A 572,189-nucleotide genomic window follows, 5' to 3' on the forward strand; every position below is an offset into this window, starting at 1 on the left:
GAATTTTCCTCTCACACTTATTTCACCATATAGTGCCAGAGTCCAGATTGATAGTCCTGCACCCTAATCCAAGACGGCAAACTAAGGATCCTATAAGGGATATAATGATTAGTTTGCACTATTTACACACCACAGACAGGCTAATTCAGGAGGTAAGAAACAGTCACATATTAAAATTTGAAGGATCTTGGACCCAGTTCTTCCAGGACATGGCACTAGCAACTTTGGCCTACCATGGAGACTTGGCTCATGTCACTCTTGTTCTCGGAGAGTAAGGCATTAAATAATGATTAAGATTTTTCTTTCTGACTATTATTGTGATCTCATGAGGAAGCATTGAACTTATTGGGCCCAATTTATTAAGAAAAGTAAGGCAAAAAAAAATAGTAGGTTTTCTCCTGGACAAAAAACCATGTTACAATGCAAGGGGTGCAAATAAGTTTATTTTGCACATAAAGAAAATACTGGCTGTTTTTTCATGTAGCACACAAATACTTGATAGCTTTATTTTTACACTGACATTTGAAGTTTATCTAGGACATGTCCTACCCCAATTATAAATCTGTCCCATCATTTTACATTTTTCTCCCCCTTCAATGCAACATGGTTTTGCCAAGGTGAAAAGTTACTAATTTTTTTTTTTTTGCTTTACTTTCCTTAATGAATCAGGCCCATTGTGTAAACACTTACCTCTTCAATGATTACCACTGGAGACACTCCACATTCACCACTGTCTTCTCAATCATCCATGGTTCCAAAACATGATTAGTTATCCACCCTAAAGTCAGGAACTCCATCCTCAACATGATCACCCAACTCAACATTTTTAAGGTTTGACTTTACTGCTCCAATCTCAGGACTATCTTTTATAGATCATGGTTGTCCCAGTTCTTGTGTAACTAATAGTCTTAATATTCCCCACTATAGGCCCAATATAAGAAGCGTGGCGTCCACAAGGTCCCTTTGAATGTAATTACTAACAGGGCGAATATTGTGTTCTCAGATGCCAGTTTAATTTTTTCAACTTAACAATGTACGTTATAACTCATAGTCATACTTTTTACTTTAGTGGGGTTTTTGTAATTTAAATATTTGTTTCTTAACATTTTGACTTGTAGTTTTACAAATGTTATGTTAAAAGGTTCCTGTGTCTTTGACCTGTTGTATGAATATTAGCGGCTGATTCCGAGTAGAATGCAAACATATTTGCGGTTGAAAAAGTTGCATACAAGTGTATGCATATGTATACAATATATGGTTCAGTCTGCGCAATAACTTGTCTGCTACCTTCTATTTTCCTATATACAATCCACCTACGTATGAAGCAATGACATATATACACAAAAATGGAACATGGGCACGGCGCTGACAATATACAGAATGGAATAATATCCAAAATCACATAGGGTTAAAAACACATCTATTGGTACATACAATTTTTTACTTGAGGATCCCCAATAGATGTGTTTTTATTGATGACACTTATACCCGTTTTTTCTTTCCATGTATGTACTCTGCAACTAATCGAGCTGTAATATTTTTCTGAGAGTGAACTGTTGGAACGATTTAAGATCACTCCCTCTATCTTGGAAATCTTCATATTCAGGATTGTGCGAGTGTTACTTCTAAGGAGGACAATTCAAACTTTTGGGGACTTGACTTTTGTTCATCAGAACTATGTAAGGGTGTTATTTAACCCTATGTGATTTTGGATATTATTCCACTCTGTATATTGTCAGCGCCGTGCCTATGTTCCATTTTTGTGTATAAGTGTATGCATATGTACGCTGTATTCAGAGTTGTAGATGTGTCCAGGTCTAAATGAGTAGCAGTTTCCTTAGCCTGACAAAGATACACCCCTCAGACACTGTCTATGTCAGGCTAACGAATGTCACTTATGTCCAACTTGTTACCATATAGAAAATCAACATGTTACAAACATAATAGCTATGAAGCATCAGTTAAATGTGAATAACCTAGCTAATATAGCAGGAACAGCTTCCCAACATGCATACAAAAAAATTTAGATTTTTATCTTTTGCTACAAAACGTTCAGCAGTAGTCATCATCATTATCTATTTATATAGCGCCACTAATTCCGCAGCGCTGTACAGAGAACTCACTCATATCAGTCCCTGCCCCGTTGGAGCATACAGTCTAAATTCTCTAACATACACACACAGAGACAAAGAGAGAGAGACTAGAGTCCTTTGATAGCAGCCAATTAAGCTATTAGTATGTTTTTGTAGTATGGGAGGAAACCAGAGCACCTGGAGGAAACCCACGAACATACAAATTCCACACAGATAAGGCCAGGGTTGGGAATTGAACTCATGACCTCAGTGCTGTGAGGCAGAAGTGCTAACCACAAAACAACCGTGCTGCCCAAAATCGCTTAAGACTACTAACTGGCTCGCCTACCCGTCCCAGATTCCCCGCGCTCTCCTCCGGCTATCATGTCAGCGGCGGTTCTGCGCATGCACAAGAGACCGCCTCACCTTTCTTACCTACCCCGCTGTTCCATTGGCTACCTCTCATTGGCACTCCTTTATAAGGCTCCTCCTCTCACCTCTCAGTGCTGGTTCTTCTCATCAGTCTCCTGGCCTGTAAGCAGCTCCTGTGTCTCCGGTTATCTCTCCAAGTGTTCTGCCGCAGATCATCGCCTACCTGCTCCACTCGTTAGTGGTAACTCCCGCAGATCATCGCTCTCTATCTCTCCTAGTATACTATCGCAGATCATCGCTCACCGGATCCATTCATTAGTGGTAACTGCCACAGATCATCAAGTGTACTGTCACAGATCATCGCTTACCTGATCCACTCATTAGTGGCAACTGCCGCAGATCATTACTCCTTGTCTCTCTAAAGAACTATCGCAAAGTATCGCTCACTATATCCACTCCTTAGTGGTAACTGTTGGTGATCTCCGCTTGATATCTAGTGTAATTGCCTCTGATCATTGCTCACCATATCCACTTCTTAGTGGCTATCAGGTGGCTACCTTCTCCTCTAGTCGCCAGTTCTCTATCACCTCTCACTGGGAACTTCCCTAGAGGACCGCGACCTGCAGGGTGGAAGTTGCAAAGCCCAAATTCCCTTGCGGGAATCCCTGGTGAAAACCTTCCGCCTTGTTAGACTCCGCGCCTCTGGGTGGAGTACTGCCAATCCCAGCTGATACCAGAAGGATCCCACTCATCCTAGTGGATTCATGACAGCTTACCAGTCAAGTTAACTAAGGACTGAAGTGTTGCTTCACAGATTTATATGACCTGTAATTTGCCTTGTTCGGTCCCCCAATTGGCACTGTTAATCTTTCCGTCTCTTAATGCAATGCAGGATTACTGTACATTCTGCAGCTCATGCTGTGGACTGCTGGCTATCAACCCTGATTATTTTACCGCTAGTTGTTTAGACTACAGTTGGCTCTAATGTGTCCACCGACGTGAGTGTAGACTGTACCCTACATAAATATTTCATTTCTGTGGTGCATCTCTTACAATTTGTTTACCCTTTTTACCCTGTTTATCCTTTTTATATTGGCACCAATAATACCCACTTTCCCCACTTATATTTGCTGTTAATATTGAACTGCCCTGATTATAACCTCTCCAGATATCAAAGGAGTACTGGTGGGACCAAGAGAATCTATGCTTTGGCTCTTCATAGGTGATGTGTTCCTTACATGTTGCTCACTAACTTATTTAAGATTTTGGAAGCCTGTAGCCAAATATCAGAAGTACTTAAATACTTATATTGACAAAAGAGAATAGGTGTAAGGGACCCTTGGCTTCAGTGTTATGTCCTTAAGTGGCTCATTCCTGTGGTCACTACCTCTCTCCCATTTTCCTTCTTCTTAATCTCTCCTTTCAGCCACTATTGTTTTTATATATATATATATATATATATATATATATATATATATATATGTATAAAGTGCAGGACATGGCGCAATCAGGTGCGTTAACAGGGGTATATAGCCCAAGTTCAGTGGAATAATAATGTAGTTCAAGACAGTTCAATGGTTCAATTGTCCTGGACGATCCTTAAGGACCACAGGTATAAGTCCAGTTGGTAAGCATTAAAAGACAGAAAAAAACAGGTATGAGATCAGTGTGTTAGTGATAGCCCATCACCTAGATAAATACACACCATAAGGAATAAAGGTTGCTTATCTGCATATATCTTTTCCAGAGACTGGAACACAGCTAATGCACGGCTGTTCTCTCAATGATATATAATCAGCATTCTCTCCAAGGAGGTAGTAGAGTCAGCAAAACTGCATGCCTGCTCACCAGCCATACAACAGCAGCATACTGTAAACACCATAACTCTCCTCCACAAAGTGGATAGGGAAAAAAGAATAATGCACTATATGGTGTAGTATTTCAAAGAAAACAGCATTTAATAGAACGTAACATATAAAATGCACACTCACATTGAGTAGTTATAACATAAGCTTGTCTGTAATTAAGGTAACAGATATACCATGTCCTCGGGTACAACAGGAACCTCACTAATAACAAAGAATTGATTATCAAACAAGCAGACAAAGGGGGCGGAGTTGTGCTACTAGACATATCAGCTTATATTGAGGAAGCTGAAAGACTCCTAAATGACGAAACATCATATATGAGATTACAAAAAGACCCAACGGCCGATTTTATATCCACTTTGAGGGAAACCCTCTTAAAAGAATTACGTAAACAGATTCTAACCAAAGACGAATATCAGTATCTCCTGGTTCAGAACCCTATTATCCCTATATTCTATTACCTCCCGAAAATACACAAAAATCTCAATAAACCCCCAGGAAGACCATAGTCGCTGGTATAGACTCCTTAACATCCCACTCCTCTGAATATGTAAATATATTTCTCAGCAAATACGTAACCAAATTAGAGTCCTACCTGAAAGATACTACCAGCGTACTCAACATTTTCGAAAATTTTGAATGGTGCTCTGGATACACATGGCTTACCATAGATGTACAATCTCTTTACACAGCGATAGAACATAACAAGGGCATAAGCGCATGCAGGGAGTTCTTAGACCCTGACCCCGATCTATCGGAGGAACATAAAGATTTTATATGTGAGTTAATTCATTTTATTTTAACCCATAACTATTTTAAATTTTTAGAGACCTTTTATCTTCAGGTGTGCGGAACTGCAATGGGGACAATTTTTGCCCCGAGTTTCGCTAATCTTTTAATGGGGAGCTGGGAACAAAGGTATATCTACAATCCAAATCCTTTTTCTAAGAATATTAAAACCTATAAAAGATATATAGATGACATAATATTGGTCTGGGAAGGAGATGATGAATCCATTGATTTTTTTCTGACATATATTGAAAACAATGACTATAACCTCAGATTCACTGCAAATCGTAATAAACATAACATTGAATTTTTAGATCTGGTCCTGACGGGTTCGGACAATAAAGTCGAATCCCGAAATTTTATAAAAACAGTCGACACGAATAGTTATCTACATTTTAAAAGTGGCCATGTTAGCAGATGGAAAACAAATATTCCCCTCTCTCAGTTTTCTAGAATTAAGCGTAACTGTAGTCATGATTCTGAATGCAAAACTCAACTTTCCATTTATGCACAAAGTTTCCAAGATAGAGGATACCCAGATAAACTAGTATCAGAAGCTTTGATGAAAACAGAAGAGACAACCAGGTCTGATCTAATGCAGTATAAAAACAAAGAAACAAGAACAGGCTATATCCCGTTCATCACAAACTACAACATGTGTGAACGTAGAATTAGATCAACATTAAACAAACATTGGGAGGTTCTGAGAATGGACCCCATCTTAGCTAACATTCTACCTCCTAGACCTGATATCGTCTTCAGAAAGAGCAGAAACCTAAAAGATTCCCTAGCCCCCAGTATGATACCTGAAAATAACCCCAGTATCAGGAAAACATTCCTTGAAATATATTGATTCAATAAATGTAACCACTGCAACGTGTGCAAGTATATAAACCCCAATAAGAAAGTGTTCTACAACTATGACAATAGTATGAAATATGATATCAAACAACTCATGAACTGCCAGACACCATCTGTCATTTACCTGTTGGAGTGCTTATGTGGTCTGAAATACGTGGGCAAGACTAAAAGACCATTGAAACTACGAATACAGGAACACATCTGAAATATAAAAAACAGAGTAGAGTCACACTCAGTGTCCAAACATTTTATCAGCACCCATAATTCAGATCTGAGTTTCCTTACTTTTAAAGGTATTGAAAATGTCCGTCTAGGGAGTAAAGGGGGAGACATCCAGACCAAGCTATCTAGACGCGAAATGTTCTGGATCTTTCAACTTGGTACTCTGGCTCCCGCTGGCTTTAATGAGGGTTATGAAATTGCACCGTTTTTATGAACTCATTTATTGTATTTTATTGTAGTTTTATTACTATTATATATGTCTGTCTTTAATAATACCATACTGTATTTTTATATTGCTGATACTTGGTCCTTTTTAATATGCTTTGTTACTTGCTATGTATATGTTTTTATATGCCCTATGTGGGTAATTATCATATGTGTTTTTACACACACTTATTGTATTTATATCAGGAACATTGTTCATATATAATGTTTAATCATATAGGGTCACTATTACCCTACTGATCACTTTGATACATATACCAATGCTTATTTGTTTATACAGACCTTTCTGTATAAGTATCCCCTCATTGTAATCACTCTTGCTGCTATACACACACATCCTGTACCAAGATGGCCGATATTGAAGCCACACTATTGACTATTCCTTCACCAAGATGGCCACCCTAAGACCACGTGACCCAGTGAAAGTTTTGGGTCCGTTAATGGCCACCTCTATCTATTTGAGCACTATCTATTTGATTACTTCTATCCACAGTCACTTTTCTTACTTCACTCTCCACTGTCTGCCCTTTTTTACAAAAATCGCGGCAGCGCTGGAGCTGCGCATGCGCAGTAGGACCTATGCTATGTGCATGCGCAAAATGGCGCTGCGCATCGCTATAAATACCCCTTCAGCTAAGATCACTTATACCACCTCCTGAGGAAGTCCTGCTAGGGACGAAACGCGTAGAGGATATTTTATTCACCCCTGGGTCACATCTGGATCACCATACCATTAGTGTTTCTTGTGCGGAGACTGTGGGAGGTTCCTGTTGTACCTGAGGACATGGTATATCTGTTACCTTAATTACAGACAAGCTTATGTTATAACTACTCAATGTGAGTGTGCATTTTATATGTTACGTTCTATTAAATGCTGTTTTCTTTGAAATACTACACCATATAGTGCATTATTCTTTTTTCCCTATCCACTTTGTGGAGGAGAGTTATGGTGTTTACAGTATGCTGCTGTTGTATGGCTGGTGAGCAGGCATGCAGTTTTGCTGACTCTACTACCTCCTTGGAGAGAATGCTGATTATATATCATTGAGAGAACAGCCGTGCATTAGCTGTGTTCCAGTCTCTGGAAAAGATATATGCAGATAAGCAACCTTTATTCCTTATGGCGGCGGTCCCCAAACTGTGCGCCGTGGCTCCCTGGGGTGCCGCGGCACTGTCACAGGGGTGCCGCGATCGCCTAGAAAAAAAAAAAGAAAATAGAAAAAACAAAACAAAAAAAAAACAACTTACCCATCATCCAGCGCCGGATCCTCCTCCTCATTGACTGCCGGGGGCGTGACCTCATCATGTCCGGCAGTCTCAGTGAGCAGCAGCAGAGAAGACGTCAGGGAAGAAGGTAAGTGAAGGGGGGCACTGAGAGACACGCTGAAGGGGACAGATAGACGCTGAAGGGGACAGATAGACGCTGAAGGGGGCAGAGAGACGCCGAAGGGGCAGATAGATGCCGAAGGGGCAGAGAGACGCCGAAGGGGGCAGAGAGACGCCGAAGGGGACAGAGAGACGCCGAAGGGGGCAGAGAGACGCCGAAGGGGGCAGAGAGACGCCGAAGGGGGAACAGAGAGAGGCTGAAGGGGGACAGAGAGAGACTGAAGGGGGACAGAGAGACGCTGAAGGGGGACAGAGAGACGCTGAAGGGGGACACAGAGAGGCTGAAGGGGACAGAGAGACACTGAAGGGGGACAGAGAGACACTGAAGGGGGCACAGAGCGACAGGCTGAAGGAGGGGGACAGAGAGACATGCTGAAGGAGGGGGACAGAGACGCTGAAGGAGGGGGATAGAGAGACACTGAAGGAGGGGGACAGAGAGAGACACTGAAGGAGGGGGACAGAGAGAGACACTGAAGGAGGAGGGCAGAGAGACACTGAAGGAGGAGGGCAGAGAGACACTGAAGAAGGAGGGCAGAGAGACACTGAAGGAGGAGGGCAGAGAGACACTGAAGGAGGAAGGCAGAGAGACGCTGAAGGAGGGGGACAGAGAGACACTGAAGGAGGAGGGCAGAGAGAGACGGTGAAGGAGGGGGACAGAGACGCTGAAGGAGGGGGACAGAGAGAGACACTGAAGGAGGAGGGCAGAGAGACACTGAAGGAGGAGGGCAGAGAGACGCTGAAGGAGGGGGACAGAGAAACACTGAAGGAGGAGGGCAGAGAGAGACGCTGAAGGAGGAGGACAGAGACGCTGAAGGAGGGGGATAGAGACGCTGAAGGAGGGGGACAAAGAGACGCTGAAGGAGGAGGGCAGAGAGACACTAAGGATAGAGAGAGACGCTGAAGGAGGGGGACCGAGAGAGACTCTGAAGGGGGGTCAGAGTGAGATGGCGAAGAGGGGGACACAGAGTGATATGATAAAGGGGCACAATGTGATGGTGAAGGGGTCTAAATACATCTTACGTCATTTTGACCCAACTACTTAAAAAACGGGACTACCCGGTAATTATTTTTGCTTAGGGGTGCCTTGGAAAAATTATGGTGACCCTAAGGGTGCCTCGAGCTGAGAAAGTTTGGGAACCACTGCCTTATGGTGTGTATTTATCTAGGTGATGGGCTATCACTAACACACTGATCTCATGCCTGTTTTTTTTCTGTCTTTTAATGCTTACCAACTGGACTTATACCTGTGGTCCTTAAGGATCGTCCAGGACAATTGAACCATTGAACTGTCTTGAACTACATTATTATTCCACTGAACTTGGGCTATATACCCCTGTCAACGCACCTGATTGCGCCATATCCTGCACTTTATACACTTTAATATCTTGGACTTACCTACCATTTCTAAGGAAGGCTGCCTCCATACGTGGAAGAGGTGTTTTATGTGGACTTGTATTTATATACCTATACAATACTGTTGTGAGCGCCATTGTTTATTACTCGTATTGCACAATATATATATATATATATATATATATATATATATATATATATATATATATATACATATATATATATATATATATATATATATATATATATATATATAATTTAAACTACTGACAGTTGTTACCCTGCAATTTCTACCTATTGTATCTCTGAAAATAAAACTTTAAAAAAATAGTATGGCACTACCTAAAGTCTGTTTTTCATATGGCCTATTCAGTCCCTCACTGCACTGACCACAACATGCTATATACTATCACAATGTATAGATTACCATTGCCTGAAGTTTTTTTACAACATACTAAAGGCCATTTATGAAGGACACTGGAGGCCTGATGCAAAGTGCTTTGTTTTTGTACGGGTGCACCTATATGGTATGTCCAGACCACACTATTCTTCTCTCTCAGGAAATGAGAAAACTAGAAGGTCAGAAAGGTGGAAAATTCTTGTTCACTGTACAAAAGTGTAAATGTCACATCACAGTCCAACCTTTAGAACCACTCTTTTCATCTAATCAATCTTTTATGTTTTTCTCCTAAAATAGTACTAGTAATAGTTTAGCCTTATGTATAGCTTAAAGTAATCGTGTGTGAGCAGACTCTAGAACTGTTTTAATTATGTGCCAAATCGTATTATTACTAGGGATGTGCACCGGCGACTTTTGAGGTCTCGTGTTTTGTGTTTTGGATCCGGATTTTCGTTATTTTTGGGGTTCGGATTTGTCTCGCAAAACACTTGACGAAAGGTCTCGGTTCGGATTTAAGGTTTTGGATTCGGATTTTTTTTGAAAAAAACATAAAAAGTTTAAAAATCAAGTTTTTGGGCTTATTTTCACTCCTACGCTATTATTAACCTCAATAACATTCAATAACAAGCATTTCACTAATTTACAGTGTATTCTGAACACCTCACAATATAGTTATTAGTCCAAAACGTTGCAACAAGGTATCTTTCTGGACTGCGTAGAGGAGTGGGTCACCACAATATATATTAAAAACCCTGAACTTTTATGATTCGCACCAATAAATGTACCTGGACTGCCTAGAGGAGTGGGTCACCACAATATATATTAAAAACCCTGAACTTTTATGAATCGCACCAATAAATGTACCTGGACTGCGTAGAGGAGTGGGTCACCACAATATATTAAAAACCCTGAACTTTTATGAATCGCACCAATAAATGTACCTGGACTGCCTAGAGGAGTGGGTCACCACAATATATATTAAAAACCCTGAACTTTTATGAATCGCACCAATAAATGTACCTGGACTGCGTAGAGGAGTGGGTGACCACAATATATATTAAAAACCCTGAACTTTTATGAATCGCACCAATAAATGTACCTGGACTGCGTAGAGGAGTGGGTCACCACAATATATTAAAAACCCTGAACTTTTATGAATCGCACCAATAAATGTACCTGGACTGCGTAGAGGAGTGGGTCACCACAATATATATTAAAAACCCTGAACTTTTATGATTCGCACCAATAAATGTACCTGGACTGCCTAGAGGAGTGGGTCACCACAATATATATTAAAAACCCTGAACTTTTATGAATCGCACCAATAAATGTACCTGGACTGCGTAGAGGAGTGGGTCACCACAATATATATTAAAAACCCTGAACTTTTATGATTCGCACCAATAAATGTACCTGGACTGCCTAGAGGAGTGGGTCACCACAATATATATTAAAAACCCTGAACTTTTATGAATCGCACCAATAAATGTACCTGGACTGCGTAGAGGAGTGGGTCACCACAATATATTAAAAACCCTGAACTTTTATGAATCGCACCAATAAATGTACCTGGACTGCGTAGAGGAGTGGGTCACCACAATATATATTAAAAACCCTGAACTTTTATGAATCGCACCAATAAATGTACCTGGACTGCGTAGAGGAGTGGGTCACCACAATATATATAATAAGAAAACCATCAACTTGTTTGATTCGCACCAATAAATGTACCTGGACTGCGTAGAGGAGTGGGTCACCACAATATATTAAAAACCCTGAACTTTTATGAATCGCACCAATAAATGTACCTGGACTGCGTAGAGGAGTGGGTCACCACAATATATATTAAAAACCCTGAACTTTTATGATTCGCACCAATAAATGTACCTGGACTGCCTAGAGGAGTGGGTCACCACAATATATATTAAAAACCCTGAACTTTTATGAATCGCACCAATAAATGTACCTGGACTGCGTAGAGGAGTGGGTCACCACAATATATATTAAAAACCCTGAACTTTTATGATTCGCACCAATAAATGTACCTGGACTGCCTAGAGGAGTGGGTCACCACAATATATATTAAAAACCCTGAACTTTTATGAATCGCACCAATAAATGTACCTGGACTGCGTAGAGGAGTGGGTCACCACAATATATTAAAAACCCTGAACTTTTATGAATCGCACCAATAAATGTACCTGGACTGCGTAGAGGAGTGGGTCACCACAATATATATTAAAAACCCTGAACTTTTATGAATCGCACCAATAAATGTACCTGGACTGCGTAGAGGAGTGGGTCACCACAATATATATAATAAGAAAACCATTAACTTGTTTGATTCGCACCAATAAATGTACCTGGACTGCGTAGAGGAGTGGGTGACCACAATATATATTAAAAACCCTGAACTTTTATGAATCGCACCAATAAATGTACCTGGACTGCGTAGAGGAGTGGGTCACCACAATATATATAATAAGAAAACCATCAACTTGTTTGATTCGCACCAATAAATGTACCTGGACTGCGTAGAGGAGTGGGTGACCACAATATATATTAAAAACCCTGAACTTTTATGAATCGCACCAATAAATGTACCTGGACTGCGTAGAGGAGTGGGTCACCACAATATATATAATAAGAAAACCATCAACTTGTTTGATTCGCACCAATAAATGTACCTGGACTGCGTAGAGGAGTGGGTGACCACAATATATATTAAAAACCCTGAACTTTTATGAATCGCACCAATAAATGTACCTGGACTGCGTAGAGGAGTGGGTCACCACAATATATATAATAAGAAAACCATCAACTTGTTTGATTCGCACCAATAAATGTACCTGGACTGCGTAGAGGAGTGGGTGACCACAATATATATTAAAAACCCTGAACTTTTATGAATCGCACCAATAAATGTACCTGGACTGCGTAGAGGAGTGGGTCACCACAATATATATAATAAGAAAACCATCAACTTGTTTGATTCGCACCAATAAATGTACCTGGACTGCGTAGAGGAGTGGGTCACCACAATATATTAAAAACCCTGAACTTTTATGAATCGCACCAATAAATGTACCTGGACTGCGTAGAGGAGTGGGTCACCACAATATATATTAAAAACCCTGAACTTTTATGATTCGCACCAATAAATGTACCTGGACTGCCTAGAGGAGTGGGTCACCACAATATATATTAAAAACCCTGAACTTTTATGAATCGCACCAATAAATGTACCTGGACTGCGTAGAGGAGTGGGTCACCACAATATATATTAAAAACCCTGAACTTTTATGATTCGCACCAATAAATGTACCTGGACTGCCTAGAGGAGTGGGTCACCACAAAATATATTAAAAACCCTGAACTTTTATGAATCGCACCAATAAATGTACCTGGACTGCGTAGAGGAGTGGGTCACCACAATATATTAAAAACCCTGAACTTTTATGAATCGCACCAATAAATGTACCTGGACTGCGTAGAGGAGTGGGTCACCACAATATATATTAAAAACCCTGAACTTTTATGAATCGCACCAATAAATGTACCTGGACTGCGTAGAGGAGTGGGTCACCACAATATATATAATAAGAAAACCATCAACTTGTTTGATTCGCACCAATAAATGTACCTGGACTGCGTAGAGGAGTGGGTGACCACAATATATATTAAAAACCCTGAACTTTTATGAATCGCACCAATAAATGTACCTGGACTGCGTAGAGGAGTGGGTCACCACAATATATATAATAAGAAAACCATCAACTTGTTTGATTCGCACCAATAAATGTACCTGGACTGCGTAGAGGAGTGGGTGACCACAATATATATTAAAAACCCTGAACTTTTATGAATCGCACCAATAAATGTACCTGGACTGCGTAGAGGAGTGGGTCACCACAATATATATAATAAGAAAACCATCAACTTGTTTGATTCGCACCAATAAATGTACCTGGACTGCGTAGAGGAGTGGGTGACCACAATATATATTAAAAACCCTGAACTTTTATGAATCGCACCAATAAATGTACCTGGACTGCGTAGAGGAGTGGGTCACCACAATATATATAATAAGAAAACCATCAACTTGTTTGATTCGCACCAATAAATGTACCTGGACTGCGTAGAGGAGTGGGTGACCACAATATATATTAAAAACCCTGAACTTTTATGAATCGCACCAATAAATGTACCTGGACTGCGTAGAGGAGTGGGTCACCACAATATATATAATAAGAAAACCATCAACTTGTTTGATTCGCACCAATAAATGTACCTGGACTGCGTAGAGGAGTGGGTGACCACAATATATATTAAAAACCCTGAACTTTTATGAATCGCACCAATAAATGTACCTGGACTGCGTAGAGGAGTGGGTCACCACAATATATATAATAAGAAAACCATCAACTTGTTTGATTCGCACCAATAAATGTACCTGGACTGCGTAGAGGAGTGGGTGACCACAATATATATTAAAAACCCTGAACTTTTATGAATCGCACCAATAAATGTACCTGGACTGCGTAGAGGAGTGGGTCACCACAATATATATAATAAGAAAACCATCAACTTGTTTGATTCGCACCAATAAATGTACCTGGACTGCGTAGAGGAGTGGGTGACCACAATATATATTAAAAACCCTGAACTTTTATGAATCGCACCAATAAATGTACCTGGACTGCGTAGAGGAGTGGGCACCACAATATATATAATAAGAAAACCATCAACTTGTTTGATTCGCACCAATAAATGTACCTGGACTGCGTAGAGGAGTGGGTCACCACAATATATTAAAAACCCTGAACTTTTATGAATCGCACCAATAAATGTACCTGGACTGCGTAGAGGAGTGGGTGGCCACAATATATATTAAAAACCCTGAACTTTTATGAATCGCACCAATAAATGTACCTGGACTGCGTAGAGGAGTGGGTCACCACAATATATATAATAAGAAAACCATCAACTTGTTTGATTCGCACCAATAAATGTACCTGGACTGCGTAGAGGAGTGGGTCACCACAATATATTAAAAACCCTGAACTTTTATGAATCGCACCAATAAATGTACCTGGACTGCCTAGAGGAGTGGGCACTGGGCACCACAATAAAATATATAAAAAACCTTCAACAGGTCTGCATTACACTACACATACGGCTGCTCCTCCATCCTCTCCATCATATACATGTTGGAGTTTTAGCGTGTGACAACCTCTTGTTTTTGATAATGTCAGTGCATTTTGAATATTTTTCAATTTTCCCCACACCACTGAATGTACTTTATCTATGATACGCATCTATCTATCTTGACTGCGTAGTGTGATGGCCCCGGGACACAATTTGGTACCGAGGCCACAATATAATTAAAAAACCCTCCACGTGTCAGAATTCCACCAAACAAGTATCTGGACTGCGTAGTGGGGTGGCCCCGGTACCCAATTTGATACCGGGGCCACAATAAAATAAATACACCCTCCACGTGTCAGAATTCCACCAAACAAGTATCTGGACTGCGTAGTGGGGTGGCCCCGGTACCCAATTTGATACCGGGGCCACAATAAAATAAATACACCCTCCACGTGTCAGAATTCCACCAAACAAGTATCTGGACTGCGTAGTGTGGTGGCCCCGGTACACAATTTGGTACCGAGGCCACAATATAATTAAAAAATTGGGCATCAACTGTCACCGTTGTTTAATATCTGATACACCTAAATATGGACTGCACAGTGGAGTGGCCCCGGTAGTAAATTTGGTGCCGGGGCCACAATACCTCCTCCAACTTCCAAGTGTAGTGTTTATAAAGACAGACAGCGTTGAAGTGTTATTAGTTGGCTTTCTTAACCCTAAAATTGTCCCTGTTGCAAATATTCGTGCAATGGACAGTTACTTTTTTATTGAAAGACTCAAGCTTTCAAGTGTAGTGTTTATAAAATATAAACAACAATACAGTAGTTTTAGAGCACGTCAATACCTCTTGTTTTAAATTATGACACGGCATTTTACTTTTGGTTTAATTTCTTGAATTTTTTAAAATTTGGTTTTACTTTTTGAACATGGCAAACGACTGTTGATTGGTCATATAATGCCAAAAAAAAAAATCTAAGATGGAATTGTCCTTGGGCCCTCACACCCACCCTTATGTTGTTGAAATAGGACATGCACACTTTAACAAACCAATCATTTCAGCGACAGGGCCTACCAAACAACTTTGGCTGAAATGATTGGTTTGTTTGGGCCCCCACACCAAAAAAGCTATTCATCTCTCCCTGTACAGACTAAACAGGCTCTACTGAGGCAAGATGTCGTCCTCTTTCTCAACCTCTGATTCCTCTCCCCCTACAGTGTGTACTTCCTCCTCATCACACATTATCAATTCGTCCCCGCTGGACTCCACAACCACAGGTCCCTCTGTAGTATCTGGAGGGCAGTGCTGTACTTCATTGAGGAATTGATTATTCATTTTTATAAACATCATTTTTTCAACGTTGTGAGGAAGCAACCTCCTTCGCCGCTCACTGACCAGGTTCCCCGCTGCACTAAAAACTCTTTCCGAGTACACACTGGAGGGGGGACAACTCAGGTAAAATAGAGCCAGTTTGTACAGGGGCTTCCAAACTGCCTTTTTTTCCTGCCAGTAACAATATGGACTGTCTGACATGTCTACTTGGATGGTGTCAGCAAAGTAATCATCCACAATTTTTTCTATTGTGACAGCATCCAATGCAGCGAGAGTAGACATGTCTGCAATGGTTGGCAGGTCCTTCAGTCCGGACCAGATGTTATCAGCATCCCCGCCAGTGCCTCTTTTGGGAAAACTGAGCTTTTTCCTCGCAGCCATAGATGTGGAAGAAAATGAGGGTGGAGCTGTTGGCATGTCACGGTCCTCTTCAGAGGACAATCTCCTGACCAGCAGGTCTTTGCACCGCTGTAGACTTGTGTCCGCCGGAAACAGAGACACAACATACGCTTTAAACCGAGGATCGAGCACGGTGGCCAGAATGTATTCCTCTGACTTTAAAAGAGTGACCACCCTCGGATCCTGGCAAAGCGTACGAAGGGCTACATCCACAAGAGCTACATGCTTGGTGTAATCGCAATGGCTTACCAGCTCCTCCCTCACTTTCTCCAGCTGCTTCTGCAACAGCCTGATCAGGGGAATGACCTGACTCAAGCTGGCAGTGTCGGAACTGACTTCTCGTGTGGCAAGTTCAAATGGCTGCAGAACCTTGCACAACACGGAAATCAGTCTCCACTGCGCTTGACTGAGGCGCATCCCCACTCCTTTGCCTATGTCGTAGGTGGCTGTGTAGGCCTGAATGGCCTTTTGCTGCTCCTCCATCCTCTGCAGCATATAGAGGGTGGAGTTCCAGCGCGTCACAACCTCTTGTTTGAGGTGATGGCAGGGCAGGTTCATGCTTTTTTGATGTGCCTCTAGTCTGCGGTAGGCACTGGCTGAATGCCGAAAGTGTCCAGCAATTTTGCGCGCCACCGCAAGCATCTCCTGCACACCCCTGTCACTCTTGAGGTAATGCTGCACCACCAAATTAATGGTGTGGGCAAAACATGGGACGTGCTGGAAATTGCCCATATTTAATGCCCGCACAATGTTACTGGCATTGTCTGACACCACAAATCCCCATGAGAGTCTAAGTGGGGTAAGCGACTGGGAGATAATTTCCCTCATTTTCTCTAATATGTTGTCAGCGTTGTGCCTCTTATTAAAGCCTGTAATACACAATGTTGCCTGCCTTTGCATGAGCAGCCATTTTGTAGATGCTGCTACTGATGCAGCTGTTGCTGTTGCTGCGGAAGGGGATGCATCTACCCAGTGGGCTGTCACAGTCATATAGTCCTTCGTTTGCCCAGAACCACTTGTCCACATGTCCGTGGTTAAGTGGACAGTGGGTACAACCGCATTTTTAAGAGCACTGAGGACACTTGATCGTACTTCTCTGTACATTTTTGGTATCGCCTGCCTAGTGAAGTGGAATCTCGAGGGGATTTGGTACCGGGGACACAATACCTCCATCAACCCTCTAAATCCCACTCCACTGATGGCGGACACCGGGCGCACGTCTAACACCAACATTGCAGTTACAGCCGCAGTTATACGCTTTGCAATAGGGTGACTACTATCGTATTTTGTGGTCATGGCAAACGACTGTTGGACGGTCAATTGTTTTGTGAAAGACTTAGCGGTCATACGACTTCCCCTCTGGGAAGATGACCGACTAACAGCAGCAACAGCAGCAGTGGCAGTAGTAGGCGTACCGCTGCAGGATTCCTCGGATGAATCCCGTATTGAGGAGGACTCAGTCTGGCTGCTGACTTGGGCTGCAGGACTGAATCTGATGGAGATTGTGGAGGAAGTTGACGAGGAGGGTGTTGCTGGTGTGTATCCAACTGGACCACGGGATTTAGGTGTCCCTGTACCGATGAGGGTCCTAGCCCCAGTTCCTGAACTAACCACTGAACTATGAAGGTTATTCAGGTGACGTATAAGGGAGGATGTTCGTAGGTGGGCAAGATCCTTACCCCTGCTTATTTGAGCTTTACATAAGCTACATATGGCCATACATTGGTTGTCTGGATTTGGATAAAAATAACTCCAGACCGAAGAGGTGCATTTTTTGGTCTTCTGACCAGGCATGACGATGGGCTTTTTCATCCCATGGACATCAGCTGTTTCCCCCCCTGGTGCCTCATTTACAATAACCACATCACCATCCTCATCATCAAGTTCCTCCACAGCGCCAGCTACATCATCAATAGCCTCCTCCCGAGCCACCTCTTCCCGTACAGTGATGGGAAGGTCAGGCTTGACAACCACCAACATCCTTGGACTCGCCTTGTGGATTTGTGATAATTTCTCTTTAGAAGGCAGAGTTGTTTGCTGTTTTGTTGCTGACAGCATAACTCTCTTCAATTTTTTGTAGGGGGGGGGGAGGAGGAGGAGGGCTAAGATCCGTGGGTGAAGCTGAACCACTAGTCATGAACACGGGCCAGGGCCTAAGCCGTTCCTTGCCACTCCGTGTCGTAAATGGCATATTGGCAACTTTATGTTTCTCCTCAGATGATTTTAAGTTTCTCTTTTTGCTACTTTTTCTTAACTTGGGCTTTTTGGATTTTACATGCCCGGTACTACGAGATTGGGCATCGGGCTTGGAAGACGACGTTGATGGCATTTCATCGTCTATGTCATGACTAGTGGCAGCAGCTTCAGCATTAGGAGGAAGTGGGTCTTGATCTTCCACTACTTTATCCTCCAAATTTTTGGTCTCCATTATATGTAGCACAAGATACTGCAGAATGTGTGAACTTGGTAATATTGCAGTACCAATGGACTTATACTGCTGGATTGGTTTTGCAAATTTGGTTATAATTATTATATATTTTTTTTTTTTTAATTTTTTTTTTTTTTTTACTTTTTTTTTATTTTTTAAAAACTTGGGAATAATGGGGAAATAACTATGCCCTTAGAAGCACAGAGCACAGGACACAGCACCACTGGACTGAACAGGACACGGCACAGGACCCAGCAGCACTACGGAACTCAGCAGGACAGAGCACAGGACACAGCACCACTGGACTGATACTGCAAAATGTGTAAACTTTGTAATATTGCAGTACCACTGGACTTTTACTGCTGAATGTGTGAACTTGGTAATATTGCAGTACCAATGGGCTTATACTGCAGGATTGGTTGTGCAAATTTTGTGGTAATTAAAAAAAATGAAAGTAGTTTTTGGTATTTTTTAAAAAAACTTTTTTTTATTTTTTTAAACACAGGGGAATATTGGGGAAATAACTATGCCCTTAGAAGCACAGAGCACAGGACACAGCACCACTGGACTGAACAGGACACAGCACAGGACCCAGCAGCACCACTGACCTCAGAAGGACAGAGCACAGCACACAGCACCACTGGACTGATACTGCAGAACACAGCACAGCACAGCACAGCACAGCACAGCACAGAACTAAACAGCACAGCACAGAACTAAACAGCACAGCACGAGATCTACCAGGACAGAGGACCACCTAACACACCCTCCCTCTACCCTGATCAATGCCCGAGTGAATATGGCGGCGACTAGCGGGGAATTTATAGGATCCGAGTATCGCGAGATCCGACAACGGGATTATGAGTCAGAGCCTCAGTTTCACATTTGAATTTGGCGCCAATACCCGGATCTGTCTCGGATCCGACTCGGATCCGCAACGTTCGGGTGGGCTCGGATTTCATAAATCCGAGTGCGCTCATCCCTAATTATTACATTGCTCAGAATGTGCCTATAAATATGTTTCTCTGTCAAAGTGCAACATGAATACACTAGGATTGTGTTCCATTAAAAGTATAGGACAAGACCTAAAGACCACTAGCTCTGAGCTGGAGAAAAATTCAAGTTCTTTTGCAGAGTTAAAATGGCGATGTGCCCCTCCTGCAAAGAAAACACCTAAAAAATCTCCCATTTATCCAATTTCATTAATCTCTGTCACGGTTGTCTGAATTTCTTGATCCGATTCGGGACCCTTGGGACTAGCTGGAGCAGGAGTGAAACAGAACTTAGCAGCCTGGATGAACTTCTTGCTCATGTTCGTGCTGATTGTAGAATATAGCAGGGGAATTAGCAGTCTGGAAATGTAGACAGGAACACTGCACTTGTAATGCAGTCAGGAACACTGCACTTGTAATGCAGTCAGGAACACTGCACTTGTAATGCAGTCAGGAACACTGGAGCCAAGAACTATCCTCTGGAGAGAAGTGTGTTGTTCTGGCAATGAACAGATCACAGCAGCAGGTTTAAATAGGATGTCCCAAACAACTATTGGCTGATCAGTTCATGTGATCACAGCTTCTGAATCTGGTTGGTTTGGACTGATCACCTGACTGCATCCAAGATGGCCGCGCCCATGCAGCAGGACAGACAGTATGTGTTTGTTTACAAATGAAGGTGTGGAGAACGGGAATGCTGCAGATGACCAGAAGGGACCCAGGTAGCCGTGATATGACAGCGGCGGATGAGGTAAGTGCGGCTAAGATCCCGATTTGTGACAGTACCCCCTCCCTTACGAGTGGCCACTGGACACTTAGATTGGGGCTTAGTTGGAAACTTGCGGTGAAATTTTTTGATGAGAGATGGAGCGTGAACATCAGAAGCTTTGATCCAGGCCCTCTCTTCTGGACCATAGCCTTTCCAGTCGACTAGATATTGTAAGGTTTTATGTTGAAACCGAGAGTCCAAGATCTCTTTAATTTCATATTCGTCACCATGTTCAGTCTGCACTTCAGGAGAAACCAGTTTGGGTGTATAAAACCGATTTAGCACCAGTGGTTTCAAGAGAGAGATATGGGAGGTGTTGGGTACCCTGAGGTAAGATGGTAGATGTAATTTGTAGGACACTGGATTGATGACTCGGGAGATGTTAAACGGTCCAATAAAGCGAGGAGCGAATTTCATAGATGGAACTCTGAGGCGTAGATTGCGAGTAGACAGCCAGACTCTGTCTCCGGGTTTCAAGCTTGGAATGGCTCGTCGCTTTTTGTCGGCCTGAATTTTGTAGCGTTGGGACGCTTTAAAGTATAGATTCCCGTACCTGGCGCCAGTGGCCTGAAAAATTCTTTAGGAAAACTTCAGAGGCAGGTACTGAGGCTGTAGGAAGTGGAGTAAACAAGGGTACCCTGGGGTGTAGGCCATAGACCGTATGAAATGGAGTGGAAGCAGAGGATTCGTGATAATGATTATTATGAGCAAATTCTGCCCAAGGAAGCAGATCTACCCAGTCGTCTTGAGAAGAGGATATGTACAAACGGAGAAATGTTTCTAGGTCTTGATTAACTCTTTCCGTTTGCCCGTTGGATTGGGGATGATAGGCCGAAGAGAAGTTTAGTTTGATCTGTAGTGCTTGGCACAAGGATCTCCAGAATTTCGCCACAAACTGAACTCCTCTATCTGAGACGATTTCTTCAGGACACCCATGCAAACGGAAGATCTCCTTTATAAATTGCTGAGCCAGGATAGGTGCTGATGGGAGTCCACGGAGAGGAAACAAAATGCGCCATTTTAGAGAATCGGTCAACGATGACCCAGATGGTATTGAAATTATTAGAATTGGGCAAATCGGAAACAAAGTCCATAGAAATATGGGTCCAGGGTTTGGTGGGAATAGGCAGAGGCAAAAGTTGACCAGCTGAAGATTGTCTTGAACTTTTATGTTGGGCACAGCTGCCACATGCGGAAACAAATTGCTGAACATCCTGATGAAGCGTAGGCCACCAGTAGCTTCTCAATATGAAAGATTGAGTTTTTGCGGATGCCAGCATGACCGGCAAATCTGGAACAATGTGCCCATTGGAGCAATTTTTTACGCAGATTCTCAGGAACAAAAGTTTTCCCCTGGGGAGGTGTATTGTCGGGTCTACTGACTGCGATGCTGAGTGGGCTGATAATAGGCCGTGGATCCACAATGATGGAATCTTCTTCTTTTACCATAGAACGTGACAGAGCATCGGCCTTGCGATTTTTGGAACCGGGACGGAAGGTGACATGGATATCAAATCGAGAAAAGAATAGTGCCCATCGGGCCTGACGTGGATTCATGCACTGTGCAGTTTTAAGGTAGAGCAGATTCTTGTGATCCGTGTATATTGTGACAGGATAACGACTACCCTCAAGTAAATGTCTCCACTCTTCAAGCGCCAATTTGATGGCAAGCAGCTCTTTGTCCCCTATGGCATAATTTCGTTCAGCTGGTAAAAATTTTCGGGAGAAGAACCCGCAGGGATGCCATTGCTCATCAGCTGGTTTTTGGGAGAGAACTGCCCCTACTCCGACAGATGAGGCATCAACTTCCAAGTAGAATGGACAGGTTAAATCTGGTTGCCTCAGTATGGGAGCAGAAATAAATGCTTGTTTCAGAAGTTGAAAAGCAGATTGGGCTTCTTCAGACCACTTGGCAGGATTAGCTCCTTTTTTGGTGAGGGCGGTGAGTGGTGCTACTACAGTAGAGTAGCCACGAATAAATTTTCGATAGTAGTTAGCAAATCCCAGAAATCGCTGTACTGCCTTTAGTGTAGATGGTTGAGTCCAGTTAAGAATAGCTTGCACCTTCTCTGGGTCCATACGGAGACCGGTGCCCGAGATGATATACCCCAAGAATGGAATGGATTCAACTTCGAAGGTGCATTTTTCAAGCTTGCAATACAGTTTATTCCTTCTGAGACGGCTGAGGACCTCTTTAACATGTCTGCGATGGGACTGGATATCAGAGGAGAAAACGAGGATATCGTCCAAATATACCACAATAGTATGGTACAGTAAGTCCCGAAAGATTTCGTTTATGAAATTCTGAAAAACCGCTGGGGCATTGCTCAGACCGAATGGCATGACAAGATATTCGTAGTGCCCATCCCTGGTGTTAAAGGCGGTTTTCCATTCATCGCCACGCCTGATACGGATCAAATTGTAGGCCCCGCGGAGATCCAACTTCGTAAATATTTGCGCACCTTTGACTCTGTCAAATAACTCTGTGATGAGGGGCAGAGTATACCGGTTCTTGATGGTAATGTCGTTGAGACCTCGGTAATCGATGCAGGGACGTAATCCACCATCTTTTTTTTTTACAAAAAAGAACCCGGCTCCTGCCGGTGAAGAGGATGGGCGAATAAAGCCCCTTTCCAAGTTCTCTTTTACATATTCAGACATAGATTTTGTCTCAGGGATAGAAAGAGGGTAGACTCTGCCACGCGGTGGGGTTTTACCCGGAACAAGATCAATGGGACAGTCCCAATCCCGATGAGGTGGTAGAGTTTCAGCGGCCTGCTTACTGAAAACGTCTGTGAACTCTTGGTAGGCAGAAGGAACTGGCAAAACTTCCTTATCAGAGGTGGAGCAATGTGGAAGAACACGTTGTAAACAGGACCCGAAACAAGTTGGAGCCCACGCCAGGATTTGTGGAGTCGACCAGTTAATATGGGGGTTATACGTTTGAAGCCATGGAAACCCGAGAACCACAGGGCTAGTGGCTTCTGGGATGACCAAAAAGGTAAGAGACTCGGAATGCAGAACTCCTATTTGGAGTGTCACTGGAGAAGTCTGATGCGTAATGGTACCCCCTGGAATACGGCTACCGTCAACCGCAGAGAGAAAGATGGTCACTGGAATTTTCTCGAGTGGAATGGCTAGTTCAGCAGCTAATCTGGCAGACATGAAATTTCCAGCTGCTCCAGAATCCAGCAGGGCTGAAATGTATTGGGAGCCTTGAGCGTGTTTCAGAGTGACTGGGATAATACAGTCCTTGCCTTGTGGGGAGCGAAGAGCCACTCCTAGGCTCACTTCCTCATCGTCAGCTAGGAGGTTGTGTTTACCCGGCTTACGAGGACAATGATGTAACAGATGTCCGGAACTGGCACAGTATAAGCAAAGTTTCTCTCTAACTCGCCGTCCTCGCTCGGTGGGTAAAAGACGTGCTTTGCCTAATTGCATGGGTCCTTCAGGGAAAGGAGACGGTACACGGACCCGTTGAATAGGGTGGAACTTGGGGTGTTTCAGCTTCCTCTTTTCTAGAGCTCTTTCTCTGAACCGAAGATCAACCCGATTGCAGGTGGTAATCAATTGGTCTAGCGTTGTAGGTAAGTCCCGAGACGCTAATACATCCTTAATGTGGTCAGACAGGCCCTGCCAGAAAACCGCAACAAGAGCATCGTTATTCCAAGATAGTTCAGAGGAAAGTGTTTGAAATTGAACGGCATATTGGCCCACAGACTGCTGCCCTTGCCGAAGGCACAGAATATCTAAAGCGGCTGACGTTGTTCTTCCAGGCTCGTCGAATATTCTGCGGAAGGTAGACAGGAAGCTATCAATGTCAAATAAAATTGGGTCAGATTTTTCCCAGAGCGGTGATGCCCATGCCAGAGCTTGCCCTGATAGTAGCGAAACAATATAAGCAGTTTTGGTACGTGCAGTGGGGAAATTTCCGGGTTGTAATTCAAAGTGTATACTACACTGGTTGAGAAACCCGCGGAAATTCTTCGGATCGCCATTGTATTTAGCTGGCGTGGGAAGATGGAGTCTGGATGAAGTAAGTAGTGAAGCAGGTATTACTGGCTCAGGCGGAGTATGGGATGGTTGACTGCGGAATAACTGCAAGGTATCCATACGTGTAGAAACATCCTGCAGCAATCTCAAAATTTGCCCCTGGTTAGTTTCTTGTCTCTCAATCCGTTCAGCTAATATTTGGACAGAGTCCTCCCTCGGGGTATGTTCCCCTAGCGGATCCATTAGGCCAGAACAAACTGTCACGGTCGTCTGAATTTCTTGATCCGATTCGGACCCTTGGGACTAGCTGGAGCAGGAGTGAAACAGAACTTAGCAGCCTGGATGAACTTCTTGCTCATGTTCGTGCTGATTGTAGAATATAGCAGGGGAATTAGCAGTCTGGAAATGTAGACAGGAAACACTGCACTTGTAATGCAGTCAGGAACACTGCACTTGTAATGCAGTCAGGAACACTGCACTTGTAAATGCAGTCAGGAACACTGCACTTGTATGTGTATGCAGACAGGATTACTGCACTTGTAATGCAGTCAGGAACACTGCACTTGTAATGCAGTCAGGAACACTGCACTTGTAATGCAGTCAGGAACACTGGAGCCAAGAACTATCCTCTGGAGAGAAAGTGTGTTGTTCTGGCAATGAACAGATCACAGCAGCAGGTTTAAATAGGATGTCCCAAACAACTATTGGCTGATCAGTTCATGTGATCACAGCTTCTGAATCTGGTTGGTTTGGACTGATTCACCTGACTGCATCCAAGATGGCCGCGCCCATGCAGCAGGACAGACAGTATGTGTTTGTTTACAAATGAAGGTGTGGAGAACGGGAATGCTGCAGATGACCAGAAGGGACCCAGGTAGCCGTGATATGACAGCGGCGGATGAGGTAAAGTGCGGCTAAGATCCCGATTTGTGACAATCTCACTCAGCAAAATTAAACCTGATCTTTGCTTTAATCTGCAAATGTAGGTGTACCGGTACTTAGCAAACCTTTGTTCCTCTGCAAACACTACCATCTTCATCAACCTATGTGCTCTGGTGGAAATCTAGGCACATTTCCATAAACTGAGGCAGATTTTACACTGTGCCTGTACTATATTTTGAAGACAGCTGCATTAGAGATAAAGACACTAAGGATGCTGTATTGTTTGAGCATCCATGTTTATAGGACAATGCCTTTCTACAAATATGCCTTTTTAAGGATCAACATGAGAAAGTGGACTTTCTGTGATGTTGGCAACTGACACTGGCATCTTTGTGGCATGCAGTCTAATAGCTGTAAGTCAGTGGTTCCAAAACTGTGCACCTAGGCTTCCTGGGGTGCCTCGGCAATCTCACAGGGGTGCCTCAGCCAGAGCCTGTGGTAAACAAGGCGGGGGACTAGGTGCCTTGAAAAAAATTATGGAGACCTAAGGGTGCTTGAGCTGAAAATGTTTGGGATCCACTGTTATAAGTGATTTTCACCAGAGAACCCATCAGTAGGGCTTGGACTCTGTTGCAGGAGGACCACCATCACAACTCCAATTGAGGTTGCTGACTAACAAACAAGAGAGGTTCCAAATCACAAGACAAGCTGAAATGCAAGATAAGACAAAGGTCATGGGGAGGCAGGAGTAATGTGTAGGTGAGAATAGGCCAAAGACAGGGCAGGTGAATAGCAAGTAAAGTCAGCAGCATAGCCAAGATCAAGATTCAGGAAACAGCAAGGAATGTTAATGCTGTTTGGCACAGAAAAGTAACTTGTTGCACATATGAGGAATAAATGAAACAGAGGTGTTTATAGAGTGTATAAAGACTATTACCCAGATTGGTTCCAAATGGAGCACATGTGAAAGCAGAGAGATAATCAGATTCCACATTAGATTAAGAGCAAATACACAACAGTAAGATTGGGGGACCAGTGGTTGATCTGTCTATGGTCAAAATGGTGAATATACCAGAAGTCACCAGTGTCACAAACAATGTAGTTGTATATGACCTTTTCCACTAGGCACCAGATTGAAAGTCTGATTTTTCTACTAGGCACTAGACTGGAGGCTTGCTTTGTACTATATTAACTATAATGGAGATCTGCTTTATGCACTACCCTACCAAAAAGACTGAGTGACTGTTTTGCATACTAGCCACCAGCATGGGCTATGCAAAGTACAATTGCCACCAAAATGGATTCTACTTTACATACTAGCCACAAGATCTGCATTGTATGCTAGACATTGGATTGAAGGAAGGTTCTTTTGTATGTCAATATGGAGAGGTAACAAGATTTATGATGACAGTCCTGGTAGTGGATATGTATTCCAAGTAGCTTATTGTATCACAATATGAAATAGATTGAGATCTGGTGACTGGGAATATGGTGGAGTGGGCCTCCCTCTTTGAAGGTGACATGTGCCTTTGTTTCTGCCAATGCACATAGCTTAATGGTGGATAATGGAGGTGCTTGAGGAGGAGCATAAGTTTGCACTAACCAATAGGAGACATAGTAAGAGAATTCCTGCTTAGTTTGCAGATCTGCAGAGATGATTGAACTGAGATATAAAGATGTGGAGGATTATTTTTCTGGGGCATTTCTTGCTGTGTGATTGGTACACAGTTATTTATACTACACAGAAGGACTTTATTTTTGTACTAGCTTTGAGCTGGCTGAGACCGGCTTTGTCCTATGATTTTAATGGGATGCATCTTACACATCCTAGTTGCATTTTGGCAAATAAGCTCATTTCTAGGTGTCCTTTGCCCAATATACAACAAAGATTCAAGCACACAAAATTTACATTTAATAAAGGCAGTCCCAATGTCCAATCACTTTCATGATTCATTTAAGCCATAAATAACACTAAACTGAATTTAACTTAACTAAACGGGTAGTTATAGGAGTCGAGGAGTCTTCCCCTCCTCGACTCCGTCTCCGTTTCTCCCGTCTCTTCCATGTCTCTGTCTGTCTTCCCCTCCCCTTAGATTGTTCGCTCCTTTGAGCAGGGCTCTCCTACCTCCTGTTTCCATCACTTTTAACTGCGCTCTCCAGCTACTCAGCTCACCTCCTCTCAGTCCCTCTGCCCTCTGTCTCCTCTCGCTTCTCTCCGCTCCCATCAGTGGCTCTTAACCTCCATGCCCACTCTCTTGGGTCATAGTTACCTGCCTGTACTGACTTTTCCCCTCCCTCTCTTTCTAGCTGTGCCTGAGCCCCAGAGTTATAGTGCTTACTGTTACTTGTACTGTGCTGTTTCACCTTGTACTGTGCCGTTGTTTGTCCTTGTACGGCGCTACGGATACTTTATGGCACCCTATAAATAAAAATTAATAATAATAATAGGAGGTTGGATTTTGATGTGATGTTTATATATTTTTGCACTGTGCATCTCTTCAGATTTAGCTTCATCAGATGTCACGGTGACATTTTTTTCAGTGATTCAGATACCACATCTGGGGGTAAATGTATCAAAGTGCGATTTTGCCAGCGTGTTTAAATTGCGGCAAATCGCAGGTGTTTACCCGCGACTTTTGGAAAAAAAACTGGAAATATATCAAGCTGCGATTTTGACACTCATGTTCAAAATCGCTGGTCATCTCTGGCGATTTTGTGTGATGTAAACACTCCCGAGTTTAGCTAACTCTCCTGTGTTTGGCAAACTCTCCTGTGTTGTAACAGTGAGTTGTCAACACATCACTGTTACACTGCCCCTGTCATACAGCTGCCGGAGCTCCGGCAGCTGTCAAAATGTAAAAGAATAGATAAAAGTTTAAAAAAAAAAAAAGCGTGAGGTCCCCCCGCTATTCATGCTTAACCCTAGTGTTGCCTGACTAGTGCTGGTCCCGTGAAAATCGTGGAAAAAATTTGCGTGGGGTTCCCCCGATTTTCACTTTACCAGCACTAGGCAAACCAGCCAGGGTACGGCACTATAGTAGGGGGACGCGCGTCAGGGGTCCCCCTGCCATAATGACTAACCAACCCTAGACTGTTCAGCGCTGAGCTGGATTCCCTAGGGAGTGTAATACAGTAAATACAGCTTACGCAAGTACTGTTGCGCATGCGCAATGAGCTACGTTACTTGCGTAAGCTCTAGGTACAGTATAAGGCGATTTCCCCACTAGCGTGGGTAAATCACATTATACTGTAGTTATGAGCAGGGTCCTATATCCTCGTATTCTCCTTCTACTGCATCACCAGTTAGACCTGCTTCCCTAACCCTGTTTTCCTAAGCCCAGTCCAACTTCACATTGGAGAGTAGTCGCTCTCACTCACTGTCCTGTAAACAACCAGGACAGTGAGTATCAGTATATTATTTGTTAAGCAGTAGATGTTTGGTCTTTGTATTATTTTGTTTTCCACATATTATGTAATGTGTTATTGATTGTAGCTGTTTATTTATTCTATACTACTGTAAATGTCATGTGCGACCCTGTAGATCTTTTGTGCTACCTTATAAATAAAATAGTAATAACATTAAGGGGGGCAGTCCACCCCCAAGTATTTCATCTGCGAGAGTGAAAATATTGTTTTAGCTTCTGTTTAGAGTACCTCTTTACACACATGTAGCTCAGTGAGTTAATGTATATTGTTCTGGATCATTACAGGAAAGAATAAAAATCTGCAAATATTATGACAGTGAATCTGGTGCCTGGCTTATTTTACCACTGCTGTGGGAAATGAATATAGACTTCATACTGCATTGTGTGCAGCAAGTGAAGGTACATCACTATGACCTTATTTTGAAACTAGAAAATAATAAGAAACATAATTCATCTTGTTCCTCTTCTTCTCTCGTTATCTCAGGAAGCCCTTCCTGCCATCACTGACTACAAGGAAATCCTGGCTGCTCTTCGACTGTGTAATTATAATCCAGATGAAGTCATTTCTATGTTCTTTGCTATGTTTGGTGACAGCCTTGAAGATACTATAAATGGCCAACACAACCTTGAACCAACATTTCTTCAACGGTAGGTCCTGTTGAGTCAACTTCACACAGATTCTATGTACTTCTTAGAGCTGGTTTACTAACAATGCATTCAGGAGAAAAACCTTGCACTGAACCACAGAAACGAATTGGCAATTAGCTTTTATCCGTCTAATGCAAGTTAAACCAGGATTTATCAACTCCAATAGTTAAGTAACCCCAAACAGATCATATTTTGAGAATTTTGTTAATCATGCACAGTTGAAGTCATGTATTTGGCGGTGTCCGTAATTATCCCACTTGTTCCCACACACATCCTCAAAACATGATCTGTTGGACTGAGAAATAATGAGGGAAATAATGAAAGCAAATGTCTGTGATCTATGGCTCAGTGCTAATACTGCATCCAAAAATGTTAGTAAATGCACCATCTTTATTGCATCAAGTCATCATTACCTACTACAAATAATATGTATTATTCTTGAATTGTACTTGGTGCCCAGGAAAGGTCTCCTCATCTATTCTATGTGAATTAATTTTCAATAATAGTCATTTTGATGTAGAAGAAAATGTTATTTGAAATTTACAGTGTTGCTCTCTGTGCTTATGGTATAATGCCTAATTGTAAGAAAATAAGTATTCACTAATGGGTATATAATTGCTGGGATAAGTTCTTCCGGTAATGTGCTGTTCTCTCTACAGGGTTAATTATAATAATATTGCCAATTTAAAAATGTTAATTAAGGTAACATCTGAAAAGATGTCTTGCATTATGTGATATCACTGTTGCTAATTATATGGACTCTCATCCTTATGGTGTATCAAACTATGATTCATTTCCATCAGAATGCACAGGGAAATTTTTACCACCTACATTCACATTTCACTGGTGATAAATGAGACAAAAATTATATTATGTTATTATAAGTATATGAATTACTGTTTTATAATAAACAACCATATATAAAGGAATTATCTATCTGCTTCCTAAGAGAATGAAAGAGATCTATACCCTGAACCCTCATAGGGTATAGATCCTAACAGATTGGGAACAGTTTCCTTTAAGGTGAGTCACCTAGAAATTAAATAATAAAGTTATTATACAATTGCTAAGTGAACAAAAGATAGCATTACCGCTGTGGGGTACACATATAAACGCAATGCAGCATTACTTCTACGGGGTACACATATACACACACTATAGCATTACCTCTACGGGGTACACATATATACACACACTATAGCATTACCTCTACGGGGTACACATATATACACACACTATAGCATTACCTCTACGGGGTACACATATATACACACACTATAGCATTACCTCTACGGGGTACACATATATACACACACTATAGCATTACCTCTACGGGGTACACATATATACACACACTATAGCATTACCTCTACGGGGTACACATATATACACACACTATAGCATTACCTCTACGGGGTACACATATACACACACACTATAGCATTACCTCTACGGGGTACACATATACACACACACTATAGCATTACCTCTACGGGGTACACATATACACACACACTATAGCATTACCTCTACGGGGTACACATATACACACACACTATAGCATTACCTCTACGGGGTACACATATACACACACACTATAGCATTACCTCTACGGGGTACACATATACACACACACTATAGCATTACCTCTACGGGGTACACATATACACACACACTATAGCATTACCTCTACGGGGTACACATATACACACACACTATAGCATTACCTCTACGGGGTACACATATACACACACACTATAGCATTACCTCTACGGGGTACACATATACACACACACTATAGCATTACCTCTACGGGGTACACATATACACACACACTATAGCATTACCTCTACGGGGTACACATATACACACACACTATAGCATTACCTCTACGGGGTACACATATACACACACACTATAGCATTACCTCTACGGGGTACACATATACACACACACTATAGCATTACCTCTACGGGGTACACATATACACACACACTATAGCATTACCTCTACGGGGTACACATATACACACACACTATAGCATTACCTCTACGGGGTACACATATACACACACACTATAGCATTACCTCTACGGGGTACACATATACACACACTATAGCATTACCTCTACAGGGTACACATATACACACACTATAGCATTACCTCTACGGGGTACACATATACACACACTATAGCATTACCTCTACGGGGTACACATATACACACACTATAGCATTACCTCTACGGGGTACACATATACACACACTATAGCATTACCTCTACGGGGTACACATATACACACACACTATAGCATTACCTCTATGGGGTACACATATACACACACACTATAGCATTACCTCTATGGGGTACACATATACACACACACTATAGCATTACCTCTACGGGGTACACATATACACACACTATAGCATTACCTCTACGGGGTACACATATACACACACTATAGCATTACCTCTACGGGGTACACATATAAATACAACCTATTCTGTCACATAATAATTATTCTTTCAGGTTTTCTAGATTTCAGATAAGAAAACTGAGTACTGCCCATGCAAATATTACGCACTCTATCAGTCATGTTGGCAAAAATATCAGCTTCCACAACATCCTTGTGGCCATATAAACGTATATTCTTTGCATACCGTTGCTGTAAAATTGCATTTTCCACAAAAGAAAGATATTTGATCCTCTTTAAGGAATTGTGGATAAATCTGTGCAAATCGCTCCTTATATGTGCCGTTTGGTTATCTGCCATCACAGAACTGTTGGTAATAGTACAGATACAGCTGGCTGTGCAGAACCACATCCCATAAAGCCATCTTACCTTATAAGACTGTATCAGTGCAAGCTATGCACTGATAGTATCCCAAAATCGACTTTGTTCACAAGCTGTGGAATGTATAACTTGGTACAGCTCATTTGGGATATACTCAGTAGTTGAAGCAGGCTGGTATATGGTAGTACGCCATACCCCCACTTCTTCTACTGCTCTGATTATAAAACTATCAAATTCCATCCAATTACATTTTCAATACCACCGCTTCTAAATTTGAACTTTGCTGTATATACTGTATCTATTTTCAACATAATTTACCTAAATTTAATTATTATTTTTTTGTGCACAGGGATATTTATAAAAAGGATAAAAAGATAGAAATTTTAACGAAGAACTTGCAGGAACGGGAGAGTGAATTGGAAAGGTTGAGCCTAAAATGCAAATATTTAGAAGATGAAAAGCATCATTTTATTCATCGAACTAAGTGCTTAAATGAGAAAGTGACAGAGTTACAAAGTGATCATGTGAAATATCTAAAGGAAATAACTGAAATCAAGAGCAAAAATGTTCAGATCACTAATCCGTTACAAACCTATTCACCTCTGAATAAAGACGTACTGCTAAAATTGTTGAGGGAAGCCCGCGAACTTAATGTCACCAATGACCAGTTAAGAGTCCTTGCAACAAGTGGTCTATCAGAGATTGAGCAGTGTATGGATCATCTGCAGAGCACAGTAATAAACATGCGCAGCTCCACCAAGGAACTAGGAGAAATTCGCACTCTCTACCAGCGTGAGTCCTTGGAGAGGAAACTACTTTATAATCAGCTTCAAGAACTGCGAGGAAACATCAGAGTATTTTGTCGATCCAGACTGGATAACGGAAAGGGTGAACATTTAGAATTTCCGTCAGACGAAGAAATCCTCGTGAATCACAATGGAAACAAGAAGCGGTTCAGGTTTGATCAGGTGTTTCTTCCACAGTGTACTCAGGTATAACACAGTCTCTGCCAAGAAGTAAATTAATGATCAATACATTCTCTGCAGGTCTTATTATAATAGTAAACAATGAAAGAGTAAATTTATACAATTTATCCGATTTACAAGGCATAATACATACAAGTTCACTCCAATTTTCTTTTTTTTTGTAGAGAGAAGGGGAAATCTGACTTTGGCCTGCCATAAAATTACACAAATTTGTAGTATTACTTATTCTTGCAAATAAAGCAAAGCAATTGTTTATTAATATATGAAAATATAATTTTTTTTGTTTCAAATATAATCTATTAACCTTATATTTAGCCCATTTTATAAAACATTTTATAAAATAATTGATAAGAAACAGTACATTCTTTCAATTTGTTACTTTATTTTGTTCCATTTACAATACAATTGAATAAAACTGGCTAAACATGTTTTAGCCATAGGGGTAAATTTATCAAACTAATTTTCTAGCGGGTTTGAAAAGTGGAGATGTTGCCTATAGCAACCAGATTCTAGCTTTCATTTATTTAGTACATTCTGCAAAATGACAGCCAGAATCTGATTGGTTGCTATAGGAAACATCTCCACTTTTCAAACCCACCTGAACCTTGCAGCTTGATAAATTTTCCCTATAATGTTGTATTAGATATGGAAAACAGATTATAATACAGAATACCATACCTAATTACATACATAATTTCCATGGAATGATGTGTACATATTTATTAAATGGTGAATATTTATATAAATATATTATGATGATGGCCAGTGGTCACCTTGACAATCTGAAGACTTGTTTGAAGACTCTGTGGGTGAATTTATCTCTTTGATGTGTAGCAGAGTATCTCTGTAACGGTCGCGAGGACGCTCCGTGGCGATATATCACTGATGCAATGTTGGGGTACCGTAGTACATGGAAATGCAGGGAATTCAAACCTGCGTGATGTGCCACTGAACATTTCCACGTACCAAAGTACCACAACACCACTATGGGGTGCCAGTAAGTCCACAGCGTTACAAAGCTGCAGAGTGCTTTCACAACCGTTCGAGGAACTTCGCGGCACATTCATGCAGAATTGAGTTCCCCATATGTTACAATTGACAAAAATACCATTAGTTGTGTATTTCATGTATAATGGCAGCTTGTTGACTTTGATTTGTATACTAGAGCGGAATGTTGCGCAGAGTACCCAATGATGTATATGTGACGCATTTTCACAATCCCTTTTCTGTTGTTTTTTACCTGATCTTTACCGGATATTTTCTTCTAATATATTGTCTATGTGTTTTGTAGGAATATGTTTTTGAACAAACTCTACCTATTATCAAGTCATGTGTTGATGGTTACAATGTTTGCATCCTGGCCTACGGTCAGACAGGTTCAGGAAAGACCTATACTATGATGGGAAATGAACAAAAACCAGGAGTCAACATCAGGTGACAACTTCAATTATTTACTTTAAAGAGATCTGCATGTAAAAAAAACAACAAAACAAAAAAAAACAACAACAACATTTACCAATATAAACAAATAGTGTTGGTTTTATAGTTTTATGTCAAAACAAAGGCTTCATTTATATGTTTACCATAAATCTAGTAAACACCATGTTCATAATCCACCTTTTTTGCTTTAATATGTAAATATGTATATTTAATGTTTAATCTTAGGTAAAACATCAGAATAGCTCTGTATGATCACACTTTTCATTGCTGGACAGGAGCAGCTCGGCTGCTTCTGCTGTATACCTGGTGATTTATCTTACCAGTTTTATTAAATGTAGCACAAGTTCTGATAGTTTCATATCTGCCAGGCCAGACACTGAACTTTAAGGTCCTCTTAAGAGTCTCGAGGCATCCATCATCTTTGCCAGCCTGCATCAGTAGTTGCAATCACATCTTCAAGAATCCATAGATGTATAAAAATTAATTATTTCCATAAAGAATGCATATGTTACAGTTCACAAACTGTTGAAGACTGGAATGGAAGAAGCTTTTTTTTTAAAAAAAAATGGACTCAATTCCCTTTACAATGTGCCATATCACCACAATATTGTTAGATAGAAAACAGATAATGGTTGCTTAAACTAAGAAGTGTTTTATATATTAAGATGTTGCTATGTAAAAGTTTAGTTGTTTCTATTACATTGGCAATAAGACGCAGACTGGAGACCCTAAGCTCGGATTTCAGTCCTCTTAAATGTAGTCAAATATAATCTCAGAGCTATACGTAACAACTAGAGACATTTTTTATGATTAGATATTGACCCCTCTCCCTCTTATTGACAGACTGTGGGAACCATATTGCAGGGCCCCACTCTGTGCAGTTCTTTATATATTTACTCCTGACTCCTCTGCCAACAGTTATTTCTCCAGGGCTTGCAACCGTGAAAAACTCTGAATGAATAAAACAAACGGTGCAATTGTTTTTATAGCTCTAATTGAACCGCATGGCCGCTAAGTAAAACATAAAACGTTTTCCCCACTCAAAAACTATACAAGTTTTGCGTTCACTATTTTTCACCACTGATAAACAGTAAATCCGAGTTTTAACTTTCCTAGTACCACACAATCCTTTCTGACTGCAAGTTCTCCCTTATTGTATCACTGTTTCCCAAATACCCTCTAAAGTGTGTGCATGTATACTTCTTTATGAACCGACAGCATATATCTATATATTAAAAAAAATACACCATGTTTTAAATTGTATTCATTGCTAATACATTACTGTTCATTTAAGTATAATTCAACAGGTTTAATTACTATAAGAATCTGTCAAAACTACCCCAAGGGGTACAGGTATTACAGGTTGGGAAACCCTAGACCATGGTTGGCAGAACAAAAAAACATTTTGAAAATAAATCTGTAAACATTGTATTAATTATGACTTTTTCCACACTGGGTTGACAATTTATATCCATAAGTGAGTCTTTTAAGGCTTAGGACTAGCTTTTCCAGTTGATACAGCAATATAAGGTTCTTGTTCTATTCAGATTTCTCAATTATTTCTCATTTGAGTGTTGGAAATACTGAATTCATGACTTTAAACATGCACGCAGCCCAGACGTAGTTACATGCATAATTTTACACACTCCATAACAATCTCAGCTCTTTACAACAGTGAACCACTATACTAAAAGGTGCCATAGGATTCATTAGCTTTGCTGTTGCCATCTGCTAATTTATTCCCAATAGTGTGTTTTAGGAGGGAGCACAGGCTACTGGTGCTGATATTGTTATTCAGGGAGAAAAAAAACATACAAAATAGAATAAAAATACAAAAAGATTTAACTTGCAAATGCTAAATGATTTAGTTTTCAGACATATTTGAGAAGTGTCTTTTTATTAAAGGTCAGTGCCATTTTTAACAATATTTATTAGATCTTGATAAAGTGTAACAAACATTTATCTGCATGTTATTGTAACTTGTTTAGCCATTCAGTGTTAGAGTTAGCAGCTATATTTACTGTAGTGCTCGATAATGATAGCTAATGAAAACATATAACCATGTTATAATTGGAGATGTTCACTGTTCTGGTTTAGGATCTGGATTAACTTTGCGTGTTGGGTTTGGTTTTGGAAAAACCTCCCTTGCGTGTTTTGGTTTTGAATCCCTATTTTTTTTTCTAAAATCACACAATTTTGCTTTTTTTCCCCTTACATTATTATTATTAACCTCAATAACACTAATTTCAAGTCATTTGCAGACAATTTTGACCATCTCACAAGTCACAATATTATTTTCATCCACTTTCAAACAAAGACTGCAGTGACCTGGCTGGATGCTAAGTGACAGAGCAATGACTGAAACACACGGCAGTTCCTAGCACATATAGGAAACATTGGCACACAGCAGTGGCAGAAAAGAAAAGTGGTGCAAGATGGAATTGTCCTTGGATCATGGAACCAGATATGGTTCATTTGATCGCTCCACCCATTTTGTGGATAACTGTGGTAATTCTACAGCTAATACATGGTACTGACCCACCTGGGATGTGTGCTTTTATCAGACCCAGACCAATCCAGGGTGCCAGACAATGCACTAAAAAGCCATTGTAATTCACAGCAAAAAGCAAGTTCCTCACTGAGCTTCAAATCAGTCCCAATTCCTACAAAATTATAAAATAGTTAGGTACTGTGACTGGATCACTTATAAATAAATTAAGGTATAAATTTATTTAAAGGAAATAGAGCAGGGCGCTGATTTATATAATTGCCAATGCACTTATTTTTGATATTGTGTATATTTTGATATAGGAAATCTTTATTTCTGAGACCAGGGGAGAAAATTAGTTTTTTCTATCTCAAGTTTGCTAGAGGAAATGTCATATTTCTGATGTATATATCTGATACAATAAGCCTTTGTTTAGAAAGCCTTTTGTATGTAAGGAAATGCTTTGTTTGGGGTTGTACCTTTTTTTGGGAATGTGTATTCTGCGACTGTCTGAAGAAAGGATTCATGTCAATTGGATCTTTTGATGTGTGAGGGTTCACTTGAAGACAGGAAGGTTTAATTAAAGACGTGCTGCTAGATTTCCTGTGCATCTAAAAACAAGATGCAGGACATGTGTTTCTAGAATTTCACAAATAAGTGTAAATATTGTTAGCTTTGCAATGCATGTAAATCCATGTTTAGGTAAACACATTGCATCCTAATTCTAAAAATAGCCTGTGTCCAAATTAGTATAAAAAGTCTTGTACACCGATACCTTTAATCAGTGGAACTGTCCTGGTCAGGGCACCTGAACAAAATAAAATATCACTCTTTGCTCCAAACCCTGCTTGACAACTTCTTCACTATTGCTGTAATCCTGTGACCTGCAGATTAGACCCTAAATCTAATCCATTTCCCGGCTGTTTCTGAGGTTGGACCCAGCTCTCCAGTACCACCACTCTGCCGCTACCCAGCAGCTTTGGCCAGTGTGATAAGCCAGTGGGATCCATCCACAGCACCCTGATCCATAGTAAGCAGTCAGGGGTACCAGCCCAAGTGTACCAGCATGGGAGTACACTAACAGCGACAGTTACCCAGAAGGAAACGTGGTTCTAGGCGCCAAAAAAGAGCCCAGTGGTGGCAGCAGGCTCCTACTGCGGCAGGAGGGGCGTATTCGGAAAAACAAAAGGGGACGGTGGCAAAGTAAGCCCAGCAACAACAGACAGTGTGGTATAGGCGGTCCATCCTGTCACAGGTACCTTTGCCGTAAATTGGTGAAACAGCAGCAAAGTGGAAGGTAATACATATACACGTCTATTTAGACATCCATGCTTACATTACTTCTGCAAGCAACATTGTTCTTTGTTAATAAAACTGGATGTTGATAGTAGGTTCAGGTGGAGTTACAGCAGAGGTGTCACTAATTCTGGTCAGTTCTTTTACAGTAGACAAGACCAGATGTCAAAATGTTGTGCAGAGTCATCTGCATCATCAATGGGTGTCTTTGAGGTTTGCTAAGCACACAACAGTATATAGCACATGTAGGTAACATTGGCACACAGCGGTAGCTGAAAAGAAAAATGGTGTAATATGGAAATGGTGTAAGATGGAATTGTCCTTATGTTGGATCTTAAAAAGTACATGCACGCTTTAACAAACCAAGCACTTCAGCCACAAAAGTGGCACTCCTTGTGGCTGAAGTGCTAGGTTTGTTTGGGCCCCCACAAAACAAGTTAACAATGGGCTTAAGGCACCTAAGATAACAGTGGTGTTAAGGAATTCTCCTGTGGCAAGATATTATTGTCATCATCCTCAGCCTCATCCTCATCAGTTTGTACATCATCCTCATACATTACTAATTCATCACCGCTGGAATCCACCATTACAGAAGTCTCAGTATTTTGATGCAATTGGCGTGAAAGGCCTTCCTCGTGGAAATTGAAGTTCATTTTTATGAACATCTTTTTCACATTTTAAAGGAAGTATCCTCCTACGCCGATCGCTGACAAGGTTACCAACTGTGCTGAAAACTCTTTCCGTGTACACAATGGAGGGTGGACAGCTTAGGCAGTGCAAAGCGAGTTGGTACATGGGTCTCCAAATTCCCCTTTTTTCCTCCCAGTATGTAAAGGGACTGTCTGATGTGTCTATTTCTATGCTGTTGTGAAAATAATCCTCCACCATCCTTTGGAAGTTGATAGTAGGATCAGGTGGAATTGCAGCAGAGGTGTTACGTTTTTTGGTCAATTTTTTTAGACCAGATCAGATGTCAAAATGTTGTGCCGAGTCATCTGCATCATCACAGGGTCTCTTGGGAAATCTAAGTTTTTTCCTAGCAGCAGTTGAGTGAGAAACTGAAGTAGGAGAAGCCGTCCTGTCATGTACCACTTGAGCTGTCAGCTTGCTGACCAGCAGCTCATTGCATCTCTTCAGATCTGGGTCAGTTGGAAACAAAGAGAAGACATAGTTCTTAAACCTAGGATCAAGCACAGTCTCCAAAATGTAGTCATCCGATTTCAAGATTTTGATAACTCTTGGATCCTGGCGAAGCAAATAAAGTACTTGATCAGACATACTTAGCGGAATTGGTTTATTTAATCTCCTCCTTCAGTTTTTCAAGCTGCTTTTCCAAAATCCTAATTAAAGGGAATCACTTGACTCAAGCTAGCAGTGTCTGAACTCACTTCACAGGTGACTACTTCGAATGGTTTGAGCGCCTTACACAACACGGAAATTATTCTCCACTGCACTTGAGTAAAATACATCCCCCATTCTTTCCCAATGTCATGGCTTGTGGAGTGAGCGTGGATGGCTTTTTGCTGTTCCTCCATCTGCAGAAGCATATACAGGGTGGAATTCCACCTTGTCACCACCTCTTGCTACAGTTGGTGTCAGGGCAAATTAGTTTTTTATAGCTGCCACAGACAGCATCTCCTGCACGTCCTTGTCATTTTTAAAAAAAACTCTGCACCACCAAGTTTATTGTGTGAGCAAAACAGGGAATGTGATGGAATTCTCCCAGCTGTAATGCTCTCACAATATTGGTGGTGTTATTAAAAATGACATTTACAGAGGAGAGTCCAAGCAGGATAAGCCATGTTGCAATGACATCCCTTAGTTTTTCCAACAGATTGTCAGCTGTATGCCTCTCAGTGAAGCCAGTGATACAGAGAGTAGCCTGCCGCTGACAAATGTGACGTACTTGGGTACATGCTGCTGCTGTTCCTGCTGGTGAAGGCGAATCACCAACCCAGTGGGCTGTCACAGTCATATAATCTTTAGTTTGCTCAGTTCCGCTTGTCCACCTATCTGTGGTTTAGTGTACAGTGGGTAGAATGGCATGTTATAGCCCAATAATTATTTATTACTAACCTTCTGGTAGAGATGAGGAATAGCTTTTCTAGTAAAATGGTGTTATGATGGAATTTGGTACCGGGAACACAAGACCTCAAGTAACTAAAACCAGCTGCATTAATAGTGGATATTGAATGCATTTCTAATATTAGCATAGTCGCCATGGCGTCTGTGATCCGCTTTGCGACTGGGTGATAGCTTTCATACTTGCTTTCTCTTGCAAATGATTGTTTATCAGTCAATTGTTGTAAACTACTAGTAGTCTTCTTCTTGGTCTGCTTCTGGGATGAAGATCCACCCACAGCAGCAGCAGGACTAACACACAAGAATTCTTCTGAGGAATCCAGGATAGTGGTGGAGTCATCTAGCCTTAGCAACTTGGATGCAGTACTAACTCCGATTGCTACTGAGGATATTGATGAGGATGGTGATGTGGGTGTAGATTGCAGGTGTCGGATCTAGCTGACAGAAGGGAGCTAGCTGATTATGGTCTGCTTGTTGTTATTTTTTTAGCATAAGTTTCCAATTTTCCCAACAGCTTGCCATGAACTCGCTTCAAATGGCGTAACATGGATGAGGTTCCTAGATGGTTAAGGTCCCTAACTCGACAGACTGTGGCTTTATATACACTACAAATGGCTAGACAACTGTTGTCAGGATTTGGGTAAAAATAATTCCACACATAAGAGGTGGATTTTTTGGTCTTATGTCCAGGCATGACAATGGCGCTCTTCTTATCATGTGCAAGAACTGCTTCCATCGGTGCAGGACTTATACAAACAACATCATCCTCATCAACATCCTCATTAGCGCCCTCGTTGGCTACACAAATATTGCCCTCATCCTGTTGCAATTCCAAAGTGGCATCCTCAATTTGTGTATCACCGGTTACACTTGGGCTGTTAATGCACACATCTGCAGAAATGCTGAAAGGGGCCTTCTCTATAGGTAACACTATCAGACTGGTCAGGATTACACATAGCACTCGTGGATAGACTCTCCTCAGGGATTTGTGTTTTTTCTAAATCTGAACATTTTCCTCTAATGCCTTACTATTTTCTTCCAGCTCGACATGTAAAAGTATTTGGACACCACTTTTGGCATCTGAATGACAAGGTCTTGCTTGGTCATGGTTGACCTTACAAAAAGATGCCTTAGTGACAGTTGCAGAACTAGCACTCATAGAGAAAGGCAAAGGCCTCACTCTTTCCTTGTCACTGCTTGTGTAGAATGGCATGTTGGCAGTTTTATTTTTTTCTGCAGATAACTTTGCCTGGATTACAGGTCTTTTTTTCTTGACCAAGGTGAAAGGTTTTTTTTACATTTTTGTTTCCCTGACTTAAAAACACTATGCACTTTAACATAGGCTTTACCAAATGACGTAGAGGGATTACTATCATTATGACTGGTGCCAGCAGCTGCTTGGTGCTCCTGCTCTTCTGTGTACGGCTGTGAATCCATTTTGATAACACTGTACAATTTGACTGCAAATTCAAAAGACCAGGCCTGCCAGCCTTGGTATTTCAATTTCAGCTATAACAATTAGCAATGGAGCTCTCCTGAATGTCACTGGAGACTTTAAAGAACACTGCTACCCCTCCTCTTTCTTTTCTACCTATGACGCTGCCCAACTGTGCTATAGATTGCCAAAAACTGTGCTACCTCATCTGTGTCCCTCTGGGAAATGGCGCTGGATCACCATGGAGGGCGGTGCTTATAGAATCCAAAACTCGCAAGATCTGATGATGTAATGATGACTGTTTTCCTCGTTTTAAATTCAGAGGGCGCGCAAAATACCGAGCCGGCTCGGCTTGGTACTCAGATCTGCAAAGTTCAGGTGTGTTCGGTTCTTGGGGAACCGAGCCTGATCATCTCTAGTTATAATGGCTCTGTACAAGAACCTAAATAATTGCTATAAAGAAGTATATTTAAAATAATTGGTCTACTGTATCTTTACATGAGTGATGGAGGCCACACATTGTGTTGACTAAAGAAGTGTTTACCAAAGGGCCAGTGTGTGATTGTTCTGGGAGACCCACTCTCACCCTCATGTTACACACCTTCCTGAAGAGGTTTCCAATTCCTAAAATAACAGGGCCAGTGATAGAGCAGAGCATAGAAGTATTGCAGGTATACTATATTAGAGAAATGTATTACAGACCATCAAATAATTGACAGAGTACACAACATTTAGATATGCATTTCACACAGTTGTGAGTGCCTTTGTTTTAGTCAGTCCTGCAACATTTCTTTTCTAAAATATGGTATTTATATTTAAAAACTTTCCACTGCAGTTTTGAGCAAACTCGTCTTACACAACCCAACTCGATTTTCTGGGTATATTGCCAACAATTTTCCCAGCTTAGTAAATCTGAGTTTGTGTTTGAGTCATGTTAAAAAATCGGGATGGTGATTTGTAATATGATGTTTGTTAAACTGTGTTTTTTAGGTGGTTTTCTAGCAGTTTGACCTTTAGTAAATCCAATAGATTTGAAATGCCTGAAAAACAGTGGTTTCATCAAACCGCCCTTATAGTAATTCTAGCCCTGAGTGTCCATAACTGTGGTATTACACAGGAGCTTTAACCACTAATGCATTTTCAGGTAGAAATACACAACATTCACTTCAACCACCCAAAGTGACAGTTGAAGTGAAGGGGAAACATCCTAGCCTGTCACACAAAAGTGACCAAGCTCTTGTATGACCACAGGAGTGACTGAGATCGTATGAACACTGCACATTTCTAGCAGAAAACAACATTGATACCATCCTAAGGCTGCAAAACATGCAACATGTAGATTCCAGGTCTCTCATTGTGACTCAGGCTAGTGCACTATCCCAGTGTGACACAGGAGAAAAAGGTTTTGCCCTCTTGAATAGATTTTTTTTTTTTTTTTCAAAAGATAGAAAATGTCATCCATGAAACTGTATAGATAACATGCCAAGCAGCGTTTGAAGAAACACCTCAATTATTGTAAGTATTTAGGGCAACTCATAATATTTAATTGTATTACTGTCCAGGATTTCATTTTGTTTTTCTCAAATGGATACCTGGGGGTATATTTACTAAACTGCGGGTTTGGAAAAGTGGAGATGTTGCCTATAGCAACCAATCAGATTCTAGCTATCATTTTGTAGAATGTATTAAATAACTAGAATCTGATTAGTTGCTATAGGCAACCTCTCCACATTTTAAAACCTGCAGTTTAGTAAATATACCCCCTGTTGTTTAGACATGCAGTACTGTATAGTGTTTTTGGTATGCAAGGAACGACAAACTTCTCTGTCTATCATACATGATACATAAGAATATATCACATTGTGTTTGTAACCAGTACAGCAGTTAATTCTTTCTGTCAATATATACAGGTCAATTAGAGAACTCCTGCGCATATGTCATGAGAGAGAAAGGATTCAATATACTACCAAGGCATGTATTAACAATCAGCATTGTTTTTTTCACTTCTTACAATGATAGAAAATGAAAACATTATTTTACATTTATTCCATGTGCTAAATATAAATGCTTCAGAAGTATCACAGAAAAATATTCCTCGACTCACAGCATTGTTCTCATTTTTTATTAGATTTCAATGCTTGAGATATATAACGAGAGCGTGTGGGATCTTCTTTCACAAAATGGAAACAAACAACTGGAGATAAGATCACAAGGAAAAACAGTCACTATTCCCGGGTTGACAGAAGCTGAAGTCCTGACAGAAGAGGACATCAAAAACACTATTTCATTTGGCGAGAAGAATAGAACAGTGGCATCTACAAAGATGAATACAGAAAGGTAACATTTCCAGCTGAATAAACAAAAATACTTTTGATTAAAGATACCTGGTTAAAAAGTTATTATAGACACTCTTCAGGTTTCAGAAAGGGAATTATCTGTATCTTACTTTGTATGAAAACGTTGCTAAAGTGCACTTCCAATTTACAATACATAAAGTCAAAGCTTAAAATTGCACTATTCTTGTCTTCCACATCCCAAACCAAAAGGATAGTCTGGCTCTAATGAATGTCCTAAATATAGGTATTTTAAGTGAACTAGACTCCTATGTAAAAAACCGCTTATAGGAAAAAGTAGAAATCAATTCTTTACCTCATACCCCACTATCCCGACTATTTGAGGTTTGTGTGGTATCAAACACCATCTCAATAAAAATAAATAAATATTTACTCAATATATTATCTTAGGGTTTGCTTTAACTCCACTCTAGAGTTAAAGCAAATTTAAAGATGAACTGGAAGCTCCTATTGGCTGATCTTGATACTTATGCTGGCTACCTGCACTGCAGTATTGCAGGCAGCATCATGAAATAGGCACAATAGTGCAGTGGTGGTGTCTCTTGACAATGAGCTTTATAAAAAGCATATTGTATTGATACATGCCCTTCTCACATAACTCAAACATGTTAAAATGTCACATCTACATGTGCATGTCATGTTTTCCCCTCTAAGGGTCTGCTACTGTAGACACTGTGCTTTTGACATCAAGCAAAGCTGGTTAGCGTAGCCAGGACAAATAACATGTACATGATGCATGAACCTGAACTAGAAGGTAACTGGCAATCCCAGTACTAATACACTACAATGGACAGAAGTGGTTTATACATTATCTGATAGCTCATGCAGTACATATATGTATTCTTGACAAGTTTCCTAGTATGAACTCCAGGGAGAGTCAATAGTGTTTAGAAAAAAAAAAAGTCTATTTTCGCTTCCATAGATGGGAAATCAATAGGTGCAGCCAATTTGTAAACAGTAACACAGTTCATAGGAACAGCAGGTTTCAAACAGCAGAAATAGCAGGTATATACGGATGACATAATAAGCTACAGATGCAGTGAAGTATTAATGGAAAAATTGAGTCCATAGAAGCAGCAGGGTCCGGGATACAAAGGGTGAACTGCAGCACAGGATAACAGGTTTACCAGGTATGACTCGGAGGCTGGAGATGCAGAGATGAGGAGATGGAGTTAACCAGTTAGCCAGAAGTCACGAGGCACTAGATGATCCACATGTGTCAAGATTCCAGGTTAGCCAGGAGGCACGAAGCACCAGATGAGTCATGGGAGATGCAGGCAGAAGGAGGGTCAGGCAAGTCAGGGATCATAAGCTAGAAGATCCACAAAGGTACCAGGGAACAGGCAATAGGAAGGTCAAAACTAAGCCGGGGTCTGCATCACAAGACGTTGTGCAAAAAACTTAGGGACAAGCAGGAGTCAATACCAAGGAGCAGGTCACGATCAACCACAGGGTTTCACAGATAACCAGCAGCAAGGACAATTGATGAACTGGCACAGGTAGTCTCTTAAAGGCCAGCCACAGGTGATTAGCATCCAGAGTAAAGAGATTAACTCTTGCAAGTTAGTAGAATAGTCCATGCACAACAGCAGCACCTCTGGTACTACAGAGGTACTGCAGGCCAGATTCAATATAATGGTAGAGTCCTAAAATGTTTTACTGGGACTTATACATTTTCAGGCATGTGTTATATATTAGAGCTTAATGCTTGCTCTCATATATGTACTGGGAATATGGATAAAAATGCATTAAAACTAACACATGCTTTAGCCACATTTTTATTATGCAGTTTGAATGTTTTTTCCAAATGCGTTTCATACATTACACTCTTACCAATACTATCTATTGTGGTGGTTTTACTTATATAATAGGGAGTGCTGCCTTTTACCATTATGCAGCATTACAATTTTAACACCATATTATAAAAGGCACCAGTGACTCTTATTCAGAATACTTTTAATGAGCTTTTCATGCATTTGCCACATAAAAAGTGCACTAAAAACAGATAGTTTAGTTTAGTTATAAATGAGCCATTATAAATAAAGTATAATAATATTATTTATAATTATAGAACACATTCATCCATTAATACTATCTCCAGACCCCAGTTTATTTTTTTTTACCTTCACATGCCAACTTGGGCCTTCTCCTTCCTATGGCTATAGAGCACCAAATCCTCAACCTGCACATGTCTGCTCTGTATAAAAGAATAATAAAAGTGCAAGAAATGATTGTGTCCTATCAGTTATGTAGTTTTTATTTTGTGCCAGTTGGCAGACATAGGAAAAGCAATATAAGATAATGAAACAAGGTACAGGCTTGTGCTTGATTTTACATGGCTGATCTGGCATCTCTCTGTTCTTTACACTACAACATAGCTTCAATAGTAATTTCTATAGTACTGAAGTTGCACACTGCTTAATGCTACATAATACTATGTTATTCAGAACTAAAATATAACTTATATTAGACATGCACAGTGAGAAACAAAATGTATGTTTTCGTTAATGTACTTAAAACGTGGACATAACTTCATTATTGTGGCAATAAAGTATTTTGTTTAAATTTAAAGTGTGTGTTGAAGTCTGGCTTTAAATTAACTAATAGGAAGATATTTTCAAAGATAAAGCTGTTGTATTGCTACATACAGCAGTATTATGAAATTATTTTTGTTCCAGTATAATGCATGAATTACAGTGTATCTGTGTACTAGGCATATTACAAGTGTGTTATCCCCAGCTACAGATCAGCCTTCATCAGTATGAAGAAAACATTCAGTGCTCAAACCAGTTTCCTGAAATTGTCAATAAGATCAGTGAATTATTGTAGGTATAGTGTCTCAAGATATTCCATCATAAACAGCGTAATAAAATCATTGCAGTGCCATATGATTGAGCACCTATAGTGTAACATATATTCAATGTAATGCAGAAAGAGTACAGTATATGTTGTATTCTTGATGATAAACCCCTTGATTTAAACCATGTTGTATACCATATGACAATCTATCCCTAGATAATGTCCTATAACAGGGACAAAACACATTTGAGATACATTGCAAATTATATCAAAGACTCTGCATTTAGGAAACATTTTAGTAATTGCTGTTTTGGAGACAACCTGTACACAGAGATAGTGGACAAAGGAATCCATGGCAGATCCAACAAGTCCACAATAGTAGACAAAAGTTCTGTATCACTAAGCGCACGGAAGAATTTTGTATATAAATGTCTATATATAGCACTGCATGTAAGTGTGCATCTATTTTTTTATCAATTAAAGCCTAGGTGTACTTCAATATTTACACTTCTGTCTGTTTATTTATGGTATATCTCAGAGGAATCATGAAAGCCCCATATGGAGACAAACAGCGGTATACCAACATCCTGAACAGTTACAGGAGTGAGTGGTGAACTGAACCCGAGACCTGATTGACTTTTCCAAAGAGCCTACATCTAACACATGGTTGCATAAAGACATTAATTATCTATGGACATATATGTTCGGTTACACCACAAGAACTTTGGATGAGTATTTGCATGATATACCACATGGCTTAAATGAAGAATAGTGCCTTTCTGCATTGAATGTTGCACTACAGGTGCTCAATCATATGACTTTGCTTTGTTTACACAGTTTATAATAGGATATCTTGACACTGCACTTACAGAAACTCGCTGAACTTATTGAGAAATACAAACAGGAAACCGTGGTGATAGCTCTGGAATGGTTTCATATAGATGTTGATTTTGCAGGTCTGGGAAACCCACAAATTCAAGCTACATTTATTTGGTATTATGTGTTACCTGCGCTTTCCATAAGTCTCTTTAAATGAAAAGCATTACAATTTCTAGCACGATACAAGTACTTTAATTTATTTTTACATTATTTGTAAGCATACAGTTTGGTGTATATATACTGTATGCAGTATTGGTAGACTATCTACATTGGAATCCATGCCTGCCACAACTCTGCACGTGCCTGTGTATTTGATGACAAGTGTACATTTTATGAAATGTGTGTGTTCTCCCAGCTCACGCTCTCATCTGATGGTGATCTTATCAGTAAATGGAATAGACAGCATCTCAGGAGTGGTGTCTAACTCAACTCTCACACTGTGCGACTTAGCTGGATCAGAACGCATATCTAAGACAGAGGCCACAGGCCAGCGCTTGATGGAGGCTGCTGCAATTAACAAGTCTCTCACAGCATTGGGACAGGTATTTCTATGTTATAAAACAAACAGATCTTTTTTTGTGTTTTTTTTTAAAGCAAAATAAACATTACTGTATATATCACACATATATTGTAGCACCAGCACCAAATTACATATATAATATCTGTATAGCACTGGCTTGTACTTGAGCAATTTAAAAAAAAATATTTAAAAAATCTACTAGATTTGTTTAAAGCTAGGTACACAGTACAGAAGATTTCAACCGTTGCGTTATCGTTAACGAATTTACTAACAAATGAAAGTCCTGATCAGCGTGCCAATTCATGCATACACACTATACACGTTTTACCGTCAAATTTGTGATTTTCTTCTGTCATAACAATTGGCTCAAACAATCGTGACTCCGTACACGCTGTACAGATATGTCGTCACAGCAGCCTATATGCTAAATAAATTTAAATAAAGGGCTGAACTTAAGTGCATACAACACCCACGAACATACATCCATAAACAGGAAATATCATCGCAATTCAATACCATTATTCAGCTTTGTGTATAGTGTACGTTCTGCAACGCCGTTCACAACTGTACACTTAAAATGTATTGAAATCTAAGGATCACCCATTCAAATAAACGAAAACCTTGTGCTTTGTTCCTACTTGCCCCTGTGCGCATCCCGGCAGGAGAAACACAGCCGGGCGCTTGATTTAATTAAATTAGCGCTGCTACTCGGCAAGCTGTTACCCAGGCACAGGTGCAGAATTCTCCTTTAGCAGCTGGGTCCCATTATCTGGTTATGGAGCTTGCCTCCTGATTGGCTACTATCAGTATTTAAGGCAGGGAGGGCTTAGCCTCCCTGCCGGTTATATCGTTCCAGTCCTGCGCTGTTGCTGACCTGCTTTTGTATTCCTGTATACCTGATCTACCATTGTGACCCTCTGTCTGTACCTTGGACCTTGCCTGTTTGCCTGTGACCCTGACTTTTTGGCTTGTATTCTGGACTTCGCTGTTTTGCTATGGACCTCTGACCTCGGCGTGCCTCTGACCACCCGCTCTAGCCTGGGCTAGCGCCCCCGATTCCAGCTATGCTGCGGCCATCTTTGATGAGCTTTTACTACTCTGAGCCTAAGACCTGGGGGCATCTGAGTACCTGTGAGCACATAAAGCTCTACCGGCCAGTGAAAACTCTGAAACAACTCGCTTCCATGGATGAAACCGTGACAAACCCATCTCCAGCTCAAATGTTGGCTGGCCAAATCCAAACCTTATCACAAATGGTCCAAATGTTATGGCTGATGGCAAGTGTCATAAACTTGTAGAACAGGTCACAGAGGTCTTCGCCTATAGCAGCCGCCTTTCCCGTAGAACTGAACGGGCTCACAGGTACTTGGATGCCCCCAGGTCTTAAGCTCAAAGTAGTACAAGTTTATAACCCTACTGCAGTGCAGACGAGGGCCAGGTGGAAGAATAGCAAAGACCAAACAGGCCAAGGTCAAGGGGTACAGTGGGCAGCGGTGGTGTGGTCTAGGTAAAAGGTCAGGGCTGGCGGAAAACAACAAATCCAGGTAACAAGCAGAGATCGAGGTCACAGGCAATACAGCAGAGTCCAGTACACGGTCCAAGGTCATACACAGCAAGATCAATCCAAAGGCAGAGAAGGGGAACTGAGCAGGGAGCAGGTAAGTATGCACAGAGCAGGAACTATAACCGGCAGTGAGGCCCAGTCCTCACTGCCTTAAATACTATGATGGACAAATCAGAAAGGAGGACAGGGCTGACAATCAGACTCAGGAGGCTGCTAATTAATTACTAGCTGGGAACTAGCATAGGTCATATCACAAACCAGGAATATGTATAAATGACAAATAGAATCATGCGAGAGCTCCCCCTGGAGTTGGAGGATGTCCCTACATCCTCCACAGAGATAACAGTGCATTGAAACTAATGCACATGATCGGCTGCTACGTCACGCCAGGATGCGGCGTACCGCCGCGGCTCGTAACACCAAAGTCTTTCTAATAACTTATCTGCACATGAAGAAGCCGCCAGAAACTCGCAGGTGCCTCTGGCACCTACTGTTGAGCCCAAGTTGAATTTACCGGACCTGTTCTCTGGGGACAGAAGCTTGTTCCGTAATTTTAAAGAGAGCTGTAAACTTTATTTTCGTCTATGACCCCGCTCCTCCAGCTCTGAGCAGCAGAAAGTGGGTATATTGATATCACTCCTTCAAGGTGACCCTCAGTCCTGGGCCTTCAGCTTGCCTTCTCACAGTCCTTAATTAAGATAAATGGATTAATTTTTTAATGCCTTAGATCTCCTGTATGACGACCCGGATCGGGTGGCTTCTGCTGAGTCTCGCCTCAGATCATTAAAGCAAGGCCGACGCTCTGCTGAAGAATACTCTGACGAATTCCGGCGGTGGTCCACTGACAGTGAGTGGAATGACCCAGCATTACGCAGCCAGTTACGTCTAGGGTTGTTGGAGCAAATTAAGGATTCCCTGTTCTTGGTGGTTTGCTCAGTATCCTGCTTGGGTTGCTTTGTGGTGGTTGGCTTTGTGGTCTTCTGGCTGAGAGTCGGAGTTGTCATAGATTCCTTTGCCACACATCCTGCCACAGTAAGGACAAATGGCCGCATAATGAAAATACAAATGTAAAAATAGTTACCATGATAAAAGATGCATGTATTGATTTAACATTACAACAATCTTTGTTTTGCAGTTCCAATTGAGTGTCGAGAAATGGCAAATTATTGCTGAATATTTTGAAAGATTTGGAATTTCTCAAATTATGACAGGGTAATAGATGGCAAACATGTAAGAATTATGCCATCCTCTAAAAGTGGATCCTATTTCTATAACTACAAGGCATTCTACAGCATTATCCTGATGGTAATTGTGAATGCCAAATTTGAATTTATCTTCGTGTAAAAACGGAAGTGTGTCAGATGGTGGAGCATCGGAGCAAACTCTCTTCCATGACAAACTTAAAAACAATGCACTTACTTTGTCCTCATGCCCCCAATCAAAATTGGAACTCCATTTTCTATTTGTAGCTGATGAAGCCTTTGCACTGCAAAGTAATATTTGAAAACCTTACACCCCAAAAAATTCTCAACCCTGAAAGGAGGATCTGTAATTACCGATTAGCAAGAGCAAGGCGAGTAGATGAAAATGCTTTTGGTATATTGAATAATAAATTTAAGATTTTCCATACCGCCATAAATCTGTGCCTTGACAAAATAGACAAGGTGGTGCACAGCACAGCTTCTACTATGGAGCACACTGTAGAAGTTGAGGAAGTGGTGTTGGTTGACACCACTGGAGTCTTATCAGATATTATCAGATAAAAAAAATGCCATCAAAACTAAACAGGGAGGAGTATTTAAAATATTTTAATGGTGAGGGCGTTGTGACCTGGCAGAATGAGCATTTGTAATCTGCGTAAATTGAAATTCAGTGTTGGAAGTACTCATGTTTACCAAAATGTAAACAAATATTTTTATGCATTCATGATTTTGTGTGTTTACTTACTATGCCACTTGTCGGTATGTCTTCAGTTTCCGGAGCAACAGGTGAGGAACTACACTCCATCTAGGGCACGTTGTTTGTTGACGGTCTGGCTATTTCCTGCTCAGCCGTGAAGCGCAGGAAGTCAAAGTACCACAACCTAGCTACATACACATCTTCAGCCCTTGTCCCAGATTATTTGGAGGACTCCAACTTATTGTGTTCCTTCTTCAACACAGTCCTCGTGCTTTGAATCTTCCCCTTGACTCAATCTACAGTAGCCTCTGGATAATGGGAAAGGCTCACTCTCTTCAAGTCCTCATAAGCCAATATCCTCTTCTGCCTGTTGGAATATTCTGTTGATTTGGATTGCCACAAGCAGGGATTGTATATGTAGGCCTCAATGAAGTCCTTCATCATATTGACACTTTTGTCAGATGCCATCTTTCTATAAAAAAAAATTATACATGTATTATAATATTTTCATACAAATAAAAAAAAATGATGAAAAGAAAGTCTCATGTAATAAAGTACTTAACTTGCTACAATAGCGATGAAAGTTGGTATAAAAATTGTTGAGGTCGTTCAAAAAGTATGAAAACTTTAATAAAAAGTGTCAATGCAGAGCTGCAAATACCACCGCAGACAAACACTAAAGAGATGAATGAACATTCACCCACAATGCACCACTCTGCAACTAGAACTGCCGTGATTGGTCTATACCAACTGTTTATGCCCATGTATGCACTAGGAGCATCTATAGAAACTGAGAGGAGCCAGGCTGTCGCCAGCAGTACATGACAACATGGCAGATGAGCAAGAAAAAGATATATAGATATAAGATCTATAATAATAATTTTATAATTAATACACATACATAGGGGCTTATGAAACATCCTAAAATAAATGTGCACATAACACACCAGTAAATGTAGATATTATGTACATATGCGTACATTTCATGATGAATTAATACACTTTTTCCACTTTACATGTGCTGTGGTACAGACAAAGCAGGCAAAATTACAGGTAGATATTACATAAGGGAAGAAATGGACACCTCACATGAGCAAATAAATGAGACTTTATTGAGAATATGTATTTTCACATTTGTTAACATTTCATGTTGTATACACTGGCATGCAAGACACATAGAGGACCTACAGCAGAGCCGTAACTAGGGTGGTGCAGGCAGTGCCGTCGCCCCGGGTGCAAGCCCGCTACCTTCCCCTCTGTGTTACATAGTAAAAAAAATAAAATCTAAAAAAAAAAGAATAAAAAAAAAAAATTGTGGCCCCTCCCCTGACTCGTGGCTAGTGTGGTTGCTGGTCCATGAAAGGACTATGAAAAAAAAATGCCGGCTCCCTGTCACTGTAGCATCACTGATGATGTCACCATGCTGTCAGTGCAGAAGAGCCAACACTGCGGGGAGCTGAGAACAGACCTTAAGTAAGTGAGGGGGAGGGGGATCTGTCAGCTCCATTAGTTCTCTCCCTAAGCCATGGTCTGTTATATCACATGCTGTGTGTTAGCAGCTCTCTGCTTCCAGGACTGCCCCTCCCAGCATCCCCAGCTCCTCCTGACAGCCCTGCGTTCCACCAACACTCTCACCTCTGCTCCTGATAACTATGACTCCAGTGCCCCTCCCAACTCTAGGTACAGTACAGAGCCCCCATTATTAACCTTTCCTTGTCCTGCATATCAGTTCCCTCTGTTTCTATCCAAATATGTTTCCCTTCCTTCTGATCCCTGACACCTGTCAATTCTGACTCCTGGACCCCCGAAATACAGCTGTAACCTCTGCACCCTCTCCATCACAGGAATGCTCTCCGTATAGTATGGCGGTCACAGGAATGCTCTCTGTATAGTATGGCGGTCACAGGAATGCTCTCTGTATGGTATGGTGGTCACAGGAATGCTCTCTGTATGGTATGGCGGTCACAGGAATGCTCTCTGTATGGTATGGCGGTCACAGGAATGCTCTCTGTATGGTATGGCGGTCACAGGAATGCTCTCTGTATGGTATGGCGGTCACAGGAATGCTCTCTGCATGGTATGGCGGTCACAGGAATGCTCTCTGCATGGTATGGCGGTCACAGGAATGCTCTCTGCATGGTATGGCAGTCACAGGAATGCTCTCTGCATGGTATGGCGGTCACAGGAATGCTCTCTGTATAGTATGGAGGTCACAGGAATGCTCTCTGTATAGTATGGAGGTCACAGGAATGCTCTCTGTATAGTATGGAGGTCACAGGAATGCTCTCTGTATAGTATGGAGGTCACAGGAATGCTCTCTGTATAGTATGGAGGTCACAGGAATGCTCTCTGTATAGTATGGAGGTCACAGGAATGCTCTCTGTATAGTATGGCGGTCACAGGAATGCTCTCTGTATGGTATGGCGGTCACAGGAATGCTCTCTGTATGGTATGGAGGTCACAGGAATGCTCTCTGTATGGTATGGAGGTCACAGGAATGCTCTCTGTATAGTATGGAGGTCACAGGAATGCTCTCTGTATAGTATGGAGGTCACAGGAATGCTCTCTGTATAGTATGGAGGTCACAGGAATGCTCTCTGTATAGTATGGAGGTCACAGGAATGCTCTCTGTATAGTATGGAGGTCACAGGAATGCTCTCTGTATAGTATGGAGGTCACAGGAATGCTCTCTGTATAGTATGGAGGTCACAGGAATGCTCTCTGTATAGTATGGAGGTCACAGGAATGCTCTCCGTATAGTATGGCGGTCATAGGAATGCTCTCCATATAGTATGGAGGTCACAGGAATGCTCTCTGTATAGTATGGAGGTCACAGGAATGCTCTCTGTATAGTATGGAGGTCACAGGAATGCTCTCTGTATAGTATGGAGGTCACAGGAATGCTCTCTGTATAGTATGGAGGTCACAGGAATGCTCTCCGTATAGTATGGCGGTCATAGGAATGCTCTCCGTATAGTATGGTGGTCACAGGAATGCTCTCTGTATAGTATGGAGGTCACAGGAATGCTCTCTGTATTGTATGGCGGACACTAGGAGGCTCTTTATAGTGTGTGTGTGTGTGTGTGTGTGTGTGTGTGTGTGTGTGTATATATATATATATATATATATATATATATAATTTTGTGTGATGGTGATAAGGGGGCACAATGTGATAAAGATGGCTCCATTGCACGGTGTGATAAAGGAGAAACTGTGATGGCGGGCACAGTGGGATGAAGTAGCAGTGTGACACAGATGGGACCGTTACAATTATGTTTTAATTTGTTTCAGTGAGTTTTATTTAAAAAAACAATTCATTTTTTATACAGCTAGCATGTGACAGCTGCATTTAAAGTACTTTGATTCTATGGAGGCTTATTACATAAAGATCCTTACAAAGCCAGACCGTGAAGAATGGGGAGGGAGGGGTTTCAGTGCGGTTTAGAACTTGTAAAGCGCTAGCCACGCCCCCACAGTAGGTTGACCACGCTCACTCGACTATTGACACTCCCACTTAGATGGGGGGCGCCGGTGCCCTGTCTCGCCCAGGGCACTAAAATGTCTAGTTACGGCACTGACCTACAGACTATGTAAAAACATTTATTATTGATTCGCTATAAAAAAAAACACTATTTCCATGTGCTTAAAATTTAGACAACACAGCACGTGGGAGATGTAGAGACATCATCATAAATTTAAATATACACACCCAGAAAGGCGTCACTGTTGGAGGAACTATCGGCTGATTTGTCGGATCAGATGGTCGACTGTACGTACACTTTGCAGAATTGCTACAACATTATTCCATTATTTATTGATATTTTAGATATGAGCAGTCTGATGTTGGGGATCTGAGTGAAACAGAGTCATGTGAGCTTTAGCAGCAGTTGAACGTCCCCAAAAAAGGATGTACATCATTATATTCTAATATTTTCTATTTTTCAATACTTTTCCATTTTGGATGGGTCATTCAGTGAAATCTATATTTAAAAAGGGTGTTTTGTGTGTGAGGGTTTTTTCTGGGCATTTTTGACATTCAGTAGCTACATGTAGAACATTGCAGCAGCAGCAGAAGAAAAAAAAAAGTCATCTACCATGCCACTAACTGATGCAAGCTTATTGGAAAATTAAAAAAATAAAATAACGTAAGGTGCAAGAGAAAAATGTTGAAATGCTACACACACACTAAATTTGAAACTTTATGCAGCAGGCAATTGTCACAAGCCGCGGCGGTACTCACAGCCACCGCGGCTCGCTTCTGGCCCCCTCTGGCGTCCCGGCCGTCACCTTGACGACTCTGCAGGTTTAAAGAGCGGAAAAACCGAAAAGGAGACATCATCATCTCCATCCGCCTTCGTTGCTGTTTCCACAGAAGGTGAGGAACCGATGCAATTAGGGGCGTATCGTCTTTCCCCTGAGGAGTCAGGAGACAATCACAAGGCCTATGTCTCTATTGTGGCACAAAAGGCCACTTCTCCCGTTCCTGCCCAAATAAGCCGGGAAAAGAGCATGCCTAGGGGAGAGTTCACCTAGGTCTGCAGATTGTTTCCCCGAAAAATGCTGTTTTGATTCCTGCACAGCTCACCTTCAGTGCCCGTTCTGTGAAACTATCGGCTTTCATCGACAGTGGAGCTGCTGGCAACTTCCTTGACATCGAGTTTGCCCGATCTGCTGGGATTCCGCGGATTAAACTCCAATCTGCCATTACGTTATGTGGTTTAGACAGTAGTCCGTTGTCAGGCGGCAAGATTACTTGGGAGACCCCATCACTACAGTTGAACATTGGCGCTCTCCATTCGGAATCCATAGTCTTCCGTCTTATCGAATGTCCAGCAGTTCCTTTAATTCTGGGCCACCCCTGGCTATTCCGTCATAACCCCGTCATGGATTGGGTAAAAGGAGAAATTATCCAGTGGAGCCCTCATTGTACACAGTCTTGCTTGACACTACCCCTGCGTATGGTTCAGTCTACTCCAGAGCAACTCCCTTCACAGTATCATGACTACTGCGTTGTTTTCTCTAAAAATGCTGCTGACACTACTACCGCACTGGGACTTCGACTGTGCAATTGAGCTCATTCCGGGCTCTAAATTACCTAAGGGACGCTTGTACTCTCTCTCCGGTCCTGAGACCAAATCCATGCAAGAGTATATTGATGAAAACTTGGCGAAAGGCTTCATCAGGCCATCCAAGTCCCCAGTAGGAGCAGGGTGCTTCTTTGTGTCCAAGAAGGACGGCGGACTCAGACCCTGTATCGATTATCGAGGACTGAGCCTTATTACGGTTAAGAACACCTATCCCCTTCCCCTCATCTCCGTACTTTTTGATCAACTGAGAGGGGCAACAGTCATCACAAAAATTGATCTTCGTGGTGCCTATAATCTCATACGTATTAGAGCAGGTGATGAGTGGAAGACGGCATTCAACACACTCTCGGGCCACTACGAATATCTGGTCATGCCGTTTGGCCTTAGTAATGCTCCTGCTGTATTCCAGGATTTGATTAATGAGGTGTTACGCGAGTTCCTGGGACACTTTGTTGTTGTCTACTTAGATGACATTCTCATATATTCCAAATCATTGTCTGTGCACCAAGGTCATGTCAGACAAGTCTTACAGAAACTACGGGAACATCACCTCTACGCTAAACTCGAGAAATGCGAGTTCGAGGTTCAGAAGGTATCCTTCTTGGGCTATATAATCTCCTCAGAAGGTTTCTCCATGGACCCAACCAAGGTCCAGGCAAACCTGGATTGGGTACAACCCAATAACCTCAAGGCTGTCCAGAGATTCCTGGGATTCGCTAATTATTACAGATTTATTGGCGGTTTCGCTGACATCGTGGCTCCTATCGTCACCTTGACCCGCAAAGGAGGAGATCCAGCTGTTTGGTCACAACAGGCAATAACTGCATTCAAAACCCTGAAGAAAGCTTTTGTGTCCGCTCAAGTCCTCAGACACCCGGACCCTAAGGTACCGTTTATTCTTGAGGTAGATGCCTCTGATGTTGGTGCTGGAGCCATCTTGTCACAAAAAGATCCTCAGACCCACCGCTTGCATCCATGTACCTTTTTTTCCCGTCAGTTCTCCTCAGCGGAAACCAAATATGATGTGGGAAACCGAGAATTGTTGGCAATTAAATGGGCCTTTGAGAAATGGCGACACTGGTTGGAAGGCGCTGCACACCAGATCTCCGTCATAACGGATCATAAAAATCTGCAGTATATACAGTCAGCCAAACGTCTGAACCCCCGACAGGCTCATTGGTCGCTGTTCTTCACTCGGTTTAACTTTATTATCACCTATCGTCCTGGTTCTAAAAATATTCAAGCGGACGCCCTGTCCAGAAGTTTCCTGGCACATCATGCTCCGGTCACTAGCCCAGAACCTATTGTTCCTGTGTCTACGATTCACGCCGGATTAACTCAAGATTTGAGCTGTACCTTACAAAGGTTCCAGAGATTGGCTCCTGACAATACTCCGGTAGGATGCTTGTTTGTTCCTGTTCATTTAAGAAAGGCAGTCCTTACCGAAGCACACAATAGTCAGTCTGCTGGACATCCGGGAGTTTAAGACATTAGAAATCCTTTCCCAAACTGTATGGTGGCCATTATTGTCTGCTGACGTCAAGACTCACGTCCTGTCTTGTGAAGTCTGTGCCAGGAACAAAGTTCCCAGGACTCACCCGGTAGGTCAGTTGGTTCCGTTGGCAGCTCCTGCAAAACCTTGGACACATTTGTCCATGGACTTCATCGTTGATTTACCACCTTCTGCGGGACACAATACCATTTGGGTCGTGGTAGACCGCTTCAGCAAAATGGCACATTTCATTCCACTAACCCGTCTTCCCACTGCACGAGATCTAGCCATTCTCTTCATACAACATATTTTCCGTCTCCATGGACTTCCTTCTGATATCGTTTCTGATCGTGGCTCACAATTCATTGCACAATTCTGGAAATCCTTCTGTACCATGCTTGGAATTAAAATCAGTTTGTCATCCGCATACCACCCTCAGTCAAACGGGCAAACGGAAAGGGTTAACCAGGCCTTAGAGCAATTTTTAAGATGCTACACATCAGAATTCCATGATAACTGGTCCTCCTTGTTACCCTGGGCGGAATTTGCTTGTAATAACTCATGTCATTCATCCACCAGTCTCTCCGTTTTTTTGCAATTATGGCTTTCACCCCAGATCCAACTCCTTATACTCACTCAAATCTGCTGGTATCCAGGAGATCTGCTCCACTGCCACGGACCTCAGACTTATCTGGACGAAGGTACACTCATCTTTGAGACGAGCTTCATTTGCTGCAAAAAAAAAATTCTGACCGCCGCCGTACCATCTGCTCTTTCAAGGTGGGTCAGAAGGTATGGCTCTCTACAAAAAATATCAGGCTCAGACAGCCTTGCAAAAAGTTAGGCCCTAAGTTCATTGGACCATTCTCCATTATCAAGAAAGTTAATTCCATAGCGTTCAGATTAAAAATTCCGGTTTCGTTAAGGATCCCCAACACATTTCATTGTTCATTGTTGAAGCCTGTACGGTATCCGAGCCAATCTCCAAGTGTGCCTGGGAGAAATTTGAATGTACCACGGAGATATGTGGTCCAAAGGATCATGGATTCCAAAAGAGTGCAAGGGCAGGTGCACTTCCTGGTACAGTAGAGGAACTGCGGGTTAGAAGAGCGGTCTTGGGTTCCGCGGAGACAACTCCATGCCTCTAAGCAATTGAAGTTTTTCAAAAAATTTCCAAGGAAACCTGGATGTCTGGGTTCCTTAACCCCTCCTCAAGGGGGGGGGGTACTGTCACGAGCCGTGGCGGTACTCACAGCCGCCGCGGCTCGCTTCTGGCCCCCTCTGGCGTCCCGGCCGTCACCTTGACGACCGGGGCGTCACTTCCGGATCCTGGCCGACCGTTGCCAAGGCAACGGTCGGAAGCTCTGTGCCCTGCGCTGCGTCCCGGCAACAGAGGAAGCCGGGCGCGCATGCGCAGAAGGTAAAACTTCCTGTGGCTTGATGTAACAAGCCTGTGGGCTGATTAATGCCTCTTACATTAATCAGGCAGGGGGCTGTGTGTGTGATTCAGAGCTAGGCTCTGATTGGTGGCCACTAGTATTTAAGGCCGTGAGGTCTGCAGCCTCACTGCCGGTTATAGCTTCTGTGCTCCAGTCTGCTGACCTGCTTGTTCCTGTTCCTGTATTCTGATACCGCAGATTTCCCGTGTATGACCTTTGGCTTTGAATTGGACTTCGCTTATGTATCCTGTGACCCTGATCTCTGGCCTGTTTACCGTTTCTGCTATCTGCCTGACCTCAGCTTAATTACCGATACCATTGTCTGCTGCCGGCCCTTGACCTCTGCGTGGACCTCACTCCGCTTGCCTGGGTTCTCCCCAGCCGGTACACACTTCACGACCCTCTGTCAGTCTGCGGCCCAGTCTGTCCCCACCATCAGGGGCTCCAGTGAACACCTGATTGGCAGAGTAGATTCCGGGTTGTGTTGTGCCGGCTGGAGGGGTTCCTAACAGCAATATGATAAGTGAAGATACAGTAAAAATCCAATGTCGTTAGATAAACAGAGGCCTCAGTAGATATTTAGACAACTAGAAATCCAATTGCAAAGCTCTACCTAATTTGCTGTCACAATATAAATAAATGAGGATGCTGAGATGAATGTGGCCTGCACCCATGCTACAAAAATTCAAAGATTAGGCACACAATACATTGCCATGAGTATTCATCAGTTCCCAAGAGCTTAGCTTTCATTACCTTGTTTTATTTATATGCCCAGTGTCATAATGCTGCCCGTCTGAAACAAACCAGGGGACTCATATATCTTTATATTTTTCTTATATTTTGTTGGAAGCCTTAATCCACCATACTGGTCCATACCTTAATTTATGTATGTTTTTAAGGGCTTGATTATTGCGCTAATAAATATTGTTGTTTTACTCCACATATTCTATTTTCACTGAGTATCCATAACACATTGCACCTTGGAAAATTTAACACCTTATATTTATGGGGAGGGAGGGCTGAAAAATCATTCCCCCAAGGAAACTTTATCCAACCCAGAGGTAAAGGTGCCTGCCCGAGACTTGCAGTATAAATAATATTTATATTCTATTAGACATGTAAGAAATATGTAAAAGACAGTTCAGATAGGTCCATAGTTGCCCTTCCTACACATGCAAGTATGTATAAACCTTACATTGATGCAGTACGTCCGTATGTATGGTATGAAATAAAGATTGTCCGATGTGATGGCTGTGGTTCCAAAGCACAAAAGTTTTAGTCACAAAACAGATTACAGCTAAAGTATTGCATGCATAAGCTTGTGCAGTCAGCCCAGACACAAGCTTATATCAGACCGCTCTGGTTTCCAATGCCAGAGATGAACTGTACAGTCATAAAAAGATAATAAGCAGCGACATCACAAAGATACACAGTTACAGTATTAAGGTCGCCATTCATAGGTCGATGGGTCAGGACCTCCCAAGATCTCGACACCCCATTGGTTGCTTCCTCTGGTCATTGTTCCTTGAGGTGGGGACCATCTTTCTGGCTCATTTATTACCTCTCTGGAGTTGCTATTTGGATTATGAAAAGTAATATTAGTTATAACTAGCATTCGCAATGTGCAAACGCTTCATAAATAGTACCTGAAAAGTTTTCATGTGGTTGCTGCTCTCTCTATATGCTTCCAAATCTGCCAGGTTGTTTTCTGTCCATTACAGTTTAACTCCTTGTGTCCCCTTGATGGTTTATATAGGACACCGCCGTCTGGTCATGTGAGTGTATCAAGACATAGCAGTCTAAAATGTGTTTCTGGAAGTGAATACAAGCTCTGTGTGTGTGTTGCCTTAATTTCCCTTATCTTTGAGGACAAGGTAATCATCTATTCTAGCCACTCACCTTGTGCTAATAGATACTCGCAAGTGGATTCGCACCTGTGACTACTGGCATCCGTCATGATCACAGTGTATCTGTGCTATGCAAAAGACTTGCACTCTTCCAGAGAACTGTCTGCTGACCGCCATGGGAGATCTCGTCTTGCTTTCTTTGTGGGAAAAATAAGCTGAACTTGATCTTGTGAATTATTGTTCTACTTTGATAGAAAACATAGCTGAAAACTGCAAGCTAACCCATGGCACCACCTCTGAAGCGGAGACCTAATACCAGGAGGCAAATCTCTGCTGTTACCTAAGGGGAGAGATGGCACTTTCTATCTTCCTGCCTTCTTCCTGATGTTAAAAACACTTTCCCATTTTGGGTGACCAAGTGGGTGATACGAATCACAAATTGGCACTTTTTGCTGGCAACTTGTTGACGGTAGTTACCAATCCAGTAATTGTCATTTCAAAATCTTAGAGAACTTTCTAATTTTAAAATAAGCTATTTGCAATTGGTTGTGCCTAACCTCACTACACCCCCTAAAGTTTTTATGGACTTAAGCATGCCTTCGCTTTCACTTGGCACCCAACACACATTAGGTACTTAGGGGTGATCATTACTAAACATATGTTCCATCTTTTTAATTACATTTTCCACCCTATCCTACATAAAATTTGAGAGGCGAGAGTGGCAAAACAAAAACATTTCCTGTTTCGGGAAGACCAAAATTATTAAAATCAATGTACTCCTATGTATCTTATACTTATGGAACATGATGTCTGCAAATTGTACTTTTACATTAACAAATAGTGCCATCTAGTCACAAGTCCAGCTGCTTGCACCTACACAAAAGGTAATTCTCATAGCATAAAACAAATCAGCAGTGAAGAGAAACTTCACTAGAACAGTTGTACGCAGGCCTTTATTCCATGCTTTCGTCTCCCCTTGAGTATATAATCAGTACATATTTTATCACTAATGAAGGATATTTTATATTGCACAATGGACAACTAATGTTATTTTTTATACTTGCCAAAAAATCTCAGATGAATTATAAAAAGCTAAATTGTATATTTTAATCGGGTTCATAGCAGACATGACAGCAGATCAAATATGCTGTACATTGCTCACTCCCAATGCTTTATTTTACAGTATGTCTTAAGAATCAATTCACTTGCATTAATCACATACATGTTTTATCTCTGGAATATCCCAGTTGCAGCTCTTCTTGTCACAAAGCATTTAACAGCTTTGATTGTTTCAACACTTCAGTGAAGATAGACAATCTATGGCAGAAACACTGCTGCCAGGCTGTTGTATGAGATAGAAAACAAGAAGTGAAGACACTTAATGAATCTATCAACTGATTACAATAAAAGATTTATATTGAGTCGTGTATGGGAATAAAGGTCTCTGCTCAGTGCAAGTCCTGTATCAGACACTGAATAGTTGTGCAGATTTAGAAACTTTGAATTCATCTACAATATAAGATTCCACACTGGTTCTCCGATGCAAAAAATTCCTTACATTTTTACACTATTGAAGAAAAACACATTTTCAGTTTAGCTCCATTTCAAATATTTTGTACTAGTCTGAATAGGCTTATACTGGCGTATACAGGTCTGTACACTCATTTACCAAAAGTTGCTACATCGTTGTGAATACTTTAAGCACCAAGAATATATATTTTTTTCTAAAACAAGGCAAAAATGGTACTTGTAGAAAAATAATATTAGAAGCTTTTGACAGGATGGACCTCCTATGCCACCCTGTCTGCTGTTGCTGCAAACCGTCTGGGCTTTGCCACCGCTCCTTTTCGGTATTCCAAATGCGCCCTCTAAGCGCAGTAGGAGGGGCCTACAAATGCTGCCACCACTGGACTTCTTACCGGCATCCAGTACCGGGTTTCTTCTAGGTAACTCTGCTAGTGTACCCCGTTACTGGTGTACCTGGGCTGGTACCCCTGACCTAACCTATGGATCAGGGTTGCTGTGGATGGATCCCCCCAGCTTATCACACTGGCTAGAGCTGCTGGGTAGTGGGCAGAACAGTTGTACCGGAAAGCTGGGTCCAAATCTCAGAACAGCCGGGAACGGATAAGAGTTGGGTCTAATCTGTAGGCCACAAGTTTTCAAGCGGGTCCTTGAAGCAAGTGATATTTATTTGCTCACACTGGTTGAAGGTACCAGTGAGCAGGTCAGATGAAACAAGAAAAATTTTCAATACAAAACAGTGCTTTTTTTTTATACTGTTTTGGACACAGTCTCACAGGGTAAGCCAGTCTCCTGAGGTCACAGTTATTTTTAGTATCAGGATGCATGTTTACATGCAATGCAAAGTCAACAATATATACAGTTTTCTGTGATATCCTAAAACTTGCTGTGATTTCCTGCATCTAGTTTTAGACACAGAGGAAATCTAACAGCAAGTCTAATTAAACCATCCTGTGCCTCCAGGTGTGTTTGGACATCACCTGTCAAAAGGTCTAATTAACATAAGATTAACATGGGTCCCTTCTTCAGACAATTACAGAATACACATTTCCTCCACTTGAGAATTCCACTTCAGAAATAATGCATTTCCTCTGGCAAAGTTAAAACAAAACAAATTTTCTCCCCTGGTCTCAGAAATAAAGACATTTTCTTTACCAAAACACATACAATATAAAAAATAAGTACATTTGCAATTATATAAATAAGCGCCCTGCGGTATTTCCTTTAAATTAATTTATACCATAAGTTATTTATAAGTGATCCAGTTACAAAGCTAAACAACAATAATATAATATAAGTGAACAACATAAAGAAAGCCAATATGAACTTAAAACATGTTATTAACAATTGGATGTAAAAAGATGGATTTTAGTAACAAGCTTGCTCAGGGGATGTGTAAGGGGAAAGGAGAGCCAAAGGGGCATGTTACACTAATTGGCCAGGAAATATCAACAAACCTCTAAATGGAAGATAGAGAGATTCAACCTTGCACCAGTGTAAAATAGAAGGTGGTTTCCTTTTTTGCTCAAACCCTAAACCATGAAATATGTACTAAAGTTATAGCCATTTAAAGACAGTGGTAGCCCTTAGTGAATGGACCATTGCATAAAAAAATATATATGAGAGAGTACTTTCTATAGTTTATTGCTAGTAGCAAAAATGTTGAGAATTTTAATAAAATCTTGGTGATGCTGAGGACACTGATTAAAGGTTGCATCGTCATCAAGCACACATCCTCTGCACCAACAAAAATAAAATAAGGTGGCATTGTCATATAGAGGAAAAACAACAGGGAAAGAGGGCAGTCTTGATAAACTGCCATTTAAATAAAAAATGGTGCTGTAATAGATCCCCAAGTTCAAGCATCAGGTGATGGGACATAATTTACACATAAAAGATAAAAATTGTCAAGGATCCGAAAAATAAAAATGCCCATTGTATTATATCAAATTCTTATTCACTGTTGTCGTAAGTATAGGATGAAAATGTAATGCTCAAAAAAACAACAGAGACTAGTTTCCTTACATCATCAGCACTGCTTCTTATAAAGCCAAACGTCTACCTCTCACTGAGAGGTGACAAAGAAAGCCCAATCTGGCAGTATACACACTAAGATATTGTGGTTATATCAAACTTACATGTAATGAAATTATCTTCGTTAATAAAGGTGGTACAGAGATATATATATATATATATACACACATACACCAGTTTTTACTATCTAGCTAAATCAAAATAAGAGGCATTAAACAAACAATGAACATAATTAAGCCACCTTTGCTACAGTGCCAGTAGTTTTGGCCTGTGTATTAAACAGGCAGCACTTTATGTATAATTTTACACACTAGATTTAAATATGTAATTATCATAATTTGGACATATAATTGTTTCTTTATAAAACATCAGGATTGACAGTTTTATTTTCAAATAAATAGCATCCGAAGATCCAATATCAGCTATTTGAGCTGACTAGCATGAAAATCTATTTGTGCTAGTCATTTCAAACACAATGTTAGGTATGTGAAACAGTTGTGATAGAGCATCTTCACAAAAAGGTACTAGATAGATACCGCCTACTAGAGAATGTATCTAAGCAAGGATTAGAGGTAGAATAGGAGTTTCATCTTCAAAATTTACAAAAGTAGACTAAGATGACTTAACTGCAGTGGTTCCCAACTCCTGTCCTCAAGCCCTAACAGTGCAGATTTTATTGGTAGCCCTGCTCAAGCACAGGTATTTAAAGCAAAATGACCAAGACACTAATTAAGTCACCTGTACATGAGTGGATATCCTTAAAACCTAGATTGTTGGGTGGTGCTTGAGGACAAGCATTGGGAAACACAGCGTTAGTGAGACCACTGGACATACCTTTTTTATGCATAAGGCAATTTAAAACATGTAGGCATGTGTATTTTCCCTTTATGTTGATTATAAGACAAAACAAATTCATGCAATTGACTTGAGTTATTCACTTGTTGACAGGTTTTCACAGCATTAAAGAAAAACTCCCTGCATGTGCCCTATAGGAACTCTAAACTTACCCATCTCCTGCAACCCTCACTCAGTGGCCAAGCCAAGGTAAAGTATTAAAAATATATCACCCTTTGTATTTACACACAGTAAGTTGCCATATAGTTCTACAAATTCTAATAGAAATCCTTCTATAATTTATTCTTGGTAGATTTCCAAAATATTAAAGTTACAATGACTTATTTCAGATGAGTTGAAGTTTTGAGTAATAAAAGCTCATACATGAGTGGAGTACATTGTGTGACCAATACTACACTGTTGCAATAAGACAGTCTTTGACCCTGTGTTCAGAGTTAACTGACATACTGTTTTATTTAAATGTGATATGAGCTAGGACTAAGTTTCCAGCAGCAGAACTTGTCTTCCTTTAATTCAAGGTCTTCCAAAGTATACCAGGTGGTTGATTTTGGGCAATTTAACTCAGTGATCACACTCACATCAAGTTGGGTAGCCAGTCTCATTGCTCCAATTATCTGTCAAACATTGCAGCACTGGGATACAGTAAACTAAGCCCTGTTGATTTACAAGTGTCCATTTTCAATTTATAGTATTTCCTATTCCCTTAAATTTTATTGTTAGCTAGAGCCTTTACAGTATGAAAATTATAGATCTAAATGAAATGTTTTACACTTTTGTGTATTTTACCACTTCTCAAGCGTTTCAAAACACATGACAACCATTTTCCCCTCATTGCTGTTGTGTAGTTTTCGTGCAGTTTTGGTGTTTAACAAAAAGGAATCACAACTGCAACTGGGAGTTGCTTAATTTGTTTTTAAATGCATTGCATATTAATGGCACTTTAGCTGTAAATCACATGACCCTTGAACCTATTTACTGTCATTAAATATCGTCCTTGTGCAATAATGACAAGTGACAAGGATATGGTTGCCAACACTAGAATTTTAAAAAAATGCACATTGATACTAGAATAACTTGCAATGTGTCAAATAATTGTAATTGGAAAATACATTTCTCAGCAGTACACATTGAAAGGCATCATTACCATAGCTTCCCTTTTTTTTATTCAATACATGGGGTGCCTCATGTTTAATTGATAAACATGGTGTCTTGGATATTTTTTTGGTCATAGGAGCTGAAGCTCTGTTCAGCCAGTGATTGAAAAACACTTGGTTGTGAGCAGGGGCAGATTGGTAACTCAAAGTGGTCCTAGAAATGATTTTTGGGCTTCATATTGTAGGCAGGGCCAAATTATAGGTAGGTGGTGTAAATTGGCATAAAACAAGGACATACATATGTTACCGCATAACCCCACTGCTGGCAGCATGATACAATGTGGCTCTCTCTTTTGACCAGGATTGGCCAACCAGTCAGAAACCATCTATAGATTCCACAAAGAGCCATGACCTTCAGACATCTCTACATGCCCCTTACATGCCCATCAGACCTCTCTATATGCACATCAATCCTCCCCATACATTCCCTACATATCCATCAGACCTCCCCACATCCAAATTACATGCCCATCAGACCACCCCAAACACCCCGTACATGGTCATAAAACCTCCCCACATACATTTAAAACTGGAGCCTGCAGACTCTGCAGCGCGGATATAGGGGAAGCACACACTGCACTTCCTCCTCCTCTGGCGTGCCATGTGCAGAGAACACAGCAGAGAATAAGATTGGGAGCAGCTTGTTGGGGGTTGTAGGTGAAGGCACCACTGTTCCGTATGGTCATTAGACATCACCTCCCCCCTTGCCGGTGCACCGGAGCCACTGCAGCTGAGACACACATTTAGGTAAAAAACAGCGACTTGGTCACCACTGTTTTCGTGCCAGGCCACCAACCCAACCTGTTCGATTCTCTTTCAAACACATCTGCAATTCTGTGTGCACCACTGATGGGTGCACTCAACTTATGAACTGTGTGAAGCAAGACATACTGCTCAAATGTCTTAGTTAGGGCGTGGAGTTTGTATGTTCTCCCTGTGTTTGTGTGGGTTTCATCCGAGTGCTCTGGTTTCCTCCCACAATCCAAAACATATAGGTAGGTTAATACCGGTTGGCTGCTATGAAAAATTGACCCTAGTCTGTCTGTGTGTGGTGTGTGTTAGGGAATTTAGACTGTAAGCTCTATTGGGGCAGGGACTAAGTTCTCTGTACAGCGCTGCGGAATTAGTGCCACTATATAAATAAATGATGATGATAGGGCAGAAGATCAAGATTCAAGCATGATTTTTATAGGTACAAATATCAGTGTGGTTTACAGCTGCCCTTTTAAGCCCTGCCCTGATAAGTTATTATCAGGTGACAATACTCAGAAATCTTAGACTGGACCAGAAGGGATACTGACAAACAATGGGTAGACATGGAAAAATAAACTCACTGCCATGGCTTCCGAAATTAACAAAGTGGTTCATCCTATGATTGGACCAAATTTGCTGGAGAAGACTCCAGCAAATTTAGAATGTAAGAATATTTCTTTCTTATTGCACTGGCGTCCCTCCTGGATTACAACCAAGCTTCAGGAGCAGTTTCTCTTCCACCCACAGAGGTTTTGTGATACATTCATTTTAGATATTTCCTTACGAAGCTAGGTAAGGTGGCAGCCAGTAAGAGACAGTTATCTCCTCTTGCGATGCTTTGCACACTTACTTTGTGTCTGAAACTTTTCAATTATTTATAAATTCATTTTAGAGTATATATTGAAACATAAATCCTGATTCATAGAAGTTTGGGAGAGAGGTCTGGCTGAGCTTCTTAACCCGATCTTGTGGACAAAACTTTATAGGCTTACACATGCCGGCTCAAAAAGTGTCTTGGTGATTGAAACACAGTTTAAGGTATTATCTAGATGCCCTGATATCCTAAACAACATTTCTCGTACCCTGTGACCACTATGTTGGAGATGTAATTCCACCATCAACACTCCATTTAATATTTGGTGGAAATGCACCAAGATAACTATTTATTGACATAAAACTATTAGTTGGCAAGGTAGTGGTTGACCCTGGCTTCTGTCTATTCAAGCTGTCAAATATTCCCATCTCCACATACAATAATTCAATCATGAAAACATTTGGCGGTATTCCTCAGCCCCCCCTCCCCATTTGCTGTTCAAGTCGGTTTAGGCAGATCGATTTGTATCCATCAGTAGATGACATTACTCTTGTGGAAACAGAGAGGTACCTGGAATTTGCTTCCACATGGCTGCGTAGGATAGAATTCAAAGACTCAAACACATACTATACCCACACTTTGTCACCTGCCCCACAAAAATAGACCCTTCAACGGAATTTATTACTTACTACCTTCTCTATTACTACTGCTATTTGGAGACCTTCATGAGTTATAGGACTCTGCTTGTAGCCTGAAGTGCACTCCATGAGCTGGAGACCCTCTCCCTATCCCATTCTCTTCCTTCACCCTCTTTCCTCATAGGATATCTATTAATCAATTATGTACTATTCTATTTGTTATGTTTTTGTAAATTTGTTCTTAATCTACCCGTTTATTTTAGATATTTTTCCCTTTGCTATGCATTTTGTACAAAATATGGGCTGAATACACTAGAGCTTAGATTCTATATTTTATGGTATATTTTGCCTATTTTGATATAAAGAATAAATTTAAAAAATAAATAGAGCTTCCTCTCCCCAACCAGCCCCATCGTTAAATTAATACTACCCACATTTGATACATTGGCCTATTTCCCTTCAAAAGCCCAAATATCATGTTCATAGCATTGATGTTCCCCTGGTAATCCCCAACATTACATTTATAGCCCCCACATTAAATTACCGTATTTCCCCATGTATAAGACGCACCTTTTTCCCCAAAGTTTTGGGTCTAATAACTGGGTGCGTCTTATACAGGGGTAGTAGCACTTACCCTGTCAGATGACTCCTCTGTTCGGTAAAGTCTTCTGCTTTCTCTCTGTCTGATCCTGATGCTGGAAACCCGATTAAGGTCCTCTCTGTGATGTCCGGATGTCCTTTCAGAACCTTGACAAGGTCCTGAAAGGCATTCTTTCAGGACCTTGAGGTCCTGAAAGGATTGTCAAGGTCCTGAAAGGACATCCGGACATCGCAGAGAGGACCTTAATCGGGTTTCCAGCATCAGAATCAGACAGAGAGAAGACAGAAGACTTTACCGGACAGAGGAATCATCTGACCGGGCAAGTCAGAATTCACTATAGCGTTGTCTCTCCTCTGTATAAGCTGCACAAATACTCTGTGAAAAAATTGAGAATAATGTTTATCCTCAATTTTTTCACATGATTTATATAGGTGCGTCTTATACAGTGGAGCGTCCTATACATGGGGAAATACGGTAATACACTCCCCCCCCCCCCCCCCATAACATCAATGCTCCCACCAGCCTACACATATTCAACCCTCTTGCAACACACTTACATGCTCTTTTAAAATCTGGAAGACAGACTCCCCTCTTGGAGTCTGCACTAGCTTCATGTGTGCAGGGCAGAAGTGTGGCGATAGAATGAAGGCTAGCGAGAGTACGAGAGGTGAAGATCACTGGTCTGCAGCGCAAATACGTATCACAAGATGGCAGATCCTAGGGAAAACCTGCTATCAGGAAGCACAGCAATAGCCACCACTGGTTTTGAGGTATTAGAGCTATTCACAACTAACTTGATTTTTATAACCTTCATTGCGACTGCTGGGAGAATATAACTTCCTAGCATGGTACAATTATCACTACTGACATATCCATCAGCAACTCTAATAACACCACTTCATATAAAAACTTCAATGCCTCTGAAATAGCAAATAGTGTATTTTTAAAGAGAACACAAAGGCAGATGTCCCAGGTTACCGCACAGTCGACTATTTGTAGCTTTCACAAATACCTATAGAGTGGGTTTACTGTTTAAATCGAAAACCAAATAAACAAACAATATTTATTTTGTTAGATTATATTCCTCATACAATGTTACATGGGTCCCATTTAATTTTTAATGTGTTTAAATATTTTTCATTCTCACCTATTATTGATACAATTATTAATAATTTAAATATACTGTATTTTACCTACTTCAGATATTAACCAAACCTAAATAGCATAGGGGATTTTTACTAGGATTGTTTTTTTATTATAAAAAAAACAAACAAACAATCTTAACGGACTTGCTATACTACCATCAAAGTGAGTAACATTTTTTGTTCACCAATTTAAAATAACTGCAGAATGAGGATGTGAGTGGGAGGACCAATTAAAAAGCTGCAATGTCACACAGATCCTTTTCTTCTGTTGCGAGTCTAACTGATCCTGATCTTCCCCAAGGTGGTAGTGTGCTTTAACGCTCAAGCACAGATATCAAAGTTTATTTTAATCTTTTGTTTTACACTCATCTATATCTATACTAATTTCTTTTTTTTAATTGTTTTCAGTCATGTGTTTTTGTGAACATCAGTCCAGACATAAAAGATCTTGGTGAAACAGTGAGCTCACTTCAGTTTGGTTCATCCATTCAGCAAATAGCACTTGGCAATCCCACACCACATACTTCAAGTGTGAAGCTTGGTTACTAACAATATACTACAAAAGAAGTAAATTTAATTTAATGGATTTTATTAGTAGATCTTTATCTGTACACCGGACTAGGAATTTGTCTACCATTATGTGTACTCAGCTGAGGAAGCCCAAGCTCAATGGCAAACTGAAAAGGTCACCTACCATCATCAAATATAGTGGTGTCTTTTTTATGGTGGCTAATTCAATAATTCTATGTCTACATGTAGATTTCTCTACCATACTATATAGTGCCAGTGTTTTATTTGTTAAATCTACTGGAATAGCACAATCTTGAGTTCCCCCGAGTACCACACACTTCCTCCCATGACTTAACAAGAGCATCAAAACTGAATCAGACGTCGTGGAAGGCAGATCTTGCACATTCTCAATACCTTTCAACACAAATTTGAGTTCCTTAAAGCGGGTCCCTTTGAACACTTCCATGCGAGACATTTTGTTAACTCAGATATCACCTGACTGACACGGATTCAGTCAGTATTCAATCAAAAAGTCCTCTCAAAAGGTATAATATTAAACCTTTACAACCTACTTTTATCTACAAACAGACATATACTACAAAATAAAAGCTTAGCTGGGAGACAAGCATGGGCAGAACACCAGCGGAAGATTCCTGGTCCACCATGAAAGAAAGAATTTCAAAATAATCCATCTCCACCCACAATAAAGAGAACTCAAATAAAGTATACTGCAGGTGGTACCTGGTCCCCACCAGGTTACATATGATTTACAGTTCTGTTTCCTCTCAATGTTGGGGAGGGTGTGTGGAAACAGGCTCAATAGCTGCATCATGGGATACCATATCTAATCTCCTAAGTATGCAACCAAAGCCTCGATCACTAAAAACACTAGGTCATTTCTCCTGGGGTTAGACAAGCATGCCAACAAACTAGCTGTTCTAATTCTTAATATAACCAGATGTCAAAACCATTGTAAAAGCTTATATGTCCCCTCTGTACATAGCAAGATCTGGCAATTAGCAGCAATGGAAAAAAGATCACAGCATACTTAAACAACAAGTCTGGCAAGTTTAACAAAGGTGCCTAGGGTGCCTTTAAAATAGGCCTGCCACCCAGGATGACTCCTCACAAGGAGATTCGGACCTACTTATATAATGTCTTATTATTTACCCTAACCCATAGCTGGATGAAGGCTTTTGGGAGCTCAGGGCACATAACATATTACGGCCCCTTTGGTCACAAATTAAGAGCATAGTGCTATTATTTAGGAAGACAGAGTTAATAACTATCCAAATTTGGAGTCACACGGTCCAAATATAGTATATACAAAAAAAATGGTATGCCCATCAGCACTCTATATTCAAATATAGCTTAGTTTCACCTCAAATAACCATACACCAGTTGTGAATGTGAAACATATATAACAAAATAAAAGAAGTGACTTAAGCGCTTTTAGCATCTACCACCATTATTAAGTGATGGAGCATTTTAAATCATAAATAAATGCTTATTTTTTGCAAGTCTTGATTTGTCAATATCCTTTTTTCAATATGGTCATTTGGATAGAATAAAATCAATAGTGTAATACCATCTAAACAGAAAATGGCTTAGAAAGTCATCTGTGAAGCAGGAGAGTTACTAGATTAAGCAATTTGCTGATTAATTTTTTTTTCTTCACTTATACAGACATTTTTTATTTTTTTACTATAGCATATCAGTTAGAATAACTTTAATAACAACTGACAACTTAATTGCGCCAAGGGGTAATAATATATTTTATATTTGCGGTAGGTGTGGATAACTAGTAGAACACAACTATATACATTAAGGGGCAGTACCATTTCTTTTGCTTTATAATAATAGTACCCACTTGACGATCAAAATTAATAATAGTGCCGCCTTCATTGTCTAAATTACTAATAGTGCCCCCTTGACTAAGTAAACTAAACTTGATGATCTACATTAATAATTTCTTGATGAGCTAAATAATAGAGCCCCCATGATGATTGTAATTAATAATAGTTCCCACTTGTCGATCTAAAATTAATAATAGTTCCCCGTTGATTATCTAAACTAAACTAAAGTGCTCCCTTGACAATCTATATTAACAATAGTACACCCTTTGTTATCAAAATTAATAATAGTGCCCCTTTGATGACTGTAATAATAGTACCCCCTTAATGATCTTAATAATAGTGCCACCCATGACAATCTAGCTGCTGTTTTAACAGCCTTGGCGGCACCTGTTCCCGAACTGTTCATACTTTGAGCCATACTGCCTGGAGTACCTAGTCCCGGCAGTATGGCTGCATACAGTAGCGATACAAAACGTGCTGCCGCTTGAATTTACTATGCCAGGGCTCCTTGGCGAACTCCCTTCCCCATCTAAACTAAAACCTCCATCACCGGCAGCCTAACGCTGCTGGTGAATGGAGGACCTGACTTCAGCGCCTATTTTGCATGCACAGCTAAGGACGTGCATGCGCATTGCGATGGGACCTAGCACTGAACTAAGAAAGACTTTTCCAGCGCCGATGGAGTCCATAGCGCTCCACTAACAAGGTAAGCTAATGCCATCTCAAGACAACGTAAGTTTTTTGAAGACTAGCAGTGAAAAGCAAAGCTGTTATATTTGGGTTGCACTGCAGTCCCCATAGACATCTATGGGGACTGCAGCGATGAGCGCTAGACAGGTTAAGGCAGGAGAAATCTCTAATTTCTTCTGCTTTAACCACTTAATAAACTAAAAGAACAGCTGTGATGGCCAGATATGTGACTCATCGCAAATTAGTAAATAGACCCCACTGATTTAAAACGCCAGCAAATGCTTCTTATGTGTGTCTATCGTCACCCAAAAAAATGCATCAAACAGTATAGTTGTCTACTTTTTATATGGATTAACAGTGTGACAGGTTGTTTATCAGACATTTTTTTTTGCATAGACCACTTAACCTAAGAATTACTATCCAGTATGTGTGTACGTACGTATATACACACACACACACACACACACACACACACACACACACACACACACGTCTAATCACAGTAAGCTTTCCTGAAACATCACACATTTCTAGCCAAGCCTCAATACCTGTCTACAATGATACAAGTACAGCAATTATACTAGTGTTTCGAAACGACACGGAATTCATTTGCTTAATTAGGTGACAGGTATCTTGACAGCTAGGCAATCCGTATTCCCCTGTGGTGTGCCCGACTGGCTGACACCTACACAGCGTGCAGTCTTCATTTTACAGGAATAGGTGAAATATGGAATAAAGAAAAATCTATATAAAGATGAACACCTGCTGATGCGATGTGAAATTTCATTCTGTCCCATTTTGTAACACAGTGTTCTTTTTATTTTAAGTTAGTCTAGTGGCATTTCACAAAATCCTCATAATATGGGAAACACATATATGCCGTCTGCATATTATACATTTAGCTCCTAAAGCCCCGGTCATGTATAAGCTGGTTTAATATGCTAGCCTGCTTTAGTGCTTCAAGACTTGAAAGATCTTCTCCAATAATGGGAATCTCTTTGTCCTGGTCTTGTGCAGATAACTCCTCCTCACTGTCAGATAGGGTGCACAGGAGGGAATCGTTTTCATAGGTGGGAAAGTAGTACCTGTAAAACAGAGGGAAATGCAAACATTTTGCTTCACTAGTATCAGAATACATATGTTTCTATTTCCATATATATTTGTATAGTTATCTCTATGCTGTACTCTCATTCATTATTTGGACCAATGCAACGTATGCAGTAGCTTGTTATAAATGAAACAAATGTACTAAATTTTGCTTAATTTTTAATCAAATATTGAAAAACAATGTCAATATTTGTATTTATTTATTTTTAAAAAAGAAAAGTATTTTCTCTACATACAATGCAAAGTTGTTTTTTTTGGATTAACAGTTAGAAAATAAATTTGTTTTGTAACCACCAAATGTATTAATGATGTTCTCAAGAATTCTTGACATCTGCTGCAGAGTGCAGGTTTACATACAGCTTGAAGGTGCTATTTTGCAGCTTGGTATAACCATGTTGTGCTGCATTAGGGGGGGAGGGAGTTAAAATGTGTGGACATATTTCGAGTGGCTTAGTTCAACACTTAATTACAGTGTAAAAATAAAGCTAGCCAGTATGTGTATGCTACATGTACTGTAAAAGCAAGAGGTATTTTCTTGTATCACGACACGGTTTGTCCAGGTGTGAATTTGCTCCCATCTCTAAATGAGGCCCATTTCCAAAAATGTCTGTACATTACAGGAAAACTGGAGTGAGAAAAACATGTACTTTTGTACTTGCCATCTATAAATGATATCTGGGTTGTACAGTTAGTGGCTTAATTAGCAGAATCATCATCTGCACTCATCAGTTTTCCCATTAAACAGTAAATGTAAGCTTTCAGTTTGGTATTCTTACTGAGGCTGATCCCACAGAGATCTCTCGGGAAGAACCCCTAAGTGTTTCTCTTCTTCCATGTGAGTTATTAATTCTGTTTTCGACTGAAACTTCTCTTGACAGCCGTGACATCGGCACTGATAGATTTGTCTTCTAATAAAATTCACTAATTTGACTTGCTGATAGAAATTCAGTCCTGTCAAGTAAAAAACAATACAAGTCAGCACTTGCAGTGCTAGAAAGGAGTTTGGCATATCAAGAGCAGTCACAAGTTTTATCAATGTAAATTGAGTGCACTTATCACATTACATTTAGTAGAACTTGTCAGTTCTTTCAGTTCTCCTTGAATTCTCACATTTCTGTTACAGGAACTATAGAGCATTATTTTCTCTATTTTTGTTTGGTATCAATTATACATTGATTTCCTGTGGACATGTCTGTGCTGCACATATACTGTTATAGAACTTCATGTATTGATATGAAGGTATGAAAACTGCCTGTAGGGCTAAAATAGTTGCCTTTTGCTAGCAGCAAATCGCCCTATGGATTTCCCTAAATGAAGTAGACAAAAAAAAAAAAGTTTCTTATATTTATTTTAGAAAATTAGCTGAACATGTATAGTAACGGCAACATATTTCAATAACAATTGTTGCTGCTGGTGGGGAAAGTATCTGGCTACTTTAATATTTCTGGCTGGCAATTCTTGTGCTTTAAAGATGCCACTGGCTACTGGCATTTTTGTGCAGCTACCAGTGGTACTGGTACATGGAGACAGTTGTACTGTCTCCATGTACCACTTTGAAGACAGTCCTTTGTAATTATCATAGTTTATTTATTCTACATGAAATCCTTCAAGTTCCCTTCACACATGTACAATTGGCCAGCAGCTTATAAAATCTTCCTCTTAAAACTTTGTTTGGATGACTTCTAATTGTAATCGTTTTGCTCAGGTCTTTCTTTCCATATTTTGCAAATAAATTGCATACTTTGAAGGGAAGAAGTTTATATGAACACCAACATTTGGGCATCAATTTTGTAAACATCAGTTAATTTATTTTACAGTTTTTATTGGAAATGGCATTAAGGACTGGGATTAGGAATCAAGGAGTGAAGTTAGGGATTCAGGAATGGAGCAGGCTAGAAATGGGAAATTAAGATTAGAGACTAGATTGAAACACAGGATAATTAAGTATCATGCACTGCAATACAAAAGAACATTGTACAAATAACAATTATGACATTACCTTCAAACCAATAGATGCATACACTATTTTATGAAGACCTAATTATACTTCAGCTAACTATTTTTTGACACTTCATCCTTAGCTTTTCTATCTAAATAATTACTAGTCAAATTGCAAGCCCTCTATGCATGCTCATAGAAATTAAAACTGCAATCCCTTCATTTAACATCATTGATCATTTACTTTTCTTACCTAGGTCTGTTTTTATTTTGTGAAGATCAAACTGGTGATTTTCCTAAGCAGAGATAAAAAGACATGTGTTAAGCATGCAATTTATTCTATTGCTGTGTGTTTAAATCACACTGTACCCTGTTTGATATCAACCGTCATAAAAGATGCTATGACCTTTGTTTTTATTCATCACCGCTTTTTACTGCTACAGACTCCATAATGCCAGACAATCTATTGATTTTTGTGTGCCCATCCAGGAGCCCGTTTTAAGCAACACTATTTATTAATACTTAAATGTTCTAATAATAATTTCCCTGGTATATGTTTTACTTTTATTCAAACAACTTTGTCAGAGCTTAAAAAAAACAGTTTATGCTCATTAGTGGACTTTTAAAGTTTGGTACTGCAGTGTCAGGTAAGATTCCATACTGCTCCACCCACCTACATAAATGAAGATGCTAGCGGTGCAATGATCGGTCTCCACATGCAACAAGCATAGGATCACACTATTTGCAAACATGCTCCTTCCATTTGTTCACTCATGATTAACCATATAATCTCAATTTATAGCACCTGAAAATATAATTTTTTTTTTGCTACATAATGTACACGTCTTTCAATGTACCCTATTCCAAAGACGTACTGCACAGCTCCAAGTTTAATTTTAATCAAGAAAATGTAAAAAAAAAAAAAGTAATTACCTTCTTAAACACATACCTTCATATGACACAGTAATTTTTCAGTTGTATCCGCTTGCTTGTCACAAAATAGACAAACTGCAGACACAGGATGTTCTTCCCAGTCAGACCAATCCCTGAGAACAGATAACAATTGCTGAATCCAGATTGTCTGTTACTTCACAATCAACAAATACTAAGGTAATGGAAGATAGTTTACTTATTCTGGTGAACATTTAGAACTTAGAATACACTGAACATTGTGAGTTTCTTATTTCTTCCTAAATGAAGAAAAGTTAAAGTATAAATCTACACACAGTAAATCCTATTATATTATACAGACCAGGCAGAAAAACAATTATGAAAATAGTAAGCTATTGAACCTGAAATTGTTTCTATTAAAGATTGATTTAAAAGATTTCAGAGAATATATCAAAACGCCATAACACAATCATTCAAAAATAAGTAGTAAAAATAATCTCGTACTGTTCATTGTTGTCTCTTAACTCATGATCATCTTCAGATTGTACTTCCTCCCAACTCTTTCCCAATTCCTAAAAAAACATCATGTTTTATTTAAAATACAAAGTTTACCAAATATATTTCTGTTATTACATTAATCAAATATAGGATCAGTATATAGAATGTATATAAATAAGAAACCTATCTTACACTGCACTGTAGTAAGGAGCATTGCCCCAAAGAAAAACTGTACACAGAAAGCAAGATTAGGAAGGCTCTACTATATAACAAATAGCATTTACCTGAATATAAGGCATAACATTTATATAGAACAACATTAAAGTATATTCGTCTTACCCACTAATTCATTCATTCAAGTAAGCCATCTCAATTTTGGCGAGTCACATGTTTATTCTCAATTTACTTTTTATTTCACTGGACCTGTCAGTTTCACATAAAACCATAGCGGGGTATTATAAAAAGTCTAAATAGTTTGGCTGCCTTCTCAATATATACAGCTCAGTACTGCCCACTTAGCTAGACTTTCATAAGCTCACCGTTTCACTACCAGTTTGAAATAGCCTCCGACAAATCTCAATAAGTTCATGTCTCCACTAGTCAAAACAAACTGGATTTCAAGAAGTACTGGATAAAAAGGTTTGGTGTTTAGAAAAAAACAAGCAGTGTACTGAAACAGACACCTGATGAAGGGTGATGCCTGGCCAGTAGTGGATTATATTTATCACTGCTGAGAGCTGTCATTTAAAGAAGAAATTCACACTCAATGATCTCCCTCTAGGAGCCCATTCCCAACTGCTAGAGCCATGCAGTCAGCTGCAGCCGACAACCAGAAGGGACTGATATCTACAATATAATACTGCCTGTTACATCATGTTGCAGAAGTGCATCTACCAAATGTAGCCAACACATGGGTTCTAGACACGGAATAATTAAGGTTCTGCCACTTGGGGTAAGAGGGGATTTCTAGGGGGTGTTACCGTGTGTAAAGTTTTATTTAAAAATTATTTTTTTTTTTAAATTACCTGCATTTACGTTCTTATATTCACTTATTGCATTGTCTTCTGAGCACTTAAGCTGATTTGTTGTTTAAGGTGGCTGTTATTTTTTAGCTTTTTATTATTTTCTTTTAAATAAAGGAGATCGTAAAAGAAGGTGGCCAACACCTTTATTCACAGAGGTGCGGGACCAATGTCACAATTTCAGCTATGGTACAACTGTCACTGCGTGTCATATAGACAGACTTCCGTATATACTACTGAATCATAAAATGCTAATCTATAGTGATCACTTTTTGTTATCACAGATTTTAAACAGCATAATATTATGATGAAGGTAGTTAATGAACACACTCTCAATTGTAATAGTCGGGCACTAAACTACATACTATTACACATAAAACACAACCCAGACAAAACATATCTTTATCTGGGGATAGGTTTAACTAACAATACATTTGCTATTGTACTTTGTGGCAGAAGGTACTTTGGTCTTTAGTGTGCCTAACTAGCTCCTATCCCCATACCAAATAAATGGACAGAAATCAATGAGCTATGCTAGAATATTTTTCTTGTTTAGCACCCCTTAAGGAATAGATATTTTCAGACGCAGTCCTAACAGACTAACATTAGTACAGCTGACATAATTGGCTAGAGGGTGAACTCTGTCTATTCTGTGTGACCAGAAATGGGATATACGTAAACTCTCTAATGATAAGAAATCTCCAGAGAATTCTCACCACAATTCCTTTGAACAATATTTGCAGATCTTTCCCTGTTCAAAGGGAAAGGGGATTAGAAAGTATTTAATGAGGGAATAGACACAAAGCACTGTTTTGTGGTAGGAATAATATTTTTTGCGATCCAGCAGGCCATGTTGTAGCACATTTCAGTGCAATCCCTTTAAAGATCACAATATAATGGTACTTTATAAAAATAAACATTAACATACACTATAAATATAATATATATACTGTGGCAAGAGCCCGCTACTGCAGAAGCACACGCGAACATCTTCTTCCTTTTTAAGGTGCTTTATTGTCAGGATGGTAAATGTTTTGACACCGTATACTTGCACAGCAATCATGGAGACCCTAAACGCTAGCTATACATAGACCAGCTCTCTCTCAGGACCAGCCAGCTTTCCCAGCGTTGGTCTCAGTGAACAAATGGCACAAACAAGCTTATATACATGATACTCCTCCCCCAGCCTTAGCTTGATGGACAGGTGACACACCCACCTTCTCTTTAAAAGGAAACGCCCATCACTGGCTCTGTTTGCACTAACAGACAGACACACCCTGTTTGCTGAGAGGAAGCAGCTTTTAAATCATGTAAGTTAATCAACTTTTAACTACACATAAGTCTTTACTTGGTTTAACCTGAATCTAGGTGCATAACTGCGCCAATGTCTTACTCTGCTTGTATGTTTTCTTTGCATATTGTCAGATAAATGCCTCCCTTTGTTACAATACATACACACACAATATATATATATATATATATATATATATATATATATATATATATATATATATATATATATATATATATATATATATATATATATATAGCTTATTTTGCAGTATTACTATTGAGTCACACAAGTCTACAATTGTCTGATCACTTTATTACACGTTGGGAGTTTGCATCTAACACTCCCGGTATTCTTAAAATCCATTTTTTGGAAACTTGTTATACAGTTACTAAGAGTATTTAACTTTTGCTGGTGAAGCGTATGTTAAAAAAAAAATAATGCAAGATACATGGAAAGTTAAAGGTGGCCTCAGGTTCCTATCTTCACTGCATCACATGCCATGGCTGGAGAAAACACAACACATCAATAACATCAATATGAACAAGCAAATCTACACTAAAATAAACAAAAAAATAAGCACAATAACTACAGCAAACAGAATCTGTAGCTCTGATTATATTGGGTTATAGATTGCTTCTTACCAAGTAGTTTATTATGTAGAATTGGTCATATTCATGGTTCTGGGCATTGATTTTGCGATGTTGCTTTTTCCTCATATGATCCTTTAGAGTATTTTTGTCTCTAAAGCTTTTTTCACAGTATAAACACTGCAGACTTAGGAAAATACAATAGTATAAAACAAAACATGAACAATTAAATAAAAAAGCAGTAGCTTAATGGTGAAATATGAACTTGTATAAAATAAACGTAAAACATAGTCATTACTCCTAATAGACCAGGAGGTATATTTACTAAACTGTTGGTTTGAAAAAGTGGAGATGTTGCCTATAGCAACCAATCAGATTCTAGTTATAATTTATTTAGTACTTTCTTCAAAATGACAGCTAGAATCTGAGTGGTTGCTATAGGCAACGTCTTCACTTTTTCAAACCCGCAGTTTAGTAAATATACCACCAGAATTGGAGGATTTCAATCCATGAGCATGAGGATAGTGTTATTATAGACAAGGAGATCCAGGAAGCCTGAACTTCTGTGTGTGACTTGTGAGTTATCATATCCCATCCATAATTTAGGCAGTTTCTAAACACATGGAAATGCTACTCTTTTTGAGGGCTTGGTAGATTATAAGTTGAGTGCAGAACTGGCTTTTTGGGAGCTTTATTCTCAGACAAGAATGTTTGTAGTAATTGTAGGCTTGTCTCCTCTTACACCCCCTTTACTGAAACAGAGATTTCTGGCTTCAAAATATATTAGAAATTCTAAATAAAATATACAATTGAATAGTTACAAAAGAAATTAAATGGTTGTCAGTAAAAAAATACTCTAAACCTAAGTACATAGTTTTATGTGTATAATTATTCTGAATATATAAATGTAAGAGAATGCAGGCCAACTACTGTACTTCATGCAAGAAAAACAATATATGTACTTTTCCATTTTCTTCTGTAATGTATCCAGAAACTCGTTGCAATATACAAGGTTATCTGGTAGCCCAACGTTGAACGAGTGCTCCTCATTCATGTGATTGAACAGGATGGATCTGCAAGATAAAAACCCCAAAACAATTATATTACTTTGCTGCTAAGTGGAAACTGAAATTTACAGATTTATAGCGACAGTATTTTTTTTTATATACAAAGGATGTGAATTTTTAAATATATTCCCAGTTCCATTACATTAGCGACTACACTTGTGGTTCAGAATTTTAAAAATCATCAGTTAAAAAATTGCAAGTCAGTAAAAATCACATTAAAGTTACCTTTGCTTAAACAGTGGTGTCCAGGTAATTAGACGTGACATATTTGAATAGGGAAAACAATGGATTGCTTGAGCCATCTTTATAGGAACAAAAAAATATAGATGGCCTCACTAATACAAGTGTCTGCAAGAAAGGGATTGATTTTCTTTCTTCATGCCCCAAAAACAGCTTAATGTGTTTTTAACATTTTTACTTTAGCTGTGGCCGGCACAATGCTAGTATTACTAGGGGCATATTCAATTGTCCGTGTTAGTCGCAAAAGTAAAACGGTGTTAAAAGTCTTACCGTTATTAAAGTAATATCAAGCCAGATTTCAGCTCACAGCTCAGGGAGCTGCGAGCTGAAAGCCGGCGTAAAGGTACCGTAATAACGGTAATCACATACACTAACGGTAATAGCGTGCAAGCCGCGTTATTTTTGCGAGTAACGCGGACAACTGAATATGCCCCCTAGTGTTTTACTTCATGGTTGTCAAACTTAAGTACATTTTTAAGTACAATTTTCAATCAGTTAAAGTGAATAAGTAGCTATATAAAACCTTACTAGCATAGAAACTATGCACAGTGTGCACCATATCAGTGCTTTATGGATTAACTCCATTCCCCGTATCCTCCCAATGTTTCAGTATGTATTACTTACTTAGTCCTGGTGCTACAGGCAGTATTGACATTTTAAGTCTTAAGTAAAATTTAAGATTATTACAGTTCAGTGCTATACTTAGCTGGGGCAACCTTAAGCTAATATTAGGTATTCTGAAGGATGATGCAGAACTAGGTTCGCCCCTAGTTATGCTCACCCTTTCATGGCATCATGGGAATAATCCAGTGTTTGGACTTGGCATGACTTCGGGGCGAACCTGGTGTCATGGTGCCGATACATAGATGACATTTTGCTTGTTTGGGGAGGCACTGAAACTGAATTATTGAGTTTTTGTAACTATCTCAATTGTAACCAGTCATACATTGAACTGACTTTTGATTATAGTGTACAGTCTTAATTTCCTTGATATTACGGTATATCTAGAAGAAAATCTGCTACACACAAAAACTTTTAGAAAACCCACAGAAATGGTTAGCTATATTAATTATGACAGTCATCATCACTGTAATTGGTTGAATAATATTCCACTTAGACAGATGAAATGGTTAAAACAAAATTGTACTGCAATAAGATCGTATATAGCCAGGTAAAGAAGATGAATCATTTCTTAAAAAGGGATATAATCAAGTTGTTCTGCAGCTCTATCCAAAATTTCTTTAAGCTATTAATAGATTAGACCTTTTGACATTGAAAAAAAGTTCTTCTCATTCTTCTGATCACAAGTTGTCATTTATATCTCAATTAATAGAGAGTATAAGAGTTGAACATGTATTTTATAAAATATTGGGATATTAAAAAAAAAAAAAAAAAAGGAGGTTCCGTGATTGGATATTTATTACCCATTAAGCCAACCTTTATATATCGAAAGATCGAAAGGCCCCTAAACTGAAGAATAAATTAGTCAAGAGTGTCTCCTTTGATGCTTGAAGAAATTATATGCGATATCACTGGGATTCTATAGATGCGGCATGTGTATAGCATGTAGAACATGTGAATCAAATACCAGTAAAATATCTTTGTTTACAGTTAATGGACATACCTACCGAATTGATCAATTCATCACCTGCCATATGAGCAATATTATATATTTATTAGAATGTAGCTGTAAAAAATTCTGTGTAGGTAAAACTTCTCGTCCATTGAAGATAAGACTAAGGGAACACACATATAATGTGCAAAAAGGTCTTGAGATACATACTTTTCTAACCATTTCAAAGATAAACACCAGTGTAATCCCAGTCACATCATACGTTTTGAAGGTATGCAAAAAATAGAACAATGGAGGAATAAGAATTTACCTCGCAGATAAGCTAAGGCGAAGATTAAATGGATATTTCTCTTAAAAACACTTGTCCCTGATATAGGGCTCAATTCTGAATTTAAATTGTTTTTATAACGTCATATTTTTACTGTACTGTATTTTTTCATGATTATATATTTCTTTTATTTCTGAGGTTCCCTGTATGTACAATCATGAATTCTGCTGAATATTTGCTTCTTTAAATCAAGTCTCTTTAATATAAATATCCATATTTATTAGAAATTATTGTTATTATTGTTGTACTATAAGAAGAAATTTCAGAGTATATGGCAATTGTACCTGTATTTTATATGTACTATTGTGCGTTTTATTATGTATTGATGTTTTATAAAATCTGATGCCCATCGCTATACATTATGGTATATTTAATGCAACCAAGCCTCGTTATAAGTGCATGATATGTTCACGATGGAGGTCTTTTCCTGAAGTCTAAGCCTCATTTTGAATATGATGAGGAAATACCACTAAATCAGCATTTCGGGTTTCCAAGTCTCGTTTTCAGTGCCAGTTTTGGATCACAGATGTGGCAGTCTTTGTTTGATTGTTTTGTGTATAAAATATCTGATAAAAGGGGAACTACCTTTAGCCTTGATAAAGACTCTAGATGAAGAGTTGAAACGCGTTGGTGGTTTGGTCTCATTTCTTACTCTGTACTGTGAGGGCTGCATCTGGAACATTAGAAGAGAGTCCTAACCCGGGTTTCGGATCCTGCTCCTTTACATGCTTTTGTTAGCACATCCACTGGTAGGAGTTATTTTTATCTATAATGGTTTTATGATTATCTATCCATTTTACGCTGTGGTTTTAAGGTTTTTATAGGGTAAAAATAAAAAAAAAGTTAAAGCACCAGATACATGTTCTTTCGTTTTATATCGTGGGAGTCTGCTGGATGGTACCGGTCACCACTTCCTAGATGAGAGGAGATGTTTTATATGCCTACTACCAGAATATATGCAAGCACAAATCTTTTGGGGCATTAATACCCATTTCATCGCATGAAGTTTTCTACACACGGGTGATGGATTAAAGGAACGCAATCATCTCATTGGAAGGAATTACACTGAACTATAGTATTTGTTGTTCATTCTATACAAGCTACACTATGTTTGTGTTTCTTTCTGAGTCTGTTATAGATTTCCTGATTGTGGATTGAACTTCTCTACCCATTAAGAAATTAGATCTACTCCCTGTGGATTCATGTGAGCGCTTGATACATACATACATACATACATACATACATACATACTCTATTGTATACTAAGGAGAGAGATGTCACTTTCTATCTAACTTTTGCCTTCTTCTTGATGTTAAAAACACTTTCCCATTTTGGGTATCCAAGTGGGTGATACTAATCACAAATTAGGACTTTTTGCTGGCAATTTGTTAGCGGTGGTTACCAATCCAGTTATTTCCATACCAAATTTACTACATGAGTTCCAAAAACTTGGGAGGACTTTCTAATTTTAAAATAAAGTATTCGAAATTGGCCATGCTCAACCGCACTACATCCCCAAAAGTTTTTATGGATTTAAGCATTCACTTTTGCTTTCACTTGGTACCCTACACACATTAGGTATTTAGAGGTGATCATTACTAAAGATATGTTCCTTCATTTTAATTCCACTTTCCACCCTATCCTACATAAAATTTGAGAGGTGAAAGAGTGTAGAACTACAAACCACATAGGTGGTTTGTAGATCTACACCACTTCATCAGAGACTTTCTGTGGGTTGGGAGGAAACCATGCTTCAAACATGATACTCTTTTCATGATGTAGGCACCTAGACTACCTAACTCCCCCATTTTGACACATACCACAATGCCATCATGCGTGGTAGGATATTAGATTGGAAAAAAGCATGGGAGGGCGAATAGTGGGTTGTAATAGAGGAACAAGTCCACTAATGATACTAATTACCTTGGTTTTCCAGAGTACCAACAATATACCATCCAATAAATGAGCCCTACATTGATACACTTGATCAAACTGCAAGAGCAAAAAGGTATATTTCTTCAAAAATATTTTCTTTGACACCACTGTTTACAAACCAACCCTTTACCCTATGAAACCAGAAAGCTGCCTTTAGACTGTGGACATAAGCAGGGACTGCGTGTGCAGGCCAGCTGATAGGATTGTCTGGTATGCATGCCTTTGTGGACATCCAAGCCAAATGGATTTAATCCAGCTTGTAACTTTGGCCAGTATATTCTGTAGTGCTTTGCAATTGCAAACAAAGAGAGTAATAAAACAATACTGGGTAATACAAACAAACAGAGAAGTAAGGCAGCCCTGCTCCTAAGCTTACAATCTATAGAACAATGGGAGTTGGAAACACGAGGGTAAGTGTTACATATAGCATATTGGTCCAGCCAGATTGCAAAAGTAAAAAGGTGCTTAGTGTCAGAGCCGTAACTTAGAATTCTAGCGCCTGGGGCGCGAAAGAGAAATGCCGCCACCCTAGCCTTTAATTTTAACCAAATGAACCTAAAATATTCCTAAATTGCGCCCCCCTTCAGCGTTGCACCCTGGGCGGTCGCCCCTGTCACACAGCCCTAGTTACGGCCCTGCTTAGTGTGATCCAGGCACATAGCTATGTTGGTCAGGGGCTCAGACTTGTTGCCTTGTGTGAACTGTGTAAAGGGCGAGAGTAGGGCACCCTAGGGAAGGTAAGAGGGTAGTTGAGGAATTTTATAAGCTTGTCTAAAGAGGTGGGTTTTCAGAGAATGCTGGAAGTTATCACTTAAGTGTGGAAGAGCACAAAAAAGGGGGAAAGGGAATAAAGAATTCAAACCTGTTTCCTTCAAATTCCTCACTGCAAAACATGCACAGCCTCCGAAAACTTGTGTCTGACCTTTCATGCTGCTGCTGTTCCAAAATATTTTTCTGTTAAATTAAACAAAAGGAAAAAGGGTTAGGGTTAATTGCTAGAAATACATTTAAAGAAAAAAATAATCAACGGTGGTACACATTTCTTTTACGGTTATAGAAACAACATGACCTAAATATGGTTAAACCTGTCTGCCAGCTTCTTATACGCACACACCATTCTACAGTCATCTTCTTTGGGTGCCAAGTTTAATTAGCCGCGCATTAACCATGGAGCTTAGTAACATAATTATATACATACAGATAGGAACATGCTGCATATTAACAGTTGGCTGTTGTAGTTGCCCTGAATTTGGTAGTCTATATAAGATTATTATTCTGTGTTCTGACGGCTTTAAACCTTGACTTTGAGAGAACTCCATCAGCCCCGACATATGTTTTGTTTCAGACCTTGCTAGCGACTGCTGGTTTTGTGCTTCCACTGCTAATCTGGTTCCTGATCATGGTTTGTTTGACATTGGTACATTGCTCTTCATTGTTGGACCTCTTTATGTTCGAGTGACAAGCACCAACCACCAGTAATAGTACTGGTAGCACATCTAGCTCTAAAGAATGATGAGGGGATGCTATATGTGCATAGTAAGAAGGCAATTAAAGGGTTTATTATTTGCTAACAGCACCGCTAGCGAGTTCTAAAAATTTGATGGCCTGACATTACAACAGATCAAATTACTATAATTTATGGAGGACAAGCACTGCTCAAGAATTGACCATTCAGCTTAAAGACTTAATCCAGATGTCAAACTATCCACTATGGTTGTTGCTATCACAGCAAGTCCTCCATCACCAGCAGTTGTCATGTAATTGCTGAAAGACACATCTCCCTTCCCCCTCTCAGTGGTTAGGCCAGTTTACAATGTAGGAGAGGTTTTTGCATCCAAATTAGACACAATGGAGCTAAGACTATTTCCTGCACAAGGGCTCTGTCCCAATACACAAAGTGAGACAATGCAGGAGCACATGATCTTTTGGCTTTTTCACTTGATTTGACCACAGAATGGCACACAGGAAACACAGGAGCATCATTAGTACTAGGGCCTAGCAAAGAACCTTGAGTATGGGCACTCATTGGTACTGTATGATCTATGTTGCAACATTTTTGTTTACGTAAAATATACAACAATATGGCATGGAACAGTTTATATGGGACTAATGCAGTGGTTTTTAACAAAGGGGTAGTGACAACATTTCAGAGGTCGAAAGTCAACACGCTAGATTTTTAACAGTAATCATTTTCAACAACTAGATTTGCAGATCATACAAGTACTCTCAATAAAGATTGGGGATTACCCTCACTAAGCAATAATAATCATGTATATGAACATATTTTACAATACATTTATGTTTTCATGAACTAAAAATCAGAACATAGTTTTTAAGGGGGGTGTAAGCTCATATTTTGATATAATGGGACATAGTGTGGGAACTCAATGCTGCAGACCGGTCAGACATTTGGACCAGAATAGCAAAATCAGCATACGGATCAAGGAGAATGCTTATAAGCTTCTGTACCGGTGGTACCTAGTCGCTATTCTGAGACACAATGTGGCTAATGGTAGGATACTTTGTGATATGCATATAGAGGAGAATTGTGAGCTGTACATTTCGCAGTATGTGGATTGCTTACAAAATACACATCTGAGCATACGGTTTGCATTGCGACGCATATGGAGTTTGTGATATACATAGACATATGTGGCAATATAAATTTTGTGAGATGCATATGTGGTAATACAGAGTTTATGAGATACATATGTGATAATACAGTTTTTCTTCACAGTCACAATACTACTGAAGAATATATAAGTTCTGTTGTTAGTCCATAGAATGCAGATGTAATGATCAGGCCCTTTCTAGCTAATACTGTTTAGTTTTTTTGTAAACCTATTAGAGACTGTTTTGTGCATCATTACACTACTAGGTCTTTGGAAGCTGTCATGCAATTAGCTATCAAGACTGATAAAAGCTTAAGATAAAGGAGACCAGAAAGTGGTCTGGTACATTTCTCTGGCAGATGCAAATTGATGCTTAAAGACGATCACCTGTCGAGAAACAAAATTGTCAATATATAGGGCTTTGTTTACACTGTGGAGGAGTCACGGAATGCCTAAAAACAGGGAAACTTCAGCATATAAGTGAATTGGTCTATTTTCCAAAATGTTATATGATGATAATTTCAGTTTAGATTGTCTTCCAAGTCTTGTTTTGCCTTTCTGGATTGTGGTGCTCTTGGCTATTGTTTTATTTCTCTTTTCTTGAGAGCATAGGTATACAATTTGTTCCTGGAGTCAGCTGTTAGGATATGCGATTTACATGGTAGGCCTTTATCTTGATATACAAGTTATTTTTCAACTCCCAACGTGATTCTTTGTTGAGATTCATGTTGCAAAAATAATTTTATATCTGAGAAATCATCATATGAATGCTCATGGGAAAGGAATCTCTGTGAGGAACTCGATGCTATATAAAATCTTTCCCAATGTTTCTCTCCTGTGCTAGAGAGGTGTTGGCACTCCTGGCTCATTCCTCAACATATGGTGAATTTGCCCGGTCTTACAGAGATTCTGGTCTGATGTCCAGAGTGTCCTTCACATCCTCAAAGACACTGTTACCTATTTCCTCCCTAAATATGTGTTGCTTCCTCTCCCATTTCCAGATCTTACAAAATATCAGTATAGGCTTGTCAGACATGTCCTGTGTACTGCTACTTGCCTCATAGCCAGCTTCTGCAAAAGGGCTACCCCTCCTCCCTCCTGCAATGGTTGAGCTCTGGAAAAAGACCTGGCACACCTAGGAGATGGAACCAATGTCAAGCATTTTAAGGAACTCATCTATCTCATTCTACAAAATATGGAGTACTTGCACCCAGGTTAATAATGCCCCTCCCCTCATTTAAATTTCTCTAATCCCTGCTGCAGAAAAACCTATGACCCACTTTAGTATTTGTCCTGTCTGAGATGTCCCCTATCCTCTTCTCCTACTTCCCCTCTCCCTGTATTAAACCTTAAATCAAATACCAAGCATCATACCGCTCACTCCTTTGCTATTTTCCCCCCCCCCCTATTGTTTCAGATCCTCTGTGAAAGTTGCGTGTTCACATGTATACAAATGTTTTGTATTTGTTTTTCACCTTGATGCTCTTAATCAAAATTGAAGTGAAAAAAAAATGTATTTGATTAATTTGCCACCTTTTCCTGTGGTTCTAGGGAATCCTAGCTGACAACGTCACATCATTGTTTCTGATAGGGGCAAGTGGCATATTGTGGAGAAGAATTCGGTTTGTGATAAAAATGACATTGTTTATGCCCTCTTACAACCTAAAAAAAATAAAATAATGAAAGAGTATATTGAGGAAAATTTAAAAAGGGTTTATAAGACCAACTACATCTTGCAGGAGCAGGATTCTTTTTTTGTAGCCAAGAAAAATGGGGGCTTGTATACCTGCATCAACTACATTGTGCTTAATAAGCTCACTATTAAGAATATGTAACCTCTTCCCCTGATATTTGGATTATTTTACCAAAAATAAGGGGACAGTACCTTCACTAAATTTAGTGCCTACAATCTAATACATATCAGAAAGTGGGATGCTAGGAAGATGGCCTTTAATACCAGAGATGGGCACTACGAGTTATACAATTACATATATTATGTAATACTCCAGTTGACTTCTAGGATATCTACTGAGAATATCTAGGAACATGTTCCAGTAACTGGTCTCAACGGCATTCTGTCAACCTCATGCTCTTTATCTGAACACTATAAATATTTTGAGAAAAAAAAGTCTATTTGCAAAACCAGATAAATGTGTGTTCTAAGTTGGTGACATTCCATTTTTGGGTTATATTTCTTCTAACGTTAGCTTTAATATGAATAACAAGCAGCAATGTTAAACTTGGCCCTGTACTAGCTACCACATACAATGCATTAAAGCATTTTCCGCTGTAATGGCACTATTTGCTGTTTTGGATTATGGGAACAAAAAAAAAAGATACAGATGTGTAGATGCTATATGAAGGTTAATAAATACTAAGCCAAATCCTTTCTATGGTCTCCACATCCTCTCCGTTGAAAAATTAAAGGTCAGCCTTTATCGAGGTCTGATTTCTTCAATAACTCAATATACTATATCATTTCATTGTTGAAGCTGATGCTTCCAAAGTCGTAGCTGGGGCCACACTTTGTCAGTAGTTTGGTAATCTTACAAAATTACATAATTGTGCCTATTTTCCTATAAAATTGTGCGCCACAGAAACAAACTATGATAATCGATAATCATAAATTATTAGCTGTCAAATAAACCTTTGAGCAGTGGAGACTCTGTCGAAGGGAGTGTTCCACATATGCGCAGTGTGGATTGAGAATAGTAGATCTTGAGAGATATTTTGAAAGAATTGACAATATAGATTTTGGTGCAGTTTTGTTTATGGCCTTGTATGTTAATAGAAGTATTTTATACAGGATTTGGTAAAATACAGGCAACCAATGTAGGAGACAAAGTGGAGCACCAATAGAAAAAGTTTTACAAAGAAAGTTATTCTCAAATGATTGTAGGGGTAAAAAAGTCTGGTTTAGGGTAACACCAGTAAGAAAGGAATTGCATTCATCAGTGCAGGAGATAATGAGAGCATGAATTTAATGTTACAATTTAACAATATTTTTATGCACATAGAATATTAAATCAATTTCCACTGGGGGAAGGAACATATTGAAAAACAAGATTTTCATGTGGTGTTTCACAATATTTCCTCAACATTGATTGCATTTTGTAAACACATGTTGTAAGAAATGTAACATTTACTTCAAAGCTGCAGCTGAAATATGCTTAACTGTAGCACTAAATGTTATGTACTCAAAGTAAATGTGGGAAAAAAATATGTAAAAATATATTAAAATAGAAGATAACTCATTGCAGAAATGCAATACATTACATACTGAAATGAACGTAATTTCACAGGTGGACAGCAGATGGAGTTGTCCTAACTCCTACGATCTATAAAACCTGTGGCCAAAACATACAGTATACAAAAAGGAAAACAGAGAATTGCGCAGAAGTACCTAATAGGATTTAATAATAAAAAATGACAGACAACTGTACAAAATGCATATATCACATATTTTGAACCACAAGGTTGTGATAGAACATATACTATACAGTATATCAACTATTCATAAGCGAAAAACATGCATGAAAAATAAATAGGTTTTTTTCTTAGAATGAAAATTTATAGGAAATTCTGTTTTGGGGAACAATTAAGAACAACCAAAAAATACTAAATTTTTGGAAAATAAAAGTGTCCTTAAAGCTGCATTACCCCCAACTGAAAAATTGCACTATAGTGCTCTTTCTGCCAGCTATATGCAGCCGTCTGTTTGGCCATTTGAGTCACAGGCATTGCGAACAGATGCATTAAAATAAAGCATACAGCCATGCAAATCTCAATAGTAAAACATTAGCAGGACAATTGATCGTAATGTAGCTTAGGCCTTACCTGTGTGGAGTTTGTATGTTCTCCCCGTGTTTGCGTGGGTTTCCTCCGGGTGCTCTGCTTTCCTCCCACACGCCAAAAAACGTACTGTTAGGTTAATTGGCTGCTATTAAATTGCCCTTAGTCTCTCTTGGTCGGTGTAAGTGTATGTCAGGGGATTTAGATTGTAAGCTCCACTGGGGCAAGGACTGATGTGAATGAGTTCGCTGTACAGCGCTGCGGAATTAGTGGCACTATATAAATAAATGATGATGATGACGACCTTCATTGTGGCACTGTGAAGGCATGCTGCATTTTTATTATCAAATTTCTGTCCTGTTAGAACTACCCAAATCAACTGTAAGTGCTGTTATTGGGAAGTGGGAACGTCTAGGAGCAACAGCAGCTCAACTGTAAAGCGATAGGCCACACAAGCTTACAGAATGGGGCAGTCGAGTGCTGAAATGCGTAGTAATCTATTTTTGGTTGCAACAATAGATACCAAACTGCTTCTGGAAGAAACGTCAGCCCAAGAAATGGTCGTCAGGAGTTTCATGGAATGGGATCACCATGCACTGCAGTGGTGTAAAGCACACCACTATCGGACTCTGGAGTGAGGAAAACGCGTTCTATGGTGTGACAGATCAAGCTTTACCGTTTAGCAGTCTGACGGATAAATCAGAGTTTGGCAGATTTACGGAGTATGTTTCCTACCTGAATGCGTCCTGACAACTGTAAAGTTTGATGGAGGAGGAATATGGTCTGGGGCCGCTTTTTATGGTTAGTTCCAGTGAAGTGAAATCTTATTGCTACAACATACAATGACATTCTAGAGAATTGTGTGCTTCTAACACATGGATGCAATGTTCGGGTGTCCACATACTTTTGGCTATATAGTGTATGTGTGTGTTGTTCTTAAATGTTGCACTGTGGGCTCTATAGACACTGTTGCATTTGTACCATGCCCTCTAAAAAGCTATTGTCACCTGGAATTAGTAGTGGCCACAGGCCACTGCCACCACAAATCCTGCTGGTATTATTCTTATGGTGCTACCTCTGTTAGCATTTCACCCATATTTCACAGGAAGTACCAAACAGTTGAAAGCGTGATTTCACCCCAAAAAACTTGTAAAGGGTTTAAATCAGGAAGTTGCTATAGGTGCTCAGATACAGTGTTAACCATGGGTCATTGTGTGGACAAGTAACACCCAAGTGTTTGACATCTCAGCCCAGCAGACTTAAAGAGCCCATCACTGCAGGGGGCCTACTGACTATGTGAGGGATGTGGGGGAGCAGTTCCTCTACTGAGCGATCCCAATGTAGGAGAGATTATGTAATTTAAGTACCCTTCGTGTGTGAAACCCTACATCGTGGGAACCCAAACGGTAATAAATTGTAATCTCTCCCCAGTAACCGGTGTCATCTATTTGGACAGTACTGACAAGGGATTACGGCTCCCTTAGGTCTGGTCTAAGATCGTTGGAAGGAATTGTTAATTGTGACTGCAAGACTCCATGGAATTTGCTATACTGTGCAACTGTCTAAAGCGGTATCATTGTACTTTGCAGAGGAGTGAAGATCAGTATCCATCAGCAGGATCATGCTTAAAATGATGACTATATCTCCATTAGGATCGGGTTGTGTGTGGGTTGATGTGGTAAACCCCCTTGTACTTATTCATGCAAAAGTGTTTCATTTACAAAGCACAGCACACTGGAGTAATTATAAATATGTTACTTTAACCAGTCTCCACTCTACTAAACAACGTCAGCTGAATAGGACGGACACAAATGCAGTAACAAGACAGCAGGATCAATATGGTTATCTTGAGCTGACCGGGATTTTAAGTTGCTTATAACTGGGAAAACTCAACCTTTCAGCCCACATGTCTGGAATAGATATGGGACCAATTTGGCCCCATGCTGACCTGATCCAATGGATCCCAATTAGTAAACTCCCATTACAAAATACATGCTGGTTACAAATGCTGGGTAGTTATGGGATTATGCTTATTGCATGCTCTGTCCTAACAGCAATGAATATGGTGTCTGTCATTCGCTAGTCAGTGGGACAAATGAGATGGCTCAACCACAAACTGCCAAAGTAAGAGTCAACATGATTAAGGTGTTATGCTGATCAAGATCTAATGGGCATATTATGTTTTACTCCATACTTCATATATGAAAGCAAAGGGTTTAACGCACATTCTTATTGTCATCTTGAAATAACTGACAATTTATTTGCACTGTATTTTATATATACGCCAGCAGCACCAGTTGTTACAATTCTATAGAAATATATTTATACTTACTAAATTCAATATATGCACACTTAGTCCCATGCCAAGTAAAGCTAAGTTTTGCATGTTGTTTTTTTTTCTCCTTAGAACAGATAGATGTTCCTGCTGACTGCTCAAAAAATGAGCAGTCTGTTGCTATAGGTAACCAAATTTAGCTAGACAGCTTCTAGTATGGTAGCACTGGAAGCAGCTGGCTGCAATTTAATGAAGAAATAGAATATATTTGATTAAGACTCGGAAGCTAAACTCAGGATTCGAAGTAGAGGTATAATATGTAAATAGAACATGTACTTAAAGTTTTGCTGCTGCTGACACTATATAGACCCACGCATAGTTAAGTTTAGCAGCAGGATGTCTACTAAAAAGTTTACTATGCATTTCCTTGAGTCATGCAGAAACCCACGGATTGAAAAGACAGACGTACAAGTACATAGACTCAGTTTTAGGACTTGTAAGTACTGCATCCATAATAACATGGCTCTGAGATTATTCACACAAATATAATCTACATAAAAGTATAATACACTCAGTTGCAGTATTATTGAAACTAACTTTTACAGTTACTGTTAGTTGATCCTCATAGCCACTAGAGCAACATTAGCACAACATTGGAGGGACCTCCCTTTATGAAGATCTTAGCTAAAATACAGAAAAGCTGTAAAATGGAAACAATATGGCTCAGATATACCACCTAGACATACATCCTCCTCTCTCGCTAAATGGCATAAGTGCTGCAAAATAAGAAATCCAGGGCGGATTGGTTGATTCACAGGGGCAGAGGCAGTGTTGTCATAGCAACTTATTTTCACTTTTTTAAACTACTATCCCTTGTAGGCATGGTCTTAAAGATATGGAAGGAGTTGTAGCTGTCTAATGGAGTGGGAAGATAAACCTTTACTTTTTAACAGGGCTGCAGTGGAATGTCAGGTTAACACTGAACAATGTATATTAACCTTCATGGTTCATGTCTGAAATTTTACATTTTTGAGTGTAGTGCTCCTTTAAATGAGGCTGCACATCACTTTATTGGTACAGTCACTGGCATGCGGTTTGCAACAAACACTAGAATTAAGGAAATACAATGAAAGTAATAAAAACATAATTTAAAGCATAAAAAGTGCATCTATTTCCATCACAGTCTGGAAGCTCAACGAATACTCAGAATGCAGTTCATGAATTCACTAGGAAGTAGTGACAGAACAGATATACACATACATATTAAAACAGACATACAGTTAAATAAAAATAAGGTTTAGTAGCTTATAGCAACCAACCAGAATCAGAAAATTAAAGCAAATGTGAGTTACAGCACCATTTTCCACGGCTACTTGTGCAGTAATAAAGAGGTGCTGCCTTGGGTCATTACTTACCAATCTCTCCTGCTGCAGGTCTTCCCGTAGGGCTCTGTCTTCTGGTAGAACATCACATAGGAGAAAGTAGTTTTCTTGCTGATCTAAGGGTTGATGAAAAAAATACAATAATCATATAAAACACACAAAAATGTTTACTGCCACAATTACGCTTGTGTAATTGTGTAAGGTCAGAAAAATGGTGATTACAGCTTACACTTAAAGCCAAGTGTAAAGTATAGTAACTGTCAAGTTATGATTTTCTTTTTAAGCTCCCCTCATGTTAAATTTTTTCATACGTTATTTTTTTCACTATTACCTTCATAAAAATTTATTGCACAACCCCCCTCCAACCCTCAAACAAACATATACCTATTGTTATGACAAAACAATTGCTATTCTCTAAGATTCATTAAGACTGGAGTATTTTAAATAAGTTTTGATTTTTCATAAAACACAAACAGCAATTAAAAACTATAGAAACAAATGTAGGACTGCTGCTTGAAATCCAGTAGTTTAATTAGCCATCTTGGTATCAGATACCAGTCATAACAGAGTGCCTGACCTAATATTAAAGAAATATTGTGTATAACCGAGGTAAATAATGGTTACTAATGCTTAAAGAACCCTTTTGCAAATTTATCTGCATTAGTTTTCATAAAAGTCTCTAATTGTTCTTACTAACCTTCTGGAGCTTCAGAATTAGTCTTTATTACTGAACAGAAATCTGTTATTGCTTGATCAGCAAATCTCTTCTTCCAATAACCCACATATCTAGAAAAACAAATCAAAACTAACTTTTATTACAACTCTAAATGTTAAAGGACTTAACGCCAAAAAAACGTTCTTTGTTATTTTACGCTCTGCAAACTAAAAGGAGACCTAATCTTTTACTCCAGGCAGCTCATTTTAAAGACCCCAAACACCCATATCTGCCCACTAAAAAGTATCCCAATGTATTACACTCCTCCAGTATAACTAAAAGCAACAGAGTTGCAATGCTTCTGAATCTGCTGGCGCTATGTAAATAAATGTTGATGATGATCTTTCCACAAAGATAAAGAGGGATAATATGTGATACTAACAGGCAAACTTGTACCTAAAGAAGGAACACTAACAAATGTACATGCACTCGACATGGGGCACAAAAACTTGTTTAATTCATTCTTCTCTTTATTGCATAAAGTGCTTAGAGGCCTGGTTTTGACAGAGATTTAAAGCAGTTCCAGACCTCCATCTAGATACAGTACATCCACCATAACTAGCAATATATCCTTGCAAACCCTTTTCCAAGAACACTGTCAAACATATGTAATATTTATATATTTTCAATACCGGACGAGAACTTAATCCTACCTCACAGGAATACACTTTCTATCCCTGTCCCCACTAAAGTTATTTCAGAATAGATATGCTCATGTTCTGCAATGATGTCTCTAAACGATCAGATGCAGAGATCCAGACCAATACCAGGTGTGATCACTCCATAGTCACAACCACATTTAATCTCCCTGAGAGCCCAAATAGAGACTTAAAATAGAGACTTTAATGAAACCAGAATGAAAATCCTGGAGTTCCAATCAACAAATGTGGAAACCATAATTGATTATTTTCTTCTCTTTATAACTTTTTATTGCATATAATACAGAGAACAATAATACATGCATAAAACAACTAAAACATTCCATCAAGCTGATATAAAATGTCTTGTGAATATTTAAGTTGGGAGATCCTTCTAACTTCATGTACTGCAATATAATAGGATATACTTTTACCATTTTGGAAACGACCTTGGTATATTTAACAAGCTTGACTAAAAAAAAAAATATATATTTCAACGGATTACATCTAATAATCTACAAAGCTATACTAGCATTCCTACAGTGTGCAAGAGGCAGACCGTAGGGCAAAATAATCAGTTCTGTCTATCATAACAAGCAACAACACATAAAAATCACATTGAAGAACTCATGGCAATACAAGCACTTGAAGCATCCCACAAATAAAACCCTCAAAAAAGAATTACTACAAGCTTTTGGTAGCCAGAGAAGAACTTCACTTACGATCTGAAAAAAAAAAGAAAAAAATGTCTTTGCAGTCAAGTGTCCCAAACAATTTAATCCATAAAAGATAGGAAAGGGACATCTCAATACGATTCCAGCAGAACAAATTAGATCTTTAAACAATACCATAAATAGCTACACAATACAAAGTCTTCGCACAATCAACATGCCAGGTTGGACATTTGGAAAAGCATCTCATAACCTGGAGTGGCAGGGTCCCCCTTCGCGCCCCACGTGTTTAAAAATGCTCGGTGGTGCTGCAGTTAATAGTTAGAAATATATTTTAAAGTACATTACATAAATGTGCAAATATACTTATTAATGTGTGCCACTACTGTCTGGCACACAGCTCTGAAGGGGTTAAGTCCCAGGCACCATCTGCAGAAATGAGCAAAGTGTTTTAAATGTTTTATAGTTTAAATGCATTTAATTAAGAAAAACTTAAAGTGCTCAACTTCACTGGAGGTCCAGTCAATGTGTGACTACTGACAGTGTGTCCGATGTTCCCCTGATCCATGATGGCCCTGTTGGGTCATGTAGCTGCTGCACCATCACCCCCTCAGGCAGCGACAGTACAGTAGCTGCAAGAGGGTCTGTTAATGGTGCCTCCTGGATTCACATGAATTGAGAAGTTGCAAGGCAAGCTGGGAAACCCAAGCAAGTAAATAACTACACTGGAGGGATGTGGTTTGACTGGGCATGAAGTAAGACACATGGCGATTGCTCTCCCAACAAAATCCTGCTTTCTATCCGGCCTCACACACTGGGAACGATTGTTTCCACTTACTTATGCCTAATTACCTACTCCTACATCCCTGCTCTGGAGTCTTGTGGCTGCTTTGGAGCTCCCTTGGGAGCGAGTCTTGCCATCTGTTGCCATTGTGACCTTTCATTGCTGGGCCACCAACTACAGACTGCTCTTGCCCCGGGCTGTGTGGGGGTGCCTTGCTAATCCGGTCCTACGCTAGGTGCTCCCGTTTCCTGTTTCGCTCATTCCCGGCATCTGAGGACCTGCGGGGCGGGAATCGACCATCTTGCCTTAACTACTGGGAAGGGAGCGAGACTCTGCACAGATGTATGGTGTTGCCTAAACTAAGAGTTTCTGACTTTGGAGCCTACTATTTTGCAGCGCAGCCGACACATCTCTGAGGGTGGATTGAGGGCTCCCAAACAGCAGATCTTTTAGGCTTTCTTGAAAGGTGTACAGGTTTAGGAGAACAACTATGCAGGCTTTACTGGGCACCCGTGTCACAAGAACGACCCTGCCACTGCTCAGGCAGGCTATACCGATTTGGAATGTAGTGAAGGGAACGACTGAGCCTGCGGGGATGCACCCCGATACTTCACTTCGGGCAAAAAATACTCTCCCCAAGCTTTTTAAACTTACACTGCACCCCAGCTGGTGTTTTGTGGGAATCACTTCTCTCGGACAACTATATTCTAAAGGTACTCTTAAATCATTTACGCAGCTGCAATTGGACTTTCCCTTGCCAAACTACCTCTTTTATACTTACCAACAGCTTTGTCACACTTTGTTAGCACAATTTGGTAGTATTCATACTACCTTCAGTCCGGACCCTCTCTGCTAGCTCCTCCGACATGTGGGCTCAACTTAAGACCATCTCTATACTTAACGTCAATGTACTTTCTCTACTCACTTCAGGTGATTTGGGTGGGTTACAATGGCGGCGGGAGCTGGATTTGGGATCCTTGACTGACAAGGATTGGAACTCTATATTAGACAGTGCTATGGAGACCACCTCTTGTACCAGATATATACTACATAGAGTGTATTACTCTCCACACAGGCTGCTCCAGATGGGTGTTAGATCCGATTCATATTTCTTGAAATGTGGAGCTACTACTGCTACCCTTTGGCATCTGCTTTGGAGTTGTCCTGTGGCTGGAGACTTCTGGTCAAGGGTGGTGGTGTGCATATGAGACAAGGGTATTTGTGTTCCAGTACTGTTCCCCAGGATTTGTATATTTGGTTTGGGAGTTGACTTATTGCTGGGAAGGAGCACAACCAGATACGTTCTCAATCTCTTTGCACTGGCTAAGGTTGCTCTTGCTAGACTGTGGATGGCTCGAGATGGGCCTGACTTTGGCACCTGGGTGGCCCTGGATAATGAAGCTGTGGGGCATGAACATTTTAACTATCAGTCCCGTGATACTATGCCGAAATATTTTAAAGTTTGGTTACGATGAGCTAAGTCAAGATATGTAGTGCGATCCCTGGATGCCGACTTTGACCCTGTATGACTGTCCACCCACCTCTTCCCCTAGCTGGCTGAGGGCACTAACTCATCCCATTATCAAGTAAAATGCTCTTTTTCTAAGGCAGCTCACCAATCAGCCACAACATTAAAAACTACCTGAATTATATTGCGTAGGTTCCCCTCGTGCCACCCAAACAGCTTTGACCCTTCGAGGCATGGACACCACAAGACCTCTGAAGGTGTCCTGTGGTATCTGGCACCAAGACATTATCAGCAGATCCTTTAAGTCCTGTAAATTGCGAGGTAGTGCCTCCATGGCTCGGACTTGTTTTTCCACACAACGCACACAGATATGTGTGGGTTGTGTCATGTTTCTCAAACCATTCCTGAATATTTTTTTGAAGTGTGACAGGGAGCATTATACTGCTGAATGAGGCCACTGCCATCAGGAAATATCGTTCCCATGAAGTGGTGTACTTTGTTCTGCAACAATGTTTACGTAGGTGGGACATGTCAAAGTAACATACACATAAATGCCAAGACCCAAGGTCTCCTAGCAGAATATTGCCCAGAGCATTACACTGCTTTCACGGCTTGCCTTCTTTCCATAGTGTATTCCTGTACCATCTCTTCCCCTGGTAAACAACGCACATGCACCAGGCCATCCACATGATGTAAAAGAAAACATGATTCAACAGAACAGGCCATTTTCTTCCATTGCTCCATGATCTAGTTCCTTGGACCACTTTTGGCAGGTACTAACCACTGCATACGGGGAACACCCTGTAAGACCTGCCATTTTGGAGATGCTCTGACTCAGTCGTCTAGCCATCACTATCCGGGATTGTCAAAGTCGCTCAGATCCTTACGCTTGCTTGCCCATTTTTCAGATTTATTCTTGCCCTGCTGTGCTGCACCAATGACATTTTATAAAAGAGTTCAAATATAACAAGTGCAAAATAATTAAATGACAACTAAAAAAAAAGGGGGGAACATTCATATACAGCAGTAATGTGCACCTACGCTTATAAATCAAACAAATACTTCATCAGAAAGCCCACAACAGTTATTTATTCAATTATCAGCTTGCTGGAAAATCCGCACAAGAATTTTGCCAATATTCTTTAAATCGATAACTGAAGGAAGTGGGTGCAGTTAAGTGGCTGGTTACAGGAATGCAATAAGTGGAATGGCTAACTTCAGCAGCACAGGAAAAGGTAGTTGCCTACCAAAAGTGTCTAACATAGTAGTCAAAGCCAACAAGGAATTAGAAAGAAAGGGGAAGGGTGGCAACACAGAAGCAAATAAATAGATGGATTTTGCCATTTAGAAAAAGTAAACACCTATGTTAGAACACACAACATATATTAAAAAAATAAAAATACATTCAAGTGCAGAAATAGCAATAATGTAATTTGCTGCCTACAGCAATGCAAGAAGTGAGTGTGCTCAAATGATCATTACAAGAATGCAGTAACAGCATGCATTTAAAGGAAGTGTCAGGATCAACCCGTAATTCTCAAATCTGCCAAAGTAGCTGTTGGTAGCAAAAGACCTCAAAGGGCTCTGAACATAATTAAAGACAGTAAAAGGGTTGTTCTTCTAATGCACCACCCTGGACCAGGTCATTAAACTAATTAGACAAACTGTATGATTGAGCTTCCTACCTATGCTCTTGCACCCTAAAGAATGCCATACTTCTGGTATCCTGGAGCTTATTGTACTCCTGGCTTCCTGTACATTTGGCTTTCTGGACTCATTGTACTTCTGCTACTCCTGGTCTCCTTGTGTGACAAGATGGATCGCCTTTGCCACCCTCTCGTGAGGCTGGGGACTGGCTGGGCCTGCCTTCCCACGGTCCCCTTTCTTTATCCCAAATGCGCCTCCTCTAAACACTATAGGTGGGGCTCTTCTGCCACAATTAGGCTAGTTCACCGGCACTAAGAACCACTTCCTTCTGGGTAACTCTTGTTGCTAGTGTACCCCCTTGTTGGGCACCGTGGTTGGTACCCTTGACTTCTTCATCAGATCAGGGTTGCTGTGGATGGGTCTCCTTGGCCTCTCACACAGGCCAGAGCTGCATGGTAGCAGGCAGAGCATTGGTACTAGTTGCTGGCTCTCATCCTCAAAACAGCCAGATAACAGATTAGTGTTCTAATCTACAGCTCACAGGAATTACAGCAGCTATGTAGGCATCAAAGCAGGATATTGAAGCCGTGATGTTTATTTGCTCAGAAAATGTCCTTAGTTACACACTAGTTAGAAGTACTAGTGATCTTCCAGAAGTCCAGTGGGGGGTAACTAAGGCCCCTGATTCTAGCTGCCACCACAAGGTCTGAGATGTTACAGCTGATGTTTAGTATCAGGATGTAGTATATTCTCTACAATTGGATTAAATAAATTAAACTTAAACTTCACATCAATCTGTGATTTCCTAAATTAGGCTCCCTATCTCTTGAAGACACAGGATGAAAGGCCAACGTCCCCCTCCTATGCATTCAGGCAAAAAAATGTGTTGTTGGTCACCCACTGATGAAAGGCCTAATTAGCATGGGATTCCCTTTCTTCCAAAAAACAATTTCCTCCAACATGGCCTACTGCATCAGAAATCAACACATTTGCAAATGTATACATCGGCGTAATGTGCCACTAATTGAAATAAATTTATTAAATTATTAATAAGCGATCCAGCAACACTTTGTATTCCTGGCCTTTCTCACTTTTCGCACACTAGTACTCTTGGCATTTCTGGCTTCCCGGACTTCTGGCACTCCTTACATTATGAATTCCTAGTACTCGTGGCACCTTGGACTTGGACTTCTGTTACTTCTGGCATCCTGTGCTCCTTGTACTCCTGGGGGTAAATGTATTAAGCAGCGTTTTTTGCAAATCGCCGATATTCAATGACTTTGCAGAGCAAATTTAAAAACGCCAATGTCAAAGGCAAAAATAGCCTTTCAAAACATTGCAGTTTTAAATTTGTCAATTTGCGAAAAAGCTCTGCTTAATACATCTACCCCCCTGGTCTCCTAGTACTATTCGTATTTTATTACTGGAATCATGTCTTACTTGAGAGTACTATTTGCCTGCTCTGACACCACCGCCTCCTTGAACTCTGGATTTCCACCGTAAATGTTTCTGCGAGCACATTTTTAAATAAAAGCATCATCTTAAATCCCATAAGGTCTGCCAGCATATTGTTACTGGAGGACACCATATACAATTGGTTATTTCTCCTTAACACATACTACAGGACTATGTGGTATAAAATAAACCTATACAGGATGCGGTTGCACAAGACGAAAAACATACAAAATGGAGATGACTCAGCAAAGGTAAATACAAACCACAATGCTACAAAACTGAAGAAGGACATCAGAATATTCAGGCAGGTTTAGATCAACTATTTTTTATATAAAATGGAAATTATGTTAAGAGCGTAATGTATAAAAAGCTAACACAAGATGAATAATGGACATGCTGTCAACATGTTCATTTCAACATCGACTGAATCAAGCTATATAACCGTCAGGTTGACATTTTAAATTAACAATTGCTAAAACCTTCAAATGCGGCTAATAAACAATTCTGCAGATACAAATGCAAAATTGTAACTTAAAGATTATTCTGCCAGTATATAGTCAGCAAGTATATGTATTAGATTCTAAAGTACCTGTAAATTGCAGATTTGCCATGGTAACAATAAACGTTTCCTCCAATGTTTCAGACTGATGGTTTGTGATATATTTAGATACTAAAGAAAGATCTTTATATCAGTAAAATTCATATACTCTGTTACACTGTCTCTGAAAAAAAATCACTCTTAATATTTATATTACTGCAATGACCAGAGCATAAATATTTGTTTTTTTATTTTAAAATATTATTTATATTGAATGTGGAGATGATTATGAAAAACATACATTACGGTATTAGCCTTTACAAATTTACTCCAGAAAAACAAAACATTTGTTCAGTATTTAAAATATTTTTATAATAATGTAAATACTAAACTTTATGAACCAAATATGTCCATAAAATACACAACCATAGTAACAAACATGGCTTCAAAGAGGATGCCACATTGCCAACACTGCACATGAGCTCCCCACTCCTTACCCAAAACACTTATGCTTTCATTACATGCAGCAGCATCCAGTTGGTTGCTGGCATACATATACATGTCAGCCCCTGAATAAGGGGAGTCATCCAATGGAACATCGGCATCCAATCAGGTGTAGGAAAAGCATAGAAGTGTATTATATAAGGTGAAAGGCAGTATTGGAGACGTACTGGAGAGGTATGGATATTATCAGATGCCGCCTTACGTGTTACTAACACCATTGGGCTTTTTCATGAACACAGAAAGAGGTAACACGTTTATTTAATCTTTTGGTTTATAGCAGCCTATAGCAGTTCCTGTGCATCTTATGTCCCAAATATTTGGCTTATCTTGTCACTTTTTTCTTAATCCCATGTGTATCTGTTGTCGAAGTCAGCAAATTGGATAAAGTCATTTCAATTAAAGTCGAGCAAACTTGGTTGTCTTTGTCTGAAAAGATGCGTACGGTACGCTACGACGTACAAGGGCACGCTATGGCGTAAAAGGGCGTACGCATCCACTACACGTGGCAGCAACAGTAATTGGTCTTTTACCATACATTCGCACAAACACGCATACTAATAAAATAGTACACATTAATGGTAGTTGCAACACATAGTCAGTTATGTCGAAATATAGTAGTATTTATATGTTATATTAGAGTTACATGCATATTAGTGAAATACACGGAACAGGTTGAAGGAATCATATCATGAGTGGTATCATAATAAACCTCTTTACATATCCTACTGTTTGGTTCCCTCTGCGAGGGAATCGCAGAGTGCATACACAAGTTATGAATGATAGGGAATTATGAACTACTTAAGACTAAGGAATCTTGGCGGGAAGAGCCGAGCATACCCCCTGGAGAGGTGACCCCCTCCTTTGGATTCCTTAGGATGAACTAGCCAATGATTGACAACCCCTTGGACCTTCCTGAGACCTGGACCAATAGATGCAAGCTATACCATCTTCATTGTGTTACTGTATTTCTGTGTGTATATAAGCAGCAGCTTCACATCTAGTGTTCAGACATCTTGTCCCCAGACTTCAGGATTGAATGACTGCACACTGGATCCAGAGCGCCTGCGATAAGTAACGGCTGTATTTATTATCACTTCGCTTGAGCATATTATTCTACTATTTGCGAATAAATCTTTGTGCGTTGGAAACACAAATCGAGGTTCGACAATCGTTATTGGTTAGCGACAATACGCACATAACACTGTTATGTTGCCTTTGTCTTTTAACTATATTTTTTATTTCCATCTCATTGAAACTAAAACAAAGGCATACTTTAGGACTGTGGTAAACATAGTACTATATAGTGACACATAGACATTACACATCAATGTTTACTACATATGGATAAGGATTAAATGGAGAATTTATAAATCTTGTGACAGAACTCTAATTGGTTTAGCTGTAAATAGCTTGGAATAACAGAGTTAATTTCAACAAACAATCTGTGAGCAGAGAACATTGCAATACTGCTCTGCGTGTACAGTGTGAAAAATATCACATGGTACCATATTGAAAAACTGTGCAGCAAATAGTGACAAAGCAACATGAGGCAGATTATGGTAGGCACAGACCAGTGTACAGCAACACAGATATCACATTTCAGTACAATGTATGAAAAGAACAATATGTAGGTACCTAGATATCACCACATTATACTATATGGAGATCACTGAGTAGGTCATTGAGCAATTTATGATGACTGACAAGAGATATGTAGCCATACTAAAAATATGTATATTGGTTTATCATTATAAGTAAAAAGAACGTTTGTCTTTTTAAGACAGAAAAAAACAAAAACAAAAACAACCGATATACAACTTCTAAATTCAGAAGTAAGGAAGAGAAGACTGCTGAAGAACCCATTTTTCACTATCTTCCTCGGCATGGTAGTAACTTGAAACCTGTGTTAAATCCTAAGTTTTCTGTCAAGACATATTAGTCTCCTTAACTAAATTAGGAGGTACACTATTAAGGAACCTAATTTAGTAAACGAGACTAATATGTCCAATATTAGCTAAGCCAGTGATAGCTATACAGATTTCTTGAGGTAATCACCTATAACTATCACTGGCTTAGATAATATTGGACATATTAGTCTCGTTTACTACATTAGGAGGTACACTATTAAGGAACCTTTCTTGGACAATAAGCATATAAAATCAAATCCTACTACTGGGTCAATATATTTTAACCTCTTTTTTTCAACACTTTATTTTAAATATTTCGCTCTTACTCTATTTTGGTTGAATATATATGTATTCTTTTTAATCGATACCAATAAAATGTATGTATTAATATACATTAGCAAGTTAGAAATGTACAAGGGGTATGTGTTGGAAGGTGAGTAACTTGAATTGGATTATGGAGGATATGGGGAGCCAGTGTAAAGATTTGCAGCATAGTGCAGCGAATGTGGTGCGCCAAGTGATGAAGGTCACCCTTTAAAGGCATTAGGACAGATTGTACAAGAGATAGATATGTGAGGGGGAGGTCAGAATGCATAAAGGTGTGATAGTTGATGAGAGACAATGGTTATAATGGTAATAATTGATTATGGTTTTAATAGAGTACATGGGGGTCCAGGAGAAGAGGGTGGTCTACTTTATCGAAAGTGGCAGAGTGGTTCATAGAGCTGAAAACATGGATTACCAATAATGAGATTTAGTAGATAAATTAATCATTGTGAAACAGTAGAGAGCCGTAATTTTAGTTTTCTTGGGAGCACAGAATAAAAATAATAAAAACTGACAATATCATTATTTACTAGTTTACCAATATCTTACCGTCTGAAATTTGCTATTAATTTTACATCAGCAATGACAAGCTTATGCTCAATAATCATGTGTTTGAGAAGTCCGTCCTTCTCCATTTCCTTGTAAGATTGTTCACAAAACATACATGGCAGAAACAAACCATCTGATGGATCAGAAGCAGTAACTGGACTTTCTGGCAAAGACAGTGTCTCCAAGATACAGTCGTTGCTATCTGAAACAAGGTTTAAATGGCACACATTAAAGTCAAGAATAAAACAAACTGTTAAACATAAAAACATATTTCAGTCAGATGAATTACACAGCGGATCATAACTGCTTCACCAGCAGATTAGGAAGCATTTCAAGCACAAGGAGAATGTTTTTAAACTTATTATTTTATAATGATTTAAACATCTTATTTCCTGTAATAAGTATACACAATTAGACATCCCTCCTCCACACTTCAAAATACATACAAGCCTGGATCTGTGGAAGAAGTTTAAGCTGCACATACTCCATGGTTTTTAGTCACCACATTGGACACACAAAGGGACATGAATGGGTCCAAGATGTGGACTTCCCAACTGGATCTATCAATTGAACTCCGACTCCTAGTAGTCTAAAAGAAGGCAAATATATGGTTTCCTTCTTGAGAAAATAGTATTTCAATAACAATATTTGATATTATTCTTGTCCCTGTTCTCAACATCTTTGTAAACAAGTATTTAATAGCTATATATTCGATTTCTAGTCTGATTTAAGCCTTCACTATATATTTTATTGACACAGTTATTATCTGTGAGGCTTTAGATGACAGCTGCCAGAAAACAAGTCACAATGACGGATACAAATACCTTCTCTTAATTCCTGTAATCAGCACTCTACTAAGAACAGTAGTTTAGTTAACCTGGACTACCGAACAGTCTTTCATACTCTGACTTGACCTTTTCACTAAAGAGCTGATTGCAATCAGAACAATTTATCTTGCCTGTTTGTAGCCTTTATAAAGCTCCTCAGTTCTACCAAACCTTTACAGGATCAAAGTTTTGTTTTGAATGTCTCTTCTTGTGCTTATTCTGTTTGACTGTGCATCATGATTCTACCGTCCCCAATCTCTCGCCCTCTGCTTCGTCCCCCACTCTTTTACCTTCCTTTGACTTAGCTTGTACCACACAACCAATCCTCTCAGGACTAGGTTCTTGGCCAAACATGGTATTTCTCTGATAGCTACACCAGCCAAGTGGTTCTTTCCAAGAAGATCCCAACATTGACATGGTTTAGATTTGTTGCATATTGGAACTAGCCTACGTTTCAACTTTTAGATATTGTTACTTTTAAATATATAATTTGCCTGTAAATTATATAATTGAAAGAAAAGCTAATGTCATAGTTTTATCAAACATTCTTAACATATAGGGGTATTTAATAAAGGGAGATAAGCCCTACATCCTGGTTTCACTGTGTTCGTTTGCCATTCTAAATCATCTAAGCTATCAATTTGTTTTCTTCTTTGGTGCATATTTTTACCCTTTAATATAATATTATAATCATTACAGTGGGCGATGTATAACATACACCTCTATTGATTATATCGGGGATAGGATGCCCGAATCACACCCTAGATCTGCCTCTATGTGCCATCTATCAATATAAAATATGGGATTTTTATGGACAGCAGCTCACCCCTGCAAACCGTGGGTTTCGGTAGAAACGCATAACGTCTCCCCGTACCCTTTAGATAACCTACTGTGGCTGGATAAGTCCAGTTGGTGGCGTTGGTTCAGGACATCTCTCTCCCCTCTTCCCGACTTTTCCTAACAGCACATTCTGCATGGATATTTAATATGTGACTGGATCTCTGGCTCTCCCGACGGGCAGTTAGGATACATGATATTTTTTTAACACGTGACTCTGGTACATTCTCTAGACTTCAAGAGCAGATTCAGATCCCTACTCAGGAATTTTATAAGTACCTCCAAATACATCACTGGATCCACTCACAGAGCTGTATGCAGGCAAGTCTTTAGCACAGATAAGAAAGAAAAAAAAAGCATAGCATTTGATCATGTTAGGACTGTCCAGAAGGGGAAGACTTTGGCATGAGTTGGTCAGCTTAACATCTATTGTAATATGTGGAACTAACATTCCCTGTTTTTGATATAGAAAATTATATAGAATAGCATTAATTGTGTGCTTGGAGAGTACAGATTTTACATGGTTTTTTTTTCTTCTATCGATCATATGTATATACACTGATCAGCCACAACATTAAAACCACTAACAAGTGAGCGAATACCATTGATTATCTTGTTACAATGGCACCTGTCAAGGGGTAGGATATATTAGGCAGCAAGTGAACAGTCCGTTCTTGAAGTTGATGTATTGGAAGCAGGAAAAATGGGCAAGCATAAGGATCTGAGTGACTTTGACAAGCGCCATATGTGATAGCTAGATGAGTCCGAGCATCTCCAAAATGGCAGGTGTTTTGGGGTGTTCCAGATATGCAGTGGTTAGTACATACCAAAGTGGTTCAAGGAAGGACAACCAAATGAACCGGCAACAGGGTCATGGGTGCCAAAGGCTCAATGATGTGAGTGGAGAAGAGCAACTGTAGCAAAAATTGCTGAAAAGGTTAATACTGGCTATGATAGAAATGTGTCAGAACTAGGAACGTTAACTGACCCCTGTGTTTTGGTTTTAGTTTTGGCACAACCGTCCTAAAGTGTTTTGGATCTGTATTTTTTTGCAAAAATTAATAAATAAAAAAAAAAAAAAAATTGCTAAAATTATAATTTGCCCCTTTTTTTTTTTTTTTTATTCCTACACTATTATTAACTTAAATAACATAAAATTCCAGTCATTTCCAGTCAATTTTGACCACCTGACAGATCACAATATTATTTTCATCCAGTTTAGGCCAAAGACTGCAGTGAGCCGGCTGGTTACTAACCGACAGAGCGATGGCACAAACACACGGCAGTTTATATCACATCTAGGAAACATTGCCACACAGCAGTGACAGAAAAGAAAAGTGGTGCAAGATGGAATTTTCCTTGGGCCCTCCAACCCACCCTTATGTTGGATTGCTATAATATAATTGATTGGTAGCAGACTAAACAAGGTTATTATGTCAACAACATAATGACAATTCGACAGAATTATTAAGACAACAATTGAAATGTAATCAGTATTTATTAGGTTAACAATTCAAATGTAGACAGTATTATCCTAACTCTAACCCTGTCCCTATCTCTAGACCTGTCCCTAACCCGGTTACTGTACCCAGTTCCTAATCATGTCCCTAACCCTATAATAATACTGTCCACATGTGAATAGTCTACCTAATCATACTATCTACTATGTGAATTGGCAACCTAATAATACTGTTTCTGTTTGAGCAATGGCACTGGAGACTGGAGAGTGACAAGAACAATGCTACCCGTTTCTCTGTGAGCAGCAATGTCACTGAGTAATGGCACTGGAGACTGACAAGAACGCTGCTACCCCTCCTGTGTCTGTCTGAGCAACGGCTCCGGATCTCCGATGGAGGGAGGTACTTATGGAATCCAAAGCCCGCGAGATCAGACAATGACATTTTACCTCGATTTCAGTTGCAAGGACGCGGGAAAGTACCGTACCAGCGCGGCTCTGTATTCAGATTTGTGATGTTCTGGGGTGCTCGGTTTTCTAAAAATCGAGCCCCCTTAGTCAGAACACTCATCACAGCTTGCTGCGGTTGGGGTTGAGTAGCTACAGATCGGTCAGAGTGCCCATACTGACCACTGTTCACTGCGGAAACCACCTATAGTGGTAACTGAACCATAGAGCAATGGAAGATTGTGGCCTGGTATGATGAATCATGTGGATGGTCGGGTGCATATGCATTGTTTACCAGGGGAAGAGATAGCACAAGGATGCACTATGGAAAGAAGGCAAGCAGGCAGAGGCAGTGTGATGCTCTGGGCAATGTTCCGCAGGGAAATCTTTGGTCTTGGCTTTCATGTGGATGTTACTTTGACAGGTACCACCTACCTAAACATTGTTGAAGACCGAGTACACTTCTTCATAGCAATGGTGTTCCCAGATAGCAGTGGCCCCTTTCAGTAGGATAACACGCCCTGTCACACTTCAAAAATTGTTCAGGAACAGTTTGAGGAACGAGACAAAGAGTTTAAAGGTGTTGACTTGACCCCCAAATTCACCAGATCTCAGTCCGATCGAGCATCTGTGTGATGTGCTGTAAAAAACAAGACCGAGCCATGGAGACCCCACCTCGCAACCAAAAGTTTTGATAATGATACAAATATTTTTCACAAAATTTGCTGCTTCAGTGTTTTTAGACCTTTTTGTCCGTTGTTGCTATGGTATACTGAAGATTACAAGTATTTCATAAGTGTCAAAGGCTTTTATTGACAATTACATTAAGTTTATGCAAAGAGTCAATATTTGCAGGGTTGACCGCTCTTTTTGAAGACATCTGCAATTTGCCCTGGCATGCTGTCAATTAACTTCTGGTCCACACACTGACTGATGGCTGCCCATTCTTGCCTAATCAATGCTTGGCGTTTGTCCGAACTAGTGTTTGTTTTTTTTTGTCCACCCGCCTTTTGAGGATTGACCACAACTTCTCAATGATTATTTTCTGCGGGGCCATGGACCCAAAATTTCGATGTTTTGATCCCGAGCCACTTTGTTATCATTTTTGCCTTATGGCAAAATGCTCCATCATGCTAGAAAAGGAATTGTTCATCTCCAAAACTGTTCGTGGATGGTTGGGAGAAGTTGCTCTTGGAGGATGTTTTGGTACCATTCTTTATTCATGGCTGTGTTCTTAGGCAAAATTGTGAGTGAGCCCTTGGCTGAGAAGCAACCCCACGCATGAATGGTTTCAGGATACTTTACTGTTGGTAGCGCTCACCTTTCCTTCTCCGGACAAGCGTTTTTCAGATGCCCCAAACAATCTGAAAGGGAATTCATCAGAGAAAATGACTTTACCCCAGTCCAATCCCTGTACTTATTGCAGAATATCAGTCTGTACCTGATGTTTTTTCTGGAGAGAAGTGGGTTCTTTGCTGGCCTTATTGACACCAGGCCATCTTCCAAAAGTCTTCCTCTTCACTGTGCGTGCAGAGGCACTTACGCCTGCTGCCATTCCTGAGCAAGCTCTGCACTGGTGTTGCCCCAATCTCGCAACTTAATCAACTTTAGGAGACGGTCATGGCACTTGCTGGACGTTCCTGGGCGCTCTGAAGCCTTCTTCACAACTATTGAACCCGTCTCCTTGAAAGTCTTGTTGATCCGATAAAGGTTTCATTTAGGTGCAATCTTGCTAGCAGCAATATTCTTGCCTGTGAAGCTTTTTTTGTGCAAAGCAATGATCACTGCCCACGTTTCCTTGCAGGTAACCATGGGTAACAGAGGTAGAACAATGATTTCAAGCACCACCCTCTTTTTAAAGCTTTCAGTCTGTATGCTAACTCAATCAGCATGACAGTGATCTTCAGCCTTGTCTTCGTCAACACTCCAACCTGTATAAATGAGAGAATCACTGACCTGATGTCAGCTGGTCCTTTTGTGGCAGGGCTGAAATGCAGTGGAATTGTTGTTTTTGAGATAAAAGTTGATTGTCATGTCAAAGAGCGACTTTGAAATTAATTGCAATTCATCTGATCCCTCTTCATGACATTCTAGAGTATATGCAAATTGCAATCATAAAAACTGAGGCAGCAGGCTTTGTGAAAAATATTTGTGTCATTCTCAAAACTTTTGGCCATGACTGTACAGTACTTAAAAGGAACTGCTAACGTCTTGGTACCAGATACTACAGGATACCTGTGAGGATACCACCCTTAGCTGTGATGGCAGTTACCCTCTGTGGGATTCAACTCACTTGGGTAGACCAGAGTATATCCAAAATAAGGCTTTATTACAACAGCACAACATGTTCACAAGATATAGGGTAAATGGTAGCATGTATTCTTTAGCAGCCTCTTGCAGTCAGCACTCCAGAATAATAATATCAGTCTCTTTCTGAGTCTTACCCTCCTGTAATATTAGCACTACCATTTAGCTAGACAGATATCATGTCGCCCAGCCTGGGTTACTGGCTCACACAGACCCTGTCCTGGTTGGGTTTCCTCCAGCAGCACTACAATGCCTGCCCAGAGTCCTTTCATCTGATGTTTTGTACATCAGGATCCTCCAAGCTAGAATAGCTCTCTTGGCATTCTGCTCTCCTTATATTCCTTACTGTATACACAAGGTGTAGGGTCAAATGTCTCAATCCTCCCCCTTACCGCAGGCATCTATCAGTGGACACTTATTTGTTAGACATACAGTTTCTTTTACCTTGATTATACAATGAAATGGCTTGATTCAATTAGCTATTTGGCTGGATACACTAAACAAAGGGTTACAATAACATCAAGGAATGACACTTCAGGCTTGCGTGAAACAATAAGACATTTGACACATTGTATCTGCAACATTACACAATCGGAGTCTGTGATACATTTTGATACAATAACATTTATATTGATACGTTAATACATTTCCCAATGCTAATTCAGCCAGTATACTACTGTGGAGGCACATTGCATATCATCTAGAAGTTCTAACCCAATTACCTCGCAGATTACCTGTTGACCTAATTAACGACTGTGGGCTGCCAGCTAGCTATGTTAAGTCGCTCAGACATTGTTCTGATTACAAACCAAATCTGAGCCACACCTCATAACAATGGACATTTGAGACAAATGGTAATTACCTTAGCTAACACAAGCAAAATGACTTCTGCTGTCCTGTTATTTTCACACAATATGGCAATATTTCTATTTCTAATACATACAATATTGCAGGTAATAGAAAGGGCAAAATGTACCTAATAACATGAAATAATAATACACCGATGTTCTGGTGTATATACTTAGACTGGGCCAAGGAGTAAAGAGTACATTAAACCGTGAAAAACGGGTGATGAATAAATAGTTCTCAGTCCAGTAGCACCCAGTTTCATCACAATGCCTTCAAAGGTCTTGTGTGTTGGCAGCACGAGGGGGACCTAGACAATATTAGGCAGGTGGGTTTAAAAATGTGGCCGATTGGTGTATAATATATTTCGCGCACACACACACACATTTATATTTCTTACATAAGCATTAACATGTTCATGTAAGTATTATAATTTTTTTAATGACAGAAAGGGAAGATGCAATGCATAATAGGAACAGGTAATAATGAGTAATCTTCAATAGCTATATTTCAACACAATCTAGATAGTGGGAGCACTGATTAATGACATTTTGTAAGTATTAGGAAGTGTTGCCATGGAAAGTCAGCATTACAAAAACTTCAAACAAATGAAAGAAATTCATATGAATAGGATTGCTAATAATTATTTTTCTCCTAAATCTGACCCTAAGAGAGTAGTAAGTATTAAGGGAGTGGAGTCTTTACCCATACAAGTAGGACTCAAAAGTTCGGAGACATAGTAAAATGATAGGACCAAGAAATAAATTTGTCATTAAAAGTATGCATTTTCAGCACAATTGTTTACAATTATTGCTTGGTGTGTTTGGGTGTTTTTTAAAAAAAAAAATAAAAATAAAATCACTGTGGCAAATTATAAGACTATGCTTGATAATTAACGGTTTCTTCAGGCTGTGGTGTCCGATGCAATTTTGGGTGGAGTCCTAAAAAACGTAAATGTAATTGACCACGGCAGAAAAACCCCCCACAAAAAAAATAAAAAATAAAAAAAACACACCAAAAAAATACAAGCACAGCAGAGCAAGGTTGTTTGATCATTGAAAATAAGAGGGGGAAAAACTGTAGCTGCCAAGATTCTTTTGGCACTGCTGTATGTAGACCCAAACCACCAGGTTATGCTGGTGATCAACAGCTGACAAAAGGGAAAGATGCTCTGTCTGAAGTAGCAGTGAGGGTGAATGGGTTACAGGAATGTCAGCAGAAGGAAGAAGCTACTGCTTCCACGTTTTCACCTTTATCAACAGAGGATGAATTTTATTCTGACCAGATCACAAAGAGCACACAAAGAGTCACCACTTAGAAATGGTTACCTCGTCACAACCCACAAACTATATACATTTCAACAAAATTTCTCACTTGCCTTAAAAGAAAGATTTGATTGTTCATTAAAACTAACAGTGAAAGAAGCCATTCCCTTAAATCCAGAAATTGTCAGAGATGTTGCCCTGGTGGTTAGTGCTTTGCCACCGAACCAAGTTAGTGTTGAGAGGTTATTCTCTGCTCTTAGAATTATTTTTAGATGACACTTAAGAGCATCCATGAAGGAGGATCTGACTGAGGCTTTTATTTCTTTAGGACAAATTCTTCATGGATTTATGAAAAGTGTGCAGCGAGTAACAGTACTGTATATTTTCATCTCACAGCATTTTTTGTGGTCTAATAGTCCTATTTATAAAATGTTTATTATAGAGGTATCCTATTTTTCTATATGTATACATATTTCTATTAGGTGTACCATACACAAAATAAAAGGACATCTTATTATGAACCTGTTCTGTCTTACACTTTATATATTCTTTTGTTTTAAGGTATATCCTCCATTTCTGTTAAAATCTTTTTTGTTTTTAATTTATTAAATGCATAGTTTGTTGCATGTTTACTTTCACAGAAATTTAGCACTGTTCTCTCGTTCAGAAATTTGAAAATGTATTCTATATTTAATTAATCCAAGTAGTCTGAAGAAAATGCCTTGTCTTACCATTCTACTACAGTAAATTTGTTATGATGAATTAACATTTGCCATTTATGAAGGAGTCGAAGTGGGTCAGTAGTAAAATAGAGTAGTCTGAGTCGAAGGTTCGACATACCAAATCCACAGCCCTACTATTGATGATTTAAATATCACAGGTTGTACAGAGGGGTTTTGAAAAAGAAATAATGCTTTGTAGGAAGACAGTGAATAAAAATGATCAGATGCATACTTAAAAAAAAACATCTATGTGGAATTGTTGCTTTAAATTAGAAACTAGGAAGAAGATTAAAAAAAAAACCATTACATTTCCTTTAATACATGCAAATGTTCTTGGTCCTCAAAATCAGTAATTGGCCTTGATATTGTGGCTTATACGTTCTCCATACAGCTCCCTCTCAGTGCCCCTATCCAGTTAGCACACAGATATTTTTAAGCAGAGATCATCAACAAAATACTTATCTGCATACATTTTGTCTCAAATTTGAAATGTTGGTCACAATATGTTATAATTTAGCATTAAACACTTGGGTTTAATTGACCCAGGTGATCACCATTGATAAAAGATGAACAGAAGTAAGGCTGGCTATACAGTATACAATTTTTTTTCAGATGCGATATCCTTAATGATTTCACCAATGATTAAAAAACAAAGTCCTGATCAGCATAATTGGCTGAAAACAACGTAGTGTGTACCCAGCCTTACTCACATTACTCCAGAATAGCAGCAGAAACAATAGTCCTACCAATTTCTTCTTTACAATCAAAAATACAAAAAACATAAGACAGTCATGACTGGACTGAAATGCAAAATGACCTGGAGCTATTGCACAAATAAATTGTAAGGATTACACATATTTAAGATTTCATTTTAACACAGACCTTGAAGTGAAAAGTTCATGAAGCTACTGCTACATTAGGTGCTCACTATGGCAGTTGGATGACACTGTAAATGTTTATAGTAAAAACAGGTTCTATTGTTCTGGTATACTCAATTAACCACAATCAGTGCATAGGGATTTTAGTTGCCACAGATGTACTTAGCTATGACTATCAAAATAAATGTCTGTTACCAGAGGTAAGTTGTAGATCCTTGGTGGAATTTCCCACGCTAATGATAAAGCAAACTGTATTTGTCTTGCCGCACCATCATCCCTTGCTAATCCACGTTCCAATGCTGCTTCCAAACTCCCCTTTCTAACTTCCTCCCTCGACCTCTCCCAGTGGGTTGAATCCACTACTCATCAGCATGGCCATTGCCTTGATTTTGTTTTCTCTAGACTATACTCAGTTTCTGATTTCCTTAACATGTCTTTCCCCCTCTTGGACCATCACCTTATCAGCTATACGCTCACCCCACTACTTTAACCTCTCTGCTGTCAAACTTTACTAAGTTTCCTCATATCTGCAAAAATCTGAACTCTATTACTTTTCAACAATTTTCCACCTCTCTCCAATCTGTACATTCTCCCCAATGATATGAAGCTAAAAAAAACAAACAAACAAACCAGGGATCCTGCTTTACATGTACATGGGTCTCCAAAAAAAACAGACAAAGAACACATAAGAAAAAGAAAATTATTATATGGGGAAACGTTACTATGCAATACTACCTTATTTCATTGGGTTTTCAGTTTTAACTGACACTGGGGGGAGGGGGATTCAATTGCCCCCAGAATAACGCCGCACTGAGTGCATTACCATTAATACTGCAATTTTAACACAGATTTCTGCTCGCGGCTCAGGGTTGAAATTACTGTATTAACAGTAATTATACACACTATTACCGCAGGCTGCCATACTTTTTACAGTAACGCGGCCAATTGCATTCCCCCCTTAGTGTATCAATACAAGTTTAGCACTTTTAAACTAAAATATGTTATAATTAACCACACATTGTACTCCCACCAAGCATTATTCTTAGTGAATCTGAAAATCTTCAGAGCCCCAAACTGTTTCAGTACTGTGGTTACAGTCTTCACAAACAATAAGAAGGAAAGTGCCTTATTACCCAAAAAAATGTGTGACAAAATATAGGGTAACTAATATAGATGAACCTTAAATTGTATTATATTGCTCTATGAATTTTGTATAAACAGAAACCATACAGAGGATTTAGGTACTAGTTCATAGATTATTGCAATTTTTTTCTTTACTCAAAATTGTGGTTATTATCTCCGTTAAAGAGCAAGTTAAAACCACAGTTTAGAATTAATATAGGTCTAAGGCTGTGCATCACTAAGATAAATATAAACACTTTAGTTGTTTCATGTATATCATTTAAGTATTTCCATCATACTTCCTTCAACTCCTCTGCAACAGGTCGTCATGTAATGAGGGTTAGTTTCTATAAACAAAGCAGAAGCACAATGACTATCACTCGGCGATAGTCATTACACCAAAGACTTAAATGCCAACAACAGTTTCAACGAGATTTTAAAAGCGACAGATGTAATTGCCGACATGTGTAAAATTAGACGTTTTTAAATACTGACATACCAGAATTCAAACAAACAGACATCCCGACACTCAGATTGAAGTCGCTTGTGAGGGCTGAGGCTATTAAGGGGGCAATGCAAGGTCCCACCGGCTGTATAATGTAGAACCCTTCCTAAAAAACATTATACAGCCGTCGGGTCCTGATTAAGAGTTTTTCGAGAGCTGCTTATGGTTCTCTTCACCCTCTATTAATTCCAGAAAAACTGTTGACCTACTGTTCTAGGAATGCAATTTGAAATAAAATTTGTATATATATTAAGGGCGGATGTCTCCACACATGGAAGGGACTAGGCAGATTTGTTCTTTGGGAGGGATTGCCACCTAGCAACAATTAGTGGGTAGTGAGAGCCTCCCAAAGAATATGCGATTATGAAAAAAATTCTGTGAAACATCAATATTTTTTATGTGCCACAGAGTTCTAAGCACAGTCTAATCTGATCAGCAGAAACAACTGCCAAGATACCACTGCATAGCCTGGAAGACTGAACATAGAAATCTGCCTAGAACAGAAATGAAAAGTAGTCAAGAGGATGTGGAGTTTTTTTTAAATTCTGTGAACTTTAAATCACACAAATTGCTTCCACAGGGGAAGGTGGTAACATGCTAGCAACGTTAAGAGGACTTTCTTCAATGAGTGCTAATAATAAAAGGGTTAACTTATGGAACTAGTAAGCAAACTGGTGCGTACAAGCTCAAAAGAGCACCTGGTCATAAATGAGATTATGGCAACTGGATAGAGCCAAGGTATTGTGTCAGAAGCTTCAATCAGAGGGTGCAACTTCCAACCAAGTACAGAGGATGAAAATCACATTTGTTTCTTATTGTTCTGCATGATCCCAATTTCCCTTTACAGATTCTTTGGAAAATCTGATCTCAAGAGCAGAAAACAGGCTAACTCTATAGGGAGGGCAGACGTTGCTAGGTGCCAATCCCTTGTTTCCCAGAACAAATAGAGTTTGCAGATCACAGATTCCTGAAAACCCCCATTTTGTTCTTCGAGAGGGCATGCAACCTAGCAATAGCTAGTGGGTAGAATAGTCTGTACCTGGTCGTTGCTTGGTTTCCAGTAGTGTCTGAACGTAGGGAGAAGACCAACAGGCGGCTTGTACAGTTACTAACAAGAGGACACCTTTCGCCACGGCCTTAGTAGTTCCTAGAGTAGGAAACCTCGCATTGAGTAAACTTTCATTTGGGAAGCATCAATCCCAGATTTCGACATGGTGGATAAAATTGATCTTTTTATAGTATTGGGATGAGCAGCTATAAAGGACTTTCAACATGCATTGCGGAATTGGGAAAGCTCATGCCTGTGTGCATGTGTGAACTGTAAATATGCCACTATGCACAAGTCTGGTTAAACAGGATATCTTACAAGGTCAAATTCAAACACTGGCTGATCCAGCTTATATGTTTTTGTTCTACCTTTGAGAATAAAAAGGTATTCAATGGGTCTGGATGATCCATTGTATGCTACTGTAAATATCATGTACAGCTCTGTGGCGCCTTATAAATGGCTTGAAAAGGTAATAATAATCCATGGGTCTATATTATGTATAAGGGACCATTTAGCACCTCACATAATTTATTCATGTCGGCGTGCTTTTGGGAGGGTGTTACCATCCACTAGCTGTTGCTAGGTGGTAATTCCTAGTTCCCTAAATCAAATAGAGCCTACAGGTAATAGAATTCCCATTTTACTTCCCTGAGAGGAGTTAACGCACAATATTAATATTAATATTCACGAAGCTACAAATAAAATACCATTTTTCATGGTCAATGGTACCCATACATAAACTAATTATAGCATAATTGAAGGTACACATCAGCAAGTCAATTGCAAGCAGGGCCTTCTTACCTCCTAGTCTGTATTATTCAGTATTGTTTATTAAAGTGTTTGTCCCCAATTGTAAAGAGTTACGGAATTTGATGGTGCCATATAAATAAATGATGAAGTCAAAATAGTTAAGTATTCACAGCACACTAGCTCAGTACAAACTATCACCAGTCGAGGCGATAGGCAAGAATGGGCTTTTATTTTGGCGAGGGACCAATGAGAAAAGCCCAGCTAAATTACCTGCACTAGTACAGAGGGGTAGTGGAAGGAACAGTTACCATTAACTGGCAACAAGCTGTAAGCGAGGCAGTGTCTGATGAGGCCTTTTAGTAAGAGAACGCTGCCATTGCAAGCCAACCGGCTCGGCTGACATTGGCGCCCAACGCTATTCATCAGAATGAAAGTGTAATTTGCGTCCGCATGAGAAATTCATGCAATTGCATTCATTGATGCAAGGTCCATTTCTAAACATTAAAGACTCTGATATTTGTACTCAGCATGCCATAGCATTTTGCTCATGTGTTTAATAATAAAGAGTTAAAAAGAAACACAAGAAATCTCTGAAGCAGAACTAGTGTCTAGAATTTGCCCATATTCCCCTTTAGAAGCTGTTGCCTTGGAGCTTTCTGCCTTGTTACACATAAGAAAAGGAATTAAAGAGAAAAATGATAAAAAACAGACAACTATTTCATAGCTTGTGCAGTAGATCACCTCCCACTCGAAAAATAATTTATAATCCAGATTGTTAGTAAGTAAGTATGGGCACTTTGTTGTATTTGAGCTTTTTATCAAGTGAGGTTGAGGTAATTTAAAAATACACTTCAATATATGAACATCATGCTTCTTTAAAATTTTAGTGGAAAAATACAATTATCTCAAATGTATTTGCAAAGTTGCAGCAAACTTTAAAAGGTAACAAAAATAATTGCTATATATTTCTCATTCTGTAAGGACAGAAAGCAGAGGAAATAAAGTAATCCAGTAAGTAGTACAAATAGGTAATGTAAATTTTCGGTAATCTACCCAAGCTGACCAAATCTTTAGCTACTAAGTTGAATTTAGATATCACAGTTGAAAGAGGCGACAGAGGTGCTTACAGTTCAAAACCCTCTAAGGCTCCTGGCCCTGATGGCTTCTCTATATTATACTACAACACCTACTCACAAATATTGATCCCGCGTTTCACTTCTACTTTTAACGATATTTTGCAAGAGGGTAAATTTCACCCGGATACCGCACCATTATTGTCATCCCCAAGCATAACAAAGATAGCACTTTATGTGCCAATTATAGTCTCATATCTTTTACTAAACACGGACGTCAAGCTATTCACTAAAATTTTGGCAAACAGACTAATTGCTAATCTGACTCAAATTATTGAATCTGACCAGGTTCCTTTTGTGCCTACGAGACAAGGAGAGAACGGTGAATCTGATTTATTACACAAACAGCAAAAAGATTCCCTCAGTGATCCTTCCCCTGGATGCCAAGAAGGCTTTTGATAGGTTGTCCTGGTCATTTATGTTCCATACACTTCAAAACTTTTGATTTTATTAATTTTCTCTGTGCCATCCAAGCTTTACTATATTACTATTATATTTACTATATACTACACTATAACCCGTTGTCTTCGGCTGCAACAAACAGATTGACTTCCTCCAGGTTTGGTTTCACCAATGAGACTAGACAAGGCTGCTCCCTCTCCCCCTTCATTTATGCGCTATGTATCGAGCCATTGGCAGCTTGGGTCGGTCTGAATCTAGATGTAAAGGGTATCCAGATTAAGGATAATCACTATAAAATTTCACTTTTTGCCAACGATGCACTCTTATCTTTGTCTTCGCCTCAGATTTTCCTCCCCAATTTGTTTGTTGAACTTTAGAAATATGGCCAACTCCCTTGGCCATATTTATTGGATCAACCTCAATGGTTATGTGTAAACTGGAAGCTTTTAACAAGTGTCTCACTTATTGCATCTGTACAGGAGTCTGGTGCCCACAGAAAAGTTAGTTGGGGTCAACTTGGTGTTAACTTTTTTCCCTATCAAGTATTATTTTCCTCTTTAGTATATATCATTTAGAAGTCTGCATAAAAAAGAACTATATACTGCATAAAGTGACCAATTTATTACTTAATCACCTTCCTCAAGCAGTGCCAGCATCAAACATGTCAAAAATGGTACTTAAGGTAGCCAGAAACCAACAGATTGTGTGTGCACACATGCAGAATTCAAAGGGAGAATGGGAAAGACAAAAGATGTAACATGACACTGTAAGAAATGCCAAATGTATGGTCACAACAACATTGCTGTGGAGTTTATGTGTGACAGTGTTACGGGTGTATCAAGATTTGGCCACCACTTAATTAAAATTCCACCAATACTAATCCTTTACATGGAAAGAGATTCGATGGAAGTGACCGAGAGATGCTGATAAAACCTGTGTTTAGTAACAAACAGGCTCAGCCACTCAACTAAAAGCCAAAATACAATAGCAGAAACAAAATAATACACGACTACTCATAAAGTCACATACAGTGTATGGCAACAAAACAAACAATTTTCTAATTTCTCAGCAAAAACCAAGAAGGTGTGGTAGCAGTAAGCCAAGAAAACCCAAATACTAAAAGATTGGAAAAACATTGCTTAGTATTAATTCCAGTGCCTGCTGTTTCACAGTTATGGGAGGATCTGGCTGTAGCAAACAAAAACTGCACAAGTCTATGGATATATCTTGCCAGGAGTCAACAGTGCTGGTTGGCTGTTGCAGGGTAATGGTGTGGATTATGTTTTAGTGGACCACACTGGTTGCCTTGATACATGTACAGCAACATTACAATATTACAGGATATATTAATATTATGGTATTGCAATGGAATGAATTTAATCCCTATACAGAAAATGTCTATATTTACCATTATATTTTGTCTACTCTCCAGGAATTTGCATTCACTTCAAGCTAAATATTTGGATCCAAGTTTGGATATCTTATTTACATATAAGAAAATACAATATTGTGTTGTGCACATTATTATACTGGTAAAATGTGCCATATAATTTATTTTAATGAATGGTTTAAGACAAAACAATGGTGTTTACTGAGGTACCCTAGAGCAGTATTAACGAGATATAGCTTGATTGCTAACTAAAGAGATAAAATATAAATTGCTAGCTTTCAGACATTCCATAAATTATTGTGAAAATATATACACAGACAGTTTTTCTCTTTCTTCCCCCTTTATAGAATAGCAACAAAGTACCTACAATCTGTTTTCAGAAAAATTCAGGTTTCTGCTTTGATCTATAAACATTTGTTTAAATGTTGCTGGAAACTATGTACATAATGAAACAGTTTGTTATCTTGCGATATAATAGTGATACATTTTATTGTATAATATATTATTTTACAGTTTCATAAAGCTACCATGCAAACAAGGGGGTGGAAAGCAGAACTATGACAAGCAAGGGAAGAGGGAGTTATTTCCATGGCATCAGCGAGAGCTTCAATCTATGAAATGTCACTAGAGAACTAAACGTGTAAGATTTCTAAATATCTTTTTAGCATAGATGTCCAATTAGAGCTTAGATTTAGGGGGGATGAATGTGTGTCTACATGGAATTTACTAGAAATAAAATACACTAGTGTACATTGATAGGTAAACGAGGAAAACAATGAACAAATATAAAAATATAAACAAGACAAAACATGTACAATTAGCCTGTTAATTTGTAGATTAAGAACTTTTTTGCGAAATAATAACAATAAGACCATAGTTAAAATCATAAATTTCCAAGCCCTTATAATTGTAACAGACCTTGTGTAACATAAAATTATGATGACAATGGATAGTCACCTCTTGGTCCTCCCTATGGACATATGTTCCTCTCTTCCCCATCAATAAAAGGTCACCTCATTATAAGAATCAGTATTACAATAATTTCTTATTAAAGAGAGGGTAGTACTGTTATATATGACCAGGAATTATATATTAATATTGAACAATGCACAAGGCCCGATTGTACATTTGAATAGTCGTTCAAGTTTAATAGTAAGGATGGAAAAAAAAAAAGGAAGGAAGATTCAGGTCCACTGGTTCAACCTTTCAATATTGCAGAGTTGGAATAATTTCCAAACGCCTGGGAGGGTGAACTGCCAACATCTTTAGAAATGGCACTTAAGAGCAATACTGCCACCAAGGAAAATTAAAGTTATTTTTAAATTGTCTTACACCAATTTTTTCATAATATCCAGGATGAGGGGAATCAGATTACATAGTTTAGACAAAAAGGTCCAAGTTATAAGATGGTCATCCACTCGTACTTGTGGGAAGACATTCCTGGCAAAGAACAGCTTCACTATGCGATTACTGGGTCATATTGGTCATTAGTTTGACACAGCAGTAGGGTCATCTGGAAGTCTGAGAGAGAAATATCCGTTACAGTTGATAAAACTGACAAAATCAACTGTCTGGTTTGTAGAACTCGAAAATGTGTGGCTGTTGGGGAAACTAGGCTCTTCTCTGCCCAAACCAGATTTGGACAAACATAATTAAGCAGGTTCACACTTTACATGGACCTTGTTTTTCAATGTAAATTGATGAGGTCATTGTGACAGGATGGACCGCCTATGCCACCCTGTCTGTTGTTGCTGGGAACCGGCTGGGCTTACTTTGCCACCGTTCCCTTTCATTATCCCAAGATGAGCCCTCTTTACGCAGTAGGAGGGGCTTATAATACTGCCACCACTGAACTCCTTTATGGTGCTCAGAACCACGTTCCTTCTGGTAAACTGTCACTGCTAGTGTACTCCTGTGCTGGTACACTTGGGCTGGTAACTCCGGACCTCTTACTATGGATCCGGGTTGCTGTGGATGGATCCTCCCTGGCCTATCACACTGACCAGAGCTGCATGTAGCAGGCAGAGCGGTGGTACTGGAAAAGCTTGGGTCCAAACCTCAGACAGCCGTAGAACGGATTAGATATAGGGTCTAATCGGCAGGTCACAGGATTACAGCAATATTGAAGATGATTTCAAGCAGGTCATTGAAGCACAATGTTTATTTGCTCTCAGTGATTAGCGGTATCAGTGATTAGGTCAGATGTTGAAATCAGAAGAACACATTTCCACAGAACAACAAAAGAACCCAAAACAAGCCACTTCCCCACATTACAATACACCAAAGCCTTGGTAAACACAGGCTCATTGTATCAGAGATATACACATCAGAAATAGGCATATCCCATAGCAAGGTTAAACAGAAAAACTAACTTTTCTACCCTGGTCTCAGAGAAAACGATTTCCTATCTCACAATATACACAATTACATAAATAAGTGCCCTGCGCTATTTGCTTTAAATAAATTTTTACCAAAAGTTATTTAATAGTGATCCAGCCACACCCATATTTTCTGTTTTCATACGGACACTGATTCCTCAGATAAAAGGAGTAATGAAGATGCATTTGATGATTTGCTCTCATTTCCAGGACATTGAATGGAAGGTTTTGTGTAGCCTTACCATTCCAAGTCACTCCTAGCCTATCCCTGAAGCATCTGTAGTCAGATCTTCCGAGCTCAGTTCTTAAGAGACTAAAACCCCTCCCGAGATTTATTCTGTCCAACCACCATCTTACATCTGACTTCAGAGAGAGAAAAAGAGATTAGCTGCTCTCAATTGTCTGGGATGTAATCCCACTGCTTTTGAGATAACTGTGGTCATCTGAAAAATCACCTTACCCACCTTGTGACATGAATAGTAGAGAACAGCAAACTCAGAAAAGGTAAAAATTGGTGAATGCCATTTCCTGACTGTAAAATGAATTCGCCTTAATGGGTAATTGTGAGGATACTAGCAATGACAGTTTGTTACAAGCAGAAATTTGCTTTAGTATGACAAGGTCACAGTCAGTGATCTACTTTTAAGAAAAAAGGAACCAGAGGTTTCACCATAAAACAGACCTAATCAACATCCTATCCTAAGAGGGGCTATAATCACTTATACTCCTGTTGCCGAGCCACGCATTCACTCCTCTACCTTGCGTGGTAGGGACCAAGTCCAATGTCCTTCCACTTTTGGAAAATACACAAAACAGTATCTACTGTGAGTAAAGCCCAAATAGTGGGGGCTATTACTTGGTGTTGCGGTTACTTGGTACACACTTGGGACCACAAATAAATTATTAAAATATTAATGTTTGTTGTATACTCTTCAAAAAAATATAGCAACTCCTACAGCAAGGTGAAATATTAAAATATAAAGAAGTAAGCAACAGAAGAAAATGTATTGTGATTTAAAATGGTGAATTGATGGTTGCTGCCATACACTGAAGAGTAGGCTTACTAGGGTAATCAGGATGATTATATGAATGTCCTTTGCTGTTTTATACAGCAACACCCATTGTATTATCCATTTTAAAAGCGTTTAGAGTGTGTTAATTATTCTTATGCACTTACTTATATATTTAATTTGATAAGCACTATTATACCAATATCTTCTGTGAATAGCGCAATTTAGTGTTCCAGTGTACTCATTGTCTCTGTACAGCCAAAATAATATTCTAGGATTTCAATACATATTGTTCTGCCTGTTGAATCAAATAATGTTGTATATAGTCAGTGTGATACTCTGCATTTAGTATTATGCAATGCTTGTAGCCATATTGCAATATTATTGATAAGTATGGGTCACTTATTTATTCTTGATGCATTGAGAAATTAGAAGATGTATAGTTAGTACTCATTACCTACCAAATGTGTGTGTATGTGCTGCCCTCCAGTCTTCAAAATGGCAGCACAGAGTAAGGAGGGAAAGCACAGTGCACTGTCTCACCCTCTGGGTACACAACGAGGTTATGTGATGCAGAAGTCAGATTCCTCCGTTCTGATAAGATTGGGAGCAGCTGGCTGGGGGCCCACTGCTGACAGTCATGCTATGACGTTAAATTATTCTGTCCAATTCTTTATGAATGCAAAGGTTTCTTATATTATTAAGTATGTTGCTGTGTCATAATATGGTTAAGGTACTCTATGCTGGATTTAGATTCAACGGCTTATAATTCTGATTCTTGCTCTTTTATATTAGCAGGTAAATTACTTAGACATTCTATCCAGCCTATGTATATTATGTAGTGACCCACTGCCGGATTGTAAAATTAATAAAAGTGCATTGCTACCTCTTAAGCCTGTATAGGAACGGGTGAATTACTTAGGCCCCCAATCCAGCAGTAACATTATTTGGATTACATATTAGATATAATATGATGGCACGAGTTGATCACAGAGACAAGCCAACGCGCGTTTTGCCCGTGAGCTTTTTCACGGGTGACAGGGACAAAATATGAATTGGCTAATCTCTGGGCAAGGAACATTCATATAATCACCCCAATTACTCAAGTAAGCCTATTCTTTAGTGGATGGAAACCATTGAATAAACTTACTATTTTAATTCACAATACATTTTCTTTTATTCTTTTGCTCACTTCTTTATCTAAATTTTGCCTTGCTTTAGGAGTTGCTAATCTGGCTTTTAAGAGCATGATTATCATCATCATCAGCTATTTATATAGTGCCACTAAGTCCGCAGCGAACTGACATCAGTGCCTGCCCCATTCTGTCTAAATTCCCTAACACACACACACACACACACATTTCAAGAGAGAGACTAAGGTCAATTTTAATAGCAGCCAATTAACCTACCAGTATGTTTTTGGAGTGTGGGAGGAACCCCACATAAACATGGGGAGAACACACAAACACCACACAGATAGGCCATAGTCGGGAACCGAACTCGTAACCCTAGTCACCACTAAGCCACCGTACAATAAACACTAAGATAAATACTGGTTATTAATTATGGTAGCACGTCTCCTCAACACGTTATGAATTTCAGAGAGTATATAACAGGGGGCATTAGGATAATGCACCTGTATAACTCTTTGTTTGGGACTACAGAAATATAAAGGTCCACAGACTCTTGGATATTCCACTACAATCGATCAAATCCTGACCAGCCGTAACTCTTAGAACTGGACCTTTTAACACCGGCCTGGTTCCCACGGAGGCTTGGCCACAACAGGGCAGTCTCTAGCTAACACACTTGCTTGGGATTGTAACCTGTTAAATTGAGGGGCTGACAAGTACCCTACAGTGTGCTGCTCCAAGATATCTGAAGCTGAACAATAGGCACTCACTTAGCTAAACAAAAGCCACACCCCTCTTTAAGGCTGGGTACACACTACAGGTTTTTCAGCTGTCTATTTGGTCAATCGCAGGGGCGCACGGAGGATTGTCGAGGGGGGGGGGGGGTTTCTCCCCGCCGACCCCACAAAAAAAAACCCAAAAAAGAGAGAGCTGCTGCGCATGCGCAGCAACTCCGTTTCGCCAGCGCTGTCCTATACAGCAGCCTCGACGCTGTCTAAGAAGCGTCTGCGGCGGTATACAGCACCGCCGCGGACGCTTCTTTCCAATCCTGCAGTGTGTATGCACTGTCGATCAGGATATCCATAGAGTATACCGACTCATGGGGTGTATATTTACTAAACTGCGGGTTTGAAAAGTGGAGATGTTGCCTATAGCAACCAATCATATTCTAGCTGTCATTTTGTAGAATGTATTAAATAACTAGAATCTGATTGGATGCTATAGGCAAAATCTCCACTTTTTCAAACCCGCAATTTAGTAAACATATCACACGATATTTTCAGCCGACGGTTATTATAGCTTAAGAGCACAGATCTGAGGGTAAATCTTTTAAAGCATGTATAGTGTGTACGCATGAATCAGCATGCTAATTGTGACTTAGGCTGGGAAGTGTGTACTCAGCCTAACCAAGTATAGTCATATCCTGAAACGACCACTGGTGTAGGGAATTCTGGTGGGATGCCTCTAGGAGTTCCCATGAAGATAGCTCTTTGGGGGACATGTTAGGGGAATTATCAGTACCTGAGTAACGAACCTGGCTCCATTTGAGAATCGCACAACAATTTATTGCAACTACATAATTTACCTGTTTGTGGCAGCAAAGTACAACTCCTAGTGAGAGAGGAATGCTAAGCGGGCTTACACTTTATTTTTAATATACCCAGCACCCTGTTCTCGTCACATTCTATTTTCTATGGGTAAAACCATTAGATTTATAGGGGCATATTCAATTCTTTAGTTTCCCCGCGGCGTTAAAACTATTACCGTAAGCTGGATTTTAGCTCGCGGCTCAGGGAACTGCGAGCTGAAATCCAGCGAGATAGTACCATAATACCAGTATTTGCGTGCACTATTACCACAATGATTGCAATAGTGCGCGCGCCGCAAGATTTTTGGCGTTTTCGACAACAATTGAATATGCCCCATAGTGTTGAATTTTTCCTCCTTGCTCATAAAACATATGCCAATAGCCCCTGAGGAGTCATAATCAAATATTCTTGGTATATTTTAAGACCAAGAGACCAATATTTACGTTCATAGGAAAAGCCACAGGTAGTTTACCTATAGGCAACAATGCTGTAAAGTAATCAAAGGCCTGGAATCTATTGCACCTAAACAAAACATTTTTATTTTTTTTGTTTATGTTTGACATGCTAAAATATTATTTGCATGAAACCTATCTTACCTATCCAAAGAAAAGGAAATATTTATTTGGGTACACAAAGTTGTTTAACAGTTATGTTTAATTGAATTGGGTTAAGTGTTAATACCCACAGTAATTATTGATTACTACTATTTTTTATTTATAAGGCACCACAAGGATTCCAAAGCTCCACACATGGGGGATTAGAACATAAAACAAATGGACAGAAAAAACAAACAAACATAGATACAAAAGTAACAAAATGAAGTAAATACAAACAACAAATTTTCATAATTCATATTTAAAATATTCAAGGAAAACACTAGGAGAGAACTGTGATGTTATTGAGTTTACAACAGTGATATTTTTTTACAGAAAGGTAATGCGGTAATATCGTAAACGCACATGCAGGAAAATACACACCCGTATTTCATATGGAATTAAAGAACTGTACCTTCATGTTTGCTAATCCTAGCCTCTGCCATGCTGTTTTCACTTCCGTGAGTAGGAGGGAATAAACTGGGGGAGAGACTGACGTGGAATATAGGAGGCGAGGAATTTCCACACACACACATATGGCCTGGGCTGAATGAGCAACCTGTCAGTCACACGTCTGTAGGCGTGACGTCTGCGCCCATTGACATCAGCTTCTATACGTCTATTGGCTGCACTTGAACTGTGAGCGGGTTTATTCACCTAGCATTGTACATGCGAGTTATCTTTCATATTAATAATCATTTGCATAAGAGGCCGGCTCTGGCCGGGTGGGCTGTCATCTCTGTCTCCTCCCCCCGCCGCTGGTGTGTACTCTAGTGCAGACATTTCCTGGGCAGCGCTTCTCTCGTTTGTACTACATGTCCCGGCGTTCTTTGCAGCCTGAGCTCGCAGCGTTGGTTTCTCCTGGTTACCAGAACAATGAGCGGGCTGCCTGTGAGCAAGTCTGAGAGCTAGTGCTGTATATAGCGCATGCTCCTGATATGAGGTACACGGGGTAAGGGGCACGCTAAATGTCACACTGACATAGGGTCAGGAGCTAACATATACAATCACTTAACCCACTAACACGTCTCTGCCTGCAAGTTCACAAAGCAAACATACATAGCACACTGTCCGATAACATAGAAATACATCACTTACCATTTACACATACTCTGGCTTATATTTATATCACAGCAGTGACATTCTGGGCACAGGTATGCCAGGCATTTGAGAGTCAGCTGGCACACACTTGCCTATTAAGAAGCACAGAAGCAGAACCTCAGAGCTGCTGGCATTGGCACAACTCAGGGCTAACGTTAGTACAAAGACACATATACGTGCCAGAACAAGAGGAAGCAGAACAAGACCGGGCACCATCATTGGCAACATTACAGATGCCACAGTTAATTGGCACCAGTACCCACACAGTAGATCTGCGCCGAGGAACAGGCTGCATTGTCTGAGCTGCTGACACAGACATACAAGCTGTGCAGCCGGTCCGCATCCTCTACCTTCCTTCCACTGACAGGAGAGGGGGGACTCGTACACAAAGACAGGATAGAGGTGGGGGGAGAGGAAGCCGACCGCCTGGGCAGAGAGAAGCTCTGTCACTGACACTGGAGGAGGGATGTTTTGCTTGTCTTGATCCATAGACACGCAGAAAACTGGAAACATGTGGATACCCACGGAGCACGAGAAATACGGCGTCGGTGAGTGGGCTGCTTAAACTTCTTAGTCCATAGTGCTGCTTTATTTATCGCATTTACTGCTGTTTACTGTGGAGGTGCATAGGGAACCTGCTTGCTGCCTGCGGCGCATGCACTGTGAATATTATGCTCATAGCTGCGCTGATTGCTTTCTGGTGTGTGTATATAATTACTAGTAATGTCATATATATACGTTCACTCATGGTTAGTATACATATATAGGAGCTTATCAGTATCAGTGATGGGTATATTTCCCTAGTAAACATCTACAGCGCTTAGGGATTTGCTATAGGTTGAATTTATGCCTGCAGGGCATTATACTGCATATTTTACATATGTTTTCTGTTCAGACATACTCGTACATAGTTCTTTGTGATGTTGACATACAATTAATGTTATTTGAATATGGGCTGATTGATAAGACAAGTGCATGACATCTGCTACATACAAGTAATTATTTTCTGTTTTATAACTGGAAGTTTACTGAATATATAAACAAAGAGGCTGTCATTGAGTTAGCACAGTGCCAACAAAGATGCACAGTTGTAGAAGGGTAATGGCAAAACTAGGTTAATTCTTGCTATAATCTGTTCTCTTTAATGACCTGAGAGATGTAAAAACACTGGAAATCTTTCATTTGACCACATACTTTAGTTGTTACATTTTGGTTGTAACACAGTTGTAGAAAATAATTGTAAATAACCACATTACTTACTATACTATAATGTGATAAGTCACATTAATGACACATCACATTATTTTATCCAGGTGACTAAACATTACATAAAATCAGTTAATGATTGTTTGTTTCCTGGTAAAATTAATATTACCTATTGTATTTAATAATCTACAATAGCTTTCTGGGTTTTGCATGGTATCTATGTGCAAATTTTAGGTTCCATCTGATTTTAATCCAAATTTTATATTGTATGTTTTGTTAATGTTAATCGTTTATTTCTGTGTGTTTGTATTATGAATGGTCATCTATTATATATAGGATTTCCGTGTTTTGAGACATATATTGTTTCCTTTCAGATTCTGCATGGCCTCAAAGCAGTGTTTGTTTTCCTCTTGGAGAGGAGAAATTGTGTAGCTCTTATGTAGTAAAATCAAATTCTCCATCACTTATGAGCTTTGGAAATGCAGAATCACTAATCAGCAAATGCCCTCTGAATCTCTGAGTTTCTTTGTATTGTTTCTCTGTTTGCCTTTTGTTGTTGCTTTTGTTTGTTTGTGCTGAGGGAAGTGTTGTGATTGTTGACATGATGTGAGGTCTGTTCCATGGGATGTCATTACTAAGTCCCGCCTATCTCTCTCAGCAAATGGACCTCTCTGAAAAACCATCACAGGCATCCTTTGTACTTTGTGGCACATATTTTCAGAATATATTACTGCTTGCTTTAGCTGAGGAAACAATGGCTGTATATCAGTTTGCCAGTTCATGGCCCATTAACTTGTATGGCACCAAAGCGGTTAATCTTGTTGGGATATAATATACAGAAATGTTCAATATCCACTGCTCATTTCCTATGGACTTGCTGCCATCTGCCCTGGTTTCTCTTTCTCGTTCCATAGTCTTTTTCAAATCGGTGACAGACCGTTTTGTTTAAAGATGACTCATAAATAACACATTATATTTTGAGATCTTTGGTCTATCAGTTTTTTTTCTTACTATTGCATCTAGTTTGGGATTATTTTGCCTTGCATGCATTTTATTTTATTTATTTTTTTTTGGCATCAAGTGCAATGTTTTTGGTCATTACCACAAAAAGCAAAACACATCTGGTAACTGGGCAGTTTTTATCCTGTTTACTTATCTGCTGCAAGTAGTAAAACTTAGGAAGGAGCATGAACGAGGAAAAAGGCAGGTGAAAGGGCTAGATTTATTAAGTGTTAAATAGTGTAATTTAAAATTTATGTGATAAGTTGGTATAATTATTGGTTTGAAGTTTAAAAGTATTGTAACATTTTTGTACTCAAATTTCAGATTCATTTGTATGATATAAATTTCATAATAATAACTTCTTGTATATCGATGTTATTTCTTTGAATTTAGTAAATCTGGATGGTCTCTTGAGCATTATGTTTATCTAATACGAACACATATGACACTACAGACATATGCTGTGTGTTACAGCAGATAACCACTCGCTCCTCAATTTTTTCAAAGCCTACATAACTAGAATTTATTAGTGGTTTTGTCACAGAAATCTGCACATTGTTGGCCCCTCATAATGAAACCGATCTGACAAGATTGTAAGTACTGGCATGTATAAACCATTACTACTATTTCTGAAGTAATGCTAGCTGCACATTACTTTTCTGTGTGAAATTTGAACTTTTGTTTCTTATTCAGATTTCCTACTGCAATTTTGCTTATGGGGACATTTAAGGAATGGGATTTAAAACATTTTCTATTATTGATTGGATTGGTATGTGGAAACCAATCCGCATAAATTGAGGTGATCAGAGGGAGCTGTCTTTGGTGCTAGTTGGTATGTAGAACTATTCTATGGTGGATCAGCATTGTAATTATTATTTATAACCTGAGCTGACACTAAACAGGGGCTTCATGTTTTATGTCATTGACTTTCTTGTGTCTGCATACAGGTTTTGTATCTCAATCAATTCATCATTTGGGAATCCAGAATAGATAATGGTTGATGATTAATAAGATTGCATGTTTAACTCAAGCTTTGGGAACTTTTATAATATTATAGAACTGCATACTGTATGCAGATTCTGCCTCTGCTCTTACGTTGTGAAGTTGAAGTTTGCTTATGTCATAAAATCCATAATATGAAGTATTCCTTTAAGTTTCAATTCAGGTAAACCTGTTACAGGAACCAATTCCAGCTCATCCTGTTGCATAGTAACATAGTTGATGAGGTTGAAAAAAGACACCAGTCCATCAAGTTCAACATATTTTGGATCTCCTGCGATCCTGCACTTATATTTGAAATTGATCCAGAGTAAGCGACCGCCAATCTGTTTCAATTGTGAAAATCCCCCCAGACCCAATATGGCAGTCCTATTTTCACCCTATATCCACTACTATCCTTTATTTTAATTAACGGTCGTATCCCTGGATACACTTTAATGCTAAAAATTTGTCTAACCCTTTCTTAAACATAGTTATTGAATCTGCCATCACAACCTTCCCTGGCAATGAATTCCATATCTTGACTACCCTTAGTGTAAAGAACCCCTTCCTTTGCTGGTTGTGAAATTTCCTCTCCTCTAACCTTAGGGGGTGACCGCGTGTCTTGTGTATAGTCCTTGGGGTAAAAAGTTTCCATGAAAGTTCTCTGTATTGACCCTTAATGTATTTGTACATAGTAATCTCCCCTTAGATACCTCTTTTCTAAAGTAAACATGCCTAAACTGGCTAACCTTTCCTCATAACTTAATGACTCCATACCCTTTATCAATTTTGTCGCCCTTCTCTGAACCCTTTCTTGTTCCAAATTATCTTTTTTATAGAGTGATGCCCAGAACTGTACTGTATATTCAAGATGAGGTCTTACCAATGATTTATACAGTGCAAAATTACACTGTCTTCCCTTGCATCTATGCCCCTTTTTATGGATGCCAATACTTTATTTGCCCTTGCAGCTGCTGCTTGACATTGAGCACTATTGCTAAGTCTACTGTCTACGAGCACTCCCAAATTATTTTCCATTATAGATACTACTAAATTAATTCCATTTAGTTTATAGATTACGTTTTTGTTTTTGATCCCTAAATGGATAACCTTACATTTACCTATGTTAAACCTCAATATTCCATTTGGCCACCCAATCCTCCAGTTTATTTAAGTCCCTCCGTAGAGAAGATACATCTTGCTCTGATTTTATTACCTTACAGAGTTTAGTGTCATCTGCAAAAATAGAAACTTTACTCTCTAAACCATCACCAAGGTCATTAATAAATATATTAAAAAGGACTAGCCTGAGCACGGAACCTTAAGGTACTCCACTTAAAACTTTTGACCAATTACAAAATGTTCTATTTATCACAACTCTCTGTTCCCTATTTTCTAACCAGTTTTCGATCCAAGTACAAATGTTGATTCCTAGACCCAGTTCCCTTATTTTGTAAACCAACCTCATGTGTGGCACTATATCAAAGGCCTTTGCAAAATCTAAGTAGACCACATCTACTGTACTGCCCTGGTCTAAGTTCCCACTAGCTTCCTCGTAGAAACTAATTAGATTAGTTTGACATGACCTATCCATCACAAATTGATGTTGATTCCCACTAATAATTTTATTGCGTACCAAGTAATCCTGAATACTATCCTTTAATAAACCTTCCAGTAGTTTCCCCAATATTGATGTCAGGCTTACAGGTCTATAATTCCCTGGTTGTGATCTCGTCCCCTTTTTAAACAGCGGCACCACATCTGCTATTCGCCAATCCCTTGGTACTGAGCCTGATAAGATTAAATCTATGAAAATTAAGAATAGCGGTCTAGCTATTTCTGAGTTTAGGTCCATAAAAACCCTTGGGTATATGCCATCTGGACCTGGAGCTTTATTTATCTTAATATTTTTCAGTTGGCTTTGGACTTCTTCCTCTGACAACCAAGTATTAATTAATAGTATGGTTTCATTTCCATTTATATTACTCCTACCATTTGTTCCCTGTCTAGCAAATACTGAAGAAAAGAAAGTGTTTAATACCTCTGCTTTTTCCTTAGTATCATTTATCAATTCACCCATCTCACTTCTTAGGGGTCCTATATTATCTTTTTTTTAATCCTTTTGCCATTTATATACTTAAAAATCTTTTTGGGGTTTGTCTTACTTTCTTTTGCAACTTGCTTTTCATTTTCTAATTTTTCCTTTTTGCATGTTTTATAATATTCCTTATTCCTTGTACCTACGGAAGGACTCCTCTGACCCTTCAGACTTAAACAATTTAAATGCAGGCTTCTTTCTTTGCATTTCTTCCCTTACCTTTTTATATAGCCACATTGGTTTAGACTTAATTCTTTTACATTTATTTCCCATAGGAATGAACTTATACGTGTATGTTTCCAACAACATTTTAAAGACAGCCCACTTTTCTTCCGTATTTTTTCCTTCAAAAACTTTGTCCTAGTCTATGCACTTTATAGACTCCTTTAGCATATTAAAATTTGCCTGTTTAAGGTCCTAGTTGATCCCTTATACTGTTGCTTCTGTAAACTAATTTCAAGTGAGACCATATTATGATCACTGTTTGCCAAGTGCTCCCTTACTTGAATATTTGATATTACGTCTACATTATTTGTTATAACTAGGTCCAGAATAGTCTGGTTCCTAGTTGGTTCCTCTACTAATTGGGACATGTAATGGTCTTTTAGCGTGCTCAGAAACCTTTTTCACCTAGCTGTACCGCAGGTCTCAGTACTCCAATCGATGTCTAGATAATTAAAATCTGCCATAATTAAAATTTAACCTAGTTGTGTAGCCTAATTAATTTGCCGTAGAAGTTGGGCTTCCTTAGTCATACTAATATCTGACCGTTTATAGCATATCCCTATCAGCAACTTCTCTGAACTTTTTCTTCCTTTGGATATTTCCACCCACAATGCCTCTATATTATCACCAATATTCTCATAAATAACTTCCTGTATTCTTAGCTTTAACTCTGGTTTAATATAAATACATATTCCTCCTCCCCTTTTATTTACCCTATCCCTCCTGAAGAGAGAATAGCCTTCCAAGTTGACTGCCCAGGCATGTGTATCATCCCACCAGGTCTCAGTAATACCTATAATATCATACTGCTCATTCAGTACTACTAGTTCTAACTCCCCCATTTTACCTGTCAGGCTTCTTGCATTTGCAAGCATACACTTAAGTCTATTGCCTACCTTAGGTATTTTTTTTGCTTTAAAAAGGGCCTCTCCTTATCGGCTATGCTTCCCTTTCCCCCCTCTCCACACCCTTTACTCTTGTTAAATTCCTCCTTACTACTCTCAATGTCTATCCCATTAATACTTGCTTGCCCCTCCCCCCCCGGAGCCTAGTTTAAAATCTCCTCCAACCTTCTAGCCATCCTCTCCCCTAGCACTGCAGCTCCCTCCTCATTCAGGTGCAATCCATCTCGACAATAAAGATGGCAACTGACCAAGAAATCAGCCCAGTGATATAGGAATCCAAAGCCCTCCTTCCTACACCAATATTTTAGCCACGCATTAACCTCCCTAATCTCCCGCTGCCTCCCTGGACTAGCGCGTGGCACAGGTAGTATTTTAAAAAAAAACTACCTTGGATGTCCTTGCCTTAAGTTTGCGACCTATGTCCCTGAAATCATTCTTTAGGACACCCCTTCTTCCTCTAATTCGTTTATTGGTACCAACATGCACCAAAACCGCCGGGTCATTCCCAGCCCCTCCCAACAATCTGTCCACCCGATCCGCAATATGCCAAGCCCGAGAACCCGGGAGACAACACACTGTTCACTCCTGGTAACATATTGCCCTATCTACCTGCCTGGGTCCCTGAGTAACTTTGGTCCCCTCTATGCTGGAGAGACCATTCCTCTGGTTGCTAGAGGAAGCAGTCTCACACAACTCTACCAATTCAGAACTGCCTTCCAAAGTATCTTCATCCAATCTGGCAAATCTGCTGGGATTGCTTAGCTCAGAACTGGCCTGCCTCTTCCTACCCCTAGTAACTGCTACCCAGCTGCCTACCTGTGCATCCTTCTCTGTCTCTGCTCCAACCTGCTCATCTAACGCATCAACATTGAGCTGTAAACTCTGCTCCAGGTTGGCAATCTCTCTGTGTTGTAGTGGTCTGCTTTAGATCAGTTTCCTGGGCTTCCAATGAGATCAATTACTCACATTTCTCTCAGATGTATAAACCTTGGAACAATTGCTCCAATTGTGCACACATATGACAAGATATGCATTGAGTGAGATCATCAAGCCTGCTACCATTCATCTTATTATGACTAACCTAACTTCTTACAGCCTACAGTAAACTCAAGCGTACTAACCTTTGCTAGCCACTTGCCAGATTAAACCCCTTCTTGGATTCAACTCCTTACTGGATCTAACTTCACACTTGAAATCAAACAGCAGTGGAAATCACAAGCTCAATGAAATCGCATACCACCACCTGTTAAATCAGGGGTCAGGGAATTTGTTTTACCTTTTATCCCCAAATATATTTAGATACGCTGACGTTACCCCCTTGATTTGAAAGGAAGGAAATCCTATATTTTTATTAGAATTCAAAATTTTATTGAATCTATTCAAAATTTCTTTGAAAGCTTCAACTTCAGAGCTTCAGGTTTTGGAGAAATTATGTTGTTTCATTTTTGATACGAGAGCATCAATATTGGGGCATTTTGATGTCAGAACAATTTGGATACAGTCCTCAGCGTCCAATCGATTTCTCTGCTATGTTTTTATGTTCATTAGAGTGGAAAATCCTTGTTCGCAAAGGTAGGTTGTGGCAAAAAGCAGCAACTTTTTGACTGCTCCTCATGTGCAATTTTGATGCCTTTGCAGCTGTTGACATCCAAAAATATGACAGATCTGCTTTGTTTTCAAATGCAATGCATGCTTCATTATTGCATCGAAGCTCAAGAAGTGCCTCTGCCAACCCTCTTCTGGTACAACAGCAATTTCACATTTAAAGGGGTCTACAATCCAACTGACAGCATGTGACTCTGAAGCATTACCCCCAGGAATTAAATTTTTACCCCATTTGGGGTAATTTACCCCTGTTCCCTGACCACTGTGTTAAATAAAGCTTTCACTAACAACTTGTGGAAATAAACCACACCCACTAGCTCTGACAGAAAGTAGAAAAAAAAGGGACACTTAATAAACACACAGAAAAACAAAAACAAATCCCCTTCAATAAACACTCAGAATAATTCCCCAATCTATATCACTATATCACTCTATCAACACAGCACAGCAATTGTTACTGGATCTAAGTCCACACTTTAAACAAACAGCACTTGAAATCAAACAGCAGTGGAAATCACAAGCTGTTACATTTGTATTTACCAGGAGTGTAAGTGAAAAGTGAAATAAGTATTAAAGATTTTGGGTGGGACAAAACGAGCCCGTCTTGGCAAAAACCATGGTACTTGTGAGCCATACGGTGCATTATATTAGTCATGTAATTAGCTTATAAATGCACAGGCTGCACATAGTACCATTTTGTAGGCACATCCTCAGGTGGATGACGTGTGTACACTTATGTAATCACTTTTCTTTTCTTTTTTTTTCCCAGCCTTAAACAAATATTTCTTAATTCTAGGTTGACCTACAAATTGTTCTCCAAATAGTTACTTTTGTTTGTTACAACCAGTGGACACTTTATGATGTAGGTTCATGGTGTATTGCATCATTTCATGTTTAAATTGGTGTTTTATGTAATTGATGTGATGCCCTTCTTGAGGTTTTCATTTATATGGCAACAAACAATATGTAAAATACCCATATAAGATATTTACAAGTGCTAGCTACAGTCGGTGCTCTTCCAGTTGTTTACCATAATAACGCTAGCCAAGTAGGCACATATAATGCAATCAAATCACTTGACGCAAATTGCACATTCCCAGTCTCTCCACACTACACCAACCAACCATAGTCTTCTGTGCATCTGTCTACTCTGCACTTCCCTTTTCTTAATGGTCAGTCATAGACCTTGCACACACCAATGGAGGTCATTAGTCAGCATGATTTACTATTCTGATAAGTCAATTCTAATTCAATGGATCAGATTTTAATCATACTTGCCAACTCTCCTGGAATTACTGGGAGACTCCCAGATTCTAGGTGGGTCTCCCAGACTCCCGGGAGAGTATGGCAGCCTCTTGCATCTGCCCACTCCCTAGCGAAGTTGGCAGAATTAGATCCAAAATGTCACGATTTCCTGAGAAATGGTCATTAGGGTAGGAACATCATCGGTTCACAATGTTCAAGTTAGTTTACTAAAAATATTCCATATATACAGTGACACAAAAACATCTTGCATAATGTTTGAGGCACAATATAAACTTCAGAAACACCGTATTGGTTAGCAAAGTTGCCACCCCTGCCCCACACCCCCCCCCCCCCAAGTGCTTACCTCTGTTCTCCTTTCACACTGTAGTCCTTCCGCGGTGCGCACTCTCCTTAGTAAGAAGATTGCGGTGAAGGACTACAGTGACAGGCTCAGCAGCATTGATCGGGCCTGGGGCGCTCCCGCCCCTGCCCCGATCAATAATGCCGCTGAGCACTGTCAAGGGCCCCCTGGATGCTAGAGGCCCCTGGGCTGTAGCCCTGTTAGACCTCGGGTTAATCCGGCCCTGGAAACAACACTTCATCATATTGGAGAGGTTAAAATGTAAATTTTACTTGTGATCCATTATCCCTACATTATCTGTATTGTGGTCTTTTTAACATATAGTTATAATGAGAGGGAGTAATTGTAGCGCCACTGGGTTTCCAATATTCCAAAATCACAGAAATAAAATATGGATATAAAGGGAAAAAGTAATTTCAACCTTGCTGGATTTTTAAAACCACATACACAAACAACCACTGACTTTGTAAGATAACCGTATTTTTCATGGACTATATGAAGTTTCCAAAGTCACGGTCTATTAGAAATAAACTTAGTCATGTAGTGTTTGACGTTCCCGTAGCTGTTACTTGATTTTCCGCACTTCACAGACGCGTTTCGACTTTGAAAAGTCTTTCTAAAGATAATTGGATCCCGGTTCTATGAGTTTTTAATATATTTTAATAAATCTTTGTCTTAAACGTACTACACAAGCATGTCTTTTTTCTCCTATATACTACTTGCTCTGTTGAGAGGTGAAGATTAGAGAGATCTCTGACACCATCAGCTGCTGTTAATTCGGGCATATAAACCGGTCTGACTTATGAAAATCTACATTGAACATCTTGGAGAAAGCGGTAGCCTGTTTTTCCGCACAAGTAACAGCTACGGGAACGTCAAACACTACATGACTAAGTTTATTTCTAGTAGACCGTGATTTTGGAAACTTCATATAGTCCATGAAAAATACGGTTATCTTACAAAGTCAGTGGTTGTTGTTTTCAAAATCCAGCAAGGTTGAAATTACTTTTTCCCTTTATATCCATATTTTATTTCTGTGATTTTGGAATATTGGAAACCCAGTGGCGCTACAATTACTCCCTCTCTTTATAACTATATCTTTATCCAATTTACAACTTGTGTGCAGTTGTGTTGGGAGTTATTTGCTGCAACTGGAGATCTAGCGCTTAGTGTGGTTCTACACCTGTTTGTTGGGACTTTTTAACATATAGTATAAACTATTTATACTTCAACATGTATTTAGGTTGGAGTATTTTTGTTTAGATAAAATATGTACAAAAGTCGACATTTATTGTTTAATTCTGGAATATTTATAACTGCTGTAATTTGTCCTCCTTCAGTCTCAGCAGTTTGAGACTTCAGGTAAACAATAGCTAGCTGTGTAATGACTACCCAGTTAATGGTGCTCTCTATAGCTACATAGCAGATTCCAGGGTAATTTGGTAAATGGAGCCAACAATAGCCCCAAGTGTCAGCTAACTGCTACAAATGTTTTGTAAATTCACATACAGGAATTCCAAATCAATGAAAATGAGTGTAAAATATTGTTGTTTTAACAGTACACCTCCTTTGTTTTTAAAACCATAGAACAGAAATGTAAAGTTTTCTGTGGTGTCCTTTTTAAAGGAAAGGGGCCACAGTTTGGAAAATACTTGTTGAATTGTCTCATGGATAATTTCTCGTAACTATGAAAATAGGCCCCAAATGTATTCAAAAACTTCTGTTAATAATGGCGCAAACTGGCTGACAGTTATGTTTTCCAAAAACAAAGATTAAAATGTTTAGTATTTCCCCACTGTGTAACATGTCTGTTAGTTACTTACTATAGTGCCAGAATACCAGAAACACCTGTAAAATTTGCCACATTTTCTTTTACAGTATTATCTATACTATGTGCTCCAAAATGAATGTTATATCCCGGACAGCTGTAACATGAAGCATGGGTGGTTGTGAGCTCAGCCTACCCATTCACACACAGTTTAAAATGGTGAACAAAATCCCACCGTTTACCGGGTGTGAATCTTTAATTGTCATGTTATGATAAATATATATATATATATACACAAACATGGAGCAGCCTAACATATTTTTTGTGTGGTTCTTTTATATAACAAAACTCTTGTTGACATGATGGACCTAAATGTTTGCCATTTATGATGATGACTGTACTCATGCAGTATGTATTATAGGCAGTTATACAAAATCAAGAAATGTAGAATGTGCCAAAATTATTGTTTTTACCCACGCCTACTGTATGACTTCAATGACGTGTGAGTACATCCCACACTTGGATCAACATTTTCTTTTCCATCAATAATAATGTAGCTAATTACTGACTAGCCTACTGGATTGCACATTGCTAAAAAACATGTGCCTTGTGTTTATTTCCTGGTTCAGAAGGACAGTGCAGTAAGGCATTAATAATTATGGCTGAAGTTGTGAACTATAAATGACAATACATTTCGGTTTTATATTCATCTTTTTTGTTAATCATTGTCTTTCAGTGTATATATTGTGCTGTAGCTTCTAGATATCAGAAAAGTAGCAAATAAAGTTTTGTTTTTTAAGTTGGGTTACATTTATTTTTTGGTTTGTACATATTCTGCAAAGTTTTCTGATTGTTTTTTTTTTTCTGCAATGCGAATCACGAGCCGAGCACAGATACGTGGTATAAACTCCCACATGATTGTGTTTATTCCAGGAGGTTGGAGACGGTGTTCATGATTCATATTGCATTTTTCTGCAGCAATCCTTTCACTGGATGGCGCCAGCAGGGAGTTAACAGCCGTTTCAGGTGTGCGCTGTGTCTTGTTGTTGTTTTACATTTCTGGCTTCTGTCTGTTCTTCACTAAAGTCTTTTAAGTCATATAAACCAATACTTTCCCAATTATTTGGCATGGAGCGCCATATGTTTGATCATGTGTCCCATTTTGTCCCATAGAGTATAAACTTGCAGGCAGGGCCCTCTTACCTCTCTATCTGTATTACCCAATATTTATTATTACTGTTTGCTCGCAATTGTGAAGCGCTAAGGAATTTGCTGGTGCTATATAAATAAATGATGATGGTACGTGACAGAGGGCTACATAGAATACAAAGATTAATTTGAAGAATTAAATACTTACATGATACGGTGTAAAAATTATATAGTTAGTGTGCCATAGTGCAGCAAAATCTTAAGGGGTCTATTTATGACATAGGGGGACGGGGTTCCGAAAATCGCATCATTTTGACCCCGGGTCAAACGCCGCGATTCCTGGTGAATCGCAGCATTTTGGACCAAATTCTGCCCACTTCACTAGGAAGTGGGCTGATGTGGGAGATTGCCAGACTCTCCCGGGAGTCCGTGAGACTCGCCCGAAATGAGGGAGTCTCCTGGAAGTTGGCAAGTATGTTCTTATCACATTGATGAGAAATTTTTTAACGTGTTTACTTTAGTAACATTTTTCATCTTCAGATGGTGTTAGCTGTCATGGTTAAATAGGGCATAATTGCGGTTTTCATAGACACCTATGGGAAGTGGATTTGCAAACAATGATGTTGGGACCGCAGCAGATATCTGAGATATGAATATTCTATAAAGCCCTCTTCCCCCACATTAATAAAACCTTTTTCCTTTACATTTTTCCAGTGGTGGCTAGTGATTTTAGTAGCTGTAATGTGGAACATTTCTTAAGTAAGTAAGATCTTCTTGACTGCAGGGGTGTTCCATATTCCTGATATAAAAGGTTAAAAAATAAAAATACATATTTAAACCATTGTGTGAATGGATGGCTAATTTTCCTGCATATAGAGATGTACCATGGACCTGAGGCTAATGATGTTTTATTGGACTGGGTTAGATTAGACAGAAGAAAAATTACCATCCCACATTTTCCCATGTATTCATTTTCTGTTTCTTTTCTGCTTTGGAGGCACTTGAAGTTATCTGGATTTTATAGCGGCTAACATGTAAAGTTACACTTTATGGGGTCTATTTATGACCCTTCGTTTTTTTCACTTGATACTTTTCAATCCTTATCTCCTTGACAAGGATTGAAAAGTAACGGCAATGTATTAAAAAACGTCTCAGGGACAGCAGTGCCGATAACCTGCTGTCCCTGAGAAGCGACTCACCTGATCATCGCAGTCTTTTCGCAAAGTTGAAGGCTGCGGTGATCTTCTCCTTATTTTTTATTTATTTTTTCTTAGTGCACATGCACCAACCAAAAACTTGGTGCATGCGCACTAATAGCTTAGAAGGCAAAAGCTACGATAAGTGACAGGGAGGGATCACATGATCCCTCCACACATGTGCTGTCCAGCTCTGCTCTGCGAAAGTTTTCAGATATGTTAATGTATGCCAGCTTCAGATGGTGTACATTAACATGTAAAGAAGAGAAAAAATTCTCTAAGCAGACTGTAATACATAGCGGTTCTGAGCACTTCCTATGGACTGTTATGGGGAGTGCTCAGAAAAACGATAGGAAATGCAAAGCAGAAGATATCTGAGATATCTGCTGCGATGTTTCAATACATAGTAATTTCATTCCCCATGTGTTAAAACACATGGGGAATGTTTGATAAATAGGTCCCTATGTGTTTATATTAGGGGAAATCTGTCCTGGACCTTCCCTGTACTGTTAGAGATTTCACACATCTTAGTCCTGTTGATGTCTCCAAGTTTACTAGCAACCCGTCTACACTAAATCAGGAAGTGCAGTGTGGCATCCGCATCATATTAAGCGCTGTGTTCAAGCTAAAACAGAAGCAGGATTTAAATCATTCAGTTTCTGTGGACCATTCATGGGAGCATACAGCTGCCATTAGCACATGACATTTTTCTATGTATGAGAACCAAGCTGGCATAGATATGCTATGGATGGTCATGAAAGGGATAAAAATAAAATACATTGTGTGTGTATAGTATGTAAGTATGCATGCTTTTCTGTCATAATCATATCAGCTGCTTACAATAAACCATATGTAGAAAAGAAAGGAAAGTACTACTTGTAAGGAAGGCACACTCATGAGCGTTCCTTACGAGTAGTACTGTACTTTCTTTTCTTTTCTATGTAATACATTACTACTGGAAGTAGCACCTCATATCATCATTATGCCACCATATTAATCATATGTCCTGAAAATTATATATTAATTGGAATGGTCTTTCTTGTGCGAGAGATTGTATATACTACTTATGCAATAATGTATGCATATGTAGCTTTCTACAGCAGTGAGTGCACCCTTCTCCTTTCAAACAGACAGCCAATAGCAGTCAAAAGCATTATCGTCAGGGAGGACTCTACGACCTCTTTATAAAGTACGTTTATAGTAACGGATATAAGAGTTGTATCTAAAATATATTCATCATCACCATTTATTTATATAGCGCCACTAATTCTGCAGCGCTACTTGGTAAACCATGGTTAATCTGCTAATGTTAAGTAAAAATACACGTGGAATATTATCATCCAGAGATCCCATACATCTGTAAGCATTATCATAAATAAAAAGGAGCTTGTTAGTGTTGATGATCTTATTTATATGAACATTTTGTGTTAAAACCTCCATTTTCCCTCGTAAAATGGATCTTAATTAATTTTTTTTTTTTATTTAAGTAAACTGTGTTTGTATTGTTTGTGCCTTGCTAACACAATATTACTTAATATGTTCATTATTATTAATGAGTTGTTATTGACCATTATTTCTATAGCACCTATATCAGTGATGGGCAACAGGCGACCCTGCAGCCCCTAGCTCCGTTCTGCTTTATTGTCAGATCTGTTTGTTATACGTGGCAACACTTGTTTAAAATGACTGCTGATATATTATTGGAGGTTGGTGTCTTGCTTTGGTTAAATGTATTCACTTATTACTTGTTAGAGGGCCTCCCGTGCAACCCCTGAACCACTTTACAGAAAATATTTAATCATTCACATCAGAGAACCTATATAGCCACAAACACCTGAAAACATGAGGAGAACTTACAAATTTCACAGAAAGGGGCTAACCTTTGGCCACCATGCTGCCTGACTGTAAATTCTTATTTGAAAATGCCACACTAGTCACCATATATGTGTTTGTTTAATCCTTTTTTTTTATTGAATATTAAGTAAGGATTTAGAATTTGTGTGCTGTTTACAATTCTTCAGTAAATAAGGGTTAATGGTTTCCTACAAATATATTTTCCAACCATTCAAACTAAAATAATTAATCATCCACCACCACTAATAACAGAAAACATGTGCTTATCGCCTCAGTCCAACAACTGTCCCTAATTTTCAGGGACAGTCCCAGCTTTTAAAGCTTTGTCTTAGAAAATAATCAGTTTTTAGATAACCAACTGCATAGCACAAATCATGTTGTTCTTTATATTTATTCCTATGCAATGAGCTTTACACGTTGATATTTATATATTTAATATATGGCTGTAAAGTAGCCGCTAAACACTATGGCAGAAAGAAATTGACATGAGACAATAGCTGGTATTAAGTGATGATTTTTTTTTTATGAAGGTTGGCATCTATACCGCCGCTCTGTATAGTGTATGCCCTCGGTGGCTAGGTCAGGTTTCTCTAAGGCGAATGTCGTCTTTAAAAGAATTTAGACAGTGCTTATTTGTTTTATTGTTCTTTGTGAGGATGGAACACTTTTGTTGTTATGTTTGACTATGTGTATTTTATTTTAAAAGAATGTGTCACCAGGAGAACAATAATGTAGATGCAAGTAATCTCTCTAGATGTAGTCACACAAAAAAAGCTGTATTGCTTTCATGGTTCATTGCCACTGTAACAATGAAACAAGTTATCTAGATGGAGTGGCTTATTCATGATTCATTGTGGATTTTTATATGAAAAAAGGTAACTAGATGGTTATGCAGCATAACTTTTTTTTTTTTTTTTGTAAGTTTGGGGGTTTAGATCTTTTCCCATTGGAAGGCAGCCTACCCCACCCCCAAAAGTGTAAAATGTCTATTCATCAACACTTTTGCTCTGCTTACTTCATTCTCTCATCTTTGTTCCTATATCTCATTCTGTTATTGTATCTCTCTATCTTACGATCAACCTTGGCATATCAATGATCTTCGGAATGTCTTTTTGTTGAGCTATCTTGAAGAAGCTCTCTCAAACGTGTTTTCTCGCCTTTTCATTCAAAGCCAAATTTCCATTCTGTGGCACATTGAAAACACTTCAGCAGCTTGTTTATAATCGTTTCACAGCTCTCTGTTGTTCTTCACTCAGGATCCTCTTGGGAAATAGGTTACAATAGTGAAGCAGTTGCACTTCAATTAATCTTTCAAGCATTTAAAAAGAATGTTGACGAGTTCTGTATGTTAATTGTCAAAATCAACATATTTTTACCTTACCTGTAGAAACTCTGGTGCAGCGTCTTTCATCGGTGTATGAAATGTATGTTGCTCAGAACTACATTATGTATTTTTCCTTATTCCGGCTTCTCCTATCCATTTGTAAAAGAACATAGTCATCAAAACCTGTATTATTTTTGGTCAAATATAGTTTTAACTCAAATATCAAAAAATAATTTGCACCTTAATGAACAAACCAACAATCATGTGTTTGTGAGGTGTCGTCTGTTTTTTACCCGAAATATTTATTGTACTATATCCTAACTAAGTGATATTTGGAGGTTTGTGACAAGGAAGTTAGTTTGTACTATTGTATTTGAAATATTTTATATATGGGAAATACGATTGGTTCTTCCCAAGGTTTACATCCAGAGGAGACTTTGCTGGCGACTACAATAGGATTCCCCTATTGCCAACACTGAGAAATTCAGTGTAAGCTAGATCTAATATTAACTGGCAGGCAAGCTATGGTGACGCCCATCTCTCGAGTACCTGCTGGTGGTGTCTAGCTGTGCATCTTACCTATGTCTGGACTCTGTGATGTCTCAAGAATTAAGAATTTTAACACTTTGTTCTGTTGCCACTATCATTACCAGCTTAGATCCGTCATAGGTTTCATACATGAGCGTTCACTTGCCATCGCTTGCATGTCGTATTTTTCCTTGTCTGTTTATAGTGACCTTATTGGAGGTAACCTCTGAAAGTGTAAAAAATCTAGACAAATTTGCTAACACACAGTTGAAATTACATTTTATGATGTTATATATGATGTTAAACACCTATTTTTGTGTGAATGTGTCTCTTATCCGAAGCGCCTAGTTTTGGTTGCCTTATGGGTGTTTTGTGTTGTTTCTCTCATTTTAAGTTGTTTTGTTGAAACATTTACTTGTGTGAACTTGTTTGCTTATATGTATTCTGTATTTTATTGTGGTCAATCAGTGAATTGCAATGTGTGTGGTTTTTTTTTTTTTTTTTTTATGTTTTGTTTTTGTTACACACTTTTTTGTATGGGCTTACATATTTACTCCAATTGTTTGGTCCAGTACTACCTTGTTATTTTGAACACCAACCTTTTTGTCTTTCTCATTTGATCTCTGCATGTCAAACTACTGGGTTAAGGTGAATAAGGACAAAGCTTGTCTTATTTAGTCATTCAGCTGTCAGGAGGGAGTATTTTGGATATTTTATATGCAGCATATCATCATGGCTTTGTTCATTTTGCAGAGTTGTTGAATATATTTAGCATATTTATTGATTTCAATGTCTCTGGTTTAGTATTGTAGGTTAAAAGCAGGAAAAAAAACATGTTTTTGTTGTTTCCTTTTCTTTTAAATCGGGACTACCACATTCTGTTCAGCAAAACTCCTATAACCACATTTATGGAAATTTTGGGTCAGTTGTTGTTGACTTTTAGCCACCTGGTGCCATCAGTTAGGATTCTTTGACTATGCTGTCTGTTTTACTAATGTTTTTCTGCTGTAATTTATGGAGCTGTGGTGAGTTTATTTATTTTTGGCAGTGATGGCATCTGTTGCATGTCGTTGCAATGCATGTACATGGCAGTTCTGCAATCCTATGGATCACTGGTCTCTACACAGCTATACTTCCTCCCTGGGCCTCCGTGCTTATTATGAGCATAGGACTACATGGGATCTGCAAGTCACTGCAAATCTTGTTGGACATTACTGTCACTAAATTTTATTAAACTGACAGAGGATGCTGAAAGCTGTGAGTAGTGCCTTTCAATAAGGTGAATAGCATCAACTGCTCAGCTCTATGAATAGCAAGTATCTCTATAGTGATTGAATACAATGTTATTCAAGGGTAGGGGTTTGTAAAACAAAGATGAAGTAAATCTTGCCACCAAGTTCAAGCTTTATCGAAGTTTAAACCACATTGATAGAATATGCAGACAATTTATATTTTAGTAGCTGCTTTGTTATGTACTGAGGACATGATTTCTTCTTGTATTCTTGTTCAAATTAACAAATGTTTACGCACATGAAAAACCAGTTTAAAACAGGTGTGTAATACACTCTACATTAATCTACATGCCTTCTTTTCTCTTTTAGTATAATAAAAAAGTATCTATTTTACGTTGATGTAGTACAACTGCACACTGGCACTGGTTCGTTATGCTTTGATCAAGTAATGCACCCACTAATGATCTTTTTTTTTTTTTCTTTCAAGTTTTTAACACATGTATTTGACATATACTGTTTTCATAATACAGTAGACAGGATATGTGTAAAACAAACACATAAACAGGGAGATCTATATTCCATATATTTCTTCTTGTTTATCACTGTCAGCTTATGACTGTCTGATATACTAAAACCCCCCTTTTTTTTTTTTTCCCTCATTCTTCAACTTATTATTTATATCACTTTTTTTGGTTGCTTTGTTTGTTTTGAACTCATATTCAATTTTTTTATAAGGGACATAAATAGTTCTTGCACTAGTAAATATGGATGATTGAATAGAAAATAATTTGTATGTCATAGTCATTGTCTATAGTGACAGTTGTTGTTAGCTTTGCTGATTTACAGTGCTAGTGGCATAGACTCCGTTCCAACTAGGGCCCTATCTGAGTGGTGTTTGTATGCTTTTGTTGTGTTTACATGGTCTTCCCTCCAGATGCTTTGGTTTTCACTGACAATCCAAAAACATACTGATGGAGTAACATAAATGTGTGTTTTTAAGTGGTATAAAATTTAGTCTGTGAGGCCAACTGGAGTAGGAACTGATGTGAATCTTTAAACATTATCTGTAAGTCACTGTGAAATATATTGGTGCAATATAAAAAGAGATTGATAATAGTGTTACAAAATTAATAACATGTAATATTATTGGAATAAAAAGTTGGTTAATAAAATAAAACAAAAAACAAAGTCTTTGATTCCTGGTCAGAAAACCACGCCACTCTAAAATATCCATATGATATATTCTTCCTCTCATGTTATACCTGTTGAGGCAGAAATAGTAGTAAAAAAAAAAAAATCGCCACACAGTGTCCCAGAACGTCCGCGAGACAATATTCAGAGATTTTTTATTTTTTTTATTTTATTTTTTAGTGAAATATCCGCTCACTTTGCTCGTGCCCCAAAGAGATACGAGCAAAAGTGACTTTTTGCTGTATAAACTGAAGAAATGTGCAATCGCAGCGAATTGAATCTGCCCCGTAGAGCTGACCTTGATAAAAGGGAACATATCTCTGGAGCTCTCTCAAGTGAGCTAGTTACCCGCTGGTCCAAGCAGGCACACAAGGATTTAATGCCATAATGCATAACCGTAAATGTTCTGGAATTGGGGACATTATCCTGTGGCAGAGCTGAGACCAGAGAACTGAAAACAAAGTAGAGATCAGCAAATAAAACAGGATAAAGTTTTGGCAATTTAGTAGCAGAATTTCAACAGAAGTTCAGAAAGAAGCTGTAACAGATTATGGGGTAAATGTATCAAGCTGCAAGTTTCTGGTGGGTTTGAAAAGTGGAGATGTTTCCTATAGCAACCAATCAGATTCTAGTTATCATTTATCACACTTTTTCCACTTTGTTGGTCCTTCACTTTTGAGATCAAATTTTGGTTCTAACGTCCTTACTGTACCTGCACAACAAGAGTTGCTTCCTCTCTGGATTGGTACTTTATAATTAATTCACTAATAGTTTTATGGCAGTGTGTTTTTTTTCAGCTCTTATTAGACAAAATCAGGGGGTTTAAAAACCCTTCATTCCATCTCCTTAAAATAAAATTCTCAGCTGTAAAATAAAATATTTCTAATAAAAATCTGAAAAGTGTTGATTTACTTGGCCTGGGATATTTGCTATTAAGTCACAGTATGGATCCTTTCATTCTAGAACTACAGAAAGTATTTGTTTTACTAATGGTTGATTATGAAATAGAAGAAGGGGAAACTACAATATTTTCTGATCTCAAGTGGCATGTGATGAAACTTTGCTCAAAAGATGCTGAGTTCAGGGCATTGGAGCCGGACGTGATACATTTTATTGGTTACTTTGATGCTGTGTGAATGCAAAATAATCATTAACATACTAGATATGCTAGGTATATTTGGCTATAAGAACTGTCATTCATTATTATTATTTATACAGTAGCACCAAATTGTTATGTTACACAGTGCTGTACAGAGAATATATGTTATTCTCACCAGGTCATGCCTCATTGGTGCTTACAGTCTAAATTCCCTTACACACACGCGCGCACACACACACACACACACACACACACACACATACACGTCCGTTTTAGTCAGCAGTCAATTAACCTATCGTTATGTTTTTGAAGTATTGGCTGAAATTGGAGAACCTGGTGGAAACTCTCACAAGTATCGGGAGACCATACAGACTCCACACAGATAGGGCTCTGGTTTCTGTGAAACAGTAGTGCTAACCACTGTGCCACCCAGGCTCTCATTCATTTATGTTTTCTCTATATTTGTTAGTGTGAGAAAAAGTAACATATATAGTAATATACAGTGAGTGCAAGTGTTACTTAATTTATATTTCCATTACATTTGTACTATTAAAAAAATGTTCTGTTCAGTTTAATTTTCACATTGATGGGCAGTAGCAATTTTGGGTAAAGTATATTTTGTGCAAGAATTAAATGGCTGGCAATGCCTTGGTTTATCAACAGCATTTTTTTTTCTTTACAGGTTTTTTTTAATATTAATACTGTAAGTATTAGCAAATACATTTTTTTAGCTATGTATATCAGAAAACTGATCTCTGTGAAAAAACCATCAAGAGTGAAATAGTTTGAATATCATCATCACTTATTTATATAGTGCCACTAATTCCACAGCGCTGTACAGATAACTCGTTCACATCAGTCCCTGCCCCATTGGAGCTTGCAGTCTAAATTCTCTAACACACACAGACAGAGAGAGAGTGAGAGAGAGAGAGACTAGGCTCAATTTGGTAGCAGCCAATTAACCTACCAGTATGTTTTTGGAGTGTGGGAGGGAACCAGAGCACCCGGACGAAACCCACGCAAGTACGGGGAGAACATACAAACTCCACACAGATAAGGCCATGGTCCGGAATTGAACTCATGACATATGGAAGCCTTACACGTGTGGTTTTCTGTAAATATGTAATTGACACTACACCGTTACAAAAATGGCAAATTATATCTGAAATAAAACAAAAACAATAGCCAATTCAGAAAAACTTACTGGTAACCCTACAAGTATAGCTGTCTTTATTTTGAAATTGCTCTGAAAGGGGGTGAAGCTTTTGAAATTCTCACATTAGACCCGAGGACTTGGACATTTTTTCACATTGCAATCCTTGGGTAAAGCTACAATATGTTGAAAAGTGGTTTTGTTACTATAAACAATTAAACACTCAGCCTATGTGTTGTGTTGTCAATGCCCAACACCACTGGACTGGGACTAAAAATCAGCCCTGGCACCGAAAAGGGGGTGACCACATTGTGTTGTGGTCACGGGACAATGATACATCCATTAAAATAAAACATTACATTTATCATGCCATCCCCCAGGCACATTATGACACCCCCAGCCCACTGTATCTATGCTTCTGGTGCTGCTGACATCCATCAGGGTGGGAACTTACTGTAGAGTGAGCAGGGAAGCTCTTAGTCTCACGAGATTACCAAATCTTGTGATACTTAGAGCTCCTCGGCTTCCTCTGCAGTATGTGTCCTGTCCGGGAACTGGGAGCAGCTATCTGCTCCCTCCTGCTATCCAGTGCTGAATTAACGCTCGGGGGGCCTGGGGTATTTAAGATAGGGAGACCCTATTATGTAACATGGTTATCATTTTAGACAAATGTTAGACAAATACACAGGCAATACTGTGAGCACTACTGTTAGGTGCACACAGTTCTGCCTTCACAAGCAGTACAGTGTGAAGCGGGACATACCTCCCAACTGTCCTTGTAGTCTGATCAAATCTCACTAAAGAAGACAACCACCAAAATTCGGGACTTACCCACCAGATTCAGGACAGTTGGCAGACTGTCCTGCGCTCTACTACCTGTCTTGGTCACTTTCACCACCTGTGACTGCTGGTGTCTTTAGTTCAGTTGCTGCTTGTCTGTATACTGGAATGTTGGAGGCCCTATTTGGAAAAAAATTGGGTACATGTAATTTAGAAAACTACAACCAGCCCTAGTGTTTAATCAATACAACCCATGTTTTATAATTAGGCCTCCCTACAGCCCTAACATTAAAATACTAGTATTCACATTTAATATAAATAGCTGCTGTTGATGATAAATAAACCTATTTCCCTCCTTCCATATTCACGTATAATAAATAGACATTTATTCCCAAACAGCCCCACTTTCAGTTAATAGCCCCCAAACCACCCCAGCATTAAATTAAAAGTCCAATCACCCCATCTTAAATTGATAGGCCCCAATATTAAATTAAATTGACCCACATCACCCCACAAATAAAATAGCACCAATTAAATAATTAGCCCCCACCTAAACTCCAGCATTAAATTAATTGCCTACCTCCCACATTATATTAACATTCTTCTCCTTCCCTCATGCCTTAGTACATGCCCCCAATTGATATTAAGTCATACAGTAGTGCCCCAAAATCATGATTTTGGGGCACTACTGTGTGGCATAATATATTCTGCCACACTGTAGTGCCCCCAGTTGATATTATGCCACACATTAGTGGCCCAAGTCATATTATCCCCTAGTTTTCTGTGTGGCACCCTTTCTCTCCCATAACTGTTTTGCCTTCTTTTCTGTCTGTCTGTTTCTGACTTCTGCCCACTCTTCAACAGCTGCCTTGCAGGACCTGTGCAGAATTGAATGAGCCGCGCGCAGGACATTCATTCATGTGGCTGGTTCCTGGGGCCAGTCCGCCCCTGCCCAAACACATACATTTAATGCCCACCAATTCCATGAAATAGCCCCTTCAAGGACTGGCTGGCAACTTTTAGCCTGGGAGGCCAACACAAGTAAATGGCCCATGTGCCACAATTTAAAAAATGTTAGTGACAAAATATGTTCGAGTGTGGTTTGTATAATGTAGGTGTAGTTTAGTATAGCCAATAAACTATTGTATGACAAAGAGCTTTTCTCAAATATTACACAGTTCAATTTCGCTAGTATTCAATGCAGAGACTATTCTAGTTAATGTAATACATTACAGAAAGCCTCTTGGTGACAGCCATACAATACATAGAGCATCTTACTGACCAGACAATAAACAGAGCATCTTTTTTGGTTTCCATTCTAGTGAGTGATATACAATACAGAGAGCATTCTAGTGATCTCTGCAATGTAGAGATAATTCTTTAGACAGATTTGCAATACAGAGATTGTTTTACTGATCAATATGCAATATAAAGCTAATTTAAGTGATCTATATACAATACAGAGAGATTTCTTGTGACCACTAGTCAAAACACAATGCATATTCAATGCCATCTCTGTTCTGGAGGCTACTATAAAGTGCAGGCATCAAAATCTATTGTGACTCTTTGGTGGTTTTATACCTGGCACCATAAAGGTGGGAGTGGGATTCCAGAATATGTAAATATGTCACCGAACTCTCTAAATGTTATATGTGGCGGCAAGTGAAATTGGGCTAAGCAATTATGTAAAAGTATGAAAGTGATGTAAAAGGACAGTGTTTCTAGATTACAATTGCAATGGCGCAGTTGTGCAATATCATTATATTGTTCACATTTGTGCCAGACTGGGGGGCAGATGCCCACCTGCTGCCCTTCAGACACCCACTGCTGTAACCCATCCCCTACCCCAAGCACTTTGCCCACAATTCATAGTATGATCCCACCATGTACAGTTGATCTTCTTTTCAGTACAGCCCCATGCACAGTCACAAAGTTCTCACCCCTGGCCCTGTGTCCCCATGGTGGTGCTCCTCAGGCACCAAGTCCACTGATAGGGAGCAATCTGTGCTGCCATTGGTCACAAATCTATGATGCCTATCTTGTTACTGCTTCTCTTGGACACTCCTAAGATGCTCATCAGAATGCTCTGTGAAGTACTACAGTTGAATGCTCAGTGTTCAGAGATATAAAGGCAAAATTAAGCTGTTGTGTGGATGTGGAGGAAGATTGACAGGAGACTTGATGCACAGGTAAGAGTTGGTAAACAATTGTGTATTTTATATGTATGCATGTTAAATAGTTATCCTTTGTGTTCTCTTAGGAAATAAGAATATCAATAGAATCTGAGACTGATATGCAGTATAAAGTACAATTTAATGGCACTGTGCAGATTGTCAATAATCTAAACAGGCGTTGTTGAAATAAGTAAAAGGAACAGTGAAACCACTTGTAGTTACGCTGGTGCTACATAGCTCATTTGTGCTTTCCAGTTCAGGTAACATTGTTATCAGTAATCATCAGGATGGGAGTGTGCAAAGGAGATTTGTTTTGGAAGCTTACATAGGTCATGCTGCATGTACTGCTTTCATTATAGTCCAATGTTTTGCTCCAGGACTAAGCACTACATTGTTTGCCTGTTTCCTTTGTCCCGTTACTTCCTTTTGGCGTGACTTCCAGTAATTAGTCTTCTCAATCTTACTGGTGAAGAAAAAAAAAATACAGTTTCGGTGCTTCGTTTCTTCTTATACTTTGCTTTGTTTATTATTGGAATATAATGAAAAATAACAACAAATCTTAGTAAATATTTAGATCTGATCATCTTAAGTAAAATGGGTGATACTGTTATTAGTTGCTTGGTTCAAAGCTTTTACTTTTTCTTGCCGCATGATACCAATTGGGGCAAAACAATGCTTTACTAGGCTCAATAGCATTGGGAAAGGCCGTGGAAATATCATCCCATACTTACTTTTTGTACCTAATGGATGGTTCTTCATATTGCCCTCACAAGAAGGTAAACACCACTGAGATTATTACATGCAATTATGCATCAAAATAAGACTAGCAATCAGGTCAATTTCAGCATCTTCAATCTCTCTTTATTTGATCCCACAAATGAAGAGGAAGCTTCTACGCTCTTCTTATCTTCCTACTCTACCTCCTATCCTCTTGATCCTATACCCTCACAAATTGGTAGGTACTTGCCTCGTGTGCTCATTCCACCTATAGCTAAAAAATGTAATCTATCTCTCTCTACTGGTATCATTCCATCACTATTCAAGCATGCAGTGATTACTCCTATTCTAAAAAATAATCTAAATTCTGACTTAAACACTCTTTCAAATTACCGCCCCATCTCTCAACTCCCATGCCCATCCACACTTCTTGAAAGAACTGCCTATACTCGCCTCATACATTTCCTTTCTGCAAACAACCTATTGGATCCTCTTTCGATTTCTAATCACTCCGCAAAGTCTGCACTGATCACGGTTGTCAATGATCTGATCACAGCTAAAACTAAAGGCCAATACCCTCTTATAATTCTCCTGAATCTCTCTGCTGCATTAGACACTGTTGACCACTCTCTCCTCATACAGACGCTACAATCCCTAGGTCTAAAAGACAGTGTTCTATCCTGGTTCTCATCCTACCTATCTAATCGCTCTTTCAGTGTTAATTTCTCTGGAGCAACCTCCACTCTACTTCCTTTATCAGTTGGAGTGCCACAAGGCTCAGTCCTAGATCCTCTGCTATTCTCTATCTATACCACTTTCTTTGGATTTCAGTATCATCTCTATGCGGATGATACACATAGTTATCTATCCTCTCCTGATCTCTCACCAGCTGTGTTGTCTCGTGTTACTGACTGTCTTTCCGCCATTTCATCTTGGATGTCCTCTTGCCAACTCAATCTTTCAAAAAAGGAATTAATAATATTCCCACCCAACAATAAAAAAACTTTCTGCCTGACATTTCTATTTCTGTTGATAACATGACCATAAATTGCATCCCACAAGCTTGCTGCTTAGGTGTAATTCTTGACTCGCAACAGTCCTTTGTTCGCCACATCAACTCTATATTTACATCATGCTGCATGCATCTAAAATCCATTTCCAGAGTACGTATATATCTCACACAAGACACTGCAAAAATTGTAATTCATGCACTCATCGGCTCCCGCATCGACTATTGTAATTCACTCCTTACTGGTCTTCCCAAAATCAGACTCGAGCCCCTACAATCTATTTTGCATGCAGCGGCTAGATTGATTTTCCTTGCAAATTGTTTTTCGTCTGCTGAGTCACTTTGTCAGTCTCTACATTGGTTGCCTGTTTCTCAAAGAATCAAATGTAAAATTCTTCTACGAACATACAAGGCCATCAACAAAATTGCACCAAAATACATCTCCTCGATTTGTCTCAAAATATCTCACAAATAGACACCTCCGGTCTACACAATATCTGCATCTCTCTTCCACTCTCATCACTTACTCCCGTTCTCAGTGATAGGACTTTTTTCTTGTCGCACCCACTTTGTGGAATTCACCCCCTCGCACCACAAGACTTTCCTCTAGTCTTCAAACCTTCAAGCGTTCTCTGAAAACCCACTTCTTCAGACAAGCTTATGATATTCCTCTACCACCCTCATAATCTCCCTAGGTTACCCTATTACCACCCTCTACAAAGCTAACACAGGACAACAACCCTATGACCAACATAGTTGTGTGACTGAGCATACAGCCGCTAAATACTTTGTAACCTTTGCATTCTAGCTGGACAAATATTCAATATGATGTAGCACTTACCCTTGTGTATCAAACCATTGTCCCATAGATTGTAAGCTTGCGAGCCGGGCCCTCTTACTTCTCTGTCTGTATGTATTACCCAGTATTGTTTTATTACTGTTTGTTCCCAATTGTAAAGCGCTACGGAATCTGCTGGTGCTATATAAATAAATGATGATGATGATGAAGGCTTTCTGTGTAAGGATTAACAAATCTCAATATTCAGGTAGCCAATGTGTCTTTAAAAGTGACTGCTGGTGACTAGCTTTAGGTAATAATTTATATTGATGGGTACATACATTCCATGTCTTTTTCATTAAAATCTTCTCCATATCTCAGATTTTAGGGACTAACTCCTGCGTGCTACATTATTTTGTCCACTCCTGCAGTATATTTACGGCTTTATGGTTTAATGAAAGTAATAAAAAGAGTAAATGGAAAATATGTAGTTCTAATTGGGGTATTATTGTCTTTTTAATTGTAGTGGGTGTTAAACAAATTTGATAAGACAAAAAGTGCATTAAGGACGTTTGTTTAAAATAGTCCTGTGACTCAAACCTCAGATATCGGAGGAAATACTGCAGCCACTTCTATAGCCTGTGTTCAAAAACACCCAAGTAAGTGTGCATAGTCATAGTTAAATACAAACGAGAAAACAAAATAATAAATATACAATATTACTGGTTAGGTTTTTATTTTACTGTGATTTGTTCGATAGATGCAGATCGATCAGAGAGTGGAAAAAGACATCTAAAGCATACTATAAAGATGTAAAATGTAAAAATAATGCATTATTGGTTACAATATAAACTAAAATTTGTTTTGAAATTGTTTTGCTAAGTAAATATTTTTACAATATGCAATGGTTTGTATTATTCATGCAAATTGAATATTCATGCAATTGGTGCTTTGAGCAAGTACACTACCATCAGCAATTTTGTTTTAACAGAATAACTCTTTCATTTTAATAGAACTCCAAGTAACAAACACTATTCAACTCTTTACATTTAATATTACATGTTGGTATACTATTGGTATTATACTATTATGCAGTTGTATCATTCAGCCTTTGCATATATGCTAATATCTGTTGTAACATATACAACCTATTATATACTCAATAAAAACAGTCCTGATTTTCTCTGTGGTATTGCAATTTTCAGTGTGCATGTTGGTAAAATAAATGTTTGAGTTAGGGTTTCACCTTCTACAGCATACAAGATGGCTGTTCACATATGGTCATGCAGCAGTGGGCATCTGCAAATGAGAAACCGCAATATGAAGCACCCATCTGTATTCCTTCTATTTTGTGTTTGCATCATTATATTCTTATATGTGCACTTCATTGCATTTATGGTGCATAAGAGTTAATGAACCATCCTGTTCTCTAGATGGGGAATATGTGCTACATGAGGTGGACATCTCATTTTCTTATTTTTAGGTATAAATCCAGTCAATTAATATATTTTCATTATGAGATTCGGAGCTATTTTGTGTGTGTATGTATGTTTGGTTACGTGTGTGTGTATATTGTAGGTTATTAATTATTCATTGTCAGCACAGTGCTGGATGAAATATATATATATATATATATATATATATATATATATATATATATATATATATATATATATATATATATATATATATATATATATAATATTTACCGATAATCCACAACATTAAAACCAGTGACGAGTGAGGTGAATAACATTGATTATCTCATTACAATGACACTAGTCAAGGGGTGGGATTAATTAGGATATTAGGCAGTAAGTTTGCAGTCCGTTGATGTGTTAGAAGCAGGGAAAATGGGCAAGCGTAAGAATCTGAGAGACTTTGACAAGGGCCGAATTGTGATGGCTAGACGACTGGGTCAGAGCATCTACAAAATGACGGGTCTTGTGGGGTGTTCCTGGTATGCAGTGGTTAGTACCTACCGAAAGTGGCCCAAAGAAGAATGACCGGTTAACCGGTGCCAGGGTCATGGGCGCCCAAGGCTGATTGATGCGGTTGGGGAGCAAAGGCTAGCCTGTCTGGTTCAATCCCACAGAAGATCTACTGTAGCACAGATTGCTGAAAAAGTTAATGCTGGGTATGATAGAAAGGTGTCAGAAACGCACGATGCATTAATGCTTGTTGTGTACGGGGCTGCGTAGTCGCAGACCGGTCAGTGCCCATGCTGACCCCTGTCCACCGCTGAAAAAGCCAACAATGGCTACGTGAGTACCAGAACTGAAACATGGAACTAAGGAACAAGGTGGCCTGGTCTGATAAATCAATTTTTTTTTTTTCTTTTCTCTCTCGCTTTTTTTTTTTTTTACATCATGTGGACAGCTGGGTGTGTTAACCGGCAAGGAGATGGTGCCATGATGCACTGTGGGTGGAAGGAAAACTGGTGGAGGCAGTGTGATACTCTGGACAATGCTCTGCCTGGAAACCATGGGTCCTGGCATTCATATGCATGTTATTTTGACACGTACCACCTACCTAAACATTGTTGCAGACCAAGTACACCACTTCATGGCATCGGTATACCCTGATTTGTGTGGCCTCGTTCAGCAGGATAATGTGCCCAGCCACACTGCGAAAATTGTTCAGGAATGGTTTGAGAGTTCAAAGTGTTGACTTGGCATCCAAATTCCTCAGATCTCAATCCAATTGAGCATCTGTAGGATGTGCTGGAAAAACAAGGCATTATTATGGAAGCCCCACCTTGCAATTTATAGAACATAAAGGATCTGCTGCTAACATCTTGGTGCCAGATACCATAGGACACCTGCAGAGGTCTTATGGAGTCTATGCCTTGACAGGTCAGAGCTGTTTTGGCTGCCTGAGGGGGACAGTATTAGGCAGGTAGTTTTAATGTTGTGGCTGATTGGTGTTGGTATAAATTATATATACACCAAATATTTAGCTAAAACTGCTATGCTGCCTGTCCGTTATTGTACTAAGGGATAGGCTTAATCTGATTTCACACATGGCCATTACTATTGCATCAAATCAGAGGAGGGGAGTATTACTGAACTGCTATGCTTATGTATTTAACATTTTTGACCCAATTTATCAGCTTGCTAGGCATTGACTGCAAGTTCTGGTATATGTATCTTGCTATAGTATGGGGGAACGGGTCCTTCCGCCCTGTAGGTTGTAATAAAGCTGCAGTAGAAAGTTAGTGTAAGTCTGTATGTCCCTTATTCCAAATGCATGCTGCTACTTCAGTTGTAACTTAAAATTTGAAGCCTGTGTCTGAATGAATTGCTTTGCAATACATTTGTCTAGTTTTAAAAGGATGCCATGGCAACCTTGCACATTGCTAAGAAAGGACATTGAAATTGCAAATTTGTACAAGTGCAGCTGGAAGTGGTTAAGTGTCCTCTGCTGGATCTGGGTCTTGCCCAAATGCCTGTTTTCTACCAAATCCAATGCAAAATACTTCTACTAACCTACAAGGTCATCAACAAAACTACACCAACATACATCTGCTCACTTGTCTCAAAATATCTCCCAACTCAGCAACTCGTTCTTCACAAAATCTGCGTCTCTCATCCACTCTCATTACATCCTCCCATTCCTGTTTACAGAACTTTTTTCGAGCTGCACCCACTATTTGGAATTCCCTCCCCTGTACAATAAGACTTTCTTCGGAACTACAAACCTTCAAGCTTTCTCTGAAAACCCACCTCCTCAGTTAAACATATAATATTCGGCAACCACCCTCTTAACCTCATTAGGTTACCATATTACCACCCTCTACACAATTCACACAAGACAACAACCCTCTGACACCCTGGCCAACATTGCTGTATGAATGGTTTATATAGAATACGAATCACTTTTTACCTTTGCAATCTGGCTGGACGAAATGCAATATGTAGATTTAACCTCATGTATCACACTTCCATTGCTCCATAGGTTGTAAGCTTGCGAGCAGGGCCTTCTTACCTCTCTGTATGTATGTATTACCCAGTATTGTATTGTTACTGTTTTTTGTTCCCAATTGTAAAGCGCTACGGAATTTGCTGGTGCTTTATAAATAATTGATGATGATGATGATACTGTGCAGTATAGCAGATTCCCATATCTGTCAAACTATATTTAACAATGCCCTTGGTGTTCAGATTGTCAATATGGTGTATTTGTTCCTTTACTGCTTGAGATATGAATGTGGATAGCAAGAAATATCATGCCTGCTATAGACCCAAGTAGATTTAACATACACTTTTTTTTTTCTGAATTAAATCCATTTTCCTTAGAGAATTGTAATAGTAATTTTTTAGTTATCGGCCTGAAAATGCTATTCTTAAGCATGTAATAAAACCTTGCTAAAATAGTTAATCTCTCATCCAAGATTCTGGGGGGAAGGTTTGAGCAAAGATGGGGTCTGCGTGAATCACATAATTAGACTTGTGACCGAATACAGCAGGGGGGCATGATAACGTGATTCACTGTGAACTGCAGGAGATTGCCTAGAAATTAAGGAGTCTCCCAGACATTCCAGGACAGTAGGCATCTATGCTTTTATGGACTGCAATGCAATGTAAAAAATGTCAGGTGGCAGCTTTTGCTCTAGAGTAAAATACTCGATCCTACACACTTCTCCATTTGTTGTGATTGTAGCTAGTAAATGGATTATTGAATTCTGTTAAAAATTCTGTTAAAAAAACAGATATATATATATATATATATATATATATATATATATCTGGGGTTTTTTCCCCTTCATTTTTTAGTGCAAGTGAACATGTCAAACACAGTTGATGACAAAATAATGAATGTAAAATTATCTTCTTTCATCGATCATGTAATAGTCCAACTGGATTTAACATATAGAAAGACCCACGGACAACAAGACATGTTCCTTGCATAGCTGCAACGCTAATGAATGACCTTAATTGATCTCAAGGTATCAATTCCTAACAGCCAGAGCGAGTTTCCCACAATTCAACCAATCAGATGCAAGACACTCTGATTGGCTGTTCACGTATAGGCATGGCGAATGAATAGTGAAAAATTCAGTGTGCCCTATCATTAAGTTGTAAATGATATTTACAAAATTGTCAGGATAAATAAATACCCTTAAAATTATTGACCAAATGTTCAGAGAGTGACTATGGCCACAATAAGTTTGGGACGGACTGAAACTGAAACACCCATGTGAAATGAAACTTGTTCAGTCCTTTAAAAGCCACACTGTACTTTCATTCTTTAAAGGGTTATAATAGAAAATTGAGCAACAAGTGATTAGGGATACAAGATCCATAGATAAAGTGTGTATTCTGTCTGCACATGTGATCACCAGAAAATACTTTCTAGGGGTCCTTCAAACCAGTTAAGGGGTGAATGGGCATTGTTAGGCCACCTTCACCCCCTGTCACCTGTACTACAGGTTTTGTTTCTATAGTGCAGTGTCTGAGCTCCGGCCCAGTGAGAAACATCTCGTCCTTTGAAACAGTTAATTAAAAAAAAAATCTTTCTGTAGAATTTATGATCTGGTCTAAATGTTAAAAATGTAATACTGTAACAATATAATAATTCGAATTAAGTAATACCGTATTTCCCCATATATAAGACGCACCCATGTATAAGACGCACCTTAATTTTGTGGCCCAAAATTTTAAAAAAGATGTATTACAATAAGTTACTGAAGCAGAAGGCTTGTCTGGTTGGGATTTTAATCAGAGATCTCACATCATGTCTAGAGGAGCAGAGTTTACAATAAAGTCCCCCATTCAGTTACAGGAAGGCAGCGCTACTGCACAGCACTGTACATACCATACTACACGCTGGGATCAATTATCGGCGATCAGCAGAGACTGGGAGGCGGCTGAAGGACCTGGTGGTCTTTTTACCTGAAACTGGCAAGCGCTGATCTGTTCAGCGGGGAATCCTCTCTCATACCGTCACACCAGGGGTCGTCATCTTCATTCAGGTAAGTAGCGCTGGCATTGTATAAGACACACCCTTTTTTTAGACCCAAAATTTGGGGGGAAAAGGTGCGTCTTATACATGGGGAAATACGGTAATCCATGTCTAATATATATATACACACACATATCTCTTAGGGCCAGACTGGGACTAAAAATCAGCCCTGGCATTTAAAGTACACAGGCCCACCTCTGTTGATGAGCAGCAAAAAAAAAAGTGTGCTGCAGCGCAGTGGTGGTGCCGCCAAAGGCGTAGCTATGCTATGTTGGGGGCGTGGTCAAAACGGTGCGTTGATACATACATTATAATAAAACATTACATTTATCAGACCCTCCCCATCCACATTACGCCACCCCCCCAGATACATTGACACCCCCAGCCCACTGTACTTATCTATGCTTCTGATGCTGCTGACATTCCTGTAGAGTGAGCAAGGAAGCTCTTAGTCTCACGAGATTACCAAATCTTGTGATACTTAGAGCTCCTCGGCTTCCTCTGCAGTATGTGTCCTGTCCGGGAACTGGGAGCAGCTATCTGCTCCCTCCTGCTATCCAGTGCTGAATTAACGCTCGGGGGGCCTGGGGTATTTAAGATAGGGAGATCCTATTATGTAACATGGTTATCATTTTAGACAAATACACAGGCAATACTGTGTGCACTACTGTTAGGTGCACGCAGTTCTGCCTTCACAAGCCGTACAGTGTGAAGCAGGACATATCTCCCAACTGTCAGACCAAATCCTGACTAAGTGGGTCAGTCACCCACCAAATTCAAATCAGTTGGCAGACTGTCCTGATCTCTCCTACCTGTCTTGTATTGGTCACCACTTTTGGCTGCTGGTGTCTTTAGATCAGTTGCTGCTTGTCTGGATCCTGGAATGTTGGATGCCCTATTTGGAGAAAAAAATGAGTACATGAAATTTAGCCCTGGTGTTAAATCAATATAGCATCTGCGTTTTAAAATTAGGCCTCATTGCAGCCACTCATTAAAATACTAGTATTCACATTTGATAAATACATCTATTTCCCTCCAACTAGCCCTGACATTAAATAGCATTCCCATTTAATAAATAAAAATATTTTCCTCTCTCCAAACAACCCCAGCAAGAAATTAAATAGCATTTAAGTTTAATAAATATATCCATTTCCTACAACCACCCCAGGCATTAAATAGCTCATAATCACATTTAATAAATAGACCTCATTTTCCACACACAGCCCCACATTCAATTAATAGCTCCCAAACTACCCCAGCAATAAATTAAAAATCCAATCACCACATCTTAAATTGATAGGCCCCACTATTAAATTGCCCCTCCATCCCCCCACAAATTGAATAGCACCCAATAATTAGCCCCTACCTGCAATTCACCATTAGATTAACCAGCCTACCTCCCACATTATATTAAGACCCCCCATCCACACATTATACTCATACACCGACCCCCCCCCCCCCACACACACACACATTATGGTCATTCGCCGCCACCCACACCCACACATTATGGTCATACGCCGGCCCCCACACACATACACTAGTCATACCCTGTCACACACAAAACATACTATAGTTACACTGTCACACACATACACACTGTAATCATACCCTGTCACACACACACATACTATAGATAGACTGTCACCCACATACTTTACATACCCTGGCACCCACATACTTTAGATGCTCTGTGCGCTGAGCAGTGGGGCCGGCTAGCCAGCAACCGGCCCATCTGGCCATCAGCCAGTCCGGCCCTGATATATATATATATATATATATATTATGCTATATATTATGCTATCAAGTTTTGTAACTCTTCACAATGTAGCTTTAAGTACTGTTTAGCAGTAACTTTTTTGTTAGATTGTTTCATATTTCTGTACTGTACTCATATCTGAAAACCAACAAGTTATAATTTGAAAAACCTGGCAATTTTAATAAGTAGAAAGGTCTGAAACACTGCTCACCTTTTGGTCAAAACAATTAAGGGACAAATATTGCTGTTTTGAAACTTTTTTAACAAGGCCATGTCAAACTCAAATGATATTAAGCATTGTTTTGATATTTCTGGAAAAACAGATATTTCATTATGTTCCGTATTCTATGTTATTCCTGGAATAGGTTACGTTGCAAACTGTACGAGCGCTTTGACTAACGGCAAACTAAACACAAACTGATTTATGGATCCATTGAATGGAGTGGCTGAATGTTACAGATCATACATTTTACATCTTCTTTCACAATGTAGTGAATGAACTGATCTGAGCTGTAGATCCAGATGTAGCACTTTGCCTTCCTGTCAGTGGTAACTTTTAGTAGGGTAATGATGCTGAACTGAGTTAGTGGTTTCAGCTAAATTTCGGACCAATCACCCGATAAACGACTGTTCAGGCCCAGTATTGGATTAGTGTGTGCACTTCGACGATGAATGGTAGTCGTTCCAAAGCACCGACCATCATTTGTTTTGATGGTTCAGCTATGGAACGACATCCTTCCAATTCTGCAGTGTGTATCTCCATAGAGTTTAGAGTCATGATCTTTTCACCTGACGACAATAATGGCAGTTGAAGAGCACAGATCTGATGGTAAATGTTTTAAAACATGTATAGTGTGTACACATGAATCGGCATGCTGATCGGGACTTTTTTTTTTCTTTGAGTCGTTGTAGAAAACATATTGGTCAGAAATTCTGTAGTGTGTACCCAGCCTTATATAGTGAAGGGAGCAGTAGCAGAGAGTGCCAAAGTTCTGTTCCTGGTAGCAGTGATATGTCAAATACACCTTTGTATCAAACAAAGTTCATTGCACTTGTTTTATTTTTTGTTACTTAAGCATGCATCTTTCTATTTACAGCATGTCACAACTCTATCCACGAGACAGACTTATGTGTAGTAAGTAACATAGGCTACCTTGTAGTAGTAGTAGTAGTAGTAGTAGTAAGGGAGTCCAGTTTTGTCTGATGTGGTTACTTCGAACATACTCACCTTTTTATGTTAAACCTCCATATACTAATTTCTGAATGTTTTGCCTTTATTATATGCAAGTAAAAATTATTGCCCTTTTCGTATGGAATTTTTTTATTTTATACATATCATAGAACTTATGAAAAATGAATAAGAGAAAATATTTCTCCTATAAGGTTTGTGTAATGAAGTCTCAGACGAGAAAAGCCAGACTGCGAAATGCAGTCCAGCTAACAATTGTGGAAAGTTTTTATACCACTTACATGTTGTTAATATCGATTTTTATGTTCCTAGAATTCCACACTATGTGTCAAGGGACAGAACAACTTACATCCACAGATACTGTAGCAGACTTTGTTTTGGTGCATTATCCAAGCTGTGTAAATGTCACAAGTGAGCTATTGATATTGTTTAAGTAGTCTGCAGAAAATGGTCTCTGTACTCAAGCTGTTATACCCTGGGGACTGCTCCCGTCTCTCGTACTCACTATGAATAAAGCATTTGTATATCCAGTCAGTCTTTATTCTTTCAAAGGGCCTTAATTCCATTCTTTGTACCTGACCAGTTGTGGTGACACAAAACAAAAATTGTTGGGTTCTGCTCCTGAACTAGTGATGTTACTACATTGTTACTTTTATTGTTTGTGTAGTTTTTGTTTCATATTTGTGTAGTTTATTTTTAGATTTTGTGTTTTTTGTAAGTTGTTTTACACAATGACAGCAGTCGAACACTATAATCTGATATCTATGCATGGGATATATTATCCAGTGCTTGGCATTTAGGGTTTTCTGGATAAGGGACGTTTCTGTTATTTGGTGCACCATGTCTAAAATACTAATGTTAAATTGCATTGAAAAATTACCTACTGCAGTGGTTCCAAAACTGTGCGCCTAGGCTCCCTGGGGTTCCTCGGTGATTGCACAGGGATGCCTCGACCAGTGCCAGTGGAAAGCAAGGTGGCTTAGGAGTGCCTTGAAAAAATTATGGGGAGCCTAAGGGTGCCTTGGACTGAAAAAGTTTGGAATCCACTGACCTACTGACCTATATATTTCCCAGACTGCCCTGACATCCCTCTGTTCAATAAATTGATTAGTAGGGCTTTTCACTGTGTCTGTAGGAGATATTTCTGTTATACCATCTGTGTGTATGACAAAAGACAGCAGTTTCTTTACTGTTTCCTTTCTTCTTCTTTTTTTTTTTTAAAACCTTCATATAGGCCTATAACAGGTTTCCATATAACACATCCCATACTTCCCATAGAATTTGTTTATTAAGAGTGCATTCATTTTAGAATAATGTTTATTTAAAAAAATGCTTTGTTTTTTTTATGCATAACTTGTAAAACATATTTATTTTCAAAATAATTGTTAATCTCTTACTATACAGGGATACTGAATATGCAGTCCTAAAATAAAAGTATAATAATACAGTACTTGAAAATATGTATGATGACAAGGCGCAAAGTAACTCATCGTTTTACATTTTTCTGAGTTGACAGCTGTTGGAATGTTGAAATAAGGGATGCATGTTACTTATAGATGGCAAAGATGTGTTCCTATTTATGGCTGTGAAGTTGCTTGTCCAAACACAAGTCTATGTTATGTGTTACTAACTTTCTCTAGACTCTACATTAAAAAAAAATAAAAAAAATTGTGTGTGTGTCTACCTTATTAGCCGGCATAGTTTTTTTGTTTTTTTTCTGAGTGCCCCATGGCAGCACTAGTGATATGAATGCTGATGAGTACACTCCTCCCCCAACTGGATGGAAAGCAGAATTTACTGACATTGATATAAAAGAGCATTCGCTTCAGCACTAATGTGTCCTGATCCCAAAATGCAGCTCACCTTGCCCTACACCCATAAACCTGTTCAGAGTTTATCCATACTATTGTGTGATACAGACTGACCTTTTTTTGCATAGAATTCTACCATACATAATATTTTACCTTAATTTATGGCTCTACAATATATTTGTTATCTTCCTATAATATTAATAAGAATTGACAACTATAAGATAGTATTGCTACAAATCTTCAAATAATGGTAACAGGCGCAGTGTAGACTCTGTAAAGGTTTGATTATTTGTTATTACAGTTATCAGAATCAGAAGCACACTGTTACAGTGATAGCAGTGAGACTTAGAATAAAACCTGTGTAATCATCTATATTGAGCTGAAATTACAAGATTGAGAAAGCTTTATTTTTATGTAAGCCATTTTACTTTGCTTTTTATAGTCTTAAAGAATAGATTTTAACATTATAGAAAACATACCTTATACATTATTAATAAACTTTATGATAAACTTAAATGTTTGAGCAAAGAAGACTGTGTAGTCTAAAGTGGAAGCATTATATATTGTAGGTATTTCAGTTATAGCATTATTAGATATAAATATGGCCCAAAGCCAGATTAAGAGCCCAGGGGTCCCTAGACAAGATACTAGTAGTCCGGGCCTTCCACACATTTGGGTGATTTTCTAATGCTATCTATTGCAAGCTTTTTGTCTCAGGCTGAAAGTCAACATGGATATTAGTCCAAACGATGGCAAAATCTGTAGAAACACGAGACAGAGGAAATGTTAAAGGGCCACTAAACTTATAATACAAATTAAATCATTCTGGAAAGGCATACAGTGACATTTACACACACACATATATATATATATATATGTATGTATGTATGTATGTATGTATGTATGTATGTATGTATGTATGTGGTCCTGCCGTAAACATTTGGAAACCCCTGTCAACGATATGTCTTAGTTATAAAATCTGACCGTGGAACCTGCCTAACTCTAAATCTGCCTGTAATGTACATAAGATCTAGTCTTTTGGCAAGTTCACCAAATGACAAAGTACATGGTGGATTTGGACATTATGGGTTATTGGCTAGAGAACTGGCGGTTTGCTGGGCAACTATGTTACCCTTCCTTGTTCTGGTCATCTGTAATTATCATCATACTCCAATGTTTATTATTGGCCAACCAAATCTTTTAACCTGTCCGTTCATTTCTATTTAGTTGGGATGGCCTTGTACTGTGCATGTCCATTCAGATAACCACCTGGTCCTATCATCTCTAATTTAATCCAAATCAACCAAACTAGCCAATGTTATCTTTGCTTGTATAACCACATTAAAGGTATGTTCTGTGTGCTGAGCGTAAGGGTTCAAGGCACAACCTGTTTTCTTTCCCATTGTTCAAGTTATATAGTGACCAAATATTTATTATTTTGCTGTAATCAATTTTTAGTTTTTTTAATTAAGGTATAGTCTCCTTTTATTACTGAGACCCTAAATCTCTAAATGGTTTCTAGTCTAGGTTGGACTTGCTTGATATAGAGTGTTATGTCTTTTCTCCAAGTAGCAGGCATTAAATGTCAGCACTCTGCTGATTCAGGCCTCGTTCAGATGAGCTCTTTTAAAAGTATTTCCTCTTTGCATTCCATTTGGTATGGGATTCAAGAAAAGTGCTCACAATACTGCAGGAACCAAGATCATTGATCAGAGTGACTACAAATTGTCTGCTATTAATACAGATGCAGTGTAAAACTAGGGTCAGACCAGAAGGCATGTGGGATGTGACACTTTGGCCTGACCTGCATTAATGGACACTAGATGGATGCACAGGGCCCAATAAGTCTGCAGTGTTTTCAGACCACTGCACCCCAAATGGAACCCAGTACATGAAAATACTTCATATAGATGTGTAATGTGCTGTCCATGTGAAAGCTAAAGAGCCCATTTTGATCAGTTAGGGATCAAAGCCTCTGAAATCACCCGATGCATTTTGTTAATTTAATCACATCACAAAAGGGCAAAGTTAGGCACACACATAGATAGCTCATTGTTTTTTTTCCCAATCATGACACTGGGCACCAAAATGTACAAATACTTGACAACAAAACAACCAACCAAATTCTGAGACATTTGGTCAATAGTTAATAACACGGCACAACCTGGCAGATAAATTTTCATTTACTTTTCCTTTGATCCAACTATTTCTATTAGTGAAAGAAATTTTAGGACTGCACAAACAACTTCATATCAGTGGTAGCAGATTGTTGTTGTTGTTTTGTTTCCCACACACTAATTGATATGCAAGTTGATGAAGAAATTGTGTGTGTTGATTGAAAGCCGCACTGTGGCAGGGAGGGACTGATGTGAATGGTTAATTATTCTCTGTAAAGCTCTGCATGTTATGTAGGCACTATATAAATAATTGTTGTTGTTTGAAAAATAATAATGTGAGACAGCAGGTAGAGATGGTCCTGCTCCTGAGACAAAACAAATGTCACTGTGTAGGGATAGCTAACTCACTCGCATTGCATTTGTAGTCATTTTTGTTTCTTTCTTTTGAAATGTTTGATTCTCACACTGTTCATGTAAGTACAACAGACTTGTAGTGAACACAGAAATTGTGATCTCATCATATAGTTTAATCAAGGCTCAGGGGGTGACTAGTGTGCTAGTTCTAAATGAAACAATTTTGCAATGAAGTATTATAGCTTTTTCTTTTGAATATTTAATTTGTCTGTTTTTGTATTTGCTGATTTCAGAAACTATTTCTTAAACCCTTCTCAGCAACATAGTTGCGTTTATTCATGTGGAAGTAAAGGTCTGATTGTTCAGTGTGATTGGAACCTCCCGGTGAACAATGTTTTAGTTCTTGGTGAGATCTGTGGTGTAACAATTCTCTGTTCCTTACAAATTCACAGCCAGTCAGCTGTTTCCCTTCCCTATTTTTGTGACTGTCATGCTCTCCTTCCTTCCTCTATCGCTAGATTTTTTTTTTCTTCAGTTTTATTGCAAGCAGCTGCTTTCATTTCCTTCATTTAATAAATGGGACAATGAACTAAGGTGACTTTGGATAACTCTAGAAGTAGTAAATACTTGCTTTAAATGTATGTTGTTTGGATGTGAATTTTCCTACAAATAAGCAGTTGAGTATTTTAAACAAGTCTAATACAGCGGAGGTGTCCTCTTACTAAGGAGTGCAATGCAGTACTGGTCCTGTTTAAAATAATAGGCAGCACGGTGGCTTTGTGGTTCTGCATCACAGCACTGGGGTCATGAGTTTGGTTCCCGACCATTGCCTAATCTGTGTGGAGTTTGTATGTTCTCCCTGTGTTTTCCTGGGTTTCCTCTGGGTTATGCAGTTTCCTCCCACACAGCCAGAAACATACTAGTATGTCAGTTTGCTTCTATTAAAAATTGTCCTTAGTCTCTCTCGGCCTGCATGTGTGTGTTAGAGAATTTAGACTGTAAGCTCCAATGGGGCAGGGACCGATGTGAATGAGTTCTCTGTACAGTGCTGCGGAATTAGTGGCGCTGTATAAATAGCTGCTGCTCATGATGATAAGAGGCCGAACTCACTATTTGAAGTTATGTGCGCTTTATCTTCAGTCCTGATTGTAAATTTCTGGTTTACAACCTTCTCTTACAAGACTTGGAGCGTTTCCATCAATTTATAGAAGAGTGGGAGATGAAGTTGAACAAAACGCTCACTGATGCTCTAACATGAAAACCTTGTTACCTTGGCGTGTGTCTCATCAATAAGCACCATGGCCCAGAAACAGTTACAAGCTACTAGCCACTAGTGCACTTCCCATTGGGCTCTGATATTCATTCCATGACACCTTTCTAATTGAATACAGCTGATAGTCTTGTTTCGAGACACTGGAGAAGTGAGGCCCATCTGTGAGTTAATGGTTGCTAGAATTGAATGGGTTAATGGGCTCAGAGGAAATTGCCTATAGCATTAGGAATAATTATGAAAAGGTCTACAGAATTTCTGCTGCCTGGGTCAATTTTTACTTAACAATAATTGTAAGAAACATTCAACTCTATAACCTTGTTGTAATTCAGTGGGCAGTGGAGTAAATATGTTCCAAGAACACAGAGCACAAGCTTAGATCTTCAGGTCTCCTCACCTGTGTAGAAGTGTTATAGTCTGGCTCCAGTTCTCTTGCTGCTGCAGAGTGTTACTACCAGTCTGTTCTCTCTGCTCACTGGTGCTACAGTTCACTATCCTGCTGCAGAGGGTTACTACCTCTGTTCCACCAACCGACAGATTATTGCACCACCTCATGATCCTGACTCCAGGGGCTTCCCAGCTCCCCAGGACCTCTGTGCCTTATCTAGCTGCAGTTCATCACAGCCACTTGTGATCCTGACTCCAGGAGATTTCCAGCGCTCTAGGACCTTTAGCTGCAGATCATCGCACATCCTGGAGATCCTAATTCCAGGGGCCTCAGTGCTATATCTACCTGCAGATCATCACTCCAGCAGATGCTTTCACATCATTTCCCAAAGTCTCCCATCAGCGTCCGTCCTGCTCCAGTTACCTGGTTCTCCTCTAGGTCTCGCTTGTAGCCCTCCTTGAGAACCGCGACCTGCGGTTAGGGAGCCACGAAGTTTAAACTCCCTTGCAGGAGTCCCTGGTGAATACCTTCCTCTCTGTTAGACTCTGCGCCTCTAAGAGGGTAACGTAAACTCAAGCAGACCGAAAGGGTCCTCCCAAACCCTCGACTGTGACACCTACAATGTATTGGATTAGATTTAAGATTTTCAGGAAACAGTATTACTACACTGTAATCTCCCATATAACTATGAAATGCTTGTGACAGCACCTAATGCTTCATCAGATGTGAATATGGCCACTTTGGAATATGTCAAAGGCAAGCTTGTCAATGAATGCAGGCCAAAAACAGCTGAATTGGCATTAGGACTAACAAGATTGGAGTAAATTGTATGCAATTACCTGGTCAGCTAAAGATTGACTGACAAATTTGGAATGATGGAATGAATTAGCTAAAGAAACAAGTCTTCATTAGAAGGCCTGAAGTGTTGTAAAACAGGATTCCAACACATCAGGCATTGTGGCTGCCTTTAATAGTAGTGGGGTGCTTTATGAAAGCATGCATGGTGTATTATATCTGAAACCTCAGGTCATTTGACTAAAGATAAAGGGCCTTATTCATTAAGGATCTTAACTTAAGAAACTTCTTATTTCAGTCTCCTGGACAAAACCATGTTACAATGCAAGGGGTGCAAATTAGTTTTCTGTTTTGCACATAAATTAAATACTGGCCGTTTTTTCATGTAGCATACAAATATCAACTTTAAATTTCAGTGTACACATAAACTATCAAGTATTTGTGTGCTACATGGAAAAACAGTCTGTGCCTAAGTCATAGCTGACTTATCCTCAAGGACCACTCTCCTGTGGGATGATGGGGGTCCATTGAAGGATGCCATATATAGGAGAATAGAGACTTTCTTCAGGAAATTACACATCTCCTCAGGCATAACTCTAAAATCTGGGAGAGCCATGGCTTCAGTAGCTAGAGCCCTGAAGTTATGGGCCAGTACTCTACATACAGACATTGAGGAGACGATAAATAGATTGTAATAGATTGTAACTTCTTAAATCCTTAGAGATAATGCAGAAAAGCATTGATTTGATTTCTTGTGTAAGCCTCGTTGTATTCTCTTGTTGGAGCATGACCTCAGCAGTTGTAGCAAGCAGGGCGCTTTGGTTACGTCCGTGGGCGGCAGATCATCAATCCAAAAGCTGTCTGACCATGCTTCCATATGAAGGCAATTACTTGTTTGGTGATAAACTGAATAACCTAATGCAGAGGCTAGCAAGTGGCAATGCTAATCATCTACCACAAGATAGAAAGGTGAGACGGTTCCTCTCTTATTCTCCAAAGCAAGAGTTTAAGGAAGCCCTTACCTATAGGCCAGGGAGACAATATTCTAGACACCAAGATAATATGGCAAGACAGTCCTTTCGGCCCTTCAGACCAAAAAGGGGGAAACAAGGACAATGCCAATGACTATCTGCAGATCCAGTCCCCACGAACTCCAGTGGGCGGCAGGATTTCACACTTTGCGAAAGTTTGGATTCAGACCACACAAGACAAATGGGTCTAGGAGATAGTCACCAAGGGATATGCTATAGAATTCCATACCTACCCAGTAGGGAATAAATTTATTCAGTCAAGAAGCTCCTTGTCTTCCTTAGAACAGCAAACATTGGAGGAAAGCCTAAGAGGCCTGGTGAAAGCAAAAGCTATCGTACCAGTACTGTCAAGTCTTGAAAATATGGGGTTATATTCCAGACTGTTCCTCGTCCAGAAACCATCAGGTGCCTTCAGGACAGTACTAGATCTACGGGCTCTCAACTGCTATCTGCGAGCAAAACATTTCCGGATGGAATCTATCAACTCAATGCTCAAAGCAGTAGAAACAGGAGATTTTCTGATGCCAATAGACTTAAAAGATGCATATTTTCAAATCCCAATCACATCCCATCACCAGCAATTCCTGAGATTTTGCATTCAAGGACGCCACTTCCAGTTTACTTGCCTTCCGTTTGGCCTTTCCACATCTCCAAGAACATTCACCAAGGTCATTATCAGGGCCTGATCAACCACTAGGCTGACCAGGCTGCAGCCTGGGGCGCTGGGTCCTGGGGGGCGTGGCGCTGCGGGTATTTATTTATTTTTTCATTTTTTTTTTTTTCATTCATTTTTTTTTCGGGGTGGGGGAGGGGGGGTCGCCGCGGGGGGGTGGAGGGCTCGACGATCAAAAGCATTGGTGGTCAGTGGTTAGCAACACACAGCCAATCGCCAGGCTGCCTGTTGCTGTGCAGCAGACAGGAAGCAGGACGTCTTCACTTCCTATCTGCTGATCTGAGGAGCGATGCTGGCACAACTACAGGTAAGTGAAGGGGGGAACTGCCCTGCATATCTTTAGGGAGGGGGGGGGAACTGCCCTGCATATCTATAGGGAGGGGGGGGAACTGCCCTGCATATCTATAGGGAGGGGGGGAACTGCCCTGCATATCTATAGGGAGGGGGGGGGAACTGCCCTGCATATCTATAGGGAGGGGGGGGGGAACTGCCCTGCATATCTATAGGGAGGGGGGGGGGGAACTGCCCTGCATATCTATAGGGAGGGGGGGGGAACTGCCCTGCATATCTATAGGGAGGGGGGGGGAACTGCCCTGCATATCTATAGGGAGGGGGGGGGAACTGCCCTGCATATCTATAGGGAGGGGGGGGGGAACTGCCCTGCATATCTATAGGGAGGGGGGGGGAACTGCCCTGCATATCTATAGGGAGGGGGGGGAACTGCCCTGCATATCTATAGGGAGGGGGGGGGAACTGCCCTGCATATCTATAGGGAGGGGGGGGGAACTGCCCTGCATATCTATAGGGAGGGGGGGGGAACTGCCCTGCATATCTATAGGGAGGGGGAGCACTGCCCCACATATCTATAGGAAGGGGGGGGACTACCCTGCATATCTATAGGGAGGGGGGGGAACTATCATACAAATCTATAGGGTGGGAGGCGGGGGGCTGCCATGAATATCTATAGGAAGGGAGAGAGGTTGATATGTATGAAGGAGGGCAGAGGAGGGGGGCTGATATATGTGACTGGGGGAATTTTGATGTGACGGGGGATGGGAGGATAGCTACAGAGTGGAGGTAAGGAAAATAGCTGCAAGGGGGATGGATGCAGGGTGGGAGGTAAAGAAAATGGCTGCAGCAGGGGTTAAGGAAAATGGCTGCAGGGGGTATTTAAAAAATAGAGCAGCTTTGGGGGGCAGAATCTCATGATTGTGTGGTGGTCACATGGGTGGTCTCAGCAATCACTAGAATACTAAATATTAGTGAGATGGGGCTGGTAGAGGTTTGTATTTGATTGACAACAAATATTCAGATATTGCTTATATATGCCTGTCCAATGGGGTACTTTTAGCTGGCCATAATGGAGTGTTCTGTTTTAACTAAAGGGCCTAATCATTCAGGGTTTGCATTATAAAACATTCTTGCATTTTCAAAACAGGACGCCAACTTTCCAGAAGCCAGCGAGAGGATAACAAAGTTGCAAGAGAGAAGAACAAGAACAGGTAAGAGACAATGGCACAATCTGTCTAAATTTGAATGCTGGAGAATACACCTGAACATTCATATTCAGGAGTGTTCCTATACACCTATATATTCGGAGGAGGGGGGGGGGGGGGGCTGCGGCCGTATTAGCCTAGGGCGGCCAGAACCCTTAATCAGGCCCTGGTCATTATAGTTTTCATAGCGGCACTCAGGGAGAGAGGAGTGGCTTTGTGCTTGTATATGGACGATATCCTAATTTTCGCAAAGTCAGAGGAAGCGGCCTTGGAGGTTACATCCCAAGTAATGCAGTTTCTGCAATGGCACGGTTGGTTAGTCAATGTATTAAAAAGCCATCTGACACCGTCACAACAGCTTGTATTTCTAGGAGTACAAATAAATACAAAAATAGACAAGGTTTATCTCTCTCAAGAAAGGTTGGACAAAATCCAGTCCTTGGTGCACCAAGTTCAGATTCAACCTCGAGTTTCAGCGCGAACATGTCTTCACCTCCTAGGAATGTTTTCCTCAACAATAGGAATTCTGCCGTGGGCAAGATGGCATATGAGAAATCTTCAAGCAACCTTTTTGCACAATGGGATTGTACAGTGGGGTCTCTAGCTTCCAAAATCAACCTCTCAAGATCGGCGAGACAGTCTTTATGCTGGTGGCAGCTCCCAGGGCTGAGAAAAGAAGATGTGACTCTCTCAATACCAGACCTGTGGTGTGTCCTTGCCACAGACGCCAGTTCAATAGGTTGGGGTGCTCACATGCAAGGCATGGTTACGCAGGGCCCCTGGGAAGACGAAGAGAGACTTCTGGGGAACATCTTGGAGATGAGAGCAGTCTGGTGTGCAGTCCAGTACTTCCAGTCTTATCTGCGAACCAAACATCTGCGAGTGTTCTCCGACAACAGGACTATGGTAGCCTGTATGAACAAGCAGGGCTGTACCAAAAGCAGTGCAATGATGACCGAAATAACCACACTAATGGCATGGGCAGAGACAAACCTGAGACCTCTCTTAGCCCTCCATTATGGTGTGAAGAACCCTTACTGAATATCTATGAAGGTAAATTTAATTTTGAGAACGAATCCGGATTATCTACCCAAGGTGGTATCTTCCTTCCACATTAATCAAGAATTTATTCTGCCATCTCTCTACCCTCATCCGACTAATAGTGATGAAACACATCTCCACACTCTAGATGTGGCCAGAGCTATATCTACTTACATTATCAAGACGAAAAATCTTAGGAAGACAAAGCAACTATTTGTGCTTCATGAAAGTCCTCGCAAAGGACATGCCGCATCCAAACCCACATTGGCAAAGTGGATCAGAGAAGTGATTTCACAGGCCTACAGGGGGAAAGGGCGTGAAGTACCTAAGATACTGAAGGTGCATTCAACTAGGGCGGTAGCGGCCTCCTGGGCACATAGAACCCATGCATCGTCAACCGACATCTGTAAGGCAGCCGGATGGTCGTCGATGCACACTTTTTCTAAGCATTATCTTTTTAAATAAATTTTCTGTTTGACCGTATTAAGGTGTTTGTTTTATCGCCCTTCTGACTATTGTACTGCTTTGGTATGTCCCATTGAAAGGGCTGCCATGGAGTTGGGAAACGAAAATTGAGAATTATACGCCGTTAATTTCCTTTCCTTGACATACTCCATGGCAGTCCTATATTTTCAGACCCTTGTTCTGATAGCTATGTTATAGGACGGTTTGGGAAGTCACAAAAGACAATGAGGAAGAGGAGGAGCTGCCTTGTATAGGGTCCAGGTGGGGCAAAATCTTTCCTTTCTACACTAGCTGATCAGGGTATTAACCCATTATAAGGGCTGCCATGGAGTATGTCAAGGAAAGGAAATTAACAGAGCGTATAATTCTCAGCTTTCAGCAGGCATTTTGTCACGCCTGCCACAATATGGCACCTTGAAAGGAGACAGTTTACTTTACATAAAATTGATAATTAAAATGGAACATGCAGAATATTTCAGCTTTGCATGTGTGATGTGTACATCAGTGTTATTGTTTGCTAGAAATAAAGAATAAGGGTGGAATATCAGTCGGTGGTTGCAGTCTAGAGCTACACGCTACCACCAAACTTAAAATATTGAACTGCTCCTCTTTATCATGAGCTAAAACATTAGTGAATAACCAAAACATTAGTGCAAGCACCATTAGAATAAATAAAACAGCTAAAATCTTAATTTATCAGAAACTTACACTATGAGAACCCGCAGTGTAATTGTACAGTTTATATTTAAGTCTATATTCTCTTTAATAAAGGAAAGTGCCTGCATACATTTATCTGCCTGTACCTAATTACTAGCTGTAAAAACAGTTTATTTAGGGTTATGTCTTGTGTTGTAACACTCTAAATCTGTTCTGTGAAGTGTAGCAGCTTTGGGGTTGCTATGGAGATAGCAGATGGAATGTAGGTTTTGTTGCTGTACTGATTTCACCTCTTATTTTCTATATCCTTTTATAATTGGTTTATATTCCATTTAATAGTAAGAATAAGGACATTCTAGAATTTTAAATCTAAGTTCTGTGACTTGAGATCCTTGTTTAGAAATTGTGGCAAGATAAGTAAAGAAAACCTATTTCACTGGCTATTTTGCATATGTCAACTATTATCTTGTGTAGTAATCATGTGTTTTTAATGATGCATTTTCAGTTAACGCTCTGTAAAAATATAAATCATTTTCATATGCCTAGTACACTCTAAAATATTGCTATTAAGACCACTATGAATTATAATTTCAATGTGTGAAAAATTAAACAAAATGTTTCTAAGAATGATATGATTAGAGTATAACTGTGGGCAGCAAATCCTGTAGAGACAGTAAATAATGATTTTTCTTTTTTAGTCCTGGATTTAAATGTCAGATGTGGCAATGATATCACTCAGCAGGTCCTGCAAGTCATCTACTGTTAGAAAGCAGTTTATATACAAAAGCAATTCAAATACATTGTGTTACAGTTCAAAATTCTACAAAGAGCCATAAATTTATTGCTGCTGTAAGTGCACAAATTGTGTTTTGTGCTGCAATACTGGTATACAAAAAATATTCCTGAATATCAGCAGTGGCATACCATGCCATCAGTTAATATAAGCAGGGGCATGACATAGTATACCATCAGGGAATATAAGCAGTGGCATATCATACCATACCACCAGGGACTCAGCTCTACAAGCACTGCATCATACCACATTTTTTTTTTATTTGCAGCGACTTTGATATGTGATTTTGTTTATCCTCCAAAAATTTCTTCTGGGCAATATGGTCATCTTTAGTTTTATCAGAGGCAAGTATTTTTATTTTATTTATTTATTTTTTATTTTTTATATGAATTTTCCTGCATGAAAATGTGAGCTGCTGTATTTGACAGTTTTCAACCAGTTTACCTTAAAGACTGTTAACTGAATGAGTTGTTATACATTTAAGGTATGAGTTGTTATATATTTAAGGAATCTTTACATTAGCTGTCAATGGCAATAAGCAAATACTTTGTAGCACATTGTGTAAATAAATGTGGGATGTTCTTCCTTTTTTACAGGTTAGAAAATCAGTAAAGGAAGAAAGAGAATCATAATGAAGCCTATTGTAAATATACTTGACATTTAAGTGCAAATTTATCATAATTGGACAAATAGCCCTTTGGCACCTGAAAATGGGCGATTACACAGGTGATAGGGCTTCCTTCTATACATCAAGAAATTACTGCTGGCTTTCACTAGTGAGCTGTAGTCATATCAATGACATTGAATCTGTTGACAGTAGGACTGTCGACAGTCACAAAATAGTTAATATTAAAAAAAAAAACACACAAACATTAAACCCAAACCTCCCCAAAATTCATTAACCCTAGTGCCAAATGTCAAATGTGATCTGCATTGTTCAGAACAAGTAGTTGTTTAGTTAGGACATCTGTAGTAATATAAATAAGGGATATACCTATAAATATGTGGTGGTCAGCGCTGGTGCTAGGGTCCTTGGCGCCCTAGGCACAGTGTGAAAATCGCCGCCCCCCCCTTTAAAAATCGCCGCTGCGCTTCCCTCCCCTCAGCTCCCCTCCCCACACCTCCCCATGTCTTTCTTTAACTTACCTGCATGAAGCTGCTCCTCTCTGCTCTGTCTTCTCCCCTCCACTCACAGACACTGTCGGGCCATGATGATGACATCATCACGGCCTATCACTGTCAGTGAGTGGAGGGGAGAAGACAGAGCAGAGAGGAACAGCTTCTTGCAGGTAAGATTCAATAGCCCCTTCCCTCCTCTCCTCCCCGTGGATTTCCTTTTTTTTTTTTTATTTCGAGGCGCCCTGCAGAGCCCGGCGCCCTAGGCAATTGCCTAACCTTACCTAATGGGAGCGCTGGGCCTGGTGGTGGTAAGCATTATTTTTAAAAAAAAATTTATTACAGCTTTTCATGGTAAAAATAAATTCACCAATCATTGCAATATATCAATACATTATCGCCTGGGCTGTTCAGCAATACTCTCCCAGTCTCAGGGGTTATGCACATGTGTGACTTGCCTAGCCGGTTCACGCACGTACATCGGAAAGCCTTCTTCTTTCAGTTCCACTAATAAAGAATAAAACATATGGTTTACGTTTATATGTATTTTTGTATTTCAATGACAAATTTCTTAATAAAAATTGAATAAAAAATAAAAATACATTGAAAAATAAAATTGTTAACAATACAGTCCTTTGGGAAAAAATGCTTTAATCAAGTAATGTAAAGCCCCTTTTTATTTACTTTCTTGTGTTTCAACATCCTGAGGTGGCTTGCTATGTGTTTGCTGTAAAAACTGTACGACACTGTGGTCCCTTTTTGGCACCGTATAAATAAATGCTACAATGTTTGTTAAATAGTCACCCTCTATCACTGGCGAGGGTTGGTAACAATATAGTGACTGTATCTCCGTGGCCAATAGAAAGTCGGCATGGGGCTGGATTCCCCAGGGAGATGGGTTCCACTGCTATAGTGGTACCAGCCAGGCTAGCAGCAATCTCTTTTCGGGGGAGTGGGGAGGGGGGGGGGGGGGTCATGCTGAGGTGTTGTGTTTTTTTTGTTTTTTTTTAATTAATATTTATTTACTGTATTGTGCTGGTGGCCGCTAGGGTTAATGAGTTGGGGTTTAATGTTTGTGTGTATTTTTTAATATTAACTATTTTGTGACTGTCGACATTACTACTGTCGACAGTCCTACTGTCAACAGATTCAATGTCACTGATATGACTACAGCTCACTGGTGAAAGCCGTAATTTTTTGATGTATAGAAGGAAGCCCTATCACCTGTGTAATCGCCCATTTTCAGGGGCCAAAGGGCTGTTTGTCTAATTATGATAAATTTGCACTTAAATGTCAAGTATATTTACAATAGGCTTCATTATGGTTCTCTTTCTTCCTCTACTGATTTTATAACCTGTAAAAAAGGAAGAACATCCCACATTTATTTACACAATGTGCTACAAAGTATTTGCTTATTGCCATTGACAGCTAATGTAAAGATACCTTAAATGTATAACAACTCATACCTTAAATGTATAACAACTCATTCAGTTAACAGTCTTTAAGGTAAACTGGTTGAAAACTGTCAAATACAGCAGCTCACATTTTCATGCAGGAAAATTCATATTAAAAAAAAAAAAAAAAAAAAAAATGTGCTTCAAAGTATTTGCTTATTGCCATTGATAGCTAATGTAAAGATACCTTAAATATATAACAACTCATTTGCAAAGTACTAGAAATGTCTGAAATAGTTTTGTTTTTGTCTTTGTCTGCTTAAGCATTGTGTTTTCTGGTAGCACTTTACTAATGCCAGTGGCATTTTGTATAGTTGAAATGCATGTGATCTAAATGAAGCAGACTTCTGTTAGATATATTGATTATATGAGCAGGCTTTTTTTATGTTGACTGTGATCTGTATATGTAAGCTTTATGTTATCGGTATAATGCCATGTATTGTTAACCCTGTTTAATGGGAGCCCAACACCCCTAACAACTTTAAACAGTAATAGTAATTTCAATAAATTTTGAGAAACTTGATGACTTGGTTTAGTGTTAAAAATGTCAGCATATGCCTGCTTCCTCTGTAGCACTTCCGTTGTAGCACACATAGAGTACAGGCCATGACAAATGAAAGTGTAAGTGCTTACAAATTGTATGCTGTGACAAGGTGCATCTAGGAGTGAAATATCAACTTAAAGGTATAATAGCACTTAAAGTAATGAAAATGTTAGAACAGAGGGACTCTTCAGATGTTCCAATGTCCTTGATTGCGGCTTCTGTGTGGTCCTCCTGCTCACTCCCCACAGAATTTCATCTGGGCTGTAAGACTATCCACAGAGCCAGGGAAAAAAACAATTGTGTGGAACGATCCCCCAAGGCAGGAGTTAGGGGCGGGGCTATGATATTCTACACTCTCCCTAGATTGGAGTGCATTTTTTAATGCTTAAAAAGATTGTCATGTAGAGTTATCCCTTTTTTTTCTTTTTTTTTTTAATAGAGTGTAGTGACCCTTGCCTCTGTAGTTTTGGGTAAAGTTACTGAAAAACTAATTAAAGGAAGTTATTTTCTTTTCTCACCACACAGTCAAGTATAGAAGTCCTTATTTGAGTTTGTTTAATTTAAAAATGTTTGTAGTTTAAATGGTAAATTGATACATTTTCTAGAGAGTAAACCATTGGCAAAGAATTTCTGTTGACTTACTGGAAATATCTACTGGTCAGAAAGTCCATACAGTACTATCCATACAATCACATAAAAGTCAAAGAACAAATCGTACTAAACATAGCACACTACATAACACAACATGAATGTCAAAGCAAAATGGCATAAGAAATTTTTATTGCTCATATCTAATTACAATTATTTCATTTTTTGTTAAATTGTATTTATATTTATTTTAGGACACATAAAAAGGCAGATTGTACTGTGCTATGGTAATTTGCAGAACTAAGTTAAAAAAATAAAAACAGCTCTTTTTGTTGTGTATGGTGTAAGTATCTATTATAACATCCATAACTTTGTAGAATAGAATAATCAATTCTTCACTCAAATATTGTATACATAAAAAGTTTTCTGTAGGAACTTGGGATAAGTCATATAGTCCTTTAGCTTCAAGATGAGACTCTTTGCTGCCACTGGCGATCCAAGTCCACTGGAGGCATAGGGGCGGATCTAGAGTTCTGTTTTACAGGGGGCGATATGGGGGGGTGATTTAGTCCCCGTCCCCTTTTCGACAGCTATGGATGCCAGGGGCTGTACAATGTGTGCAGGTCTGTTCGGCAGAGAGAGTATGCTACCCAGCTGCTCTAATTGTATTTAAAACACAATTAGAGCGAACAGGCAGGACTCTGCTAGTCTCTGCCGAATGGACCTGCACACAATGTGCAGCCGCAGACAGCAAGGTCTTGCTAGGGGTGGGGTGATTGCCCCCCCTTGGATCCGCCATTGGGCATAGTGTGCATTTCTAAAACCTGTTTTATTTATATGTTGGTGATCCTTGTGCTTAAAGTTGTAGTGAGAAACCATCAGTGTCGGACTGGGGCATGAATGGCCCACCGGGAAAAAGAAATGGTAAGGGCCCACAAAATAGTGAATGCTCCACTAAAGGGGCATGGCAAGTCACCAGAGAGGTGTGGACAGCCACTAGAAAGGAGGAGGGGGAGAGAGAGAAAAGAAAAATCACTGCTATGGTAACCTTACCCAAGTGGTTTTCCTTCCCTTCTGGTAGTGTCGGTGAGTTTCCTGCTCTCTTACCTGTTCTTGAGGTTTTCACTCCCTGCTGTTGTGTCCTAAGCTCAGTAGCTGTTTGGATCCTGGAATATTGGAGCCCTGTTTGGAAAAATGATCGGTACAGGAAATATGGAATGTCTAGTAATGAGTGATCCCTCTAGGCCTCCCTCCCCCAAAACCAGCATGATGTTATCATCCACTTTAAATAGACCTCTCTCTCCCTCAGCATGCCCTGACATTAAATGAATAGTATTCACATTTAATAAATAAGCCCAAATCCCTTCCCCACAGAGCAGCCTTGACATGATGATATAATTAGTATTCACATTACATGAATATGAGTACAATTTATGTGCACTGCTTACAATGGCATACAAAAACCAATCTATTTTCATTGTAATATAAACAATAAAGGATCTTACCTGGTGTAGGCATCATCTTCACAGGTTTTACATTACCACTGGTCCACACTGGTTCCTCTGCGATGAAGTGTGAAGACACAACAGTGAATACTTTCATTATAAGTAATGCGGCAATGCTTTTCATCATGAAGATAACTTGCAAAGGAATTTTACCACTGACATGTAGCATGGTGGTTACCATTTCTGTCTCACAGCACTGGGGTCATGGATTAGATTCCAACTAGGGCCCTATCTTTGTGAAGTGGTATGTTCCCCTACAGTCCAAAATCATATGGACTACTTGACACTAGGTTAGAGAGTGGTACCCTTATGCAGTGGGTGTACTCAGTTCCCAGGCAGGCCAGCCTAACCCCCCAATAATATTGTGTAATATTTGTACTTCCCCCCCAATAATAGTGTGTAGTATATGTTCATCCCCCAACCCAAATAGTATGTAGTGTAGTGTTAGTACTCCTTCATCCTAATAATTGTGTGTAGTGTAGTGTTAGCACTTCTCTATCCTAATAATTGTGTGTATTGTAGTGTTGGCTCTCCCCCCCCCCCCCCCCCCCGCACCCTGATAATAGTGTATAGTGTTAGTACTCCCCCCTAGTAGCAAAGCACAATGTGAAGCATTAGTACTGCCCCACTGGAATAATAGAGTATAGCGTTAGCAACGCCCCCACTCCATAATAATGTGCGTACTCCCTAGCAATAAAGTATAGTGTGCAGTATTAATACCCCCCCCCCCCCCAATAATAGTGTGCAGTATGGTGTTGGTACTCCCCCTAATAATAATGTGCAGTATAGTGTTAGTACCCTCCCCTAATAATATAGGGCCTGATTCATTAAGGAAAGTTAAGTAAAAACATTGAGTAAGCAGTCTCCTGGACAAAACTATGTTACAATGCTAGGGGTGCAAATTAGTTTATTATTTTGCACATAAGATAAATACTGTCTGTTTTTTCATGTAGCACACAGATACTTAAAAGCTTATTTGTACACTGAAATGTAAGGTTGACATGCCTTACCCCAACTATAAATCTGTCTTTTAAATTTACCTCACCATCCAAAACAATATGGTTTTGCCAAGGTTGAAACTATTTTTTTTATTTTTTTTTTGCTTTTTCCTTTCCTTAATGAATCAGGCCCATATTGTGCAGTATCGTGTTAATACCCCCCAGGACCCCCCCTCCCAGATGGTTTCTATGACAAAAACACTGTATAAAATTACTAACCTGCCATCTGGCTCTTGGATCCATGTTTCTTCAGCTCCTCCACCCTGCATCAACTCTTCTACGCATACAATGTTGCGACATCATTGCCAAATGCAACGCTTAAAGGTGCAGAGCAGGGTATCTCGGCTCTTCATCATCTGTGGGTAAATTAAACTTCTCGGGCTTTGCTGTAGAGGGCGGAGCATCAGAGCCCATCAGGGTTTTCCCCAGTGGGCCAGTCTGACGCTGGAAAACCATGTTAATTGGTAGTGTATAATGGAGGAACTTCCTAATAAATATAATCTGTGCACAAGTGGTAGAATTCTACAGCCCCTAGAGCACCAAGTGTACAGTGGCAGCAAAGTACCTCAGATAATTGTGGGAACTACTATCACCATCATATGTTCCTACAGATAAGCTATTTTTAATTTTTTTTTTGTGTCTTTCTATATTATTAGAAATAAAAATACTTTTAATAGTAGTACAATATTATTGCTCCTTATTTTTGTTCCCAGTGTTCCATGTTGGTGAGTCACAGAGAACGAATTATAGATTGTAAATGCTTGATCTTCTGTCCACCGTAGACCTGGGAGTGCCCCTAATGTGATTTAGCTATTTTCTAATCAAATTTGATGGGGATACTACTCATAAGGTTATTCACAATTTGGGAGCAGCTTTTTACATGATATTTACATCAGTTTACATTTACATAGCAAAGGAAGTGAACAAAATATTTTGTAAGGTATTGAGAGAGATCCCACATTTCATATTAGTAAATGTTGGTACATAAGGCTGCTTCACACCAATTTGTTCATCATCATTTTTGTTAGTCAATTTAAATCCGTGCAATACATTATCTATATGACTCTTGTTTCTAACCTTCCAGACAGTAGTCCAAGCCCACAGGTGGAATTTAGAAGAAGACCTACCATGGCTCATTGTTTAGCTTCTGAATGATAATTTTGGTGGTCAGTCTCCATTTTAGGTGGAATGGTTTAAGGATCAGAGGCATATGATTGAGAGACCAAGGTCAAATGCACAGAAATCCAAGAAGGAAATGTATATAGAGATCTAAATAACCCCAATTGCAGACAATAGCATTTGTTTGTCACTTAAAATAATTATATTTGAACACAATTGTTTTTGTTCAAAATAAAACATTACAAAGACTTCATGGTTCAGATGCATCTAAATGCATTCAGTATGTATGCCTCAATTACCCCTAGGTACGGTATGCACATATATCTGTTTTAAAAGTAAGATATAACTTGATATTTGATTGCTTGCGGATTTAAAGCTCATCAGAGTTGTGAGAGGCTGGGGACTAGCTCCTGCAGCGATTACAACACACACAGGGAAAAATAATCTTTTAAGCGTCTCTCTTAAATATTAGGTTCAGCCATAAATGTGGTAGTATAGCCTTCTGTGCATATGCTGTTGGGCACCCAATGATCAAAGTGAACTAAGGTGATTATAACTGTGGTTATTTTCCAGCTCAGCTTTGGTAGGATTCAGTAGGAAAGAAATCTCAATTTACTCCCTGCTGTGCAATAGTTGCACCATTCTTGCTGTATGGCAGATGTCCTTATGTTGCCCTTCTCCTCCCCTTGGCCATACTTCTTAGGAGCTCTAAATGTTGGCTCTTTTAATTTGACTCTGGTGTGTGTGTGTGTGTGTGTGTGTGTGTGTGTGTGTGTGCGCGCGTTTCAATAGTAATAAGGGACTTTATTATGCACATGTGTTATGGGTTTTTTGTTTTTTTTTTGTTTTTTTTTTACCTTAACCCTGTGTACAGCACCCTATATTCCTGCCTATTAAATATATTTTTCTGTAGGTAAAACAGAAAGTAGAAACTGCCCCTAATGTTCTTGCTGTTGATGCATGGCTACCTCAATTTATTTCCTCCTTAAGTGGTGATGTTACTAGTACTTAGCTTACTTTGCCTTTTTAAGTAATTTTTGTAAAGCATTTTTAGGAATCGCACCATCTGGATTTTCTTTGTTCTTTTTTTTTTTTTGTGTAGCCATAACCTTTGTTGTTTTACTTGCATTTCATTTTCCACAATGCATCTTGTTCTGTGTTTGTGGTTTGTTTTTTGCCACATGCATTGGGAGGCCTAAAGAGAGCGCTAAAATGTTTGTAGAGTATGCATATCAAATGCATAGGCACTAGCGGTAAAACTCTAATAGAACATCAGTAGGTATGAGGTCTTATTTGGCTTAATATTTGTAGTAATGAAATTTCCCCGTATTCCCTACTTGTTGCAGAGTGGCCTGTAGTGGTATAATTATTTTGCTACTGTTTATCTTGTTGAAGTGTTGAAAATGCAAAAGAATTAACACATCAAACTGCTAGGATTCTGGTTCATACCTTAAATTGTTAGCAGCATTATTTGGGAGGCAGTGCCTCTCAAATAACTGCTCATGTAGTCAGAATGCTTTTGTGGAAATAATTTCTTGAAACAGTTGCTCATGCATGTAATAATCAACTTTTCAGATCAGCTTTTTTTTGTAAGGTTATTATTATTCAGGCATGTTTTTTGAATGGAGTGGGCCTGTGTGCAGGAGGGGACTTAGCTGGTGTGGCTGGATCATTTATAAATAACTGATTGTATAAATTTATTTCAATCCATGGTGCAGTGCACCAATGTTTGTTATTGCAAATGAGTTTTGTGTTGGAAATGTATGGATTCCATGCAATACCCCATTCATACTGCACCAAAATCCCGGGTTTTTTCTGGGGCGAGCTCAAACGACCCGGGTCTTGGTGCAGTATGAATGGTATAAAATCCCGGGTCTAAAAACCCGGGTCTTCAACCCGGGATTTATCGAGGGGTAATTCCCGGGTCGGATCCGGGTTGCCTGCACTATGAATGGTGCAACCCGGGTTTTTCAACCCGGGTTGCACAGAAAACATGCTGATTGGCTGTCTGCCTGTCTCTGGAGGATGATGTCATCGGTGGAAGCCCGTGGAAGATTGTAGAAGCTTTTTAGGAGAGATGGTGGATGGTGTACTCAACATCAAGCTGAAGCAGAAACGTTTTTTAGGGAGAAAATTGCTTTTATTATTTCACAAAAACAGTGTTTATTTACAGCAATTATGACACACTGGATGGAGAAAGAGGCGCGTGAGCTGCTGAATGTCAGAGGGGAGAAAGAAATTAGAAGGCAACTGACTGGGACTGTGAAGGATGCCACAGTGTACTACAACATCGCCAAAATGCTCACACAACGTGGCATAAAGAGGACACAGCAACAAGTCCTGAACAAATTGAAGTCCCTGAAGAAGCCGTACACTAAAGTCCATGACTACAACAGGCGCAAAAGTGGCGCTGAAAGAATGGACTGGCCCTTTTATGACCAGTGCAATATGGTCTTTGGACATTCTCCTCTGACAAATCCAATTGCACTGTCATCTTCTAGCAATGTGGATGCGGCTATACCAACACCACCAGAGAGCACACAGACAAGCGAGGCTGCAACGATAATAATAGAAGATTCTATTGAAGACACCCCAGAACTGGAGTGCTCTGCCACAACAGATGACACCAACATGTCTTGGGAGGAATTGAACGATTCACAGCCATTCCCTGCTGCGCAAGTCGTTACAGATACTTCGCAAGAAACGCAGCCAGAACCAGTGCCGGTGTCAAAGTCTACGCCGGGTCTAAGTTTGCGCTCCAACAGTAAGTATCTTTAATAATCTCACATAATAACCAACTATATATACATACCAATATATCTACATAATTGGAAAAAAAGAACTATATCAACAAAAAGCCCAAAAGACAAATATAATACACTCCAAAGTATTAAAACCTTAACACGCATATGTTGCAGTGCAAAACTACTGGGCAAGAGGGAGGAGGCCTCAAGCACATATCAGCTTACAACACTGCCACATTATATATTCTAATGTATGTTTTACTGTGTTTTTTTTCTACGTACAGTTTACAACGTTCCTGAAAAACGCAAAAGGCCCAACAAAATGGAGCAAGCAACTAAAACAATGACAACTGTCATGATGGATCAACTGCGGGAGATGGACAGCACCATGAGGGAACACGAAAATACACAACTGCAGTGTTTCATCGACAATGAGCGGGAACTCCAGGACTCTTTCCTCATGCAAATCATGAACATGCAGGAACGCGTGTTACGCGAAAATCGTGAGTGTATGATGGGATTCATGGACAGACTCCTCTCACGGGTGCAGGCACCTCCTCCAAGTCCTTACTATTATGACGGACATTATCCTATGTACCATCGGGAGCAACCCATGTTAGGCAACAATAACCCTCCAAACCCGGTACAGAATACACAACATGCTCAACCTATGGGTAACCCCAACATAGAATACCCACCTGGTAACCAAACCACTCCACAACCAGAAATGCCACAATATCGCCAATTGTAATAATCATGTTTTATGGACAAATGTTTAACAGTTAATTGTTATCATGCATGTTACGTGTGATCTGGAATCACGCCGTTAGCTTCACATATTACGTGAAAAGCAAATTTGCACTTACTGTTTGGGCACATTTGTGTCTTCTGTTTACTACTTGTGTATATATTTTTTTTTTTTTCTACATGCAAGTAAGCACTTTTATATTGTGACAATTTATATTTTTGTGAAGAGACATATGAGGAAATATGTACAAAACAAAATACAATATGTGAAATAAACATTTTTTTTTTTACTTTTACATTTGTGTGGTACATTCAAACAAGTGAGGTCAAATTGGCAGTGAGGGTGGTCCTAATAAGTTCAGCAGAGGTATTGGTGCGCTCTCCTTCAAAAGTACTGGAGTCCACTGACAGCACTGGCATTTCAGATTCCTGCACATTCCACTCAGGTAGAAATTGGTCTTTTTGTATTTCGCAAATGTTATGTAAAATACAGCAAGCAGCAACCACGTGGGGCACAAGCTTGGTGTCAATGTCAATGCGCTTCAATAGACAGCGCCAACGTCCTTTCAAGCGCCCAAAAGCATTTTCCACCACCATCCGAGCCGAGCTGAGGGTATGTGTAAACCTGATCTGTTCCTGAGACAGGTGATGTTGCTGAGTGAACCTCTTCATCAGCCAGCGCCTCAAAGGGTAAGCAGCATCCCCAATGATGTGTACCGGTATCTCCACACCGGTACACATTTCTGTAAATAGAAACATGCAGTTTCACGTCACCATGTTAAAAATATTGATCAGATAACGCAGTACACTTGGTACTATATGGTGAAAATGCATTTTGCAAGTGGTACATCTATATATAAAAAGGGGCAGTAAATACATACAATATTGATAGCAAACAATAGTATATAAGCTTAAATTACAAAAACCTCATACAACATTACACTTATATTTACCTCTCTAGGGAACAGCCAGCCATCTTGTCTTTCCTCAGCAATTTGGTAAAGGTCCGAATTTGCTAGAACTCTGGCGTCATGGGAACGTCCAGGCCAGCCGATGAAAACATCTGTGAAACTGACATAAAAAAATACATATAGCAATGTTTTACAATACGCATTACACATGGCACAGTCACATAAAAAAAACCCATAAAAAATGCTTACCAATAGTTGTGGTCAACCACAGCCTGCAGAATGATGGAATGCCAGCCTTTGCGGTTGTAGTAATCCGCATGGTTGTCTGTGGGGGCAATTATGGGGATGTGTGTCCCGTCTATGGCTCCAGCACACTGTGTGAAACCCACGCTTCAGGAATCCTGCAATTGTATCATCCAGGCGCTGACCTTGTGGTAAGGAGATGAAGTGATGATACAGGGCTTCCAGCAATGCCGTGGTGACTTCATGCACTAGAGTGCACTCCGTGGATATCCCCACTCCAAACAAGCAGGAGATTGTCCGGTATTCTCCAGGGGTAGTATACCACCACAACACAATAGAAAGGCGCCTACATGGTGGAATAGGTTTCCCAAAGTTAGTGGCCTTCCTGGAAGTGCTGGGGTAATAAGGTCCAGCACATAGTTAAATGTCCCACGTGACATTCTGAAGTGTTGCATCCACTGCTGTTCCTCAAACGCTTCCACAGTAGACCAGAAAGCTTCTCCGTGGCTACGCTCTCTGGCACGCATGGTTCGGTTACTGGCAGTACTGAATCTCAAAATTGAGGCAATGTTGGCCCTGAGAAAAGCTCTCCTCCTGCGCATATACAGACACCGAGTTTTCTTCTGTTGTGCCATAAACTTCGCCTTCCTCCTCCTGAACTGGGACTGTGCAAGAGTGCAGTGTCAGCAGCTGCATAAAACTCTCATTTGCTGCATAAAACAGCAAAAACACACTAGTAAACATGAACTCTGGGCTACACAAAAGTGAGTCGTCGGCCATGATGAAAAGTAATGTGGTAAACAATCACCACCCATTTTTGCATCATCTTTATGCGTCAACAAACCAGTCATCTTTCAATGACATCACCTTTTTTCAGCCAATGAAAACTGCTCTGGTGATGACTCCCACAAATTGCCAGGGCACAGACTTGTGCAGTATGAATGGGGTCAACCAGGGAAATTCCCGGGTACGAGGTGCAGTATGAATGGTGTTTCTGAGTTGGGACGCTCTGAGCCCCGGCAAAAACCCGGCTTGAAAAACCCGGGATATTGCCAGGGCGGCAGTATGAAAGTGGTATTGGAGGAATTTTTTTTACTGCAATTGTGTGAAGAAAGAAAATCCCATGCTAATTAAGCCTTTTTCATCTGTGCGTGACCAACAATTTTTTTAGCCTGAATACACAGCAGAGGGTTGTTATTTTTATTTCTCTCTTGTTAAAAAGATAGATAAACTACATGAATAATGCAATGTGTGTGTAATTTAGGAAATCACAGATTGATGTGACAGATTTAAAAGTCTTAATAAAACATTTTTTTTTTCAAAATGACAGGGAGAGAAAAATCTGGGAACATTCCAGTCATTGACTCAAGGACTCAACTTAATACCTGGATTTATGACCCACTACATGGACACACTTAACACCCCACATCAGAGTGACTCCAGGGGATAAATGTATCCAGCTGAGAGTGTTCTGGTGGGGTTGAAAAACCATTCATTCTAGCTATCATTTATTTAGTATATTCTACAAAATAACAGCTAGAATCTGATTAGTTGCTATAGGCAACATCTCCACTTTTCAAACCCGCCGGAAAACTCTCAGCTTGATACATTTACCCCCAGATCTCTGAACTTCTAGGAGTTGCACTCTTCCATCCGTAATGAAAACCTCTGTTTTATTACTTTAGCTTATCTTAATGATGAATTCCCTCCCCCCCCTCTCCTCTGTACGAATTGCTTGATGTAACATCTCTTAAATGTTGTGCCCTTTTCTCAGTCATTCATTTGTAAACTTGCCTGATGAAAGGGGCTTTTGTGCTCTGAAGGCAAGAAAATATAAAATTTTCTTTTGGTTAGCCAATAAAGGTATCACTCCTATAATACTTTTGTCTTTTTGACATGAAAGTATTCAACATCACATAGATTTATCTGGCTGACACGGTACTGGCAATAATTTTTTTTTTTGCTATACATTCTGGTGCCAACTAGAAAAGTGGATGGGTTACCCTCTTCCAACATGTGTCAGAAACAGTAAATAAGAGATGTATTTTGTATTTTAACTGTACTATACCATCTGTACTCCTGGATGATCATTAGTACATCTGACTAGTGTAATGATTCTAGTAAGGACCCCTTAAGCAAATAAACATCACTGCTTGAAGATTGTACCTGAAGCCTGTTGTGTGCTGTATCCTGTGACCAACAGATAAGACCTTACACTTTCATCCGTTCCCCGGGCTGTCCTGTGTTGAACCCATTATCTCTGGGTCAATGGTCTGCCCACTACCCAGCTGTCCTGATCCATAATAAGTGATCAGGAGGTACCAGTCAAGGTAGGTATCTTTACTTCTGCAAAGAAGCACTGTAGCAGCTATACCAGCTACCCCAAAGGTAGATAGTTCTAGGCACCGGAAAGGAGCCTAGTGGTGGCAGCGAGAATATCCTGCAACTATTGCGTCGTTGGCTTTCGCAGTCGGGAAGTGTCCAGTGGCAACGTGACACCAGTAGGAGTGGTCAGTAACGATCGGTTACTGATGGTGAGAAAGAAACCCAGATAAACTATGCAGGAAAAACAACCCTTAATTCTTCTTCCCCCAACAGACTGGGTGGCGAATTAAGCCCATCCGGTCACAGCTGGCCAGGCTGCGCCAATACAGCAATAGTAGTTTATGGATTACTGAAACACCCAACACTCAACTACCGGTCTGTGTCACTGTGCATAAGGCTATGGTCCACTTAGACGTTTTGTTCAGGCAGGCAAATATGAATTTTCACATTGCTACCTGGTTCAGTTTTGATGTCTGCACATCCACGTGTAACTTCAAATTTTTTAATTGATATGGGAAATTAAGCCTAAATATATAGTGTCAAATGGCAGGAGTTCAGTGCTTTCAAGATCTCTGCCATTCATGCGATACTCACCCCTAGTGTCTCTGTAACTGGCCACTCTTCTGCAGCCCAGTGGCAGGATTATGTTTAATTTAGGTGCCTCACATACATAATGGTTCTCTTATTAATATTACATTTAAGTGCAAAATTTTTACTGAAGCACAGCAAGCAGTCAGCAATGTGGTCTCTTCTGTCTAGTACAAATTAGATAAGATTAGACTTTTTCCTATGACTTGGGCACATTTTGCACCTACATGCAATTTTACTCATTGCTCCCTACTGTATGTAGAGAACACCATCTGGACAGATTTAGTTATCTATATTAGATTGTGAGCTTTAGTCCAATTAATACTATTAAACAAGAGCAACCAGGCAACCATGCTCTTGGCCTCTAGCAGTCCTCTTCCCCTTTAAAGCTGAAATGTGTTAAGCAGAACTCAGTTGCCCTGGATGTGATGCATATGTTTGTCAGTAATATGATCGATATTTATATGGTCAACACCATAATATAAACAGATTTTGGAAGTCGACAATAAGGACACCAACAGTATTATTAGGTCCACAATTCAATTGTAGACAGTATTATATGGTTAGGGTTATTATTGTCCTAACAAATCTGTCTACAATTGAATTGTTGACTTTCTGAATGTCGACCAAATTATTGTCTAGCCTCTTACCATTGCACCCAGGGCTTTTGTACAATGCAAAGGTCTTTGTTGTTTTTTTGCAATGCAGGGTACCAGACAGTAATGGCAAAGGTAACATTACACAGTAGGAGTCTAAACTTAGGTTCAGTGGGGCACCAAATACAAGGTCATAGGTTTTGTCAGCAATGGGTCAGACCGCACGGTGCCAAATCACAAGTCAGGGCAAGTAGCTTTCAAGCAAGGTCCAAATCAGACAAGTGGTCAAAAAAATTAATCGCAGCATATGCCTTTACTTAAAAAGTGCACCTGCACTTTTGTGGGAGCTCTGAGTAAGTGTGCTGCACACCTCATCATGATTAGACATGGCAAAGCTGACCCAGCACTCAAATGTATACTTCCAGGCACATTCTAATTTGGGGAGATGGACATCTTACATACATTTGTTGGACATAAGAACGAAGTGCTTTTCTACAACATATCTGTTGACACTAGCTAAGAACTATTAAGAGTACAGCCCCAAATTTATTATGCATTATTTGCATACTTGCCAACTTTTCCTCGTTGGCTTCAGGGACATCCCGAGGGAGGTGGGAGTGGGCAGTTTACTTGGCTTGATTGATGCCTGCAGGATAGTTGAAACCAGGCACTGGAGCAACGTTTGTATATGTAGCTTTTTGAGCAAGATCTTCATATAGATGACCTCTATGATGGATGATGCTTTAAATGTATGCCTCCTGCCACAAAGTGGCACCTGACTTGCCATACATAGATTTTTCTGGGATATTTCTTGGTTGTCAGAGGAAGAAGTCCAAAGGCGACTGAAGAATATTAAGATAAATAAATCTCCTGGTCCAGATGGCATTAAAGCTCCAGGTCCAGATGGCATATACCCAAGGGTCCTTATGGAGTTAAACTCGGAAATAGCTAGACCGCTATTCTTAATTTTCAGAGATTCAATCTCATCAGGCTCAGTACCAAGGGATTGGTGAATAGCAGATGTGGTGCCGTTGTTTAAAAAGGGGACGAGATCACAACCAGAGAATTATAAACCTGTAAGCCTGACATCAATAGCGGGGAAACTACTGGAAGGTATTTTAAGGGACAGTATTCAGGATTACTTGGTACGCAATAAAATTATTAGTGGGAATCAACATGGATTTGTGAGGGATAGGTCATGTCAAACTAATCTAATTAGTTTCTACGAGGAAGTTAGTGGGAACTTAGACCAGGGCAGCACAGTAGATGTGGTCTACTTAGATTTTGCAAAGGCCTTTGATACAGTGCCATACAAGAAGTTGGTTTACAAAATAAGGGAACTGGGTCTAGGAAACATTTGTACTTGGAACGAAAACTGGTTAGAAAATAGGGAACAGAGAGTTGTGATAAATGGAACATTTTGTAATTGGTCAAAAGTTTTAAGTGGAGTACCACAAGGTTCAAGGTTCGTGCTCAGGCTAGTCCTTTTTAATATATTAATGACCTTGGTTATGGTTTAGAGAGTAAAGTTTCTATTTTTGCAGATGACACTAAACTCTGTAAGGTAATAAAATCAGAGCAAGATGTATCTTCTCTACAGAGGGACTTAAATAAACTGGAGGATTGGGCGGCCAAATGGAATATGAGGTTTAACATAGATAAATGTAAGGTTATCCATTTAGGGATCAAAAACAAGAACGTAATCTATAAACTAAATGGAATTAATTTAGTAGTATCTATAATGGAAAAGGATTTGGGAGTGCTCGTAGACAGTAGACTTAGCAATAGTGCTCAATGTCAAGCAACAGCTGCAGGGGCAAATAAAGTATTGGCATCCATAAAAAGGGGCATAGATGCAAGGGAAGATAGTGTAATTTTGCACTGTATAAATCGTTGGTAAGACCTCATCTTGAATATACAGTACAGTTCTGGGCATCACTCTATAAAAAAAGATAATTTGGAACTAGAAAGAGTTCAGAGAAGGGCAACAACATTGATAAAGGGTATGGAGTCATTAAGTTATGAGGAAAGGTTAGCCAGTTTAGGCATGTTTACTTTAGAAGAGAGGCGTCTAAGGGGAGATATGATTACTATGTACAAATACATTAGGGGTCAATACAGAGAGCTTTCATGGGAACTTTTTACCCCAAGGACCATACACAGGACACGTGGTCATCCCCTAAGGTTAGAGGAGAGGAAATTTCACAACCAGCAAAGGAAGGGGTTCTTTACAGTAAGGGCAGTCAAGATATGGAATTCATTGCCAGGGAAGGTTGTGATGGCAGATTCAATAGATATGTTTAAGAAAGGGTTAGACAAATTTTTAGCGGAAAGGTGTATCCAGGGATACGACCGTTAATTAAAATGAAGGATAGTAGTGGATATAGGGTAAAAATAGGACTGCACTATTGAGTCTGGGGGGATTTTCACAACTGAAACAGATTGGCGGTTGCTTACTCTGGATCAATTTCAAATATAAGTGCAGGATCGTAGGAGATCCAAAATAGGTTGAACTTGATGGACTGGTGTCTTTTTTTCAACCTCATCAACTATGTATGTATTCTATTTTTCATAGTTAGAATTAAAAACCGCATACTAATATGGGGTTAAAGTATTTTTTTATTGAAATATTTTTCTTTACAACAGTTCACCTTTTACAATTTTATAAAACTGTTATTCTTTTAATATCACTTATACATGATAGTGTCCTAAACTAAGAATAGTAGGATAACCTATAGTCAAACAGTCTGGAGCTTATCAGCTATTAAGAAAATTATTAGAAACCAGCAGTTTAAGGCACTTGATAGTGGTGACACTACCTATATTAGCTGCTGAACATCAGATTTTTTAATTAAACCAAAAGTTGCTTATATCCAGAGGCAGGATGGGTTGGGGGCATGGTGGCATTTGCCCACCGGGCCGGTCCTATAGTGGGCTACCTTGGGCTGGGTCACCTGTCTTTTTTTTTTTTCTTTAAAATGTTCCTAATAGGCTGCTATAGTCGAGCCTTGTTCCCCTGGGCTAAAATTTGCCAGCCCTCCTCTGCTTATATCTTTACTTCTGCTTTGATGTTTTACATTTAAAAAAAAAAAGAAAACAATTACTACCCCTTTATGCATGTAGAACTGTTTTTTTGTATAGCTTTCTAAGTTGGCTTTATTGTCCAAAATATAATTGATATATTTACTTTGTTAGGAGTGAGTGATTGCCATGACTTCTTGTTTTCCTACAGCCAGCCATTATGAGAATACAGTTTTATAAACTGCACTAGCCATAGTTTCTTCTGAAAACAGTTAAGATAAAAGAATGCTGTAAATTTGGTGCTGCAAAATTATTTTTTTAAGTTGATTATGTATTTTTATAGGCTTGCTAATTACTTATTCAAGGTATAGTAGGAACTGTTAGTGCAGCTTGCTGTGAATGCTTAATTAGCAAATTAGATTTGTAACAAATGAAATGTTAGTACAATTACCATCTGACCCATTTACTATATGTGTCTACACAGGGAAACGATCTATAAGCCGTGCTTATAAGATCTATTTTTGTGGTTAAGAAGCCACAAGCATTGACTAAAAGGAACATCTATTTACATTGTGTTTGTGTTCTAAAAGCATTGTTCCATTACACCAGTTGTGATGCCAGAAGCTTTACTAGGCCACATGATGCATCAGCTTAACGTTGTATTACCATTTACTAGAAATATTTCACTAACCTTCTACTTACCTTAGTTGGAGTCCTGAGGACCCCTCCATGCATCTGTTTTCCTGGGGCTCAATGGGTTTTTCTCACAGCCCGGCTAAAATCTGGGATTGTGATGCTGCGGATGGTGGGGCTTAAGTGGGAGGGAATTTGTAATTGGTGTCCTAACACACAAAAACACCCATTTTAAGGTATTTTTAAAGAGGCCAATGAAATGAATATGGTACAGATCCAGAGGAAACCTGGGAAAAAACAGCTGTATGCATGTAAAGTAGGTGGAAGTGCAACTCAACTTTCCCTTTAATCTTACCTTGTAATGTTTCTTTCTAATATTTGCAATTATTTATTCATGCAATAGGGGGAAGTAATATTACCATGTTAGTTTGCATGGTATAGGCATTTATACGAATTAAAAAACAAAAAAGAAATCTGAATTGACAACTTTCACTAGTGCACTGGAAATATACTGTTCAATTTAACTCTACAGATTTTGTATGTGCGATAGATATATAACACATACATACAACAAAAAGACAGTTGTCAGCGCTTGGGCTTATATTAATACTTATCCTTATATTAGTTCATATTTTGATCAAAACATTTAAGCCTGGCTTCAGTGTCAAGTGTACCTAATCTTATGTACTACACTAACATATATGCTTTATTCTGGGTGCTTAAGTGTTTTGATCAAAATATGAACGGACACCTCATGTTTCCATTTTGTTTGATAAACACTGATATTCAGTTGTAAGGACAAATGCTAACAACAGCTGTCACTTTTTTTTTTTTGTTATAAATATGAAATGCAATAATCATGTTTAGAATAAGCTGGGGCATGGAGATAAATAAATCTAAATCAGGATAATATCTACCATCCTAGTTTGTAAATCTGTTTATTCCAATTAATATTTTAAAACGTCTTATTGCAAAACACAGAATTGTGTAAAAATACATGTCATCTCTTTTTACTCCTGTTAATAGTGAATAACGACTACATACAAAGCACAAATGATACTTTTGTGTAAATTTGGCTCATGTCTACTGTGAATGAATTAACAGTTGATGTAATTTGCATAACATTAACCATCACTCCATCGTGCCATCATGCTCTAAGCTCACCATGACCTATTTATACTGTAGAATGTGGACAGTCTTTTAGCAATATATACCCTGTGTATAGACCTATACCATATAAATCTCTTGCTTATGTAATTGTTTTTGTAAGTTAATGTACAACTTGTTTGATATTTTCTACTTTGTGTCCTTTTTTTATTTATTTTTATATTGTTGTAAAGTAGTGTTGAAGGTTAAGATACATGATGTAGAATAAGCACAAAGCAGTCTGTCAATTTGTTGAACAATTTCTATAGGTCTGTGGGTTTTGTTTAATAAACAGGCAACTAAGGCATTCCTTTGGCTTGAAGTGACCTCTGTTCATAAATGTGTTTCAGTGCTACCCTGTCATTGTCCCAAGCAATAAAACTGAGAAATTAGTTCCACTACTCTTGTAATTCAAGGTACATTAATGTTCAGTTAGTGTAGGGGACAGGTACTCTTTAAAGTATCAGTATCATATAGAAGTTTTTTTTCTTGAAATAGCTTTGTTTTTTCATGTGATTGCTGCTTTAAATAGGAAGAAAAGTCACTATTTGGCATTAATATTATACCTAAGGTTGTATATTATTTGGCTGAATAATATGCATGAAATAATTGTACAATTTTTACATAGCTAAATGTCCACCATGCTTTCTGTCCCTGCTCTGCACAGGCTGCTATTTTAGGAGGAAGGGAGCTTGTTCATATAAAGAAGCAGGCAGTGACTGACGGGCAGATTTGTATTTCAGATATGCAGCATGTAGATTGGTTGGTTCATACAAGGCTAGTGTTGGCCCGAAGCACCTCACTTGTTTATTATTCATGCAAATGAATATTGCAGGTCTCTGAATTGTATTGATCCCCTGGCATTCAGCAGCACAGATAATACACTAGCGAGGCACTTTGCTCAGAATTGAGTCTACCCCAAAGATATGGGAAGCATTGCAGCGCTGAGCTGATCATTTTTAACAGAGCTGCAGTGAAAAGTCAAGTTAACATTTAACAATCTGTTTTACCTTCTTACTTCATGTGAGTGCCGCACGTCCTAGTGGGATCTCTGAAATCACCTAGTCAGATTGTTGAAACCAAAACACAGTTTATTCTGTAGATGGCAATACAGACATGCGGATATACAATGTGACGGAAGCGCAGTTCCTAGTCCCTATTCCATGAACACACCAAATACAGTAAAACACAGGTTATATCCCCTTCAATATTCCCACGGTGGTGGAGCTAGTGGTAGGTAGATTGGGGGCAGTAGCCAGATTGTGATAGGTGGGTAAATAATTAGACTTACCCCTGAGTGTCCTCCCCCATGGTGGATGGGGACCGTTGGCTCCCTGTGGAGAAGGTGCCTAGGAGTCTAATCCAGGGAACTAGTATAACAATGACCTTGTTGGCTAAACATGAAAAGGTTGATAGTGTTATATCTGCATATGGTCATTTTTTTTTTTTAAACCCAGTCCTATTGTTGTCTTTTATCCCTGATTAAACACTCCACCTGGCGACATTTAAGAATAGCTTGTTTAATTTAAAGAGCAATTAGCATAAATACTCGCGACCTGCAATAACCTATGTTAACCAACTCGATGATCAACTGTAAAATGATCACCGTTTTTAGTAGAGGATGGATCACAAGTGTGTTTTATTCTTCAATTGTGTAAGTCCAAATATTTTCACACTTCATGTATAAGCAGACAACCTACAAACAACAAAAATATACTTTTTAACTGTTTGCATGAAGTTAGCCATTTTTTGGGCTGTTATAAATATTCATGAGTATTAATGATAATATGAACAGCTCATATAATGACAGGAGCAATTCTCTGTGTTCTCCTGAAACACTTTCTGTAATGGCCACAATGCATGAAGTCGTAGCTTTCAGTATATTGAGTCTGAATGATTACTCAAGCTCAGTTTCACAAAGTCTTCAGCCCACGCCAACAGCTAATTTAAATAAAGCAGTGTTATAGCTGAATTTTCACAGACATGGTAGAACTGTATGTCTGTTAGTAAAAATTATAAAGTAAAAAATACATTTCAGGATGAATAATTGAGGATTTGTAGTGTCATTTAAAGAAGGGTCTCTCGTTTGTTGAGTTTGTTGATTTTGACCATTGATTATTTACGATAACTGTAGTTTTGGTATTGTGATGCTTGATAACTTCTTCAATTTTTATAAAATTCTGTTGTATTTGTCAGCATCAAGATATATAATACATTTTTGTGCTACAGATATTTGTCTTTTTACAATTACCTACACTGTTGCCATTGGTTATACATTATCAATGTAATCCTAAATACAAGCCTATTTGTAGATCTCCATGAAATAAAAAATAAATACCTCTTACAATTCCTGATGGCCTGGGCTGGATTCCACTGTAGGAGAGATGAGCATGGCACCACATGCTGGTCAGCCCAGGCATGGTGTCTCTACAGGAGTAATGGGAAAAGAAAGAAGCATACCTTCCACCCCTCCCATAGACTACTAGCCGCACACTGAAAAACTCTGGTGATCCTCTGGGCCCTCCTGCTCTGTGGAAGAGGAATGGTTAATCAGATAAGGATCACTGAAGTGACAACTTTGCCACCACAGTGGTCCCAATATTCCATTAGACCCCAGCCCATTATGCCAGTAGCTTAGGAAAAAAGCCACACATACAAAATTCTTAAAATTTACTTGGATAAAAGACTCATTTCCCACTTTATTAAATATGAAAAAACATTATACTTCTTTCTTGATCTATCATTTTCTAAAGATGTATGTTTCTGAGAAAAAAACTTGAAAAATCCCCAAAAATGTGACCCACCAGCACACAAAGCAAAATATTCTGGAAGAGTTTGGAAAATGTTTTTCACCTCTGTACCAGAATTTATGGACATAATTACATTGTTCATTAAAAAAAACTTTTTTTTGGGTTTGTGTTTTGGAGTATGAAGAAATTAAAGTTTGATTTGGGTCTTGCTTTTTTGTGCTCAAAGAGAACTTCTAAATTAAAATTTATTTGGTCTACCACTACCCATCCCAGACCTCACTAAATCTTCTCACAAACTCTTTAGGCACATCATCAGTGCTCCCACATGTCAAATAGCGGCCTCTTGGAAAAACTCCACACCACCAACACTCCAGATGGTCTGCAGTCGGATCTGGCACACTTACCAGATGAAACACATTACTAGTGTGCTGAGGGGCTCCTCCGTCCCCTTCTACAAAATTTGGACCCCATGGGCTATATACCACAATCAATCTCCACTCCAGTTCTAGTGGAATCTAGACATGGAAAGATACTCCTAAGCAAGCACATCCGTTCTCTTACTTGATGCATGAATCATTTACCCCCCCATCCCTCCCTCTGGTCCCAGTATACCCCCCTCTATACCCCACAAACTTGAAATGTTAAAATAACATCTTTGCAGTATTAGTTTAATATACATTTATCTCCCAAGTGCGAGAGAACCATGAGAGTGTTTAAGTGTCCTGTTGTATGTAAACACGTGTTACCTATTTCGGTTTAACCTCTCGAGATTCTGTAATGCATTTTCTATTGGAAAAAGATGTTTCTAAAAAAAGTTTAAAAAATTTTTTTTTTATTTGGTATGGTGTGACCCTATTCTTTCCTTTTTGTGTTTATAAATCTAATAGTACAGAATATGTACTGTATTAGTGTTGAATTAGTAGGTTCTGTTTTTTTTGTTTTATTTCTGTTCAAGTGGTTGACAATTGGGATATTTGTAATGTTCTGTCCGTGGTAGCATATCATTAACTTTATTTCTGCTTTTTCAAGCCTTGGAACTCAAGTCAGTGATGGTACTTGATCTGTCAGGAACACATAAATGACAAAGGTATTTACATTCATTGGCAGAACACAGCCTGTGTACTCTCAATTGATTTTCTTTTGCTGAGTAGTTCATTCTGGAGTTTATTAAATGTGACACATATTTAAATGCTGGTGTTGAATTGCCTCTAGTGCAGAGGATTAGCTGTGCCTTCAGAGTTACAGCCCAATCCTGTCGCTTCTAACTCCGTAACATTGCCCGCACACGGCTCTTCCTATCCCAGGATGCCAACAAAATCATTATCCTCCACCCTGATCACCTCATCCCTGTTATGATACTGCTTATATCTTGTATGTGGCTACAGTACCTCAATTCCGCACAGGTTCTGCTTGTTTGCCCCTGAACTTCACAGGTCTCCTGTAGGAGGTAATCTCCTAACCTAATTAGTACCAGCACCTGCTTCATATACCTGCCTCAGTCTGTGTTCTGTGCAGTTCAACCTTTGTACCTAGCTGCTATACCTGTTCCAGTTTGCTTTACTACTGTCTGATCTCTCATTGTGATCCTCTGCCTGATTACTGGATTATGCTTGTGACCCTGACCTCTGCCTGGCTACTGGATTCTGCTTGTACACTTGTTGCCCTTAGCTCTGCCTGCTCACTGGACTCAGCTAATCTGTCTGTTTCTCTGGACTGCCTCGTGCCTCTGGCTAACTGGAACCCTGGTCCTGGCCTCACTAATCTGGTGCCCCGTGCCTCCTGGCAATTGGGTAATTCCTACTTATTCAAATGACAAATACAGTTCAAAGGCAGGAACAATACTTGGAACCTGTTGCTTCTGTGGACTATTCCTGCCATTCATCACACCTGTTAATATTTGTGTATAGGAGTATACCTGTTAACTCTGCTACTGAAATCAACATAATTCTTGAACTGAATCTTTGTTCACATATCCTGCCTTAATAAAGACACTTGGCTTTTCTACATTTGTTGCCTCTTCCTGAATTCACTAGGAATCATAACAATCTCACTCCAGAATCCAAGACTTCTCCCAAGCTGCCCCTCTTCATTGGAACAACCTCCCTCACTTCATCATCATTTATATAGTGGCGCTATAAAAATAAATGATGATGATGATCATCATTTATTTATATAGCGCCACTAATTCCGCAGCACTGTACAGAGAACTCACTCGCATAAAAACCCTGCCCCACTGGAGCTTACAGTCTAAATTTCCTACCATACATGCATATAGACAGAGAGAGACTAGGGTCAATTTGATAGCAGCTCCATCCGCCTGTCCCCTAATTTGAGCTCCTTCAAATGGGAACTCAAAACTTATCTTTTCCTCAAAGCCTACAGCCATCCACCTAATTTTCTGTCCATACTTGATAACCTTACCATCTCTCTCTCCACTCTCTTGCACTTGATCCCTTCCTCTCACTCCCTTTGTGTTTCCTGCCTCTTTGCGTTCCCTCTAGGATGTAAGCTCTTATAAGAATGGCCATCTTCCCATTTGTTTCTCTAGCTATTCTTCTGCTCCTACTTCAGTGTACAGGCTATGTTTGGAGTGTTTGAAATCCTGGTAGTATTTGTTTAATGTTCGGTACTGTTTCTACCCTGTATGGTCTTATGTCTGTCTCTGTACAGCACTGCGAGAATTTTGTGGCACCCAATAAATAAAGGATAATAGTAGTTATAACTCCAAAACACTCCCTCTCCCTCTCTTCCTTTGAAGCCCACGCCTTCCATCTCTCCTCTCCACCTTCAAGTTGGCATAATTAGCCTGTCCCTAAGGTTCACCATTGCAATTCATTGACAGCGTTGCTGCCTGGCTGCAATATTTCCTATCCAATGACACTCTTTTACTAGGTGATCTCAACATCTCTTTTCTCAACCATACATCCTCCTCCAGCTTAATACTAATCTGTTTTACCTGATCTCTTGGTACCTTCTAGTGGCAAATAGATAGCAAAAAAAGGCACTACTCTGATATATCACTGTCTAGCAGAGTCGCACAATGTCTCAGGTAGTGCGTGCAGAGGACAGAAGTGTAAAAGAGACCGAGAGAGGCACAGCAAAGAGTGCTGAGAAGCTCTATTGATGGCTGAACATGAGAGGTCTCAGACACGTGCTGAAATCGAGCCATAAATCGGGACCCTGCAATTACAAAGGCAATGCTGCTCAGTCACATATTGGTTTGGAACAAGAACAAACGTGAATATGATGCCGATGAAAACACGGAGGAGGTGGCACGTCAGCAACCAATCGATGGAAGGGAAAAAAGCAGAGCACTGTGACCGAGATAAGGATTTAGTTATTTTTGAGCAGCTATTGCTGAAGTTAATTTCGAGTTTCAAGAATGGGTGAGCGTCTACAACCTGTAATCCTCTCAAGATGCAGCCAAGCTGGCTGCTAAATATGTAGTTAATTGGCCATTGTGGAGAAGGTCTGCAGACTTAAAGAATAGCCAGAGCAGATAGCAGGAATGAGGTCCAGAAATGTTAAGGACCGAACTGGTAAGAAGCAATAGATTGCAGCACACCACAACAACCTCACTGAAGGATGCACAGAGCTGCCTGACCGACAGCACTATTTCAGATGTCACCAATCAGTTCGTGTACAAAGGGATTGCCCCAGGGGCTAAGGACCCATCTCTGGATCTCACCCTGAGATGCACACGTCTGTCTGCTGCCACGTGGACACCTCCCATGATGTGCCAGAGGTGTTAACATCAGAAGTTCACTTGGCCATGCGTGTTAGATTTTGTTCCCAAGTATCGAGTCACAAAGTGTAAATCTGTTTGGTAGATGGACAGCAAATGGACATCCCATTGGCGAGGGTGTGCTTGGACTGGGACAATGACCATAGGCTAGTGGAAGTGCTGAATTTACTCCCTGAGGATGGTATGGGAACAATTTGGGGCTAGGACATGGCAGTTATTTTGTGCGAGTGAATAGCCACAAATCAGAGACTAGATGCTAAGGATTCTGCTGTCCCCTCCTGGTCTGGTCTGGTCTATGCCGGCCATCCCATGATAGGGTTACCAGCTTTGGATGGATTTAAGAAGGGCAAAGATAGGGGTTTCAGGACAGAAAACAGATGGCACTCCCTTATTGTCCAAACTGTTCTTAATATTACTTGTGTGTTAACCATGTATGCATGTATTTTATGACTATTAGAAGTTTTAAAATGATGCCAGGTGAGTGTATGGCTATAATGGTATCCTTATAATGCAGTAACTGTATTGAGGTATTGGTATTTTGTATGCGAGAATCTCATGTTTATTAGCTTTTTTTTTTTAGGAAGCACATTCCAAAGGTGGGGATGCCGGCAATGAGTTGAGGAAGCCCTGGTAAGAGAGAACATGAGAGGTTTTTAAAGTGAGACACAGAATGCAGTGTGAGCTGCTACTGGGCTGATAGCCAACTCCTGTCAGACTGGTACAGGATCAGGCCTGTGTGGATATTGTGAAGTCTCCACGTACTTAGCTACTTTGTGTAGAGATCTAATGCTGGAAAACATTGGTGATTATGTCAATTTATGTAGTGTATCTTGTGTGAAATTGCTCTGCACATGCCCAGAATGTGTGCACACGCATATGAAACACAGTCGTAGATCTGCCTTATATAGCTGTATTAGAGGCTGGTGTAAATACGAGCTGATGATTATGACGATCGACAGCGCTAGCTGCTTGTTATTGGCTCATTTCAGTTTCACCTCTGAAACTGCTGGGTGCCTTCTTCATTGATCATGCATATTTTATAGGACTTTGTTGGTGTATTTAAATACAACAAAACCATTTTCTTACTTCTCTTCGTGCGCAAATAGGAAGGTTATATCTGCACTCTTATATGAAGCCTAATATCAAAAGCTTCTTTACCTATGAAATCAAATGTTTACAAAACTGTATTGCACCTACGACCTAGTGTATGGGGGCTTAAGTAAGTGTGCTGTAAACCTTGGTGCGTATGCTACAGATACGGAGCTGGATGCATCTTGAGATGAAGATGTGTCCAACTCCGCATATGGGCTGGAATACGCTTTTTTTGTATGCGCAAATTTGGGCCAAAAGTAGCATTCAATTCTGCATCAGTCCCATTGAGCTTTTTCCCTACCAACATGAGTACAGGAGTGAAGAGGGTGGCTTAGCAGCTGGAATTGCAAATCACCCTTGTATTGTTGCATTATTCCATCTATCTATATCTCTTTCACTCACTATTGCTTGTTGTTTTGTTTGTTTTTTAAAACACATCGATGTATCATTAACCCAGTAACCTCACACCAAACCGATCTCCCTTTTACCCTTTTCTTTCAAACTACTTAAGTCATCTCTCTAAAACAATCTTGCTCTACTTTACTTTTCTCCTATTTTACCATCTGAAATCTGGAATACTCTCCACCATTATGTGACTGCTCTTAAAAAGTGGTCCAGTTGCCACTTCTCCTTACTCAGCTTCCTGGACTCCTCTGATGGCTTGATCACCCTCTTCTCGTGCATGCCATTCACTTCATTGGCTTTGTAATACAGTTTGTTTCTGGCTCGTCTTGTTTATTGAACCACTTCAGTGTCTCTATTTCTGGCACATTCTCCACTACACTGTCACTATCTGTTGGGGTTCTACAAGGCTCTTTTCTTGGTTCCTCTGCTTTTTCTGGCTGTACATCTCTTTTCTGAGGGAAAAAATCTACTCATTTGACCTCATGGCTACGCAGATGACACACAATCTACCTTTCCTTCTGTGACCTCTCCCCTTCTCTCTGTTATCTCTGCATGAATGTCCCACTGGGCACAAATACCCTACTTTTCTAAACTTCAACCTGAGTTATGCTTTCTTCTCACCTTTATCCCCATTCCCACTAGATTATAAACCTTGAGTGGAGCCTTTTACACCCTCATTTCAAGCACATACTACTCTTGTTGTAACCGCCGTCATTTTTTATGTATTTTGTGCATTACTGTTGTGAATTTCAAATAACTAAATTAATGGAAATAATAACACTCATTCAGTGATCAAAAATGTGTTGTGAAGTGATCATTACATTGTTAAACCATTGTTTATGTGGCATATCAAGTTAATATATTTATGTTTTAAAGTACACTAACTCAATATGAACATGTCCTCTTTTCCCTCATGAATGGTATAATGTAAGAGTTTCTCTGTATGTGTACAATGCAGAGAAATTGTTGTGGAAATGCCAGCTTTTTTATGTTTTCTCTTTTTTAATGGAATAGAATGGGAAAATAGTGAGAAATATCAAAACAAAGTAGAAAAAAACCCACTAACATGTAAATGTAGAAACTATCCAGTGGGAAAGCCCTTGCTGACCATCATCTGTTTTTCCTAACACTTACTAATAAATCTGAGAGCATAATCATGTGTACCAGATACTGCAGGCAGCTCTGATTCTCTTGGCATTTTAGGGAGGCACAGGAATGTCATACATCATACTGATATATATATATATAAACATAGAAGCTGATAGCACTGCCCCGCCAGTTTGCTCACATTTTATAGATTGTTGTATTTTTTGCATGTTTCAGATGTCTGTAAATACCACAGGAGTTTTGGAATTCCGTAGTGCATTGTTGTATTGCTATGTACAAGCTCACTATCTCAGAGTAGTAAATGCGCACACACACTATATAATCTCTGAAATTTTACAATATCCCCACCAATATTAGTCTGGGAGTTTCATAGCTTAGATAAGGAACTAGTCTGCCACCTGGGAATTTTTTTCCCTAAGGTGCCCACTTCATCTATACAGTGCCTTGGGACTGCTGCTACGTGCAGCTGTTTTTCCTGGGGCTCTCACCGTCCTGTATTACAGAACCAGAAAATTAATTTTGTTAACTAATTAAGAGAACCAATCACAAGCTGCAAAATGGCTCCACGAGAGGGCATGTTGTTGTTCTTATTTGTTATTATCATGAATCATAGCTCCAGCATATTCCGTTACACTTTCCAATTGGAAACAAACACACTAATAAAATGAGACTGGGTATTACAGACAGACAGAGAGCTAAGAGGATCCTATTTGCAAGCTTAGAATCTATAGCACAATGGGAGCTTGATACATCAGGTTAATGTGTGCATATTGGTCCAGACTGGTTGCAAAGGTAGAAAGTGCTTAGTGGGCTATATGATCCAGTGAAACAGCAATGTTGTTGGTTAGGTGGTCATGGGTCAGAGGGTTCATTGAGTATAGAACATACCATTCTTGTGTGAACTGTGTATGCTAGAAGTATATAAGAGGATTTAGATATAGATTAGATGTGGAGAGCAAAGGATCGGGCTGACTCAAGGATCGCACCTAAGCAGCGAGCTATAGGATTTATTTTGTTGTCCGCAGAAATAGAAATGTCTGGTAGGTAACTTCTGTTGGTTGTTGGAATTATTATTGGCTCTGTTTTTGAAAGATTGAGTTTGAGTCAGTGAGAGAACATCCAAATTGAAATGGCAGAAAGACGCACAGTAAGGAGAGCGAACACAAATGGCGGGAAATTCGAAGAGGATAGATAAATTTGGATATCATCCGCATACAGAGGATACGGAAATGCAGAGGAACTTTTTTTTTGCCTGCGTTTTGTAAGAGAAATGGTGTAGAGACTAGCAGATGACCTAGGCCTAAGCCTTGTGGTAGTCTAACTGATAAAGGAAGCAGAGGAGGTGGTGGATCCAGAGAAATTTACACTGAAAGAGTGATTCGATAGGTAGGATGAGAACCAGGATAGGACCCTGACCTTGGGACTGGAGTGTTTATATGACAAGAGTGGTCAACAGTGTCAAATACAGCAGAGAGATCCAGGAGAATTAGAAGCGAATCATAGCCTTTAGATTGAGCAATGATGAAATCATTGACATCTTTAGCGAGTGTAGGCAGTTCTCTCAGGAAGCTTGCAGTGGCATAGGATCTGAGAAATGGGACAGTAATTTCAGACAGTGTTTAGTTAAGAATTATATATATTTTTAAGAATAGAAGAGATCACTGCATACTTGAATAATGATGGAAAGATACCAATGGAGAGAGAGATTACAGATTTTAGTTAAGGTTGGGACGAGCACAGGACACAGTGATCTACTGATATGTGAGGGTTTAGGATCCAGAGGATAGGTAGTAGAGTAGAAAGAGAAGAAAATAATAGATTATTCATCTTCATTTGTTGGGTCAAAAGAAGCGAGTGTGCCAGAGAGCGTAGGGAAAGAATTGAGCTGGCTGTTTGTCGAGAAAGAGGATGCCATTTCATGTTGGATCTTATCAATCATGTCCTTTTAAGTAGGAAGCAAGATCTTGGGCACTGATAGTAGTCTGGGGGTTTGGAAATAGAGTGTTGAGAAGAGATTTAAAATTATTAAAAAGGTGTTTGCCAATTAAACATATTTCCAATCTCCCATCAGGCTTCTAATCCCATTGTACAGAGAATTTTGATAAGTCATAGAAAGCAGTATATGTGTGGGAATCATTAGACATACAAGATTTACATCAATGACATTATGTAATTTATTGTTTCTTTAGTGTGCAACGGGTGGCATCTTACTCGACAAGGTTTTGTGAAAATGGTATTGCCATATCAGGAGAGGGGAATATATAAATTTGTGAGAGAACGTGTTTCAAAGATATAGAAATTTGTTTAAAATTAAGATTTCTGCGAGTATATGGAGTCTTGGTAGATAGTGACAGCAGATAAGTTAAAGTAATGGAAGAGTGGTTAAAGTAATGAACCTATAAGGTGTTGATCCCAGAAGGGGTAAGGAGTGTTATGAAAATCAGAAACTGAACATAGTCTAGAGAAAACAAGGGCAATGCAGGGGCAATCCTGATGAGTAGCGGAGGAATCATTCCACAGGGAGAGGGAGGATGTTAAGGAGAGTAGTTTGCAGGCACAAGTAGAATGTGGATTATCAATGGGGATGTTCAAATCATCCATAATGGTCGGGATGTTCGAGGATAAGAAGTGAGGGACCCAGGCAGAGAAATGTTCAAGAAATTGTTGGTGCATTCCAGGGGGACAATAGATCACAGCAACACACATAGTGAATGGGTTGAAAATCTGAATAGCATGTACCTCAAAAAAATGCGAACGTGAGTGTTGGGACATTTGGTGAATGTCCAATGAGGGGAAAGTAGTCCAACCCATACTACTAGGTCATGAGGTGTGAGTGAATTGTTGACCACAATGCAAAAGGGCTGCAGGTGAAGCAGTGTCTGGAAATAACAGATATATGGCTTACACAGTCAAAGCTTGAGGTTGTGTAAGATGAAAAGGTCACGTATGGAGTTATGTTTGTTACAAACAGAACGTGCATTCCGTAGGACACATTTAACGGACTTTGAAAGAGAGTGTTGATGTGACCTATGATGTGTTAGAGGTGGTCTGGATTTCTGAAGTGTTCTGAATAAAATGTACTTGTATGGGGAATGTAGAAAATATGGGCATGTTAGTAAAATATCTTCCTAGGTGGTAGTATAACTTTAACTGCTGGTGATATCTAGTTTGTAACTCAAAGGCTGTAAGCAAACTCATTATTAATAGCCAATTATTGTTGCTAAGCAAATATTGCAGATTCTTCTGAGTTTAAGTGCTTTTCTTAGCAGAAGTATATGCTCTTGATTAGCGGTGGGCAATAGGCAATTTCAAGACCGTCTCAATATCCTTTCAGGTCAAACATTCCATCCCCTCTACTCCATCTCATCTTTTTCCTGCTGCTAGCATTCACACAGCCAAAGCATCATGGTAATTATTTATTTGGATATCATCCCATGTGATATTGCTATAATTTAGAGGAGTCCCAAAGAAAAACACCCCTTATTTGGTGCAGTGGTTTAAGCAGCTATAAATAGTAGGCTGAAATCCTCTACATGTAAATGAAGCAACTACAAAAAGAGAAGAGCTCTAAAAAAAAACTATAATGGGTCAGTATATAAAATACATGTTGTTCCAATAAAAATTTAAATGTCGCTCATGAATCACCAATATGTCGATAAATGAATTTAGTATAATATATAAAAATACATGTCGAGTATAAAACAATAATGGTGAATAATAAAAACTGATGAGTTCAAACATAACATCACAGGAACTAAAGATGCAGAATAAATCTCACTAATAACATATAAAAGAAATTTAGTTTCAGTGAAAATTCATAAGAATTTGGAAATAAAGTAATCAAAGGCTTAATATCAATATAAAGCCTCCATTTGCTGCAGCTCACAATAATATACAGTCAAACTGCGTATAGTCTCAAGTTAGCCGCTTCATGGCGAGTTATAGGTAAAGATCATTAAGTTATACGTTTTATACTAGACGTGTCATTTATGTGTTATTGTATGTATTATATGTGATTTATATACTCAAATAATATATGAACGTTTTGCTGATTCGTGAGAGACCTTTACAGGGGCACAAGCAGGGGGGGTTTCTTGGTCTCCAGAAACCCCTCCCCTCCGCTAATGAAGTGCCCCAACATAAGGCACTGTACTATACAGCAGCCACGGCGCTGTCCAAGAAGCGTCTGCGACAGTTGTATACAGCACCGCAGCAGCTCTCTCTATTTTTTTGGGGGTAGAGGGGGGGAAACCCCCCTTAAAAAACCTGCGTGCGCCCCTGCTTTATATTTTTACTGGGATAACATTTATTTTATGCATTGCCCCACTATGGTTTTTTTTAGCAATGTATCTCTTGTTCTAGTTTAATTTAAGAGCACAATTTTTAATTTGGGAACAATTTTTTATAGGGAGATACAAAGCAATAAATTGATACTGCAGACCCTTGTACAGCAACTGTTATTAAATTATCCACTGTAACACTATCTAATGTCTTTTTTAATTTATGTAATTTATACTATTTACAAATGATTGTCTTCTAGAGTATTGGAGGTACCTACTTTCATGTTTTATGGAGTGCAGCGACACAAATTCATGTAGCATAATATCCTGTACTTCAAAATGTAATATATTATAAGGAGCCCATATTCTCTGTTATGAGCATCTAGTTGCTGTCCAATAACGATTGTCCACTTCCCGGTATGTGGTTCCAAAGCACAATTCGATTTATTAGCCAAAAGTAGCAGAGTAACAAGTGAGAATAAAATAAGTACAGCCGTTACTTATCGCAGGTGCTCTGGATCCAGTGTACAGTCATTCAGGTCTTGTTATGGACTGGATTAATATCAGGCCAAGTGGTCGGTTCCCACGAAGGCCTGGGCACGTGACTAGCTGAGTCAGGATCATATGATGCTTAGAGAATAAGAACACAAGGCAATGGGTCTGCTTAATATGTACTTCAATGAATATGAGCATAGTACGTGTCAACACATAACAATGCAGCAAATAGTAATGAGATGTAGAGATAAGCAGAGTATCATATATAACATTACAATGTTTAAGCATTAAGAACGGCAGTACTGCAAATCACAAGGAATATATATATATATATATATATATATATATATATGGGACATAAATGCAAGTATCAATAAAACACATAGAATATGTATTGCATCCACTGAGCACAGAAGGAGTCCACGGCTGACTACTAGCAGGTTCTGTGCACATCAGAATATGTAAGTTAGTCACGGCAGGGCGTGGCAATGGTTTTGTATTTGGCAGTAGTCAGTATGCAGCATGGATGGTGATAGCTGTGACAAGACAAGTATAGAGACCAGCAAAGTTCTGTACACAGAGATGGTGAGTAACGATGTTCAGGATACCACAGGGGTCCGGTAATTAGTAGAGATTAGCACTACAACATATATGCAAGGTAAGAGTCTGATCACAGCAAAGTGTAGAAATAGCAGCATCAGCGGAACAGTCTAGAAGGTATCAAATAAGTTCTTGAACAGTAGTATAGGTGAGATGGCAGTTCAGTATATCACAATGATGATAATCTGCACAATTGGCATAATAAACAAAGTCTTGTCAAATGATGCATAAAGATACTTGCAAACAGGAGAGTCCCAAAGATAGTGCTACCAGCACTTGGTTGATTAAGCAGGTTCAACCACAGGGAATCCAACAGGAGAGTTCAGGAATGCACAAGGGTCAGAGAATACACAGGAGTCCATGGAGTCAGGCTAGCAAACAAGTTGCACTGACAATGAGCAGGTGTCAGTGCTGAGTTTAAATAGAGCAGGTTTGAATGACCCGCCCTGAAGGTGAGTCATGTGATCCACAGGAGAACAGAGCAGACAGGGAAAGTAGCAAACCTGGACAGGATTGTTACAGGTCTGAAGGCTGTGGTCAAGTAGACTGGCTACTGGGTTCAGAGCTCCTGCTTATATACAGTCAGTGAATACAGTAAAACAATACAGATGATGTGACTTGCTTCAGGAGGGTCTAGTGTAATGCAAGTCATTGGCCAGTTCAAACGAAAATATCCAAGGGTGGGGGTCAGCTCTCCAGAAGATGCATTCTAACTTTCCAGCCAAGAATCTAGTTTAAACTAGTTTATTTACATTACACAGACAATATCATTCTAACCATTTATTCCTTATCTATAACTAGAGTACGCAATGTGCGATGCCTTCGGCGAATGAACCAGACAATTGCAGATAAATAGGGGATTAGAATGATACTAAACATGACATGTTTCCTGTAACCTGAAACTTTGATTTCAGTAACATGCATATAACTTATAATATCAACCATAAACATTGCTACATTTCGACATAAATAACTGTTGCAACTACCTTTAATATGAGCTACTTACAAATGTGTATGTTCGTGTGAATGTGTGTAAAACCTATTGTTTCCACGTGTTGCAGCTGAATACCCTCCTGCACGCCGTAGCGTGCTATACGCATAATTTTCGGACAAAGACAATCGAGTTAATGGTATAAAACAATCGAGTTGTTAGATATTAATTGAAATGACTTTATCCAATTAGCTGACTTCGACATCTCCTACTCACAATAATTACTCCCTGAAATTCGTATTCTCCCAAACTCGTCAAGTACAGACTCCACACACTTCATATACATTGCATTCACATATATACTCACCCTGTGCAACTATCCACTTGCATTATTATTATTATTATTATCATTTATTTGTTAGGCGCCACAAGATTTCCGCAGCGCCGTACACAGTACAAACAGTAGACTATACAGGGTGAAACAGTACAGAACAATAAACAAAAAATACTAATACTTCAGAAACTCCAGGCAGGCTGATGCAATAAGCACGGAGAAGAAGAACAGGTGAGGAGACAGGAGGGAAGAGGGCCCTGCTCATGTGAGCTTACACCCTAAAGGAGGGTAGACAGAACAGGCACAAGGGGAGCCAGAAGAGAGAAGGGAGAGTGAGTGGAGGTGGTGAGGTGGTCAAGTAGATGGTTGGTAAGCTTTACGGAAGAGGTGAGTTTTCAGTGCACGTTTGAAGGAGCACAAATTAGGAGAGAGACGGATGGAGCGGGGGAGGTCATTCCAGTGAAGGGGGGCTGCACGGGAAAAGTCTTGGATTCTGGAGTGGGAAGAGGTGATAAGAGTAGAGGAGAGGCGACGGTCATTGGCTGAGCGCAGAGAGCGAACAGGAGTGTGAATGGAGAGGAGGTTAGAGATGTAGGGGGCAGTAGAGTGTAAGAGAGCCTTGTACGTGGTGGTGAGGAGTTTGAAAATGATTCTGTAGGGGAAGGGGAGCCAGTGTAGGGCGAGGCAGAGAGGGAAGGCCGAAGAGAAGCGGCGTGAGAGGAAGATGAGTCTTGCGGCTGCATTTAATATAAAGCGGAGGGGGGAGAGATGGGAGTGGTGGAGGCCAGTGAGGAGGAGGAGGTTGCAATAATCCAGGCGGGGGAATAATCCCAATCCTCCTGCACTGTCCCTTAGTCATATACTGCCCACACTAATTAACTGCCCGCACCGTAGGTGAATTCCCAGCCTTCTACATGGACCAAAATACTGTATAAAAAAGAAATAGCTGACTCTCAGAACTAAATAGAGCATACACCACACTAGCAATGTAAGAAATCCAGACTTCCTGATAGAAAAAAAATAAAATTGGTAAGCTTATATAATAAAAAAAACAAAGTGTTAATTTGGCTCAATGTTGGCCCAGTGCTATAGGCTGTAATATTAGCTCAGGCTGTAATGTAAAATGCACAGAAAATGCTGTGTGTGTAAATAAAATTATATTTGTAAATAAAATGTCATATTGTAATCATTCAAGATTAGTATAATAATTTGTTTTACACAAATAAAGGTTATTCGTTATTCGATGTACCAGTTACAGCAGGATGTATCATGTTGCTAGGTAACAAAGCTCACCAATGTAATTTGTAAATATAAAACCAGTCATGTGATAGTTCTAATTAACACTACAACACAGGCAATGACATATTTAATGACTAATTCAGAAGGAGACAGAAATATGGCCAATGTTACATTTTAGCCGAATGTTTGTTTGTTTTTTTCTTATGTAATTAGGATAAGAAACAGAACTTAGGTACACTGTTATGTGTTGGAGAGAGCTATTAAAACATATTTGCGATATTACTCTGCCCACCAGGTAAAATGCTGAATGCAGAGGAATTTATATGTAGAAGGAGACAATTATTAGCTTAGAGTTGCTTGACTTTTGATCAATGATTTGAGTCATATGTGAAAATCTTTGCAGTATCGTGCAGGCATGTGTGTGTGTGTGTTAAAAATATGGAGTTATTTTCTTGTAAACCTTTGCACTGAATTTTTTTTTCTTTGACAGTTATACTATTTTCTTCAATGGAATAAAATTAGAGTAATTGTAGGGTATTTTATGACCTGTGCTGTAGTTTATTACATAATAAAAGTGAACAACTTGTTTACCCCAAATGCTTCGAATGACATTGTAGTATTGTGTGAGTTTGATACACAATGGGTTGCAATTAAAGGAAGGCATGCCATAAAACAAGTTGTGATAAAATGTATGGCATTGTGATTTTATTTTTATTTTTTTAAAAAAGTTCCTTTGTTGAATAGAGTTAGGTGAGAAAGCAGAGCATTAAAAATAATAATAAGAAACTGTTTAGGCATATATATTACTGAGGAGCAATTTAAAACTGGCATTAACTTGGGTTAAACTTAGTCCTCCTTTTTGGCAGGTACTAATGACTAGGCTTTAATGCTTACTAGCTATCCTAAGAAATCAGTACAAAGCAGTTGCATTTGGTGTGTGTTGCTGACATCTACAGTTTTTTTTTTTTTCTCATTTCCAAGGATTACAACACTTCTAAGAATTCTTGTTCGCCTAGTATGGGTACTTACTGTGTCTGATATTTTCAGATTAATTTGCTGCTCACAATTGTCAAATTAAAGAGTACTATCTCTCCTTGTATAGTAGATGAGCTATATTTACTCTGAAAATCATAAAAAAATGCTATCACATTTAAGTCAATTGCAAAATAAAAAACCTTTTTTTTTTCCTTATTAGATCTATGATTTCCTAAAACCCAAATCCCAATACTTTAAAAAAAAAAAAAGAAAAAAAGACTTCTTATTTATTTTTTAGAAATCCTATTTATCCACAGTAAAGCTCCCCAAACAAATGTAGCAAATAACAAACTACTTCTCATCTACAAGTAAATATACATAGTTCTAGAGTAAAAGTGAACACATCCATTGCGTGAATTTGGTATTATTACAATGTCTTTATTTTACTTCTGAATTGTGATTTATAATCTATTGGGCACTACATCACTGGAAATGTAATGTACAATATAATTCTCTACCTTGTCAGTAAATATCAGTAATAATCAAATTGTTCTCTTTAAGTCAGTCAGATTTGTGTGCATTTCATGTTACTTATTTTCAATATCTTTTTATTGCTTAGTCATCCAAGGTATTTTAAATATTCATGGTAAACTGGCACATTGTGTTTTGACACCTGGAATCAATACCTGCTCTAGGCTTTTATTAAGCTGCAAATGTAACATCTGCTACCCATCCAGTATTGTGCTGTAGCTGGTTTGCATTGTGGAGTATCTAATAACTGCACGCAGCCTCAGGCCACGTTGTCCATAGTCCATCCAGAGTCTGTCTTGCAGCATATGGTTCTGCTGCAGACGTTAGAATACTTAAGAATCCATTTGTAATTAACTGCCAATGAACAGCAATACGTAGTATTACCCCTGTCGGCGTTTAACACATTTTTCAAATGTAACAGTCCAAGAAACAGTCTGATGGCACATTGCCTTGTAGTGGAATAAACTTCTGAATCCAAAGTATGGAATAGCTGTATTTAGAAAGTGTAAATCAAGTTTATTAGGTGTGCGCATTGGTTTCCAGGCAACATTCTAGATTCCCCAATGGTCCCTTCCGCCAGAGGGAAGGGACACCTGATAGAATATGGTCATGGGTAAAAGCTGTCTGTTTCGTGTTTCCTCTCATCATTAATGTGTGAATTTTATTACTATTCACAGGAAGGAAAACTGATCATATTCAGTGGAAATTACAAAATATTTTATTCTCTATATTTTATACAGCCATCTAATTATGAGAAATGATTTGTACTGAGGATAAGCGGTAATAAAGAGGATAAATGATAATAAAGTCAGAGAGACTATTGTTCGTTTCTCTGAATCTCTGGTAAACAGGTTAGGGAGAAGCTCAGCTCAAGATATTCATTTTTTTCAAATCAATAAAGTAATATTTGCATTACTGGTACTTTCCTGTGTTTATGATCCATTGATGATGAAAAATATGACTACTGCTTGAGCCATTTGAGCTGATGCTGTCCCGATAGTAGTGTTTTCAATGTGCTGGGAAGTTTTGGGCTTTTATTGCTTTCGATAACAGAAACCTATTACCATTGTATTGTGAATTATGCTGCCTGCAGCTCATCTCTTTTATGGTAGATTGCGTACACATCCACTGCTTCCGATCCCACAGTTCTGCTCATTGTGTAGTATCGTGTGACAAAGTGGCAGGACAAATTGAAAGACAAACTGTAATTGCTATTCTTAAGAAGTTGAGAAAAATGTTGTTTGTAAATTGAAATATCAATATCCAGAAATGAATTTAACTGAATGTACACTTTTTTTTTCTAGTGGTTGCCAGCTTCCGAGGGACGAATGCATATGGCTTAACATTAGAGATTGGGGACACTGTTCAAATTCTAGAGAAAAGTGAAGGTGAGATGAATCAGTTGACTAATGTAAAATGTGCCATGTTTTGTACTAGAACAGTTTGGGGATACACATGTGTAGATTGCATGCTCCGTTATGGGGTACAAGTATACTTTTACCATGGTCTGTACTGTGTCTTGGTAAAACCAGGTATAGAAGAGTACAAAAACATACTTGCAATAAAACAATAGTAATAACTTAATGAAAGTATATTTCTATTAAAACCAGATTAATTCATACTTATTTACTTTGGATAGACAGGGCCTAGATCACAATTCCACTGGATGTCATTCTTGCTCCCATCATACATAACTTTAATGAGAAATTCTTGTTTAACAGAAGGAGAGGATGCAGGGACATATAGTATTAGGGATATACAGTATTATGACTAGGGAATGTGAAAAAAGTTCATTATCAAAGGTTTACTATTCTTTCAAATCCGCAAAGGCTTTTATAATTAGATCAGTGGAAAAAGGGTGCCTTCAGACCATAAAATATATTTTGCAATTACATAATCATGATCTATGAAACATTAATAACTATGTCTTAAATCAATGACATTAAGAGGAATGATTCAATTAGGAGTAATCGTTCTTTTGTGGTCTCGCATATTCTTTTGCCCCTTAAATTATAGGCAATCATGGGACATACTGTGTGATCAAATATGCTTAATTCAAAACTTACTGATTTAAGCATATTTTAGCACATGATCTGTACCGCAAAAATAATGTGCGAGGCAACAACGAATACCTCGCTTCTAATTAAATCGCCTCTAGATAAATGGTAAAACATCTCCATGTGACATTGATACATGCGTTGAAGGTTTGGTAAATGTGTGCATTTCACATTGAAGCTAATGGATCATACCCATTGGCAGCTTTTAAATGTATTTTACATGTGTTTATAGCATGTAAACAGGAATGACCGTCACAGCCATTACCACACCTTCTGTGCATTATAGTAGCGTTTTTCTGAGCTAATAATTTTTAGTGTTTGTCTTTATTGCATGTAAACCCATTGGGAAACCTACTGAAGCCTCTATAATGCTGGTAAAACGCTGTGCACAGGAAAAAAAGTTTCATATATACGTAAGGTGCCTTAGGGGTTGAGCTGTAAATGTATCAAATGTAAATTTAAGTGCTATTTTTAAATGTATACTTTCCTAAGCAAAGAGAAAAATTGCAGCATTCTTCTTCATATTTTCCCGCAGGCTGGTACAGAGGCTTTGCCCTAAAGAATCCAAATGTCAAGGTATTGTCATTTTAATGTAAATGTTTCACTGCCTGTTTTCGCATTCCCGCTGTATCATTCTAACATTATGTTTTGCTCATATGAATACATATTTTATGCATTTTAAATTTATAGCAATATAAAACTTTCAAATAAGATTCCTCATGGCATGGTTTAGTGATGGCTGTGTAAGACAATAGTGTAGTATACACCAGAGAACAACCACGTGCAAGTGTTATTAGACTGTACATAGTTACAAATATAATGGGTGGAGATGTTGGCAAAATTAAAATAAATAACTTGAACTGGCTAAACTGGTGTTCAAAGAAGAATGTAAGGAGGGTGTGTTTTTTTTATTTTGTTTTTTCTTTTTGGCTCATACTAAAGTTTAAGAAATGTCAAGTGTATTCATTCACACATCTCAAAGCTTCCTTGGAGCCTAGTGTACTTAATGAGCGTTCCCATAGAACACCATTATATTTTCTAGAGCACTCTGAATGCTTGAGGCAACATAGAAATTGATACAAAATGATATCCGGAAATGTGTGTATAGACCACTCCCTTTATTTTTTGGACTATTCGCATTAAAGCATGACCCTAAGAACAGACGTTAAATTCGGTATAGCCAGTGTTCACCAGTTGCCAGTAAGCTGCCCCAGTGTATTGAGATGTTTCTGAAACAATGGACTGTACAATCCACACAACATATTTAGCTAATGTGGGACTTATGTAGTTTAATTTTTAGTATTGAGCAGAATGCGTAAAAAAAATAATTATTTGCTTTTTCAGTGCTTCATTTATTTCTGTTCTCCCTCAAGGGTCACCTCCCAAAACTGTACCCTTTGTTAATCTTTATATTACTGAATTCAATTATGCTGATCTCATTGAAAGTATACATTTGTGTGATCTCAGGGTGCAAGCCTAAGTGTTTGTCGTCTTTATTTCTTATTGTATTTATTTATTTTGAGCCTGAGTGAAATCTCTTGAAGCTTGTATTGTGCATTTGTTTGTTACCTTCATTTTTAATCTCTTTCTAGGGTATTTTTCCTTCAAGTTACGTACACCTCAAGAATGCTTCTGTAAAAAACAAAGGGTATGTATATTTTGTGCACACTATTTTTGTTTCCTGCATACATCTAGCGTTACATTTAATTTCTTGGAAATATTGAAGCATTGTGGAAGTCTTGACATGTTGTTCCATTTGCAAAAGGCTTTGTTTCCTTTCAAACAGAACAGGTATGACTCATAGCTGCCCCTGCAGTACTCTCCGACTAGTACTGCTCTAACTTCATATTGCCTTTTGCCTTACACACCAATGAAAATTTGAAGTACAGCTCAAATTAATCTATTTATTTATTTTTTTTGTTTTATTAACACGTCTGGAAAAAGAAAAATTAGAATGTCATGCCCATTAATGATTATGATCAGAATCGATTTTATCTTTTCTGCTGCCTGAGGTGTGAACTTACATTGTGCCCGCCCTCAACCTTATTCAGCATCATATTAATAATATGCTACCACTATCATTAAGGTCCAGTAATGTTATCAATAGTAGCGCTATGTCATTGATCTGTTCAGTAGTAGTGCCCTGTAATATGCCACTATTGGTAATACCGAGAAACATGCCAGCAGAAGTTGTATGCCAGCAGTATTGCCCAGTAATATGCCATCAGTAGAATTTATATGCCAGTAGCAGTTAATCCGTAATAAGTTATTAATCTGGAATAGTCCAGCAGCAGTAGTTATATACCAATACAAAACACCCAGTAGCAAGCCAGCAAGCATATGATTAATATGCCACTAGTGATACTTATATACATATAGTAACTTTGTAATATACTGGCAGTAATGGCATAGCTGCATATGTTGAGGATGTACTTAGTTGCATTAAAAAAGATGAACTGCCACTGCTACTCCTCATACATGCAACTATTTCTCAGTGCCTCACGGATCCTGTCTTGCGATATGTTTATTAAACTAGAGCTAACAATATTTATGCTTGTGCAGCAGCTTCCTGGTTCAGCTCCATTTAAGTAAACAGCTTATAGGAGCAGGCTCTAGTGGTACTTGACAGTATGAGGAGGTCCTACTAAATATGTCCAAAATCTGGGAACCAGCATTAACATTTCTAAGCTGTCATATCTGGTTCCCAGTTTAATACCATGGGATATATCTGGTGACCAGTCTACCAGGCAGACCCCATATCTAGTGACCAGTCTACCAGGCAGACCCCATATCTGCTGGCCAGTCTACCAGGCACTTCCATAACTGATGCCAGATGTTCATTAGAGAGGAAAAATTGCGGCTTGTTTTAGTGTAACACACCTTTACTCCAGCACTCTAAGGGGTGTTGTGGAATGTTTACTGTATCTTCTCACTGCTCTCAATAATGCTGTGCCTCCACTGATGCCTCCATCTGTGGCTTATCGGGGATGTGGATAGTGACTTCTTTCACCAGGGGACGACTCGAGAGACCTCTTGTGCTGTCCTTGATGTGGCTTGTGTAGTGTACAACAAACACACATTTTCTTAAAAACCACATTGGTATGTTTATTAAAGGGAGCAATTTGGGAATGGAGGGTAATAAATCAAATTGGGTTGGGTACAGTATGGCGATGGTGAATCTATCGCACCAAAGCGTTGACAGATTCATTTTGTAAACGTTTGAAATTTTGACAATGTGTCTGTTGGCAGCAGTAATGTTGACATTCAAATGGCAGGGTCAGCTGACCCATTGTCTGACCCACCAGCATTACAGCTGCCGGACCCACTGGCATTCTGGTACAAGATAGTTAATATTTAAAACAAAAAACATGCACAAACATTAACCTGAAACCAACGGCGACTGTAACTGTGGCGGGTCAGACGGCTGCCGCTGGCATTGCCCTTTGAATGTCGACATTGTGTCGGTCAACATTACTACTGACGACAGTCACAATGTCCACATTTTAAACATGTTGACAGTCCTACCATTCACCATTGCCGGAAAAACTACATTCCAATCAAATGGTGGTTGTCAGCATTAACTGTACAAACACAGTAGAGCTGATTCACATGGACAATGCACATTAACAATAGTGAATATGGACTCGCAAAAGCAAACTTTTTTAATATTGTAAATGCAAGTGTCTCTGGCAGTGGTGGATTCACCCTCATGCACAACTAATCACACAGACCTAAACTCTCAGACTCACGCCACACTGCTATGGCTAGCTAAGCAATTACTAAACAATATTAATACAGTTTGGTACCATATGTGCACATGTTTAGTCGGTAATCCGGTTTACATATGAACATCTACACTTGTAGATAATTATATTTAGATTGGCAGTTCTAATAATGGTGGACAGGATGGTGAACACGGTGTCAAAACTGTACAGCTATGATCCCATGTGTTTAAGTCTCTAATGTCCCTTTTGTGGAATTGTTTCTCATTTTATTGGATCTCAGTTGTGTGAACAGGTGGTAGTATGTATCATTTTCTTTACACTTCACAATGTATTACATAAAGTATACTTACCTGTCAATCCCACAGCCTCTGTGGATGTGGCATGCTGGGGTTTTTACTCTTGGCAGGCCTCCACTTACTTGATATCCTCCCCTCTCACATGCAATTCACCAAGGTCATGAGCCTCCCTCTCTCACCAGTGGCTCACTTGAAAATCTCCCAGTAGAAAGGTAGTCACAAGCTCCACAATGCTGATAGGCTGCAGTTAAAACATTCCCCACGTTCAGAGCAGCAGTGTGTAGTTTCTGTCCTCGACACTCACAGACTCTGGTATATCTTTTAAGTGATCTCCCCCTGTCTCCTCAAAGGGATATCTCTGGGTTCTCAACTCTTCCAGGGTGTGATGAACGACCTCCTTTTGTAGCATCTCTCTGGTTTCTCTAATCGCCCATGGGCTGGCAGCTTAGTACTTGCTGCTCTCACGAATAGCACAGACTCCCATTTGGGCTTTTGGGTGCCTCTCTGCACCACTCTCTCCTGGGCCCCTTTGTCTTTCTGTTTCTCCTTTGTGCCTGCGGGAACTTTCATTTACTTCCAGCGTGCGACTCTCTCTGCTCAGGCCCCCGCACAGTCTCTCCCTCCTGGTGAACTCTGCCTCTTGTCACTGGTGGGGCATGATTATTTCTAACATTGGGGGCGTTTATATTACATAATTGCAGAATATGGCTTGATAAATTTCTAAACTTTTGCGACCACCATCACAAATACTAGTTGATACTGTTTAAGTAGATCTTTTAATTAAAGCACAATTTTGATGTTTACATCATACACCTTGTATGCCTGCTCCACTGATTGATAATGTAATATATATGCTCCACAGAGAGAAAAGAAATGGTCATCAGTGTGCCATCAAACATTTTTTTTTATGGAAAATGATCTGAATCCAAATTGTTTTTTTGTTTTGTTTGTAGATACTATTAATGCATACTTTCTTAACAAGCAAGTTTTTTATTGATTTAAAGTAATAGCCTATATTGATACAGCAAGTACTCTCCTTGAGGCCTTATCTGATTGTTGACTATAACTGAATGTTATTGATTAAATATTCTTTGCAATATGTTGGCATTGTATAAACAAAGATTCATAAATAATAACATTGATAGGGGTTCCTAGGCTACTGGCTTTAGGGCTTATCTCTCCAATCTTTGGCTTCCAGCTAATGGCAATAGGTATTCTTGTTCACAAGAGTGCTAATTCTAAGAATTATAAACTCCTGACTGTAGTTAGCAGTGAGTCCTTTACATTTCTTATCCAAAATGGAATGTGCTTTCTCTGAGCACGTTTCTAGTGTACTCTTGGGACATAATATTTTAAGGATGCTTTATGCATCATAACAAACTGCAGAAGAATGAATAAACTGGTTCACCATTACTTGCTGACTCCCACCTATACAGTATGAAATACTTTAAATAATCATTAAAAAAGTTTGATGGAAAAAACATCCATGTTGTAAAACTCGCAACATCTCTATTTTGCATGATTTCCATATTACATATTTAAAAACATTTATATCTGTATTGTGCGGTGGTAAATTCACTTTTCACAGTGCTGGTCCTGTCTCAGTAGGGAGATGAGGAGAGCATCACTGGTCCCTTAAAGACATTTGGAGATCAAGTTTCTAATTCGGTCTTCAGCAGCCATTATGTTCCCTCTCATAATGTTCTTTGGACATTTTACTATATATTTTTAATTCACTTGATATTATATGATGAATGTCATATGTTAGAAGTTCGTACATTACATTTAATTCTTTTGTTTTCATAGGCAATTTGAGATGGTACTTCCTACAGAAGATGCTGTTATTACAGAGATGACCTCAACGCTCAGAGACTGGGGCACAATGTGGAAACAACTTTATGTGGTGAGAAGTCCTGTACTGCTGAGAATCTAAGATGAATCTCTGCCAGAATAATAATATATCCATTGTTGGGATAAATTCTGTAAAATATATATAGTAGCTATCAACCTGCAATACCCATATTTTTATTATCTTTACTAATTTCATTCTATAGTAATACTCTTAATTACATAGTACACTTGCCATCGAGAAGTTTTCAGTTGCATCAATGAAGACACATTGAATGCTCTGTTAAAGCATAGACTAATTGCCATGCTTTAACTTGTGTTTAACTTGCTTTCAATACTCCTATACGAGACCTTACTGTTGTTTGATAATTATAATGCAGAAACTGCTTGATAATATACTTTTTATTTCCATTTAAAAGAAATAATGAAAATGTATTCAGCAGTTTTGAAAGTGCTCATGAAGATAAATTTTGTTGTAAGGTATCGATTTATTGACTCTAGTAAGAAAATATTTATGGGCAAAGTTAATTCTTGAAATGGTGATAAGAAATGGCAGCATACCAGTCTGTAAAGGGGTTGATTAAAACTACAACTATTGTAACATTTTCTATAGAAAGCTTTCTTATAAAAAAAAATAATTACATAACCTATGATTGGGCCTGATAATGCATCAAAAATGTAACAAGGTACCCAATGTATTCAGCAGAAAACATAGAACAAATTGCATGTTATGTGCATGATAAGAGACGGGTGGCAAACAATAAATCTAGTTCTGAATTGGAAAAGTTACCTGGTAATCCACCGCTAAATGTCAGTAACAAAATAGAAATTCTGAATAGTCTTGCACTTCAGATTTGAATCCTGTATTAAGCACACCAAATTCACATGAAACCATGACTGTTACTAGACATATACAGAGCTGGTGTTTTTGTACAAACATACAAGTATAAATATACAATTTTTGTTTTCAATATTTGAACTGAAGCATATAATAAACAATGTATGAACGTGGAGTATAACATTACGCATAGAGATGGGCGGGTCCGGTTCTCCGAGAACCGAACCCACCCGAACTTTGGGTATCCGAGTACCGAGCTGAGCAGCTCGGTACTCTCCCGCCAATTCCGAATCCAAATCGAGGCCGAACGTCATTGTGACGTCGTCGGATCTCGGGACTCGGTTCTCGCGATACTTCAACTTTATAAATACACGCCTCCACAGCAATCCATCGCCATTTGACAGAGGGAGAGAGCAGGGTGTAGTCATAGGCTAATTAGAGCAGGGACAGAGAAAGAATACAATATTGTTCTTGCAATTGCTCTAACCAAAATCGCTAGTGCAGAGAGGAGGATAGAGGTTTATTATTTTTTCTTCATATTTGGCACTCCCCAGCGCTTTTGGGTTGTCCCCCATAATTGTGCATTAATATTTCTGGCTGTCAAAAGTCATATCTGTCAGCAGTATCTACTCAATAAATGTTAGCACTCCTCAGTGTTTTTGGGGTGTCCTCTCTAATTGTGCATTAATATTTCTGGCTGTCAAAAGTCATATCTGTCAGCAGTATCTACTCAATAATTTTAAGCACTCCTCAGTGTTTTTGGGGTGTCCTCTCTAATTGTGCATTAATATTTCTGGCTGTCAAAAGTCATATCTGTCAGCAGTATCTACTCAATAATTTTAAGCACTCCTCAGTGTTTTTGGGGTGTCCTCTCTAATTGTGCATTAATATTTCTGGCTGTCAAAAGTCATATCTGTCAGCAGTATCTACTCAATAAATTTTAGCACTCCTCTGTGTTTTTGGGGTGTCCTCCCTAATTGTGCATTAATATTTCTGGCTGTCAAAAGTCATATCTGTCAGCAGTATCTACTCAATAATTTTAAGCACTCCTCAGTGTTTTTGGGGTGTCCTCTCTAATTGTGCATTAATATTTCTGGCTGTCAAAAGTCATATCTGTCAGCAGTATCTACTCAATAAATTTTAGCACTCCTCTGTGTTTTTGGGGTGTCCTCCCTAATTGTGCATTAATATTTCTGGCTGTCAAAAGTCATATCTGTCAGCAGTATCTACTCAATAAATGTTAGCACTCCTCAGTGTTTTTGGGGTGTCCTCTCTAATTGTGCATTAATATTTCTGGCTGTCAAAAGTCATATCTGTCAGCAGTATCTACTCAATAATTTTAAGCACTCCTCAGTGTTTTTGGGGTGTCCTCTCTAATTGTGCATTAATATTTCTGGCTGTCAAAAGTCATATCTGTCAGCAGTATCTACTCAATAAATTTTAGCACTCCTCTGTGTTTTTGGGGTGTCCTCCCTAATTGTGCATTAATATTTCTGGCTGTCAAAAGTCATATCTGTCAGCAGTATCTACTCAATAATTTTAAGCACTCCTCAGTGTTTTTGGGGTGTCCTCTCTAATTGTGCATTAATATTTCTGGCTGTCAAAAGTCATATCTGTCAGCAGTATCTACTCAATAAATTTTAGCACTCCTCTGTGTTTTTGGGGTGTCCTCCCTAATTGTGCATTAATATTTCTGGCTGTCAAAAGTCATATCTGTCAGCAGTATCTACGCAATGGATTCAAAGCAGTCCACATATGATCTAAATGAGCAACCAGGTTCTGTCACCAGTCCTGATGTTAGTGTTCCCAGTACGTCATCTGGCCAAGGCGATGTCAAACAACAGAGTGTTTTCAAATTAGTGCAAAAAACAAAAACCAAAAAAAAATTTACTGTATTGAAGCGAAAAAGAAGTGTAACTGAGCAAAAGTTAAGTGACGATAAAAAAAAAATTGCAAGCATGCCATTCTACACACGCAGTGGCAAAGAGAGAATGAGGCCTTCACCTTTGGCTATTAGTGGCAGATCCCAAAAAGTTACCCAGCCTACAATTGGTGCACAACTACTGTTACGCGTCAAAGCCGAGCTGCAAGATAACAGTGAGGCATTACAGGAGAATATTTGCTCTGATTCACAAATGACAACAATCCCTGTGGAGAGTCCATCCAACAGTGGGATGTCTAATCGTGACCATTCTGTTAGTCTACCCATAAAGAAGGGCCCTTTCAGCAGTTCTGCTGATATGTGCCTGAACAGCCCGAGTGTAGCCGGTGATACACCAAGTGAGGATGACACTTTGTCTTTAGAAGAGGATGTGGGGGAGATTTGGGTATCCGACGATGAGGATGCGGTTGATTGTGTAAGTCCTGCAGCAGTGTGGCACCAGTGGGAGCAGTTCTGGCATGTGAGGTTCTGGCACCAATATGCACTTTCCAAACACAAGCAGGGATGACGCAGGGGGCAGACCACAACAGTTTGACATCTGGGCTGGTTTGAAGGATTTGTCAAAAAAATGTGTGACCTTGACCATAATTCCAACCAATCCTACTATTAACATGCAAAGGATGGTGGAGGGCCTATCAGGGATTAAACTGTATTTTTCATAATTTTCACTAATAATGTTTGGGTGTAATATACACCCAAAGACGAGTGCTCAATTGCTAAGAGTCATTGATGGAGAGGAAGACAAGCAGGCTTGTCTGTAGAATTTGCAGGCAAATTGTGCTGCGTTATATAGGTAACACCCAAAGAGAAGAGCTCCATTGCTCCATTGCTAATTGTAATTGCTGAAATAGAAATAATAGGGCTGACAGTCTTGGTCTAAATCTGCAGTTACATTTTATTGTACCATAGCTCACTGCGAAACTGGAGAGGTGGCAGGGTTTAGTGATAATCTTCCTCCAACAATACTAATTCATCCCAATATCCCAATATCATAGAAGTCTGTGTAGTATGATGTAATTGCTGATAATGGCCTTCCAAAGGGAATGACTAGTTGATTTTAGGGCAGAGCTGTCACGGTTTTTGGGCAATTCTTTTACAGCACAGCAAATATCAAAATGTTTAGCGGACTCATCTGCATCACCACTGGGTGTCTTGGGAAAGCAATTTCTTTTACTACAAGCAGTTGCCAGAGAAACTGAAGGAGAAGACGTCCCAACAAGATGTTGATAAGTCTGGGATCCTTGCAAAGAAAATTAAGTATTTCATCTACAATTAAAATATAGTTAGCACATTTACTTTGTTTTATTGCACACTATAATTTTATGTAGCACCTTTTCAAAATCTATTATTAAGGCAATCACTTGACTCAAGCTAACCGTGTCTGCACTTTCTTCACAGGTAACTACTTCGCTGGACTAAAGTATATTCCCCTCAAATGCTAATCTTCTTGCAGCTGCTGTATTCTCCTACATGCTGTTGCAGAAACCACAAATTGACCCTAAATGTTTATGGACACAAACAGCATCTCCTGCATGTCATTTTTCAAAAGTTCTGTAACACCAAGTTGATAGTGTGTGCAAAACAGGAAATGTGATGGAATTCAGCCCCGCTGTAATGCTGGACCAATATTGGGGTCGTAATCAGAAATGACATATCCTCAGGAGACTCCAAGCAGGATTAGCCATCTTTCAATGACATCCCTTAGTTTTTGGAACAGTTTGTCAGCTGTATGCCTCTTAGTGAAGCTGCTGATACACAGAGTAGCCTACTTCTCAAAAATGTGATGTACCTGGGTACATGCTGCTGCTGTCCATGCTGGGGAAGGCGAATGACCAACCCAGTGGGCTTTCACAATCATATAATATTTTGTTTGCCCAGTTACGCTTGTACACATATCTGTGGTTAAGTGTACAGTGGGTAGAATACCATTTTGTCACCCAATAATGACATTTTTAGTAAACTTTCGGTACAGGAGAGAATTAGCTTTTCTAGTAAAATGGTATAGTGATGACATTTGCTAACAGGGACATAACACCTCAATTAAATGTCTTAAACCAACTGTATTAATAGTGAACATTGGACGCAGATCTAACACTAGCATAGTACCCAGGGCGTCTGTGATCCGCTTTGCGACTGGGTGACAGGTTTCATTCTTGCTTCCTCTTGCAGAGGATTGTTTAACTGCCAATTGTTGGGGGGGAAGACTGCAGGTGCTGGGATGTAGATGAGAGAAGGGAGGTAGATTATGCTGGAATGCTTGTTGTTATTTTTTTTTTAACCGAAGTTTCTGATTTTCCCAACAGTTTTCCAATAACTCGCTGAAAAATGACGAAACATGGATGAGGATCCCAGATGGTTAAGGTCCCTACCTCTACTGAGTGTGGCTTTCAAAATGCTACAAATGGATAGACAACTCTTGCCAGGATTCGTGTAAAAATAATTCCACACTTAAGAGTGGATTTTTGGTCTTATGCCCAGGCATGACAATGGCCTTTTTGTTATCACTGGCAAGAACTGCAGCAATTTTTCTTTTCAAGTGTATGAAAATCATATTGTGACATAGGAGGTGTTCAAAATTGAATAAAAAATGACTGGAAATTAGTGTTACTGAGGTTAATAATAATGTAGCTACAAAATAATACCTAAATTATGTTATTTTAGCACCAATAAATGTAATTTTTATAACAAATTGCAAAACAAAACCAAACAAAACCAAAACCAAAACCAAAACACGCAATGGCGGTTTTGCAAAACCAAAACCAAAACCAAAACACAACGGTAATCCAGATCCAAAACCGAATCCAAAACCAAAACACGGGGGTCAGTGACCATCTCTAATTACGCACAAACACACTCAAGCTTAACAATCAGTTATTCAGCTATTGGCTCATTTAGAAGTGATTAACATAGCTTATGACGTATTGACTCCTGTGTAACCATCCATACCACTCCTGCCATCTTTTTTTTTTTACAATAGTATTACCTCGGTTGCATATATAATAATAATGTTTGAAGTTGTTTTTAATTTGTAGTACATATTGTACTGTTGTAGTTTATTAGAAATTCAAATAATTGATGCATTTTTATTATAAATGACAATGCTGTTGTAATTTTAACAGATATGTATTAACATTTTGAGTCTGCCTCATGTTATGTCCATTATTAGTAAGGGTGTGCACCAGGCACTTTTGGTGTTTTGGGTTTTGGGTTCTGATTAGCTTGAGGTTTTGGGTTCTGATTTGTTTTGCCAAAACACCCCACGAAAGGTTTTGGGTTCTGATTTTTTTTTAAAAAAGCATAAAAAGTGCTAAAATCCATATTCATTTATTTTTTTTCACTCCTACACTATTATTAACCTCAATAACGTTCATTTCCACTAATTTCCAGTCTATTGTGAACACCTCACAATATTGTTTTTAGTCCAAAAGGTTGCACCGAGGTAGCTGGATGTCTAAGCAAAGCGACACAAGTGGGCGACACAAACACGTGGCCCATCATAGGTGGCTGTGTAGGCTTGAATGGCCTTTTTCTGCTCCACCATCCTCTGCAGCATATAGAGGGTCGAGTTCAAGCGCGTCACTACCTCTTGTTTTTGTTGATGGCAGGGCATGTTCATGCTTTTTTGATGTAGCAGGAACAGTGAATGTAGTTTAATATCCGATACTAAGATTTCTGGACTGCGTAGTGGAGTGGCCCTGGTACCCTATTTGGTACCGGGGCCACAATACCTCCTTCAACTGTCTAAATTCCACTGCACAGATGGCGGACACCGGATGCACGTCTAACACCAGCATAGCTGTTAAGGCCGCAGTTATCCGCTTTGCCATAGGATGACTACTGTCATACTTTGTGGTCATGGCAAACGACTGTTGGACGGTCAACTGTTTGCTGAAAGACGTAGCGTTCTTGCGATTTCCCCTCTGGGAAGGTGACCGACTACCAGCAGCAACAGCAGCAACGGCAGTAGTAGGCGTACCGCTGCAGGATTCCTCGGATGAATCCCGTATTGAAGAGGACTCAGTCTGGCTGGTGACATGGCCTGCAGGACTAAATCTGATGGAGATCGTGGAGGAAGTTGACGAGGAGGGTGTTGGTGGTGTGTATCCAACATGACCAAGGGATTTAGGTATCCCTGGACTGGTGACGGTCCTAGCCACAGGTCCTGAACTAAACACTGAATTATGAAGGTTCTTCAGGTGACGTATAAGGGAGGATGTCCCTAGGTGGCCAAGATCCTTACCCCTGCTTATTTGAGCTTTACATAAGGTTCATATGGCCATACATTTGTTGTCCGGATTGGGATAAAAATAACTCCAGACAGAAGAGGTGGATTTTTTGGTCTTCTGACCAGGCATGACGATGGGTTTTTCATCCCATGGACAACAACTGTTTCCCCCCCTGGTGCCTCATTTAAGATAATCACATCAGCATCCTCCTCGTCAAGTTCCTCCTCAGCGCCAGCTACGTCAATATCCTCCTCCCGGTGTACAACATTCACACCTTCATTAGCCAAATCTGTAACTGGACTGTGGGTGATCCTTCCAGCATATGCAGAGGGCGTGCTGCAAATGGTGGAAGGAGCCACCTCTTCCCGTACAGTGATGGGAAGATCAGGCTTCGCAACCACCAACACCCTTGGACTCGCCTTGGGGATTTGTGATGACATCTCTCTAGAAGGCAGAGTTGTTTGCTGTGTTGTTGATGACAGCTTAAGTCTCTTAAATTTTTTAGAGGGGTGGGGAGGAGGAGGGCTTAGATCCTTGGGTGAAGCTGAACCACTAGTCATGAACACGGGTCAGGGCCTAAGCCGTTCCTTGCCACTCCGTGTCGTAAATGGCATATTGGCAAGTTTACGTTTCTCCTCTGATGATTTGAATTTTCTTTTTTTACTAATTGTAGTGAACTTTGGCTTTTTGGATTTTACATGCCCTCTATTAGGAGATTGGGCATCACCCTTGGCAGACGACGTTGATGGCATTTCATCGTCTATGTCATGACTAGTGGCAGCAGCTTCAGCATTAGGAGGAAGTGGGTCTTGATCTTTCCCTACTTTATCCTCCAAATTTTTGTTCTCCATTATATGCAGCACAAGAGAGCGTACCCCTAAACCACACACACTTTGGGACTGCTGAAACAGTGAACGTAGTAATATAGATTGCAGTTACTATTTTTTTGGACTGCAGAAACAGTGAACGTAGTAATATTGATTTCAGTTCCTATTTTTTGGACTGCAGAAACAGTGAACGTAGTAATATTGATTTCAGTTCCTATTTTTTGGACTGCAGAAACAGTGAACGTAGTAATATAGATTGCAGTTCCTATTTTTTGGACTGCAGAAACAGTGAACGTAGTAATATAGATTGCAGTTCCTTTTCTTTGGGACTGCAGAAACAGTGAACATAGGTATTGCAGTACTAATATTTCAGGACTGCAATAATATATTGCTCTAGAATTTTTTTATACTTTTTAAATTATTTTTTAATATTTTTTTTACATTTTTTTGGGAATTTTTAATAATTAGACAATTACTATGGACTTAGCACAAAAATGCACAGGACTAAAGCACCACTGGACTCGGCAGGACAGACACTGGCCAAAGCACCACTGGACTCAGCAGGACAGAGCACAGGACAAAAGGACCACTGGACTCAGCAGGACAGAGCACTGGACACAAGCATAAAGCACCACTGGACTCAGCAAGGACAGAGCACTGGACACAAGCATAAAGCACAACTGGACTGATCACGCAGGAGCACCACTACCCTACAACCTCCCTCTACCCTGATCACAGCCCAAATGAAAATGGCGGCCGCTAGCGGTGAATTTATGCAATCCGAGTCTCGCGAGATCCGACGCGAGACTTGGACGTCAGATCCTCAGTTTCATTTTTTTTGGGCGCCGGAAATACCCGAACAGTGCTCGGATCCCGTTGGATCTGCACTGTTCGGGTGGGCTCGGATTAGCGGAATCCTTAATTATTAGCGCCTGTGTCTGTTATTTGCCAGCATGATTGCGCTTTACTGACTGTGCGTGGCGCTCATATTTGGAGACCTTTGATGTCACTTTATAAAAAATGATTGTGTCACATTATGCAAACAGTGTAAAAAAAAAAAACCAAACTAAATAATTGCTCCCCATGTCATCATACTACAGTCTACATTTGTTACTGCTGCCATTCACCGAACATTACTTTACTGAGTATTTCAGAACACTGGGGGTTTATTGTGAATATAATGTTAACCTCATTTAGGTGCAATTATTACAACAATATAGTAGTAAAAATGTTGACTATTATACAAATGTATCCTGTAATTTATAAGTCTAAAAATAAATTGTTCACTATTTTCATAAGCCTCCCTTTCATTTAGCCTTCAATGTTGTCAGCCCCAGGTTGTGTAAGATTTGATCCTCAAACTGTCTATGCTCAGCCCTGAACCAACACTGAATCCAATTTTGTAAAGGTCTAGATAAAAATAAAAGCTCTCTCCTTTTGTGTCCCAGCAATTTCCTCTGATATATTGCATGATGCTGAACTCTCTGTTAAACAAAATAGACTGATGTCAATAATATTGAATTGGATGGCAAAAGGTTTCATACGAAAGACCGTTTGTGTTTTAAAAGCATATGTGCCTTATGATTGATTGAACCTTGTAAGTGCTGTAATAAGTCATATAGATTACACTCTGAACAGCAGTAAATGTGAAATAAATATGTGTGTGTGTGTGTGTATATAGAGAGAGAGCGAACACAGACCTGACGCTTGCTAAACCCTGTTTTCTTTTTATGTTGTAGAAAAATGAAGGTGATCTCTTTCATCGGCTGGGTCACATAATGAATGAGATCCTCGATCTGCGCAGACAAGTGCTAGTGGGACATCTAACTCATGATCGTATGAAGGATGTCAAGCGTCACATCACAGCCCGCCTGGACTGGGGAAATGAGTGGGTAACAGATAGTTATCTTACTGGCATTAACATTCAGTAAATGCTGACACAGCAGCTTTGTCTTTCTAGAGGCATTGGGGTGTTGGGTGGAATGGTAGTGACACACTGCCAGCTATGTGCAGGCAAATTAAGGGGCATATTCAATTAGCTTTCCGGTACGCGGGATCGCGCCGAAACGGCCCGCAAAGTTAATCCACGGTACCGCAATAACGTGGATTTTCGTTCGTACCCCATAGGGTTGCGTACGAAAATCTGTGTTATTGCGGTACCGTATTACCGGCAATAATGCGCAGGTTTCGCGGTAACGCCAGAAAGCTAATTGAATATGCCCCAAAGAGTGTAAGAGACAGGTTCCATTTAGTAAGAAAGTCATATGATCAATTTTTTGGGATGGATGGAACTACTTTGTGCACCAAACCAATATACATAAAATGCATGCTTTCAAATAACATGGAACTATTGGTCACTGTTGCACGAGGCGCTATATAGTCCATGTTCTAAAACCTTTCCACTTCAAAAGCTATGTATGGTATGTAAACTCCAACCATACGAGAAGTTTACTCCTGCTGATTCCTGTTGCACCATGTTTAATAATCTACTGGAAAATTTCTTAATACATAACAGTACTACTCCCTATTGATTTTTTTTTTTAAATAATATTACAGTTGTATACAATTTTAAAAAGCCTATTTGCTTTTTTTGTATTCAGTAACCCTAAACTCACTGGTGTTTTGAAAATAGCTGTGTATTAGATTAACCATATTGCTTTGCAGCAGAAAATTAAACATACCATTTGGTAAATGAATGCCCCATTAATCCAATTATTTCTGCTGCTTCTGTCTAAAATAAGTGCAGACACACACATATTTTCTCTATTTTAACCCAGCACCTAAACTCTATGCATTATTTTAAATGTCGTCGTCACCATCACATGTACAGTAGGAAATTTTCTTCATTTTAGATCTAACAAATAATCATCATATTGATAAAGTGTAAATGTTATTTTGGAAGATAAACTTGTTGTGAAATGTTTGAAGTGCCCTTTTTCCTATGTAAAAGCAGGTAAACGTACTACACATTAAGCTCACAATGTTCTAAATAAAACAGTTTTGCTGTTTTGTTACTCTGAACAATTAGTAATACACAACAATATATATATATATATATATATATATATATATATATATATATATATATATATATATATAAATTATTTTTTTTATTCAAGGAAACAACAAATGCCTCCTGTAATACTGTTTGTATCACGTTTACAAGTGACATTTTGACACTACAATTAATGGTTGGGCATTTGCTAGGCACAATTTTGTGTGGCATTCTAAGTGCTTAGTGAGAGCTTTGATAAAGGTCTCAGAAAGATTGGAGGACCTCACAATAAGTTGTTTCAGTAGTGCTCAGGTTCCCACAATTATTACTAAAACGACATTTTCTCATTTCAAAGAGGGTCTGTTTCCAGGCAGTTCGTCTCTACAGCAGACAGTACCATATGTTTTTAGTGTATCCTTTATCATCCCGATTGTCAATTTGCTAAATTTATAGCACTGGATAATCACCCCTAAATAATTTACAGTGTTTATATCATCAGGCACCTGACATCTATAGGTGACTATATAAATCATTTGTTCTTACAGGTAAATCTAGCAGTTACATCAATACCTATTTCACATCTATGAACATTGCATTATTAAGTACATGTTTAATCCTTACCACAGCTGTCTTTGTATAGCAGTATGATAAGATTATGCCGCTTTTGTATTGGTGACTAGGTTCCAACAATTGCAATTTATGTACAATGCATGTTTTCAGGGTTATAAGAGCACTGAACTGCTTTCTGGGTCTAAACCTATTTCTAGTAATACATTTATAGATTGTACACTCTGTCTCTGGTATATGGCCTTGCTTTTGCATATAAGTTACTTTTTACTTTGGTCACATTTGCATTATTGCATTTTATATATAAACTATCTTACGAATAATTTCAGAATTAGAGTTTGGCCTCTTAGGGGCATATTCAATTATGTTCCGTGATCATAGTAACGCGTGGAGTGCGCGTTACAGAACATAATACGGTACCACAATAACAAGGATTTTCATTCTCAACACTATGGGGTGCGAAGGAAAATCAACATTATTGCGGTGTTGCACGGATTACCTTTGCCCCCTGTTCCGATGTGTTACCTTGATCCTGGGACCTAATTTAATATGCCCCTTATAGTTCAACTCTCGTGATTGGTTTTGAGGGTTTTATTTTTTGTTATCGTAAAAGCAAAAACTTTATCAAACTTCTCCAATTTTAGTGGAATTGGCTAATGGCCCTCTGTGCTGAAATTGCAATATTTAAATATTGACTTGCCATGTTATCATATTTAAATATCTATTTTCAAGAGATAGATGGGAAGCATGCTGCTGGCATATTATCTACCAATTTCATGTGCTATGTCACAAAAAATCAAACTACTGTGTTACTAGGCTCCATCACTACTTTAAGATAATAAGGATTGTACAGATGTTAAATAAAAGTTATGATTTCTATATTCCCACAGTATAGATTTAGTTTCCAAGGCTCGTGCTGTGCTGTTGCTTGGTTTTATACAGCTCCCCCTAGGATATAACATTTATTATTAATGTGAAGGTTGCTGATCTGAATGCCATTCTACAGAATTCTTATATTACTTGTGATAGGAAATGCCAGTTTCCATGCAGTATTATAGTGCTTATTTCTCTAATTGCAGCTATTTCTAGTTTCTGTTGTAGTTATATTTATTTATAACGATGTACTCCGTTTTACTGCTGTTCAATATATTTGAACAACATGAATTATGTGTACCTTAAATGTAAGATTAAGAAATCAGTATTTACAAAGTCAATAGTAGTGAAAGTTGTTTGTATATACTTATTTGTGTCCATGCACAGTATCTTTTAAGACCCCACATGTGTACTAAGAAATATCACTTCTTACATAATGGCCAACAAATGGGAATGACTAGTGTAATTGCACTTGTTTTTTTTTCCTGATCATAGCAATGAGTATGAAAGAACAGTTTTGGAAATGTATACTAGTTGCTAATTTCTATGTATACTTCCTTCATTAAACAATCACCTACTTTTATCCCTGCTTTGGAAAAATAAAATGTGTTATATGGAGGTGAAATCTTCTCTAAACTTAAATGTAACTGTCTGTTTACAGTTTTGTTATATTTTTACTTATTAAATGATGATAGTAATTAAATGTTAACAATGGGTGGATAATACCCTATAGCTACTGAATATAACCATCTTTAGTATGCATCAGCATTAAAATTGTATATAAAAAATGTGGTTATTAATACTTTTAGATTTTACTGGCATAGGCATTATGTTTTAGACAATGTTCTCATTTCTATACATCTTCTGGAGCAAACTGTAATGTAACATCAAAGGGAAGGGGTGTACTTCGGGGCCTTAATCTCCCTATGCCTTTCTTGGCTCAATGTCTGAATTGCTCTTCTGTATAAATACTTCAGTAGGCTCACAAAAGTGCTACTAGAAATGATGGCACAAAACAAATGTACATATTCAATTGGTTTCTGTTTCAGCGCTTTGGATGTTTGTAGTTCTATCTACTAAGATATATGCTTTATTAAAAATAAATAAACCTGTTTTTCAAAACCTACTGAGATGTATGCGCGTGTCTATGAACACAAGCAAAATTACTTATTTTTATAAAACATCCTTGGCGTGTCCCCATTTAGCCTTTTGTAATGTTGTGTATTGGTGGACTTCCAATATCATATGGGTCATTATTCTTTTGTTTTCATCCCCCTCCTCCCATATTTTATAGGCAGCTTGGACTAGATTTGGTTCCAAGGAAAGAGTTTGCCATGGTGGATCCAGAGGAAATTAGCGTTACTGAATTATATAAATTGGTAAGTATAGATGACTGATCTAGTAATGTGTGTGAATGTATATGTGTATATCATACAAGCAGCTTTCTTTGTTTCCAATTGAAATGCTTATATTTTAAGGAATATTGTACGTGCTGTTGATAAAAAAAAGGATATGAGAAGTTCGCTCTGATTTTATAAAAGCACAAGGTGTAAAGCTTTGTACATTTCTGGCCACAACACTTGCCCTGTGCTTTTCATATTCTTATATTATACAACAGGAGTATTTATATTTATCCCATTTTGTTAAAATGTAAACACTATAAAAATTGTATTTGCAGCCATATTTTTTTTAGATACCTGCAGCTATTGAGTCCTACTACGAAATAAACCATATCCTGATTTGTATATTAATATTAAATAGACTTAAAGGGTTTTCAACCTAGAAAAGATTTCTTAACAACCAGTTTCTCCCTCCATACATTTCCCCCCACGATTCTAGAGATACTAAGTTGAGTATATTCCTCAAAGTGGCAGAACAAAAAAGTGATTAAAGGTGACTAAAAACACAGCTACATTTGAGCCTGATCTATTCAATTTGTTTTATGTAATAAAACAAAAAACTGGGAAATCTTACATGTGCATACTACTACTTTTATTTTTTTGAGAGTTTAACAAATAATTGTAACTACATATTTTATATTTATAAAAAAAAAAAAGAAAAACAAAATTGCTCTGTTCAAAAAAAAAAAAAGAAAGAAAATAATTATTTTGTAAATTTATTTATGGTTCTGTTAAAGTTTAAATACAATTAACACATAAGAAAAGACAGAAAAGTGGGCAGAGAATACCAGAGCATTTCATCAACACTTAATGTTTATTGGATTTAGGGCTTGTTGAAATGGTCATTAGTTTTTTGCGTTTGTTACTCTTTCTTTATACGCGTGAAATGCGTCTCAGAGTGCTCGTCTGTAAAGTACATAGATCTGTATTGGGTAGTACACAAGGAAAATTTTTTTGTGTTCCAAACACGTTGCACTGCATCGCATTTTTAGAATGTAGCATTCACTGCAACTTTATTTTTGTTTTGGAATAAGTGCCTTACAAACACAGTTCATCACTTGGTATGCATTGGCCTTCAATATGAAACACACATTCATTCATGTGAGTGCAAGGAAATTCTTACAAAGAGCATTCCAAACACAATAATGTGTGCATTTCTTTGTGTCTTAGTGTGTGCTGTCCACTGACTTTGATTTCTTTTCTTTTTTTAAATAACATTGTTTGGGACAATACATTTAATATGTTTATCTGAAATATTGAAGTGAAATACAGGGCCAGATTCTCTGACAAACTAATACCTGTGAAACTGGCCACACACATTACAATCAAATCAAAGCACAGTGGCTTAGTGGTTAGCACTTCTGCCTCACAGCACTGGGGTCATGAGTTCGATTCCCGACCATGGCCTTAGCTGTGTGGAGTTTGTATGTTCTCCCTGTTTGCGTGAGTTTCCTCCGGGTGCTCCGGTTTCCTCCCACATTCAAAAAAAACCAAACTAGTAGGTTAATTGGCTGCTATCAAATTGACCTTAGTCTGTGTTTCTGTCTGTGTGTATGTTAGGGAATTTAGACTGTAAGCTACAATGGGGCAGGGACTGATGTGAGTGCATTCTCTGTACAGCGCAGCGGATTAGTGGCGCTATATAAATGATGATGATCAAATCACCATTCATTCAATTTGGTCATCATTTATAAAATTGTGAATCAACATGGGTGGGGGGATTACCTTTTGCTTTATTTTCATCTTTCGTTATCTTAAAAACATGTTAATACAGATATATATGTGGTACATGACATGCATGTTTTTTTCCCCCACTGTTGTTACTTTGCACAGATGGAACACAGACATCGAAAGAAAGACACCCCAGTTCCAGCAAGCAGTCACCATCTCTTTGTGCAAATGAAGAGTTTAATGTGCTCAAATCTGGGAGAGGAGCTAGAGGTGATTTTCTCACTTTATGACGCTAAAGAAAATCGACCAATAAGGTAAACCATGGGGCATGGGTTACAGACAGCACTTTCATGGTCTTTAATATTTTCAGCTGTAATTTATTACAGATGTCACCACAGTACATTAATTTCACTAACCTTCTTTCCCTTGCCGGAGCCAAGACGGCCGCTTCATGCTGTGTTTTGTTTGGGCTCCTCCTCAGTTGTACACAACCAGCAAATCAATTTTTTTGCCACTTGATGATTTATTTTAACATCTTTGTATTTGGTATACGCAAATTCTTCTTTCCGTTAAAATTATACATATATGTGCTTAACTTGAGCTCTGATGTTACTGATTGTCATTCAGAGGAGGGTTGTTGTCACATGGGGCATACCCATTTTACACTAATTTTAGATCCTATTTAAGCCTGTAGTAGCCAAAATGTTGGCTTCTACAAGGTCACGATTACCCTTTGTCAGACATGGAGGAGTGATCCTATCTGAACTAATCCAACGTCTGTCCATTTAACATCTAAACTATTTGTTTGTAAATAAAACTACAGCACGTCATCTTTCTCACACCTGACATCTGGTGTTTTGGTGTATCTCCATGTTTATCACTCTAGAAAGGCAATCGAGTGATTGGTTTGCAGCATCCTATAAAAGAGAAATGCTATGAACTAATTGCACTTTGCATCTCAACTTTAGATTGCTTCACTCTTACAACCAACCGTAAGAAACACCTATAAAGGTTTATAGCATTAGTACTGACATACCAACCTAGAGAAGTATAATCATGCCAGAGTCTCCTGAGAATTGTATGCACACAATATTCTTTCCATAGCCACCAGTAATCATTAGAATGTAAGCAATACAATAAAAACTACAATGGTGAAATGCTTTAATGAAAAAGAAATGGTCCTCCAAATAATTGGGTAAATGTAGAACAGGTAATCGTATCAGAAACCATTAATATCAATGAGGTAAGCCCATACATTTACGTCATTCGCTAGCCTTCATGTAAATGATTATGTTGATCTGTTGGGGAGTACACTGCTATTCTGAAGTCTTTATGCACTAATATTACACTATGTTTGTTTTTATTTTGGTGGAAGAAGAAATAACTATTCAATGTTTTCTTTAATATAACGTTTGGATCCCTTGGAGATATGTCCTTTGCGAACTACCCTATATAAAATGTTTTAATGGGACTGTGCACATTGATTGATTTTATGGTTGGTTTCAAACTCCGGAGTAGAAATAGTGATCTCACAGAAAGCATAAATGATATGAAATGCACTGCAATTTTAACTTCTTGTCCTATAGTTTAGTTTATTTTCCAATTGTCTAAAGCCTTGGCACTAAGTTCATTGCCTTCTCCCAAGCCATGTGTCATAATATACCCAGTCATGTTACCCGTTGTGCAAGGTTTCACTAAAAATCCATCCTGGGGGTAAATGTATCAAGCTGAGTGTTTTCCGGCGGGTTTGAAAAGTGGAGATGTTGCCTATAGCAAGCAATCAGATACTAGCTATAATTTTGTATAATGTACTAAATAAATGATAGCTAGAATCTGATTGGTTTTTCAAACCCTCCAGAAAAATCTCGGCTTGATACATTTACCCCCTGATGTAACACTGTTAACTTAAAGCAAGATCAGTCCCAGCTTCAGCTGGTAAGCCACTACTTTTATAGTTTTTATACCAAACTGCTGCCAAACACTCACAAGTAGTGTGTGGTTATTAATATACTTGATGTTACCCTTCTTACGCTGTATTTGTTGCATGCAGCCCTGTCCACACTAACGCAATTACATGTGTGGACGGGTCACTCTCCACTCATCTTCTGCAGCTGTTACTTCTTGTTTATTTAATGTTAATGCATTGTTATATATATGTGTGTTTTGTCCTACCCCACTAAGTTCGATTTCAGAGCAGAACAGGATTAGCACTATACTATTTTATATAAAAACAGTGAGTTTGCACAAGATTTGGCAAAATTTCTGTAGGCTGCATAATCAGTACTTGACATTTGCATAATAACTATGGTGCTGGACACTGCTGTGGTAAGCGAGGATCTGGAAAATCAGCAAATATGTAATGTTGCGTCTTAAAAACTACTATAGGGTTTTGGGGGGAATAGTCATAAATTGTGAGATCTGCCTGCTTCACTTTAATAGTTTCAGCATGGTTCAGGAGAATCCTATTTTCTGAAACAAGATGGCTTTAAAGACAAGATGATGCTCTAAAACAGGTGCTGGGAACATGTGTTACTAAGATATTGTAGATATGGTAGGATGCAAAGCTTAGTTTTTGCAATCCTTTTTGTTTGTTATACAATTTTTTTTTTTATCTTGAATAGGAAGGCCTTGTACAACTCTGTCATACTTCCTTAAGGCATCTCTAGCTTATTGGATATTACAATATCGATTTTATTTGCCAAATAAAGTTTAGTTATAAAAGAACAACAACATTGGAAGTCTGGAGGTGCCAGTTATCTGCCATAAATATGTTTTTGTTCCTTTTATACATACAGTAATCCAAGAGATATCTGACAAGTTTCCAGCATGGATATTACTTGTGCACTCGAATAAACCCACATATTTACACAAATTAATCGGGTTATTGGTTAATTTGTATGCAAAATAGGTAGCTATCTTAAACATCTGGAACCCTAAGAAAAGTGTTCTAAAATTTAATTTTGTAACTGGTTTTAGACCAACTCTGCTACAGACGCCTAGCTTCTTGCATAATACATTTAAAACATAGAATATCAAAGCTTTGAAAAGTCTTCACATGAAAGGGAAAGTTGCTCAGCTACCAAAAGCCAAAATGCCTCATGGTGTTTTTTTTTCCTACTTTTCTCTTGATAATTTCCAGATAGTAATCTATAACAGGGTGATCTATTCAATCCAATCCAATATATTTTTGTGTGTATTTTCTCATTTATATAGCACTTTTCTGCTTTCTTTTAAAGCCCTAGGTAGTCACAGTGAATGCTCTTAGGCGGAATAGTGAGCAGAGTCAATCATTTTCTTTTTTGGGTTGCCTATCCCTCTCTTACCTTTTGACCAAGTTCCCTGCAGAAATGGCCCTTGTACCACTTTTGATTTGTATCTTCCACTGATTGCGATTCTTTGTTTTGTATGATCAGGTAAAACAAACACATATTATAACAGCAGGACAGTAATCCAGTAATGTAGGTACTGACCCACATATTGAAAAATTAAACATAATAATACAAATAATAAAAAATACATTTATTTTAAGAATAAAGAACAGGTAGGGTAGATAGGAAGTATAGGATTGGGAAATAAAGGAGAAAAATAGAAAAGATGGGTAGAGGACAAGTTTTGAAAAATCAATATCCTTTGTCAACTTATATTATGTGAACTGATAATGATGGGCTGAAAAGAGGCCACTCTAGTATGTTGATTGCTATCTTAAATATCTAGTAGTTGGCTTGACTAGAGCCCTAACTAGAAATTTTAGTGCTCTGGGAGAGAGAGAGACCGCTGACACCCTCTCCTCATTGGTGGAGGTGTGCCTAGCCTCTTAAAGCTCTAAATCGTTATCCAATCCAGTGCTGCTCTCTCCTACTTGTTCATGCAGCTTTGACTTCCTGGTGCTGCTGCTGGTGTCTTAAACTCACTTGCTGTGTGGCTGGATCCCTTTGGGGACCTGTTTGGAAAACAGCTGCTGTTCACTTCAAAGCAAAGCAACTAATAAACGCTCTAGGCATCCATCATCTAGCCAGCCCTGATACTAAATCAAAGCACCCATTTTTAATAAATCGAAGCCACCCATGTTTAATAATCAGGCCTTTTTCCCAAGATTAAGTTAATAATATTCACATTTAATAAGCATATTTCCCCCTACGAGACCTGGCATTAAAGTGAGAGAGAGACTCTGAGGAGTAGACAGTGGGCACTGGGGGGAGGGTTAGACTCACATGCTGATGTATACTTGTGGCTGGCTCTGTGTAATAGCGAGCATCAGTGGAGCCTTGCGCCCTGGTCGGCTGCTCTACCACATAATAACCCTGTGTTCTCCAGTGTCCAGGAACTGCCACACTGGTGGTGGTGGTGGTGGATGAGTCTGCCTGCTTGTTCCTACTTCCACAATTGCTGCTGTTCTCACAATAGCAGCAGCTGGCAAACCCAACATTGTCAATTGTTCTAAAACTGCTGGCAGGGAGGAGGATCAGAGGTTTCCTCTGCATACACATCAGTGTATTTACAGAAATATTGGGTTGGGGTGGGTAGAAGTGGCACCTCATACTATTTTAGTAAAAAAAAAAATATTAGGTTATTGGGGAAATATAGTAAATAAAAAAAAAAATGACACAGACCGTTTGATTCGTATGCCTAATTTATAGATGTATGATAAACCTGATATGCATTTTGTGTTCTTGGAGAGCTCTTTAATGTGAAAAACTACAAGTGAAGAAAATATTAGATTATAAAAGGAGATTGACTAGCTATCTGTGTAACATTTAATGCTATTACTGTAATGTCTAATTTGCCATGCTATGTGGTTAGTAATTGCAGGCTGTGCACATATCACATCTTGACTCTGAATTCTGCTGTTTCAGAGAAGTAGAGGTGCACTAAACACAGAGTAACTTCTTTAATTGAAAATTACAAATATTAAAAGTGAACTGTGTGCTACCCACTGATGTGAGGAAACAAAAAGCAGAATCTGAGTTGACTGCTGTTTTAATTGGCATCTTTCTTGTATTTTCACTTGCTTTTTGCTGCTGTCAGTGCATGCGGAGGATGCTTTGTAACATATAAACGCATCTTATGAGAGAGAAAGCACTCTACTGTGAGGTTTTAATCATTGCTTGTGATCAGCTGCCTGCTTAGATTTAGAGGATTTCTTCATTTTAATCACAAATGCCCAATTAAAAGGCGTAAGTGGATGACACTATAGACATATCATGTTGTTCTGTGCAAGATGTACTTTGTTTTTATTCTCAAACTCCCTTTTGAAAAATGTTTCTTAATTCTTTCCGGATAAAGGAGCTAGTGAGCTTCACTGGACTGCACCAAGTCTGAACTACAAGGCGTTTGAAGTCAGTGCTTAATTGCTTAGATAACCACTTGACACTCTTGCTAGGTGAGATTTATTGAACATAATAAAATTCATTGCTGCTATGTAGTAGTAAACTAGTCAAGATTATAATTCCGTTCTCTGTTTTTATGGAAGTAATCAGAGAACATTATTTGGCTGTAGTTCAAGGCTCTCTTTTATGCAATGTTGTAGTACATGTGTGATAATCCCTTTGCGCTGTAATGTTTATCAGTAATGTAATAAAGCATTGTGTCAAAAAACGTCTTGACCACATTTGTCATCCATATTTTATAACCGTAGTTTACTCGGTAGGGAGTTCATTAACACAACAGTAACAATAGTATAAACATGCAACATAATTTAAAGAGAGTGTACAAATTTATATAAGCATCCAATGTATGAATATCACTGTTAGATTGTGTACATAGATTGCCTGTTGGCTAAAGCTAGTCACATATACAGGTGTATCCAGCCTGATTAATAAGAAACTGGTTTCTTTCCAATATGGTCAAATATGTTGATAGCCAGTTTGGACAAAACCAGCTGTTAGCACCCTGTTCGGGCAACCAGATCATATGAATACATGTTAGTGCAGTTAGTATGTGAGCTTACACACAGGCAAATAGTGGTTGTCTGCTGACCCAACATTCAAGCATGCCTGAATCTTATGCCGATCTTTTTGGGGACACTTGTACCAGCAGTATAATTTAACAAAATTGGTTTGGTTTGTGTATGGACAACTACTGCTTAATTGTAGTAAGGGAGATTTCCCCATAGACCAGTCCATGGCTTAGCAGGTGATAAAATATTGGTTATTGCTAGCTAAAGTCTACCTGCTTATATGACCTATGGCACAAGATAGGACATCATGCAGATATTAAAAAAAAAACAAACAAACAAACAAACCCCCGCCCAAAACAGTATTGTAAAACCTATTCTGTTATTTGCTATGTCATGCAGATACTAAAGATCCTTGTAGTCCCTGAAAACTGTGTGCTGAAAGACTCAACTCTTGTAGGCTGTTAGGGAGTGTCAAAAGGACTTTTTATGATCCAATCTCCACTTTAGGTATTAAACTTTGCTAGAACACCTTTTCTAGTGAAATTCCAGAATATATTTATCGAGAACCCATTCAATTTATGGCCACAACAACATAAGATAGCAGTAACAGGCAATAGTGAGAGAGAGAGAGAGTGTACATTTGGTATAGGAATGTCAGGATTAATAGCCCTTGTTTTTGAATTGTTTGTCAGTTTAATATGTGTGTGATAGGAATAATATTTACCCTAGTGTTTAAGGACTTGGCTAGATCTATCATCAGCTTTCTTTCCTCAGAAAAAACTACATCCAAGCATAATGTATTGGCGCTAGCAAGTAGGTAGTCAAAGGTCTGCTTGTCAGGTATAAAGGAGAGCACTGCTTAAAACAGACAAAATTTGAATACCTTTATGAATAACAGATTAAAATGACTTTTTTTCATGACTCATGATAATGTGGTTTTGGAATCTGCATAATGTTAGAGAAGAAACCACAGCATAAATATGAGATGTTTATAAACCACAATACTGCTTCTGCTGCTTACTAAATATACTGCTCCATGGCCATGTTTGCTATATAAGTGTTAGGAGCCATCTGGCTAAGACATCACTGTTTAACAATAGTGTTGTTTAAGATATTTCTTAAATGATACTTTTATTTCCTTGAATTACTCATGACAGCCATAAAGGATGGGTTAACTTCGTTGTCAACTAAATATAGACAGGAAAATGAAACACCCACAGAAGGTTTATAGTGAGACCTCTCTTGCCACTGGTGTCTTTGAGAAACTTCCCCAGATATCCTATAACACAGAACTGATAACTTGGGTGGGAATATCTTGGCTGCCATGGAGTCTTTCAAAGAAACAAATTTATCAGATAATAATCCTTATTTCCTTATTTTCACACTCCCTATTTCCTCCATAGCTAATAGAATGTACCCAAGTAGTGTGTGTGCATGTGTGTATATGTTTATATATATATATATATATATATATATATATATATATATATATATATATATATATATATATATATATATGTATATATGTGTATATATATATTATATATATAATTATTAGTGTGTACTTTTTTGTTATTAAATAACTAACCTATTACCGACAGAGTGACCCATACTGTAACTGAAAACATAATTTTTTTTTGTGGTAAGCAATTGTTTGACTGCTGGAAGGAAACCTCGCCACAACACAATATATTGAAAATGCTACAAAGCATCAAATCTGATTTTTCTAAATAGCATTTTTGGTCTTTTTTCCAAACAATTTGCCAATAAATAAAAATTAATACACACTATAATTCGGATCCGTGCAACACCGGGTGACCCTGCTAAAATATATATATATAGTGACAAAGGAAGTGGTTTGCCACAGACCTCTAAGAGAGGAGTTATGTATTCAGCTGACAGTCTGCAGGGCAAGGCTGCAAACATTATATATTTTGTACAGCAGTGCATCTATTTTAAAAACATAGAGGTGGAGGACCTATGTGTGAAATTGTAATAGTATACAGTGTGATATTTTGAGGTAGTTTAGAGTTCTTTTTCCACAGTTTACAGCAGCTGTCGGTGTGTTTGCAGTGAGACTCATCAAGCAAAGCACCTAATGAGAACTCCTTTATAAAGACAAGGTGGGAGTGTCACATGCCCATCAAACTAGGGCTGCTTGGAGAGTGTACTTAAGCCTGAGTTGTTCATTATGTAAGTTTGACTGATGCCGAACAAGTTGACTGGTGTCTAGGGAGTCAGTCTCTGTTAGTTCAGCATCAGGATCACATAAAGTGTATGGAACTTTGTATTATGTGTTACTTTGCCTTCCTGATAATAAAAGCAAAGTACAACTCACCAAGAAGTTGTTTGTTGATGCGCATCACCTAAAGGGTGCCCATGCTACAAGATAGATAGATAGATATATATATATATATATATATATATATATATATATATATATATATATATATATATATAATTAATGGACATATGCACTCACAAACCACAACATTAAAACCACCTGCCTAATATGGTGTAGGTCAGCCTCGTGCTGTCTAATCAGCTCTGACCTGTCAAGGCATCGACTCCACAAGACCTCAGAAAGTGTCATGTGGCATCTGGCATGAAGCTGTTCGCAGTAGATCATTTAAGTCCTGTAAGTTGTGAGGTGGGGCCTCCATGGCTTTGACTTGTTTTTACAGCACATCCCACAAATGCTCTATCGTAATGAGATCTGGAGAATATGGAGGCCAAGTTAACACCTTGAACTCTTTGTCATGTTCCTCAAACCATTTCTGAACAAGTTTTGCAGTGTGACAGGGTGCATAATTCTGTTGAAAGAAGCCATTGCCATTAGGGAATACTGTTACTATGAAGGGTGTACTTGGTCTGCAACAATGTTTAGGTAGGTGGTATGTGTCATGAATGCCAGTACAAGTAGGAAGAGTGGGGGTACCACTGCACCAAGTATTTACATATCCAGACTGATGTCTTTATATATCACATGTATAGTTATATCTTGTAGCTGGATTGGTGCACCTTAACATTTGAAACAATTCAAATTGAAGAATACATGTAATAGAGAAAAAAATGTTTTACACGGGCACTGTGTAATAATTGTTTAAAATATACCTTTTATTATTTCAATTAAAATATTCATATAATATTTCCATAGTACTATGGAAATATTATATGAATATTTTAATTGAACTATACAGTGCAGTTCATCTTACTCTATTTATTGAATGTCGTTCCTAATACATATTTCCATTACTTTTTTTTATGCTAATTTTTATGATATTTATACTAATGCAAACAAAAAAGATGATAACCACGATTATTAATCCTCTCATTATAAAGAGTTTAGAGCACTAAGGTCCACCAGAATAGTACCACACATTACATGCTTACACGCTCCTGTCCAGCAGCATCAAATCCTTAAAATTGTTTTAAAATGTTGGCAGCGATTCAGTGAGTGTTTTTTTTTAATCATCACAGAGTTTGTCACATATTTGGGAAAAGAAGAATCAATTTGAGTAGTTATTGGGCTGTTGAAACTTGCTGATGACTATTTGTAAATTCCGGTAATACAAATTACATTACCTCTTTGTGTTCCTGGTAAATAGAATGTAAACTATGTTTATGGCGTTGTGCTGTAATAATCTAAATATATGCAGTACATCAGTGATTTACGAGTATGTGTAAAACTCTGGCATGCAAAAGCTCAATATAGGATGCATTAAGAAATCCATGTGATTTAATTAGGCTTAAGGAACCATGATGCAAAATTTAGAGGTCTTTTCTGCATGGAATATGTCTAAGTATTGGCTGATACTGATCTATTGTCATATTTGTCTTCCTTGACTGTATCTCTTTCTCTTGCTTGACTGAGTTTATCTTTGTATGATTTGTAATAATTTGTGTATTCTCCTTTTATCTCTGAGTTGAGTTGTTTTTGATACAGGAACTTTTTTATTTACTACTTAAAGGATCATTCCACCTTTTGGATGGAATATTTTCCAAGCTAACCTCCATCCACTTTATCCCCCATACCTTTATTGTGAGTCCTTACTCTTGGATGCTTGTTCTTTGTGTTTGTAGGGGTTCCTGAGGAAATTATTCCCATAGAAAGAAGGACCATATTTGGAGTAGACTGTAAGCAGATCCCTATGTCCCCCAGTTTCCTAACCCCCTTCATCATGTTGCTTTGGGTTGCCAATCCATCAATCCCAGTGCGATAATTATATTTATGATCCTGACAAGCCATCCTAGTCTAACCTACTTGGTTGAGTCTTTAGCATAAAACCTGTCATTGCGTCTTAACTGAGTTTTGCTTTATCGAATTTTAATAATTCATGTATTCTGCCCTTAATTCTTTAAACAATTTCTATATCTCTGAATTAATGTGTTAAATCTTAAGATTGTTTTCTTTGCTGCTTGAGACTTTGAATGTTAGTGGCTGTAGTGACGCTACGTCGGGAGCAGGGCCCACAAAACACTCTACTTGCAACTCAAATCAGAATCTCCTCTACAGCTCAGTTAAGGTGAGGGGAAGCAAAGAGGATGTAGGTTATTTTGTAAAATGCTCCACCCAAAACATGGAATTATCCCTTTAATATTTTTACTTTTTATTATACAACTGAGAAGTGATCACTTCTAAGAACACAGTACTTAAAGTATATAATATCCGACCAAAAGTATTTTCATATGTTAAAGGAAAATGATTGAACTTTTTATACAAATCATTGAAATGTCACTCATTGAATGCAGCGGTATTTTTTTGATTATCAATGTCCACTCTCTTGAATTGATAAATCACCTTATAGAAGCTATATGTGCTGCAATAAACGAAAGTAGAAAATGACAGCCTAGCATTTTTTTGTTCTCAGTACCCAGCACAGTACCACCCACTTTCAGACCTATCCTCACCATGGTAGCACCCAGTCAACTCAAGCAATTGTAAAACCGAGCTTAGTCATGCTAAAATACTTATTTATTAGTTTTGAAAGTCTGAATAGATGTCTTCTATTTATAGCCTTATTTTTGGGCTGGTTTAACGCTATTTTAACATCCGAAGCAATGAACAAACATAATTAGTACATCTTTTTGTGAATTGCATGTACCAAGATGCTACATGCAAAATATAGTTCAGCTAAAGCTGGACAGCAAGAATTTGCCATTACTCATCTGAATGCTGCAGTAATTCATTGTGCAGATCTCTGCTAAACTGTGTTTCACACCTTAGAGGTTATAATATAGAACATATTATTAAAGCTAATTTACAAACCACAAACCTGAACACCCACAGCGCATATGATCTTTTGTGATGTAACACTCCTACATTTGTGATAGTTTGCCTCTTTAATGGGGGAGGGTATAGATTTTGGGCTAAGATGTTTGCCTCCAGCGGCCAATGGCAGGACTTGGGCACATCAAAGGCATTTTTATGACGTACAGTTACCATGTAGAATTTTTTAAAAATATTTAAGCTGTTTATTTTCTTTGCTAAAGAATAAAGACCATTGGGAATATATCTGTCACATTTTGCCATTGATTTTTTTTTTTTTGTTGTTTTTATACCTGAAGGGAATAGCAAAACTATATGTGTTGTTTTCAAGAGAAAGGGTTTGTTTAAAAAGACAAATGGGTTAAACAGCTCAGACTGCAGGCTCAGTTTGCTACTATTGGAGAATCTTTAGTGCTAAAATCCCCGGTTGACCTGCTTAGATTAATCTCTTCAGTGTTCGTTATTTCTCGATCCATTTTCTTCTTAAGACAGATAAAATTGTGACACATTGCATAGGAACATTTACTGGATGCAGATGCATAAGCTATATTCCAAAATTCAAAATGGGACTAACTTTATGTGGCATTTTAGGGCGATTGCACATGTGGATGTCTTGTTAAAAAGCATACACATGAGGTGATGTTGTCATTCATAATCCCTCTGAAATGCTGCCTCATTTTAAACATGAATAAGAGGAGATGTCTGTATTTTTCTGCATTTATCGAGCCATTCACCACTCATGACTTATTAAACAGTATTAATGCATTCTTTGTAATAATTGGTCATTTTGTGTGTCATTGTTGCTTGTACAGGCCTACTGTTATTCATTTTCATACTCTCTTTATTTCTGTAATAAATAAAATATTTACAGTCTTATTGCTAAAAACAAAGTTTATTAATACAAGTTATAGGAAAATGCACCTTATAAAATATAATAAAACCGATTATGTGCAGTGTGCAAAATGCGTGTATAACCAGCCTTCCTTGATGGGGTTGGGTACGATCTGTTGACGCTGAACCTGACGCCAGTCAGAATGTTGACATTCAAACGAACCCACTGGCACAATACAGAAAATTAGCACGGTAAAAAATAATAAATAAAACGTCAGTACATAATTAAAAATACAGCCTACCCCACAAACATGGGGAGAACATAGAAACGCCACACAGATGAGGCCATTTAATAAATGTATCTGTTTCCTGCAACCATCGCTTGCCATTAAATAATTCATATTCACATTTAATAAATAGACCTCATTCTCCCCAAACTCAACTCCACATTCAATTAATAGCCCCCAAATCAGGTAGGTAAGTAATTTTTTTTTCTTTTTTCTTTTTTTCTTTTTTTTTTAAATACCTGCTCCCCCCTCCAACGAAGGGGACGGAGCTGTCAGACGTCAGGGCCTACCAGGGAATTCCCCGGCTCCTCGGCAGGCCTGTGCTGACCAACCTGTCATTATGGCAGAGGGACCCCACGCTTCCCCTGCTATAGTTCTGCCTGTTTCTGGGGGTAAAGTCTGTACTAGTACCGGCACTAATCTGTGGGACCCCACCCTTTTTATGTCACCTGATTTTGCTACTACAAGCCTAGGCTGGCAGCACTAGGGTTGAGCTGCTTGGAGGAGTGAGGGGCACACTTTTTTTTTTTTTTTGCTTTGTTTTTGTGTTGTGATTTGTTAATGTATGAACGTTTTATTTATTTTTACTGTGTTACTTACTGTATTATTGTGCCAGTGGGTCCAGCGGCTGTATTGACCGCAGGCTGGCAATTATATTGCTGTTTGAGTGTCGACATTGTGATTGTCTACTTTACTACCTGGCGACAGTCACAATGTCGGCATTTTAACAACGTAGACACACTGGATCTGTCAACATTTCTGACTGTTAACATTTTGGTCTCAACAGTCTAACTATGGACAGGTTTAGCGTCGACATATTTACTACATTTCCCAGGATGGCCTGTGAAAGCTGTGTGCAGCATTTTGAACGGGGGGACAGTCCATAAATTCTGTCTATTAACGTTGCTACCCCATGTGGAAGCCATTGTTTGAGAACATTGTAAAATACATTTTAAAAAAAACCAATAGAATTTCATTAATTATACTTCAGCCGACAGCACTTGGTATCCCCAGGTAGTCTCCCATCCAAGTACTAACCCAGCCCAATCCTGCTTAGCTTCCAAGATCAGACAAGATTGGGCTTGATCAGGGTGGTGCAGCAGTAGGCATATGTTAATACAATGTCCTTTTAAAGTGATGTGTGCCTTCTTCTTAGTAGAAGTTTGTCACTTCCTTTTTTCTTCCAGTGTTGCAATATAAATAAGCATACACATATTGTCCTTTAAAATGATGTGTACTTTCTTGTTAATAAAGGTGTATCACTTTCTCTTTTAATTCCAGTGTTACATATAAAGAAACAAACCAAAAAAGATCATAGCGCAAACTGTGCTAACTCTTAAACCTAAACAACTGCAATCTTTCTTCTGATTTAAACTTAACAGCAGATATATTCCAATTAAATTTCAAACTCCTAAATGTTCTCATCCACAAGTGTAACATCAATCTCCTTTTCTTTCCTCTCTTAGAGAGGTCTGACTTTATAGGAGTTATTCACTTTTTACAGATGAACCGAATATTTCTGTATTTCATTTCACTTATTACTACACAGATTGGGTTTATAAACAAATAAAGCAACAATAGTGAGATTTGCTTAAAAATGTATTTATTTTTCACAGTATGTAAAAATTATAAAAAAAAATATTAAAACATTCCAATATCCAGTTTGTTTGTTTTTTCCAATTTCTAAGACGCTGTACTCTTACCCCATTAGGCACAATGGCTTCCACATGTGTTCGCAACTTAAACAGCCAGCCTTCAAGGACTGTCCCTCCCCGTTCAAAATGCTGCACACAGCTTTCATAAGCCAGCCAGGGAAGTGTAGTCAATATGTCTATGCTAAACCTGTCCACAGTTAGACTGTGTACCAGTAGCGCACAGTACACTTTATTTGTTTTTTTAATATTTTGTAATATTGGTTAAATTGGATGATAACTTAAGGTGTATATTGCTACAATTGGAGGTAGCGGAAGGGAATCTAAAACATTTATTATTCATATGATCATGTCACCTTCATATTGTTGTCATCCATTGTTTCCATGACGTTTGTAATCCTGTTATGATAGAGGCTTGTGTGCCTTAACATGTAGCTCCTCAGCTACAGTACATGTCCTTTTCTCTCTTGTGCACTCTGTTTTTATTTCTTTTTTTTTTAATAAGGGAAAGCCTGTTTTTCAGGTTCTCCTTTGGACAATCATATCTTTATTCATTTGTAATAGCATTGGGTTAGAAAGCATAAAGCATACCTTTGCTGATATCATTAATAGTTATACTGCTATTTAAATGATTATAGCCATTTAACTGTTTAAGGCATGTTTCCACTGATTTTTGCTTTTTCTTTGGCTTACTTACAGTATAGAGTATCTGTGCTGCTTATGGGCTAGTAGAGGAAAAATAGCTTTTTGTGCTAAAGGGAAATCTTGATTTGGTTGTATCAGAATTTTACATAAATAAAGCATATTATTTTTAGATATGTCTAATGTACACATACGTTGTGTTACTGTTTTCAGGTAGAGACATTTTCTACTGCATACAGGCTCTGTGCGACACCAATATTTTAATGGAGTTGCATAAAACATTGGCTTTATTAATATTATCACTCATGTAAGCAAATATTTAAAGTAGGTATAAAAAGGTTGTTTTTTGTACATCGTGTAAAAGTGGAATTATACAGAAAGTGTTGCGAATGACCAAACCAAAATAATCTGTAATTTAAAAATTAACACACAGCTGCATCTTGATTATTTACAAACGAAAGCAGATAATTAATTACATACATTTTCAAACGTCACATAATTGATTGGCATTCACTGTTGTACAATTCTTAATTGATTTCAAAATAAATACACCTGTCTGTGAGAAATCAAACAGTGAATATTCAAACAAGAGCTTCATTGTGAATGCCAAACAAAATTCAATGCAGAAAAGGTTATTAAAAAGTACCATTCAGAAATTTTAAAGATTTTTTTTTTTAATATCCATGGAGCACTGTCAATTCCATCATAAAGAAGTGGAGATAATATGACACAGTTTTGCATTTGTCTACAACAGACTGTCCTCCAAAACTTAACATCCGTGCAAGAAGGGTATGTGACAGAGTGTTTGAGTTGCTATGGGACCCTTGTAGCCAAAGTTAGTCTTCCATTCCAGAGATGGGTGTAACTGTCCCTGAGCCAACAATAGACTGGGTACTTCAGAAATGTGCACTTTTTGGGGGGGTGGCAAAAAGAAAATAACTTTTGAAAAATACGTGCATGAAATATCGCCTATAGTTCACCAGAAAGCATGTGGGGAGCCATATAACAATTGGAAGGAACTTCTATGGTCTGATAATTCCAAAGTTGAACATCATCCCAAGAACACTACCCCTACTATGAAGCATGGTTTTAGGAGTATAATGCTATGTTGATTTTTTTCGCTGCTTCAAGGAATAAAAAAAACCTCTTCATCATAAAGGGTAAAATGGATGAAGCAAGCAGAGTTTCTGGTTCAATGTTTATTTTGGGGGAATTAATTTTTTTTTATGCTCGTTTACTCATGTTATTGAATAAATATACCATGAAAATGCAAAAAAAAGATATCATTTTTGCTTACCTTATTTTATTTTAAAGATGGTCGAGTAGCCAGGAATCCAGGGGGCAAAGAAAAGCATCCCACGGAAAGGGTCCCAGGAAGTAGGATGCAATTCGAGAAAGGATTTCAGGGGTGGCGACAGGGTGTCAGCAGAGGTTGGAGGGTCTGAGAGTTGAGCTGGTTAGAGCAGTCATGGTTTATATTGGTAACTTGCTCTATCTTGTGAATTTGCCAGACTTTATAGATGACTGCCTGAATGGTGGGAGGATCTATTCTTTTTTTTTTTTTTTTTGTGTTATAAGCTGAGGGCAATTAGATGTCCAGCTGCTGTGAGGATGTGACCTATAAGTTTCTGAGTGTGTGCATCAGCTCTTCAGGAATATGATGAGGGAGCATGTGATATGAAAGACAGAGGGGGAAGCGTAACTGGGTAACTGTCGCAATTGAAAAGTACTTCTTGCCAGAAGTTGTCCATTTTAGGACAGCACCACCAGACAAGGGGCAGGATGCCTCTGTACCTCAGCTTTGCCAGCAGAGATTATAAGCAGCTGAATGTGTCGCAAAGTCAAGACAGAACTAGGTTCCAGTGAAACAATAATTTTTATGAATTTTTTGTGATTCACGTGCAAATCAAAATTTTGAAAACCCCTTCTGTGACTCAGGACAAGTGCTCTGGGGTTCGAGTCTCTCCCATAACTTCCTCCTATTGAAGCTTGTGAAACTCCTTAGTCGCTTGGCAATGATTGAGAGTGTAAACAGTATATATAAGGCCACTGGAGGTGGATCTGCGCAAGTTAAAGGTCTCAAGCGCTGAAGGGTGATTTTGAGTTCATGGGTTGATTTTGCTGTTCTAGAGATACCTGATCTGCAAGCATAGGCAGAAGATACTCCAAGGTAAACCAAACCAGTTGCAGGGCTCGGAAAACTCAGGAGGAGGGGTGCTATGTCCCGGAGTTTTGGTATTGTTTTTAGTCCAATCCCTAAATACCTTGGAATTGAGACCTGGTAGGAATGGTGGGTTGTTCCAGAGACTTACCATCCTGTGAGGGTTATCTATAAGTTAAAATGTGTGGGTACAGAATTGCAGATTGAAATAGAAAACAGAAGCGGTGTTAGGTGTGATGTCAAAGGTCTATCATTTGGGTCCTTCCGGTAAAAGGGGAAAACATTCACTATGCCCTTCTATGTCCACTCATAATCTGGTTTGGGTATTACTATGAGCTAGAATTATCTGTGAGAGGTGGGTGGCTTGGTAGTACTTTTGAAGGCAGGGGAGGCCTAAGCTCCTGTTCTTCAAGTGTCTGTGAAGTAATTTTAACCAAATTCTGATTAAACAAATCGTGTGACGCTACTCTGTCCTGGTTTTTTTTTTTTTTTTCTTTATAAGCAAACATTTATGTAAATTTTTTTTAGAAAATGATCAGTAAAAATGAAGTTTCTATCTAATGTCAGTCTATGTACCTAATAATCTTTGTAATTGTAAGCAAAATCCGGATTGACAGATTAGGCAGGTACCATCACAAAGCTGATATTCTGTCCTGCTAGTATTATTCATTCAATATTTAATACTTTGAGCCCTGACAGTTTGTTCTAAAGTATGATCGAATAAAAAAAAATTGATTAACAATGGAGGATGAATATTCCATATATTCAAATATGCTAATTTTCAGTTGTACTGTAATTAAATTTAAAATTAAAATATTACAAATTTTTCTTTCAGTGAACGGTTCTTTGTAAGACTGAATAGAAATGGGTTGCCAAAATCTCCAGAGAAGACTGAGCGATACAGTTCTCTCTTTGTTGTAAGTATTATTTCTGGGTTGCACTGAAGTGGTAGTACATTGTAGCCAATTCACATATGACTTTTTTGAAATTATTTATTGGGACTGCTGTTGTTGAAGCCAAATATCCTGCTGTTTTCAGTGTCTGTATGCTTCAGGAGAATGTATAAAATGACAACTGTTCCTTTAGCTAGATGATAGCCTTACAAGAAATCCTGAGTGATTTTTTTTTTTGCCCCTGAAGCCAGTTTTGCTGTACCAGTCCTTGTGGCCACTATGCTTTATGGCCCTGTCTCCAATGCGATTTGTCCGAAGTTGGTCGATAGAGCCCACCACATTCTTCTGCTGCACATCCTTCACTCCTTTGGCCTTTGTGGCTCTATTCTCTCCTGATTCACCTCCTACTTTAGGACACATAATCACCTCTACTATATATGTGTGGGTCCCTCTGTTTTCTCTACCCTCTGCTTTTCTCTCTGTACACCAGTTACACCTTCAGTGAACTAATATGCCCCTTCCCCACCACACCTAACCAGATTGTCCCTGAAATTTCAATCACTCTCTCAAAACTCACCTCTTCATTATAGCCTACCCTAATCTGACCTGATACTACTCTTGGTGTACTACCAGCTACAGTCCCAACCTTCACTCATGACACCTACTGTCTCAGCATTGTCTTCTCCGTCTGAAGTCTAAGCTCTTATGAGCGCAGGGTCCACTCTACCCATTTATTTCATATCTGTACCCTCATCATCAGCCTTGTATGTACTTATTTGATTTTTACATAATCTTTGTTTTCTTTTGTATGATTTATTTATTTTATACTGACTGACACTGGAGAGTTTTGTGACACCTTGCAAATAAACAATTATAATGATAAAATAAATAACCATTTTGTATAAGTAATAGAAAACATCTGTTATGCTGGCCGGGCCTGTCATTAACTTACAGAACTGATGGAAGAGGTCCTCACCTATAGCAGCCGCCTTTCCCGTAGAGCTTGATAAGCTCACAGCTACTCAGCTGTCCCCAGGTCTTAACTCTAATGTGGTGTAAGTTGATGCGCAAGACCACAGCAAACAGGAAGGAGGACCCAATCTGAAACGTAGTTGGGAGTTTATTGACTTTTACCTCCTCTATGATTTGTAAACTGCATAGTGTAAACTCTTTCAGATTACTTTTGTGGTGGTGTGTTATCTTTTATTTTTAATTAGGTTCTTTTTATCTGTGTTCTCCACTCCTCTCCTACGTTCACTGAATCTATATTTTAATTTGAATTTAACGTGTATTACTGTATGTAGTTTGCTACAAATGCAAATCAAGAGGTAGCTCATGTTTGACAAGTAACAGTTAACATGTTTAATAGGGTCATATATTGCTTTAACTTTACACCAGACACAATTCCAACATTCTAACTCATTGTTATGTGTTATGCAAGGTTTGGATGTAGATATAAGAGACATGTATAAACTTGAGAGATCATTTTATAGGAGTTTTGTCTGTCATTTTATCTGAGCATCGGACTCTGGTAAATGAGCCGGAGGGTCCGGTGATTGACATATTGATACTCTCAAATATTTGGTACTGATACTTTTGTGATGACTTTGCAAATCTAACAGGTATTCACTGCAAGCAGAAAAAAAACAAAAAACAAAACTCATAGCTTTTATAAGTTAGAAGCTCTTCCTGTCCTTGCAGAGACCTGCCTATTAGCACAACTAGGGTTTCATTTAGCTGGACTGTGATTGTCAGAGTTCCTCCTACAAGTGTGCTAAGATGTTTGTTACTTTTCTGCCTCTTTGCATCAGATACTTGATTTGCACTTTTAGCATTAACATAATTTTTACAGTTTCTTTTGATGCTTAAATTACTTATCCCAGCAGATATAATAAATATTTCTATTTCATTATCAACCTTATTAATTGAGTTCATTTTTAATCATGTTTTTTTACAGGTTGTTTAGCTTTGTATAAAAATATGCATGTATAATTTTATACTGTTTATTTAATTTAAGTGTTTTAATCTAAAAATGTATTTATTCTAGGACCTGAGCTCAAGTGACCTTCGCAAAGACATTTTCATCACCGTACACATTATCAGAATTGGTAATAAATTAAGCATGTTATGTTTTTTGAAGTTATTAAGACTTGTCTGTTCCCGTTGAAATACTAATGCTGCAAATAAATATGATTGCCTTCTCTAGTCTCCCTGTCTAGCTTACTGTATTATATAATTCCAAGCATATTAAAACATGTTATCCTAAAGCCACCAAGTCTCTAGATGTGTGCACCAAAGAGTGAAAATTTATGTCTACACATAAGTTGCTCTTCTGCCATTCCTATATATATATATATATATAATATTTTCCCTCACTGTCCTTTGAGGGTGTGTATGGTGGGGGCGGCAGTTATATAATTTTAAGTAGTCCTACAAAATTAGCACTAGACATCACCTTTCTATTGACATATTAGAGGTGACTTTAGTGAAACGATATATGTTGATTTGTCTGTAGATGCATATGATTTGCATATTCGGGCAGATCTTAATATAGGCTTGCTTGCCCAACATTTATTTGGTAAGAGTGCTGAATATCAAGGTACAATTCAAGAGACCATAAACATTTCTCATTGTAGCAAGACTTTAGCCTTTAAATGATTGTGATTACTGTGTATTATGATTTTTGCTTATTGACCTGCCCACTGTAAAGTCTGTCTTACTAACATTAGTATAACTTTTTATGCTGTTTTGTTACATGGGAGAAATGTGTGTGGGCACAGGGTTAGCTTTATTGTGTACCTTTTATGATTAGGCTGGAGCAGCTTACCTATATATTATATTTATTTATTTAATATTCTTCAGTTTACTGCATGTTTTAATTCTGTAGTTTAATACAGTTTTTTTTAGTTTTAATATGTGTACAGCACATTTTCTTAATCGTTTTGGATTACGTAGTCCCAAGTAAATGCTTGCCATCCGTGTATAAATTTACCCCAACTACTTCCCAAAGTGTCTACATTCATTCCAAAGACCACTAAAAAATTATTTGCCAAGTAACAGTCTGTATTGAAATGTTTAAAAAGGAAATTGTTTTACATATGTTTCATTTATTATCTTTTGTGTTAAACTTTTTTTGTTATATGTTTTTATATTAAACTTTTTTTAAACTATTATGAGTTTAATTTAACTAATGTAAACCCAATGTACCCCAAGTTAAGAAACCCTAATCTACACTAATTTTTATAGGGTATGGTTGGTGTTTAGAAATGGTCTGGCTTGCATACATGATTCTTTGTTATGTTAAAAATAAAGAACTGTTAAGTTATTTTCTATTTGTGCGTAAGGTCGAATGGGAGCAGGCGAAAAGAAGAATTCTTCGAATGTGCAATATCGGCGACCGTTTGGATGTGCAGCTCTCAGCATTGCTGATCTCCTAACAGGAGAATCAAAAGATGACCTCATATTAAAAGTATATATGTAAGTAATCTGCCTTCCATGTACTGAAGTTCGTGATTTCATCCAGAAATAGTAGTGTATTAAAATGTAACCGACAGCTGTGTGTCAGTATAGAAGTAGTGGAAAATAGATCTGTATCGTTATATTCGATAATAAATGAAGCTAATTACAGGCTTGCTAAGATAAGCGCATTTTATTTATCCTATAGTTTAAACGAAATATATATATATATATATATATATATATATATATATATATATATATATATATATATATATATATATATATATATTAGTTATTTAAGGGGTGAGAGAAATAGAGATCTATAGGGCTACGCACTGGTTAGCACTGCGGCCTTGGGTTTGATTCTAACCAGGTTGTGGAGTTTGTATGTCTCACTGGGTGCTCTGGTTTCCTCCAACAGGAAAAAAACATATTGGTAGATTAATTATGTTAATTGATTTGTGACAAAATTGACCTGTATTTGTTTGTATGTGTAGGGAACTGTAAGCCCTGATGGAACAGGGCCTGATATAAATGATTCAATATTCTCTGGAAAGTACTATGTAATATGTTGATGCTATACAAATGAACAACAATAACAATATAAATTACATATTCAGTAATGTTTTAACATTTACATTGCATTGTACACTCCCCTGGCTGACTGCAATTTATTGCTACACTGCTTATAATATATATATATATATATATATATATATGTATGTATGTCTATTTTGTCTAGGTGCAACACTGAAAGTGACTGGTATCAAATCCATGAAAATATTATCAAAAAAATGAATGCTCGATATAACCTGACAGGCTCCAATACAGGTAAGCGATATAGTCTTTGCATCAAGATTGACTAATACTGTTAGCAACACTGGATAAAAATAGTATATGGGCCTACAATGTAAGTTGAGACATAATAATGAAAACTTAAGTAATCACAACTTCACAACTCTATAATGTAAGCTCTCCCGGGCAGGGTCCTCTCTACCAATTGTCCCACATCTGTATACTGTCTGACTCCCTCGTATGTCTCGTCACATCTTTTGCCGCACTCAGTGTGAGTCTCTATAGCATTTCTCTCACTCATCTGTGCTACTTATATGTATTGCCTCGTCTGTTTGTTACTTGCTTCTGTATCCGGTACTAAGGAATCTGTGGTGCCTTATAAATAATTAATAATAGTATTGTATTAATACAATTAAATGGTCCTACTGTTATTTTGATCCTGATAACAATGGTTAACAGATCTCTTTTTCTTAGCATTTATCAATTTTTTGTCCATTTTTACTTTCATCATCATTTATTTATATAGCGCCAACATATTCCGTAGCGCTTTACAACTGGGGACAGACATAGTAAACTAATAAACAAACTGGGTAAAACAGACAAAGAGGTGAGAAGGCCCTGCTCGCAAGCTTACAATCTACTTCTATTAATCATTTGGTAGTGTTATTTACAATTGGCACTTGTACAGTTCATGAGAACAATATTGGTGTAAGTGTAGGTAATGATCAGATTCGGTAGTCATTAGATTAATTAGAAGTTCAAATATTTTAAATTAAATAGTAAATTAATTGCAGGATTCATAGAGACAAAATACTTGAACTCTATAGATCCATGTTTTTTCCGTACTTTTGAAAATACTGTAGTTTCATTAAGGGCCCAGTGCACATGAGTTTGATACAAAACAATGATGCCTACCAGCTATATTTGCAGCTTTTTCTTTCTGAGGCCGCTTACCCACCTGCATTTGTGGTGCAGCTGTATGTTTGGACACTGCATTGACCCATCCCACATCGTCTGCAAGTGTAAGCACTCGTTACCACCAAATGTTGACACGTTGGATTCTGAAATGGGGTGTCACTGTGTTGTGTTACCAGCTTTAGGGAATCAAATATTGGGCAATATAAGATATGGTGCAGATCCAATTCATTTAAAATTTTCCAAACTAATAATTGTTTACAGTTCCTATAAATGTCACTCTACGAGTCAGGGGAGCACTACCTATGGCTTAGTTGCTATAAGGGATCATACACCTGTTCTGCTTATGTACCCACCACTTTGGTAGGGTCTGTATATCTACATATTCTGTTTTGTAGTCATTTACAAAAATAGTCTCGCATTTCCTCAGTACCTGTGTGTGAAAATCCCTATCATTGGCATACAAACATGGTACACATTTTTCTTGTGTTTTGGCAGAGTGGTACATATTCTTTTTCTGCCTTTTGTCAACCCCATGTGTCCTATGTTGTCCTCCTGCTCTTGTCATTGTGGGCATCCCTTGTAACTGTTTTCGCTGTTCCATGCCCTAGTGTTTTGCACATATTGTTTACTGATCTAGTATATCTCCAAATTAAATATATTTTGTTTTATAGCTTATTTAATTGGTTTGTGAAAACAGACAGGGATTAATTTGCTTTATATGAAGCTATGTTGGGGAAAAAAAATAATATTTATTTAGTGTCGAAAAAGTAAGCAAGTAGACCAAATAGCAACAGAGCGACAAATATTGAAAACATAATTTTTTGGTTGTAAATAGTTGTTTAACTGCAGGAAGTAATCTTTGTGACAACACGACAAAGCAACAAATCTTATTTTCTAAATTACATTTCTTGTCTATTTACCAAATAATTTGGTAATATTTAAAAACTACTACACATTACAAATCTGTCCTGTGCAACGCTGGGTGACCCTGCTTTGTATACTATGTCTGGCTTAGACAATATCTGCCTCTTGTTAAGCTCTTAGACCCAGCATGTTTTGCTAGCCCCTGTTGGTGTACTTATGCTGTATGACAAATAAATGGCCAATGAGTACAAACCTTATTATGCAAGAAAATAAGGAAAATTTAGTGGAATCCCACCTTGTTTCCTAATTGCATAGTGTCTAATAAGTGAACTTGCACTACATCGATGTGATTACTGTGATATATCTGGTATTCTTTTACTCTCAGTGTAGGTTGTAACCTCAGTATTTATGATTTAACTAGCTGATGTACCCGGCGTTGCCCGGGTTTAAATCTTCAAGTTATTAGGTTATCAATGAGTTGGTTGTAACTGTCAACCGTTTAAAAATAATTACCAGCTTAGCAGCTCTTCCAACACACCCATGAGGTGGCTGCCCAGATTGATTTTTGTTTTTAGATTAAATGTCATCTTAATCCATCCAGTGGATGTGGCTCCCTGGGTCAAAGTTCTGCCCAGCGTACACCAATATGAGTGCTGATTGGGACTCTAAACTCCCTAATACCTGTCCAGGATCCAACTGGACCACATGATGTTGTTTTTTATCCTAATCAGTGCAGGCGTGTCCATATATAAGAAGATAAACTTGTTTTATTGTCAAATTGAGAAGATGCTCAAATGAAAAAAACAATCAAGGTTATTGCTCACATGTCAGATTGAGAAGATTCTCAAATGAAAAAAACAATCAAGGTTATTGCTCACATGACTGTTGAGGGTATGCAAAAGATCAGCATCTAGCAGTTTTATTAGGCTGTTTCTGTCTATCCATATTTTAGGCTGCCTGTTTGTTTTATCTATAAAACATCTATTATGTTTATTTATATACTCCTAGGATACCAATGTATAAAAGATGGATTTGCACTGAATCATGTAGCTTAAAAAATAATTGTACCATGATTTAGAAGTTATTTACTTTGGTATAAACTTTTGTCCTGCTTTTCTTAATGCTGACTTTCTGCTCGTTGATTTTGCTCTTGTATTGTACACTGGGGGCAGTTCTTGGTATCTGTACCTGTGGTGGTTGGTGTACTATAAAGAGTTAGAGCGGTTGTCTGAAAGTCTGAACACTCCTTTAAGATATGTTGAGTCATGGTAGAACGTGTGACGATCTTTATCTGTTTGGACTGCAGAAGGTTTACTTTATGCTTAGTTGGAATAAGCAGCTGTGTATGTACCAGGCGCGGGCTGTGAAAGACGTGGCCGGGGGGCACACAGGCGGCCACATCACATGAAAAGGGATGCGGCCGCGTCATTGATGATGCGGCCGCATCCCCTGTCATGTGATGCGGCCGCCTGTGCGCTGACGCGGCCGCATCTGATGTCATCAGAAGCGGCCGCGGGGGGAAAGCATTGTAGTTTGCAGCCGGGGGGGGCGGCCGGCCAGCCTACCCCCCGGCCCTAACAGCGACCTGACCGAGCCGCCCGGGGGGCCGATGCCCCCCTGCCCCCCGGGCCAGTCCGCCCCTGGTATGTACTCATGTGCTATTTTTCATAATATTGTCCAAGTACCTCTGGATGGAGTTGATTCAATTATTTTTTTCTGCACAGGTCTCTGAAATGTATAAGGCTTCTGCATTGTTTCTTCGGATGGGGTGGTGGGAAAGGTAGATAATATAACTCTTAAATTATATATACCACTACATTATTATGTGTAAAAGCAATTTTTGGAATTTTTTTTTTTTTTTTTTTTAATAGTAGTGGAACTATAAACTCGAATCAGGCTTGTAGTTCCATGCAAGGAGTCTCCTGAGTGATCAGTAAATAAACTTCATCCAGTGCCTATAAATAGGACCCAGAAGATTGGGATATTCAACGCATCAGAACTAAATAACAGACATGATATAATGTTAGCATTGTGAACTTCACCCAATACTAAATTTTGTGTTTTGGGGGGAATTCTTCTTTACATTTCTTTTACTGTATCTATAGACAAGCCAATAAAGTAAAGATAGTCTTATTGGTATGCTAAGAATGCATTGCATCCAGTGAGAGCTGTGTGCAGTGCCATCATTTTTCTTATGCTAGTCAACAAATAATGTGATCCTGATGTTGTCAAATTGGACGTCCGCTCTGTAGTCTGACAGGTTTTACAATATTTTTCCATAAAAATTCACTAACCATTCGTATAGGCTGTTCTACACTAAGACACATCCTTTTCTGTATACATGTATGTAACTGTGAGCCACAACAACACTTCTTTCCCAAGTAGTTTTTCTCTCATAGAGATCTTTAACTCTGTGGTAATAATTGTTGCCATTGTAAGTAACTGCTATGGTGGAAAACAATTTCTTCCAGCATAATTGTGAACAGACTTTAAGGGGTATGTTTATTAAACTGCCGGTTTGAAAAAGGTGGAGATGTTGCCTATAGCAACCAATCAGATTCTAGTTATTTATTTAATACATTCTACAAAATGAGAGCTAGTATCTGATTGGTTGCTATAGGCAACATCTCCACTTTTTCAAACCCGCAGTTTAGTAAATATTCCTCCAAGTATCGTAAATGCTACTATCATGAGACTAACTGAGAACAATTATATATGCAGTATTACTCTCTAACATTATTACTGCCCTATAAGATAATAAAACATAATAGTGTGTTTTCCACTATAGATTTTCTACTATAATTTTTCAGTTTCCACTCTAGGAATAGATTTATGCTAATAATTTCCCCACTCTTTGTCTCACACTATTTGCTTACTGTTTAGTAATTATATACAGGCTTTTTGCTTACATTTAAGAACTTGCACAAACATAATCTCAATTATGCAAACCATGCAAAATTAATTTTTGTAATAAACAACAAAATTTGATTACCCTTGTTTTCCCGCTAAATGAAAAGTGCTCATAACCTGTAATAACATCTAATTTTATGTAATCAAATCGTTAAAGATGAGACAAAATGAAACGCTGGGAGTCCCTTACTCTTCCTCTGCCTCCTGTCCCCACATCATATGGTTTGAATGGAACCGATATGTAGCTAAATCCTTAGCCCTGCCCGCCTCTGGGGGAACCCCGCATAACTCCCCACAGTAAAATCAAAGGGCTACTAGCTGTGCTGTTGCTCAAACGATGTTAAAATGTTGAGAGTGGTACTGTTTCATGCTATTGATTCATAGTATGTGTATTGCCTCCCCCTTTTCCCCTCCCCTCGATTCCCCTCCCTCTTCTCCCTTGTAATTTACAATATATGTTTTTATGTTTTTTTTGTTCCATGTAACCAAAAGGAAAAACTTTAATAAAATCATTATTGAAAAAAAAAAAAAGATGAGACAAAATATACTGATATTGAAATACATTAAAATTCAAACTTTCTGTATTAATGTATTTTTTTATTTTCTATTATTCCAGCGGATAGAGCTATAGATATAATGGCTGTAGTATCAATAAGTTTATTTTTGGAATTTCCAGTTTAATATTGAAATGAAACAAACAAACAAAACGCATAAATATAGTGGTCATTCTCTGTACAACAGTGTAAAATAAGTAGCCAACCTCCCTAGGGTTACACACAATTAGGCCATGTTAATAAGTGTGTCTGCTGAAACTACAGTAGTCAATTTTGCCATTCATTGTGGGTTAACAACTTTCCTCTTCAGGATTTGTCTCTATTTGCACAAAATAGTAGATGATGCTAAAACAACCTTCATAACACTGACGTTCCAGATTACGGAGGAGGCATGCATGGGACGACAGGGATGTAGTATAGGATAATTTACCCATGTCTAAATCAGATATTTGGGGTTCAAACCACCTTCATACCACCTTCTTGGAAACACACAATTGTCTAATAGTTTTTTAGAAAACTGTATAATAATGCTGTACAGTGTTTTGCACTGTCTTCTATATGATAGAATATGTATTTAAATACCATTTAAATGTACAATAAGTAATTTAATCTTTGGAGAGATTTAGAAGAAAAAGAATAAGCATTTTGGATTGAAATTATTATCCGTGTCCGAGTGGGTCACTTTCGGGCTACTGTACAAAGCTATGTCAAGGACCTCTTCACTGATATTCTTTTTTTTTTTTTTTAAAACTTTATTTTGGAGAGTCAAAGTAATACAAACAGATAGACCACAAGGGTCAAAAATAACAGTGTTATAAAACTTATTAGCAACGTCAGATAAATCGTGCTTCCAACAGAGGCAAAAAAAAAAAGGTAATAACAACGATATGTTAGTATCATGTGACTCCAAATTTTGAATAAGAAGGAAAAGGGTAGGGAGGAGAGAGACGGCGTGGGTAGAGCCGTAAGACGGAAGAAGGCGGGAAAAGAAAAAAGGGGAGGAAGGAAAGTGACCGGAAAGACCACAATTATTGAAAGATTAGACAGAGGAAACGAGTAGATTGGTAACTACTAGAAGGGAGAGCAAAAGTTGAAAAAGGATAACCATGGAGACCAGGTTTTATTAAAGGATTTGGAGGAATTATTGAGAATGCTGGTCATAAATTCCAAACGAGGTATGTGCCATACTCGATTAATGATAGACTGGGTAGATGGAGGATTTTGTTGCTTCCAATCGGCAGCCAGTTGATATGTGGCCGCTGTTAAGATGTGACGAATTAGTTTATTTTGATGGCGTGTAGCCCCAGGAATCCCTAGCGGAAGGAGGAAAAATTTAGGCACTTTAGGGATTGACACCTGAAGTATTGCATTTATCAAATTTTTCACTGATCATCTTTTACTGAATATTTTTTCATATCTCACAGGGCCAGCGCTTACTACTAGGTGACTTAAGCTGAACTAGCTATGTTTAGTTAGAAGTTGGTTATATAGAAATTAGCTGTAGAAAGGTCATTCTTTTTTTATTTTAGTAAAGTATATAATATCATTTGTGTTACTGGTCATATAATAAAATCCATATTAAATTCTTGATGTGTATATTACTTATATGGTCTGACTAACAGGTTACCCCCACAGAGTACCTAGAGGGGGGTGGAAGGGTTGGATAATGTCTCAAACTCAGTGCCTACACCCATGTTGTGTTATCTCTTTGGTGTTGTAGCTCTTAAAAAGGTCTTTGAGGGGTTGACGTGGAAAACCCCGCCAAACTCCAATACACTAGGTAAAAAGGGAAAAGGCAATATTCTGACAACTGGAAGGCCTGTAAATTAATGGATTACAAATAAAGAAAAAGGAGCTTGTCCTCAGATGAGGTAAAGTGGCTTAAGTGACTGCAACAGTGATATGTATTGCATACAAATTAACAGTAGTATAACTTGGTACAAAAGAGTAGCATTAAGATTATCACAGTAATCAGTGGCGCACGCAGGGGGGGGGGGGTTTCTGGGTCTCCCCCTCCGCTAAAAATCGGCACTGTAGTATACAGCAGCCGCGGCACTGTCTAAGAAGCGTCCGCGGTGGTGCTGTATTGTATACAGCACCGCCGCGGACCCTTCTTTGACAGCACCGCGGTTGCTGTATACTACAGTGCAGCTGAAACGAAGCTGCCGCGCATTCTAGGCTTTTGGGGATTTTTTTGGGGGTGGAGGAAACCCCGTCCTGAAAAATCCTCTGTGCGTCTCTGGTAATGATGTAGTGTTATGATCCACATAAACATTGATAACAAATTTTCAGCTTGTATAGCATGTAGTTTTAGGATTAGCTTTAATACATTATTAAATGTATCAGTCTTAGCATGTAACTATTCAAACTTGGCAGCACTCACATCTGGACTTAAAAGCACATACTGACAGTATGTAAGTTCATGTAATGAAGACCACATGAAATAGCAAAGCACTGTGACCCGCAGGATTAAACTACTGATATGACCCCATACGCGGAGTCAAAAAAAATATGAGGTTGAAGCAGGTAGTGTTAAGTGCTAGTTCTGGTTGTAGAATAAAGACAATGGATTACATGCTGTCCCACTGTAAGAAGAGAACTGAAGATAATGTATCTCTTTTGAAGAAGATGATGGGGAGAGTAATCCCAACAATAATAACGATTATGGGGGGAATTCAGTTCTCTAAGTTGTTCTTTATAACAATGTGGGCCGTGCACTATTACCATTACTAAGGTTTCTGTGGTAATCTCAACACTGATTTTTCCTCACAGCTCTGTGAGTCTCAAGCAAAAATCTGCGGTAAAATTACTGTAGTAACAGTAATTGAGTGCAGCCCATGTTGTGCTAAAGAACAATGCGGGAAATTGAATTTCCCCCTTTTGACTATAGGAAGATAATGGAAGAAATAGTCTCAACAATAGTTACTGCCACAAGCATGTTAAGGATGAGGGGAGAGGAGTAGTGCTGTTAGGATTAGGCAGCTCAGCGCCAGAACTCAAACTCAGACGGGTTGCCTTACTGGTGCTCATCTCCATGTATAGTGTGATGCAGTATTTAGCGGATTACTCATACTTGTCTTGGACACTTATGAGTTCTGGAAACCTGATGGGCATTTGAAGCAGGGATCAAATTTTTTTATGGGTCCCCAATTGCTCCTGTCACTTAGACCGCCATGCAAAAGCAGTAAGAAACGCAGGTACCTGGACCAATTGGAACAAATCAGGACACTCTGCATACAACTGGCACAATTTTGAACTTCCTCTGGAAACTTAGGACATGGTCCAAGCAATGGCCGCACATCCTTCCTCTCTGGCTGCACAACTGTCCTCTCAATCTGGTGCCAAACTTCTCACTGGCTCTGATGTCACCTCTTGTCACTCTATTTTTCGGGCATGATGAAAGATGTAGGACTGTACCCATCAATGGCTCCCCCTCCCTTGTCTCTACACTCCCGGGACCCAGGGACTGCTGGGTAAAGGAGTTACATACTCATACTGTTCTGTAACATTGAAGATTATAAATCAATCGTCTCAGTATGTGAAGATTTTTCCTATTGTGCACTGTCTTTCCTTCACCTTTTCGGCAAAATGGTGCTGGTGCTAAGCACCATTTTGTCGCATGGTGGGGCCAAAATGTTGTGAGTCACCGTTGAATCACATAATGGAGGCTCCCATCCTGCCCACTTCACTAGGAAGTAGACAGGTGTGGGACTATGGCCTGCTCTACCAGAATTAAGGAGTCTCCTGGACCTGCTGGGAGAGTCTGCAAGTATGTAATTAACACTATAAGAGCTCCTTTCCCTTGTACAGCTTTTTCAATAATAGCAGTTTTCAGTAAAAAAAAAAAAAAAGTTTACTAGATATTAGCTAATGCAGATTTTTGTCCCTCATTACTCTGAGTACCTCAATAAACTCTGTATGGCGACTTTTATATGAAGCATAGCACATTTCTAGTGACTAATAAGCAAAGCTGTTCTAATCTGTTACATTTTATAGAAAGCTGGTGTCTAGTTTACAATGATTTGTCCAATCTGGTGGATACTATACTATACTATATTCAACTATATAGTATGCAAAGGTGAGCACAATTTGGTATAATGTTGAACAATGTGTCCAATCGGGTGGCTAGTGCATAAAGGTGAGCCCAATCAGATGGCTAATACACAAAGGTGAACCCAATCAGGTGGCTAATACACAAAGGTGAGCCCAATGAGGTGGCTAATACACAAAGGTGAGCCCAAGTGGATGGCTAGTACAAAAAGGGGAGCCCAATCTGGTGGATATCTGGTAGCCAATGTATAACACTGTGCCCAATGCGGTGTATAATGTACAAAGCAGAGCCCAGTCCGTTGGCTAGTGTACAAAATAGACCCCAATCTGGTGAATGTACTTATTGGACCCTACTGCCACTAAAACAATGCAGTATAATCATATTTAAAACATACAAGAATACATGGAAAACAAACAGATAATATGTTGTATAGTCATAGTTTAAAAACTGATAATAAGCCGGAAAATAGAAACTCTACAAGAAGTTATTGCCAGTTTGTACTAGCCTTTACCATCCAATTAGGAATTGGGCTGATTTATCAGACATTCTTTAAATATGATACAAGTAAGACGTGGTATGGTATACGACCATATACAACTCAACTTGGATCACTGGTTACATATCTACATACTAACATAACCTACTACATCATAATTTCCTGCTCCCATTCTACCCATGTAGTTTACTATTGCAGTAACTTGGACTGAATTCAATAACTTGCATTAAAGGTTTTTTTTTAGCATCAATGATTTAGTTCAGCCACTTTTAGTTAGATTGGTAAACAAGAGCAGGATACTTGTTCTGGTTGACATGAGTGATAGATAGATTGTAAGCTTGCATGAAGGGTTTTTTCACCTCATTGTCTGTTTTACCCAGTTTGTTTATTACTGTTTGTCTCCAATTGTAAAGCGCTATGGAATTTGCTGGCGCTATATAAATAAATGTTGATATGTAAACAGTTTAAAGAAAAAAAAAAAAAGCATGAGAGATATAGAAAGATAATTGCATCTTTGAGTAATATCGGTAGTAAACCTTATATTTGCGCAAAAAAAGTAAGTTTTTCTTTATTATTGTGACCCAGGAAATACCTTTTGTAGGTGCTTCTGTGAGTCTCATTAACTTTTTACTGACTTTGGACAGCTACAGTGCAGGGGCTCCTGGCAGACTTTAGCCCGAGGGGCAAGCACACTGCACTGACACATAAGTAGCGGGTCATCCTTAAAGGGTGGTTTTCGGTCCAGTATATATTTATCACTATAAAAAAAGAGACTATTTTAGTGTTGCTTAACCCAGTCATACTTTATTGTTGTAAATGATAAATCTTAAATAATGAAAATAAAATGCAATATAAAGTGAGGTTTTGTTGCATTTTATTTTTTATATTTGCGAGTAGTGCCCCTGGCGCTTCACTAATATTTTGTTATACCCTTGATTCTCTATGAATTTTGTGAGATAATCAAAAATTCTATAAAATGATATTTATTTGAGTCACAATTAATTTGCATTGGTTCTAGCCAGAACTTTTAATACGCATAGAAGTAAACATGTGTCGAAGTTGTATAATTGGATGAACGAAAGTATATTGGTTAATATTGTTTTATTGGTCGACTGCACTCAGTATGCCACGTGTAGCGTGGCATACGGTGATCGCAAGGTAAAATACGCACTCGCATTACAACATTTAGTTATTTATATAATTCATATTCATATTGGTTCCGTTACACTGTAATTTATGAGCAGATAGTATTTGGTTTATTATTAGTTTATATAATATGATTATATGTACACTTCAGTGATATTTAAGGTTCAGGTTATAGGAAAGGTGTCATGTCTAGTATCATATTAAACCCCTATTCATCAGCAGCTGTCTGGTTCCATCGCCGAAGAGATCGCATATTGCATACTCTAGTTATTGATGTTAGGGAATAAATAGCCAGATTGATATCAGAATGGGAAATGCTAATGAACTCATTGTAACTGGAGCACATCCCCTGGAGAGATGACCCCCACCTTTGGATTCCTTAGTCTGAACTAGCCTATGACCTGTTTTCCCTGGACCCACCCAAAGTCTGGACCTATAGAAGCAAGCCATGTGTTTTCTATTGTTCACTCTGCAACACTAAATATATATATGATCATAGCTATCCCAGTGTTCAGTCTACTCTGACCACAGTTATCTAAACAGATATACTGTTCACTGGGACCCATGGAAGCACAGCGAAGCGCATGCAATACGAGCGCAGTATGTATGTATCTTTTGGTATTGGCTGTACTGTACTGTATTATAATATAATCATGTATTGAACTGTTAAACTTTGCATCTGCTAAAATAAATCACTTTGTGCGTTAGAAACACAATACAATCGCTTGGGCAATGCTTATTTGAAAACGATAAAATTACTTTAATAATGCATAAATCAATAATCTAAGTCAATAATATATTGACAGTAGTGAGTATTAACAATGTTTGTTTTAGAAATAAGTCCAAGGTTCATTGTCTGTTATAGGTCCATACATATAGGATCTTCTCAATTGGATTGTTTGTTGTGGTTATAGATGTCATGTGGTATAAAGTCTCAGAAATTGATCCTTAATGCTTTAACATTATTCATGTGAAGGATCGGTAAAAACAATTCAAGTATAACTTACATACTGGATGCTGCCTCATACTGGAGAGTAGTCAGTTTACATTTTCCGTCCTGGATCTTATCTTCTACTTCCCCTTCTTTCACAGGGTGGGGGGGGGGTGCCGATTGCTGGTATTCGGGAGTTTAGGAACAGCCCTGTGCTCTCTGGATGCTTGCGCATTCGCAATAAGATTATATATATATATATATATATATATATATATATATATATATATATATATATATATATATATATAATTTTACTACAACCTTTCATTTAGTAGTATGTGATACAGCCACTTATGCACTGCATAGTCTGCCTGCTCTGCACTCCCACTGGACCACCAGATTGCCCAAAATGGACTTTGGGTGTCCGGCCCGGGGGCACATGCCCCCCGGCCCAGCTCACCCATGTTGCAGTGACATCGCAGCACCAAGTGCATTTATTTTGTTAGTAAGAATATAATGTCTATTGCAAACAAACATCTAATAGCAGCTTTGATATAATCAACAAGCTGCCCGTAGCATTATTGCATTAGCTGGTGTTTGAATCTTGAGAAGTAATATTTGTAATGAAGGTAATAAAAAATAGAATTTGAAGTTGGAGAATGGGGGCAGTCAGTCACAATATTTCATAGTTTCATAATAGATTGAATGCCATTTTTTTAAAAGTGGAATTATCCTTTAAAAGAAAAAAGGATAGCAACAATTTCTGGTTGGGTGGTGCAAGCAACAAACTCACACTTTTCATAGAGTTCCAGATTCAGATCATTTTGACTTAGATATTTTGAGAATATGTATGTGTTTTTGCATGCAGATGAAGGAGAAAGTAACAGTGGCCAATATATTACTGCGTAAATGAAATGCCAAAGTAGAATTTAATTATTTTTTTCTGTGACTGGATTGAGATTTTTCTGACGGTAAAAGGCTGTGTGTTTTCAATGGTAGGGATTGTTCCAGCAGATCTTTCTACTCCTGCATTGAGATTATCATAACTAGACTGGCATGCAATTTGTCTATTTTCATTGCTTGGCTTTCCTTTTGTGTTCCACAGTTGAAAATAGTCTGTGTTCTCCCAGTCAGTTAAATCGTTGTAAAACACAGAGTTCTATGTTGCACCCCAGATTTACATAATTCAGCAATACTCCAATCATAATACTTAATGATCTCTGTACTTATGCACTTTATCTTTGCTTGTCCCTGCCTGAGGAAATGAAATTCAGTCATTTTTGAATCGCTGTGGAGAGAAATCGCACCTGAACATATTATCTGGGTGCTTTTTGTTTAGTTTCGTATAGAAACGCTCTGTCTGATTCTTGGAACAAGCTGTGCAGTGCCTAGAGTGCAGCAAAATCCCATAGGGAAGCTACTGTTCTGTCTTATCATGCGTTTCACACACATCTTAAACGTGCATGGAAAGGAGAATTAGAATGTCCTTGTGTATGAGTCCTTTAACTATTTAACTAACTGTTCCTCCAGTAGTTCTCTTTAAAATCCTGTATTTTACAAAAGGAATTTACAGACATTTATATATTGTTTCCATTACAAGCAAGCAAAAAGTATATAATTAACAGCCATAACTTATATGGTGTGAAGAGGAAAATAGACTTTCTTTTTCAAGCCTCATTTATGTTTAAGTAAGTCTAACTTCTGTGACAATGAAGAAAAGATTGATTGTCAAGCTGATTGGAATCTGCTCAATAGGCTTACCCAGGTAGGGCAGTCAGCCCATTACAATTCCTGTTCATTTGTAGGCTATGCGACTTAAGAATTGCGAATGTAACTATCCACAAAACGTCTACAGAAGCTTTTACGTCCTTTGAGCCCCTATTCACTCTTTTTTTTGTATTTTCCAGGCTTGGCAGTTTCCCTTCAGTTGCTGCATGGAGACATCGAGCAAATTAGACGAGATTACTCTTCGGTGTTTACCCGTGGGGTCTCTATAACAAGAAAGCTTGGCTTCTCAGATGTCATTATGCCTGGTAAGCTGGAGGAAAATTTATATAAATAAAAAGATTTACATTTAATTTGCTGTAGATGCCTAAATAGCAATTCTTCCCTCCGTTACTGTTTTACTTTAGTCTTTATTATGTTATGAAATGTTCTTGCATGTGCTCACTTAACCTGATGGAGTTTGGTTTCTACATGACAATCATACTTCTTGGGTGCTCCATCAGTCCTAAATTAATGTACTGCTTTGCAACATAATACTTTTTAACATTGCAACAAATGTATCAGTGTGTGCCAGTTTTTGAAATTTCTGAGAATATTTCTGTATCTCTTGTTGTTTTACACTTCTTAGTTTATAGTAACTGATTTAAGAATTGAAATGTGTCAATTTTAGTATATTCTGTGTCGTCCTGTAGTACATAAATAACATGTTGTTTTGGCCCTATACCCATTATATTTATATTAAGAAAATGTGCTGCAATAACTCATGATGAATTTATGGCCCCTAAATTAGTAATTATGTGTCCCACACATTCCTGATGTACTGCCCAATGTGTGCACTATTACCAAGGCAAGTATTAATGACTGACCACAGGCTATGGCTCTTCCCATCACTCCAACACTTGGAAGATCGCCAGTTGGCAACAAGAAAAAGAAAGTTGTGGCCCCTGGATGAAGCTACATGCTGCTTTTCTTTCATAACTTTACCTATGAACAGTACTGCCCTTGCTATATGCTTATATGTTAATTGCAGCCATGTTGATCATTATTATATGCTATTTGCAATAATGTTTAGATTCTTCAGTGATATTGTAATTCAAACACAGACGTTATATTGTATTGTTTGCTGCCATACTTGTTAATATATTACACAAGGCTTTTGCTATTGTGTTCGTTTGCAACATTCCTACCGAACCCTTTTTTTCCCCTTTCTCTAGTACCCTTATGACTTTTCTATGAGTTTTACATGAATACAATTAAATTCATTGATTATGTGGATTTTTTTTTCTATAGCCTTTGTAGCAAACATCAAAATTTGTGTTTCTATGTATTGCAGGAGAAATGAGGAACGACTTGTACATCACTATAGAAAAGGGAGAATTTGAAAAGGGTGGTAAAAGCGTTGCAAGAAATGTACAAGTTACAATGGTCATTGTGAACAGTGAGGGACAACTTTTAAAGGTAACCATACTGCAGATTTGAGTGTGTGTTATATATATATATATATATATATATATATATATATATATATATATATATATATATATATATATATATATATATATATGTGTATATGTGTATGTGTGTGTATCTATAATATAAATGTCTAGTGGCGTATGTTAGTCTGTCTGTCTGTGTGTGTGTGTAAAATATAAAACCAAGCTGCAGCGCCACCTGCTGGGCAGAGTTATACACTGACCTATATATTTCTTGAAGGAGAAGTGACAGTTGGGAGTGGTTGGTGGTTGCCGGGGGTGACAGTGGGGAGTGGTTGGTGGTTGCCGGGGGTGACAGTGGGGAGTAGTTGGTGGTTGAGGCCTGGGCTATGGCCCAAATGCATGACAAGAACCTTTTTAACACCTTAAGTAGCTTGATTTGACTAGAATGCAGGAGTATCATGCACGGGTTAACTTGTATGTGTATGTGTATGTGTGTGTGTATATGTATATGTATATATATATATATATATATATATATATATATATATATATATATATATATATATATATATATATATATACACACACACACAAGTTAACCCGTGCATGTTTTTGTCAAATAATGTCAGTATACCAAATTTCAGGTCATTCGGATGAGCCCTTTCTGAGAAAATAGTTTTTTCCACACCGCTACACATGCAGGGGCGGATCTAGAAAATGTTTGTTCCCCGGCGGGATGTTAGGGTGGGGCTATTTAGGCCCCGCCCCCTTTCCGACTTCTGAGGCTGCCGGGGGCTGCACAGTATGTGCAGGTCCGTCCAGCCGTGACGGGCAGGGACAGTGTGCTGCCCAGCTGCTCTGATTGTGTTTAAAACACAATCAGAGCAGCTGGGCAGCACACTGTCACTGCCAAATGGACCTGCACATACTGTGCAGCCGTCGGTAGCAAACCCCTGCTAGGGGGGGGGGGGGGGGGGCGATTGCCCCGATCGCACCCCCCTGGATCCGCCACTGTACACATGTGTGTTCATGAGGTAAAATTACCTCATGAAAATGAGTTTGACCCCTCAACTCGTCAATAATGTCAGTATACCAAATTTCAGCCCTTTTTGAGGGTTTTTTTCCACACACAGTAAGAATTTAGTAGGTCCGTTAACCCGTGCATGATACTCATGCATTCTAGTCACATCAAGCTACTTAAGGTGTTAAAAACTCCCCACTGTCACCCTCGGCAACCACCAACCACTCCCAACTGTCACTTCTCCTTCAAGAAATATATAGGTCAGTGTATAACTCTGCCCAGCAGGTGGCGCTACAGCTTGTTTTTTTTTTTTTTCACACACAGACAGACTAACACACGCCACTAGACATTTATATTATAGATAGATAGATATATATATATATATATATATATATATATATATATATATATATATATATATCTATGTATATCTTTATTTTGTTTATAAAGATTGAGCGTTCAGCAGTTAACTGTGAAAGTAACACTGACATACTGTACATTGATACCAATATAGGCACCACATACTCTGAACCCAGAAACCAGATATGGGAGTCCTGCTCCTTGTATGCAAGGACAGTGACCTAGGTATGCAAATGTGAGTTTTAAGTTGTGTATAAATCCTGTATAAACATATATGGGTATTTATTGAGAGCAGATGGATATCCAGCATTGATACCTTTGACCACCCAAGTTGATACAGAAAGAGAAGTACAAAAAATTTGTGAAGAAGACTATGAAGGAGTGACTTGATATATGCCAAGATAGGCAGGCCCGGCGCTCCCATTAGGCAAGGTTAGGCACTTGCCTAGGGCGCCGGGCTCTGGAGGGCGCCACAGAATACTAAATGACTTTAAAACTGTGCGGCGACCGCTGACCATATCTGTCACGGCCGCCACACAGCATCAGATGCACGGGGAGGGGGGAAAGAGGCTATTTTGTCACCACCGCCGCCTCTCTGCTCCGTCTCCTCCCCTCCACTTACTAGTGTCAGTGAGTGGAGGGGAGGAGACGGAGCAGAGAGGCGGTGGTGGTGAGACAAGGTAAGGAGAGACGGGGTGAGGGGTGAGGAGGGAGGAGGGAGGCGATTTTTGCTGGGGGGGGAGGCGATTTTTGCTGGGGTGGGGGCTTTGCGCCAATTTTTTTAAGAATGCCTAGGGCGCCATAGATCCTAGCACCGGCCCTGAAGATAGGGTAGTGTCCCTTGGATCAGATGAGTTTGGGGTTAGGATGGAAAAGTTGAGAGACAGCCAAATAAGGAGTAAGGTCTCTTAGCTCTGGTGATCAGACAGTCTTTGGATACTTTTAAAATCAAGCGGCTTCAGGGCAATGCAGCAATTTAATAATACACTGAAAGGGTCCAACAGAGCATAAATGGAGAAAGAGCTGTTTAGGTGGTTGTAAGCAGGCAGTCATGAAGATTACGGTTGGGGAGAGAATGCTCGCAAACTGAGAATACAGATCAGTGGTGGTTTTTCATATGAAGAATGAGCATTGTGTATAGCGTAAATACTGTGTGAGTAACAGGGTTCCAGAAGGCAAGGAGTTTAATAATAAGAGGAAAGGAGTGCTGAAACTCTGTGCTTAATGTAGTGAGATGTTTGCATCACTTTGTGAAATGTGCATGGTGTTTATATTTTACTGTGTCTAAATGTCTGATAACTGATGTCTCGGTACTTACTTACTGGATTATGTCTATGATGACTATTGAAAAGGATACAGACAAGAATTTTGGGGACATGCTCCTGTCTGTAGACTGCCCTTTCCATAAACAAAGGTGCAGAGGAATTATTCAATGTTTGTTTTCTTATATAAACAAATATAAGCACAACAGCTTGAATGCCCAACATGACTACATCATAAATCTGGTCCCTTTACAGAAAATAATTTTGGGTGTTTGATAATGTCATCATTATTAACCTACTCCCATGTGTCCTAGTCTTTCAAGGACATTTACAATTTCTTTCTATTGAAACACAATATTATTATTTGTATTTGGTTTCTATAATTTTACTGCATTTGCAGTACATGGGCTGAGGAAGCTTCATGTCCAGACAAGTATCTACATCTTTTGCTCTGTTTCTGTCCTGACCCTAACACTACTTCTACTGTAGCCGCTCCATATAATCCCAAATCCTGCTGCATCCTGTCTCTATAAAATAATCAAGACAATGTGAGTTTCATTTACAATTTTCAGTATACAAATAATAAAAAGTAATGATGTTATGTGTGTATTGTCGCTAACCAATAACAATTGTCGAACCTCGAGTTGTGTTTCCAATGCACAAAGATTTATTCGCAAATAGTAGAATAATATGCTCAAGCGAAGTGATAATAAATACAGCCGTTACTTATCGCAGGCGCTCTGGATCCAGTGTGCAGTCATTCAATCCTGAAGTCTGGGGACAAGATGTCTGAACACTAGATGTGAAGCTGCTGCTTATATACACACAAAAATACAGTAACACAATGAAGATGGTATAGCTTGCATCTATTGGTCCAGGTCTCAGGAAGGTCCAAGGGGTTGTCAATCATTGGCTAGTTCATCCTAAGGAATCCAAAGGAGGGGGTCACCTCTCCAGGGGGTATGCTCGGCTCTTCCCGCCAAGATTCCTTAGTCTTAAGTAGTTCATAATTCCCTATCATTCATAACTTGTGTATGCCTCGCAGGGTGAACCAAACAGTAGGATATGTAAAAAGGTTTATTATGATACCACTCATGATATGATTCCTTCAACCTGTTCCGTGTATTTCACTAATATGCATGTAACTCTAATATAACATATAAATACTACTATATTTCGACATAACTGACTATGTGTTGCAACTACCATTAATGTGTACTATTTTATTAGTATGCATGTTAGTGCGAATGTTTGGTAAAAGACCAATTACTGTTGCTGCCACGTGTAGTGGATGCGTACGCCCTTTCACGCTGTAGCGTGCCCTTGTACGCCGTAGCGTACCGTACGCATCTTTTCAGACAAAGACAACCAAGTTTGCTCGACATTAATTGAGATGACTTTATCCAATTTGCTGACTTCGACAATGTGCAAAATGAGAAGTACCAGCTCTACAGCCCTGTTACCCTAGGCCCTAGGCCTGCGTGGCCTTTTCAGAAATTGAAAGGCCTATTCCTATCACAGGAACATTTTTCATAAAAAACAAAAAATACGTTGTGCTCAAAAATTTTATCTTTTTGTCTGCCTATATCACAACTGTTCCAGACAGAAATGTTGCAGTTGAAAATAAAAGCTAATTAAGATCTCAATCATTTTAGCTAAATAATAAAAAAGCATGGCATGGTATTGAGGAAAGTAAACTAATAATCGGTGCTAAAGAGGCCAGTGAATGAAACAAAATGACTAGTGATGAAAGCATTGAAGCACTGAATCAAGTTGTTGCACTGTTAATTCTTAGAATTTCTACTTTAATAACTTAAGACAAAAACATGTACCTTGAAGTTTGGACAGCTAAAAGTAGTCATGCTATCTTATGATATTGTTATTAGTTTAGACTTCATATGTAATATCTTAATAATGCATGAGCTTTGGTAACAATTCATGTCAGAGTGAAAAATATTATACTGCCAGTAATACACTCAGGGTTAAAGTCACATAAATGCCTACAATTCCTATTGGAAAATCTGGACATGGTAGACAATGTCCCAGTGGTCGAAGTGGGGGTATGGAAAATTGTAACTAAACTGCTGAGTGTCAGGGGACCAGCTAGGACCCACAAGCTGTGGAAATATACTCCTATATACATTCAAAAAAATTGTAATATGCATCTGCGGCCTAGTTTTCTGTTAGGTTGCAGGAGGGTTGATTGAAGAGGTGGTGGGGGGGCAAAGAGAATATGTTCGTGATAGCAGCCAAAGTGGCAAGAGGGTAAAGTGAAGAGGTGATGTCAGGCTTCAGGCTAGCTAGGCCATGGTGGGGGTATCGAGTCCAGGTTTAGTGTCGAATACCTGAAGGTATGCTCTTATAGGTAGGAGTGTGTAATGAGAAGGCTCAGACTCGTGGCATGGCCTAACCATTGAGGAATATATAGGGCCTGAGGCCAGAATGTTCTAGTAGAAAATTCAGGTGCTCACCTTTAGCAGGTAGTGGGAGACAAGTTACAGCGTTCTTTCTGTTATAATTGGGTCTCCTGAGCATCAAACTGGTGGTGAGCCAGGAAGATATACAATATTAAAGTTATTTCGTCGCTTACCAATAAACATTGTCCGCTGCGATTTGTGTGGTTCCAACGCACAATTAGATTTAATAGCAATATGCAAAAAGTAACAGATCAGTAAAATAAATACAGCCCATTACATACGCAGCGCCCTGGATCCAGAATACAGTCATTTAATCCTGAAGTCTGTGGTCAAGAAGACTGTAAGCTAGTCCCAGAGCTCAGAATATATACAGTTGGTGTTACATGAAAACAGTAGAGATGGTTTGGCATGTTGCCATAGGTTCAGGATTCGAGACAGTCCAGTATAATTAAGGTCTTAAGTCGGTTCAGACAATGCCCTCCAAGGGTGGGGGTCAGCTCTCCAACAGCTGTATCTTATCTTCCCGCCGAAAAGATGGTTCAAACTGGTCTATTTGCATTACACACACAATACCATTCTGTTCATTAATTCTCTATTATTCATAACCTGCATACGCAAGGTGCGATCTCTTAGCCGATAGGAATGGATCTCTGAGGATAAATAGGGGATTAGAATGATACCAAACATATGTTTCCTGTATCCTGAACCTTAGATCTCAATAAAGTACTTTTAACATTATTATATTTAAATATAAATCCTACTAAATCAGACCATAAACGATTGTGTGCTGGACCTATTTTAAGCTGAACTATTTACAAGAGAATGTGTAAGTGTATGAGTGCGTTATTTATCAGTGCGATTGCGTCATAGCACGTGGCGTACTAATCGTAAATGCACGGTAAAACGACATTAATCAATTTGCTTTGCTTCATCCAATGATTTGACATTGACAATAAGATACAGAGCTCAGGATGCTAAGCGCACATGCTCTCAGTAGGCCGGGGATTCACATGACAGGTAGTGGAATCCACCTGCTCCAGCAGATGAGTATAAGATGCCAAGAGTCACTACTGGTATGGAGAGTGTGTGAGTGTGTGTCTATATTAGGGAATTTAGACTGTAAGCTCCAGTGGGGCAGGGACTGATGTGAATGGGTTCTCTGTACAGCGCTGCGGAATTAGTGGCGCTATATAAATAAATGATGATGATGATGATGATGAGAGGACAGGGCATGGGCAGGACAAACTACTAGGAGGAGGCTCTAGCCAAGAGTCAGGTTGCAGACTTGCAGTGAAAGATATCCGGGTCAGCCCCACGGAAGTCTGGTTTAAGAGACCGATATATACAGAGCATTAGTGTTCAGGGGAACAATAGAACAAGTGTAGAACGGGTTGGTGCATGGGACCCAATTGCAGGATTTAGATGGGACCTTGCAGGAGCTGTGTGCAGCAGCATGTGCCTGTATCGCCACTCCTCGCTGCAAATGCCGATGTTCTATGTAGAAAATCTATCAGGAGATCCATTTTGGTATGTTCATTCTTCCTTATAGTGCAAGCTGGGGAAAAAGAGCAGTAGGCTTTACTTGCAGCTCCTTATTGCACCTGTCCAAAGAACACATGAGCACTTAGGAGACGTGTCGGTATGTCATACCTCCTTGTACTGGCTCACTTCGCCCACTGCAATGCCTACAATGCACCCACAACATGTCCTTACTGCCCAAGGCAAACTCATTGCAGGCAAGACTTTTCAGCAGTCCACATCTCTTTACAGTGCCCAAAATAGGGACTGTTGGCTGGTATATTATTATTCACACATCTAGGCCTCCCTAGCGCCAACTCCATGCCCTACAGCCTGTGACAGGTGGTAAGAATTTCTTTCATAACACAGATGTTGAGCTCATTTTATACAGGTTTTAAAATTTTGTAGTAGTCTATACCCTGCTCTCCCCCATACATGAAGGGCTCCTCTAAAAGTAGCATGCGACATATGATATTTCAGTATGTACTCCTGGCTAGTGAAGGTATCTTGCTTAATATTTTGATATTCTAAGTCTGTATATTAAGTGGATATGAAAAGTCTACACACTCTTATTATAACAGTACATTTTTTTAAATAAGTCTCGACCAACTTTGCACACCTAGGGGTATATTTACTAAACTGCCGGTTTTGAAAAAGGTGGAGATGTTGCCTATAGCAACCAATCAGATTCTAGTTATTTTGTAGCATGCACTAAATAAGTGAAAGCTAGAATCTGATTGGTTGCTATAGACAACATCTCCACTTTTTGAAACCCGCAGATTAGTAAATATATATCAGAGGTAAATGTATCAAATAGTGATTTTAGCGATATTCGGCGACTTTGCATTGTAAATTTTAAAACGGCATTTGCTTTAAAGACAAGTTTGGGCTTTAAAGCCATTGCGCTTTAATTTTACCATGCAAAGTCGCTGGATCGGCAATTTGCAAAAATCGCTATTTCATATATTTACACCCTGGACTTTGAATTCTTTCCCACTCTTCTATGAAGAAAAGATCAAGATCCATCACTTAAATTTTGTAAGTTGCAAGATCACATTAATGGTCTGATATCATAATTTTATAATTATCCAAAATTTAGCTAATTTAATTTTAAATTTATTTTAATTTAGCTCATTTATCATAATTTCTTGGTTTACATCACAAACACCTATTCTATGCTGTGTGTATATATTACTATTTCTTCCTAAAATGTTTGTGTAATGAACATAGTATTTTTTACAGAATTCAAGAAGCCAGTTTTGTTTCCTTCCTTTTTAGGATTTTATTTCTTTTGGTTCAGGAGAACCAACTGCTCACGAGTATCATTCATTTGTGTTATATCACAACAACAGTCCCAGGTGGGCCGAATTACTAAAGCTTCCTATACCTGTGGATAAATTCAGAGGAGCACATATCCGATTTGAATTCCGGCACTGTTCCAGTAAGATTGATTTCTTTTATGAAACGCTGTATAGCTAGATCTATATCTGTGATGGGGACGTGTACTAAACAAACAGAATGAGAATATTGTAAAGTAGCTGGTATGTTTTTTAAAGTTCATTGATAATTCTTCAGATAATTGATCTGTAGGGGAATTATTTATTAATATTTTTTCTTATGTTTTTCCAAGTCATCAAAAAGGATGATTGAACATACCTTCTAAACAGGAATATTTTTTTCCTTGTATTGCTTTTTTGTAAGTAATATAATGTAATTCTTTTAATACAGTTTTATAAAACATATTTAAAGATGTTAAGTGTTATAGTCTGATAAGAATGAGTTAATAGGTTAATGCACCCTGTAACTCTTATACTGATTTGTTTTATTCTGAAGACACTCTGTATGTGGGCCAGACCAGGACTAAAAAGCATCCCTATCACACAAACCAGTCTGGTCTACAGTCTTGTACATGTCATAAAAAATGTTGGCTACCATACCCTTGTGCATGTTTATTGGTGGCACCACAAGCACAGTACAGTTGGAGGACAAGTGCAGATCACAAGTTGGCCGCAGTGCAAGACAATTAAACTGACTATGGGTGCTGAGTGAGTCATTATAACAAAAGATTGTGTGCACATACCAGCCTTTTTACACTGTTGGGCACATCAGCGCTTCCTGCAAATGCCAGGTTGCCAGGCCTGGTCTGTATATATTACTAACAATAGTGTTTAGACTGGTATGCTCTTTCACTATAGCATTGTAGAATGACAACATCCGCATGCAACCTACAGTGTGCAACGCTGTGTATCAGAGACTAATGGAGTAAGCCAATGCCAATATCTCAAACCTTATTTTATGTTGACTGACAACTAACAGCAACAACACAAATCTGAGCAAAGTTTATTACATACTATGTACTTGTACTCCCTACATATAGCACCTAGCACACACTGCACCTAACATGTAATTTCCCCATCACTCAAAACACATTACCAGGATCGCTACTTATAACTTTCATATATAGCCCAAAGCCAGCTAAAAGTAGTTTCAGAACTAGCTATAAAATACCAAAAAGTTAATGAATTGCTCCAGTATATGTTTCCCTATAGTCTCATTCTTCTTTCTTATGGTTTATGCATCTATCCTACCACTTCAAAAATAATTAACCCTTTTCTTACCATCTCTCTGTCCCTAATATATAATTTGTAATATCTCATATTGCTGTTACTTCCTTAACTTACAGCTCATTCAGTGCACATGCTTAATTGCAAACAAACATTCTATCCCACCCAAAAGTTTTATAGGCATATTTCCTTAAAGTAAGTCAGCCAGCAAAATAAGCACAGGCCTTTATGTACAATCCTCTCCCGCTACTTACAATTTCATCATTTTTGCTGCTGCTCTCTGTCCATGTTTCCATATATTATCACTATTAGAGACTAGAGCCTCCGATATGTTTCTCTAGATCAATATTTTTTTGATATATTTTGTTTTAGAATTTGTCTGTGCAAATGCCGTAAATTTTTTATTTATTTTCAGCAAAGGAGAAGGGTGAGAAGAAATTGTTCGGCTTTTCATTCATTCCCCTCATGCAAGAAGATGGCCGAACATTTCCAGATGGTACCCATGAACTCATCGTACATAAGGTGGTAGCCTGTATATCTTCATAATACACTGAATGATACCCTGAAGGGTCCCATGTCTGTTTCATCACAATTATTTTGTGAAACCCTATATGTTAAATTCAATGCATAGAATCCTAAAGCTTCATAGCTCAGAGTGGCAGGTGATTGCTTTGCAGTGTCGCCTATAGTGGAAATGCTCTGTACAGGTTGGTGGGCTCCTATGCAGGAGCATGACCCACTCACTGAAAGTTTTATGGGATAATGGAGATATTGTGCATTGCTTTTTGACCAATGTCATCAGTTTAGTATTTGCAGTATTCCACATGCTGCCTGGTAGGTTAATGGCATGGAATACCCTGTTTGAGATTCTAGAAGATCATTGTTATATTTAAAAGTGCATATGTAATAATTCATTCAGCTCATGAAAGCAGAGCATGATCCAGAGATACTTTCTCCTTCTTAAAACCTTAGTAAATTGAGTCATCTGCTGTGTTAATGATTAAACAGTCTTTGGAGCAGCCAGCACATGATAAGATTCAGGAAAATAATGACCATCTACATATAGAAAGTACATGCTTCCATGCTGTAAAATTGGGTGATTGAGCATTATGTTATAGTATAAAATAACAATAACAACTACACAATATTGCAATGTTTGACAGACCACAGGCTTTACACCATACTTGCCAACTCTCCCGGAATGTCCGGGAGACTCCCGCATTTTGCGAGTGTCTCCCGGACTCCCGGGCGAGTGTGGCAATCTCCCGAATTCTGCCCACTTCACTAGGAAGTGCCCACTTCCTAGTGAAGTGGGCAGAATAAGATCCCAAACGCCACGATTCCCGATGAATGACGAAATTCCCGAAATGACGCGATTTTGGCCGCCCCGCCCCCTCACGCCCCCCTCCACTGGCTGGCTCCCGGAAGGGAGCTGAAGAAAGTAGGTAAGTATGCTTTACACTTACCTTCAGTTTATTTATCATGCTTTCATTGGTTAGCTTTTATATATAAATTATAAACTTTTGTAGGAGTCAATCAAGCCACCATATAATTTGCTTTTGGTCCATTTGCAACAAGCAATGAAAAAAGTTTGTTTGTTGACTATGTGATTGCCAAGCTTTACATCTTAGTGACTAGACAGAGACTACAATTCTACTTTGTTGTTGCAGTGTGACGAGAGCACAATTTTCCAAGATTCCTGCCGCTACCTCAAACTTCCATTTTTGAAAGGAAACCAACATGGAAATAATAATCAAGCTGTTAAAAATACAAAAGAGTCATTTTGGATAACCTCATTCCTTTGTTCAACAAAACTAACACAAAATGGTATGGAAAGAAAAAAAAAAATGTATCAAATATACTGTATCAAATATTAATGATGCTGTCATGCAGACATTGTTATATTATATGTAGCTTTGTAGTTTCTTGATCAAGGCCTCATTGGTTCTGCTAGAATGACAGTACAATCTGTGGCTCTGATGTTGTTTTTTGTACTTGTGCCTTAGAAAAAGCTACCAGTTATGTCCTTGACAGGTACTTGTGTGACGAGCATTAACAAGTAGCGTAATCCAAAATTTAATGTGTCATAATATTGTGTTTTACACTATCCTACTTCTTGCAGCTCTACACCGCAAACAGTGTGTCTCGAGCACAGATAATTTGCACTATATGTTAAAGCAATTCCCTTAATTTACAGAAGAGTCAATAAAAATATAAATAATGTTATAGTTCCCCTGCATGAAGCGCTGTTTCTCAGCTAAGCAGTATGGAAAATATTAAGTTGAAAGCTCAGCTAGTTAAGGAAAATCCATTATACAGGTTTGATTGAACACAGCAGCCTTTCCGTGCAGCCACTCATGGTAGTTCAATCTTTTGAATTTCCTGATTGTCTAAGCTGGATACACAATACAGAAATTTTCTCCCGATGCGATATCTGAAACGATTTTACGCACACACCTACACGATTCAGCGCCAGTACTGTCATTTTGGTGTGTCATAAACATCTGCTCAAACGATCATGACGCCATGCACACTGTACAGATTTCTGCCATGCCTGCAGCAATATGCAAACCAATTTAAATAAAGGGCCTCACACCTTACATGGTCAATACACTTTTAGGAAGTATCATCTTAAAACCCCATGCTTGCACTTTACTGCAGATTATGCTATAAATAAAATAGAAACTGTATTGGGAGGCAGTGTATGACCATGACTCAGTAGGACACTTACCTAGATCTGTCTATGGATCCTGCCACACCAGTTGATGCATCTTATCTTATACAAATATTTAAATAGCTCAATCTTATCTGTTATTATAAAATGAAAATTATTAATTTTGTTGAACCCCAGTATGATATAAAAGAATGGCAATGCTGGACCCTTTCTGGAATCCCTAATAAAGTGTCATGATGCCCTTTCATCCTCCCAGCTTATACCATAGCTAAGTAGCTAAGCATGTGCAACCCAAACATTCCAAAATAATATCGCTTGGTGTCAAAAATAAAATTAAAACCATAAAACTCTCTGGGCTTGATTCATTAGGAAAGTTTAGTAAAAAATTGAGTAAGTAGTCTCCGAGGACAGTGGCAGGTGGGGAGTTTGACTGGGGCGGTACACCTGTCAAATGGGTAGCGCAGGTGTCCTAAGGCGAGCTCAGGGAGGACAGAAACCTCCCGTGGAGCAGAAGGGAATGCCCTTCTGCTCCACGGGAGGTTTCTGTCCTCCCTGAGCTCGCCTTAGTGCTACATGAAAAAACAGACAGTATTTAACTAATGTGCAAAAAAGAAATCTAATTTGCACCCCTAGCATTGTAACAAGGTTTTGTCCGGGAGACTACTTACTCAATTTTTTACTAAACTTTCCTTAATGAATCAGGCCGTGTGTGTGTGTGTGTGTTTGTGTTTGTGTGTGTAATTAGTGCTTTCATTTTTCTGGTTAGAACCACTCCGAGCTACTGACAGTGAACTCGATTGGTAATTCTGAAACACATCTAATTGTGTCATATTGATTTGTTGTATTCAGAATTGATTATACATAATTATTGATAGGTCAAATTGTAAATTTGTCACCTCTTCAGTTTGATTTATTTGTCTTATTGATTCTACACTGCACTGCCAAGTGGTTTTGCCTCAAGATAATTTCTGTATACTCATTCTATACTATTAATTCCCAATTAAACTTACCAAATCAGCTTGACATCTATTGCAACTGTTGTTTAAAACCAATTAGCACAACCTCATTTTGAACCCCACCTCTATAGTTATTTTAAAGCCTCACTGCACAATAAGGAAATAAGTGAGAAGCATATTTCAGAAGTGCTGCTAATGTTATGACCATGTCTCTCATAGGTCCCAGTTTTCTAATAGCCCCTAATACCACTGGAAAAAAAACATTAACTTAAATTCTGCTTATCCTTAAAATTCTGATTCACACTGGACCAGAAAACGATTAGTGAAGTTTTATGAATGCATTTGTAGCCAAAGTATGACATGTCTTTTATTGACTTAGCATGTTTTACAGCTACATTGGGTATACTGGTTGCTCAGGACATTTATAATAAACTGCCATTTATAATAAAGTATATGTGGTACAAAATACTTTGTTTTCTCTCCTCTGATTCTTAATTAAATGTTTAAGTGACTGATGCATGAGGTATTGCTGAATATTTTGTTACTAGGAACAACACTACTAATAGTATAACCACTAAACCTACAATGCAAGGTGTTTTATATGAAGTTGCTAATAAATATTAAGGTTCCATGAAATTGTTACATATATACTTTGGAAGAAAAAAAAAAAAAAAAAAAAAAAAGCACAAGCCCAACACATTCAATGTTCTTCCAGAGGAATGCACAGTGACCCCCCAATGCGACATATCGAAAAGTCTACTGAAGTATGTGAATGTGTCTATGGATATGAAAAAAAAAATAAAATATATATATATATATATATATATATATATATATATATATATATATATATATATATATATATATTATAGTGTGTGTGTGTATATATTAGAGAGGGAGGGAGATATTAATGTTTTCATTCTTTCCTTGTTTCTATACTCTTATTAGGGGATATGTTGGATCTACTAAAATGGCGGATGCACCCAGATAAAATCCCAGGCAGCTTGTCCAAGTTAAAGGAGATTGATGGTTCTGAAATTGTGAAGGTGAGTGTGACTCTGTGACTGCTTTTTTTTTATTTGACAGTAGCAAATTGTTACACCTAAGCCTACAACTATCCACTCCACAGTTTCTTCAGGACACTCTGGACACTTTGTTTGGAATTTTGAATGAAAGTTCTCAGAAATACAGCTCAAAGGTGTTTGATTGCTTGGTAAGTATCCTGTTATTTTTTTCTTTTGATATTGGCAAAATTGTGGAGACAGTCATTGAATATTGGTTGTCCATTCTGCCCAAGGAAAACTGGGCAAGTTTAACATTTTACTGTAATTTTGATTGATGTCTTTGTTATGTGTTTGCAGATCCACATAATAAATTTACTACAGGACAGCAAATTCCAGCACTTTAAACCAGTGATGGACACTTACATAGAAGGCCATTTTTCGGGTGCTCTTGCTTATAGGTAAAGTATGATCTTAAATTATTAGTTATTAGTGGTTCCAGAATCCACTGAAATTCTTATTTATTTTTCATATTCTAAGCTTTCTCTGTGTACACAAAACCTCACTTCAAATCATCTCTTGACTTTTCAGAGACCTCATAAAAGTGCTGAAGTGGTATGTGGACCGAATAATTGAAGCTGAGAGACAAGAGCATATCCAGGAGGTATTAAAGGTAATGAAAGGAAGAATTAGATGTCGTCTTGTGCTCATTTACATACAGGTTGAACTTTCCTTTTCTGATTCATGCTGCCTCCCTTTGATGTAGTGGTAATTGGCAATCAGCCTATTTTTGTATCTTAATAATGGCAGTAGCTCAGATCATGCGTTTAGAATGGTCTCAGACATTGTTACTTTGTATGATTTCTTATTCCATTTTACCGCTGGCTCATTCATTTAGAATTGGACAACATTCAGATCTACTGTTGAGGGTAGAGCAGGATAGGAGTTTTAGACAAACACAAGCTTGTATATAATGTGAGGCTTTCAGGGAACATTTGACTTGTAGATCCACAACAGCCATAGGTTACCTAAGCCTGTTTTAAAGTAGCTGGTAAACATGTTGGCACAGGAGCGGGATCATATCACATCACATAATTGTGAGGTATAACACTATCATGAAATATGTCAGTTGGTAGTGTAACAAACTTTCTTTTTAAATGTTGTAGGCCCAGGAATATATTTTTAAATATATTGTTCAGTCTCGAAAGCTCTTTTCCTTTGCGACTGGAGGACAGAATGAGGAAGAATTCCGCTGCTGTATTCAGGAACTTATGATGTCAATCCGGTTCTTCCTATGCAAAGAAAGCAAGGGAGCAAGTGCATTATCTCAGTCACAGGTTGGTGATTTTGCTCTGATTCTTTTGTACACTACAAATACTTAGGGGTGCCTATTATATGTGACAACTCTTATCACTGTACCATTGTACAGAGGGACAGTTATCATGAAGTATATTTTCCTTTACAGTTGTTTCTTTCTGTACGTTTTCTGTTTTTTATGCATAGTTATTGCAATTGGTCATTGATTTTATTTAAGGTATGTAAGATGCATTAGGCATACAAAGAAGATATGTAAAATGATAGACCTTTAAAAAAACAAAACCTAAGCTTAGATCAGGTAAGGTATTTCCTCAAAGATCAACAGTTTTAATTGGGTCATACATACAAGCCTCATTAAATGCTGACTGCTGGTTTTGACAGTGCTCGTTGGGAGAGCTTTGGAGAGTTGGGAGTGTTCATTGCTGTAGACTGATTGGTTTACTGATTGGTTGTAAGCTACTGCCAATTATGTGCCACCCTTTATAGTACACCTTTAGCAGTATACCATTCTGTACGTGTTTTCACTTAAATGTATGTTAGAATGCATGGGTAAATTAATGTAATGGAGATGGATGAATCGCTGTTTATACTTTTTAAGTAATAGTTGATTTTTTTTTTTCATGAACTTATCTATTTTTACATTCACTGAATAGCATGTGTAGACAAGCAGATTTAGTACACCTCTATTCTAGCACTGTATGATATCATTATTCTCCTTTATTCCTCCAACTGTTGCTGTTTTAAGAAAACACAAATACGGTTCCAAAAATTTAATATTACATATTTACACCAGAGACTCTTAATAATCCCCCTGTACTGTGGAAGTTGGGGTAATTAACATAATTGGGATCCCTGGCATGACAACTTTGCCAGCCCCATGGTGCCAGTATAAAGGAGCCTATAATTTCAAGAAAGTTGTATAAAAAAATCAACACACACACAAACACTTAAAATAAAGTTTCTTTGCATAAAAGATCCAAACCTGTGCTCACCACTTATATGAAAAAAAAGAATAATCTTTTCTACTATATCTGTCACAGTCCCAATAGAAAAAAGTTCTGCTGACCCATAAATTGATACTTAGTGTGCTGTCATTCAGTATAAGCTGCAGTTCTCCCCACGACCTCTTATTATTTACAGTGATTTATCGGCAAACCTTGCAGTTAGCTATGATTTTGCAAGTAAAGCGTATAAATGGTTTTGTGATTAACATAAGGTTAAGCTTTGTGAAATAGTACAACATGCACTATTCGATGGAGGGGGAGAAAAAAACCTTACCCTTGCTAATTTGGTATCAACTTTAATACAGTCCTTCCTGCATCCAAAAATTGCACTAAAATTAAGACCTTAAGTAAACATTGTCCTTGCAATATGGCTTCATGCAGTGGACACAATTTGAGAATAATTACCATTTTTCATAGGATGTAGCTGTAAGTAGAATAAACATGATATTCTAATCTTTAGATTTCATTCTGTCTGTGTTCTTCTATTTCCATACCACTCCAGGCTGTATTTCTGAATTCTTTCCCAGCTGTATACTCGGAGCTGCTGAAGTTGTTTGATGTTCGGGAAGTGGCAAACTTGGTGCATGATACTCTGGGCTGTCTGCCAACAATCGTGCATGCGGATGAAGCCCTACAAGATATAAAACTGCAGTGCATTGCAAAGACAGTGGAAAGCGAACTCTACAGCAATCCTGGTAAAGACAGCAATACAAACCCTCTATAAGTATACATATGGACAAACATTTTGAAATGTGCAAAGTACTAATAAGTTTTTCAGCAAGGTATGTTAATTAATTAGTAACTTACCATGGGGTGTTGTATGAGGGAACGTGGAGTAGGCACTGAAATAGTAACTCTCCTTCCGACAGGCTATATCCCCTCTGCAACTCCTTGTGAACTTCAGTGTATGTTTGAGTTACAGAAGAGTAGGACCTCTGGCGTCCTGCTCTGCAGCCATTTTGTTTTTAAACAAATTTCTTATTACCTTTTTAGAAGGTGTATGTGCTATATGCAGCACATACAGGTTTTCAGCTTGATATATCGGAGTGCAGCAGCCACGGACAAAAAGAGGCTTCTGCAGGGATGTTTCTGGTAACAGCACCGAGTAAGGAGACTACTGTTGCCCTGGGCCTTTCAGATAGCGGCGCTGCCTTCTGGCAGTGAGCGCTGTGTCTCTGTCTGCTGGGCGCCATTTTGGAATATACAAAGTACCTACTGCATTGGAGGGGGGCAATTGGCTCATACCAAAAATGGAGCAACTGCTATTAGCTATAGATAAGTGGCCAGCGTGGTTATGCTAGCAAAAACCCGCATTTGGGCAGTATGCTCAGGCTGCCTGAGATGGGAGGGAGCGATTGTAAAGGAGGTTCCTTGTATGTTTCCAACCCAGGAAATACAAGGGAGACACCTATCTACAGTGAGGGGGACTGGAGAAAAAGGCTGCAGTTCAGAGACGGGCTCCTCTCTAATCGTTTGAACTGATTTTTTTTTGCACAGTATTGTTATAGTGGATATATGTATGCTGTTCTTTGGAGTAAACATTGTGCCACGTAAATCACAATTTCTGTACCTAGGTTTGCTATAGGAGTATAGGCTGGAATATGGGGGCATCTGTGTATATACATATTTTATATGGTTGGGAGGTACTGTGGTGTATGTCATAGACAAATCACTATCCTCTAAGAAAGTTATTTTTCTTTCCTTTTCTGAGGAGAAAAAAAAAAAAGCACACCTTCTCCCAATTATACCTGGGTGTGACTGCTACATTCTGCCTCTATTACTAGACAGGTGGCAGGTAATAGGGGAAAATCAGTACCTTGTTATATGTCGGACAAGGGAAAGACCAAGTGTAAACCAAAACTTTTCCAGCATACATATATTCCAGTGGATATATATATGCTGCTGTTTGGAGTAAACATTGTGCTACATAAACACATTTTGTACCTAGGTTGCTAAATATATATATGAGGTGAGGTTTTATGGTCATTCTTATATTTGCGAAAGGAAGGAATAAAAGGTAGTAATGACCGTTTTCATGTAAGTTCTTTTGCGGAGAGACTGAAAGGTTATTTCTGGTTTATTATGAGGCTTTAGAGCTTAGCAAAGTGAGACAATTGTCTACATTGAAAGAACTCCTATATAGGAGCCACAAATTGCTCCTGGATATCTACAAACGTAAGGAAATTGGAAGAGATGCTGATTTGGGCGATCCACCATTGGAAATCACCAACATGTATTTTCAGAGTGAAATACGGATTGTGCTAAAAGTGTGACAAGTCCGGGTCCCTCAGGAATTTGGATTGTCTCAAGAAGAGCGAAGAGTTGTCCATGTTCATCATAAATAATATAGTATGAGGTCCATCATAGTTTATCTGAACCTATGTGGAGGAGTAAACCAGACAACTGAAAATGTGGAGTCGGGATGTAGTAAATAATTCTTAATATTCAGCCCAATGGAAAGAAGTTGATGGATTTTTTGCAGTAGTAGTGTATGCTGTTGGCGAAGACATATGAGCATCTCCATTCTATTGATTACGCCAATATTTGAGGACATCAGAGTTGTTTATCCAATAAGAGGACAATTTCTACACCTAGTCTCCACAAGTCCACCAATGCACTTGGAGTTGGTTCCCAAGGCATGTAGTTATATATACCCCATTCAGTAAGGATGTGTAAACATTAATGTAGCATGCCCTATGGAGTTGCAACCTAATGAATCTTGTGCGCATCTCTAGATACGCTTCTGAGAAGTTTTATCTTTTGAGCATACTAGAGACCTAACACACACACTGTTTTGTATTAGGTGTAAGATACAAGCTGATGATGATCATGATACCAGCAGCACTAACTAGCCACTTCTGATTGTCTGTTTGCATATTGACACCTCTAGTCACGACTATATTATGTCAAGTTGTGGCCATCCGTTATCATACACATACATTTTCTACAGAATATATATGAGTGTTGTGGTGTTTTTAGAAAATTAAAAGCCAAAGACTGTGTAACCTTGCAATATAATACCCTTACACTCCATTTTGGGGTATTACACCAGTAGGGCACGTCAGCACAGGATTTACCTTGGCAGTGGTGTTGGGGGAAAGAAGACTGGACAGGACTGGTAGCAATAACAACATTTTCTCCTGCTCCCGACATTACCTGAAAGCATATCTCTAACCACTACCTCAACAACCTCTCTGCTGTCCCTTCCCTAGAGCTATAAGTAACGTTATTCCTATAGAAAACTACAACTCACTATTTAGAGCCATAAGTCTGCTCTGATCATTTGCTACATACAGCAAGAAATGCAGTAGCACAGCATGAGACAGTTTGTTTCAGTTTCCTGTGCTATATAAATCCCCAGACCCATCTCCAGGTGCATAGGATATGGCAGGATGTAGACATTATGAAATACATTTAGGTTGTATCACCAGAATTAGGGGCCCAGAAGCTATTAACACACTTGGCTCAATCCTCAAGTGAAGCGATGACGGCTTCACCAAATTGCATTCTCAACTTGACAAGAAAAGGTAATGAGTATGTAATATATTTTATATATGAACCATTCTCCAACTATTTAAAGTAATTTCCTCTTGCACTGGATATCAGCTGTGAAAGTTAGGATGGACAAAAAAAAAAGCCAAGCTTTGGTGAATTTGTGTTTGCCTTTCTTATGAGCAGCCATCAACACAGCATCTTGTTATCTGCAATTCACTATGTGTTAGTTGAAAGGCCTTGATGGCACCCAGGGGCAAAAGACAAGTCTGAACATTATAGCCTATCTTAATGATAAAGCAGGCAGAGAAGGTGCCACCAGAAGAATAATCTTTTAGAAGCCACACAGCTCAGAAAACGTAGGCACCCTCCACACTCTCCTCAAAGATCTTAACTTGCCAATGGAGTGCCTTAAAGACCACCAAGTTCTCAACATTGCTTTTCCACCATCAAAGTTTGCCCAGGTCCTACCGAATAAAGGTAAGTTTTACTTGCACATTGTCTATTTTTATGATCAAGGTGGCCTACCTGACAGGTAGACGTAGCCCTCATAATAGCTGAAGAGTGTGGGTGGCTGACTGAGTCTGGATCTGTGTGTTAAAGATGGCACTCACAGCGATATAAGTGTAAGAAAGGCCAGAAGCCATCTAAGTTGCCACTATATATTTCAGATAGTAACTTAGTAACGTAATCCATACCTGGCGGGAGCAGGAAGCCTTCATCTGGATGGATAGATATCACAAGTTCAGTAGCAGCCGTGATTAGTAAATCTAGAGGATGGTTTCGCTCAGAGCTCCTTTTCCACATGTCCACTCTGCTTCAGCAAATAACTACCCAGTGAAGATATTTAAAGCAGCAAGGCAACTGTCCCTTCCTGACATGCGGTGTCATGTGTTGACATTCACTGTTGTCTAGTCAAAATGTTTGTGGGTTGCCAACTGCAGTTTACGAGTTACCGACCATACTAATTCATGTTCTTTTTCTGAAATGTAAACCTCAAGCCAGAGGGAGATTGCAACTTAAAAAAAGGCGTTGCAAGTTTATGTTTAAGTAAGAGGTGCGAAAGATAACTTGTTTAAAAAAGAAAAGAGAATAATTACAAATATTTACATAATTCCTTTAACTTTTTATAATATTTTTTAGAATTATTAGCTTGGTTTTATACTGTTCTGTAAGTTGTATAATATTCTTTCAGTATTATGTATTTACTTTGTTTCCATTGCTCCCTAGCAAGAATTTGGGCTATTCTACTAAAAATGACCTCATATTATTAACCCCTCAAGAGTGATGTTTTTGCATCAGATGAAATACCTCATAGCTGAGATACTTGTTTGTATACACTGATGTGTGTTGCATAACTTAATTTCAAGGCAAACAATATCTCTGTTTAGTAGCTCAGCTCCTTCTGCTTACAAGTTTTACTGAATCAAAGATAATATTACTTTTTCTCTTTGACCCAAGTTTTTATTTTTATGCAAGTTTATTTTTTACAAAAATTGTTTCATTCTAACTGTAGGAAATCACAATGTTAATACCATGATATGCGCTATTTAAAAATAAAAATCTGCAGATTTGAGTATACAGTGCCATGAAGTGTGTAATAAATATGCTATTGCTGATCTGTGTAATAATATGGAATATTTGTCATTTTAGAGTCCCGGTTTATACTCCTCCCCGTCGTCCTCCACCACCTCCACATGCATCTGCAGGAGCAGAGAGATCTTGTAATGTGCGCACGTATCCTTAGCAACATGTTTTGTCTAAGCAAGAAAAGCAGCTCAGTAAGTAACTGCAGGACATTTATTATAAACATTAACATACAGCATGCTGAACAGTAATCCAGAGCAGACAGTACACCATTCCCACAGTACTCTGTATATAGGAGGAGTGCACTGCAGGTGCTTGGCATACAGCTGTAAAGCTGTTATTTTGCCCCTTCTCAGTTTTAATATAATAGCATTCTGTGGTATCAGGCCGCCTATCTAATCACAAAGTAACTTGCAAAGCTTAGATCTCTTTGAATTTATGATTACATGCTGGGCCTAATCTGTTCCCCGTGTCTGATGCAGTCCCACTCCATGTCACATATACAGTCTTACAGGGAGCAAGAGGAAGATACACATGTTATAGCAATTTCTAGCCTGACTCTTAGTCCTGATCTAATACAGAGGGGAAATAATGTAAACAAAAAATTACTATCATCATCATCACCATTTATTTATATAGCGCCACTAATTCCGCAGCGCTGTACAGAGAACTCACTCACATCAGTCCCTACCCCATTGGGGCTTAGTCTAAATTCCCCAACACACACACACACAGACTAAGGTCAATTTATTAGCAGCCAATTAGCCTACAAGTATGTTTTTGGAGTGTGGGAGGAAACCCGCGCAAACACGTGAAGAACATGCAAATGCCACACAGATAAGGTCATGGTCGGGAATTGAACTCATGACCCCAGTGCTGTAAGGCAGAAATGCTAACCACTGATCCACCGTGCTAGCAAATGACAAAATCAGCACCCTTAATGACAATAACTTTATTGACAAATATAAAAATAAATAAAAAAATAATTAAAACTATTGTAAATGGTTTAGATATTAGGAATTGTATTTGTGTCCCTTACCTACTCCTTACAGACTTTTGGATTGTTGATTGGGATGCTGTTGCCATGCTTCTTGTCCCACTCAATGTCTTACACCCAAATGGAAACTTATGTTAACACCAATTTTTACATATTTAAATGCTTAGAAAATGAGAAAAGCTATAGCAGCTAATCATTAGTGTTTTACTACCCAACCTTCTGAAAATGTAACATGCATAACAATAAGAAATTCTTTCTGAGTATCATTATTATGCCGACAAGTTCGAGAGAGGGTCACAAGAGGAGAGCACCAAATGTTCTCTTTGACTCAACCATAACTCCTGCTTTTTATAGCGCAAACAAACATGATTACTCAGAGTATTTACATGCATATATCTCCCAGTTTTTAGGCAATAATTCAATGCCCTGACACCAGCTGTACAGCCACCTCATCATACAGTGCTAACATTACTAATGGTATCACAGTTTTAAATAGCTTATATTACGTACACTAAAAAGTCTAAAAAAAAATACCACAAATATTGAGTCAGAATGGCAAAAGGTCTTTGTTCATACTAAAAACACTCAAAACAGGTCAGCATTGTCTGATAGTATCGGTATATTAAAATGGTGATAATTGGTCCAGTTTTCTTAAATCGCTATCATTAAAAATGGATGATTAATCTTTTAACTGCTGGGTTTTTTTTCCAGGGAAAGACGGTCAATTTTCTGTTTTTCGACATATCTTGGCTGTAGAACTGTAGTTGGAACTGCATAATTATATGATGCTGTATATGTAACTAATAAAAATATTCTGCTTAGGTAACTTTCAGAGTCCGTATACATTATAGTCATTTGTATTTTGCCATGTTTTAGGACAAATTGGCCATGAAGGAAATTGATGTGATTGTGAACAGCCTTCTGGATATTTTGCTAAGAACTATTTTAGAAATTACAAGTAGACCTCAGCCATCAGGATCTGCAATGAGGCTCCAATTTCAAGATATAACTGTAAGTGCATTGTGCTGACATGTAGGCTGTTTATGATGTATACGTTCTTTCTCACTGTGTTATGCTTATGTAGTCTTTTCTATATTACTGGTAGATAACTCTAATTATACCACTGCACATACAATGACATCTGACATATTATAAAGACACAGTTAGTGCATAACAGCTTTTCAGATAATAATAAACGGTAAACAGCAAGTGTATCTTATATCTTAAAAATGGAACATTGGTTCAATTAAAAAAAAAAAAAATATCACAAAATACTATTGATGTTGAAAAAAGAGAAATCCTTCAATATCAGTGTTTTTTTTTTTTTTTTTTTTTTTATAATATCCTGCCATCTTGTCCATGGGTAAGCAATACAACTTGTAGAAGTTAAATTCTGTCACCCATTCTCTAATAAAGCAAAATATGGTATACAGACTATTTACTTGGAATAAGATAATAAGCATTCCTCAGGTTATCTCTGCTCCTTGCTTTCTACATGTTGAATTTTACAGATGCGAGAAACAAGATGGAAGCCTACTCTGTATCATAACCTTTATCACAAAACCATTAGGCCTTTATAGTAGAAATTTTGCATATTATATCACCATAGTAACCACATATCACATTACATATATGTAAAGTGATATATACATAATTTGCTACAGTAGAAGAGGTTAATACATATTTTTACCCTCTGCTACATAGAACAACAACCCTATGGGTACCCATAAATGTAGCATATTATGCCATTATATGCTTCTGTTCTTTACATGATACTACATTGTGATGTTTTGTACCAGTTTACTCCTTTCTGTTACTACAAGTTGAAGGAGATTCCAAGCCCTCAAAGCTGTTCTTATGCCATGGCATAAAATGGTAGTTTTCAGATATTCCCAAATGTATTGTGATGGAGGGGCAGCAAGCTATTAAGGCACACAGAGGAAACCATTCACACACCTCACCAGGTGTTCCTTATAGTGACATAATTTCATCATTCAGCAACTATGAAACAGATTAAATCTATTTTCTGAATATTGACTTTCAATTCCTGACATAAAGCTTTCAATAATAGTGATTCGCAGTACTTCCACAATTTTACTGGTTGCAGGATAAGCTTCTAAAGTATTTCATTTGTATTTCCTTTCAGAGCCAGTTAAAACTTTAGTAAATTTAGTTTGATATAATCTACATCCGTTTTTACATGTATTAATGCTTTTGTGTATTAAAAATGATCTATGCTTGTGTCTATTTGGTTTTGTGCATTATATTTATATACACATATATGTTTCACTAGGGTGAGTTTGTGGCGTCATTACTATCTCTTTTGCGACAAATGACGGACAGACATTACCAGCAACTTCTAGAGAGCTTCAACACAAAGGATGAACTTCGGGTAGGTCATTAACATGAACATTTCTTTTAAATATGCTTATTTTAGAACAGATAAAAAGTTCTGCATCACATTTAGTAAGTGTACCATTAGTTAATGGAGATTACAGTATGCCTTTTTTATGCTTAGGCTAAGGGGTAAATTACTAAGAATCGTGTTTATTGGCGGTTTTAAATTGTCACAAATCACTGGCGGTTTAGTGCTCCAAACTGCCGCATTTACTATAGGGCGATCTGAGGCTGCGATGTAAAATGCCTGGCGATGGGTGGCGGATTGAAAACCTCCAAACCACCGGCGGTTTAGTTAAAACCACCATAAAAAAGACAGGTTTTTTTTAATACCCTCCTCTGATCAATTTGATAGCTCAAACCACATGTTTGAGCTATCTGGCCATTCCGAACAAAAGATGAGGCACCATTCACATATAAATTATTTGGGCAATCATTATTTATTGATTAAGGGGCAATGTTAATTTATAATTAACTTATGGGGAAAATTTAATGTTCCATTATATTAAAGGGACACAATTACTGTATTATTATATTATTGAAAAAAAAATTCAAAGAGTTCTCACACCTTGTCATAATGGCCGTTAGGCCGACCACTAACAGAAGTATTGATCATGGTGCCCCTATGTAGTTCTGCGCTGAGTTTATTCAGAGGGCAAGACACCGTTTTTATACTCTGTTAGAAACATGAGACCTAATACACATTTGTTCTGCATCCTCCGTTACCCCCTCCTGGCTCATACATTAAATGCAGGGGTGCACATTCGGAGTCTTATTGGCACTTTTATCCAATTCCTGTACATACCTCTGTGCCTATCACTTAGAATTAGTCTATAGCACTTATCAATGGACAAATTATTTCAGTAATTGTGTATGAGGATGGTGTTCATCAAAAATAAATCATGAATCTGTAGAATTATTTCCGTAGAGGTCTTTAAAGTGGTCAGATGTATATTAAGCTTTTTGTTGAGTAGTTTATTATTTAGCACTCGGCTAATGAGGAGCACATTTTCATCTATAATTAACTACAATGTCTGTTCTTTCAGAAAACCCATCTAATTCCATTAGGCAATTCATTTCTAAGCTTTTTAATGTCCATGAAATCATAAAATATACGATTTTTAATAAGGGTTTTAACCGATAAAGGTATCTTTCTCATCAGTGCATAGTCAAAATATAATTAATTTACCACTTACTGTGTAGTGGGCAACATCAGTGCTATGTTAAGTCTCTACTTAATCCTGTAAAATATTAAACAGAATTTTGAGTTAATTTTAATACTTAACTGTAATTGGGTGTTACAAGGAAAAGCTATTCCAAAATGAATAATTTAACTTTCATTTTGTATGTTTGCAAGTTGTCTTCCCTGATGGTGAATTATTTGTGGCTGACATGCTGATACTTTAGCAGTACTGTAGGTGTGAACTTTACCATCTACAGAAGGAACGCAGAACTGCCTATAGACTTGTGTTCTGTTGTATATGGAGCAATGATTATATGTGTAATGTTATCATATTTCTTTAGTTTTCACTGTTTTCCTGTTACATAATTAATAAAAGGAAAACCAAGCCTTTCAGTTTCATTTGATACATTTAGAACTTTTTGAATAAAATGCATCAACCCTTTACTCATACCGTACCTTCCAACAGACACGTGTTTATATACATGGATCTCAACACACATCGGTCGACTACCGAACAAATGTCATAGTAAAATACTGCATGTTGTACTTGGCTCTCAAAACTAGAAAGCACTTCTCTCTATGGCCAATTACTTATTGGCTTAATAAAGTATTGTTTCAACTACCAATGTTTTATGCTAATAAAAGTCTGAAATGGGTTTTTGGGGTTGGACCACATACCCACTTCCACTTGCGTCTGCGGTTGAGAGTGATCAGTGGCATGTGCAGTGTCTTTAGAATGCTGCTCTTGTTGTTCACTCAGGTTTACTGCAAGTTAAGGCGAAGGGGGTCAAAGAAGTCAGCTGACTATTGCAGCTGAAGAACACTATTTTGTTCAATATATGAGCCAGACATACATGCTTAAAAGTCAGCAAAGGATTTTATGTATAAACCCCTTCACAGATGTAACAGACCTAATAAGAATAAGGAGCTGTATTTCCAAATGAACATATGTTTTAAATACATTTAATTTATTGCATAAAACTTGTCATGCTTTGTAACAATATATGGGAAACATTAGTCATCAGATTTGTTTAGTCATCATGTGGCTAAAGAGGTAATATATTAGTTTTGTATTTTTTTTTATGTCTTCTTTATATGAGGAGGGTTATTCTTAAAATTTGATTCTGTAGAAAATCAGTTATACATTTATCTCTCATATGACATATTGGGACCATAACAGTTCTGTTTTGACATTTAATGTAAAATATTGGTCAGCCAGCACATATAATTTGACAGCACAGTACATTCTCTCTTGACAGCACAAAAATTGTGATTATTATTGATTCGGATCAAGGGTTATATGGAGTCCGTTTTACTTTTAACCTATTTATGTAAACATGTTGTTTGTTGTGATTTGAATAGATTTTAATAAGTATTTATTCTACAGTGATATTTTAACTTAGGATATTTCTTGTGCTTTTTTTGTTGGTTTCTCTTGTATCTATAATGTATCTATATTTAGTACATGTGACTGTGCCCCTTGGATCATGGAATAGTAAACTATTCTTTTCATAAAGACCTGACTCCAAATAAAAAAAACTTGTCTCTAAATAACAAACTAGTGATTTTAACTACTTCAGTTAAGTTAAAAGTGCTAACCAAATTTTTTATTTTGTGTATAATTACCAAAAGCATTCTGTTTTCTTTATTGGCGATGCATCCCTATGTAGTTAATCAATTCTGAGCATCCGTATCTTGTGAGGTTAGGTAAAAATGATATAGCAGCTGGTTTTGTGAAGCTGCCAGGAATTATCAAATGAGTAACCTCTAAAAACAAAATGCATTACATCCCATTTTAACTAGTCTTCATAAAGTTATCTCTAAATGAAAGATATAGTAATAATTTCCCATGTGCCATTAGGTTAAATACATTAGGTTAAATGGGAATTTGAAAAGTGCATGCAAATATTGTAATCCACAACAGTATACATCAGGTTCTTAGATACTGTATGTATTTGCTGAGCTTGGGCAGAGGGAAGGTACAGGCTACATCTGCAGCTAGAGAACTGGAAATTGGGGTTAAATAGAAGACTGCCTAGGAAATATACTCAGCTGTCCCAGATAGAGAGGTGTGTGTAGGGGACTGGATGCAGCTTCCACAGTATTGGAAAGAGAAAATGGCCTATCCAAAGATGAGAGAAGTAAGTTCAGGTCAAGGAGAGGAAGAAGTGTTTGGAGGTTTACATAGCTCAATTGTGTGTATTTTTCAGACCCATAATAACTTCGTTTCATTTTCTGCTTTATGTAAGAACTTTATTAAATCCCCTTCTTTCCAAGCAATAGTAAGTTTGCTCTATTTATCAAGGTCCAAGTAGCAGATTCCCACCATATTGATGTGAATGCATCTCAGGGGATCATATGCCTGTTTCTACAAGTTCTTATTCTAAATTATTGCTTGTTGTAATTCCACTGTTTTTTGTTTTGTTTTGTTTTTCATTTTTTTCAATTGTTCTTTTCAGGATTTTTTGTTGCAGATCTTTACCGTGTTTCGAATACTTATAAGACCTGAGATGTTTCCTAAAGATTGGACTGTAATGCGGTTTGTTGCCAACAAGTAAGAAGCAGAAGTGATTTTGATTTTCTTTCAGAAACCTTAGATATATAGACTACTAACTATGGAATGTGCTTTGTGTTTTCAGGTTCTTCCTTTAATAATTATTATTGTTGTTAATGGCCTCTCTTCACAGAGCAGACTCTTGTAGAGTGTGTTTCTTCAAACACAGTGACTATATATCATTAAAACTGGGAGACGCATGGTAGATTTTAAATATCATGAAAGTGCAAATGTGCAGTAACCTTTCAGTCATTTTAACTTGCACTTGATTTATCAATGCTAATTGCTGGTTGCCTACTATGTGTTATTGTCATGACCATTAGGTGCCTGTAGAAAACATTTGACCACTTAAGTTTATCCATTCCATCCAGCAGGTGCCATCTCCATGCACATTATTAGTCTCCAGAAATATGTATTATTATTAGTATGTATTAAAAACACAAACAAACAACTAGCCGATACTTATGGCACAAGAAGCCATCAGGAGTATTAATCACCATCCAAAATGAAAGGAATGCGATTGGTTTCAGCTTGGAAGTAGTAGACTCGCAAGTTAAAGAAGGAGAGGGTAAAGCATAGTTTAAGTTGTATGTACATATTGTAACATGAATAGCTTTCACTAGGATTAGGTAGCAGCCTTTGGTCGGTGACTAGTGTTTAGGTGCAAAAACACAGGTCGCCACCAGGTAATTCAGACTTTGAACATAAATTAGCTTAAATTTTGAGCAACTGCACAGCTATCCCCGAATGCTGAGAAGAGGTGCATTTACTAGAGGTTCAATGCTTTCAGATTTATCCACAAAGCTAGGTGCTGATGAATCGTGTCTAAAGATCCTGAAGCGGCCATGTACTTTGAAATGGGGGTAGATAAACAAATGAACTTGCACTATTGAATTACTGTTTGCTCGAATCTTTTGCACCGTGATTTTATCCACAGTGTCTCTGTCTCACCTTTGTCTAAATCAGTCTTACCTGCATTGTCTGCCTCTATTACAAAGTGTTATTTTAAAATATTTAAATAAACAGCAATATAACAATATACCACATAAATTACGCTCTAATACGCACTTACCTGCTTATACATTGTATTTGATGCTGTCGGACAGTTCTTTACTTTACTACTTAACCTTAAGTAAAATAACATTTCGCACAGACCTAGGAGTCCAGTCTGTTAGTCATATAACAAAAGATAAATTGCATTATTTGACTCTGTAAACAGTCACAGGATTAAAAAACAGTACATGTATATTAGGAACTATGAACCTTGTGTGAAAATATATAATATTTCTGTCCATTTTTGGATTTGCACCAAATTCTGATGGGCTAATTAAAATGATACTGTATATACAAAGGGAGTGCTCAGCACAGGTGGTGCTACCACCACTGTAGGTAGTGCAACCACTACGGAGCCCAGAGGTGAGGGGTGGGTGGCAATACTGAGGTTATCCTCTGCTCTTTTATATATGTGTGGCTCCCTGCATGCTTAGAAGAGCAGAGCGAGGTCTTTAGGAAGTGGACAGGTATCTCTGATCCCTGCACAAGCTTTGCTATGGGGCACAGTGATGCTGTGTTTCGCCACTGGTGAGTACAGCAGAGATTGGTTTACTATGCTCTACACATTGCTATATTGTCATTTGGTTTTCATTGAAGACCATAACTATATAGGTAGTTGTTTTGCCAGGAAGGCTCTCTTAAGTCATCATAGCCTCTTTCTTCCAATTAAAATCTTAGTTTTAATCAAAGTCCAGCACAGAGGGTTATTTTCAACCTTAATGTAAGGTAACAATCTGCAGTAAAACTTCGGCACCCAATCAAACTATTGCTGCCATTGTCTAACTTGCACTAGAATGCAATTTAATGATTGTTTTCTATGTATTTTTTGCAGATTTGCTTAATTGAGTTATGTTTAGTAAATTTAATTTTCCTTGATGTGTATTTAAGTCCTGTTAGCCCAGTATGGTATTTCCGTGAAGTGGTGGAGGCTGCAGATATAGTAAAAGCTTAAACTGGTTGAACAGAACAGTTCATGTTATATGACCACAGTATTTGTAAATACTTTTACAGAGAATGCCTTTAAATTATGTTTGTTCTAATGTTACTATTTCTACAACTATCTGTTAATTAAAATTAAAGTAGCCTTAAATCTGTAAATTGAACTGCTGCTGAAGAACTTTCATTGATTTATACAGATGTACACAACGCCGTCTGGTCATGCTTTTGTGTTCTGATATCACAGTTACCAGACAGTTACACGGCTATTGGCTCATTTTCCATAAAGAAATTAATCATACAAGGTCAGTCATTTGACCTCTGGAATCTTGGATGGAGGTTTCGGTGCAAGCCTTGTCCTTAAGGAGGAAACGGGTCCTTAGAATGGAATGAAACAATTAATTAGGTTTGCCAGTCATGCAACCAATTAAAAGGCTAATGTACTTTGCTATTCAGCTACATACTAATAAACCACTCTAGCTCACTTCCAGTTCCTGCAGCTGCTTCTAACTGCTGCTTGCCAGCCACACCATTTTCACTTCATAGAGCAAGCAGCAGAGAGACCCAGGGGAGATGCTTCATTTGGTTAAATACTGCAGAAACCATAAATAGCACTTTGTGGAAGTTGAAAACTGATTAGGGTTTAGTACATTTACAAACACTTGAAATTGTAGTGGCTTTTTTGGAATGACACTACATGTTCAGCTGACTTGGCTTTGTTGCTTCTCAATTTTCTCTGTATTGTATACAAGACTTCAAATACAGCTGTATGCAGATATGCTATCTGCAAATTACATACCTTCATTCTAGAGGATGCATCTGATCATCTACTCCTGTTAAATTATTGTTGAATGTCTATGAAGTATGAACTGATGTGCCACTGGCCTAGACATCATTCTTTTCATTACTATTTACAGTTAATAAATATATTATATTCATAGTCCATTACTTTTGTGTATTTTGGACAGTCTTCAGTTTGATTTGTCCCTGGTATTTGTGTAGCTTGACATACTTGTAGTTGTTAAAGGAAGGCTATCATCAAAAATGTGTATATAGAATATTTGTATCTGAACATAGAAGGAGCCAAATGCAGTAGTTTGTGCAGTTCAAATTTTTGTGTGAACAAAATGTGTGTTTTAATTGTGACGATAAATTGTGGAGGTGCTATCGTCTCCATAGCTTTTTTTCTCTCTCCTTGGTCCCAATGGCTTGCCATTGTCTACTGTACTGCATACAATATCTGGGTATATTTAACAGAACTGTTTAGTTGATGGTGTTATCCTGCAGACCAGGTCACTAGAGTTAGGCTTAACAGAATAAATGTAGCAAAAGATATCATCGTTACCCAAGTGCCATGGAAAACAAAACACTGCGGGCCTGATATCAAATTAATAAAATTAAGAGAATCTCATTAACATTCCATTTTATTTCGTGACCTCGAATATAGGATACTGCTCTGTAATTCAAAATATAAAATGTCTTTCATGAATGTTGTATTTATGATGTGATGCTTGAAGTCCAAATAATACTGTAAGCAAATGTAGCGGTATATAAATACTTTCTGATTTTGCTTCTTTATTTTTGTATATGCTTTAAATAGTTTTTCAACACCCTTATGTACAAGCCCTTAAAACAGCAAAGAATATTTATTTTCTTTAAATAGCAAGTTAAGTACCTTCTTAAGCATGCATCCAAAAGTCATTTATTCTTAACTATCCTCCTACGAATCATTATCTCCTTTTCAAAAGCTCTCTGTTTGGCAAATAAAAATGGCTGTCAGACACACTCATTCTGTTACAGAAACACAGGCTCTCAGCAGAGAAGGAGGTTGTCGCAGTGTAGACAGAGCTAACAGAAGCATTCCAAATCCTCTCTGCTCACTATGCCTTGGGCCATATGACTGTGGTTGCCACGGTACTCCGGAATCACAAATCATTAATAGCAGCCTGAAGAAAAAATATGGCATGGGAAAATTGTAACTACCAATATTCCACTTATACCCTTCCACAGGGTTTTATGTTAAAAAACAAACAAACAAAAAAAAAAAGAAAAAAAACTCTTGCGTTTTTCATGGGTTGCTCTTTTAAACTGAAAAACTGCACCATACCACTTCTCTTACTCTCCATGCTGGGTGCAATGCACAGAACTGTAGTTAGTTTTTAATCGGTATGGAATTAATGTTAGTGAGTACTAGAGTGGTTGTTTAAATACAATTTAATAGTGGTATGTTACTAGTCAGTGGTCCTGACCACCTTGATTGACATGTACAGCATTCAGCCCTAAAGGGTCTCTGGCTAGGTTGGGGGGCAGGAGGGGTATCTGCCCCTTGGGCTGGTCCTATAGTGGACTACCTTGGGCTGGGTCACCGGGTTACCTGAATTTTTTTTCCTTTTTAAATGTTTCTAATATGCTGCTGAACAGAGTCTCGCCCCTTCCCAGGCTAAAATTTGCCACCTAGCCCCTGGTCTCTGGTAACTGTTGGTAGTTACGATAGTTAAACACTGCACATTACACTAAATATCAGGTATTATACTATATAAATTATATTGCATATATATTGCTTTTAGAGTTCAATCCTCAGCTCTGTGAAATGTTTTTGTGGACATCCTAGAAGCTAAGTTGTATTTAGCTATAAACAGTTGACTGGTACATTTATTGCTTTTCATTCATTTCTTTCAGTGTCATCATTACAACAATCTTGTATCTTTCGGATGCTCTTCGTAAGAATTTCTTAAATGAGGGTTTTGACTATAAGGTAAGAATGACTTTTACAGCTTTGAGCACTAAGAGTACATACAGATTTTCATCTAAGTGCAGGCAACAAAAATATGCTTTGTTTTACTGTCTGTTGCTACTCATTTTACGTAAGGGGGTGGGCATTTGTTTTTTTTAATTTAATTATATTTTTAAGACTGCAGTCGTCGTCATCATCAAGTTGATGATGAGATGGTTGTATCTTTACTCTGGCCACATATTTACAGTGTATTTTGAGTTACTTGTATCTTAAAATACGTGGAAGTCTTGTAGGGCCTCAATTTAGAAGCAGTTATTATATGGACCACACAATTGCAGCCTTCTCTAATTAAGGCCTTTAGTTATGATGATACAAATATGGAATTTGTTCAAAATTAATGTGAATTGTTTTGATATAATTCACAAAAATTTTATTTGGCCCATTCTTCATTCATTACCAAACCAAGCTGTAATTTTGCTACACATGGCACTATATATTGCAGTTTTAGGCAAACTTGCATCCAGGGCAAAATCTGAAAATGCACACCCCTCATTACTGAAAGAGCAACAATCGTGATTACACCTAGTTTTCTTATAAGGCAGTGTGGTTATCAAGTCTCACTATTAGAAAGGGCTTGCTGTCCAAACTGGCAACCAGCTGACATCTTCTGTGAACAATTAGTACATTGTCTAAGAGACACAGCAATTAAAATGTGTACAACAATTTAATTTAAAAATATGCTCCAACTGTTAAGTATTTAATGCAGATAATATGATATTTACTAAACTATGCTAGCCTTCCCCCTGCACCAAGCTCCCCCATCTTTACCCCCACACATGGATAATAAAAAATATAACACCTAACTTTTCTCTGACCATTTCTCCCACAATGCCTACTTTCATATTGAGCTATAGGCTTATTTTACAGCATGGTAGGAGCTTTGCTGTGTTTTTTTGCAACATGGCAGAAAATCTGTTGCAGTTTCTAGCATACTTCACCCTCTGCCCTTCTCTATTGTGCTAGTCTCTTTGGCTGGTCTGCTTCATGTGTGGCCCCTTGTTTCCTAATATCTCTCCTGCCAAGCTACCTCCCCCTTTCTCATATATATTATTATGGTAATATCTTCAAAGTCGATCGCTATCAATTTTTATTTTCCTTTGTTCTTTCCCTCCCTGTCTTTTTTTGTTAATTGTACTCTAATTTTGTTTTCTTTGACTTCCTACTCCTCCCCTCTTATGTCTGATGGCTAGTGCCCCCTGCTTCCACTCTACCCTTGTGCACAGAGCACTTCTCCCTTTTCTCTGCTCTCCTGTGTGGACTTGTGTGGACCTGAGAGCTTCCAGGGGAAAGACAGGCTTCTGTTGGATGCACAAAGTGATCCTGAAATGTACATATGCAGTGTGAGGGAGAAAATGGAACTATCATGAGACAGATTGCTATAGACAAGCAGGATCTGAGGACGCTGGCCAATTGAAAGTAATAACAAAAAGTAGTTCCCCCGCCTTGTACACCAGCGGTGCCTCTGCCTGACTCACCTACTGCTAGAAACAGTGCTGCCATGGAAGGTGTTAAACTATTATGCACAGCAGTCATTTATCTACAGGCAATCAGACTTTTTTAAACATGTTGTCACCTTATTATATACTGATTTGGTTTGATATAATATAACATCAGAAAAATATTGTACTAAGCCCTGGCCCAAAAATTTAAAGGCTAATTCTAAAATGTAGTTTTGGGAGAAATACTGTAAAATATGTTAAACCAGAAAATGTTACCTGCTTTCCAGTCATCATCTGATTTGATAGTCCCTCAGTGCCAATCACAGTCTCAAGCAGCAGATCCTCCCTACTGAGAAAGGGGGCTTTTTTCAAACTGATAGCAGGCTTGTCAAAGCTCCTTACCCTGTGAACTTCGCATTTATAGTATAATTAGACAGTTGCATTTTGGCCAGCTAACAATAATCAGAATTATGAGTCTGCTAACTGTGGGAAGAGTTGCCACCAGAGTTCTAATAGACAATGTATGGTAAGCATTCGGCTAGGTTGGGTTAAAGGTGATAGAGTTCATTTGCCAATACCTTTTTTAGATAACTCCTAAATCACAATAAAATTTCTTTATTGGTATGGTTTTATTAATGTATTATTAGAGAATATGACCGTTTCTCATTAACTTCATTTTTTAGTTTTGGGTTTAATTAGTCATTAAGAAACAAATTTTGCACTAAATAAATTGCACCTCCTAACCACCCCCAACACCCCAACGTTCATATACTGACAAAGATTGTTCATGTTAGAGGAAAAAGTCTCAAATTTAAAGATGATTAGTTTTAAGAAAAAATAAAACCGTTCAGTTGATAACCAAGCCATTCATTTTCTGCTGTAAGTAATGCAAAATGTGTTTATACTGTGCCATAGCAACAACTAATTTATTAATGCAAAGGATAAGCTGTTAAATGCCTTTGTTTAACCTTTTTACTTTTTTTTGTTGTTGTTTAATAAATACAGATATGGGATTCATACTTCTACCTTGCAGTTATCTTTATAAATCAGTCATGTCTGCAGCTGGAGATATTTACCCCTTCCAAGATGAAAAAGGTGCTGGAGAAGTAAGTGTGTGTTTGTATATTTATGTGTTACTGGATGTTACAAACTGAGATATTATAAATATATATATATATATATTATTATACCACTCCTCCTCATGTTGTACCTTAGCGTTGTCTGCAACACTCTTTTATAGGATGCTTGTGGTTCTTTTTCTTTTCTAGATATGGCGACATGCGTGTGACAATGGGCTGTGAAATCTTCAGCATGTGGCAAAATTTAGGTATGGCGGTCTATCTGCTTTATTATATGGTACTTTAAGGTTGAACTGCAGTGAATTTGTGTCCAGAGCTTTGTAATCATCAGCTAGGGTGCACTTTAATTGGCCTGTATGAAATTATTATTCTCTGTGACATGCTGGAATGATAATTCAGTGCATAGCTGCCTTGGTATCTTGTCCTGTCAGGATTTATCAGAGCACGCTGACAGCTGTAAGTGACTATTATATGGTTTGGTAAGAGGATTAACTCCCACCTACATCTGTTTCTGAATCATTAATGGTGATGTTTGAGAATTCTGAAATGTTAAAACTTGCAATGAGAAGCTGACTATATTACTTAAGCTGGTATATTCTCGTGGAAGAGCTGGCAGGTGGGAGCTGAACACTTTCCCACAGGCCACAATATTTTTACAGATAAGGATTAGAATTGCATAACATGGTCATGGCTTCAAGATATTGTCATTATATTACCCATGTAGCTTTTTACTGGACTTCACTGATCCATAAGGTGCAAGCAGTTGTATATTTCCTTTCAAGGTTTTTGGAGAGAAAATATTCATAGCCATGACCATCCAGGAAGAAGACATACGAGGTATGTCTATTAAATAACGAGACTTATTAACTAACTAACCTTTATTTATTGGTATTACAAATTTAATGTTTGTCCCCTTCAATATACTCCCCATTTGCACTAATACATCGCTGTAGTCTTGTTTTCCACTGGTCGAAGGCATGGAGCAAATCAATTTCTGGCACTTGTTTCAACATATCAGCCGTTTTCTTCTTTACAGCAACAACTGACTTAAAATGTTTCCCTTTAAGCACTGATTTAACTTTTGTGAAAAGATAAAAATCGCAAGGTGCTAAATCTGGCGAATATGGAGGATGTTCAAGTGTAGTAATGTTTGCCGGTCAAAAACTGTTTGCCGGTCAAAAACTGTTTCAAATAAAGTGCTGTGTTTGCACGTGCATTGTCCTGGTGAAGAAAGAAACCATTTTTCCACAGTTGCGGCAGTTTCATTCTGACTCTCTCAGCTTTTGCAAAACTTCCTTATAATAATGCTGATTAACTGTTGTGCCTTCTGGAACCCATTCTTCCAAAATTACATCCTTGATATCCAAAAAAACCAATGAGAATTGCTTTGAATTTTGACTTGTTTTGACAAGCTTTTTTCATTCTTGGTGATGACGGTGTTTTCCAGTACATTGACTGTCTTTTGGTTTCAGGATCATACTGGAAGATCCAGGTCTCATCACAAGTGATTACTTTATGAAACCGGTTTGGATCTGTGTCAAGTTGCTGCAGAATGTCAACACAATATTCCTTGCAACGTTCTTTTTGCTCTGGTGTGAGAACCCTTGGGACCAATTTTGCACAAACTTTCATCATGTTAAGATCCTCACTCAAATTTTTCCATACGGTGTCTTTGTCAATGTTCACGGATTCAGCTATCATTCGAACACTGAGTCGGCGGTCTTTTCGAACAATCTGACTGATTTTTTTTTTCTTCTACATTTTCTTCAGTTCTTGAAGTGCAAGGTTTTCCAGGGCGTTCATCATCTTCAACATTCTCATGTCCCTCGCTAAATATTTTGTGCCACTCAAACACATGCACACGAGACAGGCAGTCATTCTCATAGGCCGTAGTAAGCATTTGAAACATTCTGTTGGTGTTTTGTGCAATTTTACTAAAAATTTCAAATTGACACGTTTTTCAACTTTTAAAATCACCATTTTGTCGGCACTCTACAGAAAACACAACCAAACTAAATGGTCTCACAATCAACTGAACGGCATAGAGTGTTGCAGCTTGTCATGCAGGTTCAGACATGTTCAAAGTTACAACATATGCAGTTATAACCAGATTTGACTGCTTTGTTTACTGGGTGGAATCACAATCTTGTTATTTTAATAGACATACCTCGTACTGACTAATCATTGGATGCTGATACTTTTTTTTTCCTGCACATAATTGCATGTTATTGGAGACATGGGTGTGTTTGTACTACTCATGGGATGTTTTTGCCCAGGGCTGGTGTTTGAGTACTAGACAGACCCTCACCACACTTGTAGAGGGGACATGGCCATAGCAATGAAAAATAGTGAGCCATCCAAATCCCTTTTATCACGGAAATTACCATCTCCCTAGTTTAAGTTGGGTTTAGCTCCCTCCTTAAGCTGTTCTGCGCTGCAGAGATGCATGAAATGGGACATATCTCCCGACTATATCCTCTACAGTCAGGACAGTCCCCCCCCAGGACAGTGTGTTCCTCTACCTTGTCATTCATCCCCCATCCCTTGTACTTTTTCTCCCATTATCCCCATCTCAATACATTTCTCTAACACAACCCTTTCAGTTGCCATTTATTTCTCCGGGTGTGATACGTGATTGTGAACCTCTAAACACCGACAACAGTCAGCCTGATATTTTAAAACTGACTGCTGTAATTTCCTTTTAGATTTGAATAGTGACAGGTGTAAATTGTGACATACATAACAGTAGACGTCTTTAAATAGTGACATACCATATCTGAGACCGTCCCACATCCCGACACTGACACTGTATAATGTACAACCCTTCCTATAAAACATTATACAGGAGGCTGGTCCATGCTTTGCCCCTTTAATAGCATCAATCCTTTCAAGTGACGTCGGTGTCATTGTCGGGATGTGGGATTGCCTCAATTATGGTATGTCCCCATGTAAGACGTCTGCTTTTATGTATGGGTAAATGACTACCACTGATTTCTCCCCACTACTCTCGCTTTCTTTTGTTTTCTTTTGTTTTTCATTCTCCCCTGAATCTAAGCCCCCTCACTTACATTCTATTGTAATTCATGTAATTTATTCCCTTTTCCACCTACCCTTGTATTGCATCTTTTTCCCCTTTCCACTAGAATTCACCCCCTCACCCACTCCTGTTAATTATTTTCCCCTCCTTCACTTCTTCCTCCCCCTCCCCAGTATTCATCCTCCCTGACCTGACTGGGATCTAGGTGCTGTAGCATCACCGTGCAGTGCTATGCTCCCTGCCTAACACTGACAATTATGAGCTATAGAGTGATATGACCAAAGAACTTGAAACTCACCTCCTCAGCCACCCTGCCCTCAAGGTACAAAAAAAAAAGGGAGGGCCAACACTTTATTATTATTTTTTTCCATAATTAAACACAACACTCTTTATTCCAATGTCAGCCGCTGAGGAAGGGTTTGTGTTTAATTTAAATTCACTGGCGACTGGCACTCAGTTTGGGGTGCCCCCTAAACCTTGGTGCTTATTTCGTCTTGTAGGGTGGGGGGGGCTCTCGTTCGAGAGCTTACCTTGGACGTCTGCGCTTGTCAGGGGTTTGATAGGGATTGGTGCTGCCGTTACGGATACTTCGGGTGTTCCGATTGCCGATCTCTTTGTTTCTGTTCTTGGTTTTGCCGTGGCGCAGCCTGTGGATAGAGAAGAGATAGGGGGGGGGGGAGAGAGAGAGAAGGAGAGAGAGAGAGAGAGAGAGAGGGGGGGGGGGAGAGGGAGGATGTGTGGGGGTGATAGGGATGTGGTGTGGAGAACACAGATTCCTAGTACCTTACAATATACTTATAGGGCTTATATATGTTTATAGCTCTTTTGCTGTTGTGAGTTAGTTAGCCCTGTTTGGCGGCCCTATTGGCACTGTATATTGTGGGGGTAAGGTACCTCTTGTGAGGGGTGTGGTTGGAACGATGAGGGGTATTTAAAGAGCTCTTATATGGCTAGAGCTGAGATAAAGAGGCAGTTTGTGGTGTGATGGCCTCTATTGTTATATTCTGTTGCTGTATGGTGGGATGGGCGCTATAATACTATGTGTGGTGGTGAGTGGGGATGAGAGGTGTAGAGAGAGTTGTTTGGCTTTTGCTGAGGAGCTCTTATAAGAGCATTTGGTATCTTACAGCTGATCTTGTTGACCTGTGGTTTGAGCGCTGCGGAAAAATGGGTCTTCTTGGTGTTTTAAGCGGCGATGTTGTGGCTTTGGATTAAACTGGGCTGTTTTTTTTCCTTTTTCTTTTCTTTTTCTGTAGTTTCCTGTGCAGGACTTCCGGTTTTGGTGGAGCGCAGACTGCGTTCCACTGCGGTTCCTGTTTGTTTCCTTGTGAGTTTGCTTACCCCTTTGTTCCTGGAGCTGATTGGGGAAATGATTTCCAGGGTGGAGGTGGCTTTTCACGTGGTCGTTTCTTGTAGTGTGTGGGGGTCCAACGCGTTTCGTCCTTAGACTTCGTCAGGGATGTGTCCTCTTTGTATGTTACTGCTTTTATAATGAGAGGTATTCTGGAAAAAATATTTCGTCTTGTGCTTGTTCCAGCCCTGCATTTCCCTTGTATGCCGAAGGTAGCTTACTCTCTCTTACAGATTGTGGGGTTCATTTAGCATTGGAAGTACGTACATTTTCTGTGTAACCTAGTAATTTCTGTACTGCGCACCAAAAATTATTATACATAGGTCCTTTTATAAAGTTGTTTTTTTTTTTTTTTTTTTTTTTGTATATTGCTATCTCGCATTTCCTTACACCTGAAAAAGTGGAATGGGGGCCGCCAAGGGTGGGCAAGCGAAAACTGAATAGAGTATGGGTGTGTTCATTTGATTAAAACCGAAGAAGGCATACAGTCAAGTCCATAAATATTGGGACATCGACACAATTCTCATATTTTGGGCTCTATACACCACCACAATGGATTTGAAATGAAACAAACAAGATGTGCTTTAACTGCAGACTTTCAGCTTTAATTTGAGGGAATTTACATCCAAATCAGGTGAACATTGTAGGAAGTACAACGGTTTCTATATGTGCCTCCCACTTTTTAAGGGACCAAAAGTAATGGGACAAACTAAACAATCCTACATCAAACTTTCACTTTTCAATACTTTGTTGCAAATCCTTTGCAGTCAATTACAGCTTGAAGTCTGGAAGGCATAGACATCACCAGACGCTGGGTTTCATCCCTGGTGATGCTCTGCCAGGCCTCTACTGCAAACGTCTTCAGTTCATGCTTGTTCTTGGGGCATTTTCCCTTCAGTTTTGTCTTCATCAAGTAAAATACATGCTCAATCGGATTCAGGTCAGGTGATTGACTTAACCATTGCATAACATTCCGCTTGATAGCCTTAAAAAACTCTTTGGTTGATTTTGCAGTATGCTTCTGCACTGTGAAGCGCCGTCCAGTGAGTTCTGAAGCATTTGACTGAATATGAGCAGATAATATTGCCCGAAACACTTAAGAATTCATCCTGCTGCTTTTGTCAGCAGTCACATCATCAATAAATACAAGGGAACCAGTTCCATTGGCAGCCATACATGCCCACGCCATGACACTACCACCACCATGCTTCACTGATGAGGTGGTATGTTTTGGATCATGAGCAGTTAATTTCCTTCTCCATACTCCTCTTCCCATCACTCTGGTACAAGTTGATCTTTGTCTCATCTGTCCATAGGATGTTGTTCCAGAACTGTAATGACTTTTTTAGATGTTGTTTGCCAAACTCTAATCTGGTCTTCCTGTTTTTGTGGCTCACAAATGGTTTACATCTTGTGGTGAACCCTCTATATTCATTCTTGTGAAGTCTTCTCTTGATTGTTCACTTTGACACATATACACCTACCTCCTGGAGAGTGTTTTTGATTTGGCCAACTGTTGTGAAGGGCTTTTTCTTCACCAGGTAAAAAATTCTTCTGTCATCCACCACAGTTGTTTTCCGTGGTCTTCCTGGTCTTTTGGTGTTGCTGAGCTCTCCGGTGAGTTCTTTCTTTTTAAGAATGTTCCAAACAGTTGATTTGGCCACATCTAATGTTTTTGCTATCTCTCTGATGGGTTTGTTTTGATTTTTCAGCCTAATGATGGCTTGCTTCACTGATAGTGACAGCTCTTTGGATCTCATATTGAGAGCAACAGATTCCAAATGCAAATGTCACACCTAGAACCAACTCCAGACCTTTTACCTGCTTAATTGATGATGAAATAATGAGGGAATAGCCCACACATGTCCATGAAATAGCTTTTGAGTCGATTGTCCCATTACTTTTGGTCCCTTAAAAAGTGTGAGACACATATTGAAACCGTTGTAATTCCTACACCGTTCACCTGATTTGGATGTAAATACCCTCAAATTAAAGATGAAAGTCTGCAGTTAAAGCACATCTTGTTAGTTTCATTTCAAATCCATTGTGGTGGTGTATAGAGCCCAAAATATGAGAATTGTGTTGATGTCCCAATATTTATGGACTTGACTGTATCTCTTGCAGGTGCTGGAGAGCTGGTACAACAATATACATTCATATTAATGATTATGAGATGCATTATCTAGCTGCTTTTGATTGGCTGAATGGATATTGACCCCTCCTGATAGTATTTAAATCATTAGCGAAGCAGCTATATTATTGACCAGTTTGATATTTTTTTAAAGCCGAAAAACAAAACATTTTTGTATTTAATTCATATATTGTACTTGTGTTTGTATTTAATTACATTTTATCTTGAAAGTGCTTCTTTAGCATTTATTTTAAACTTTCAGGATAATATTTGCTCTGGTGTATATGACACTTATGATTACATTATATTGTGATGAAATACGGTAATGCAACTTTACCATTTACAACTAACTAAAGAAATGCCAGATTTCATAACTGCCAATTATAATCTAAATATTATTCATGTCAAACTCGATATTTATGCAATTATATTATGGAGTGCAAGCTGAGGACGCTGCAAATGTAGTAATTTTGCCAAATTGACTAGCCACTGGGTGGGCTACAAAATTATTTTTAACACATTTCTAGTCTATTCTGGTGGAAAAATATGTACCACATCCTGTACAACTTGTTGGGCTTTGGTTATTAAGTTCAACTGAAATTGTGTGGGCACTATAATTAGAATATGCTGGAACATGTTGTACTTCAATAGCTGGAGAGCCACATGCAGTTAAGACTTTAGGCAATCCCCCCTGAGAGCCTGCCCATATAAAGGAAATACAAACATAGTGCAGTTGAGGACCAGACAATTTAGACATTACTAATTACCAAAAGGCAGTCTAAACGACTGGTGACTTAAAGAGCCGAGCAGTGATAAAAAGGATTTCAATACGTCTTTGCTGCATTCAGTTGTATTTGGAATGAATGACCACCAGTCCATGTACAAGAGATGATAGCATCCCCTTTTTTATAGCTACCAACAACATTATGATCCCGGACAAGTATATTTCTAGTACAGAACGGAAGAGGGGGGGGCACACATAAACATACCGGTATAGTATATAAAATCAGAGCTCATTCCAATATCAGTTTGCAGCAGTGGTGCTGCGCACTGTGTGACATGTGTCAGCAGGGCAGAAAGGGCCCTGGTCTCACGCAGAGGGGAGGTTACGGATCCATAACTGCATACATGGTGGCTGGTCCAGGCGTGGAGCCAGCCACCAGTAAGCATACTGGCCAGAATCCTCTACTAGTCTGTTCCTAGGCCGGGAGGGGGGAGTTTTTGGGTAGCTGGAAACTCCCCATAAGTGCACACTTGCCTTTTGGTCATTTATATAATTTACAAAACAAGAGATAGAAATTGAGGTTGATGTCAATTAAGATGGTTTTCCTTTTATCTTTATGGAGGGCTAAACTTTCCCTTATGGGTCTCTCTTCCATTGACTGGACAGCTCTTTCCACTGTTTCCAGAGTTGGGTCCGTGGCTCAACCAATATGTAATAAATGTAGAGTCTCATTCTCAACCTCAGCCAAACGTACTGTTATCATAGAACTAATATGTCCATTCATATACAGTATTTATTATAACCTGAGTTGTTAACATTTATTTTAAATTCATGATACACCAGAATTGGTAAAAATGAAACTTGTATGGTTGATGCATTGATTGTGTAGAGTATTGTATTTTTTCCTAAAACCTCATTAATACATGTATTGTTTTTATTATACAGGTGAACACAAATTGCATTTTATCCCAGCCTTAATTGGTCCATTCCTAGAGGTGACATTGATACCTCAGCCAGACTTGCGGAATGTAATGATCCCTATTTTCCATGACATGATGGACTGGGAGCAGAGAAGAAGTGGCAATTTTAAGCAGGTACCTAAAATAATCAGCTGATAACACATTATTTATAACTGAAACTAACCTTACATAAAATAGTCAACAATATCAATATTTTGGGCCTGCAGAAGCTGCCAATTGCTCATAACGTGATATAAAGTAGTCCCTGTAGTGTATAAAGTACTTTAAGTACATAAAATGTGTCATAAAACCTCTGACTGTCATGAGTCAGCAGTATCCAATGCTTATAGACTTCTGCTTGGTATTGTTTAGCCAGTAGGACTGTAATGATATTCCAGTGATCGCAGACATTTAGAACATATCAATATCAGTTGCAAACCTTTTATTGAACTATTGTAAAAGACGTAATGAAAGTAGCCTGTGTTTATTTAGGCCAAACCATTTTGACACTTCAGTACGTTTTCCTATTTTCCAGCTCAGAAGCTTGCTAAGTGTTCCAAGTACTTCTGCAGCTCCCACTCGATTTTTCTCCTGCTGTCTGAAACCATTTCTCTACACCCACCATCATGCTGCTCTATAGGAACATCAATTGGAAACATTGTTTAATGCACACAAAATAAATGACTTTGATTTCTCTGCAAGAGCAAAGCTCTTAACCCTTGGTTTGTGATACCCTTTAGTTTAGATGTTGAAAGAAAAATTGCATAAAGCTATGCAAAATAAATAATTCCTGGGTGTTCAAAATAACTTGTATTCACTAATTTAAGTGAAGTCTTCCTGAGTGATAAATCAGTAACATTTTATGCACCTTATGTTTAATTCTCCAATTTGCGTAAACAGAGAAAGAGTAATTAGAATGTATTACGTGCCTGTCATCTATTAATCCTATAGATACCTGTATTATGCTACAATTGCCAGCTAAGTCATGGGTTTTGCATTATAAATCAGAAATATGAAGGAGAAATCCACATATTTTTATGACATTTTCAAACTCTTCTAATTGCCTTTGTAGTCTTCACATGTTTAATGGTTACGTACCAGTTAAAGCAGCTCTCCCAGGTATGGAGGCAATCAATGGAACCCCAAGGACTACTCTGTGCAACATTTTTTCTTGGGGCTCCTTGGTTTGTCTGCGAGGCCCCAGCCCAAAACCAGGCTTTGTGTTGCTGCAAGGGGAAGGGAGGGCAAGACGTGTGAACAGGAGGACCAAGGAGAAGCTGGAATCTCTGTGAAGTCACAAAGATTCCAGCTTCTCTTCGACCTATTATTGGTCCTCCCACTCATCTCTTTTTAACGGCTGCAGTGGAAGATGTAAGTACAAATAACTCCCACGGCTATCTGTGAGTGCTGCTTTATACATTCTCCTCTCTACATGCAGCATCTGTAAATTAGAGGAATATATATATATATACTGATCAACAGCTATTGTGTGTGCTGATTCCACAGGTGACAGTTGAGCTCAAAACATCACTTTTTGATGAAAGGAACAAACTGAACATTTTATGGGATGCGGCTCTACTCACTAAATTGGTAGCGGGCAACAAGATCATTTTCAGGGTCTCTGCAGTGATGTACCACATGACCGTATGAGCTTAGAGCAACCGCATAAAAATGTTAATGTAGTCCAAGCACTGAGTTAAGCCATAATAATCAATCACAGACTCAGACTGACACATAATATATAGATACACTATATTTACACACTATGTGATGGCACTGTGCTTACTCAGAATAATTTGTTAGAGGATCAAAGAGGGGATTATCACGATCAGGAGGGCCAATTGTGCCCTTCAGTTGCCCACCTCTCCTCTAAATGTACCTGTAAATGGACAGAAATTTGTCAGAAAGATTGGTATAGTAGATATAATGTTTAACTTGGCTCCCCTTTTCTTACTTTTCTCTTAAAGGATATCGCCACCTAAAATTGAATAACATAAATGCAAAATATTTCTTGCCTGCATTGTGGCAATCCATCCAATCCAGAGGTTCCAGTGACCTCTGGTGAGGTCAGGGGAGGTTGTATGAATAATAGATGGTAGGAGCAGCAGCAAGGAGAATCCTCCAAAGTCTGCTGCAGTCCGGGGATACACTTCTTACATCTGCCAAGTCAGCCAATTTTTCATACAAAACCACTACAGCGAGGACAGCCTCCTGTGACCACTACTGGCAGAAAATGGAATTTAAAATTTTAAGTGAATTAGCCTTTAATATAAATTGTATAAAATTTTATCACCTTATTGGGTGGGGATTCAATTAGCCGCGAAGTGTCTCGTGACCATTCCGGAGACACTTCACGGTGGAGATTTCGCCAGAGATGCTTATGTATCTTCCAGTTAGATTTATGCTGTGCTTATTTCTCTAGATATGGTGAAATACTCCCATTGTTTGTGAGTACACATTAAATAGTTCTGCCAAGCAGAGGCTTGAGATACACAATCCAGAATAACTCTAGTGTATAATAGTCAACTAATAAAAATAAAGCACCCCACTTTTCCCTCCAGAGCACTGCATTTTTAAAGGGGTAAGGTCAATAATGTGGGAGGTAGGTTATGCCTGATGGTAATCTTCCCAGCAAACCCAGGTATAGCTATTGTCTACTCAACAAATGGATTCAATTTAAATGTAACAGATCGTGGCACAATATCTATTATTACAGTAATGATCTCAATGGTTTATATTTGTTATGGGGTATATGAATAGGTAAGAACAGTTACTCCCACAGTTAAAGACATGTGCTGGAGTTATGACAAATTTACCTTTGTATAATCTCCATGTCCTGTTAACCTAGGAGGTAGACTGTGTATGCTTAGAATGAGGTCACCATGCTCCACCTCCTGTATTGAGTAGTGTATGGTGAGGCATACTGGAATCCTGAAGGTACTCCACTTTGTCCTCTCACTGTCACTGTGCTCTCCTCCTAATGTCAGTTTTTGGAGTAGCAGCAGGCTTTAAAAGGCAAGAGAGAAACTCTGGCCAAACTCGCCACACACCCTGCCGTCCCCCAGTCCTTCTGTTGTTCCTGAGATTTTATAAAACAATATGCATTGAATGATGAATATAAATCATTGCCTAAATGTTTAACACCACATTTAAATAATTTATCAATTTCTAATACTTTAGTATTGGCACATTATGTTTATTAATAATTTATTATTTACAAATCATATAGTTATGTTTTTATTTTGGCGAGAGCCAGGAGAGGGGAGGTAGCAAAAAAAAGTAATTCTGGTGCTGTCTGTTCCCTTTTTAGCTCTGTCCTTGTCATGATTATATTATTTTACATAGGGCCACCATAATGGGGGTACAAGAGATACTGGAATGTAGGGGACCTTGTGGAAATGGCAATTATTGAAGGACCTTGACAGAGTAAATGTGTTTTGTTTTTTTTGTGTGTTCCTCTGGTACTTGCAGGACTATTGCTGCAAATTTCTTTGTTTCTAAAATCAAGCATTGGTAAACCCCCTATCTAAATCTGCATTTGCACCTGACTATCCATATTTATAAACCAAGCATATATTTTCATTGGCATCTGTACATTTATATTAATATTTTGTTATCTCCACGTATAGAGCTTGATATTGAATAATAATATGGGAATATGAGATTTTTGAATTGCCACAACATTTACAATGTGGATCTCATAATATACAATATCATGTACCACAATAATTTATTTGTTCTTTCTAACTTTAAAATTCCTTATACAAAAAATCCAGCTTATTTCTGCAAGTTGCTTATGTGATCATAGAAGCAAAACTTTTGGTATTGTTTGTCGTGTATTTCCTGATAGTTAGCTCGTATCATTGATTATATTTGATTTATTTTTTTAAAGAACTTATTACATAAAGCTGATTCAGTTAGGGGAACCTCGTAGCTCTATTTGTTTCTTTTTTATGCAGAGACAGTGTAATTATGGTAATAAACATCACTAATTTTTGCACACATCCCTACGAGGTTCAAGCAAAATATAAGATTATTACCTAAAACATTGTGCAGTAACGTAGCCACAAGGTTACTATAGAGCCTCGTAGCCAATTGACCACATAGAGGGTATATTATTGCAGGGGAAAAAATTATGGAAAAAGTAGACAGCAAACTCTTATTTTTCATACTGTGGTTGTTTCCCAAATTTCCCTGAACTAAAGTTTTTACTGCTTTTTCTTTCTGCATAATTTAAATATTTCAATGTATGGATATTTATTGGCAATACATGGTTACAGACTTAACCTCATCTTATACTGCTCTACAGAACTTCACATCACTTACAGATTTTTTCTTTTCCCATGGGTGTAATTCCCACTTAAGGTATAAGATCTCATTGCTAAAGTAGAAACCCTGTCTCTCTGAAACCATCTATCCAAAAAAAAAACCACCTATATATTGGCTTACACAGTGTTTCTGTGTTTCTTTGTAACTGTAGCATAATGTTTCTATATATATGTGTGTATGTGTGTGTATATATGTGTATATATATGTATATATGTGTGTATATATATATATATATATATATATATATATATATATATGTGTGTATATGTGTGTGTGTGTATGTGTGTATATGTGTGTGTGTGTATGTGTGTATATATATGTGTGTGTGTGTGTGTATGTGTGTATGTGTGTGTGTGTGTGTGTGTGTGTGTGTGTGTATGTATATGTGTGTGTGTGTGTGTGTGTGTATGTATATATGTGTGTGTGTATATATATGTATGTATGTATATATATATATATATATATATATATATATATATATATATATATGTGTGTAATCAGGTGAGGTTACATGGTATAAATGTATTATAAGGATAAAAGGCAACAATAAGAAAGGGAATGTGTTGGAATGGGTTTTGCATTAAATTAAACCCTGCAGGAAAATTGAAGGCAATTTAGTGCTGGGCTGCATTTTTTTTACTTGAATCCATATATAGCTAGCTGCTTTAGCAGCAGTATCAGCTCATGCTACTCAGCCTGTAGTTTAAAGTCACATTGCTGTATGACAATTAGTCCTGAGAATGTTCTCGTGGAATGGTGGCAGCTTAACACGGATGACAATATGACCTGTGACAACTCTCTCCTGAATTCTGATTAGCAGAGCACACAGTGTGCACTAAGCCCTGGAGAAATTCTTTCACAATAAAACAAAGCACCTTTTATGTATCTCTTTGAGGTTGAAGCAAAGCTAATTGACAAATTGGATAGCCTCATGTCTGAAGGAAGAGGTGACGAAACATACCGGGAGCTCTTCAACAGTATGTAAGTAATATTACAAATATTATTTCCAAAGAATTTCATAGAAAATGTGCTGTTGGTACAATTACATCTAACAAATGTGTGACTCGCCTATGCTGATGCCACTACTGTGTTTAGCGCTTTATATATACCATCTGCTAAGTAGTCATGTATTATTAAAAGATAGATATGCTCATGTGTGGGTGGTATGTTGGCATGTATTGTTTTCTGAAGGTAAAAAAAAAAAAGGTAACGGGCAGATGCTTCCTTGAATATATTTCTGTGTTGGTTTAAATAGCCAAGAAAAAAATGCTGTTTGTCATCTCTCAGCCTTCTGTGTGAGTGTTAATAATGATTTGTTGTTTTTAGCAGTGTTGCACTGTGTAATCAGGACTGCATGTGTAATGTTTACTATCTGTACTTTAATCCAAGACCAAGATTGCGTTTTCATGTTTCAAAGGAATATTTTTGTAAACATATGGGTTAGAGAATTGTCGCAGCTATTACAGTGTGGGCATCTGTAAAGAGTGAGGATGTGAATGCTTGCTTCAGTGTGCCTGCTCTTGTTATGCTGTGATGCCCATCTCTAGTAACTGCCAGCAGCTTATAAAAAAAACATATTTAAAGGCTCTTCTCTTAAGTTATCTCATCTGTAATTAAAATATTAATTCTTCCCTCCAGAGATATTTTTCACAAGGTAAATTTTTGTGCCTGTAAACGAATCTTGCCTTTCTTTAGAAAAGCGAACATTGTTGATCTATCTGGTAACATATATTCTTATTTATGTATGGGGAAATGACACCAAAAGATGAGTGGTCACATTTGCTTTTTAAACTCCACATTTAAAGTGCAGCGTCTAATCGATTTCAGTCGAAATAATACATTTGTATGTGTAATGTGGACAGGATATCACACGAGCGTGTTAAACTCTTGAGTGTTTTTTTAGGACTGTGACAGCAGCATTTTGGATGCATGTCCAAAGCGCTTAAGAAATATGGTCTCCAATTGAAATACATTATATCTGAGAAGACCCTGTCACATAGAGCGGGTTAGGCACTGATTGTAAGCTACAAGGTATAAAAGTGCTGCAAAATTTCCAGCTGTATTAATAATGCTATACAATTTAGGAATGGGCACTTCTGAAGCTTGAAAAGCACTAGTATAGCAAGTGCTTGTGTGACACCACCTTTAAAAAATCGCCTGCATTTATGTCTTATAAATTCACTTTTGCTACAGTAAATTATTTTAATTTGTTATATAATGTAGTTGTGTATTTAGTTGTTATAATATAAAAGGCCTAGTACATCCTTTTGATGTATATTTAGGAAAAAAACTAAATGTTACATGGGCAGCTATTGGCAGCAGTAAATGTATTGCAGGTACCTCTGTGACAAATTAGTCTACAGTAGAAATAGACATGTTTTGTAATGATTTTGGAAAACTTAGTTGCTTTCTCAGGACTTAAAAAATTTGGGATGTTAAGCACACAACAAACACTGTTGACAATCTATGTCTTTAGTATTTACAAATCTGTAACAAGTGTCTGGAACAATATATCAAATATATATTATTCTATATTTGCACTATAGAAACATAGTCCATATATAAAGTTTGTTTATCAATTAGGTTATCTTTTCATAGCCATTATTCCCAACATGATAGAGTATCCTGGGTGTGGAGCTGTGATCTATAATTAACTGTCTGGTAGCTTGCGTTGTGTTCCATTGACATTACACAGCCCATAGGGGGCAGCAGAATGTGGACCGATGCTGATGAATAAAAATGAGTGCCACAATTATAGTGTTTCCTGGTGAAGTCCTCTAATGTTGCTCAACGTTACAACATTTTGATAATGGGCCTATGAATACTCCTGGAAAGCGAACACACAACTTATGGATAGAGTTGAGAATTGAGGAAGGAATATGCTCACCAGAAATAAAAAACTAGCACTCGAACCACTTAAAAAGGGAGGAGATGCAGATGCATTATATTCTAAACCAATTGTTTTCATTTGAAAGATCCATTGAATCTGGGTAAGGATTTTAGTGACAGGAGGGAAAGGATCACTCCAGTATTTTGCAATTCACGCTGTAGTCACTAAAGGAATGTGGATTATTACATACTTGTTATGTGAAAGTACTTGGAGCAGAAAGTGGTGGAGTAGCACTACTTCTAGAGCTGGCAAAAGGTTACTGTTTGCTTTATTTACAACTGTGTTGCATGTCTCTTAAAAGCACATATAGGGTAAGTCCGCCTTATGTGATCAATTATTTTAAGGGGTTACGGGCCTTATTTAGAAGTTAGGTGTAAATACTTATAGATTTGCAATATTACACCTTGGCAAAACCATGTTGCATTGCAGGAGAAGGGCAAAAATTAAAATGTGTGTACAGATTTAAAGTTGCAGGGGGCGTGTCCTGGCGAAACTCTAAATCGCAATGCAAAAATAAAACTGCGTGCAACATGAAACAGCAGGCAGTGTTTTCCCAGCAACCCAAAAAATTGAATTTGCCTCACAACATTGTTTGTCCAGGTGCAATGAGGCATACATGTGCAAATTAGACTTCTTTGTTGATTTGTATCAATTACCCCATTAGATTTTAAGCTTTCTAAGGAGGGTCCAAAATATGGCATGTCTTCCTTTTTATTTATTTTTTTTGCCCCCCCCCCCCCTTGTCAGCCATTCATTGCACAGGGGTGGTCTCATTTTTAGTCCTTTACTGCACAGAGATTCCAACCACTTGCCAACCTCCCCCAGCCACTTACCTGACATCTTCCCAGTGCCTCCATGCTTTCACCATGCATCACCTTCCTCCAAGCTCTCTAGAGGGTCTGACGTCTTTCAGGTCTATGAGCACTAACCAGTAATAGCCATGACTGACTGCAGAACTTTCAGACAACAGAAAAATATCTTGGATGTGTTGTCTGTGGCCACTGGGCAGTTTGTGGATCTTTTTTGATCCATGTTATGTAGAGGTTTTCTGGTCTTAAGGCGTATATAAATTTGTGCCTGGAACTCCCTCTAATCTGGCCCTGTTGGACACTTTTCTAAAAACAAAGGTTAGAATATACAGTTGGAAAAGAACTAGTTCTCTTTTTTCTTGGATTTCTTCTTAGTTATTTTTTTAGCTATTTTAACTAAATGGCCTATCAACTACATAGTAACCAATCAAGCATGACAAAGAAAGTTCTTTAAAGATGCTGCTGTATTTTATGATGTCACTGATATAAGGAAGTGGCCCCTCTTTTGTTCCAATCTACATACAAGCTGGAATCTTTAAAAAAAACAAACAAGGTTGGTGACTACAACAGACCTTCTTTGTTAACCTGGATCTAGAAGGCGAGCTATTTACTCCCTATTCCCTAGCAACTCTGCTTCACATACCCACACATCTCCTTCCCGTTCGTGTAGAAAATAATGTTCAATTCCGGGACACTTCTCACGCATGGCGCACAATTAAGAAAAAACTGGATAGGATCCCTTATAGCCCTATGTACAACACCTTATGGGGTAAACCCACTTTTGAACCTGGAATGTCTAATAGAATTTCCTGGAGAACTGTAAGAGGATCTCCTCTAGTAGAGATTTGTTTGATCCAGGGTGGTCTATGTACTCATTTCAACAACTCTCCCAGAAACATTCACTCGATAACAAACAATTCTAGATGTTTTTGCAGGTCCATCCATTTCTTCATAACCATGACACCTAATAAAACCTAAATGGCCTGCATCGAACAACTTAGAGAATTTGCTACATTTCCTCAGGACTAGCAAATTTAGAATCCAATTGTTGTATCAAGATCTCTTATGTTTTGATAACATTAGACTCTAGAAACGCACAAAACTGGATTCACGACATCCCCTCCTTAACTAACCTAGACACCCTGCTGAAATATCAAGACAAAACTGCAAGGTGATTAACCTCAGCGAAATTACAAGAGGTACATATCAAAGTCCTACACCGAACCTGTATCACAAGCACAGACAAAACACCTTGGATCAGAAGAAAAAGGTTCATGTCCGAAATGTAGACAAAGCCCGGCACCCTTTTAACATAACTTTTGGGAGTGTAGGAAAATATATAGCTTTTGGAATAAAATGTTGGCTTTCCTGAACTCTGGGTTGCTTCTTTTTTTGTAATTTTCATACCTGGAATGATAGTTTGCCCTCCTTTGATATAATTTTTACAATTGTATTGACAGTGGCAAAAAGGCATTTGTGCGCTACTAGACATTCTCTTCTCCCCATTCCTAAAAGATGTACAAATGGAATTGCTGGAAGTGCTTTTCTTTGATAGGCGTACAGCATTTCCAGATGTTGAGAAGGGGGTCCTTCAATTTTATTCTAATGGGGTTCCTACAATCCCAACAGGATGATATCCTCAAAGTGTTTTAATCCACTATGTGGTCCTTGTATTCAGCACCTTGGTTCAGACTATTGACTGTTCCTACTAGCTAATGTCTAATGCCATCACATACATAGTTTGACGTAATGTCCTGCCTTTTCTCCTCCATCTCCTCCCCCTTTGCCAACACAAAGCATAATATTAGTAATGTCGAGAGATGAATTGATTTTGGTTCTGATTGTGTAAGTTTTGTTTGATAACATATAGATGTTCATTCAGTGGAGCTATTTCTTACCCTCCACCACTCATATTGATGCATGATTATCTGATGCATATGTTCCCTGCTTATTATGCATATCGCTATTTGAGAACCATATGATGAACATCTACTGTGTCTTTTGTATTTAAAAATGCAAATAAAACATTTGAAAAACAAACAAAAACACCCAATAACTCTCCAACTATCTTGACACCGATGATCTTTTGGTCCCTTTTGTAGTTTGATTTTCACACAACTCAGTTGACAGAGGCTGCCTTCTGTAAGGTGGCTGATGACTTCCACTGTGCTAAATCCAATGGTCATTTTTGAATTGTTATCCTTGAATTTTCTGTAATTTCTAGCACTGTTGATCACTCAATACCTATTCAAGTTCTCTGGGCATTTGCAATAATTTGGCTTTACAAGTATCCCCCCAATCTATAGGATGTTTCAGTGAATAGTACTTGTTCTGCAAATGTAGCCCTTTCTATAGTGAGTTCTGTGCTATTCTCCCTATTTATACTTTCTCTTGCAAACTTCATTAGGTAATTTGGCTATAATTCTCACCATTATGCAGATAGCATCTAATATAGCTATATGTAGCAACAAGTACTCCAGAAAGATCCAGTTGAAGACTTCAACCTCTCCTTGACTTCCAACAGAATATGTATTTATTGCACTGGTTCTTAGCTCAGAAGGGCATAGAGCTATGTCCCCTACAATTGGTGGGTGGAAACCTTTATGCTTACCTTACAAGAATAAGACATGTCTGTTATTGAGGGTCTCAAGGAGATTGTCAGGGACCTGTTAATTTGACTTCCAGGCACAGAATTAGTAAAACACAGTGCTCAATGTGAGCACGCCCCCCCCCCCCCCATCCCCCATTGTGGAATTTGAAAGTGCAGTTGCTTTGGAAATTCAGGAACATTATTGTGAAGCCATGGCAACCTGTGCCACATAAGAATGCGTGATCACTTGTAATAATAATCCAATGCTAGCTAGCAAGTAATCTTACGATGCTTAGGTACAGGGGAGACCTGGATAAGATCCCACTGCACTCTTCATTTTTTTTTTTTTCTTTATAAATAACACAAAATCAAATAATGAACTGCTAAAAACAAAGAATAAAAAAACAAAACAACCACCCCATCCTTCAATTTAAAAATGTCACCCCCAGCACTGACACAGTTTGTATGTGTGTGCTCCTACAAAATGTGTGAGTGTCACACAATGTAAATGTTTCTCAAACTCATAAAACAGGAGCCAGCCACGCTGTCTATCACAGGTCCTGTCAGAGGCAGGTTGGGGCAGGGGGGCATCTGTGCCCTGGGATGGCCACCTGCATTTTTTTTTTCTTTGAAATGTTCCTAATAGGCTGCTGAGCCATTTGCCAGCCCTCCCCTGGGTCCTGTATTCCTTTACTCCGACCATAAAAATGGTGTGTCTAAGTGAAGTCACAGCAAACTTTGTTTCTTGCCTATATCTTTGTCAGACCTTGTACAAAAGGGCCTGTAACATGAAAAATGTATTTATAAAGCAAAGCTACTATAAGAAGGCATTAGAATTCCCACTCAAAATGTAAAAATTTGTCACAGTTGACTGTAAACTGAAATTGAGTCATGCATTAAGATATAATATACTCCAAGTCTGGAAGAGGTTAAATAACTGGCCCAGTGATGTAAAGATTAGAGTGGATCTTTGTGGTATAATACCATTGGCAACATTTTGCCTAGATTTACATATATGTCTATTTTCATATAAACCTTGCAAATTTTTCCTTCCCGGAAAATTTCCAAATTATGCAACATCCTCTTCAAAGCATCAGCTAAAGCTCTCATGCATGCCCTCACTCTATACTGGGCTTCCACAACCTTTTGCTAACTGGCCTACTAACCTTTCCCCATGGGGCTTTCTGCCATAGAGGAATAAAAACAGGAGAGGGACATTTCTTTCTTCCCCTCTCTTCTCCCTATCCCTCTCATTCTGTCAGTCACTGCCCTTTGCTCCAGCAGTAAGCGGGCCATGATGGAGATGGCGAGGAGAAGCATGCTGGGGCCCTGAGGTGAGGGGAAAAACTAAAATTTTTGTTTGATGCTTGCTGCTCTGAATTAATTCTGCAGAAAATGCTAGTGTGCAGTACGACACTGTGGTACATGGACCGTTCAGTAGACCATGTATTTATCAAGCTGCTGACACAAAACATCAAGTTCAGCAATCTGGGCCATGTTGTTCTATGTAGTTCAGCTATCTGCACCATGTTGTTCTGTGTAGAACATCTAGAACCAATACTCATGAGTGTATTAAGTAAATAGCAGGGAATTAGATTGCGCTGTACAGATGGCAGTGTTATTGTTCTAACTATGGCTGTCATTAAACAGTATTTATAGAATAATACTAACCTTTGTGTTTGATATTTTAGTATTTATAGAATATTTAGCCCATCTGAGAACCAGGTGACACAGAAACAGATTCTGTAATACATAAAATATTAATGGGTATAATATGGGGCAAAATACAGGTAACAAATGATTCTTTGTAAATATAGATAATAAATGAAAGGTCATTTTGGATTGTCTGTCTGGTTTTATTTATGGAATTTTGAAAATGTATTCCACTTCAATAAACACATGTAATAGTTTTTCCTGATCTGTTATTAAGTTATAGTTACTTTTTTTTTTAAAACAAACATGTTTCTTATAATTAACACATAACTGCTTTAATATTCATTTTGTGGATAATCTGAACATTATTTTTTATCAATGCTTCCTGGATTAGAATTCCTCTGTTTGGCCCTTATCCTAGGTAAGATATTTTTACAGGTGATCAGACGTAGATACAGATTCATGGGAAAATGCAACAGGTTAGGTATGACAACAAAATGTTATTAAACAAGAAAAACAAAAACAAACTAAAACTTGACACAGAGTCCAGTATATTTGTGGATATTGTAATATGTTTGAATGGAAAACTGGATGATGGCAATTAACCTCTCTGAATAATGCCTTGTACCATAGACATACAGAGCATATCCTGAATGTTGGCAACCACAAACTTTCCCCAAAGCTAGCTTAATAATTTTCATTTTGCCATTTTACGCCTTATTTAGAGTTGCATGTACATGCATTTCCATGACCTAAAGATGATGGTTGGTGCAAAATTGATGCATTGTGAATGCACACTAGGAGTGCTTCCCTATTTAGATTGGATGTATCTTGCACTTGCGGAACCTTGCACTTGTAGAAGTGGATAAAGAGCATTAACGTGCAAGTTAAGTATGTCCCTTTTGAGATGTGCCTTATCTTTAATTACATGGATCATAGAAAGCCTTGGAAACCTGGGTCCAAGTTTAGGAATTGATAATGATTTTTGCTCTAGATGCATATCTTTGTTAGATTTAAGACTGCATGTATCTTAAGATGCATGAAACTCAAAATACAGACGTGTGCAAGCGCATTTTTTTTTTTTATACTGAAATTGAAACTCTTTATGTTCAATTTATATTCTTGCCACCAGGGGGCACTTAAACCGGAATTGTACAATCACAGTTTAGACAGGTGAAATAAAAATAAAATATCTCTTGATGCAAATCTTGTCAATCTACTATTCTAATTGTGTTTGTGTAAATAAATAGGCAATGTGGCATGTAATATTTGCTATCAACTCAATCTCTACTTTTGTCTGTCGTTTTGATTTAAAAAAAAAAATATATATAATATATAAATCTTCTCTAAATACTGACAAAATGTTTATTTTTCAGCCTGTTAAAAAAAATTGAACGTGAAACATGGAGAGAAAGCGGTGTATCACTAATTGCCACTGTAACAAGACTGATGGAAAGGTTGCTGGACTACAGGTGAGGGAGTGATTGACCAATGATGAATAAGTGATATTTTTACATCCCAAGGTGCCATTGAAATGCAGAAATAACAAACAAAATCACAATGTTGGAGTATTGCAAAATTCAAGCTGACATTGTTATTTCCCATAAGCCTTTCTTATGGGAGCTTGTGACCTTGTGTGGGAAGTACTCGAGCTGTATATAATTGTCACTTATACTGCAGAGTAGAATGGATTTATTTCATCAACAGTGGTACTAATGACAGAAATTTCAACAGATAAAGCCTGCGTCCACATTTTACAATATTGTTGCATGATGCTATGTTATTTTTTTGAATATAAAATATTTTTTCTTAATTTATTGTCGTCCAGTTAGAGAACATACTTTAAGTAGTGATTTATAGTGTTATAGTCCTACACATGCCCAAAACTAATTGAACGCATAAGCATTTTTTGCAATTTGCTGGAGGGAGCAAGGACTTTTAGAGCATGCAGGTGATGCTGTGTTCTTTGCTATTTTAAGAAAGCACTTACTGGTGGCAAAATGACTCCATAAATATCTTTAATATATTTCCACAGGGTAGTCAGAAGGTACTAGTCCAGTAGTATACATGCCTGTTTATGTCCACATAATGTTGATAAGTAAATGTTCAGAAATCTTCTGGTCTTTATGTCATATATAAGAAGAATGTTTATCTGTTTTCATTCATTATAAAGACTATTAACCATTTGCTCTCTCATTTCAGAGACTGTATGAAGATGGGGGAAGTGGATGGGAAAAAGATTGGGTGCACCGTTAGTCTACTGGTATGATACATATTTTTAGTTTGTGACATGTATCTGACAATGATTTCTAAATAGAGATATATCTCATTCTATTCTTCACATGCTATTTCATTCGCCTTTAAAACTTACAAGGTAGCTGCAATGCAAATCTGTTCAGTGAAATGAGGGTTTCTTTCAGGTAAGGTAATAGCTCAAGCTCATCTAGATTGTCCTTCTAACCCAGGTAATTACTTGCGAGCAGGATATTCAAAGGCTGAAGAGCCTTAATATGCAAACAATATGATGTTACAATCCAGACTCTGCAAAAAGGTTAAGATGTGAACTTGTCTAAAATAATGAGATGCAATTGCAGCAGCCACCGTGGCAGCAGCTAGACTTGACATCTGAGCCAGGCTTGTTATATTTAGTAATCAGGCAGCATTTACCATGAGTCCTGTGGGGCTTTGTTTATAGGTACAGCTCAGACTATTATTATTAAATAAAATCCTTCAAATCATCACAATATAGTGATCCATATTAAATAAATACTTGCACCCATACACTGCTTTTCTGCATTGAACAATGTTTGTTTATTTTTTTTATTTACTCTACAATGAATTTCTGTTTAAATGTACCTGACTATTTAATAAATTGTTTATGGTCTAAAGCAGTGGTTCTTAACCTTGTTGGAGGTACTGAACCCCGCAAGTTTCATACGTGCATTCACCGAACCCTTCATAGTTGAAAAAAATAAAATGTTGGGGTTTTTTTTAAATTCAAAACATAGAGATATATATTTTATTAGTGCACAAAATGAACCATGCATCAGTTGCACATAAAATCACCTTGTTCAAAGAACAAAACCAACAAAACATGAATGTCACACAAAAACATAACTCAATAAACATTTACTGCAAATCAATGTGACTTTTGCTGTTGCCTTTTAGAGACAAGTTCAGAAATGCATGGCTTCACCTTGGCACGAGACACTCCCATATCATTTTCGCAACAAAGTCTGTTTCTTTTCTTCGTTTTAATGTCTACCATCATCGAAAAGGATTGCTCGCAAAGATACGTTGTAACAAACAGTATCTCAAGGGCTTTCTTAGCAATAAGAGGGTACAGTAAGATTTGATGACACCAAAACATTAAGAGCGTTGTTGTTTTGAAGAGTTGCTGTTGAACCTGGCTCTGCTGAAGTTCAATAATTTCATCGCGGTACTCATCATTAACATCTTTTGTTGCAACACAAACCGTGAACGGTTGTCTCACCCATGCTGGATATGAGTCTCTGGTGGGGAAGTATCCGTTGAGAGACTTTGCGAGCTCATCTAAGTGCATGGCAATTGCTTGCTTCATTTCCCCGGGTACAGAAATGTCTCAGATTCCAATCTCATCTTCGATCTTACTTACACAGTCGTCCAGCAGGGGAAAGTTTGCAAAGTTATCATTCTCTGTTTGCTGTTTCCATAAAGGCAGGGGCGGGCTGGCCCGGGGGGGCATGTACCCACCGGGCTGGTCAGAAAAAGTGTGTTTTGGGCCGGTCTCTCCTGCTCGGTGGCTGGTCTCTCCATGGGACCAGCCACCGAGCAGAAGAGGCCGACCCCCCTCCCACTCAGTGATAGGCCAAACATTCGGCCTATAACTGAGAATTCTTCTGTCACATGGGACATGCACCATGTGATTGATGCCGTCCCATGTCGGAAGAGTGAGAAGTGCAGAGCGCGCGGCGCGGATGGAGAAAGGCAAGTGCGGTGGGGGTTATATTAATAGTGTGTGTCAATATACTGTGTGTGTGTGTGTGTGAGGGGCATATATACTGTGTGTGTGTGTGTGTGTGTGAGGGGTATATATACACTGTGTGTGTGTGTGAGGGGCATATATACACTGTGTGTGTGTGTGAGAGAGGGGCATATATACACTGTGTGTGTGTGTGAGAGGGGCATATATACACTGTGTGTGTGAGGGGCATATATACACTGTGTGTGTGAGGGGCATATATACACTGTGTGTGTGTGAGGGGCATATATACACTGTGTGTGTGTGAGGGGCATATGTACACTGTGTGTGTGTGGGGCATATATACACTCTGTGTGTGTGTGGGGCATATATACACTCTGTGTGTGTGTGGCATATATACACTCTGTGTGTGTGTGGGGCATATATACACTCTGTGTGTGTGTGTGGCATATATACACTCTGTGTGTGTGTGGGGCATATATACACTCTGTGTGTGTGTGTGGGGCATATATACACTGTGTGTGTGTGAGGGGCATATATACACTGTGTGTGTGTGAGGGGCATATATACACTGTGTGTGGGGCATATATACACTGTGTGTGTGTGTGTGGGGCATATATACACTGTGTGTGTGTGTGGCATATATACACTGTGTGTGTGTGTGAGGGGCATATATACACTGTGTGTGTGGCATATATACACTGTGTGTGTGTGTGGGGCATATATACACTGTGTGTGTTGGTGTGTGTGTGAGGGGCATATATACACTGTGTGTGGCATATATACACTGTGTGTGTGTGTGTGTGGGGCATATATACAATGTGTGTGTGTGTGTGTGTGAGGCATATATACACTGTGTGTGTGGCATATATACACTGTGTGTGTGTGTGGGGCATATATACACTCTGTGTGTGTGTGTGTGTGTGTGTGTGTGTGGCATATATACACTGTGTGTGTGGCATATATACACTGTGTGTGTGTGTGGGGCATATATACACTGTGTGTGTGTGTGTGGCATATATACACTGTGTGTGTGTGGGGGACATATATACACTGTGTGTGTGGGGGGGGCATATATACACTGTGTGTGTGTGAGGGGCATATATACACTGTGTGTGTGTGGGGGGCATATATACACTGTGTGTGTGTGAGGGGCATATATACACTGTGTGTGTGTGTGGGGCATATATACACTGTGTGTGTGTGGGGCATATATACACTGTGTGTGTGTGGGGCATATATACACTGTGTGTGTGTGTGAGGGGCATATATACACTGTGTGTGTGTGTGTGTGGGGCATATATACACTGTTTGTGTGTGTGTGTGGGGCATATATACACTGTTTGTGTGTGTGTGTGAGGGGCATATATACACTGTGTGTGTGGCATATATACACTGTGTGTGTGTGAGGGGCATATATACACTGTGTGTGTGGCATATATACACTGTGTGTGTGTGTGGGGCATATATACACTGTGTGTGTGTGTGAGTGTGAGGGGCATATATACACTGTGTGTGTGGCATATATACCCTGAATTTGGGTGACTATTTCGCTTAGGACAGTTGGGAGGTATGTCCCGCTTCACCGTGTACTGCTCGTGAAGGCAGAACTGTGTTCACCTAACAGTAGTGCACACAGTATTGCCTGTGTATTTGTCTAAAATGATAGCTATGTTACATCATAGGGGATTGCCCTGTCTAAAGTGCCCAGGCCCCCCAGAGCCTTAATCCAGCTCCGGGCACAAATATAAATATATATATATATATATATATATATATTAAAACAATGTGAAAAGACAACGGCGCTCAGTGCAAACACCAATGATCACGTGTTTAGAACCTGTGCTCAAAATATTAAAGTCACATACATTAGGCTGCTTCCCCTTGAAACATCAGCTTGCAGATGTAAAATCTAGATATACAAAAGAAAAAAGAAGCGCCAAAACATAGTGTGATATTGCCAAATCGGAGCAGTGATCAGAATAATTATCAAATTAGCCTCGTACCAGATATATAGTGTAATTTCGCTTATCTGAGAAAATATCCCTCTGCGAACTCCAGATCCTTCTTGTGCAGATTAGGGTACTCCAAACTAAAACTCAGATAGAAAGTAACAAACAATAGTGTAGTGCGTTTTTAGCAAAAGTAAAACATCATTTAATTCATAAAATTGTATCCATAAACAGCAAATCAATGCCCGTACATTGAATAAAATCAAATCAAGCTTATCTGTGCACTGTGATCGTCCACTGTCCAGCAAAGATCTCACCATCCGATAGTGATCCTGGCTCCTTTACACCAATATGCAGACAGGAGATAGTAAAACAGGTGACAATGCGTCCTCAGCCGACAGATCAAATCAAGTGCACCTCAAAAGAATCTGACGCGTTTCGTCTGCTAGACTTTATCCTTTTGATAAAGGTATCAGGGATCTTTTGAGGTGCACTTGACTTGATCTGTCGGCTGAGGACGCATTGTCACCTGTTTTACTATCTCCTGTCTGTATATTGGTGTAAAGGAGCCAGGATCACTATCGGATGGTGAGATCTTTACTGGACAGTGGACGATCACAGTGCACAGATAAGCTTGATTTGATTTTATTCAATGTACGGGCATTTATTTGCTGTTTATGGATACAATTTTATGAATTAAATGATGTTTTACTTTTGCTAAAAACGCACTACACTATTGTTTGTTACTTTCTATCTGAGTTTTAGTTTGGAGTACCCTAATCTGCACAAGAAGGATCTGGAGTTCGCAGAGGGATATTTTCTCAGATAAGCGAAATTACACTATATATCTGGTACGAGGCTAATTTGATAATTATTCTGATCACTGCTCCGATTTGGCAATATCACACTATGTTTTGGCGCTTCTTTTTTCTTTTGTGTATGTATATATATATATATATATATATATATATATATATATATATATATATAATATGGATTAAGCAACACTAAAATAGCTTCTTTTTATATAAATAAATATATATTGTACCAAAAACCACCCTTTAAGGATGTGCCGCTAATTATGGGCCAGTGCTGTGTGCTTGCTCCCCGGGCTAAAGTCTGCCAGCCAGCCCTCCCCCGCATAAAGGTCGCTTTTTTTTGAAAAGCCTTCAGGTTTTCTTCCGCTTCGATGATGTTGACTCCACCCCCCTGCATCTGTTGATTGAGAGCATCGAAGATATCGGCCATGTATGCCAAAATGAGAATGAGCTCAGAATTTTCGAAGCAATCCGCATGACAATGTTGGTGCTGTCGCAAAAACAGGGCTAATTCCACACGCATGGCAAAAATACGATTCAGCACCTTTCCCCGGGATAACCAACGAATGTTAGAATGGTACAGAAGTACCTCGAATTCAGAGCCCATTTCATTACACAGCTCTTTGAAGATGTGGTGCTTCAGAGCACTATTTCGCATTTAGTTAATATATCCCACTACAATTTTTAATACTTCTGCCAGTTTTGGAGGCAAGGTTTCTGTTTCCAACGCATGCCTGTGCAGAACACAGTACGTAACAATGATGTGTGGTGCAGCGACTTTCACCAGCGCACCAAAATCAGAGTTTCGTTCCGGAATGGCTGGAGCTCCGTCCGAACAAATTGCAGAAGCCATATCCCACGATAGATCGTAGTCTCTGAAGATGTCATCCACAAGTTTCTTCACGTCGGCTGCCTTAGTTGTTGCAAGAGGCTTGCAAAATAAAAAAATCTTCCTTTTTCATCTCGTCTTTCACATAGCGCACAAATACAACAAGCTGGCTTAGATTGGAAACATCGGTGGTCTCGTAGAGTTGGAGGCTGAATTTTGATGGGCTTGAAATCAGATCTGCAACTACAGCCAAGATGTCATTGCTCATGTCATCTATTCTGTTGCTGATGGTGTTATTTGAAAGAGGAATATGGGACAACTTATTTTCAGCATTTTCAAGATCGGTTTGTCGATGGGTACAAAGCCGAAAAAAGACATGGTGGCCCTAATCTGCCTCTCTTCACCTTGAATTCAGCAAGCGTAGTGTTCTTGTATTTCCCATCTCCATGCAGCTTTAGGAAGTGTTCCCTTAGTTTTGCCAGTGCTAGACTAGAAGAGCTCAACTTGGCATTGCCAATCATACATTGAGGACGCTGACTTCCATCACATTCTGTTATACACGTGAATCCATATGGTACATATTCGTCCGACCACTTTATTATTTTGCTCAACATAGTACGATGGAATTGGAGTATTAAAAAGGAAATCACAAATGACGTACAATCACGACAGTCACAAGTCGACTACTGACATCGCTTGGCAACGCCTCCTTGCAATGATGCGGCTGCCCACCTCAGCGCTACATATTGCTTGGCTCGTGCCTCTTTACTGCCCCCTTCCTTGCCTGCTGTTACCAGATAGGGAATGTGACATTTCTAACACAGAGGTGTGTAATAAGGACGTGCAAATTAGACATTTTCATTGTCGGGTTTTTGCAGCCATATTGATTGTGTACACATAAGAGTTGTGAATGTGTGGCGATTGACGTTTTTACTATTACCTGTGGTGCCCATTTTAGTTAGTAGGCCTGAACCATCATAAATACTAGACAACTATCTCGGAAAGAGAAACTAGCAATTTGCTGAAAAGGAGTTATATCAGACCCATAGCACAGGAGCTGAACATTACAAATTCAACTATTTGGATCTTGACAAAGTAAGAAACCTTTGGGGTACTTGGCAATCTGCAATGGCCAGATTGAAAGATCAAAATATCTGCAGTAGATGATAGAAAATGACAGAGGGAAAATAACTGCTGAAACAATTTCCACTGTACAAGCGTTAAGATATAATAATCTAATGTTGATGCAACACTTTGGAACACTACACTGCAAGAATTACCTCTCGCAAGCACCAGATTACAATTTGCTCCAAAAAAAATACAGTTCTTGAACAAAGTGTTTTGAACAGATGAGACAAAGATAAAACTCTACCAAAATAATGGTCAACTGAGAGTGAAACATAGTGGAGGAAATGTCATTAATGGTATTAATGGATATTCATTAATGTATAAACTAAAGAATGGAAGCGCAGAAAAACTTCTCCCTAGTAAATATATACCACCAAGCATTAATATACTAAAATATATAGTTATAGCACTCAGAAAGATCCCTGTAGGATCTAATTCTTTGGTAGTTTTATCAAATCTTCTAAAAATGAAAGGTGGAGGTGTTGCCTATAGCAACCACTCAGATTCTAGCTATCATGTTCTAGAATGTACTATATAAACATAGCTAGAATCTGATTAGTTGCTATGAGCAAGACTTCCACTTTTCCTTTTTGGAAGGATTTATTAATATACCCCTATTCTCCATTTTTTAAAAGAGATTATATATAATGTATACCAATGTCTGCTTTTATATGAGATTTGGAAAAATTAACCCTAAAGGTGAAATGGAAATATTCAGGCACAATTGTTGTCTATACAAAAGATTTGCTTCAAGCAAACCCATGTGTTTGGCATTCTCCATGTTCTATGTATCTTTGGGCAATGTAGAACACATGTTAAGGTTTTAAAGCAGTCATGTATATTGTAGTTTGCATAAAATTTTAAAAATGTTCAGGATGTAACACAAACCTTAAAAAACATTTGAGAATGTGATAGAGCAACATTCATGTACATTGATACTTTTATTTTGCAAATATCATTTCATTAACTGAAAATACGTGTTAAAAGTAATTAAATGTTTCATTGATAGCATTCATTTTCATCTCTTAAAAGTGTAAGAAATAATAAAATATATTGACAAATATATTTAGACTATACCTAATTCAAACTCTTTCCCCTCAGAATTTTTATAAAACAGAATTGAACAAAGAAGAAATGTATATAAGATATATTCACAAACTATATGATCTACACATGAAAGCACAAAATTTCACAGGTAATCAAGAATTTTATATCTTTGTATTATGTAACAACATATCTATATTGGTTAAATATTCCGTGCAAGAATGGTGTAACACAGGGGTTGGCAACATTTTTATATTAGTTTGCTGGCTAAAATCTAGTCAAGCCCAGGTGTGGTGTGCCAGTTGTGTATATGTGTATATATTGTCATTTTTTCCTATTTTACAATACTAATATCAAGATAATATTAATAGTAATGGGACCAACAAATAGACATTCAAATTCTGCCACATAGTAGTACCCTCAATTCATATTATGCTACAGTAGTTCCCCTAAATGATATTAATTTGTATTATGTCACACAGTAGTATCCCCAGTTCATATTATGCCACAGAACAGTGCACCCTGTTCATATTATACCACAGAGTAGTGCTCTCTGTTCATATTATGCCACTTATTAGTGCTCTGTTCATATTATGCCACTTATTAGTGCTCTGTTCATATTATGCCACTTAGTAGTACCTTCAATTCATATTAAATTCATATTATGCCACAGAGTAGTACCCACAATTCACATTATGCCCCATAGTAATACCCTCAATTCTTATTCTACCACACAAGTGCCCCCAATCAATTCGTATTATGCCACATAATAGAGCCCCAGTTAATATTACAAGAAAAATAGTTATACCCACAATTCATAACATATCACATAGTAGGGCCTGTAGTCAGCAGTCACATCTGGAAGGTGCCTCAGTAAAGAAACTGAAGATGGCTGAAACAGAGCTGCTGCGCATGCGGAGCAGCTCCATGTCAGTCATATTCGGCTTATTTAGTGAGGCTGCTGAGGGAGCTCCAGCTGTGCTAGACAGAAGTGTTCTGTGTGCCACGTCTGGCACATGTGCCGGCGGTTGCCGACCCCTGGTGTTACGTGGGCTTTCCAGAGGTTAATTGAATTGGTTATCTATTGTATATAAAACCTTATTTTCCTTTTTGGGTTTACAGTAGCTTTTTATTGATTTATTTTGTTAATTATCAGGAGTGGCACATATCTACATTGTTGTTTATAAGTTGTGTATTGTTTATTGTGCAATGTTGTTTTTAAGTATGCAGATGCTGCAAGCATAAATGTTATACTTTTGTACATAGGAAAGCATTTACTGGTAAGATTAGGCAATCTGTAAAACAAAAAAGGGGTAAAAGTAATGTTTTAGTGGTACATATATCATCTTACAATGGACATGAAAATGGTGAGAGGTTTCTATATAAGCACTGCTATTGGGACAGTGCTTCATTGTATCCTTGTATCCTTTGCAGAGGCTGCTTACACCCTTCTGTTATATGATGAGCTACTGGAATGGTCTGATCGTCCACTTAGAGAATTTCTCAGCTACCCAATGCAAACAGAGTGGCAGCGAAAAGAGTACCTTCATATGACCATTATCCAGAATTTTGACCGAGGGAAAGTAAGTAAGCTGCCTACCTTAGATTTTTGCCTTTTGTTTTATTATAATTAATTTAAACTTTTAATTTTTAAATCATGATCTAAATGTAACAAACAATTCTATGGATGGCCTGCAGTCAGCAAACAATGCCTCTATCTGCCCGCTCCTCCATTCCAAAGCCTTATTCCTACAAATGCAAAGCAATACAGTATACGCTGTGTATCTGCTTTACTGCAGGTTCATAAATGACCTTTTCCATGTCTGTTTTTATAATGCTATACATTGAATTCCATATATGTAAGCACCTATCAAAATTCCATCGCCCCTGAAGCATCACCATTTTATTTAACTATAATGTTTATGCCAAGGATAGATCTTTTGGTGTATGAACAAACTGATAATGGGCAGCACGGTGGCGTAGTGTTAGCACTTCTGCCTTACAGCACTGGGGTCATGAGTTCAATTCCCGACCATGGCCTTATCTGTGTGGAGTTTGTATGTTCTCCCTGTGTTTGCATGGGTTTCCTCCCACACTCCAAAAACATACTAGTCGGTTAATTGGCTGCTATCAAAATTGACCCTAGTCTCTACCTGTCTGTCTGTATGAGTCTGTGTGTGAGTTTGTGTCTATATTAGGAAATTTAGACTGTAAGCTCCAATGGGGCAGGGACAGATGTGAATGAGTTCTCTGTACAGCGCTGCGGAATCAGTGGCGCTATATAAATAAATGGTGATGATGATGATGAATAGTTTTCTCTCTCTTTTTTTTTTCTTTTTATTATTACTCTCAAACGCATGTCATTGACAGAACTTTTTTTTCATCTTATCCACAGTGTTGGGAAAATGGAATAATACTATGTAGAAAACTCGCTGAGCAGTATGAAAACTACTACGACTACAGAAATCTCAGCAAAATGAGGGTAACTGAAAAACGGGGTTCAATATTACTGAGATGTTTGACTATGTAGTGTCTGGACTAGCACACAGATCATTAATTCCTGGAATCTGGCCTTTGAGGTTGGATGTTATAAAGACAAGATATATGTGGAAAGGAACATTATATTGCACAGCACTATTCCATCTAATTATAATTCACTAATACTCTCTAAAAGTGTTCGGACAAGGATGAAAAATAGGAAGAACAAACCTATCATGAAGCTTTTCCAAGATCTGGCTACTGGCAGCTTTCTTATTAAAATATAAATGAGATTAATTTCCTGTAAGGTCTAGAGATACCTGGAATTTTTTCTTATTACATAACATATGGTTGGCTACTGAAAATATGGCGGTTGTGGACAAGTGATATCAGATGAAGCCTACACTGGTAAACAGCAACAGCCAATCTTTATATCCAGTGGGGAAGGCTTTCTCAGAAATATAGATAGTTAGCTTGGTAGTAAAACACATGCATCATTGCAATATCAAAAACACATTTACACTGTGGACAAGAGCGTTTTATTCTCTATTCATTACAACCTACTTATAGTTTATGAAGTATGTGTGCCAAAGAGATTCTTAGCAAATGGCAAGGTGCACTAGAGATTACCTTTTAGTACATACCGTTATATACCAATAACAACAAATGCAATGTTGAAAGTAGAGATTACTTTTGACCTGAAGAGTTGATCTGTGCAGTGTTTTCTTGCGTGACCGCCCTAAACAAATCCTTATTTCAACAGATGATGGAAGCTTCCTTGTACGATAAAATAATGGACCAACAGCGCTTGGAGCCAGAGTTTTTTCGTGTTGGATTTTATGGGAAGAAGTTCCCATTTTTCTTGAGAGTAAGTAACACAAGTACATTTTTTTTTATATAAATGTGTCCAGAGGAATACTCTTACTCTTTAATGTACACGTATATCAATGTTGACTCTATTATTTCTATGTTTATTGAAATGCTTTGCTATAGATTGTTCCAGAACATAACTATAATATATAATGACTAGTCTGACAGAAATGTTATAAATATTAATTATTCCTATGCCTCTGTCTGCATATATTGCCACTTCTCACAATGTTTGTGTCAGTTTCTCTAAACCCAATTGCATTGATTGTCAACTATGAGCATATTCAATTGTAGTCATTAAAAATAAGAATTCTATGTCCGTGTAAAAAATATGCAATTATTAGTAACTTCATAGTGATTGAACCACACTAGACCCATTGATTGGCCCCGAATAAGTGAACAAACACTACTGGAAAATTAAATTTTGTTTTTTTATTTCAAATAAAACAATATTTATTTCACTGTGCTATCAAAAGGATGCCCATTATGCTCCCCCCCCCCCCCAAATAAATAAATAAATAGCATTTTCAATTTCAACAAGAGCCACAGGAAATGATTTTTTCTTGTCTGAAAAATCTTCATATACCCCACCTGGTGTAAGTGATTAGCAATTCATGAGAGTCCGTCTACAAGACCCCGCTTTTATATAAATGTCATAAACTTGGTCTAGACTAGACCTGACCATACAAGTGACTCGAAGCATATCATACCAATATTAGTACAGCTCTCAGAGGCCTTTTTTGGGAAAATAACAAAAAAAAACAAAAAGATTTTTGGCTCCCATGTGCATGTTTAGGGTTAAAGAGCTTTTTTCAAAACTTTTCAAATCAAGCATTCTAAAGCATGACAGGTTACATAAAACAGGAGGCATAACCCAGGCATTCGGCTAAACCCAGGGTTTGCATTGATCAAAAAACAGCCAAGGAAGTATCAGAGAACCCCAAGTTACCATCGGAAAGAGATTGAATAAACCTGGTCTTGTTTTATCACATGGGTGTAGATTGAAACTTCTGGAACAATGTGTTCTGAACAGTTGAGTCAAAGAAGGAGTTATTTGGATATTATGTCTGAAAGGAACCGAAAAATGCAGTTGAATTGGAGAGCCCCATAACCTGTTAAGCATCTTTGTAGTAGTAGTAGTATTACAGTTCTTCCTCATTGCCTGGGCATCTTAGTAGCAGGCAGTGCGCCCCTGAATATCAAAGTATACCGAAAATAAAACTATTTGCCAAACTGAACCGAACAGGAATCTTGCAACAGGACAATAATCCAAAAGACTTCATCAAATCAAAAATAGAATTGCTCAAAAAAGTTAAAGCCATACCTAAATCCATTTGCGATAGTGAGGGTAGACTAGAATTGGGCTGCACATGTAATAAAGCCTTCAAACATCTCACAGCTGAAGCAGTCTGTGGTGAGGCATGGGACAAAATGCCTCCAAGTTGATGTAAGAGACTGAAAAACAGTTAATAGAAATGCTTACATTAAGCTATGTCCAGTGATTGAAGGTAGGGATACACTTATTTTACCAAAGGAAATTAAATTTTTGGGAAAAAGTCAATGAGTGTAAACTGTCATTTTCCTGTGTTATTTGTTAAATTAGGTCATCTAACTCTGATGATTGCTTTGTAATGAGGATCATCATATACCATATGTCTATACAAAACCATTCAGATAGAATATTTACGTTCTCTGATTTATAACTGTTCTCTGTTCTCCTGTCAAAGGCAATACAATTGTTAATCAGGTTTAAATTATAATTAACTACCTTCTCTCATGAGCAGAACAAAGAGTTTGTTTGTCGAGGCCATGACTATGAGAGACTGGAGGCTTTCCAGCAGCGCATGCTAACAGAATTCCCACATGCCATTGCAATGCAACATGCCAACCAGCCTGATGAAACTATATTCCAGGCAGAAGCTCAATGTATCCTTTCAACAACATGAGACCTGAAGCCATGTCCTGCCACACTTGGCTGTTTAGTAATGATCCAGTGCTCCGTGTAACCGTGCACTTTTCAGGATACTCTTTTATTCTGTTACATTAACTGCTGGCAGTGATTTGTTCAGAATGTGCAAAGTTTATGCAAATAATCCTTAGCAAAAACAAAAAATGCAAAAAGCATTTAAATTCTGTGTTAAGATACTTTGTAAATGGAAAAACATCTGCATTGCATGCCTATTACTATTGGAGCAAATGTTTTCTTACTGCATATACTTTTCTCTACTTGTTATTGTTAAATAAGGTGATGAAGCTTAAATAATTTATCATAATTGACATAACACTCTTATACAGTTAACATCCCAGAGGTTGATCTAACTAACATCATATTCCAATTTTGGTGTTCAATCTGCAGGTAGTTTTAAGATTACTTTTGGAGTATTGACTGTGACAGTCTTAAAAATGATTTTAGATGTTTAAGATTTAGATTTTGATCTAAATAATTTTTTTTAAAAAAACATTTTATTTTCAGACTGTATAAAAGTACAAAGATTTAGGCCTTCCATTGACCAAATACACCTGATGTAGTTATGTCAACATTAGAATACAACCTATTTACATCCGGGGATGGCTGGTAGTTAAGAAATAGACTAAAATTCATGTAAGTGGGGTAGGGGATTGTTAGAATAAGTTGTTTTTGTTTTTTGTTTTTTTGTGGGGAAGGCATGTGTAAGAAGGAAGGGAGACACAGAGGGGTGAGTGAAGAGATGGATGGGTGAGTGGGAGGGGGGTGCAGGTGTTTGCGTTAAGCATTCCCAGGAACTGGAGAGTGGTGTGAATGGATGGATCCAAGGCCAAATACATTTTTTTATTGTTGTATTAAATGTTTATTACAGTGCAGGAATAATAATGAACACTGGCTGCTTTCTATAAAATATGTTTAGAAGACTGACACGTGTTTATTACATGAATGTAATTGTTTTATGGTATGTCTATTATATTTTAAGCATTTTACCATTTTCAGTGGTTCTGTTATATGGATTGCCCTTAACCATCTGCCTAGATTTACAAATTTATGCAGTGACCCCAATCCCTGAAAGCCAGGAGGTTCTGCAGAGAGAGGGTATTCCTGATAACATCAAAAGCTTTTACAAAGTGAATCATATTTGGAGGTACCGCTATGACAGGCCTTTTCATAAGGGTACTAAGGACAAGGAGAATGAATTCAAGGTACTGAGCATGTTCCTCTGTACTGCATCAAAATCTACAAGTACACACTGTTCTACTTATGTGGTGTTTCTTTAAGGGTGCACAAGAGGTCACATTTCTTCTGTACACATTTCCTATTTCTGCAATTTAACAAAAATGAATTGTGTGTTCGCAGAAATGACTACTTTGCATTTGAATATTCCCAGCACAGAGAGAGAGCTTTCTATTACAACTAGACATGTATCATCCGGATGAAAATGGGGATGTGGATCCCTTGAAAAGGCTTTTGTCCTCTAGAGATTTTTCAGAGCTAAAGATAGGTTCCTATTTCACAGGATCACTGCACAGAACTGAGCATACAATTCAGTGTAACACAGCTTGGTGGCTTTTGAAACACTTACTATACATAACCTTTTACTTGTACAGATTTACGGGTCTCTACAGCTCATTTCTGAACATTATCGTTAGCTGCAATATTTGCCCTGAACCACGGCAGCCAACCAGCAATTACCTTTTATCCATATCTTCTGCTTTTTGGTTGTCCCAGATCAGGACTGCATGTTCACTCTAGCATGCCTGGCCATGTCTCATTGTGGAAAGCCCAGTGCTTCCAAAGCAATGGGCAGCCCTCCTTCCCCTACCCTAAAGCACCAATTCACCTGTCACTGGTACGTGTGGCATTAAAGGGAAAACCTTTAGAGGGACATGTCCTATTTGTTTTAAATTAAGATAGTGGGTCACACCCCTCAAATTGGGACTCTCCTTCCCAAATCGAGACTGTTGGGAAGTATGTTTTATGCAAAATCGACAAAATCGACAATAAAAGCAAGTGGCTGGATGCTATGTTTTACTGTAAATTTTACAATTAAATTCAATATTAGTAAACTAGCTTTGCTGTCCATTATTATGAAACATAAGCTCAAGTAACAGTGGGAAATTTATCTTTCCACATATACAATTATTTGTGAAATAAAATACAATTGGATATTTAGTTATCTGTCAAGTGCATAATTAGTCATTTGAATTACAGTATTTAAGTGTAACAATAGTACAATGTGTTTATTCTCAAAAGTGTATTTCAGTATCCAGTAATCAATGTTAGAAAGTTATATTTGTTTTCTCTCTGCTGTATTTCTACTTGAATTGCTGGTGCTTTGTAGACAACATTAGCAGCTAAGTAGCAGTGTTTTTTGGTGTTTTTTTTTGCCATTGAGAGTGATGGAGAAAATCTATAGTGACAGCATTTGTATGCACACAATACATATAATATATAATACATTCCAGTGATAAGGGTAACAAGTGAAACGCTCTTTGAAGCATGTTGTATACACAGGACTTAGATAAGAACAATTGTCAAGAGGCAATCTACCCAGTTGCAGATTTGCCAACTAACAAAATGTTTCCTTGTTATAGGTAAAAGTAATTTCTCGACAATTGTTTCCTTGGTGCAGCTAATAGAACCACCCCCTTTATAACTGTTCTGTGATTGACTGCCTTCATTGGTTGTCATCAGGGATAGCTAGTCACAAGGAATGATTTAGTGAAGATAACTCTGCTGCTGGTTGAAGAGGAGTACCACCGTCAGCATAACTCTAAATTGCATTTATATCGTTGATGATGATATCCCTTTAAATTTTTACATTATATTATATTTTGTTTTTAAGAGTCTATGGGTAGAAAGAACAGCTCTGACATTAGTGCAAAGTTTGCCTGGTATTTCACGATGGTTTGAAGTTGAAAAACGTGAAGTGGTAAGTACATGTGTCACTCGTGGAACGATATAAAATATTCACTCTCTGGCGTTTACTACTTGTTTTTGTTTTGTTTTTTTAAACAAAGAACTGGTAAACTGTATAGTAAGTCTGAAGGCTACCATGGAAACATCTGCCATGCATATAGGGCAAACATTATAGGACATGTACTAGCATTCAGTTTTTTACATTATATGTATGTTACAGCAGAAAGGGTGTGTATGTCTACACGCACACCCTCTACTTAATTATCAAATACACAACCAAAGTGGCCTAACCAATAAATTACATTAAAGTTATTTTCTGGTCGAAAACTAATGGGAAAATTTTAACTAGGGTTTGTAGCTCCATAGATATGCATTCCATATAAACTAGCATGGAATTTCTGTTGTTTTTAGTGTAGCCTTACTATCAACTATCATCATTATATATATATATATATATATATATATATATATATATATATATATATATATATATATATATATATATATATATATAGCGCCAGCAAATTCCTTAGCGCTTTACAATTGGGAACAAACATTAATAAAACAATACTGGGTAATACAAACAGACAGAGAGGTAAGAGAACCCTACTCGCAAGCTTACAATCTATGGGCTATATCTTCATTTAGTTATAAATTCAAAAGAGAAGTAATTATATATGTAAGCTAATTTTCTAGAATAACCTCAGCCAACCCCTAGTGAGCATATACCTAAATAAAACATCCGAATTCATTTAACATGCTACTGTGGTTCCTGTTATATTTGTTACTATATATGTAAAGTAAATGTTATGTACAGATAACCTTAATTATTTACAAATGTGTATGTGTGCATTTGTCAAAGTTAGTAAGTTAGCCATTGACACAATCGTAATAAATTGTTGTGGTCTTGTATTGCAACACGGTTATTTTACTTTGACAATAACTTTTCAATTAAACATGTCTTAGGTGTTTTTCTTATTCAGCAAAATAAGTATTGTAGTTTGAAATGTTATTTCCCAGGCTGTGATAATCATACCATGCTTCTTTAGGACTCTAAATCACTTGAGTGCTATTTTCCTATATTTCCGCTGTCAGTCTTTTGTGTCCAACCAATCTTTTTTTCATCATAACAAATGGCTAGTGTCTGTGACCTTAATTTGCAGGGCTGGGTGTGTGAAAGCACACAGTGAGGCTTGCTGTTGTTCCTCTGTCTATGGATAAGAGCTGTTCCTAAACTATCTAGTGCCAGCTGCAGTTTTCTTTTTCTTTCTTTTTTTTTTTTTTTATTGAAAAGGACATTACATGAAGCATTATATATTTTAAAACCAATGCATGCTTTGTAGACTCACAAACAAGTGTACTCCTATGTGTGCTTTGAGGTTTAAAGCTATTGCTTCATAAAGCAGAACACTGTTTAACCATTTCCCATGGCTATTTGGCCAACAAAGTCGCTTTTGGTTTGAAACATATGCCTAACATTTCCTTTTACATGGGCTAATGAACAAACACAGCAAGACATTAATACATTACATAATACTTATCGATATGTATGATCTGTAAATATTGATCGTATAGCTGATTTATTTCTTTTGTTATGCTAAATCAAAAAGACATTTCCCTTTTCCCTAGCAAATACACACTTAATATGGTTAATTTCTACACATCTCTCTGTTCTGATGTCTATGGTAAGGTTTCAAAATGTGCAGAAAACATAGAAGAAATGCACTATCCATACATTTATTTAGAATGCATAATAAGCATGTAATCATTCAGCAGAGCTATTGTGTTTGTTATGTTGGAGGGTTGGCTACGGAAGTGCAAGTAATATAGGGTAGTAAATGGTCAATGGTTGTCTGTATATTGCAGTCAGGGCCGGTGCCAGGTTTCACAGCACCCTAGGCAAAACTTCAGCCTACCGCTCCTGCTTGCCCGAAAACCATCTTCTCAGCTACTCACATACACTTGACTTTTAAAAATAAATGAATACAAATTCTGCATTTATTGTTTAGGAACAAACACAGGATTTGTAGAGAGGAGTTTCCATCCCATGCCACCAGGGTGGGCATGACCATCACATAAGGGGAGTTGCTATAATTTTATACAGTGCTAGGCTTCCCTACAACCCCTTCCTATACCAATTAAATAAACAGGCAATGCTGCGTACACTACTATTAGGTGCACGTAGTTTACTCTTCACTAGCAGAGCACTGTGAAGCAGGACAAACCTCCCAACTGTCCTTGCAGCGGGTACAAAGTCCTGACTGAGCAAAATCAGGACTGCCCCACCAGAATCAGGACAGTTGGCAGACTGTCCTGCTTTCTCCTACCTGTGCTTGAAGCTTTCCCTACCTGCGGCTGCTGGTGGCTTAAACTCAGTTGCTGCTTGTCTGGATCCTGGGATGTTGTTGCCCTGTTTGGGAAAAAGGGATAGGTACATGAATTATGGAAAGTTTAGCAATGAGAGAACCCTCTGGGCCTCCCTCCCCCAAATCAAAAGCACCCAAGTTTAATAATTAGGCCTCCCTCCCTGCAAGCAGCCCAGACCTTAAATTAATATAATTCCCATTTCATAAATAGACCTATTTCTCCAAACAGCCCTGACATTAAAATAATAGAATTTCCATTTAATAAATTGACCTATTTCCATCCCAAATAGTCCCCACCTTTAATAAGTAGTATTCACATTTAATAAATAGCCCTTTTTTTATACAAACTCTGCCCCCAATTAATAGCCCCCAAATCATCCCAGCACTATACATTTATAGTCCCAAATTAAATAGGCACCACCATGACAACACTTCTATATTAAATACCCCCAAATAAATAGCCCCTACTCACAAATTAATAGTTTCCACCCACTATTAAATGATTAACCCCCTGAAATGTGGAAAAACATAATACCTAATTTTTCATTGTTTTTACCATTAAATAGCAATGTAATGTATAATTGCATACAGTAAGTACTTAAATAAAATATCAGAAACACTCACTGAGGCATTAAACATTGCAGAAATACAAAACTTGTTTTATAACATGTAGCTATATTTTGATTTGAGCAGCATCAACCTACTATTAAATTAATAGCCCAGGCCTTTATCCCAAAACATTAATAGGCCTCCCTGACACTTACCTTCTTCCATGTGGATGTCAGCAGTTAAGAGTATCCACACCTGTCTGACCCTGCAGCCCACCATAGTTTAATGTTGCCTTGTCTGGGGGCGGAGCTTATCGTGTGGTGGGGCGGAGCTTATCGGGTGGCAGGGGCGGGGCTTATAGGCTCGTGGCTAGTGCTGCTGAGAATGTCAGCCTGACATTGTAAGTACGGCTGTAACTAACACAGCTGTGCGGCGGCCGGCAGCTTTATATGTTGCTATAGTTAAGAGCCGCGGCTGTCGTCTGCATGGAGTTCAATGACCAATCAATGCCTGCTCAATGCCCGATGGCTGCCTCAGTGGCGCCCCGCAAGTCCAGGCGCCCTAGGCAGCTGCCTAAAGCTGCCTAATGGTAGCGCCGGGCCTGATTGCAGTGTTTTTAAAAGAGTTGACTCTGCATAAAATCCTGTAAAGATCTACATTAAGCAATGAGAATTATTAGTTTGTGTTTAGCTGGCATAGACTAAATGATACTAGAAGACTGAGGACAAGACCTGTTCTAACCAAAAACCTGCTTGTTTGTTGAAAGAAGAGTGAGTGTTACTGCACCTGTATAGATGTGTTTAAACATTACTAATGTTTTTAAAGTCTTCTAAATCTTAGTTGATAGAATACGGTGGGCCACAGATTTAGCTTTATTTTCTCATTTTTCAGTTAATGCAGAGTGTGTGGCCCTGGCTGTAGGGGTCCTTACCTTAAAGAATGGGTGAAAGTTAGCCACGGTAGATCCTGCAATAACTTTTTGAGTAGCATTAGTAAGTGGTGAAACAGAGACCTTCATATATTGTTGTCACACTGTAGGAGTGATTCTACCGTATCCTATCCTAGTAGGGGAAATGACCAGATCACTTTTGCTATTTATTGTATCATTTTAGAATGGTAGCTGTATTTGATAATGTTTGTGCATATTTTTTTTAGGTGGAGATGAGCCCCCTTGAAAATGCCATTGAGGTCTTGGAAAATAAGAACCAGCAACTGCGGACTTTGATTAGTCAGTGTCAGACACGGCAGATGCAGAACATAAATCCACTGACGATGTGTCTTAATGGAGTTATTGATGCTGCAGTTAATGGAGGTGTTTCCCGGTATCAAGAGGTAAGACCATTAATATGTGTCTGCTGTTTTTATTGTACATTAAAGCCAGAACCCATTTATGAAACTGAAAAAAAATCTTAAGAGATGCATTGTGCAAAAGAGTAAATGTCACATCAAAGTCCAACCGCCAACTACTTTTGAATCACTCCTATCACTGGGCAGCACGGTGGCTAAGTGGTTAGCTGTCTGTGTCTGTCTGTGTGTGTATGTATGTTAGGGAATTTAGACTGTAAGCCCCAATGGGGCAGGGACGGATGTGAGTGAGTTCTCTGTACAGCGCTGTGGAATTAGTGGCGCTATGTAAATAAATGGTAATAATAATAATACTATCACTAAGTGAAGCGCTTTTTTCTGATGAAATACTGTTCGGTTTAGCCTCATTTGAAGAAACCAGATACTAAGATGGTGCATGGACTATATCCCAGAACCAGGAAAGAGTAAAGGACCTCAGTATGTATAGTTTAGTGAAGGGAGAGGGAGGTATTTGATATATGTTTTCATATATGTCATGTGTTCCAACAAGGTGCAGGAAGAGTATACTACAGAGGCACAGAAGTATTAGAACAAAATGACATGCACTAAACCTGGTGGGAACTATGTTATGCGGGAATTTGGCAAATTATTACTTTGCTGAAATGTTAGTAGCCAGCTGGTATCGGCTAATCCAGTAATGGAGATTAGAAATGCTTGGGATAGACAAAAGGCTATGCTAAATCTGAAAATAAGTTAAGGCTCAAAGAGGGTCCAGAGTCTAAGAATAAAATTGGGCTTGCCTTGATGGGCCTTGTGGAAAATGCTTTGTTTAAATTGCATGTTTCTCTTTACTGTGTGTGAGAACCTTTTCTTTTTTTTTTTTACATTGCTCAGTGTGCACCTAGAAATACAACTGAAGTGAAACAAGTAGGCATGAAAATGGGTCCCATAGAAAGTATAAACCACCAAGTCCCTCCTCTCTCTCCATCTACCTCTTATTTTCCTTCCCTCTGTTACGAGTGCCGCCGCGGCTCGCTTCCTGTTCCTTCTAGCGTCCCGGCTGTCACCTTGACGACCGGGACATCATTTCCCGCTGAAGACCCACGGTTGGACACTAATCTCCCGGCGCCGCGTCCTGGCAAGATAGGAAAGCCAGGCGCGCGCGCAGTGTACCCACCAGTATGTGGGCTAATTAATCAGCCTATAAATTAATTAGCAGGGGCCTGTGTGTTATTTCAGAACTAGGCTCTGATTGGCTGACTGGAGTATTTAGGGCAGTGAGGTCTGTAGCCTCACTGCCGGTTATAGCGTCCAGTTTGCCTGTCTGCTAACCTGCTCCTGTATCGTGTTGGTGACAACCTGTGGATTGATTTCTTGTGTATGACCCCTGCCTGGACTTTTGACTCTGCCTGCTTGCCAGTGACACTTGACCTTTCAGCCTGTACCTTGGACCTTGCTACCGTGCCTGTGACCCCGACCTTTGGTGTGTTTACCAACTATTCCTGCTTGCAAGTGACCTCTGACCTTGGCTTGTTCTCTGGTTACACTGTCTACCATAACTCTCTGTTCCTGGGTTCTCCACAGCCAGTACACTTTTCACGACCCTCCGTTTGTCTGCAGCCAAGTCTGCCCCCACCACTAGGGGCAACAGTGAACACCAGACTTTCGGAGCAGACTCCGGGTTTTGTTGTACCGGCTGGAGGGGTTCCTAACATTATAACCGGCCATACAGACATTCCGGAGACGAAATTGGGATGGATGAAAGCGGAACCAATTTGTCTCCTTTTCAAGCCCTGGCGGGTCATGTTGAGACCCTGTATCAAATGGTCCGGGGATCGTCCCAGCATTTGTCCGCTCAAGAGGAGGACTCCCGGACTACACTAGCCATTTTTGGTCCCGCCGATTAACCCAAGTTAAATTTGCCGGACCAGTTCTCTGGAAATAGAACCCTGTTCCGGAACTTCAAGGAAAGCTGCAAGCTCTACTTTCGGCTGAAACCTCAATCTTTTGGTTCGGAACAGCAGAGAGTCGGGATTGTCATCTCACTCCTGCAGGGTGACCCTCAGTCTTAGGCCTTCACCCTGCCACAGTCGAGTCCTATCATGCAATCTTTGGAAGCTTTCTTTAATGCATTAGGTCTCCTCTACGATGACCCAGATCGAGTTGCCTCCACCGAGGCTCATCTACGGGCCTTAAAGCAAGGCAGGCGTTCTGCAGAGGAATACTGCGCTGAGTTCCGCAGATGGTCGCCTGACAGCGAATGGAATGATCCAGCGTTACGCGGGCAGTTTCGCCTAGGACTGACAGAGCCGATCAAAGATTCACTGGTGCAGTATCCTTGCCCCCACCTCGTTGGTGACCCTTATGCAACTTGCCATTAAAATTGACAGGAGAATTAAGGAGAGGAAGACAGAGAAAGAGACATCTTCCTTTTCTTCTGCATATATTCCTGTTCCTACGGATATTAAAGAACCCATGCAGTTAGAGCCATATCACCTCTCTCCTGAGGAAAGAGACAGAAGGCAATTACAAGGTCTTTGTCTCTATTGTGGTAATAAAGGCCACTTCTCCCGCTCTTGCCCTAACAAACCTGGAAAAGGGGCATACCTAGGGAACGAGGGGAAGGTTTACTTAGGTCTGCAAATTGTTTCCCAAAAGAATGCTTTCCTGATTCCCGCACAACTCGCTCTCGGTGCCAGTTCCGTGGCCTTGTCGGCCTTCATTGATAGTGGAGCTGCAGGCAACTTTCTTGATGTCGGGTTTGACCGTTCTGCTGGAATTCCGACTGTGAAACTCAAGTCTGCTATTACTGTCTGTGGCCTTTATGGGAGTCCACTGACTGGTGGCAAGATTATTTGGGAGACCCCGGCACTGCAATTAAACATAGGAGCACTCCATTCAGAGTCCTTGATCTTCCTCTTTATCGACTGTCCGTCGGTTCCGTTGATTCTGGGCCATCCTTGGCTTTCCCGTCACAACCCTGTGGTGGATTGGATAAAAGGAGAAATTATCCAGTGGAAATCTTATTGTACACAGTCTTGCTTAATGATGCCTCTTTGAATTATTCAGTCAATTCCTGAGCAGCTTCCCTCACAATATCATGAGTTCTGGGATGTTTTTTCTAAAAAAGCTGCTGACATTTTACCACCTCATCGTGACTTCGACTGTGCCATCGAGCTTATTCCTGGTTCCAAGTTACCCAAACGACGATTGTACTCTCTTTCTGGCCCAGAGTCCAAATCCATGCAGGATTATATTGATGAGAACTTAGAAAAGGGGTTCATCAGGCCATCTAAATCTCTAGTAGGAGCTGGATGTTTTTTTGTATCCAAAAAAGATGGGGGACTAAGACCCTGTATCGACTATAGAGGACTAAATCTCATCACAGTTAAGAACACCTATCCCCTTCCTCTCATCTCTGTATTATTCGATCAACTAAGAGGCGCTACTGTCGTCACTAAAATCGACCTTCGTGGAGCCTATAACCTCATCCGTATCAAAGAAGGAGATGAACGGAAGACAGCGTTCAATACACATTCTGGCCATTATGAATACCTGGTCATGCCGTTTTGTCTTAGCAACGCACCTGCAGTGTTCCAAGATTTAATTAACAAAGTTCTTCGTGAATTCCTTGACTACTTCGTGGTTGTCTATTTAGACAATATTCTCATATACTCTAAATCGTTACCTATGCATCGGGGTCACGTCAAACAAGTTCTTCAGAAACTACGAGAACACCACCTGTACACCAAACTAGAAAAATGTGAGTTTGAGGTGCAGAAGGTATTATTCCTGTGAAACGTAATCTCTTCTGAGGGATTCTCCATCGATCCAACCAAGGTCCAAGCTATCCTGGATTGGGTGCAACCTAATAATCTGAAGGCGGTGCAGAGGTTTCTGGGCTTCGCCAATTATTATAGAAGGTTCATTTGTGGCTTTGCTGATATTGTGGCTCCTATTGTCGCCCTGACCCGCAAAGGAATTGATCCAACTAACTGGTCGCCCCAAGCAGTAACCGCATATGAAACCTTAAAAGAAGCTTTTGTACCTGCTCAGGTCCTTAGACACCCAGATCCCGAAGTACATTTCGTTCTTGAAGTCAATGCCTCCGACGTCTGTGCTCGTGTCATCTTATCTCAAAAGGACCCTCTTTCTCATCGCTTGCATCCGTGTGCCTACTTTTCCCATAAGTTCTCTTCAGCAGAAGCCAACTATGATGTGGGCAACCGAGAACTGTTGGCGATTAAATGGGCCTTTGAGGAGTGGCGACATTGGCTGGAAGGCGCTACACATCTAATTTCTGTTATAACGGATCACAAGAACCTACAACACATACAGTCGGCCAAACGCCTGAATCCCAGACAGGCCCGTTGGTCGCTATTCTTTACCCGTTTCAATTTTGTGATCACCTACCGACCAGGTTCTAAAAATGTCCGAGCAGATGCTCTGTCTAGAAGCTTCTTGACACATCATGTTCCAGTTACAGATCCTGAGCCTATCATTCCCTCTTCCATAGTCCATGCTGGGTTAACCCAAGACCTGAGCATCACGTTTTAAAGATTAGCTCCTGATAATACTCCGGAAGGATGCTTATTTGTTCCAGTTCATTTAAGGAAGGCGGTCCTTGCTGAAGCTCATGATAGTCAGACTGCTGGACATCCTGGAATTCATAAAACATTGGAAATCCTCTCCCGCACTGTATGGTGGCCATCATTGTCTGCTGATGTCAAAAGTCATTTCCTCTCTTGTGAGGTTTGTGCCAGTTGGTCTCATTGCCCATTCCTGCAAAACCCTGGACACACTTGTCCATGGACTTTGTAGTCGATCTGCCACCCTCTGCAGGACACAGTACCATTTGGGTCGTGGTAGACCGCTTCAGCAAAATGTCACACTTCATACCGCTCACTAGGCTTCCTACTGCTCGAGATTTGGCCATCCTGTTCATCCAACATATTTTTCGTCTCCATGGACTCCCTACTGATATCGTTTCCGATCGTGGTTCCCAATTCATAGCACAATTCTGGAAATCCTTTTGTACCCTTCTCGGAATCAAGATTAGTCTGTCGTCTGCATACCACCCTCAGTCTAATGGGCAAACTGAAAGGGTTAACCAGTTCTTAGAACAGTTCTTACGGTGTTATACTTCAGAATTTCATGACAACTGGTCCTCCTTGTTACTCTGGGTGGAGTTTGCCTACAATAATTCATCTCATTCATCTACTCCAACCTCCCCGTTCTACTGTAATTTTGGCTTTCATCCCAGGTCCAATTCCTTATATTCCCTCAAATCTGCTGGTATTCCGGAGATTCGTTCCACAGCCGCTGATCTCAAGGTTATCTGGAAAAAAGTGCAGTCCTCTTTAAGACGAGCCTCATTCTTTGCAAACAAAATTCGAACCGCCACCGTACCAACTGCTCCCTCAAAGTGGGCCAAAAAGTGTGGCTTTCAACACGGAATATTAGGCTTAGACAGCCCTTCAGGAAACTGGGGCTTAAATTCATCGGTTCTTTCCACATTGTCAAGAAGATTAATGCTGTGGCTTTCAGATTGAAAATTCCTAATTCATTACGGATCCCTAACACATTCCATTGCTCTCTGCTTTAGCCTGTCCTATACCCAAATTGAACCCAGCCTTCAAGTTCCCCTGTGCAGTATAGGAACAAACCGCAGAAATATACCATTCAGAAGATTCTCGATTCTAAGAGAGTGCAGGGGCAGGTGCACTTCCTGGTACAATGGAAGAATCGCGGTTTGGAAGAGCGGTCTTGGGTTCCGTGAAGACAACTCCATGCTACAAAACATCTGAAGGAGTTCTTCAAGAAATTCCCTAGGAAACCTGGGTGTCGGGGTTCCTTAACCCCTCCTCAAGGGGGGGGGTACTGTTACGAGCCGCGGCGGCTGCTCGCTTCCTGTTCCTTCTAGCGTCCCGAACGTTACCTTGACGACCGGGACGTCATTTCCGCTGAAGACCCGACCATTGCCAAGGCAACGTTCGGACACTAATCTCCCCAGCGCCGCGTCCTGGCAAGATAGGAAAGCCAGGCTCGCGCGCAGTGTACCCACCAGTCTGTGGGCTAATTAATCAGCCTATAAATTAATTAGCAGGGGCCTGTGTGTTATTTCAGAGCTAGGCTCTGATTGGCTGACTGGAGTATTTAGGGCAGTGAGGTCTGTAGCCTCACTGCCAGTTATAGCGTCCAGCTTCCTTGTCTGCTAACCTGCTCCTGTATCGTGTTGGTGACAACCTGTGGATTGATTTCTTGTGTATGACCCCTGCCTGGACTTTTGCAAGTGACCTCTGACCTCGGCTTGTTCTCTGGTTACACTGTCTACCATAACTCTCTGTTCCTGGGTTCTCCACAGCCGGTACACATTTCACAACCCTCCGTTTGTCTGCAGCCAAGTATGTCCCCACCACTAGGGGCAACAGTAAACACCAGACTTTCGGAGCAGACTCCGGGTTTTGTTGTACCGGCTGGATGGGTTCCTAACATTATAACCGGCCATACAGACATTCCGGAGATGAAATTGGGATGGATGAAAGCGGAACCAATTTGTCTCCTTTTCAAGCCCTGGCGGGTCATGTTGAGACCCTGTATCAAATGGTTTTTGTTGTACCGGCTGGAGGGGTTCCTAGCACCCCCCCCTCTGTCTCAATTTACTTTCCTCCTTACTCTTGAATGGTAACTCTCTCACAAGTTTGACCCTCTCTACCTCCTATCTCGTCATTCTCTTTGTAAGGTTTCCTTTGTTTTATTTATGTCTTCTTATGTGTGTTTGTAGTTGCTTTGTCTATAATAAACGAAGATGCATATGATACTTTCATTATAAATTATAAGTAGGTGCCACTCAAACTGGTTATGTGGTACACTACAAAATGTTTTAGAACAACTGTGGACATTTTTTTTAGTTACAGAAGACAAAAAGCAGTATAAGTAAATTAAAATTGAGTGTGAAGTTTAGGATCCTCCAGGATCCTCTCCTAGTACACAAAAGACCATAATTGAAAGTTCATCATTTGGTATTACAATCAGCTAAATTATTCCTATCAAATGGCTTCCCAATAGTGCAAAAATTAAAACTCACACAATACCATAGATTGGCAGCAATAAAATTACATATTTATAAATCACAAATGCAGTACATGAATAGACATATCTTCACATGTTTGTAATGAGCATTATATCTTGTAAAACAACATAAGAAATCTTATACTCAGCAGTACAAATAATAATTTTCCAAAATATATTGTTTTACCAGTTTTTTTTAATGAATTCTATTTACACTGTTTATATTGTATTCTAATATATTTAATTAAGATTTATTAGTAATTGCCAGGGTCAGAATGGCATAAGAGAAGAAAATTGGGACTAAATCAGTATTATTATTATTGTAAATATGTAAGGTGCCATTGTTCTGCAGCACCGTATAGTAGGGAAAACAGGACAAACATTAAACAGGAACAGACAAGGTCTGTAAAGTAAATGCAGACATAGAAACAAAGTGTACAGAGGGCCCTGCTCATGACAGAATTTACATTCTAAGTGGAAGAGGGCAAGCCATAAACAAGAGAAGTGAGGGGTAAATGTATCAAGGTGCGATGATTTTACAAATCCAGCAATTTTCTCAGGAGAGTTGAAACTCGCTGATGTATGAAGCTGAGATTTTATGTAAAATCGCCAGAGATGTGTTTCTGTGAAAATCGCTATTTCCAAAATCAATAGCGATCAAAGTCCCGACTGTTTGCCACTCCAGCTATACAAGTCTCAAATGTATGAAGCTGCGATTAAGCAAACTCTTCTGAGTTTGCTTTAAAAATCGCCAGATACAACACGCTGATTAGTAATCACATCACTGTTTCTCTGCCCTGCCTATAGATCTGGAGGTCTGGCAGCTGTCAAATGTTTAAAAATAGATAAAAGTTTTTTTAAAAAAATAAATTTTTCACATAACCAGCACTAGGCAAACCAGACGGGGTGGGTGGCACTATAGTAGGGGGACACGCGGCAGGGGTTCCAGTGCCATAATGACTAACCAGCCCCAGGATGTTCAGCGCTGGGCTGGATTCTCTAAGGACTGGCTTCTGCCCAAAAAAATGAGCAGGTCCCCCCTCTAAGAATAACCAGCACAGTGCTGAAAGTACTAGGGCTCTTGCTTCCCCTGTAGGCTGTGGGTAGTAGGGTAATAATGCCGAAAATAATGTAAAATAGCAAACAGACACCATTTTGTTTTGTGGAACTACAAGTCCCAGCCAGCCCAGGATGCCCTAAACAGTCTGGGCATGCTGATGCTTGTATAACTAGAAGCACTAGCATATCCATTGCAGCCAGGGCATGCTGGCACTTGGAGAACCACATGTGCCAACATGCCCAGACACCCATGACTGGCTGAGACCTGTAGTTGCACAAAAGAAAATGTTAAATAAACTCCCAGTTTGTAACCACACACACTTAATAAAAATAATAAAACCCCAATAAAAACAATACACACCCACATTCATACTACATACATTTATTAAAAATAAGAAAACCCCAAAATACTCACCGATCAGATTTCTTCTTTCGTCAGCAGCTTTTAATCCAAAAATGTTTCAAAACCAAGTCCAAATAAATTTGTGGAGGAGTTAGAAACACTAAAGGAACATTTGGATAGGTAGAAAATGAGCAAGCATGGAACTGTCAAAAAGGCCAATGGAGTGAAGGGGTGTGTAGAAAAAGAGGGTGGTCAGTAATATCAAAAGCAGCAATGAGGTACAGGTGAATGAGTATTGAGAAATGACCCTTAGCCTTTACAGTAAGTAAATCATTGATCATATTTGTGAGAGCAATTTTGGTGGAATGTTGGAGCGGAAGCTTGATTGCTGAGAGTCAAGAATGGCGTGAAAGAAGAGCAAGCGAGACAGGTGGTTGTACACCAATCGCTCAAGTAGTTTGAATGCAAAGGGGAGGAGAGAAATAGGGCAATTGTTGGAGAGAGTCTGGATCAAGAGATGGTTTCTTTTGAATTGGTGAGATCAGCGAATGTTTGAAGGAGGATGGAAATGTGCCAGTGGGGAGAGACAGGTTGAAGAAGTGAGCTAGAGGAAGCTGAGAAACTGGGTGGCAATGGGTTTGAGGGGAAAGGTTGTAGGGTAAGATGATGGGATGAGTGCAGAGATTTTGGTTACTGGAGAGAATGCATTAAGGGTGGATTTGGCAGTGTAGGTGGGTGGAGGGAATGGAGTTTGGAAATATGTCAAATGGTGGCAATTTTGTCTTTGAAGTAGGTAGCAAAACACTGGGCTGTGAGAGGAAGGGGATGGAGGTACAGGTGGGCAGAGAAGGAAGGTGAAGTGGCAGAGGTGATGAGTTACAAGACTGGGTGGATATTTCAGATTTGAAGTATATTTGTTTGCAATTCAAAGGTCTATGCAGTAAGAGGATGAATTTATAGTGGAGGAAATCGGGATAGGAATGAGATTTTCTCTAGTGGTGTTCTGCAGTGCGGAAGCACTTTTGCAGGTATTAGCAGGTCTGTCTGGTATCCCATGGTTAGGGTTTGGATCGCCTGAGACTGTACGTGGTAGGTAGAACTGCATTTTCTAGAGCTGAAATGAGTGTTTTGTTGTAGAAATAGGCAGCCCGATTAGGGCAGGACAGTGCAGTCATAGGAAAAAGTAGTTGTTTTAGTGAAAATGAGACTTTGATTGGGTTAAGAGTACTTAAGTGTTGCTGTGTAGGTGTGGATTTGGGTGAGGGCATGAGGTAAGGTGTGGCTGAATGAAAGGTGGTTATGGTCAGAGGGTGGGAAGGCTAAGTTGGAAAAACTGTATATGGAGCAGTAGTAGGAAAAGACCAGGTCAAGGGAGTGTCTATCACAGTGGGTAGGAGATAAGGTCCACTTGGAGAGACCAAAGGAAGAAGTAAGTGAAAAGTTTAGTGGCAGAAGAGACAGTGTGATTATCAATAGGAATGTTGAAGTTGCCTAGTATGAGAGTAGGCAGGTCCAAGGATTGGAAATAAGTGAGTCAGGCTGCAAAGTTGTCAAGGAATTGGGAAACTGGACCTGGGAGGCAATAAATGACAGCAATATGAAAATGGAGAGAATAAAATAAATGGATAGTGTGGACTTCTAAGGAAGAGAAATGAGAGAGAGGGTTCAGAGGATATGACTTGGAAGGTGCAGTTTAAAGAAAGTAGAATACCTACTCCCTCACCTTGTCTGTTTCTGGGTCTGGGAGTGTCTCTGAGGCAGATTCCCCTGTATATGTGAGCTGCAGTGTATATAGTGTCAGAGGAAGGGAGACAGGTTTCTGTAATGGCAAAGAGGTAGAGGGATTGAGAAATAAATAGATCATGAATGGATGCAAGTTTGTTACAAACAAATCTGGCATTTCACAGTACACATTAGAAGGGAAGAGACGGTAGTGGAGATATGTGGAAGTATGGGGTGACTGGAAATTTTTTGGGGGGAGCATGAGCAGACAGTGGAGATTGTACTGGGCACAGTGTTAGGTGAGATGTCACCAGCAGCCATGAAAAGGAGCAGGGTAAGAAAGAGGACATGCAAGGATAATTTGTGGATGTGAGGTTTATTTCTGTTTATGTAGACTGACTAGTGTGGTGGGGGCAGGAATCAAAACAGTTTGTGTGTAGCTAGCGAGGTTGGGGGGGGTTAGTAGTGAAGGAAAATTCGTAATAGAGAAGGAAGAAATAGAAGGATGTAGACAGAAGAGGGGTATGAAAAGAAGAGAAAGTAAATAGAGAAGTAGTGAGTGTAAATTGAGTAGGTGCATGATTGAGTGATGTGGATAAATGTGTATTTGCTAGGGTAGGTAATGAGAGAGTGGGAAGGAACAAATTATCCAAATTGTGCAGGGCAATGGAGGAGTCCTAGACTAGGTCCAGGATTCTGACCGTTGCTTCCAGAGGGTCCAGCAGTAAAACAAAATGGCAACAGCAATCACAGTTGAGCTCAGTTGTCAACTGAATATGTATGAGGAATTAGCTGAATAATTACCTATATGGGTATAGTTTTAAAAAAAGCTATGAATAGGTAACAAGATTTACTTTCAGATTAGTTCAGTTATCCCAAATTGATATACCTATCATAGATCATTATAAAATTTAAAAGTAACCGTGCACGGGCAGATCCAACTGATCACTACATGTGTTGATCAATGAGTACAAGTGCTAAGCAACCAGATCGAGTTCATACTGGAAGACTCAATCATACATTTTTCTATAATAGAGCTCCAAATCGCTCTACTAAAGAGAACTGAATGTACTGTAATAATCTGTTGTGATCTGCAGCGTTGCTGTAGCTTCAGGTAGCAGAGTTCCCAGAAGTCTACCAGGGGAAGAGGAGGTAGGTTATAGTTATTTAAGATGCATGCAGCTAAAAATACAGCCATGGAGATGCAAGTGGTCACACACAGATGGTGCATCTTTAATTTCAACTTATTCATATAAGTATTATTTTATTTTTTATGATATGTAATTAATAACTAAATACATATTATTTTTATTAGCATCTTATATGGCAAGGGGGAGGGGTACAGAATAAAGAAGGGGGGAGGAATACATAGTGGTGACCAGAAATAACAGGAATCAACAATCCCTGCAGGATGCACAAGTAATAAGGACGCTTGGTGTAATTAATATTTGATATTACTTTCCTTTTTACTTTTCTTCAGTCATATTTCTTACTTCAGCAGTTAGTTAATCTTGAAGCCTTGGGTTAGCTTTGCATGACATACAACTGATGTACAACTTTTGACTATGGCCAGTATTCACAACACCATTTTGTCCTTTTGTCTAGGCATTCTTTGTGAAGGAGTACATCTTTAACCACCCTGAGGATGGAGATAAGATCTCACGCCTGAGAGAACTAATGCTTGAACAGGTAATATGCAAAAAAATACGCTGAAGTTTGTGCTTATATTTATCAAAAATTCTCCTTTTAGTCTCTCACTGTTATTAAAGCATTGTGTGATAATTAATATGCACATTATACTGTGGGCAATTTAGTACATTTGACAACTCCCAGCAGTTTAACTGGAGAGAATTCGCTAAGTGTTGGTTATATAGTGGAGGTAACATTATATATATAAAGGGGAATCTTAATTATGTACATTTCGCCACATATGGGCAATGCTGGAATCAAGAGGCAGAGCAGTATGGTAGAGACCTGCTCTCTGCAAACAGCAATTGAGTCCATACCTGGTTAAACACATGGGACCTGATTCATTAAAAAAAGTAAGGCAAAAAAAGGAACAAATTTTCTCCTGGGCAAACCATGTTATAATGCAAGGCGTGCAAATTTGTTAATTATTTTGCACATAAGTTAAATACTGGATGTTTTTTTTTATCTACCACACAAATAGTTAATGGCTTTATTTTTACACTGAAATTTAAAGTTGATCTAGGACATGCCATATCCCAACTATAAATCTGGCATCATATTTAAAATTTTCCTTGCCCTCCAATGCAACATGGTTTTGCCCAGGTGCAAAGTTAATCCTTTTTTCCTCGTTACTGTCCTTAATGAGTCAAGCCCATGGCCTCTACCGTGGAGATAAGTTCTTTCCTCCATGCGTGTTATATGCCAAATATGTTTTTAAGTGCAGAGAACAGCGTGAGGGAGGTTTTCACCATTATCATACATTTCAAAAGGAAATGTATGATAGTGTCTTTTTGTTGGGGGGTGGGAAGGCTTATATACATGTCTACTCTGACTTGCAGGTCTTTTTTCACTGTCAACATTTGCATTAAGTATTTATGTATGAATGTTACTATATGTGCTTTTATATTGAAAACAAGTTTCACAGAGGCTACTCTTTCATTTTAGAGAGGATTGGAACCCCCTGCTGGCAAGCATTCATGCCAATAGCTATACATTTTGCATTGGGACTGGGTGGTATTACTGTTCCTGAGGTTTAAATCCTAAATTCTAATTATCCAGACAACTGCTATTCTTGGTGTTGGTTAAGAATCATGCAAACATTCTCTCACCGTTATGATACTTGAGGATGGAGAGAAACCTAAATAAAACACTTTTACTAATTCTCACACTTTCCATTAATGAAACAATATTCATTATATTCTAGGCATATTATTTAAATTAACTGGCACCAAAGTTGATGAGTAGATCTGTTTCCTCACAAAACACAAACAAACGATAAGAGTAGAAGGTTGAAATACAATAAATACTCCTCAATACAAATTTGATGCTCTAGAATTCATGGATTTAACAAATAGAGTAATTGGGGATCTGATTTGTAGCACTATTTTTGATGATTTGCAATATTGGTAATGCATCATTAGGCTGTAAGCTCTGTCTCCCAATAATATATCAACTTTTGCAATGTTCTAAAATGCACTCGTTCCTGTAAATGCATTGCATTAAATAGTGCAAACAGTCACTATTGATGAGGTATTCTTTCATATAGGAGCAAGATACATTGTGTCTATATTTCTCTTTATTGGAATTCTCAATCTGTAACTGTGCTACTTTAGATACTGCAAAGTCAAGTTTGGAAGAGTAAAAACCATTGTTTACAAATGATATAGTAAATGATGTACGTGATCTCCATTAAGAAACAATGAGTTAGTGCTGCAGTTTGACCCCCAATATCATTTATTTATTGAAATATTTCCTATGTCATGTTGTGAATATGGTGGTATACATAACACTGAGAATTTTAACCTGTAGAAATTGACAAGCACTCATTTCATTTGTTTATACTTAGAACATATAAAAATCATTCTAGTCCCTCTGTCCCTAATTACAAAGAAGCACACAATAAAAAAATAAGAGAAAAATTACCATCCACACTAGGGGGTAAAATTTTATCAAGCTGCGGGTTTGAAAAAGTGGAGATGCTGCCTATAGCAACCAATCAGATTCTAGTTATCATTTATTTACTACATTCTGCAAATTGACAGCTATAATCTGATTGGTTGTTACAGGCAACATCTCCACTTTTTCAAACCCGCAGCTTGATAAATTTACATCTAGGTGTTAGAACATCCTTTATAGGAAATAATTGTTTAATACATCTATTACTAAACCAGATTATTTAGCTATATACTGGGTGGTGCATCCTTACACTTGCAACACTGAATTCAAACAGGAAAGAAAAAAAGTGTAATTTTATAAAAAAAAATAAAAAAAATACAAATTTAAATTCTGTATTTATTATTTCATTAACATATCATTTATCAGGATCCTTTTTTCATAACACCACTGAAATAAAACAAAATTGGTGATACAGTTTGTTCTGCAATTCTGTGTGTTTCCTGTTATTATTTATAGTAAATATTCTTTTTGTAGCTCCAATTATTATTCTTATTTTTTTACTCCCTGCAAGAATTAGCAGAATGGTATTTACGTTTCAGATAATTATCCTAGTAATACAGATGTAGAGCATTTAACATATCTATAAATGCTTAACCCGGATGCACACCTATGCAATTTTTGTGCATATCACACAATTCACAACTCTTTGGTCAGATATTGTAAGAGTGTACATTCCCACAATCATGTTTTAACACACCTAAACACATTGCATCTGTTTGTTTGGTTTTCTAAACTTCCTAAAAATCGTGATGGAATGATGTCTATTTAGCAGCTGGTTATGAGAGATGAAGATTACAGGTCTGAAGGTAAATTGTGCAGGTGTGTACACATTAAACGGCATGCTCAACAGGACTTTCAATAGTTTGTAAATTTTTTACGGAAATTGCATCTGAAGTTAGATTGCATAGGTGTGTACCCAGCATTATACTGAGACACTTTACGTTGGAAACAGTTGTACAAATCTATCACATATATCTCGGAATCAAAACCATTTCCAGGTCTACATAATTTGATAATGTGAGAGCTTCAGACACCGTTGTGTGTCTCCTATTTGTTTAGAACACATTCATCCATCATTCACTTATACAGTTGTATTCTGATATATCTCTTCTGCACACTAAAGGCAGATTCTAAAACCTATTTTGATAATACCATTCATACATTGAAAGTGTCTGCACATTGAATTAATTAAGTTAAAGAGAGCCATTTAGTGAAACATGCGTCAGTGTTTGCCGGAGTTGTCCTAGAGTAAAGCTTTTTTGAGGCAAAAAAGCTTCCTTCGTGGTGACAGCAGCTGCCACTGAACATGGGGGACATCTGGCCTGGCTGTATTTCTAGCAGTGAGCATGACACTCCGAAATCACCGGGCTATTTCCAGTTACTTGAAGCTGACAGATAACCACAAGAGTGTCTGTGCAGCACAAAATTATTGTTGTTATCGTAGATTTGTAAGGCGCCACAGTGTTCCAACAGCGCCGTATAGTAGGGAAAACAAGGACATATATACATAAAACAATAACAGGCAGACAAAATAAATGCAGACATGAAAACAAAGGGTATGGAGGACCCTGCTCATTAGAGAGCTTACAGTGTAAGTGGAAGAGGGCACAGCTGAAACAAGAGGAGCGAATGTGGCTTAGAGTGGAGATTGGGACAGCTGTGAGGCTGAATAATTAGTGTGAATAATATCAAGGATAATGTAAGCTTTAAAAAAGAGATGGGTCTTTAGAAAACATCTAAATATTTCAAGACTGTGGAATAGCCCAATTGGGTGTGGTAAGGAATTCCAAAAGCGGGGAGCAGCATGGGAGAAGTCTTGTAGGCAAGAGGGAGAGGTGGTTACCAGAGATAAGTCAAGGCGCAGGTCAGAAGGTAGATCTAATATATCTAAAACAAAATCAAAAGCCTCCTATAAAATAAACAGAGAAATGTCTCTCAATTAACATAAATTGTGAAGAACTTTATGGTTGCCAGCAGCTTATTGTTATAAGATTTGTACAGTGACTAGTTTATAGTTTTGTTTATTAAAAATGACAGAGAAATCAGATGAATGTATCAATGGCAGGATATATTTAAGAGTGCATTTAATTTCAGGGGCCCTGGGCTCCAGAGCAACAATGCTCATGGAAATGAAATAAAGTAGAAAATGGCTGGGGGAGCCCCATGATATTCAAGTCTTAGTGACCAGACAGAAGAGATTTTGAGGGGCATGTTATAGGTAATGCAGAATATATGCTCCAATTCTCTCTACAATGGCAATTTGAGAAGAAAGGTACGTATTTTTCTAGCAAATGGTGATCTGCGTTCCAAGACAAAGAAGAGAAGGAGATTGTGCTAGTGAGAGTAGAGTAAATGGAAACCCAGATTCTGGAGCCCTGATGGAAGTGCCAGAGAGGACACTGTGTAAATGAAAGGCAATAAAGTAAAACTGTAGGTTGGGGACACTAAGGCCTTCCCCTTTAGCAGTTTTGTGGAGGGTTGGCACAGTGCCGTAACTAGACATTTTAGTGCCCTGGGCGAGACAGGGCACCGGCGCCCCCCATCTAAGTGGGAGTGGCATTTGACAAGTGGGTGTGGCCAACCTAATGTGTGGGTGTGGCTAGCACTTTACTGAAAGAATAATATATATACATATATATATATATATACACACACATACACATATACACATATATACACACACACACACACACACACAGTGGTGGGATTCCATTAACCTAGCTTTTTTTTATATAGAAAGGAGAAGCCCTATGACATACATTGCTATTTTAATATAGTACACTAAAAAGAGGCAAGATGGGAATATTAGGTCAAGTAACAGAACAGATCTTATAGGTCAGGGGGTAGTAAAGAAAATAAATGTGTGCCTCCTTTAGCACTCACAAGTGCCCACAAGCAAAAAGGATATTTATTTTTGCAGAACACAAATTTTTTTTTTAATTTAGTTTTTTTTCTAAAATACATTTGACCTACTAACTTGCTGGATAAGTTAATAAATAAGCACTTTGGGTAATTCCAGATCGCTTACAGATCAATTGTTTAGTAAAACAATTACTGGATTGTTGTAAAAGGCATTTTGCAAAAAAATACTGGGTTTTGAATATTGAGTGACCTCCTAAGCTGAGTAAAAATACATAGCCTGCCCACACACACATAATATAAATACAATTTTACTTACCTGTCCTGTGTCCTGTGTCCTGTGTCCTGTGTCCTGTGTCCTGTGTCCTGTTGCCTCTGCCCCAGCAGTGCTCCTCGCTGAATATGACGTCGGGCGTGATGACGTCACATTCAGTGGGAGCGAGGAGACTGCTGGGAACCGCCGGGAGATCAGGTGACTTTTTTTTTTTTTTTTTTCTTCCCCTTTTGTATTAACTTTATTGACTTTTTTTTTTTTTACTATGCCGGCAGGTAGGGGAAGGTAGCGGGCGGCTGCTGCGCCCTCTTGGGCTTGCGCTCGGGGCGACGGCACCGCCCGCACCACCCTAGTTACGGCTCTGGGTTGGCATTTTCACATGCGAATAACTGCCTGTCCAGTTACAAAGATAGATGGACTTTGGGCAGAGTCTTAATTGAGAGATCCTAGAACATAAATGGCAGCCTCAGTGTAGCGTTCATTTTAACCACATTCGCCTGTCCAGTCCATGTGGTGTAAATAGAGTTCTACTTCTGTAAGTCATTTGTGATATTTTTGAATACTGACAGATATTTCAATATATACAACTGTTCATATTTTCTTTTGAGGAAGATCCCTAAGTATTTGAGGCTGTGGGTTTGTCATCTAGAGTTGAAGTTTATAGACAGCTGACATCAGAGTGATGGAAAGAGGTTAAGATCAAATACCTCAGTTAATCTTAACTTTGAATTAGAGATATCTCTAAAAGTAATGTTTTCACAGTCCAAATTTTCATATCTGGGTTCATCCCAGATATGAAATGTTTGGAATTAGTTTGAATTTTAGAGGTATAAGGCTCCATCATGAACTCAAAATTTAGCAGGGATTTTTTTGTAAAATTGGTCTTGGGGGGGGGGGGGGGGATTAAGTGGACAGAGCATTGTGATGAAATATAGCAAAAAGCTCTTATGAAAGAAGTGGAAAAGACTAACAGTTAAGCGATAGACCTCCCATTTAGTGCAGTGCCTCCTGAACACAAGGGTTTAGCCACAGTAGGCCCACAGTGTCTGAGAGTCGACTAGCATGAACATATAATAAAGAGAGAACCAAGGAAACTGCATTCTCAAAAGTAAAAGAGGTGAACACTAGTATGGTAAGGAATTAACATTTTCACCATGTGGCGTATTATCGAAGAGGGAGATCTGAATTCCTGAAGAGGAATCAAGTTTGCCAGGGAAGATGTTCTGAATGGTTCCCTTTTAGCTTAATTAATATAATGTGCAGACATCTTTCAATGTATGAATGTTATAATCAGGATAGGTTTTAGATTCTGCCTTTAGTGTTTAGGACAAATATATGAGAATACAAGTGTATAACTTCATGATGGATGAGAGTCCAGGGAAAACCACAAAGAGCAATGAATAGACATGGTTAAGTGAAAAGTCCAGGGTGAGAAATTCAATTCCTTAATCTAACTGGCTGACTATAAATGCTCAGGTGCAGGCAGGAACTAAGCATTTGGAGGAACCACCAAAGAAATGATGCCATAGACCATTCAGGGGAGTGCCGTTTCCCCTATGTGATGAGGAGGTCAAATAGCATGGAGGCTCATTAGATAAGAATCCCAGTGTTTGGATTACTTCCATTCCTTGATCTGGAATCTTGATGGTATATTACTTGATGTTGCAAATGAAAGCCAAGTGTAAGGTGAAACCCCATCCGTATTTTACTTCTGTTATTTTTTGAGTGTGCTTGTCGTAGTAGTTGCAACACAGTGTTACGAGAAGGCTTTAATGTTCAGGTCAGTAGATATAGAAGGAGAGGCCTGGTGGTCTGGTGCAGTTGGGCCCTAGGAGGTTCCTCACGGGGCAACACCAAAGTTTATCTGTGAGGTGAACTTCTGCATAATGAGGCCCCAGGATGACTGGTTCCTCTTTCATGCTCCATCTTCTGCTCATTCCATCCATACCACACCACTGGTAGCTGCACACAACTGCCCCTTGCTAAGACCCCTTTATTGTTGGAGGCTGATAATGCTGCTGCCTAACAATAGTCGCACGTGATTTCCGCACCAGCTATTACACTTGTTATTCCCTTACCTTATGTATCAATTGTTTATTTCACCTCATAGATTGTAAGCTCATTTGGTCATCTTTACATTGTATGCAATTTGCATCATAATCACCTCAATGTGCAATGCCTCATAATATGCCAGCTCTTTATAAATACTATTTGAGATCTGAACATTTAACAGGCAGATCAAGAGGCAGAATCTATTCCATTTGGATTGTAGCCTATTAGTGCAGTCAGAATATGAGCACAATCAGGCATCTTTTGACCACATTTACCAACATGCTGATAACAATCCTATTTATTTCCGATTTAATCAATTTCATGGATTTTGCCCATTACCAAATAGCATCCGTGGTGTGGCGAACATTAGCTTCACCTGGACTACTGTGGATTTTTTTACTTACTTTTTTGACTTTAGATTCTGATTTTAGCATTTTGATTTTACCCAGTCCAATTTATGTATCCATTATTCTACAGGTTTTAACTTTAATACCAATTTTTTTAATGGTTAACTATATATGAAATTGTTAGCCTCTAGCTTTGGCTGACTAGGAATGCAGCCGAGTTGATGAGTCACAGACATGCAAAGGGAACAAATCTGATAAAATACTAAGACGCACTGAATATAGTTAAGAATAGTAATTGACTGGGAATTACAAAACAGTTATTATATATTAGGATAGGTCAGTCAAAAGTTCTTTTCCCTCTTATTTATGGTTTATTGTTAATGAAAATTGGGCTTTGTGTTTTGTTTTTTAAGGCCCAGATTTTGGAGTTTGGTTTAGCTGTACATGAGAAGTTTGTGCCTCAAGATATGAGACCTTTACATAAGAAGATGGTGGACCAGTTCTTTGTACTGAAATCAAGTCTGGGAATACAGGTATGGAAACCGTAATGATTTTACGGATTGTTGGTTAAATTCAGGTAATGTAAATTTTGAGCAAAATTGAATATTAAGCAACAGTGACATCTTTTGGTTAATAGGTTTAATTACCTCTTGCTTTGATGGAAAAAAAGTTAAGAATTTACACATAAGGTGTCCGACATGGTGCCCCTACACTTACAGTTAGTGTTAACACAGGCAGGATGATGGTGTTTTTCTAACAGATTAAATAACTATTGTATATCCCTTGCAACTCCATTTGTGTTCTAGAATTTAAGATGGTATTATGTCCTATAGGATCATGCTTTTCTCATATGTGCCCACATTTTATGTGCTAATATTTTTTCTTTGGACTATCAGGATTTCTCCGCTTGTGTACCAGCTAGTCCTGTTAATTTCCCCAATGGAAGTCCTCGTATACCTAGAAACTCAGCACCTGCGATCATGGGTCCAGATGCTGCACGTGTGATACCTAGACGAAGGTGATGCTCAAATAATGTCATTCCTGTGCAAATTCTATGTGTGTGTGTGTGCACATTGCTTATAAAGTGAGATGCATATTAAACATAATTTTTCTTACCTTCACCTGGGGAACTATGTTTACCATGGGGAGGGGGGGGGGAGTTGTATGAGGAAACGTGGAGTAGGCACTCAAATAGTTAACTTCCTGACGACATGCTATAGCCCCTCTGCAACCAGGTGCAAACCTCAGTGTATTTTGAGTGCCAGTGGAGTAGGACCTCTGGTGTGCTGCTCTGCAGGTACCCTTCTTGCAAGGATTAGTTTATTTTTTCATTTAAGAAGCTGAACAAACAGGTTTATCTTGTAGGGGGTGTATGTTCATGCTGCACATACACAGAGAGTGTCTGGGCTGGCAGGATTCCCTGGAGCGCAGCGAACAGCATCGGGCATGATGAAGAAGAAAAGCCTGGATCATAGTAGTAGTAGTTGACTTCTCTAAGTGACTGTTACCCATAGCCCCATCCTGATTCCAGCGCTGCCTTCAGTGAGCGCCGCGTCTCAGCGTTTTGGGTGCTATTTTGGAATATACCAAGTCCTCTCCTAAATGGAGGGGAGGACATGGAGGCAGCAGAGGAAAAAAAAAAAGCACCAGCAGACTGACCAAATCTAATTCTCATTCTCTACTTCCCCTATTTCTAGGACCACATCTCTTATGGATAGCACACTATCCTCTTCCGTTTTTAGTCCACTACCATATTATATTGTGCCTTGGGATATATATTTTTTTTATAACAATATGCCCCTTACTCACTTACTAACAGCAGAGAGCCAGCAGACACAGACTTTGGAGCCCATGAAAAAGAAAGCAGGGAGAGCATGCTCCTCTGTCTCCTACTACTTCCCTGATTCGATAGCTTACACACTGTGACTTCCCTGCGTTGTTCAGTGGAGGTCACATGACCGGGGAGTTGCGCTGGCTGGGGACCGATCTGCCCCTGCCTGCACCTGAAGCCATCGGAGTGCTGGCTGGGGACTGATCTGTCCCTGCCAGCATAGTAGCCACATTTGTAAGTTAAAGGAGCCGCGGGTTGGCCACCCCTGCTCTAGAAAGTTATTTTTCTTTCCTTTTCTGAAAAACAAAACACACCTTCTCCCAATTATTCCTGGGTGTGGTTGCTACCTTCTGCCTCTATTAGATAGGTGGCAGGTAATAGAGGCAAATCATTACCTTGTTATATGTCAGACAAGGACGAGACACCCCAGGCTAAATATTACACCTGCTCCAAATGTAAAGCAAAGCTTACCGGTGGATATATGTATGCTATTGCTTTGGAGTAGACATTGTGCCACACAAACACATTTTGTACCTAGGTTTGCAAGAATACGCTGGGACATATGTACATGGGTGTCTGGGTATGTATGTATGTGTATGTGTGTGTGTGTATATATATATATATATATATATATATATATATATATATATATATATATATATATATATATATATATTCATATTACATTATGTTTTTGGGAGGTACTGTGGGTTAATTCTCAGGCAAAATAGTATGCTGTAGAAAGTTTATTTTTCTTTCCTTTTCTTAAAAAAAGCAAAACAAAGAAAAACCCCAAAAAACAAATCACACCTTCTCCCAAATCGCTGTCTGCACTGACTCAGATGCTTCCCAGTCTAGCGGAGATCCCAGCATTGACTGGTGTACTCTCCCGTCCTCCTGCCCATTTAACCCCGTCTGCAGTACCATTGACACCAGCAGTAGGGCAGGAGGTGAAACTAAGCATTATTGGTCAGGCATCCATCTTCTCCTTCAGAGGACCCTTTCAATGAGATTCTGCTTGGTCCACGTCCTTAGTTAGGGACCTGGACCAGTTAAATCAGTTTCTGGACTCTCCCAGAACCCAAGCGCGAAGCTGCAAGCATCATAGGTCCACTCCTCGCACTTTCTGAGTCAGCGGTCTTTGGTGGAGGAACGTGAGCTTCCTGAGGATTCTGACTCCCCCTCCTCCGGGTGGGAGATGTTTCTGAGAGTTCAGACATAAGGCATTGAAGATCTGGTTCTGGCTGTTCTCCAGGCATTGAATCTGTTGGCTCTAACCTCAGTCAGATCTAGGCCTCTTTAAGCGCAGGAAACAGCAGGTTGTCTCTTTTCCGGCATCTGTGGAACTTACTGATACAGCTGAGTCAAGTTGGAAACAGCCAGATCATAAGTTCATTATACCACACAGATTTCCTATCCTTTATCCCCTGCAGGCTGTAAATATGGCCCGCTGGGAACAGGTTCCTGGGGTGGATATGTTGGTGGCCAGGTTGGCTCACCATACTACTCTTCCATTCCCGGGTTCTGCGGCACTTCCTGACGCCATTGACCCCAAGGTGGAGGGTTTTCTTAAATTCATGTTCCTGGTGAAGATGCCTCTCTAAGACCTATGCTGTCTTCAGCGTGAGTCATCCGGTTAATTTAGACCCTGGCTGACCAGCAGGGTTACAAGAATCAGATCTTTTTCTCCTGGCTCTTCATTTAAAGGAAGCCTCAATTTACCTATATGAGGCTGCTCAAAACGCAGTTTCCTCATCTATTTCAGCATCTACCAGAGTGGGCCCGTAGGACTCTCTGGCTGAGTTCCTGGGACCCCGACGCAGAGTCAAAGAAATTTCTGGAAGCTCTTCCCTACTCTGGTTCAGTCCTCTCTGGCCTCTTTAGATAATATTGTCTGTCAGGCCCCGGGAGTTAAGAATACTTTTCTTCCAGTGAGTAGCCGTAAACCAAATAGGGTTCCCAGGTTTGGGTCCTTTCACTAACCTCTTTGTGGGGTTCCTTTTGAAGCGAGTAATTCCCATCTCCCAGACAAACCAACAGCCTGACTGGACCATCCCCTCTCCACGCACACAGGGGTAGGGGGACGCCTACTGTGGGTCAGAATTCTTGGGGCAGAGTCCTTCCAGAACTGGAGGAGAGGAGGGCTCATACAATGGGTCGAGATAGTCGTTCCTCTAAGGTCATCCCCCCACTATTACGGTTTCCCTGTTTCCCACACAGCTTACATGTGGTCCCATAAGGATGACACTAATGTGAAACCAGGTGGTTGCTTCACTTCCTTCAGCAGCAATCATCTACAGGAAGATGAAAGGGAGACTGTTCCTTGCATTTCCTTGGCCCCTCAGGCCCCTACTCAGGAGGTGGCTAGGCATGACAGTTTATACTTTTCCAATACTCAACTTGGGGCATTTATTTTGGATGGCTGGGACGCAGATCTGCAGCTTGGTTACCTAAAAGTTCAATTGTCTGTATTATCTTATCTACAGAAAATAGCAGATATTCCGGAGGTTCGGACTTTCCTTCAAGGGGTTCTGCATATTCAACCCCCTTATGTTACGTCCACGGCTCTCTGGGACCTAAACTCTGTTCTGGCCATGCTTCAGAGGTCTGCCTTTGAACCAACGGGTTCAACTGAATTAAGATTCCTTATGTGGAAGGTGGTATTTCTCATGGCCATTACTTCTGGTGGGTGTTGGAGCTTGGGTCCATTCCTGTTGGCCCCCCTTTCTCATCTTCCATGATGACAGGGTTGTGTTGAACAGTTCCGTCTTTTCAGCCAAAGGTGGTTTCAGGTTTTCTCCTGAACCTGGAGATTGTGGTCCCAGAGTGTTACAGGTGGTGGCTGCCCCTGCAGGCTCTTGCTCCACGGCTTATTTGGATGCGGATCATGTTCTCCGCATTGATATGAAACTGACACCTTCACTAGTTTCGGCCACACAGTGTTGCAGAGGTCTCTCCCTTAGGGGGCTGCTTTAGATCGTCCCCATGGTAAGCAGGGTCCCCTAGGTGGAGGTACACTGGGTGTTTATAATACAAAAGCCCAAAGGAAGGGAACTCACACTGCGGTTTGCATGGGGTTGCAGAGAGGACATAGCCAGTCGGCAGGAAGTTTATTATTTGAGTGCCTACTACATGTTCCCTTATACAACCCCCATGGTAAGCGCCCCCCCCCCCCCCCCCGATGGACTCTGAGAAATGGATTTAACGTGAGTAGAAAATCCTCTTTTTCTTTTTCTTATTATTCCAATTATTTATTAGTATCTATTAATTATTGTGAACTAGTATTTACAGTGCCACCGTGATTGCATGCACTGTTTAATCTTCTCAACTATAAAAGAGAGTATTTTATATTTATAGTCAGAAATGCATAGCAGAGCTGGTAGCTTCCACTTCGTTGGGAGAAGTTTCAAAGCAGACATGACAACTTGTTTTGGGGCTGTGTGTGAATCTCCATTTACTAAAGTGTCGTTCTCCATCCTTGTGTTCTTATACCAATTATGTGTTAATACCTTAAATGAGCTTCACAGAAGATCTGCTACTATCAATAGAATTAGTGAAGTTGCTCATGCTTGAAACAGGGTTGTTTGTCCTCTTCAAGAAAGCTTGTTCTCTGATTATCAGAAGAGCAATATAACTGATATACAGCATTTTTGACAAATGTACATATTGTTTTTCCATTTTGTTTTTATTTGTGGAACAGCCCTTTGAGCTACCCAGCTGTAAATAGATATTCTTCATCCTCTCTCTCGTCCCAAGCATCGGCTGAAGTTAGTAATTTGACAGGGCAGTCAGAAAGTTCTGATGAAGTCTTTCACATGCAGGTAGGTAATCAGCCTTGTTATGGGAGTACTATCCTCTGCGGTATCGTGTAGGTAACTCTGTTCATACAATACAGACTATGCCAGAATATTGTTGTCACAAACATAGAATTTATTTTTTCAGTATGGCGTTTCTTATAATTGTGCACAGCAACTGAAAAAAACAGAAAATTCAAAGTAAAACATCTATGTATAGAAAGTAGCAAATGATTGTAATATTAAAACATTAAAATGATATGTAAGAAGGGTAGATTGCGCAACAATCAGCTGCTGCTAAACCCCCTATAGGAGTCACACAATATTTCTTAAAATTGGACACAATATATATATATATATATGTGTATATGTATATATATATATATATATATATATATATATATATATATATATATATATATATATAGTGTTTCAGCGCTGCTGATTGTAATCACATAGATGTGTCTTACAATGAGGCGATATACATGTGAACAGAGAAAATAACCAATCTTATCTTCTTAACAATATATATATATATATATATATATATATATACACAAGTTAACCCGTGCATGATACTCATGCATTCTAGTCAAATCAAGCTACTTAAGGTGTTAAAAAGGTTCTTGTCATGCATTTGGGCCTAGCCCAGGCCTCCTCAGGGGAAGAGCGTTACTTCCCGACGCAAGCGCCCTTTTTTAACGTGGTTTTGTCCACATGTCACCACCTCATCATTCTTCTCCATCACCTCACCCTTCATTTTCATCGCCACATCTATCCAGATGTCTATCCAGACACAGGGATCTCTCTCAGCGGTCCTGAGTATCACACTCCTCTCACTCGGTCACCCCCGGCAACCACCAACCACTCCCCACTGTCACCCCCAGCAACCACCAACCACTCACAACTGTCACTTCTCCTTCAAGAAATATATATAATTTTTTTTTAAATCTTTATAAACACTTTTAACAATTAACAAATCAAATTAACAAATTAAAAACATCTTAGTATACCAAAGATATTGAAGAATTTAGTAGGTCATTGTATAACTCCGCCCAGCAGGTGGCGCTGCAGCTTGGTTTTATTTTTTCCACACACAGACAGACTAACACACGCCACTAGGCATTTATATTATATATATATATATATATATATATATATATATATATATATATATATATATAAATAAGATAATCCAAAATACTTATATTTTAGGAGTAGATCCGTGGGTCACCCTGTTCAGATCTTTCCTCCGTTATATATAGTGATATACCATAAAAAAAAAACACAAAAACACAACATAGTGTAATATTGTAACAACAAATAGCATTGTGTAGTGAATGTGAATCATTAATTAATCAGCTTCAATCCGATGATATCTTCTTATATATTTTGTATCTGGTGAGTGGATTCACATAAGTGCCTTGTATATATTAAACGTGTTCCATATATTGTGATTGATATCTTCACCCAACTCCTTAAGTGATAATACTTACAAGATAAAAAGAGATAGTAGGCCTGGGTTCAAATTCTTTTGAAATCCTCCATAAGAATAATCAGGGTTTTTCTCCCAAATGGATATTTTCAGTATTGAGTAAAAAGAGAAAAAAACGGATCTAGTGTGATACCGTTGACTACAAAATTTATTGCACATACATAGCATAGACACAAATAAAATAACATAAAAAAATATAAAAACTGGACCATAGGATTGTGAGGGTCCCTACCAGATATAGGTGGATAAACAGCTTGTAGTTTTATATCCCCGGGGTCCACTTTTCTGATTGTTATAAGATGGTATAGATGGGGTCCTCATAAATTCCAGGTCCAGTAGCCCTATTTCACCAACGCGTTTCAACCTCTCAAAGTATGTCTTTTTCAAGGATAGGGCTGGTGTAAAATGAGCACTCTTTTATACAGGAAGTTGTCATAATGGTAGTTCAAAGTTTACATTTAAACTTCATAAAAAACATTACTTTCATATATATAACAAGAGTCTGCTGAAATTGATGTTATAGGAGGTCAGAAGACTCTCTACACCACCTAAAATTATTCATTTATACATACATCTTAGGTGGTATTTAACAATCTTTTACATATTTTTACATATATTAACATATTCTTAACATATATCTTCCATTATTGTCCCCTCCTCTACCTCTTTATTCCAATAAATAATGAATAATCGTCTAATAGATTGCTCAAGATATTCGAATTCTTGCTCAATTGTAAATCGTAGGGGGACGCCGTTTGCGTTCCACCCCTACTTCCGGTTTTGCGTTTCACTATGGGATCGTGTGGAGCGCATATGCGTTCCACCGTCCACTTCCGGTCTGTATTTTTGTTAATAGCGCTTTAGGCCCTAGTGTTTTAATCTGTAGTTGGAACGCTAAATGCGCTCCACTACTCTCCCTCTCGGACCACAATAGTTGGTCACTTCCAGAAAGGTCTCCATTCCTGGCGAGTGGAACGCAAAAGCGTTTCATCCGAGGATTTTTACGATGATCTACAAAGGAAAAAATAGCTTATTGCAAAAATTAGATCTATTTCTGCCGAAACTTGATCTTTATTCAAGGGGATTCGAAAATTCTTAAATATTTATTTATTTAATTTATTTTTATATATATATATATATATATATATATATATATATATATATATATATATATATATATATATATATATATATATATATATATTATAAATGGCCAGTGGCGTGTGTTAGTCTGTCTGTGTGTGAAAAAAAAAAACCAAGCTGCAGCGCCACCTGCTGGGCAGAGTTATACACTGACCTATATATTTCTTGAAGGAGAAGTGACAGTTGGGAGTGGTTGGTGGTTGCCGGGGGTGACAGTGGGGAGTTTTTAACACCTTAAGTAGCTTGATTTGACTAGAATGCATGAGTATCATGCACGGGTTAACTGACCTACTAAATTCTTAGTGTGTGTGGAAAAAAAACCTCAAAAAGGGCTGAAATTTGGCATACTGACATTATTAACGAGTTGAGGGGTCAAACTCATTTTCGTGAGGTAATTTTACCTCATGAACACACATGTGTACAGTGGCGGATCCAGGGGGGTGCGATCGGGGCAATCGCCCCCCCCCTAGCAGGGGTTTGCTGCCGACGGCTGCACAGTATGTGCAGGTCCGTTTGGCAGTGTCAGTGTGCTGCCCGGCTGCTCTGATTGTGTTTTAAACACACTGTCCCTGCCTGTCACTGCCGAGCGGACCTGCACATACTGTGCAGCCCCCGGCAGCCTCAGAAGTCGGAAAGGGGGCGGGGCCTAAATCGCCCCGCCCTAACATCCCCGCGGGGAACAAACATTTTCTAGATCCGCCCCTGCATGTGTAGCGGCGTGTGTTAGTGTGTGTGTGTGTGGAAAAAACTATTTTCTCAGAAAGGGCTCATCCGAATGACCTGAAATTTGGTATACTGACATTATTTGACAAAAAAATGCATGAGTATCATGCACGGGTTAACTTGTGTGTGTATATATATATATATATATATATATATATATATATATTGTTAAGAAGATAAGATTGGTTATTTTCTCTGTTCACATGTATATCGCCTCATTGTAAGACACATCTATGTAGATATATATAAATATTAAAACATGTTTACCTTGCTACATTAAGGACTGTTGCACAAAAGCTCATACACATAAGCAGTTTAGCTGAGGCGCTCAAGTGGAGTATGTCATGGGGATTATTGATCCATATCCTTAAAGAACAGTACCTGCACATGGACTTTTAGACAATAACAAATTGCTAGAGTATGCACTTTTTTTCTCCTTCCATTCTCCGTCATGCACGTTGTCTAATGTCCATAAACCATCCATGTAGTGTATGGATCAGTGCTCAAGTTCCATTTGTGTTGAGCATGCAGTTTCCTAACTTGCTCTTTAATAAAAATCAGTATATTTTCCAGCGGGTAGTTGGTACAGATTTAGGTTCTCTGATCATCTAAAATCCTTAGTACAAAGTCAAGAAGGCACACTGTAGAGGAGGAGTTATGGTAATTATATATTTTGATACATTAGATAACTACTAAAAATTATGTATATTATAGAATTTCTCCTATAAAAGCTGTTTCTATATTGTGTAAGTATATAAACACACACACACACTTACACAAGGGTTGCACAAATAATAGTCGCAGTGGAAAATAAAAAATGCATCCCAATGACCAGGGCAAGGGACTGATGCTGGGATTAAGGGTCCCTGTGTCATGTAACTGGAAGCCGCTGCATTCCCAGTTAGTGTGAAAATTAACATTCACCATTTTAAAATATCAGCTGAGATAGGTGTGAGCAGGAAGATCAATTGGAAGCTGAAAGCAATGTGCTTGCTTATTTGTATTTGCCTGCATGGCAACAAAATCCTCTGCAGCGTTGCAGTCAGTGTAACAAATAACTGAGACCTGGGAAAAGCAGCTGCATGTTGCAGCCACCAGGACTATGATGAGGGGAAAGGTGGGTTGGGAGACTAGTCATCATCATAATCATCATCTGTTTATGTAGAGCCACTAATTCCGCAGCGCTGTACAGAGAACTCGCTCACACCAGTCCCTACCCCATTGGAGCTTACAGTCTAAATTCCCTAACATACACACACATACAAACAGAGAGACGCTGTGGTGTTACTGATGTTGTGCAGGCATTGATTCATATGTGCAGGCACAGTGGTTAGTATGTGAATGCAATGGTTAACATCTAAGGACAAATGCAGGTATACGCAGGCACTAGCATACTGTGCAAGCACGAGATCATATGTAGGGGTGTTATATGGGGCACTGGTATAATGATGCTGGTACACTGTGAGGGCATAGACTGCTGTTGGTCTAATGTTGGACACTAGTGTATATTTTGCATAAAATCCCTAATCTTTATTAATTTTTTAACTTATTGTCATTATTTTTAAAAAAATTTATTAATGTGTGTTCCACTAACATATTATCTGTAACAATTTGCAGGCCCATAACCTTTGAATCTGGCTTTCATATAAATTTGTCCAGGACTCACAAACATACACATATTGTAGCATTTATTGTATATGTTAAAACTAAAGAGGGTGAAATAATTTTTTTTTCGATTTTTTTTTTTTTTTTTTTTTATTTTTTTTTTTTTTTTATTTTTTATATACATGTTTCTCATATCTCCAAAAAATCCAATGTAATCCTAACTCACCACCACCAATTATTGTTGAGTCCCTATATCAATTGAAACTCTCCATTTCAGTATAAACATCTCTCTTATATTGCTTAGCTTACCACTTTTGCTCCTGAAGTCTGGATTGTCATCAGGCTGCCTAATTTTATTCAGTATGAAGGGTATTAATGAGCTAGCTTATGGGGAATTGGATTGTGGAATATTGTGAATGCCCATCTTTATGTCCAGGTTTCGACATGCAAATCAGTACGGCCTAATCATGACTGCACAATCTATTACTTCTGTAGTGGGAGAGGAAATGGGAGATACTGGTTTGCCATGGAACATTTTGAGACAGTCCACTACATTATGGTGTGGTACATGGTCTGCAGCAGAAGACACCAAAACATACGTATAGACATATATATATGTCCCTGAATTTGCACTGATTTTATTATGTCTATTTCAGCCAAGTCCTTCTACCTCAAGTCTGAGTTCGACACATTCCGCCTCCCCAAATGTGACAAGTTCTGCCCCATCAAGTGCCAGAGGTACTGTGCGTGTATTGTATGTGTAATACAGGTATAGAATATATATATATATATATATATATATATATGACAAAAGTAATATATGAATATTATGACATAAGATGGACACACCAATATAAAGCCACTTAATGGGTTGTTAAGCAACCATGTGCCACTTACTGACATTATGTCAGTGGTGGTGGGAAGCCTTGTCTGAGAGTTTGTTCTAGGATATCTCACAAATGCTTGATTGAGTTCAGCCCTGCTGACTGAGAAGACCATGACTTACATCATTGTTACGCTGATGAAACTATTAGCTGACCATGCATGCTCTGTGGATGAGGGCATTGTCAGTATGGCACCCTTCCATTCAGAAAACAAATGCTGCAACATGGGGTGGAGATTATAACTCTATACCATTAAATAGTTGAACACTTACCTTCTAAGAGAATGTTACCCACATAATTACCCAATTCATGCCATTATGGAACCCTCAAAACCCTTTGCATTCGGGAAAAAAAAACTCATTGCTTTAATTCTTTAGGTTGGTGCCACATGTACACTCATGCATTTGTCAAGAACATAATGAAGTATGATTAATCTGACCATATCACTTTCATCCACTGCTTTGTAGTAAATTGCGTGTGTTCTTTGCACCACTGAGCTCACAGACGTGCATTGCCATGTGTGATGAGCAGTTTATGCACTGCAACCGGATTTTCTGCTCATTATTATTATTTGTTATTTATTTGCATGGCATCACAAATTGCGTAGCGCCTGACATAGTAGTACAAATATAACACAATTCAGCTTTAGACATGACAGGGACAAACAAGGAAGACAGACTGGAAGTACGCAAGACATTTGGTAGAGGACCCTGCCTGTGAGAGCTTACATTCTAGAGGGAGGGGGTAGTGAGAAAAATTAGGAACTAAATGGACACTAAGTTTAGCTGTCCAGGTGGGAAACAGAGGAGGTGGAGGCTAAACAGTCGAACTGGCAGTTCGTATCACAGGTTGAAATTTTTGTCTTTTCAAATTAATACAATTATACACAATCACAATCCTGGGGGTAAATGTATGAACCTCCGATTTCTGCAAGTCGCAGGAAATTGATGGCTTTGCAGTGAAAATTTAAAGCGGCAATGGTTTTTTCCTCTGAGTTCCATGCTGATATCACCTTAGAAAACATCTATTCGAGAAACATAGGCAAACTGAGCCGTCTTTGTTGTGGAGTGTTTGGCAGGAGCTTCAGTGACAGTCACCCCACTTCTACAGTCCCTTGGGCCTCCTCTTGTAGCTAGACATAATTAAAGGGAACCAGGGCAATCTAGGCCGACAATGATGGGATGTTTACATAATTAATGCATGCGTCACATCTGTGTGGAAATTCTTGCTTTCAGTGTGCTTGTTTTCCCTCATTTACATGTGCCTATCCATCCATCCAACCACCCGCCCACCCACAGTAGTCGAAGTGGGAATTTGGAAGTAGTGGTATGGAAATTTGAAGCAAATGTCCAGGAGCATGAGGGCTGCATAGGACCCTAGAAGCTCTATGGATTTTGATGACATTATTATACATTTATCCACAGTCTGAATCATACCAAAACATTTTCCCTGCAGTGAGTATAGACATGCATGCCTCCAGATACACCAGGGCCATCTTTTCCATTGGGCACAATGGGCAGCTGCCCGGGGGCCCCACAGGCAAGAGGGCCCCATAGGCACGGCTCTTAATGAGAATAAATAATCCTGCAAAAGAAAAAACCTGCAAAAAAAACCTTCAAGGGTCACTGAGCAAGTACATCTATCTATCTCTATCTCTATATCTGTATCTGTATACATCTATATATCTATATTTATATCTATATCTAGGGGCCCCGGTGCACTGCTTTGCCCGGGAGCCCATAATGTTGTTAAGATGGCCCTGAGATACACCCAGCTCTTGAACACCTTCAGGTTCCACACAATGACATCCTTAGCATCCCCGGCCAAGACCTAAACCAATCAAATACAACATCATCCTCAAACAGGAGAGTAGAGCAATTAGGTGTGACCTTCATATATGAGAAGTGTATGTTATATACCCATATGTTAAATGTCAGTAACCTTTTGTGATGCAGATTACCCCTTGCAGTGACTCACACTGACAACTATAGGACTATGACGGATACAGCAGTATTAAATAAAATACTTGCACTTCTGCGTTGTGAAGCGATCCATGTTAACGACTAGGAGTAGCATTAGAGCTTCTCCATGCCCTGACTGATTTCCTTACACTTGTGTGACCACATTTACAAAGCACAAATTGTACGATTATTTTGAACCAGTAACACGTTAACATCACCTTATAGGCACCAGAACCTTCCTCCAGCTGTACTGATTGTTGTTTCTTCTATTCTAGCTTCTCCACTCTTATCTGACAAACACAAGAATTCCAGAGAAAATTCCTGCCTGTCCCCAAGAGAGAGGCCCTGCAGTGCCATATTTCCAATCCCAGCTGAACCTCCCCAGGTAGCCAGCCTGTTGTCAGACAACTGACAGTATGTGTGTGCTTTCAAACAGAGATCAGAATACCATACTGCGTAGTGCGTTAATATATGCATTTGACTAATAAACCTGATAAATAACAGATACAGTAGATGCAGTCAGTATATTGTGTTGACTATGCTTTGAATACCCATTGAAACTTTGCCCTAGTGCAACTGGGAATAACATGCTATGGAAGGCATATGTATAATATCTCTATATCTTTGGCGCATTGAATGGTTAATAGGCTACTGCTGTTGTTGTCAGTAAAAGGTCATTACTGCTGTGATACAGCTATGTGCTGTTCTTACTAAGTAGCTAATCTTTTGTAAGAAAATCATCTAGCTATGTTATTCTCAATACCTTTTTACTTTTCATTGTTTGCTGGAATGTTGCCTGGTAACCTGAAGCTAAGAAAGTAGAGAAAGTTAAGACATGTTCTCCCTTTTAATCATGTTGAAATGTTTCTTGAATACTAAAGGATATTTATAGCTTGGTGCTTAAATGTGTAGTGTTATGTAAATGTTTTCAAGTTTTTGTAAACTTTACATTTTTTTTTTTATTTTTTTTTTTACTGAATTTATAATTTAAAAATTATTTAACCAACATTGTTCTGGGGGACTATCATCTATTTTTATTTTGTTTCTTACAAATAGCTGCTTATATCAGTCATCACTGTGTTTATATTATTTACAATATGGTTTCTTTTCTTGTTAATGTATTTGTATTTCAAAGGTTTTCTTCTGTTGCCAAAATTGTATCTGCTCTAAATATGATATATTCTTTCAGTAGATGAAGCGAACGTGTTTGCACACACTATATTCAGACTTCTCTTTATCCTATGACTGTTGCAGAGTGTGCTGCAGTGTTGAGCGGATGTATACCTGCAGAATTGCAGTCGCATTATAGCTTTTACACAGTACAAAAATGAGAAGTGCATTTATACTAGTTTTGAGAGCCTGGCACTCTGTTCTGCAGAAATAAATATGAAAGACGACCGTTAATACATCTATAAAGAATAGTGTAACTGTGCACTTACCCTAAGGTCTTTTGGCACCACCTCACTAAAATATAGATGCCTGCACCATAAAAACAAAATGAAAGGTTTGGTGTGTAAACTTTTTCTTGCCCCACTGACAGAACTGTTGTTGTTTTCTAGTTGTACATGGTTGGTGTTGCACTTATATTCTGTATAAAAGTACTGTAGAACGTTTAGAATATTATCTTAGTGTTAAAAGATCAGCGACTGGTGAAAGCAATCTAAGGGATCATGCCCATAGGTGTTTATTGTTTGGGTTTCACTAGTGTTTTTAAACACAAAAAAGTGCAGTGGAGATGAGGTCTTAAGTAGCCAGAGGAATAAAACACTATCAGAAAAGGTTATCATGCTTAAGCGAACAAAAACCAAGATATGTCACTGATTTTGCTAAACGTAAATGGTTACATGACTTAGGAATGGATGTGCTAACCTTTTTATGTTCATTATTCAATATTCCTAGAGAGTTTTTTTTAATCACACTGGAGAAAACAATTTGCCTCGGAGTGACCCAAATCTTTCTGCTCCAGACAAAGGTATGTCGGCTTTCTCTAGAAAGCACGGTGCTCCTTAACCACCAAAACTAATGTCTTTGTTTACTTTTTGCTGGTACTGCGTTTCAGTGCTAATAAAAGATAGGTGCAAAGGGATGATTATGTGCACACCAGAAAAATGGTTATTTTTTTTATTCTTGTATATACATATCCATTTTCTTTTTCATTTCATGACAGCAAAAGAAATCAAAATGGCCAAATGTCCGTATTTTTTTATAAAATATTTTTCTTTTAAATTATCACAAATTTATTTCAGCAATGATGATAACAATTGTATAAATTGTGTACTCCCAGTGCTTCTGTTATGTGGAAACAAATTCGGTTTTACCCTTGTAGATGGTGGTAATTACTAACCAGTAACACAAGCAATCTCCACAACGAACAGTAACATATGCAGCAATCGCCATATATGTGTAGGAGTTTATTTTCCTTTTTTCTTAGCTTTGTATTTTGTACGAGTATGTTGTTGTAATTAATTTATGTATGTAAATAGTTGTTGAGGTCTGCTGCTTGTTACTGTCGGTCGCTAAGACTGGTCGTGTTACTGGTTCGTAATAACCACCGCCTAGGTGTACTCCCTACAAGGGTAAAATATGACTCGCTTCAATATACCAGAAGCCCTGGTGGTCCACAAATCCCATTACACTCTGTGTAGCAGAAAGGCTAACTGTCCCCTTTAATATTGTGAAATTGGTCCCTTGCCTGTTCATAATTAGAAAATGCCGCTTTGAGTCTTTTGAATAAGATAGATGGAGGCCATTATTTTAGTACAAAATTATCTTAATTGCTAATCATTAAAGCTTGTAATTCAAGTTCTGAATAAAGAAAGTGACATGAGATAAAGAGCAGTCGGTGTAGTTGGCGCAGGCAGTGATATTCCTAGAGGTAAATCAGGTTTAATTGGACATTTTGATGCATCTGTGTTTTTACTTCATACTAAAATTTATTAATTACTTGGTTGTATGATATTTCCCTCAGTTATGAAGTGTGAGGATGAAAAAATGACTATTTACTAGCAAAGGTGATATGGTTTTTGAATATTTGCAAATGGTAAATGCCCTAAAAATAGGATTTTTTTGCTCCCTGTATAATTAGTTTCTCTGAGTACATTGGGGGACACTGTGACTATGGGGTAAAGCAGGTAGACCTGAAGCTAGGGCACTTTATAGTTTAAAACTATTCAGTGTGTGGCACTTCCCCTATATAGCCTCTTCCATCTGGAGCCAAGTTGAGTTTTATACCAAAGCCCAACAGAGAAGGAAGAACTAACTTGGTATAACAGCAGAACAATCTGAATGAAATATTTAGAATCAAACTGTTAGAGCAAAGGGAGGACACAGTGTCTCCCAATGGACTCAGAGAAATGGATTTTACAGTGAGTATAAAATCCTATTTTCTCTCTCCTGCCATTGGGGGACACTCTGACCATGGGAACATCCCGAAGCTGCCCATGATGGTAGGATTGATATCTGAGATGCAAAGCCCAGCAACCCCCATAAAATTTAGAAAAGGTGTGGACAGAAAATCACATAGCTGAAGATCACTTAGAGTGGCATCGAAGAGGACCCTGAACCAGAAGGTCTGGCCAAAGAGGCAACTGGTATGGAGGACCTTCCCTAGGATGTCAGAGAGCCATGTTCTGTGCAGCCAATCACGAGCCACCAGAATGGTGGCTGCCCTTTCTCTCTTTATTTATTTAATACCAACAGAAGCATTGTGATTGGCAGAACAGATACACCAGATGAAACCTCCACAGAATAGATATGACATGACATCTGTGTACCTTGCACTGGAGTGCCTAGATCTGGTGCAGAACCGATTAACCTTGGAATTTAGGCAAGATGCCATAAAATCTATTTCAGCACAAGACCAACTGAACAAACACTTCCCTGTGAAGGGACCAGTCTCTTGGACGAACCCTGGTTCTGGTTAGATAATCTGCCTCCTCCACCACCAGGATGAAGACAGCACAGATTATGTCCTAGGCAGTAATACCATCTGTCTCCTGCACGGCCAAGGCACTGTGTGTTCTCCCCCTGGTGATTCAGGTATGCTATCGCAGTTGCACTGTCTGCCTGGATTTTCAGGAGCTTTCGAGCCAGAATCACCTGACTCCTTAAGAGCGTCCTGTAAATCACTCTTAGTTCCAAGGCATTGAAGGGCATTAAGGACTCCTGACTAAAGTCCCTGGTACTGGAGAGGAGCTATGACCCTTCCCGACCCAGACAGGCATCAGTGAAAGGTGGACTTGGACCATTTTTAGAATCCAGCCATGTCTCAGCTGGCAGTTTACATTTTGGAGAATGTGCCAAAGCTGAGCAGACGGTGTTGATGCCTTTAATAACAAATCTTAATAACAAGTCCTTCAAATAAAAAGACTTGCCATAATGGTGATAAATTTTGTAAAGTCCCTTGGTGCGGTAGCCAGGCTAAAGGGTAAAATCTTGACACTGATAATGGTCATTTTGTACTGCAAAAACAGAGTAGACACTGATGCCCTTCCCATATAGAAACATGTAAATAAACATCTTTTATGTCTAAGGAGGCAAGAAACACTTTTTTTTTTTCCCCATGCCGATAATCACTGACCGCAATGACTCCATCTTGAAAGATAGTACTTGAATGTCTTTCTTGAGGTGGAACCGGAGCTACCTAAGCCAGAAGCTTCTGGATAGTCTGTCTGATTGTCTGTCTTTTGATACCGCAGGAAGGGAGGCTTGTGGTAAAAAAAATCTGCAAAGAAAGAATCTGACAAGGTCTATAACATAAACTCTTGTGATCACTCCTCATACTCAAGTGTCTGAGGTTGAGGCCAAACATTGGTGCTGTAACTGTTTTTTTCCTCCGGTTGCAATCTGAATTATATGCACCAGATCTGAACCAAAGAGAATAATACCATCAAATGGTAATGACTCAAGAGTTTGTTTGGATTCTGCATCCGCCAACAAGTATCGTAACTACAAAGAACTCCTGGCTACAATTATAAGTGCAAAGAGTTTCACAGAAACTGCATCTAAAGTAGCCTGACCTAAAAAAAAAACAAAAAAACTGCTTCCTAAATATGTTCAGCCAATACAAACATATCAGCTCAATGTCTTTTCTCAATAAGACCGTTTGCCAATTGTACTACCCACTTCTGAATGCCCTTGTTTACCCAGGCCAAAAGCATAATTTATCTAAATAAACATCCTGCCACAACATATGTGGTTCAAAGAAGTCAAATGTTTTGTCTGTGATATCCCGAAGCACAACTGCACCCTGCATCAGTAAAACAGTGACTTTACATAAGTGGGCACTAGGAGGATCTACTGTTGGAGAATTTTCCCATCTAACACACACTTCTGATGGTAAGGGGTAAAGTACTCTGAACTTCCCCGGCATCTGTAATTTTTTTATCTGTTTTTTGCCACGCCTCAGAAAGCTGAGGAGATAGTGGGAAACAAACTTTTTCTTTCTTCTGATGTCTGAAAAGAGAAAATCAGAAAGATTCTTTTTAAATAAAAGTTGTTGGTTTTTTTGTAGTTTTGTTTTAAAAAACTGAAAAAATAAACAAGAAAAATAAAAACATGTGAAAAACATAGGGCAGGAGCCCTATTCCGAAGACACCCTACTCCAAAGGGCACTTATATTAAACAGATGTTGGCTTCAGATGGAAGGGGCTATATAGGGAAGGTGCTATACACTGAATAATATTATTGAAGTGCCACAGCTCCAGGTTCACCTGCTATATCCATACTTGCCTACTTTTTAAATCTGTACTCTGGGAGATCGTAGTACAGACAATGTGACATGGTAGGAGGGGGTGTGAAGACATAGTTTTTTCACTATAGTGATTTAAGCGATTAAGCCCCCCCCCCCGCTATGAATTTCGGCATTTTACAGGTTCCGGGAGGTTTGCCTATTCTTCAGGGAGTCCGGCAGAACTCCCCAAAGTTCGGGAAACTCACGGAAATTCCGGGATAGTAGGCAAGTATGCTATACCCCATAGTATAGCTATACCTCATGGGCAGCACAGTGGCTTAGTAGTTAGCACTTCTGTCTCACAGCACAGAGGTCATGAGTTTGATTCCCGACCATGGCCTTATCTTTGTGGAGTTTATATGTTCTCCCTGTTTTTGCGTGGGTTTCCTCCGGGTGCTCCAGTTTCCTCCCACACACCAAAAACATACTAGTAGGTTAATTGGCTGCTATCAAATTGACCCTAGTCTGTGTGTGTGTGTGTGTGTGTGTGTTTGTTAGGGAATTTAGACTGTAAGCTCCAATGGGGCAGGAACTGATGTGAGTGAGTGGCGCTATATAAATAAATGGTGATGATGATGGTCACAGTGTCCAACAATAGCAAGAAAGAGAGGTGAATTTTCAGAGTGATCTAATTTATAAACATGAATAACAAATGTAATTTTATCCTGCTTACCAGTAACCAATGGAAGGTCAATATTAAAAAAGTATATTAATAATAAGCTTTGTATTGAGAGCTATCAATCCATGCAACACTGTCCTCTCACTCTGTTTCTTGCCCTTCATATCTTTCTCCTTCTCTTTTGGATAATAAGGTTGGGAGACCGTGTACATAGGAGGTGGCGGCGGTGTATCTTGTAAAATGGATATGGGGCTATAATTTCCTCTTTGTCTGCTCTATTGTCTGCTCTCTCTTCAGTGGGCAGACAGAAATTTAATAGGTGACATCTCATATTTTAACTAAAATGGCATTCTAGCAAACTGTGCCTTACATCTGAAATGTTAATTTCAGCCGTTTAGCATCTTTTGATAATTTATGTAGTCCTTACATCTTTGGTTTCTCTGCCAAATTGTTTGGTTTTGAACTTTTCTTCAATATGAAATGTGAAAGGATGCTGTCATCTGTTCTGTATAAAATAACACATTCAGTCTGACTTTGAAAATCAACAGTGAAATTCAAGGTTGTTTGTGTCAATCCTGCTCCTATTTTACAGCAGTGAACACAACCCCGAGCAGTTGGAGCCTGGACAGTGGGAAAGAAGCCAAAAATATGTCAGAGAGTGGAAGGCTCATAACTCCTCCTGTACCACCCAGACACACTCAGGCTGGTATGTCTGATCTACCCAAACTTTTCCCACTTTACTTTAATTCTAAATAAGTTCAAACTAACTTCATGCTTTGTAGTTTTATTGACATTTGTTTAGAAGACTTAATTGAAACAACATTTGCAATTAGGCATTTAGTTCCCACAACTTAAGGGCAAATTGTCAGTATACAATAAAGAGGAAAGCTATGCTCTGCAGTTCATTACTTGCCGCTATGAGTAGGGTTCTCATGTGCTCTGGTTTTCCCAGGACATTCCCTTTCTTTACACTCACAATATTTAAGTGTCAATGCTTTTATTATTAGTGACGTTTATATAGGGCCTTGTTTTGCACAAGCTGTGTCATAACATAAGATGCAAGGGGATGCACCTAAACTAACAAGAGAAGTTGTCCTAGATTAATGTTTTACTTGCTCGGGGCCTAAAAGGAAGTATGGGGTAAGATTTTATGCCCTAACCAAACTTCAGGTTTCATGGCTATCCGTTTTTTTTGGAAAGCTGAACTATAAAATACCATCAAAGGATCTGAAATTTACTGAAGATGACACTGATCCATTGTTAAGGGTGGAGGTGTCACTGTTTAAAACTCATGTCCAGCATTTTCCATGTTAAAGGAGAATTTGTTTGAAATCTTTGTTTTAAGCTCCAATCTTAGTTATATACTGCTCCAACTAGAAGACCAACACATTTACACTAAGAATGTTTCTTAGAGACATTTTATGGCTTAAGGAATAGTTAAGAGAACTCCACAAATGCAGCAAAAGTTATTTGCAGATTATTTTATTGTAAATTAGGGCATAATATTAAAAATAAACGGATATTAGCTTGGGTTATTATTTGTAGAAGATTAATCATTTTGAAACATTCCCAAGGATCTGAATGCAGAATTATTTACTGTTTGAAATTTTTTTACGTAAATATATAGCAACTCATGGTTTGAAAAACACGCTTTGGGGCGTATTCAATTGTTAGCGTTAACGCTAACAAACGAGCGCTCGAAAAATCTTAGCGTTAATACGGTAATTACTCGCAGAATTTCAGCTTGCTGCTCCCTGAGCCGCGAGCTGAAATTCTGCGAGTAAACTACCGTATTAACGCTTTTTGCGCGCAATATTACCGTATAAACAGTAATATTTTTTGAGCGCTCGTTTTTCAGCGTTAACGCTCACAATTGAATACGCCCCTTTAAGTGATATAATGAAAATGTTTGCAGCATCAGCTGTCAGTTAAACCTTGCACAATTTGTGCATCTCATCAGTTTAGAAACCCAATAGCATAGAGATAGACTTCTAGCCTTCCAACTGTGCCGATATAGTGGAATAGTCTGTGTCACGTTTGTCCCGACTCACAGGAAGTTGGAAGGTATGTCCTTGTTCACCATGGTGAACAGGTGCCACGGGCACCAGAGACAGGTGTTTCTGCTGCCCGCGGCAATTGAAGGATGATTTTAGTGGAGGAGAGGGGTGTTCTAGTTCTAATCCACACCTATTGTACTTGATCACACCCTCTAACCTGATGCGGTCACATGACATTCCAGAGCTGTGTCTCTGTTTACATATTTCCAGTGTTGGGAGTCATAGTTTAGGTGCTTAATTAAATACCCTGCCTTAATGTATGTGATAATGCCAAGAAGCTAGAACTTTGAAAATCTCAACCACACTTTAATGGATTTCTTTACATCATCATAGCAAAGCAATGCTAACTCTGGGTGACTAATCCACTGTGTTACCTGTGGTATAGTATACTGATAAATATTTACCAAGGCTAAAATGAACATATTAATTTGTGAAACTGATTATTGTCCACTTGTTTCTATGTAGAAATTCCGAATTTAACTTTTAATAATGCTTAAAGTGTGTGTATATATATATATATATATATATATATATATATATATATAGCGTGTACTGCAAGGTTTCCCAAACCCAGTCCTCACAGCCCCCTAACAGTACATGTTTTCCATATCTCCTTGCTGGAGCACAGGTGTATTCATTACTGACTAACACATTGTAACAGATTCACAGGTGGTCCTAATTATGTAATTTGTCACCTGGAAAACCTGCACTGTTAGGGGCTATGAGGACTGGGCTTGGGAAACCTTGATGTACAGTATATGTAAAATCAATAGCTAACTCTGTTTTTCCTGATTTTAGCGTCTCCATCTAGAAATGCAGCTGCAGTGTCTCCTTGTCTTATGGGACGATCCCCAATGAAGGTAAATGGTTTTTTTGTCATTATATCTATTAGTACATAAGTTTTGTTGGCTTGTAGTAACAGCAGGAGCTACTAGACAGGTTAACTTGGAAAATTAGGACACATACACACAGGCTTTTATCAATGTCCCTGAGGACTGGTGTTGTGCGCTGAGTTCACTGCTACATGGTGATTGCAGCTTAAGTGAATGAAAATTCACTTATATTTTCATTACGTAATAACCCATGTTTGATCCCTCATCAGTTTGAACATGTAACAAACAGCGTTAATTGACTTGTCCATATGGAATAGTGTGTATTAAGGATGTATTCTCCCAGGGGCCTAACCAATATATATGGTTACATGTGCTCAGTCTGCTTTCACTATTTGTATATAATTCATTCTGTAGCCCCTGATGAACATGTATTATCCATATAAACTATAATACTGTAATATTCACCTGTTATGGTATAAATCTGTAAACCTTTGGTGAATACATCCTTAATATATATAATATTTGATATTTATTTTCCCAAACCATATGGTATGGAAAAATATGTAACAGAAAATAATAAAAATAAATAACCAGCAGAGGGCACACTTACATTACAGATAATGTGTATTTCATTCTGGCTCTGAAGCCTGACACTGTTTATTGTGGGGGGCAAAAATAATAAAGTGACTAAACAAACCTGCTTTATTTTGAGCTAAATGAATAAGGCTGGTCAACTATTTTTGTCTGATCTGAAAAACAAGGATTATATTTGCTGGCACTACATAAGAACAATTATTTACTTTGCTGCTAGAGATAGAAGAGGAATACAATTGCCTGAAATAAATGTGTTGATTTATTCTGGAAATGATTATTAAGTATGAGGATTGTTGACACTATTCTTCAGCACCAGGCTTTCTTTTTTATAATGGTTTTTTTTTTAAAAAAAGATTTTTTTTTAAATTTAAGGTGAGTTACTATTATGCTCCACATTGATATGGATACAAATGGAGCTTTGTTCTAGAAAATAGCAGCACTAAACATGTTATCTAGCTGAGCTGACATGAAGAATAGAACAGCCCATGTGTTAAAACTGAAAAAGCTATGATGGCTTAAATGTAGTTTTAAAACAAAATGTTAATGTTTGTAATCATTGATGAGCCAGTGACTTGTATAAAGTTGTGTGTGTTATATTTGTATAATCAGTGTAAACTGATGGATAATGAATGACACTTAGGGCAAGATTTACTAAGCTGCGGGTTTGAAAAAGTGGGGATGTTGCCTATAGCAACCAATCAGATTCTAGCTTTCATTTATTTAGTACCTTCTACAAAATGACAGCTAGAATCTGATTGGTTGCTATAGGCAACATCTCCACTTTTTCAAACCCGAAGCTTAGTAAATCTAGCCCTTAGCCTTGTAAGGCACAAGCCTGTGCTTCTATATGGTCACTAAACTACCCTATATTTTATACTAGCTTGAGCAGTAATCCTTATGTAAGGTATTAACCATAACAACATAATTATCAAGAGGAAACATGACTGAGTGATGGCATCATCATTAGGATTTCATATAGAATGAGATTCCATGATACAACCATTTACAGCAACATAGAAACAAGTGGGAAGATGCAGACACCTATTTGCAGCACCGGTTTTGGTTCCTGGTGGGAGAGTGTCACAGAACAAGTTACTAATCTCTGGTAAATCAATGTTCGGAGGCAACAATGGGATGTTCTCTCACATCTTTGTGTCAGACTGTCTCACAGCTCTTATCCATGATGACTGCTTTTTAAGTGTTTACATATGTGGTATCTGGGTTTTACTGTTAAAAAAAAAAAGAAAAGATTCTAGTCTAGTGGATTTTCACACCCGAAAAGGATGTTTTTGGTTGACGCTATTAAAATTACAGTATATAGTGATAAGTAATATAGCTTGGCAAAATATATACAGCATGTGTTGCATGCAATTTTGAAGTCACTAGAGATACTTGAAAGTGCCTACAAATGTACTGTGTACTGTATACATGCACTTGACTTGTCATCTTACCTTATTACAGTTACAGAACTCCTTGGTGACTAGTTAATATACTTAGATTGTATGCTAAAAATACATTACTGTATACCATGCTTCTCTCCCTCCAGGTATTGTTTGTGACATAGTGGATTTATTAATCTTTGTTCCTCATCTTTCAGGGCTCAATGCAGTCATTTACTCCATCTCCTGTGGATTGCCATCCATCAAGTCTGATGTCTAATTCCCCAGTCTTGTCAGGGAGCTGCAGTAGTGGCATTTCTTCCCTAAGTCGATGCAGCATTTCAGAGATGTCAGGTTTTGAGAGTCAAATCTTTGAGCAAACAGGATCCGTTTCTAGTTATGGTATATCGGAGGAACCAACCAGGAAGGACAATAAAACGCCACCTCCTTACAGCGTGTATGAACGGACTTTAAGGCGCCCTGTACCAATACCTCAGTGTCTTTCAATACCTGCCCCTAATGACCCTCCAGCTTTACCACCCAAACCAGGCCCAGTACGTCCAACTAGTCTGGAAAATGGCAAAAGGACCGATCCTCTAACACGCCCAAGACCTTTTCCCCGGAAAGTGTCTCAGTTGTAACTTGCTTTTAAATTTTCATGCTGTTAATGAACAATATTGTTCATTTTTAAAACACTTAACCTCTAGGGGTTCTGTGAGGAAATGAAACTGCAGGAGGGGTATAAACACTTAATGAAAGTGTGGGCACTTTAATTGTTTACTATTTGATTCCCTTAATTAAGGAAGTGAAGTATTTTGTTTTGTATTATTATTTTGCACATTATTATGGAAGTATTAATTCATGATTAACTTGACAAGGCACTTTTGATCACATACAGATTTAAATCACAGACATTCTCTTAGAATGCGCTGTTTCTGGAATAAAATTCAATATTATGTTGTTTTAAACTTATTCTCTCTCTGTCTCGCTCTCTCTCACTTTCTCTTGTTCTCTCTCTCTCTCGTTTTTATTTGCTAAGTAGATTGTGTTTTGCTTTTCTTTTTAAAAAATAATTGCTCGGTTGCTTTTAACTACTAATGATTACACTAGCCAACAATTTGTTCTATGTACTAACTTCAAATTTATATTGAATTTGTTCTGGTTAGTATATTTTTGAGTTTATTTTAAAAAAATGTTTTTTTTTTTCTAAATGAATAAGGGATGTTAACTTACATATGTACAATGTATACAATGTTTTGCTCCATTGCAGTAATTTATCTTCCTTATTTTATGCATTTTGTATATGCAGAGGAATTGTTGTTGCTTCATAAACTCAAGGGTGAAGTCTCCGAATTACATACATTAAGAGGTGTTTCATTGGTCAGAGCAGAGAAGCACTCTATACTAGATGCTTGTCTTTGTGCTGATCTCAGTGCACTTACTTTTTATTTATTTTACACATATTCACTTGTCTTTCTTGCAACACACCGATCAATTTATGAAGGGTGGTAATACATGGGTTGCTTTAGTGGTTTAGTAATTCTTTTTTTTTCTTTATTTTGCTTGATTTTTTGGGGGGTTTTATGTTTAAAATCGTTGAGTTCAGATGTAGTTCTAAACAATGGGTCAGATTTAGATTGGTCTCTCACAAAATAACCCACTTATATTTTTGGGGACTGACACTACTCCTGCAGATCCAAGTGATCTTTTTTTCTCCCAGAAATTGATTGGCTAGGTTAACGCCCTATTACCTAGAGTCATTTCTGTTCCATAATATAGACTCTCCTCTCATATGGCTTATTGAAGCAAGTGGCCGGAATGTTTAGTTAAAATAGAGATTTCATCATAGACAAAATGAGGGTCATATACTGATCACATAACTTTCATAGCGCCTCTACATTTGCACTTTTTAACAGGCTTGTGTACTTAAGTGCATGCCCCTTTCCATAGTCATCTGCTGTTTTGCAGAATGCCGTAAAAGTTTAGTGAATAAAGTATGCACATTTATGTATGCATAATCTATTACTGTAAAAATATCATCACTCAGTGCTAGTTACTATAGCATTAAGCCTTCCATCTCCTTAATATAAACTTGGTGCACGTTGAAACTTAATTATTTTCCTGTTTAAATCGGGTCTCTTTGCTGATGGATTTTGCAGTCCTTAAAGCCCTTAAACATGCCTTCAAATATATGCAATATCCAACCTTAAACAGCTCCCATAAATATCTCATTTTTGCAGAATGCTGAATGCTGTTTTGTGTCAAGCCCGTTGCAGTAAAGAATATTTTTCTTCGCACCCAGGTGTGCCAAACAGATTTTCACATTACTTGATGGCCCTCATTAAAACGCACGTGTGGTCCATAGACCTATGTGCATATTCCATAAATCCATAAATCCTGTTTGTAACATCTAATGCAATGCAGGGGGCTTTTTTTGTTTTTTGTTTTTGTTTTTTTAACTCAGCATTTGTGTTTGAGTTTTTTTTTTGTTTGTTGCTACATTCATTATTTCTTTCCATGGTTTTGTTGTAGGAATATTTATTCTTTACTCTAAATCAGATCCATTGTTAAAAGTGCCTTGCATTGGACCACTATTTTCATCCCTAACATTTCTAGAATTTGTTTTAATGTTTTCTATCAAAACAATATGGCAGTTGCTGGATTATTATAATCCTAGTTCATTGTATTTTGTTATGCACTAAGCAATATAAGTAACTGCTCATATGTCACCACATTGTTTTGAGTAATTGGATTTTATATGCCCCCCTATAAAGAAATGTAATGTAAAAGACTTGTTTTTTTTTTTTTCATACCACAAAACAGAAGCCAGGTACACCACACCATCTGGATGCCAATTTCAAAACTGCAACCTTATAGAGGCTTTAGTAATTACAAAAACATAGATAGGGATTTTATACCCATTTGGTTCTTAGAATAATATATTATGAACACATCAATGTGTAACGGGAGCAACATGTTTGTCATAAATGTTCACACGTACACCCATGGATGCCAATCATACATGTCAGGTGCTGTCACAGCAAAACAATTACAATTAAAACAACAGTATATACAATTTTATTTTTAACTACTAAAAGTGACCTACATAAAATACAGACTTTGTCTAGGGAAAATCATGCATCTGGTGTGAAATAATGGCAGATTAATTCTGAATTACTGCAAAACTAAAAACCATTTTACAGTTTTCGCAAAAACTCAACATCATATCACCATATATAATGTGTAAAATTCATAATTTGCGCTGAAGAAAATTTAACAAAAAACTTAAACCACGGGAGCAAAATGCACCCCCCCCCCCGCCCCCCAAGCAAGCTGTATGTGTTGAAATGCCAGTGTACGTTATATGTAGACTTAAATCAACACTGTTCTGCATGGTGCTGTAGGTATGTATGCAATGTGGTTGTAGAAATGGACACCTAATAAGAAAATGGTATATGAGAACAACTAGAATGTAAAATTAATTTATTACTGTATGGTTTATTTACCCCAGTTATTTCTATACGTATGCATTGGTAAAACAGACATTAATATTCAGAGAACTTTATTTCTCTACAAATTTATTTTTACCAATATGACTTTGATATCATGTATAGGTGCAACAGTGCCCTCTTGTGGCCATGTTATCACAATTGTCAAAGTGATGGCTTGACTTTACAAAAGCAATAATATATGAAAATGCCTGTCAGACCTGGAAATACATTGGCTTAAATTGTTTAATATGCACTTGATGTTATAATACAGTACATGTAAATGTGATTAATAAACTGAGTGACATAAATCCATTCATAATAATGCAACAGTACCTCCTCCCTACCCCTCTCCTCTTTCTTACCCAAGTCACCATTATACTTGCATTCATTGTTGAAGGCAATTACATGTTTCTCCTTTTAAAATAGCGTCTCTTAGGCCACTGATGACTTGGCACATTTCACAACAGCACACTGAGCCTGGACCACATCATCCTCCATCTCTGTTCATCATTTCTTTATTTCTACACAAAATAACTACTGCATAATGCAATAGACATTCACTTTCTATTAATTACTGCTTTCAAACTGATCAAACATTAGAGAAGAAGAAAACTATCCCTAACAATGCAATTTTTCAACCACAGACACTTGTGCAGATGTAATGTGCCTTTTCAGCTTCTGTGCTGTCTCATCATCATTCTTCCTGGAATTATGGGCATTGTAGATCTATTTTACTGTGTTACTTTTATGTTCCTACCAAAAGACCTACCACCTGTTCTAGCACATAATTCTACATCCTCACCCCCAACTGAGCACCTTACACAATGGCTTTCATCATTCACACGCTTGCTGTTTATGGCAATTTTCGAAATAGTTATGCATTTAAACTCTCCCTTCAGAAAAACAAGATGAAGTATTTCACTTTTTTTTGCTGGGAAGCTGATTTTTTGGTAAAGTGTGTATTTTGTTATTACACACAGTCTGGTTGAAAGAGAATCACCATTTTTTAATATATTTTCCCAAGAAAAAATGTTAGCAGGTGATTAATTACATTTTTAGTAAATGTTCAAGTATTTTTGTACATAACTTGTTAACTTAATATCTTATTAAGATATTACACTTTAAGAGCAGGCACGCACATGCAGTATGATTGTGATAATTATGCCAAATAATTTATGTATTAAAAAAACCTATTTGTACATACGTGCTTTTTAAATAATTCAGCCATATTGACTTTACAGTTTTGAATGTCAGAAGAAAATATATGGTAAAAAATATTTATGTTTTAGTAAAAAATATTAAAGAATGATAGTAATGTTAGCTTTGTATCGGGCAATTTTGTAGTTTGGAATTTTTAGAACTGGTTGTGGCTTTGGAATATAACATACGGTGTTGTGTTTTTAACATACTTTAGCAGATAACAAGAGGCAACAAGAATATATGTTTGTATGCATATGTTTGCATATACATAGACTTGTATAAAGATGCATTGCCTTCAGTTTAAATTTTGGCATTATGGCATAACAGATTTCTCTGAATTTTCTGTGTAGTTATTTTGTTGTACAGTGTTTTACCGCAATATTAAACAGTGGTTTTTTTTCCTGCAGCCATTTTCTATTTTTGGCAACTAGCAGAATTGTTAAATTTGATATATGGGTGTATTACTGGCCTCATGTATGCAGAATAACTATTATGATGGTCTCTAAAGCAGATGTTCATATTAGTTGGTGCAACAATGGATTAAAGTACAATAAAATTACTTGAGTAATTATGTTGTGTTTGTTTCATTTTTCTAAAGTTGTGTAAACTATGGGCAAGATATGTATAAAGTGTGTATTTTATTTTTTTAAACAAATTTTGCCTGTTATTTATCTAAAGGGTGAATATTGATATTAGCATTGATTAATTGCAGTTAATGGGATCTTAACCAATTATGATGCATCCTATCTGCAAAGTTTAACACAGGGGCAGGGATTAGGTTCTCTGTTCCCTCTAAAATGTGCAAACATACACATACACAAAAAGTGTCAGCAATATTATATGACTTGCATTGTATTTGCCTCAATTAAATACAGTGCACAAATAACTCTGATTAAGCACAATATGCATGTTATAGGCATATGGGCAATCAACATGTAGAGAGAACATATATGATTATAGGAATCATTTCATTATGAAGTGAAGCCAAGGCCTGTGTTGTCCAAGAATGAAAATTTCTGCCTTTCAGACCAACTCCAGTTCTGTGTGCTGGATTTACATTTCAGTATCTGTTATTCTTATTATCCAAGGAGACTGCTAATATAATTTTTATATTACAGTAGGGGAACATTATTCCTTATAGTAGTCTAAGTTTGTATTTGAAACACGGCAAGAGACTCAAATCCTGGTGGTAACTTCACTGAAAGGTATGAGTTCAATCCAGAGCCGGATTAAGCCAATGTATGCCGCTGAGCTAAGAGGCCACCAGTAATTTGTAAAGGTCCCCCTCAGCCCCAGTGTATCCTTCCGCTCCCCCTATACATAGAAACTTACCTGGTCCTCTAAGCTGCAGGCTCCAGGCAGCACCTCTTCTTTCTTCTTGCCCTGCTGTCAGTGCGGGTGCGGTGCGCGCTGGTCAGTGAGGCACTGACAGCAGGGCAGCTAACTGCATCAGATTTACTGTTGGCTGCACCTGTCTAACTTGAATGAATGGGACCCGATCGCCGGCATTAAGTAAAATATTTTGCTAGGGCTGCCCGAGGCTCCCCTGGGCTATAGCCCAGAAAGAGCAATATGTTAATCCGGCTCTGGTTCAATCACAACATACTTTCAGACTGATCATGTGCAATAATTGCTGTGAAATGTATATGATGAATTTGATAAATATTGTACCATCTAACTGCATTTTATTTCGGACAAAGTGTCCTTCTGTAAATCAACTGGAAAATTAGTGTGAGCAGTAGTATTCGATTATTATTGCGGGGTGAAGTGGGTCCTGTTTGGATGAGGGATTTACAAAGATAGAAATTCTGGTGTAATGGAAAGCTGGGTGATCTCATAATCCTGCTCTTGTCCCTAAAATAATATCTAGCAAGTGTCTCTAGTGGACCAGAAGAGAATGTTGGAGTTGTACCACTGAACACAAGAGAAATGTAACCCCCCAGCAAAAGCTCATGTTCAAGAACACTTACAGTACTATTGTGCCAGTTCTGGTAAAATTAATTGAATCCTCTTATGGAGTAGTAAATTTGTTATTTAGAACATTTACTTATCTAGTCTGGTGCGACAGCCTCTTCTCTCTTCAGTTGTTAAAACATATTTAACTTATTCATAAACATTCATATTCACTGCTATAGTTGAGTCTAAAATATGACAAGGATTATGACAGGGCCCTTATGGGCCAATACAATTCTGCACAAATGATCTGTGGTACATCACCATGATGTCCAGCTGTGCACATTTCTGGGTACCATGGTTTCCCAACATCACAGATTTTCCTACACTAGAGGGTGCAAGGAAAAAACTGTAATGCTGCATTTGTGACCATTCCAGAGGTACTCTGCGGGACATTATGAGACCGACCCGATTCTACTCAGAGGGTTAGTGTATGAGCTTGGGACAAATAGTTCCTAACAGTAGGTGATGGTTTCTGTTAGGGGATATACTGGCTAGAGCAGGGTTTCCCAAACCCAGTCCTCAGGGCTCCCCAGCAGTGCAGATTTTCCGGATCACATGTGACATAATTAGGACCACCTGTGGATCTGTTACAATGTGTCAGTCAGTAATGAATACACCTGTGCTCCAGCAAGGAGATATGGAAAACCTGCACTGTTGGGGAGCCCTGAGGACTGGGTTTGGGAAACCCTGGGCTAGAGGAATGATGTTGTGCTGCGACAAAAGATGGCTTCTTGAAACTTAGCAGCAGACAGGGACTAAAGACAGAGTCACAGTACTGAACTGGCAAAGTGATGTGCAGGATAATATGGAGATACACGCTGTAGCAGAAAATCTCTGGCAGTAGACAGTCACTGGTAATGAAGAAGTATCTCTGACACTGATTCACAATAGCAAACAGTCTCTGGTATAAATGATGTTCACTTGAGGTAAGTATACAGACAGGCTGATGGTAACAGCCCAAAAAGAAGAAACAGTTATGCACTCGGAAAGAATAGCAGTACTACTGACACAGGCCCAGAGCCCCTCAGTGTGGATGGAAGAAGTGTTGAACAGAGAGCAAGTATGTAGTAGAGCTACCCGTGAGTAGCATTCTGCAGATGGAGGCCCCCACTGATTACAGTGGTTCATAAACCACTGTAATCAGAAGCCAGATTCAAGAATCTGTACGAATGGAGATGCAGAGCCAGGTGTCAGGAGCCAGAGGTCACCATAATACAGCACCAAAGGTCAAGAATCAACTGGTGCATACTGTACAGACCACAAAGCTAGCAAGTAAAAGCAATCACCAGCAATATGAAGCTGGACAGGCAAGTACCTCCCTCAGACACACCCCCAGGAAGATTGGGGAGGGGGCACACCTCCAACAGTAACTTATCCGCTGATCGCCCCCCAGATGTCAGGAAAGTGACCTTGATGAACCAGAACACTGTGAACATAGCTGGGAACAGGGCAAAAGCAATTATATGCAATAAAATTGTCCAAGTGTTTGAGAATCCTACAGAAACTTATCTAATATTTTAGTTCGTTTGAACGATACAGCAATTTTCATCTAGCAGCTATTGAAAAACACTCACCGGTTTGGAACAATCATATGCCAATACTGAAACCAAGAGATCTCAGGGGTTCTTAAATCAGTAAAGCCCTAGGCCTAGATGGATTACACGAGACATTACACAACCATTAGTGACCTGTTATTACATCATATGGTACCATTGGTTGCATACTATATTTGATGCACTTTTATTTCATGGTGGCTCCCAAACCTTGTAGAAAATACCACTCGCTGTGCCAATTATAGGCCTATATAATTTTCAATTCTAAACTGACATTTTTCAACTTCGGAAACTAGTTAGCAAAGTGACTTGCTATTCATAATGAAAAAGTGAGTTTATTAAATTTTAACAAGCTAGTAATGATACTTGAACTATTGATTTAATTGGCATATTAAGTCAACCAAAAGTCTCAGCATTAATTTTGAATTTGAACTCTGAAAAAAACTATTTTCCCACAGCAGCTGTTAAATGTATTAATCCTATGTCTGCACGTTCAATAGGACACACAGGGGACTATATTAATAATTTAGAATGTTTGTCACTGTAAAGAGACACAGAATGAGGAAGTTGGCCATGTAGTGTCGAAGGCACAAGATAGACATAGTGAAATCATATATAGTAAAATCTATGTTTTTTCTGGCTACAAGCAAGTTTTTTGTGCACAATGTTTTCATAAATGTCCACCAGTTCAAGCGCTTAGTTTTGAGCATTATAACTTTCAATAGTAAAAGTAAAAAATACCACACATTGTAGTTTTCATATTATCCTCTGAGATTTCAGCCTTCAGCTTCAAGGGCATCCAAGTAGTACCTAATAATCCAACATGAAAATACATAGGGTAAAGCCATATTTCACTGCAAAGGTAGAAAATGTATGGTGATGAAAAATCTGTCTGACAACACTTGTGATTATAAAAGGCTTATAACACACAGTGAAATATAACCCTGTCATTTATAAATCTGCAGGTAAAGTGATTGGAAAACAGCAGTATATGCATACAACTATATATTACATAAACAAATTTTATTCTCTGTCAAAATAAATTACCATTTATTGACTCTCATCCTATCCAAACAGTTAGCTCTTGTCAGTGTAGGGGGTAGTCTGCCGTATATATTGTAAAATCTTTAATCTATGGGTTTGTTTTATCTATATACAATTAATATTTTATATATATTTTTTATTCACCAGGATAAAATTGTAATAGCAAAAGACCAGAATACTCGTCATAAAACAGGTCTTTGAAAGAATACTACAATAAAACAGTAAAATCCATTTTTCTCTGATAAACTCTATCTAGGTCTGAGGTAATCGCTGATGCAAACTCACGTATCTGATACTTCATACAACTGAGAAATTAATTAAAGGTTGTAAAAGGGAAATCTAAGAAATGGCGATAGAAGATCCTGCAGAACACATCATATGAGAAATAATATTAATAATTTAGTCATAGGGGGATACCACAACTTTTATCAAGAAATAGGCGTATAATTTATTTAGAAAATTCCCCCAGCACACTGCTATGAAGTAATAAAAGAGCTGCCATTCTACTTGCCACGTCACAGCGCTTCTGCTAATAGGGTGGTCCTAACGCTAAACAATGAGCCCCTATATATTGTGTCATGCATTCATGTGTTTGTAAATTGAGAACTAACTTACTAAAAGGTACCCCATGAGCCTCCAAATGGCAATAGATGACCAGCACTCCCCATCAGCTACTGATACCAGAACATGCCTCCAGGGCCACCAAAGAGGAATTTGGAGCCCTTCCCTCCACATAGTAGGAGAAGGAATGTGTACCGAAGAGGGCGTGGTCAACATGGTGTGGCTGCGCCTCTTTAGACATGGCATATGTATTAAAATGGTGTTGTTCTCACATACTATACCTGTTATTGGCAGAACGCGTTGTGAACTTCAACACCTTGTGCTTCAGGGGTCTGAATGGATTTGATATTACCAAAGAGGATAGTGGTTAGAACAATGAGTATACAATAATAATCCTCTGCATAGGAGGTATGTCTTACCTGTTTAGAAGTTCTAGGTATTTCCTGTAAAAAAAAAAAGAAAGAAAAGAAAATACAAATAAATACAACTAGATACATTTTTTGTTGTCAATATTTCTAACTACAATTTTAAAAGAGCAGAACCTATATACATCTCCCATAACTTCACATTTAGGGGCAGATTCAATTCTAAAGAACAACGTGGGCTGCACATTATTACCATTACTATGGTAATTTTAACGTGGATAGCAGAGATCAGCGTAGTAACAGTAATAATGCACAGAACTGCCTCTTAATGTAGTTTGCTGCTTTGTTTTTGGTAGACTCTTGTTAATGACCAAATTTATATCATTCCACCATGTAAAACAACATTCTTTTGGATCTCTCTGCAGCATGGTTCTTTGAAAGTGGTAGTTTAATTTTCTAAAAGTCTTCATTTGTTTATTTTTTTTAAAAAAACCTTCACATTATGCAGAAATTAATAAACTTGTTGGCATCATTATGTGTTTGTGTGTGGTCCAATCATTTGTTCATCCTAAACAGCCCCTTTCTCCTTCTGTGAACAATTATAGCAGGAATTATCACAAAGCCGATAAATGTTCTGTGATGTACTTGATATTTCTCTTTTAATCATAGCTTGCAGCCAGTATTTTTGCTAAAGTGTGGATTAAGCTACTTACAGCTGTACAGAACTCTATTCAAATGGTCACAACTGTAGTTTAAGAACAAATGTGGGGGAGAAAGAAGCATGACTAACCAAATTGCTGCTAAGATATTATTGTGTTAGGGATTTTTACATTACAAGCTGCACAAGAAAAGCTGCAGTACTGTTTAAATGAAAGTGCATACTTGCATGACAGAATATATTATTGGCACTTTGTCATTGACGATTTTGCCCAGCCATGGTTAGTCATAAGATTAGCAAATAAGAATTACTGTAATCTGGATTTTTATGATATACTGTGCTTGGAAATTGGTGGCTTGTTATAAATTTTTGTAACTGATAATCACTCTCCCTGTATATGCATAGGTTTCCTCTGGGTGCTTTAGTTTCCTCCCATAGTGCAAAAATGTCCTGGTAGGTTAATTGGCTTCTCACTAAATTGACCCTAGTATGAGTGTAAATTGGAAACTCATTTGTGTGCATTGAAGTGAATGAATAGACATTCTCTGATTGCAAAGCACTATGGTAAATGTTGAGGTTTTATAAATAAAGGATAATGTTCTGGAACTATCACACAGCAGATAATTTGGGTATTAATAGCTCCTTCTTGTATAGACTAAAAGCAACATTTTGATCAATCGGTGAGCGTAGCATCTACTGACTTGGGATAATGATAATTAGAAAATACTCTCTCCATCACAGAAGACTTGTTAAAGGATAAAAGTGCATGTAACTAATTCATATATGGAAATAAACATGGGTAAGGAAAGTCAAATTTACTATAGATCGTAAATGTCACCTTGGAGCTGTTCCATGACCATATAAAATCACTCATCCACAAGAATGGATGCATTCATTCAAAACATGCTGACTCTATATAAACTGTTGTGACCAGTGTATTGTATATAGAATTAAAAAAATCCCTATAACATAGTTATATATGAGAAGTTAGGAATATCATTTAAGTAGCTCTAGCTTTCTAAGTAATCCCAAATCCTTATATAGTGCTAACAATTTCACACTGTTTTAATGAAGCTCTTAACAACTAAGTTGGTCCATCAAGTCTTAGGGGTATATTTACTAAGTGGCGATTCTGATGAACCGCTGATTCTTGGCGCTTTGATGCCATTTTTTAAAAAAAACAATGGGCTTTGTCTTGAATAAAAATGCCATTAATTAATATACCCCTTAAAGACTTCATATACTGTGTGATTCTGCTGGACAAGAAGACCTCCACTGTTGCAAATTGCAGATTATATAGACCCAATGTGGCTGCCAATCCCGGTCAACATCACATTTTTTTTCTTTTCAATGCAAATCATGACTGGAGGAAATTGCAGATGGACAATATGCTCTTTGTTAGGCGTTCATCATCTTTGTCATCAATTTGGCAAAATTGGGATTTGTAATTTTCTGTCAGCACCCTTCCGAGTTATAAATTACATTGCGTTAAGATAAGTGCAATCTGGTTTGTCAGGTATGGTTTCATATCATATTCATTTAGTCTAATAATTATATCAACAGAGCATACTACACACTAACACAGATTGATGTTTAATTGTCTTGTGAGAACTATTATACCTAATATAGAAATTTTCTTTTCTCTTCAAACTCTATGGCAGTCATTCAGTGGGAAGGTTTCCTTTCTAATTTAGGTAGGGGCAGGCTAAAAATGCCCCTAGACAGTATATAAAGCAGCCTACTTTTTTTTGGTTCTAACAATAGGTAGGTCAGGTAGTAATATTTGGTCTGCACATGTGTACATTCAGCATCATACGTCACAGGGTGAAAGGATGGAGACCAGACTGAAAGAGGTCTTGGTAACACTCTAAAGTGTTCCCTACCCTAGGAAACATTTCTCCTCAGCAGTTTGGTGTGCAGCAATCAGATCTGGCAGCAGAAGTGCACCCTCACCTGGTAAGCCCATAAGTCAAGCGTGCTTGTTTCTTTATGCATAAATACTTTGTTACAAGCCTGCGTCACGGCAGTCATAGCAACAGCCGGGACGTCACTTCCGGTTTCTAGGTCCTGACCGTCACTGTGGCAATGGCCGGGATGCTCTCATTGACAGCTCTGGATCCCGGCATTAGAGGCAGCCAGGCGCAGGTGCTGTATAAATTAATTATATTTCTACAGCTTCAGTTGGTTGATTAAAGTAATTCAGCACCTTAGATCTGTCTGGGCAGTCTAGGTATTTAAGGTAGGCAATGCTTAGCCTCCTTGCCGGTTATAGCGTTCAGTTCCCTGGCTGTTGAGCTGCTCCTGTACTTTGTGCCTGTACTTCTGGATAGACCCTTCTGTGTATGACCCTCAGCTTGTTTATTGGACTGTGATTCATTGTTGTTGACCCTGACTTCTGCCTGTGACTCAGATATCCTGTCATTCTGCTGGACCTAATCCTTTGCCTGGACCTCACCTCGCTGCCTTCTTGTGTCCTATGACCTGGGCCTTTCTCTGACTTCACTTATCTTCTGTTGTCATCCCCTTGCCCGTGCTATGGTTATATCCATAAGCTTGTACTACGCAGAGCATAAGACCTGGGGGCATCTGAGTACCTGTGAGCGCAACAAGCTCTACAGGAAAGGCGGCTGCTAAAGACCTCTACCACCTGTTCTACAAGCTTATGTCAATCGCCGTTAGCCATGACATTACAACCAGCCAGTGAAGAATCTGGAAGAACTCACTTCCGTGGATAAAAGCAGGACAAATCCTTCTTGTGAGGATTCCACCCTTAGCTGAGATGGCAGTTACCCTCTGTGGGATTCAACTCACTTGGGTAGACCAGAATATATCCAAAATAAGGTTTTATTACAACACCACAAGACGTTCACAAGATACAGGGTAACTGGTAGCATGTATCCTTCAGCAGCCTCTTGCAGTAAGCACTCCAAAATAATATTCTCAGTCGCTTTCAGAGTCTTATCCTCCCGCGATATTACCAATACCGATTAGCTAGACAGTTATGGTGTCACCCAGCCTGGGTTACTGGCTCACACAGACCCTGTCCTGGTAGGGTTTCCTCCAGCGGCACCACGATGCCTGGTCCAGAGTCCTTTTCGCTGATGTATTGTACACCAGGATCCTCCAAGCTAGAATAGTTCTCTTGGCATTCTGCTCTCCTTATATTCCTGGCTGCATACAGAAGGAGTAGGGTCAAATGTCTCAATCCTCCCCTTTACAGCAGGGGTCTAACAGTAGACACTTATCTGTTAGACATACTGTCTCTGTTACCTTGATTATACAATGAAATGGCTTGACTCAATTAGCTATTTGACTGAAGACACTAAACAAAGGGTTACACTATAACATTAAGGAATGACACTTCAAGAACAACAAGACATTTGACACATGGCATCTGTAACATTACACATTCTGAGTCTGTGATATATTTTGATATATTTATATTGATACATATTAATACATTTCCCAATGCTTTTTCAGCCAGTATATTACTGTGGAGGCACATTGCATATCATCTAGAAGTTCTAACCTAATTAACTATCAGATTACCTGTTGACCTAGCTAATTAACTTGGGCTGCCAGCTAATTAACTCAGACATTGTTCTGATTGCAAACCAAATCTAAGCTGCACCTCCTAAAAATCGACATTTGAGACAAATGGTAATTACATTAGCTAACACAAGCAAAATGACTTCTGCTGTCCTGTTATTTTCACACAGTATAGCATATTTCTAATATGTACAATATAGCAGGTAATAGCAAGGGCAAAATTTACCTAATAACATATAAAAATAATACACATAATACACCGATGCTCTGGTGTATATACTTAGACTGGGCCATGGATTAAAAAGTACATTAAACCGTAAGGAATGGGTAATGAATAAAAAGTTCTCAGTCCAGTAGCACCCCATTTCTTGACACTTCTCCAGCCCAGGTGCTGGCTGGCCAGATTCAAACCTTATCCCAGATGGTCCAAGGTCTGTCGCACCGCTTATCTGTACAAGAGAGAGTCACCAGAACCTCACAGGCCACTCCGGCACCTACTGTTGAGCCCAAGTTGAATTTACCGGAACGATTTTCTGGGGACAGAAACTTGTTCTGCAACTTTAAGGAGAGCTGCAAACTTTATTTTTACTCCTCTGGCTCTGAGCAACAGAGAGTGGGAATAGTAATATTGCTCTTCCAGGATGACCCTTAGTCCTGGGCTTTCAGATTGCCTTCTGACAGTCCCTCATTAAGATCAGTGGATACATTTTTCAATGCCTTAGGTCTCCTGTATGACGACCCGGATCGGGTGGCATCTGCTGAGTCCCACCTCAGATCACTAAAGCAATGCCGACGCTCAGAGGCGGGCTGGCCCGGGGGGCAGCGGCCTCTCGGGCCGCTCTGTCAGACCGCTATTAGGGCCGGGGGGATGCAATATTCCACATTTGTTCCCGCGGCCGCATCTGATGTCATCAGATTCGGCCGCGTCAGCGCACAGGCGGCCGCATCTCGACAGGGGATGCGGCCGCGTCATCAATGATGCGGCCGCATCCCGTGTCATGTGATGCGGCCGTCTGTGTGCCCCCCGGCCATCCCTCTCCCAGCCCGTGCCTGCCGACGCTCCTCAAGAGTACTTTGCCGAGTTCCGGCGGTGGTTCACTGACAGCGAGTGGAACGACCCTGCATTACGCAGTCAGTTCTGTTTAGGCTTGTCAGACCAAATTAAGGAACATCTGGTTCAATACCCTTCACCTATCTCTCTGGAGTGACTTATGCAACACGCTATAAAGGTTGATAGATGCATCAAAGAAAGAAGAGCTGAGAAGGAAGCACTTAACGCAAGTACACTCCTTTCCATTTCTCCTCCTACTATGGAAGCTGTGGAACCTATGCAGCTAGGGGCTTTTTGCCTCTCTCCAGAGGAATGAACTAGGAGACGTACCTTAGGTCTTTGTTTATACTGTGGAACCAAAGGTCGTTTTCTTCGTTCATGTCCCAACAAGTCGGGAAAAGAACACGCCTAGAGAATGTGGAAGATATTCGTCTAGGTCTGCAGTTTATTACTTCCAAAAATGCTTTATTAGTTCCTGCTCATATTGCCTTTGGATCACGCTCCACCGCCATCTAGACAGTGGTGCCGCAGGGAATTTTTTAGATATCGGCTTTGCCAAGTCTCTTGGGATTCCTCTAATGAAAATCAACACTACAATCACAGTTTGTGGTCTAGATGGAGTAACAGTAGGATCTCTTCATTCCGAAACCCTCTCTCTCTATCTTGTTAACTGCCCTTCTGTTCCTCTAATTCTGGGCCATCCCTGGCTCCATCTCCATAACCCAGTTATTGATTGGAGCTTAGGAGAGATTGTCTGCTGGAGTTCCCATTGCTCACAAAATTGTCTGACCCTGTCTCTTCGGTTTCTGCAGCCCCTTCCTGAACAACTTCCTTTCCCTTATCGGGAGTTTCAGGATGTGTTTTCCAAAAAGGCAACTGAATCTCTGCCTCCACACCGTGACTTTGATTGCACCATTGATCTGATTACAGGATCTAAATTGCCTAAAGGAAGGTTATACTCATTGTCTGATCCTGAGTCTAAGGCAATGCAGGAATATGTGGAGGAAAATCTACAGAAAGGTTTTATTATACCTTCTAAATCCCCAATGGGAGCTGGGTGTTCGGTAATCTAGGCCCTTGCATTGATTTCCAAGGATTAACCAAGATCACCATTAAAAACACTTATCCACTCCCACTCATCTCAGTTCTGTTCGGCCAACTTAGAGATGCTACTGTCTACACCAAGATTGATCTACACGGTGCTTTCAACCTCAACCGCATCAGGGAAGGTGATGAGTGGAAGATTGCATTCAACGCTTAATCTGCCCATTATGAATACTTGGTCATGCTTTTTGACATGTGTAATGTGCCCGTTGTCTTCCAAGATCTTATCAATGAAGTTCTCTGCGATTTCAGTTCATTGTAGTTAGAGATGCTCACTGACCCCATGTTTTGGTTATGGATCTGGATTACCGTTGTGTTTTGGTTTTGGTTTTGCCAAACCGCCCTTGCATGTTTTGGTTTTGTTTGATTTTGTTTTGCTATTTTTGAAAAAAATACAATTTTTTTAATCTAAAATAACCTAATTTAGTGCTCCATCAGTTTCTTAGATAAGTGAGGTAATTCTAAAGCTAATAAATTATGAAACAAACAGTTTAATCCCTGGTAGGCCGTCCTTAATTCTAACACTTGCCTGCAAATTATACAGATAAACCTGGTTGTCTTCCTCCTCCATCTTTGATTATTGGCAATGTAGCCATCGTCTTTGGGTGTATATTACACCCTCCACTTGTAGTTAAATAGGAAAAAAAGCAGCCTGCATAGACTGAACAATATAACAAATAAATAGACCAAGGTAGTTTGGTGGATGTCTATGACCCCCGCCCCCCCTCCACTTGAAGTTAAATAGAAAAAAAGCAGCCTGCATAGACTGAACAATATAACAAATAAATGGACCAAGGTAGTTTGGTGGCTGTCTATGACCCCCGCCCCCCCTCCACTTGAAGTTAAATTGAAAAAAAGCAGCCTGCATAGACTGAACAATATAACAAATAAATGGACCAAGGTAGTTTGGTGGCTGTCTATGATCCCCGCCCCCCCTCCACTTGTAATTAAATAGAAAAAAAGCAGCCTGTATAGGCTGTAAAATTAGAATATTAAAAGAAATGGACAAAGGCAGTTTGGTATCTGTCTGCATCAGACCCCCTCTCCACTAGGAGTAAAATAGAAAACTATTCAGCCGTTTTAGAGTCTAGAACATAAATAGAAATTGAGAAAGGCAATTTGGTATCTGTCTGCATCATCCTCATTAACATCATCATTAGCGCCCTCATCGCCTACACAAATCTCCCCCTCATCCTCTTCTAATTCCAAAGTGGCATCCTCAATTGGTATATCACCGGCTACACTCTTGCTTGGTCTTGCTACGGTCTCGAGAGATCGTAGAAGAAGAAGGCTCAGTAAAAATTTTTGATCTGCCACTAATAGAGAAAGGCGAATGCCTCATTCTTTCTTTGCCATTGCGTATGTAGAATGGCATGTTGGCAATTTTTTTTTTAGTTAACTTTTCCTCAGTTACACTTCTTTTTCGCTTCAACACGGTAAATTTTTTTTGGGTGTGTGTTTTTATCCCTGATTTAAATAGACTATGTACTTTTACATTGGCTTCACTAGATAACGTACTGGGAACACTACCATCAGGACTGGTGCCAGCACCTGCTTGCTGATTCTGCTCATATGTGGACTGCTCTGAATCCATTTTAATGAGCCCAAAGCACTTGTAGTGCAAAAAATTGTAGAAATACTGCTGACAAATAGGATTTTTTTTTTGAAAGCCAGAAAAATTAGTGTTTCACACTGGGGAATATGGGACACCCCAAAGCACTTGTAGTGCAAAAAATTGTATTAGGTAGATACTGCTGACAAATATGACTTTTTTTGACAGCCAGAAAAATTAGTGTAAAACACTGGGGAATATGGGACACCCCAAAGCACTTGTAGTTCAATATATGGTATTAGATAGATACTGCTGACAAATATGACTTCTTTTGACAGCCAGAAAAATGAGTGTAAAACACTGGGGAATATGGGACACCCCAAAGCACTTGTAGTTCAAAATATGGTATTAGATAGATACTGCTGACAAATATGACTTCTTTTGACAGCCAGAAAAATTAGTGTAAAACACTAGAGAATATGGGACACCCCAAAGCACTTGTAGTGCAAAAAAATTGAAAAATAAGCTGTCACTCACCGGACCGTGAGTGCCTCTGCTCTTGTGCGTGGTTCTCTCTCCTTCCTGCCGGCACCTGTCCTGAGCCGCGGCCGTCCGCCATCTTGATAGGACTGCGCATGTGCAGGATCCCTGAACTCTTATGACCTTGCTTTTAACTTAATTGGTGGATCAATCACCTCTCCCTATTTAAGGCACCTGTGGCCTTTGTATTGTTGCCTGATCTTGATTCTCACTCCCTGTGAGTCTCTGAAAATGTTTCCTGTGTCCTGCTCGTGTCTTCTGTTTCCTGCTGGATTACCTGCTCTACTCACCGGCGGTTCCCATACCCGCTACAGCCTCCCAGTACTCCTGCTGTGTCTGCACCGGGACAAGCCTCTCTACTCAGCGGCGGTATGCATACTTGTTATTGACTATTAGCTGTTATCCTGCATATCTGCTTTGGACAAGCCTCTCTACTCAGCAGCGGTATACATACCCGCTATAGACTATTAGCTGTTACCCTGCATATCTGTTTGGACAAGCTTCTCTGCTCTCCAGCTGTATACATACAGCCATAGACTATTACTATTACTCTACTTATCCGCACCTGGACAAGTCCTCACCTCCTCGCAGTGGTACAACTTGCTATCCGCAGACCACTGACTTCCCCGCTACCTACCTGCACCTGGACAAGTCTTCCCATCACAGCAGTGGTACAACTTGCTATCCGCAGACCACTGACTCCTCCACTACCTACCTGCACCTGGAGAAGTCTTCCCATCACAGCAGTGGTACAATTTGCTATCCGCAAACCACTGACTTCCCTGCTACCTACCTGCACCTGGACAAGTCTTCCCATCACAGCAGTGGTACAACTTGCTATCCACAGACCACTGACTCTCCCGCTACCTACCTGCACCTGGACAAGTCTTCTCATCACAACAGTGGTACAACTTGCTATCCGCAGACCACTGACTCTCCCGTTACCTTCTTTCACCTATTCACGTCCGCCCGGCTCTCCTTGGTTGATACCTGCCTCTTTCACTATAGTTGCAAGTCGCTGACTTTCCTACCATTATAGCTGCGATTCGCTGACTCCTATCTACTCCATTGACATTCTCTCTCCACCTGCTGTTGTATAACATTCCTACTATTCACCCTACTGCCCAGAGGATCGCTGTGTAAACCCCGCCCCTCTGGTAAGCATTATCATCTGGTGAATCCTGGGTAGAACTCCTAGTGCCCGTGACATAAGCCTCCATTAATATCCTCTCTTCCTGCTCTAACAATTGCTAATAGAATTGAATAGATTATAAATGAAAGAATAATACAAAAAATAAGGTGTACAATTATTGCTCTGTCCCTGCTCTAATACAGCCTGGGTGTCACGAAACTCAGGAATATTCAGCTTACTGGTTTCAACACTACTCACCAAAGAGGCGCGGAGTCTAACGTGTCCCAGGTGTTCGCCAGGAACCCCCGCAAGGGAGTGTGGACTTTGCTGCGGGAGACACGCAGGTCGCGGTCCTCATAGGGAGCAACCAGTGAAGTGATAGGATGGAAGAGGTGTCAGGCGTTCCGCGTCAAGCCGTGAAGTCAGGAGATGCCAGTGGGAGAATCCGTAATTGTAGTCAAGAGCTTAGCCGGGTCAGATATCAGGAGTGCTGGAGATAGCAGAATGGTCAAACGTAGCCTGGGTCAATTCACGAGGAGCACAGAAAGCAGGAGTAGTCAGAATCAGGCCTGGTCATACACAGAAAGCACCAAGAATAAACACACTGGAACGCTGGAGATTAGGGACCTAATACTCTGGCACCCACTAGGTGCCAGAGCAGGCTATAAATAGTATAAGGGGGCAGGGCTACCTATTGGCGGTGCTGATGCTGATTACCACCGCCAGAGTTTGCTAGTAGCGTCCTGTTGCTAGGCAACGGGACCCGCTTCCGCCGCCTACCCGGAGGTGCGTCTGGTTGTCTAGCAACCAGGCGCTAGTCGGAGGAAGCAGGCTTCCGTCCCTGTGTAACGGACACAGCACAGGGACGGCGCCTGACACTGGGACCTAACCCTGCTCTCTCCCTCTGTCAAATGGCGATGGATTGCTGTGGAGGCGGGTATTTATGCTTTTCAGATCTCGCAAGAACCGAGCTCAGAAATACGAATACTTCACAATGACGTTTTGCCTCGATTTAGATTCTGAACGGGCGGGAGAGTACCGGATAGGCGAAGTTCGGGTGGGTTCAGATCTCGGGGAACCGAGCCCGCCCATCTCTAGTTGTAGTGTACCTAGATGACATCCTGATTTATTCTCAGTCTCTGCCACAGCATGGATTCCATGCCAAACAGGTCCTCTTGAGACCTAGGGAGCATCACCTCTTTGCCAAACTTGAAAAATGTGAGTTGGAAGTTCGGAAGGTGTGGTTCCTCGGATATGCAATCTTTCCCGATGGATTCTCTATGGATCCTAGCAAAGTCCAAGCCATTCTGGAATGGGTACGCCCTACTAATCTAAAAGCTATCCAGAGATTCCTGGCCTTTGCAAATTATTACCGGAGATTCATATGAGCCTTTTCTGATTTGGTGGCTCCCATTACAGCTCTCACCCGCAAAGAGGTGGATCCCAACAACTGGCCACTGGAGGCCATAGCCTCATTTGAAGACCTCAAGAGGGCATTCACCACTGCACCAGTCCTAAAGAATACCAATCTAGAGTTATCATTCATACTAAGGTAGACACCTCCGAGGTAGGTGCTGGTGCTGTCCTATCCTAGAGGAATCCCTGCGACCATAAATTGCATCCTTTTCGTGCAAATTTTCTATTGCTGAGGTTAACTATGATCTAGGCAACCGAGAACTTCTGGCAATTAAGTGGGTCTTTCAATAGTGGCGTCACTGTTTGTTCCTCTTCCCTGATCACAAAAATCTTTTGTACATTGAAGCTGGTAAACGGTTAAACTTCAGACCAGCTTGGTAGGCATTATTTTTCACTCGTTTTAAGTTTGCCATTACCTTTAGACCTGAATCCAAGAATACCAAGCTGGATGCCTTGTCTAGAAGCTTCATTCCTTACTAGTTATCTGCTGGAGAACCGGAACCCATTATTCCTTGTTCCATTATACACGCTGGTTTGACCCAAGACCTAGGTAATACCATTCATCAATTACAGAAATTAGCTCCAGCAGGGCGCCTATTTGTTCCAGTTCATCTGCGAAGAGCAGTTCTTTCTGAGGCCCATGAGAACAAGTCTGACGGGCATCCGGGTATCTCCAGAACTGTTAAGATTCTTTTGCACTCTGTGTAGTGGCCTTCTTTGTTCTCTGATATTGAAAATGTTGTTCTTTCATGTGAAGATTGCGCAAAAAACAAAACTTCCAGAAGCTGTTCCTTAGGCCCGCTTATGCCCTGGTCTACTCCTATGAAACTTTGGATGCATTTGTCAATGGATTTTATTGTGAATCTGCCATATTCTTCAGGAAACAACACCATTTGGGTAGTAGTGGACTGTTTCAGTAAGATGTCCCATTTTATTCCATCGACCAAGCTTCCCAGTGCTCACAGTCTGGCTGTACTCTTTATATAGCCTGTTTTCCGTCTTCATGGCTTACCTGATGATATTGTCTAAGACCGCAACTCCCAATTTCTGGCCCAATTCTGGAAGTCTTTCTGTAACCTCCTTGGGATTAACATCAGCCTCTCATCAAACTATCATCCTCAGTCCAATGGACAGACTGAAAGAGTTAACCAATCTTTAGAACAGTTTCGCTTTTATACCTCTGAATTTCAAGACAATTGGTCATCTTTGCGCCCGTGGGCCAAGTTCGCATATAATAACTCGTGTCATTCCTCCACCCGCTTCTCTCCATTTTTCTGCAATTTTGGTTTCCATCCAAGGCCCAACTCCTTGTTCTCTCTCAACTATTCTGGTCTCTCGGAGATACGTTCCACGGCTTCTCATTCCAGGATGAGAAGTCCACATCTGCTTTACTACAGGCCTCTTTCCAGTCTAAAAGGTTTGCAGACTGCTACCGAAGAATTTGTTCTTTTAAAGTGGGTCAAAAGGTCTGGGTCTCCACTTGTAATATCAAGCTCAAACAACCCTGTAAGAAACTTGGCCCTAGATTCATTGGACCTTTTTCTATTATTAAATAGGTCAATCTTGTCATTTTCAGGTTAAAGCTTCCCCCGTTCTCTTAGAATTCTGAACACTTTCCATTTGTTAGGAACCCCTCCAGCCGGTACAACAAAACCCGGAGTCTGCTCCGAAAGCCTGGTGTTCACTGGAGCCCCTAGTGGTGGGGACAGACTTGGCCGCAGACTAAAAGAGGGTCGAGAGTTGTGTACTGGCTAAGGAGAACCCAGGAGTGTTATGGCGGACAGTAGCGTGGGGTCCAGGCAGAGTCGGTGCCGGCAGCAGACAGCGTATCCACAGAACAAACCAGGGTCAGAGGTCACAGGCACAGGTTTGGAATCCAGGGACAGGCGAAAGATCTGGGTTCAGGAAGTAGATCAGGGTCAGAGGTACAGGTTCAGAATCCAGGAACAGACAAGGGTCATACACAGAGAATCAATCTTAGGTTAAACACCAAACACAGGGACAAAGGAGCAGGCAGCAGTACTGAAACAGGACGCTATAACCGGTAGTGAGGCTCTGATCTCACTGCCTTAAATAGTACTAAGAACCAATGAGGACAGAGGAGGATAGGGCTGACAATCAGCCTCAGGAGGCAGCTAATTAATTACTAGCTAGAACTAGCATAGGTAATAACATAACCAGGAAGCATGTATAAAAATATAAGTGAACCAGTTTAAATCATATGAGAGCTCCCCCTGGTGTTGGAGGCTGTCTCTACACCTCTTACATCTATGCCACAATGATAATAACAGAGCACAGAAACTAAAACACACGCCCGGCTGCTAGTTCATGACAGGATGCGGCGTACCGCTGCGGCTTGTGACACCATTGTTCTCTCCTGAAGCGTGCTATCCCTGCATGCAAATCTAGGCTACTTATGGAGATCTCAATCTGATGACATTCAACTCTATATCTCCTCTCCTGATCTTTCCTCCACCCTCCTCGCTCGGGTATCCGACTGCCTCTCCACCATCTCCTCCTGGATGTCCGAGCGCTTTCTCAAAATCAATATCTCTAAAACTGAACTCATTGTCTTTCCTCCGCCCAGACTCCCATCCCACGATGACCTCTCTATTGTCGTCAACAACACCACCATCTCCTCTGTCACCCAACTTCGCTGCCTGGGTGTCACCCTCGACTCCTCTCTCTCTTTTGCCCCCCACATTCATTCCCTTGCCCAAGCCTGTCGCTTCCAACTACGCAACATCGCCCGCATCCGTCCTTTTCTCTCCCAGGATGCCACCAAAACTATCATCCACGCACTCATCATCTCCCGCCTTTATTATTGTAACCTCCTACTCACTGGCCTCCCCAACTCCCGTCTCTCCCCCCTCCGATCTATACTCAATGCGGCCGCAAGACTCATCTTCCTCTCACGCCACTCCTCATCTGCCTCCGCTCTCTGCCCTGCCTTACACTGGCTCCCCTTCCCCTACAGATTCCATTTCAAACTCCTCACCACCACTTACAAGGCTCTCTCCAACTCTACTGCCCCTTATATCTCTAACCTCCTCTCCATTCACACTCCTGTCTGCTCCCTGCGCTCGGCCAACGACCGCCACCTCTCCTCCACCTTTATCACCTCTTCCCACTCCAGAATCCAAGACTTTTCCCGTGCAGCCCCCCTTCTCTGGAAAGACCTCCCTCGTTCCATCCGTCTCTCTCCTACTCTGTGCTCCTTCAAACGTGCACTCAAAACTCACTTGTTCCTCAAAGCCTACCAACCATCTACTTAACCCCCATCTCCTCACTTTGCTTGTCCTCCCCTTTTCTCCTCTTGCCTCAACTGGCTCCTCTTGTGCCTGGTCTGTTTACCTTAGGATGTAAGCTCATATGAGCAGGGCCCCCTCCCCTCCTGTCTCCATACCTGTTCTTCCACTCCGTCTTTACTGCATATGACTAGCCAGAGTTTCTGAAGTATTGGTACTTTTTGTTCATTGTTCTGTATGGTTTCACCCTGTGTAGTCTAATGTTAGTACTGTGTGCGGCGCTGAGGATAACTTGTGGCGCCTAACAAATAAATTATAATAATAATAATAACAACCTGTTAACTTGGAGGATCATCAAGGATTTGTGGTGGAAAAAAATTATTGACTCAAAAAAGATCCAGGGGCAAATCCATTTCCTGGTACAGTGGAAGGGTCGTGGCCTGGAGGAACGATCCTGGGTTCCGCAGAGGCGCTTATACGTCAGCAAGCTCATTAGAGAATTTTTCAAATAATTTCCCAACAAACCAGCATGTTGGGGTTCTTTAAACCCCTCCCCAAGGGAGGGGTACTGTTACGCGGAGATCCGTGGCTCGTCTTTCCTGCCTGTGTCCTAGCTGTCATAGCAACAGCTGGGATGCCATTTCCGGTTTCCAGGTCCTGGTCATCACCGTGGCAACGGCTGAGATGCTCTCGTTGACAGTTCCTCGTCTCAGCATTAGAGACTGCCGGGCGCAGGAGCAGTATAAATTAATTAGATTAAATATGTTTCTACAGCCTCAGGTGGCTGGTTAAAGTCATTCAGCACCTTCTTAGATCTGATTGGGCAGTCTAGGTATTTAAGGCAGGGAGGGCTTAGCCTTCCTGTCGGTTATAGCGTTCATTTCCCTGGCTGCTGACCTGCTCCAGTACTTTGTGCTTTTGGATAGACCCCTTTGTGTATGACCCTTGGCTTGGTTATTGGACTGTGATTCATTGCTGGTGACCTTGACTTCTGCCTGTGACTCGGATATCCTGTTTTTCTGCCGGACCTGAAACTTTTCCTGGACCTCACCTCGCTGCCTGCTTATGCCCTATGCCCTCGGCCTGTCTCTGACTTTGTGTATCTCCTGCCATCATCCCCTTGCCTGCACTATGGTTATATCTATAAACTTGTACTACGCAGAGCATAAGACTTGGGGGCATCTGAGTACCTGTGAGCGCAACAAGCTCTACAGGAAAGGCGGCTGCTAAAGGCGAAGACCTCTACCACCTGTTCTACAAGTTTATGTCAATAGCCGTCAGCCGTGACATTTTAGTTAGTAATTTCTTGTCCTTTCAGTACTCTTTTTGGAGCCTGTGATAAGCCTTTTACAACAGCCTGAAGGGTTATTTTGCACAACAATCCAAGGGAAAAACTCAGCTCCCTCAGCAGAAAAAGGATATTATAGCCTGGATGAAGTAAACTTTTGTGACTAAGGAAGATATGGATGTTATTCAAGGGTTACAGATAGCACAGTCTCAGACAAGCATGGATTTAAAGGAGAGATACTCTCAGTCAGAAAGTGATTCTCCAGGGGATTTAAAAGTTTCCTCTAGTAATAAATCCAGAGGGATTAAATAGACACCTGGATTTTTAATTCAGACAATGTAGAGATTTCGCTCAAGCATATATACAAATCTATGGGTATGGATGAAGAAACAAATTCCACAGAGATTCATACATTTTGTTTTAAAAATGGCTATAGAACAGGTAGAGCCTTCCCTGTACATGTTCATGCACAGGTGGTGAAATAACTTATTCATAAGGAATGTGCACAGGTGGAAAAGCATCAATCTTACTTAATGAGATTAGAATGTATGTATCCGTTCAGTTATGAAGAAGTTCAGAAGTGGAGCATGGTCCCAAACAGGGCCGGACTGGCCATCTGGCACTTCTGGCAAATGCCAGAAGGGCCGATGGCTATATGGGCCGGCCCGACTCCCCCTGTCTTCTTGGTGGCTGGAGGAACCAGCCTCCTCTGCTGCGCGCTCCCCAGCTCCCTCCCCCGTTATGCTGTGCAGCCAGTTACACTGGTGAGTTTCCTGTCTTTTTTAATTTTTTTATTTTTTTACTGAAGACGGGGGGGGGGGGGGGTCGCGGGGGGGCCGCGATTTTCGGGGGGGGGGGGTCGCGGGGGTGCCGCGATTTTCGGGGGGGGGGGGGTCGCGGGGGTGCCGCGATTTTCGGGCGGGGGTGCCCGCGATTTTCAGGTGGTGAGAGCCAGGGAGTGCTGGGAAAGGGGGTGAGAGCCAGGGAGTGCTGGGAAAGGGGGTGAGAGCCAGGGGGTGCTTGGAGAGGGGGTGAGAGAGCCGGAGGGGGTGCTGGGAAAGGGGATGAGAGCCAGGGGGTGCTGGGAGAGGGGGTGAGAGAGCCGAAGGGGGTGCTGGGTAAGGAGGTGAGAGAGCCGAAGGGGGTGCTGGGAAAGGGGGTGAGAGAGCCGAAGGGGGTGAGAGCCAGGGGGTGCTGGGAGAGGGGGTGAGAGAGCCGAAGGGGGTGCTGGGAAAGGGGGTGAGAGAGCGGAAGGGGGTGCTGGGAAAGGGGTTGAGAGCCAGGGGCTGCTGGGAGAGGGGGTGAGAGAGCCGAAGGGGGTGCTGGGAGAGGGGGTGCTGGGAGAGGGGGTGAGAGAGCCGAAGGGGGTGCTGGGAGAGGGGGTGAGAGAGCCGAAGGGGGTGCTGGGAGAGGGGGTGAGAGAGCCAGGGGGTGCTGGGAGAGGGGGTGAGAGCCGAAGGGGGTGAGAGAGCGGAAGGGGGTGCTGGGAAAGGGGGTGCTGGGAGAGGGGGTGAGAGCCAGGGGGTGCTGGGAGAGGGGGTGAGAGAGCGGAAGGGGGTGAGAGAGCGGAAGGGGGTGAGAGCTGAAGGGGGTGCTGGGAGAGGGGGTGAGAGAGCTGAAGGGGGTGCTGGGAGAGGGGGTGAGAGAGCGGAAGGGGGTGCTGGGAAAGGGGGTGAGAGCCAGGGGGTGCTGGGAGAGGGGGTGAGAGAGCCAAAGGGGGTGCTGGGAAAGGGGGTGAGAGCCAGGGGGTGCTGGGAGAGGGGGTGAGAGCCAGGGGGTGCTGGGAGAGGGGGTGAGAGAGCCGAAGGGGGTGCTGGGAAAGGAGGTGAGAGAGCCAAAGGGGGTGAGAGAGCCAGGGTGGTAGGGGGTGCAGGAAGAGGAGTGAGAGAGCCGGGGGGTAGAGGGTGCAGGAAGACGTGTGAGAGAGCCAGGGGAGTAGGTGGTACAGGAAGATGTGTGAGAGCCAGCGGAGAAGGTGGTGCAGGGGGTTAAGTGAGAGGGACAAAGGAGAAGATGGTGCAGGGGCATAGGTAAAAGAAAGTGTAAAGGGAGAGACATCTTAAGAATGGGAATGTCAGGGATGCAGCCATCATAAAACACAAGTAGTAATGAAGAATGGAAATGCACAGAGGGGACAAGTGTTAAAAAAAATAAAAAATCAAGCCTTCATACTCCATTCACTTATATTTTCTATACCCCCACTCCTAAATTTCTGCTTCGACCACTGCCCTCTATTCCTGCTCCCGACTGCCTGTGTGAGCTGACAGCTGCTGATCCCTCCTCGCCCAGCGCGCCCACTAGGAGAACAGAACACAGGATGCCATAATCAGGTAAGTTCATATATTTTCTCGTGTGCAATATGTTTTTAACCATCCTTTCTTGAACTGGGGACACTACAGCGTATCCAATAATGTTTAACACTATGTATTGCTCATTATTGCGCTGTAATGTTTTTTGCATATTTATCTGTACAGAGATTTTTAATTAAGAGGAAAAAACATTGCTTGTCATAAATTTTATCTGTAATTGTGTCAATATATCTATTTTTGTTTGCATTGTAAATGATGTATTAAGCTGCTCTTGGGACTCACACTCAGTATCTGATATGCTGTAGCAATTTTTATTTGTGAATGAGTTTTTATCTGAGCTTTACTAATGATTTGGGGGCACTACTATGCCATAATATGATTTGTGGGCACTTCTGCATGACCAAATATTAATTGAGGGTAATACTATGTGGCATAATATGACCTTGGGGCACTACAATGTGGCATAATATGAACTGGGCACACTACGGTGTGGCATCATATGAACTTCTGCCAAAGGCAAGTCTTTCATTGTTGAATATGATGGGAGCCCAAAGAAGTTGCTGTATCGGGGCCCAAAATTCCTCTTGTCAGCCCTGCCTGTGAGTCAAGGGGGTAGACGCCTCCAGGTAAATAATCTAAATGTTTCCTATCTAATCAAACTGATGGATCACATCCAATTATTTCTCACCCACCTCCTCTATCCCCCTTAATTTATATACTGTGTTATTTAAAATGAATAGAAAAGACGCATATCCAATTACTGTAGTAAAACAAAAATATTTTTCTCTGACATTTTGCTGTAGATGGAAATACTTTTAATGTGGCCGTGTGGATTCAACTGATCATTCAATAGTTATGTTTTTTTTAGATATATGTTAGTTTTATTTCATGTGGAATGATTCATGAAAATTCTGCCATTACTATTTAATTGAGGGAAAAGGGTACCTGTTACCTATATGTGTGTAAGTACTCTGTTCGTTGTTGCTATTTTGTGGGAGATTTGAAAAAAGCAAAACATTGTTTCCTACAGTGACGTCTGTATAATTGGTGGTATTGCTGTAGTATGGGGTGGCGTGCTGGTGGCAGTGTTGTAGTGTGTTTGGTGCTTAGTATTGCTAATAAGTAGGAGAGGGTATTGCTATAATGTGGGGGTGATGCCGGTTGCTGTAATGTGGGGAGTGATGCCGGTTGCTGTAATGTGGGGGGTGATGCTGGACGCTGTAATGTGGGGGTGATGCCGGTTGCTGTAATGTGGGGAGTGATGCCGGTTGATGTAATGTGGGGGGTGATGCCAGTTGCTGTAATGTGGGGGTAATGCTGGACGCTGTAATGTGGGGGTGATGCCGGTTGCTGTAATGTGGGGAGTGATGCCGGTTGATGTAATGTGGGGGGTGATGCCAGTTGCTGTAATGTGGGGGTAATGCTGGACGCTGTAATGTGGGGGTGATGCCGGTTGCTGTAATGTGGGGGTGATGCTGGTTGCTGTAATGTGGGGGGTGATGTGGGGGGGTGATGCTGGACGCTGTAATGTGGGGGGTGATGCTGGACGCTGTAATGTGGGGGGTGATGCTGGACGCTGTAATGTGGGGGGTGATGCCGGTTGCTGTAATGTGGGGGGTGATGCCGGTTGCTGTAATGTGGGGGTGATTGATGTAGTATGAGTGTGTGTGGGGGGTTATTTATTGCTGTAATTTGGGTACTAATAATGTATTGTCATGGTGTTTATTGATGTAATTGGGGTGCTAATAATGTAATGTTGAGGGTCATTAGGAGAAATAAATACCCCCCCCCACACACACACTCATACTACATCATGTTGTACTGCGCCAGCATCAGTGTGCAACAATATAGTGCATGGAGCCCACAACACGTGGGCCTGTGTGCTTTAAATGCCAGGGCTGATTTTTAGTCCCAGTCCGGCCCTGGTCCCAAATATGGATGCATTAGTAGCAGTATGTCATCCAGAATTACTATTGAAGATTGCGCAAAAAACAAAACTTCCAGAAGCCTACCCTGGATACATGGATCACATGGATAGGAAAGTGGAAAGTTGTTTTAGGAAGCTTCATCTGAAACCTCTTTGAAATCAGATGTGGCTATAGCCTTAGACCAGGGCACTTAGATTGTGAGGAGAGACACATGTCAAAGAAAAATACATGTTGAAAAGCTTTGAGGCATATGAGTTCTCTGTGAGGCATGTTTAGACACTATTGCTTTCTCAGCAATGACAATAGTGTCAACTGCTGTACCTAGGACAGCTCTCTTTTTGCATCATTGGGCTGCAGATGTTTAGTCAAAGAATAGTCTAGCCAATTTCTTTCATAGTAGCACATCAAAGAGGTAAGAAGTTATAAAGAAGGGAGACAACACGTTAGGCACAATATGCCTGCTACATCCAAACAGTGGTTTTGGGCATTCAGGGTAACGCACCAGGAGGAGGGAAAACAAATGATTGTTAATCTAGGTAGACTAGAGGAATGGTCAAGAGTGGCAACTACAGTTTAATGCCAAAAAATGCAAAATCATACTGAGGAGGAAAAGGATCTAGGATTCACTATATCAGGCGACTTAAAGGCAGGTAAGCAATGTAACAAAGCAATGAGAAAGGTAAGTAAGATGCTTGGTTGCATAGGGAGAGGAATCAGTAGAAGAAATAAATAAATTTTAATGCCACTGTATAGGTCATAGGTACGACCTCATCTAGAATACTGTGTTCAATTATGGAGGCCATATCTCTAAAAGGATATAAATACATTAGAGACTGTAAAAGAAGGGCACCTAAAATGGTGCATGGCCTACAGTACAAAACTTACCCTTAAAGACTAAAAGATCTTAATATGTATAGTTTGGAGCAGAGAAGGGAACGGAGGGACATGATAGAAATTTTCAAATATATCAAGGGTTTTAACAAGGTACAGGAGGGAAACATTCTTTAAAGGAAGAGAAATATTAAAACACAAGGTCATGCATTGAAACTGGAGGGAATGAGGTTCAAAGGAAATATGAGGAAAAACTACTTCAGAGAAAGGGTAGTGGATGTCAGAATCACTAGGTGGAATTGATGATACCTGCCAGCAGTTGGCGCTACTGAGTACTGAGGCGCGGAGTCTAACACGCCCCTGGTTTTCACCAGGAACCCCCGCAAGGAGGTATGGACTTCGCTGCAAGGGACGTGCAGGTCGCGGCCCTCAGTATCAGTCAGCTGGCGAGGTAACAATTGAGGCAGCGGTGATAGCCCACCAGGATGCAGGATGGAAGAGTAGTCAGCAAGCCGGGTCAAAACCAGAGGAACGGATATAGCCAAATCAGAAGCAGGAGAATGGTCAGGAAGCCGGGTCAATATCAAATATCAGTCTAAGCCAGAATCAGGAACCAAAGAAGAAGTCAGGAGCAAGCCGGGGTCAGAATCCAAATAACAGTAACACAGGAACAAACGCTGGAGCAAGGCTGAAGACCAAATACTCTGGCACTAGACATGTGTTAGAGGCTGCCTTATATACCCTAAGGTGCCTCCTGATAGGGTTTGGGAGATTTTGGCGGTAAGACATGCTGGCTGCAGACAGGTGAGCAGAGATAGCGTCCTGCTGCTAGGCAACAGGACGTGGTTGTTTGAAAGGTGCAGGCGTCCGTCTCCTGCACCAAGTGTCAGTGCGGAGACGGCGCCTGACAGTACTCTCCCCTTTCTTCTTTTTCAGGTCTTACAAGGCCGCCTCTCTCTCCTTCTTGAATTTGGCCAATAAGCAAGGGGCATGTATCTCTTGTACATCGATCCAAGATCTCTCCTCGGGACCATAACCCCTCCAGTCAACAAGATATTGGTGGCGACCCTTGGAGATCCGGAAATCCAGAATCTGATTAATCTCATATTCCTCCCCATGATCAGTCTTTACTGGGACCGGGGGTGGGGTTCTTTTGACAAATCTGTTGAGAACAAGTGGTTTAAGTAGAGCAATATGAAACACATTGTGAATCTTGAGTGATGGAGGAAGAAGGAGTTTGAATGTTACAGGATTTATAACTTGAGTTATTTGAAAAGGTCCGATATAACGGGGTGCGATCTTCATGGTGGGAACTCAAAGTCTTAAATTCCTTGTAGAAAACCACACTTTGTCCCCAACTCGAAGTCTGGGGACTGGTCTACGGCGACGATCGGCGCTAGATTTGTAGCGTCGGGAGGATTCCAATAATTTGGACTTCGTCTGAGACCATATTTGAGAAAAGTCCTGAATGAGATTCTGCACAACCGGAAGCGCTGAACCAGGTTGGGAAAGTTCAGGAAGGAGAGGGTGAAACCCATAGGTAAGAAAAAATGGAGACGAACCAGTAGATACATGCACCTGGTTATTATGAGCAAATTCTGCCCAACACAAGAAACGACTCTATTCAGCCTGATTACCCGAAGAGTAGGTCCTGAGAAATTGTTCCAAGTCTTGGTTGACCCTCTCCGTTTAGCCGTTGGTTTGAGGGTGGTACCCTGAGGAAAACTTTAGATTGACTCTTTGCAGAATAATCTCCAGAACTTGGACATGAACTGTACTCCTCTATCCGAGATAATATCCTGGGGACAGCCATGAAGATGGAAAATCTCCTTGATGAAGAGGTTAGAAGCCGAAGGAAGTCCCTTGAGAGATATGAAATGTGCCAACTTGGAAAATCTATCCACTACCACCCAGATAGTATTGAATCCATGGCTAGCTGGTAAATTGGTGACGAAATCCATAGAAATACTAGTCCATGGTCTCTCTGGAATAGGAAGGGGTACCAAGGGTCCTGCAGGAGACTGCCTAGGTGTCTTGTGTATGGCACAGATTCCACAAGCGGCAACATAGGCCTTAACGTCCGCCTGGATAGAGGGTCACCAATAATACCTAGAAATCAACAAGAAGGTCTTCTTGACAGCCGCATGCCCGGCAAACAGAGAATCATGGGCCCACTTGAGAGCCTTGGGCCGAAGCCTGAAAGTGAGAAAGGAGCGAACAGGAGGAAGAACCTTGGTTGAAGTTCTGGTGAGGGCCACAATGGTAGTAGGATCCAAGATGGTTCTGGGGGTGGGGGCGGGTTAAAGATTTTTATCATCAAATGACCGGGAGAGAGCATCCGCCCTGATATTCTTAACCCCAGGTCGAATGGTCAAAATGAGATTAAACCGGGCAAAAAACAAGGACCAGCGGATCTGACGTGGGTTCAAACACTGAGCTGTTTGGTCCAAGTAGACAGTAACAGGATGCTCAGCCCCCTCTAGCAAATGTCTCCACTCCTCTAGTGCCTTTTTGATGGCCAATAACTCTTTATCCCCAAAACCATAGTTTCATTTGCTGGAGGAAAATCTTCTGGAACAGAAAAAACCGGGATGAAACTTTATATTGGAATCTTTCTGCGAAAGAATGGCTCCTATGCCAATGGAGGATGCATCAACTTCAACAAAGAAAGGCCGAGACAATCAGGTTGTAGCAAAATAGGGGCGGAGGAGAACGCCCTTTTTAATGACTGGAAGGCACTGAGGGCTTCGGCAGACCATGATTTTGCTGCTCCCTTGCGGGTGAGAGCAGTAATGGGAGAAATGAGAGTTGAAAAGTCTTGGATAAAGTGCCGATAATAATTGGCAAAACCAATAAAGCGTTGGATCGCCTTATGGCCCAATGGTTGTGGCTAATTGAGAATGGCAGCCACTTTCCCAGGATCCATGGAAAGACCAGCACCGGACACAATATATCCCAGGAAGTGGACCTGAGAGGCTTCAAAGACACACTTCTCCAGCTTGCAGTAAAGGTGGTTGGAACGTAGTCGAGAGAGAACCTCCTTCACGTGACCTCTATGGGATTCTAAGTCTCTGGAGAATATAAATATGTCATCCAGATAGACAACGACTGAGAGATAGAGTAGGTCTCGGAAGATGTCGTTAATGAACTCCTGGAAGACCGCTGGGGCATTGCATAGGCCAAAAGGCATCACCAGGTATTCATAGTGGCCATCCCGAGTGTTAAAAGCGGTCCTCCATTCATCGCCCTCACAAATCCTAATCAAAATTATAGGCGCCCCTGAGGTCTAGTTTGGTGAATATTGTGACACCTTTGATCCGATCTAATAACTCGGAAACCAGGGGTATGGGGTACCTGTTCTTCACGGTAATGGCATTGAGTAGTCTGTAGTCGATGCATGGTCTTAGAGAACCATCCTTCTTCTTTACAAAAGCAAATCCTGCATCGGCAGATGAGGAAGATTTTCTAATAAATCCTCGTTCGAGGTTTTCAGATACATACTCGGTCATGGCTCGAGTCTCAGGGAGGAACAGAGAGTACGTTCTGCCACGAGGAATCCTTTCTCCAGGAATAAGTTCAATGGAACAATCACAAGGACGGTGGGGTGGAAGAGTCTCAGCGGTAGTCTTACTGAAGACATGCACACAGTCAGCGTATTCAAATGACAACCCAAGACTGGGTCTGAGAGCATGACATCTGATAGGTAGGTTATTGTGGCATCAATCAGCGCAGAGCGGACCCCAGGAAGTAACCTGAGCATGATGCCAATCAAATTGGGGTGAATGGTCCCTTAACCAGGGTAGTCCTAATATTACCGGATTAACAGTCTGTGGAAGGACTAGAAACGAGATCCATTCAAAATGGAGGAGACCAACTTGCAGTCGGATCGGCCGGGTGGTCTGAGAGATAGATCCATTGGCCACTCTGTTACCATCCACTGCTGTCAGAACCAAGGGTTGCAATAATGATCCCAGGGGGAGGTGAAGGTTAGCTGCTAAGGATGCAGAAATAAAGTTTCCAGCTGCCCCTATATCCACGAAGGCCCGAAGGGAGACCGGACCCTGGGAAGCATGGATGATGATGGGCATCAAAAAGTCTGTCTTGTCTGGGGAATAAGGGGAAGATGTATTCAGTCCTAGACCGGCTGTCCCGGCACCGACTAGGATCTGGCGTTTTCCCGGTCTCTTGGGACACTGAGATAGAATGTGAGAGGGATCAGCGCAGTAGAGGCATAGATGGTTTTTAAACCTTTGTTCCCACTCTTCCACAGTTAGACAACAACGCCCGATCTGCACGGGCTCCTCAGGTAGAATTGGTGGGTTCTGAAAAGTGGAGACCAAACGTGGACTAGCCCGGCGAGATTGTTCTCATTCCTGATTACGCTCCAAATACCGGATATCGACCTTGATGCATAAGGAGATCAGATCATCTAGGGTAGCTGGTAAATCCCTGCAGAGCAACTCGTCCTTGATCCGATCTGTCAGCCCCTGCCAGAAGGTAGCTATAAGGGCCTCATTATTCCAGTTCAGTTCAGAGGCGAGAGTTCTGAACTGAATCGCGTACTGACCCACGGGAAGGCTTCCCTGATGCAGCTTCAAAATGCTGGAGGCCGCAGAGGCAACTCGACCAGGCTTATCGAACACTTTTCTGAAGCTTTGTATGAAGGAGGATGGATTTTGTAACAGGGGGTCATCATGCTCCCATAGAGGAGAGGCCCAGGCAAGCGCTTGATCCGTGAGTAACAAAATAATATATGCCACCTTGGCTCGTTCTGAAGAAAAATTTCCTGGTGATAGCTCGAACTGTATAGCACATTGGTTGAGAAACCCTCTGCACTTTCTCGGATCACCACCAAATTTTTCGGGAGGTGGGATGCGAATCCCTTCAGTAGAATTAGGTGCAGCTGCAGCAGGAGAGCCGACAACGGGGGGTGCTGAAGCAACAGATACTCCGGGAGGAGTCAGGGTTCTCTGGAGGGTATCCATGTGTGTAGCCAGTCCCTGAAGGCATTATAGGAACTGAGTCTGGTTAACCTCTTGTTGATCAACTCGGCGAGTCAGGTGCTGCAGGAGGTCAATAGCAGAGAGATCACCGGTGCCTTCGGCATTTGACATGGCCAGAGTATACTGTCAGAATCACTAGGTGGAATTGATGATACCTGCCAGCAGTTGGCGCTACTGAGTACTGAGGAGCGGAGTCTAACACGCCCCTGGTTTTCACCAGGAACCCCCGCAAGGAGGTATGGACTTCGCTGCAAGGGACGTGCAGGTCGGGGCCCTTAGTATCAGTCAGCTGGCAAGGTAACAATTGAGGCAACGGTGATAGCCCACCAGGATGCAGGATGGAAGAGTAGTCAGCAAGCCGGGTCAAAACCAGAGGAATGGATATAGCCAAATCAGAAGCAGGAGAATGGTCAGGAAGCCGGGTCAATACCAAATATCACTCTAAGCCAGAATCAGGAACCAAAGGAGAAGTCAGAAACAAGCCGGGGTCAGAATCCAAATAACAGCAACACAGGAACAAACGCTGGAGCAAGGCTGAAGACCAAATACTCTGGCACTAGACATGTGTCGGAGGCTGCCTTATATACCCTAAGGTGCCTCCTGATAGGGTATGGGAGATTTTGGCGGTAAGACATGCTGGCTGCAGACAGGTGAGCAGAGATAGCGTCCCGCTGCTAGGCAACAGGACGTGGTTGCTCAGAAGGTGCAGGCATCCGTCTCCTACACCAAGTGTCAGTGCGGAGACGGCGCCTGACAGTGGATAAGTGGAATAGCCTCCCATTTGAGGTGGTAGAAGCTAATACCGTAGAGCAATTTGAAAATACTTGGGATAGACATAAGGATATCCTTACAAAGAATAAAGGATTAATTAGGGTTTGAGGTTAACATAGGTTAAAATATGGGAAGACTAGTGTCAGGCGCCGTCTCCGCACAGACACTTGGAGCTGGAGACGGACACCTGCACCTTCCAAGCAACCACATCCTGTTGCCTAGCAGCGTTACGCTATCTCTGCTCACCTGTCTGCAGCCAGCATGTCTTACTGCCAAAATCTCCCTAACCCTATCAGGAGGCACCTTAGGGTATATAAGGCAGCCTCTGACACATGTCTAGTGCCAGAGTATTTGGTCTTCAGCCTTGCTCCAGCATTTGTTCCTGTGTTGCTGTTATTTGGATTCTGACCCCGCCTTGTTCCTGACTTCTCCTTGGTTCCTGATTCTGGCTTAGAATGATATTTGGTATTGACCCGGCTTCCTGACCATTCTCCTGCTTCTAATTTGGCTATATCCGTTCCTCTGGTTTTGACCCGGCTTGCTGACTACTCTTCCATCCTGCATCCTGGTGGGCTCTCACCGCTGCCTCAATTGTTACCTCGCCAGCTGACTGATACTGAGGGCCGCGACCTGCACGTACCTTGCAGCGAAGTCCATACCTCCTTGCGGGGGTTCCTGGTGAAAACCAGGGGCGTGTTAGACTCCGCGCCTCAGTACTCAGTAGCGTTAACTGCTGGCAGGTATCATCAATTCCACCTAGTGATTCTGACAGTATACTCTGGCCATGTCAAATGCCGAAGGCACCGGTGATCTCTCTGCTATTGACCTCCTGCAGCAACTGACTCGCAGAGTTGATCAACAAGAGGTTAACCAGACTCAGCTCCTGCAATGCCTTCAGGGACTGGCTACGCACATGGATACCCTCCAGAGAACCCTGACACCTCCCGGAGTATCTGTTGCTCCCGCACCCCCCGTTGTCGGCTCTCCTGCTGCAGCTGCACCTAATCCCACTGAAGGGATTCGCATCCCACCTCCCGAAAAATTTGGTGGTGATCCGAGAAAGTGCAGAGGGTTTCTCAACCAATGTGCTATCCAGTTCGAGCTATCACCAGGAAATTTCTCTTCAGAACGAGCCAAGGTGGCATATATTATTTCGTTACTCACGGATCAGGCGCTTGCCTGGGCCTCTCCTCTATGGGAGCATGATGACCCCCTGTTACAAAATCCATCCTCCTTCATACAAAGCTTCAGAAAAGTGTTCGATGAGCCTGGTCGAGTTGCCTCTGCGGCCTCTAGCATTTTGAAGCTACATCAGGGAAGCCTTCCCGTGGGTCAGTACGCGATTCAGTTCAGAACTCTCGCCTCTGAACTGAACTGGAATAATGAGGCCCTTATAGCTACCTTCTGGCAGGGGCTGACAGATCGGATCAAGGACGAGTTGGTCTCCAGGGATTTACCAGCTACCCTAGATGATCTGATCTCCTTATGCATCAAGGTCGATATCCGGTATTTGGAGCGTAATCAGGAATGAGAACAATCTCGCCGAGCTAGTCCACGTTTGGTCTCCACTTTTCAGAACCTACCAATTTTACTTGAGGAGCCCATGCAGATCGGGCGTTCGTGTCTAACTGTGGAGGAGTGGGAACGAAGGTATAAAAACCATCTATGCCTCTACTGCGCTGACCCCTCTCACATTCTATCTCAGTGTCCCAAGAGACCGGGGAAACGCCAGATCCTAGTCGGTGCCGGGACAGCCGGTCTAGGACTGAATACATCTTCCCCTTAATCCCCAGACAAGACGGACTTTTTGATGCCCATCATCATCCATGCTTCCCAGGGTCCGGTCTCCCTTCGGGCCTTCGTGGATTCAGGGGCAGCTGGAAATTTTATTTCTGCATCCTTAGCAGCTAACCTTCATCTCCCCCTGGAATCATTATTGCAACCGTTGGTTCTGACAGCGGTGGATGGTAACAGAGTGGCCAATGGATCTATCTCTCAGGCCACCCGGCCGATCCGACTGCAAGTTGGTCTCCTCCATTTTTAATGGATCTCGTTTCTAGTCCTTCCACAGACTGTTAATCCGGTAATATTAGGACTACCCTGGTTAAGGGACCATTCACTCCAATTTGATTGGCATCATGCTCAGGTTACTTCCTGGGGTCCGCTCTGCGGTGATCGATGCCTCAATAACCTACCTTTTAGATGTCACGCTCTCAGACCGAGTCTTGGGTTGCCATCTGAATACGCTGCCTTAGTGGATGTCTTCAGTAAGACTGCCGCTGAGACTCTTCCACCCCACTGTCCTTGTGATTGTTCCATTGAACTTATTCCTGGAGAAAGGTTTCCTCGTGGCAGAACGTACTCTCTGTCCCTCCCTGAGACTCGAGCCATGACAGAGTATGTATCTGAAAACCTCGAATAAGGATTTATTAGAAAATCTTCCTCACCTGCCGGTGCAGGATTTTTTTTTGTAAAGAAGAAGGATGATTCTCTAAGACCATGCATAGAATACAGACTTCTCAATGCCATTACCGTGAAGAACAGGTACCCCATACCCCTGGTTTCCGAGTTATTCGATCGGATCAAAGGTGCCACAATATTCACCAAACTAGACCTCAGGGGCGCCTATAATTTGATTAGGATTCGTGAGGGCGATGAATGGAAGACCGCTTTTAACACTCGGGATGGCCACTATGAATACCTGGTGATGCCTTTTGGCCTATGCAATGCCCCAGCGGTCTTCCAGGAGTTCATTAACGACATCTTCCGAGACCTACTCTATCTCTCAGTCGTTGTCTATCTGGATGACATACTTATATTCTCCAGAGACTTAGAATCCCATAGAGGTCACGTGAAGGAGGTTCTCTCTCGACTACGTTCCAACCACCTTTACTGCAAACTGGAGAAGTGTGTCATTGAAGCCTCTCAGGTCCACTTCCTGGGATATATTGTGTCCGGTGCTGGTCTTTCCATGGATCCTGGGAAAGTGGCTGCCATTCTCAATTGGCCACAACCATTGGGCCATAAGGCGATCCAACGCTTTATTGGTTTTGCCAATTATTATCGGCACTTTATCCAAGACTTTTCAACTCTCATTTTTCCAATTACTGCTCTCACCCGCAAGGGAGCAGCAAAATCATGGTCTGCCGAAGCCCTCAGTGCCTTCCAGTCATTAAAAAGGGCGTTCTCCTCCGCCCCTATTTTGCTACAACCTGACTTGTCTCGGCCTTTCTTTGTTGAAGTTGATGCATCCTCCATTGGCATAGGAGCCATTCTTTGACAGAAAGATTCCGATGGAAAGTTATATCAGATCCAGTTAACACCTCCTGAAATTAAACCCTTACACTACATTTTGATGTCACAGGGTCCCCAGCTGTGACATGCTTTCTGTAAACAAAGAAAGGGGGGAGAATTAATGCAGCTCCAGCCCCCTCACCTGTATCCTGGTCACTACCTGATCCTTACCCATAACCCACCTGGCTTCAATTTGAGAATAATGCATAACAGCATCACTGCAATATCAACAATATACAATAAACAATATTTACAATAAGCTACAATGTCCCCTTATCCACATGTGATTAGATACTGCAATTGTACTCTGTTGGGCTGGGGAACAAAAGCAAGGGCTATGAAAAGTACATGTTATAATCCACATATTGTGAGAATCGAGGGACAGGCTGGTTAAACTCGTTTCGTCACAGTGGGCCTAATACTCAACACGGTTAGTGGCAAAATCTTGGGCAAATAAAGCTCATGCTACAGCAACAAAACTTTCTGAAAGCAGCTGGATGGACATCTATCCATACCGTCACTAGTCACTGACATCTGATTATCGTATACTTCATTCAATCTCAGTTTGGGAGACATGTTCTCTACTCAGTCACTAAATAAAGAAAAATTGGAATTATGCTTCCCATTAATTTTTTTTCCTTGAAAAGTTCCATTGCAGTCAAGGTCCCCACCCATGCTTGTTATGTTTATGATGTTCAGAGAAAGTTTGGAAACTTATCCAAAGATAAACTAAGCAGGAGTATTTATGTAGATTTTATTTGTATATACAATGTTTGTATATATTAGAGATGTGTGCTGACCCTTGCATTTCGGTTTTGAAACCAGTCTAGCCCAACTTTGTCTTTCGGCTTTGCTACCGGTTTTGGCGAACAAATGCGAAAGGTTTTGGTTTTGGATCTGGATTTAATTAAAAATTGTGAAAAGTAGACTAAAAAAAATGTCATTTTGAGCTGTTTTGCTTCTATATTACTATTTTTTTTTTTTTTAAACAAGTGTTTATTAGCGGTCAAAAATAGAAATAACAGTGCAAAAGGATACATGTTATATTAAACAAAATATATTCAGTACATTGGATAGTGAAGTAGAATCTCCGAGCTTCAGAGATAAAATAGCATAAATTCTATGAAATAAAGACCGGCATTTTTATATTTAAAAGAGAAGAAAGAAAAGAAAAGGAGAAGGAAAAGAAAGAGGAAGATAAAAGAGAAGATGAGAGGTGAAGGGGGGAAGGGTAGATGCGAGGGAAATCCCTCTTGAATCAGAGGCAATGAGATGGGAGGGGAAAGGGTTATGAAAGGGTAGGAGGTATGATTAGGTAAAGGGGGAGCGGTATTGGAAGTGAGACATCCAGGGGTCTCAGACCTTGTTAAAAGATTTGGCCGTGTTTCGTATAATGCTAGTCATGTATTCCATCTTATACGTATGCCAGATCCTATTAGTCACAGCGGAGAATGAAGGGGGGGCAGCCTGCCTCCAATCTATGGCGATTTGACATGTGGCCGCTGAAATAATGTGGCGAGCAAGTTTATTTTGGTGCCTAGTGGCCGTGGGGAACCCGAGGGGTAGAATGAAAAATTTAGGGTCGAAGGGTAAGGGGGTTTGAATTAATATTTCTATCAAAGCTTTAATTTCGCGCCAGAAGGGAATCAGTTTCGGGCAGTCCCATCATATATGTAAGAAAGAGCCCGCGCCAGAGCATAGACGCCAATATCTGTCGGAGGAATCAGGCAGTATCTTTTGTAGTCGAGTAGGAACATAGTACCCTCGGTAGAGGAGTTTGTAAACATTTTCCTTTATTCGGACGCAGATTGAGCTGGAGGCAGCATTGTCCCGAATTTCCGACCACTCCTCATCATCAAGAGGAGAGCCCAGGTCATGTTCCCATGACATCTCATGAGGGTCTCGAGGAGGAGTAGAGGGAGACATTAGTTCAGAATAGATATTAGAAATAAGACCTGACATCGGTGCCTGGCGCAGACACAGTGTTTCAATTGTTGTGAGATGCGAATTTGCAGGAATTGATAAAATATCCGTGTGGACAAGCCAATTTTAGATTGAATGTCTGTAAATTGGGGAAATGTTATATCACGGGTTATGTCATTTAGGAAGCGTATCCCTCAGGAATGCCACGGAAGGAATGCGGAATGGTGTAGACCAGGAGGGAAATCAGGGTTATTAAAAAGGGGAATAATTGGTGATGGATGCGGAGAGAGACCATAGAGACTGATGGATGAGTCCCATATAGCCAGAGAGTGGGAGATTATGGGATGAGACAAAGCTTTTTTGGGGCGACGTGCCCTTGGAATCCACAGAAGGGAGGCAGGAGTAAGCATCCCCAGATTCTCCGCCTCTAGTGTCACCCAGACCCTAGCAAGAACAGGACCGTTCCATAAGACACACTGAGCGATTTGGGCCGATAGGTAGTATTTTTTAAAATTAGGTATACCTAGACCACCCCCCCGCGAGGATCTCTCTAAAACCCTGAGTAGTACTCGTGGGCGTCTACCTGCCCAAATAAATTTAGAAGACTCAAATTGGAGGAATTTAAATACATAGGGGGGAATTCGAATAGGTAAGGTTTGAAAAAGGTATAACAGTCTGGGAAGAATATTAATTTTAACAGAATTTATACGACCTATCCAGGAGATAAATTGGAGGGACCAGGTGTTGAAATCTTTCTTAATTTGGGAAAGGGTATGGGGGAAATTAGCTTGGATTAGATGGGAGGGATTTTTGGTAAGGAAGACCCCCAAGTATTTTATTTTATGGCGATGCCAAGTGAAGGGGAATGTCTGATCTAGGATTACTTGATCTGTTTTAGAGATATAGAAATCTAAAGTTTCAGTTTTGGCAGGGTTAATTTTATAGCCCGAGAAGTGCCCATAAGTATCTAATTCCGAAAGGAGGGGGGGAGAGAGGTAATGGGGTTAGACATGCTAATGAGGACATCATCTGCATACAAAGCAATTTTGCTTTCTGTAGAACCGACCTTTATACCGGAAATGGATTGGTTGCAACAAATCCTGGCTGCTAACGGTTCGATTATAAGGGCGAAGATCAATGCGGAGAGGGTGCAACCCTGGCGATTGCCATTAGAAATTGTAAATGGTTTGGGGGTTAGGCCATTGACCGAACCGTAGCAGAAGGGTTTCTATAGAGAGCCAAAATACCAGTTAGAAACCTACCACAAAAGCCCATGGATTCGAGAACCCCCCTCATTAATGTCCAAGAGATATGGTCAAACGCCTTTTCCGCATCCAAGGCCATCATGAGGGAGGGCAATTTTCCGTTATGTATAGAGTGGTTTAAATTGATGGATCTTCTAGTGTTGTCGGGGGCCTGTCTCCCTGGGATGAAGCCCGTTTGGTCCGGGTGAACCAGTTTGGGGAGCAGGGGGTTAAGCCTGGTAGCCAAGATTTTAGCGTAAAGCTTGAGATCTACGTTGAGGAGAGAAATGGGTATATAGCCTGCACAGTGGAGACGGTCTTTCCCAGGTTTAGGAATTACTGCTACATTGGCAAGCGTGGTAGCAGAGTCAAAGGAAGCCCCCTCCAGAATTTGGTTGTAAAAGGATGTTAGATAAGGAACAAGGTCCGCGGCAAACTTTTTATAATACTGTGCTAAGAAGCCATCAGGACCGGGAGCAGAGGCGGGCTTAAGGGATTTTATAGCTAATTTTACTTTGTCTGCAGTGATGTCCCCATTTAAGCAAGTGAGCTGGGATTGAGAGAGGTGTGGGAGAGGGGTATTAGCTAGGTACGACTCCAGAGAATCCGATAGGAGATCCCCCCGGGGAGGGGAGCCAGGAAGTTTATAAAGGGAAGCGTAGAAGTCTCTAAATTCCTTAACAATTTCTAGGGGGTCATATGTTACTGAATTAGTGGAATTCTTGTGGAGTTTGTCAATAGCTCCTCGGACACGCCTTTGACGGAGCTTACGAGCTAACAATGAATCCGCCTTGTCTGTCTTGTCATAGAAGCGTTGCTGAAGTTTCTGTAATATGGATGCTGCCCGTCGAGACAGAAGGGAATTAAGCTGGCCCTTTAAAGAGTTAATTTGTGTTAATAGAGATGGATCGGGGACCAGCTTATGCTGAGTCAAAAGAGAGGAAATACGTAGCTCTAATGAGGAGATTTCTAGGGCGGCTTTACGCTTAACCTACGAAGCAACATTTATGAGTCGTCCGCGAATGGTAGCTTTGTGAGCTTCCCATATTACGCCAGGCGCGAATTCCTGAGTGGTGTTCTCTTGAAAGTAATCAGATATAGCTGATTTAATATCCATAAAGGAGGAAGTATTTAAAAGGAGGGAGTCGTCTAGACGCCATCTAAAGGGGCGTGGATAATGGTGGAGGAGGTCAAGAAGAATGTATACCCCCGCATAGTCAGACCATGAGAATGGGACAATGCCCACTTGAGTTGTTAGGGGTATCAGAGATTGGGAGACATGGATCATGTCAATGCGGGAGTATATCTGTGTCATGATCTTACCTCTTCCCCGCTCCGCTGCGCTGTCAGCGTTGTCTGGCAGCTGTGTCCGCTCCGGCAGTTCAGCGCTGTCTTCCGATGGCGCCCCCGCACTTCCTGGTTCTCCCAGCGTCAAGTCATGTGACTCCTGGGCGGGGAATTCAAATCTCTATATCTACTCTGCTCTGACACGCTACCTGTGTCAGAGGATTGTGTTTCCTGTTCCTGGCTACCTTTTCCTGTGTACCTGACTCCTGTGATCCTGCTCCCTGTGTACTCCTATATTTCCTTAGACTCCTGTGAACCAACCTGGCTGTGGCCTGACTACTCTTTGGCTTTATCCCTGGCACCGCGAATTGGACAGACCATCCCGTGTACCGACTCGGCTGTGTTCTTGACAACTCTCTGGATTTCCCTCTGGCACCGTATACCTGATGACCTTCTGTGTACCAACCCGGCTGTGTTTCTACTCCTCTGGATTCATCTCCTGCTACGCACACAACTGACTCCGTGCATCACCGGTTTCCGCTCCAGACCTCCAGACCCTGGAATTCAAGGTTAGTGCCTGTATTTGCATCACCTTGTCATATTGCCTGTTTGACTACCCATCACTTAGAGCCTTCTCTATTACGTCAGTAGGCTAACCTGGGGGCCGCGACCTGCGGATCTTCGGCAGCAAAGTCTACCCTACCTTGCGGTGGTTCTTGGTGAAGACCGAAAGGCCGTTAGACTCCGCGCCCTAGGTAAGCCTGTGTAAATACTGCCTAAGGCACCAGAACCGTAAGAGTTTGCTCTGACCCCTCATCTAACTGATGGAAGCATCAGGAAATCTCTCCGCTAGGGAATTACTGGATCACTTAGCTGTTCGGGTTGAAGACCAGGGGAAAAATCAAGAACATTTATTACAGCTATAGACGGCATCCGTATTATTGGAGGATCCATTAAGAACAGAACTGTCAACCTTTCTCTACGCATCGGTGCCTTACACACTGAGGAAATTTCCTTTTTAGTCATCCCGGAGGCTATCAACCCTTTGATTTTAGGCCTACCTTGGCGCAGACTTCACTCCCCCACTTTAGATTGGCAGAAACCTGAAGTTCTTGCATGGGGTCCAGAGTGTCATTCCCGATGTCTTCCCAAGATTCATAGACCCGCTATGGCCTGTCCTTCCACATCCTCCGGTATTCCTCCTCAATATCATTAGTTTTCTGACATCTTTTGTGAAAAGGAGGCTTCCAAGTTACCCCCACACAGACCTTGGGTGTCACTCACCGGACCGTGAGTGCCTCTACTCTGGTGCGAGGTCCTCCCTCTTTTCTACCTACACCTGTGTGGAATCGGGGCCGCCCGCTATCCTGCCATCTGCGCATGCGCAGGTCTCGCTAGTAGCTTCACCTGTCCATAGAAGTGATTGACAGATCAATCACCTCACCCTATTTGAGGCACCTGCAACCCTAGGTAGGGGCCTGATCTTGAAGTCTCATTCCCAGTGAACTTCTATAGGTGTGTGCAGATCCCAAACTGCTTCCAGCTTTACTCACTGTACAGTTTCCAAACTGTGTGCAGATTGTTACTACAGCTTTCACGCTGCTCCCTTGTTCAACTCAGCGGCGGTTCCCATACCGCTACAACACTATCATCCCGCTGATCGTGTCACAGCTTCCACGCTGCTCCTGGCTCCACTCAGCAGCGGTCCTCTGACCGTTCCAACGCTGACACCCTGCTGATCGTGTTACAGCTTCCACGCTGCTTCCCTGCTCAACTCAGCGGCGGTTCCCATACCGCTACAACGCTTCACCTCCCAGCTGATTCCGGATCTACACAACTGGGTATGCGTTACTAACTATTGACTATTATCTATTCTACTCACATACCAATTGCATCCATTGTTGTTATTTGCGCAGGGTACAGGTACCCATATAGACTGTGTTTCCGCATTGCTCCAGTTGGACTAGCTGTCACTCAAGCTCGTTATCTACTCACGCTACTACTTGGCATCATTGTGCATAATCTGCTGTGATCAGCTTCTCTCCACTGCAAGGCACCAACTATTTATACAGACTATTCATTGTGTCTTCCAAGACATTGCTCTACTCGCGCTGTTCCCATACAGCCACAGTTTGTCTTTCAACTTCACTCTCCTGCACCTGGACAAGTCCTCACTCCCTCTACAGCAGTGGTACAACTTGCTGCACGCAGACCACTGACTTCCCTGCTACATACCTGCACCTGGACAAGTCCTTCTATCACAGCGGTGGTACAACTTGCTACTCGCAGACCACTGACTTTCCTATTACCTACCTACACCTGGACCCGTTTCCTCACCATAGCGGTGGTACAACTTGCTGCACGCAGACCACCGACTACCCTGCTACCTACCTGCACCAATCCTATTCTTCCCATCAGAGCAGTGGTACAACTTGCTGTACGCAGACCACTGACTCCTCCTCTACCTATCATCACCGATCCACATCCACTGCTCGTGTCTACATTATCTCCAGTTTACAACTCCAAGTCGTTGATTGCCTCAGACCATCTCTACTCTCCTGCTGTGGTGTCGCTCCAATCATTCACCTGCCTGCTTTGAGGTGCATGCCATATTCCCGCCTCTCCAGCAGAGTACCATCTGGTGAAACTCGGGTAGCAACTCCTAGTGCCCGTGACATTGGGATTGCGCCATTGAATTGTTGCCGGACAAGATACCACCCAGAGGACGTGTATTTCCATTGTATTTACCCGAATCAGATGCTATGTCCCTATATATCAAGGAGAATTTGAACAGGGGATTTATCCGGAAATCCTCGTCACCAGCAGGAGCCGGTTTCTTTTTCGTAAAAATAAGGACGGCGGATTGAGTCCTTGTATAGACTATCGTGGCCTCAACGCCATGACTTAAAAGAACAGGTACCCCTTACCATTGATCTCTGAACTCTTTGATAGGATCAAGGGAGCTTCAATATTTTCTAAACTTGATTTGAAAGGGGCCTACAACCTAATCCGTATCAAACAGGGGGATGAATGGAAAACAGCGTTCAATACGCACGATGGGCATTTCGAGTACCTTGTTATGCCATTTGGACTTTGCAACGCCCCTGCTGTTTTCCAAAATTTCATTAACGAGATTTTTCAAGACTTCTTGTATCGATTTGTTGTGATTTATCTGGACGGTATCCTGATTTTTTCTCCTGATATGGTTACTCATCGCCATCATGTCTCCTTGGTTCTTCAATGCCTTCGGTCACATCATCTATACTGTAATTTGGACAAGTGTGTCTTTGAAAAAAGGCATCTTCCTTTTCTTGGTCATGTGGTTTCTGGCTCCGGATTACGTATGGACCCCGAGAAATTAAAGGCAATTTCTGATTGGCCCCAACCGGTAGGACTCAAGGCCATCCAGCGTTTCGTTGGGTTCTCTAATTATTACCGCCACTTTATCAAAGGGTTTTCTTCCGTGATTGCACCCATCACCTCCTTGACCAAGAAGTCCACCAACGCTAAAACCTGGTCACCGGAGGCTGTAGAAGCCTTCAAGTATCTTAAAGAAGCCTTTATCTCGGCTCCTATTCTTCAGCAACCAGATCCTTCCTTCCCTTTTTTCCTCGAGGTAGATGTATCCTCTACTGGAGTGGGAGCTATCTTGTTTCAGAAGAATTCTACTGGAAAATTTTCTCCCTGTGGCTTCTTTTCTCGTAAATTTTCGGCCACCGAAAAAAACTATGGCATTGGAGATAGAGAACTTCTCGCTATCAAATTGGCCTTGGAAGCTTGGAGACATCATTTGGAAGGAGCCAGATTTCCTGTTACTATTTTTACAGATCACAAGAACTTGCTGTATTTATAAACTGCATCTTGCCTCAATCCCCGTCAGGCCAGATGGTCCCTATTTTTCTCCCGCTTCGATATGATCATTATCTTCAGACCAGGGTCCAAGAACAAGAAGGCTGACGCTCTCTCTCGTTCCTTCGACTCTATGGATACAGAAGAAGAGTATGCTAGACCCATTCTAGATCCAGAATGTATTTTGGCTACTACTCCTACTCGTTTTATTATTCCTCACGGGAAGACTTTGGTTCCTCCACATCTCCAAACAAAACTCCTTAAATGGGCTCATGCCTTCCGTTTTTCTGGTCATGCCGGTATAAAGAAAACCTTGGAATTTATCTCCCGTGGTTATTGGTGGCCGTCTATCCACTCGGACGTTCGACAGTTCGTTGCGGCATGTTCCACTTGTGCTCGGAACAAAGTTCTTCGTCAAGCTCCATACGGTCTGCTGCAACCTCTACCAATTCCAGAACGACCTTGGAGTCATCTTCCATGGATTTTATCACAGATTTGCCCTCCTCCAGAGGTTTCTCAGTAGTATGGGTGGTCACTGATCGCCTTTCCCGGGCCGCTCATTTTGTGGCATTAAAAGGTCTCCCTTCTGCTCCTGTTCTGGCTCAACTCTTCATCAAAGAGATTTTCCGCCTACATGGCTGTCCAGATGTTATCGTTTCTGATCAGGGAACTCAGTTTGTGGCAAGATTTTTGAGGGTCTTTTCTCGTCTTTGTGGAATTAAGTTGAATTTCTCTTCTGCATATCATCCTCAAAGTAATGGTCTCACTGAAAGGACGAATCAAGAATTGGAGAAATTTCTCAGATGTTTCATTTCAGCTAAACATGATGATTGGGTCGATTTATTACCTTGGGCAGAATTCGCTCACAATAATAATTTGCATGATTCCACCTCCACTTCTCCCTTTTTTGCTCTTCAAGGAATTCATCCTAAGGTTCCACCCTTCAAGCATCTACCCGCTTCTGGAATTCCTGCAGTTGATTCCCTTCTATTGGACTTCTCGGCTAGGTGGGATCTAATTAAACGCAAATTGCTTCACACCTCTGCCATCAGTAAAAAAGCATTTGACAAAAGAAGAAGATCATCTCCATTACTTGCTCCTGGTGACAAAGTATGGTTGCCTACGAAGAATCTTCGCTTGCTGGTTCCCTCTAGGAAATTCGCTCCCCGATTTATTGGCCCTTTCAAGATCATAGAGGTCCTTAATCCAGTGGCCTTTAGATTAAAGTTACCTCCTACCTTAAGGATTCCCAATGTGTTTCACGTTTCCCTTCTCAAGCCACTTGTTATTAACAAGTTTTTCTCTTCTAAAAAACCTCCTGCTGCTATTTCTGCGCTAGATCAGGAATTTGAGGTTAAGGAGATTCTAAATTCTCGGATTTCCAGAGGTTCCTTACAGTTCCTGGTTGATTGGGAAGGCTACGGTCCTGAAGAGCGTTCTTGGATTCCTGCACGAGATCTTCATGCTCCTAGTTTGTTGAAGAGATTCCATACCAAGTTCCCTCAAAAGCCTTATAGGTTGTCCGGAGGCCTCCCCTGAAGGGGAGGGTACTGTCATGATCTTACCTGTTCCCCGCTCCGCTGCGCTGTCAGCGTTGTCTGGCAGCTGTGTCCCTCCGGCAGTTCAGCCCTGTCTTCCGATGGCGCCCCCGCACTTCCTGGTTCTCCCAGCGTCAAGTCATGTGACTCCTGGGCGGGGAATTCAAATCTCTATATCTACTCTGCTCTGACACGCTACCTGTGTCAGAGCAATGTGTTTCCTGTTCCTGGCTACCTTTTCCTGTGTACCTAACTCCTGTGATCCTGCTCCCTGTGTACTCCTATATTTCCTTAGACTCCTGTGAATCAACCTGGCTGTGACCTGACTACTCTTTGGCTTTATCCCTGGCACCGCGAATTGGACTGACCATCCCGTGTACCGACTCGGCTGTGTTCTTGACAACTCTCTGGATTTCCCTCTGGCACCGTATACCTGATGACCTCCTGTGTACCGACCCGGCTGTGTTTCTACTCCTCTGGATTCATATCCTGCTACGCACACAACTGACTCCGTGCATCACCGGTCTCCGCTCCAGACCTCCAGACCCTGGAATTCACGGTTAGTGCCTGTATTTGCATCACCTTGTCATATTGCCTGTTTGACTACCCATCACTTAGAGTCAGTAGGCTAACCTGGGGGCCGCGACCTGCGGTTCTTCGGCAGCAAAGTCCACCCTATCTTGCGGTGGTTCTTGGTGAAGACCGGAAGGCCGTTAGACTCCGCGCCCTAAGTAAGCCTGTGTAAATACTGACTAAGGCATCAGAACCGTAACAATCTGATGGGGACCTGAGAAATGTGTATAGTCTCTCGCAGTGGAGTTTTAAAAGGCGCCAGGTGTCATGTAGAGAGTGTTGTAATAGCAAGGCAGACAAGGTGGAGGAGCCCTTGGAAGATTGTATGGGGAGTCCGTGGGGGGGATGGAGGACCTATCGAGGAGAGGGTCCAAAACATCATTAAAGTCACCTCCTAATACAATGTGACCCTGGACCAATCGCTCAATGTGTCGAAATAATATTGGGAAGAACTGAGCTTGATCCTGGTTTGGGGCATAGGTAACAACTAATGTGGTTGGGTAGGAGCGGAGCGTGCCCATTACCAATAGGAAGCGACCCTCTGGGTCGGAATACGTGAAGGAAAACTGAAATGGAACCTTATTGTGAATGAGAATCGCAACCCCCTTTTTTTTACAGTTAGCTGAGGCAAAAAAAGTCTGGGAGAATTGCTTACCCTGGAGTTGAGTGTGTGAACCTGTAAGATGAGTCTCCTGGAGGAAGACTATGTCCGCTTTTTCCCTTCTGCAGGCTCCAAGGACTATTGTCCATTTGTGGAGGGAGTTGAGGCCGTTGACGTTAATGGAAAGTAGTTTCAGGGTCATGGAGGCCAGAGTGGTGTATTCGTCGCTAAGTGACTCATCTGGGAGCTGTAACAGTAAAGGGGGTAGGACCAGGGAGCTTTAAATGGGGGGGAAGGGGAAAGGGGAAGAGGGAAAAGGGAGGAGAGAGGAGAGAAAGCCAATAGGAGAGATAGGAGAAGGAGAGAGCGAGAAGAAGAAAAAGAAAAGAGAAGCCCAATTGGGCAGAAACCCTTTAACGGGGGGATCCAGGAGGGATCCAGACTGCTTCTATATTACTATTTATTGCAATAAAATTAATTTCCAGTCATTTACTTTGCCATGATTGCATTTGCTTTCTCTGATTCGATTAAAAAAATAATAAACTAAATAGTGTTGATATCTGTCTTTCATTGCACTCAAACCTGCTGCATGTTCAGACTTATATTATGTTCGTCTAGTCGCTATCAATAAAAATTGTTAGCTGTGATCAATATGGTTCCAACGCACAAAGAGATGAAACAAATAACAATTGAATAAAATAAAGTACAGCTGATACATACGCAAGCGCTCTGGATCCAGCATACAGTCATTCAATCCTGAAGTCTGTGGTCAAAGTAGACTGTATGGTGGTCCCAGTGCTTGGTTTATATACAGTTTGTGATACATAAAAAACAGTAGTGATGTCATGGCATGTTTCCATTGGTTCAGGATTCAGAAAAGTCCAGTATGATGCAGGTCATAGGTCGGTTCAAACAATGCCCTCCAAGGGTAGGGGTCAACTAAGCTGCCTATGTGTTTTCCCTCCGAAGAGCTGGTTTAAACCGGTTTATTACCATTGTTAACACAATATCATTTTGACCATTAATCCTCTATCATCTATAACTTGCATACGCAAGGTGCAATGACTTAGCCGATAGTAGTGGATGTCTGATGGTAAAAGAAGTGGATTAGAATATCACTAAACATGATATGTTTCCTGTATCTTGAACCTTGGATATCAACAAAGTGGTTTTAACATTATTATATTAAACTATTTAAATCTATTACATTCGATTATAAAAGACTGTGTGTTGGAACTTTTTTATTATTATTATTATTATTACTACCATTTATTTATATAGCGCCACTAATTTCGCAGCGCTGTATAGAGAACTCACTCACATCAGTCCCTGCCTGTTGGGGCTTACAGTCTAAATTCCTTAACACACATACATACATCCACACAGATAGAGACAGACAGACAGAGACACACACACACACACACACACACACACAGACTAGGGTAAATTTTTGCTATTAAGGTTAACTATTTACAAATGAATGTGTGAGTGTAAGTGTATGCAAACGTGTTTGCACGCATTAATTGATACGCCCTTCCAAGCCGTAGCGTGCTATTCGCATATTTTCTGATAAAGCCAATTATATTGATGGCTATTAATTTAAAATGACTTCATCCAATTATTCGACTTCCACAGTTACTGTTACTGTAATTGAATAAATAAATAACCACAGGGACACCAATGTAAATTTGGCAAAACGTCACAGTTTTTATTTAAATTCAAAATGGTGGCAGAGAGAGCAATGTGAGTCAGCTAACAACTAATAGCAAAACCAAATAGTGGAAAGTCAAATTGTCCTTACATCACTGCTCACAGGATATAATCCTTTACGATGTTACAGCTTCCTAGTAACTGTCATAAGCTTTTAGATCTAGCATCAGAGCTGTTCACATATAGCTGCCACCTTTCCCATAGAGTTGGCCGCCCTCACAGGTACTCAGATGCCCCCAGGACTTAACTCAATGTAGTAAAAGCTTATGAGCAGGAAGCGGTAGTACGGAGAAATGGGGCCAAGAACACGCCCCCAATGTTCACTCAGGAGGCAGCAATAATTTAATTAAAAAATCTGTGCGCCATGACTGCCTGTTACCAGCCGGGATGCAGCCATGGTGTCAGAGTGAGTACACCACTTCTTGGGGACAGCCTCTGCAGCAAGTCTCAGGTACTCCTCTTTACCCCCGGGGCAATAATTTTTCCTCCTTCCCTTCCACATAAATATTTACGAGTTCCATGTTTGATTCAGAAGGGCAGCTTTACGGTGCAGAACATATAAGGAGAACAAGGTAGCAAGCCTTGCTCTTGGCTACCGATGAATGGTCCGGCAATGTATTGTGTGCCTAATCTTTGAATTTTTGTAGTATGGGTGCAGGCCACCTTCGTCTATTTACTTTCCAAAATGTTTAATTCTATTAATTCGCCCACTGTCCATTCATTGACCTCTGCCTTTTAGTTTAATTACAGCCATGCACCCCCGGCTGCCTGTCACTAGCCGGGATGCAGCGGCAGTGTGAGGCATCCCGATTGCCCTGGCATCAGAGTGAGGACACTCCTTCTAGGGAACCGCCTCAGTTGCAAGTGTCGGGCAGTCCCCGTTACCCCGAAGTTGGGCGAAGCTTACCCAGGGGCAATGATTTTTAAACCCACCCTCCCTCCTGCATAAATATATACGAATCTCCAGGATTGATTCGGAATGGCAGCATTATGGCACAGATGTACCTCACTCCAAGGACAATGCCATCTTTACTTGCACCATTTAACATTGTGCCCTCTCATCTTCTAAATGTCTACTAATGCCGCTATCCATAGTTGTCCACTATTGTCTTAATGGAGGATTTTGTAAATCTGTCACCGATGCATTTACTTTCTTCAATTCAATTAAAAAAATAATTAACCATACTTTATGGCTCTCTAACTACAACACATAGCATAAATCCTCATCCATCATATCTCCATCTATACAACTATTCATTGCCAGGTCCAAAATCTGTCCTGTTAATTTTTCAGAATGTAGACTTTCAATTGCATTGTCAAGACATGTGCATCAATGTAAGTATTATACATGCTTACATGTGTGGGAAGGGCAACTATTGGCCTATTCTGAACTAATAGAATAATACATTCCATATTTATATACATTGGTCTTGGGGACCATCACCTATGCAAGTTTTGGGCAGTCCCCTTTACCTTTGGGCTGGATGAAATTTCCACCAGGGGGAATGATATTTCAGCCCTCTCCCCCATACATATATAAAAGTTTGATTCAGAAGGGCAGCATTATGGTACAGAGCTTATAAGTAAAACAAAGCAATGAAAGCCATGTTCTTGGCAACCAGTGAATACTCTGGCAATGTATTGTGTGCCTAATCTTTGAATTTTTTGTATTATGGGTGCGGGACACATTCATCTCTCAGCATCCGCATTTATTTATATTGCAGCAACAGAGTTGTGGGCACAGGTGCAAAAATTAACTTTGGGCCCCCACACATGCTCACACATGCACACAAAAACAAAAAAATCTCTCCCGATGATAACCAAATTTAAAAACTATTCACCAGGATTTGGATGTGAAACGTTCTTTTCTGTGTCACTAAGCACCATACTTGCCTACTCTCCCAGATTGTGGAGGCTCCCGAAATGTTGCGCTGCGCATGTCCAACTGATTAATTTAAATTAATAGCGTTCACATTTAAAAATAGCCCTATGTCACCCCCAACCTACCACAATATTAAATTAATAGCATTCATATTTAATAAATAGGCATATTAACCCTAAACTGCCCCTAAATTTAAACAATAGTATTCACATCTTATAAATACACATATTTCTTCCCACACAGCTTTAAATAGGCAACACCATGACCCGCTTACATTAAATATCCCTCACCATCAACTTAATAGTCTCAACCATCATCCCACCAATAAATTAATAGTCTAAACTATCATCTCACCAATAAAATAATAGTTTCCACCCACAATTAAATGATTAACCCTCACCTCTCATTAAATTAAATCAAGTAAGTGCATGCCAGGGGGGGGAATAATGAAATTCCCATTGTAAAACTTCTAAATGCCTCTTTTGCCATCTAACACACAGAGACATTCACAGCTAACACTGGGTGGGCACAGTTGGTATAACAAGTGTTGGCTCAGCACTCCGATGACACTGTGCACAACTCTGTATGCCCAGTAAGTTTAAGTGACATGATCCATAAAGTTGACAAATTTCAGACCACTGGAGACAAACCTTCCCAAGAGAATTATAATATATTGTAGAAGAGAATTGTGTATACACAAAGCTACATAAATACATCTGCTGACACAGACCCAGATATCTTATTTACACACTCAACTAATCATTAGACACACACCATTGAGTGATTAACCCTCATGTCAACATTAAATTATTAACTTTAGCCTCTACCCACATTACATTAACCCCTCCTCTCCCTCACACTTACCTTCTTCTATTCGTGTCTATCTCTCTTGCTGCAATCACACGTGGGACGTCACGCATGTCAGATGGTACGTGCTACACATACTGTGCGCAGTACATTTCATTAGTATGTGCAATCAGGGAAGCCTAGAGAAGCATATTCTGCGCCTCAGCTTGCAGCTGGAGGGGCATGTCTAGTACCACCTAGGTATCATATTATGTCACACAGTAGCGCCCCCAATACATGCTATGCCAAATAGAAGTGCCGCCAGTTCAAATTCTGCCGCAATAGTGGTCCCCGTTCAAATTGTACCAGACAGTGATGTTCCAAGTTCATATTATGCCTCACAGTAGTGACCCCAATTCATATTATGCCCCACAGTAGTGCCCCAATTCATATTATGCAGCACTAGTGCTCCAAGTTCATATTATGCCACATTAATATTCCCAAGTCCATAATATGCCCCACAGTGGTACCCCAAGTTCATACTATGACAAACAATAGTGGCTGAAATCTGTATTATACCACACTAGTGCCCCCAATTTCCATTATGTCACACAGCAGTTCCCCTAATTTATATTATGCACACACACATCACAATAAAACACATAAACAGCTGTACAGTGAATAGATAGGTGTTTGTGCGCAAGGGTTTTGCATCCAGGATAGTAAGAGCAGCTATGGATCTGTAGGAAGTCCAACCCTAATACATAAATACAAAAAAGGAATATTGATCTAGCGCTCCAAATGGTATGAGCGAGATATATGTGGAAGACCAACTGCACTGGCAGTGTCAGATTGTGGTAAGCTATGTTTTAGAATCTACTACTAATGGGATGTACTAATTGACAGGTATGAAAACAGTGTCTATTATAAAACCGCTAAAACAAACCAATTTATTCTTAAACTATCATACATAAAATCAGTAAAACCAATGATCACATAAATCATAACACATATTGCACATATGTGAGCCAAACTTAAAGTGTCTCTTAATCCGATTCAATACATAAATAATGCCCATAAAAACAGTAATAAATCCAAAACTGGTGGTTTTAAAAGTACTTGCTGTTTTAGTAATGTGCACAAAACTGCAATTCCAACCAGTCAGCATTTACAGGAAGAGTGATGTCGCGCTAAATGCCCGTGTATCAGGCTCCGATCCCCGGCGTGCATTTCTTATCTGCACGTTGACTCACCTTTGGAGTCAGTACAGACCTTTCAGACAGAGCAAACAGATGAGAGAAGGTGCTGCTGCTGCGGTCAGCGCCGCAGCTCCAGATCTTCAACCAAACAACCAAGAGGATCAACAGGTGAACTTGCGGCCAGCCGGCGGCACCGTGCTCGATTGCCTCCATGGGCCCCAGTGCCATGCGATAGTTTCGCCACTGAGCAGCAAGGTAATGAAAGCCATGCTCTTGGCAACTGATGAATACTCTGGCAATGTATTGTGTGTCTAGTATTTGTAGTAGGGGTGCAGGCTACATTCATCTCTCAGCATCCTCATTTATTTATATAGGGGCAAGGTAAGGAAAGTCCTACTCTTGGCTACCGATGAATGCTCTGTCCATCAAAAATATATTGGGTGCTTTTAGTATGGCTACAGGCCACATTCATCTCTCAGCAGCCTCATTTATTTATATAGCAAATTATATAGAATTAAATAGATTGAAAAACAGAAAATATTATAATAAATAGTGTTTTTTGGGGTGTGCGGCTGCGTACTGACCCTCACAAACAGCCTTTTTTAAATATAGATTTCACTGAATGACCCTTCCAAAATAGCATTCAAATATAATATATAATATAATATGTAGCGCTTTTTGGGGGCTGCTTGCTGATCTTGGCAAACAAACACCCAGTTTTCTTCAAAATTATTTCAGCTGTCACTGCCCCACACAAGATAGCTTTCACTAGAAAAAAAAAATCAATTTTAAAAGAAAGAAGTCTGTTTGCTTTTTGGGTTCTGCTGCTAATAGTCTGATAGCAAACAATGTACTACTTAGTTTGAAATGATATCTCTCTAACTCAGTCTGTATATACTGTCTAGTACTATTAATTATATGCAATGCAATGCATTAACAACAACCAGTAGCCACTAGTGCAAAATGTATTTAAGATTGAAATGAAAAGCAATTGATCAGCAAACTATTGTAGCTGACTATTCTCTACAGAACTGCTTTACAATAATGACAGGATTCTATTGCTTTATATGTCCCAAGTTCACCCTGAACGTTATTTTATGAGCAAAGCTCCGCAGCTAACATCCTACCTACATGCTGTTTGTCCTAAAATGGTACTTGAGAAAATGAGGGCGGACAATATATACAAAAGATGGCAATCCAAAACTTGCAGAAATTACGTTTCGCCTCATTTTGACATCCAAGTTTGGCGGAAGTCATGCCTGTTTCAATCGGATCCCCAACGTCGGATTTCAACTAATCCGAACCGCTCATCTCTAGTATATATTATATCAAAACCTAAACATATCAATATATTGTATCAAACCGATATATTATACTTTTGATTAATGCCACCTCTATGTCACAACACAAATGGAGTGCTTTTGTGATTAATTTATTTAGGTCACTTCGATCTAACGAAGTGCTGTTTCTGCAAGTTGATGTTATTTAAATAAGTCAGATCACATTGGGTAGTTAATGGGCATATATATAATGTTTTAATAATTAACATGTATTTTAAAATTATATCACAGAAATCTTAGATTTTAAATATTTTAATATTGTATCTGTGCCACTTGATAACACACTACTTCACTATTTTAGCAGGTGTGTAATTAATGCTTTCATGTGTTTGGATGACATACATTTAAATGTCTGGATTGATTCCAGTGTATTTTCAATATTCGCACTGAAACGCGTCAAGGAATTGTACATATCTTCCAGCCATACAGCGATTAACACAACTTGGAGATGGTTTTGTTAGGATTTCCAATAGCCAGATGACAAGGTCTGGATCAGAGGCTGGAAAAGCAGGATAAACCACAGTTGTCAGGATACCTGGATAATTTAAGAGGCACGAGGCACCGGATAAATCACGGGTGTCAGGACTCAGGTTACTCAGGAGGCACGAGTCACCGGATGATCAGCAGGCAGAGAAAGAGTAGTGATCTGCAGGATGGAGTACTCGGAGGTCCAGGTAGGCAGACAGCCAGGAGACTGAATCAGACATGAAGGTGTAACAACTGCAGACACAGGAGCTAGATAGCTGCTACAGACTGTAGATGATGGATTGCTAGGGGAGCAATACACTGCAGACACAGTAGCACAGGAGACTCAAGCAAGTCAGGGATCAAAGCCAGACGGTCCACCATGATACCAGGGAGAAAGAAGGTGGGAAGTAAAAAGGAAGAGGTGCCAAAACAGAGGGAAAAGCAGAGGTCAATACCAGGAGATCAATCAGGGATGACACACAGGAGAACCAGCAGAAGCAAAGGCAACAGATGAACTGGCAAAGACTGTTAGGAGAGACAGTTTTTTTTAAAGCATCCCAGAGTAACGAGCTTAGCTCTAGGAGAACATTCCAAGTACCACAGTGGCTCCCTTTGGTGGAACAGCAGTACTGCAGGCTGGATACATGTAATGGAAAAGTCCAACATAGTTCTTGGCAGACAGGAGCTGCAGGAGGCAAGCAGCTTCCTCAAGGAAGATGCTGCAGAGGAAGATTGTAACAGGGTATTACATCTAATACCTCATGTTTTCATTTTTCTATATACACACAGATATGCAGTGTAAAGGATAAGCGCTGACAACTGTCTTTTTGTTTTGTATACATATATGGGCATTTATATTGACGCGCAGCTAGTAACATATACAATATGGGATATACCGGACGCGGGCTTATTGCCATGCAGCTGGTACCATATATAATATGGGATATACCGAGCGCGGGCTTGTTTTTTCTCTTGTTTCAAAAGACAGCCATATATATATATATATATATATATATATCCATCTATCTATCTATATATGTATATATATTAGTGTGTTTTAAAAGTGGAACTGGAAGCCCGTCCAGGCAATGCCAGGTCACCCATGTGCATAGGGACCCTGCACTAACTGACAAAGCAGTTAGAGTACTCTTACCTCTGCCAGCCAGTATTGCCAGGGAGCTGAGCATCACTCAGTTACTTCTGCAAGCTTCTCTACTTAAATTGGGTGAAAGATGATTTCCTATAACTGCAATAAGGAAATCTTCCATATTGCCAGGTCTTGATAAATAAACCCCATGAACTGAATTAGTGATATTTTTCTTTGATTTAAAATACAAAGGAGGCTGATGAAGAGTTAACTTCCAGGGCAAATTTCACAGCATTTAAACAATACTTTTAACTGCTTTTCTAATATTCCTTCTGATATTATTTCAGAATGGTATGTGTATTTTGTGCCCATCGTTTTTGCTGTGTCTTATTTATGATGTCTGTAAGTGCCATAAAAACTCTCGCTTGCAGTTGTGTGTGAATCAAATAACAGACGCTGCTTTAATGTTGGTAAGTTCAACGCAAGGGTCACAAATGATGAGAATCCACCTCCTGTGATTAAAATTGTAATACTGGGAAATAATAGATGCTGTAAAGCTTTCCAAGAACTGTTTGCTCAGCAATCTACTTAGTTCAGTTACTCCATGGAGCCTGGTAACCCTAGATGTAATTTCGACATAAACATCCTGGTTTTATTACTGCATAGACAGGTAAGAGATAAACAAGATGACCATTTTATAGATTACCCCCTTTCATTACATGCAATCAGATATTGTGATTTCATTGTTAATGCAGCTTTAAAATAATTACCAAATAAGTAAGAATTTGTTTACTTAATTTTCCATGGATATGGCTTGAATGACCCAGATTAGTATCATGCAACACAGTCAGTGTAATTATAAAAAGGTTCAAAGAATATACCAATACACTAAAATGTTTGTTTGTTTTGTCCTCAAGACACACAGTGCACACTGTCCCCATGGCAAAAATCACATAAAAATATAAAGGTTCCATGACATTCTTCTCAGGTTCTGAAGGTAGTGAACCATTTAAAACATAACATAAATAGAGAATGTGAATCCTAGTGTCCAACTCAAAATTTTGGCCCAATGGTTGATATAATTTTGCAAAAAGGAATGTAGATTATCTACTACTGCCACCCAGCACTCCCTTGAGCAGTAAAGTGAATCAACCCTATATCGTATGTCTACTATCATTACTCAAGCTAATGCATGTATCCTTGAAAATTAAATGTTCTGATTTAAACAAGATATGAGCTCCAGAAACTGTATTTTGGTCCAAAAACCAATTGTAAAGCTCTGGCTTTAGGAAAACCAGACCAGTATTTTGTTTTTGTATTTTATCCAAAAATGTAAATTTGATCAAAGATGTTAAAAAAAAAACCCCTCTCCAAATTATATCAAATTGAAATTGAGTTTGCAGATTAATATTTATATAACTTACAGTCACTGACAATAATGTACAGGGTGATTCAAAAGTCGCAGTACACCCTTTTATTTCAAAAAATTTACAGGAATTGGGCCGATTGGCCGATTTCATGATGGCGGCCATGTTTGGTACATACCGTAAAAGATAGACCACGTCACCCATACCTTACTGTAGTATTCAGCTTTCCCAATTTCCTGTAGAGTTTTTGAAATAAAAGGGTGTACTGCGACTTTTGAATCACCCTGTACAATCTACTTATAATAACCTTTCAAGTAGCAACATTGGGCCTGATTTAGTAAGTCACCCTACTCTTACAAAATATAATGTCATATATAGAAGAGATAATAGTGGTTTGAATACTAATGAATTGCGTACATAAATCAGCTGGAGGGGCCAAAGCACCAATCAGATGCGGCTAGATAGTGGTGCTGGTGCAATCATTATCATCGCATATCTTTACACTAGTGCTCCAGTACCCTCCTCATCAGCTATTTATATAGTGCCACTAATTCCGCAGCACTGTACAGAGAATTCACTGACCCTCAATTGAAACTCCTCCTAAGAAGCGTACCTATGGATCCGGCCAAGTCTTATTAAGGTGCATCTCTAGGGGGTCATGCTACGTGTACATGTACATGCCTTTTACTGAACTCTATTCCACCTCTCCAGGCATCAGGCATCTAAATCTAAAAACAGATGTATATTGTAAGCATACACAGTACTAAATTCTGTATAAGGAATTGACTTATGTCAAACTCTATATAAAACCCAATGTGAGCAATATAGGCCAAGGGCTGCAGCTAGGTTTTTTGCTGAAAATGTTCCCTATGCCAAATATTAAATAGTAGGTTACATGAGACCTGGTACTTATTTTTCTTTTTCCTATTTAAAGGACCAAATATCTAGCCTCAAGTGTTATGTCTTTCCGCTACTAGATAATGATATGAGATGCAAAAGGAAGACAGAAAAAGCAGCCTCAAATAAACAGCATAAAAAGGAATATACAAGTGGAAAAGTCCAGTTTTTCCTTGTACTAGGAGAACACGTTAGTGGTAAATGTAACATACAGGGAAAGAAGCAACTTGTAGGTAGTAGGATGATAAAGGTGGGCAAAAGCCAACATTTCATAGTACAAGTAGATAATGTGCGTAATGAAACAGATGAGAAGAATAGCATCAGATGGTTAGTAGCATGGCAGCTAAAGAAAACAGCACAGACAATAAGCCCAGACAACCCAGAAAATCGGGTTGTAGTCAATTTGCCGACGCTGAACCTGACGACAGCCAGACTGTTGAAACCAAACTGTTGACAATCAGAAATGTCGATAGATTCAGTTTGTCTAAGTGGTTAAAATGGCAACATTGTGACTGTTGACAAGTAGCAAAGGAATTATTCAAACAAGAAAGAGACTTTGTGTTTTATTATATTTCTTTGGCAGAACATCAGCGCCATCGCTCTCTTTCTATTTTATTATAGCACTAGGGTTAAGCTGTTCTGGGGTGGGGAACTGTTTTATTGTTGTTGTTATGCAATAACTGTTTTGTGCCAACTGTACTACCTGTCAACAGTCGCAATATCACTATTTTAACCATGTAGACACACTGAACCTGTCGACATTTTCGGCTGTCAACATTTTGATGTCAACAGTCTGTCTTTCGACAGGTTCAGCTTCGACAGATCATACCCAACCCAGAAAATCTATGTAGGAGGAAAAATATTTACAGGTAGAACCACTTGTAAGTGCTCATACCTGCCCTTATCAGTTTCATTATTGATATTAATATTAAAGAAAACAGAGCCATTCTGATAGAAGTCTGCCATATGCCATTTATATTTATTAATATTAAAAATGATCATTGGAAAACTAGGGCAGGGGCTATGGGAATCATTACAAAGGCAAGGACAGGTTTAAGGAAGCATCAACTTATTTACACTTAACATCATCATCATCACCACATTTCACTAAAGCTATAGGAACTCCCAGAAGTAGCATCCTCAATTTCTAACTGATTAATAAATTGGATTACTTTAAAGTCTCATAACTGTCAGACATACAAGAATGAACAATTGTTTCTTCAGCCTCTGTGTGCTCCTTGAGATTTAGATATTGTGCCTGTTGTGAAGGTGACATACTTGTAGTTATGTTAAACTTTTCAGGTGAGTTCTGAATTTATCACAGTCTCTTAATTTTACAGTCCTGCAGGAATTTCCATCACAGGTTTACCTATTTACTATTAAGTTGTCAGATGGGTGCAAATCCAACAGTTATTTTTTTTTTATCTCTTTGGTATACTCTATTGTGACTTGAATCTAAAAGTTTTCACTTTATAGTCTAATTACATTGTGGGATCCTTCCTTTGGAGAGGAAATGAATAAGGTTTAAATTTACCTATGACAAGCACCAGAATAGAAGATGCCTGGCCTTTGGACACTCTTTCTTCCCACTGCCTGAATGCTATCATATGTCATGATGTGGAACTATTCATACTTTACCTCTTACCTGAGACTATTCCTCCCCTGCCTACTGAATACATATAAAAAACTTCACCATAATTGATTCCTTTTTCGGATGTCAATGTTTCATCCCACTCATCACTTGGCTTCCCAACCTGTCTCTTTGTGCTCTTTTGTTAATGCATAGACTAACAGCTTCCTGTTAAATCTCCAGCATACTTAACCTGTTCGGATGATCCCGCTTGTACCTAATGTGTTGTTCCTTCTAAAAAATGTATTTTGGGGCTATCAACTTCTGCCCACATTCCTAGGCTTCTTCCCAGTGTATAATATGGGAAGCGTACGAATAGGAATCTGTTGTTTCTGTCCCATTAACCTCTCATTTGTTGTGCTCTAAGTGATGAGTTTATTTATTTCAAAAGCATGACTTCTTGCACTAGTACTTGCTAAATGTTTGTAGAACAACTGTACAGTTCTCAGAATAAATTAGTGAATTTAAATTAGAAGATAAAATGCTGCAAGAAAATACAAGGCATCCAGCGCTTAATAAAAATAAATATAAGATAATAAGATATATCATCATCATTTATTTATATAGCACCAACATATTCCGTAGCGCTTTACAATTGGAGACAAATATTTTAATAGAGAATACTAGGTAATACAGACAGAGAGGTAAGCAGGCCCTGCTCACAAGCTTACAATCTATGGGTCAATGGGAGTTGGACACATTAGGTTAAGTCTGCATACTGCATTTTGGTCCATCCAGAATAAAAAGTCAAAAAGGGAACAGTATCCTACATGATCCAGTCACACAGCAACACTGGTCAGGGGATCAGAGTGTTGCTGTCTTATGTGAATTGTGTAGAGGGTGGTAATAGGGATAGCTAGTGAGGTTAAGAGGGTGGTTCAGGAATATTAAAAGCCTGCATGTGTTGAGAATGAAAGCCTGGTTGAAGAGGATACAATAGATTGTTTGTGGAAAGGAAGCGTGTGAGGCGAGTGTAGGCAAGTCTCTTTAGAAGCTTGGAGGAGCATGGGAGCTGAGAGATGGACCGTAATTTGTGAGAGATTTTGGGTCAGAATTTTGTGTTCTCAGAATAGGAGTAATTACTGCGTGCTTGTATAATGATGGGAAGATACCAATAGAGAGGTAGACAGATTAGAGATTTTAGCTAAGGAGGAATGAGCACAGGAGACAGGTATCTACCGATTTGTGAGAGAATATGGTCAAGAGGACAAGGGGTAGAGTAAGAAGATAAGAAGAGTGTGGAAATTTCCTCTTCATTTATGGGATTAACTGAAGAGAGGGTTTCAGAGGGTGCTGAGAAGGAATTGAGCTGATTGCTTGTCAAGGAAGATGATACCATTTCTAGTCTGATCTTATCAATCTTGTCCTTGAAGTAGGAAGCAACATCCTGAGCACTAATAATAGTTAGAGGCGTTTGGGGTTAGAAGCCTGAGCAGAGATGAGCGATTGGAAATATGTTTGTTTTGCAGTGTCCAGAGCATTTCGGTAGGCGTGATAGTTAGAAGTATATGTGAAGAAATCATTTGAGGAACGAGATTTACGCCAGTGACGTTCCACTTTACAGGAAAGTATATCAGGTCATTAATTTGTAAAACATGAATGAATAAATGATGCTCAGAGATGATATATAGTGATTTTGCAAAGTGGAGCTCTGATCATTATGTTAGAGCTGTTAGATTTGAATAATGTAAATATCAAAGGGAGAGCAGAAATATGTTGTTTATAATAAATGTATATATCTGCTGAAATAAAATAATTTAATATAACTTGGGACAAAAAGAGATCTTATTTTTATTTATAAATAAATACTTGATTGTTGGTGATAGAAAATCACGATCAATGATATAGTACAGACAATAGTGCAGAAAAATGATAGTTTCAAGTCCGTATATTGGAGCTGTCCCGTGAAATGGTATAGAAATGTAGTGGAAAGAAGTCTGTGAACCTAAACAGCAAGAGAGAGGTTGTAGAATTTATTTAAAATAACAAAATAATCAAAACACAGTATAGCATCATATTATGCGTTTGATCGAATAATGGGGTGAACATGATCTCCAGCGGTCCTCTTGTAAGCTGTTGGTAATTTGGTACAGAAGTCCAGAGACTACAAAAGGGTTCACTACATAGAGCTACTTACAGAAACTCATGTAGTGGTAGTTCAATGTTAAAACATGTGAAGTGCATGTTATGTTAACCAGCACGTTTAGAAGAGGAGGAGAATTATATATATATATATATATATTGCAACAAAAGGAGGCATTTAGCTGGCAATATGCAGAGAAAGCAGGGAAGTAGAGTAAAACATTTGTGCAGTAATGCACCTAGATTGAATATAAAGACCTATGTATAAAAAGCAATAGTTTAAGTTTGGTTTAACTTACATGACTTGAAATCCTTCCTCTCAGCAAACAGACAGGGTGTGTCTGAATTACAGAGCCAGTGATGGGCGTTTCCTTTTAAAGAGAAGGTGGGTGTGTCACCTGTCCATCAAGCTAAGGCTGGGGGAGGAGTATCAGGTATAAAATCTTGTTTATATCATTTGTGCACGGAGACCAATGCTGGGGGAGCTGGCTGGTCATGAGAGAGAGCTGGACTATGTATAGCTAGTGTTTAGGGTCTCCATGATTGCTGTGCAAGTATACGGTGTCAAACATTTACCATCCTGACAATAAAGCACCATAAAAAGGAAGTTGTTGTTCACGTGTGCTTCTGCAGTAGCGGGCTCTTGCCACAATATATATATATATATATATATATATATATATATATATATATATATATATACACATACACATACACATACACAATAGTAGAAACCCACCAAATGGAATATGGCCCATAAGTTTATTTTCATTGTATATTGCTTACAAATGCTAAAAGGACTCATTTCGAGATAGGAGTAAAGCCAGCTACAAAGAGCAATTGTACACTTTGGCAAAACTATGATCTTTAGGCAGTGGGGGCGGAACAATCTAGGATGTACGATTCAGGAATGGGTTGGCCCTACCTCATCTCTAAATTGCAGTGTAAAAATAAAGCTGCTCAATATTTGTGTGCTACCTGCAAAAGTAACCAGTACTTTTCCCTGCATGCAAAAAGAATATTTTTTTGCATGCAGGGAAAAGTACTGCACCCCTTGCATCACAACATAGTTTGTCCAGGTGCAAACTTTCACCCTTTAGCTGGATTTCATCCTAACTCTAAATGAGGCACTCAGTGTGTACAAGCTAAATGCAATCATTGGCACATCAGCAGATGAAGAGGAAATTGAACAGAGAGTTATTTGATTATTTATCAACACCTATTTCTTGCATATATTGCTACTGAATAAATGAGAACACATTCCATTGATCTGTTAGGATATAAATGATTTAAACAAAATTTACATTTAAACCTTTGGGAACCAGTGTTTTCTGTGTATAAATTTATCAAGTTTTGATTATTATATGGGTGTTATTTATGGCCTTTAATTTGAGGGTCACAATTAGGATTTATCCTAAAATAATCAGATAGGTTATGTGTCTCCAGGCCTTTGTAAGTGCTCTGTATATGTTCCACTAGGCAATTTCAATGTTTACTGCATGACACAAGGGTACTACAGTAGATAAGTCGCATCTCTAGTGTTTTGTGTGATTTTGTCTTTAGGGCAGAATCGTTACTGAGTAATTGCTAAATGCCATTCTTTCATTCTGTGCTTGTATTTGCTAGCACTTTGCATCATTTACAGAGTTAGGCATTGCAATAGAAAAGCCAGAGCTGTCTCTCATACAAGGCCTTCTCTCCCCTATGTCCATATTGGATGTATGCCCTATTATCTCTAATTAACAACGCATTGTCCACCAATGCAGCTGCATCCACTGTGATCAGTTGGTCAGCTCTATGATTAGGGCTATTGAACGTTTTGATCCAAGGTAAGTAGACACCTACTTGGCTCACTTATATATCCCTCTCTCATGCAATTTTCCAAATGAAATACCAATTGTCTGGGCCACCCCAGATGAGCTTTCTATGCACTATCCAGTTTGCCTTTTTCCTATGTTTCTATCCAGGTAGTAAGACTTTTAAACACAGCCCATTTTCCTTTATAAATGTAGGCGAACCAAGTTTCATAGATGGGGTGCAGTGCATGAGACGTTTTGGAGATGGGAGTGGGAAGAAGTTACAAGAGGGGAAAAGATTTTAAGGTCAGAGAGCAGTGTTCAGGCTGGGGTGTATCTCATGATAAGGACATAGATGTATGGAGGGGTAGCATTAGTGAGGGCCTTGTAGGTGAAAGTGAGCAGCTTAAACTGAATTATTAAGCAATGGGGAGCCAGTGAAGAGCTTTACATAGAGAGGCAGCAGATGAGGAGCGACAGGAGAGGAAGATTAATCTATCAGCAGCATTCAGGATGGATAGTAGAGAGGAAAGACAGGTGAGAAAGACAGTGAGGAAGAGGTTACAGCGGCCAACTGCTAGTAGTCAAAGGGAAAAATAGGGAGCGAGTGGACCAAGGTTTTAGTTACTTACAGTGTAAAGAAGAGTTATATTTTGGCAATGTTGCCAAGGAGGAAGCAACAAATATGTGAGAGGGATTGGATTTGATGGGTGAAACTGAGGGCAGAGTCAAGGATGACACAGAGGCAGTGTGTGAGGAATGGGGGAGAGAGTGACATTGTTGACTGTGAGGAAGATGTGGGGAGGTGTAGTGGCATTAGCAGGGGGTACAAATTTGGAAATGTTAATTTTGAGGAAGCATTGGGTCAACTGGATGGAGATAGTGGAGACGCAATTGGGTTTTAGGTGTCATCTGCATAGAGGACATAATGGAGGCTGAAGTTACATATGTGTTCACCAAGAAAAGAGGTATAGATAGAGAAGAGAGGGCTAAGAACAGAGTCTTGGGACACACCAGTAGACAGAGGAAGAGGACGTAAAGACACTGAAGAAGCGACTTGAGATGTAGGAGGTGAACCAGTAGACGACAGTGTAACAAAGGCCAAAGGAGTAAAGGATCTCATAAAGAAGAGAGTGATCAACAGTGGCAAAAGCAGCAGAAAAGTTGACTATAATAAGTGGCTCTAAAAGTAGGTTGGTCATTTTGGTGAGGGCAGTTTTGGTAGGGGGAGTGGGTCAGACTGTTGAAGACAAGCCGTTTAAGAATTCTGGAGGCCAAGAGGGGCACAAAAATGAGGCGACCGTTGGAGAGAAAGGACGGATAAAAAGAAGGTTTCTTTAGAATAGGGGACATAAGAAGTAGGAGGAACATCTAAAATCCATTTTATTTTACATCAGAGAATGAATTATTCCTTATAATATAAACTTTTTGATGTGAAGCAAAACAAGATGCTTGTGTGAGATCTTCATATCCAGGTGTGTTTTACCCTCACTTACAGCTACACAGTCCACCATGAAATACTTTCAAAATGAGTAATTTAACACAAATGACATAAGTACTCTTTAAATATAAGGATATATTTTACAAGTGGTTAATTTACAAATTTTATATTTTTTATTCATGTAATGTGGATTCTTTAATTCATTATTAATATTAGAAAATGCTGAAAACATCATAATAATGTTTAATTTATTTAATGAAAGAAAAACTATCATTCTTGTGCGTAAGTCAGTAATCTAAATTACTCAGTCATTCAAAATAGAGCTATTGATGAGTCACAAAGGAATAAAATTGACATCAGCAGGCAATTTTCCAACCACATTTGTTTTCAAAAAACACTTTCACAAGTTATAATTTTCTTAAACACTCAGTTAAATGAGCTTGCATACTGAGCATTAATGATGACCTAAATTTTAACTAACTGGCTTCACATTTTGCTATTATTTCCAAGAAAATGGAGGGTCTAAATATAAAAAATGATGAACATGAAGCACAAATAGTACAAAATGTCTCTCTATTGTTTCTAATATACTACACTGATAATTACAATGAAATAACCAACCAGTTGTAATTATTTGTTTGAATCTGAATGGATACTTGCATGGAATTCTGATCATTCTGATTATTGAGACATATATTTATAAAAAAACCAAACAAAAATGTTTTCTTCATTCACATTTCTCTAAAGTCCTGTTATTCACCTATGTGTTGCACTGAGGTTCAGCTATCCGTTCCTCACCATGCTTGCCTCTGCTCCTCCTCTCCTCTCTCTTGTCCTCTTTTCCCCTTACTTGATACCATCTTTCATTCATTCACTACTCCTCCATTCTTTCCCTTCTCACATGTGGCTGGTGAAGAGACAGGAGGCAGACAGAGGAGACTGCCTCCTACAGCATTCTACAATTGATGGTGGTGGGGGGTGGGGAGTTAATATAATGTGGGGACTGGTAGATTTTTTTCCCTTGTGGGGGTATTTTATGTGAGAGCTGTATTGATATTATGTGATGGCTCGTCATTATGTATGGAGCAATTAATGTGATGTGGCATTGTTAGGGCTATTAATGCAATGTGGGATCCCTATTAAATGTGGACTATAAATTTAATGTTGAGGAATATAAAACTATTGAGGCTTAATTTGAATTTGGGGCTGGTTTAGAAGAGAAAGTCCTATTAATTAAACATACATGCTATTTATTTAATATTCAGGCTAGTTGTGGGGAAGGAGGCATAATTAGTAAAACATGGTTGGTATAGATTTAATCCCAGGGCTGGTTTGTGGGAGAGAAGCGTAGAGTGTTCACTTGTAGTTCGACTTTCCAGAGGGGCCCCGACATTCCAGGAACCAGCCAAACAGCAATTGAGCTTAAGAAACCACCAGCAGCAGGTAATAAAACAGTAAAATTAACAGGAACTTATTTATTTATTTACAGCAAAAATGATTTATAAAATAACTCCAATGTACAGGATTTATTATTATTACTATTAGTATTATTATATGTATTATTCCTGTATTTTAATAAGTGAATGCATGTAATAGATACCAGGAATGAAAGTAAATATATGAATCTTTAATCTATCATGTGATAGCAAAAAAAAATCCCATTAAGCCAAAGGGCATAAACATTGCAGCAGAAGGCAAATTAAAAATAATGAAATTATGAGTTATCAAGTGGAATGCAGATATCAGGGTCAGCATATGGGCAGGGCAAAGAGGACACTGTTTAGGGTCCCAAACTCATGGAGTCTCCAACATCCTCTATTTTACTTGATTTAATGTTTTAAAAAAATATATATATATATATTTTAAGGAATATAATGTAGTTCTTTGCTGTTGAACAGGCATAGCTTCTAAATTATCACATAAAATACTTTTTGCAGTGCTGGTGGGTATAAAGAAATGTGTAACAAAAAGCTAAACAAGAAAGATGCAATACACTTTAAGCAAACATGCTTACACCCAAGGCTTAAGTTAGGGAAACAGAATTTCCTTGTGCGGTAACCATACTAAAGGCTTGAATCCCAGCTGGCCGTAAATAGGCATAGTTTATGCTAAAGACATATATGAACACAGGTCATAAAAATAGTGTATATATCCCATGTGCTGAGCCGTATATGTCCTAAGATCCGTGTAGGCTGGAATAAGTGGCATGTGCGCCCAGTTTACGCAAGGCACACATCACAGACATGTCCCACTTGCACCCATGTTTTTATTCATTTCTTTAATGTGCAACAAAATTATTCACTATTAGGCATCAATAAAAACTTACTCTAAAACAAAAGAAACAATTCCCTGTCTTATGACTAAAAAAAAGTGTCAGCGGTGAAATTGCAAACAGCCAGTCACAAGTTTGTGGCGAAGACTATCATCATGCACCTTCCACTGACCACCTGCAAACAGTATGACTTTCTCAGTACTGGTCTAAAGCCATGCTCAATAGTGCAAACATGCCCTTACCAGACACCACTTTGTTAGAATTTCGCTGTCCTGCCTCTCCAGGAGTAGGTGTAATGAAACTGACCTCTACACGCTCCAGCGTCGACTTCTCTGTGCCACGCGCAGCACTTCCAGGAGGCGGGTCACAGGACTCATTTCTAGAGGTGGGATTTTCAAACTGGCCTCTCTACTTGAAGCTCGCACTGGCCCTTGCTCAGTGTCTGTGCAACCTGTTTGCTGTGCTACTGACTCCTGAGCTGCTCCTGTGTGTTCCTATTGCCTGAACTCCTGTGTACCAAACCCTGCTTTTCTGACCAAGTGTTGTCTGATCTCCTGTGTACCGAACCCTGCCTGTCTGACCGAATTAGTATAGTGTAAAAGTAAAAATAGCTAAAATATATAATTGAACTTCGGTATGGACAATATATTAAAACAACGTTACACATCAATTTCAATAGGTTACATATGTATAACAAAAAAAAAAAAATAATATATATAAATAAATATATCAATAATATGAAAATATATAAATCCCTGTAAAAAAAGGAAGAAAAAAATCCAGATAAAATGATTTGATGATATGATGTATTATACAGTCACTTGATATCCAGTTATCCTTATAATTCACGTCAGAAATCTAATCCTTACAAAAAATGCGCAAAAAGAAAAAAAAAATTGCAAAGGAAAGTATATAAATACAGTAAATATTAATATACCAGCACTTCTATTGCCTTTCCAATATACCGCATGATACATTCCAGTAGGATGTTTTTCTGGTAGCAGCTAGTATTGTTATTCATTGTCTATTGATCGGTATTAATACCAAAGATCGCCTTTTATATTCCTTTCTACATCCTGTCTGACCGAATGCTGCCTGATCTTGGTATAAAAGCAGAGAGATGTGGTTGCTTACAGCTACGGGATTCTTTATCTACCGTTTATGACTAAATGTCGTTTTGATCTCCTGTATACCAAACTTGTCTGTCTGACGATCCTTCTGTCTGATCCTCCATATGCCAGTTCCCAGTTTATTCCTGTTTACATAGCAGCTCCAAGGTACTTCTCTCTTATATTTTCCCTGTTGTTACATCCCAAGGCAGACCTGCGAGTTCTCGGCAGCAAAGCCCATCCTGCCTTGCAGAAGGTCTTGGTGAAAACCGGGTAATTTGTAATACTCCGCACCCCTGGTCTGCTGGTGCCAATTGGGATTGACACAAGTTTCCTTTCGATTGTAACAGCAGGCTGGCATAAGTGCAGAATCACTAAAATCTGCACAAGCACATATGTGTACGCCCACATTCTGGGCATGCACAGAGTGACTCAATTTGCATCAGCCCCTGTTTATTATAGTCTTAATTTTAATGGATGTGGGGATATGCTTGTATATCGCATTGTAATTGTTTTTACATGTAAGACAGAGAGGTATGCAGTTCGATGGCTATACATTCATTTGATCGACAACTGGAATGTCCACAGTATTATTAGGCTGACAATCGGAATATTGATGGTATTACAAGGTCGACAATTGAATTGTCAACAGTATTATATGGTTAGAGATAGGGTTAGGGTTATGTGATGACATCACTGACTTTGTGGCACTCAACTACTAGACATCAAAAAAATCTGTAGATTCATTGATGATTGGAGGGCACTCAAAGTGCTTGATATTCCCCATTATGGCACTTATAGATTTTGGGGCATGTTTGTTTGAAAGGGGAAAGTCCACTCTTTCAAACAATTTTAGAAAGAGGGGACTTTAGAAATTATTTTCTGGGGATCATGTGTAAATCACCAGACAATAACACCCTAGACTACAGAAAGCATTAAGAAGTCCAGGGATGGACACTGTTGCACAGCCCAGATCTTCCCCATCTTGGCTTTAATAATAAGTAAAGCCTCAGTTAATGTTGTAAGTTGTCTTAATTTCAAAATGATATGCCTTGTTGGGCTACCAATACTATTCTTACACATTTTATATATTTCATTCAAGCAAAAAAGAAATGTATGATAATTTTCAGATTTTATTATGAAAACCTAAGTGTATAATCATGCATTTTGATGTTTTATAAATGTGTGTTGATGCCAAAACAAGAAGCACAAAATATTTCTTGTGATGTTTAGTTTGTTTTCTTGCCATTTCAATTATAAAGTAGTTTTTAACCATTTTAAGTAGACTTTCTTTGCTGTTTCAGGACATATAATTTGTGTGGGCACTACATGAACAAAATACTGATATTGATGTTGGAATAAAAGTGCCAAAATAGCATAAGGATGAGAAAAGCCTCAGTGGTGAAAGTGGTTGATAGATCAAACTAGTTTTGGGGGAAAAAGGTGTTTCTAGACGAATGTAGGTAATGGTGCATAGAAAAATGAAAGTTCTGTACTTGGAGGGTCATATAAGGCTACCAATGCACCAACATATGCTAAAAAGCAGCAGTTTTGAAAGTGTGAAAAGTTTTTCTTGCCAGGAATTTCAAAACCGCTGATGTCAAGCGGATATAACACTGGCTGGGAGCCAAGTACATGCAGAGGATTCCTAATACATTTTCTTAAACTGCAGGAAACACTGGATTCCCTATACTAGAGTGTATCTATCAAATGCAACAAAGGTGGACATTTCCATCAAGTGAAATAAGCAGAAAACCAAACTTAAATAAATAGTAGATAACATACTTTTTTTTTTACTGCAAATTGTGTTGGGAGCGTAGAGCTTTAAAAAAGTGCTAAACGTCCCCCCCACCATCACATATCTGGTGTACAAGATCGTGAGTATTCATTTATGGTCCTATTATGAATGACAAGAATTAGGTGGGGCAGCAAACTGCATAAAAGGTGCAGCAACCAATCAAATTTGTATTATTTAATCCCAACCCTTTCCTTTGGAAATCTAGAATCATTATTATTTTCTAGCCCATGGCAAGTGTACTCTTTCTGGATCAGTGGGGAGTCAATTTTAAAAATGAAAATTTAAGGAAGTGCTCCTGGTACCTGGGTCTGTGATGGGATGTGGTGTGCACTTTGTATTGCAAAATGTGCAGTGAATGGTTCTCTGCCATACATCTGTATTACCCACTTCTCCAGAAAATCCTCCAGGTTTCGTCCCTCTGATTTTTTTAGGCACTAATCCATACTTACCTACTTTTGAAGACAGCTGTCCGGGAGGGGGTCCGTCGAGGAAGGCGTGACCACACGTGGTGCTCCGTTAGGCCACACCCCTGTCAATCTTATGCAATTCTAGCCATTCACAGCAGGGGGCGGGGCCACAATGGCGCGTTTAGCCCCGACCCAACCATCTACAACAACGGGGACAGCTGGATCCGGGATTTTTGCCTGCTCTCTCGGGAGTCCGCGAGAACTCCCAAAAATTTGGGAGTCTCCCGGACATTCCGGGAGAGTAGGCAACTATACACTAATCTGATGTTGTTGTGTATGAGTTTCCCTTCTATATCTGATAGCCTTTGTTTGCATACTACCATTTGAGACTGGCGAGTAGCGATTTCACCTTTCATTGGAGCAGTATTGTCCTCCAAGGTGGAGATTCTCTGCCTCACTTACCCTCTCTCTGACTTTTGCATTTCATGACACAATAGAGTCAGGTCAGCTTTTCTGTTACGCTTTTCTCTGAGGTACTAATTGCTTGTAAAACCTGCTGCAAAGTATTTTTTGACTGCCAGGTTCAACTGTTACCTGCAATGTTTGACTGTTGTGAGTCACCATTGGTGAATATTGCTGCATAATGTGCAATTGGTTATTCCCAATGTTTACTTTTAGAGACAGTAGTAATCATTCAGGTATTAAGTAGAGATAATAAAAAACCCTCCACGGGTCTGAATTTCCCCCAAAAAAATTCTGGACTGTGTAGTGGGGTGGCCCCGGTACTAAATTTGATACCTGGCCCACAATACCTCCTCCAAGTTCCAAGTGTAGTGTTTATAACATATTAACACTACACTAATTCTAGCACGTCTAACCCTCTTGTTTTAAATAATGACAGGACATTTAACTTTTGATTACATTTTTGTAATTTGTTGACATTTTCTTTTACTTTTTGAACATGGCAAACGACTGTTGAATGGTCACATAATGCCAAAAAAATAGTTGCAAGATGGAATTGTCCTTGGGCCCTCCCACCCACCCTTATGTTGTTGAAATAGGACATGCACACTTTAACAAACCAAGCATTTCAGCGACAGGGCCTACCAAACAACTGTGGCTGAAATGATTGGTTTGTTTGGGCCCCCACACCAATAAAACAATTCATCTCTCCCTGTACAAACTAAACAGGCTCTACTGAGGAAAGATGTCGTCCTCATCCTCAACCTCTGATTCCTCTCCCCCTACAGTGTGTACTTCCTCCTCCTCACACATTATTAATTCGTCCCCGCTGGACTCCACAACCACAGGTCCCTCTGTACTATCTGGAGGGCAGTGCTGTACTTCATTGAGGAATTGATTATTCATTTTTATAAACATCATTTTTTCAACGTTGTGAGGAAGCAACCTCCTTCGCCGCTCACTGACCAGGTTCCCAGCTGCACTAAAAACTCTTTCCAAGTACACACTGGAGGGGGGACAACTCAGGTAAAATAGAGCCAGTTTATACATGGGCTTCCAAACTGCCTTTTTTTCCTGCCAGTAATAATATGGACTGTCTGACATGTCTATTTGGATGGTGTCAGCAAAATAATCCTCCACCATTTTTTCAATTGTGACAGCATCCAATGCAGTGACAGTAGACATGTCTGCAATGGTTGGCAGGTCCTTCAGTCCGGACCAGATGTTATCAGCATCCCCGCCAGCAGCTCTTTTAGGAAAACTCAGCTTTTTCCTCGCAGCCATAGATGTGGAAGAAAATGAGGGTGGAGCTGTTGGCATGTCACGGTCCTCAGAGGACAATCTCCTGACCAGAAGGTCTTTGCACCGCTGTAGACTTGTGTCCGCCGGAAACAGAGACACAACATACGCTTTAAACCTTGGATCGAGCACGATGGCCAGAATGTATTCCTCTGACTTTAAAAGAGTGACCACGCTCGAATCCTGGCAAAGTGTATGAAGGGCTTCATCCAAAAGAGCTACATGAGCTACATGCTTTGTTGGATCGCAATACTTTACCAAGCTGGCAGTGTCGGAACTGACTTCTCGTGTGGCAAGTTCAAACGGCTGGAGAACCTTGCACAACACGGAAATCAGTCTCCACTGCGCTTGACTCAGGCGCATCCCCACTCCTTTGCCTAAGTCGTAGGTGGCTGTGTAGGCCTGAATGGCCTTTTGCTGCTCCTCCATCCTCTGCAGCATATAGAGGGTGGAGTTCCAGCGCGTCACAACCTCTTGTTTGAGGTGATGGCAGGGCAGGTTCATGCGTTTTTGATGTGCCTCTAGTCTGCGGTAGGCACTGACTGAATGCCGAAAGTGTCCAGCAATTTTGCGCGCCACCGCAAGCATCTCCTGCACACCCCTGTCACTCTTGAAGTAATGCTGCACCACCAAATTAATGGTGTGTGCAAAACATGGGACGTACTGGAAATTGCCCATATGCAATGCCCGCACAATGTTACTGGCATTGTCTGACACCACAAATCCCCATGAGAGTCTAAGTGGGGTAAGCCACTGGGAGATAATTTCCCTCAGTTTCTCTAATATGTTGTCAGCGTTGTGCCTCTTATTAAAGCCTGTAATACACAATGTTGCCTGCCTTTGCACGAGCAGCCATTTTGTAGATGCTGCTACTGATGCAGCTGTTGCTGTTGCTGCGGAAGGCGATGCATCTACCCAGTGGGCTGTCACAGTCATATAGTCCTTCGTTTGCCCAGAACCACTTGTCCACATGTCCGTGGTTAAGTGGACAGTGGGTACAACCTCATTTTTCAGAGCACTGAGGACACTTGATCGTACTTCTCTGTACATTTCTGGTATCGCCTGCCTAGTGAAGTGGAATCTCGACGGGATTTGGTACCGGGGACACAATACCTCCATCAACCCTCTAAATCCCACTCCACTGATGACGGACACCGGGCGCACGTCTAACACCAACATTGCAGTTACAGCCGCAGTTATACGCTTTGCAATAGGGTGACTACTATCGTATTTTGTGGCCATGGCAAACGACTGTTGGACGGTCAATTGTTTTGTGAAAGACTTAGCGGTCTTACGACTTCCCCTCTGGGAAGATGACCGACTAACAGCAGCAACAGCAGCAGTGGCAGTAGTAGGCGTACCGCTGCAGGATTCCTCGGATGAATCCCGTATTGGAGAGGACTCAGTCTGGCTGCTGACTTGGGCTGCAGGACTGAATCTGATGGAGATCGTGGAGGAAGTTGACGAGGAGGGTGTTGCTGGTGTGTATCCAACTGGACCACGGGATTTAGGTGTCCCTGTACCGATGACGGTCCTAGCCCCAGTTCCTGAACTAACCACTGAACTATGAAGGTTATTCAGGTGACGTATAAGGGAGGATGTCCCTAGGTGGGCAAGATCCTTACCCCTGCTTATTTGAGCTTTACATAAGCTACATATGGCCATACATTGGTTGTCCGGATTTGGATAAAAATAACTCCAGACCGAAGAGGTGCATTTTTTGGTCTTCTGACCAGGCATGACGATGGGCTTTTTCATCCCATGGACATCAGCTGTTTCCCCCCCTGGTGCCTCATTTACAATAACCACATCACCATCCTCATCATCAAGTTCCTCCACAGCGCCAGCTACATCATCAATAGCCTCCTCCCGAGCCACCTCTTCCCATACAGTGATGGGAAGGTCAGGCTTGACAACCACCAACACCCTTTGACTCGCCTTGGGGATTTGTGATAATTTCTCTTTAGAAGGCAGAGTTGTTTGCTGTTTTGTTGCTGACAGCATAACTCTCTTCAATTTTTTGTAGGGGGGGGAGGAGGAAGAGGGCTAAGATCCTTGGGTGAAGATGGACCACTAGTCATGAACACGGGCCAGGGCCTAAGCCGTTCCTTGCCACTACGTGTCGTAAATGGCTTATTGCCAACATTACGTTTCTCCTCAGATGATTTTAAGTTTCTCTTTTTGCTTTTTTTGAGAACTTTGGCTTTTTGGATTTTACATGCCCTGTACTAGGAGATTGGGCATCGGGCTTGGAAGACGACGTTGATGGCATTTCATCGTCTATGTCATGACTAGTGGCAGCAGCTTCAGCATTAGGAGGAAGTGGGTCTGGATCTTTCCCTACTTTATCCTCCAAATTTTTGGTCTCCATTATATGTAGCACAAGATACTGCAGAATGTGTGAACCTGGTAATATTGCAGAGAGTACCAATGGACTTATACTGCAGGATTGGTTTTGCAAATTTTGTTAATTAATTTTTTTTTAAATGATTTTTTTGTATTTTTTTTTATAACTGTTTTTTAATTTTTTAAACGCTTGGGAATAATGGGGAAATAACTATGCCCTTAGAAGCACAGGACACAGGACCACTGGACTGAACAGGACACAGCACAGGACCCAGCAGCACCACTGAACTCAAAATTGACAGAGCACAGCACACAGCACCACTGGACTTTTACTTTTGAATGTGTGAACTTGGTAATATTGCAGTACCAATGGGCTTATACTGCAGGATTGGTTTTGCAAATTTTGTTGTAATTCATTTTTTTTTTAATTATTTTTTTGTATTTTTTTTTATAACTTTTTTTTATTTTTTACAACACTTGGGAATAATGGGGAAATAACTATGCCCTTAGAAGCACAGAGCACAGGACACAGCACCACTGGACTGAACAGGACACAGCACAGGACCCAGCAGCACCACTGAACTCAAAATTGACAGAGCACAGCACACAGCACCACTGGACTGATACTGCAGAACACAGCACAGCACAGCACAGAACTAAACAGCACGGCACAGAACTTAACAGCACAGCACGAGATCTACCAGGACAGAGGACCACCTAACACACCCTCCCTCTACCCTGATCAATGCCCGAGTGAAGATGGCGGCGACTAGCGGGGAATTTATAGGATCAGAGTATCGCGAGATCCGACAGCGGGATTATTACTCACAGCCTCGGTTTCAAGTTTTCATTTGGCGCCAATACCCGGATCTGTCTCGGATCCGACTCGGATCGGAAAGGTTCGGGTGGGCTCGGATTCACAAAATCCGAGTGCGCTCATCTCTAGTATTAAGCACAAGTGTGAGTCAGCAAGTTTAAAGGCCTCTCTCTTATTTTCCTGGAGATATGAAATTACCTATTCAGATGGAGTGTCCAAGAAGGTAACACTTTTGCTTAGTATATGTATGAAGCAGGGGCAGAGCCGCACGCAAAAAAAAATAAATAAAAAAAAGCGAATGCTGCTGCTCATGCGTTTCGGCAGCTCTGTACTATCCAGCAGCCGCGGCGCTGTCAAAGAAGCACAATAAAGCACCGCCGTGGACGCTTCTTTGATAGCGCCGCGGCTGCTGGTTAGTACAGGGGCACTTCTTTAGTGGAGGGGAGGGATTTCTGGAGACCCAGAAACCCCCCCTGCGTGCGCCACTGCTTGGGGGGCATCTAAACGACATTCTTGTGACTGACACTTTAATATCCATCATGAATACAGTCGGTAGAATTTTTCAAACTTCATCTGAAATCATCTTGTAATGTAATCAGGGGCGAACGGAGGATTGTCAGGGGGGGGGGGGGGTTTCCTAGTGGTAACCTGCTGTCTGCAGACTGTATCTAACACCACCATACCAGTGGTAACCTGCTGTCCGCAGAGCTGATACTTCATCGTGTACAACGCCACCATTCCAGTGGTAACCTGCTGTCTGCAGAGCTGATACTTTATCGTGTACAACACCACCATTCCAGTGGTAACCTGCTGTCTGCTGAGCTGATACTTTATTGTGTACAATGCCACCATCCCAGTGGTAACCTGCTGTCCGCAGAGCTGATACTTTATCGTGTACAACGCCCAGGGCCATCTTAACAACGTGATGGGCCCCAAGGGAAAACCAGTGTACCGGGGCCCCTACATATATATATATATATATATATATATATATATATAGATATAGATGTATAGAGATACAGATATAGATATAGATATAGATATATAGAGATAGAGATAGATAGATGTACTTGCTCAGTGACCCTTGAAGAATTTTTTGCAGGTTTTTTCTTTTGCAGGGTTATTTATTCTAAATAAGAGCCCTGCATATGGGGCCCCCGGGCACCTGCCCATCGTGCCCAATGGAAAAGATGGCCCTGACAATGCCACCATTCTAGTGGTAACCTGCTTTCTGCAGACCGTATTCAACACCATTATTCCAGTGGTAACCTGCTGTCCGGAGACTGTTACAACTTTCGTGTACTACCCTCCCATTCCAGTAGCAACCTGCTGTGTGCAGACTGTATATAACGCCAACATTCCAGTGGTAACCTGCTGTCCACAGACAGTATTCAATGCCACCATCTCAGGGGTAACCTGCTGTGCTCTAATGGATTCACCTCTTTATATTCCCCTAGCGGTCTCGCCTGATACTCCCAGTAAGGGCCGCGACCTGCGGTGCAGACGCAGTGAAGACCGAACCACCTTGCGGCGGTCACTGGTGAAAACCTTCTGCCCAATAGATTCCGCGTCTCACTGCATGTAGTGCTAATTTGGGCAGATCTAGGATTCAAACCTTCAGAATCGTGACAATGGCCAGCCCATTCAATTGCTCTTGCCCCATAGTTGAGTGATGAAAGCTTTTTACGTTCTTCCGCACACTGAATGTTCATTCACCAGATGCAATAGATGCTGGCAAACTGAGACGATGCCTAAAGTCATATTTCTAGAATTTCTGTAAGAAGTTTCTTTGGCTTGCTTTCTATAAATTCTCTTCAGTAGTTTGTCATGGAAATCTTAGGCAATATCTGTCTTGTATTGTTGCTAAAAAAGTTTTCAGCTGCGGAGCACAGGTCTTCATTACCCATTTTGAAGAACACCCAAAGAAACTTAAACAAGCTACAAATTACTTCCAAAGAAGCAAATCGATGATGAAGACCAGACAGAATGGAGTCTACGACTACATAGAAAAAATTGACCATATAGTGATTTTCGGCATCGGATTGAGTAGGTGTGGCAACTGGTGGAGAACTCAGTTGGAATCTTAGTGTTTTTTGCTACAATTTTGCACTGTATGAAGATCTCACCATCTTTGATAAGACATTTGATATTGTCCAGCTCAACGTCCAATGTAGCATTGCGTGCTTCAATAAGGAGGATAGTTTTGTCGATCATTGTAAGTAGCTTTATTCACAAAGATGGCATTAGAACAAATTCAACTTTTGACAAGTACTTCTTAATGGACTGAATTTCTGATCAAGTTTGTGCAGCGAGATTGAGAAATTCAATTTTTGATAAAGCCGTTCCCAAAGAATGCAAATAATGTGCAACTGATTTAAAACAATCAATGCATGCAGACCATCTAGTTGTGGATATATTATGAAGTGAACCAGGTAGATGCTCTTTCAGAATTTACCACCTTTGCGGGTGAGGAACTGAAAGTATTGTACATTTGTTGCACAATTCCAAAGTAAGAAATTGCTTCCTTACAGGATTCAGCGCAGTCAACACCCACAAGGTTTAGTTTGTGGTTTCCACAGCTGGAGAAAATACAGTATGAGTTTTGCTCAAGCAGAATTGCTTTCACTCCACTGTATTTCCCAGCCATGTTAAATCCAATGTCGTAGGCTTGGCCAATGAAATCCACCGTTAATCCTACCAAATTTTCCAATACTCAACCAGCAAATTCTTTTTCCATTTGTTTGTGAAATTATCATACATGACAAATCGTTCTTCAATTGAAATTTTGTGCATTCTACAGGACTGCCATAAACTATGATAGCAAAGTATTTTGCTTTTCTAACTTCATCAAGAATTGTCTCTTGTATGAGTGACCCACACTGCTCAATACATTTGTTTTGTATGTGTGTTAATAAGTAATGAACTTGCAGGCATTTTTGGCTCTCTTGCAATTCATGTACAAGTTTAACATGACTCAACAAAATTGGTTCATAAATTCTGATAAGCTTGACTATACCTAAAAAGTTCCCATTATTGCAGTCACCAATGCAAGAACTTGAACCAAGGAATGTTAATCCCTGCCCAGATATATAAGGAACGACATGCAGGATGCGCTCAAGAGTTTGTTTCCAATAATTAGCGTCTGTAGTGACTTTGGCGAAGAATAAACTGTATATTGAAGTTTCAGATAATACTGCTCTGAAGGCTGACTTCCACACCACATAATTTTCTTTGTGCAGCGATGAACTCTCGTGTGATGGTATTCGGTCGTACAATTTCTTCCAACCTATTCAAGATTCATCTGGATTGAGCATATAAAACCACTTTTATTAAAAATGAAGCAAGGCGTACAGTGGAGAGTTTGTTTTGCTACACTCCAGAACCATTCTTGTGCCTCATCATTCAGAAGGTTTTTCCTAAGTAGACGATAAGTAAATGCATGCTTTTTAGTGTCTCGTGGAATGCTATTTGGTGTTTCAAAACTAGGAATCTTAAGAAATGACTTCATTTGGGCAGCATCGCTTATGTTGATAATACCAATGTCAATCGTGGTAAAACTGTCAGCAGAAATGATTTCTCGCTCTTCTGGTTCTCAGCGTTCTTGCTGTAGAGTTCTGGATTGTAATCTAGATTGTCTCCTGCTTGTCTCGATGTCAGTGGTATCGCTGTTGGCACATTTTCTTCTCGACAAATGTCTTCATTCGCATGTTGAACTTCAGCGGTGGTTTGACTGGTTCACTTTCAACTAGGTTTGAACCTGAAGTTCCTGATTCTGAAGCACTTTTTGTTGGACCACTTGGGTGAGGAGCATTTTCTTGCACCAGTGATTTAAAAAATGAAGTTATTGGCCTTAACTTTTTAGATTTGGCTACCTTTGATTGTTGCCGTCACCTTTTAGATGCCCTACTTTCAAAATTTCCTCGACAACATTGTATGGTTTCTCATAATATAAAAATGATTATTATTATTTGTTATTGAAATTGCAGTTATAAATTTCTGGAAACCGAATATACATACAAATTGGGGAGTGGTGTTAAAGGCTTGCTCCCTCTCCCAAAAGCTCACACTGCCCCATCACACCTCACTGCTCACCCCACAGCTCACTCCCACCCCCACAGCTCTCACTGCCCCATCACATCTCACTGTTCACTCCACAGCTGACTTCCTTCCCCCACAGCTCACACTGCCCCATCACACCTCACACTGCTCCCCTTATTGCTCATACAGTTCCTCTCACACTTCAAACTTTCATGCATTCCTCAGGCCCTTTTCCAGCACTCCAAATCATTTCTCCCTCTACCCTAATTTATCCCAGCAACTCAATTTTCCCCTCCCCACACACACTTACCCTAATTCTACCCCAACAATCACACACATACACTTACATCAGAAAACAGAGAGTCTTCCCGGCTGCAGCTCCTCCTCCTCCCTGTGAGTCTGACAGCAGCTGTTCAGACCATGTAGGCCCACCTCCATGATTAGACATCGCTCTCCTTCCCTCAAATTCTGACAGCCCTGCGGAAGGCGGAAGGAGACTGCAGAGAATGAGCTGGATGCACCACTTATTAAACCAGCGCAGCAGGCGCCCAGCAAATTGACATTGCAGCATTGGCAGGTTCTACCCCCACGGCAGCTTGCGCTTGGGCATTGGCCGTACTGCTCTAGTTACGGCCCTGTTACCTAATTTATGCTATTTACCTTTAAAAGCGTTCAGTTGTTCACGCAAAAAAATTATATTTTAAAGTGTATTAATAAAAACAAAACCAGTTGAATCTATATAAGCATGAGCATTGTAATGATAAAAAAATTAAAACACTTCAATTCGTTGAACATCAAACTATCCAGTTCAGTTCCCTAATTATAAACAAATTATTCCCTGTGAAGTTGCGAGTCACTCACCCTGGCAAATCTCAAGGACAAGTGACGTTCTCATGTGTTTTTGTGGATAGATGTATCATGCACAGAGAGGGCAATAAGCACAAAAGCCACTGTGTATTATGCCAATTTAACCAATTAACATGTTTAGAAGCTAAGTTTGAAAAGTTATTACAAATTAGCAATCTTCCATCTTCTACGGCATTGCTGCTTATGGATGTTGCCAACTACTTTAGGCCAGAAGGCGATACAGAGGACCATGACCAGCGAACTCTTGGCAGCAAAGTCCATACCACCTCGCATTGGTTCCTGGTGAAAACCGGGCATCTCATAAGACTCTGCACCTCTGCTCGGTTAGTCCAAATTTTTGCTAACGATAGGAATCCACCCTTTTTTGAGTAAGTTCAGGACATAGAAAGAGAACCAGAGAGGGTGGGAACGAAGAGCGAACCAAAGTGGGACGAGAGAAGAGAGAGGAGGAGAGAGAACCAGAGCGAGAAAAAAAAAATCATCTACCATGAATAAAATGTAAAATTTGTGAGATGTTAGAAAAATACCAAGTCACTCCTCCTTTATTGTGATGGGGGCCCCACAAATAAAATAGCACAGAGCCCCAGATTTGCAGATATCCATAAACAGAATTCATTACTAATCATTAGTAAAGGCAGCAAACATTTCCCATTGTACCAATGCACACCACTGCTATAACTGATTTTCACTGACCTGTGTAGAAAGTTACTCTATAACAAGCGAGGGTCACAGTGTGATATGCGCGCAATTTGTCTGTAAGTCAAACAAATGTGAAAAAAATGAAGTACATAATCATTTCTGCCCGATTATTTTTTATCAGATGTGATGGATTTATTGTAAACAAAATACATTTAAAATTTAGATACTAAATAAATGAATCCATTAACAAATACAGTTAAACAAATAACATTTGGATTAGTCAAACAACCAACATTAACAAAGAAGAAACAAAAATAGATTTACTTATTTTTCCCTAAAATCTGTCATTGCTACTGCTAGTTTTTGCATTAGTCAGCGCTGCAGAAGATGTTGGCGCTTATATAAATGAATAATAATAGTACAAATGACTAGTTTCACTGACACTATGACACTGAGTGACAATTCTACTGGCTCTGTATGATAATGAATTCTTTTCCAGAATTATAAAGCCTCTCTGTTGTCAATCATGCTTCTGGATACCACAATATGCCATTGCTGTAATTACCAACTTGAATAAGCTGATTCAGGTGTTGAGGGAGAATTACATTTAATCATCTCTGACAAAGAAAGTAGTTAAGACAACAGCTGCACAAAGAAATGTTTAAAACTATGCCACAGAACTCTGTTCCTAACTAAAAGGGAAATAGTGCAAAGTTTCAATATATAACTTTTGTGTGTATTTTACTTTTACAGTATAACCTATTCCTAACCACTGATTAACCACCATATTTTAATGTGTAGGATGTGGCTTTTTATAGATAGTTATGATCATTGCTTGTGACATTGCAGCAAAGTTAAAATAATATCTACCATCTGCAGCCTAAAAATTCACAAAGGCTGAAGGGATCACTCATTTTTAAACAAATACATTAGGGTGGAGTTGATTTCCTGGTATTAGTTCCAAAAACTTGCTCCACATAAACTATTCTTTCATGCAATGTGGATGTTATGGCCTCCATGGGTCTGATTCATTAAGGAAAGTAAAGTAAAAAAATGAGTAACATTGAACCTTAGCAAAACCATGTTGCAATGTAAGGGGTGCAAATGAGTTTTATTATTCTGCACATAAGGAAAATACTGGCTGCTTTTTCATGTTGGACATAAGTACGTGATAGCTTTATTTTTACACTGACATTAAAAGTTGATCTAGGACATGATCTACTCCAATTATAATCTTTTTGCTTTACTTTCCTTAATGAATCAGGTCCACTATTTTTATTAATGTTTTATCAAACCTGAGGGCTATAGAAAGCAAAGGGGTTAGGGAGTTACATAAGGAGAGAATGGAGAAGTAGTGAGCAATGAACATAGTATCATAGCCAAAATAAATGAGAAATTTCCACTACTGCAAACAACAATTCTGAACCTACATTTTAATATTTGCCCATAATACCCCTTCAAAAACCATCTCAAGTACCTGTTGCTGAGTAAAGCTGTGAAATAAGTCAATACACCCCCTTTCTTTGTACTTAAACCCTAGTGGTCCAAGTTGATATATAGCAGGCCTGGAATGGCCTGGCAATCAAAGCATTTTCCATTCGGGCTTCTGTTCTGGGTTCTCAAACTTTTTAAATAGCAGGTCAGCCACGGCCAATCTCCCAGACCTCTTTTTAATAAAATTGTCATAGACTGCAGCCACTGGGTGGTCTGAAAGCAGTCCCTAATTGTATCCTGGGTCAACAGTGACATCCACTAGCAATATAAAGTGATGCCCAGTAAATGATGAAGACCTTTGTGTATCATAAAGCTGAGGATAATTTTTTTGGTTCTCAATAACAGTATGACCTTAAAGTTTCACCTACTATTTGTATGTCTAAATTGTATAAAACAAATAGACCAGGGTTAACCAACTAGTTTTAGTAAAGGTCCACTAACTTGGATTTACCGACAAGTGAAGTTCAGAGCTGAACACCAAAAGTGAAGATGTCATCCAGTTAGCTATACACAAACTTTCCAGAATTATTTATATCTCATTTTTGTCTTCTTATTTGAAAGTTAATGGAACAATTGTTTGTCTTTAATCAGACTGTTGAAATTTGGTCCAAAGGGGGTGGTTGCCATACAAACAGATTAATGTGTCAATGTTCTCATCTGTGATCTGAGTGTGATATTGGTTCTTCACAAGATTCATGGTACATATGTAGAACCATTATAAGAAATGGAAAGCTAGATTCTTTCACGTTTACCTCACCTTGGATGTGATGGGTCCTGACCTTGTCCACCTGTCTCCAGTATATTAGTAAGCTTAGAGTCAGAGCTGCCTGTTTTTTAAAGTGTGGTTGTTTGTTGGTGAAGATGGATTCACTTAACCGCAATGTAGTGTTCAGGTGAAGAGAGTAAGTTAAAAGGCCCATACATTCTCTAAGGAGCAAACCTATGGCATCTTATGATATTGTAGGGATTGAGTCATTCACTATAGATTGAGGACTCTGAATACTTTTTTTGTGATTCTAAAACTAAAGTAATGGTTCATTGTTGTTAAATGTTTGTTGTTGGTTTGGTGACTGATTCTTTTTGTTTGTGTTATTATGGAAACATTATCCTCATTATTAGACATGCTTGCCAGTACTCATTTTCCCAAAGTACAAATCAAAAGTACTTATGATATAGATAGTACCATTGGAAAGTGACAGTACAGGAACAGGAAGATAGTGATCCTAAGAAATGCCAAGGTTTTTTAAACCAGTGTGACATCCAGTTTGAACTGGCACCAGAGAACTTTTCAACAGAAAGATCCAAGGTGACAATCATCGTCTCTCTCCTCACTGGCCAAGACCTCGCCTGGGCCTCTCCTCTCTGGAACCAGAACGATGTTGTCCTGCAAAAAAATTTTTGTAAGGTCTTCAATGAGCCTAGGCGTAGGTCCTCTGCTGCATCCAGTCTCCTGGCTCTTCCTCAAGGATCATTCACAGCAGGCCAATATGCAGTTCAATTCAAGACCCTAGCTTTCCAATTAAAATGGAATAATGAAGCCTTGGTAGCGATCTTCTGGCAAGGGTTATCTGACTGCATAAAGGATGGTCTAGCCTCCTGCGAACTGCTCGCAGGTCAGGAATAGTAAGATACCAATGGCTGGGTATCAGAGTGGAAAAAGGATGTAGTTGGGAATGAAAGCCAGAAGGTCAGACCCAGATGGGTTAGATAAGCAATTTCTGTTCCTATCATCATCCATCACAATTCCTTGCAGGTATGATTGTATTGACTGCTTTATGGTCAGGACACTCTTTACAATAGGGGTGTTTTTGATTGCAGGTTTAAACATGAGGAAGACATATATAAGAATATATGTAGTTGTACACTCTTGTGTTCTGGATGTGCAGACACGATATGGGCACTAATTGGTCATTAGTTCCCCACCCCGTTGAAATTCATTGGCTGGGTAAGAGGGGCTTGTGCTGGCCGAGTCTTATAGACATTCTAGTATCAGAATTGGGGAAATGAGGCTTGCTATATTGGTCATACATCTTAGGAGGGGAAACCTTCATCACAAGCAGATCCATTGAATTGATTATTAAAATCAAGGAGGATTTTAGAGGGCTCCAAAAAATGGGCAGCGGTAAAATGGCACTAGTAACATATTATGCCTAAAATCTGCTAGATGTGTTTTGTTATTGTACCAATTATGCAGTGTATTTGAGGAAACTGAATAGATCCACTGGTAATTTAGATGAGCTTGGGGAAGTGGTAATTAAACACTCCTTGGATCAGGCTCATTTGTTCAACTTACTAATGAGGGCTTGTGGCCCTTTTTTGAGCAAATTTCTTGGTAGTTTTTTTTTGTTAGGTCACTTTGTGGCAAGTTGTTTTTTCGTTAAAGGAACATAGCATTGGCAGGAAAGCATTGTTGCCAGCACAAACACAAGGTGCTTTTAATAATTGGCCACAGGTTACTTCCCCTTAGAGGCACTTTGACACTTGGTCCTTTGTGTGGCGGACCTCTTGATCGGTTTGTGTGGACCTTTCATTGTGAGCCCAGAGGGGGCATTGTTTATCTGACTCCAGGGTAACTGCCAGTCATTTTGTTAGTGGATTTAATCCTTCGTTTTAATGGATTCCAGGCAGTTTGTTTCATGCTTTAAACTGGGGAATTAGGATTCCTGATCATCTGTCAGGATTGACACTGTTGGAGTCGAGGCTCAGAGTCTAACGGACCCTCCAGTCTTCAACAGGAACTGCACAAGGTGATATGGACTTTGCTGCAGGAAGCCTGCAGGTGATGTCCCTCTAACTGCAACGTGAGGTGACTCTAGCTGGGAAAAGATGTCAGAAGTGTGGCACCAAATCAGTAGGCAAAAAGTAGAGTAAGGAGCAAGTCGAAGGTTGAGGTCACAGGCAGAGGCTCCAAACATGAGACAAGCTGAAATCGTGGTCACAGGCACAGATTCAAATCGAGAGGCAAATGATGTCAATTCACAGAAATTATTAAACTGCAGTAAACAGCAGCGAAAGATAGAGCAGGTAAGAAATGACACTCTGGCAAGGATTACTACACAGGGCTAATGGGGTTTAATTAGCTGAGAGGGGTTGTCATGTGACAGGGATCACATGACTGAAACCAGGAAATGATGCAAGAGGTCACATGAAAACACAGCAAAAATGAACTAGGAAGTCAAGCCAGAAATGACATGACTGCAAACTCAGAGAATCAGGAAGTGCTAGAGGCAGAGGATACAGGCCTGCATGGAAACTCCCGGTGCTGAGACTGGCAAGTAAAAGATGGATACTGGCTCTGGCATGTGACAGTTGGCCATCTACTCATTTTGGTTTAGTATTAGTCTGTTTAGCTTTCTCTTACAGTTGTTTTAATTATAATTAAAACTGTGACCTTTTTGCCAAATTCACAACGGTGTCTGTCTCTTATTTCACTATTAGGGGGGAATTCATTGACCGCGTTGATCGTGAGAGCAACGTAACTCATGCACTATACCGTTACTATGTTAATAGTGTACATTATTACCATTAGTACTATAATTTGCCATATTTCATCAGTCATTTAGATCTGTAGGGGAGATTCTTTAGACTCCCTCTATAGGTTATCTCCTTGGTGAATGTTACCTCTTTTGCTGCACAATATCCCCCCCTCCCTCCCCTTTTACTGTCAATGTTTTTGATTAATGCATGCTTATTGCTAACTCTGGGCAATTGGCTGCAGGTTACTACCCCCTTTGAGGTTCTTTGGCTCCTGGTCCTTTATGTGGGGGGACCCATTGACCAGTTTGTGTAAACACATCATTGTGAGTCCAAAAGGGGCATTGCCTTTATGACACCAGGTTTTAGTGGATTCCAGGCCAGTTGGCCATCCACTCCTTTTAGATTAGTATTAGTTTATATAGCTGAACTCGCATTTTGCTTTCTCCACCACCCGTTTCAATTATAATTCAAACTGTGACCTTTTTGCCAAATTCACAACAGTATGTGTGTCTTATTCATTATTAAAATGATAATTTTGATATGATATAAGAGGTGTATTGTGCAGCAGAAAGAAACATCAACATTATGCAGTTTAACGTTTATTTTAATTAAAGCCAGTGGGCCAAAATACAGTTAACTCAATTAAAAAGTAGAAAATTTATGACACAGCAGGATAGCTCTTCCCAAATGAGCTTTGAAATGCTGTAGAAGAAAACAACATGCAGAAATAATGGTGAGCGAAGAATTGTCTCTTTTGCTTAATGGCACAAATAAAAGATTGGTCTGAGCTGTGTAACATTAAGTAACATAAAGCTTGGGAAGAGGTAACAAAAATCTAGCATTTCATGCACTACTTGATAAGCAGCTTCAATTGAAGAGAGAGCAGAGAGATGTAGAAGTCGATGAATATGCCAACGCATGTACTAACTATGGACTTTAGTGGACAAAGATGTTGAGCATCAGAGTGGTCAAGGTTACTGTACTCCAGCCAGAGTCAGAGTTTGGCAGGGGACAGAGTATGAGTATATATTACTTTATCTTCCTTAAACTAGGTACACATGGCATTTTCCTCCAAATTTTTATGGCGATCGATTTAACATCCAATCGCTTGGTCTATAGACTGCATACACACTAGCCTCGTTTTAGACGATAAAGGGAAGAAGAGACCGTCCCGGTAGCCATGTTACAGCCATGTTGTAGTGAACAATGATTTTAATTTCGTACACACTGAAGCGACATTTGCGGGTCATGCAATGATATACCAAAGACATTATCATAAAGGGGCAGAGCTTTCACTATAGTTTACACCCAAAAACGCATAACAACAGAAGACAACACTGTCTCTTTATTCATTCATACTTTTTTCCCTACAATAGATACAGTAGCAACAAGCAACTGCACTTTTCCTGCTTGCTGTGGCAAGAAGACTGCAGGTACAGAACCGAAGAGAAAGAAGGAGATAGAATAGAACTTGTTGGAGCAATATATATGTATACAAAACTCAATAAATGTGTGTATTCTAGAACAATACATGGACACTGTAATAGAATTAGCCCTTCTGACATGCACATATTTTGCTCTACAAAAGAGTGTGTATTGCGTGGACAATAAGGTGGTACATGGACCTAATTAATAAGGTAGACATAAGCAATACACATAAAAACATTGTTTTGGTATAACACTACACTTTACAAAACTGGCTGCCATATTGCATAAATGCAATAGACTACTGCTAATCTATTCCATTACAATGACCTAATTAACAAGTCAGTGATGTGTGGACACCACCTCGCACAGATACAGGCATCTGAAATTTCCATACACACACCCTCAACGGAGCCGCAGCTCGAGGAAGTATCGGAGGATTATCGTGGATATATCGTAAATTTATACACACTACACGATGGAACGGAGATTGGAACAAAAACTTTGAACGGTACGACCAACTAAGTGAGGCGACCATCTTGTCACTACACACACTGACCCGATGTTCGAACGAGCGGTTGTATTTCGGCTGCTGAGGCGATAATTTAGGTTGGCTAACAGATAAGAAAATCTAGTTGATCCTTTCATAAGAAAAAAATCTATTCATTCAGTTTTGCCCCGTTTTTTAATACACCTTCGTATTATTACAAGCTCAGGTACCATATTTTATTTGTGCAATAGCTGAACAACATAAAAGTGCTTCCATTGCTATGCCTATATAGGAAAAGAAACCATTTGGTCAACATCATTTAGTGTGTACATTAGACTGTCATCTTCCATATAATCATAGTAATTTTCAATACAATAGCGCATGTCAAAAGTCCTTTATGCCTTTCTTGTTCCTGTATACTATCGAGAGCATATGCTACTTGAGCATTTTTATATATATTTTATTGCTTCGGTTTATTTGTAGAAGACTTGTAAAGAGTAAAGTACTTTTACAAAAACTTGGTCCTTGCTTAAACGTCATTTTCTTTTGAACAGATTATTTGAAGATTTCTTATATAATTCCTTCAAATTAAAATCTGTCATTGCTTCAAAGGGAGAAGTATTGATTAAAAAGTTGAATACACCTCAGGCTGCGAGATTGTAGCTAGAACAGTCACTGGACTTTTGCTCAGTGTGTGTTTTAAGAGTATAAAACCATTGATTGGCATTTGGTAACAATCTGAACTAGGGGCTGGAGGCTTTACTTTGGCTTTCACCGTCTAGGTATTTATAGATGTCCCTTAAACCTCTGACTGTAAATTATGGGCTGAAGTGTGAGTTAGAAGTACAAAGGACTTGATAAAGAAGTAATTCATTTTACATTCTTAAAAATGTGAAGTAATTAAGTAATTTTTCTTTGTACTGTTTAAGAGACAGCTGAAAGTGCAAGATGTTCTAAATGCAGCCATTAAATAGTATTATATGAGCAAGCATACTGGTAGAAAGCTTCATTCAGCAACAAGCAGGTGCCCTGCTATTCATCATGAGAGAAGGCTCAATCTGTGCAACTCTAATTAACTGTTCCCTTCAGGAAAAGTACCGCTAGGAAGAGAAAAGGCAAATAAAAGAATCTTTAAAAACTCCTTATAAATATAGTGGGGAGGCAGAGTCTAACAAAAAAGAGGAAACAAAGAGGATTGCAAGATAGGTTATGCAAATAGGATATGCAAAAATGAATACAAGCAGTATATAAAATTATATTTTTCAATTCTCCATACAGTAGCTCAAAATTAGGCAATTTATGTAATCACACAATTCCTTTTGTTGGCATGCCCTCTTGACATGAGCTAAACTGGAATGTGTTAGATGCTTTGTAAATACAAATGAAGCCTCATTCTTCTCCCATTACTTTTCATTGTAGTACTAAAGGGCTGCATGCGTATAGGGATGTTGTGGGCTGTAGTCATTTTCATACCTTTGTTAATTTTGAGCAAAATGCACATGAGAGACTATATGTTGGGTGCAGGAGTTCATGAACCTTTGCATATATATATATATATATATATATATATATATATATATATACACACACCTCTGTCCCCCTCTTTATTTTACTTAGCTTCCTATGGTTTGGTCTCTTCTGTCTGCAGTTTTTCCCACTGCAGCTCCTCAATGACAGTGTCGGGCCGTGATGATAATGTCACACCCGACAGTAAGTCAGTGAGGAGGGGAAAGGAGAAGGCAGCTGCTCTGCACATCTAAGAGTCAGCGATGCGCCTGGCGCAGCACTGGCTGTTAGGTGGTAAAATTAAGCTTCAGGTCGTGGAGGAGGTGTTTCCAGGCAACTGGAAACCCCCCTGCATGCGCGCCTGGTACCATACTACATTATGGCAAGTGTACATGCAGAACCAGCAGGGTTTCACACAGGATATTTTTATATATTCTCCAATTCCTTTTTATTTCGTAAAGAGCTTTAGTTTAAAACAATAACAATAAAAACAGTTTAAATCAATATAAGTCACACATCATTCAGACTTACAATTGTCATATTCTGCTCTTAAGCAAAACTTTAATTCACCACTCACTCTCATTCCTGGAGTGGCTGGCTGGACTATGTTTCTGAAACTCTGGGTTATTACTAGCACCGTGAACAATACATCACTGCTTTGGAATCACGAATACAGCAAATGGCTGCACACTGTCAGTGCTCTTAGTTGAAAGGGTTAATAACATGTTTATATTTGCACTCATTTCTGTAAAATTGAAAGAAAGGATATATCTTTAAAAGTATTAGTATAAATAATTTCCAATTCACCACTCCTCTCCATATTCAACCTCATGTCTACACACACTCCTCCCACCCACTCCGCTCTGCCAATGACTGCCGCTCCACCTCCTCGCTGAATACCTCTTCCCACTGCCACCTCCCATGCTGCTCCTAACCTCTGGAACGCTCAGACTATCCACTAATCTCCAAGTCTTTAAATGAACTCTTAAAACTAATCTTTTCATTCAAACCTTCCCCTCCTCCTTCTAACTCTCCCACCTCTACTCTCCCACTCTGTTTCACCCTCTCTGTATCCGTTCATCCCATATACAATGTAAGCTCTCACAAGCAGTAATTATAATTACATAATTATGTAATTTTTTAAGTTGTAAGTATGTAAATCTGATTTTCTGTTTTAGAATTTTGTCATTTTTATACTTTGTTTTGTTATTTTGTCATTTTGATGCATGATCTAACCCTCTATGTATGGCACTGCAAAACCCTTGGGTGTGAGATTTGTTTTTGCTTGTGTCAGTGAGTGAGGTGGGTGCAGAAAACAAAACAGTTCCTAAGTGCAGACTAGTGAGAAGGTAAGTAGTGAGGGGGAAATAATTGTCACAAACAAACTTGCTCTGAAGGTCCTACCTGCCTCTATTGGCGCTGCTAAGATAGGAGGTGCAGAGTCTAAACACGCCTCAGGTCTTCACCAGGGACCTCCGCAAGTGGATTTGGGGTTCACTGCAGTGGCATGCAGGTCGCGGCCCTCCCAGTTAGCTACCAGTGTGGTATAGGTGATAGTGTAGTCATGGATTCAAAAGGTCAAACCGAGCATGCACATCAGGTACCAAAGGAATAGGCAAAAGAAGAGTCAACAAGCAAAAGTTCAAACCAGGAAATCAGAGAGGTCAAAAGGAATATCCAAAAAGAGTAGTCAAACAAGCCGGGTCAAAATCCAAAGAATAGGTAAGCTCAGGAAACAAGTGCTGGAGTCTTGGGACCGAGATACTCTGGCACCCTAGTGGTGCCAGAGTCAGATTTAAATATATGCTGTCACCCTGCCATTGGTGAACATTGGGTCGGAGGTCAGCTGTTCTGACCACCGACAGGAAGTGCGTCTGGCGTCACCGTTGCCTAGCAGCAGAGACGTGTTGTTTGGGTGCATGTACCCAAACTTCTGGCTGAGAAGCGGAAGTGGCGCAACAGGGCGCCCGTCCCTGGCACCCAGTGTGTGTGCGGACACGGCGCCTGACAATAATGAAGGGTGAGGGAGATACTAGAAGCACAAGAGAAGAGAGGAGTTTGGAAAGAAGTGTGGTGAAAGTGAGTAGGGACAATGATGGTTGGATTCAGTGGATGCAATAGCCCAACAGAGATACCAACAGCAATGACAGTTGAGCTCCATCCATCATCATCATCATCATCATTTATTTATATAGCGCCACTGATTCCGCAGCACTGTACAGAGAACTCACTCACATCAGTCCCTGCCCCATCGGAGCTTACAGTCTAAATTCCCTAATATACACACACAGACAGAGAGAGAGACTAGGTTCAATTTGATAGCAGCCAATTAATTTACTAGTATGTTTTTGGAGTGCGGGAGGAAACTGGTGCATCCGGAAGAAACCCACGCAAGCATGGGGAGAACATACAAACTCCACACAGATAATGCCATGGTTGGGAATTGAACTCATGAGCCCAGCGCTGTAAGGTAGAAGTGCTAACCACTTAGCCACCTTGCTCCCCACCATGATCCAGCAGCTGAATATTGTTGGTAGTACAGTAGATCTTAGAAGCAGCCTATTTTGTGGTTTGATGACACTCGCCAGTGCTACTGTGTCATTTACAACTAGTTTCCACAAATATTAATGCTATTCTATTACCAGGGATGAACCTTTTTCATGTTCATTATTTGAAACAATACCCATTGTAACATTGTTATACTCAGACAAAATTAAAACATTCAAACAAAAGTTCCTCTTTTCCTGTTTGAAAACAGGCTCTACCGTAGACTCAAGACCATAAGGAGGTGCCAAACATAGAAAAGAGTGCTATGGGTCATTATCTATTGTTACATGTACAAAGAAATAATAAAAAATGAATCATTGAAAGAAATAAAAAGAGTTTCATTGAATCACTAATTATTTTAGGTAATAAAATTATAAATCAATATAAAAATACATAAGTATTTTAACACTAAACATATATAAAACATGTAAACAGATATAAAATAAAAGGTAAATCCTGGAATACAATGAAAAACTCTAATAGTTAGCACATCTATTGAGCAACACAAGTAAAACAGCATGCATGTTTAAGACCAATTGCTGTCACTGATAATACAAGTCACTTGCATAAATCAATATAATCAGAAACAAATGTCTTCAAATGTCGTGTTCATAGTCTTAGAGAACATCAAAATAATACCTATCAAAGGGTATATAGCTGAATATAGCTGTTGATGTAATGAAAGTTCAGCTGGTATAAAAAATCCAATAAGGAACAGTCTGTCCTGGTTAACCATGAAGAATTCTCACACATATCAAAGCCAATAGACCATAACATGCAATGCTTTCAAAATCCAGAGAATATTGAAAAAGACACATCTTAGCCGTATATACTTGCAGAAAGTTGAGTGTCAACAATTCTCCCAAATATTCTTTCCAACTCCCAGGGACTCAATGTATTATTATTATTGTTTATTTATATGGGCGCCACAAAATCTGCAGCGCCAAACAGTAAGGATGTACGACGCACGTAGCATAACATTACAAAGGTTACATAGTTGAATACAGACAAAAAGGAGGACATACTGGAGACATAGTAGCATGATACAGCAATAAACTGGATATACAGCAAAATAATTGGATGGATAAAAACAGAGTACAGTGTGAGGAACATGAAAGGCAAAGGGAATAACTGCCAATATGTGAATAACAGATATAACCAGGTATCAGTTCCTGGTGTTGCAAGATGTACTGTAGTAGCTGCATCTAACCAAAGGTATACTCCTTCTGGATCTGGTGGCAAATTTTATAATAAAGGGTCCACACAAAACGATTAACCCTTATGTGTTATGTTGTAAACTACAATTTCACCATAGGGATGACAATGGCAATACACCTTGTGCTTAATTAAAACAGCCTCCATTGTAAACATCAAACTTTGATTCACAGAAACAGATGTAGTTAAAAACAAATGCAAAAAAAAGTTACTCACTTGAAGAGACAGTCAGACCTACATGAAATAACAATGGTCTCTTTATGTATGCAGTGAAAAATGAAATATTACAATCTATTTTCTCTTGCAATATTTTCCAGAGTGGGAAATTTTGTATACCTAAAATAATCTATAATACCTTGCCTGCTTCAGCCAGTGTGCTCTAATGGCCTTAGTCGCTTTCCTCTGAAGAGCATTCAAGAGGTTTTTTACAATATTATTAAATTGAGGCAGTTATCCCCCAACACTGAAACAAAATAAAGGATCATTTTCATAGTAGCGCTTTGTCCCCATAAATATTTTTTAGAAGTTTAGTAATGTCACCCAAGGTGGACTATTCTTTCTCTAGTCTATATATGTCTCTAGTCCATACAATGGTATGACCTATCTTTCAACCAGTCAGGATACAAGAAACTAAACAATCACATTATGGTTTTTTTTGGTGCCAAAACCATATAGAATACCACAAACTGGTGGCGAAATGCTCTTGAGGTTTATGCAAGTTTATCATGTGATCAGTACCATAATTGACTACAATTTGTTTGGCAAAAGAACATGTTAGGCAATATCAGAACTATCACTCCTTATTGAATCGCTCTCTATGAGTCTAATATAGTTATTTCACCAAATTTACTACTTACTGATTTATTTTTTCATTAATATTTATTTATATGTCTCCAACATATCCGGCAACCCTTTCTTGTATCCATCCTATCTATATCCAGATTGCTATCTATACATTTGCATTCTTCTCAATAATAATAATATTACTCCCATTCCTATTCATTTCCTACTCCGATCATGATTTTTTATTTTATTTCTATAGCGACTATATTTCCTTCCCATTATTATATCCACACCATCTTTAATTTCACCTTCCTTTTTCTCTACAATGTACTTTTTTCTCTTTTCAGTTCAGTATACTCTGTACCTTACTGTATACTATATTATATTAATCCTATTCAATAAACAGCATGCTGTAACACCAATATGTCTTTCCACAGTCGTCCCAGCTATCTCCCTTCTTGAAAGTCATCTTATTTCCAGCACCCCTCTACAAGAAACATACAAAACTCCGGCTCCAGTTCTACATCACCACTATAATTCATCTACTAAACATCAAGAGACCATACACAACGGTGTACAAAAGCTAAGATTAGTAGAGATGTGATATTGGTATGAGAATCTTCTATAATATTAATACAGTGTTGGTCGGAGCTCCAAGATTATAAAAGCCCAGCTGTTATGGGTATTCCTCTAATTCAACATGTTACCCACAATTTCAGCGCATTGAAGGCGCCTCAGTGTACCTTCTTTTGCACCCACCTGCTAAAACATTTAGTTTGGATGAGATTTTTTAAATGAGATTTATGGTATGATCCATTTTCATTGAGGGCTGCAGAACACGTTTCTCCTTTTAAAAAGACCTGAATTTACATGTCCTTTACTAACAATGGGACAACTTTTTGCACATTCCAGGTACACTGTATATGATAAAGTGCAGGGTCTGTTTACGATCATATCAGGTAAATCCATCTAGTTAGATGAATTCCACTCACTACAGAATTCTCCTTAAGACAAGTAATATAGAATTTTGAAAATTTGAGTGATCTTCCATCATTGCATACCAGCAATTCTAGTTGTAGCAGGGATGTAAGCCAGTGTTCAAAGACCTAAAGTTCAGCATATTGAATACTAACAGAGGATTGCATCCTCAACATAATGAGATTAGATTTTGACACAGTCATTTTGCATCCAGTCTGCAACTTAATTATTATACAAACTTAATTTCAAAGTTGTTCCATGCACAGAATAAAGCAAATGCGACATCATGTTTCTCAAATTCATACCGATAAACACTGGACCGAATAGTATACATAGAGTGACCATGTTTTACCAGCATATAAAAATGACTTTGTTGTTGCTAGGTCCAGCCATACTAATTCAATGTCTATGACACCTATAAAATATTACCCAGTATTAGTATTCTTTCTACATCAAATAATTGCATAACTGTTATTCTATCAGCAGGTAACTATTACATTTTGTGTAAAACATAAATACCAGTAACAAGATATAAGACAAAGGGAAAATATATAAAATAAATGTGAAACCCAACTGTTTTATCATAATTGGGACCACAGTCACTCTTGTCAAAATTAAAGCTATACATTAACGTCAAGGTTACATTAGGGATGAGCAAATTGAATTGTCCTGTCACCACCATTACTGAGCTTCAGATGTAGGTGCCCTCAAATTACAGGAACAAGCCAATCACATTTGTAAGACATGTTGCTTTGGCAATCTCTATAACTTTGGACGTATCTTTTTCCCTCTGAAGCAGCAGAGCACAGTGAGAGTTTTTCTAATGTTCTAACAAGTCAGATAGGAGATACTACTTAATACTAAGGGTGTGCACCGGCCACTTTTGGCGTTTTGGGTTTTGGGTTCTGATTAGCTTGAGATTTTGGGTTCTGATTTGTTTTGCCAAAACACCCCACGAAAGGTTTTGGTTCTGATTTTGGGTTTTGGGTTCTGATTTTTTCTTAAAAAAAGCATAAAAAGTGCCTAAATCCATATTTTGGGTTTTTTTTCACTCCTACACTATTATTAACCTCAATAACATTAATTTCCACTAATTTCCAGTCTATTCTGAACACCTCACAATATTGTTTTTAGTCCAAAAGGTTGCACCGAGGTAGCTGAATGTCTAAGCTAAGTGACACAAGTGGGCGGCACAAACACGTGGCCCATCGTAGGTGGCTGTGTAGGCTTGAATGGCCTTTTGCTGCTCCTCCATCCTCTGCAGCATATAGAGGGTGGAGTTCAAGCGCATCACTACCTCTTGTTTTAGTTGATGGCAGGGCAGGTTCATGCTTTTTTGATGTAGCAGGAACAGTGAACGTAGTTTAATATCTGATACTAATATTTCTGCACTGCAGGAACAGTGAACGTAGTTTAATATCTGATACTAATATTTCTGGACTGCCTATTGAAGTGGAATCTCGACGGGATTTGGTACCGGGGACACAATACCTCCATCAACCGTCTAAATTCCACTGCACAGATGGCGGACACCGGATGCACGTCTAACACCAACATAGCTGTTACGGCCGCAGTTATCCGCTTTGCAATAGGGTGACTACTGTCGTACTTTGTGCTCATGGCAAACGACTGTTGGATGGTCAACTGTTTTGTGAAAGACATAGCGTTCTTGCGACTTCCCCTCTGGGAAGATGACCGACTACCAGCAGCAACAGCAGCAGCGGCAGTAGTAGGCGTACCGCTGCAGGATTCCTCGGATGAATCCCGGATTGAAGAGGACTCAGTCTGGCTGGTGACATGGCCTGCAGGACTATATCTGATGGAGATCGTGGAGGAAGTTGACTTACCCCTGCTTATTTGAGCTTTACATAAGCTACATATGGCCATACATTTGTTGTCCGGATTGGGATAAAAATAACTCCAGACCAAAGAGGTGGATTTTTTGGTCTTCTGACCAGGCATGATGATGGGCTTTTTCATCCCATGGACAACAACTGTTTCCCCCCCTGGTGCCTCATTTAAGATACCCACATTAGCATCCTCCTCGTCAAGTTCCTCCTCAGCGCCAGCTACATCAATATCCTCCTCCCGGTGTACAACATTCACACCTTCATTAGCCAAATCTGTAACTGGACTGTGGATGATCCTTCCAGCATATGCAGAGGGCGTGCTGCAAATGGTGGAAGGAGCCACCTCTTCCCGTACAGTGATGGGAAGGTCAGGCTTCGCAACCACCTTGGTCTCGCCTTGGGGATTTGTGATGCCATCTCTTTAGAAGGCAGAGTTGTTTGCTGTGTTGTTGATGACAGCTTAAGTCTCTTAAATTTTTTAGAGGGGTGGGGAGGAGGAGGGCTTAGATCCTTGGGTGAAGCTGAATCACTAGTCATGAACACGGGCCAGGGCCTAAGCTGTTCCTTGCCACTCCGTGTTGTAAATGGCATATTGGCAAGTTTACGTTTCTCCTCAGATGATTTGAATTTTCTTTTTTTACTAATCGTAGTGAACTTTGGCTTTTTGGATTTTACATGCCCTCTACTAGGAGATTGGGCATCGCCCTTGGCAGACGACGTTGATGGCATTTCATCGTCTATGTCATGACTAGTGGCAGCAGCTTCAGCATTAGGAGTAAGTGGGTCTTGATCTTTCCCTACTTTATCCTCCAAATTTTTCCATTATATGCAGCACAAGAGAGCGTACCCCTAAACCACACACACTTTGGGACTGCGGGAACAGTGAACGTAGTAATATAGATTGCAGTACCTATCTTTTTGGGACTGCAGAAACAGTGAACGTTGGTAAATATAGCAGTACTAATATTTCTGGACTGCAAGAACAGTGAACGTATTTTAATTTAGCAGTACTAATATTTCTGGACTGCAAGAACAGTGAACGTAGGTAAATATAGCAGTACTAATATTTCTGGACTGCAAGAACAGTGAACGTATTTTAATTTAGCAGTACTAATATTTCTGGACTATAAGAACAGTGAACGTAGGTAAATATAGCAGTACTAATATTTCTGGACTGCAAGAACAGTGAACGTATTTTAATTTAGCAGTACTAATATTTCTGGACTGCAAGAACAGTGAACGTAGGTAAATATTGCAGTACTAATATTTCTGGACTGCAAGAACAGTGAACGTAGGTATTGCAGTACTAATATTTCTGGACTGCAAGAATATATTGCTGTAGATTTTTTTTTTATACTTTTTAAATTATTTTTTTTAATTTTTTTTTAAATTTTTTTGTATTATTTTTTTTATTTTTTTTATTTTTTTATGATTTGTTAATAATTATAAAATTACTATGGACTTATCAGAACAAAGCACAGGACAAAAGCACCACTGGACTCAGCAGGACAGACACTGGCCAAAGCACCACTGGACTCAGCAGAACAGAGCACAGGATAAAAGCACCACTGGACTCAGCAGGACAGAGCACAGGACAAAAGCACCACTGGACTCAGCAGAACAGAGCACAGGACAAAAGCACCACTGGACTCAGCAGGACAGAGCACAGGACAAAAGCACCACTGGACTCAGCAGGACAGAGCACAGGACAAAAGCACCACTGGACTCAGCAGGACAGAGCACAGGACAAAAGCACCACTGGACTCAGCAGGACAGAGCACAGGACAAAAGCACCACTATACTCAGCAGGACAGAGCACTGGCCAAAGCAACACTGGACTCAGCAGGACAGAGCACAGGACAAAAGAATAAAGCACCACTGGACTGATCACACAGGAGCAGGAGCACCACTACCCTACAACCTCCCTCTTCCCTGATCACAGCCCAAATGAAGATGGCGGCCGCAAGCGCCGAATTTATGAGATCCGAGTCTCGCGAGATCCGACGCGAGACTTGGATGTCATAGCCTCGTTTCGGATTTTTTTTCCCGGGCGGAAGTACCCCAACAGTGCTCGGATCCCATCGGATCAGCACTGTTCGGGTGGGCTCGGATTAGCGGAATCCGAGGCCGCTCATCCTTACTTAATACAACTTCAAATGGAATAGGGATAATAACATTTTCCCAATTCCTTCCTCTGAGAAAATTAATTCCTGTCCTTGATCAACAACTTGTGACATGAAATGTGTATCATGACATCTTTTGTTAATTGTTAATAACATCAATCAGTAATTGTACACCAGCTATATAACCATATTTGACAATGTCATCAATAAACTATTTTACAGAAAATGGACCTCTGGTGTAGAAGATTTAATTTTTTTTCTGGAGAAATTTTCAGATGGATGTTGAAAGTTTTACCTAAGACCAGCCTTGTGCACTTGTCAAATGATCCTGATAGACTCTATGATATAATAAATATTTCACTTCTCTCCAGCTAAAAATAGAATGTATTATTTATTATTTATATAATTCAATGTTATAGTATGTTGAGAAAAGAAAATATTCCCACTTGAGACTGTCACAGTTCTGCATAGGTCGAAGCTGCATCATTTTTTTGACAGGCTCAACAGAGAGTTTCAATAGGCACATTTAGGTTATGACTGTATTTATGCTGAATATTGGTTGGCATTACAGATATTAACTATAGTCGCTTATGGCATAACCTGTCATGGGAATAACTCGGCTGCTTGAGAGGGAAGAGTGAAGTCATATGATGCTGCCATCTATCCACATGCAGACATGCAGCTAAATGTGACTAACAACTAATACTGTAGCTCAAACCAAGCACTTTGAGGTTAATGATTGCCAGCACAATATTACATTGTAAAATGTGCTCCAAAATTACTAGTGTTTTAGTATTTTACTCGTTAGGAACAGAAAGACTAAAAACACTCAAAGAGCAATGAAAATATTGAATCATTACACGACAAAATACTTTTAAGAGACAGATCAAATCTGTTGCCCACGTGTTGCATGAGGTTGTCAAAAGCTTTGTTGTGGTCCGTAGCATCTTTGTCACCCTAGAATCATCTGTTCTAATATCATTTTAAATGGGTCTTGGAGAGTTTATGTCTTGACCACTGCTTGCAGATGCTGCAAAGTATTTACAATGCATTCATATTACTAAATTAAGCGGCGGAGAGCAATAGAAAGTTACATGACCTTATTATCTCATTTGCATTTAAATTGGTAATGAGGTAAGAAAATAAAATTAATTAAAGAATGTCTGAATAACTTGGATGGTTTAGTTTTTCAAAAACACAATATAAATCATTGTTGTCCAACATAGTTGTGTTGGTTACATATACCTATTCAACAATTGTATATCTACTATACTTATACAATATGTTTATTAATAAAAATGAAGAAAAAGAAAATGAAAAAAAAAGCTTGGACTCTGAATTCTTCCTGCAGTATAAATGCCTGGCTGGCATACTGTATTGTGATGGTTTTGTCTTCACAGAATAAAATTTGTGGGGCTAAGTGGTTACCCAGTGTTAAGTAATAAACAAGCAATATTAATAAACAGATACAATTAATACCATACAGTAGGCTGCTCTTTCCGTAGACACCTGTTTCAGGTATACATCAACAAACAATCATATAAGAGAAAGCTCCAAACATAGTGTAGTATTATAAAAAAAAAAATAAATAAACAATCATGTGCTTTAATCAATATCCGTGTACCAAAATAAATTAAATATAAAGCTTATCTAAAGTATCTGTTGTCTTCTGTAAGCATTTTACTTGCCAAGGAACCATGGATTTATTACAGATGAAGATCCTGGATGTAGGTGAAAAATAACGATGGTGAATGAGAATAGTGTTTTTATTTCATTTAAAATAATGTTTACATTGGTGTCTGTTTTATTTACATTCCTCAAGGGTCAGCATGCCCTGACAGCCATGGGTATGCTGGTGCTTGTAGTACTACACCTGTCAGCATGCAGAAACACTTAACAGCATGCTTGGACCTGGTGTGCACCGGGGATGACAAAATGGTTTTATACATTAGAAGATTATTATTACCCCACCTACACCACCCAAGGGTGTGGGAAGAGCCCTAGCGCTGGATATACCTAGGGGGGAGGGGTTTGGGTTGCATTTTTTTTTCCGGACCCGATCTCCCAAGGGAATTTAGTCCCATGCTTACCGGCCTGGGGCTGGATTGGCATTATGGCAGGGGGACCCCACGCTGCCAGTTTCCCTGCTATAGTGGTACGAAAGCCTATAGCTAGAGCTGAGGACTTAGGTAACCAGGCGAGATAATCAGCAGACAGAGAAAGACTGAATGTCTAATTTAAGCTGGGAGCTTTGGAGCTGGGATACAGGTGGTGTAAGAGTGCAGGCACAGGGGTACACAGAGGGCCAAGAAAGCAGACAGTTGGAAGTTGGAACAGAAAAGGTGTAACGGTCTGCTGCCAGGAGTACACGGAGGTCCAGGTATGCTAGGAAGTAAGGAGAATGGAACAGCAGAGGTGTAACATTCTGCAGGCAGGTGTACATAGAGGTCCAAGCATGCTTTGAAGCAAGGTGACTGGATCAGCTGAGGTGTAATGATCTGCAGCAGGAATACAGAGTGGTCCAGGTGTGCTTTGAAGCAAGGAGACTGGAACAGCAGAGGTGTAACAGACTGCAGCAGGAATACACAGTAAGTATAATAGGAGCCATGAGAAGCCACATCCATGCAGGCAGGAAAGACTCAAAGGAGGACCAGACAAGAGGAGGGTCAAACAAGCCAGGGGTCAGAAGCCAAAGGATCCATTATGATGCCATGGAGAAAGCAGAAGCAAAGTCAAAGCGAAGCCAGGGTCTGGGTCATAAGCTGAGATGCAAACAGAAGGACAAGCAGGAGTCTATACCAGGAAGTCAGTCAGGATCAGTACACAGAAGTACATAGAAGAACTAGCAGTAGTTAAGACAATAGATGAACTGGCTAAGACTGCTGGGAGAGCTTGCTTTTAAAGGTCAGAATCAGGTGAAAAGCATCCAATGGCAATTAGCTTAACTCCTGCAGTTAGGAGAATAGTCTGAATATAACAGCATCCCTTTTGGTGGTACAGAGGTACTGCAGGCCAAATTCATATAATGGCAGAGCCTTAATATAGTCCCTTGCAGGCAGGAGCTGCAGAAGGCAAAGCAGCATCCCCATAAAGGATACTGTAGTGTAGCCGGAGGCAAATTGTTACACTTTAAATAAGGAGGGTATAACCCTTGGCTTTGTGGAATTTCCTTGCTCACTGCCCACCAAGCCCCTCTGACTTGACCTGGGTATCCTTGTTTGCTGCCTGTCCTTGACCATTTGCTTAAGTACTGGTTATTGTCTGTATACAACCTGGCATGCTATTACTTGACCAAACAACCAATATGTTACTACCAGTAACTTCACCCCATGGCTTCCTGGCATCAAATATACATCTTTATTATGCTGAGCTTAAGTGCTGGAGGCATCTGAGTACCTGTGAAAAAAATTACTCTCTATGGAAAGGCGGCTGCTATAGGTTATAACCTCTTTCTCATTTATTGCTCTAAAGATGTATCTGGTGACCATTGGGAGCTATTACACTAGGGAACAATTTCTTCTTAGATGGTTCATTTGCTTCTCTGGAATATTTGTTAGCTGTGGTTTGCAGTAGCTACTATAAAAGCACAGATAATTATTTGACTCAACAGGTTTTTGATAGTTGGTTGCGATAATTGTGTGTCCTGTACCCAGGGCCGGTGCTAGGGTCCACGACGCCCTAGGTATTTTTAAAAAAGCAGCGCCGCCCTCCTCTCCTTACCTTGTCTCACCACCGCCGCCTCTCTGCTCCGTCTCCTCCCCTCCACTCACTGACACTAGTAAGTGGAGGGGCGGAGACGGAGCATGGAGGCGGCGGTGGTGACAAAATAGCCTCTTCCCCCCTCCCCGTGCATCTGAATGCTGTGCGGCGGCCGTGACAGGTATGGTCAGCGGTCGCCGCACAGTTTTAAAGTCTTTTAGAATTCTGTGGCGCCCTCCAGACGCCCTCTAGAGCCCGGCGCCCTAGGCAAGTGCCTAACCTTGCCTAATGGGAGCGCCGGGCCTGCCTGTACCGAGAAGGTCAAATCCCAAAAAATTCACTAACATATCACTTGGAGTAAAAGTGAAAGAAAAATTGTGATTATTAGAATTGAGAAATGGTATAAATTAATTAGCAGTATCCAACACCCCTTCCCAAATAATAAGGTCATCTATGTAATAGCCATAGAACACAAAGTTTGCCATCCCAAATAATCTTGGCACACATGGCTGTACCTAAAATCTGAAGCTAAAAATATAAATGAAATAAAAAAGAGTTATAAGTGAGAATAAAAGTGAAAATAAGGTCATGTTTTCTTTTCCCGAGATCCCATCATCAGATATAAGGGACTCTCTAGCAGCGTCTTATCCTGCAGCATTAGGGATATTATTGTAGAAAGCATGTATATCCAAGGTTAGAAATAAATAAGGAGGTTTCTAAATGATATCCTTTATACACTGCAAACCTCAAGGCAAAAAAATCAATATTGGGAGTGATTAATGGTTAAGGACCCAATACCAGAGATAATTGGCGCTTAAGAAGAAGGAACCACAGTGTGTTGGATATATAGAAACTGGAAGTGGCATAAGTCAGGGCCTTTTGCAACTGTGTTTTCATTTCCTAAAGTTTCATTACACATCTCTCTTATATTTGGTATTGAGTATAATACCTCCACCTCTTTTACAAGAGGGTTTTATGTCTGTAATGCTATATGTTTATTTGAATCCCCATTGTCAGCCATGGTAGGTTTATAGAAAAATTAAATTGAGCAACTCTTTTGCTGTATAGGATAAAAATTTGATTTGGGATTAGATTTAGGAGTAGTGAATGCATTAGTGTAATAGAAATGTATCCACAATGTACAAATAACTTATTGACAATCTATTTGATGCAGCGCCTGGCTACGTGATGGCTTAGGAAAGAGATCTACATTGAAGAGTAGGATAATCATAGGACAAGAATCTTTGAATTCACACTGGCCAACTCTAGTGTGTCTATGTTGTAGACACAATTTAAGGTCCTCTGCAGATGGTACAATTGTCCAGTTGAGTTTAATATCTAGTTTAAAATGCACAATGTTCACAGACACCTCAAGTACTTGTTAAACATACAAGTCAGAGTTTCCCCACCACATACACATTTGGGGGGGTAAGTCCCAGAATTATTTCATACTGGCACAACATCATATAATCTGCTTTAGAGATAGGAGATCGGAGAGTACTGATGGCCCAGAGATTTGGTTATTTTATTTGACGAGCTTCAAAATCTCAAAACAAAAAATTACTACGCAAACACTTGAATAACACCACAATGGCAGTAATTGCTACACATTGTAGATCTCCTTCTCCCCAATGATAAATAAGTGTCATCATCCAGGTGATTATAGCAGTGAATTGCTTAAATTGCTCATCAGGTGAGGACCGCAATTGACTTGATAAGGAAGCCATATTTATTTGTTAGATTGTAAAATATGAATTGTCTTTTTACCATATATCATAGGGTAATCAAATTATTGAGTACAATCAAACTTTGGATAAGCAATTGTAAGGTTACATCACACTAGATTAAAACGTACAGAAGAGCTTTCTTCCCCCTCCTTCTCCTCCTGAAATATCATAACCAACTATTTCTTCTCACCCAACTTCTCTGTTAAGTTATTATGATCTTAATGTCATCAAACTACACTATTTATTGGAACATATTAAGGGGAAATAAACGAGAACTCAGCATTTTAAACAATTTGCAGTCTCTGTAAAAATACATTAAATGTGCTACACTATTTCCAGTTTTGCGGCTGCAAGTGCTTATGAACAAAATCACATTAGTGTAAAGTCACAATCTCCTGTCCAGATTTTAACCTTGTAGATTCCCAGAAAATGTCTATTCCTCTTATGCACTAGGAACAGGATTGTTAAACATTTAGCAGCAACACATGAGCTACACAATGACAGGAACAAAGTTCAGATAATGGAAGAGATTTGGACCAGAGTAAAGTGTCTGTGAGCTCCTGTGCTCACATGACCAAGCCCCTTCTCTTTTACGGCCACTATGCACCAATACGTCATTCAAGAATGTTGTGAGGAATGCATAAGGGAGGACCCAGGCAGTAATCTTACACACAGGCCCACTAATTTCTTAATACACCCCTGAGCTGCTGTTATGCTGACGGCTATAATAAGTTCTTCTAAAAGAGCTGTGTCTTACTGACTGGGGCTGTGGCATTTGAAGCCACTTGTAATGCTTATGTCCTTTATTTACAGTCGGGCCTCTTTTTATTTATTTTTAATTCAAAGCTGTGACTGTGAACAAGGCTTTGTAAAAGGACTAACAGCCTCAGAGTATTTGCTGAATAAAAGCATAACTGAGATTCATGTAACCAGTGGCTGGAAGTGTCCTGTTTTCCAGGAGAAAAGGGAATATACGATATGCTGGGGGCCCACTAAACTAAAGAGTGCAACAGTCTTCAATATCCATTTCTATACATACACAAACAAATACACTGTTGTATACAAAAGTCTAGGCACCCTGTTTTGTTCCAGTGAATCTGTAATAAAATTTAAATGAGCTCATATGGGGTGCAAAGTTAAACACAACATTGTTGCTTCAAAATTGGAAGCATATTGTCACAAACTTACTTGCTTTCATGCTGCTGATTTTCCTGTCTCTGTGTACAGCAGCACTTCCTGGTTTGGGTGGTCACATGATCGTGGCTGGGAGGCGGCTTTTGCTACCCACAGACTATATTAAGCTCACCTGGACACTGCAGCCTTGTCAGAGCAACAAGTTACCACTTACCTGTTCCTGGCTCCTGTGCTTCGTGGATTGCTGAGTCTTCCAGTCTCCTGTGTCTTTCTGTGTTCTGATCTCTGCTTGTTAGACTATCCTGGCTCTCCAACCCCTGTGTACCGACCCGGCTTGCTGACTATCCCTCTACTCTCGTGACCCGTGTACCGACCCCGGCTTGACTGACTCCGAGTTGCCTCCTGATTCTGCCTGCCTCCATTCCTGTGTACCGACCCGGCTTGATTGACTCCACATCTTCCGCTGCACTACATCTTGGGGCGAACCTGAGGACTGCGACCTGCGACTCCTGGCAGCGAAAGGCCACCAACCGCCTTGCAGCGGTTCTTTGTGAACACCGGGGAGATCGTTAGATTCCGCACCTCAGGTAAGCCAGCGCTAATCAAGATTAGTAATAGTAATCCAGTATCTGTTACACATATTTAGGAGTAGATTGGGCTATGAGTAGATTACAGGAAAGGGGGTTACAGAAGGTTGTCACCCCTGAACTCTACTTTTCCTTCTAATCTCCCCTGAGCTCCTCTTCTGCTGCTGGGTGCAACTGTTTACAAATTCAAAATAACAAAGCAAATGAATATGGCAGTATAAAGATATCACACGTCGGGCCCATATTTGGGTCCCTGGCACACTTACATGCTCCAGTTAGGGGTCCCTCTTGGTGCTGAACACTGCGTCCGTACCATGGCCACCACCGTCTTGGAATTGGGTCTGAGCATGTGCAGACCCGATCTTCTTTTAAAACTTCCTCTTTTTTACTATTGGTGCTTTTCTCATTAGCAGATATTTAAGGCACCTGAACCTGCAGTCAGGTGTCTGTTCTTTGTGTGTCATGCACTGAAAGTGCACAGACGTGGATTCCTTTGCTCCTGCTGCTTCAGCTAGCTGTTCCAGTGATTTCCTGGTTGCTGTTCAGTGCCACTCATCCACAACCATCACCTCCTTGTGTGCAGTTTGCTGTTCTAGTGGTTCCCTGGTTGCTGTTCAGTGCCATTCTTCCACAGCTATCACCACCTCATGTTCAGCTCGCTGTTCCAGAGATTCCCTGGTTGCTGTTCAATGCCACTCTGCGGCATCTCTCTACAGAGTTTCTCCCATTCCTGTGTTCTCCATATGGGTCTCGACTAACACTCTCTCTGAGGGTTGCAACCTGCTGGGCAGTGGCTGCAAAGCCCATACCTCCTTGCTGGTGAAGACAACCTGTCCCGTTAGACTCTGCGTCTCAAGAGTAGTGCCAAGTTAGGCAGATTCGGGGATCCTATACTTCTGCATCTGCCAAAAGGTTTGGAATCTGGTCACACACTACTTATTTTGTGAGAAATAAATTTTCTTTAGTCAACTAAGAGGCTCTGATTTTTTACTTCTGAATTTTCTGTTTACTAGTCAATGCCAATTGTGTTATCCCTGCACATTTTTAGTTACATGAAAGTGTGGGGAGGGTAAAAATCCTTTAAGTGCTTAATTGATTTTAGTTGTGTTTTGGATTATTGTCTTGTTAAAAGATCCAACAGACTATTTTTTCTTCCATCTGCACAATATTTCCAATGCCACTAGCTGCCACGCAACCTCAAAAGAAAATAGACCCCCCCCTTTGTTAGTGATTGTAAAGTTGTACTTCTTTTCTAATATTTAAATTAAATGTATCTTGTCCACTTGTAGTTAAATAGTATAAAATAATTTTATCAGTCCTTAGCACATTAACGTTTTGCTTTGCTCATAATATACAAAGAGTTTAAGAAGGTCTAATTAAGTTTTCCTTCTGGTAATTCTCCCATGCAGATAATTGTGTATTGTGGGCCCGTGGGACCAGCTTTTCAACTACATGCTTTTCAACCAGCTTTTCAACTACACACTCAAGCTCTCCAACAGATCATTTTATTGTGAGTCCTTCCTAATTGCCTCCTGGACAAGGGAGTGTGGCCTATTGGATTGGATGTATGGATTCCTTAGATCGGAAGAGCGGACTGACTCTATCTTCAACACAGAATGCAGGGTCACTGCATACTTTACTGAGAAAAACTTGAGACAAAGTTTCAATCAGCTTTTTTTCATGGCCTTTCAGAGTGTGCCTTGATCTCAACTATGCTATTTAACTTTAATGTCTTAAAAATGTTTCTGACAGCAGAAATAACTAGCTGGAAGCATTTTTAGTTTTTTAGAGCTGTCCCCGGCTTTTGTAAGAGTGAATTATCTTTATTTTCAAATCCCCATAGATGCTTAGAGGTTATTGAATGTAGGAAGAACAACAATCACAACCTGAACTGTTTCTTTCTTTCCCGGACCTCTCTTCCCTTGACTAATTGGAGCACTGTTATAATTCTAATTTTTGAAATGCAAGTGCAAAATGCAGTTGTAATTACATTAGCAAAATATGTATAATTAATTTATATAAGCCTATAATTTAAGGATTTAGCATAACTAATAAAATACAAAATGGATGGAAAATAACAGACAAATGAATATATGGTTATGTGATTTGCTTGTGTAAGATTTGTAAAAATGTAATGCTAGATGTAAGTTATATATTTGACAATTATGTCCTCAAGTTATCAGCTGGTGGTTTTGTATATGTAAGATGTGTTTCTTTAAAAATCATGTGACTACTTACATATGTGTTGTGCCATGTATGGAAAGGATCAATGTCTGATCAAACAATACCTAAATTTACTGTGTGTGATATTTCCACGAGAAATGTAAAAGGTTAAATATGGTAAAGGAATTTCCTTACAGCGCTTCACAGATAACGGCAACAGATCTAATCACCTAAGGACTAAACACCCAAGCCCCAAATAGAGTAGAATACAATATAAAAATAGATGATAATTTCAGCGCTGTATTCACACTGTAGTAGATATATAAATAACAGCATAAAAGATGTTATAATAGTATATAAACAAAATAAAAATAAAAAATACTTAAATTGGAATTGTTGACACACATAGATTCTTCTCTTGATTCACAGTCATACCATATGGAAAAAGGGAAAAAGATAATAATAGTGCAATACTGTGAGGTAAGGTCTTAATTGTACAGATAGTGGAATATGTAGAACCATCCAGTTTAAAGGGTAGTTAAATATGCTGTCACAGAATACTTCCACCAACCGGCTGTGTGTCCAAAAGAGGTGTCCAAACAACCACCACTCCACAAAATTAGGGTATCCCCTTAAGGGGCCATAGTTTCTTTAATATCGGCATATCAAATAATTTCTTTGCGATGTCACAGCAAAGCCATCGTAGAATAAAAGACAGAGGAAGATCTAAGGTGGTATGTATGTAGACACTTTAATAAAGTAAAATCACAATAGAGGGTACTCCTACCAGAATAAAGAAGGCAAATAGCATATCAGATGTAAAAGCTGCTGAATAAAGTGCTCACAGATGGAAATCTCGTCCAGGTAGGGGTCTCTGAAGTACGGGAGGTATCGTGCAGACCAGTGTCGGACTGGGGTATAAAGGGCCCACCGGGGAATGCAACACTAGGGACCCACCAAAGGGGGTGTGGTCAGCCATCATAGAGGTGTGACCAGACACTAGAGGGGGAGTGGTCAGTCCAAGAAGGACAGCTAGCACCTAAGTGCAGTATATAAAGTACATAAAGAATGCAGTGTGTGTATAAAGAATACACAGTCTTGAACTGCCCCTTAGATTGGGCAGAACAGTCACCAAAAATCAGGATTGTCCCACTAGACCAGGATTGGCTAACCTGTGGCACTCCAGGTGTTGTGAAACTACAAGCCCCAGCATGCTTTGCCAATATATAGCAGCTTATTGCTGTAAGGGTATGCTGGGACTTATAGTTTCACAACACCTGGAGTACCACAGGTTAGCCAAGCCTGCACTAGACTCAGATCATTTGACAGATTGTCCTACCTGTTGTTGTCACTTTTACCACCTGTGGCTGCTGGTTTCTTTAGTTGGGGCTTGTCTGGATCCTGGAATGTTGAGGGCCCTATTTGGAAAAAATAATGGGTACATTTAGAAACGCCAACCATCCCTGCATTAAATCAACAGCACCAACATTTAATAATTAGGCCTCCCTTCAGTCCCAACATTAAAATAATAGTACTCACATTTAATAAATAGACCCATTTCCTTCCAACTAATCCCAGCAAAAATGAATATCATTTACGTTTAATATTACCATTTCTCACAACCATCCCCGGCATTAAATCATTCTTATTCACATTTAATAAAGAGCCCTCCTCCCCAAACTCAGCCCTAAATTCAATTAAAAGCCCCATAACACCCCAGCATTAAATCAAAGGTCCTGTCACCCCATCCTAATTTAATAGGCACCACTATTAAATAGCCCACCAATAAATTAAATTTCCCCATCACCCCACAAATAAAATAGCACCCATTAGCCCCCACCTAATCTTCACCATTAAATTAATAGCCTACCTCCCACCATTACACTATTAAGACAGCACTCCTCCCTTCCCTTATATCACACATTATTTTAAGAACCCCCATTCCCTCACACAGCATAGCAGGCCCCTCACTTTCAATCACACACACAGTATAGCAAGGCCCTCCATTCTCACATACACACAGTATAGCAGGGGCCTCCATTCTCTCACACACACAGTATAGCAGGGGCCTCCATTCTCTCACACACACAGTATAGCAGGAGCCTCCATTCTCTCACACACACAGTATAGCAGGGGCCTCCATTCTCACACACACACACACACACACACAAACACACACACAGTATAGCAGGGCCCTCCATTCTCACATACACACAGTATAGCAGGGGCCTCCATTCTCTCTCACACACAGTATAGCAGGGGCCTCCATTCTCTCTCACACACAGTATAGCAGGGGCCTCCATTCTCTCTCACACACAGTATAGCAGGGGCCTCCATTCTCTCTCACACACAGTATAGCAGGGGCCTCCATTCTCTCTCACACACAGTATAGCAGGGGCCTCCATTCTCACACACACACACACACACACACACACACACACACACACACACACACACACACACACAGTATAGCAGGGCCCTCCATTCTCACATACACACAGTATAGCAGGGGCCACCATTCTGTCACGCACACAGTATAGCAGGGGCCTCCATTCTCTCACACACACAGTATAGCAGGGGCCTCCATTCTCTCTCACACACAGTATAGCAGGGGCCTCCATTCTCTCTCACACACAGTATAGCAGGAGCCTCCATTCTCTCACACACACAGTATAGCAGGGCCCTCCATTCTCACATACACACAGTATAGCAGGAGCCTCCATTCTCTCTCACACACAGTATAGCAGGGGCCTCCATTCTCTCTCACACACAGTATAGCAGGGGCCTCCATTCTCTCTCACACACAGTATAGCAGGGGCCTCCATTCTCTCTCACACACAGTATAGCAGGGGCCTTCATTCTCTCTCACACACAGTATAGCAGGGGCCTCCATTCTCTCACACACACAGTATAGCAGGGGCCTCCATTCTCTCACACACACAGTATAGCAGGGGCCTCCATTCTCTCTCACACACAGTATAGCAGGGGCCTCCATTCTCTCTCACACACAGTATAGCAGGGGCCTCCATTCTCTCTCACACACAGTATAGCAGGGGCCTCCATTCTCTCACACACACAGTATAGCAGGGGCCTCCATTCTCTCACACACACAGTATAGCAGGGGCCTCCATTCTCTCACACACACAGTATAGCAGGGGCCTCCATTCTCTCACACACACAGTATAGCAGGAGCCTCCATTCTCTCACACACACAGTATAGCAGGGCCCTCCATTCTCACATACACACAGTATAGCAGGAGCCTCCATTCTCTCTCACACACAGTATAGCAGGGGCCTCCATTCTCTTACACACACAGTATAGCAGGGCCCTCCATTCTCACATACACACAGTATAGCAGGGGCCTCCATTCTCTCTCACACACAGTATAGCAGGGCCCTCCATTCTCACATACACACAGTATAGCAGGAGCCTCCATTCTCTCTCACACACAGTATAGCAGGGGCCTCCATTCTGTCACGCACACAGTATAGCAGGGGCCTCCATTCTCTCTCACACACAGTATAGCAGGGGCCTCCATTCTCTCTCACACACAGTATAGCAGGGGCCTCCATTCTCTCTCACACACAGTATAGCAGGGGCCTCCATTCTCTCTCACACACAGTATAGCAGGGGCCTCCATTCTCTCACACACACAGTATAGCAGGGGCCTCCATTCTCTCACACACACAGTATAGCAGGAGCCTCCATTCTCTCACACACACAGTATAGCAGGGGCCTCCATTCTCTCACACACACAGTATAGCAGGAGCCTCCATTCTCTCACACACACAGTATAGCAGGAGCCTCCATTCTCTCACACACACAGTATAGCAGGGCCCTCCATTCTCACACACACACAGTATAGCAGGGGCCTCCATTCTCACATACACACAGTATAGCAGGGCCCTCCATTCTCTCACACACACAGTATAGCAGAGGCCTCCATTCTCTCACACACACAGTATAGCAGGAGCCTACAGGAGCCTACATTCACACACACACACAGTATAGCAGGAGCCTCCATACACACACACACACACACACACACACACACACACACACACACCCCTAATGTTACACTATACTTCTATCTTAGTCAAGATGTTTGGAAAGCCTGCCAACAAATATGCAACAATATAAAACAACTGGTTAAACTAAGTATTACTTACCCAAAAGTTGATAGCTGCAGCCTCTCTGCTCTTCTCCCTTCAGCGGTGGCGGGAACATCAGCTGACAGGGGGAGGGGGCAGGTCACATGATCGCATGTGAAAGATGACTGGCTGTGAGTGACAGCCAGTCATCTGCAGCACCGGGGACGCCGGAGAGGACTGCGAGCACCCTGGTGTGAACAACGGGCCTCCAGGTAAGCTCCGCCCACATCTAAAAGGGGGTGTGGCCATATGGTAGCCGGGCCTACCAGTAATTTTACCTTTTACCGGTAGTCCGTTGGGCCAGTCCGACGCTGGTGCAGACTCATGGCAAGTTTGGGCAGATACAGCTTAAATTCAATAACTACAAACAGGTGAAAAACATTTTGAATGAGTTATGCAGCAGTTTTAATTGTGTGGAAAATGCTGTACAACACTACTGGCACTGTGTTGTGTTTTTATTTTGCTTCCAAGCATTGTGGTTTCTTACTAAGGTATAGATATGCATTAAATGTAATCATCCAACTAAACACACTACTAGCTTTTAATGATCTAACATCAGACGTCATGCTTCCAGCAGGTTCATGCCATGCTAGGTTTTTATCTCACAAAATAATCCAAGAAGAAAATGCAGCAAAATAGTTCTGCTGTTAGAATAATTCTAACACCTTCACCTTCCTTATTGTGCATCTTTAGTATTTGAACAGTCCCTTCAGAGATCAGATTTATACAAAAATGTTAAGTGACAGTACATTCTGCATTTTGCTTAGCAAAGGCAGCAGGAAATTATGTACTATATAATACCACAAGGCAACTTTGCCTGTATTGGATACAAGGCAAAGGAAGAGTGCTAATAGTGCAGTATGTTACTAGTATATGGAAGTAATGCAGATCGAATGCTGCATACTTAAAGGAACATACATAGATGCTTATGTGAGTACATATACTGTATTGTTCCTTGATAAGCTGTCAACACATATTTGCATCTAGTGGATCTTTTCCTGACTTTCTGCCCTCACTTTCCCTGTCTTCTTACCTTGGAAGTGTAAACAAGGGATATACTGGTGTGTAGCTGCCTGGCACCTAGACAGTGATGCATATAGTGAATGTAAGTGAGGTCTACACTCTTTGTATTAAGTACCTTATGTTCACCATAGACATGTAATTAAAGTGCTTACCATATTTACAGCATCAAAAGGCAAACTAAATTATATTCTGTTTTTCAGTAGTTAGTTGTCCACCTGGACATGCTTGTTTTAGTGCAATGTCCATGCTTTAAATTAACAGTTATTTACAGGTTAGTTTACATTACTATATACTATTAAAGACAAATATTCAAATTCAAATAAATTTGAACAGTGCACAGAAGAAAATTCATTGGTTCTTTTAGATACTTTGTTAGAGGTTAGCCTCCACAAACCTATTTTCTTTGTGCTCAAAATCCTAGATACAGGGCCGTACACAGCATAGCTAGTCCCCATGGCAACATTTTGTGGGAGAGCCCAGCAATTCTGGTCCACAACATTCAGAGGACCAGTCATGTTCAGAAGAGCAAAGCAGGGCCAGTATTGTCGGGCCCTATAGTGGCCGCACCCACTGCATGGCGGTACCTAGTCCACTGCCGTGATATTTGAGGCTCTATTACTTTCTAACACTTATACATATTGTGTGCCTTTGGGACTTAGGTAATAAAATAATTTGTTTAGCATGACTGCATACTGTTAGAAAGTAACTAACTGATGCACATGTATCTGGCAGCAGCACAGCCTTTCAATATAGAATCTAAGTGGGTTGGAAAGGTTTTATTCCTGTCACTTATATTTTTCTTATTCATTAATTACATATTCTAAAGAGCTTTTATGAAATTTTTAAGATGGATGTGTGTTCATCGATTTCTTTCTGCTTTCATCTGCTCTGGTGCACAAGGTGACCAAGGACATACATGAACATACTTATATTATGTGGATATGCTGCAGCCATTTTCATTACCTCAAGTCCTCCTGCAGTGATTTTAATTACCTCCCACACTACAGCGATTCCTCCATGCAGCCAATTTCCTTACCCCCCTGCAGCGATTGCCCCCCCCGCAGCCATTTTCCTTACCCCCGCAGCCATTTTCCTTACCTCCCACATTGCATTTAATTCTCCAACCCCAGTGCGTAGCCATTTTCCCTACCTCCCCCCCCCCCTTACAGCTATTTTCTTCACCTATTTAAGTAGTACAAATAACATAAGGTAAGAAATGGAAACACAACTGCTCTTCCCCTCAGTAAAATATACCACCAAACAATAATAGATATGGAAATGAATTTATTAAAAATATATAAAATAAATGTATTACAACAAAACAATCTGGAATCTCTATTGGAAATAAAGTTAGATCAATCTACCTATATATCTAAAATAATGTCCAAACATGTATTTTCCTCACCTCCCTCCCCCTGCAGCTATTTTCCCCATCCCCACCCCCTTTATCAATTTTCCTTAACTCCCCCTGCAGCCATCCCCTTTCATACAGCTATATTTCTCACCTCCCCCTTGTCATACACCCCCCACCCAACCTACTCACTCACTTATCTCATCACAGCAGTTTTGTGTCCTCTTCTATGACAGGCAGCCTGCAGGAAGTCTGGGGGCAGGGAATGCTTAGTGAAGTCTTGTGAGATGTGGAAGTCTTGCGAGACTTGACCTGGAGCTCCGTGGCTGCAGTGACAGGCAGCTAACAGCATAGGATATGCCTGTCTGCATAGTGACTGTCAGGCCCGTCCCCTTTGGACCAGGGGCAGCTCGATGGCTGCCAGCCACTGAGCGCACCATTTTTTTAAAAAATAAATTAAAAAAAATATTAAATGTCGGCAGCGCCACGCCCCTCCGGGATCCAGCTCCCCAGGCAGCAGCCTGATCACCCTAATGGTAATGGCATATATTCTGCCTCTACATTTATGACCTCAGACCCATTGCTCTGGTGACCATTCTACATGTTGTGAGGACTTAATTTAACATCAAGCAAAATACTCCAGTCACTGTACCCTAGTGGGATCTTTCATCAACAGCATGCAGGGCCGGATTAACAATAGACATGATGGGACTGCAGACCCAGGCCTCTCCACAGAAATAGACCCAGGCCAGGCAGGAGGGGAACACATTTTTTTTTTTTAATCTTTTTTTTTTTTTTTTTGTGAGGGCACCTGGTATGGGGAGGGGAGTTTGGGGCAATGAGCAGTGTGGGGTGGCGGCTTCCCTGGTTTCCAAGGGGGTGGTCCCATCATTGGAAAGCAACAGGCAGCCAATTGTGAGGCTGCCTTTTGCTGAGCTTGATATACAGCTGGCACGTATTACCCCTTTTCACTTTACCTATATGCTGTGTGAACCAGTTAGTGGTGCACTCTTTATATGAGGGAAGATGGGAGGGAGATGTAGGGGGTTGGACGGAAGTGCAAGCTATGCCTTCCATAGTGCTAGCCACGCCCACACACCACTGGTCACACCCACAAATCACTGGCCACACCTCCGGTGGGATGGCCCTTCTCACAATAAGCCCTTGAATGACAGTTTGTGAGTTTTAATATGAAATCTGATGGGGCAGAGAAGTACCTGCTACCAGCAAGAGATGAATTTGACTCATAAGGAGCATCTTCAATATTTGACAATCTTTTGAAGCCCTTCAGTCATGGATTAAGCAGCATATTACTTTAGTGCCATTAATACCTATACCTGAAACAATGTTTACAGGCTTTTTTTATTATCATGACTACAAGATCTTATACCAAATTTTGCGTTATGGCCATTGCTTATTGAATTTGGTGCATTGAGACAAACTTAAAGGTATATTAAAGCCTTTTGAGAACCGTATATGTAGATCTGTCTGAGTCCATTAAAGCTGTAATTGGACTGTCTTGATTAACCAACAAATGAATCACTGCTTATATTTCCAAAAATACTTATGTATGTAAGAAGAAATTGGTAAAGCAGAATGCTGAAAATCTGTAGGTTGGTGACTGAATTCATTTTTTCTAGTGTTGATTTTCACTTTCTTCTAATATTTGTCATATTCTGTTGCTCTTGATGCGTTGCAATGTAGGCAATTGGTTTTTACCAGTCTTTCTAGCCAGGAATAACTGTCAGTCAATGGGTCTGTGCAGGACCAGATTTACTTCCCTGGAGCCTACTGGTACAAAACATTTTGCTATCCCAAACCTCAGCCATAAATTGATCAAACTCCTTTGAACTTATGATATGTGTATGACATACCTATGTGTTTGGGCAGCGGGGCATTCAGGTGACAAACCTTATGGATTGTCGTAGGATATTCTCCATTTATTCCAGCCTAGCAGATCATTTTTTTTTCTTTTAGCTGATCAGTATATATTTTAGGCACATATAAATTGTCAATAAACTGTCATTTAGTTTATTTCTCATGTAAAAGTAACATATTAGAATTACAGATGAACAGCAAGGCATCAAAGTCTGGTAACACAGCAAAGTACTATTCATGTACAATCTGTTAATTAAAGTGAATTAAAACACAATAGTAATCTCCCAAATGACTACAAAGCCTGTGGAACCCCTTGAAATCTTCAGTCTGCAAGCAGCTGTCCTTATGATACCCCCTTATGTGTGTACTTTCATCTCTACTGAATTGATTCAGCTTAAAAAATATAATTTTGATCTTAGAACATTCTAAAATCTATATTCTCAAACTGATATAGCTAAATAAGTGAACTCTGTAGTAAATAATCCCAAAAGCCCTTAAATCTAGCAACATGCATTTCAAAGGTTCAGTTCCTTGCCAGATATTTTGATGCTCCCTCAATTTCAATCAATTGGATTTAAAAATGCATTGCCAGGACATTTCGATCTTGCATAAAATTCCTGTAGATGATCTGACAAAAGTAAGAAAGATGATGATGTTGAGAGGAGTCGTAGGAAGCAGAAAAGTCATATTTTATCTCAGGGTGCCACAGAGAGTCAGTTAATGTTTTGAGAAAATAACTTACAAATATTTATAATCTCTGAATTTACAAGTGATCTTCAATGGAGTATAGAATATACTTATTTACTTAGCTCAGAGAGTGACTCTCAGAGCTATAAACACCTAATAACTCAAACACAGTCATAAAAAGCACGATGAATAAAAAAAAATTGTTTAATGCAAAACATAATAAACTAAAAAGCTGCATAAGAGCCTCTAACAAGATTATAATTTTTGAGAATGGCATAAAAGCTGTCATTTTATTATTCAATTTTTCCATAGAATCTTTAAAATGCAATCTATATTTGTTCAGTTTAGAATTAATATATTAAAATGTTATGTAGTGTATTTATGGAGTATAACTGTGCAACCAGGTAACAACAAGATAATAATAATAATTAATTTGATTGCTGTGCTACAAAATAATATTTCATTATCTTAAATTGCTGTAGTAAATGCAAATCGTAGCACAGAACATTAATGGAAAGTGTTCACTTCTCCAAAAAATGCTAATTAATTGCAGCATATGGAATAAATAGGCTTTCAAGGTCAAACAAAGTTTGAACGTGCAAATGGGTTTGATCTACTTTAACAGTTTCATTTAAAGGGGACAGACTCCTGTGTCTAATTTCACTATTTATAGCACTTGTGCTCTCCATAGCATCCAGCACATATATGCCCTTTGGTAGGCACACTTATTCAAAACACTTGTATTTTATTTTTGTGCTTACAAATATTTTTTTCATTTTGGTTTCCTCTTCCCAGGGGAGAAAAATTACAATAACAGATACTTATTGATCAAAATATACAATAAACAAACAATGCATAAATAAAATAGGGGTGGGGGTGAATCAAGGAAATGTGGGCGGTAGAATTAGGATGGTGCAGAAAGTGTTATAATAAAGGAAACCATACAAAAATAATTATACCACTGCCATTATTTGGGTAATGCTTAAGTCAGGTTTGGACAGTTATCCCATACTATATGTAAGTATAGTACCATTATTCAGGGTCTATATATTATATAGGTATATGTGTGTTCTTAAATTTCTCAATTATTGCTTAGGCCTCTTTCCATTCCTCATGTATATTTATTTATTCATTTATTTGTTTTTGTATGTGTATATTATATTAAATGCAACATAAGAATGAAAAGTCTAAGGTGATGTTAAATCCAACTTGTCACGGGCACTAGGAGTCTTTGCCCAGGATATCCCCAGATGATGTTCTTACCAGAGTAATATAGCTGGTACTATGGTCCTCTGGTAGCAGGGTGACAACGGAACAGGAGAATCAGCAGATGGTGAGAGAATGCTCAAGGAAAGTCTATGACTAGCAGCAACTGGTAATGACTAGATGTATGAACAAGAGGAACCAGATGGACAAGTAAACGTGAGGAGAGTCAGTGGTCTGCGTACAGCAAGTTGTACCACTGCTATAGTGAGGAGGAATGTCCAGGAGTAGAGAGGAGGTAGTGAAAGTCAGTGGTCTGCGTATAGCAAGTTGTACCACTGACTATAGTGAAAGAATGGGTTCCAGGTGCAAGTAGGTAACGGGGAAGTCAGTGGTCTGCGTACAGCAAGTTGTACCACTGCTTATGTGAGAGGATACTTGAAACTGGTGCCAATGGGAAACAGGAGTCAGTGGTCTGCGTTCAGCAAGTTGTACCACTGCTATATATATGTGAGGAGGGGCACGAGGAGATGAATGGAATACAGAGGATACACGGGGCACACGGAACTTGATCCCACGATGATAACCACAATACAATAATAACTGACAAGCGCTGCTAAGTATACAAAGTCACTATAGAGATCCAGGTAATAGGAAACAAAGTTAATAGTAACAATAGCTTCAGTAGATGGAAGACTCCGGAGATGAACACAACACAGTCCAGACGGATATGCAATACAATAGCAAAGTCAATGGAAAGTATGCATACCGCGGTTCAGGAGAGCAGGCTGCCAAGGAGAAGTGCAGGAATACCTGAACGGCTGAACGCCGGCAGGAGGAGAGACCACTGGAGGATGGAAGCGGTAGTCAGGTTGGTGCAGCGCACGAAAGGTAACCGGTAATCAAAGGAGGAATACTCAGGAAGCAGTAGTAAGTAAAACTGGAAACATGATGAACACAGGAGAGTTGAGGCTGTCTGGTATCCGGCAGTAGTAGCGGAGGCAGCGGAGGGGAGACACGCTGAACACAGGAGAGTTGAGGCTGTATGGTATCCGGCAGTAGTAGCGGAGGCAGCGGAGGGGAGACACGCTGAACACAGGAGAGTAGAGGCGGTCTGGAATCCGGCAGTAGTAGCGGAGGGGAGACACGCTGAACACAGGAGAGTAGAGGCGGTCTGGAATCCGGCAGCAGTAGCAGATAGGAATCAGTGGAGAGCTGACACGATGAACACAGGAGAATTGAGACGGTCTGGAACCCGGCAGTAGTAACGGAGGCAGCGGAGAGCAGACACGCTGAACACAGGAGAGTTGAGGCGGTCTGGAATCCGGCAGCAGTAGCAGATAGGAATCAGCTGAGTGCAGACACGATGAACACAGGAGAATTGAGACGGTCTGGATCCCGGCAGTAGTAACGGAGGCAGCGGAGAGCAGACACGCTGAACACAGGAGAGTTGAGGCGGTCTGGAATCCGGCAGCAGTAGCAGATAGAAATCAGCTGAGTGCAGACACGATGAACACAGGAGAGTTGAAGTGGTCTGGAAACCACAATCGTAGTAGACAGGAATCAGCTGGAGCTGAATACACGAGGAAACACAGGAACACCTTCAGAGGCTCATGGGGAATGAGACTCCAAGATCAGGCCACTAGGTAATGATTACAGGTGGTTTAAATAGGGAGGGTTGCCTGATCATCCAATTAATTAAAAGCAACAGGTATTGAAGGTTTCATAAGGGCTGCACATGCGCAGACCCTCAGGATGGCGGACGGCCACGGTTCCTGAACACAGGAGAAATGGCACTCACAGTCCGGTGAGTGACAGTACCCCCCCTTTTAAAGGTGGGCACAGAACACCTGGAACCGGGTTTGTCCGGAAACTTGGAATAAAACTTCTTAAGAAGAGCTGGAGCGTTGAGATCTTCTGCTTTAATCCATGAACGCTCTTCAGGACCAAAGCCCTTCCAATGCACGAGGAAACGAAGAACTCCTCGCAAAATTTTTGCATCAAATATGTGAGTAATCTCAAAGTCCTCCTCTTGATGAGCTTGAACTGGCCGAGGTGCTGAAGGAGGGACCGAGAAACGGTTGATGATAAGAGGTTTGAGCAAAGACACATGGATGGCATTGGAAATACGAAGGTTCTTAGGTAGTAGAAGTTTGAAACAAACTGGATTTATTACTTGAATGATCCTATATGGACCAATAAAACGAGGAGCGAACTTCATAGATGGGACCTTCAAACGAATATTTTTGGTTGATAACCATACACGATCTCCGATTTTAAGTGGTGGAATAGCCCGTCTCTTTTTATCTGCAAAAGACTTATATCTGGCAGATGTCTTCTTTAAACAGGTTTTGACCTGAGACCAAATATTTTTGAAGGTCTGACAAACAGTCTCTACAGCAGGAACTTGGGTGGGAGGGAGGGCAGGAAATTCCGGAAAAGACGGATGGTGACCGTAAACCACAAAGAATGGAGTTTTAGAAGATGATTCATGATACATGTTGTTATGAGCGAATTCAGCCCATGGAAGCAAATCTACCCAGTTGTCTTGGTTGGCTGAAGAGAACATCCTTATAAAAGTCTCAAGATCTTGATTGACCCTTTCGGTTTGTCCGTTTGATTGAGGATGGTAGGACGATGAGAGTGATAATCGGATACCCAAGGTCTTACAAAGGGCCCGCCAGAATCTGGAAACGAATTGCACTCCTCTATCTGAAACAATCTCGGAAGGACATCCATGAATACGGAAGATTTCTTTGATGAAATAATCAGCCAGAGTAGATGAAGAAGGTAAACCCGTCAAAGGAACGAAATGTGCCATCTTCGAAAATCTATCCACCACTACCCAAATAGTATTGCACTTTTTACTAGGAGGAAGATCGGTAACAAAGTCCATACTAATATGGGTCCACGGCTTAGAAGGAATGGGTAGTGGTTGAAGCAAACCCGCTGGAGTTCTGCGGGGAGTCTTAAACTGGGAACACAATTCACAAGCAGCCACAAAATCTTTGACATCTCTCCTCATAGAAGGCTTCCAGTAACTTCAAGAAAAAATTTCAAAAGTCTTGCGTTCACCAGAATGTCCAGAAAAACGAGAAGAGTGAAACCACGAAAGGATTTTCTTCCTAAGAGCAGGATGCACGAGGGTTCTCCCAAATGGTAGCACCTTAGTGGAAGAAACAGCCAGAGAAACAGATTTGGGGTCTAATATAGAGTGGTTAGGACCATCTTCAACGTCTGGGGACGTCACAAAAGCTCGAGATAGGGTGTCTGCTTTTTTATTTTTTGCAGCTGGCTTGAAGGTTATGATTAGTTCAAAACGAGAAAAGAAAAGAGACCATCTTGCTTGAAGAGGATTCAAACATTGAGCAGACTGTAAATATGACAAATTTTTATGATCAGTAAAAATTGTCACAGGATGACGAGCTCCTTCCAACAAATATCTCCATTCCTCTAATGCTACTTTTATAGCCAGCAACTCCTTGTCCCTGATGGTATAATTCTTCTCTGCAGGCAGAAGACCCCGAGAGTAAAAGGCACAAGGATGGAATTTTTGTTGCTCCAATCTTTGGGAGAGAATGGCTCCTAAGCCAACATTAGAGGCATCTACCTCTAGGAAGAAGGGAAGCGTCACATCAGGCTGTCGAAGAACAGGAGCGGAGGAGAAGGACTCTTTGAGAAACTGGAAAGCTTGAAGGGCCTCAGAGGACCATTGTTTAGTATTGGCCCCTTTACGAGTTAGGGCAACAATAGGAGATGCAATTGAGGAAAAATCTTGAATGAAGCGTCTATAGTAATTGGCAAAACCTAAAAAACGCTGAATTGCACGAAGAGTAGTTGGCTGAGACCAATGTAATACAGAATTCACCTTTTCTGGATCCACCTGAAGACCAACTCTGGAGACAATATATCCCAGAAATGGAATCTGGGGCAACTCGAATGAACATTTTTCTAACTTGCAGAATAATGAATTTTTCCGGAGTCTGGAAAGGACCTCTGCCACATGTTGATGATGAGAAGGCAGGCCCTGAGAAAAGATTAATATGTCATCCAGATAGACGACGACACAAACATATAACAAGTCCCGGAAGATCTCATTAATAAAACCCTGGAAAACAGCGGGGGCGTTACATAACCCGAAGGGCATTACTAAATATTCATAATGCCCTTCTCTGGTGTTGAAAGCTGTCTTCCATTCGTCACCGGACCTGATTCGAATTAAATTATAGGCACCACGAAGATCCAACTTGGTAAAGATCCGGGCTCCCTTGATACGATCAAATAACTCAGTAATTAATGGAATGGGATACCGATTTTTGATTGTTATGGCGTTAAGTCCACGGAAATCTATGCAAGGACGTAGTGACCCATCCTTCTTTTTTACGAAGAAAAACCCTGCTCCAGCGGGAGAGGTAAAAGGTCGAATAAATCCTCGCTGGAGATTCTCTTTGATGTACTCAGATGTGGCTTGAGTTTCAGGTAACGAAAGTGGATACACACAACCCCTGGGAGGAGTCTTGCCAGGTTGAAGATCAATCGGACAGTCCCACGAACGATGAGGAGGAAGACGTTCAGACTGAATTTTATCAAATGCATCGGCAAAAGAAGCATACTGAGGAGGAAGTCCCGGTGAACAAGGTGAAATGGAGGATTGCTGTATCTTGAGAGGAACAACTTGAGAGAGGCAACGATGATGACATTCAGGCCCCCAAGACGTAACTTGAGGAGTGTGCCAGTCAATCTGGGGAGAATGACGTTGAAGCCATGGAAGGCCTAATACAATCGGACTGGTAGTAACAGGAAGAATTAAAAATGAAATTTCTTCCTGGTGTAATACACCAATTTGAAGAGTTACTGGAGACGTACTCTGGGTGATGAGACCATTAATAATGCGTGATCCATCGATAGCAGTCACAGTAATAGGAATTTTCAAAGTAATCACTGGTAGGGATCATTGATTCACGAGGGATTTAGAAATAAAGTTTCCTGCAGCTCCAGAGTCAATATGTGCTTGGGACATGAAAGATTTGGTAGCAAAGGAAACCGTAACATCAAAAGCACAAAGTTTTAATTTCGTAGAACATGGAGAGGACTCCAGGGACCCTAACTTCACCTCTCCAGAACTGGTTAGGGCCTGGCATTTCCTGATTTTTTTAGGGCATGAATTGAGCATATGAGTAGCATCAGTACAATAGATACAAAGTCTATTTTTTACTCTTCGGTCCCTCTCCTCTGAAGTTAATTTGAAGTGACCTATCTCCATAGGTATCACCGGAGATGAAACTTGGCGAACTTGAGGACTTGAGCGAAGAGGTGCTTTATATGAAGTTGTTTTTTCAGACTCTCTTTCACGAAATCTCATGTCTACACGATGGCAAAGAGAAATCAAATCTTCTAGAGAAGTAGGTAATTCTTGAGTAGTCAGTGCATCTTTAATTTTATCAGAAAGCCCCTGCAAGAAGGCGGCAATTAATGCTTCAGTGTTCCACTGAAGTTCAGAGGCTAATATCCGAAATTGAATGACGTACTGGGCTACAGTACGAGAACCCTGACGTAGACGGAGGATGCTGGATGCAGCGGAAATAACCCGACCAGGTTCATCAAATACACTTCGAAACGTGGAAATAAATTTGGCACTATCTTGTAATAATGGATCATTTCTTTCCCACAGAGGGGAAGCCCATGCGAGAGCTTGTCCGGAAAAGAAAGAAATGAGATAGGCCACTCTGGAACGATGAGTAGAGAAACTGTGAGGTTGAAGCTCAAAATGAACTGAGCATTGATTTAGAAAACCCCTGCATGTTTTGGGGTCTCCATCATATTTTGAAGGAGTAGGAAGGTGTAGCGTGGAAGCAATAGACACCTGGGATGGCACTGGGGAAACGGATGAAGGCACAGGAGCATCAATAGTAGCTGTGATATTTTGCGCAGAAGTTCCTTGGGAGGCTAACGCCTGGCAACATTGCAGCAATTGTTGTTGGCGAACATCCTGTTGTTCAATACGGGTAACCAGATACTGCAGCATCTCTTTAGCTGTAGGTTCCGATCCTGGGTCTGTCATGGCCTGATCTTACTGTCGCGGGCACTAGGAGTCTTTGCCCAGGATATCACCAGATGATGTTCTTACCAGAGTAATATAGCTGGTACTATGGTCCTCTGGTAGCAGGGTGACAACGGAACAGATGAATCAGCAGATGGTGAGAGAATGCTCAAGGAAAGTCTATGACTAGCAGCAACTGGTAATGACTAGATGTATGAACACGAGGAACCAGATGGACAAGTAAACGTGAGGAGAGTCAGTGGTCTTCGTACAGCAAGTTGTACCACTGTTATAGTGAGGAGGAATGTCCAGGAGTAGAGAGGAGGTAGTGAAAGTCAGTGGTCTGCGTATAGCAAGTTGTACCACTGACTATAGTGAAAGAATGGGTTCCAGGTGCAAGTAGGTAACGGGGAAGTCAGTGGTCTGCGTACAGCAAGTTGTACCACTGCTTATGTGAGAGGATACTTGAAACTGGTGCCAATGGGAAACAGGAGTCAGTGGTCTGCTTTCAGCAAGTTGTACCACTGCTATATATATGTGAGGAGGGGCACAAGGAGATGAATGGAATACAGAGGATACACTGGGGGCACACGGAACTTGATCCCACGATGATAACCACAATACAATAATAACTGACAAGCGCTGCTAAGTATACAAAGTCACTATAGAGATCCAGGTAATAGGAAACAAAGTCAATAGTAACAATAGCTTCAGTAGATGGAAGACTCCGGAGATGAACACAACACAGTCCAGACGGATATGCAATACAATAGCAAAGTCAATGGAAAGTATGCATACCGCGGTTCAGGAGAGCAGGCTGCCAAGGAGAAGTGCAGGAATACCTGAACGGCTGAACGCCGGCAGGAGGAGAGACCACTGGATGATGGAAGCGGTAGTCAGGTTGGTGCAGCGCACGAAAGGTAACCGGTAATCAAAGGAGCAATACTCAGGAAGCAGTAGTAAGTAAAACTGGAAACATGATGAACACGGGAGAGTTGAGGCTGTCTGGTATCCGGCAGTAGTAGCGGAGGCAGCGGAGGGGAGACACGCTGAACACAGGAGAGTAGAGGCGGTCTGCAATCCGGCAGTAGTAGCGAAGGCAGCGGAGGGGAGACACGCTGAACACAGGAGAGTAGAGGCGGTCTGGAATCCGGCAGTAGTAGCGAAGGCAGCGGAGGGGAGACACGCTGAACACAGGAGAGTAGAGGCGGTCTGGAATCCGGCAGCAGTAGCAGATAGGAATCAGCTGAGTGCAGACACGCTGAACACAGGAGAATTGAGACGGTCTGGAACCCGGCAGTAGTAACGGAGGCAGCGGAGAGCAGACACGCTGAACACAGGAGAGTTGAGGCGGTCTGGAATCCGGCAGCAGTAGCAGATAGGAATCAGCTGAGTGCAGACACGATGAACACAGGAGAGTTGAAGTGGTCTGGAAACCACAATCGTAGTAGACAGGAATCAGCTGGAGCTGAATACACGAGGAAACACAGGAACACCTTCAGAGGCTCATGGGGAACGAGACTCCAAGATCAGGCCATTAGGTAATGATCACAGGTGCTTTAAATAGGGAGGGTTGCCTGATCATCCAATTAATTAAAGGCAACAGGTACTGAAGGTTTCATAAGGGCTGCACATGCGCAGACCCTCAGGATGGCGGACGGCCACGGTTCCTGAACACAGGAGAAATGGCACTCACAGTCCGGTGAGTGACACAACTATTCAATAGCATTGCAGTTTGCACACACTATTTCTTTTCCTGCTTAAACAATCAGATATCCAGTCTGCAACAATTTGAGGGTTAATGCCCTCAGGTGTAGGAATTACCAATCAATTCTTGAGTATATATGGAAGCCTGAGCTTAGTATGTCTCTGAGGAAATCGCTCCATAGGCGATGAAACTCGTCAGACTATATGCAGATGCTTTACCAATTGGAGCGTGATCTCTCCATTGTTGTTATAGACAAACTTTTAATTTCTTTTTATTGGGACCTACGCCCGTGGTTTCACCAATATCTTTTTACCGTCCGGACAGTTTTGGTAATCATCTACAGAGTACTCCCTGCACATGAGGGAGGAGGAGTCTTGAATATTGCCGATTCTCACTACACTCACCATGTGCATGGAGCTGTGCCACATCACTACGTGGTTCCACCGTGTAAGGAGGAAGAGCAGCCCATTTCACCACTCACATTCTTAGCATTGTGGAGGACTTATGCAGCTACGCACACAAAGCTGTGCTGATACACATCTTGGATCTCCGCTTGAGCTGTTTAGGTGAGATTATCGGCAAATGTATTTATCTCCTGTCTGGATTCACCTATATCCCACATTAACATCTTCATTCTATAGTGTTTGGATCTCTGGCGGCTATTTGGTCCCTGATTAACATTTGATACAGTGTATTCTTCAGTCTTCAATCGGATACTTGTTAACTTTGGTCTAATTGAGAGCGAATGTGCTTAGTCCCAGTTTCATATTTGGATTGTTTTTTTATTATTATTTTTTGATCCTACATGTCTTTTAGCATGATTCGATATTGAAGCATTTATTGTACTTTTGCTCTGAGCTCATTAGTATCATTTGTATTTTAGTGGTCATTCCACTCCTAATGTTTTATATGCTTTGAATTTTCATGAATGAACATCATCATATTGATTATCGCAGACTATCTATCTGATTTGTTACAACACACTATTGCATTTGTATTTATTTGATTAACCTTTTTTGGGGCTAGCAGACCCCTTGCATATTGGTGTGGTGTTTTTTACCTGCCTATCAAGTGCAGGGGGTTATTTTATTATATTTCTACTATTTGAGCACTACAGCCAGCAGTGTGTGTTAGATCACCAGTCTTGGCAGTTGTGGGCAGTAACCAGTAACAGCTGACTGATACTGAGGGCCGCGACCTGCACGTCCCTTGCAGCAAAGTCCATACCTCCTTGCGGGGGTTCCTGGTGAAAACCAGGGGCGTGTTGGACTCCACGCCTAAATACTCAGTAGTGCCAACTGCTGGCAGGTATCATCAATTCCACCTAGTGATTCTGACACTCCTGAACCTGACTACTGGGCCTCATTAGGTCCATCCAAGTACCAATATCCTTAAATCCGAGCTGTAGCCTAGCTCTACCGGTCATTTTCTTTCTAAATATTTCGTCATATGCTCTCCATATAACGGGGCCGTCTTTTATGTACATGTCACTAATCGAATGTAGATACCTCCAAACCTCTACATGCTCCTCAGGCCTAAATTCCGTGTACACGACTGCAAATACACAAAACCCACCTAGGGAATGACCTATATTTCTCCTCCCCCATTCCATTCCATTCTTCTCGCAAGCTGCCGCAAAACCTTTTCTACCTTCATCTGTCAGGGTGAACATATCCACATAAATTCCTCTCTTAATTTTGTCTCTGGCACTCGGCCTAATGCCACACATCAATGCCCCGTTCTCTACTCGCCATAAATCCCCAGTCCTCATGACTATATCTGGGCCTAGCGCCTGTAGGGGCTTGCTGGCCTGCTTACCAATCAGTTGTGTCTGCAGGATTTTAATCAATTTACATGGGATTTGATGAGACCCGGAGGACTCCTCACTAGTGGTTGAAAAAGGTGGGCTAGTGTCCCGAGATTTTCGTGTAATAAGAGGGTTGCTCTCACCTACTGGCCTTGGAACTTCGACCTCGGACGCTGCACCAGCAGCTGGCTCACCGACTTTTGATCGCTCCCCCACTGTCTCCTCAACCGCTGGTTGCGCCTGACTTTCCTGCCCGAGCTGACATCCCCTAAAAATCACCTAAAAATGTTGCTTCAAGTTTGGGCAATCTGTTTGGAATAAATGTGTACGAGGCGACAGACCTATTTCGTGCCGACATGATGGGATAATGTTCACATCTCTCCGAACTGGGTCCCTGCCCTCTCAAAGCAGTAGGGGGAATAATAGACTGGGCATAGGTAGAGATAATTTGGCTACTGGGTGTTACCCGGAAATCCGCTGGAGGAAAAAGCCCATGAGATGGGTCATCAACACTGCCGTGGTGATAGTCGAAAACACGCTCAGCCATCTGGCTATATGGGGAACCATCCTGAGTGTGGGGATCAATTGTATCACTGCCCTGCCCCATCTGTAAGCGTCTGTAACTGGTCGTGTCTGCTACACTACAGTAATTTGAGAAAAATGAGGGGGGGGTAACAGATGACGCTGCACCAAACTATGGTCATAACTGCTCCCACTTGTTGTGTAGGGGAAATCTTCCGTAATGCGGCTTGGATACTGCCACACTGACAACATACCTATCCCTTACCGACCTTGCCAGCGGCCTCCTCCGGGAGGGAAAACCCCTGCTATCTGAGTTTGGGCCGCTATAGTCCTGAAGCGACTGGTAGAGAGATCTGCGAGCTTGACCCGGGTTGCCGTAAAATTGCCCCCCTGTCACTATTTGCTAAAAAAGGGCTTGGGGAGAAAACAACTGAGGTGCTGGGGGAAGTATTTCAGTGACCTGTGTACTCCTCAACAGCATAGGAGGGGTTAATGGCAGTTCTAGCCCTGTGGCCCCCTGTGCTTTGCTGAGCTGCTCCCCCTAGTGGCCATATTTGCACTCTGCAACTGGTCTGCTCAGGGGGAGGTGTGGTTGATACTACTACCCCCATGTTAATCCTACTGGGGGATGAAGTGCCCCTTGCAGCTAGCCTGCGTGCCCTCCCTGAAACCCAGAGGGCCCAAGAGTGGGGGATCGCTCCCCGCTCTGGGGTGCATGATCTGTGCATGCACGAGGTCGCCGGTGATTCATTGCGAACCACCGAGCATCGAGCGGCAGACATCCTACAGCCTCTCAGAGCTACAGGTAAGTTGTGGGAGGGGGGGTCCCTCTGGGCGCCGCACGCCGATGTGAGGCACTTGGTATGCCCCCACCGGAGCCATTTTGCCCGCCAGGTGCCCCACTGCTGTCCACAAAATGGTGCCCGGGATCAAGGAGGGAGTAGACGAGCTGGCCTGGCTGCATCTCTCTTAGGTCGGCGCATAGTAGGGGGAAAGTGGAGCTCTGGGGAAATAGGAAAAAGGGGGGGAGGAAACGAAAAAAGAGAGATGAAAAGGATTAAAAGAGAGGAACAGAAAGGATAATTGATAAAATAAAATAAACTAAGTAAATACACAAAAAAGAAACAAAACAGATGTGATATATAATTGAAGAAAAAGCCAAAAGAACAATAATCGAAAACCAGAAAAACAAGTGCTTATCTGTTAACAGGGGCGGGCTGGGCAATACCCCCCCATGGGTGCCATATTACTTGAATATTACCGGTGGCCGCAACACATGACACGCGACGCGGCCGCATCGCGTGTTATGTGATGCGGCCGCCTGTATATCCCCCGGGCTGAAATTTTCCAGCCCGCGCCTGTCTGTTATCCACGTGTGTTCTCCCAAGGATCTTGCAAAGCAGAATGAGGCAACCAGGAAATTAGACACCCTATAAAAGAACTCAAGACCCTCCCATCCTCCATTCATTGGTCGGGCCTGAAACAAAGTTAACCTCTTCAGGTAAGTGTAAGCTCGAATGCAACACTGTCACTATTTAATTGCATTCGTCTATAGGGACTCTCTTTTAATTATTTGTATTTCCCCATACACCTTCTATGAGGGAAAGTAATGAGGAAAGAGAAAGTAACCATTGGTGACACATCTACTGTCAGGCGCCGTCCCCGCTGTTACCCTGCCATACGGGGACGGACGCCTGCTTCCTCTAGCCGGAGCGCTCTGTTGCCTAGCAACAGACGCGCTGCGGCTTCCACCAGAGCTCACTATCGGGCACATGTGCCCTGCTCCTTCACGTTGCCTAGCAACGGGACGCTACCTCTCACGTAGTGTTCCTCTCTCTGGCTCCTCCAATCTCCTTCCAGCTGTTCCTATTAAAACCTTGCTCTGGCGCCATTAGGGTGTAACAGGTTTCTGTCTCCAGCATTCCAGTTATTGTTTCCTGTTGTGACCCGAGTCGCCTGACCATTCTCCTGTGCATCCGCTCTCCTGTTGTGACCCGGCTTGTCGACCATCCTCCTGTCTGCCTGTCCCATATTGTTCCTGCGACCTTGGCTTTTCTGACTACCCTTCTGGATTCTCATTTTGTTCCTTGCATTCCCGATTGGCTCGACCCGGACCGTCTGACCCTTCTATCACTACATCGGCAACTGGTTAGTAGGGCTGCGCCCTGCGTGCCCTGTGCAGCAAAGTCCAAACCTTCTTGCGGGAGTCCCTGGCGAATACCAGGGGTACGTTAGACTCCGCACCTGCTAGTTCAGTAGTACTAATACCGATTAGTGGCCTCCTTCAACTCCAGTCTTCAACAAGGCCTGTCAGTTTACTCTGACGGACGGCTCTGGGGAACCCTCTGCTCGTGACCTCCTCCTCCATTTGGGCCAGCGAGTGGAACAGCAAGAGACTAACCAGGCTCAACTCCTTCAGTGTATATAAGGAGTGATATCCCGCCTGGATTCCCTGAATCTTCCCCAGGCAGCTTCTCTGACCTCCCCCTAGTGTGAATGCAGCTACTTCCAGGAGTCTTCGTATACCTACTCCTGAGAAGTATGATGGTAACCCCAAGGGATGTCGAGGATTTCTTAATCAATGCTCCATCCAATTCAAACTCACACCGGAGAACTTCAGTTCTGAGAGAGCCAAGGTAGCTTACATCATATCCCTTCTCACCGGACAGGCCCTGGCCTGGGCTTCCCTGTTATGGGAATGTAACGATGCATCTCTTTACAATTCCACTATATTCTTTGAAAATTTTTGTAAAGTATTTGATGAGCCCGGCTGAGTATCTTCTGCCGCTTCCAGTCTTCTTGCTCTTCGTCAAGGATCCCAAGTATGCTGTTCAATTCCGTACCTTCGCCTCTGATCTGGGGTGGAACGATGAGGCCTTGACAGCTACGTTTTAGCAGGGGTTATCTGATCCACATCTCCGTCCCAAGTTGCTGTGCTGGGCACATGAATCTAAATTTGCAGGTGACGCCGGCTACAAGAAGACTAAAGGATTCCTCTCCAGATACTACTGGTGGCCTTCCCTTGGTTCTGATGTACGCAAGTTTGTGTCGGCCTGTTGTGTATGTGCTCGCCACAAGACTCCTAGGCAGAGTTCTTCTGGCCTTTTACTTCCTCTGCCCATTCCTGACTCCCCCTGGATCAGCATCACGATGGACTTATCCGTATTCATTTGAGATTCCATCTGAAGAAATATTATTCTATAGATTCTGCTTCTTCATTGAAGGAATAAAATAAAACAAGAATGTGTGTTGTTATTCTGTATTGCTACTTTTCTGCTGGTCTTGCTGTCTTCTTGTGCTTTCTTCTGCTTTGTCTTTTGGTACCTGTCAGGAATGCACACACCAGTAAATCAAAAGGTTAACACGTCAAAACTCTGTTACACAAATTTTCACGCTGGCACACACCAGGCTTATTTGTTAAATTGATGAACAATTCACACACCTACATTCAAAAAGTTAACATGGTCAAGAAATATTCTCCATAAAAGGCTAATTTATTAATTAGAGTATCAAGGACATAACATTACATTTTAGACTTTATATACAATGGTACAGGGCATTTCAATCGAATAAAAAAGAACATATAAAAAATGACATACAAAAAATAAAAGCAATACTGTCATCCAAACAAACGGGATATAATTACAAAGAATAGACACGTATAAAAATCTTTATGTCTGGGACAAAACAGAATGAATTGAAGCTGACAATTTTCCCTCTCACACACAAGGTATTTATGTAGGTTTCACTGGGAGGGCATTCAGAGTGGCAGCGTACATGCTAATGTGGGTGAGGAAATGTTCCCTGAGTGTCACTTATAGTTTGTCCAAAAATAGTCCAAAATTTTTGACCTTTGACCTTCCATAACTTTTCTCAGACAGATCCCAGAGACATTGATTACATATCAAATAAGATAGAATTACAACAATATTGAATATAACTCAGAAAGATATGAGACTACGTTTTCTGTAAAGTGACTATCTTTACTTCACAAACCTTGTGTGTTTTTTGCTCCCAAGTACAGAGCGACACACTGGTTTCCCAAAATATGAAATATGAATGCATGTTCTTTGAATCTCATTTCCTATATACATTCATGGTTTTACAATGCTTTGATTAGACAGTCTACAGTCTACTGTAAGCAGGGGAACGCTGGCAGATTGTAGCCAAGGGGGCAAAACTCGACTCAGCAGCCTATTAGGAACATTTTAAATTAAAAAAAATGCATGTGACCCAGTGACCCAGCCCAAGATAGCCCACTATGGGACCAGGCCTGTGGGAAGGGGGAGTTGCCAACCAGCCTAGCCTGCCCCTGACTCAAAGTAGTGTAGAATCCTGGTAGTTTTTAAATAAGAGATTGTCCACTGCGATTAATGTGGTTCCAACACACAAAGAGATTTATTTGCCAGTATAGCAAAAAATAACGGATACATTATGCTGCTCACTGGATTCAGTAACAGTAATCAATCCTGAAGCCTGAGAAGAGATCAATACTGTGGCCTGTTTTATACAGTTTTGAGTTGCAAAAAACAGTGATGATGTCACAATGTACACAAAGATAATAGTAAGATCATTCTTCATTGGTTCAAAGTTCAGAATAGTTCAGTACAATGCAGGTCATAGGTCAGTGCAAACAATGCTTCTCCAAAGGTGGGGCAACTCACTCCAACAGCTGTGTACATTCTTTGCCTCAGGGAACCGCTGAAAATACAGTTTAAAATAACCTGTTAACATATGCTGCACAGAGTATTATTGAATCTCATAATAATCATAACTAGCGATCACAATATGCGATCACCTCTCCGATGGTACAGGATTCCTGCTGGTGAAATGTGGATTAATATAAGACCAAACACAATGCATTTCTATGTCCTGAACCCTAAATATCTTCAATGCATGTTTACCATATTACGATAAATCTATAAGCGCTTTATATTATTAATAAAAGAATGTCAGTTGAAAAGTTTAATTAAAGTGAACTACTAATTGCACTCACAAAGGAAACTATAACAATTCATTTAAACAACTCCATCCAAAGAGTTGATTCCAACAGCAGGTAAGAACATGAATAATCAGATGGAATGCATGGCTGTGATCTGCATATGTCAAGAGAGTTTCTTGAACAAAGGTCTGGGCTTTCTGATGAACTTAACCTTATTATACTGTCCGGGGCTAATTGACCAAACATTTCTAAACACTTTTGTCTTAGGGGAAATCATGTACATTCATATCAATTAATTTGATATTTTATTTGGGCCCTCATCCTGGCAATACCTTATCAGCATCAATCCCACATTTGAAGCAGTTAAAAAGCATAGTATCCTCTTTTCTTTTGGCCTTTTCAAGGTTGAGTACAGATACTGTGAGTGTGCTGGTGGATAGGGGAATCTCGCCTCTCCAACATATAGAATTCAATTTTTTTCAGCCAAACTGGTGTATGCTCATTGATGGTTAATTTCTACTTAAGGTGGCTTTGGTAGACTAATTTGAAGGTCTGACCAATCTTTCATATTGAGATAGTAAATACATGAATGCCCCAAGTAGCTGAATGAGTAAGATAGTCCAAATTTGATCTTTTTGTTTTTTAAAATTTATGGTAGAGGATAGAATAAAAATGTATTACCAAGGATGAGTGAGAGAGCAAGGTGTAAAGCCTTGGTGGGTCATGGCGAGAATGGAGAGGAGTAAAGTCTCAAAGGTGTGGTGGAAGTAAGTGGCAGGATCTGCGTTTACAAGATGTCTTTAGGTACCAGCTGAAGGGAAATGAGAAGCAGCACTTATGAGAGAGGTGATGTGTCTGGGGTTCCCAGACACACCATAGTCAATAGTCACACTTATATTGATCTATTGTAACAAGATGTAGATCAGTAAGGTAAGGAACTGTGCTTTATTGATTTACTAAAACTAGTACTGAAACTTTCTTAATTAAAAGAGATGGTCTGATATTCATTAATTCCCAAAATATTATAACTTGTTTTTAGTTTGCACTTACTGATGTATTGTTGAAAAACAATTTCGAAAACCCTGGTTTTCTTCTATGAATATAGATTCCTCCAACATGTGAAATTCTTGCTACCAAAATGACTATGGTCTGGAAGGAGCCAGAGGCACAGAAATGTAACACAGCCAAACATTTATTCGGTGGTAGTATTGCTGTGTGGATGCCATATCAAAAGTTCATGGCCACTCTGCCCAATCATAAGAGTTTCCAGGATGAGGTGGGAGAATGAACCATTTTCTCACCTCTGTGTCAGACATCCCAAAGAGAGGTTTGTACAAACGCTCCCTTGGCCATAGTTGCTGCAGTTGCTGTACAATGTACAATGACATTGGACCAAGAATATTCTATTTCAGAAAAATTAGAAAGACATTGTAGTTTAAAACATTACTAATTAATAAGAAGGAATTAATTAAGAAAATGTAATCCTTAGGGCAGGGCAGCACGGTGGTGTAGTGGTTAGCACTTTTGCCTTACAGCACTGTGGTCTTGAGTTCAATTCCCGACCATGGCCTTATCTGTGAGGAGTTTATATGTTTGCCCCATGTTTGCATGGGTTTCCTCCAGGTGCTCCGGTTTCCTCCCATACTCCAAAAAACATACTGGTAGGTTCATTGGCTGCTAACAAAATTGACCCTAGTCTGTCTGTCTATGTATGTGTTAGGAAATTTAGACTGTAAGCCCCAGTGGGGCAGAGACTGATGTGAGTGAGTTCTCTGTACAGCGCTGCGGTGTTAGTGGGGCTATTATAAATAAATGGTGATGATGATGATGATCCTGCCTAATGTTGGCTAAAAATTAAAAAAACAAGGCAATACAAATGTTGTATTAAAAATGAATATTGACATACCTCTACATAAGGCCAGGGCCAATACTCTTTATTGTATTGGTATGACTGCAAATAGCAAAAAAGTCACACTAATGAGCGTCTGCTGAATCATATAATATAGGCACAACAAATCAAGTGCTGGAGAGGTCAATCCGCAATTATCCAGTCAGAAATACCTAGCTATTGGTGACAAATGTCATCATCATCAGTGCATACCTCTGGTACCCCCATGAACTACTCCTCCTAACAGGCATATATGCGTCTCTGTGCAGGTCTGCATTATTCACAATTTAGCAAATACAGCCCCTCAGTATACTTAACCTAATTAAACTGCCCCTTCCCTCCACTGTTCCGCTTCTCCAGACGTAAGGAGGCACAAGATTCAGATGCAAACAGATAAGCATAAGCATACAACTTCTTCTGTATGCACGTGCTGCACAGAAAACTATATTTTATGCTAAATAAACTAGAGATGTGCTCCGGCGAGTTTTGGTGTCTCGTGTTTTGTGTTTTGGATTCGGATTTCCGCGATGTTTTGGGTTTGGATTTGTTTCGCAAAACACCTGCCGAAAGGTTTTGGTTCGGATTTAAGGTTTTGGATTCGGATTTTTTTTGAAAAAAGCATAAAAAGTTAAAAAATCAAGTTTTTGGGCTTATTTTCACTCCTACGCTATTATTAACCTCAATAACATTCAATAACAAGTATTTCCACTAATTTACCGTGTATTCTGAACACCTCACAATATAGTTATTAGTCCAAAATGTTGCAACGAGGTATCTTTCTGGACTGCGTAGTGAAGTGGTCCCCACAATATAATAAGAAAACCATCAACTGGTCTTAATCGCACCAAAAAATGTACCTGGACTGCGTAGAGGAGTGGGTCACCACAATATAAATTAAAAACCCTGAACTTGTATGATTCGCACCAATAATGTACCTGGACTGCGTAGAGGAGTGGGTCACCACAATATAAATTAAAAACCCTGAACTTGTATGATTCGCACCAATAATGTACCTGGACTGCGTAGAGGAGTGGGTCACCACAATATATATAATAAGAAAACCATCAACTGGTATGAATCGCACCGAATAATGTACCTGGACTGCGTAGAGGAGTGGGTCACCACAATATAAATTAAAAACCCTGAACGTGTATGATTCGCACCAATAATGTACCTGGACTGCGTAGAGGAGTGGGTCACCACAATATATATAATAAGAAAACCATCAACTGGTATGAATCGCACCGAATAATGTACCTGGACTGCGTAGAGGAGTGGGTCACCACAATATAATTTAAAAACCCTGAACTTGTATGATTCGCACCAATAAATGTATCTGGACTGCGTAGAGGAGTGGTCACCACAATATAATTAATAAAAAACCCTCCACGGGTCTGAATTTCCCCAAAAAAAATTCTGGACTGTGTAGTGGGGTGGCCCCGGTACTAAATTTGATACCTGGCCCACAATACCTCCTCCAATTTCCAAGTGTAGTGTTTATAACATATTAACACTACACTAATTCTAGCACGTCCAACCCTCTTGTTTTAAATAATGACAGGGCATTTAACTTTTGATTAAATTTTTGTAATTTGTTGACATTTTCTTTTACTTTTTGAACATGGCAAACGACTGTTGAATGGTCACATAATGCCCAAAAAAATAGTTGCAAGATGGAATTGTCCGCTCACTGACCAGGTTCCCCGCTGCACTAAAAACTCTTTCCGAGTACACACTGGAGGGGGGGCAACTCAGGTAAAATAGAGCCAGTTTGTACAGGGGCTTCCAAACTGCCTTTTTTTCCTGCCAGTAACAATATGGACTGTCTGACATGTCTATTTGGATGGTGTCAGCAAAATAATCCTCCACCATTTTTTCAATTGTGACAGCATCCAATGCAGCGACAGTAGACATGTCTGCAATGGTTGGCAGGTCCTTCAGTCCGGACCAGATGTTATCAGCATCCCCGCCAGCGGGTCTTTTAGGAAAACTGAGCTTTTTCCTCGCAGCCATAGATGTGGAAGAAAATGAGGGTGGAGCTGTTGGCATGTCACGGTCCTCTTCAGAGGACAATCTCCTGACCAGAAGGTCTTTGCACCGCTGTAGACTTGTGTCCGCCGGAAACAGAGACACAACATACGCTTTAAACCGAGGATCGAGCACGGTGGACAGAATGTATTCCTCTGACTTTAAAAGAGTGACCACCCTCGGATCCTGGCAAAGCGTACAAAGGGTTTTCATCCACAAGAGCTACATGCTTTGTTGGATCGCAATGCTTTACCAGCTCCTCCCTCACTTTCTCCAGCTGCTTCTGCAACAGCCTGATCAGGGCAATGACCTGACTCAAGCTGGCAGTGTCGGAACTGACTTCTCGTGTGGCAAGTTCAAACGGCTGGAGAACCTTGCACAACACGGAAATCAGTCTCCACTGCGCTTGACTCAGGCGCATCCCCACTCCTTTGCCTATGTCGTAGGTGGCTGTGTAGGCCTGAATGGCCTTTTGCTGCTCCTCCATCCTCTGCAGCATATAGAGGGTGGAGTTCCAGCGCGTCACAACCTCTTGTTTGAGGTGATGGCAGGGCAGGTTCATGCTTTTTTGATGTGCCTCTAGTCTGCGGTAGGCACTGGCTGAATGTCGAAAGTGTCCAGCAATTTTGCGCGCCACCGCAAGCATCTCCTGCACACCCCTGTCACTCTTGAGGTAATGCTGCACCACCAAATTAATGGTGTGTGCAAAACATGGGACGTGCTGGAAATTGCCCATATTTAATGTCCGCACAATGTTACTGGCATTGTCTGACACCACAAATCCCCATGAGAGTCTAAGTGGGGTAAGCCACTGGGAGATAATTTCCCTCAGTTTCTCTAATATGTTGTCAGCGTTGTGCCTCTTATTAAAGCCTGTAATACACAATGTTGCCTGCCTTTGCACGAGCAGACATTTTGTAGATGCTGCTACTGATGCAGCTGTTGCTGTTGCTGCGGAAGGCGATGCATCTACCCAGTGGGCTGTCACAGTCATATAGTCCTTCGTTTGCCCAGAACCACTTGTCCACATGTCCGTGGTTAAGTGGACAGTGGGTACAACCGCATTTTTCAGAGCACTGAGGACACTTGATCGTACTTCTCTGTACATTTTTGGTATCGCCTGCCTAGTGAAGTGGAATCTCGACGGGATTTGGTACCGGGGACACAATACCTCTATCAGCCCTCTAAATCCCACTCCACTGATGGCGGACACCGGGCGCACGTCTAACACCAACATTGCAGTTACAGACGCAGTTATATGCTTTGCAATAGGGTGACTACTATCGTATTTTGTGGTCATGGCAAACGACTGTTGGACGGTCAATTGTTTTGTGAAAGACTTAGCGGTCTTACGACTTCCCCTCTGGGAAGATGACCGACTAACAGCAGCAACAGCAGCAGTGGCAGTAGTAGGCGTACCGCTGCAGGATTCCTCGGATGAATCCCGTATTGGAGAGGACTCAGTCTGGCTGCTGACTTGGGCTGCAGGACTCAATCTGATGGAGATCGTGGAGGAAGTTTACGAGGAGGATGTTGCTGGTGTGTATCCAACTGGAACACGGGATTTAGGTGTCCCTGTACCGATGACGGTCCTAGCCCCAGTTCCTGAAATAACCACTGAACTATGAAGGTTATTCAGGTGACGTATAAGGGAGGATGTCCCTAGGTGGGCAAGATCCTTACCCCTGCTTATTTGAGCTTTACATAAGCTACATATGGCCATACATTGGTTGTCCGGATTTGGATAAAAATAACTCCAGACCGAAGAGGTGCATTTTTTGGTCTTCTGACCAGGCATGATGATGGGCTTTTTCATCCCATGGACATCAGCTGTTTCCCCCCCTGGTGCCTCATTTACAATAACCACATCACCATCCTCATCATCAAGTTCCTCCACAGCGCCAGCTACATCATCAATAGCCTCCTCCCGAGCCACCTCTTCCAGTACAGTGATGGGAAGGTCAGGCTTGACAACCACCAACACCCTTGGACTCGCCTTGGGGATTTGTGATAATTTCTCTTTAGAAGGCAGAGTTGTTTGCTGGTTTGTTGCTGACAGCATAACTCTCTTCAATTTTTTGTAGGGGGGGAGGAGGAGGAGGGCTAAGATCCTTGGGTGAAGATGGACCACTAGTCATGAACACGGGCCAGGGCATAAGCCGTTCCTTGCCACTACGTGTCGTAAATGGCATATTGCCAACTTTACGTTTCTCCTCAGATGATTTTAAGTTTCTCTTTTTGCTTTTTTTTGAGAACTTGGGCTTTTTGGATTTTACATGCCCTGTACTAGGAGATTGGGCATCGGGCTTGGAAGACGACGTTGATGGCATTTCATCGTCTATGTCATGACTAGTGGCAGCAGCTTCAGCATTAGGAGGAAGTGGGTCTGGATCTTTCCCTACTTTATCCTCCAAACTTTTGGTCTCCATTATATGTAGCACAAGATACTGCAGAATGTGTGAACCTGGTAATATTGCAGACAGTACCAATGGACTTATACTGCAGGATTGGTTTTGCAAATTTTGTTAGAATTAATTTTTTTTTTTGTTTTTTTTTTATATTTTTTTTAAATTTTTTTAAACACTTGGGAATAATGTGGAAATAAGTATGCCCTTAGAAGCACAGGACACAGGACCACTGGACCACTGGACTGGACAGGACACAGCACAGGACCCAGCAGCACCACTGAACTCAAAATTGACAGAGCACACAGCACCACTGGACTTTTACTGTTGAATGTGTGAACTTGGTAATATTGCAGTACCAATGGGCTTATACTGCAGGATTGGTTTTGCAAATTTTGTTGTAATTAATTTTTTTTTAATTATTTTTTTGTATTTCTTTTTATAACTTTTTAAAAAAAATTTAAACACTTGGGAATAATGGGGAAATAACTATGCCCTTAGAAGCACAGGACCACTGGACTGAACAGGACACAGCACAGGACCCAGCAGCACCACTAAACTCAAAATTGACAGAGCACAGCACACAGCACCACTGGACTTTTACTGTTGAATGTGTAAACTTGGTAATATTGCAGTACCAATGGGCTTATACTGCAGGATTGGTTTTGCAAATTTTGTTGTAATTAATTTATTTATTTATTTTTTTTGTATTTTTTTTTATAACTTTTTTTTTATTTTTTAAACACTTGGGAATAATGGGGAAATAACTATGCCCTTAGAAGCACAGGACACAGGACCACTGGACCACTGGACTGAACAGGACACAGCACAGGACCCAGCAGCACCACTGAACTCAAAATTGACAGAGCACAGCACACAGCACCACTGGACTTTTACTGTTGAATGTGTGAACTTGGTAATATTGCAGTACCAATGGGCTTATACTGCAGGATTGGTTTTGCAAATTTTGTTGTAATTAAAAAAATTTTTTATTATTTTTTTGTATTTTTTTTATAACTTTTTTTTATTTTTTAAAACACTTGGGAATAATGGGGAAATAACTATGCCCTTAGAAGCACAGAGCACAGGACACAGCACCACTGGACTGAACAGGACACAGCACAGGACCCAACAGCACCACTGAACTCAAAATTGACAGAGCACAGCACACAGCACCACTGGACTGATACTGCAGAACACAGCACAGCACAGAACTAAACAGCACAGCACGAGATCTACCAGGACAGAGGACCACCTAACACACCCTCCCTCTACCCTGATCAATGCCCGAGTGAAGATGGCGGCGACTAGCGGGGAATTTATAGGATCCGAGTATCGCGAGATCCGACAGCGGGATTATGACTCACAGCCTCGGTTTCAAGTTTTCATTTGGCGCCAATACCCGGATCTGTCTCGGATCTGACTCAGATCGGAAAGGTTCGGGTGGGCTCGAAATTACAAAATCCGAGTGCGCTCATCTCTAAAATAAACAAGTAGGGCCTGATTATATAAAAGGCTGACTAGGTTGCAGCATAGGGCGCAAGGCTTTTGGGGGAGCAAAATATTTTGGGGTACAAAATTGTGTCAGACTGAGGTATAAACAGGAAGTCATTTAAAAATATTAGACAATAGTTGTTGCCCAAAGTAAAAAAAGAACATGAAAGGAAATTGTAATAAGGTTTTAATCTTGACGTATTCTCATTGTAAAGTTTGAAGACAATCATTCATCCTTGGGACTGCACTTAACGATAAGCGAATAGGAAACACAAAGATGTCAACTGTCGCAGACGTGACAATCCCCCACCTCCACCTTCAGTAGTGGTCAATCATGCCTACATTCTGTTATACAGTTCTGATTTTAATGAAAACAAAATGAGTGACAAAGAATGCTGTGACCCTTTTAAAAGCCAAGTGGAGCTGAGTTTATATGCCTGGCATGGAAGGCCAGAGTGCGCTATGAACGTAATAGCCAAAGGGGGCCTGAACACTTATGCCCCATATATACTGCATGAAAAACCTGGGGTTTTGCCGGGCAAGCCCAGACAACCCGGATTTAGAATTTTTAGAATGGTGTAAGCGAAAAATCCCGGGTCTGAAAACTCGGGATTTAGACACCGGATTTTTGGTGGGGTAATTCCTGTGTCGGCCCTGGTTAGCCTGCAGTATGAATGGTGAGACCTGGGTTTTTCAACCCGGGTCTCACATAAAGCAGCTGATTGAGTCTCTGGGATGCTTGAGGATGACGTCATTGTTATGCTGCTGCAGAAGAGTCTAGAATAAGAAGGAGAAGCATTGAGAAGCAGAAAGAAGCTAAGAGAAACAGAGAGAATGTTACATTGGATTGAAGAAGAGGTCAGAGAGTTGCTAAATATCAGAGAGGAGGAAGAGATAAAAAGACAAATAACAGGGACTGTAAAGGATGCAACTGTTTATTCAACAGGTTGTGAACAAATTAAAATCCCTGCGTAAACAATATGTAAAAGTCCATAATAACAACCGTCGGAAAAGCCGTGCTGCAAGAATGGAATAGCTGTTTTACGAACAATGCAACATTTTGTTTGGAAATTCAGCACTTTCAAATCCCATTGCACTTCATCTCCCATTCACTTCTTCATCTAGTTGCCTGGATGCTCCTACTCCTCTACCAGAAAGCAGTGAGTCTAGCCAGCCCGCAGTGGTGACTAGCGATAAGTTAGTAGAGGAACATGCTGATTTGGCACAACTACAACTATAAAACTACACAACAACTATATCTACAAACCTAAAACTACATCTATAAACCTACAACTACATCTACAAAACTATAGCTACATCTACAAAACTACAACTACATCTACAAAACTACAACTACATCTACAAAACTACAACTAATAGACTCCTAAATTAAACATAGAAACATATTAAAACATGAACACATATATGTTGCAGCTTGAAGCTATTGAGCAGGAGGGAGGAGGCCTCAAGCACATATCTGCTTACAACACTGTGTATAAGTTATTTTCTCTCCGTCTCTTTAAATAATAAATGAGATGAGCAGGTTTCCAAAATATAATATTTCTATAATTTATTAAAAAGGTATTATACATAGATGCAGCCATACTGGACGAAACAGACATACGCCCAGGGTCTCAAATGCCAATTGACACTCTATATTTGATTAACTTATTCTTTTATAGAATATAAAACTCCTTCTTACTTCAAAACACACCTTCCCAGCTTACATCACTGCTGGCACTCTATCATTAAAATAACATGTTCTATTGGATGGTCAGCTTAAACTTTAACAGTGCCAATATTTCTTTGGACATATCTGGTGATATTGCTAAATACATCATATGACTATTATCTAATCTGTTTTGCTCATGAATTCTGCAGTAATGGAAAATTACTAAGTACGTGTCTCTTGTTATGCAATATGTGTATTGTGCAACACGTTCTCTTAAAAGTACAGACCCTAATCTTAAATATATGAGCATATATGTATTTCTGTTAGTTTTATTAAAAGTTACTTTGACAACTGCTATTTAATTTTACAGTAATATTCTGTCATCCTCAGTAAACCTAATGTTTTTCCTTTCTTTTTCTCATTTTTAGTTTACGATGTTCCCAAACAATGAAAGGGACCAAATAAGATGGAAATTGCTACCAAAACCATGATCACAGTGATCTTAGACCAACTAAAGGAAATGGATATGGCTATGGCTGCCCAAGAGGATGCACGTCTACATAGATTCATGGACAATGAACGCGAGCTCCAGGACTCCTTTTCAACCCAAATCATGGGTATGCAAGACAGTATTCTCCGTGAGAACCGTAAATGTTTAATGGGTTACCTGGATCGACTCCTGCCAAGAATGCAGGGACATGCACAACTGCCATACCATGTATAGGCGCCTTACCCAATGTATAACAGAGGCCAACAAATTGTGCACCCTAACTCAGGTACTCCAATAAACACAACACATCATCAACTACAAATGGCTAGACATAACCTTGCCTACCCACCTACTACCCGTAATCAAGAATATCCAACTACTGTCCACAACCCTGAGTACACAGCAAGTCAACCAAATCAAGACTACCCACATTACCGACAGTTGTAGGTAAAGAAATAATGTTGTGGACAATTATAATTTTGTTATTGTCTGAGTGAAAACAAAAAGAAAGTTGTCAGCGCTTATCCTTTAAACTGCATATCTGTGTGTGTCTAGCAAAATGAAAACATGAGGTATTAGTTCATATTTTGATCAAAAGACTTAAGCCTGCATCCCAACGTCAAGGGTACCTCATTATATGCAGATCCTACACTGACCTATATGCTTTAAACACTATTAAAATGCAGTTAAAATCAGATGCACTCACCTCCCAGGTATAGGGGTTTACATCTAGTAAAGGCTGGCTTGTGAGCCACATCCAAATGTGCCTTAAATAGGCTTGATGGACAGCTGCTATGACAAAAAGGCAATATTTTGAAACAGAACCAGAGAAAAATAAGCCTGCACAAATATTGTGCAAAATACAGCAAGCAGCAGCTACATGGAGCATAAGTTTGGTATCAATGTCATTGCTCTTCAATAAACACCGGCAACGTCCTTTCAAGCGTCCAAAGGCATTTTCTACCACCATCCGAGCTGAGCTGAGGGTATGGGTGAAGCAAATTTGTTCCACAGACAGTTGATGTGTCACTCGCCGGGGTATCAGGCAGCTCTCCCGACCCCCGGCAAACTTACCTTCCTCCGGCACTCCGCTCCGTCCCGGGCTCCGCCATCTTGGATTCGGGTCTGCGCATGCGCAGACCGCGATTTATAAAACCTCTGAACGCATTCCCATTGGCCAGGCAATTTTGGCTCTAAATACAAAAGGCACCTCCTCTATACACTCAGTGCCTGTTCCTTAGTTGCCTTTGGTGCTAGACGCGGCTACTTCCTATCCTGTCTACAGAGCTGACGCTTCAATCAAGTACCTGCTATCCTGTATATTCATTTGTCTACAGAGCTGACACTCTAACCCAGTACCTGCCGATCTATTCACTTGTCTACAGAGCTGACGCTCCATCCAAGTACCTGCAGATCTATTCACTTGTCTACAGAGCTGACGCTCCAACCAAGTACCTGCAGATCTATTCACTTGTCTAAAGAGCTGACGCTCTCACCAAGTACCTGCAGATCTATTCACTTGTCTATAGACCTGACGCTCCAACCAAGTACCTGTCAATCTATTCGCTTGTCTACAGAGCTGATGCTCCAACCAAGTACCTGCAGATCTATTCCCTTGTTTACAGAGCTCACGCTCCATCCAAGTACCGGCAGTTCTATCTACTTTGTCTACTGGGCTGTCCGTTACATAAACTCAATAAAACAGTCCGGTATTTCATCTACTCTTCACCCCTATTGGCTGTCCCTTGTCTCCTGACTTCCAAAAAGGGTCTCGCTCAGTACTCTAGCAGGGGCCGCGACCTGCGAGCAGATGCAGCTAAGACCATACTGCTTTGCGGCAGTTCCTGGTGAACACCGTCTACTCGTTAGACTCCGGGCCCTGCTTGAGTAGCGCTAAACTGTACGAACCCTAGGATTCGCATCGTAAAGACCTAATTATCATTTGAGACCGTGACATGATGTTTTTGTGTGAATCCCTTCATCAACCATCGTCGCAAAGGGTAAGCTGAATCCCCAATGATGTGTACTGGGATCTCCACACCATTCACGTACTTTGATTTCTGTAAAGAAATGTAACACATTACATTTCAGTAGTGCTTTACAGAGAATATTGGAACATTTAGGAACTTAGTACACCTATTAATCTTTCAATCTATAATGTCTAGCTCCAAATAAAAAAAAACATAAACACGGTACCCAAATGTTGGTTACAGAACACCATACACCTGCTGGTATATGTTTTAAGTGTATTTTGAAAGTGGAACATCTAGAAAGGAACAGGTGCAGTAATTGGCCAGAACTCTGGCATCATGGGAACGTCCAGACCAGCCAATAAAGACATCTGTGAAACTGTAAATGAAATATATTTACCTTTGTTTTACAACAGACATCATAAGACACCGTCACATTACACTAATAAATGATGCTTACCAATAGTTGTGGTCAACTACAGCCTGCAGAATGATGGAATGCCAGCCTTTGCGGTTGTAGTAATCCGCAGGGTTGTCTGTGGGGGCAATGATAGGGATGTGTGTCCTGTTGATTGGTCCAGCACACTGTGGATATCCACGTCACAGGAATCCAGTGATGGTGTCATCCAGTCGCTTTCCTTCAGGTAAGGAGATGAAACAATGGTAAAGGGCTTCCAGCAATGCCTTGGTGACTTCATGCACTAGAGTGCAAACTGTGGCTATCCCCACTCCAAACAAACAGGAGATTGTGTGGTATTCGCCTGGGGTAGCATACCACCACAACGCAATTACTAGCCTCCTACTTAGTGCAATGGGTTTTCTGAAGTTAGTAGTCTGTCTAGAAAGTGCTGGGGTGATAAGGTCCAGCACATAGTGAAATGTCCAACGTGACATACGAAAGTGTGCCATCCACTGCTGGTCCTCTAAAGATTTCACAGTAGACCAGAAAGCTTCTCCATGGCTGCGTTCTCTGGCACACATTGTTCGGTTAGTCGCAGCACTGAATCTCAATATGGAGAAAATGCTGGCCCTGAGAAAAGCTCTCCTCCTGTGCTTATACAGAAGCCGAGTATTCTCCCTCTCTGTCAGAAATTGCTCCTTTCTCCTTCTGAAATGACACTGTGCAAGGTAGCACCGTGTTAGCAGCTGCATCAAGCTCTCATTTGCTTTATAAAAGAGCAAATAAACTGTAACAGATTCTGGATACTATATTACTTATCTTGATTAGCGCTGGCTTACCTGAGGTGCGGAGTCTAACGATCTCCCCGGTGTTCACCAAGAACCGCAGCAAAGCGGGGTGGGCTTCGCTGCCAGGAGTCGCAGGTCGCGGTCCCCAGGTTCGCCCCAAGATGTAGTACAGCGGAGTGAAGCGGAGGTAGCGGAGTCAAACAAGCCGGTTCGGTACACAGGAATGGAGTCAGGCAGAATCAGAAGGCAATTCGGAGTCAACAAGCCAGGTTCGGTACACGGGTCACAAGAATAGGAGAATGGTTAGCAAGCCGGGTCGGTACACAGGGATAGGAGAACCAGGGAAGTCAAAAAGGCAGAGATCAGCACACAGGCAGACACTGGAAACTGGAAGACACTGCAATCCACGAAGAACAGGAGCCAGGAACAGGTAAGTGTTGCTCTGACACTCAGCGAGTGCCAGAGTGAGGTTTTTATGCTGAAGGGGAATCAAAATCCCCGCCTCTGAGATGTGGTCATGTGACCGCCTCCGGGTGCGGTCACGTGGTCCTGAATGCGGAAGTGCGGCTTCCGGACGGAGCGGCGGGGATCAGGTAAGTCCGTTACATAAACTCAATAAAACAGGAACTCTGGGCTACCCAACAGTGACTCGTTGACCATGATTAAAGCTGTGAACAGTCACCACCCACATTGACCTCATCTTTGTGTGCAAAAAAACTATTCCCCTTTAAATGACCTCAGTATTTTTCAGCCAATGAAGGCTTCTCTTGTGATGACTCACACTTATTGCCAGGGCAGACCCGTGTTCAGTATGAATGGGGTCGACCCATGAAATTCCCGGGTCCAAGGTGCAGTGTGAACGGGGTCACTGAGCTTGGGACACTCTGTGTCTCGGCAAAAACTTGGCTTGAAAAACCTGGGAAATTGCAGGGGTGGCAGTATGAAAGTGGTATAATTGTGTGCTGCCTTTTGCTTCTTCTTTTTTTTAAATTATACCTTACCTTTGGGCTTGGAATACCCATGGATCTTCTAGGTTCAGCTCTATGTGAATCTCTTCTAAACGGCTAGGGAATCTATTGTAAAGTGTACATTAGATTTTCATATATTATTATGCAGCTACAGAGTAAAATCAGGGCTAGCAAGTATTATGTGTCTGCAAACATGATAACTTCCTACTCACTACAATTACTTTCAGGATTAGAATTGTACTTTATCTCCTTGAACTATGTACTTAATGATATAAATCAGACTTGAAAGCCTCTATTCCGCATATCCAATAGATCATTTCACGCCACATTTTATTTGTGCACTATATCCAATAGAATGAGTCATTGTAGACCTTCTGGGGTGAGTGAAGTGACTATTTGTATTCAATCCAGAACTGAAAATAGGCATTTAATTGTTGAGATAGGAAAAGAATTAGCATACAATAAAATGCCTTCAAAAGCATCATAAATGACAGCAGATGGCGAGGTCAGCTTGTTAGATACATTACCTAATTAGAAAGTTTCTCCACATTGTCAGGTATAACAGCTGTCAAAAATTCTCCTAGTTCCTAACTGATCATCTCCAATAAACCTGTCATTGCAAAGATTGCCAAAAGCTTTGCTGTGATCAGATAATCTTAGCTAATTTGTAAACTAAATAGAATATCAGAGTAGAACATTACAGACAAGAATAAACATCACTACATTAAGAAATGGAAAGCAATGACATTTTGTCAGTGTTGGTATTTAAATCATTTCCAGCTATATCCTTTTAAATACCAGTAGTTGGCTGAAACAAAATATTCCAGACTATTAAATATAAAAATGACATTGACAATAGACACACATTGTAGTGTGCATTCTTTTCACCAAGCTATTCTCTTTAAAGCATTGTGACATATATGTGCTTTACTGATTATAAATGTATGGCTACACCTAGGTACACAGCAAGGCTATAAATTGTACTAAAGTAGTATATTCATTAAAAGGATTATATGTAATGATGATCCAAGTTTGGTGGATTCCTCCAAACATTGGAACAGCTTGTTTTATTCTTACATATAATATATTTTTTTTTAACACAAAGACATTGGACTTCTTTTACAAAGCATACTAGTTATATTGTATCTTAGTTTTGCACTGCCTTTACCTAGCCAGTCCACCTAGCTAGGGCCTGATTAAGGGTTCCAGCCGTTCTAGGCTAATACACCGGTTGCCCCCCAATAGTAGTCAAAGTGGAAATCTAGAATAGTTTTACAATGAAGACAGTAGAAGTGGCAGCATGGCATACCACCGTCAGCCCACTTTAACCACTGTATATATATATTATTTAATTAAACGCAAATACTTCATATATATATATATACACAAAATTGTAAAATGTTAATTAATACATAAAACACTTCATTCTGCAAACATATTAAAATGTCATTACAGTAAAATTCTGCATTCAAAGTTAGACAAATTGTGTTGCTCTCTCTTACCTGCTCTTGCAGCAGAGACTTCCTGATATTCTCTCTTGTTTGTTCTTGGAGCATTGTTGTCAGTTGGCTGGCTTCTGGAAACTTGGGGTCCTGCATTGAAAATGTGCAAACATTGTATTAAAATGCAAAATGTTAACAAAATCTGAATGATTGAAACACAACACTCCATGATGAATAAAATAAAACAACCCCCTAGCACAGGCATATATGGACAATTAAATATATGAAAACCACTTATAATCATATCCTAACTTCTACCAGCCCTGTTAGGATACAACCAATAGGCTGATAGGCTGATCAGGCTGCAGCCTGGAGGGCTGGTTCCTGGGGGGCGCAGCGCCGACTAAATTACATTTCGCCCAACACACATAATTTTTATTTATTATTATATTGGTGGCGGGGGCTGGCTGGCATCATCTGGGTCCGCCCCTTGTCTAAAGGCGGCGGCCTCAACAGTCTCTATTGGCGACAGACAGCCTGACAGCAAATGCAACTGCTGTCAGATGCCTGTCAGTGCAGCCGCGGTTCTGGTCTCGCGAGATTACCACAGCTCGTGAGACCAGGGTAAGAACTGTCTGCAGCCACACTGACAGATAGCTGAGTTGCATTTGCTGTAAGGCTGCCTGCCCTGTCCCCGATCAACATGACGAGGAAGAGAGAGATCAACGAGAGGAAGGTAAGTGACAGGTGCTGGGTCACATTAAATGGCAGTGAGGGAAGGTGATAAAATGGCAGGAGGGGGCTATAAATTGTCTAAAGGGGGCTATAAAAATGACACAAGGGGGCTATAAAAGTGTATAAAGGGGCTATAAAAATGACACAAGGGGGTTGTATAAATGACAGATGCAAGCTGTAAAAAATGACAGAAGGGGGCTGTACAGGAACTATTGTCAGAACAATAGTGTGTTTGACATTTTTTATTTACTTTGAACAAAGTGCGTTTAGAACTGCATTTCTCTGCCAAAGTGCAACTGTAATGTGCAAAATGCATCTCATTAAAAGTATAGGACAAGATCCATCTCCAGTCTGTGCTAGTGTAAAAGGATTGTTTTTTCCCAAGTGAAAATGGCTGTGTGTAAAATAAGGAAAGCCGCCAAAAATGTGCGCTGTACCCTTAATATAATTTCTCATACAAAGCTGGCGGATCTTACTGCCATTGGGGATTACCACCCTTTTACCCTTAGCAATACTCTTTCTTGAATTGGGGAAAATTTTAAAAAAAATCTATTTTTTTTCTCATTAATAAATCAGTCCATCAAAAGCTTTTCGAGACTTATATGTACTGCTCTGTGTTTCTAGCATTGTGGCAGTCAATGGTTAGTGGCACATGGTACAAAAGTACTACTACTACATATCTATGAAAACAGGATATTATTGTGGAAAATGCTGCTGTAGCAACTTGCTGCAGGATAATCATGGGATTATCGCTTCTCTTGAAGAAAACTTATAGCTGGTATGTCACTACCATCACTCTCACTCACTGTCCCGCGAATAATTTGATCTGCATTACCATGTTACCTGTAAATTTATTCATTCACCATGAATGGTCTTTGTATTTTGATCTTCATGTATCATGTAATGTGTTATAGATCACTGCTTTCTGCATATGTCATGTACGGAGCTGCGGACCCTGTGTGGCGAATTATAAATAAAAGATAATAATAATAATAATAATATTAATAATATGGTCCAGAGAGATAAATTATATAACCATGTAGCTGCTAATGCAGGAACTGCTGATTGCACTAATTGCAGGAAAGAAGGAAGTTCCACTTTCTCGTTTTGGCAGTCATCATCTGAAAAAAATAAAGAGGCTCCAAGGAACAAACACCATAATGTCACCCTTTTCTGCCAACTTATAGTTGAACACATTTTTATAGATGTACTGTACATAATTACATTGACATGTATATGTGCTGTGTACATTCTTTGTTAACTTAATTTTCTCTACATATTTCTCTCAGCATTGTACTTTAATACCGCTTTCATACTGCCGCCCCGGCAATATCCCGGGTTTTTCAAGCCGGGTTTTTGCCGGGGCTCGGAGCGTCCCAGCTCAGAAACACCATTCATACTGCACCTCGGACCCGGGGATTTCCCGGGTTGACCCCATTCATACTGCACAAGTCTGTGCCCTGGCAATTTGTGGGAGTCATCACCAGAGCAGTTTTCATTGGCTGAAAAATGGTGATGTCATTGAAAGGTGACTGGTTTTTTTTCTTCCACGGGCTCCCACCGATGACATCATCCTCCAGAGACAGGCAGACAGCCAATCAGCTTGTTTTCTGTGCAACCCGGGTTGAAAAACCCGGGTTGCACCATTCATAGTGCAGGCAACCCGGGTCCAACCCGGGAATTACCCCTCAATAAATCCCGGGTTGAAGACCCAGGTTTTTAGACCCGGGATTTTTGACTTGTACCATTCATACTGCACCAAGACCCGGGTCGTTTGAGCTCGCCCCGGCAAAAACCCGGGATTTTGGTGCAGTATGAATGGGGTAGGAGTAACATTTTTAGAGTTTTAACTTTCGACTAACTATAAACTACCAAACTAACTATTCCTGCATAGCTGCCTGAGTTTTAGACCCTTTATAAGTAAATACCACAGAACCTCCTGGTTGCTATGAAGGCCAACAGGTACTGATTTAATAGGCCTCAGATTACAATAGGGCTTAATTGTTTATGTGATTAAAATTAAAGGTAAGAAAGACAAACCAAATAATATAAAAGCTTTTGAAAAAGGTTGAATAATTTGCATATTGGTGTTTAATATTTTACAGTTAATAGTCACTTACTTCACAATGCACTGTTTCTCGACATCATGTTTATGATGGGATTTTTATTTTAGCTTTGCTTCTTCTACCTCCATAAAATAAAGTGTAATATCAGACAATAGTATTGCTTTTCATAGCAAAGTAAATGATATAAAATGGCAATTTACATTGTGTTCTCCTAGAATGGGAAAACAGAGAGTACGTTTATGTTGTATGTCAGAAAATGTTATTAGGAGATATTTTGTGCCATCACCAAGATAGACAACCTGTTAGGAAGAATGATGTTACGCTAGACATGTGATAGGTTGCATTCTATCTGAACGGAAAGCATGAAGCTGCTAACCAGAATTTTACAATGTTTAAAAAATGTGGTTTATATCCTCTATGCTTAGAATTATTTATGTCTTAGATAAAATGTTTTTTTAGATTAATAAGCACCGGACCAGGTAATCACAATCCCGATTATATATGTTTGCTAATTATAATGAGCGGGCACAGGGGCAGGCTGGGCCGGACAATTAAATTGTATTTTGGGCCGCCTGGTGGTCCAGTGGTAATGCAATGCAGACAGCCTGTGTGGCCAGTGCAGGGGCTCCCACATCGCATAGTACTCACAGCAGCCGCATCATTCATTCATAGAATATTGTATTACATCTTGTAGTACAATATTCTGTGAATGAATGACACAGCCACAGAGAGTACTATTAGATTAGATAGCTCCTGCACAGACCGCACAGGCTGTCTGCATGTAATCGGTGAGAGTGTGACATCACCAGGTCATGTGACTGAAGGAGTTACATATCATATTGAGGCTATTATCATTATAGGCAGAATCAGCTAAACTAGTGTCGGCCTCATTATAACTTCCAAAGAAATTATTGTCAGTAACGTAATTCATTGTTTTGGCCACTGCTAATATCCTCCTGGCTAGGGCAATTAATACTAGAGGTAGTGGAAACATTAGCTTACAAATAAAGGTTTATTATATCTTTATACAATTACTACTCTCTTACATAGGAGAATGCTTTTAAGTTAACAAGAGTGTAGAGTAGTGATGCACGATCATTATAATTAGCAAACATATATAATATAAGATAAGTTAACATATAAGTTATTGCAACAACTCTATTTGTGTGAATGTATAAGACAACTAACAGGACAATAATGTAATGGAATTAATAAAATAAGAATATTAGTATACATTAATCTGATCATCTGTTTATTTAATAACACAGTGGGGCTTGGCGGCAGAGTTGCCATGTTATTGACCCTTTTTTTTTTAATCACTTTATATCATTTCACTAATTGGTTTGTAACCATTTCACTACTAGTAATACTTAGGACATTTATGTGAACACTTTCTCTTTATTTATTTTAATCAATCTAATAAAGATAATGTTTTAATAATGTTAATAAATATAGATCACAGAGTGCCCCAAATAGTCATGCTTTTCTCCTCTTGCTTTTTGGATCTTAGATAAAAATGTATACCTTTTTTAAACCAGATAGTTAATTATTACGAAGTACTAGCAGCTTGTGGTACACTAGATATTTTGAGGTACCCACGGTTGGTGGGAGAGAATATAAAGCTTTGAGCGTCAGACCATTCAAATTCAAAATTGTCAGTCATGAGGGCAGCATTCAGTGGCAGACATTACATTATACCTATAACAAAATCAAGTATTACTAAAATGAGTGTAATTGCAGAATTGTGGTGGTCGAGCAAACAGGAAAAAGAGTCCTGAAATGTTGCCACTGAAGCAATATATTGTGGGTATATTTCTATGCCACCACCAATCAGAACCAGATTACAACACCATCGGGCCTGTAATGTTCATTTTGTCGCTACCAATAAACATTGTCCAATGCAATTATTGTGGTTCCAACACACAAAGAGATTTAATAGCAATAGATAGCAGGATTTACAGTAAGCGAATAAACCGAATACATTACATTGCACAGTCACTTCCTGGGCCCAGGTCCATGTTCAGCCTTGTAGTCAGGAAAATAGATTTACACTGGCACAGAGCTTGCTTATATGCAGTTTGAATTAACATAAACAGTGATGATGTCATGAATATACACAGATAACACCAAGAGAGGTCTTCATTGGTCCAGGGTTAACAATGTTCCACTAGACTGCTGGTCATAAGTCAGTTCATTTGATCTTTTCCAAGGGTGAGGGCAACTTACTCCAACTGTTGCCTACGTTTCTTCCCGCCGCATAACCAGCTTAAATTGACCCATAAACAAAGTACTTTTCAGTATTAATCTCATATTGCTCATAACTTGTGAGCGCTAGATGCGATCGCTACTCTGTCAAAACTGGGTTAATGCTGGTGAAATAAGCTTTAATATGAGACTAAACTCTTTACCTTTTAGAGGGCCTTTACTGTAATATTATCTATGTATAAATAATCTCTAATACATTTTACTAATAAATAAATGTGGATTGGAACCTTAATAAAAATGTAATATTTACAAGTGTAAATGCTAATGTAAATGTGTATGTTATTAATCCATGCTATTGCATCATTACACGTGGCGTACTAATCACAATCGCACGGTAAAACAATATTAGTCAATTAAATTTACTCCATACAATTATTTGACTTCCACAGGCCCTTAGGCCAAATACTAGTTTGGTTCCTTTCCCCCTCCGATCCTCCCATGACATTCCTTGGCACTCTTCCACCATACCACTTTATTTACAGTTTTTACCATCAATACAGTCATGTCCACCCATATAGTCATACACATTCTTTGCGGTCCTCTTCCAATCCACAGACATATTGTCAAATACAGATAGAACAGAAATTAATTTCCTGTTGCCTTTTTGATATTCCCATAACATTCCCTCTCCCAAATAATATATATTTTTCATTTGCCTGCTAACCACTTTAATTTGGTCCCAAATCCCACCATTGCAATATATTCCCCATAATAAAGAGTCCAGCAAGCAGGAGAATCATGATAATAATCCTGACTAGACTAAATTGCTCGACCATCAAGTGCTTTTAAAACTAGAGTTTCCAGGAATCTATGACCTGCAAACTTGTTCTAGGAACAGGATTGTTAGATCACATGAGTGCCATTGTAACAGCATTATGGGTCCCCGGGCAAAGCAGTGTACTGGGGCCCTTAACTACACAACCTACCTACACAACCACCAGGAATAAAAAGGTAAATTATCAATAAAATTAGGCTTATATTTACTGTTACCTGCAACAAAATCAGTGTTTAATCATTAAAAAACATGTTGTACAAATGTTAACTCGCTGCTGTATCCAATAGAGGAGGGTTCAAAGGGCTACATATAGTCTCTGCACGCTGTGCAGGGAACTGTTGAGGTAGGGATAAAAAAAGTCATAAATGGCCAACATACCCATCACACCACTCCACATGCCACCAAACTTAACTAAATGCCCCTTGCAAGTGCATCAGATCTCTCCATATGCCTCTGACATCCATATCAGCTGCTTTTGCTCCTCTTCTTCTGTCTCCCTTATTTCACACTGTACCCTCTGCACTCTTCACAGAAAATGACAGACGTGTTGATGTCATACCCTGCATTCAGTGTGGGAGCAGCAGGGAGGAGGGGAGGAGGGCACTGAATGCAGTAAGAAGGGAGGGCACCGGATCACTACCACAAAGTAGATAAAAAAAAATCATCTTTCTTCCGGGCCCTGTCTAGGGGGTCCCCTGTACTCTTGAGACCCTGGGCAGTTGCCCAGCGTGCTAGTGCATGGAAACACGGTCCTAAAGAGTGCGTATCAGAGCACAGCTACTCAGATTGTCTGGAAGCTCGCTGGTGGAAAACCTGTGTTCAAGTGAATGGTGAAAATCTGATAAAAAGGTAACATTTGAGCCTGAATATTCTCAGGAGTGCACCCAGGGACGGTTTCTAATTGGACGGACAAAATCTTTGGCATTTAACATGCCTGCAGTGGGCCAGATGTACAGCTGTACCGCGTATGCTTCTCCAAGTAGCGTCGCGGCTGCTGTACATTGTAAGATGGCTGAAATGGAGCTGGCCTAAAGTGGACGCCTGAAGGTTTGCTTTTTTACCTTAAAGTGATATTTTTTCTGGCCGCGCAGGCAGGGGCACCATTGCGGGGACAGGATGGTGGTTGGGGGTTGGTGGCTGGCCCTCCAGGACTAGCCACCTAAATTAATTTGCCAGTGGATCTCCTCCCTCCGCCTCCTGTGTGGCCTCATCCAGTCCCCGTGCAGCCACATGTCACATGGGATGCGCACCACGTGACAGGTGCCTTCCCATGTGTGTGAGGTGAGATGCAGAGAGATGAATCTCCTATACTCTGGAATAAGGTAAGTGTGAGAGAATTGGGGGTCTACTATATTACTGTACTGTGTGAGGGAATTTTGGGGGGTGCTACTATATTACTGTACTGTGTGAAAGAAATGGGTGGGGCAACTATATTACTGTACTGTGTGAGGGTATCGGGGGGTAGTATATTACTGTACTGTGTGAGGGAATTGTAGGGGAGGCTAAAATATTACTGTACTGTGTGAGGGAATTGGGGGGATACAATATAACTGTACTGTATGAGGGAATTGGGGAGTACTATATTACTGTACTGTGTGAGGGAATTGGGGGGTACTATATTACTGTACTGTATTAGAGAATTGGGGGTACTATATTACTGTACTGTGTGAGGGAATTGGGGGGTACTATATTACTGTACTGTGTGAGGCAATTGTGGAGTGGCTACTATATTACTGTACTGTGCGAGGGAATTGGGGGGCACTATATTACTGTATTTTGTGAGGTAACTGGGGGGGCAATGGTTATATTTATTAAATGTAAATGCTATATTTTACTGTACTGTGTGAGGGAATTGGAGGGGTACTATATTACTGTACTGTGTGAGGGAATTGGGGGGCTACTATAATACTGTACAGTGTGAGGGAATAGGGAGCTACTATATTACTGTACTGTGTGAGGAGGGCTATATTACGAAAATGTGTAAAAGAAAGAAGGGGGGGTCTTAATCAGGCGCAGGCTGGCATATTTCAGCCCGGGGGCGCACAGGCGTCCGCATCGCATGTCATGTGATGCGGCCGCCTGTGCGCTGGTGCGGACGCATCCCGTGTCATGTGATGCGGCCGCGGGTCAAAATCAGGTGAATTTCCATCCCAGGGGCGGCCAGCCCTAACAGCGCTGAAACTGAGCTGCCCGATGCCCCTCTGCCCCCCGGGCCAGCCCGCCCCTGGTCTTAATATAATGTGTGAGGAGGGAGGGGGTTCTTAATATAATGTGTGAGGAAGGCTATTAATTTAATGGTGGAGTGTAGGTAAATATTTCATGGGTGCTATAATATTTGTGAGTTCATGGAGTGATGGGATCTTTAATTTAATCCTGGGGTGGTATGGGGCTTTTAAATGAATGTGGGGCTGTTTGGGGAGAATGAGGTATATTTATTAAATATAAATTATTTAATGGCAGTGATGGTTGCGGGAAATAGGTATATTTATTAAATGTAAATATTATTAATTTATTGCTGGCGGTGGAAAGTGTCTACTGTAATTTGGATGGGAGGTAATCTATAAATTTAATTTTAGGCTGTGGGTCAGAGCTAGTTATTTAATGGTGGTGCTATTAATTTATTTGTAGGGTGATGGTAGGGCTATTTATTAGTGGGCTCTATTACTTTAAGGTAAGGTGACGGGATCTTTAATTTAATGCTGGGGTGGTTTGGGGCTATTAAATGAATATGGGGCTGAGTTTGGGGAGAAGAGCTATTTATTAAAAGTGAATATGAATTGTTTAATGCCAGGGATGGTTGTGGAAAATGGTTATATTTATTAAATGTAAATGCTATTTAATTTATTGCTGGGGCTGTTTGGAGAAAAGGAAATAGATTTATTTAATAAATGGGAGCACTATTAAATTAATGTCAGGGCTGGTTGGAGGGAAATGGATCTATTTATCAATTGTGAATACTATTATTTCAATGTTTGGGCTAGAAGGAGCAGTAATTATTGAATGTGGGTGCTATTGATGTAATGCCGGAGCTGGTTGGAGTATTCTAAATTTCATATACCAATTTTTTTTTCATATAGGGCCCCTAACATTCCAGGATCCAGACAAGCAGAAACTGAGCTAAAGACACCAGCAGCCACAGGGAGTTAAAGTGACAAGAACAGGTAGGAGAGAGCAGGACAGTCTGCCAACTGTCCTGAATCTGTTTTTTGTTTTGTTTTAATGTGCAGTATCAATTCTAATTTTAATGTGTGGTATCCATGGTATTTTTAATGTGCTGTATCAGTGCTAGTTTTAATGTGCTGTGTCAATGTTAATTTTAATGTGCAGTATCCCTGGTATTTTGAAAAACAGTTTGACTACACAAAAAAGTGTATGTTGAAGACTTATTGTGGAACTTTTTTTTTTTTTACTTTGTTCCGAATTCAAACATTTGGAACCTTCCCCTTAAAAATCCTATGTTTGCCCCTGATTTTGGCACCTTATATTGTACAGAAAGATTAAAGACACATATGTCCTGTAAAGGATTATGGACATGTTAAATTAGGTATAAACACACACCAGTTTTTAATGCATATTACTCAGCTCAATAATACACAGACTTTGATATATTAATGTCAAATAGTGTCTTACCTCTGGAGAACTTATTACAAGTTCTAAAATTTGCTTTGTATTTATTTCATTATGTGCTGTATAATGGCCCAGTATGTAAAAAGACAGTGTGTATGTGCTAAGCATGTGCATTTTAAGTGAAACTTCTTTACGTTTTCTTACAAGTCAGGGGAATGCAAGTATATTTGGGTGCACAAGTCAGGGAAGGGCACAGGTGTGTGGGTGTGCAAATCAGGGGAAGGTATATGTGTGTTTGTGTGCACAAGTCTGTGCAGGGCATAGGTGTGTGGATGCACAAGTCTGGGGAGGGCCAGGTGTGGGTTCACATATACAGCTTGTACTGAAGTACCTGGTTTCCTCTGCGTGAGCCCTGTGTGTGTTAGTATATGTGTCTCAGTCTCTTGTTTACAGCATTAACTTCACACACAGAGAGAAAGAAGGATCACAATGAGAGTGCTGCACCAGGGGCCAGACTCCAGCACACCAAGTCTGGGGAGCGCTACGCCCACTCACTGAGGGTAGAGCTGTGCAGGAAATCAAACCTGTCTTTGACCTTCAGGGTGTTACGAGCCGCGGCGGTGCCCAGCCGCCGCGACTCACTCACCTGCGTCCCGGCCGTCGCTATGGCAACCGGGACGTCACTTCCGGCCCTGACCCGGCCGTTGCCGGGGCAACGAGAAGACGCTTCAGCGCTGCGTCCCGGCAATGAGAGGAAGCCGGGCGCAGCGCTCACCATATGTTCTAGCCTGTGGGCTAATTAATGCAGCCTATTAATTATGCTGGGGGCTGTGTCTAATTCAGAGCTAGGCTCTGATTGGTGGCCACTGGTATTTAAGGCAATGAGGTCTGCTGCCTCATTGCCGGTTATAGCTCCTGTGTTCCAGTCTGCTAACCTGCTAGTTCCTGTCCTGTATCCTGATATCTCTATTTGACTCCCCGTGTATGACCCTTGGCTTTGATTTGGACCTTGCTCGTGTTTCCTGTGACCCTGATCTTTGGCCTGTTTACCCGTTCTGCTATTTGCCTGTGACCCTTGACCTCAGCTTGTTCATCGATACTGTTGTCTGCTGCCGGCCCTTGACCTCTGCGTGGACCTGACTCCTCTTGCCTGGGTTCTCCCCAGCTGGTACGCACTTCACGACCCTCTGTCAGTCTGCGGCCCAGTCTGTCCCCACCATCAGGGGCTCCAGTGAACACCTGACTGGCAGAGTAGATTCCGGGTTGTGTTGTGCCGGCTGGAGGGGTTCCTAACATTATAACCGGCCCACTCACGGAGACGAGGTTGGAATGGATGCAAGTGGATCCTCACCGTCTCCAGCACAAGCCCTAGCAGCCCATGTTGAGTCCTTATATCAGATGATCCAGGGATTGGCTGAGCGTCTGTCTGTTCAAGAAGAAGCCGCAAAAGTGTCACAACCCACTCCAAGTTCCGTCTGTGAACCTAAGATGAACTTGCCGGATCGCTTCTCTGGAAATAGGTCCCTGTTTCGGAATTTCAGGGAGAGCTGCAAGCTCTATTTCCGATTGAGACCCCGCTCCTCCGGGTCAGAGCATCAAAGAGTCGGGATTATCATTTCCCTTCTACAGGGTGACCCCCAGTCCTGGGCGTTTTCCTTGCCGCAGACCAGTCCTGCCATGCAGTCAGTAGACGCTTTCTTCGAGGCGTTAGGTCTACTATATGACGACCCGAACCGTACTGCCTCCGCTGAAACTCATCTATGGGCCTTGAAACAAGGCCGGCGCTCGGCAGAGGAATACTGCGCTGAATTCCGTAGATGGTCACCTGATAGTGGATGGAATGATCCTGCATTGCGGAGTCAGTTCCGTCTTGGCCTGTCGGAACAGGTCAAAGACTCTTTGGTGCAGTACCCATCTCCTACCTCTCTGGAGGATCTGATGCACCTCTCCATTAAAATCGACAGGAGATTTAAAGAGCGGAAAATCGAAAAGGAGACATCATCACCTCTATCCGGCTTCATTCCTGTTCCCACGGATGGTGAGGAACCCATGCAATTGGGGGCGTATCGTCTCTCCCCTGAGGAAAGAGACAAGAGAAAATCACAGGGCCTATGTCTCTATTGCGGCACAAAAGGCCACTTCTCCCGTTCCTGCCCGAATAAGCCGGGAAAAGAGCATGCCTAGGGAACGAGGGGAAAGTTCACCTAGGTCTGCAGATTGTCTCCCCGAAAAACGCCGTATTGATCTCTGCACAGCTCATGTTTAGTGCTCGTTCAATGGACCTGTCCACCTTCGTTGATAGTGGAGCTGCAGGCAACTTCCTGGACATCGGGTTCGCCCGCGCTGCTAAAATTCCGATGGTAAAACTCAAGTCCGCTATTACTGTCTGTGGATTAGATGGAGGTCCGTTGCCTGGTGGCAAGATTTCCTGGGAGACCTCGCCACTACAATTAAAAATCGGAGCTCTCCATTCAGAGTCAATAACCTTCCTTCTTATCGATTGTTCATCAGTTCCCTTGATCTTGGGCCACCCATGGCTTTCCCGTCATAACCCTGTCATGGACTGGGTAAAAGGAGAAATTGTCCAGTGGAGCTCTTACTGTACACAGTCCTGCTTGTCACTGCCCCTGCGGGTGATTCAGTCTATTCCGGAGCAGCTTCCCTCACAATATCATGAGTTCTGGGATGTGTTCTCCAAGAAAGCTGCTGACACCTTACCCCCTCACCGTGACTTTGACTGTGCCATCGAGCTTATTCCTGGTTCCAAGTTGCCTAAGGGTCGCCTGTACTCTCTCTCTGGTCCGGAGACCAAGTCCATGCAGGAATACATTGAAGAAAATCTGGAGAAGGGCTTCATCAGGCCATCTAAATCTCCCGTAGGAGCAGGATGCTTCTTTGTATCCAAAAAGGACGGAGGACTAAGACCCTGTATTGATTACCGGGGATTGAATCTTATTACAATCAAGAATACCTATCCCCTTCCGCTCATCTCCGTATTATTTGATCAGCTGAGAGGTGCTACTGTCTTCTCAAAAATCGATCTTCGTGGAGCGTATAACCTCATCCGTATCAAGGAGGGAGACGAGTGGAAGACGGCATTCAATACGCACTCTGGCCATTATGAATACTTGGTTATGCCGTTTGGTCTTAGCAATGCACCTGCAGTATTCCAGGACTTAATCAATGAGGTTCTTCGGGACTTTCTTGGTAGTTTCGTGGTCGTCTATTTAGATGATATCCTCATCTATTCCAGATCTCTGTCTGTACATCAGAATCACGTTAAACAAGTTCTACGAAGACTGCGAGAGAACCACCTTTACGCCAAACTAGAAAAGTGTGAGTTCGAGGTGCAGAAAGTATCCTTTTTAGGTTACATAATCTCTTCTGAGGGATTCTCCATGGATCCAACTAAGGTTCAGGCTATTCTAGATTGGGTGCAACCAAACAACCTTAAGGCGGTGCAGAGGTTTCTGGGCTTCTCCAATTATTATAGAAGGTTCATTCCAGGTTTTGCGGACATCGTGGCTCCCATTGTCACCCTAACCCGTAAAGGAATGGATCCAACTAATTGGTCGCCTCAAGCAGTAGCCTCATTCGAAAGCCTGAAAAAAGCCTTTGTCTCCGCTCAGGTCCTTAGACACCCGGATCCAGCTAAATCATTTGTTCTTGAGGTCGACGCCTCTGACGTCGGTGCTGGGGCTATACTATCACAGAAGGACCCTCATACTAATCGTCTACACCCGTGTGCCTATTTCTCCCGCCAGTTCTCTTCAGCAGAAGCCAACTATGATGTCGGGAATAGGGAACTGTTGGCAATCAAATGGGCCTTCGAGGAGTGGCGACATTGGCTGGAGGGTGCTCCACATCAGATCTCTGTCATTACCGACCACAAGAACTTGCAATATATGCAAGATCTGAGTATCACACTTCAGAGATTCCAGAAATTAGCCCCTGATACTACTCCGGAACAACGTCTTTTTGTTCCAGTCCATCTAAGGAAGGCGGTTCTTGCAGAGGCGCATAATAGTAGGTCTGCTGGACACCCTGGAGTTTATAAGACGCTGGAGATCCTTTCCCGTACGGTCTGGTGGCCATCCTTGTCCGCTGACGTCAAGAGTCATGTCCTCTCGTGTGAAATTTGTGCCAGGAACAAAGTCCCCAGGACTCGCCCGGTGGGTCAATTGCTTCCATTGCCCATTCCTGCAAAACCTTGGACACATTTGTCCATGGATTTTATTGTTGATTTGCCACCTTCTGCAGGACATAATACTATTTGGGTTGTGGTGGACCGTTTCAGTAAAATGGCACATTTCATCCCATTAACCAGGCTTCCTACAGCTCGAGATCTGGCCATTCTCTTCATACAACATGTTTTCCGGCTCCATGGACTTCCTTCCGATATTGTTTCTGATCGTGGTTCACAATTCATAGCACAATTCTGGAAATCCTTCTGCACCCTCCTCGGAATCCGGATCAGTCTGTCATCTGCATACCACCCTCAGTCTAACGGGCAAACTGAAAGGGTTAACCAAGCACTTGAACAGTTCCTCCGATGTTATTCCTCAGAATTCCATGACAACTGGTCATCTTTGCTGCCTTGGGCAGAGTTTGCCTACAATAACTCATCTCACTCATCTACTCAAACTTCCCCGTTCTACTGTAACTTCGGTTTCCATCCCAGGTCTAATTCTCTGTACTCTCTCAAATCTGCTGGTATTCCGGAGATTCATTACACAGCTGCTGATCTGAAAGTAATTTGGGGGAAAGTTCAGTCCTCCTTGAAAAAATCCTCATTGTCGGCCAAAATTTTTTCGGATCGCCACCGTACCACCTGCCCATTCAAAGTGGGCCAGAAAGTATGGCTATCAACTAGAAATCTTAGGCTCAGACAGCCTTGTAAAAAACTAGGGCCTAAATTTATTGGGCCGTTCATGATTACCAAACAGTTCAATCCGGTAGCTTTTAGATTGAAGATTTCTAGTTCACTAAAATTCCGAACACATTTCATTGTTCATTGTTGAAGCCGGTATTGTATCCTAGCCAATCCTCAACTGTGCCTGGGGGAAGTTCGAGTAAGCCACTAAGATATGTGGTTCAAAGGATTTTAGATTCCAAAAAAGTGCAAGGACAGGTGCACTTCCTGGTGCAGTGGAGGAACCGCGGGTTAGAAGAGCGATCTTGGGTTCCGCGAAGACAACTCCATGCCCCTAAACAATTGAAGGAATTCTTCAGGAGGTTCCCAAGAAAACCTGGATGTCGGGGTCCCTCGACCCCTCCTCAAGGAGGGGGTACTGTTACGAGCCGCGGCGGTGCCCAGCCGCCGCGACTCACTCACCTGCATCCCGGCCGTCGCAATGGCGACCGGGACGTCACTTCCGGCCCTGACCCGGCCGTTGCCGGGGCAACGAGAAGACGCTTCAGCGCTGCGTCCCGGCAATGAGAGGAAGCCGGGCGCAGCGCTCACCATATGTTCTAGCCTGTGGGCTAATTAATGCAGCCTATTAATTATGCTGGGGGCTGTGTCTAATTCAGAGCTAGGCTCTGATTGGTGGCCACTGGTATTTAAGGCAATGAGGTCTGCTGCCTCATTGCCGGTTATAGCTCCTGTGTTCCAGTCTGCTAACCTGCTAGTTCCTGTCCTGTATCCTGATATCTCTATTTGACTCCCCGTGTATGACCCTTGGCTTTGATTTGGACCTTGCTTGTGTTTCCTGTGACCCTGATCTTTGGCCTGTTTACCCGTTCTGCTATTTGCCTGTGACCCTTGACCTCAGCTTGTTCATCGATACTGTTGTCTGCTGCCGGCCCTTGACCTCTGCGTGGACCTGACTCCTCTTGCCTGGGTTCTCCCCAGCTGGTACGCACTTCACGACCCTCTGTCAGTCTGCTGCCCAGTCTGTCCCCACCATCAGGGGCTCCAGTGAACACCTGACTGGCAGTGTAGATTCCGGGTTGTGTTGTGCCGGCTGGAGGGGTTCCTAACACAGGGGCCTGGAATGAGTTGAGGCAAGAATTTGAGTAAGTTTTCTTACTTAAGTTTTCTGGAAAAAACCATGTTGCAATGCAAGGAGTGTAAATTAGCTTATTATTTTGCACATAAGTTAAATACTAACTGTTTTTACATGTAGCACACAAATACAAACTTTAAATTTCACTGTACAAATAGTCTATCAAGTATTTGTATGCTACATGAAAAAAAAGCCAGTATTTAAATTATGTGCAAAATAATAAACTAATTTACAGCCCTTGCATTGCATCATGGTTTTGTCCAGAAAACTTAAGCAAGAAAGCTTACTCAAATTCTTGCCTAAGTTTCTTAATGAATCAGGCCCAATGTAATTTACAGGACTAACTGCAGCAACAGGTTGTTATCTCATGACTGTTTGCTAGGTGCTGACTAGCAAAGAAGTTTCAATAAGTTTTCAAAGCAGTCGGTGCCCCATCCGGAGGTGCATCATCCAGCCCCACAATTGAAAAGGTCGACTAAACTTGAACGGCATTCCTCACGTTAGTCTTGTAACGCCTAGGACACAGTTTGTTTTAATGGCTGTTCTGTGTTAATTCCCATATAAGCTGATGAAAAGTTTAACTTTGGACATTAATTGCACTTTACCTGTACTGTAACAAGCATTGGTCCAGAAGAATAAATCTATTTCATTGGCAAAAAAAAAATAGTTCCGACCATCACCCCATTCATCCAGGACCTTGATACAGCTCAGCCTCGATACACTATGCTGTCTCTACTGGGCTGGCCTCCTTGACACTTCACCTCAGAGGTGCTCAGGGCCGGATTAAGGGGCCTCCATTCCCCCGTGAGAGCCCCCCCCGTGATCCAAGCTGCCTGCGCCCCCAATGATCCGACCCCCCCCCCCGTGATCCGAGCTGCCCGCGCCCAGACCCCCCCCCCGGCACTTACCTCTTTCTCCGGCGCTCTGTACGCTCTTTACTGAGGAGATCTCGTGAGAGTGAGACTCACGAGATCTCCTCAGTAAGGAGACTACAGCGCGCCGGAGAAGGACCGCAGTGAAAGTTCACGCCGGGGGCGCCCCCGCCCCCTGACTGATCAATACTGCTGCTGAGCACTTTCAAGGGCCCCCTGGATCAGAGCTGGATTAATGCTTTGGGGGGCCCGGGGCACTTAAGACAGGGGGGCCCCTAAGATCTAAAATTAAGGCAGTGGTTCCCAAACTTTTGCAGTTTGCGGCACCCTTAGAGTCATCCACACACTCTGTGCCCCTGCATCATCTCCACACACTCTGTGCCCCTGCATCATCTCCACACACTATGTGCCCCTCTGCATCATCTCCACACACTCTGTGCCCCTGCATCATCTCCACACACTATGTGCCCCTCTGCATCATCTCCACACACTCTGTGCCCCTGCATCATCTCCACACACTCTGTGCCCCTCTGCATCATCTCCACACACTCTGTGCACCTGCATCATCTCCACACACTATGTGCCCCTCTGCATCATCTCCACAC

At 39.9% G+C, this 572,189-nt stretch overlaps 3 protein-coding genes, 1 long non-coding RNA gene and 1 pseudogene across 5 annotated transcripts; 2 read left to right on the forward strand and 3 right to left on the reverse strand.

Annotated features, from left to right (window-relative positions):
• Nucleotides 1-29,274: 29,274 nt before the first annotated feature.
• On the forward strand, nt 29,275-72,159 carry LOC142150784 (uncharacterized). The gene is made up of 9 exons (XM_075205972.1): nt 29,275-29,316; nt 29,402-29,565; nt 32,712-33,354; nt 34,640-34,782; nt 44,000-44,060; nt 44,218-44,426; nt 48,477-48,663; nt 66,476-66,571; nt 71,896-72,159. Exons 1-9 carry the CDS (start codon nt 29,275-29,277, stop codon nt 72,034-72,036), a joined length of 1,686 nt encoding a protein of 561 aa, XP_075062073.1. The 3' UTR covers nt 72,037-72,159.
• Nucleotides 72,160-74,871: 2,712 nt separating this feature from the next.
• On the reverse strand, nt 74,872-131,613 carry ZNF277 (zinc finger protein 277). Its single transcript, XM_075209022.1, has 12 exons — nt 131,341-131,613; nt 108,288-108,489; nt 97,782-97,870; nt 97,118-97,200; nt 87,886-87,977; nt 82,843-82,953; nt 81,935-82,067; nt 78,984-79,051; nt 78,538-78,634; nt 77,842-77,884; nt 76,427-76,601; nt 74,872-75,628 (listed from the first exon to the last, which is right to left on the reverse strand). The coding sequence occupies exons 1-12, from the start codon at nt 131,459-131,461 to the stop codon at nt 75,442-75,444; spliced, it is 1,401 nt and encodes a 466-aa protein (XP_075065123.1). The 5' UTR covers nt 131,462-131,613; the 3' UTR covers nt 74,872-75,441.
• A 100-nt stretch (nt 131,614-131,713) lies between these two features.
• DOCK4 (dedicator of cytokinesis 4) lies at nt 131,714-407,902 on the forward strand. 2 transcript variants are annotated; one of them, XM_075209020.1, is made up of 53 exons: nt 131,714-132,574; nt 221,476-221,559; nt 222,764-222,804; nt 223,821-223,876; nt 228,056-228,152; nt 237,670-237,818; nt 241,660-241,744; nt 243,599-243,750; nt 261,010-261,091; nt 263,115-263,175; nt 264,412-264,544; nt 265,269-265,357; nt 279,102-279,227; nt 280,253-280,377; nt 288,212-288,374; nt 289,913-290,019; nt 291,168-291,324; nt 294,076-294,173; nt 294,257-294,340; nt 294,489-294,589; nt 294,720-294,801; nt 295,295-295,465; nt 296,952-297,144; nt 301,595-301,722; nt 303,402-303,536; nt 304,819-304,917; nt 308,565-308,659; nt 313,328-313,403; nt 315,887-315,987; nt 316,150-316,208; nt 324,149-324,297; nt 329,387-329,472; nt 336,828-336,854; nt 337,810-337,905; nt 338,636-338,696; nt 346,223-346,316; nt 347,600-347,748; nt 348,561-348,647; nt 349,407-349,511; nt 351,298-351,439; nt 352,518-352,684; nt 354,328-354,414; nt 358,472-358,648; nt 370,422-370,505; nt 378,407-378,526; nt 378,890-379,011; nt 383,525-383,645; nt 389,241-389,322; nt 391,705-391,814; nt 393,329-393,401; nt 398,372-398,485; nt 400,635-400,696; nt 402,861-407,902. In XM_075209020.1, the coding sequence occupies exons 1-53, from the start codon at nt 132,538-132,540 to the stop codon at nt 403,281-403,283; spliced, it is 5,904 nt and encodes a 1,967-aa protein (XP_075065121.1). In that variant the 5' UTR covers nt 131,714-132,537; the 3' UTR covers nt 403,284-407,902. The 2 variants fall into 2 exon arrangements, with proteins under 2 accessions (XP_075065121.1, XP_075065122.1); XM_075209021.1 differs by lacking the exon at nt 336,828-336,854.
• Nucleotides 256,709-256,827, reverse strand: LOC142155218 (5S ribosomal RNA; annotated as a pseudogene).
• A 3,667-nt stretch (nt 407,903-411,569) lies between the features above and the next one.
• LOC142150038 (uncharacterized) lies at nt 411,570-487,357 on the reverse strand. Its single transcript, XR_012690983.1, has 3 exons — nt 487,295-487,357; nt 412,867-412,890; nt 411,570-411,652 (listed from the first exon to the last, which is right to left on the reverse strand). It is a non-coding gene; the product is annotated as an uncharacterized LOC142150038 (long non-coding RNA).
• Nucleotides 487,358-572,189: the final 84,832 nt, after the last annotated feature.

The sequence above is a fragment of the Mixophyes fleayi genome, chromosome 4, assembly GCF_038048845.1.
Source record: "Mixophyes fleayi isolate aMixFle1 chromosome 4, aMixFle1.hap1, whole genome shotgun sequence".
In the NCBI taxonomy this organism is placed as follows: Eukaryota; Metazoa; Chordata; class Amphibia; order Anura; family Limnodynastidae; genus Mixophyes; species Mixophyes fleayi.

What these genes read in the sequence shown, in the direction of transcription:
- LOC142150784 (XM_075205972.1), top strand. Translation starts at nt 29,275, where the DNA reads ATGAATATAGACTTCATACTGCATTGTGTGCAGCAAGTGAAG. An exon ending in TTCTTCCACAGTGTACTCAG is followed by an intron (nt 33,355 to 34,639) that starts GTATAACACAGT and finishes TGTGTTTTGTAG; the next exon opens with GAATATGTTTTTGAACAAAC. An exon ending in AAACCAGGAGTCAACATCAG is followed by an intron (nt 34,783 to 43,999) that starts GTGACAACTTCA and finishes CAATATATACAG; the next exon opens with GTCAATTAGAGAACTCCTGC.
- ZNF277 (XM_075209022.1), bottom strand. Translation starts at nt 131,461, where the DNA reads ATGTGTGTGTGTGGAAATTCCTCGCCTCCTATATTCCACGTCAGTCTC. An exon ending in TAATTCTGAAGCTCCAGAAG is followed by an intron (nt 97,201 to 97,781) that starts GTTAGTAAGAAC and finishes ATCAACCCTTAG; the next exon opens with ATCAGCAAGAAAACTACTTT. An exon ending in TCTACATAATAAACTACTTG is followed by an intron (nt 79,052 to 81,934) that starts GTAAGAAGCAAT and finishes ATGTTTTTTTAG; the next exon opens with GAATTGGGAAAGAGTTGGGA.
- DOCK4 (XM_075209020.1), top strand. Translation starts at nt 132,538, where the DNA reads ATGTGGATACCCACGGAGCACGAGAAATACGGCGTCG. An exon ending in TGTGGAAACAACTTTATGTG is followed by an intron (nt 228,153 to 237,669) that starts GTGAGAAGTCCT and finishes TTTATGTTGTAG; the next exon opens with AAAAATGAAGGTGATCTCTT. An exon ending in TCGGGTGCTCTTGCTTATAG is followed by an intron (nt 294,590 to 294,719) that starts GTAAAGTATGAT and finishes TTGACTTTTCAG; the next exon opens with AGACCTCATAAAAGTGCTGA.